The sequence below is a fragment of the Triturus cristatus genome, chromosome 10 (genome assembly GCF_964204655.1).
Source record: "Triturus cristatus chromosome 10, aTriCri1.1, whole genome shotgun sequence".
Taxonomy (NCBI): domain Eukaryota; kingdom Metazoa; phylum Chordata; class Amphibia; order Caudata; family Salamandridae; genus Triturus; species Triturus cristatus.
In genome coordinates this window covers 457936188-458512903 of record NC_140593.1, presented here as the reverse complement: position 1 = coordinate 458512903, position 576716 = coordinate 457936188, and the positions used below count along the sequence as shown (strand labels likewise).

Here is a 576716-nt window from a genome sequence, read left to right as displayed (position 1 = left end):
CTGAACGCGCTCAAGAGCGATGGATCGGCCAACCATCAGGAGTTGCAAGCTACTCCCTCGACCTTGAGGATGGAGCGGGTAGTGGCGAGCGCTCCCCCGGTTGATTTAAATCTGCCATTAAAATCTTTGCCAGCTGCATTAAGGAAAGCTGGTGAACCCTCCAAACCCCCTACCTCTGGTGTAATCTTGGAAAACACACTACCTAAATACCTGGGGTTAGTACACCAAAATATCTCAGCAAAAATACCGGGGCCAGTTCACCAAAATAATTTACTTAAACCCACGGGGACATTAGATCAAAATGACAAATTCAGGGGTGAGTTTGGTCATCCTATACACTTACCTCCAGAAAGCGACCCATATGTTGTGATCATGACTGGTGTTCCTGAGCTAAGGCCACATAAAGAAGAACCAACGTGGTCCTTAAAAAATAAGGTACAGCATTGGCTCAATGTTAATAGACCACTCCCTCACTCTTGTAGTAGCAGGATCCTTATGGTGCGTAGGGTTTCTTGGATAGGTAGTGAGAAGAAAAAGATCCAGGGAGATTGTATTATTGTCAATTTTGATAATTCTCGAACGGCTGATTATATCTGCCGTCGTAATACATGGCCCAAAATTGACGGAATAAAGGTGAGAAGACTCTCTTCCTTTTACCCTCCTACAAATTGTTGTGACGATACTCCCGATAGGGGCACGTCTGAAGTAAGACCTTGGAACAAAAGAAGGGAGAGGGAGGTCTGGCCAGGCTTTGAGGGTAGAGACACAGCTCTTTCTGAAGGTTGGAGTGGCATACCACTTGCTAACAGATTCAGCTGCTTAGAAGAAGTAGACTGACCATTATTGGGTTCTGGATCTGTCCCTGAGGACAATGAATGCACTAGTCCCAACCCAGTTCAACTCGTAGACTGTTTTTTACCCAAAAACGGCTTATCTCCTATCCAGCCTATACCCTCCCTTAACCCTACTCCTCAAGAAGCTCTGCAGACCCCCTCCCACCGCCTACGTTCTACCCTTGTATTAGGGTCTGGGAAGGCACCACTTGTGCCCTGCAACGAGCTTGTGAGCCATGATGTTTTTCTGCCGCGAACTGAATGCCCCAGTATTCCAAAAAAAACCACTCGCTTTAAACAGGGCGATACTATAAAGATCCTAAGCTGGAATGTAGCTGGCATCCACAGGAAACTTCAACTGCCTGAGTGGAATGCCCTAGTAGAGGCACATACGATTTGCCTTTTCCAAGAGACTTGGAGCCTGGAACCCGTGTATCGGGTAGGTTATATTACCCACTTTGTTCCTGCAGTACCTCCAAGAAATGGGTCAGGTCGTCCCTCGGGAGGCCTACTCATCTGGGTAAGCATTGCCTTAAATCTTCAGATTGAGTCAAAGCAAATTAATTCTCCAGATATCTTAAAAATTTCTTTGAGAGGCTCCCAAAGAGGATTCATCCTCGACCTATATAATGTATATGCCAGAGGTACTAAATATGGCTCTTCATCCCCGACAGTATCTATCCTTGAAATGGCACTGAGTGAAAATTTAGCTGGATCCCAAGTTTTGGTTGCGGGTGATTTCAACTGCACCTATGAGCCCCTTATACAGGACGACATTCATGACCCAAGTGAGGATGATGATAGATGGGGTATCCCGATCTTAACCATCCCTCCGATTAAAAAATGGTCCAAAACTGCTATTCAGCTCAATGCCCTAACGCTGGAATTCGGGCTAAGAGCAGCTAATGGCCGCACGCGTTCTGATCCTTTGGGTGCGGCCACGTTTAACAGAGTCAATCATACCTCTAGGATCGATTACATCATGCTAGATTTCCTTCTCTGGAGTTTTGTTCAGGACATGGTAGTCCTGCCCACAGTTGAAAGCGATCATAACTCGCTTTCATTGTCCCTCAGGAATCCATGGCCTTATGAAAAGACCATAACATCCCTTAACCCAGCCCACAAAATTTCTGTATCCTCGTGTGGGAAACGCCTAAAATGGAACATGGTTTCGAAGGATGAAACTAAACTAAATACAATCAATACAGTACTCACTGACGCACAGTTGGAATTGGAACTGGATAGCTCAGACAAGGGTGAGCTAAATCCCGGTCGGGTTACCCCTATTTTTGAGGAAACCATCAAGTCTATTGGGAATGTATTCCTAAAAATGAATCAAGTGGGCAAAAATGCGGCAATTGGGCTTCCGAAGGGAAAGCATGATTGGTACACACCTGCTTGTAGGCACGCCAAATCGCTTTTGATTAAGGCCGTCAAAAGCAAAACACAAGGAGCTATTCAGGGAGCTAGGCTAAATTATAAGAAAACCCTGGCCAGTGCTAAAAAGGAGTGGGAAATCTAACATTGGCGCTCTCTAAAAGAGGCAAGTTTGGGGAAAGATTCAAGGCGTTTTTGGGACATAATTAGAGCCAAAAATAGACCGGACACTGACTTCATTACATGCAATATCACCTGCCAAGTTTGGGTCAACCACTTTTCTAAATTATATGCCAGTCAATCAGGTGCTACCTCTAATGCCCTCCCTATGGACATTTCTAATGAAAAACATATAAGGGAGGTGGCCCCAGCAACTCCGGATCTGCCAATAAGGAGTGATGATCTAGTAACTGGAATGCTATGCACAGCTTTGCCATCAAACAATTGGGTGGCAGACTCCATTTTCTCGATCAAAGAAGTGGAGTATGCAATTACTACCATCAGGCCCCAAAAAGCAGCTGGCCCAGACGGCTTACCCGGGGATTTGCTACGAGCAGACATCCCGAAATGGGGTAAATTTATTAACTGCCTGCTTAATGCTATTAGCGGGGGAGCGCCTATCCCGGCATCTTGGAAAGGGGCGGAGGTCGTCCCCATTTTTAAAAAGGGGGCCAGGGACGACCCATCAAATTACAGACCCATAAGCCTGCTAGATATAACTCAAAAGGTGGTCGGGAAGGTGTTGTTGGTCAGATTATTACAATGGATCGACGAAAACGGCATCCTCTCCGACTACCAGGCAGGCTTCAGAGCAGGCACCGGCACAATCGAGCAAGCGTTCAGATTGTTGCTTGTGTATTGGAAGGTGGTGGTCCTGGGCAAAGGCAGTCTTTATCTCGCCTTTATCGACTTAAAGACTGCCTTTGACCTAGTACCTAGGGAGGCTCTTTGGAAAGTCCTTGCTGCCATGGGGGTGCCCCACTACTTACTCCTGCTAATGGTAAGGCTGCATGTAAATACTTTTGCCCAGGTTAGGTGGGGGAGAAATGGTGAGAAAACCAACAGAATTCCGGTAGAGAGAGGGGTACGCCAGGGATGTGTTCTAGCTCCCACCCTTTTCTCTTTATATATTAACGGTGTAGTTGAGCATCTATTGAAAGACCCCTCAGATGAACCATCCCTGGCGGGGGAACGTATCCCCACCCTCCTCTTCGCGGATGATACACTCTTACTCTCCAAAACCCCAATGGGCCTCCAAAAACTCTTAAATAATTTCCAGCTCTATTGTACAGAGCGGGGCCTGGTAATCAATAGAGACAAAACAAAGTATCTTGTGTTGAATCCCCCTAAAAAATCTATGCGTCCCCCAAAATTGAATGACGAACCTCTGGGGAGGGTGGATGTGTTTGATTACTTAGGGATTTGTCTATCCCATAACATGCAGTGGGGCCCCCATTTATGCAAGATGCTGTTATCCCACAAAAGGGTTACAGGGGCTCTCGTGAAGGAGCAGCGCTCCTGTGCTATTAGACCTATAGCCCCCGTTATTGAAATTTACGCAGCAAGAGGAGTTAGCTCTGCCCTTTATGGAGCCGAGCTTTGGGGCTCTTGTGATATTGGTGACCTGTCAAGAGCAGAGAGGAAGTTCTTCAGGGCCATTATGTCACTTCCCCAAGGTACCCCCACGATTCCATTAATGCTCGATCTTGGTTGTCGCCCCATCGGTGATTTGGCGAAATTTCGCCCTCTATTGCTATGGGCTCGTTTGTGGCGGGTCCCGGAACTAGCCAAATATGCCAAAGGTCTCTCAGAAATCATGTCACTTCCAGGATGGCATAGGATAAAATGGTTGCGTGACATGAAAGCCCTTTTGTATAATCTGGGGCTTAATGCAGCATGGGAAAATAGATCTTCCCCTCCGAAAGCCACGCTTAAGCTCTTATATTGGAACTGGATTGCGACCCAACGGATCACGAACACGTCATTGGGGAGACTTACAGAGGACTTCCTGAATTTTAAAGATCAACCAATCCGGGAACTATATCTTGATATCATTGAGAGCCCTTTTGACAGAGCCTTGTATTTTAAGTTTAGGACCGGGAACCTCCTACTCTATACTTTTACATCACGATGGAATTCTTTTCCTCAGACCTCTGATCTTTGCCCCTTTTGCACATCCAGACATGAGTCTGTGGCTCATTTTTTATTTGAATGCCATGAGTATGCCCACCCAAGGAAAAGATGGCTTAAGCAACTGTGCCGCTCCTTGGGAACTAGACACCATATTGTGGCACTCCGCATTTTAATGTCAGACGCTCGCCCATTGTACGTTTGTGCCCTTGCAAAATTCTTATCTTGGGCATGGCGTATTAGAAGTAAAAGGCTCAAGGAAATTGTTTAATTCACTCTTAACAATCATTTATGACCTGTTTTGTTCTTTATTGTAAAAATAGTTTTTTTTTTTAAAAAGTCAAATGAAATTAACTTATTCTATTTTTAACTGTTATGCTTTTATGATATGTTTTTATCGAAATAAAGCCTTTGACTTGACTTGACTTGACTTGAAAATAAGCTGCCCTCTTTCTTTAAATTGGTTTATGTCAGAGAATCGATTGACTAAGAAATGTGTTACTTGACTTCTGCACAGAATAAGGGGTTTGCCGACCATTGAGATGAGGATGATGTAAAGGTCAACTGAAATGCCACAGAACCCCAGGCACACTTGGCATCTCCTTGTTTTTCTCCCATTAGCGGGAGTGAAGCAGTCACGGCTTCTGCTGCGCTGTTTCGAGGTGCAAGCACCTACTAAAAAACCTGCGTGCTGCAGAGAGATTTTGATAGTTTTGCTGTCTTCGTTACAAAACTTGTAAATATTTTTGTTGTTGGATTGATGAACTCAGCTGGCTGGTGTTTTCTATGCACTTTAAAGGTAACTTTTCTGTTTGAACGTTGGAAAGGACTAGGACCATTCACCACATAGTATTGTTCTCTTCAGTTTTTGAGGTTATGTGTAGTTCTTTCCATAAAGAGTTCAGACCCCAATCCTTTTTAGTATCTTCTGTTGGAAACAGTGATCCTTTTTTTAATAAACTCCTGCTTTTACAGAACATTCACATCATGTACTTTAAGGCTCTGAATTAATTCCTACATCTCAAGATAAATACAGTCCTACCATACTCTCGAACTTCAGAAGACTGAAAATCAACAATTGGTCCCACTAAAATGTGTTCTGCAAACTGTTGAATTAAATAGTAGCAATAAACACAGATAGGTCAGGTGTCTCCATTTTGATTTCTCTCACTGACAGTGCATTGACTACTCCTAGAACTGTCTCTCCGTCCATTTTCTCTCTTCTGATGTCAGGCACACTCTTTTGGTTTGAGAGTATTCAATCCATATTCAGCACCATCTCTATCTACTGAATACATCCACAGGAAAGTGTGTTCACGGTGAAGTGTGAGACAACTGGTATTTCTTCATATGTTGGATTTGAGATGCAACTGTATCTACCAGGACGTGTCAATTTAACACTCCCAGTCACTGCGCATAGTAAAAATAAAATGGCTAACCCGGTTGCAGCTGAATGCACTATTTCAATCACTCCCTAATTCTTTGCGATTTCTGCAAAAAAAGAAGCTGCAAAACCCAGCTCAGCAGATGCACAAGTCCCAAAAAGTAATTTAAAAACTTGAAATCTCATGGGTGCATGATCCTCCTCACTTGAAAACCAAACACTGCGTTATTCGACTCGGGCAGCCCATACCAATGGAGAAGTAACTAATTACTCGTCTGTGCTCCCGGTGCTTAGTTAGCCGCACCTGCAGACCTGGGCCAGTCCTGCCAAAATTAGAATAGATGAGTTGTTAAAAGTTTCGTAAAAGAGATCTCTGACTTGGCCAATCTGAGTTTGGCGGGGAGGGCGTTCCAGAACTTAGCGGTCAGAAGGCAAAGGAACGGCCACCACATCTTGCCTTTATGACCTTCGGAATGGTCAACCGGAAGGAGTTCCCAGAACGTAGTGATTGCTTGGGTGTGTGAGGGCAGAGTAATCTTTGAATCAGCAGGGGGCCTCTACCTTACATCGCTCTATGGGCCATACATAGAACTTTGAAAAGTTAGTTATAGCAAGGTTATATTGTGAAAATAGGAGAATCACAAAACTGTGAGACAGAGCGGATTTAGCATCATTAGTGGCAGAGTAAGAAAAAGGTCACCTTTAAACTTTGTTCCTAGATCAGATGGAGCTTTAAATTGTTTATCCGTACACATAGCACACCAGTTTTGTTGACTGAAATCAATATTAAAGTCTACTACATGCAACATTCTTTACATTGTTCAACAAGAAGAAAACGCAGTCTGGTTTTCATGTCTCCTTGTCCAGCTGTCTTTGTCTCCTTGTCCTGATGTTCATGCCTCCTTGTCCGGCTGTCTTTGTCTCCTTGTCCGGCTGTCTTTGTCTCCTTGTCCGGCTGTCTTTGTCTCCTTGTCCCGGTGTCTTTGTCTCCTTGTCCTGGTGTTCATGTCTCCTTGTCCAGCTGTCTTTTCCTCCGTGTCCTGGTGTCTTTATCTCCGTGTCTGGCTGTCTTTGTCTCCTTGTCTGGCTGTCTTTGTCTCCTTGTCTGGCTGTCTTTGTCTCCTTGTCCCGGTGTCTTTGTCTCCTTGTCCCGGTGTCTTTGTCTCCTTGTCTTGGTGTCTTTGTCTCCTTGTCTTGGTGTCTTTGCCTCCTTGTCCGGCTGTCTTTGCCTTCTTGTCCGGCTGTCTTTGCCTTCTTGTCCGGCTGTCTTTGTCTCCTTGTCCCGGTGTCTTTGTCTCCTTGTCTTGGTGTTCATGTCTCCTTGTCCTGGTGTTCATGTCTCCTTGTCCAGCTGTCTTTTCCTCCTTTTCCTGGTGTCTTTATCTCCTTGTCTGGCTGTCTTTGTCTCCTTGTCTCGGTGTCTTTGTCTCCTTGTCCGGCTGTCTTTGCCTCCTTGTCAGCTGTCTTTTCCTCCTTGTCCTGGTGTCTTTGTCTCCTTGTCTGGCTGTCTTTGTCTCCTTGTCTGGCTGTCTTTGTCTCCTTGTCTGGCTGTCTTTGTCTCCTTGTCCCGGTGTCTTTGTCTCCTTGTCTTGGTGTCTTTGTCTCCTTGTCCGGCTGTCTTTGTTTCCTTGTCTCCAGTGTCCATGTTTCTCTGTCCCTACATTGATGTCTCTCTTTCCCGGTGTTTGGTTTCCGTTGACCTGGTATCTGTGTCTCCCTGCCCCATTGTTTACATCTCCATATGCGAGTGCCAGTGTCATCTTGCTCCAGTGAAGATACTGCCCTGTATCGTCCTGTTTCTGTCTGTATATCACTCTTTGCTGGGGTGTTAGTCTCCCGTCCCTGTGTATCTCCCTGTGGCAGTGTCAAGATGTCACTGAACCAGTACACTCTCTATTTACTGTCTGGTCTGCCCTTATCACCACTATACTGACAAGACAGCTTTGTCTGATAATGCCACATGAAGGGTTATCTATCAAAGCCTGGCTTAATATTTCACAAAGAAACGCCTTTTGCTTAATAGATGTACTTTTAACAACACATGGCCCATGTTCACTTCGAAAAAATACAACACATGCACCAGACAGATGGTTACTTCCACTTACAAAGCATGTCGTTTATTGCAGACAATTGCATATTAATTTGCAGCCCAGCTTAATCAAAGACCTTGGCAGTGAACATTACGATGGCAATAAGATTTGGCTGCTAGTGCCGTCTTCAGTATGCATGGCACACCCGAGCTTCAGTCGAGAGGCCCTTCCAACTCACCTCCACTCCCTGCAGTTGGGCTGTTTTCATTAGAGCGGTCCAGAGAAAGGCCTGCCTTATCCGCCATTCTGATATCTAAATCCGCACTTTCTCAGTAATACTCTGATTTCCATTTTTAACTGGATACAGACTGTTAGTTGGGGACCGAATGTTATTCCTCATTTTCTTTTCTTTTAACTCGGTCCATAAAAGCACTCTCTGCAGGCGACGACCCCACTTAACCCCCATTGAACCCAGCACCTAAGATCACATGTTCCTTATTTCCCGGCCATGTACATTCCCAGCAGAGGCTTAACAAGTCTTTACAACTGCAGTAAATATTGTAATGTCTCACTCGCATCAGCAAACGAGGAATCCCGAACAAATCGTCATTTTTGTGATCTGAGTTTTTTTTTAAAAAAAACCTACTCTTAGACCAACGCCCTGAACAACTTTTATCGACTGGATTCAAAGTTCTCTTCTAGGAGGAGGAGCCCCCATTTCTTATTTTCACGGTCTGTAAGCATGAAAATAACACAAGACATAAAGGCGAGAAGTGCTGTGTCTGGCGATTATTGGCGGGAGCGCTGTTTATTCAGAGCGGCCGCCATTGTCGCCGGAACCTTGAACTTCTCCGGGTCTGAAGGTCAGCGGAAGCCTCTCCTTCAATCACTTCCAAGGCCCCGCTGCCTGCTAAGGTAACATTTGCCACATGCCGCCATGCTCTCGGGATGGCGCTGGTAATTGCCATAATCTCCCCCTGCTCCGTCTGTGCTGTTTGTTCAGGTGCTCACGGGCCGTCCGTGGTATTTCTAAAGGGCATGCCGCGACCTTCACAGCTCAAGTGCATTTGAACCCTGCCACCCTGTCTTACATCTCTGTGTGTTTTTAGCAGGGCATTGTAAATTGCACTTGGCAGTGGGTGTGTGTAGCAGAGCCCACCGCTATCCTGCCAGTCAGCCCTCGATGTCTTATACACACACAGGAGGACATCATCAATATATCTTTATTCGGTCTGATGAGAAATAGACCATAAAAGTACATAGAAATATTGCACATAGCCATGATCACACCTAACACTTACAAATATGCTTACATTGAGAACAGTTAAAAAGGACATATAGGTAAGAGCTTTAATAACAAAAAGGGTCCGTGAGATGAAATAATGTTTAGTTTCAGAGTGGGGCATCGTCTGTCAGAGGTTTGCCCTGTGAACCTCCCAAGCCGTCAAGCTGGGTCTTTGTCACTGTTGAGGAGTAGCCAGTAAAGGGATATTTCTATGCATGCTTGGTTGCAATTCAGTTATAAATGCCGCCCTTCTCCTCACAGGCAATAATCACAAGATGGCAGGACATACAAGTGAATTCACCCTATTCCAAAAAAAAGGATTTGGGAAACGTTGGATAAATTACAGTATGGAATGCCAGTAGGTAGTAGGTGTCTGTGCTTGTTGGTCCATCGTTTAGTAAAACCTAGACAGGGTTTTAGAATATGCCCTGTCTCTTATGTATGAGGCACATACATTCAGCCTCAGTCTCTATTATGTGCACATTGGTTGCCCGACCACACATGTATCTTCCCTATAAGGGGCTGTAGGTGAGTAGGCGAGGCAGTTCCTGGGTGGGGAGCGCCTGTGATTGACACTTGAGGTCAGTAGACGGATGCTGCCATTCACTCCAAGAAACCTCGGACTTGTCCTCGTGCATAGACTGTTACTCGCCTTGAATCAAAAGCAGAGCACAGAATGCCAAATACTCTAGTTCTTGGAGAATCTATTAAGTGTACATGAGGATGGAAGAGTGTGTTGGTGAAGGAAAAAAACCCACTACTTGATGTTCTGGGCCTCAGTGTAGGAACATCACCTGTGCCAGGCCAACAACTTGCTTATTTGTCGCCGTGGTTTCTTAGCTGAATCTGAATCTTGGCCAAAGAGCGTTTTACTCGTTAAAAAGATGGTGAGCGGGGCACAGCTCGTGGCAATCAGCCAGCCCTGGTACTCCGCTGCATTGCACACTGACCAACTGTTCACCCCGCTGTGCTGAAGAACTGTTTGTTTCTAGCCTGGCAGCTTACCCACTGCACCCTAACGTGGCACTGAGTTGAGGATGGTGGCCCTTTGGATAGCTGCCTTGACCTACTTTAGACTTGGGAACAGTGTGAGTGGCCCGGGCAGGCTGGGGTTAGGGGTGGTCATAAAAGGGTCACTATAGCCACTACCTTCCAGTGATTCCTATTTCATTAACATGGACAGCATGACAGGCTGAAGTGGTCCCTTGGGAAATTAAGCCTTTGAACCTGTGGGTTTAACACACTGCTAAACCAGAGAAGCAATAATTGCACAAGGACCATCAGAATGTCAGGGGTTTCGGGAGGCTGATTGGAATTGGGACAAGGCTGGCAGATGGAGAAGGTTCTGATTCTCAGAGCAACAAGTGGAATCACAGTGACTCCACCACCTAATCGCACTTGTTTTATTAAGATGGCAAGGATGACATTTTGAGTTGGCCCTGCTAGGATTTGAACCTGTGCTCCTGCAGGTTCACCACATCACTGAAACACGGTGAGCAATGACTCCACTACGGGGCAGCCAAACGGTCAGCGATCCAAAGACTGAGGAAAGGAGGTTGAACTCACTTTGACTTCAGCCCCCTAATGATAAATATTTTATTGAGCTGCAATGGATGAAAGGCTGGTTGGGCCCTGCAATTAATAGGCTGCCGAGTGTTGCAAGGGTAGCCAGTGTGTAAAAGACTTTATCGGTCAGAGTTTGGGGAGTGAGACCAGTCTGGCAGGGGGAGATGAGATGAACCTGAAGGTGACTAGACCTCTCTTTTCAGCTATGGAGGATGAAAGTTTGAGGTGGTACCTCTGGGGTTGCAAACCTTGCTATGTACCTGCAAAGTATACACATACATCTTTGGAGCAGCTGGGCATGAATGCAAAGAGCAACAAAGCTAACCATACGGCCCGGAGCTTTCGGGGTTGATAGAGATTTCCAAAAACAGGAGGGACCAGGAGTGCAAGCAAGCCAAGATGAGCAGCATCTACTAGAGTCCCTGGGAGAGAAACCATTAAGCACTCATTTTACCACCTTGCCTGCATTTCTTCCCAAATGGCAGCCTGATGTATCCCCACCAAGCGCTTGTACTACTTATGCCCTTTAGAGAGGGCACTCTTGTGCTTGCGCCATTCCACAGCTCACACACAAAGCCATTTCCTTATACAAGTCTAAACCTCTGGTTCTGTCAGTGCTGCTTTTCATTCGGTCATTTGCGTGTCAATGCATGTTTATGCAATTTTACCGTCCACGTTTATTGGATTGTAGGAGGGATCTCCCTTTATATATACATTTTGCACTGTTTCACTAAGCTTCACGAAACCTTCCAAAAAACCAGTTCTTCCACCTCAGCTCCTTCTTGGAAAGTTTTGGGGTGATCCATCATGCAGCGACTGACAAAAAAGAGGGTTCCCCAAAATTCAATTTCCCTATGCAATTTTCCATAGGGAATTGAACAGCGGTACAGTACAGAAGGATGAACAGAATTACACTAAATTTGGCAGAAAGCCAGATCTTGGTCCAAAAAGAGTGTTTTTTTTTTGTGGTTGGTGTCAATATTTTTAGTAGTTTAAAAAAAATTGAGGTTCAAAAAACGTTATATATCTGGGCAGTTGGGTTCACGGGAGGCTCGCTACAGTCCTACAATCATGCAACTTCAAATAATAGAGCAATCTGATTGGCAGAGGGGCTCCTTTTCCCCGTCGGCCACCTCGATACCATGGGAGCAAGAGGCTCAAGTAAACGCCTGTGCAAGTTCATGCTGTTATTGGCTAGCTGCACCATGAAGAGAAATATTGCGGCTGCCTTTTGAGGACACGTGTTTTGAAAGTTCAGAACAAAAGGTATAAGGGGGCAGATTTGGGGGGTACCCTGACCCCCAGAAGCCAAATTAAAAAAAATATGCTTTTGGGTTTTTCGTTATCCTGTGGGTGTCTCACAGGAGCCAGTGCGGCCTCCTGGACTCAAAGGAGTCCCACAGCAGCACAGGAGGCCACATTGGCTAATGCAAGAGTCTTTCAAGATCTGATTTTTTTTTATTTTTTAAATGAATCGGGCCTGAGTGTCTGCGATGGGTTGTAGCGAACAGGCACAGTCCGTGCGCGACGGGGGTTGGGGTTCGCATGGAGGGGGAGTTGGGTCCTGCGGCGACCCAGTGCTGTGCACGGCAGCAGGCCATGCGCAGAGTGGATTTGCCTTTACCTATGGTGATAAAATAGTATTGTTAAAAAGACAATAAATGTAGAAATTCACTGAAAAAACCCAAGGTTAAAGTGACATTATAGTTCGGTATGGTAATAATATCTATCTTTGCATTGCAAAAAACCCCCTCAAATTTACTGAAAAAAATCAAAGGTTAAAAGTGACATTATAGTTGGGTGAAAATGTCAGTTACATCTATTTCAAGTAATTATAACGTCAGTTAAAGCTATTTCAAGTAATTCTAAATTGCGCCATCGCCATGCACTGCTTAACAACTCATATATTACAACAGTCATGACATAACGCTACTGATGACAACTGAACTGACATCATTGACGACGACAACGTGCATGGCGAGAAGGAGAGTTATTTGAAATTACTGTAACTGTTGAATTTCTGTATTCTTTTTAGTTTAAAATGTACGTTTGAACTGACATATTTCACCTAACTATAATGCCACATTATCTTTTTCCAGTCAATGTATATATATATATATATATATCTCCATCCAGTAGGTAGCAAATGCGAGATTTAATAGTAGTAATAACAGAGAATTCTGCTTCTTGAATGAGAAGCAGATGCATTGCGCGAGGACGCGCTCTGGCTAGCCTGAAAGTTCTTGTAATTGCTATGAAAAGTGGAAGACTCATTATCCCACAAATCTAAACAAGCCCAACGATCCATGCTTTGGGAAAATCTATATATGAATTAGCTTCTATTGATTTTAAACACCATAACATCATATCTTTTTTAAAAAAAAGCTTTAATATATGGAATACTCAGACATAAATTGAAAATCCAGATCAATGTAAAGTAGATCTCAGGGGTTGTTGTTGCTTACAATGAGCAATGGCAATTTTGTAGTACCAGCCCTGGGGGGTGGGAGAGGGGAGCAAGTGTGAATCACTGCTGCTTCTGATACTGGGGGCCGATATTGCAGCACCGCTGCAAAACGGGCCCCCAGTAACAAAAATCGGCCCCCACTTCTGCAAATCTGGCCCCCACTCTTCCAGCCTCTCGGGAAAACGCCCAATGCCCGCTATGGCCAGTTCGGCCCTCCCAACAGAGCATTGGTGAAGGACAGTTAGATTGGGATAGTGTGAGTCACCGTGCTTATTTTGTACTGGTGGTTGCATCTGATGTGCAGCTGTACTTATTTTTGGGGTTCAGATTTTATTTTTATCATCACACTTTGATCCAGAGAATGAGAGAGAAGGGTGGAAAAGGCAGAAGAAAGGATGAAGCAAAATATAGGAAAACAATGACATAGGGAGACATCAGGGTTGAATAGAACTTGCATGAGTCAGTGGTGTAATGCAATATGATGGGGCCATACAGCATCTGGAGGGGCGCCCCTAGGTCTCCCATATCTCACTGATTTCCATTGGTCTTGGGCTGAATGGGGCTCCTCTGAAGATCGAGGGTCCTTCGAATGATTGGGACACCCCCCCCCTGCACCAGAGGGGTTGTAAGGGCCTGCATTACACCCTTGGCATGAGTAAGATAAAGTGAGAGGATGGGGACAAAAGAAGCATGAGGTGTAACCAAGACAAGGCACTTGGTACATTTCAAGTGCTGCCGTTCGGCAGTGCCGACAGTGAGCTCCTAAGAAAAATGTTGGACCCAGCACTTATTTTTCTTTCAAAGTAATCAGTAGCAAGGAAATATTCTATATTGATACTAAAAGTGGTTATTTAGTCAAAGATTTAGCACAACCATGAGAAGGTTTCTAGGATTGTTGTTCAGATTCTTTGTGTTGCTAGCTCAACTATACAGCGCTCACACGTGGGCGGGGAGAAAGCAGGTGGTCATCAAATTCTCCGTCAAAGGGTGTGCTGTTGTGGAACAGGAGGCCTGGCTCCACAAAACATGCTATTGAAAAGATACCTTTTCCTATTCCCATGTAAGATTCGTTTGATATATTTCTCTTTGGAACAGACAATCAAATTGAGCCACAGATTCAGCATCAAATCCTTCAAATGGTGGGCAAATAGAGTACCATTAAATAAGGAGTCATTAAATTGGTAATGGTACCACTTCTGAGCGCTTAGAAATGGTAGAAGTGCGATCTCATCCTCTATATGAAAAAACGTAGTATTGTATAAAGCATTGATTATTGTCCATGGTGTGCAGAGATCTTGATTGGTCAATTCATTATCTGTAGCGAGCCAGGGGAGGCCTCTCCTGGCATCAGCCTTAGGGTCGAATACCTTGAGATTCAAAATGACCTTCTGTCCTGGTGTCTTAAAAAGGTCTTTAGTGAAAAGGTCCTCCAGATATCTGATTCCAGAATGTTAGGGGTTTTGGGACTGGTGTTTGGCAAGGGAAAAAAGTGTCACTTCTTGAGCAGGGTCTAGAAAAGCTAAATAAAAAATGATTTAAAATCCGCAAACACCCCACCCACTGTAGAAATAAATGATCAGAAACAAGCTACCAGGGATGTACTATGGATTGGTAGGCATGTGGGAACAATTTTCATCATGCCTAAATGCAAGTGTACATGTGTTAGTGCAAGTGTGAATAAGAAAAGGCAATACAAGTCCATTTTATTATTAATGCCATTTGCACACTCCTGTAAATTCATGCACTAAATCATTTGCCCGTGCGCCCCTTTGCATGACATGGCCCTATCTCTACAGCCGCCGGATTTTTAACTGATCATTATAACAAAAAATATTATGTGACAAGTATTATGTGAATTGAAACTTGAGTGAGCAAGATGACACTTGTAGGACATTTGGAAACCTTCTCAGAGGCTACAGTTTTTTCAGGCCACCCTTTTATTTTCCCAGGTCACCCCTTCGTTCTCCCAGTAATGCAGCTGGAAAGAAGCTGTGGAGCCAATACAAAGCTTGGCTATCACCACCTTGCACCTCAGGGAATAACACAATTGTCGTGGCTAGAGGTTGCCAAGGCAGTGATTTTCCATCAACTCTTCCATGCCCTCCTACCCCAATGTGATGGAGAATACATAAGAGCAAAGTTTCGCCTCCCCTCTTGTACAACTTGGTTGGTTCATACATGGTCCTTGGACACCCAGATGAAAGACTGGCTGTTTTTTTCTGACTTCTTACACGCATAACAAGAAATACATTCCTCCCCATCTGTGGCCCCAAATAATGATTGGAGCATTTCAATGTGCCCATGCCACAGGTCCTTGAGAGACCCCACTGTTTGCAGTGCCAAGCATCAAGCTTGTTTTCTTAAGTCCCATTCAATGCAGGACTCATGAGCTGTTTTGTTTATGCCAAATCATTTTGATATCCTCTCTGTTTTAACAGGGTAATCTGCAGAGTCTAGATCAACTGATTACAGTTTAAGAACATAAAAAGAGCAAAGAAAAACAGCATCGTCTGTCCCAGATATTACTACAAAGTCCGTAGTCAAGTTTTTCATAAATGTTGTACCTTCTTATCTAAAAAAGAGTACTGTTATAACAGAAATATATGATTCAGCTATACTGGCATGTTGGGTTGGCCATAAAAAGTGAGGGGATGTTCCCACCTTTTGTGACCACTCAAGAGAATATATGTTGCATCTGATGAGGAACCACAGAACGAGCCTGGATAGGTAGGCCACGCCAACTTTAATACTCTAATCTCAGCAGTTCATAGCCCTACTGGGAAGGACTGTTCCTGCGTATGGTGAGTCGTATGTTATATTAGAAAATGTGATGTGTTCATAAAATACATTCAATGATATATTTCGGCATGGCTTTTCCTCAATGACTTTGTGTTCTTTGGGGTCAAGGCGTATGCCTTGCACTGATTAGGCATAACTTGCAGTGCTTAATTTGAGCCGGTGGTTTCCGGTGCTAGGAACCAGCACTTATTTGTCAGCACCAGAGCTTGCCAGACATGCTGCCTTAAGGTGGCACTGTTTGGCTAATTTAGAGAAGACCACAACAGTTAATTATTAATTCAATAGCCATTAAAAATGACTATTATCTGCCGCCCATGCCATTCTTATAGCTTTGGAGGCCTGAAATGGTCCTAATTGTCACACATGAAGGCGTGTGATCGTTATTAGTTGTGTCTATCATTGGCAGCATGGCAGGGGCAGTGTGGGGCCCCCTGACTAGAGTCCTGGCACTTAAGTATTAAGTGTCCTCTTTCCTTCATAGGAGCAGAGCACAAGTGTATGCGCACAGTGACACACAGTTCGCAAACATTGTGGCTTTTAGGAGTTTTTCTTTTTATTGGCATATTGTTGTGTGTCTGGAAAAACTGGCCCTTTGAGTTGGATATAGCTTTCAAAACCTGTATTCTCTGCAGAAACACACTAGGACGTACCTACATTTAACGTTTTGTTTTCAACATTGGAAGTTGTTGATATGATTAATAGCCACAGCTATATAGCCGTTTTTTCTAACCACAGATAATGCATTTTTAATTAAATTGTCTGCTGCATTTTGTAGGGCATTCTGATTTATACCTTGCAGTTTTAGACATTGGCAAAGAAAAGCATTAGTCACATAACAGTTCATGTAATGTCCCTTCTTTAATGTTTTGAAGTGGGAGTGGCATAAGATGTTAGAACACAATTTATAGTTTTTCATCGAACAGTGCAGGTTAAGAATGTGTATTCATTTGCAGATCCGCAGAAATAAAATGTTTAGGAGGTTCGGCTGTGCAATTGGCATGTATAGCATTAACGTTTTTGAGTTTAGCTGCAAACGGACTAGAAAAGAGAGCAGATAACTTGAACTGGCAAAGCATGTAAAGTAAAAAAGCCCATACAATTACCCCGAAGCCTGCATAAGAACTACATATCTCATAGTTAGACTCACAATTATAAGACCGAATGGAACCAACTGTACTCTGTGTTTAAAAAAATAAATAAAACGTTTTTATCACAAATTTTAAACGAGAATTTATTAATTATTTTGCTTATTAATTTTATGTGTTTTAGCGGTTAAGCCTCTCTTTTTATGATTTAAACCAAATCAAATAAAAAATAATAATTCTGATTCTACTCGTTTTCTTGAAAAAAATAGATTACTTAGCTTCATATTTTGTCTTAGATATGATATCCGCTCCACTCCTACTCAGAAGACTGATGCTTATAAGGCTTGTCTGCTTGTTTAGAACTTATGTCCAACTGCAGATTTCCGCTACAACTTTTGTTACTGATGTTTTTTAGACTTGTAGCTGTTATTGTGCCACCCTGCTCATGCCCTCCAGCGCCTGTTCTGCACCCTCTGCTCCAATGGCCCTGCCCAACCTGTACCCTCATGGGCATTCTATGCCCAGGTTGTGTCCCACATCCCCGTTGGCCTCCCATTCCCCAGAGCTACGGTCCATGGTTCCAGTGGCAGCCGACACAATGAAGAGGTGTGAGGCGGGTGGAAGGGCATGGGGGAGCGAGAGAAGGGTTTAATATTTTTTTTTTTTAAAACACTTACTTGGAGGTGCCAGCTGCCTCCTGCGTCTTCCTTGTCCCAGCAGGCACTGGGGCAGCATCAGACTCCCTGTGCAAACCCCGCGCTGCTGTCATGCTATGAGAGCAGCGTGTGGATTGGCCTGAGCAGGCTGAAAGGATGCTCTGCTCAGGACAGGGAGTCTGTGCTGTTTCTCCAGCCCGGATGTTCAGTACAGCTGGGTTGAAGAAACCCAAGTGCCCATGTGTGTTTGGCCAGCCTGAGACGGCTAGCCATACACATGCGCACTTAGAAGTGCACATAACACTCCTCCTCCCCCCTCCCATGCCCCTCCTCCTTACAGCACTGGCTCAGAGCCAGCAAATGAAAAGTAGAACAATGGTAGAACATCGTTTTATTTTTCTCTTGCTGGATCTGGGCCAGTGGGGCGACGCTCCTCTGCCTTTCCCTTCTCCTGTGTGCCGTTTCACCAATGCCCATTGTGTCTCCTTGCCTTCTGGTGCCAACTTTGTACCTGTTCTGTTTTTATTTTTTGTCTGCACAAATTGTTGACGAAATAATTACAAAAGGGACATTTTGAATACGCTGATGCCCCCTGAATGTGAGAGTATCTAGCATTGGACACCGAAGGGGACTAGTTTTTTATTTTTTGTGTGCACATATTCTAATATCAATGCGGGGGTAAGGCAGCTAGAAACAGAAAGCAGGTGTTTGATCTGAAAATAAACCCTGCCATTATTAGTGAATCTATACATGTGCAACGCAAAATCCACGGAAGCACTGACACTAACACTCCTACCAGTCAGTTAACCATAAAATGTATCAAGCAGATCTCCTACAGGGCGGTAGTAATACCTGCAATAGAGTTACAGAGCAACTTGTGAATTAACAATCAAAGGACCTAACTTTCCTCAAAATTCTGTTTTGGTCTTTCCTTAAACGCCGCTCTTGTTTAATTGAGGCCATCAGTTGTGCTTGTTTTCTGATCGTTAATACACTGCGTTTTATATTGCAGCCAAATTCCAGCAACTACACCCAGAGTGGCAGGCACTCGGTGTCTGTAGAGGTGCAGGCGCAGCGAGAGAGGCAAGAAGACCGGGAGAGCTTCCAGCAGGCCCAGCGCCAGTACAGCTCACTGCCTAGGTAAGGCGCTATTGCCTGTGTGTCAGATGCGCCCAGAAGTAGGTCCCATCCCAGCTTTTGTGGCCTCTCGGTATTGTATTTGCTTTTAAATAGCGCTTGCTATCCCTAGTGAGGCGTTGAAGCCCTTGATGACAGAAACACGCACAAGTGCTTAACTCCCATACACTTTATTTCCTTTAACATCCTTAACCACGAAGGCTTTTCTACGTGTTACGTTTACAACGGTACACTTACCACGTAAACGTCTTTACCACTCGTATGCCTTCCACGACCTTTATTTCCATCTCTTGCTCCCTGAAACTCTATTTGAATGAATGAGCAGATGAATGAACTCCCTTGAAGTGCCTCTCGCAGCGCTGCTAACTGGATCACCACAAGGCGCTTCTTTCATGAGTGCGTGCACGGTCTTTGATTTACGGCTGCATGCTCTGCCATTGCTTTCAGTTGCAATACCTGAATGCTGAAGCTGGTTACGCGCACCACGTATGCCAAGCAAGAACCTTCTTCCTAGGCACAGTGACGCGTTGCCATAATAAATATATATTTCCTCTTTTCTGTGGCGCTGCTTTACCTAAAATTAGTTTGAGAAATAACTGACTGCACATTTAATAAATGGCTGGAGGTTTCCCAGATGGAAAAGAGATAGTTCAAACGGATAGGATTTTTGTGACGATGATGAAAGAATGTAATTTTAGCCAGAAAAAGCCAGAACAGGTGTTTCAAACATTTTCCTGAAAAAGAGGTGGTCTTGTCCGGTTCTTCTTTTACAGCATGAGCGGATCTCTGAAGTGACAGCCACAACTGAGTGCCTGTAATTCATACAAGCATCTGTGCTTCATGAAAAACTCCCTGATAAGATGGGGTACTTGGTTTTTGTGGGCGCAATTGTACAGTGACATCCTGGCCCTTAAACACACGACTTATTGCTTTGGGGAAATTAATTACTAAAAAGGCCGAAAGTCCACCTCCACTCTCTGCAGAATATCTGGTTTACTGAATTCTGGCCTTGTGGGTGGGGCTTTTCGCAAAGTAGATGGATCAGCCTCACAGTGGCTCCCTTTAAAGTGAACGTGAGCCCCACAGATGCACACACTGTCCTAAGAAGCCAGGCTGCAGAACTCTGGCGTCCGACTTTGGCACTGTTCACCAGGGCTATATAATAGGACGTCTCGTTTTATACCAGACAATCGTGTGTGTGTGTGTGTGTTTGTGTGTGCGTGTGTGTATATTGAGAAAGGAGGAAGACAAAGAAATGAAAACCATAATGCCTGCAGGGTGAGTAAACACGGCAGGGTCATACCCTTAAGCAATTTCCTATTGGCCTTTTCCCCCCACTAAGTGTTTGGACCATTAACTTTAAAGTTGTGACAATTAGAGCACTTTCTTCTTCACATTTGGATATGGGCTTGAAAAATAATGGTTATATAAGGCAAACAATTTAGATGTCAGCTTTAAAGTCAGTGCCATGAAGCAAACCAAATGGTTGGAGCTTAGTGAGCCTTTGTACTGCAAAAAACACTCCCGAAGAAAAGGGACTAAAACGACATTGTGATGTTAAACAAAAGTGTGCCTGGGTTAATCGTCATCTACAACTACAGATTGATAATTGTGCTTGATTGTATCATTTCTTTGCTCTTATTTTTAAGTTGGCAACAGTGTTTAGTCTTCACAGAAAGGTCAAGACAAGTAGGTAAATTGGCGTAAAGGGCAGAAGGAAAGTTCAGCCATTCAAGGGCACTGTAAGATGTGATGGCTTTCTGGCATCACTTAGATACCTTATGTGTCCTAAAGCTTGGGGGGGGGGGGGGGGGGGAGGTCTTTCCTGCACTTTGTCTATTCAATTGGGGTCTACTAGTCTTTTCTTCCACTATCCACAATCTTTCTTTATTTCTGACATATATATTTTCATTCCATCTAAAGATATTAGTCCTTTCTTTTTTAGTGTTTCTTGTGTGTGTGCCTGTCTTTGTGTGTGTGAATAGGTTCTTGCTGTAGAAGTAGAGGTATTTAAGAGTTTTAATTTTAGATAAACATTATTTTTTTTTACAGGAGTTTTGGAGGGGCGGGGGTCTGTTGCACTCTCCATGCAAATTTGTAAACTATTTTCTCACCTATAAACTTTCACTGGTTTGCAAATGATGTGCTCGAAATTGAAACTGGCTCCTCCTTTTAGAAAAGGTTAATATTCAGCCGAGCAGCGACTTCTCGTTTTGTAGTTGCATTTTCCCCCCTACTTTTTCTGCTCTTGAAAATAGTTTGCATTTTAAATCATAAGGAAAGTTAAAATGTTTTTTTCTTCTTCTGGGTATTCAAGCAATAACACATGAGGGCTAGGTCTTTAAAAGCAGCATGTTAGTTGTCCCGTACTCTCGTTCATCCATTACGGTTCTTCTAGGGTGTTGCACCAAGGGCCATCGCAATTCTTGCTGTTCTGAGCTCTGGAGATAGACTATTGTTACTCCAGGAACATCAGCCAAACTGAAAGGCCTTTTCTGAATCCTAAAGGATTTAGCAATGGAGTTAAATGATTGTGGCACATTCAAATACTTTATGATAACATGGACTGTAAAACACAGACCTCTAATGAAACAGCGGGGATGAGGGTAGTGCATGGCGGGGTGTCACTGGGACCCCTTCTAAACTGCAAATATGCAAAGAACTGTCAATCATTATGCAGTGGCACTGGATCACAGGACTGCGAGGTGTCCACTGCTCGCCCATTGTATGTACCCTTGTCTAGCCAACAGGATTATGGGGCCCATTTAACTTAGTTTAGTGCCCAAGCCACTGTTGCTTACACCTTTGTGTATATGCTCCTCACCTTTTGCAGTTGGCTCCATGAGCAAAGGTCTGAGTGTTTTACTGAATTCGTTTGTGAAGTGGCATGCCAGTGCTGTGCTCAGAGTAACAGCGCTACCTTCCAGGTTTCAGATGAAGATATGTTTTTTAGAGATGCACGTACTTACACCACTGCTCGACAGCAGTAGTAGACTGTTAATAGTTTTTGTGAGATCAACAATGTGATCGGTACAATAGCAACCTTTTGGGACATAAAAGTCAGTCGAACTGTAATATGCGTGTACCCCTGCCCTGAGTGTTCCTGCTGCAGTGATATCTGGATCCTTGGTAACAATTTCTGGTCCTGATCAAACACGGGTTATGTGTGTGCACCATGACCCTAGGTCTGTCTCGTGTATTGCAGTCTTGCCCTGCATTGGGTTGTATGCAGTGCCATATAAGGTGCATGGGGCATGTGAATGGTGGGATGCACGTGTGCATATAAAGTGGTAGATTAAATAAGAGTTAGATTACGTAGTTGCGTGTTCGCTCTGGGAAGTATGTGTGCTTGCAAAGGGTACATTTCATAAGAACCTGCACATATGTATTTCTGAGTGTGCACAGAGATGTGTGTGTGCTTGTGAAGGGCACAATATATGGAAATCTGTGGGCTCCTTTTTGGGAGAACCAGGGCTAGCTGGAACAACATATGAAGGTAGAGGATTCCTACCAGACAGGTTTGTGGAGTGATGCATTCCTGAGACCTGGGTGGGAACACACACTGGTGGAAAGAAGAACCAGGCTCTTCGTGCACTTCAAAAGATCTCTTTGATTTTAAGAGGTCACTGGTCAAAGGGGCCTGGACCTATATCAAGAAGGAGAAGGGCTGTAATCATAAACAGTAGGGCTGCTAGACGTTTGGTAATATTTGGATGCACATATCACTGAGGTTGACATCCAGATGTGAACCTCGAATCACTCCCATGACTTGTGTTTGGGGCTATCAGATTTGGAGACACTCCTGCTGTGACAGACTGCTTTCTGGAGAAAGACCAGAATAGGGGAATGGGCACTTCAAGTGGGCAATCCCCAAAACAGGTACTTCAAAGACCATTTGTGTTTGCAAATGGATTATAAAAAGGGGAGCCGGAGACTCCCAAATTGTCAAACTAAAGCTGTACATTAGCATGGAGAAGTTTAGCACAAGTTATGCCTGTTTGGACAAAGACCAGTCTCCCTACTTGATGAGGGGGCATCGCCCAGGAAAATCAAGACCACTTAGTCTGGAGCACCAGCTTTTGCCTAATCCAAGACTAGAGGACCCTGTGTAGAGCGGGAGATTGCCTATAGGGCACCAGGTGTAATGGGGATTCTGTCTGGTGGGTCACTGGAGCAGTGTGAGGGATTCTAGTCTACATCGGGAATGCCGCACTGATCAGGCCATTCACCCGTGTGCATTGTTCACAAACCCATATGCCAGGGGAGGCCCATGCTGAAGATTAAGGGCAGTCGCCATGGTGGTGCATTGTGATGAAGAGGGCCGTTGCCCTGCCGAACCAGGACACCATCTTAAGTGCCTGTTCACAACCCCATATACCAGGTGGGGTTCTGAACTGAATCTTGATGACTGTCACCCTGGTGCAGTTCTGTGATAACGAGAGGGTCATTGCTCTAGTCATTGTTGTGACCCGCAGGAAGATGTCGCCTTGACGATGCAGGAAACAACCCCTATATCTCAAGGGACTGTGGAAGGAGTAGTGGGCTGTGACCTACAAACCAAGTGCAAACTATAAACTCAGAGCTGCTACATCATCTTCATCATCCAAATGTAAGGAACACCCAGAATCTGCCATCAGATCCAAAGGGTGCTTACCACAAAAATGGCGGAGTCCAGAACACATGCAGGCCTCGAAGAGACTACCGGTCCGCCCTGGCACCTGTCACTGTCGTCCTCCATCCCGGACCACTGAAAGTTCTCCATCTGGTCTTTAACTAGAACAGGTAATAGTTGCAGAGACTGCTCTGACTGTAGCGCCTGGGGCACTGGGACACTTTGACTTTAAGTAGTCATTGTGGGGCTTCCAAGACTCATATTCTCTGGTCGAACCTAGCTTGGCTGTTGCCTCAAATTATTGGTGAATAACCCAGTCCGTAGTTAGAGTGGGATGCTCATGCCCGTGGGGACCTTGCTAGAATACAGACCTTATGCAGAGTATTATTATTTAGTATGCACTGTATTTTGGGGTGGGGTGGGGGTGTGTGTGTTTGTGTGTATGTGTGTGTGTGTGTGTGTAAGTGTAAGCTACTTTCTATAATAGCAAGTATCTGTCTGGACATTCATTAATTTTTCTTGCTGAACATGTATAGAGTTTTGAGCCTATGTTCACCGTACCACTGCCTCCTCCCCGAGAATCCTTGGACTGCTCGACTCACACTTCCTCTGAAAGTCAAGTGCGGAAGAGGTACTTGGCCTAGTTGCTCAGAGCACATACTAGGAGTAAAAGGTCTCAACCACCACCATTTTACCCAGAAGTTCCTGCTTGTCCCGTGGCCATCTGAAAGGGGTTCTGACGCAAGTATTGCAAACAATAAGCACTATGGAGCAGCCACTGTGTATTAGGAAATGGAGGATTCCGATTCAGCTAGACCCTAGTTTGTTGTACCACAAAATTTGTATGAGTCTTAGGTAGGAGGTCAGAAGTGGCTCTGAGGATTTCAGATGATTCAACCAGACTTGCCACTGGCAAATAGATGGAGGTCAAGTAAATGAAATTGATGAGGGGCTTTGAGTGACAGTTTTTAAGGACTTGATGTGGTACATATTTAGAGACAGATTCTTAAAAATGTTAAGCTGTTAGTTGTTAAGTTTTCTAGGTCATCTCCTAGAACACGGCCCAGAATTTGGTTCTAGTCCCCTGGCTCTAAGGACTTAGTCAGTACGCAAAACTGAGAGAGAAAACCAGTTAAACTGCAAATATTTAAGTGAGATGTGTTTCAGGTAATGACAAATCATTTTTGAAGTCGCTGTAATAGTTGAACCCAAAACCTCTTTCATAAAGTAAGACCACACTAAAAAGCGCTAAGCAACAATAGATATATTTTAATTGTTAATTTATAAAATTCAAATCCCTATACTAGTGCACATGATATGCATTATTACTGCAATAAATATAGGCAGAGTGGTATCTGCTGTGTTTGCCAAAAATGTGAACAACAAATAAAACTCCAACATATTTGCAGCACTGAAAGGAAAGCCTAATTTTAGTTACAGAGATGGTTCACACTTGCATACCTGTTTAAACATTATGGCTTTACGTTCTGTATAATAGCAGAGCCTGCTATTTTCATCTTGTGTGGGAGGAACAAGTGAAGATCAAATGCCTTCATGTTAGCCTTCAACCAAAGTGGGGATTGCTAATTTCTTCTCTTAAATCTTTTTTTAAAAAATACATTTTTATTAAAGCACAAAAATACCATACAGCAAGTCATACAGTCACATACATCATCAATAGTGAATTATTTCAATATAAGATTCAGCGGCCCTTGCTACAATATTTACCCCTCCCACTATTTATTCAAACACCCCCTCCCCCCATCCCAACCTTATATGCAGAGAGAGTATACAGACTTACAGCTAAACATCCTAAAGACAGCAGTGCAGTGCAATATTATATCATTTTTTCCAAGTCACATAATATTTAAATCTATAATAACATATATCTAAACAATATCGGGGTGTGCTAACAGGTAAACAGTAAGTGGAGGCCAAAAATCAATAGGCCTAGAGGCCTCCGGTAACTCCTCTGCATACATGCTTAATTGTTCCTTACAATATACAAGTTCACAAACCCATTTTCTCAGTGTCGGTACAGCTTTGGAATTCCAGTAAATTGCACCTACACGCTTGGCCATAAGTGTAGCTATTGCCACAATACATCTATTGCACGGCTTGACTTTAGTCAACAGACCTTACAGGCACACTTCCGGTTTTCAAGCAATATTATCAGATATCATTTCAGATATTGCTCCTACAACCACACACCAAAATTTGTATATAGCAGGGCATGACCATGCCAAGTGCAAAAAGTCTGCGTCATCCTGACAGCATCTAATACACCTCGCATCCTCTTGCAGCCCAAATTTATATAACCTGACAGGCGTATAGTATATATGCTGTATATATTTAAAATGAATAATTCTCAGATTGCAATTGGCAGTTAGACGTCCCGTCAATTTACAGCACATTTCCCAATTCTCATGCGTTAAGGGGTTCTCTAGGACAGCATTCCATTTGTCAAATGCCGGGGAATCCTCCCATTCATTTTAATGTTGAGATGCAAAATATATTCTAGTTATCAATCCCCTACATTCACCACCCCTCAAAACAGCCTGCAATGCCCTCGGCATTTGCGGTTCCTTTGGAAAATCACGCCACAGAGCGCACACCGCCGCCCGCAATCTAGCATAAATAAACCCATGCATAAGTGCATACTGTTGCCCAGCTTGAAACTCTGCCATCGTTAGAAAGGTTGCGTTCCAATACATATCTCCCAGTTTCGCAATTCCTGCCTTTTGAAGCAGATTAAGAGCCCCACGCTTCTGCGCCACTGATATCCCCGGGTGTGCCTTGAGTGGCATATCTGGAGCAAAGATGAATTTTCTACTCGCCCGTTTGGCTAGGGTGTTCCATGCCCATAAGGTGCAATCCATTGGGTTAACTTTCCTACTACTACCACCTGTGTTTCTATGGAGAATTCTAGCTGGTAATGGACCTGGATGCACAACATCTGTCTCCACTGTCAAATGCGGCATGTATTTCTGCGGAAACAGCCAGTAATACGTGAACTGCGCCTGTGCACATAAGTAGTATAAACCTATGTCTGGTGCCTCAAAGCCACCTCTTTCGAAGGGTAATGCCAGCGTGCTTCAGCTGCACCTTGGTTGCTTACCAACCCTGATTTAGGACAATAGGCAAGTTTGTAATGTTTGAAAAAAGGCGATATTTAGCTTAATTGGTACATTGATAAATAGATACAGCAACTTGGGAAGCACTGTCATTTTTACAACAGCGATTCTGTCTGCGAGTGACAATGGCAGACGCTTCCAACGTGAAATTTGTTCAGTAATTGCATTGACAGCCCGCCAATAATTCATTTTTAACACCGTTCCGGGTCTTTATGCACCCATACCCCCAAATATTTCACCAGGTCAGCCTACCAGGCTAGAGGGTAATCTGACACCACCCTTGGAGTACAGCCAGTCAATGGGAAAATTATAGACTTCGCCCAGTTTATCCCCAGCCCAGATTGCCTTTCAATAGTACATATTCCCGCCACATGGGGAGAGTTGTGTATCTGGATCCCTCACATAAAATACCATGTCATCCGCGTATAGCGAAATAATTGATGGGCGCTGCCGGGAACCCCATTGTGACGTCCGAGTGCTTCTGCCTTATTTTGCATGCTAACGGCTCCAGAGCAAGGGAAAAAGCATCGGGGACAATGGGCAGTCTTGCCATGTACCCCTACAAATCAGAAAACAGTCTGATACCCATCCATTCACTCGTACCCGAGCTACCAGGTTGGTGTATAGTATCTGTATTGATTTTACAAAAAAAAGCGGCATGCCCATCCGTCGTAGCACTACAAACATATACCCCCACTGGAGCGAATCAAATGCTTTTGCTGCACCTCGAAGCACAGCAACTGCAGGAGTCTCTGGATCCAAATGATGCAATACTGCAAATATTGTACGGAGATTGGGGGCCGTAGATCGCTTAGGGACAAACCCTGATTCATCCGGAAGAATTAACTTAGGGACCAAAGGTTGGTGCCTAGCTGCTATCATTTTAGCCAGAATTTTTACTAATTTAATATATTTGTTTCTTATTTTAAGACACATTGCTTGTAGCAACACTAAACGTTTGAAAGGAATAAAGGATTTCAAACAATTTATACTCTATAGTTTTCTTTGTTTTGTGCGCATTGAAAATGTATAAAAGCGGTCAAGTTACCTTCAGTGAATCACGGGTACTGTAGCATGCTGTGACAAGCCTATTGCAGTGCACGCATCCTTGTAACAATAGTTGCAGGCTCTCTCCTGTGGCTGCCTACCGTAGAAAAAACCAAATTGTGAATGGCCCATACAGCTTTGGCAGCTCAGTCTGTTAAACATTTCTTCAACAAGAACTCTAAACTGTAGATTAAATCTTAGTTATTATCTGTTATTATCCTTATTGCACACATACTGTTGTAGCATCCAAAATCACATTGTGTCTGTCCTTGAATTCTACTAAACTGTATATGCCCGGTTTTTATAAATACTTAATCTTAATAGCATAGGGAAAAACGTTGTACACAAGAAATATCAGACTATAGGAAAAGACACCCATTTTTATGCTTGGGATTTTCTTGAGAGTCTTTGATAGGTAGGACACTTAAAGAAATTCTAAGCTTAATGTGTTTTTTTTAATGTTTTTCAGGCAAAGCCGAAAGAATCCAAGTTCTATGTCACAAGACTCCTGGGAACAGAACTATTCTCCTGGTGAAGGATTCCAAACAGCAAAAGACAACCCCCGATATTCCAGCTACCAAGGTTCGAGGAATGGCTACATGGGAGGACATGGCTTTAATGCGAGGGTAATGATGGAAGCCCAGGAGCTTCTTCGCCAGGAGCAACGTCGGAAGGAGCAGCAACTTAAAAAAAAGACATCATCTGAAGGACCAAACAATTATGATTCATATAAGAAAGTTCAAGACCCCAACTGTACACTTCCTAAAGGCCCATTCAGACAAGATGTTCCACCGTCACCTTCTCAAGTGGCCCGTTTGAACCGAGTACAGACACCAGAAAAGGGAAGGCCATTTTATTCTTGAGGTCAAAGAAGAAACTGAAAAGTATATATGGCAATACAGAACATTTTCTTATAAAGACTTTGTAGTTTGAATACTTTTTAAACCAAGGGTACTTTGACATAATTTTTGTTGTCAGTTTCAGTGCCTTTAGCAATATGGACAAAGCATTAGTGGGCCTTTGTAAGTCTTTGCCACCTTTTTCAAGTGTTATCCTTTTTACGTGGACTTTTTTTTCTTCACTTTTTGACAATCATTTGTAAACTGTGTATCAACATTAAAAACTATATAGACGCCCTCTCTGGCCCCATTTAACAGCCAGTAAGGGTCTGTTATGTTGTACTCTTTTGTACTTTGCAGTGTATTGTTTCATCCACTCTACATAAAATACTGTGGGATTAAATTAACTGGGAGTTAAAATTAATCAATACTGCATTTATATTTTTGTAACTGTTTCATGATGTGTTCAGTGGATGAAAATGTCTTATTATTACTAAAGAGTACAGCTTTATGAAATGTTTAAATGAATCATTTAAACTTTTATTGCTTATTTATCCTTTCAAAGTGTGCTCCGTTCTGACCCTTTGAAAATGCCTTGAATCAAACTTAAAAAATAAAACCTTAGTTTTTTTTTTTTATTATTATGTCGGGGGCCCTGTTACACTGCCTTTTCATCTCGTTATACAATCATACCAACCTGGAATAAGAATAGAAAAGATGACTGTGTCCATGTGGAAGCTTGTTGATCTGTAATTGTCGTCCTTAAATGTTGAGAATGGCAAGAGCTTAGAAAGAATGGAGAGCAGGGCAGAAATCATGCACTATAGTCAAAGGACAGTTTCTTGCAGTGCATTTCTAGCCTAATGAAAAGCACACAAAGAAGATAATTTATCTGCAAATGTTACTATGCCCTAGTATAGCTCAACATAAGCAGTAATGAATATCCTCCCAGCAGATTGGAAAGTGGGAGAACTTCAAAGCAAAGGAAAGCGGAGAATCAACTGTATCTTCATTGTCCAGAAAACAGTTGACATTGTTGTGTTGTGGACCTTACTATATACATCCCAGTGCTGCCTACTTTGTGTTGTGATAACAATTGGTAGACAGTGTGGGCTCCTAGGAATGATTGGAAAACAGAGCAACACTGTTAAACAAAATCGCACCAACACCCACGAGCAACTTCAGTCAAAAGACAGCTCGGGTGATGAGGTTTATTAATAGGCATCTGGGACAATGAGACTGTGGCTTCTGCATTTGTTGTGAATAATGCATTTGCTGGGTTGCTGAAGTGCCTGTAAATCCAGACGTAGACGCTCGAGAGTGAAGCTCAGCATTATCATGTAAAAAAAAAAACATCATAACGTTATGTACTGCGTGATTTAAACAAATATGCCTATTTTTGTTTACTGGTATATATTATTTTTGTCATTCATTTAAAAAATATATATATATGTGAACCTCCTTCTGCACACGTACGTGTCTTTTTAATCCCAAGTTTTTTTTTATTATCAGTGTACTACAGTGTTCAGAAAATGTTGCTAATGTAAGCATAATGTAAGCACAGTAACTTTGGATGACTGGCTCTTACCGCAAAGAGTTTACAAAATGGCGTAGAGCTGCTTTCCCTGTAAATACAAACTTTAGAATAAAAGACTGTTTTCATCCAGAGCTTTGAGTGCTATTACTCTTCATCAAGCCTTTGCAAGGTGGCATTTAAATTGGGTATTTCCACACACAGAAAGAAAATATGCAATTGTGTTACTGGATAGTTGTATAACCAGAGCACCTTTTACATCAGTAAGCTATATATTCAGAAGGTGAACCGTGTTTACAAGGGCCCTGCTGTGAGTTTTTTAACGCAGTTTTTTTTTTAACAGTCGCATAATTAGGAATGTGTTATAATTAGGTACCTTGCTGAAACACACAGGTGTTCCGCTTGGAAACTCTCCTGAGCTTCTCGCTTGATCCCTGTCCTTTCATTTTAATGGTCTCATTCACACATCAGACCTTTATCTGACTTACCGTACGTTTCCCGAGGATTTTTAAAATTAACTTTCACAAGTCAAGAAGTGCGATAATGGGAATGGACACTTTTGCAGCAGATTGCCTTCCAGCCCAGATAATGACTTATCCGAAAGCCTGAAAGGATGTTCGTGTATGCGGATTTGTTCGTGATTGGTCAAAGTATGGTGCTTTATCTGTCTGACATTGGCCCATGGTGGCAATAAGCATCCTTTTAGAGGCGGTATAAGGATAACGCTGTGGTTAGAAAACTGTCCAGTTTTTGTCACAGTTAATACATTTAAGATTCTTTTGGGTACTTCTTGAAACAGATGACGTAATATGCATAGTCTCTTGCAAAGTAACACTACAGAGAAAGGGCTCTGTTCAAGGAGGTGGAGGTGTTAGTCATAACAATGGATCACACGTGTATTCTTCTGTCGCAATGTGCTTTACAATCAGTAGCTTTCATCAGCCATCCTTAATGATTGTATTGTCATAACTGGGGTTGGACCATGTCTTTTAACATGTTTACAGTAGAACATTGTGAGACATGACAAGTTTGACATCTTGAATCCTGTAGATGAAAGCTTTCCCAACATCATTTCATTCATTAATTGTTTAAAAAGTTTTTTTAACTTTACTGTTGAATGTTAACTATAATTTATTTTTTTATCTTCCATACGTTTTGAGTGCTAGCCCTTCTTCTGGCTAACCAGTCAATCCTGAAATATCTTCTTTCGTCTCTCAGCTGCCAATATTGCTGTTGTGTTGAATATCCTGAAGCGTAGCAGTGGGAGTTTAAACAGATGACATTGAATTTACAGCCCACTTCTTATAGTAGTGCAAGAAAACATTGCACAGATGGAGTTCTCCGCAAGTGAGCATCGCCTGGCACATAATATATGTGTACTGATGCTGCTGCTTTCCTGCTGCAGCAGAGCCCTTGCTACTGGTACATTGACTTGACAGAACTGGTTGATGATGAATCATGCCAAAAAGAACAATAAAAAATACAACTTGCAACCTCTGAAGACAGGTACTGTATTAAATTAAACAGTGGCATTATTATAGCACTTTGTTACATAATATCGATCCCTTGAAGCACTTTCCATGCAATCAAGATAATAGTTACTACTTCTGCGGGGCATGAACGGGAGAAAGGTTTTGTTGAACTCTCCACCAACAATACAACTTGTTTCAAGAACTTCTCATTTGAACTTATCCAGATTTAAAATATTGATTAGCGAATGCTTGGATGTGAAAACTTTGTGTTCCCAGTTTATCCCTAGTAGACATTTTTTGATTTCTCTCAGACTCCTTGAGCTACTTGCCTCTGGCTACCAAGGATTTGTTTCTATTGTCCAATAATCTATTTTCTCCCATTTATTTAAAACCATTTTGTAGTGGCTATAGAAGTAGGAACTTCACTTTTTGGAATTTATATGTTGATAGAATTGACCTTGTAGCTGAATGAAGAGGACCACATTGAAGGGCTTGTGCCTCACACATCATGCTTACCATCTTAGAATTCCATTAATCCTTTGTTCAAAACTCATTTGTTAGTAGTTTTTATAGTCAAACTGATCATTAACAAATATCCTTCATTCAAGGGCTGCATGTCCAGAATACCCGATCCATAGGAAAATCTTTGTCACTGCAGATATTCTTCAGTGTTAACTTCCTCACTTTGAAATGAACTCCAAAGGACATCCAAATTATCAGTCACCTGTTCCAGAAAGGTCTGGTCTTCCAAACATATATTGTGTGAAGTGTCAATACAGTCTGTAAGGAACTCATTTTATGGCAAGAACCTCTTCCATTTTAGAAAATTATTAACCTGAAATAACACAAAGACATACGTAGATCTTGACAGTAATCTTCTTAATTAGAAACTGGTGTCTGACCATGAAGGAAATATCAAGTGCGATATAAGATGATAATTAACACACATGCCACATCTAACTCCTTCTAGCTTTCAATGAGGAGGTGCACTCTGTTGTCCAAATGAAGGAAGTGACCCGATTAGGACCACTGGGGTCACTCGCGACCACCTCTCAGCCTTCCTAACAAATGAGGAGTCGATCAAACAGTAGAGAATACAGACCAAAGGTATTTATTAGAGGTACACTTGAGTGGAGTCCGGTCTGACCAGCCTCCTATGATTGCTGCAGAGATACTGACCTCTGCCAACGTGGTAACACATCACGTACACCTTTAGAATCACTAAAGACACACTCTGACTGTAAATTTCCAGTTGGTAGCTGGTGAAGAAAGGAGATACAGAAAGATGAGTTGCAATCCTGGGACCGGGTACATGCTATCTCAGCGTCAAGGTTACTCTGTCTGTGCCCGTCGCTCTAAGGGTGGGAGGTGGCCTATCTAATGAGAAAGGTATGTGATGACAAAACAGTCTATTCATTAGTTACAGGTAAGCTCAACTTTGGAGAAATACAAAAACAATATTGAAGCTGCTTTCTGCTGAGGCAGACAGAGTGAGACAGAAGTTAGTTTCGATCATGGCTCAGAATGGCGACTGAATATAAATTGGTGCCGCGAATGCTAACTTAAGACATGCAATGCATAAAGAATTAGGCTAAAACAATTCTATTCCAACACAGATGGAAATTTGGTAATCCCTAACCCTCTAATGATTGACTACTTTTATGTGACCGGAGAGTGAATGCCTGCCTATTACTTTCCTACCTAGCCCCAAGCCACGTAATCCTGAACCGACGCTCCCTGCAGTACTCCTCTCATAACTGTTTCCACCTGCCGTAACACCTAATCCCAATTTCTATACCTATGGCTGCCCAAAGTTTGCTCCCATTAGCACCCTCATACATCACCTTTCTCATGATCTCCTAATCTCTTTACCCCGTTATCACACTCTCATTAACCTTTTTAAAAAAAATGTTTGATTTTATATAACCATAACACGAGACACAAGACTCATACAATGTTCCTGTCTTCTCAGAAATGCTACATATACTAATTTTCCTGCATAGTACATATATCAATAAAGTATTATACAGTTCATATGGCATTTACATTGTTTGTTTTGTTATCCCATCGCCCACCAAATTCAGGACACTGTCATCGATCCTTCATAGCATAATATACGGCATATAATACAAACAATGCGCTTGTAACTCTACTCCTCAGTCTGTGACTCTGAGAGAGCAGCCTCTTGCACCTCAATCCCACCGCCCATCCCATCTGAACCTCTGTTCCCCACAAATGTTTTGTACAACGCCCAAAAATATTTTGCTCTATTACGTGGAGGCAGTAAGTCACTATAATTTTCAGTTTGGGTACTACAGTATAACATGTCTCTCGACCACTGTGCCATTGTAGGGAGAGGTCCTCGCGACCAGCATATTGCCACACAACTCTTTGCCAATAGCAGGCCCATATCGATCAGCCTACGTGTCACTTTAGGAAGAGCCCTGGAGGACCCAAGTAATGCTAGCATCGGCTCTGGCGCCAGTAACAGTTCCATAACTTGGTTCAGCAAAGACCTGTCCCCAAAAATGAGATATCCCAGGTCACGTCCAGGCTAAGTGGAAAAAAATCAGCCGCCTGGGTATTGCACCTATGACATGCAGACTCCTCTCTCAAGCCATATCTGTGCAGACGCTCCGGGGTGTAGTAAACTGTTCAGGAATTTAAAATGTATTAGTCTATGTCTCCCATTGAGGGATATGTGCTTTGTGTTCACGCAACAATATGACCATATTTCGTCTGTAGGTCTCGCTGCCAGGCTAATCTTGCTTTAGTGTAACTGTGTTTTCTATTAGACATCGAGACTTGGTAAATTCTGGTTATCATCTTCGTGGGTGTCTGTGATTTGATGAGATTGGACAAAGCCGGCAAATCAGGGGGCTCGGCCATATCCTCCCCAAGAATCTCGTTAAGGGCATGTCTAACTCTGTAGAACTGAAATTGTGTAATAAGAGTCGGTGTTTCCTCGGTCCCAACAATGTCTCCCCAACTCTTAGTCACTCCATCTGCAAAGAGGTCACCTATATGTTGCGCTCCGAGTACCCTAAGTGCCGTCACCACCCCTTTATCCGTACATGGCGGTAGCCATTCACACCAAATCTGGCAGCCGGGGAATACATAATCACTCCAGCCTGTAGCTGCATTAAATGATGCCACTCTCATTAACCTGGACTCCCTTCAGGATCCTCAAATCAGTATTCATAGTGAAGAAATGCAGACAATTCTCTAGGCTCTACTTTAGAAAGCCTCATCTGGAGATTCCTAAACAGGTAAGTTTTAAACAGTTTTGTGAATGGGAGTATTGTCATGGCTAAGACCCTTCATCAAGGCGCTCCACAGCATACTCCCAATGAACTGACACACCTTCCCCCACCACCTTCTGTACACATTTCGGTGATACTAAGTTGTATCCCAGTTAATTTCAAGGCCCTTTTGTAGCAGTAAGAATGAGACTCTGCTTCACGTACAGATGTGACTTCTTTCTCACAGAGCTCTCTAACTCTGCCTCCATCACCGATGCCATAAAGCCGTACTTGCGCTGCAATTCTTGATGATTTAATCATTTAACCCCTTATGTACTTGAGTAAAGCCAAAGGTATAATATTTCTTGCTACTCATAATTTTTATAACCTAAATTGTTTGACTTGACACTTGCGAAACAACGTTTTGTACAAGAAGTCCTGACCCATTACAAGTGGGAATGCATTAAGCGTCACATGTAGCATATTGAGGTACCTTTGCAAGAAGCTCAATATTGGCAATCAGCATCTGATATGGATGGAGAGTTAATATTTGGGGTTTTGTAATGCTATACATTATCCCATTGACAAAGCAGAGATTTTAGCCATCCACAATGGGTCCACAGGTAGGACCTGGCATTTGTCCTGGCTTTGTGCCCTCCTCAGTGTCCTCAGGTATGGTTGTAGGCCTTGACCTCTGCAAGCCCCATGTGTACATACATTATTGCACATTGTAGTGTATTGTAATTGTATTTATATAGCGCTTACTACCCCTCACGAGGTGTCAAAGCGCTTTTTCAGCAAGTAGCACCCTACGCCTGATCCCATAAAGGATTAGTGTTGAATTGGTATAGTGAAATATGAGAGTAATTTGAGTGGGGGATAGGTGAGTCAGTTATTTGGATTCAGAAGTGTAGCGGAAGGATATAAGAGGGGAAAAAGGTTTGTACTTGTATAGCGCTTGTTACATGGCCTTTGTCTGTGTCCAGCAGAGGTTGAGCACAGGGCCTGACACTCAGCTACAGCCTATCCGAAGCCCTTGTGTGGACATAAACCACAATACATGACCTTCGGGTGTGCACATCAGGTGTGAGGTGGCCAAGCCCAGAGTCCAGCCTCCAAATGGGCGTAACCAGGAGGCATCGCCTTCAGCCATGTGACGCAGAGATTAGGTAAAGGGCCTGACTCAGGTAAGGCATTTTTCCAAACTTTACACAGCTGCAAAATGCTACACATGACCTTTGGTCAGCCACTAATTTAGTCCCCAGCTCTCTAGTTGACAGAACATAATGTATACAGACTTCTGCCATGTGCAACAGTGACAGAGTGAAGGGCCTGTGCCCATCCATGTGTCCTCTTAGCACACTTTACACTGCCTTTGGCAGATATTGGGTGCAAGACTGCAAAACCTTGTGTTTAATCCCAGCCTGCAAACGCCATTGTGCACAGGCTTTGGACGTCATGTGCACCAGATACTGTATTCACCTTATAGATGTTGCAGGGCATGTGTTGTACTCAGTATTAACAATCTGCCAACCTAAACACCCCCCATCTTAAACATTAAAGGAACGTCATTGCTTTTTGCACATTTAAGGTTTTTATAATGGCTGTGGTTAGCATTATATTGATTTTTTATTTGTTATTTTGACATTCAGATGTGTTTGTGCTTTATAGGCCTCCATCCTTTAGCAGAATCAACATCCTTATTAATCAGATTATCTCCAATGTAGATGCTACAACACAGAACTATGTAGCTTGTGTATCCACTGTGATTTCTTTAGAATGGTCACTGGAAGTGTGCAGGGTCTACTTTCAAGACCAGACAGAATTGACAATTCCCTATTGTCATACACCTGAAGAATACCCAACTCACTGCTGGTGAGATACACATTAGCTAGCAGTAATCAGTGGTATGCTTGACTTAATCTCGACCTCTGGTAATTAATCATGGTAGCATTGCAGTTCATCAATTTTTAGCTCATTTGTTCCATTACTGAGAAGAACCAGCCATATGCAAATTGTGTTTGGTCCTGCACTACACTGAACAGTTTATTCCACACTGCATGGCCAAAACCCCTCTCAATGGGAGCACAAGCAACCCCTGACCTGTGTCGGCTTTGTTGATCCTCATCAGTGATGCACAGCTTAAGTCCTGTGTACCGATGTCTGAGTATACCCTCCCACCTAAGGGAAACTCTCTTAAACAGCACAAGTGATGGATAAATGCTTGAGGTATTCTAAGACACTGAGTCATTTACTAATCTGTCATTTGTAGCTCATCTGTGCCTCTACAGCCAGAACCAACCATATCCAAATGAGGCTTCGTTTGAAATGATTGATCAGATCTATTCTGAATGGGAGCTCCTGCAAGTCCTGGCCAGTTCTAGCCTATTAGTGACTGAAGTGCATGTAAGAGTAATCATCTAGGGTTGAGATAAATTCAATCATTCCTTGATTTACTTTTTTTCTTTGTGAGACAGTTTAAGTATGATTGGTACATCCAGGCATGGTTGTGTCTCAGACTTGAGCTGCAAATCACTGGAGAAGATTGTATCTCATTGCAGGTGTGGATTTTGTCATCGTTCAAATCGCTAAAGCCAAAGCAAAAATACTTCTTGTGACCATTCTGAAGCTTCCCTGGGAGTGCATTCTGCCCATTTCATACCATTGGCGTTGTGGTTTGTAACTCACATTATCTGGCTTTCTATTTGCTGGCGTTATTTGTTTTAAGTTGTCCAGTATGGCTTTATCCCTCCCTTGGAGCAAAGCTTGTTCACCATCGCTCCTTGTATTCTTCCACAAAGCCTCCTTTCTGTAAACGGGCCTTGAAATCCTGTTCTTGTCACATTTGATGTGCGTGCGTTCAAAGACAGAGATCAATGTCTTCTGAGGGAGTTTGGTGTTTACTTCTCTTTCACTGACTTCAGAGTGAGAGTATTTATGTGAGAATCTTGCCGGGTGCTGAGAAACAAAATGCTTTTCTTTCAGCACACAACACAATTTAAATGATTGTAATTGAAATATGCAAGTATATCAGAATTAGGAATGCATAAAGGGGGCACATTTATTGTGATTTGGAAGTGTTGTGGAAACAGATATGTTCGAGGCATATGAGCTGCAGATTACACACTTTTGCATAGATCGCCATCTGGTGTTGGGCCCGGATGTTTGCAGTTTGTTTTTCCTCTTGGAAAGACTTTGGAAGTCACGAGGTCGGTGACTCCTCCTTTGGATCGTATTGCACATGGGCTTCGGCTCCATCCTCAGATTGTTTTTTTCCGCCATCGGGCTCGGATGTAATCTTCGCGCTCCAGTTCCGAACATTTCCAGTTCGACGATCGAAGCGGAATCCTCACCTCACATCGCGGTATTGTTTTGATCGCGATCTCCTCAATCAACGCACCTTCTCATCGACAAATCTTCGGTTCCAGTCGTCGACGGCGGCCTTCGGGCCTACCCAAGCTCCGGTCCCAGCTGATGGAAAGAACTCTAATCAAGAAGTGCCCTCGATATGGGTCCAAATTCCCCCACACCGATCTTCATGAGGTGTGCAACCTCTGCCTCTCCCCTGAACACGAGGCTCGAGACTGTCCGGCCTGTAAGTCTTTCAGATTGTAAAACACTATTCGGGACCGAAGAGCCAGGCGAAACATGGCACACTCCTCGACCTCAGTTCCAGTCGACATCTTCGGAGATGACATCGAAGATCCGGGACAGCAGCGCACTGAAGAGGAACTAGTCAGTGCTTCCGAAGCCGATGACTCAGATGTGGAGGACATCACTCCGGCGCAGAGGGTTGTGAGTAATATACCCCCCCCACACCCGCGCCGACACCCAAAAAGGCTTCGGTCACACCTTCGCCTCCTGGCCTAGGCAAGACCAGAGACACTGCTTCACACACCCCACCTTCGGGCCCGGTGAAGAAGCCAAATAAGCCTTCCGGCGGCTCGGGCTCGAGCCAGCCTGCAAGCGGTGCCGAGAAACACACTTCGGCACCGAAAAAGAAACCATCCTCTACCTCGACACCGAGCTCCGCACCGAAGCCCTCGGGGTCGAAACCCAGCGCTTCCGTACCAATGCCATCTTCGGTACCGACCAAACCCCATAAGGCCCTCGGCACTGACACTTCCACGCCGAAGCCCACCTTGGCGCCGACCAAGAAATCGGAGGTTCCCAAGCCCAGTGCTAAGCAAACTGGCACGGACAGGCCTAAAAAGTCATCGGCCCCGAAGACTTCGGCGCCGACTGACCAAACATTGTCACAGGAACTATTTACACCGGATCCCTTACAAAAAACTCTCACCAAGGATCCAAAAACTGGACATTTGGCACTCTCTTCCAAAAAGAGACATTTGGACAAACCAGCTCCGCCTCCACCTCCAAAGAGGAAGAACTCTGCTACCTCCCCTTTCAGAATACCTTCCCCACCTCCTCCACCTCCTCCACCCTCTCCACCTCCGCCTCCACCTCATCGCTCTCCGACCCCGTCTCCAGACGATGATGATCAGGGGGACCCATATCACGATCCAGGTGATGTGCCCCAAGACCCCAACCCTACAGGATCCCCAGACCCTTGGGACAACTACAATAACCCAGATATTCCAGACGTCCCACAAGATGACCTTTACCCTTCCAGGCCATCTCCACCGGAAGACGCATGAGGTTTCCACCACCTACTTCAAAGGGCGGCACATTATCACGGGGTAGAGTTACACACTGACCCAGTGGAGGAGGATTTCCTCCTCAACACTTTTGATACCGCACATAGGTCTACCTCCATACTACCTATGCTCAAGGGGGTGGTAAAACATGCTCCAGAGGTTTTTAAGGACCCAGTCAGAGCCAGTGTCATTAACCCACGCATAGAGAAAAAGTACAGAGCTGCCCCCACAGATCCTGCCTATATCAAAGGGCCAGCGCCACTAGATTCCTTAGTGGTCTCCACTGCACGAAAAAGGTCAAATTCCCAGGCGTCAGTCGAAGCACCACCACCTGACAAAGAGTCAAAGCTACTGGACACGTCAGGAAAGCGCACTGCGTCATAGGCAGCCAATATATGGCGTATCGCCAACACTCAAGCGCTATTGGCCAGATACGATAGGGCACATTATGATGAATTAGAAACCATAATGCACCACCTCCCTGAAAGATACAAAACTAGGGCCAATGAATTAATTCAAGAGGGTAAGACAATAACTAACACCTCTATATGCTGTGCCTTAGATGCAGCAGACACAGCCTCCAGGGCCATTAATACTAGCGTCCTCCTCCGTCGCCATGCTTGGCTAAGAATATCAGCTTTCAAACCAGAGGTGCAAGCCTCCATCCTGAATCATCCCTTTGACCAAGAACAACTATTCGGCCCAAAGGTAGATGAGGTCCTCGAAAAAATGAAGAAGGACACTGATACGGCGAAGTCCATGGGAGCCCTGCAGTCACACCCTCCTAGGCGCTCCTTTCGCCGCTCTTCCTTTCGGAGTATATCTAGAGGCTACTCCTCAGATAGCGCGTCCACTTCATACAAATCCCCCACTCAGTCCACCTTCACAAGGGGTTATCAAAGAGGCGGCTATAGGGGAAATAATAATAAAGGCAGAGGCAAAACAAATACCGCCCGCTCTGCCACACTGCCTACCCAATGACTTCCCCCCGCTCCCTCCAGACCATCCTACTCCGGTCGGGGGCAGACTACAAAATTTCCTTCATGTCTGGGAGACCATCACCTCAGACAAATGGGCCACCCAAATTACTTGGGCAGGATACTGCCTGGAATTAACATCTACCCCCCCAAACATTCCACCCAGGCAACGCCCAATGTCACAAGTACATTCCACATTACTAAAACAGGAGGTAATCTCCCTCCTACAAAAACATGCAATAGAATAATTTCCCGTCAATCAGCAAAATTTAGGGGTCTACTCCCTATATTTTCTAATACCAAAAAGGGACGAGGCTCTACGACCTATTCTAGATCTCCGGCCCCTAAACACATACATACATTCAGACCATTTTCACATGGTAACGCTTCAGCAGGTGCTTCCGCTCCTCTCCCAGAACGACTTCCTCACCACACTGGACTTGAAAGACGCATACTTCCACATTCCAGTACACCATGCTCACAGAAAGTACCTCAGATTTGTAGTGGACGGGCAACACTACCAGTTCAAAGTGCTCCCATTCGGAGTCACAACAGCACCACGGGTATTCACCAAGAGCCTAGCGGTAGGCCTCAGAAGACAGCACAGTCACGTCTTCCCATACTTGGACGACTGGCTGATAAAAGCCACGTCCTACAACCAATGGGTACACCACACCGCCACTACAATCCAACTACTTCACCAACTAGGCTTCACGGTGAACCACCAAAAGTCCCAACTAACACCATCCCACATAAAACAATACCTCGGTGCCACCATAGACACCTCAAAAGCCATAGCCTACCCCAATCCGGCCAGGATTGCAAGCATTCAGGCTTTGCGACAAAGATTCATACTTCAACACTCCCTTCCAGCAAGAGTATTTATGAAACTGATAGGGATGATGACCTCTTGCATTTTCATAGTACCCCACGCAAGACTCCAGATGCGTCCACTCCAAGAGTGCTTAGCGCGCCAATGGAACCAGGCCCAGGGGCAACTGACAGATCTGGTGTTGGTAGACGGTCGCACCCATCGCTCTCTGCAGTGGTGGAACACCACAAACCTTTCCAAAGGTCGACCGGTCCTGGACCCGGTCCCACAAATAATACTAACAACAGGCGCATCGCTCTCCGGCTGGAGATCTCATCTATTACACCTCACAGTGCAGGGCACATGGACGCCACAACAAATGTTACTCCATATCAACCTTCTGGAGTTACTAGCAATCTATCTAGCCCGAAAATCCTTTCAGGCACACTCTCCACAGCTCTCTCAACTAGCACAGAGCATATGGAGATGGGCAATTCCACACAAAATCTTTCTCCTAGCCCAACATGTCCCAGGAGTCCAAAACACCATGGCAGATCTGCTCAGCAGACAGACGCAGCAGATCCACAAGTGGGAACTTCACCCGCAGGTTCTTCACCCGTTCTTTCAAACGTGGGGGCATCCACAAATAGACCTATTCGCCACCCACGAAAACAAAAAATGCCCAAGCTTCGCCGCCAGATACCCACACCCATTGTCCAAAGGAAATGCGATATGGATGAACTGGTCAGGCAAATTTGCATACGCTTTTCCATCTCTCCCACTAATTCCATTAGTGGTGCGAAAGCTACAACAGCATTCCCTCACGCTGATCCTAGTAGCTCCAACATGGGCCAGACAACCGTGGTACACCACGCTGCTGAAACTCTCTGTAGTACCACACCAAAAGCTACACCTCTCACCATGCCTCCTAACCCAGAACCATGGAGAGATCAGGCACCCGGACCCAGCTCAGCTCAACCTTGCGATCTGGCTCCTGAAATCCTAGAATTCGGATACCTAAACCTTCCCCCTGACTGTATGAACGTCATCAGAGAAGCTAGACGCCCTACCACTAGAGCCTGCTACGCTGCCAAGTGGAAAAGATTTGTTGTTCATTGCCATAACAACACAATCAATCCTCTAGACGTGTCTATATAACACATCATATGCTACTTACTCCACCTACACAAGTGTAATCTGGCATATACCTCCATTCAGCTACACCTCGCAGCAATTGCAGCTTACCTACAAAACAGGCAGCACCTATAACTTTTCAGAGTACCTGCCATTAAAGCCTTCATGGAAGGCCTAAAAAGAATAATTCCCCCCAGAGTACCACCCTCACCTGTGTGGAACTTAAATATCGTTCTCACAAGGCTAATGGGGCCACCCTTTGAACCTTTGCACAAATGCGAACTGCAATTTCTCACATGGACAAAAGCTTTTCTTGTAGCCATCACTTCCCTTAGAAGGGTCAGTGAGATACAAGCACTTACCATACAAGAACCTTTTCTTCAAATGCACCAGAACAAGGTTGTTCTCCGTACCAACCCAAAATTCCTACCTAAAGTCCTTTCCCCTTTTCACCTAAACCAATCCGTAGAATTACCGGTATTTTTCTCGCAACCTCAAACTGTTGCAAAAAGGGCTCTACACACGCTAGATGTCAAACGAGACTTACTTTACTATATCCAAAGAACACAACCTTTCAGAAAGACCAAACAACTGTTTGTCTCTTTCTCTCCACCACACAAGGGCAACCCCATCTCAAAATCAGGGATAGCCAGGTGGATTGTAAAATGCATCCAGATTTGCTACCACAAAGCAAAACTAACGCTATCCGTTCCCCCTAAAGCCCATTCTACACGAAAGATAGGGGCTTCTATGGCTTTTCTAGGGAACATCCCATTAGATGATATCTGCAAAGCAGCTACATGGTCAACACCGCACACTTTCACTAAACACTACAGTGTAGATGTGCAAACCAAGCAACAAGCTAGTGTGGGCCAGGCTCTACTAAAAACACTATTTCAAACAACTGCAACAGATACCGGTGGTCGCCGCTAAGGTTGGGAACTGCTATATAGTCTATGCAAAAGTGTGTAATCTGCAGCTCATATGCCTCGAACGGAATATGCTACTTACCAGTATGCATCTGTTCTTGGCATGTAGAACTGCAGATCTACACACGCCCACCCGCCTCCCCAGCTACCTGTATCTGTTCCAGTCTATCTTATTTAGATACAACACACATGGGTTTCTTCACTGTTATTACTACACTCCATCTTTCCCTGCTGGCGTAAAACAATCTGAGGATGGAGCCGAAGCCCATGCGCAATACGATCCAAAGGAGGAGTCACCGACCTTGTGACTTCCTTTTTTTTAAATTAATTTTTTATGTTTATTTTTTACAATTCAGTGAGGCCAAAAATCATTAATCAAAATTAATAGCATACAGAGAACATAGTAAATCAGGGACATATACACCCATAGAGCCATAATACAACATAGATAATCGATAATTTACAAACATACATCTGATATTAATCCTTAAAATATATTACTATACCCAATTAGCAATCGGCTCCCAAATTGCAACCCCCAATTTCTTCCTTGCCCTACCTTTAAGTTTATAAAGGGCGGTTTCCAGATTATACAATGAAATAAGCTTAGCCCTCCAGGTGACAAATGACGGGGGTTCAGGATCAAGCCACTGAGATGTTATACAGAACCTCAGAACCGCCATACATATGAACTTTAAGCCTCTATGCGGTACCAATTTCCTACCCGGATTGATACCATGTTCTATCCCAAACAGAACAAGATGTGCAGTCAGAGAGATCGATATACCCAAAGACCCTAACATAAAACATTCAATATCTAAAAAAAGTTGATGGAGCAAGGGGCAAGAAAAAAACATATGTATCGAATCAGCCCCATATAAACCACATCTAGCACATCTCGTCCCCCTTCCAGCCTTCCACTTTGTAATCTTTGCTGGCGTATAATATAAATTAAACATGGCCATATAGGCTTGACTTCTTAAACTGCCAGAAAGCAGAATAGCATAAGCGGTCCTCCATACCAGCTGAAGATCTATATTGGTCAATAATAATTTCCCCTCCCACGCTGCTTCGAATTTACGGATGTCACCGGGCTCTTTTACAATAAATTCTTTGTATATTTGACCTATTTTAGATTTCCTTTTTATCAACTCCAATAACCGAATCTGAGACACCTGACAGTTCCCCCTAGCAATTTCAGCCTGTAAGAAACTTCTAAGCTGCAGATATTTAAAAAAATCAGACCTACCTACCCCGAATTTCTCTTGAAGTGTCAAAAAAGAAAGAATATTACCCATCTCTAATAGATCCCCTATTACCCTTATACCTTGCTGTGACCACCTCCTCATGACTGAATCCTGACAGACAGTAAGGGGCAGAATATATGAATCAAAAGGTGTAAACCACGTTATACTGGGAATAGCTAGTTGTTTCCTAAGCCTCTTCCATACTAGATATGCTGCCTGGATGACCTTAAACCGCGTCTTTTTGTAATAACTTGGCTCCAGGATTTTTACTAACAGCCCACGCGCCGAGTCTCCCAGACACCATTCGTAAATAGATGGAGAGAAAGCGGGCTCCTGAACCTCCATATTCCCAAATACCAACACACCCATAAACTGGAGCACAGTAGTAAACGTAAAAGTTAGGGATAGCCAGACCTCCCCTCTCCACTGGGAGATATAGCCATTTCATCGCCCTTCTAGAGCGCCGATACCCCCAGAGAAACCGTGAGCACATTCGCTCTATTCTCTTAAAACAAGTATTAGGGAACATAATTGGAATCGCCCGAAACAGATATAAAAATTTCGGGAGGATTGACATTTTTAAGACATTCCCCCTTCCATATAAAGATAAATGCAACCTATTTAAACGCTCCAAAGTGTTATTTGATGAAGTAATCAACGGTTCTACATTTAACCTTGGTATGTCTTGAATTTTAGTAGATATAAGCACACCTAGATACGTTGCCTGCGTGACTATATTCATCCCTAATGGTAAACCAGCCTCCGTATGTAACACCTGCGTTTTGTCCAAATTTAATTTATATCCGGACACTATACCAAAGTCACTAGTATTAACAACGATTCTTTCCATAGCCTTGTTCATATCCGCAGACAACACCGCAAGATCATCCGCATATGCCAGGACTTTCACTGAGTATATATGTGCCTTAACCGGACAGATTTCGGTGTCAGCCTCCAACCTATTTATAAGGGGGTCTATAAACAAAGCAAAGAGAAGTGGGGAGCAGGGGCACCCCTGCTGCGTGCCCCTGCTAACCATAAACCTCTGTGACTCTTCTCCCCCCAGTCGTACTATTGCATTCGGCATACGATACATAGATTGTATTGCTCGTATAAAGTCATTGGGAAAGGACTTCCATCTCATCACTGCCCATAAAAACTCCCAGGAGACCCTGTCGAATGCCTTTTCGGCATCCAACAGGGCCACCCCAACGGGAGCCCCCGTTGCTTGAGCCCAATCAAAAACAGAGATAAGTCGCCTAACCTGGTCCGTAGTGCCTCTCCCTGCTATGAATCCATGTTGCCGTAATGAAACTAATGGTGTGATAACCGCCCCTAATCTCTTTGCTAAACATTTCGAATATATTTTGTTGTCGGCATTTATAAGGGAGATTGGGCGGTAAGAAGAGAGCTCACAGGGATCCTTTCCCTTTTTCCTAAAAATTATTATGACTGTTTCCGACCAGGAGGCCGGGGGAGACCCCCTAAATGCAGCCTGGATGACAGAAGTCAGTAACCCTGCTAGGCTCTCCCTGAACTTGGTATAAAACTCTAACGGGATTGAGTCAGACCCCATTGCCTTCCCTGAGGCTAATGACGACATAGCTACCTCAACCTCTTCCCAAGAGATCCTTTCTACCAGTTCATCTTTATCCCCCTCCTCTAAGCCGACAGTGCCCATTTCCTCTAAATATTGTTGTATTCCTCTGACCGGTTCTGCCTTGTATAGTTGTTCATAGAACTTTTTAAAAGAGTCCAGGATCAAAGAGGGAGTCTCTAAAATATACCCATCTACATCCTTAATCTTAAGGATCCTAGAATAGACCTCCTTTTGTCGTAACCTTTTGGCCAAAACACTCCCAACCTTTTCGCCATATTCATAGAACTCCCTTCTATGTACTTGGTATTTGGCGGCTGCTTCATCAGCATACCCTTGATATATAATTGAGCGAAAAGCAGCCACTTCCCTTGGGCCTCGGTGACCCTCCCAGCAGACTTTATCTCATAAACTAGTTTTTGCTCCAGCATAGAGAGGGCCGCCAGATCCTTTAAAGATTTCAAACGATCCTTTTTCCGCTTCCTTGCTACGAACCTTACTGTCTCGCCTCTTATGCCAGCTTTAAGAGCGTCCCACACAATCTCCGTCCTAGCGGACCCCATATTCAACTGAATAAACTCAGGGATCCATTTTTCCATCCAACTACAATAATCATGATTCAACAATAACTTCCTATCAAAAGTCCATTTCCTCCCCTTAGGCTTTAACCCAGCACATTCAAACTCCAGTACTACTGGGCTGTGATCTGAAATTAATTTGGGTGGTATATTTATAGAAGCACATATAACACAAAAGAAATCCTGAGGTCTAATGGTAAAGAGAAATAGGTGGTATGTAGGGTGAGGAGGAAAAGACTAATGTACGTAGTAAAACTAGAGGCAGCTCCAAAACCAAGGTCAAGTAATCACCGTGGGTAACTAACCCCATCACATGGGATTTTCATCCCAAAGAAAATCTCATAATCTCTAGGGGCAGGCAGCGCCCTTATGTGAGATATGAGTCCTTAGTGTTATGATTGATAAGTACTAGACAATGGAATAAATCCACAAATGAGCCTAAGGTGAGTGGGGATTGCAGTGCTGGTGGTAGTGAAAAAAGTGAGTGTTTAAAACAAGTGACGGGACGGCCGGAAGACTTCTGTTGGACAATGCCGTCCCGATGTTGGATTAAAAAGCAAGGGGGGGCAACACTAATCTGGTCTGATCAATGAAGCAACGTGAAAGAATGTGGTCGACATGTTTCAGCCATATCGCCTGACTAGGCTAGGCTTTCATCAGGACCTAGAAGCTACTGCAGGGAAGAAAACAACGTAACAAAGGATATGAAGAGCACCCTCAACTTGATTGTAGAGTGCAAGTCTCTTCAGCGAAACATACAGCACCTATATAACGAGATAATTTTGGGAGTGAAACCAAAAACGCTCAGTCATAATTATAAGAACAAATAAATAAATGTAGACTTGAAGCAAGGTCCAACTCACCCGTACAAACTAGGTGATGAGATGACCTCCACCTGGCAACCGCTCAGGAAGGAACACCGCTCTGAAAAGGAAATGCAAGGCTACAGATAGCGGCTTACAAATCGTGAGCAAGTGTGAAAAGGGTGGGAAAATCAACTGAAAACTGGGGAGAACTGCCAAGGGCAGAGTCTGCACACACAATGAGCTGGTAAGATCATTGCAACAATTAAAACATGGCTGTATGCAGGACACAAAGTCAGTGTGATAACGAATAATACAGCTCCGTATAATAGGGTACAGGCTAAGAGATATAATGTTAGAAGATCAGCGCCTTTGAATGAACGCCAAAAAAGGCAGCGAAGGAGCCTACCTGTCCGTCGGGGAACCGGGCTGGAATGAGCCTGCAGCCGGAGGTCCCGTGTAATTGGACGGAGGCAAAAAGAAATGAAAAAACTGCCGGTGGAATGGGCCAATAGCGCGGCAGGTAAGATATACATGCTGGAGTGGAAGCCAATACAAATTGCTGTCGCAAGCACCTGGTTGTAGATGGAAATGACAGGGCAGAAAAAGCGCTGTCAAAATATCGCTGACTCGATGCACCTGAAGAGTCAGAGAGATGACGCGGTGCGCTTGAGGAATGCGGAAAGCCGCCGTCAGGTAGGAATGACGGCAATCAAGGCACGTGTTGCACTGAAAAGCGCGAGTCATCTTAGAAAATACGGAAGGTGGTAAAATACACCAAATGATGCATTGCTAATGTGCAAAGTTCACGGGAGGCCACGAGCTGTGGGGCAGACAGTTATAAAGCAATATCACGGCCAAAACTGTATAAGCCAATGGATGCAAAGGGAAGGAAACAATGACGTGGTGCGGGCTGGATCGCGGTTGTCCTACTTTGAAAACAGTGTCAAAAAAAGGAGAACAAGCTGAGTGTTATAGCGATAGCCAAGGGATATCGTCATTAAGTCCCCGAACATGTGTTTGTAGTTTATACACCCACCTTTGCTCACGTTTAAAAAGAAAAGCGGAGCTGTCAGTAAGGTGTGGTGGTATTTGGGGTTTATCAATGACAGTCCAGTGTAAATCATCAGGGGCATGTTTCACCTCCAGAAAGTGGTTTGTAAGTTTGGTGGAGGTGCGGCCACACCGTATCGTGCTCTTGTGTTCTAAAATACGGGTTTTGATACGGCGGGTGGTCATGCCGATATATCGCAACTCGCACGGGCAGGTGATCAAATAGATCAGATGGGAGCTGTTGCAGTTCGTATGGCTCTTCAAAATCCAGGGTCGGCCTGTGCCGATGTCAATTTCCTTGGTCACAGAGGTCAAGCAGCATGCAGCACAAGAACCGCATGGGTAATGTCCCACAACTGGAGGGAGACCCCACAGGGTAGGTTGGGTGCATCTCTGATTGATGCGTGGGCGGGTATGTACCAATTGGTCCCTGATGTTGCTGCTGCGTTTAAACGCAAAGAGGGGTTTGGGTAGCTCAGCCTCACCTATATTAAGAATCTTCCAGTTGGCAACACTAATCTGGTCTGATCAATGAAGCAACGTGAAAGAATGTGGTCGACATGTTTCAGCCATATCGCCTGACTAGGCTAGGCTTTCATCAGGACCTAGAAGCTACTGCAGGGAAGAAAACAACGTAACAAAGGATATGAAGAGCACCCTCAACTTGATTGTAGAGTGCAAGTCTCTTCAGCGAAACATACAGCACCTATATAACGAGATAATTTTGGGAGTGAAACCAAAAACGCTCAGTCATAATTATAAGAACAAATAAATAAATGTAGACTTGAAGCAAGGTCCAACTCACCCGTACAAACTAGGTGATGAGATGACCTCCACCTGGCAACCGCTCAGGAAGGAACACCGCTCTGAAAAGGAAATGCAAGGCTACAGATAGCGGCTTACAAATCGTGAGCAAGTGTGAAAAGGGTGGGAAAATCAACTGAAAACTGGGGAGAACTGCCAAGGGCAGAGTCTGCACACACAATGAGCTGGTAAGATCATTGCAACAATTAAAACATGGCTGTATGCAGGACACAAAGTCAGTGTGATAACGAATAATACAGCTCCGTATAATAGGGTACAGGCTAAGAGATATAATGTTAGAAGATCAGCGCCTTTGAATGAACGCCAAAAAAGGCAGCGAAGGAGCCTACCTGTCCGTCGGGGAACCGGGCTGGAATGAGCCTGCAGCCGGAGGTCCCGTGTAATTGGACGGAGGCAAAAAGAAATGAAAAAACTGCCGGTGGAATGGGCCAATAGCGCGGCAGGTAAGATATACATGCTGGAGTGGAAGCCAATACAAATTGCTGTCGCAAGCACCTGGTTGTAGATGGAAATGACAGGGCAGAAAAAGCGCTGTCAAAATATCGCTGACTCGATGCACCTGAAGAGTCAGAGAGATGACGCGGTGCGCTTGAGGAATGCGGAAAGCCGCCGTCAGGTAGGAATGACGGCAATCAAGGCACGTGTTGCACTGAAAAGCGCGAGTCATCTTAGAAAATACGGAAGGTGGTAAAATACACCAAATGATGCATTGCTAATGTGCAAAGTTCACGGGAGGCCACGAGCTGTGGGGCAGACAGTTATAAAGCAATATCACGGCCAAAACTGTATAAGCCAATGGATGCAAAGGGAAGGAAACAATGACGTGGTGCGGGCTGGATCGCGGTTGTCCTACTTTGAAAACAGTGTCAAAAAAAGGAGAACAAGCTGAGTGTTATAGCGATAGCCAAGGGATATCGTCATTAAGTCCCCGAACATGTGTTTGTAGTTTATACACCCACCTTTGCTCACGTTTAAAAAGAAAAGCGGAGCTGTCAGTAAGGTGTGGTGGTATTTGGGGTTTATCAATGACAGTCCAGTGTAAATCATCAGGGGCATGTTTCACCTCCAGAAAGTGGTTTGTAAGTTTGGTGGAGGTGCGGCCACACCGTATCGTGCTCTTGTGTTCTAAAATACGGGTTTTGATACGGCGGGTGGTCATGCCGATATATCGCAACTCGCACGGGCAGGTGATCAAATAGATCAGATGGGAGCTGTTGCAGTTCGTATGGCTCTTCAAAATCCAGGGTCGGCCTGTGCCGATGTCAATTTCCTTGGTCACAGAGGTCAAGCAGCATGCAGCACAAGAACCGCATGGGTAATGTCCCACAACTGGAGGGAGACCCCACAGGGTAGGTTGGGTGCATCTCTGATTGATGCGTGGGCGGGTATGTACCAATTGGTCCCTGATGTTGCTGCTGCGTTTAAACGCAAAGAGGGGTTTGGGTAGCTCAGCCTCACCTATATTAAGAATCTTCCAGTTGGTAAGAATGATTTTCTTAAGTAAACATGAACGTTCGAAGAACAACATGTCCTCAATACCACCAACCCATATAAGGATCACATCACGATATGGAAGAGGTACATAGATGATGTTTTTGTGCTGTGGCAAGGATCCCTGTCCTCCCTCTTGGCTTTCAAAGACTGGCTTAATAACTGTGACCCCTTTTTGAAATTCACTTGCGAGTACTCTAAGACTCATTTACCTTTTCTCGACATTCTCATCACCCCATCACCCCATCAGAAGGGCGTTTGGGCACTGAGCTATACAGAAAACCGATGGCGGTGAATGCTCTCCTCAAGTATGATAGCTTTCACCCACGAGCTCTGCGTGACAATCTGCCCTTCGGCCAATTTCTGCGCCTGAAACGAAATTGTTCCTCTAGTGACAAATACAAGGAACATGCCGACAATCTCTCCAAGCAATTGCAGGCGAGAGACTATCCTAAACATCTCATTCGGAGGGCTTCTAAGCGGGCTGCTAACAACAATCGTGAGGCTCTGTTAGAACCCAAGACTCCTAAAACATCCGAAAACAGACTCACGTGTGTCCACACCTATTGTCAGTTCTCCAACAAACTTAAGAAAATCATTCTTACCAACTGGAAGATTCTTAATATAGGTGAGGCTGAGCTACCCAAACCCCTCTTTGCGTTTAAACGCAGCAGCAACATCAGGGACCAATTGGTACATACCCGCCCACGCATCAATCAGAGATGCACCCAACCTACCCTGTGGGGTCTCCCTCCAGTTGTGGGACATTACCCATGCGGTTCTTGTGCTGCATGCTGCTTGACCTCTGTGACCAAGGAAATTGACATCGGCACAGGCCGACCCTGGATTTTGAAGAGCCATACGAACTGCAACAGCTCCCATCTGATCTATTTGATCACCTGCCCGTGCGAGTTGCGATATATCGGCATGACCACCCGCCGTATCAAAACCCGTATTTTAGAACACAAGAGCACGATACGGTGTGGCCGCACCTCCACCAAACTTACAAACCACTTTCTGGAGGTGAAACATGCCCCTGATGATTTACACTGGACTGTCATTGATAAACCCCAAATACCACCACACCTTACTGACAGCTCCGCTTTTCTTTTTAAACGTGAGCAAAGGTGGGTGTATAAACTACAAACACATGTTCGGGGACTTAATGACGATATCCCTTGGCTATCGCTATAACACTCAGCTTGTTCTCCTTTTTTTGACACTGTTTTCAAAGTAGGACAACCGCGATCCAGCCCGCACCACGTCATTGTTTCCTTCCCTTTGCATCCATTGGCTTATACAGTTTTGGCCGTGATATTGCTTTATAACTGTCTGCCCCACAGCTCGTGGCCTCCCGTGAACTTTGCACATTAGCAATGCATCATTTGGTGTATTTTACCACCTTCCGTATTTTCTAAGATGACTCGCGCTTTTCAGTGCAACACGTGCCTTGATTGCCGTCATTCCTACCTGACGGCGGCTTTCCGCATTCCTCAAGCGCACCGCGTCATCTCTCTGACTCTTCAGGTGCATCGAGTCAGCGATATTTTGACAGCGCTTTTTCTGCCCTGTCATTTCCATCTACAACCAGGTGCTTGCGACAGCAATTTGTATTGGCTTCCACTCCAGCATGTATATCTTACCTGCCGCGCTATTGGCCCATTCCACCGGCAGTTTTTTCATTTCTTTTTGCCTCCGTCCAATTACACGGGACCTCCGGCTGCAGGCTCATTCCAGCCCGGTTCCCCGACGGACAGGTAGGCTCCTTCGCTGCCTTTTTTGGCGTTCATTCAAAGGCGCTGATCTTCTAACATTATATCTCTTAGCCTGTACCCTATTATACGGAGCTGTATTATTCGTTATCACACTGACTTTGTGTCCTGCATACAGCCATGTTTTAATTGTTGCAATGATCTTACCAGCTCATTGTGTGTGCAGACTCTGCCCTTGGCAGTTCTCCCCAGTTTTCAGTTGATTTTCCCACCCTTTTCACACTTGCTCACGATTTGTAAGCCGCTATCTGTAGCCTTGCATTTCCTTTTCAGAGCGGTGTTCCTTCCTGAGCGGTTGCCAGGTGGAGGTCATCTCATCACCTAGTTTGTACGGGTGAGTTGGACCTTGCTTCAAGTCTACATTTATTTATTTGTTCTTATAATTATGACTGAGCGTTTTTGGTTTCACTCCCAAAATTATCTCGTTATATAGGTGCTGTATGTTTCGCTGAAGAGACTTGCACTCTACAATCAAGTTGAGGGTGCTCTTCATATCCTTTGTTACGTTGTTTTCTTCCCTGCAGTAGCTTCTAGGTCCTGATGAAAGCCTAGCCTAGTCAGGCGATATGGCTGAAACATGTCGACCACATTCTTTCACGTTGCTTCATTGATCAGACCAGATTAGTGTTGCCCCCCCTTGCTTTTTAATCCAACATCGGGACGGCATTGTCCAACAGAAGTCTTCCGGCCGTCCCGTCACTTGTTTTAAACACTCACTTTTTTCACTACCACCAGCACTGCAATCCCCACTCACCTTAGGCTCATTTGTGGATTTATTCCATTGTCTAGTACTTATCAATCATAACACTAAGGACTCATATCTCACATAAGGGCGCTGCCTGCCCCTAGAGATTATGAGATTTTCTTTGGGATGAAAATCCCATGTGATGGGGTTAGTTACCCACGGTGATTACTTGACCTTGGTTTTGGAGCTGCCTCTAGTTTTACTACGTACATTAGTCTTTTCCTCCTCACCCTACATACCACCTATTTCTCTTTACCATTAGACCTCAGGATTTCTTTTGTGTTATATGTACTTCTATGGGGGAATCAATCCTGTGCGGTCTCTAAACTTGCTCCCTCCGACCCTCTGGTGCTCAACCGTTTTTATTAGATATTTATAGAAGCCCCTGCTAGTATAACATCAGAAACCAAAAAAAGGTCAAGTCGTGCCATCTTCTTATGAGGGGCAGAGAAATACGTAAACCCATCTTGCCCTGAATTTAACTCCTCCCAAACATCATATAGGCCTTGATCCTGAACCAATGCCTGCAGGCTCCTAAAAGCTCTCGGTTTCCTACCCATATAAGATTTGGCTGTCCTTATATTTAACTGCGAATATATATGTATATTTAAATCACCACAAACCAACAGAGGCTGAGGATAATGAGATAACTCTGTGTTAATTACTTGCAAAAAATCTGGGTCGTCCACATTTGGTGCATATATTGAACATAGTGTCATAACTTGCTGTGGAAATGCTACCTCCATCACAACCCACCTGCCGAATTTATCAACTTTATATTTTTTTACCACCAACAAACCCCTTTTAGCCAGAATTGCGACTCCTTTCTGATTAACTGCCTGAGAGGTACAGGCCAACACTTCAAGCCCTAAAGAGCCGAGCCAGGCCCTATTAGCCCATGCTATATGTGTTTCTTGTAAAAAAAGCAAGTCCCATGAGCTTTCATAAACGATTCTGGCTAAAACTCGCCTTTTCTTAAAGTCATTTAGACCACAGATATTCAGGGAACAACAGGTTATTTTCGTCATTCAAAAAAAAAAAAAAATAGTTCTTACATGGAACAGCCATATACTTTCGACAATTGACAATTGACTTACTCTGCTTATATTTAATGCAATCGGCATTTTTTTTTTTTTTTTTACAAACAATGTTGAGTCCTTATACCTCACTGAATTGGTTACAACCCACCTCCACCACTCCCTCCCCCCCCCCCGACCCAACACCTCCGTGACCCACCCCAGCCCACCCTGAACCACCCTCAGTGAGCATTGGGAAAAACATTTTCCCTGTTGATGGTAAAGCCCCTGCTCGTACACCACCTCTACCGCCCTCCCGCCCTTAAGAAAAAAACCCACACAGCCATGAAGAGGGGCATAGCCTAACATAATTCACCATATAACTATATAATAGCGATAAACATGATACCCAATAATCCTCAGCTTATCTCACTTATACCTCCGACGCTATGCCCCCCCTCATATCTAAGCGCTGTTCACACTGAAATTTATTACATATGGTTCACCTATCGCCTGAAGTACAAAGTCTAATTGGACAAGGCATAGTAGCTCAATAGAGCTAAGCAATTTGTTTCGTGTTTACAGGATACTAAACACCATATTGATATTAGGCTCTCTCTTGGCTGTTTGTTGTCGAGATTACTACAAATTTATTTACTAGTTGACGATAGTCATTACATATTTATGTTCAAATTATTATCAGACAAATATACTAATGTCTGGTATTTTTCTTTACCTTAGGGTACAAAGATCTATTAATAGTGCGGAATACTGAGAGGAGGAGCCTAGCGCGCAACCAAGATGGCCGCGTAGGTGCGAGGCTCCCGAGGACCTCCGCGACCTCCTGAATTAATCCTGGCGATATCCTGTCCTTGTTGAGGGGACTGTGTTGGGGAACCGGAGCTGAGCCACCCGTTTTTTGGGCTCGAATCGGACCCCGGACGCCGGTGGGAGCATCGATCGAAGGTTGCGGCCTTCTCCTCGCCGGCCCCCCGGCTTGGAGTAGTGGGGCGATCCGGGGACAAAGTGAATAACAGCGGCGAACGGGGCTGGGCGACTGGCGTACCCCGCACTTTCACTTTCGCTTTTGCGCCCTCCTAGCTCTCAAGCGGGGTCGGACTGCGGAGCGGGGTGCGGTGGTGTGGCCTTGTCCAGAAGCCCGGCTGACCCGCCGGCGGTGGGTTGACCCGCGGTTCGGTGGTCGCCCCTGCCCCCCCCCTGGCACCCGTGACTTGGTATAGCGGCCCGTTTGGGGTGCTTGGCACGACGGTGGAAGAGCCGGCATGTCCACCAAACAAGATGGCGACCGGGCGAAGGTGAAGACGACCCGCCGTGGCACGGCGCACCAGGCCAACAGTATGGACCGCTACACGCTCCAGAAGGGTTCTCCGGAGACATCGCGTGCATCCCCGGTGGGCCCGACGGAGGCATCCGCTCATCCAGTGGATCTGACCCTCCGGGACGTCATGGGCGCCATCGCAGAGATGAAGGCCTCGGTGGACCAGCGTTTCGACACCTTAGCGCAAAAAATAGACTCGTCCTGGTGGATGTGAGCCTTGTGAGGGCAGACTTGTCCAAAACAAACGACCGAGTCGACTCCCTGGCCCACACCACAACGAGCCTCACGACAGACGTGGTTGCCCTCCAGAAGGAGGTGCGCCGGCTTGGCCAGGCGAGCGCCCTAATGGACCGGCGACTGGAGGACTCCGAGGGTCGGGCCCGGAGGAATAATGTCCGTATTGTGGGGGTGCCGGAGGGACGAGAGGCGGAGGCGGCGGATCTTTTCGTGGAAGAGTTGATCCTGACCCATCTCCAGCCCCGGGGGCTGAGTAAGCTTTTTGCGGTGGAGCGTGCTCACCGGGTCCCCGGGGGCAGACCTAAGACTGGTGCCCCGCCGCGGCCTCTCATTGCCCGGATTTTTAATTTTCGGGACAGAGATGCTATCCTCCAGACCTCCAGACAACAGGGACCGGTCAAGCTTGACAACATGGAGGTACATTTCTACCCAGACTTTACCCCGGCGGTCCAGAAGCAGCGGCAGAGCTTTCTTGGTGTTAAACGTCGCCTAAGGGACCTGAACCTCAAGTACTCAATGCTCTTTCCAGCTAAGCTGAGGGTAGAGGTGGATGGTCGCACGCACTTCTTCGACCGGCCCGAGGCGGCTGGGGACTGGCTGGACACTCTGCCTGGAGATCGGGGCGGGGGGGCGCGGCTGGCGAGGAGGGCCCGCCGGACCAGAATTGAGGGGTGACTGCATAGGCCTTGCTCTGGACGTTGTTCCTTCACCATTTATTGATTGCGTATTTTCCCCTCCTATGGAGGTCGTGCGGGGTCTGCTGGGGGCTTCCCTCCTCCTCTGGGGGACTAGTTAGTATTTTAGCTATGGGGCGACAGGCACACTGCACTTTGGGGGGGCTGTCTGGGCTCATGCAGGGGTGCAGGGAGGGGGGAGTTTTGTTGGGACCGGGGGGTGGGGGGGGTGTGTTGTTTGTTAGCACCGCAGGGCAAACCCGCTACTATGTTGTTGTTTTTAGGATGCTCGATGGGGGACGACTGATTGTTTCGCCGTATGATGGGGGGTAGGGATTTGGCTGTGTTGTCATGGAATGTTAACGGCCTGGGGGATAGGATTAAGCGTGGTGTGGTCCTGCAGTACTTAAAACGTATTTCACCAGATGTTGTCTTCCTGCAGGAGACGCACCTTATAGGTAACTCCTTTCATGCAATGAACCGGCGGGGATATCGTTTGGCGGCCCATTCTGGCTTCACCTCGGGCTCGCGGGGGGTGGGTATTATGATCAAGAACTCGCTCCCGTTGGAGATTGATGAGGTGCGCCATGATGAGAGGGGACGCTACACGGTTCTGGTGGGAAGAATGGAGGGTAGAGTGTTTATCTTTATCTCAGTGTACGTCCCGCCTGGGTTACAAGCCACCACATTTGCGGACCTGGGGCGCCTCCTTCTGGACCTTCCGAGTGGCCTGCTGGTGGTTGGAGGGGATTTTAATGCGGTAGCCTCTGGGTCTATGGATCGCCATCCCCCTAGGGACCTCCCCCGGGCACAGGCGTGGCTGCCCGGCCTTCTGGACACGCTGGGCCTGGTGGATTGCTGGCGATTAAAGCATCCTGTATTGCGACAGTACACCTTCCACTCGGGTGCCCATGGTAGCCTCTCGCGGCTTGATTACATCCTTGTCCCGGCGGCCCACGCAGGGAGGGTGGGGGAGGTGCGCCATCTGGCGCGGGGTATCTCAGACCACTCCCCATTGTTGTTGCATCTCGATGTCTTCCCGAGGGGGGATGGCAGGGTGGCCCCAATCAATGCATGGTATTTGCGCGACCCCACCATTCGTGCCGATTTGATCAAATCCCTACAGCGATATTTCGATGAGAATGTGGGGTCGGTCTCTTCGGCCATCTCCCTGTGGGAGGCTTTCAAGGTAGTCCTTAGAGGGGAGGCCCTCTCCTTTATCTCCCATGCCCGGCGGCGCGAGCGGGAGGAGGTGACCCGGGTAGAGGCCGAGATTGCAGAACTGGAGGGTGACCTGGGAAGCGGGGTAACAGACGACAAGTTGCATGTTCTACACCTAAAGCAGGCGGCCTATCGGGCCCTCGTCACGGAGGCGGCCAGGGGCCTCAGTAGAGAGCAGCAGGGGCGATTGTATGATGTGGGTGATAAGGCTGGCAAATTGATTGCGTGGTTGGATAAGAGGGAGAGAGCGAGCCGTGTGGTCCCTTTGATTGAGAGTGTTGATGGTGCGTGTGTCACTGAGCCGGAAGCCATTGTCTCCTGCTTCGCGGATTATTTCCGCGAAGTCTACTCCCCGGTTTCCCCCTGCTCGGAGGCAGATTCCCATGCCCTGCTTCGGGACATCGCACTGCCCTCCCTAACGGTGGAGGACAGGGATTCGCTGGACGCCCCTCCCACCTCGGACGAAATTGCCTTGGCTATTCGCTCGGTTGCATCCGGCAAGGCCATGGGCCCCAATGGTATTCCCATCGAGCTCTACAAGCTACGCCCGGATGTGTTGGCGCCCCACCTGCGCGCGATGTTCCTGGCGGCCCACTCGCGGGGTTCCCTCCCGCCGGACCAGCGTCTGGCCACAATTGTGGTGATCCACAAGGAGGGGAGGCCCCGTGAACGGGTCACATCCTATAGACCGATTTCGCTTTTGAACGCGGAGCCTAAAATTCTCGCCAAGGTGTTGGCCAACAGGTTGGTTGGCGTGGTGGGCGATTTGGTCCACCAAGACCAATCTGGCTTTATACCGCACCGCAACACGGCGCTTAATCTGCGGCGCTTGCACGGGGTGCTCGCGCGTGTCCCATTTGTGCGGGAGCCGGCCATCTTGGCGTCCTTGGACGCCACCATGGCGTTTGATACGCTTGAATGGCCATACATCTGGGCGATGCTGGCAAAATTCGGGTTTGGCCCGGGTTTCATTAGCTGGGTCAAATTGCTATATTCGGGCCCATTGGCGCAGGTGGTAGTGAATGGGCGAGTCTCGGCCCCATTCGCGCTGGGGAGGGGTACGCGACAGGGTTGCCCCCTGTCGCCTCTCCTGTTTGCCCTGGCCCTGGAGCCCCTGGCGGAGTGGCTGCGGTGGCACCCTTCTATCCGTGGTCTCCGCTGGACCCCCGAGCATGAGGACCGTGTGTCCCTCTATGCTGACGATATCCTTCTGTACCTCGCCTCCCCGCGTAAATCACTGATCGTTCTGGTTGATGTTTTGCGCTCATTCGGTCGCAACTCAGGCCTGGTCATCAACTGGGCGAAATCCTGTGTATATGTGCTTTCCGGGGAGGCTCCGGCCCTACCACGGGACTGTCCGATCCAGATTGCCTCCCAAGGTTTTCGGTACCTGGGTATCTATATCACTCTTGACCCGGAGGCCCGCTATGAGCGGAATTTGCTACCCCCCCTCCGGCGTTTGAGGGAGGACGTGGTGCGCTGGCGGCGTTTGCCGCTCTCGCCGCTCGGCCGAGCGGCCTTGTTTAAAATGATGTCCCTGCCACGCTTCCTCTACGCCCTCCAGAATACTATGGACTTGGTCCCGGCACGCTATTTCCGTGAGGTGGAGGGCCTCCAGCGGCGCCTGTTCTGGGACGGGAGGCCGCGCATTGCTCTGGCCAAATTGACGCTTCCGTGGTACGATGGGGGGGTCGCCCTCCCTGACATTAAACGGTATTACTGGGCCTCCCAACTAGCTGCAATTAATCATGGCCTTTACGGGCCCGCCTTGAACCCGGCATTTGAGATGGATAAGATGCTCCTGCCCGGTGGCGATTACAATCGAGCGCTCTACGCTGGCGCGCCCGACTCCCGTTTGACGGGACCGACGCGTGTCATGGTGCGTGTCTGGCACGCGGCTAATGCAGCTATGGGGTGGAAGGACCGTTTGACCCGGGCGTCACCGCTGTATGCGTCTGAGAGGTTGGGCTCCCTGTGGACGTCGAAGGGCTTCGAGAAGTGGGACACGATCGGAATCAGCACGGTGGGAGATCTCTGGACGAGGGGGGGATTCAAAACTTTTGAGACGCTGCAGGCGGAGTTCCAGCTGCAGGGCAGTGAGTACTTTCGGTACCTACAGGTCCGCCATGCGCTGGGCTCCGTCTTCCCGGATGTTGCATCCATTCCGGAGTCTTCCCCCCTGGAGGACAGAGTCCTAGATGGCCGTGTCCCGGACAGCACGATCTCCCTCATATACAAAAAACTGATCAACGATAGATCGTGCCTGCTGACTAGTCTCCGCGAGGCTTGGGTTGCCGACGGGCTGGAGCTGGACGATGAGGATTGGAGTTCCGCGGTGGCCTCTCCGAAAGAGGTGGCCATCCCGGCTCGCCTTCGTTTCGTCCAGCTCAAGATCCTTCACCGGGTTTACGTGACGGGGCCAAGGCTTCTGCGTATGGGTTTTGCTGGTGACGGAATGTGTAAGCGTGGCTGTGGTGCGTTGGCGACTTTCATGCATATACTGTGGGAGTGCCCGAAGGTGGAGCGATTCTGGCGTGGTGTGCATGAGGTCCTGCGTGTGGTTACGCGTGTCGCGCTGCTGCCTGAAGCGAGGAGATGCTTGCTGAATGTATGGGAACCGAATGACTATTCGGTCCCGCAGACGCGGTGGGCGACTCTGGGATACATGATAGCCAAGCGCGACATTGCTCAATTGTGGGGATCCCAGAGGCCCCCTGCGGTGTCGGCCTGGAAATAGCATATGGATTGGTGTATGTTTCGTGAAAAGGTGGTGTATGTGGCGAGAGGTAAGCCTGGGGCGTGGGTGAAACTCTGGGGCCCCTGGAACGCCTACCGCGGGGGTATTTGTGAGCCACCACTGCTACCGGCTGCCTCGCCTGCTCCGTCTCCCTAGACGGCCCCCCTCCCTCAGCCGCGGGCGCGCGGTCCCCCAGTCCCTGATCTATTCCCATTCCCCTCTCCAGAGTTCTGCTGCTGGTTTGGATCCCCCACTTATGGAGCACGTGCTGTTATTTTGGATCGCGGGTTGCCTTGCGGGTGTGGTTTTTTGGTGTTGTTTTGTTTCAAGAAAAGGGAACCGTACTGTGGGCTTGGAGCTGTGTGGCCTGCACCATTGATTACTCCTGTTTCACTGCTCTGCACTGCCTAGAGACTTTTACTGTATGTATGCGATATGTTTTTGTCATTCTAGCGGCCGGCCGGATGGTTGTAGGCCCGTACCTGTAACTTTTACGAATTGCAATAAACGGTTTCAAAAAAAAAAAAAAAAAAAAAAAAAAAATAGTGCGGAATACTAAACATCTGTAAAACGTGAAGAATTCGAGTTAAGTCCACTTCCTGGAAATTACCGGTACGCGTTTATTGTATAATTAAGCTAGCGCCAAACAAGGAAATCCAATTGGATCATAATAACTCAAGACGATATTTTTTGTTTACCTATTTTAGCTCATGAATGCAACATTAGGTTTTGGACCTATTAGTTAAAGCCCTTGATCATACCTTATATAGGTGAGTTTATACTTCGTTTACGACTCAACACAGTGGTACTGTCATATACAGTAAGAATACACTTGGTGTTTACTATAAACTTATGGGTTATTTTGCCGTCACCTAGGAGATTAGTAGTTAAGATAGTGGTTTCGTCTCCATGGCTTATATAGCCTTGTTTATTTCTTTTTTCACTACGATTGGCTTGTCTTTAGGTTCTTTTCTAACAAACTATTCCCCTTCAGGTGTTTCACTTCCTTTCCTATATTCACGGAATACTCTCTACTCTTCGGTGAACACACTATATCATAATCCTGGCTTCGATCACCACTTAAACCTATTAGGTTATCCGGCACTATAAACTGTATTCTCAAGACTACAGCTCACTATGTTAATTTAGTTGTATGAATTTTGCTCAGCGATATACGCTTATGTATTTTGGTTATTATATACTTTTGTTTGCCTGCAGCCCTGATGAAGTCCATGACGTGATATAGTCAGGACGAAACACGTGTTGGCTGACAGGGGGCTCACATCGAAGAAGCTCTGTCAAAGAATAAAAGACAAGACTTGAACAACTGAAAACAATTTGGAAAATATTCTTTTTGTTGTGCACTATCACCATTACTTGGACTTTACTTTAGAACCCTATTGCTCGGTTTCAAAAATTGTTGATGTTTGGGGTAGACTTGGTTTACCGAGATTACGGCATTAGTGGTTGCCGTATTGTTAACCTAGTAGCAAGGGTTCTTTTTTACACTTAGAACGAATATAACATTTCTCTGCGCAATTCATCCCTACCACTGTGGCTTGTTTTTTCCCCCCTCATATCTCTCCTAGGCTATACAATACATAAAATACAATCAGATTGACTGGAGATATTCTTTTGCCTTAATTTCAGACGTAAAAAACTGACTGCGACCATCCTTAACAACTTTTAATTTAGCTGGATTCTGTAAGAATGCCTGAGCCCCTTTTGCCTGAAAACCTGAGATAAGCTGTCTTAGCCTCCAACGCCGTTCGACAGTGTCCTGGCAATAATCTGGCCGTACAAAAAACTCACACCCCCCTGCATTTCTTCTTTTATTTGGGCGAGCTAGATCGTATAACTCCTCCCTTGCCCTAAAATTATTCAAGGCTATCAAGATAGCCCTGGGAAATTCTGACTGTTGGCCCTTCTTCTGCACAAATGGGAATCTGTGTGCCCTTTGAATCTCCTTTTGCCACTCCCAGTGCCCCAACTCCGGGAATGCCTCCGTTAATAACCCCACCATGAACCTTAACGTATCTGATCCCTCCTTTCCCTCTGGTATCCCAAGCACCCTCAAGTTGTTACGCCTGAACCTATTTTCAAGGTCAGAAATCTTCCAGCGCGTATCATCACGCTGTGCTTTAAGGGACTCCGTTAACGCCTTCTGGGCAGACAGTTCATCCTCCAGTGTAGAGATCCTTGTCTCTGCCTCAGTCATCCTTGTGGACACATCTGCACATGTCTTTGCCACTCGCCTGACAGCATTTTGAAGTCGTTTACAGGCGTTCTGAGTACGTATTAACCCAGCCTGTGTCTCCGCTCTGTGAGTCATGATTAAATCATAAATAGTGGCTAGAGTAATCTCTCCAGGAGGTAAGTCCTCCACCCTTTGTTGACCCTGTAAAGATGCGGCTGATTTATCAGGTAAGCATACCGTAATAGCATTCGGTGAACTCTGCTCATCCCACATAGATGATGCCTCTGAGCCTCTCAGAGCCCCTCCACTGACTATCTTCTCACCGCTCCCCTGAGGATCAGCCGAATCCTCTAAGATCTCCTCTTCTCCTCCCAAACTGGTCCCTTCCAACCAATCTCGAACGACACTGTCCACTGAGGATCTATCAGACATGGAAAAAAAATCCTCCATAGTAGATACTTTACCCGGCACCTCCGCTGGACCTATCGGCAATTCAAGGGGTCCAGGTTTAGCTCTTAACGACTTAACTACCTTTATGCCGACCTTGTGACTTCCAAAGACTTTCCAAGAGGATAAACAAACTGCAAACATCCAGGCCCAACACCAGATGGCGATCTATGCAAAAGTGTGTAGATCTGCAGCTCTACATGCCAAGAACAGATGCATACTGGTAAGTAGCATATTCCTTTAATATGATCAAAACACATCAGTACACTAGGTGATGCCATTTCCACACATCATTTGTGCACTGTATGATTTTATCAGTAAAACTGTATGGGCAACTGTAATGGTCATTTCAGTTGAAAATGTGTTGTCTGTAATGTCAGTACACTACCACACCATGCATACTCCACTCTACTCTATGCCCCTTCACAGCACTTCATGCTAGTTACTCTACGTTACTCCACTCTACCAAACTTTAATCCACTCTATGCCCCTCCACTCTACGACACTCTACCTCCAACACTACTCCTCTCCACTGCGTGACATTCTCCTCCGCTGTGTGCCACTATATCACTCCAAGCTACACCACTTCACTCTAGGCCACTCTACTCTACCCCACTCTACGACTCTACTCCATGTCCCTCTACTCCTCTACTACACACCGCTCTACTCTACTCTGCTCAAGACTCTTCGCTTTACTCTACTCTGCTCCACAACAAGAGTGGGTTTTTTGTCTTTACTTCTTGTGTAGCTCCACACTTATACTTTTACTTATTGGCAAAAATACCTGGTTATGAATGACATTACTGTCCCCTTGCTTCTGAAATAGGCCTTCTTTGACCACTTTAGTTAATTATATTTATGTACTAGAAGTGTTGTCTATCTTTCTATAATTAGTGCTATTTTTGTTCAGTGAAGCATCAAGCAGAGTTGCCAAAAGTAATGTAAAAAAGCTTAATCAGTTTGAAATGCTTCCACACGGCTGATGAAATGACCATTGCAGCAAAAGGTGTCCTCTGAACTAACACCAGCAATCAGAATTAACATCAGGAATATGACTCGTAACTAAGCACAAATTATCCATCAGATACCGGTGTTAAATGTATTTTTATAAATGCTATTCTTTGGCTCCCAAATATGCCACTTTATAAAACTTCTTACATTTTTGTTTTACTTTTCTGGCAAAAATAACCTTCTGTTTCTACAAATGTTCTGAAAGGAAAGCATTATTTTTGTATTTTAACATCTGCTTTTTATTGTTTTTTAAAATGCATGCTTGATCCCCAAGCAAAAACGGACCATTTTCATAAAGTGCTTCATACTGCCTTGCATGGACAGATTCTCCCTCACATGCCCATGTATCACCATCACATTCTGTGTATTGCCGCCATTATACCAAGGAGGGGCTCAATATTCCATGAATGGTCATTTTTATACCAGAGATAATTCCCAAAGGTTAGGAGGGTCGATAGATTTAAGTGGTGGTACTAAAGCAATGGATTTCGATAAGGGAGGGACTGCATTTGCCAGCGGGGAGCACCACCTCAGAGACCATTGTCTGCACACACATGCACACCTGTACACCCAGATAGTCATGCATGCAGATTTATATACATTTTTGCCGGTGCACACTCCTCCCCAATTATTATTGACTCCTCGACTAGCTAGGACACCTTCACTCTGGCTCTTCCTCTTGAGTCACGAACTCCAGCCCTTTTTAGCATTCATTTTTCCAGACCTTCATCCACCTACATACATTTTGGTTGACATCATAGGGTCTGCAACACGACCAATCACTCTCTATGTATGTGGTTGTTTTGCAAACCTACTGGATGATATTGGATTGTTATTTGGGTTAGGTGGCTACCCACCACAAGGAACAATCACAGCTCTTGTCAGGGTGAACCCTCAAAGTCACTAAATTAGCCTGAGCTCAACCCCTGGTAGCTATGGCACAGAACAGACAGGGTTAACTTAGGGCACTGTGTAAAGTATTTGAGAGGTGCCAAAACAGTAACTAGAAAGATAGAGTATGATTTAATAAACAAGATGACACCAAAATTAAAAAAATCCAATAATGGGAACCGGAGATATGAATTTTAAACATTTTAAGTAAAAAAAGGGGCAAAAAGCACAACATTCCAATAATAGACACTGGTCGACTGGGACCTGGGTGTAATTTAAGGCTGACCATGATAAAGTTCAGTTCCGTTACACCAACCAGGTTCTTCGGGTCAAAGTTACCTTCTAACTTAGTCCTTTATGTCCCAGTCCACCACAAGAGTATACTTCTAGAGCCCTCAGGGGAGTCTCTGAAACAGAGGCCTAAAGCTGGGTCCAGCCCAGGTGTCACTGGTCAGCTGATTAGTTTCCAAAAAAGGCCTCTTGAAGCTTGTTGAATCCCTGTATCTTGAAAGAGGCGGTCAGTCTTATGACCCTTAGAGTCCATTTCTTTATCCTGGGTACAAGAGGGAGCTGGTTCAGTCTTTAAGGGCATATGAGTAGCTGCAGCATGTACTATCAGATCACAAACAGCAGCTTCAATCCTCTTCTGATCTTCCACAGCTCCAGGAAATGTCTGAAGTGGTAGGTAGATTCCTAGAGGGGCCACATTTATGACATGGTGGGAAAGGATCCTAGGCATGGCCTAACAAATAGGGTAAACGTTCCTGGGGCCAACCCTACCGATTTTGGGTGTTTTCAAGATGGCGAAAGTCTTCAACCACACTAAATTTGGGCTTTGAGGGCTGGTTCTGTGTGTGTGTTTGTGAGTGTGTGTCCTCCCACATCTGACACGAAAATCCAGTTTGAGGTAGCCACTGTACCGACAATAAACTCAGAGGAAGAAGTCTGGTAGGACAGAACCAGAGTCCTTCAGCAACTAGACATTGGATCTACAAGAATTGTCTTGGCATCATGTTCTGCTCCCTTTCAAGTGTCAGAACTTTCAAGCAGGATTTGACACTCAAGCGGGATTCAACACTGTACTGTCAAAAAGGATACTCACACCCCCACCATGGATTCTGGGGGATTCAGAGGAGTTCTCTGTTCATTCAGAGTGGGCTATTGTTTCCCCTTGGAAGCTGTCACATACCTATTCGCACAAAATACCTGGCTGGGAGAAGTGGAGAGCCAATGCAAATTTGCATCCTTGAACTTTGGGCGGGAAAGGAATTTTAATAACTATTAAAAATAGTTGTTTAATTATTTTTGTATCTGATCCCATTCCCCAGATACAGTATTAGTATTTTAATCTGTACTCTGATTTTCTACTTAGGGAACAGCTAGGCCTGCGACAATAAAAATAGCTTTTGGTTGCTAGTCACTTTAGGACATGATAACATTACATTTCCACATGCTCTACTTTTAAATATCATGCACCCTGTCTTGTTGGCTGTAAGACCTGTGTAGGTTACTCATTTCTAAAAAGGAGGTTTTGACTTATTAAAAGAGTTTATTTTGACAGTTTTGAATTGCAGTTTCACACTTCTCCAGTTAGGCTACAATCATAGGCTTGAAACCATGTTTGCACTGCCACTGTAGTGGATGGCGCAATAGGTGCTGCAATCTTCTAGTGACATTTAACTTACAGACCCAAGTACACTTTGCACCATATGCTAGGGACTTGTGGGCAAGTTAAGTATGCCAATTAGGGTTCTGCAAGTTGATAATGTTTAAAAGAGGTAGCACAAGGACTTTACTAAAGGCTAGAAGTTCCAAGTCCAGCAAAAGGTCAAAAATTGGGTTGACCTCACAGAAAAAATGGATTTCGTACCCCCACACTGCTGGTCGTTCTAAGAATGTGATAGTGTGCGCTTCTGCCATTGATTTGGCAAGCTCCTTTTCTGAGGGTCTAGAACTGGGTTGTGTCACCTCCCTATAGTATCCAGGAAACTGTGCCACTCGGATCTAGATCTTATAAATAACAGACTGATCTGGGTTTCACATCTGCGATGCAAGTGAACAACTTGGTGAGATACCAGTTGCTCACAATCAACATGTGAAGAAGAGGCTTACACTATGAACCTCTTTGGTGCTAAAGATGTTCTGGAAGTGTCTTCCTCACTAACTCTTGTGTGCTAGGAACGTGACTAGCAAGTGCTTGCACAGTGGGCTGGGTATCCCTCTGAAATCTTTCTGTTCAAGACCCCACACCATTCTGTAGGGCAAGAGCTTCCCCTGCAGTTTTAGGCTTTTTTTAAAAAATAATGGTCAGCACACTGATGTAATTAAACCTTGGAAAGTGGAAGAAGCTCTTAATGCCTAGCTCCATTTGCAAAAACCACCAATAGACACCAAGTAATGTTTGTTTGCGAGACAAGTGATGGGGCAGTATTAGCATCAGACCAGACTCCTCCATCTTTAGGGGTCTACACATTTTGTTTTACCTCCTGCATAGGGAATAGATTGTGTTTATCCCCAATCAGCTTCCCGGGGGGTGGGGGGGGATCAGAAATCAACATACAACATCAGAGACAGTTTTAATGGTAAACGGGGAGGGAGGCTGTCTTTTATTATTTGTCAGGCCACATACTTTTACCTGAGCTGCCCATGTAGCCTTCCCCACCATGGATGAGGGCAGGTTGAGATCACTTCAATCCAATCTACCCACCGCAAGGGCAGACTGCATCACTAGATATCAGGGACTGGTAAGAAAATGGGTAAGTGGTTGGCCCATAGAGATCTCCAACTAGGGGCCCAAACAGTCTTTCTGCAGCGTTGGGACATTTTTACTACACCCTGCCCACCCAATGCGGACAGAAAGCACCGACATACACCAGGTTTTTCCCCCCACTTTTCTATTAGCTGGGGGCAGCCTGTATTGGTATTGGGTTGCACCCCTCCAGACCAGGAGCACACACCGTTTTTCTGACCCCTGAAGGACCAAATGTGTATATTACCTCAGTATTCCATCCTGGGCAGCTTAAAGCACCTTTAGATAACATGGTCTATTTTGTTTTTTACTGATATAGGATGGGAGGAAACCTCTGTTGATAGCAGGCCACATTACAAGAAAAAAGTTTTGCTCTGCCTGTCTAGATAATAATAAGTAGATTAAATCTTTCTGATATATAACCCTCAAAGTCACTCAGGCTGGACCATTCGAGAGAGAGCACACCAAGTATATAATTGAAGATTATAATTTTAATTAGTAATTTTGTTGATGCATATAAAAGAAACAGAATATCCAGAAACAGTTCAATGTGGTATTTGAAAGGATATTTACAAAATCTAAAGCTGGCCCCATCAGGAGAATCAAAGGGGTATAAAAATAATCATATCACATTCATACTAACCAGGCAAAACATTCAACCTTACACAGCCAAAAATTAAACTGCACCTTCATTTTCACCACATTTAAAATATACACACAGAAAAATACTCTCCACAAATAGTTGGTATATACTGTTAGGGTGATGGAAACAACTAAACAGTACAGTAGGACACGCCTCACCCTTCCATCAGAGGGGCACAATCCATTTTTATGACCCCCCCTCCTACCCCCCCCATCGACCCCCTCCATGAAAGGTAATTGCGGGCTTTACCTCTAGGCTCTAACACACGAGGACAGAACATTGACAATAGGGAATTGTTTTTGTGGGATACAGTCTTCCTGGCATGGTCAATTATTCGTCACACTGCAGAGGATCAAACCATTATTATCCACATGGGAGGGTCAGGTTCATCCTTACTTCAAGTAACACCACTCACAGGTAACAGTCAGTCTTTCTGCTCCCTGTGGGTGGTTGGTTGGGGAGGGGATGGCTGACCAGTCTCACAACTACTACTAACAACCCCCTATTGTCTCTCTGTTTGCAAGGACGATGGCTTCCATACTTGGACTCTGGGTCGACCAGCATCCAGGGGACCCTACCAAACCAGGACATTTTTAACATCTGTGGATCTAGGTAGTGTGACTTCACTTGAGCCCATCATATATATTTTTAACACACAATGCCATGTACATGTCAACGCCATGTCCAATAAAAACCCATTCACTCCATTTCCATGAAGGACAGTGTTAGACCTGGCATCTTTTGCAACGTTTTTCCTGTCTTTTTGCTTTCTGACTTCTCGGTTTTGACTCTGTTTTTGCTGGTATAGTGTTCCTGCACACTATTTCTCTGCTGTTCAATGTTAAAGTGCAAGTGCTCCTAATGCAAATTTGATTGTGGATTGGTGTTTCCATGATTGGCATATTTGGTTTACTGGTAAATCCCTTGTAAAGTGCACTGAGAATGCCAGGGCCTATAAATCACATGCTGCTAGTGAGCCTGCAGCACTAATTGTGCCACCCACACGAGCAGCCTTTCAAAGGGTTCTCAGACCTGCCACTGCAGAGTCTGTGCTCAGATTTTACTGCCATGTCGATTTCCACTTTCCAAGCCCTAACCTTTCCTGTTACTGCATGTACGTCACCCCTAAGGTAGGGCCAAAGTACACCTATGGGCAGGGTGCTGTGTATGTTAAAGGTAGGACATGTCGTGGTGTGTTTGTGACATGTCCTAATAGTGAAATACAGTGTATTTAGTTTTTTCACTATTGAAAGGCCATCTGTCCCATAGGATAGAATGGGAGTTTACTTACAACATCGTATAAGTTTAACTTCCCATTGGGACAAGATCGGAAGCTAGAGTTCAGTATGCCTGACCTCATAATGTAAAAATGCATCTTTTAGTAAAGATGATTTTTATATTGTGTGTTTGAAAATGCCACTTTTACAAAGTAGGTGTTTTCTTGCTTAGCCATCCTGTGTGCCTCTGCTGGTTTGTGAATTGACTGTCTGACTTTGGAGTGGCTGGGGATGTGCATTCTCTTCAGACAGCAACTGGGGGGTGGGTGAGGTATGTCCTGCCTCTCCTGGATGAGTCAGGGCTGGGCTGAGCTGAATAGACCTGGGTTGCATTTAGAGTAGTGGGAGGAGATTTCCTTGCACTTGAATGGGCATGGTCTGCCTTGGACAATGCTGTCTCCACCTCCTGCTGGGAAGCTGGGCCACAGAGGACCAAACTATTTTGGACTAAGCACAAACTCTCTCTACCTGAGAGAACAAAGAGAAATGAAGTATAAATATTGGAACCTAGACCCCAGAACTTTAGAACTCGCTTGGATCAAGGAACCTGCCAAGAAGGAAGAGCTGTAAGAACTGCCAGGAAGACTGCTGCCCCTTTGCTGTGTTGTTGCTTCGCTGGGTTGGCCTGCAGTTGCTGCTTCTGCCTTGGGCAGTGAAAGGACTAGACTGAACTTTCTCAAACTTGTTGCTGAGTATCTCCAGGGGTTTGAAATAGAGCTTGCCTCTTGTTCACGAAGTCTCAGGGACAACAAAGACTTCACCGACCTCTGGGTACCGACCCTGGAACCAGGGTTTCAATTGGCACAGAGGGGGAAAGCAGCTGACTCCGTCACCGACTACGTCTCTGACTCCATGTCCTGAAGGCACCGCAGTGGGCACTGCACTCCACACCGCCTCGCTTCACTCCGCAGCTCTAGTCTCACCAATGGCGTTGCTGCCCACTGACTTTGGCACCCGTGACCGCATCGTGGCTTGGGGGCACTGCTTGTAAGTCTCGCGACGCACCGCCTTGTCCCACAATGCAGTCCGGACCGACCAATGCCAGCTCCCAGCAACTAGCACTGTCGCCTGCACCGTGACCTGTCAGCACCGCAACGAGCACCGCCTCACTCCGCACTGCTGCCCTGGTCTCACCGATGCCACTGGATGGCCGTCACGAGCCGCTGTCTGCACCACTCCTCGAGGGCACCGCACACCGCACCACTATGCTTAACGCCGCAATCGTGACGGTTGGCACGACCGTCCCGCACCAATGTGATCGGCTGCAACAAAAAGGTACTGTTTGAGTCTGCCGACACCATGACCGACGCAGTCGGACAGAATTGTTGGATTCTGTTGTTTTCAGCACTGTGGAAGCACTGGATGGAGCTACTGACTTCAAGGACCTGCATTTTAAGGTCATTCTTACAAAGTGCATTTTTTTAAGTTCTGTATGTTGGATTTGTATTGATTTGGGCTTGTTTTGAATATATAAAGTATTGGATATTTTTCTAAACTGGTGTGGTGTCCTTTTGTAGTGTTTTCACTGTGTTACTGTTGGTTATATGCAAATGCTTTAGACACTGGCTCTAAGATAGCCTGTCTGCTCGTGCCAAGTTACCAAGGGGGTGAGCATGGATTATTTTAGAACTGTATCCCCCTTACCCTGACTAGGAAGAAGCGTCCCTACTTGGACAAAGGTGCAAACCATTACCAACTAGAGACTCCCATTTCTAACAGACAGATACAATGTTTGGGCCTGAATCGGCCTGCACCCAGTGAACCCTACCATCAATGAGCATTTCTGAAAACTACTGACTCCTAGGAATCCAGGATACTGTGAGTTGCAGGGATCCCTACACTTTTTCTTATCCAGAATTCCCCGCAAATCTCAACATTATCCAAGATTAGGTAGGCAGGAAAACTATACAGGCACACTTCAGATTCAGTCCTTCCAGGCCATAATTAAGTAATATGAAGGTGCTTCAAGATGGCTGGAGTGGCTAACCAACACTCCTCAAATCCAAAAGTGTACCGAACTAAATTGATGCCTTTAAGTATCCATGCCCTTGAGAACCGAGCCTACATAATAGTCTGTGGACAAATGTTCCATACACTGTTGATAATCCAACTCTTTATTTCAGTTGATTAACTTTATCCAATCCGTTGTTTCAGTTTTGCCAACACCTTTAATCAATAGACTTATTCAAGGCTCTCCAGGTCCAAAAAAAATCACCTGATAAGAGGTCCGACACTTCCTTGTAGCTGTGTGTATGTGGCTTGTAACAATAGCCATGGTTGGTAGGATTTCCCATTGAGATGGCTAACCCCTATCCAAGTAATGCCACTATCAGCAATTGAAACTGAAAGGAAATAGTTTTTTTGGTGAATAGTATTGTTATTTACATGGAATTATGGGTAAGAAAACTTGTTTAGCTCCATGCATGCCAAACCACCTTCAATTTCCCTTGGTCTGTGGTTTTCTGGAATGCCAAGGGTTGATAGTTTTTTGTGGGTGCTGCCAACCTTGGGTCCAAATGCTGCAGCTACTCGTATGCCAAAAAACCTCTAAATTCCAACCAATTCTCTTGACATTGCCACATTACATTATTGGGCTTTTTCTGTCGCACCTATTATCTCAATGACAATAGCGGGGTACTTTTTTTATTTGGCTAAGTGTGGGAATGCTGAGTGGTAAGGCTTTTGTCTCTCACTAAAATTTCCAGAATTTTGTGACAGAATTATGCGAAGTTATGTGTTTTGATCAAAAATGTATGTTGGCACGGTCTCCCACTACACACTGTGACCGGGTGAGGACAACGAAAGTGGAATGCAATAATAATCTGGACTGGGGAACTACAAACTCCCCTTTTTCCCCTCTTGTTCTTTCCCCACAGGACGAGTGGAGTTCACCGTCCCCACCGCTTCAGGACACATATGGGAATAACCAAGAATGTCCCTTTAAATGGGAAGCATCAGAACACAAAACTCCGCCCCCTGATGACATCACGGAGTTCCCAGTGTTCATGAACAGGGAAACCCGGAAGTCCGGGTGTTCAAACACCGGAGAGAAAGCAACCGCTGGAGACTCGGCTGCGACATTCTGTGGAGTGGCGTCCCTTGGGGAAAAGAAGATTCTGGAGGAAGTTCCTGCCAGTACAAAGGGAGTTCCTGGAATCCCGACGGCAGCCGAAGGAAAATACACCATGATACGGAGAAAGTTTGTGGATTGGATAGGAGGGCGGGATAGACGAACGGTGTAACAACCGGGTCCCTCTCTCTGTCACCCACCTTCACCTTTTTCCCTAAGCACTTTTCACTTTTTCATAGATGTGTGACACGGTGTTTGGTGCTCTTTCACTCCCGCCCCTAAAAGCGTCCTTCTAGTCACGCCCTCATACCGGTTCTCCTGTTTTCTTTTCCCTACGCCACCACGGAGTTCCCTGGGACCAGACGCCAGTGGAGCAAGAAAGAAGACCGGACTGGGTCCCGGAAAGGACTAACTCGGGAAGAAAAGAAAACCCAAAACCCGATTAATGCTAGTTCTCTTGTGTGGAGAAGTAAAAAGATCTTGTGCAAAATAAAACCTTCACTAATCCATCATAGCCTCTGTCCGTTCTTCCCACCCCGCAACATTTGATGTCGGAAGTGGGATTAGAAGGACAGTCCATCAGTAATCCCATGATGGACCCACTTATCCAACATTTAGTGAAGGGCCAAGAACGTTTGGAATGGGCGGTAGAGAGGCAAATGTCATCTGCCCAAGCCGACCGCGACACCTTTAAGGACTCCATATCTGCCCAAATCGAAGGGTTACAAAAAGCAATTACGGATTCCTCCGCTCCCCCTCAAAGAGAAAGCACGGGAATCTCTCTGCAAAAATATGTGACGGGTGAAGATCCCGATGCATTCTTCTTAAATTTCGAATGCGCCGCCAGAGTCTGTGGTTGGGCTTAAGACCAATGGCCTTTCTTTTTGTCCCCTTTGCTGACTGGGGAAGCCCAGTAAGCTTACCAAGTAGCTAATCCAAAAGGAAACACTCCCTATCAGGACATTAAGGATGTTATATCAGACCACCTTGGTCTAGATGCGGAAGCATACAGGGTACGCTTCAGAAAAGAAAGAAGCCGGCCGGGAGAAAATCAGAAACTTCTATTTTTCTGTCTTAAAACAGCTGCTGACAAATGGTTAAGACCGGCCACAAGTACAAAAGAAGAAATTATGAATCGGGTGTACTTGGAGCAGTTCCTCAAGACTCTCCCTTACAGCACACAGAGGTGGTTGAAACAACAACCCCACCTCACCTTGGAGCTGGCCATTGAAATGGCAGTGACTTATTCTAGAGCTCAACCACGTACCCCAGAGGGATACGTAGAGAAAAACCCCAAACCCAACCCAATGAAAACTGGAAAAAAAAACACGGGCACTAGACCTACCGTGCTCCAAACCCAGTTGACCTCATAACCAGCCTTTCCGAGGACCACAGTGTTTCGAGTGTGGCGAATGGGGTCACATAGCCAGACTGTGTCCCAAACATAAATCCACTGAAGAACCCATGGAAATCGGTTATCTGCCAAAGTCCATCCTTTATACCGCTGAAATGGGGACAACATTTTACGTGAGTGTACAGATGAATGGAAGAAAGATAAAAGCGCTTTTAGATTCAGGATGTAGACAATCAGTAGCACAGAAACACCTCATAACGCCTACTCAATATGTCCCTGACAATATGGTGCACATTAGGTGCGTGCATGGCGACGTGAAGCCCTACCCTCTAGCCTCGGTAGTACTAATAATACCCCATGGGATCTCCTGTAGTGTCTGGGTGGGGGTGGTGAAAGGTCTGCCCGAAGAGTCGCTGTTGGGAACAGATAACCCTGAATTCTTACAGTTATTCCAAAATAGTTTGGGGAATAGGGATTCCTCGCAAATCAGTCAGGATAGAACCCAACAATCGAGTCCTGCACTCACTTCTCCCGAACCGTGGTTAATGGACAGAAGTTTCCGGTTTGCCCAGGCGAATGATGCCACTTTATTCAATGCCTAGGAATCCGCGCACGCCAACCAAGATAATCCATCCCCCTCCTATCCTCATTTCTTGATCAAGGATCCTCTACTTTACCGTAAAGGTAGTGCAGAGGACCCAGAGCAACTACTAGTCCCCGTGGCTTTCAGGGAACAAATATTATTTTTCTCCCACTCACACCAGGACATACAGGGACAAAGAAAATGACTCAAAATGTGTTAAGCAAGAGTACTGTAATGCACACACTTATTTCGCAGTCAAAGCAAAAATCAACTACCCAGGAAGGGAAGGAGTGCACCCGCAATTATTACTCTTGCTCAGCAATCTTCTTTCGTCCCGAATGCGAGGTGCACCCCAGAGGTTTAACAAATATCGCACAAAAAGATAGAGTGAAACATAAGCATCACTGTGGGGACAACATTACATCGTTGAATTTTGAGCGGATGATTTAAAAGTGGCATGAAGCCTGAACTGTGCAACATCTTATTGGAGAGGAAGCATCATTGGAATTTAAAGGGCTGCTCTACACATCATGAACTCTGTTTTAAGTCACAACATTGCATTGATTTATGTAACACGCTATGATTGCATGTATTTTCATGTACTTTGGTGTTTATTTGTTCTTGCCATTACGTAGTTTTTTTCAGGTTCGTGGGTTCACTGACTTTGGCAACTGTGTCAGTGTATTATGGGACATGGAGGCAGGAGCTTTTTTTTTCGAGCAAGGTAGTTTAATTAGGTCACGGGGTTTGGACTCAATTAGGGATTGATTGGGGAAACATGTGTAAGTAGATTTTGAATAAAACCATGTTGGGAGAGAGAGAAGTTGATCTCTTTTTCGAATAAGAAGCGAGAAAAGTAGACGTTAACCCGCTGGTTATGGTTGCTTAAGGTAAATGCACACTGTTTGTTTTTTGCGGTTGGTATGAACATTGTAAGGGTTTTGTAGATCATTTGATTCACCCGTTTTTGTGACGAGATTGTTTAGGTTCATGAAGAAAGTGGGAGGTCAATGGGGGTTGTGAGGGAGGGGAGGATATGGGGACAAGATCTCAGTTTCAAGTCTTCAGTTTACTTTGTTTTTGAGCAGTTGTTTAAGCAGTTTTCTCTGATTTTTTACAGTACCCCTGACGAAGAAGTTAGGATGGTTCGAAATGCATTGGGTGTTTTTATTGTACCGGCTCAAAAGAAAGTTGACTACACGTCTATGTTAAAGCTTGGATGAGCAACATATGACATTTGAAAATGAAGAATAAAACATTCAAGTTCAACTTTTCTGTCTCCGCAGTGATTTCATAAGTACGGAAAACATGGATTACTGGAGTTAAATAAAATGCGAGCACTATGGATTACTTTGGTTTAATTGAAAACAATTGGTTTACTCACGAGGAGCGTTTTCCTCATCTAAGCAGTGCAGCAGTTGGTGTTGAAAATAATGCACCTTTTCTTTGGTATCAAAATGTGTTAAGGCATTTCTTTTGGCCAGGAGTATACAAAGACATTTTGATCCATTGTCAAACCTGTGAAGAGTGCCAGAAGAAAAACACTCAAAGGCCGCCAGCTGTACCCCTACTACCCATTCCGCTAATAGGTAATCCATTTGAGAGAGTCGGAATGGACCTGATCGGGCCCTTACCCCAGACCCAAAGAGGGAATCAATATGTCCTAGTGGTAGTAGACTACGCCACAAGGTTTCCGGAGGCTTTTCCACTCAGAGCTCCGACTTCCCGAAACATCGCCGATAAACTGGTGGAACTCTTCTCGAGGGTAGGATTTCCCAGAGAGATCCTAACCGATCATGGAACACCGTTTGTATCTCGCCTAATGAAGGAGGTCTGTCGTGCTATAGATCTACACCACCTAAGGACTTCTATTTATCACCCTCAGACGGATGGTCTTGTGGAGAGATGCAACCGAACACTGAAGACAACCCTGAAGAAGATGTTATCGGTTGAAGGTAGAGAGTGGGACCGTTTGTTACCTCTGGCGCTATATGTGATCCGAGCCCAGGTACAGAGCAGTCTGGGTTGCTCATCGTTCGAACTGCTGTATGGTAGACAGCCCAGATCCTTGCTAGAGATGATGATGGAAGCATGGGAACGGGAACCAGAAGAAGAGAACAGAGGAGTATTAGAGTACACCCCGCAACTTAGGTCCAAGATTTGGAAACTGAGAGATCTAGCCTATACTCACCTGGAAAAAAATAAAGAGAAGCAAAAAACTTAGTACGACCGGGAAAGAATATGGAGAAGGTTATCCATAGGGGATTGGGTCCTGGTGTTACTCCCCTCTAAGAAAAAAAAAATCCTCTCTGAATGGTTGGGCCCCTACAAAGTTGTGGGAGTCATCGGAAATACTTCCTATCAGGTTCAGATTTCTCCGAGTCGGAAGCAAACCTACCATATAAATGTATTAAAAAAGTGGTTAGGGCCCTTCCCAAAGTCAGCGCACCTAACTGTTCCTACTACTGAGATAGAAGACACCACACTCGCACACCTTATGATCAACGATGAACTCACCGAAACAGCTAAAGCTGAACTGCATGATACACTGCTTCCCTTTTCACATCTTTTTTCCGACATCCCTGGTAGAACAACTCTCGCTGAACACCATATTACAACCCCACCAGGAAAGACCGTAAAACGACCATATCGGATACCTGCAGCTAAAAGAGCGGCAGTGAAGAAAGAGGTGCAAGACATGCTACGTCTAGGAGTCATACGTCCATCGGTGAGTGACTGGTCTTCGCCTATTGTGATGGTACCAAAGCCAGACAGTTCAACTCGATTTTGTATGGACTTTAGGGCTCTAAATGCCATCTCTGCTTTCGATGCCTACCCCATTCCTCGAATAGACTAACTTATCGAGGAGTTAGTGGATGCCAAGTTTATAACCAGTTTAGACCTAACTAAAGGTTACTGGCAAGTTCCCCTGAGAGAGGAAGACCGAAAGAAGACTGCATTTTCCACGGATGAAGGACTCTTTGAATTCAACGTCCTGCCCTTTGGACTTCATGGAGCTCCTGCTACTTTCCAAAGGTTGATGAACACAGTCCTTCAGAACCATCATTCCTTCTGCTCCCATAGTGATTTTCAGCCGAACCTGGGAGGAACATTTAAACCACCTTCAGATAGTCCTCCAAGCCTTGAATCAAGCAGGCCTACATATCAACTCCAGAAAATCCAGAGCGGCCTATCAGAAGTTGAAATACCTAGGGTACGTCCTCGGCCATGGTGTAATCGCCCCTCAGTCAGAAAAAGTCTGGGCCATAGCAGAGACCCCTTTTCCCTCCAATAAAAGAGACCTCTGGGCATTTTTGGGACTATTGGGGTATTATCAACGTTTTATTCGTCAGTTTTCTGAAGTAGCCGCTCCCCTGACCAACCTCCTCCGCAAAGACGTCCGGCCCCAACAGTTCCTCAAACCAAGCCAAGAGATAATAGAGGCCTTTCAAAGTCTTAAGAGAACCATCACTACAAGTCCAGTCTTGTCATCACCCGACTTTGATAAACCTTTCATACTCCACACTGACGCCTCTAACTGTGGGTTGGGGGCTGTGCTATCTCAAATCTTTGACACAGGGGTAGAACATCCCATTTTGTACATAAGTCGGAAACTCTTTCCTCGAGAAGTAAAATACCCCACAATAGAGAAGGAATGTTTAGCTGTGAAGGGGGCAATAGACAAACTCAGATACTATCTTGAGGGTCGACCATTCACTCTCGACCATTCACTCTGTACACTGACCATGCCCCAAACTGTCGAACTAAATCCCAAAACCAGAGATTGCCGAGATGGTTTTAGCACTGCAGCCCTTTTCATTCGAAGTCCGACATCAAAAAGGAAAAGACAATGGGAATGCGGATTACCTATCCCGGGTATTCCCTCTACCCAATCGGGAGATTCCTCGGGAGGGGATGTGTGACCGGGTGAGGACAACGAAAGAGGAATGCAATAATCTGGACTGGGGAACTACAAACTCCCCTTTTTCTCCTCTTGTTCTTTCCCCACAGGACGAGTGGAGTTAACAGTCCCCACCGCTTCAGGACACATATGGGAATAACTAAGAAGGTCCCTTTAATTGGGAAGCATCAGAACACGAAACTCCGCCCCCTGATGACATCACAGAGTTCCCAGGGTTCATGAACAGGGAAACCCGGAAGTCAGGGTGTTCAAACACCGGAGAGAAAGCAACCGCTGGAGACTCGGCTGCAACGTTCTGCGGAGTGGCATCCCTTGGGGAAAAGATGATTCTGGAGGAAGTTCCTGCCAGTACAAAGGGAGTTCCTGGAATCCCGACGGGAGCCGAAGGAGAAATACACCACGATACGACCCGCCACGCTCCAGGAGGAGCGTGGCTAACCAAGGTACGGAGACAGTTTGTGGATTGGATAGGAGGGTGGGATAGACGAATGGTGTAACAACCGGGTCCATCTCTCTGTCACCCACCTCCACCTTTTTCCCTAAGCACTTTTCACTTTTTCATAGATGTGTGACACGGTGTTTGGTGCTCCTTAACTCCCGTCCCTAAAAGCGTCCTTATAGTCACGCCCTCATACCGGTTCTCCTGTTCTCTTTTAGCTACGCCACCACGGAGTTCCCTGGGACCAGACGCCAGTGGAGCAAGAAAGAAGACCGGACTGGATCCTGGAAAGGACTAACTCGGGAAGAAAAGAAAACCCAAAACCTGGTTAATGCTAGTTATCTTGTGTGGAGAAGGAAACAGTTCTTGAGCAAAATAAAACCTTCACTAATCCATCATAGCCTCCGTTCTGTTCTTCCCACCCCGCAACAACACTCTTCACAAGGCTGAATAACAGGCATCCAAGGAGACACTCCTCACCGTAACAATGCAACAAGTCTGTCTTCCCCCTTCACCTCTGAACCCATGGAAATCATCTGTGAAGTACCTCAAGGATTCTCTCTCAGCCCCCTCATCTTCAACACCTTTATGACACCTCTATCCAGCATCTTCAAAACCTACGGATGCAACATCATATCCTACGCCAACAACACACAATTAATTTTCTCCCTCTCTGAAGACACCACTAACACCAAGCCCAACTTCTTAAACTGCATGACAGACATCGCCAACTGGATGAAGGACAACTGCCTGAAGCTCAATATGGACAAGACAGAGGTATAGATCTTCTGAAACAAAAGCTCCCCATGGACGCATCCTGGTGGACCTCAGAACTTGAACCTACCCCAACTGACCACGCTAGAAACCTACGCATCATACTGGACAACAAGCTAAACATGTCAACTCAGGTGAACTTTGTCTCCTTCTCCTGCTTCATTCTCTGCATGTTTCGTAAGATATTCAAATGGCTACCCCAAAGCTCAAGATGCACAATCATCCAGGCCCTCCTCTCTAGCCGACTTGACTGTGGCAATGCTCTCTATGCAGGGATTGCATCTCACCTCCTCTGATGACTACAGACCATACAGATCGCCACAGCCAGATTTGTCCTGGATCTCCCTAGATGAACCCACATCACCCCCTACCTCAGGGAGCTCCACTGACTCCTGTACAGAAAAGATACCAGTTCAAGCTCCTGGTCCACACATACAAGGCCCTACACAACTGCGGACCTGCCTACTTGAAGCACCACCTGAACTTCCATCAGCCCACCAGACACCTCTGCTCTGCTTCCCTTTCACTAACCCTTAACCGACGCATCGATGTAGCTGATGCGGAGGTTGGTCCTTCTTTGTCCTGCTCCCTCCTCCTTCTCCTACCTAGCAGTGAAGACATGGGACGAGCTACCCATTCATCTCCGGACCTCCCCATCTCTTCCAGATTTCACAAAGTCCCTGAATACCAGGCTAGTCGGCTAATCAACTGGACTCTGCAAGCACTTGGATACCCTTAAAGATGACAAGAAGTGCTCTACAAATCTGCTGATTGATTGAAGGACATTCTGGGTAAGAAATGTTAATAAATATAAAGCTACTATTATATTAATAGTATTCATGCAAGCCACACCACGCTTGAGTCTCCCAGATGTCTAGTTTTCTGAAATATCTAGTGGTGTTAAGTTTCCCTGGGTGGCAGCCAACCTACATGCCTTAATGTAGCAGCTACTCACATCCCAATAATTGGTGTAAGTGCAAAGCAAAGTACATGACATTTTCACAGTAAATGTTTGGGCATCTGCTATTAGTATGGGTAGTAGGAAATTGCTGCTCACCACAGATTCTGGATCTTTCTCTCATAGAAATATGAGGAGAAGCTGCGATGTTAGCTAAGTGTGATATTTGCTGGGCATTTTCGGTAAGACAAATTAGTGAGATCCAGAAACCCCACCCTGGACTCACTAAGGTGTCTAGTTTCTGAAATATGTGGGCTTGGTAGGTTTCTTTAGGTTCTGGCCAACTCTGGGCCCAAATACCACAGCTATCCACAATCCCAAAATGATTTAAATTCCAAATAAAAATGTTGTTTCAATGTGGCATTCTGAGGTGTTTGCTTTTCCTGACTATAAGCACACTCACACAAGTGGGGTAGAATTTTTATCAGGGAAGTATGGTAATGCTGGGTGGTAGGACATTTTTCAATCCACATATTCCAAAGTGTGAGGAAAATCTGTAATTTATTTTAAAGTTTGATGTTTTCAGGGAATTCTGGATACAAAAAGAGTAGTGGGATTAATGTATGTCACATCACCTTGGACTCACTTGGGTCTCTAATTTTCAAAAATGTCAAGGTTTCTTTGGTCCCGAGTCAAAATACGACAGCAACCCTCATCTCAAAACTCGGGGAAATGAAGTAAATTTGTTGATTCTTCTGCTATGAATGTTGGGGCATTTGCTGTCCTAGGCGATAGGCCCAAACACATAAGTAGGGTATTGTTTTTATCAGGAGAAGTGTTGGAATGCTGTATGATAAGACTTTTGTCATTCTTCACAGATTCTAGAACGTTCCCTAAAAGAAACATAAGAATAGTCTTTGATTTACCTAAATTTGACATTTGCAGGGCATTCTGGTTAAGAAAAAGTGGCGGGATCTTTTCTAGCCACTCCTTCCTAGACTCCCCCAAGCCTCTACTTTTTAGAAATATCTGTGCCTGGTAGGGTTATTTGGGTGTAGGCAGTCCCTGGGCCACAACCACCACCACCAAATTCTGTTGTCCAAACATAATTTCTTCTCTTCACATGGTGGGGTTTTTGGGCCTTTCCTGTCCCCAGTAACTGGCACGCCCACACATGTTGGGTACGGTTGTTATCAGAAGTGTGGGAACACAGAATGTTAGGACATTTGTTTCTGTATGTGACCTCTCTTTTTATTTGTGGCTTCCAATTATAATTCAGTGTGCATCAAAAACACATTTTAAAAAAACCCTCAGAATATGCTGGCTTTGTAGGTAATTCAGAATTTTGGGTGGTACAAATATCCCCTGTCCCAAAACTCAGATACGTTTGAACATTAAAAAAATTCATAGCTTTTCTTCATACCTATTTTCATTGATTCGAGTTTTCCTTATTAACTGATGCATGGTTGGTATATAATCAAATAATTGTAGGCTGTCGCTTGATTGGTGACTCTGTCGATCAGGGTTTTTTAGATAACAACAAAATCACTGTGGCCAGAAGTGATTCACAGATATAACATTACATACATTCATGAGTCTGTCATCAGTGTAAAAACCTACAGATAAAAACCTTGTTTCATATTTCTCTTCTTTCCTCTAAAATTGACTATTGTTTTGACTTCGGCGATTAATTTCTTTGGGAAAGTTTTGAGTGATCTACACAAATGACCCATTGAAACATTGAACATTTTGTGTATATATAGCTTTCTGTATCCATTCATACATTACACAACTATATTCCTCATCATCTGCAAGAAGATAGAAACCATACAAATCTGAACAAATCACCACTCCCTGCAAAATAACCCCACTCTACCAATTTCCAAAAGCTGACAAGAAGGCCATATTAGCAAAGCACACTTTTCAATGATGCCATACTGTACCCTTCCAAGGTACACATACATCCAGAGCAGAGTTACTACTCTGGCGCTGAGCAGCTCTCTACATCTACATAATGTTATCCAAGGGTGTGTTAAACACAGAGCTGTGGAACTTCTAAGAAGGTGAGTGAGCCTGTTGGCTTCACTCCAGTGACATAGGGTAAAAGGGATCTGTTCACTACTACTGATCATTACACGGTATGCTGCCATCACTGCACTCAAGCTGCTTAACTCTTGGTGAAGGCGGTAGCCTTCCACCACAATGAGGGTAGCACTTTGAGCACCTCTCGGTCCAACAAGACCGCTATCCTTGAGACAGGACTATGTCATGGCGCACATGCATGAAATGTGTTTACCTGTGTCAAAAAAAACGCATCATTACGGTTTCAGGCAACAGTACAGTTGGCCACTCAGGGCAAGGGCACACACCTTTAACCATGCAGAGGACATTCCATCCCAACACATGGCTATCCATCTAGAGTGAAAAACATGGAATAACTGCTAGCTCTTGAGAGGTATGTAGCACAGAAATGTTGATACCATATTACCATGGAGGAAAGATACTGATTGATCAAAGAATACTTTAAACAATGTACAGCTCCTTGAAATTCACAGGCTTCCTTGCAGGCACCCAGTGTAGCCTCTTCAGTGACATGGAGACATGCTATCCTGAGACAGGTGAGGATGGGGCTATGTCAGTACACTAACAACAGTATTTGAGTGACAGCAAGATCTTTTCATCAGATAGATGTCTAGTCCTAAGTAAATGTTATTTGCTAGTTCAATTTAGAGTGAATCACAAATTAGATATATTTAAAATACAGAACACATTTAAGACTTTGAGGGGGGAAATCCTTTTAAATGCACTCGCTGTTTGAATTATAGTGATTGCAAAGAGGCCAACATGGCTTATTTTGTTTTTTTGGCCTAAAATTAAAGGGAAGTCTATTGGTATTTCTCATAACTGAGCTGAAGAATAATCCAAATAACCTACTGATCATCAGAGGATTAAAAGTATGCTAGCTCTAACATTCATGTATTACGTGCAGGTATCTCAATATGACTTCACCCTTAAATTGAACATTCATTGGTTAATGCATCTCTGAGTAAGTTAAGGGCCCAATTCACAAAGACAACCACGAGTAAGTGAAGTATTACTCCTGTAGTCCTACTTCATGTACTCTTAAATGGCTTTGGGAATTGTCAATATAACACATAGAAGTGGAATAAAATAAGAATACTCATGTTATATAAATACAATTAGTACAAATAGAAAGGTCTGTGCATTCTTTGCACTTCTACCAGTAGAAAGGTGGTCATTTTACAACTAACTTACAAAAGTATACTCATAACTGACTTTGTGAATCACCCCCTATGAATTTGAGATTTGAAGTCGTCTGGGGTTATAATTGGTCAATTTCTGTACAAGGTCAATAAAAGCTACACACTGTCTCCAAAAACAAATTGTATACAAAAAATAAGTGACTAATATCGAGTGGCATTTGTCCCACCTACTCAAATATGCCATACATGCATAAAAGAAATATTTTTAATCAAAGGTGTTTCCTGCAGTTCAATAACGAAATTACACAATTTTTCAAGAATGTCCTAAAGCAACATGTAGAGAATCTTTAATTTAAGTCATAGTCTAGCGAAAGCAGAAACACTTCATCATGGTGACAGTATCATTTAAAACCTGTTCAGCAACACTGTAGTAGTGTCATCAAATGTGAATTTGAACTTTATCATTTGTGGAGTGTTTTTTAATGATTTTGATACTTATCCTTTAATGTTTATCATTGAAAGCGCACTTAAAGAGACTTTTGCATTGACCGACCAATAAAAGAGAAAATATACACAGCAAAAAAGCCCAAATCCAACATTATTATGAAAGCTTGTCATTTGTAGAGGCTTGATATTAAGTTTCACAACACTCACTCGCTCACTAAACCTGCCGCAGAGATATGGGACCACCTGACCGACCATGCGCTGGACCTGCTCTTCCTCATGGAAACATGGTTAAACCCAACCTCTTCACCTGAGATTGCTACAGCCATACCCTTCAGTTTACAAGATCCCAGGCAAGACCCCCAGCACAAGCCTGAAAGTTGAGTCGCCATCATATTCAAAGATACCATCAGCTGCACCACCTACATGGACACCCCCACCAACTTCATGGAGCACTTCACATTGAAGACGCACATCACAAACATCGTCTCACTGGGCAGGACTCTCATATACAGACTACCAGCACCCGCACCATTTTTGACAACGACTTCACAGATTTCAACACCCCATTCATCTTCAATGCCAGCACTTTCATCCTCCTCCAAGACCTCAACTTTGGAAACCTTGGCTTTACCCAGCACTTTTCTGAACCCACCCATAGCGCTGGACACATATTGGACCCATTTTTGTTACTCAATCAACAACATCACAGTTGACAAGCCAGCAACTATGACATCGAAAAATCATGCCTATGTCAGTTTCAGCATGCCGGTCTGGCACCAGCACTGACCTACCACCACTGGAACTGCCTGCAGCAGCTGGAAAAGTATCACAGAAAGAGGAGTCGGCTGCCACCATCTCTGTACTCTGGCCCGAGCAAATCAGCAACTTACTGAAAGACATCAAGAACCTAAACAGTTGGATCACAGCATGTGCCAACCCGATAGCGCCCCTCAAACTCAACCCAACAGCAAGAGCCCAAGCACAGACCAGTTGGTACACAAAGGAACTCAGGCTGACTAAATGCCACTGTAAGCAACTGGAGCTCAAATGGAGAGCAAGTGAAGACACCACAGATAAAGACACCTTCAAGTCAAGACGCTACCACTGGCAGATACGGAACACCAAGTGCACAGATAATGAAAATTGCATTAAGGCCGGTACTAACAGCAGCAAGCAAATCTTCTCCATCATGAAAAATGTCACAGTCCCTCCTGCCGCCTAGAGAAACATCACCCCCTCACAAGAGTCTTGCAACAAGCTCTCAGAATTCTTCTGTTACCAAATCACCTCCATAAACAGCCCCTTCAACACTCAGCTGGACCCCGTCACCGTTGCAACTCTGCTTCTGATCACAGCTAAAGAACGAACCTGACCTCATGGGCCACCATCACCATTGTCAAAATCGTTGCTACCATGAAGATCATCCACTTGGGGGCCAATCGACCCTCCTCCCTCCAACCATGCCTTCAACAAGGGACATCTCCTGATCAGCGAAGTGCTTATACCTATCCCCAATGCCTCCATTGGCGTAGCTTCATTCCTCGACACTTGGAAACATGTCACCGTCCTACCCCTGCTCAAGAAATCATTGGCTGGCCATGCTTTTCAACTACAGCCCTATCTCCCTCCTACCATACCCGGAAAATGTCGTAGAGAAACTAATCATCTGATGTCTCAATGACCACATCATCACCCACCAGCTCCTTGATGTAATGCCATCTCAATTCAGGCCCAATCACAGTATAGAAACAGCAGTCATAGCTGCCACAGACGACATCCGCATGATCCTTGACAGAGGGGGCACAGCAGTTCTCATTTTCCTGAACCTCTCTGCTGCATTTAACACGGTCTCACACTCCATCCTCATCAGGTGCCTGCACTAGATTGGCATCCAAGGACCCACTCTCTGCTAGATCTGCTGCTTCTTAATGGATAGAATGTAAGATGTCAGTGTGGAACCTTACTGCTTGGAAGCCTGAAAAGTCATTTGCAGAGTTTCATCGTTCAGCTCCACCCTCCTCAACGCAAACATGATTCAGATTTTAAGTCACAATTCTGAACATGCCACTTTTAGAAAGTTGGCATTTTCTTGTCCTAACCATATTATGCCTGCAGCCTGTATCCTGGAACAAATGACTCGGTATATTTGGCAGTTGGTCTTTGTATATTCCTTCCAGACATTATTACAATAGAGAGTTTGAGTTTTGGCAAGATGGTCAATCCTGGATTAATGGGAGGTCGGAGCTGTCACTAACCATATTTGCACTTCAAAAGCACTAGTTCAGCACACTCACAAAATACTTCACACTAGCCTATTGTGCGCTGAGACAGATGGAGACCAAGGCAATGAGGCAGGAAATTGCATACAGAGAAACCTCCTGAAGCTTCTTCCACTTCAAAGTGGGCACCAGATATTAAATAAAGGGGACCCTCACTCTACAGTACAGACCCAGATGTGTGAAGAATACAGAAGGACTGCCTAGCTGACTTGCTGTACTGGACCTGCCTGGACCTGCTTGAGACCTGTCCTCCTGTCTGAAAAGGAAGACTGGACCTGCACCCTTCTGAATGACCCCCTGTTCTAAACTACAGTGATACAACTAGCTCCAGAGGCTTCTCACCAACTGCCCAGTTGACCTGCTGCATCTGGTCTTGGCTGAGCCTTGCTGTCTCTGCTGGAGTGAGTCTCTGATCTTCAAGAGGTACCCCCCAGGTCCTGGACCCTTGGTGTGGCATCAGTTTAACAGACATTTAGAAGTTTGGGGTTCTGGGGGACCTGTGAATGGACCTGTTTGAGTCAAGATTTTGCACCTTACACCAACAGTCAATGCGAAGCTGTGGTGAAACTGCCTCTTCACGCTATAGTGACGGGCAGCAATGACTGGCAACACAAGATCTGCACTTCACGCTACAGTGAAAACCATCTGCCATTCTCTCCTTGCTCCCCGTGGTCCCCCTCCACTGCAAACGGAACTCTTCATTCTAGTCTTTAGAAGGTAACTTTTTCAACAGGGCTAACCTGGTCGCTGGGCCTGACCCGAGCTCCATCACGGTCAGCCTGACGTTTTTGACCGCAAGTGGAGCTGTGTGCATTTAGGCGTTATACTTTCCTGAAATCTATAAAATTAATTAGCCACATATTCTCTGATGTTAGAACATAATTTTTTATCTTTAATTAGATACTGCTGTTTCCAGAACTTTATAGTTTCATCAGATATTGGATCTAAAAACACGAAGGAATTTACTGCTATATAAATCTGAAAATATCTCAATGTATGGAAATGGGCATGTTGTGGCCTTCCTGTTTAATTCCTGTGGCAGTACATTTTAGAATCATCTTTAAGTTGATATTGAGGTTGATGAAATAGGTGCTGCTGCCTTGAGATGCATCAAGCTATGCATTGGAGATTTAGAAGTCATGAATATTCTGCAACAAAAATTATGAATTGTGCACTAGAACATAGGGAATTCAACTTTTGCCATTTTGAAGATCCTTGTTTAGGGATGTATATGTAATTACCTTTGTTTAATTTACATGTGGACATTTTGTTTTAGATTTCCCGGAGCAGTTTTAAAACTTTGAAAATGTTTTTCTCATATTAAATTCTTTGAGCTCTAACAGGTTATTATACCATGTAGAAGTTGCTATGCCTTTTTAGGTTGAGCCTAGAGCAGCGCACATGCGCTGCTTGCGAGACTTTTAGGAAAGGGCTTTAGAAAGCTCACCAAGCTCACCACACGCTCGTGCGTGTATTTTTGTTTTTCGCACAGGCTATTGGGCTTTGCGTGCGTCTTTCTAAGAAAGACAGCACGCAATTGGGCAAGGGCGGGTGCATGTCCCGCGTTTGCTCTGCCCACGGCCTATTGCTGGCGGTTACCCGCACAGGCATCATCTGTTTTGAATTATCGTGCCCAGACGTGTGCGCAATAATTCAAAACAGATGTTTCGCTGTGGTGCACGCGCGCGCACCACTCGCATGCTTGTTTTACCTTGCGTGCCTTCATGACGGTCTGAGCGGCAGCTATTTGTCCTTAATTTCTGCTCGCAAGTTTTAGTGTAAGGTACGGTTACACTGGCTCTCAATTGCTTCTTTCTGTTAACACTTCAAAAAAGATTTGCAGTTATAGATTCCTACTTAACTAATGCGGCGAGCTCGTAGGGGGATTCGTGCTGTTTTTGTACTAACGCATACCCCATTCGTTTGAGCTGTCGCAACCAAGTCGCTTCACTGTCTGCCACACGCTGCGTCTCAGGCGTTTCACTCACCCGTTCAGGAGATTCCTCGCCAGGATGTGTTCCTGCGTCTCCTTCCCTTTTCTGAATCTCCCAGTGAGTCGTTGCTTCGTGACGTGTGGCTTCGTGGGGGCTGCTGATTCAATTTTCGTTTCAACCAATGTGGCCCCATAGTCGGATCTCTCAACAGCGTGTGCGTTCGTTAGGCCGGGCCCGCGGCCTCGGTAAACTATTTGTAAAACAATGTATGTCACACTCAGGAATTAAGGAACAGTTATTTATTTCATATGCAGAGCCAGTTTGCCTCGACCAGCACGCGCCTTTGCGGGCAGATCGAAACAAAGTTGCTCTAACTGGATTTTATGCAATCCCTTCTACCGTCTGCAACTCGATGATATGAAAAATGCCTTTGGGGCTCCCTGGTTTGGGGTATAAAAAGGAGAGAAAAGCATTTTCACCTTTTTAAGTTAAAAAACTTGTCCTCTTCAAAAATGCAACGTCCAGAGATATCGCAGACTCAACAGAGCCGGTTAGTGCCTGCTGTGTACTCCTTGCATGCCTTTCTAACCTTGCTGCATGCATTTTTACCCCATTATACGTGCTGTGAGCGTTTGTTTGTGATACCCATAGCTGCCAAGGTTTCACATTGCTGTGTGTGACATTTTCATTATTAAAGTGTAATTATAAGTGACATCTCAACGACTATAAGTGACACTTTTTTAGATGCGCATTTGCGGGCAGATGGATACAAGTGTGCTCTAACTGGATTTTATGCAATCCCTTCTACCGTCTGCGACTTGGTGATATGAAAAATTCCTTGCGTTTACGCCCGACGCACTTTGGGACTCCCGGGTTTGGGGTATAAAAAGGAGAGGAAAGCATTTTCACTTTTTAAAGTTAAACAACTCGTCTTCCTCAAAAATGCAACGTCCAGAGATATCGCAGACGCAACAGAGCCGGTTAGTACCTGTTGTGTTGCATGCCTTTCTAACCTTGCTGCATGCATTTGTACCCCAGCCTGATATACGTGCTGTGAGCGTTTGTTTGTGATACCCATAGCTGCCAAGGTTTCACATAGCTGTGTGTGACATTTTCATTATTAAAGTGTAATTATAAGTGACATTTCAACGACCATAAGTGACTTTTTTGCAAGTAAAACTCAAGCAATGAAGATGAGGGAAACATATACATATTGGTGATTACACCTATTTCAGCAGAAAAAGAAAAAGACTTTAACAGTGGGGCAACGCCTGTGGCAGCGGACTCATCATTACATTAAAATTATGAAAATATCACACATGGCAATATAAAACCCTGGCAGCTATCCACTTAAAGGCTTCTCTTTACCAACTAACGTTGAAACTATTCAAAACAACAATGTATAGTAGAACGCTGCTTACTGTGTATCATCCCTGCCTTGTCCATAGCTAATAGGTCTCGCTTTTGGGACCTTATAAGTATTTAGTTTTGCAGCAGAATATCCTTGGTGCAACAACATCAACCGTTGCATGGCTAAACACTTATAAGGTCCAAAGGCAAGACCTATTGGCTATGCCAATGCTTGTTACCGATTGTCAATCAGATTTCGTTTGATACATCAATCCTAAATTTAAAAAAAATGTTCAAGAGATGATTGTTATTGACATATATTTTCACATGAAAAATGTATATCTGTGGCCGCTGTTTAGTGTGAGCGACCCCATCCTCTGTAGTTGACGGTTAATACAAGCCTATGTCTTCTATTTCAAGGGGGGTGGTCGGGTGAGACGTAATGACAGAGTATGCTCACTTTTCCAAAGGCAAACTACTGAAAACATCAGAAAGGAACCATTCAGTGTTTTTCTTATCCATCTTTACCTGCCCAAAGGGAACTACCCGAGGTATTAAAAGGACCCTCAACCACTGGGATTGAGATGCGGGGGAAGCATGAACCAAGTAGAATCACGGCCTTTGACGAAGGTTTGACTACAACGTCTGCTTGCCTCTTTATCCTGTGGAGCTGTAACTAGAACGCAAGTTATAAGACCAAATAGGTAAGTATGCATGGCTTGCTCGGATAGAGTGAATGAGTGTTTGATAATGGAGTGTACACAAAAAGTAGTTAATCAATTAGCCCATTGAGGCATTGGAGTAATGGCTGAAACATGTTAACCCAGGGATACCGTGGATACTAAATTTCTTACTGGGTAGCCCCATCTGTATTAACCTTGTCAGAATACCCTTTATAATAAAAAAAATCCCCAGAACACCTTAAACAATTATAGTTCTAAGATCCCCCATAACAATCAAAGAGCCCCCATGGCTACCAGGTTTGAGAATGTCTAGACGGTCTAGGTAGCTGGACGAGGACTCTACGATGAAGCATGCCACTGAGCATTGAAGGGGGTGAAAGTCCTTTTAGTACCTTAGGGTAGTTCCCTCTGGGCAGGGCTGGTAAAGAGGGCTAAGAAAAGCACTTAAAGTGATTCCCTCCTGTTGTTTTCAGTACAATGCCATATCCACCTAATAGAGGTTAGTCACCTAGTACAGGCCATTGCTCTGTCCACAAAAAGCTGAACTATCCCCGTCTTATTGGTTGAACCTCAAGAATGTCACTCCAGAATTCATGTCTCTTCTACTTCATTCCGCTAGTTAACAACACTAGGCCAGTGATGCCCAGTGTGGGTTCTGGAGAGCTGACTCCAGTTCACATTTTCAAGGTAGCTACTGGTTGTGTAAATGATTGCAATTTTCGAAGTCCCCTTACCTGACGGATTTTACATGGGCTAGTGGGGTACTCAATTTACAGCACTGGAGCTAACATTTGGTACTCGTGACTTTGAAAGAATTCCACCAATATTCCTCTGATCAGTACATTCTTTAGTATCGTTCGTGAGACTTTTCATGCATTCATTCCATTTATAAAGGACGTTTGAAGAAGGAGAAATTGCTGCATTTTGTCCCCAATATGAAAAAACCTTACGCTGTATTTGGTAAAATTGTAATACTTGTTTGAATGAAATCTTGCTTTACCATGAGAAATCTAAAGGGCACCAACAAAATATTTGCCTGGGTAGGAGGAAAGAGTTGGGCATAGGCTAGTTGGTCATAGGGGTTGAGTTAAATTTTGAACACTTAATCACAATTCTGCCGTGGACAAAACATTGTCTTCTTCATTACTCCTTCACGTGTGTGTAAAAACTGATCTTAATTCTGGTTTGGGTGGATTGTGTATGGTATTCTGATGTCTTTTAGCTGTTTTAAGGTCACTTCTAAGCAATGCAGATTACTTTAGATGCATATTTACAAGCTGTTTCAGATCTTGGCTCCTATTATTTGGATGATTGAAAGAAAGAGATTTAGGAGAGTTCAATTGTTTTTTCCCCACTGTGGTTGCTGATTATTTTTTTACGGGGCTACACCCCCTATATTCACTCCCCTTTCCAACCTGCTGACAGGCATTTCCCCACTTGCAACTGCAGCGTTATTGAATTAGGAGCTGCATTGCAGGCGGTGAAATGTCTGTTGGCAGGAACAATGCACCCCAGAATCCTCATACCCCTAAATATAGTGTCCTACAATCCTTTTGTGGAACATTTGTAATATGAAAATGTTTGTTTTATTAATGCTAAAAACGTGACCTATTTCTGGTAGTAAGTTATGCTAAGTCATGGAAAATGATTTCTGAAGTTGGCCCAGGAGGCTCGGAAGCCATTTTTGCAGCTTTGAGATCTGTAAACAGAGGCGTTGCCTCTCCCTACAGGTAGATAGGTTTCACTAAAACACACTAGCAGTTTATCTCAGTCACTGTTGTGGTCAGTTCTGCCAGCCTTTTGTTCCTGTTGTCATCCTATTTTACATCTAAATTTCCATTTTTAACTTGTTCTTAAATTTGATGACTTTGGTTTGACTGAACCACTTTGTTTCTTGACATTTGACTAGTTGTTTACTGACGCTGCCTTTGCATCTTCACTGTGAGGCTATCTGGCATTGAAGCCCACCTTTGCCAGTACTTGCTTCCATTGTCTCATCATCATTTGGTATGCCGTTTCTGTGCGCAACTAAAATTCTGGTGAGCTAGTCTGTTCTCCGTGTTTGGTTTTATTGACTGTTTTTGCAGCATTCTTTGGTGTTGCCTGCTTCAGTATTTGTGACTGCCATCAGACTGTGCTCCATTCATACTTTGCTTTGCCTTTGGCAAAATTCCTGTTCACCTTCAGGTTTCGTAGGCCCCATATTTGTTGCTATTTTAGTAAGCCTTTATCCCTTTTTAGGTTTTATGCGTAATGACACTTTCACAAATCATGCTGAACATATTTTATTCAATACATAGAGCCTAATTTAGAGTTTGGCAGGCAGGTACTACACCACCACTACCCTCTCTTCCATACCTATTGTCTTCCTACTCTATTGAGAGCTGGACTGTCTGTCAATAGGTGGAGCCTATAGCGGCATCGCGCATGCGCTGCTCGCTTTGCGAGGCATGCAGTTATCTAGTATGGAGTGGAAGCTCTGTGAAAGCTCCACCCACTCTCCACCCATGTTTTTAATTGGCTCTTGTCATTTTCTTTCGTAAATGCTGCCCTCTGATTACGAGGCTTGTTAGTCCCCCCTTATTATGGCGATGTGGTCTTATGTACCCTCCCATGGTTACTGGACCCTTTACTTCGAGTGTTACACAGTACCTACCTGTTATTTAGACTCTGATAACTACTTTGTCCATGCTGTCTCCCCAGGTCCGCCCTCCCTGCACACCCATTGTCCGTGTTCCCCCCTCCCATTGCCCCTGATGCAATGCAATAGGTTTCGCATAAATGCGAGTCCTATTGCATTGCAAATGCTTGTTTTTCTGATGGCATTGCCTATGTTGCTCCACCGTTGGAAACCCCACCCAATTGGCCTGGTGGAGTTGGGAAAGAAAGTGAAGATGTATCAGTCTGTCCACACTGTTTAGAGTGGATAGTTTGATGTACTTATTTTTATGTTCGGTCCCAAACAGACAAAAGTAGAAAAATTATTCCCACAACCTGCGGGACAACTCCCAAGTTGTCAGGGTCATTTATTTTTTTTGTTTTTCAAAAGCTAACTACTAGTTGGAAATCTACTTTTGGGTAACAAAAATGTTTAGTGAGCGGTCACCTGAAACATGTCAGCCACTCATCAAAACATCTTTGCCTTTAATGGGGCCTCCATGGCAGCTGTTCCTCCTGAAGGCACAGAGATCTCAATAAGGCCAGAAGGATTTCCAAGTATGACAGGTGGTAAACCTCTGCCACCCTGATAGACAGTCAGCCACTCCCCTCCCACTTTGAATCAGACTCATGCTTTCTAAATGTAGAATGGGTGTAGGGCCACCATTCTTCAGCTATTGGTATATCGGTTTCCTTTGCCCTGAAACCTTCAGCCCTTGGCTTGAGACAATATCAATCACATCTTAGATTACCTCATGAGAGTATTTTCTTCTCTCCGTTTTTACATTGGCTGTTTTGTGTGTCCTTCGTCCTCAATTTGAATGATAGGGACTGTTGTATTATAGGTTCATATCACAGTATTTACTGTATGTTGTCAATGGCATGCGCTCTGTTATCTTTTGTAGTGCGTTCTAGGTTCTAGTGTGGAACTGTTTGATTAGCTTTCCAGCAGATGACTGGTGTTTGGAGTCCGCTGCTGAGAGGATGTACTGCCGTGCTGTTTACAATAAAGGAATTTAATACAAATGAACTATCTTCAATTGTAATAGGGACTATGTTACATCTGTGGATGTTCCCCTTCATAGCTATACATGCATGTCATGTAAATAGTTAAAAGCGTCCACAATGTGTGGTATTAACCTTTAATTGAAATGGATGCTTTTGGTGAATTTTTTGGTGATGCATGAAATTTGTTTTGATCATCTAGATTTCATTACTGTAACATGTCCTCCCTCTGCTGGAACACATGAATTGTCTTACATCTAGTGGCATTTCAAAATGACTTCTGGTCTCATAACAAATCTTGAGGTGTCTTATTGTGCGGTGTTCCTTTGTCTCTCATTCTGTCATCTCCACCTCCTACTTGCTGTTTCCAAATCTGTCCATACTTGCCTTGTTGTTATCCCTGCCTCCCTGCTCCCTACTTGCTCTTGCATCGCCCCAACCTCTCACCTGCCAAAAACATCTTCATAACATAACATGTGTATTTGTAACGCGCACGTTCACCCGTAGTTATCTTGGCACTCAATAACAGATGTTTCTTGTTACCTAACTCAATTGTACTCATTTTATCGACCTCAGGTGGATGAAAGTATGAGTGGACCCACCGGGTTTTGAACCTGTGACCATGAGGTCGAACACTGGCCACAACAGGGGGCGTATTAGTCAACTGAGCCACCAGACCCAGCTTGACCTCTTCATACCTCCCTTCCCTATCTTGCAGTGGCGCCCCCTCCAGCCCGCAGCGCTCAGACCAATCACAACGCTGCATTGCAGTGTTGTGATTGGCTTAGGGGAAGGAGCCAGGCTGCCTGCTTCCTGTTCCTGGAGTCGGAGACAGGAGAGCAGGAGCAGAGACGCGGTACTCGGCCTCAAGGTAAGTTTATTCCCCCTCCTGACCCCACCCCCACCCGCGAGCCATGTCGGCCGCCACTGCCATCTGGTCACACACCACAACAATAAGGAACATCCTCACTGCATCATTGTGGCCACCACCGATCATGCCTCTGATGGCCATCACCACAATGAAGAGGCCTCTGAGTGCTGCTAGTGGGTGAAACTCTTCCCTCATCCAGCACAAAGCTCACCTCCAGACATGTGCTCTGTATCACCTTGCTTGGAGCTCCTGCTGGACTATTCCACTCCAGGCAATACAATGTGCATGTCTGGTAGTCATACTGCAGGGTTCAGGAGAGTTCTTGGAAATGACTGCACATGGGATGAGGATCAAACATTGGCAATTCTAATAAATCTGGGTTTAACCCCTTCCCTGCTCATGACAGAACCACTCCGTCATGAGCCACGGGCGCCGTGTGCTCATGACCGAGTGGTTCCGTCATGCTGCGGCCGTTGGCGGCCGCTCCACCCACGCGGCACTGATTCCCCGCCTGTGCGGGCGATCAATGCAAGTGGGCGGAGTCGTGACGGAACCACTCCGTCATGAGCACAGCGCGCCCGTGGCTCATGACGGAGTGGTTCCGTCACAAGCATGGCGGCGCCGCAAACACCCCAAACCCCCCCAGCGCCGCGGCAAAATTCGTGCTGCGGCGAAGGGGTTAAAGTGAAATGTACATAAATACAAGCATACAGAACTGTGCACTTACGGATACTAGTGTTTACATTCACCATAACAATGTCAAATCTATTGCCTTTGCTTGCTAATTTCATTAGGTGATGTGTTATCTCTGTGGCCATTTCTCTGATTTTCGCAACACTTTACTGAAAGCAAATATAAAGTTCGCCTGTATATTTAAAGTATTTATACGACTAGTATTGACACTTGGAGTAGTTAAGTTCTCCTTCTCTCCAAGAAAATGCTGATGTTCCTTATGGCAATTGATGTTTTGTGTTCTGTCAATTTAGTTGTTTTTTTAAAAGCCTTGATACTGATTTTTCAATGACACTAAAATGACCTTGCCTATCTCTTGTTAACCATACCTCTATTTTCCACTGTCATGTTCTCCATTGCAGATATTCCTTTTCCCTCCCTCTATGAATGACATCCATTTGGTCTGCCTGCGGATCTTTACATGCTGGGCCTCACTGAACAGGACTCTTTTCTGCTGGACCTACTGCTAACGGTGGGCACCAAGGTGGTCCTAATGGATTGGAAGTCAACGTCTGCCAGTTCCGGACAATATAATGTATGCGAGATTACGTAATGTCTCCAGCTCTAGACACGTATGGGACTCTCTTGATAAGAAATTACAGAAGAGCAAACCACCTTAGGTAATTTGATGTACATGGAGAGTACTAGTGATTTGTATTGTAATTGCATTTATATAGCGCTTACGAACCCTGACGAGGCATCGAATCGCTTTTTCAGCAATTAGCACGCTACTCCGGAACCCTTACAGGATTAGTGGTAAATTAGTATAATGAAAAACAAAAGTAATTTGAGTGGTGGATATGTTAGTCAGTTATTTGGATTGAGAAGGATAGTGGAGGGATAGAAGAGGGAAAAAGGTTTGCATTTATATAGCACTTGCTAACCCTGATGGGATGTTGAAGTGCTCTTTCTGTGAGTAGGACGCTATTCCAGAACCCATAAAGGATTAGTGGTGAATTAGTATAGTGAAATATGAAAGTAATTTGATTGGTGGATATGTTAGTTATTTGGACTGCGAAGGAAAGCTGAGGGATAGAAGAGGGGAAAAGGTTTGCATTTATATAGTGCCTGATGTGGTGTTGAAGCCTTTTTCGGCGAGTGGCACGCTATTCCGGAGCCAATACCCAGGTACGTAGAGAACATCTTGGGTAGAGACAAAGGCTGCTAGTGACCAACTTCAGACACTGTGGGTTCTCTCAGCTTCCCAGACATTATCCTTTCCTTTCCTTTTCTTTCATTCTTTCTTTCTCTGGTTCTTCCCCTCTCTTTTTTGTTACTGGGGTTTTCCTTCTCTTTTCTTCTTCTTGCATATGTGTTTTTAAACACTTCTGTCCTGGAACATCACCTAATCCGCCATTACGGGGGTATAACTCGAACCTATTTTGGGATATGTACATAACTATACCGCCCCCATGTTAATTCGCCCACTCTCTCATTGTTTACCACTTTGTAATCAACAATGCTTGCGTTGTTCTGGATTTAAAAAGTTATTTGTTCCTACAATTACCCCCCCCACACACACTATATTCCTTTACAGAAGTATACTGTATATTCTTTTGAAGTTGTTGTGATATTAAAAACTAATAAAAATGTTTGAGAAATAAAACGAATGACATTCATTTCCTTCCCGTACATCAACCAGAAAACGCATTCAAGTGACAAATCGTGAAATGTGACCTCACTGGACATTGTGGGTACGTCAGCCTAAACCATAATTCCAGCCCCGTTAAAGTTGTTATTGAATTTATGATTTTTACAAAGTCTTCTAAAGTGTCAACTTCTTTCTGGTACATGCCCTACACTGGCATTTTTCATGCATTCTCTAGTTTGGTTTTGTGTGCATTTTGACAGCGTCTTTCATCCTGGGTTAAGCCACATCCATAATGTGGGTATAGATGATGAACTGGTCAATTTCAGAAATGAAAAAATAACTAGTCTATTTCCTATTCCTTTCTTTCATGTTATAAATTAAACCCTTAAAATGTGCCCATTCTATGTTGTACAATCGTATACTAGCATGCTTTTGCTGTATCCAATACATGGATATTGTGAGTTGTTTAGAGGGTTGAACATAAAGTTAATTTCCTAAAAAATTATATATTTATATTTATGCTACATTTGAATAAGTTAATTGGCTCCAGGCTGTATCTGCTGATGAGCCTTACCCCACAATCCACAAGAATAAAATTGTCCTTCCACTTACCCTTGTTTTTTAACTTTAAGTGCTATCTGATTTACATTTAAACCAAGGGATTATTATGCCGGTATTTTCTCAGAAGCCACATGCTGGGTCATCTGAAAGGCTGCTCAACAAGCTTGATTTTCAGCATCTCAGACATTCACTTGGCACACGCAGAAGCATTAAGAGTGATTGGCAGCGTGCATTTATCTTTGAAGCGGAGATGCCCTGGTCTCCAATGCTCCTAAACATGCTGTTTTCCTGCCGCCTATCACTTGCATATAAATTGCATTTTATTCAGATGATGTTGATCATTGCATGAAGAAACAGGAGCAATTTTTTTACCCACCAAATGATATTCTTTTGTTCTTGACATGTTCCTGTGCATGTGCTCCAATGCAACTTTACTTATCTTGACTTGCATTCCTCTTTCTTAATTGTTGCTTGGAGGCTTTGTAGTGATCTAGTTTTTGATGGCACAATATGTTCTCTCACACACTTTAAGTATGTGGTTCCAAGATTTGGATAGGTGTGGGTGATAAATTCCACTCTGCTGGTGGAGTTGGGGAGGTATTGGCCACTCTGCATTATGCATGTACCATGAAATTCTGACCAAATCCTGACAACCGCCACATGTCGTAGTTTTTTCTCATGTGTTGCTCACCAACAGTAAGTTGGCAAGCTTGAGCGAGATTTGGCATCCCGTAGCGTAATTTTCGTTTGCTAGGGGGGCATCCGGCGAGATTTCTCTAAAGGTGGTGGTCGCAACCGTTCGTGGTTAGAAAGCTGCCGGTCGAGTAGAAAATGTACTAGAGCAGCAGCAAAATCATCTCGAGAAGCAGCACCCTCTGGCACGCAGTGTGGTGTAGTTCATGCTGATTTTTCCGCACAGCACGAGCTCTTAGCACTAAAAATCAGTACAAGCAGCACAATCTGCCTAATTTTGCTCGTTCGCGGAACTCCACTGAATCTTGCGAAGTTTTCATGTAACTCCCGGGAATTTCGCTTATTGAAACTCCGGGTGTTGTGCCCACCCCTAGATTTGGATTGCCTGAGAATGCACAGGATTCATCTTCAACGAAATAGGTGTTATGGGTATTCACTAATGTGAGTCCTATCTGGCTTACAAACATGGTTTTAATAATACAGAAACTGGTAACATAATCTGGCATCAAAGTTGTCTTCTCATTTTATTGGCAAACTACACATTTAGTGATATTGTGGTTGACTTAATTCTTAAGGTGAGTCTAATTGGGTCTGTTTTCTCCTGAAGTGTGGCATGTTACTTTTAGTGTGTTTTCGCTCTAACTAGGCTGTTGTAATAGTACCCTCCTTCATAATAATGGAGTATAGCTATTGGCCAGATTGTGTTGTTCCTGTTCTTGACAGAAGCTGTTTGACCAGCACTGGGGTCCCCTGCAGGATAAAATTCAAACACTCAAAACGTGATAGGTGAAATACTTGCAATTTGTCAAATCACTGGCAGTCACTCAGGGTAGCATTCCAACCCATCATTCTTTAGCCCACCATGCTAACTCAGTTTAGACTTAGCCATATGCAAATCTGTCTTGAGCCTGCTCCAATAAGAACAGTCCAGCACGACCTGCTAGACCAGATCCTCTCTGAACCAGAACAAAAGCAACCCAAGACCAATTTCGCCCTGATTGTGGCTCTTCTGTGAGGTGTAGTTTGGTTCCAGTGGAACGGTGAACACAGGACCATGTCTGGGCATACCCTTGCCATTTAGGGCAGTAAGTCAAACACACAAAAGGTGATGGAAGGAATGCTTGCAATTTGTCTAACCACTAGTAATCGCTAAGGGACTTATGTCTGGGCATACCGTACCTGTTTGATGTACCACCCTAAGCGGCAAGGGTATGCCCCAATGTGGGCCCTGTGCCCCATCCTTGTATTAATTTTATTTTTAGGAGGTGGATACGCGTGCTATATGTTTCATTGACAATTAATACAATATATGTAGTGGTGAAGGCACTCAATGCAATGCTGTTGTTATCACTGTTAGAACCCCTTTCTGAGGCTCACGCCGCATGTCGAGATTACTAGGTCGAACCATGGAAGTTGACGCCTTTTACTCATGATGTCCTGGGGCCCTGCCTACTATGGATCCTGAGCAACTAGGCCAAGTACCCTTTCTGCACTTGACTCACGGTGGTAGATATTGTTGAGCAGTCCAAGATTCCCTCAGGGGGGCGAGGAGGAGAAGCTGTGGATACAGATTAGTGCACACACAAAAAGAAGCTACCTTGAATGAATAGTTGCTTTCAGAAAGGGGCCAAATTCTGACAAGCACTAAGCGCTGATTAGAGGGGTGCTGGGCATCTCAAAAAGGTAAAGGACTGTCCCCACACACCACCAGGTGTCATGCTTCATCATTGGCAGTCCCTGCTCTCTAGAAACCACGTTTGGTAGAGAGCGACCCTACAACTGGAGACAGCGAGGCACTACTAAAATGTAAGTGGGGGCCCGTGGGGAAGTGATTCTTAAAAACCAATGTAGAAACCAAAATACATTTATTTGCTAGGCATTTACTTGGTATTAAAACATTTCAAGGAGGGGATTGGGGGGACTAGTACCCCGTCACCACCAGTGTCGTCAATATGTCTGCCATATTGGCCCAAAGGGTCCATGGCATTAATCAGGATGAAGGAACTAGGGCTCCTATCTTAGAGTAGGCTGCCCGCTGGCTCAACGGCTGCATCAGCAGACGCAGGCTTTCTCTCTCTTTCTCTCTCTCTCTCTCACGCTCTGTTATCAATCAGAGATCTTCCTGCACTGTTCCTGCGGAGTTGGTTTCCACACTCCCAAAGAAAGGAGCAGGGGTTAATCCGATGCTCCTGGCCTCAATCCCAAGCTCAGGCAGTGATGATCTCTCTGTGCCCTCTTTGTTCTATGCGGCCAGGTCAGTCACAGTCCACATTGCTCCTGGTAGGTCACCACTGCTCGCATCTTACAGGCTTCAGCCCGATCCACTCAGCACAATTACTGCAATGCAGTCCCTCCTGGCATACGGGATTGCTGTACTACTGGCATGTAAGGCTTTAGCTCTTACTGCACTGTAGTCTTTACCATGGCGGCCTGTCCTAGGATACGAGGTTGTCGCAGTGGTGCGGAGCAGGCTTCTGCCCGCACGGCAATCTCTATCACGGCTATCTTCAGGATGGCCTTCTCCTGGCATGCGGGAGTCACCAACTCAGTTCTGCACAGGGGAAGTGGCCTATCGGTGCAGTAGCCATCCTCCTCACACCGGGAGTCCACTTGACATGGCTCCCCACTGGATCATGCTCCCTTCAACACTCTCCTCTTCCTCACAGGGCACACTGGTCTGGGCAAGCAGGCAGGCAAGTGCTGGTGCTCCAGGGCAGGTGGTCTTGGTTTTCGTGGGTGATACCCCCTCACCGAGCAGGGAGACAAGCAGCCCTTGGCCCCCAGTCCTGGTCACAGGCAGAAGTCTTGCAGAGCTTCCCCTCCTAACACAGACCATCTGGCTGCTTGACAGATGACAATGTTCAAAATCCTATCATAGTCCATTTCTAGGATCATGAAATATGATTTAAGGTTTGGGTTTTTGAAGGTTAATGTTGGGGTTCTGCTTTTTCGAAGTACATACTTCTCCTCTCCTTCTTCCTCTTGAAAAACTGTCTGTCACAGAAGGAGAGACTCCGAAGCTGATTGTCCCACAACCCAGGCCAAGGTAATGAGTAGAGTTCACACCTGAATGTCAGTCACAGTGATATGTGCATTAAAAGGTTAATCTCTGTCTCTCAGCTCTACTCTTTATGATTCCATTATCAGGCCCATCTCCTTCCTGAGATGTGTCCAGGCGCCTTCGCTGTGAACTTTCACTAAATCAAAACGCACCCTTTGAAGTGTTTAGGTGGAGACTAGCTCTCCCTTCCACAGTGTGTCCCACCAAGCTCACAAGAATGCAGCAATGCACAAGTTTTGCCTGGGGGATTCCCTCTGCTTCCTCTTGTCTTTATAATGCAGGCCTGGGTCTCCCAAAATAGAACTAAGGACCCTCCATGTAGTATACCAGTGCAGGCACCCTTGTAGGGACAACATATACACATTAGAGTTCCTCAATGAGTCGTCAACATGCTCGCACCAGTCTTCCAGATCGAGTCGTACAAGTTGAAGGAGTTGCAACGTCATCGGGCATCATCGATGTAGACTCAGATGCTTAACTTGGGCATTCAGATGGACTTGTCTCATTCGTAAGGTCTGTAGCCGATGAAAATTGAGACAGATGCTTGAAATGTGACGGGTCTCTAGTAATAGACTTTCCTGTACATTGAGCGGTCACCATATCTCCTTTACTTGTCACGGTTGTCAAAGGTTCCGCATCAAACAGAGCGTCAGTCTAGTGTTTCCCTTGTTTTTTTCAAGGACCTGGTCTCCTTTTTCAAAAGCCAAGTCTCTAGCATATCTGTGCTTATCTGAATAGGCCTTCATCTTTCTTTTGCGGGGAGTGTCCGTGACGGGAAAGTCATCAGGGTCAAGTGCTCAACTCGTGGTCCATCGTCGTAGCTTTGTCTCAATGGCTCAAATGGACAGCAAGGTGGCAGGACTTTTACCAGTTGTAAAATGGAGAGTTGACCGATAGGCTTAAAGGGCTGGCCAGAGAGATGTGTTTTCCTGATGCTTGACATTCAACCGATTAATTCATTCTTTAAATTTTCTGCCATTGAAGGGTGGACCATTGTCAGATTTTAGAATAGAAGGAACACCCCACGCTGCAAAGACATCATGAAGTCTTTCGAAGACTTTGTCATGTGTGGTTTATGATAGATCTTCCACTGAGGGAAAACATGAGTACTCATCAATAACTACCATGAGATGATGGCCACTGTTTAAAGGTCAGAAGAAATCAACTTTAATTTTCTCCCATGCTTGTTTAGCGGATGCTGTATTGTCTTGGGAGATAATCAGTTGCTCCGATGACATGCTCTTAGTTTCTTCTCAGCTCATTCATCAAGGTGAGGAAACCACACTCTGTTTCCGAAGGCTCTCTTGGTGACTACAATGCCAGGGTGTCCCTCATGTGCCAGTTCAATGACTTGCTGTCTCAAGCACTCGGGTAGGACAATTCTTGAAACTCTTTGTATCATACCTTCATGAGTAACAGAAAGTTATTCCTGCACGTTTTTGATTTTTTTATATATTGTCATCTGTGAGAGACTGAGAGTTGTACCTCCATGATTGCATTGATCTCCTTGAGTGTGAGCATGTCTCTGTCTGTGTTCATAACAGGATTGATCTGCTCAATGGATAGAGCTGCCGGGGTGCTAGATTTTACTGCGACATTGATGTATGGATCAGTCACTTTAGACATTTCACTATGATGCTGTAACGGCACTCATGAGAAGTAATCTGCAGGGTTTTGATCCTTCCCTGGTTTATGCACTATAGTGTAGTTATACTCTTGCAGTTTCAACCCCCACCATTTGATGCAAGGGGGCATTCTGGCTTTAGGATTTCCGAAAATGGTGAGCAATGCCTGGTGGTTAGTAACAAGAGTGAAATGCTTTCCATACAGAAACACATGAAAATGTTCACAATCCCACACTACATCCAGGCTCTCTTTTTCTGGCTGATAATAGGCACATTCAGTCTGAGATGGACTTCTACTGGCATAGGCCACAATGTGACTCTGAGCATTTGGATGTCCATTGTGTTGAGCAAGGATCGCACCTAAACCCACTGGGCTTGCATCTACAACAATCTCAGTGCGTAACTTTGGACCAAAGTAAGCCATTTCAGTTGGATTTTCAATTGCGTGTTCGATTTTTTTTATACTTCGGCCACATTCAGAAGACCATTGGAATGGAATATTCTTCTTTGTCAAGCGTCTTAACAGTGTGCTCACTGTGGCAAAGTCACAAATGTATCTGGAGCAATAGCTGCCCATGCCTAAGATGGCTAATCAGATGCGCTAAGCCCGTTCTTCGCTGCCCTAGATAACGATGCTGCAGAATCCTCCCTATAGGAGTGTTGAATTTTGCAAATAGAAACACACATGGACTCCTGAAGAAGAGCCCTTAATCCTAATACCCCTGACAGGGGTTTCGTTTGACTGTTATGGTGAGCGGAGTCATTACGCACAAGCGAGCTTCCATATGGAGAAAGTTTAGTGGGTGGGTGGTGTCCCTGGCACTGTGGGAGTGGTTTGAAGTGGCTGGACCAGTGCACGACCTTGTTCAATGATCTGAGGACCGCTGGGGCACCGCTGTGATACTGTAGCCGCTCAATGAGAAAATACAGCGGAGCGGGCCCGGAGCAGAAACGTGGGCCCCATCCAACCCGGGAGGCCATGTGCGGCAGGGCCAAAGGTATCAGAATTGTAGAGGTGCCAAGACTGTGATGGTGGTAAGCCCTGCCCCATCCTCGCAGATCCAAAAGGAGTGAAAGATGGCCCTGGGAATAACACCTGCCCCTGGTGCCCAACAGCGAGGTGAGCAGAGCGACTGCTGAAGACCAGGGTGGATGCGGCTGAATGGCTGGGCAAGGTCGGGCCAGATGCACTGGCAGGCGAGGGCAGAAGCTGTGCACAAAGGAAGTCTGCTGCCTGTGCGTGGGGCCCCTGCAGGGAGATAAAGACAAAAGCAGACAGGTCACAGACATGGGAAGGAAGCCCAGCTGCATTTGCAGATATAACAACAGGCGCAGCAAGTATCTCAGCCCGTATAAGTTACACCCTGCAGAAGTCATATGCATGAGTCGGGCCTGGGGCCTGAAGTAACAACCCCACATTAACTCCTAGGGGCAGCAGGGGCTGCAGAAAGAGGCTACACCAGTGCTACCACATAATGCCCTGCAGAACAGGACTCGTAGCTAAGGTAGGGAAGTGAGATACAGCTGCGGGAGATCCAGCAACTAGCCAGCCAGACAGGACAAAGACAGATCTGCATGCGGAAGTGATCAGACCCCTGTTGCTGTCTGAGTAGAGGGATCCCTCATTAGCTCCCCTGGGCGACGGCCTGGGGATGCCAGGGGTCCCAGCTGGTTGATTGGGCTACACAGAACACAGGAGGGCGGCTGTGGCGTGCCAGGGGGTGGTGCTGATAACAGTTGGGAGATGCAGTGGTGCCTAGCAGTGGAATGAACAAGAGCAGGTGAGCACCAAAGGGAATGAGCCTTGGACATGGAGCGCCCCATTGGATGTGGCAGAAAGGGCCATGTGGGATCGTCAAGACTGGGCTTGGTTGAGCTCTGGATCTGTGGGACACCATTGTTGTTATGGAGGGAAGCAAACAAAATCAACACACCTGACCTGAGTGTGGTGAATGTCAAACAACTGCAAGCAGAGGTGGCCTAAAGTGAGGAAAAGTTAATGGACTCGGGTGGCAGAGCCACCAGATGGCACAAACAACAGAAAACAACCACACACACCTGCGTTAGAGACAGGTGGAGGAGCACAGGGGTGTGGCACAGTGCGGGGTGCCAAAGTAGACAATGGGGAAAGACAAGGCACCCAGCAGCCAGCAGAGCAACACAATCAAATCAACCAATATGCACTCCCAGAAGGACTCCATCAGTGCCAAATTGGTGCCCCGATGCCCGAGTCAGAGGGGGAACCCTCAAGAGCGGCATTGATTGAAGCAATTCAGGGGTCCTGCACCATACTGGAGGGCAAGATTGATATCGTAGCTATTGAGGTGGGCATCCTGTGCACAGACCTCCTGAAGGTTTCGGAAAGACTTACTGTCACAGAACTAATGAGTGGAGGGCTGGACCGGGACATAGTCACCCTTAAGGAACAAGTGGCAACATTAAAAACTGCTGAAAAGATGCTTGAAGATAGGGCGGAGGATGCTGAGGGCAGGTGAGGTTCCCAGAAAGGGCAGAGGGTACCTCAATAGAATACTTTCTGGAGAACTGGATTCTTGCCTATCCCCTATGCTTGCTGTATAACAAGCGCACAGGGTGCTAACGATGCGCCCCCAGCAGGGGGCCCCAAAGTGGGCCCTCATTGCTGAGATATTTACCTATCATGACAGAGACTGCATACTTAAAAATGGCCTGGGATGCGGGTACATTACAATATAAGAACCACAGCAACGCCATATTCCCAGACTATATCCGGAAAGTACAATCGCAGAGGAAGTCATTTGTGGAAGTCAAGCAAAAGCTTAGATCCATGGGTCTGTCGTACATACTACTGTTCCCGGCGCAGCTCAGAGTGGTAGCCCAGGGAAAAAGCTATTTCTTTGAGTGACCCGAGGAGTCATGGGCCTGGATAGAACAATGGGACAAGGTACCACAAGGAGAGAATGGCTCTTTGAGGACTGGATGAGGTAAATGCATGGAACGGCAGATGGTGCACTGGAGTGTCTCTCGGGGGCAGTCCTCAGCAGCAGATGCTGCAGTTTCACAAATCGAGGTGCAGGAAGACTGCATGCTTGCGGAGGTGCAGATGGATGGTGATGGCCTGATAAACATGCAGAACAGCGGACAGGAGGGACAGGTCCTGACTCCGACAGGGTCTACTGAGCGACGTTCTGAGTGATATTGTTGTCTAGATCCTGATGGGACAGCCTGGCCTTGGTCCTGGTGTGTAAGTACATAAGGGGAGGGGGAGGAACACGCCCTGAGACAGCCACCCAAGACTCCAATTCGGCAGGTAACTGAGTGTCTCACCCGAACAAACTTTTATGTGTGTCGTGGAATGATATTGCTTTTGAGTATTATCTCCTACGTGGGCATTCACTCAGGGCACAGTTAGGGTAGCCAGAGCGAGACATGGTGTGGATCCCCGCCCCATCCGGGGCAGAGAAAACACTGGCTGGACTCACCTCTGCATTGTAAGGGGTATAGATTAGTTAACTGTTTAAGGGTTGGGGTCTGATCACTGGGACAGCGTACCAGTCAGTTAATTCACAGTGGGAACAGAGTAGGGGGTATCTGGGCCATCGCAGCTCAAAATGGTGAGCGATCTTGACAGGGTTTCTCATTGTTGTCATGCAATTTTTTAGGGGTGGAGAAGGGAGGGGAAATTTTGTTAATGTTACGGTACTTGTCATGCTATGGAAAGAGTGAGAAAAGCATACAAGGATGCAGTCGGGGCAAAGACTGAAAGCCGGCCCCTATGAAAGTGCAAATGGGAGCTATGGGTTTATATTTCCCACCATGGTACAGACCTATAAGATTGTTACATGGAACATCCAGGGCCTGGACAGTTACGTAAAGAGATATAGGGTGCACTCCTATTTAAGGTGAATCGGAGTAATCATTGCATGCCTACAGGAGATGCACTGCACAGACACCGAGGCAGACAAACTGAAGAAAAGATGGAGGGGGCAACTGATCATGTCCACTTTTTCCTCCTAAGCTTGCGGGGTGGCGATCTGGGTGTGACTCAGGGTCCCCTTTTGCACGATCTACATAGAGGCAGACACGCAGGGTTGGTTTGCCCTGGGGCAGCGGGTGTTGGATGGAGTGGATATAACCATCTTGAATATCTCTTTCCCCAATATCCATGATAGGTACTTCTTCTTACATATGCATTCACTGGTAATGGATAACATGGTTGAACTGTTGTTGTGGGTGGGAGACTTCAACTGTGTCTTGGACGCAAATTTGGACAGGTGACCCCCCAGAGCATTGGCCGTACCAGTGAAAGAGCATAAACATTTTCTTTAGAATTTAGCATTACTAATGGAAAACCTGCCTTGAGCTTCAGAAATGAAACTGCATTTAAAAAGTGACACACAGGCATTTGGTGCTGCAAAGTGAAATTACTAGGCTTTGATATTCACAGGCTTTAGTCAGATACTTTCCACTTAGCAACCCATGTAAACATTACACGATTAATTCATAGCTTGATTTTAATATGGCTAGTTTAGATTTTGTTCTCACTATGGAAATGTGATTTTTATTTGTAAAAATGTTAAACGTGTGTATTAGTAGAATATAAATTGTATTAGAATTAACACCACATTTTATGATGTAGAAACACAGAAACAGCTCACGATTTAGTTCTGGCTCTGTAAGTTCCAGTTGCCTTCCAGATAAGCAAAGGAATGTCTCCGTGTGAAAGAAGACTGCTTGGCATAATTTACAGCATGTAACCCCTGAGCCTTATCTATTCAGTTGCTGGAAATGTTTTAAACAAAGTCTCATTTCATTCTTTGTTTTAGAGAGAATAGAAAAGAAATGTATTTTAAAAGTGCATTACCATGTTATTTTTAATGCTTCTTGCTTAATTAATAAGTTCTTTTGCAGCTAATGTTATGTATTTAGTAAAAAATAAAGGATTTTTTTAAAGGAAGCTAAGTAGATGAAGTTATATTAAATAAGCTGCAGAATAGGTCTTGGGAAGGATTTTCGCCTTGCTGATAGTAGACTTATGCAGACTGCCGAGGGGTGGAGGTGTCCTTTTGGAGAATGCTGAGTTCCAGTTAGATGCAGAACGAAAATCACACCTCATGCTTTGTAACATTTTTTTTAAATATAAATGCATTTCTAGTTTAGGAGTATCAGAACCCTTGCAGGCAGATTTAGAGATGGGAGGCTGCAGAGGAGTTTCAGACTTTGAGGCAGAACTGAAGGGAGCAGAACAGATGTGATTTACAGAGACACTGAACACTCTGTCTGGCATAGGAACTTCAATTTATTAGCTGCAGCTAGGTACAGTTGTCCTAGAAGTACATCGGTGGTAGGTTCTCAGGAGACTGCCACTTCAATCCGTGGCTCACAGTCTTTTGTAGCGCTTGAATCCCCTAAAGCAACAACCCCCACAATGTGCAATAAAAATACAAATCATCCACAAGAAAACATTCTTTGTGCAAGATACAGGATAATGGGTAATAGAAATTCCTTCCCTAAGGTCGTGTTCTCTACCCGACCCTATAGGTCAGGTGGCATAGCCATTCCTTGGTTAAATTAATTTACGACAGGACGTGTTTGCGTGTTGAAGATGGTGATTCGTAAAACAACTGGAGAGGCCGAGAACGGTCACCAAGGGTCAATAGATGGTTATCTGGGGGATTAGTTGCTTCGAGCCGGGTCTCAGAATGGACTTAGCTCAGGGAAACAGGAAAGGTCGTGTAATATGTGCAACAGTATAGAACGTGAAAGAAACGCTATGAAGGTTGAAGGGGCCCCCTCTCTGAGTATTTCTTTGGCCTTGGGACTCCCCAAACATTTGCAGGGCGTCCAAAGACAACCTCATAAGGACTAAGTCCCATACGGGAATGGGTGGTTGTTCTGGTGGATAAGAGAGCCAAGGGCAAGGCATCAGGCCAGGCAAGACCCGTGCTGGCTTGTATTTTCGCCAGTTTAAGCTTAAGGGTGCCATTATAGCATTCCACCAAACCTGCTGACTGAGGATGGTTTGCTGCGTGGAATTTTTGCTGAATGCCAAGGCCTGTACATACTTTCTGCATGATCTGACCCACAAATTCACTTCCGTTGTCACTCCAAATAATTCTCGGTAACCCAAATCTTGGCAGAAACTCCTTCAAAAGGACTTTTGCCGTGGATAGAGCAGTATTATCTTTCAGGGGATAGGCCTCTACCCATCGGGAGAAAGCACATACCACAACAAGAACGTACTTCAGATTGTTACATAGTTCCATGTGGATGTAATCTATTTGTAAAACCTCAAAAGGGTAAGTTGGGGAAGCAAAGTGTCCTGCTGGTGTTGGTATTCCCTTCCCCGGGTTATGCATCAAGCATACAATACAATGCTTAACCAGATTGTCTGCACATTTAGGGATCCCCACATTCTTCCATACCGGAGCCAGAAGCTTGCATATACCTTTAGCGCTAATATCGGCTGGACCATGTGCCATGGTAACTACTGGGAGTACATAAGCATCTGGTAACAACCAGCGTTGATGTTCTGACAAGTCTGTCCAGCACCCTGTCACATCCAATCTTCCTATACTTTCTTTCCACGTACTCAATTCTTTCTCTGTGGCCTCTGCCTGGATCGTTTTCACACTGTTCACAGTATTCTCACACATCCCTCCTTGTGCAACCCATCTAGCAGAGCCCACAACATACATGCGGCTTGTAGTGTCTCTAGCTGTCTCTTTCGCTATGTGGTCTGCGAAAGCATTTCCTTGACCTACATCATCAGTGATCTTCTTATGTGCACTACACTTCACAATCGCTATCTGAGTGGGCAAGGTGAGTGATTCAAGGAGGTCATTTACCAATTGGCCATGCTGTATCTTAGTGCCATGGGATGTGAGAAACCCTCTTTCCTTCCACAGGCGGCCAAAACTATGGGCCACTCCAAACGCATACTGACTATCAGTATACACATTCACCCTTTTTCCTTCAGCCAACACACAAGCTCTAGTCAGTGCTATCAATTCAGCTGCCTGGGCTGAGTTATGTATAATACGCGCTATTTCTACAACAGTGTATAAGGTAGTGACTGCATAAGCTGAGGTCGTTTCACCATTGGAAAGGTCAAAACCAGAACCGTCCACCCATAAGGTTCCATCCGGGTCCGTCCGGGAGTGGAGTATCCTTTAAATCAACTCTGCCTTTTGTCTCTTCCTCCGTGCGGAGGAAGCAGTCATGTTGCTCCTGAGTGTCATTTTCTACTGGAATTGGCTGCAATGTACATCGCTTAATGTGTATGTGGCTAGCCAAGAGCGTCAATTCGTACCCCGAAAGGCGTGCACTCGTGAGGTGTTGGGTCTTTGTTCTATTTAGGAGGGTGTCTACAGCATGCGGTACCATGACCATAAGGGTATTATCTAATACCAATCCAGCAGACTGGCGAATGGAAACTGCCGCTGCTGCTGTAGCCCTCAAATAGCTAGGTAATGCCTTGGCCACTGGATCTAACGTGGCCGAAAAATAGGCACAGGGGCGTTGGTTGTCCCCAAATCGTTGCGGTAAAACTGATAATGCGCAACCTTCTTTCTCATGAACATAGAGTGTGAAAGGCTTACTGTAATCAGGAGTACCTAACACAGGGGCAGAGCACAAGGCAGTGCGTAAATCAGTGAAACTTTTCTGACATTCCGCAGTCCATGGAAGCGGGTGTGGTGTATCTTTAAGAGTGAGTGCCAACAAGGGTTTTGCCACGAGGGAAAAATTGGGGATCCATTGTCTACAATAAGAGGTAATACCTAAAAAGGCACGCACCTCTTTTTGCGTACATGGAATAGGCATTTGGGCAATTGCTTGGATACGTTCTGGGGTCAATCGCCGTCCCTCCTTTGACAAGAGATGACCTAGGTAGGTAACCTCTTGGCAGCAATATTGCAATTTTGATGGTGAAACCTTGTGGAGTTTCCAGGGGGCATGGAACGTTGGTTATTAGGCGGCATACCTCGTCCTCTACCTCTTGGTGCTGACTGATAACCACCCTGGCCTCGTGACGTGGGAATACCGCTCGTGCGCTGTAACAAAACCGGGCAATTATACTTTAAATGGCCTTCTTCTTTACAGTAAGCGCATTGATTTTGGCCCAGTGGGGGTGGGGGAACGAAAGGCCCAGACCTCTGCAACTGTCTCTGGAATTGTGGAGACCGCTGATATTCACGTTGGGCAGGGCGAGGAGGATAAGCTTGTTGCAAAATAACTTTTGTTTTCAACTCTTTGGTCTTTTTATCAAGTTTCTCTCTTTCCTCTTTATCCCTATTTTCATAATACTGGGCAGTAGCCAATATCTGGGCCGAAGAGGAGACCGCCCATGCGCTTTCGGAATTCTTCAACTTATTAGATATTTCCGGAACCAAATTTGACACAAATTTGTCTACAAACAGTCGTTGCCCACCTTCCGTGCTCATATCCTGACCACTATGATCGATGAACGTCTCCTCGAAACGAGTGAAGAAATCAGAGACGTTTTCTTCCGCTTTCTGCTTACAAGCTGCTAACTTATCCCAATTAACTCGCAGAGGGGGCATCATAGTTTTCAGTAAGGCAATGATCCTAGCTGGGAGTTCTGTAATTAGAGCCTCAGGTTTGGCACCACCCACTTGGAGTCTGTCCGCGGCGAGTATGGCAGCCCAATCACCCCCCAGTTCCCTCACATGGTCCTCCTTCCGAATCCTAGCCCATAACGGTTGTGGGACCACATTACCCATTAGCATGTCTATATCGGCCAAATTCATAATACATGCATCAACAGTTTGGGACAACTCTTTGTAGTACCCAGCAGGATTTTTACGGGGGTCCGGTAACGACTGCTTAAGGGCCAATACCTCAGATCGTTTCCACGGAACGTGTACCCACACATGTTGAAAGTGAGCAGGTATAAGAGGATTACCACCCTGTGCTGCAACCTCCTCTATCCACACCGGGGGAACCTCTCTCATGGGATAGTGTTTTAATTTTCACCTGATGGAGGAATCGCGTTTTGGCAAGGACCGGCAGGCAAGCATCATTCTAAAAGTGACAAGCGTTCCTACCGCGTCCTCAACCTCTGCGCCCACAATCAGCCCTTTATCAAACTCGGCCTGTACATCGAGCAGGCCCTGAGGGGCTCGTCCCAATCCCATATCCTACCACTCTTGACTTAAAATGTTACACATAGTATCAAAAACATATCTCTGTGTTGGTGCCTCCCACTGCTGAAAGGTGACCATAATATCTTGCTCACTATACTGGGAGCCATTTGTGATCCACCTTCGGGCTTGAAGATCTAGCACTTCCCGTTCCTCTGGACATGGGAGCTGACTATGAGTTTGTCTACGAGGAGGAACCGGGGTCATTTGAAATGTCCCAAAGAGGGGGGCAAAAGGCCAGAAACGGTATCGATCATTCGCCTCCGATCGGAGGGAGAATTCGTCATTAGGACAGGAGACAGAATATTAGGCGGGAGGGGAGTCGAAGGTAAGGGAGAGCTCGGTAATGCCGGAGAAAGCTGTGGTGGGGGTGCAGGAACCGATTGGGGAGCGACAGGTGGGACAACAGGCGGAACAGGCGGGGCAGGTGCTAATAATAAAGGTGCATTAGCTCCGGGGGCAGGCGGTAATCCAAAAGGTACATTAGCTCCCTGTGCATAGGGCGGGGGTAATCTCAACAGATGGGACATTAAAGGATCCTTCTCAGGGTCCACATTTTTCTCCGTAGGGGAAGTTGGCAACACTGGATAACATTTATCTACCGCCATACGATGTTGCCTATCTGAGACCTCAATCGCATGATCGGTTTCATTAATTTTAAACTGTTGCGCAGCTTGTAAAATAGACATATCCCTCCTATCTCTTTTAGCTTGTTTTATTTCTTTCTGTTTGGCCTCCTTATGCCATAAGCGAAAAGAGTCAAACATAGCCGGCCGGGCTTTTCGCTTAAACAAAGTGTTCTCCAAATTATCTAAAATATTGAGCTCAAAACTGCCGTTCTGTGGCCATCGTAAAACACCATCTTTCCTAGTATAGCAAACCCATGCCTCATTAAAAGCTATGGGGCCAATACCATGTTTAGAATATACTTCATAAGTGGGAGTTCCGGCCGGAGGAATTGGACAAGAGTCCTCCAGTCGGGAAGCCCTATCGCGATTATAACAAAACCATTTTCCAAACTTACTGAAATTAGGCATCGCTACCACAATAATTTCTTTACAAACTTCAAAGAGTTAATTAGTCACTTTATAGTACAAACAACTGCACTCACCCCTCGGTTTCGGCTTTTGCAAAAGTCGAACAAAGACAAAACAAAGACAAAGGAGTGGCCACTATACTTAACTTAACCAGATGTTTCCGTACGCCAACAGAGGTCCGTCTGATGTCTCGCGATACAAATTACCAAGGGAGCCAAAGCGTGGCCGCAGTCAGGGCAGCAGGTCTTTTCAGCCTTTGGAAGGGAGAAGCCACACGGTAAAAAGCCTTCGGTCCACTTACGACATGCAGGGGTCGATCACGTGGTGCGCGTCCTCTGGAATTTCCTTGCGGGGCTCCTCACGATCCTCGGGCTGGACCCACGACCTCTGAAGCAGCCTCACAGAGGGCACCAAATTGAAGAACCGGGCTCATTAAGCCTGGCGGCGCAGGGTACGCCTGAAATCTTCTGAGTTCGCCTTCCAAATTACAGAGACACGGAACACTCTGTCTGGCATAGGAGCTTCAATTTATTAGCTGCAGCTAGGTACAGTTGTCCTAGAAGTACATCGGTGGTAGGTTCTCAGGAGATTGCCACTTCAATCCGTGGCTCACAGTCTTTTGTAGCGCTTGAATCCCCTAAAGCAACAACCCCCACAATGTGCAATAAGAATACAAACCATCCACAAGAAAACATTCTTTGTACAAGATACAGGATAATTGGTATTAGAAATTCCTTCCCTAAGGTTGCGTTCTCTACCCGACCCTATAGGTCAGGTGGCATAGCCATTCCTTGGTTAAATTAATTTACGACAGGACGTGTTTGCGTGTTGAAGATGGTGATTCGTAAAACAACTGGAGAGGCCGAGAACGGTCACCAAGGGTCAATAGATGGTTATCTGGGGGATTAGTTGCTTCGAGCCGGGTCTCAGAATGGACTTAGCTCAGGGAAACAGGAAAGGTCGTGTAATATGTGCAACAGTATAGAACGTGAAAGAAACGCTATGAAGGTTGAAGGGGCCTGAGTGAGGGCAACAGCGTAATGGTGTTACAAGCAAAGATGGGGCCGTATTTGAATTTCCTCAAATGTAGATTCTAAAGTATTATCTAAGGTCCTGGAAGAGCGATTAGAGGGGGCGATAGGAAAGCTGGTGCATGAAGACCAATGAGGCTTTATGCCCGAATGAAGCATGACTTTTAATTTGCAGAGACTTGCACGTGATACACTTTGTCCGGGGAAGAGACAATGAGTTGGTCCTGGTCTCAGTAGGCATTACTAAGGCGCTTGACACAGTGGACTGGCATTATCTGCAGATTGTACTTCGGAGGGTGATATTTGGACCTGTCTTCTGTAAATGGGCGAGGCTACTTTATACAGCGCCTAACATGAGGGTGCGAAGGGGTGGTATCAGAATGATAGGATGTACGGGGCGGCACACGACAGGGCTGTCCGCTCTTGCCGCTCCTTTTTGCTCTGGTGATGGAGCCACTGGAAGCGAAACTCCAGACCGATATGGGGGACTTCGACATTGAGATTGGGGACACCACACACCTGATTTCCCTGTATGGGGATGACATGCATATTTTACAATGCAGCACCCAGGGGGTCAGAGCAGCTCCTTTTGGTGGGACTGGAAGCCTTTGGGGAGGTGTTGGGCCTGTGTATCAACAAAGAAAAGTCACTGTTCCACTGGGAGTGCTGGAGTCAAACCTGGCACCACTGGGGATGAGATGGGAAGGCACCTCCTTCCGATATCTTGGTATCATGGTAGGGTACACCATGGAAGACCAGCGGCAGTACTGTGTAGAACTGCTAATGGACAGGCTGCCTCTGTCAATGGTGGGAAGGGTCGCAGTGGCAAAGATGGTGTTTATACCCAGGTGTTTGTTCATAATACAAATGCTTTATGCAGGCTGCCATGTAGTCTATTTAAGATCCTGGACAGCTAGTTGATTTCGTGGTGTGGGCTGGGAAAAGGATTAGAGTGGCGCTGATGCAACTCAAACGAGACATGATGGGGGGGGGGGGGGTATGGGCCTCCCTGACTTGGAGCTTTACTATTATGCATCTAAGTTGCTGCATGCTGCTGGATGGGTGGCCGAAGAAACCAACTGGGAGACGAGGCTCTTAACCCCTTCGCTGCGGCGCGAATTCCGCCGCAGCGCTGGGGGGGTTTGGGGGCAGCACGGTGGCGCGGTGCTCATGATGAAACCGCGCCGTCATGAGTCACGGGCGAGCTGTGCTCATGACGGCGTGGTTCCGTCACGACTCCGCCCACTCTCTAATTCGCCCGCACAGGCGGGGAATTCGAGCCGCGTGGGAGGAGCGGCCGCTCCATGACGGAACCACGCCGTCATGAGCACACGGTGCCCGTGGCTCATGACGGCGTGGTTCCGTCAAGGGCACACAAGGGGTTAAAAGGCACTTATGATGCACATTCTTTGATGGTGCTGTTCATACACTGCTCGTGGGTACTGCCTGGCACCCCATATCTGATCAGGCAGGTGGCAGAGGTGTGGAAAAGGGTGGTTATCGTAGTATTTAGGAGGCTGCCATTTGCCAGGGAGTTGGAGGTGTGGACACTGCTCCCCTTTATTCGTATTGGGCAGGACGTGTCAGTGGTGAGATGGAGGTAGTGGTGTGTGAAACGCTGGGAGATCTGTATCCAGTAGAGGCATTCTGTCAGTTCTCACCTGTGTTTCCGCAGGAGCAATAGGAAAAAGTGAAGCAAAAGTCCCAACTTCCTCTCACCACCAAGACTGTCCAACAAAGTCAAAGCTAGTAATGGGAGGTAGGAAAAGGGAAGAGAAAAGACACGTGTCCTAAGGAGTCAACGCAAAGAGGTAAGAAGTGCCCTGAAGTATCTCTATATGTTTCTTGTATACAAGGAAGGGACTAAGGAATGTCAGTGTATGTATAAAGCCTGTCTGATAATAAAACAAGTTTGTCAATACTATATCTGTGGCACATTTAATAGAGACTAATTGAATAATTCCCCTCTTCCAAACTAAAACAAATGACTGCATACACTGGGGTGGTATACAATCTATGGTAGACAGAAAAGAGAAAAGCTCATACTGTTAAAGAGCACAACAGTTTAGAGAAGGTTGTATAAGGAAAGCAATAGAACATGCAAACACACCTAAAACATTCTGTAGTTTGCTTTAAATGAGGACAAAAGTACTGTGATTACAACAATGGAAGAGTGGATACAATAATCTCTTGTAAGGCTACTCTATGATCAAAAACAAAAAATAACACAAAAGGTGTGTAGTGTCTGTGTCATCAAAACTATACGTTCCATAATGCAGCAAGTAACATGTTCACTTTTCTTTCTCTGTTAGATCCTCACGACTAGCACAGGAATAAAAAGGGATCTCCAAATGCCCAGAACACAATCAGATAAGCATTTAGCTATACTGAGTATAACAGAAGCGCAAAAGCACGGAACCGCCTCTATCATAAAGGCTAATTCTTTAAATGCTCTTTGTTTGGTTTTTCTGCTGCAGGAATCCTTGGAATACTGCCCGGTGGATTTCAGCAGAGGACGCCAACACCGTATTAAAGAATGAAGGGAGCCAATGAACAGCAGCTCGCTAGGTCAATGACACGCTGCACAGTGAACCCGGAAGCAGAGGTAAGTGACACGATCTTTCGCCGGGGCAGGCTTGCTTTATGCTGACATTGCTCTGCCCCCACTACAGACTTAGTCAGGAGTGGAGCAAGCCTGACACATTTCTTTCCTTTGCCAAAGCAAGAGAGGCATTTGCGGTGGGAGGGGGCCAGTTCCTACAATACAGTAAGTTGGCGAGTATGGCACTGGGTTTGGACAGAGTTCCCGAACATGCCTAAACAGATGGTCATGCTGCAGCTGCTGTTGACGGCAGGTTCAGCGAGGCACATTGTGATGCATGTATATATGGCAATTAAAGTAGACAGGGCCTGGTATGAGCATGTGGCACAGCGGGCGTGGGGAAACGACCAGGAGACACCCTTGACGGACTCCGAATGGAAAGCGACCTGTTAATTGGTACAGAAAGTTTTATGTAATGCTACATTCAAACTGGCTCATTTCAATTACGTGCATCGCACGTACCTAACACCGATCAAACTCCGCAGAATGTATGTGACCAGAAGAGCTGACTGTCCTAGGTGTGGAGGGTAAGGGGCCTTGTTCTGCATATGACATGGGAGTGCCTGAGAGTGCATGTTTACTGGCTCCAAGTGGTTGCAAGATTGAAAGAGGTGACCGTGCTAGCAATTGAGGAAATGCCCCAAGTATGTCTGCTTGTTATTGTCAAACAGCCCAGAGGGTGGAAAATGCACTGGAGAATCCTACAGTTGGCCCTGGTGTGGTTGACATGGAGGGTGGCCATAGGGTTGTTGGGTGCCAGAACCCCCTCAGTCATGGATGTGGGGATGCTGGGATGTAGATGAGAGGGGGATATCCGAAGAGGTACACATTAAACTCACCCATAGGGACAACAAGTTGAAGGAGGACCTAGAGACCTGGGCTATACTGATGGGGAACATGAATACAGATTAGGACGGGTACGAGAAACAGGTATCAAATGCAAACCCAAGGCACGGAACCCATGCCTCATGGGATCACACAATAGTCATGGGGGAGGGGGAGACAATGGAAGGAGACACTTAGGAATCACAGTGAATGGTGGGTCCTGGGGAAGTGGGAGGGGACGAACGAAGGAGGCAAGCAAACCAGCTAGCAAGCGACACAAGTATACACCTCTGGGAACTACTAAATATTGCAATGGAGGCAAGAGGGGGAAACCCCTTAGGAAAGGGACAAAGGAGGATTGACATGTGACTGCGTTTCTTGAACTGTATCAATATTATGGATGTTGAGAACACAAAGCAAAAGGACTGTACCACTACATGTTATTGTTATTGTTTTGGTTACTTATTTTCTTTTGCTTAGTATGTGATGGTGATTCATGTATAAATGTGTGCCGTTGATGTGCTTTCTACTATGCCCCATTGTTGGGCACGCTGTTAGTTTAAAACTAATAAAAATAGTAAAAAAAAAAAAAAAAAAGAAGGATTGCAGCATGGTTACTTCTTGCGAGGTACAGGTGGATGACAAGGCTTGTACCTTTTAAGAATCAGGAATCACTCCCCCTTCAGAGAAAATATTTCCAAAGAATTTGAGTTTGGTCTTGTGAAACTCACACTTTTCTACATTTACAGTGAGACCTGTATCAGCGAGCAGATGACATATTTGTTTAAGAGCTTTGTCATGCTTCTTTCGTTTGGCCCCAAACATTGGTACATCATCACTATAGTTAAAAGGATATGTGACAGGTTGAATTATTCGACAAATTACAACCTGATAGATTTCTGCAGCTGATGACCCACCAAAGCTAAGTCTTTTATATCTGAACAAACCAACACGAGTTGAAAAATTAGTAATGTACCTACAATTATCTTCCAGCTCGAGTGGATGGTATCCGTTGTTCAAATCAAGACAGGAGAAGACTTTGGCACGATTCAGTTGTTTAATCATGTCCGCTAAGTGCGGACCTGGATGTCTTTCTCTCTCAATTGTTTTGTTAGTCTGGCACATGTCAACACAAATACGCACCACACCTTCACTGTCCTTTTTTGCCACTACCACTATGGGCGAGACCCATGGCAACGAACCAATAGAGTGCATGTGCATTGAGGTTGTAGTTGATGAATATTAGTCCCATGCCAGCAGCAGTGCTGAAACTGAGTAGACATGCACTCGACGAAGTACTTCAGAGAACATGAATTGGTGCTTGTTCTGTTGTTTTCTTATGCCTCATGGTCACTACAAATGACCCTTGACTTTGCCATGATGTAGAAGCAGCCCATGTGTACACATTTGTTTTCAATGGCGTTACACGTGGTATTGGAGACAGTTTGTGGTATTTCTCTGCCAGCATGATATTGATTGATGCACCACTGTCTATAATGAAAGTTGTGGGGCAGTCAGTCACCTTTAATGTGATCCTGTGGTATTGGCCAAATGAGTTTGATTGCTTCAAGTAGTAATCTCTCTTTGAGTTGTGTTCTTCTTTGCAAGAAGCCAATCCTACATGTGCCTGTCTTTCAGTGGTCGATATCACCATTGCACAACATCTTATTCACTGTCACTCAATGATGATACTGAAGAACCATTAGACGAATTTGATAATGGTCGACTTCGTTTAGTCTCTACTTGCCTCAGTTTATGTTGCCGTTTGACCTTGGGGGCACGGTTAGAATGCTGCTGGAACTTTCTGGCGCTCATTTTCTCTTCTTGCCGTGATTCGCTTAGTTTCTCTTTTGCTTTGCAGACTGAAATGGTTTTCTCTCCCACAGCCTTAGCATATCTGTCCAATGGCGGGACATTTGCCTCTGTGTGAAAACATGGACCCACACCAGAAACACAATTTGTTTTTCTTCCGAGACATCTTCTGGGCCTCCAATTTGTGTTTCTGCTTGCTTCTCATGATCAACACTGATTCATGCTGGGCTGTTCCAGCTTCCATATCAGAAGTCTGTCGAATTGCATGTTTCTCAGCTTTTGCAGCCATGAGTACCTTTTCTAGACTAAGTGCCTCTCTTAATATGCATCGTCTGAACGAATCAGAGAGGCAACCATCGATTAATCTGAGATACATGGCTTCTTTGTCATTGAATTCACTGAAGTTGCAGTGCTTGATGAGGGCATCAAGTGTCTCGACAAATTCATCCATTGTTTCACAAGTTGGCTGTCTTGCCTGGTTGAAAATGTACCTATGGAACGGCATCTCTTCTTTTGCCCTTTCCAAAAGGTTTCTGGCAGACATTCTAAAATGCTCCTTTGTAGGGCCTTCGCCTTCTTTGAGGTCCTTGTGCAAGTTAGAGCGGCGCTTTGACTTATTACATGATTTCAGAAGTCTTCCCACCATTACACGTCTGCAAGTCGTCTTTGGCACACCACACTTTCCACAGCTAAAATCTGCATTTTAAGGCATTGGAAATCGTCTAGTCATCCCTCGCAGGAAGAATAGATGGTAGCAATGATTCAGAAGTCTTCCCACCATTACACGTCTGCAACGTCGTCTTTGGCACACCGCACTTTCCACAGCTAAAATCTGCATTTTAAGGCATTGGAAATGATCTCGTCATCCCTCAATGGAAGAATAGATGGTAGCAATGATTCAAGTGGCTTCCCATGAACCTATTATATATAAATTACAAGATCAAGAGGAAATCTTCCAGAAGGTATGGGTTCCTTTTCTCTGTGATCCCTGAATTCCTTTAACTTTTCCCATATTGCTATAACCTTATATCTTTACTCTTCTCTTTTCTCATCTTTCTATATTCTTACTCTATCTAGGCAAGGAATCTATTTATTTCTCCCCTCCTTATACCCTTTCCTGTTTATCTATATTTATATGCATATACATATTCTTCAATTTTTGTTTATCCATCTAGGAATTCTCTATCATATTCCCTTTCCTCTTTTAAACTTAAATTCATGTCATTCATCTTCTCCTCCATGAACTAAACTTATTCCCCCTTTATAATTTTCTTTCCCTTTAAAATTGAGTCATTCACTTTTTTATTACTACTTTATATGAATTCATGTTATTCTATGATATTTTGTATGTATTTATGGTTTTCATGTATATTAAATTTACTCAATAAAAAGTTATGAAACAAAAAAAGAGAATGTACCTCTCATAGTTAACATTCGGCATTGAATTAAACTTAGCTTCGAACGCCTCCTTTATATGACGGTGCTATATTTAATCTTTTTTATCACTTCTTTCACTGAATCACCTGCAAAGTTCTTTATGCATTCGATGACCCTTTTGTCATCTACTTCTGGAGCATCTACGAAGTCGTTGAATGTTTCGATCCATGCAGTCCATCTGGCACCAGTATTCTGCTTTTTGAAGGTGTCAAATGGTGGTGGTGGTGTCAGGAAAGCATCTGCTCCATATTTGGTGCTTCTTTCAGCAGCCATTGAAAAATGTCACGATTCCGAAGGCCTTTCGGTATATTAGCTGCCACCTGCTACATTCAAGCATCTGCGGCCCATCCGGGCTTGGTCGTCACATCCGATTCAAGGTTGTATGTCACTTCCCTTTCTTGTGCTGATAAGTACATTTGTACTCTCTGTACCTGGTTGTCACTGCCTTTAGCATTTCTTTGTGTCTAGTTGTCTCTGTCTTTAGTGCTTTCTTGCACCTGGTTGCCACAGCCTTTAGCGTTTCTTCGCAGCTGGTTGTAACTGCCTTGAGCATCTCTGCTTTGTATTGAGGATGGTTCTTTGTTACTCTATGGAACGCCATCTGTTCTTTTACCCTTTCCAAAAGGTTTCTGGTGGACATTCTAAAAATGCTCCTTTGTAGGGCCTTCACCTTCTTTGAGGTCCTTGTGCAAGTTAGAGCGGCGCATTGACTCCACATACACTAACCGTAGCCTGCATCTTGGGGAGAATGTGACATGCACAAGTAGTTTGCTGGACCTCGGCAAACTCTCAGGAAGAGCAGTCTTGTTTCTTCGGGGCACAAATCCCCTACTCGTTGCAAGTTGTCAGTTGTAGTATCCACCCTAGCTCTGGAGCATGCAAATGACTGCCCCACACATGGAGCTCTGTAATAGATGTCTTTATTCTTCAGCATTTAACTGTTTACTGAATGAACTGCTTTATGGACTTTATTGACCGCACCCAGACACCCCCAAATACCTCCCAACTGATTGCGTAACTTTGTAAGGAGTCTTCCTAGGACCACAGGGGTCTTACTGTACATAATCACACAACACTACATGCTGCTACCACCATGCTGCTCAACGCCTTACACCTCTATGAGGGTAGCGCTTTGGGTGCCCTACCCAGTCTAACAAGTCTGCAATCCATGAGACAGGCCTATGTCAAGGTGCACACGCATGATCCATTGTTGCCTATGACACCATGAATCAGCATTAGGGATCCAGTTATCAGTACAGTGGGTCCTCAGGGCAGGGGTGCATGTTTATTACCATGAAGAGGACTTTTCCATCCCAACAATTGCACATTCTTTTATTTGTGACGGGTATAACAGCTTGTTTTTATTGTACAACATATTATCAGCCATGATGGTTCTTGAGAAAGCATTAGGCATCCTGTAAAGAGAGGGAATTGAATTTTCTGCCTGAGAAGCCTTGTTGCTGTTTTTCACTGATATGATATGCCAGATGTGGCCGCTACAACTGGGTAAATGGCATATATTCCCTGGAATGTCCTCTCACCCCCCCTGGGAGATTTAGTCTTGTGTAATATCACACAATACAGGTGTAATATTGCATATGATGAAATCACTTTCGCATGGAAAATCCTCTTTGTGAATTATGAAAATGAATTTTCACTCATGACTCATGCCAGTTCCTTGTGCATTTTGAACTTGCTTTTCAACATATATGTTAAACCCCTCGTTAAGATCGTTAGAGCCTTTGGCTTTGAAATAATATCGTATGCGGACAACACACAGCTTATAATCTGCTTTGAAAAACATTTCACCAAAGCAAAAGAAAGCTTTTTAGCTGGGATGACAGCAATTGCTACCTGGATGACAGAAAACCGTCTCCAGCTGAATGCTGGAAAAACAGAGATTATGCTGTTTGGCAAGGCCCAACAACTGTGGGCTGCTGATTGGTGGCCTACAGAACTTGGCATTGCTCCCACACCCAAAGGGGTAGTTGAGAACTTGGGAGTCTGCATTGACCAACTTCTTACCATGAAAGAGCATGTGATGTCCACATCAAACTCGTGTTTTCAAATCATGTGCTTACTGAAAAGAGCCTTTCCTTTCCTCTCTCTCATAGCAAGGAAAACCGTGGTTCAGGCTCTTGTGATAAGCCGTTTGGATTATTGTAACGTACTGGCTTTGGCAAATGAGACGTTATTATTAAAATTACAAGTGGTGGTGAACACCACAGCTTGTCTCATTTGCAATTTGCCATCAGGGGCTGCATCCGCTCCCCTCCTGCATACTTTACATTGGCTTCCGGTTCGGGAGAGAATCATTTTTTAAAATGTGTTGCATTACACATAGATCCTTGACTGAAAAAGGCCCTTGTTACATAGCTTCAAAGCTTAGGCACTATTGCCCTCCTAGACTCCTTAGATCTAGTGATCATGCACTGTTAACTATTCCTCGCATCAAAAAGGCCGGTTCATGTGGCAGGTCTTTTTCTCACTTGGCTCCTCATTACTGGAAAAAATTGTCACATCATATTTGAACTTGTTCGGATCACTTTCTCTTCAGGAAAGCACTTAAGATAACTTTGTTCTGATTTAGCTGCTGTTGTTGCCCATGTCTCTTATTTGTACCTAGATACCCCTCCTGGGGTGATTTGTGTGCATTATAAATTAAAATAACATAACATAGCTTGCATGCATAAATGGTTTTGTGACCAGCTGTTCCAGCTAATGCTTCCAGAACTGAACAAAAACATATGCAACTACTGGACCCTCGATTTCAAGCAAAACTCCAGAAGTGGACATGATACTTCAGATGAGGCCTGCAGAACCAAATACAATGATGCCTATATTACTGGACACAATACATCAGTTGTGCTGCTAGAACAGGACACAATTTTTCTGATGTTGCCTCCACAACTGGGCACAATAACCAGATGTTGCTTTTGAAAGTATTCACAATTTTCCACCTGAGGCATTGAGAATGGGACACAGTGATCTAGATGCTGCTTCAGAAATTACACAATATTACATTTGAGTCCTCCAGAATTAGATACAGTAGTGTAGATGAAGTATTTTAAGAGTGCAGTAGAAACCAAATGCAGCCACCAAATGTAAATATTTGAAAATATTTTTTCACGGCATTTCACTACTAGTTCCACCATAAATATAACAATACTTGGCATGCCTTTATGTAGTACTCCAGTGGACACCTTCAGAACTGGACAAAGTATGATAGAGATGGTTTAAAGAACTTTGCACAATCGCACTGCTCTTCAGTACATATATGTGTCATTTCGTAACAGCTCCAACAGCAGTACTAGGTAATCCTTTGATTGTACTTTCACACACCACGAAGGGAAAATATATAATTTATCTATATTTGTATAGACAAAGCCTCATTTGGAAAGCCCTAAGGGTTTATCAAATTGCCCTAACCTACTAAATAGTGGCATGATTTATCATAGGGCCGCTGACGCACCCTGGTGCAGACCAACACTCAGGGTGAAGCGCTGTATTTTTTTAATGAACTATTAGGATCCAGTAAGCAGAAAAAACTATTTAAAACTTCTAAGAGAGTACCCTAATAATTTTATTGTGGGTCCCCCTTGGAAGGGTGAACAAGCATTAGAAATGCAATAGGTATCGCATTTGTTTAAGTTAGAGCTATTGGCGTTGTAAATGTTGTTGTTAAACGACAATGTCTTTTATTACTGTAACGTCCTGGCTTTCTCGGGGTTGGGACAAACAGACGACGGACCAGAGAAATGGAGGTTTAAGGATGATTTAATAAACAGATAAACAACTACAGACAACAAAGAATACCGGTACTGGAATCACCAGTTAAAGTACGATACCCATTCACAGCTCGTCTAACCGTCCTCCGCATGCACACCGGACCCGGTATGCTCCAACGGAGGGCACAGTGCTAAGCAGTGGCCGACAATGCCACTCGACCGCTGTGAAGGGTAGTTCCAAGGTTGTGGAATCTACGGGGGGCACGTGGGAGTCACCCGGCCGGGCTCTCTACCACCTGGGAACAGCCGCTCTACCAGTTTCCCCAGAGTACTGCCACAACACAAAGACGCTGGGAACACCTCCTAGTGTGCGTCTCTTGTATCCGGGTTTAAGTGATGATACCCAAGGTGGCGCAGAGAATGGACGGGAGCAGCCGCTCTACCTATCCCAGTTCTCCTACGAGTGTCGATGGCTAAGACGCGGAAACACCTCCGGGATAGCGTCTTAGCTCTAAGCGTGTGTTTACCCAAGGAACGAGGGTTGGGAGCTTCGGCTCGCACCAACCTCGTTTTCTCCAAATTGTCAGGCCGTTGGGAGCTTCGGCTCTACCAACGGGACTTGTGCCCAATGACGTTGAATACGGCTCTCAGAACGGGACAGGACACGGGCAGGAAGCACACGCCAGCACCTCTCCTCCGCTCCTTAGAATGTTCCTTCCGCCGCTCAACTCACCAACGGGTCTGTGTACCTCAACCAGGTACTCCGGCAAAGATCAGAATATCCGACGCCGAGTCCCAGTGATCTTCTCCTTAAGTAGTACTCTCGGCGTTGTATAACCATGACTCTTGAGTTGCATAACATGAAAACTAGGCGTTACCCTTGGTGTTATGTAACCAGAACTCTTGAGTTGCATAACATGAAAACTAGGCGTTCCCCAACCAGAACTCTTGAGTTGCATAACATGAAAACTAGGTGTTGCCCTTGGTGTTATGTAACCAGAACTCTTGAGTTGCATAAGGCAATTGTTGCCGGAGGGCATTCTGGGAGTTGTAGTCCGCTCTCCTCCAAGCGCACCAGGTTCACGGAAGTGGCATCGTGGGAGGGAATCCATGTGCGGGAGGGGATTCCTGACAATTACATACAAACCTTTGAAATGAAAGACCATGACGATTAACCCTTCGCTGTCAAGCTCTTCCCAAAGTACAAAGTTTAAAACTCGGCCTACTTGGGAAATGTTGTGTGTTACAGGGTAACAAGCACCACGATCGCCCAGTGGGTTTGTTTGCCTGCTACAGAGGTGTGTTTATAATTTGAAGAGCACAGGGCACAATCTTGACAATTTACTTCTGTCCCAGTAAATAAAAGGAGTACCACTGAGCTGGTAAAATGGCATAATAAAGTCTACACACCATGCAAAACAGAGTCCAAGAAGTGACAAACCACCCCCTTCACTCCCCCTCCTCTGTCTCTTCCCCCCCCCACTCCTCTGACTCTTCCCCCCACCCCCCTGACTCTTTCCCCCACCCCTCTGACTCTTCCCCCCCACTCCTCTGACTCTTCCCCCCACTCCTCTGACTCTTTCCCCCACTCCTCTGACTCTTCCCCCCACCCCTCTGACTCTTCCCCCCACCCCCTGACTCTTTCCCCCACCCCTCTGACTCCCCCCCACTCCTCTGACTCTTCCCCCCCACTCCTCTGACTCTTCCCCCCACTCCTCTGACTCTTCCCCCCACTCCTCTGACTCTTCCCCCATCCTGCAAAAGGAGGCCATTGTTCTCCACAATGCAGTAAACAAGTTGCAGCGCCCTCCGTTGGCCAGCACCGGGCACTGCAGCGTGCACTGCAGAAAAACAACTTTGGCAGTGATAGTATAGCGAGGGGGCACATTGACCATCCAGGTTAGGACGTGCCAGGTGGAACAGTTCTTTTCAGTTTTTCTCGGGCACTCTGGATGATGGAAATATCAGGTTTGAGCTGAAGTAAGCAGTTGTTCACATTGAGACGGTCACATGGTCGTTTGCAGGCTTCATTGTGCAGCAGGCGAGCTGGGCTCGGCCTGCACAGACCCTGTAGGAAACGGTGTGTACTTGGCTGCAGCCAGTCCCAGATCTCGCCCCCTACAGGTCCATGCGCGGAGCTGCACCGCGTTTGCAGAAAAGGCTTGAAAAGGGATAACAGTGAAAGTGAACTCGGAGGTGACCGCAAAAGATAAATTAAAGGGAGAGAGTCCGTGAAGATAATCCAGGGGTGTAACTGTTAAAGAGAAGCCTAGAGGTGACCGGGAATGGAACCATAATGGTGACAAGAGAAATTCTGAGGTCACCATAAAAAGTGAATCCATGGGTAACTGAAAAAAAATCTATGTTTAAGTGGAAAAGAAATCAACAAGTGACACATTGTGAAAGGGAAATACTGGGACGACATGGACGGGAAATCAGTTTGGTGTATGTGATGCTATAAGAAAAACCAGGGTGGGCGAACCAGGAAAGAGGACTGAAGAATTGGAGTGGGAGTACCAAAAAAAAATACTACTGCTTACATTAAATAACATAAAATTTAGCTAACAAGCGCGGCCGCTAAAGTCAGTGGACCGAGCTCCAAATTCATTAAAGAAATAAACAAGCGTGGTGAATAAAAGAGTGCCAACAGACTTTACAAGGAGACCGTGTAACTCCGCCAGTAAACGATCCAGTCCGGGTGGGCGGGGCCAAAAGTGGATAGGGCGGTAACAAGGAGGGACTAAGAAGTCTCCTTTACAATAGAAAGCCAGCGTTTAACCTGAACTATGACGCAGGACAATGGGAAAAAGGGGTGTGGCTTCAAGTCCCCTTCTGAAAGCGTATTGATGACAAAAAGCCCTTGCAGAGCGAGGAGCACATGCAAGCTCCAGTGCTAGGTTTGCGAGACCTAAAAATCACTGGGGTGCAACAGAGAATTTAAAACCCTTTCACCCTTTCTGCTGACATCAACATGTTTCAGCTTTTATACTGCCCAACATGGTTCACTGGCATTCATCTGGATACAGATCCCTTCTGATCACCCCTCCAAATTAGTAATTCTCGGGAGGGAATTAGTTACAATTCTGTCATACTTGCCAGTTTGTAGTAACGCATCAGGAAATTCCTACAAAGATAATAATAATATTATCCCATCATCTGTAAAAAAAACTACATAGAGAACTTGCATAAGTCCAGACTTAAGTTTAGTTCTGGCATTATGCAAGTCCTCTATGTGAAGTCTGGACTAATGCAAGTCCTCTATACGTGTTTTTTTTTTTGAGATGATGGGATAATAATATTGTTATTATCTTTGTAGGAATTCCCTGATGAGTTACTACGAATTGGCAAGTATGACAGAATTGTAACCAATTGAATCTTTTTCCTACATTAAGTCTGTTATTTGACTCCATGAACACCTGGGCATCATTGCTGACATTTAGAACACATACTTTTTCAAGGTCTATTTCTTCTGTTTTTGATATTGTCACCAGGCTAATTCATAGGTATTTAGCGGTCTTATTAAAGATTAATTAGGTGAAATATGTAGCTATAGCTTCTTATGGTAGCGACATCTGGGGGTATGCCAATACATCTTCCTTGCAAACTGTTGAGAATCAGTTTCTGAAGAGGTTGTTTTCCCTCCACAATTGTTCTGCCTCATTTATTTCCCATGAAGAGCTGAGGAAAAGGTTTTCTCAGTGATGTCCTACAACGGCATCCTTTATTGATATGGATTTTGGTCTGGCTTAACCAGACACCAAATAAAATTTTATGTTAATTAAAGACGGGGCTAATAGAATTCCGTGGTTCTCCTTTGTTAAGAATTCCTTTATGGAGCTAGGTCGTTCTGAGATCTTTCACAGTCCAGAAAAGATTGTGAAAGCTGATTTGGCTTAGACTAAAAATACATTTATGGCCCTTTCAAGTTGCAGTAGAGGGTCTTTAGAACTGACTAAACCCTTTGTCAAATCCTTCGTAGTGCTGACATCTTCACCCACCTTACTTAATGTTAGTCTGTTCTGTGAACCATCATGCTTTGCTAACTATGCTTAGTCTTAATATGGCCCACCACTGACTTGCTTTTCCGAGGGGTTGCCACAAGGACTGTTCTTCAGCACCTTCTATGTGTTAATTTGTTTGGAGCAGGATACTCTGCCTTTTATAATACTTTATTCATTCTGCAGGCATTTGTGGAAAGAATGCATTATTCCTCTTTTCTCAGGCAAACAATTTATTCAGGTAAAAGCATGTATGTAACGCATACAGATACTCTCACTTATTTTTACATCGTCTATTTTTATTTTCTGGTGCTGTTTTCAATTAAAGAACAAGATGATGAACCTCTCACAATGAACATGTGTTCTTGTTTTGTATTTTAACATTTTTGTGTTATTTATTAGGTTATTTATATCAGAGGAAGGAATGTTGTCATTGTTTCTTTCCCAAAGAATTTTTGTATTGTGATTTTTGTTGGTTAGCTTGTATATACTTCTGGTTTTTACGAATGTATTTTGTTTTTTTGCTGTTGTCTGTAATGGTTTTACCTAAAAACCGAATAAAGAAAAGAATGAGAACGAGACTTGATCACTGCTTTTTTCATTCCATTAGGTCAGTTATGATGAAGGTACATCCATGCACAGATGGAACCTGTACATTGCACTCACTTCTAGCAAAGTTGTGCCAGCCCCTTCGCTGATGAGACATTTAGTCATTAGCTATCTGTGGTAAGAATGATATGTGGATGTAGCAGGCTCAGATATGCAATAATAATAAAGCTGCTCATGAATGGTGAGCAATTGCTGCATTTGGAAGATTTAAGCACCATCAGAGTATACTATCAGCCACACATCTTCGTGCAGGCCCTGTCTGCGTCAGCCGTAGTAGGGATATCTCCTAAAAACGCTTCTCTTCTCCATTTTACTATTGCAGCTTATACAGCGCGAACTTTGCCCAAGGGCATTAGAGTTCCCTACACGAGAACCAGAATAAATTATACTTTTATTTAATTGAGGGACAGGGATATTAAGGGATTTGCCCGGAATCACAGAATTTTTAACCGAGGTCAGGACTCGAACCCTGTTTGCCAGTTCTAAGGTCAGCCGCTCTGGCCATTCATTAGATAGCATTTCCTCCTCACACCCCATTGCCAGGGGAATTCACCAAATGTATGTGAAGCTCCCCAGCCACACAATATCTTTGTTGTCATTTAGCGTCCCTCCTGTTGTGTCGTGGCCAATGATGATTCGGTACTTACAAGTATGTAAGTACCACTTATTCTGAGGCCCATAAAAAATGGCACAGACATTGGCAGCTTTCATCAGTGTCCCACGGCAGTGGGTCTCTCCCTGACCACACCTAGCCGACCCTCCTCTGTTTCCTTGACCAATGTGGTCCTGGGGGTCAAACTAAATGTTTACATTCAAAAGGGGGGTTTACATCAAACCCCTATTCCCTTTCAGTCTTTAAACAAACCTGCACCCCGGGTACGTCACTGGAGCGACCCTACATTCCTCCCCAAAATGAATTAATTGAAAAATAAAAATCAGTGGTGATCTACGGAATGCAGTGCACTATTATACCGAGCTTAACTGAATCAAACGACAAGGAGTAATTAAATGAACACTTGTCCTTACTTTAATGATCAGAGTTTCTATTACCTGGGTCCAATACTTATCCATTGAACCAGATGATCCATCATTCTCTCGGAAGGTGCTGGTTTTCCTCTCAGTGCATATCTGGTGTGAGTAGCATGATTACTGGGTTGTTCGGGTGAGCTAGCTTCACAGCTCGGCTCACAGTCTTATGCAGGGGAGGCCGGATCAGGAGTATCATCAACTAACATCAGTAGAGGGGAAACTGAACTTCCTGACTCTGGCACCGTGTCACGCTCATCCACCTGGGGATCACTGCCATCCAGGTCCCTGGAATAGTCTGTACTGGGATGAAATTTCTCAAATGCTGACACATTTCGAGTAACCTCTTTGGTCTCCCGGCATGCAGTACGCTTGGTAGCATGTACATGCATAATGGTCCAAGGGGAATGTTCAAAGGGTAGTCTAAATTTGCTTCCTAGGAATTGGTCCTTGATGAGGAGTAAGTCTCCAATTATAAGAGCAGATATTTTTGCATGCCGGCATTGGCTGGCTCTATCATTGGCTTTCTGTCGTTTCTCGTGCACTCAGCAGTCATCGATAGGAGCAGTGTCCATGTCTGGTGATGAAGGATAGTGTCCACTACTACTCTACCCATAGAGAGATGCCCAGGAGCCCGTTCCATGGTGGAGTGTGGAGTCTGGTGGTAATCTCATAGGAATTAATAGATGGCCAATTTAGGAGCTTGTTGGCTGGCAGATGCGATCCGTATGACCTTGTTCAAGGTCCTCTTGAATCTTTCTACCTCGTCATTTGCTTGAGGTCAACAGGGTGTGATTCATTTGTGAGATATGTCCAGTGACTTTAGATAGGCTGCCTCCTCTTGGCACGGTGGGCCGTTATCATTTTTTAACACTTTAATCAAGCCATGTGTCGCCATGATTTTCAAAATCTTGGTTAGTACTTCACTTAAAGAGGAGAGTATTTCCACCTCTGGGTATTTGGAATAGTCATTCATCCGGGAGCCTCCCAAAATCAAGGCTAACACTCACTCGAAGTCTGTTGACTTCCTACTTCTGTCACCACTGGAACCGATGGATTGGCTTCGCCTGACGCTTTACACCAGGCACACAAACATATTGTTGCTTCAACTTCAAGGGGAACCACTCCTTATTTTGTATCTGACTCTTGGTCTTGACCACACCCTAGTGTCCAGCATGGGTGAGCTGAATTACTCGGTCAGTGAAGCTGTTGGAAATGACTAAGCGATGTCCCCTTAAAAGGCAACCATATGGATCAGCGCTCAGTTCTTAGCGGACATGATAAAGACTTTCCATGGTGCATTTGGCATCGGGAGTCAGCTGGACACAATGCAACCCATCAATTGGTTTTTAAGGCATCCAGTGCTTTTTGGAGGCCTTTGTCACTACCCATGGCTTGACTGAGGTTTTCCATAGAGAGTGGAAGACGACAAGATCGATTAGTCACACACCTCACATACTCTTATGTTTCATTCGCCTCTTATCCTAGCCTGGCAGCATGAGGGTGCCGCAATAGGTAGTCTGTGGAGTTGTTGGACCCGGGGTGATATTCTACCTTACAATTATACTCCTGAAGTTGGAGCATCTATTTTTCGATCCACGGAGGCGGTTTTGATGCTGTTACTTTGAATGGCGGTATTAAGGACCTGTGGTCAGTTGTGACTGTAAATGCATTGCCATATATGTATAGATCAAAATGACAACATTCCCAGTGTATGGCGATTTCCTCCTTCTCAATCTGAGAATACCTTTGTTCTGTCATAGTGATAGATCGGCTCGCAAACACCACTGGAGTCCAGTCTGCTTCCGCTTGTCATTTCATCAGCACAGCACACAGCCCTTTTGGGCCTGCATCTACCGCTATTGTTGTCTCCCTCCGAGGGTCAAAGATCAGTTTAATATCATTTGACAAGGCTTCCTTTGTAGCTTTAAAAGCCTGTTCTTAGTCGAGGCCCCATAACCATGAGACCGTGGATTTGATGAGTTCTCTGAGTGGTTGTGTGAGCGTCCTCAGGTCTCTGATGAAACAACTGCAGTAGCTGACCATGCCTAAAAAAACGACATAGTTCAATCACTGTAGTGGGGGGAGATACTTCTTTGATGTCCCTTACCTTGTCAGAGTCGGGAGCTACATGTATCCAAAGAAATGTCGTTTTTGTTTTAGGAATTCACACTTACTGCGGTGCAGGGTTGAGGCCAGAATCTTGAATACTTTGAAGCACTTTCTTTAACCTCATGTTATGTTCTGGGATGGTCTTGACATGTATTAGGATGTCATCACTTATGCTGTGTCTCGGCACCGGGAAACCCTTTTTGGGTAGCTGTAGTGCCTTACAAACTTAAAAAATAAATAAATAAAATAAATAAATAAAATAATCACTGACATTGACGACTCCCGGGAGGTCAACTAGAAGTTCATGTATGATGTTTTGGAATTCCTCAGCCGCACGTTAGATTCCAAAATGTTGTTGATTATAACGCTGCATACCTACATGAGTGGAAAAGGTTGTGATGTAGCGAGATTCCTCTGCAAGGACAAACTGGTGATAGCCAGAATGCAAATCCAATTTGGAGAACCCGCAGTCCCCACTAAGTTCACCAATCAGGTCGTCTATTGTTGGCGTTAGATGTCGCTGTCTCTTGATGGCAGCATTTGGTAAATGCATGTCTACACATATGCGGACCTCATCAGGTTGTTTGGGCTTCCTGACCACTACAATTGGAGACACCAATGGGGTGGGCACTGTAACTCTCTCAATTATGCCTGTGGCTTCAAGGTTTTTTAGTTCTTTTTCAACTTGAGGCCTCAGATGAAAAGCAATACATCAGTAATGGAAGGCTATGGGTTGCACCGATTTCTCTATGTGTAATCTTATCACCTTGTCTCACAGGCATCCAATGCCTTCAACCACTGTGGGGAAATCATCGAGGATATGAGTTATGGCTTCTTCGTATACTCCAAATGCAAAACGTACAATGCCAAGGGCTTCCGCTGCACTGCATCCTAATAGCATGCCGTGGCCTTCTTCAGCAACATACATTTGCGCATCTACTGATTGAGATCCATATGTGATCATCGTTCAGAACTTTCCTTTTACGTCAAGTGGCTGTTGTTGTATGAGCCCCGATGAGTTTTGGCACTGAGGAAGTTGACATGTGCCTTGGGATGCCATGCCAACAGCGATTATTGAGTGGATAGTGGTGTACTCCCTTTCCCTGAACAGCAAATTTTCACGAAATGGTTACGTTTACCACAACCTGCACATTTCTTTCCCCTCGCTGGGAATTCTGTGGGTCACTGTAGCCACACGTTCTTGTGGTGGGGGGGGGGGGTCATACCTCCTTTCCCGGGTCTACTGGCACTGGGTGTCAAAGTGACGTCATTGACTGGTTCCACTTTCAGTGGTTTCTTCAAAACAGCTTTCATGTGAGAAGTGTGGGCTTTCGAAAGTTCTTTGGTTCTGCCCATAGTTAAGATGTCTGCCAGAGATTTTCCAGACTCTTCTAAAATGCTTTCATGGAGCTTCACTGATGCACACCCTTGAAGTATTTGCCCACGTATTTCTTCATTCTCAACAGCGAACCCGCATTTGCTGGTCAACCCTTTAGGAGCTGCAATGAGGGTAAGGTGAATTTCAGGCCCAGCATCTGTGGGTGTCTTGGAGATTCTGTGAATTTTCTTGCCACCTAAGTGTAGAAGCATGACTCTTTTCTGCACATTCTCTACCTTGTTAGCTCCAAAGAATATCAGCAGTCTTTCTACCCAATCCTTTCATCTGGGCGCATGACCACATGGGGCACCTTCAATAGTGAGTGACTCAATGGGTGGTATGTTTGCCATGGCTCAGGGTGTGCGAAAACTACCTTAATGTATTTCCTGAGGGTTTTTGCAGTTGGAGGCCTAGTACACTGATTGTTTTGGTGGTAACAGGGGTGGAGGGAACTCACTGTCTGCTTGCAGCAGTCGAAGCAGCCAGTGGACTGGCATGATGGACACATTATTATATTGTTGTTTCTTTTCTTTTTTTTTTATTGTTTTTTATTTTGTGACCCCTGCTGGCTGGGAAAATACTGGTGGGTGATGATTTTACTATAGTGTTATATTTTCTCGGTTTGTATTTTCACCGTTATGGTATTTCTTGTGTTGTTCCCTTTGAGTAACAGTTTTTTTTTGTCTGTGCTTCTGTGGGGAACTCAGGCGGGCCCTAGGGTGTGATGATGCCACAGTGCAGGCTGGCACTGGCTTGTGAGGAGGCGAGAGAGAAAAAGGCAGGCCAGCAGCGAGGACGCATGCCGGAGAGACTGGGGCCTGGAGTGGACAGGCAGCAGCTCTGGACGCAGAGAGAGGCAGGCTAGCAGAGGGCATTCTCAGTGTGCAGATGGCCGCTTCCACCGCAAGGCGATTACCAGGCCATTTCCCAGGCTGTCGTCAGAATTGGTAGGTGTGCAGCGCCAGCGGAGGGGAGCGGGCACAGCAGGCTACCAGCAGTTGCCGGTCCACGACAGATGCTGGTCGGTTAGGCTCCGAACACTGCGAGCGGACAGAGTGGTGGTTGAAATGCAATTAGTGAGCAGCACGAGCACCATGTACCCCCGGAGGGTATACAGCCGCTTACAGCACACCAGAAATTACGTAAACAACCCTCTCATCGCCAGTGTTATGTTGTGGTCAATGATGATTTGGTACTTACAAGTATGTAAGTACCACTTATTCTGAGACCTGCAAATAACGACACTGAGAAATAGGTGGCTATAAACTGGTCTGGAGTGTTTAACATTGAACGAGTTGGGTCTTGTGTGTATCGTATTATTCTTTTATTTTGTAGTTCTTTATATTACCATACATATCATCTGTTTGTATCTTTTAAGAAGAATAAACAATGAAAATAAGGAACTGAAGTCTGCAATTCTTTTAATCCATCGTCTTCTTTTCTTTCTCCTTCAGGGCCTTTGGGACTTCTAACCACTGGCACCCTCTGTAGAAAGGAAAAGAAACAGGTAAGTCACTATTTCAGTCCGGTTTCCACCCAAGAGACTAGTGGGTTAATAAGTGCTCTTTCTCTCTTTTTATATTTAACTTGGTGTGGTTAACCAGTGATTAATAGAGTGATAGCAATAGTCCATGAGTTAGGGTGCTTCAGAAAAAAACGGTAATTTACAGTGACTTGTAGAGATTCAGAGAAGACCTCTCCTCATCACCGCTCGGTTCCCCCTCCCTTCCCCTTTTCGTTCTCTCTCCCTTACTTCTTCTCACTCCCAGTCCTTCCCAATGAGGTTTTTCCCTCTCCCCTTCTTGTGTGTGGGCCCTGTTTAGCAGTCTCTCATGCACCTGGTAAAGCCACGGCCTTCCTGGGACGTGGCTGGGAATAGAAGCTGGCTGGCAGACAGGATTCCTCTTCTCCCCTCCGGGCGTCCTTGGGTCTCTCTCTGACACCGACTCCCCTGGGCGTTCCTCTGCCTCTGGTCTTGTGTGCCTCTCATCCAGGGAACCCGCTGGACACTCTCCTTCCTCTAACTGCTGCTCCTCAAAGCAGGTCGGACTTGTTTGCCAAGGCCAACTTCTCTCCGCGGTCACCTCATTTCCCCCTTTTGACATGTGAGTGATAGCAATAGTCAATGAGTTTTTTATTTTTTTTATTTTACAGAGTTTTATATAGCGCGAACTTGACCCGAATCGGGTATCAGAGCGCTTTACATAGCACCCGTTGCGTTACTTGAGGACACATTCATTTAAAAAAAGGTTTTTTTTAGGGTGCTTCTGAAAAAAATGGTAATTCACAATGAATTGTAGAGACCTCTCCTCATCTCAGCTTGGTACCCTTCTTTTCGTTCGCTCTCCCTTACTTCTTCTCACTCCCCGTCCTTCCCAATGAGGTTCTTACCCTCTCACGCACTTCGTCAAGCCATGCCCTTCCTGGGACGTGGCTGGGAATAGAAGCTGGCCAGCAGACTGGATTCTTCTTCTCCTGTCCGGGCGTCCTCGGGTCTCTCTCCGACACTGACTTGCCTGAGCATTCCTCTGCCTCCAGTCTCAAGTGCCTCTCATCCAGGGCACCTGCCGGACACTCTCCTTCCTCTAACTGCTCCTTCTCCACGCAGGTCGGACTTGTTGATTTCCTCTGCCTCCCGTAACTTGCTCCTTCCTCTCTCTCCGCGGTCACCTCATCGCCTCCTTTTGACGTGTGCGTGATGCGCGGAAGTTCGTATCCTTCCCCGGCTGCCTGACTTTTGGTTGCGGCCATTGAATGTAGCTGGGAAAAAAGAAGGGAGCATTTGGCTCCATCAGTCTCTCTCACAGGTTTGCGACATATCCCCATCCCTGGATTCTCCTCATCGGGAAAAAGGGGAAACCATGACAAGAAGTCGGGACACACTAAGTCTTTCCCTGATTTATGCTGAATCTCAAATGAAAAGATTGAAGTGAAAGGAACCATCTAAGGACTCTGGGATTGTTTCCTTTATTCCGGCTTAACCAGTTCAAGAGAGCATGATCAATATAAAGCATAAATGGTTTGCCTTCAAGATAATAACAAAGCTTTTCTACTGCCCATTTAATAGCTAAACACTCCTTCTCTATGGTGGAACGTGCTGTTTCTCGTGGAAATAGTTTCCTACTAATAAAAAGAATGGGTTTTTCTCTTCCTTCGCTATGTTTTTGAGAGAGAACATCTAGGCCTACATCAGAGGCATCTGTGTTTAGAATAAAGGTCTTTTCAAAGTCTGGGGAAATCAGGATTGGGCCGAGGTGATGACTTTCTTAAAGGTTAGGAATGCTTCCATTACATTGTCTGAGGGGTATTGGAATCTCGTATTAGGGGTTCCCTTTTTAATCAAGTTAGTTAAAGGTGCAGCTATGGTAGAATACTCTGAAATAAATATCCGATTAGCCCTAAAAAGGCCCTAAATGCCTTCGTATTAGTTGGAAAAAGAACCTTAATGATGGCTTTCATCTTCTCAGTTTGGGGTTCTATCAGCCTGTTTCCTAAGAGGTAACCCAGGTACTTTACTTTGTTAAAAATACTCTTGATTTCTTTGCATTTATATGTAAGTTGGCCTGTGTCAATTCATTTAAAACTCTTGATAGGTATGTTAGATGGTCTTCCCAAGTACGGCTGAATATAATAATATCATCGATATAGGCAGAGGAGTACTCCCTGTGGTTTTGAAGGATTAGATTCATTAGTTGTTGGAAAGTGGTGGGGGCTCCATGAAGCCCAAAGGGAAATACAGTAACGTTGATGAGGCCAAAAGGAGTGGAGAAAGCAGTTTTCTCTTTGCCTTCTGCCCATAAGGGGATTTGCCAATAACCCTTAGTACGATCTATAGTGGTTATATATTTGGTATCTCCTAACCTTTCAATTAGATCAACAACCCTGTGAAGAGGGTAAGTATCCAGCTTAGAGATACTGTTAACTGCTCAGAAGTCTATACAAAATCATATACTACCATCAGGTTTCGGAACTAATACTATGGGAGAGGACCAGCTACTTTGTGAGGGTTCTATAACATTCATTTTTAGCATCTGTTCTATCTCATTGTATACGGCTTGGCATCTTGCTGTGAGGATCCGATAGAGTTTCAACCTTAAAACCTTTCCCTCAGGAGAAGGAATGGAGTGTTCAGTTAGACTGGGTTTTCCTGGCACCTCTGAGAAAATCAAATAGAAGGGCTGCAATGTCCTTTCCAACCCTTCCCTTTGTTCGCTGGACAATTAGTTGTTTATGTGTAACTGATGGGCTTTTAACTGTTGGGTATATTCTAAAAGGCTTTCTGCCTTGGGTTCCGTGTCTTTTTTCCACGCCTCCCTGGTTATTTCTAAAAGTGTTCGGAGTTTCCGCCCATAAATCAATTAAAAAAAAGAACACCCTGAACTGCTCTGCACCTGACTTCTTAACACAAAGAGAGCTAAAGGGATTAGTTGGTCCCAGTTTCTTCCCTCTCCTACAAGCATTTTCTACAATATAGTTTTGGGGGATCCAATGTATCGCTCGACTAACCCATCGGTTTGGGGATGATACACCGAAGTTTTGATATGTTTGATGTTTAGTTGTTTGCAAATCTGGGCCATAAGTCGTGATACAAAGGGTGTACCTTGATCAGTGAGAATTTCTCTTGGGATCATGACTCGAGAAAAAAATTCAATCAGATGCTGAGCTATGGTCTTGGTTTTAGGACTGTGGATGATTTAGGCTTCTGGAAAACGGGTAGCATAGTCTACTAAAACAAGTGCATACTAACATCCTTTCGTGGACTTTTGTAAGGGTCTATCAAATCCATCCCAATCCTCTCAAATGGGGTGCCTACTATAGGTAAAGTTTGTAAATGTGCCTTAGGGAGAATGTACAGATTCTTCTTTTGGCAAACCTCACACACTTGACAATATTTTTTAATGTCTGCGAAAATACCCGGCCACTAAAAATTGCGAAGAATCTCAGTTGTTTTCTCTGGTTCTAAGTGCCCTGCTAGTAAATGGGAATATTCATACAACATGATTAGCTCCTGAAAGTCTCTAGGTACTAGCATTTGAGGTGGTTTATTGGGCCCTGGTATCCGGTATAGGAGTCAATTTCTTATTTGGAAATGGGGAAAAATAGGGGTAATGTTTTGCTGGGCCTTTTCCCAAATAGTGTGGAGAAGAGCATCGTTTATCTGTGTGAAGCGGAAATTGCGATCTGTAATCCAAGGTTCAGGAGTTAATATGGCATCTTTTGGCGCTGGGACTTTGACTTGATCTTTCGGTCCCTTCGCCCGGTTAAGCACGGATTCATAGAACAAATCTAAAAAATATGGATTGTCAGTTCCCTTCAGGTAAATTAGGAAAGACACCAACTTTCACCCCTCCTTCCTTTCGCTTGTAGAAACCAACAACCTTGATACAGGATAGGTTTTGATGTCCCCATGTACACACCTGATCTGTACAAATTTTCCAGGCATAATTTATGAAGGGAGCACTAATTCAGCTTGTACAACTGATTGCTTACAACCAGAGTCCATCAAGGCAGTCGTACATTTTTTATTAATTTGAACACTTTTAAAAATAGGGCCTATTTCTTGAGTGAAATATACAGAGCTTGGGACATAATTGATTTCCATCGGTGCTCTGTGGACTGTGTTGTTCTTACAAAAACGGGCTATGTGACCCCATTCACCACATTCAATACACTGGAGTCCGGAAGGAATCTGAAGCTCTGGTTTCATCTGATGTGTTCTCTTTATTTCACTAGTGGTCTTCTGATGTTTTCTGTCAGTATGAGAAGATGATGTCTTAGATGGGTTCTTTACGTTCCTGTCAGACTCTAAGGAAAAAGGACTCAATTGAACGTGGGAGAAAGTAGTAGCCATCTCGACGACTTGTTCGCTGTTAAGCCCGGAATGTTGTCATAGCCATCTTTGAGTTTGAAGGGGTAAAGCCTCTATAAATTGTTCTAAGCATATTTTGTTGAATATTTCCTCCTTAGTAAGGTTGTATGGTTTTAACCACTTTTCAGCAGCTGCTTTCAATTTAAAATAAAGTACTTTTGGGGGTATCACCTGGTATTTTCCCTTTCTTGCCTGAATCTCAAACTGTAGGTATCCTTGTCTAACCCAGCTCGGTCCAACAATATTCTCTTCACTCCTTCATATGTAGCATCCCCTTTGGGATTGGCGGTTTGGTATGCTGCTTGCGCATCACCTGTTAATAAAGGTGCTAGTTATAAGGGCCAACTCTCTACTGACCAAGCACTTGCTCTTGCAGCCCATTCGAAATTGTTCAGAAAGGCGTCTAGGTCGATCCCTGGCAGGAGTTTTTGTAAGGTTATCATAGGGGCACGAACTGCTGGTCCCCTATGACTGATTAATCTAGAAGTCACTTGCAATTGTACCTGCGCCAGTTTGTTAATTTGCTCATTTTGATCTTCAATGCATCACAAAATATTTCTCGATCAGCCTTAGCTGAAGACATCAGGCGTTCCAGAGCTTATTCCAGTTTACGTTGTCCTTCCACTAGGTGTTGAATTAAAGCATCCATTATATTTCAATGGAAGGGGACTGCCCACATTCTCCACCACTTGTAAACTGGTCTGGAATGTTTAACATAGAACGAGTCGGGTCTTGTTTGTATCCTATTATTCTTTTATTTTGTAGTTCTTTATATTACCATACATATCATTTGGTTGTATCTTTTCAGAAGAATAAAGAATGAAATTAAGGAAATGAAGACTCAATTCTTTTAATCAATCACCTTCTTTTCTTTCTCCTTCAGGGCCTTTGGGACTTCTAACCACAGGCACCCTCGGTAGAAAGGAGAAAAAACAGGTAAGTCACTATTCAGTCCGGTTTCCACCCGAGTGACTAGTGGGTTTTTAAATGCTCTTTCTCTCTTTTTATATTTAACTTGGTGTGGTTAACTAGTGATTAATAAAGTGATAGCAATAGTCCATGAGTTAGGGTGCTTCAGAAACAAATTGTAATTTACAGTGAATTGTAGAGATTCAGAGAAGACCTCTCCTCATCTCCGCTCGGTCCCCCCACCCCCTGTTCGTTCTCTCTCCCTTACTTCTTGTCACTCCCCGTCCTTCCCAATGAGTTTTTTCCCTCTCCCCTTCTCCTGTTTCAGCCCTGCTTAGCAGTCTCTCATGCACCTGGTAAAGCCACGCCCTTCCTGGGACGTGGCTGGGAATAGAAGCTGACTGGCAGACAGGATTCCTCTTCTCTCCTCCGGTCGTCCTCGTGTCTTTCTCTGACACCGACTACCCTGGGCGGTCCTCCGCCTCTGGTCTCGTGTGCCTCTCATCCAGGGCACTTGCCGGACACTCTCCTTCCTCTAACTGGTCCTCCTCAAAGCCGGTCAGACCTGTTGATTTCCTTGGCCTTCCATAACTTGCTCCTTCCTTTTCCTCTCCGCGGTCGCCTCATCTCCTCTTTTTGACGTATGCGTGACACGCTGAAGTGTGTGTCCTTCCCCGGCTGCCTGACTTCCGGTTGCGGCCATTGAATGCGACAGAAAAAGAAGAAGGGGGCATTCAGCTCCATCAGTCTCTCTTGCAGATTTGCGACAGTGGCTGTCAGCTGCGTCACGCTTAAACGGGTCTGTCCCAGACCGCACCTAGCTGACCATCCTTTAGTTCCTTGATCCCTGTGGTCCTGGGGGGCAAACTACATTTTCACATTCAAAACTGAGGTTTACACAAAACTACTATTGATCCAGCGGGCAAACCAGCCACAGATAATCCAACACCATATACTCACCTGAGCCCATAAACACACATACACACTGACTAGTTAAACTGCTGGGGTCAAAGTTTATGTTGTTTCTTATTGCAAGATTAGTTACCTGTCATACCTAACCAATCTTTCACTGATCAAAAAGTTCTTTCCTTTGGTCAATGGACCATTAGTTGAACTAGTTGATGGTGAAATGACACAAATCAATTTTCTTTGTAATGAAAATAACCACAGACTCGGGAAAGTTTTAAGGCTTTATCTAAATTAAATTCATGTGGAACATTCAAGGTACTGTACAGTCTCCGTTACTAAAAGGAAGGAAGATTCAGTTAGTCAACTATTCAGACAAAATCATAATTTGTAATAACGGTGCTCAGAAAGGAGAGGATAGAGAGAAAAGTACATCTACACTTTCATGAAATTATTAATTACCCAGGATGGTGTGAAAACCAAACCCTGGCCAAGGAGCTGGGAAGAGTCCCCCGGGAAAGATCAGGCGACAAAGGCTTCAGGACAGGATTCAGGACAGGATAGATGACCTCTCCAGCACTGACGCTGGCGTCGCACCCCTCTCTGACACTCTCTTCCTCCTCGAGATTCTTCCGCGATCTTCTTCTATTTTAATTTAGTCTAAGTTGATGTTCTGCACTATTGTTCATCAGCATTCGCTCGTCACTACGACAGCAACCCGAGCTCTGCAGCATTCAGCAAATCTTCGTATAACTAAATAACTAAAGCTACCTCAATTATACCCTTCTATGCTCATGAACCACCCATTAATGTTTCAATATCATGAAACTTCTAACTCTGATTGGACATGCAAGGGGGGATGATCATCACACCATGCTTGCTTTCTCAATTATTCTTTGACTTCTTTGTTCAATGATCCCACCCCTTAATTGTTATTCATATTTCTTTATTCCCACCGGTATTCACATTAATTTAGAAACAATATTATAGACGTCGTGGGTTCACATCCATTTCTCAGGACATTGGGCTGGTTCCCAGGGTATGTATCGGTTTTGTCCTTGGACTGTGTTCAAGTGTCGCATCATTTCCTTCAGCTCCCTTATACTGCGCATGTGTAGCTGTCACATGGGTTATAGACTCCAGCATCCCATAAGAGGCCCAAATAGTTACTAATAGGAAAATCAAAAATAACCCAAATTAATTTCAAAATAAAATGGTTTCACTGTATACCACCTATTTCTACTCAAATCCCATTTACTTATAATTGCTCTTACCGCATTAGCATTTAGTAAATAACTTGTTTTGGTTTCGGCAAAGCAGATGCTTAGCATGTGAGCCTCCAAGTGGCCATTTTAAGAGCATCTGCGCAGATGCAGGAAATTCCCTCCAAGCGATAGCTCGTCATACTGAGTAGATGCAGTTGACGCATGCGCAATACAGATTCCCGCGTTAGCAGACATTTTAGCTTTCGCTCGGGTTACTTATTAGTTAGACACATAGGCAAGCTTCTTCTTTCTATTATATCGTGCGTGGTGCATATTAATTTTCACAATACATGATTAATACAAGGTTATGAGTTATATGAGAGGATTGCTTCCGAACAAGTCACTTTTCTACGAGTACTTGCTCCATCAATCCCCTCTCTGATGGCATTTTAAGCCATTTCAAAATACCCATCAAACTAGATGCCAACTTTTAGCACATCTCAATTCCCTTTTCTTCATTCTCTTATATAATTCTCCTTTCATTTCTTCCAACTGTATTTCTTCATACTTTCTTTTCTTTCCCTTTCCATTTACTTCGTACCTCCTTCTCTTCCTACAACATTAGCAATTTATCATTATCAATAAGATGATCATGGTTACACCAACTAACGGAATTACTATTTGACCTATAATGCCTTTCTCTATATTAGTAAACCAGGTCCCTATTGAAGAAATACTCTTTGTTAGTCTTTCCCATACACTCTCAACCTCCAGCGGTTTCAATTCTTCTTCAAGTTTCGTAATATTCTTAATATATCCCCTAATTTCTGTGCTTTTATCCGGCATATACGTGCAACAATGTTGCACTTTCAACAAATTACAGATTCCACCCTCGTTTGCTAACAATATATCAAGCACAAGTCGATTTTGTAAAACCATAGACCTAATTGCAACCATTTCTGTATTTATCATCAAGAAGCCTCCAGCAGTATCAATCGAAAGACGGTCAACTACTGTAGACAATTGACAGATTCTACGTGAATTCAGAATTACTCTCACTGAAGTTATTAATGCACCAAATATGTAACCTATTATCTCCGAAAAACTAGTTCTCTTTATACGTAATAGTTCTTTAGGATTTTCATTGCTTCTAGTGATTCTTTTTACATGGTAGACTTTCGGAAATACTATTCCGAAGTAACAACTCCCGTACCACCATGCAGGCAGCTTATAATAAGCATTTTTTCCACACACGTAGTAAACACCGGGAAATACTGGATCTGTTCCCCCTTTTAGTCCCCCACCTCCAAGAATTAGGAAATTATGTTCACATTCACTGGAACCAATAAATGCATTGTTATAGTCTGTTTTTAATCTATGGAGGCAGGTCTTCCCTGTCTTTTCAAAATCTAGGGACATCGCAGCATGTGTCCTGCCAGCTGTATAAATTCCCTCTTTCCCAGCCAATGGTGGAATATGGGTTTTCTGTTCAGAAGCCTTTTTCTGGAAGTCCTGTCTCCTTTCTTCAACTAAAGTTAAAAACACCTTCTCTTCTTCACGTTATACGCATATTAAATAATTTTTATGTGCCTTTGCTATATCTATTGTTTTCATAGATAAGAAGAATTCTCCCATAAACTGTGAATCTAAACCACTAAGCACTGGCTGCATATTCTTTCGAATAGGTATTTCTGAAAATACAACATCTAAGTTTGAATAATAATATTGAAGCTTTCCAGTTCTATAAAATAGACTTGTCAGTATACTACATGAAATTCCATATGTTAATGGTAAATGATGGTAAGTGACCCCCTCTGCTACTGAGGCAGGTAATTTCATACAAACATAACAATCACTAATCTCCATAGTATCTACATAATGAAACAACAACTTTGTGAATACATTTAATGTAGTGGCATTCTCTGTCACAGTGTGATGTAAATCTTTCTCATCTGATGATTCTAATTCAACTTTATCTCCTTTCATATTTGCTATCTTTCCATTAGGATCTGTGTCATTCCTTTTATCTGCTATCATAAGATAAGGAATTGCTACTGTTAGAAATAGCCAAACTATGACCACTAATAAAATGCAGACAATCAACAAAGGAGTGTGTCAGTGTAGTATCAAAATGAAAGAGCAAGCATGCTAGTAATCACAGTAAGATTATTACTGTTGAAAAAAACCATTCATTTCTTTTTATAAAAGCCCTCACTCACCAACCTGGTTGGTGACATGCTTCATCATTGGGCCCCACCCGGAGTGGCCGAATGCCACCCTAGTGTGCTGCGACGCCAGTTTACTGCGGAGCTGGTAAAAAACGTGTAGGGTGAAAGTGAATTTAGTGAAATTTAAAAATGCCCAATTGTGTCAGAAAAGACCTTTATTAATTTTGCCAATTAGACATAAGTAAAAACAAAATTGTGTGGGATAACTAACTGGAATTAAAAGTTCATGTATTATCCCTAAAGGTGCGCTCAACATGTTTCTGCCTCCATGAATATTTATCAGGCTCTCATCAGGACCAGAGGTGTGTGGTGTGAAGAACCCGGCGGTATGGGCGCGCTAAGGCCCACCCTGACCAAGGGTTCGTAAGAGTTAAAAATTTCAAAAAACACTTGGAATAGATTCCGTCAAAAATAGAGAGGAACCGAGTTTATTCTAGCCAAAAAAGGTTGTGACAAACAAAGACGTACAACAGCAAGAGACATAAAAGACAAACAAGTTATGCGTCAGTATGCATCTGAAGAATGTCACAGATAGTGGACATTCATACATGCTCATTCCGGGTGCACTTATTGTAACAGTAACAAGAACGCTGGTGTTGCTATCTGTGGACTAGTGCTAAAATAAAAAGGACTACCAATGGAGTCCTATTTTAAGAAACAAGGGGGCGATCCATCTCTAATTAGGGAGGATAGAGGTGCCCAAATAACTTTATGCACTAGCAGGTGAACTAGGCCGTCGTGTAAGTGGCCAACTGTCACCAATGCCACTGGGCAAAACGAAATTACATGAGGAAACGTTATTTTCTTACAAAAGGTGCAAAGGTTCAATGCACCATGGGTCACGTGAGGGGGGTGGTGGCGAAATGGCACACCCTAAACAAGAGGAAAAAGAAACAGCGATGCTAGCATGCTTGCTCTTTCATTTTGATACTACACTGACACAGTCCTTGGTTGATTGTCTGATTTATTTGAGGGGAATAGGAGTGTTTCCTGTTTTGTTCCCTTCCTCTCCTGTTGTTCCCCGCACTAATAAAATGCTACATATACAAATCTTACAGCACTTCTTTGCACAGTTTCGTTTTGGTTTCACAACAACCCTGTCTTCAGTCATTTTATTTGAAGAAGATTTCTCTTCTTTTATTTACTTTGCTTTCTGAATGTTTCTTTTATTTTTCAAGGATGCCTCACTTCTCCTTCGTCAATCTGTTCTGTATTTACTTCCTCATCACTTTCTTCATTTAAGTCTAGATTCTCGAATTCTTCAAGAATCACATAAGTCCACTCAGGACCCTTGAACTTATTGTTCAAAATTCTCAATCTTTGCCTTCTTTGCCTAGCTTTCACAGTCGACTGTCCTGACTGGCTAGTTACTTCATTTACTTGTTCAGGGTTTTCACTTGTTTTCCTTGTGTGCTATTTTAATCTTTTGACTCTACCTGGCCAATTATCACCTTTTCTGACCCGTTTAGCTTGTACTGCACTTTCTTTGTCTCTTTCGAGAACTCGATTATTTTTTTTATGTTGTGGCACAACTTGATTTTCCTCATCATCAGAGTCCCTCTCTGTCTGTCCTTGTTTAGTTCTCTTTATTGCATCTTTATCAGACTGAACATGTTCTTCTTCCTCTATCTGTTCCTGTGCAGATATTATCTTGTACTGTTCTTCTTCCACCTGAACTTGTTCTTCTTCTCCTAACTGGTCCTGTTCAGGTCTTAGTGCAATTTGTTCTTCTGCAGTCTGAACGTGTTCTTCTAGGCCTGTCTGTCTCTCCTCAGGTCTGTGAATGTGTTGATTCACCTCTGCCCGAGTATGTTCTTCTCTCCTTAACTGGTGCTGCTCAGTGTCTCCAGTATCTTTATTCACCCTTTCCTGAGCGTGTTCTTCTACACTTATCTGGTCCTCTCTAGCTACTTGTCTTTCAGATTTGGCTCTGTTTCTTGGGTTGATAATCACCTCAGGTATGTCAACCACTGATATCCAGTCCTCCTGACTTGTGCTCGGTTGTCCCTTTTCAGCCTCTTCAGAGTCTACTACTTCAGATTCTTCGGCTGCACAACCTTCAGTGGCCTCAACTGCTTGAGTGAGTTGCGGTCTCTCTTCATCAGGGGCTGGAACCCCTTTTTGTGTGACTGGCATGAATCCAGTTAGGTAAACCTGCACACTTTACAGCTGTTGTATTGACCAGTAGAACCTGTTGTGGTTCATCCCACCTGGATGTTAAACACGACTCTGTGGTGTGATTCTTCACCACTACCCAATCTCCGGGATTCAGATCATGTGCTTGATCCGGCTGCCTGGCAACCGCGTCTTCTCCAACCTTGGTGAGAGACAGAACGCACTAGGTCAGCCAATCCTTTACAATAGTCTAATACCAGATCATCAGTTATATTCAACAATTTATGTCCTGGTATAAATGCTTGTCTCGTTGCTCTTCCCATGAGAATTTCATGGGGACTCAGTCTTGTGTTTCTGTCAGAAATACTTCTGAGTCCCATCAGAACAAGAGGTAATGCATCTGGCCAACTCAGTGATGTGAATGCACACACTTTTGCCAGTCTTGACTTGATTGTGCCATTCATTTGTTCCACCACTCCAGAAGCCTCTAGGCAGTATGCACAGGGCAGTTTCTGTTCAATTTTGAATGCTTCACAGATTAACCAAATTATTTCTTTATTAAAATGAGATCCTCTATCTGACTCCAAAGTTACTGGGAAACCAAACCGTGGAATCAGTTCTCTCAACAACAATTTCGCAACTGTTATGCTGTCATTTCTCCTAGTAGGATATGCCTCCACCCACCATGAAAACAAACATACTATAACAAGGACGTACTTCATTCCTCTGCATGGTGGCAATTGTATGAAGTCTAACTGTAACCTTACAAATGGTCCTTCTGCCTTTCCGATTTTTCCCCAACTGACCACTGTCTTCATTCCTGGGTTTATTTATTGACAAATTAGACACCGCTGGCAAAGCCTCTCTGCGACTGCCCTAAATCTTGGATTGTACCAATTTTGTTTGACAAGTCTGATCATAGCATCCCTGCCTACATGAGTGTCTCCATGGTACATTCTGGCCATTTGTGAAAGCAAACAGTCTGGCATGACTGGTTGGCCATCAGGATAAACCCACATTTCATCTTCTGCCCTCCTTTCACAACCTGATTTTCTTCAACCTTACTTTGCACTCACTTCCACCGCGTCCTGCAACTGTCTCACCTCATCCCATGTTTCAAAATCTGAGAATAGCTTAAGTTGGCAGCTAAGTCAACTTGTTTCAATTTTCTTGTTTATTGCCATATTATTTCTTGCACAATATTGAGCAATCTGGTCAGCGTATCAATTGCCAGCTGTCACATAGTAATTTCCTGACTGGTGTGCAGCTCACTTGACCACTGCTAGTTCTTTTGGCAATTGTATTGCTTCCAACAGTTCTTTCACAAATTTCCTGTTTCTTATAGGGGATCCTGAAGAAGTCATGAATCCCCTTAGCTTCCAAAGCTGGCCAAAGTCATGCACAACCCCGTAACCATATTGACTATCAGTAATATGGTTACTCTCCAATTTTTTCCAATTTTGTATGCTTTAATTAAAGCTATCAATTTGGCTACTTGTGCAGACTTGACTCCCGGTAAACAGGATGCTTCAATGACTTCGGAAATTTTACATACAGCATAGGCTGCTCTCAGTCCTCCTTCCTCAAGCCTCATACAGGAGCCATCAACAAAAAGTTTGTGGTCAGATTTTTTTAGTGGCTCTTCTTGTATATCAGGGCGGGGTTTAGTGCATAACTCTGTCACATCTAAGCAGCCATGGTCTATTTCATCTTTAACTTCTTCACAACGTGAGTCTGGCAATACAGTTGCTGGATTTACCATTGTGCACCTGATCACTGTCACATTTTCTGCTCCAAAAAATTATTCTCTCGTACTTAGTAATCTGACTAGGTGTAAGGTGCTGTGTTTGTGTTCTTGTTAAAAGAATCTCGACTGAATGTGGAACATACACATTTACTGGATATCCCATCACAATTGACTCACTTGTTCCAAACTCATAAAGGTAGCAGCTACTGCTTTTAAGCAGCCAGGTAATGCTGAAGCCACAGGATTCAAAGTAGCATAGAAATATGCTACTGGACGTCAGCTTAATCCATGTCTCTGGGTTAAGACTGAAAGTGCACAACCTTCTCTCTCACAACAGAGTAATGCAAATTCTTTTGTATAGTCAGGCATACCCAAAGCAGGGACCTCATACAGACAAGTTCGTAATTTTACAAATGCTTCAACACTTTCATCATCCCAAACGATTGGATCTTTCACTCTTTTTCATGTCATCTGAATTAGTGGTTTTGCTAATAAGGAAAACCCTACAATCCACTGCCTACAGTATCTGACTACTCCAAGAAACATTCTAATCTCTCTCTGAGTTTGTGGCAGCTGCATCTGTTTTATTATCTTAATTCTGTCTGGGGTCACCTTCCTCACTCCTCTTTCTACTTGATGACCCAAATATTTGACTCCAGTTCGACAAAATAGTAATTTTTCTGGGGATACTTTGTGTCCCCCATCAGCCAAATGATTTAATAATGCAATTGAATCAGTTACACAGTCATCTCGAGATTTCGATACTACTAGTTGGTCATCAATATATTGCACCAGACTGAATTTCTGGGCATAACCAATTAATCAAAACACTTTTTCAAAATTTGATTAAAAATGTAAGGACTTTCTGTATACCCTTGAGGAACTCTGCTCTGGGCCGAAAAACGATCTTCAAATTTAAAAGAAAAAGATATTGGCTGTCTGGGTGTAAAGGAATGGAGAAGAATACCTGACATAAATCAATTACAGTAAACCATTCTGCATTCCAAGGTATTTGATACAAAATCACTGCTGGATTTGGCCCTGTAGGACATCAAGGCACAACAATCTTATCAATATTTCTTAAATCCTGCACTATCCTGTATTTTCCATTAGGCTTTTCAAGACAAATTATAGGTGAATTACAAAGGCTGCTCATTATTTCTTTTAAGATGCCTTGTTTAATCATTCGATCAATTTCAGTAGTAACTCCTGCTTTGACTTCAGGACTCATTTTGTATTGTCTGGTGTTAGGGTAAACTACACCTTCTTTCACAGTCACTTTCACTGGGTCTAAATTTGCCATTAGCCCTATATCTTTTCCCGTGAAATCCCATACTTCTGGATTCACAGTTGTTTTCAATTCTTCTGGTAAATCATCTTTTGACATTAATGAATACCTTTCATCTGCCTCTGTGCCTTGCTTTGCAAGCATTATCTTGTAGACAATGTCCTCATCAGGGGTCTTAATTGCAACACCATCCGATGTGAAATAAATTGTGCATTTCATTTTGCACAATAAATCTGTTCCTAATAAATTCACTGGACTGGAGTTGCACACCACACATTTGTGCATATCCATAAAGTTGCCAATTCGCACCTCCATGGGTTCTGTAATTGGGGTTCTAATCTGATTAGTAGATACACCTACAACTTGGATAGCTTCTCCCGAGAGGGGTAGGTTTGGGATGTCTGCTCTTTTCACAGTAGAACGGGTAGCACCAGTGTCCAACAGAAAAGTGATATAGTTACCTTCTACTTTCCCATCAATAAATGGACCTGAAGATCTACTGGCAAGGATGCGCCAAGTACCCACTCCTCTTCCTCACCTCTAAGGCACCGTCATTGAATCAGTGTCATTGTTATTTTGCAAAAAATATTGTGAAATTACATAATTTTTCTTACCACTTCCTCCTTGAAATCTGGCTTCCGCAGTGTACTTTGTCTTGCCCACAAAATTTGGCATGGGGCAGGTGGCACCTGATTCTGCTGATTAACAACCTGCTGCTGTTGATTCATAAAAATCTCATTCTGTGTCTGTGGATTTAAATTTTGATTTGGGACATTATTATTCTGAATATTCTTACACTTGTTTTTCCAATGTCCTAGCTTTCCGCACCCATGACAAGGAAACTGTTTCTTCGCTTTTGTTCATTCGTCCTCTCATTTTACGACTACTCACGTCATTATCATTCTGACCCTATTCTTTTATTTGACCATAAGTCTGATTGTTCAATTTAAGTTCCTGCTGTTCTGCCAATTTTACTTGTGCCCACATCATCTTTTCCTTTAACTTTTTAAGCCTTGCCTCAATATCATCCCCACAGTATTTTGCATATTTTAGAATATCATCTATGGGCTTTCCCTGCCAACACAACATGTGTTGCTGTATCATCTGACTAATCTCTGCTTTCAAACCATACACAAATCGATATACAAAATGACCCATGTCCTTGTCTCCAATGTTCTCAAAACCACTATACTGTTTAAACACTTGCAACAATCGTTCATAATATGCATGAACAGACTAATTCGGTTCTTGGGTTGTTCTATTTTTACCCAATCTGTTTCTTTAGGAGAAATTTTTCCTTTTAAGTAAGTAATTACTTGGTGATATTTCTTCATCACATCATCCGAGGGTGCACCTGTCTTTGGGTCTCTAGGATACTCATCACTAGGCCAATCAACTGTGATCTTACATTCTGTCCATAAATCAGCAGGCACCACTATGTCAAACAGACCATCCAAATCTTTCAACAAAACCTTCGAAACCTTCACAAACCTCTCGACCTGTTTGTACCATTCAACGGGTTTCTCTCTCAATTTAGGGAAGTCATTTGTAAATGACAAAATATCTTGTAGACTCCGTGGAACCTGAACATATCCTCCTCCTGGAACTTCTCTCATTGGACACAATCTCTCTGCCTTTCCCGATTCCTTTAATAAAAATTAAGATGTTGTCTGACTTGCCTGTGCTTCCTCTTTTTTCCTCATCCACCTAGTTTTCCACCTGTCTAAGTCTCCCCACTTTTGGAAAATAGTCATCAGCTCTCTAATTTGTACTTTTCTTCCAGACACATTCATATTTTCCAGGTCTTTATCAGTAAATTCTGCTCTATATGGTTTCTGTAAATCTCCCTATTTCTATCCCCATTTCGAATGCAAGATCTGTCAATTTCTCATGAAATATCTTAGCATTTCTAGTTATGCTCCTGCAAATGAACAACAACTCTTCTTCACTGTAAATATTTAATCTATCTAATCCCAAATTTCCAGCTATCATCTCTTCCAATTTCTCTTTCAATTTGTAAATATCTAAATTCTTTGGAGGTGACTTCGGTTTCTCTGTTCCCTGTGCCTATCTTTCTAGATCTTCTGAAGATACTATTGTTGCACTTTTAACTCCTGTGGATGTTATTAGCCTTGTTTCTTTAGAACATTTAGGTGTAATTCTTCTCTGGGTTTCATTTTCTTGTCCTCTCATTGGAAGATTCATTAATGAAATTACCGAATCACATTCACTGGCTTGATCCTCAATTATTAGAATTTCTTTTCTAGGGTCACTTATAGGAGTTGTCATAGCTAGTGGCTTTTGACAATTTACCTTGTTTCCATATAATGGAACAACTGGACCTATAATTATGGGTATTATCAATGCTTCAGGGTATGTATTCAGTTGGGTTATTTTCTGTATTAGTTCTTCTCTGTTTTTATTTATTGCTTCTCTTTCCTTATCCTGTAGTACCCTATTAACTGTTGAATCATGTATAACCTGTGGAATCAAAGGCGTTCCCAGGACAGGAGCACTCGTCATAATTCTATTTGGTCCTTCCTGATATGGTGGAGGTTTTTTTGTTAAAATGTCCTCCATGAATTTATCTTCTGATTCACCAAAACCTGTAATTGTCAAATGTTTATTTTTCTCTTTACAATTGCCCCTTGACTGTTCTTCAGCCATCAATACTGCATATAGTCCCTCTGACACCATCGCTTTTCTCCATTGTTTCATCTGATCTGCGCGCGATTCCCTCAGATATCTAGGGAAATGACCCATGAATCTCCCACTCCTATTCCTCTCTCTTTCATATGATTCAGTCATTCTTCTAATGCCTCATACTGCGTCATTCTGGATCTTGGATCGAAATCATTCATCCGCATTCTCAAATTGAAATGAAATGAAAATTGGTACTTGTAAAGCGCACGGCCACTCCCCAGAGTGTCCCAGCGCTGCAGGACCGACTACGGACAGAGGAATCAGAGTTCAAAACAGTTGCACTAAAACCAGGACAGGGGCATTATAGCTGGAAAAGCCAGGCTTTTAGCTGTCTCCTGAAAACAAGCAGGTCCTGGACCAGCCTAAGATGAAGGGATAAACTATTCCATTGGGGGCGGCCAGAACTTGGAATGAGCGCCCGCCTGCCCGTGAGCAGGAACATTTGGGAATAAGTATCAAGGCTTGACCAGAGGACCTCAGGGCACGATGTGGCACATAGTGTTGGACCAGTCTCCTGAGACAAACGGCGCCTGTGCCGTGAAAGGCTCAGAACACCAAAACCAATGCTTTAAACTGGATCCTCTTGCGTATTGGGAGCCAGTGCAAGGCTCCCAATACGCAAGCCTCCCAATACGCAAGAGGATCAGCAAAATAATTCCATTAAACGTGCCATGTTCTGGAAAAGCCAAAACATTGTCACCCTTCGTGTACTCTAGCCAATTCTCCAACCATACACACGTATGATATCCCCTCTCCATCATCATAAATGAAGCAGGTGTTTTTGCCGGAGGTATAGGAATTCCCTCCCTAGTCAATTCAGGTTTATCTTTCTTAGAGACATTTTTGATTTTCTTTACTAGTGACATTATCCTCCTTTCACCATACATTCTATGTTGTGAATACATAAACAATAATCTGCAAATCCTCGAGCTTTTCAATCAGGGTGACTCACACTGAATGGCAAATGAGAATCAATCATACAAATTTTCGTCAACCAATCCTAGCGCGACTTCTATTCTTTCGACCAATCAAACTTGGGCTTACGCTGTTTGTTTAACCAATACTAGCGAGGCTTCTATTCTTTCGACCAATCAAACTTGGGCTCAAGCTGTTTGTTTAACCAATACTAGCGCGGCCTTTTTGTGACGTTAGTATCACTCCTTACTACTGACCCCTCCTTTACAAATTCGTGTCAGTCACACACCCGCTTATTCAACCTATACCAGCGCGGCTCTCTGTGACGTCAGTGCAACTCCGGCGACTGACCCTCCCTTCACAAGGTAACACGAAAACTTATTTTCTTACAATTTTCATTAATAACAACATAAAAACATTTGCTACTCTGTCTGTTCCACTAAAACCAAAGGATAGATTATTTCTTTTGCTGCGTGTAAAACCTTCCGCTTACTCTTCATATACTGCGAGTAAAACCTTCCGCTTACCCTTCATTCAAGCTCGGAAGAACCTATTACTCCTTCGTTGTTACCCTTACTAGGTGATATAAGACCAAAGTTTCACCTGCGAACTCCTTCGCTGTCAATCACTCTCACTTTTATACGGAAAAGTTCCTAAATTTGCACTGCTAACCCTGTATAGCTTCTCAGCGAGTAACCTCACTGCAGTGTGGCTTCCATTTACCACCCGCTATTCATTCCCCGGGAATTTCCAGACAACACAAAACAAAATACAAACAGGTTTGTTAAAACATAAATCAATAATTCAATAATCAATACTTATCACCAAACTAGTCAATATTAACCATAGCTCTGCTACCAGAAAACTGATCCAGATGTGAACCAGCCACAGATAATCCAACACCATATACTCACCTGGGCCCATAAACATACATACACACTGACTAGTTAAACCGCTGGGGTCCAAGTTTATGTTGTTTCTTATTGCAAGATTAGTTACCTTTCATACCTAACCAATCTTTCACTGATCAAAATGTTCTTTCCTCTGGTCAATGGACCATTAGTTGAACTAGTTGATTGTAAAATGACACAAATCAATTTTCTTTGCAATGAAAATAACCACAGACTCGGGAAAGTTTTAAGGCTTTATCTAAATTAAATTCAGTGGAACATTTCAAAGTACAGTACAGTGTCTGTTACTAAAAGGAAGGAAGATTCAATTAGTCAATTATTCAGACAAAATCATAATTTGTAATAACGGTGCTCAGAAAGGAGAGGATAGAGAGAAAAGTACATCTACACTTTCTTGAAATTATAATTACCTAGAATGGTGTGAAAACCAACCCCTGGCCAAGTAGCAGGGAAGGGTCCCCTGGGAAAGATCAGGCGACAATGGCTTCAGGACAGGATAGATGACAGCTCTAGCACCGACGCTGGCGTCGCACCCCTCTCTGACACTCTCTTCCTCCTCGAGATTCTTCCGCGATCATCTTCTATTTTAATTTAGTATAAGGTGATGTTCTGCACTGTTCTTCATCAGCATTCGCTTATCACTCCAACAGCATCCTGAGCTCTGCAGCATTCAGCAAATCTCCGTCTAACTAACTAACTAAAGCTACCTCAATTATACCCTTCTATGCTCATGTACCACCCATTAATGTTTCAATATCATGAAACTTCTAACTCTGATTGGACAGGCAAAGGGTATGATCATCACACCATGCTTACTTTCTCAATTATTCTTTGGCTTCTTTGTTCAATTATCCCACCCCTTAATTTTTATTCATATTTCTTTAGTCCAACCTGCATTCACATTAATTTAGAAACAATATTATAGACTTTGCAGGTGCACATCCATTTCTCAGGACTTTGGGCTGGTTCCCAGGGTATGTATCGGTTTTGTCCTTGGACTGTGTTCAAGTGTTGCATCATTTCCTTCAGCTTCCATATACTGCGCATGTGTAGCAGTCACATGGGTTATAGACTCCAGCACACCATAAGAGGCCCAACTACGTGCTAATAGGAATATCAAAAAGAACACATATTAATTTCAAACTAAAATGGTTTCACTGTATACCACCTATTTGTACTCTAATCCCATTTACTTATAATTGCTCTTACCGCATTAACATTTAGTAAATAACTTGTTTTAGTTTCGGCAAAGCAGATGCTTAGCGTGTGAGCTTCCAAGCGGCCATTTTAAGAACATCTGCGCAGGTGCAGGAAATTCCCTCCAAGCGATAGCTCGTCATACTGCGTAGATGCAGTTGACGCATGCGCAATACAGATTCCCGCGTTAGCAGCCATTTTAGCTTTCACTCGGGTTACTTATTAGTAAGACACATAGGCAAGCTTCTTCTTTCTATTATATCGTGTGTGGTGCATATTAATTTTCACAATACATGATTAATACAAGGTTATGAGTTATATGAGAGGATTGCTTCGGAACAAGTATCTTTTCTACGAGTCCTTGCTCCATCACTATTCCCTTTAAGTCTTTAACCAAACCTGCGCTCCAGTTACATCACTGGAGCAACGCAACACCTCTCTTCCTTCTCTTCCTTAAGTGTTTCCTCTCCCTCTCTGTCGCTTATTTGATAGAACTTCGATAGTGTAATTTCCTAATACCAGTTATTTTCGCCATTGTCCACTCTCTTGAACATGCTCCATTTCACTTTCAAGAGTAGCATCATTTTGAAGGTCATGTTCAGAGGTGTAACTCAAAATTATGGGGCCCTCCTGCATGATGTAACGGGGGGGGGGGGGGGCTGATTCTCCCATATATTACTGCTATTCTTTTGCCTTGGGCTTACTGGGGGCCCCCTGAAGGGATGGACCTCCTCTCCACCACAGGCGCCTGCATTACGCCCCTGGTCATGTTATCTTTGTATCCCCCCCCATTCACTTGGTGTTTGGTTTCTTCAGCCGTGGCTGTAACAATGCTTACACCTGCACACAGGCTTTCAGCAAGGAAAGCATTGCGCCCTCACTTGCTGTCTACAATGTCATTAAGTGAAGCGACAACATAGGCTTTCCACTTTCAAAAATGGCAAAGTTGGACGACAACTCAGGCCCAGTGAATTAAGGCATGAAAAGGTTGCTATATTCATGGCTGAGCAGGTAGAGAAATGCAGTGAAACAAACATTTTCAAAGATTAGCATTCGCCTACCTTTAGAAGCAAAAAAAAATCCCTGCAAAAACCTTTTATTAGTTGTTGCGCGTGAATATTTGCAATTGCACAGCCCTGGTTTTAGAAGTATGTCTGCTTGAATAACTTTCCCATTTTTATGCAGAAATTCTTCGCGCATTTCTTTGTTGACTAAAATATTACTAATCTAATTTCCTATTAAAAAACTCATTTCCAGCATTGCAAAGCTGAAAGGTGCTACCAAGCATTTAGTCCTTAATTTGCATAGTGTACAACAAATCCTGTAATCCAATGGGGGACTTTCACACAAGGATGGCTGCAAGCAATTACTGCACACGGACGGAGAAATATTCCAAGCCAGGCTTTGGCTGGCAGCTAATTTTATCTGTTCGACTCCCATTGAGAGAGTGTCTATTGTGAAATTGCCTATTGATGCGGCGTGAGAAGAGGCAAGTCCCTGAACGTTGTGTTAGTAAGATGTTTCCAGGGCGGCTTGCACCAATAGATGTTGCTGTTTAATTACAAGTTGGGGACTTCACTTTTATTAAGAAGGGACGGAGGTTCATTTTACAGTTGCTTTCAGCATTAAACATTCTCCAGGTGAAGCCCCAGTCCTGAAAGAAGGCAGGATAATCCTAACATTACAACTCACATAAATTGGTTTCCCACAGTGTATATTATATCTTTGTGTAAGGCTTTACCGAGGCTTAATATTTGCATTTTCAACCAGAGATTTAAATAGCACAAGTGATGATCCGCCGCATTCATTAATGCACGTTTGTCATGTGTCGGCTCCAGGGAGTTTGGGGAGGATAATTCAAGTCATATTTTATATCTCATAATTATGTGCGCAAGATGTACTTTGCAGTGCAGCTACAAATGCTGAGGAATATTTCTTTTGTGATAAAGAAATGCAGATTATTGTTGCACATTGGGCCTGTGTATTAAATTGAATGGACTTAAAATTTAGTCTTTGACTATCCTTTCGATGCTGTGCTTGGTGACGCCCTCCGTGGTACTTGCAGTCCCTGTCCTGCTCTAGTCAGCCTCTGCTCACTTCCGAGTCCCCCTTCCTTACTCAAAAAAGCCAATCTTTTTACTTTAACCGTTGGGGTCCCCCCATAGGCCAGTCAGATCTGCCGCACTCTTACCCCAAGGCAACAACGTAGACAACACACCAGCTAGCATTAAGGGTCGTAAACCCTGGCCATATTTTATTTCATAACAATAAACAAAACAATGAAATCAATATTTACACCATTTATACTATGCACCGAAAGTCCGGGCCATTACATTGATATGTATAGTGTGTAATTTGGCTATCCTTAATGTGTTTCTAATACATAGCCATTCCTATCATAAGCTAAGTGATTAGCAACATTATCTTTCTGCATATCCCTGTTTGAGCCTATGGCAAGGTCAATGACTGGTCCAAGATCAAGATCAAGCTAGGTCCCACTGTCCTACCGGAGTGACCTTGCGCAGGAGGCCCAGTTCGCCGGAAGGTTACATCACCCCTGGCACCCCCTACGCCCTCAACAGTATCTCCATAAGGGGCTGTGCAGTAATGCCCAGCTTACTTGCACCTTTGGAAAAAGCCTACCGGAAGCGGAACTTCCCCTCCCCCGCACTCTTCCAGCCTACCGGCTGTAGGTGCCCCTTGAGTTCCATGAGAGACCATCTGTCCCACCCTCAGGCATCCCCATTTGACAATGGTGATGCCTGCTAAGGACCGAAAACTATGCTCACCAATCATAACCTTACCGCCTGACCAAGGAATACTACTTAACTTTACATAAAATACGACAAGATGCCGTCCTAAAAGTAACATTCGGTTAACACGATAAACGATTGCCTCATTACATTACCTACTATGACAAACATGAGAAGCAAAACTACACATTCGCAAAAACTTCTGTCTCAGGGGATGGTGGGTGGGGAAAAAGCTTCCAGTGAAGGCCTCGGCTCGAGGCCCTCGTGTCCGCTCAGGCTGTGGAGCGGCGAAGAAAGAGACTGATCCGCCGCTCCACAGCCTTTTATTCCCAATCCGACCAGGGAGCCGGTTGGAACCGGCTTCCCAGCCGTATCCCCTCCCTCAACTTTCACACGGCCCTCTGAGGTACCCCACTATAATTAATTCGTTTTGAACTACTCCAAGCACAGTGATTTTAACTACACCATTGTTTTACACATTATGTACAGTATGAAGAGATTGTTTTTATATTGTTTATATTCTTTATTATTTTGCCTTATTTCAACAGGTCACAGACCTAAGGACGTGGTATGTAGACTTCACCTCACCACGTAATGTAGACAGTGCTTTTTGATCCTGATGAATTGCCCAGATCCTCCAGACATACACGGCATGAAACATGTTGATCTCCTAGAGTAGAGCTACACGTCTAGATACTTTACTTCTAGTACCTAGCCACTCTACACCATTTTAATAGGGTAGATTACCTTCTGAATAAAGCATTAATTAGGACTAACTGACCCTTTTTACTTCACTCCCTGCTACTTCTACATACACTAGGTCCCTCACCCCATACACCTATCGGCAGGAACAAAAGATCCCCGATAAAGAGCCCCGGTTTCGGGAGCCCGTCAAGGATTGCAGCGCCGACTTGACGAGAGGCATTGCTCATATGATGAAGCATGACACCTAGTTTGTTGGGTGTGTGAGAGCTCTAGTTACACCAAGGGAATTTCCCTGGTCTTCACCTTGGTTACCTCTTGGTAACCAGCGGTTGGTTGAGTCCCAACTTCCACCGCCTTCCTTATCTCTTCCCTCCTGTACACGAGGAACTTTGTACCCTTTTCGGTGGTGGTCATCGTATGACCCGTAAGCGCAAGCGCTTTCGGGTTAAAGCTCTAATGCCCAATCAGGCGCAAGCAAGGATGGAGTCTGCCCGCGTCACTACTATGCGCGGTGACCCCGCCTGGCCTCCGGGGGACCGGCGTGACCGCCATACTCGGCAGCGTGCCCGAGTCCTGGTCCCGCCTCTGGATTCCTGGGGCAGGAAATGGTGTCGGGTACCTCTAACTTTGGCCCTAGTCTCCGCTCACTTCCTGCCCAGTTCCTGGGGCAGGAAATTGTGTTGGGTATCTCTAACTTTGGACCTAGCTCCTCTCACTTCCTACCCAGTTCCAGGGGCAGAAAATGGTGATGTGTATCTCAAACTGTGGACCTAGCTCCTCTCACTTCCTACCAAGTTCCAGGGGCAGGAAATGGTGTTAGGTATCTCCAACTTTGGACCTAGCCTCCGCTCACTTCTTACCCAGTTCCTGGGGAAGGAAATAGTGTTGTGTATCTCCAACTGTGGACCTAGCCTCTTCTCACTTCCTACCCAGTTCCTGGTTTAGGAAATGGTGTCAGGTGTCTCCAACTGTAGACTTACAACTCCACACGTGGTTATGGCAGATCCAGCCATTCCTTCATTGATATCAGATCCAACATGCAACCAAACACCTAGCAAGGATTCTTTCCTGCCAGCTGATATGCACATGCTAGTGCTAGTGCAAGGCAATGCAGCCGAATGCTCAGGCAGCCAGCAAGATTTGGTAAAAGTAGGTTGCACCAAGGCATAAAGCGACTTGATACGCTGGGCATAATCAGGAATGTAGGTACGACCGAAAACCCAGCAAAGATTGTAATTTCTTCAGTGTCGTTGGAGTACTAAGGCGTGCGCATTTCTCAAGGAACTGGGGAGCCAAGCCTCGACCCTCATGATTGAGTTCGTACCCCAAGAACAACACTGTGAGCTCGGCAATGTGGCACTTCACAAAATTGAATTTGTATCCGAAGTCTGCAAACATAGTAATTATGTTATCCACGCGAGCAAGGTGTGGAAGCAACTCGTCGTCTGTTAGATAGATGTCATCAACATACGAGTATGCATCCGGGTTTATATACTCTAGGAGTGAGACCACTCGAGCAGCAAAGACCCCAGGGCTGTTCTTATAGCCCATAGGAAGCCTTTTAAAACTTTCTTTGTTTACCGCCCGAGGTAAAAGCCGTCCACTCACTACTCTGAGGGGACAGGTTATGGCTGTAAAAGCCATTGGAAATGTCAAGTGTGGTTTTAAACCGTTTTCTCACAAGACTATCGACGAGAGCCGACCCGTGAGTATTCTGTACCGCGCACGTCCGGCAGTGAGAGTTTAAGTGCCGGTAATCCAAAACTAAGCGGTACGACTCGTCAGGCTTCGTCACAGTGAATAAAGGGTTATTCATAGGTGACACACAAGTTTCAATTACTCCCTGATATTCCAATTGCTCAAGGATAGTCGCGACGTGAGATCTAGCCTCGCGACGCATGGGATATTGGGGTTGAGGCTGGGGATCGGACCGCAACGGAATCGTATGGTCGGGAGAAATTTTATCCCAGACCACTTGATTGCGATACAACGCAGGCGCTTGCACCTGCGCCCACTCCCCGGCCAACCTGTTAGAATGTTCCATAGGCACTGAGTGCCCAAAGGAGGGGAGGATCACCACCTCCCCTCTAGGAGCATCTAAAATGAAAGCCTCCTCCGCTAACAGAATGTCATAAGTGGAGGACAAATTATCCCAAAAATCTACTCTAATTCTACGATGTATGTCACCCTCTATTTTAAGGATTATGTCAAACATCTGTTTAGGGGGAGCTACACGAGTATCAGCAGTTTCAACACTCACATATGTATCAGTTGCTGTCACCTCCAGATACGGACGCAGTGCTTGCCGCACTACTGTAACTTCCGCCGCGCTGTCTAACACCGTTAGAGCCCATGTCCGGTTCTGAAGCAGTGTCCGTACCATCTGAGGCATATCTCGCGGTCAGAGCAGCAACCATCTTTTTCTGAAACGGATGTCTTTGACGCGCAGCGTCGTCCTGCTTGCCTTTTACGTCAGTCTGTCGGGGTTGCTCACGACCTTGGGCACCCCTTCCTCTTCCACGGTCTCCGCCACCGGATTGTGAAGCCGATGTTTCCTGTGAAGAACGAGGAGAGCGTTCAGAAACCTGAAATCTATCAGGTGACTTAATATTAGAACGATCGCGCAAATCATATTTACGTTCAGTAGACGACTGAACTGGCGAAGCAGAACACGACCTACGCTTCTGTTGCTGTTTCCCCTGTTTTTTGGTTCGCCAACTTTCCTTCGGAAACTTGGGCTTCTCGTCTTTTGTAGACGAACTCACCTTAGTCTGCTGTACTACATCAGGAATCTTTACGGTGGGTTTCACGCCTAGGGCGCTACGTCCCACCATCCTGTAGGCTTTTGCAATAATTTTTGCAAATTCCCTGGGCCTGTCGCCAGGATCCACAAGTTCCAGCATATTGCCTACTTGGAACTGCATGGCATCTCCTTTTAGGTTCCCCATCACCATGGAACTAACCACATCGAAGCTGTCGACAAGCCTCATTCCCAATTCAATGGCCGCCTCTGCACCATGATTTTCCTGAACTTTCTTGATGACAGAGGGTAGTACAGACATAGACGGAGTGCCATAGCACTTCGAATAGGTCGCAGCAAAGACCTTGCCCCAATTGTTACAATCGACAATATCCGGTACTAGATCTTTCGGCAAAGTAATGGTGAGTATCCTGTGTTTATCCACAGGAGAAGTGTTTGGAAACACGGCTTCCAGTTGATCAAACTTTTCAGCAAGCCAGTAAGGAAATTCATCCTTACTTTGGGGGCGCTTGCCTACAACCGCATTAACCATCACAGGACTAATGACCACGGCTCGGTGTTTATTCGTGTGACCCGCAACCGCAGGTGCCCCCACCTGCACGTTGCGAGACACGTACTGCACTAAAGCCCTATGTACCGTAATCAGGGCAGTGTGTAGTACCCGTAAGTCAGCCACCCCAACCGTCAAGTAGTTGGGTTGTGGTGTAAAACCGGCCAGCACCGGCCAATCAGCCCCTGCAATGGACAAAGGGCCCAGTCTTGGCGGTGCCACCGTATGGGGAAGGGCACCATTAAACCAAATGGTATGCTGCCAGGCAGAAATAGGTATTTCTAGTGTCCTATACGGAGCATAGGCTGCAGGTACTTGTGTGGCAGTGTAGGTGTGGAACGTATCATCGTCCGCATTCACCTCTGGAAAAGTCACCCAAGAGTAGAACAACTCATAAGGGTGTGCTGCGTCAGCAGCAACCACAAAGAACACAGCCAGCCCGTCATCAGGCACTCCATACATCCTCAAATGCTGACGTAGAGGAACCCGACTATGCGCCGCTATATCGACCGCCATTAGGACACACTAAAGAATAACGACAAGTTCTACAGTAGCACTTGGATTCAGTAAAAACTAATCTTTTTAATTATCAAGCTTGAACGAACCTTTAGTCGAAACCTAGGTAGATTAAGCCGTCACTCCCGTTATCCGGAAACCAGAGTGAGGGCGTTGTGGACTAATAAAAGTACTAATAAGGCGTATCAGATCATAACCATGTTGGGCGCCATGTTGCAAGGATTCTGCTTATGCACAGAACTATGCACAGGAAACCAGGAAACCAGGACCTCAGAGAATTGTGGTGTACCAGAAACTCCCCTCAGAACCAAGAACCCCATATCCGACTAGATTAGTGTCCCATTTGTTAGCCTAGATCTAGCTAGGCGGTCCCAATGTATAGACAACCCAGAACATGCGACTTAGATATTTCTCAGGAGTGGTGGGAATCCGAAATACCTGTTTGTACTTATTTAGCAGTCCACAACAAAATAATACAGACACGGTAAAGTTAATTTTTTTTATTTTTTTTTATTAATTTTCGCTTGACATGACACAGAGCAAAACAGAAAGACACGTGACTTAAACAATCAAGGTTCTCCGTACAGAATAGAAAATCACTGTCCAAAGCACAAAAAACAAACAGTCTCAACAAAAGAAAAAAAAAAAAAAAGCACAAAAAAAAAATTGGCAATAGGCCCAAACGGTATTACTTGTTATACCAAGCCGCGAAAGGGGCCCAAATCTTTAAACCCTTATCCCGCCTACTTCTCCCACTTTTTAAAAAGAATGCTGATTCCAAGTTGTAGAGGGCAAGAATTCTCGCTCTCCAATTCAGAAAAGACGGGGGTGAGTGGTTGATCCATTCAGAAGTTATACATAAGCGAAGTACAGACATTGCGATGCAAAGAAAGGCAGATTCAAAAAATGATCTATCCAGACTTGGATCTGTCACATATCCCATAATTACTAATTCAGGAGAGAGTTCTGCCTGAATATTCAATGAGTTATTAATGAACACTTGAATATCATAAAGAAAGCTATGCAGTTTGGTACATGAATAAAACATATGAACATCATTGGCTGCCTCCAAACCGCATCTAGGACACCCCTGAGCACCACCACCTCCCCATTTAGAGATCTTAGCTGGGGTAAAATATAAATCATACATAGCCATATAACTTTGTGAGCGTAAACTGCCAGATATTAATACAGAATTAGACAAATCCAATGCATGAGTGATATCTATATTTGCCTTTCCAAATTTACCTCCTAGTTTAGCCGTCTGAGACAACAGATCCTCAGGCAGACCGTTCAGAAGAGTTTGGTAAATGATACTCAGACGGGTCCTCCTTAAGATTGACTCCATGAGGGCATTCTTACTTAGTGCGTTAGAGGAATTAATCATGAGGCGGTCTATGTAGCTGCGTAACTGTAGGTACATAAAGAAATCATAAGAAGCTAAAGCATATTTATCTTTTAGGAATGCAAAAGAAGCCATTTTACCCTCACAGAGTAAGTCCCCTAGCGTGAGAATACGTTGAGTTCCCCACCTAATTGTGACTGAGTCTTGGAAAATTGATGGTAACAGCCTAGCAGCAGTCAACGGAGTGTAAAAATTTATTTTAGGTATTACCCATTTTCGAGAGATCTTCCTCCAGGCAGAGTGCATGGCTATAATGACCTTGAATTTGGTTTTTTTATAATAACTCGGCTCGAGGACCTTGAGAAGTAACCCCTTAACCTCTTGTCCTAAGCTGATCTCAAAAATAGAGGGACTGCAGGATAAGGGAAGTGAGCTGCGAAGACCGAATAATGGAGGAGCCAGATGTTGGAGTAGAGCGGCCCAATAATATAAAGAAAGACTAGGGACTGACCAGCCTCCTTTGTCCAATGTAAGGATCATCCATTTAGCAGCTCTTCGAGGCATATGATAACTCCACATAAATCTGTTGCAGCATCTTTCTGCGCCATTAAGACTAGCCTTCGAAAACTCCAGGGGTATAGTCCTAAAGATATATAAGAACTTTGGCAAGATCAACATCTTTAGCACATTCCTTCTACCAAATAAAGAAAGATGGAGATTGTCTAGCCTACGTAGAGTGAGCTTGGCAGCAGCAATAATAGGTAAAATATTCATATCTGGTATTTGTTCTACTGCTGCCGAGATTTTAACCCCCAGATATGTTGCAGTCTGTACCACCGGGACTTCCGTAGGCGGCATAGATGATGACTGAATAATCTGAGTCTTCTGGACGTTAAGTTTATAACCTGAAAGCCGTCCAAATGACTGCGCTAAATTCTTAATTGCGGAGAATGCCAGAGACACATCCCTTGTTATAATTATAATGTCATCGGCATAAGCTAATGCCTTGAAGTCGACTGCATTGATCTCAACAGGTAGAATCCTAGTGGAGAGCTCTATTGTAGTCAAAAAAGGATCGATATATAAAGCGAATAGCAAAGGGGAGCAGGGGCAACCCTGTCTAGTACCTCTGTTTATCGCGAATGGTCTTGAAAGATTGCCTGAGATTGACAGACGTGCTTGAGGAGCAATATAGAGTGATTGGAGAGCCTGAATGAAATTCGGGGAGAAACCCTTCCACTGAAGAACCCTCCATAAAAATTCCCAAGCTACCCTGTCGAACGCCTTTTCGGCGTCCAACAAGATAGCTGCAAGAGGGGAATGTGTTACCTGCGCCCAATCCAAGAGAGCAATGACACGGCGGACATGATCCGCCGTGTCCCTTCCGGGAATAAATCCGTGCTGGCGAATAGAGACCAGGGGGGTTATAACCAAAGCCAATCTAATCGCAAGGATCTTTGAGTAAATTTTGCTATCCGTATTTATCAATGAAATCGGACGGAAGGAGGCGGGGTCCAACTCAGGCTTATCCTTTTTCTTTAACAAAATGATGGAAGTAAAACGCCAAGAGTCAGGAATAATCCCTCGCTGGGCATCTCTCAGAACCCGCAAAAAATCATCCTGTATTTCTGATCGAAATGTGCAATAAAATTCCAAAGGGATAAGGTCAGGTCCCGCAGCCTTCCCACTGGCTAATGAATTCATTGCTGAAATCACTTCGTCCCATTGAATTGGGGCCGCCAAAACCGTGTTCTGATAATCTGAGATTTTAACTGTGCCCAGAGCATCGCTAAAATCAGCAAATTCACGGTCCAGTGTTTGTGAAGTGGTTTCCTCAGAATATAGGGAGCGGTAGAAGTCAGAGAATACTGATAGAACCCCTTCAGGGTTATCTTGAATAATTCCCAAAGGATCCTCAATCCTGGTAATACGGTTGGCTAACCCACGTTGTTGAAGTCGCTTGGCGAGCACCCGCCCAGACTTCTCCCCATGCTCAAACATTGTCGAGCGGAACTGCAGGTATTTAGCCGCCAGGTCCTGCCCAAAAAACTCCTGCAGTGAAACTTTAATCCGTGCTACCTGCGATTGAGCTATAGTAATATCCCCTCCCTCCCTAATAGAGGTTGCGAGTAAGATTTCGGCTCTACGTAATTCTTCCAACCGAACCTGAATTTGATCTTTTATCGTGTAAGCTGGTGTTGGTGCTTTGTCTTCCACCCCCGAGGAGTAACCTTTCAGTCTGTCTGTAACCCGAGGAAATTGATACCTGCCTGACGAATGCTGCTGTGGCGGCTCCGGTGCATGAACTACGCAATTCACCCGCGGGTTCTGGTCAGCCGCATTTTAGCTGCAAGTCCACTTTCAAGTTGTTTTTTGCGGACTCTTATTCAATGCGAGTCAGTGCGGCTACCTGAAATGCCTCCTAAGAACCACACACGGGGGACGGCCCGGGGCGCTACAAAGCCTACTAAGCCCGCCGCAGGAGATCAATCGGCGGCCTCAGCGAAGCGCTTACCTTTGAAGTCGATATCGATGCCAGCTTCAGCCGCGGTCGGATCTTCTGCAGCTAGCTCATCTCCAGGCAATAATTCAAGATCCCAGGCATCGGTGTCGGCTCTGTTCAAACCTCGGAAGAACGCTGCAGGCGGGAGGATCTCGAGTTTTCTAGTTGTCAACCCTGTCAACCCTGTCGATTCTCTCCTCATTACTCAGGCGCTTGCAGATCAGACATCAGCCGTCGAGCTGTTTGGGAGTGCTGCAAAGGGGCTCCCTGGAGGGAATCAGTCAGTCGCAGCTCCTGCTTCTGGGACAGAGGCTATCCAGGGCTCAGTTCAGCTACAACAGGGCATGCTGGGAGATGTAGTTCATCCAGATCAGGTATCAAACTTGCAGCAGGAAGCCTCCTTTGTTGACCCCTTTGCTTCTTGTGCAGCACCCGTACAGATCTCCAATGTCCCTCCAATTGTTGAGGCTGAAACGGATGTGGATAATTTCTTCTCACTTTCAGAACATACTGGCTCATCGGGAGAAGATGGCGCCCTGGATAAGGATTGGACAGAGGACGAGGGCAGCGATACTGGTGATTGGTGAGTTAATGATGTCTTGAATTCCGTGGGCGCTCTCAGCGGCCCGCCCACAGTCCGCAAAGCTCCTACGGATTTTGTCTCTGATACTGATGCAGGGTCATTGGCATGGGATTACTCCTTTTCGGCACAAGCTGCCCCTCAAAGTATTTCTCAGAATCCAGTGTCTCTCCCTCAGGAGTCTGAATCAGGCCCCCCTTCCGGGGAAGTTTCATTAGCCACAATTTACCAAATAATCATGGCACATAGGGAGGAGACTCGACAGGAGAGCGCGCGGGCACAGGGAGCATGCCGTAAGGTGCAAAATTCCCTGCGTAGAGTCATGAAGACTTGCACGGACATTGCTTCCAGGGTTACGGAAGCTGAGTCCCGCATCTCTACTCTTGAGGACGATTTAGTTAGTCATAAAGCCACTCTCGATTCAATTCAGTCACAGAGGGGCCACATCGAGGGGAAATTGATTGACTTGGAGAATCGGGCACGGAGGAATAATCTTAGAGTCCTGGGGGTACCCGAAGGTTTGGAGGGTCAAGATACACGCCAGTTCATCATCGACCTATTTATGGAAGCTTTTCCAGAAGTGAAGGAGTGGGATTGGCGGCTGGAGATCCAGCGCGCCCATCGTTTTCCTTTTAAAATAAAACATCGCCCTGGGCAGACAGTTAATAGACCACGTGCCATTCTAATATGTCTGCATAATTTTTTGGCGCGAGAAAAGATTTTTGACTTAGCCAGGCCTGACAGGCAAAGATCTGGGAAGGGATGTCAGTTTTTTGTTAGGTCTGATTTTTGCCGAGCTACAGTGGAGAGGAGGTGGCAGCTCCGCCAGTTGATTTCCCCTTTTCAGTTAAAAGGAGCACAGGTCTTTTTGCTGTTTCCCTCCAAACTCAAAGTAATTTTTCAAGGCCAGACTAAATTTTTTGAATCTGAAGGACAGGCTAAGGGTTACCTTGACACATTATAATGATTGTTGAAGCATCCTGGAATTTTTTTTTTTGCATTAATAGTGGGATCTGTTGTTTCTAGTTTCTAGGTGCCCTTCTGCTTTGCTTTGAATGATGTTTCTCGGGGGGGGGGGGGTTCTGTCTACACCGGCTTCTACATCATCGGGACGGAGTTCCCTGCCCTGTCTGGGGGGTGGTTAGGGCTTGGGTGGGGGGGAGGGTCAGTAGGGGTGTGGGGTAGGAGGGAGGTTGGGGGCAGTGCGTTTGGGGGAAAAAATAAGCTTGACGTTAAATTCTTGTTTTATGACAATCTTGGTGTAAAAATTAAAAGTACTTTCTTTTTCAGCACTCTTATGTTAAAAGATAATGGGTAAAATCTCTATTGCTACTTGGAATATATGTGGTCTCAACAATGCGAGGAAGCGCGCCTTATTTGCACAGGTTATTCGCTCTTTCCAGGTTGAGGTACTCTGCCTGCAGGAAACCCATGTTCCTTGGAACAATAGAGAGTGCCTTAAAATTCCAGGGTTTGATCTGATAACATGTTCCCGGCAGACCTCAATGACAAGGGGGGTGGCTATATTAATGAAGTGTGGGATAGGATCATGCATGAGGCATAGTCAGGATGCTGGGGGTCGTTGCGCAATTGCGCAGCTTTTGGTAAATAACGTAATCCTCACAGTATGTACTGTCTACAACTCAAATTTCGATGATCCTGACTTACTAGATTTTCTAAATGTTGAGCTGGCTATGTGGCCCCAACCTATTTGCCTCTGCGGGGATTTCAACATTAATATGCCAGAAAACTTTAACATATTAGGAGGGCAGATTTATTCAGGTCAAAAACCTAGAGTTTACAGAGCCCTACAAGCCCTCGTTCAAAACATCTTATGACCGATTTATGGTTCCATTACTGCAAAGACAAGGAAGGGACCACCTATTTTTCTGCCCCCCATAAAAAAACGGTTAGGTTAGATTATTTTTTTCTTTTTGATCAGTTAGCATCTTTTGCTTCAATTTTTATTCTCCCTAGAATATTATCAGATCATAATCCTTTGGTTATGAAATGCAATATATCAGCAGATAGGCATACTTTAAGGTCTTGGACTTTTGAGCGGAAGCTACTTCTGGATCCTAATTATTTGGATCACATGAGACCTTGGGCAACTGAGTTTCTGAACATCAATAGAGGCTCGACCTCTAATAGTATACTCTGGGATACGTTTAAAGCTGCCATTCGTGGCGAAACCAAAAGCTTTTCTTTTTTTCATCACAAACAAATAACAGACACGGTAAAGTTTAAAGAGTTTATTTTATAAACCTCGTGTCCTAAGATGCAGTACTTTGGCTAACACTAGTAGACAAATGGTTAAGATCAGAACCATCAGCATTGTTACAATACCATACACAATGAAAGGAGCAATCATAATAATAATGACAGTGGTAAACAGCCACACTCCTTTCTCTAGTAACTAATAAGTTTATTATACTAATAGAAGGTCTCTTAGGCTAACAGGGGGAACCCCATACCGTATAGATCAGCTTAGTAGAATCACATCACAGGATCAGCTAGGCTCTCTCATGCATCAGCTCTTCTGTTCGAATGAATCTAAAACATTCTGTCCTGCAATATTAAAAGCACTTGTCCTTCAGATATTGGCAGCTGCATGTATGATATGTCTAAAAAGTGGTACGATCAATCTGAACACAACACTCTGCACCGTCTGGTGTCCTAGACTTGTTCTTTACATGATGTACAGACGAAGGTCGCAGCACACTGTTAAGAATGTTAAACAACAACTGTTATCCTGTAAGGCAAAGTCGAGTAAGCATTTCTAAAATGAATAACATATAACAACAGTGCCGCGTGCAAAGCAGCAGAAACGGCAAGCTGGCTTTCTAACAGTTGGCTCGGTTATGCCAACTTAGTGTTGTAAATAGGGAGTGGCTAACCCATACTACACCCCCCCTTGATCGGACTACTAACCACTAGGGGCACACTTATCAAGAACGCAGAGTTCAAGTGATATAGAACAGAACCAAGGGCATGAACTATAAGTCCATATAAGGTAAGTGTAAAGTTCGAGAAAAAAAGAAGCAAAAAATCGTGTAAAAAAATAAAAACGATGTCCTAGAGAAAAAACCACTAAAAACATTTTTGATAAAAAAATTGACATCTATGGATGCATCCTGTCTTGACTTATGTGAAACAGTCAATCCATCAAGGTATATGCACCATAAGTTGCAACAGCTTCCAAGAGGAAATCATTGGAGTGTTCTGCAAAAGTATCTGCCATCCAATTTAGCAAGGGAAAGGAACACACGTGTTCAATTATCGGAGCATCCAGCACCATAACAGGACAACTGTCATCATCCTCGAGATAACTTCGTTCAGGAATTCAATAGCGGCCTCTCCGATATCCCAGTTACCAAGGACTCCTTGTGTAGCACCCAAAGCCATAAACCCAATTCCAGAACAAGCAAACTCATGATCCAGTAATGGACACATTAGTTCATCAAAATCCGGGTCAGGTGACACCAAGTTTGACAGACACAAGTCCAGAGCCCATTGGAAGGGACAATCTAGGCAATGAAAGACAGGCTGCTCACAGGTAAAATAAGCAAACCGGAATGACAATCCATACTTGACGCTTAAGGTCGCCAGAGGTAAAGTGCCGTAGTAATCAAGCATCCGGCTACGAAGATGGAGCAGGCGGAGCATTCTGTCTTGTAACCCCAGGCGTACAGCCATAACGAAATGCGCAGATCAACAAGAGGATCTCGGCCCCAAGAGCGAGGAGCAAGGGAAACCCTCCGAAGACACTTGAAAGAATAGAATGTAAAAACGCCGGGATCACACCAAAAATAGTTTGGAAAGATGTCACGAGGCCTGAGCCGACAATTTAAAAAAAATTACCAAGGCCAGTCGTAGACGAAGCATTAAAGATAGTCTGTATCAACGTTCCAAAATGTAGGGGGAGGTCAGTATTTAAAAGAGCTTGTACTTCAGTGCGTGTGTTTGCTATGTGAAGAAGAAATGTTTCACGGGACGAAGTCAAAGAAACTTCTTTCTGAGACAAAAGAGCTCTTATTCTACTCATCCTGTTGAACTCTGCGTTCAAGGTTGGAATCGCCGGCCAGATGGATATATCAAACCTGCCGTGCGGGGGTGGGAAAAGGACGTTATTACAGCAAACCACCCTTTGTGAAACGGTGACTATGTAAGGAATACCCACTAGCATCCCACAGCAAGCTTCATTATTTAAAAGCAAATAACTACCGTTGGCAAGCAGCTTAAATGAAGACGTTATAACTGGCATTGGAATACCTTTTAGGACACAAGCTAAATTAGGAGCGTGTATATTGCAAGCGCCATGTAATTGTATATGTCTACAAACCACAGAATGATCAGGAGCGGAAGTGCACTCTTCACCTTTTAAGTAAACTTCCTTGCCATCCCTCACGCATCTATATGTGAAAGGAAGTGACCAAACTTCGTGCAGGAAGGCATTACCAAGCTGTTCATATCTGCCTATGGCATAATGCTTCATGCACCAACTGAACTTAAACCGAGAAAAAGGCAACGTGATCAATCCGTGTACAAGCCACACAGCCGAATTCAACTCAGCAATAGTAAAAGGTAAAGGTTCTAGTTTTTCAATGTGCAGCAATGCGTAAGTTGCGTCTTTCATGGACATGAACTGCTGTTTATCGGTCAAATTAAAAGGAAGGAATAATGAAGACCTATTCATGTAATCCCAAGGGACTTTCCCTGCTTTTAACGTTTGCAAGGTTCATGCAAACTGCATAATTGAACGCAACTGATTTTGACCATGATATAACACAGACATATCATCTTGCACAATGTCTACGACAGATGAAACAATATTATCTAATGTATAAATTCTAGAAGACAAGGTGTTGATACTATTATCTATAACAGCCAATACTTTCTCCATATTGACCTGGTCAATAGCACGTAGCCTAGAAGCAGCTTCAATTTGCGATAACTTCCAAACTTCATTGTAAATAGCATAAACCCATCTCTTGGACCTGCCAGTCGCAGGACCCTTAATAAAATCATTTAAATCTATTTTGTCATTTAACCGTGATAAATAATTCTTAACTGAAGCTAATGTGGAATGTTGCAACCATGACTGGCATAACTTACCTACAGAGTAGGTAGTTACCGTGTGTGATGATGGAAAACGAGGGTCTACTCTAAGTTGTGTATACCCTGGTGTCAAATCCAGAAACCGACGTTGACAGGAATCTGAACCCGTCTGCCATACCAACCATCCTTCGGTATCTATTGCTGAAATATTGAAGGTGGTGTTGGAGACGAGGGACTGCAACATAGTAAGGGACAGATCTGTGTGATTCGCCCAATTAGGATAAGCACCCAGATCCGGGATTGTGGGGGAATTCAATTTTTTAGATATAGCCAATCCAAAACAGGTGGTCTGAAAAATAGTTGAATTTAAAAATAACATATGATTTGGGATAAGACAGGCACGATGCAAAGCTTCTGTTCCTTGTACCTGCCACGGTTTAGTTCCCCAAACCGATTTAAGATCGACAGTAGCTTTCCAGAGGTCATAACCTCCAATAGCCAATTCATCCATAAAGGATTTGGAATATAATAATTTGGTGTGTGTCAGTCTAACCTTAGAAGCTGGTTCTACCGCCACCTTAAAATAAAAAGAGGCAGGGTGAGACACACTAAAATCCGAAAAGTATGTGAATTTTTTCACTAAAGTGGCAGCTCTGCCAGGCATAGGGACAGGACAATGTTCCCACTGAGTGAAATTAACAAAATTCCATAAGGTATTTGCCCTGTGTAGGAAATGTGTGCCATAATGTTGATAGCAAAATTGTTCATCATAATTTGCATTATTTAAATACAAATTCAGCATCAAATGCAGCATAATATTTCAAATCAGAAAACAGTGCTTCTATCGCGTGCACATCCCAATCATCTGATCGGAGGTTCTGTTTAACTACATCACCCATAGAAACACGAAAAACAGTTGGTACATTAATCACTTCGGTGGGACCATGAATTTGAAAGTTCACAGCATCCCAAGCAATTCCATCACGTACAGGCCAGGCGGTGATGTTCACAAAAGTCTGGTCCCTTTTCATGATGAATGGGGGGGCTAAAGTTCCATCAATTAATCGAATTGTTGATCGTTCATTCAGGTAGTGTCCACTGATCAATTTAAAAAACACTACCACAAAGCCAATGGTCATGAACAAAAAAATACTTATTAGCACCAGCCAGATGTAAGTCCAAGGTGCAAATGTCTCTTGAACCAGGCAAAAATTTTAGAAAATTTGGAAGGGGCAGTGGAAGTCAATGATTCAGTTTCAAAGGAAGAATGTGACTGGGCAATTGTTGTTGAATGTAATAGAGGCAAAGGTACTTCTGTTGGATAAGCATACTCAGGATCATCAGGTAAACCACCAGCATTAGATGACATAGAAGGACCAGTAACTGCAAGCATCTCAATGGAAACTTCAGGCAAGATGTTAGAGGGTGGCACCACAACAGAGTTTCTCAGCATTGAAGGGCAAGAAACTGAAGGTGTCATACTATGGAGAATCGGCCACCCGCTGTAGCTTGACATTGTCAATCGAGATGTACCTGTTATCCTTGCGACCAGGAAGTGGAGGTAAAACAATTGTACGCGTACCCAGGACTCCAAGCACCGGGACCGGTGCACGATAAGAGGGGCCGAACTCCTTCTTGTTCTCCACCTTCTCACGGACCAGGTCACCAACTCGAGGTAGCCAGCCGACTACCGGAATCTGGAGCGCAGCTTCGGATGTAGAGGGTACGTGTCCTTTTGCTAGAGTGTCTCTGGCTTCTTGTAGATTCTTCAATACAGCACAGTGGTCATCTAGGTCAAAAGGGGCGGCTGCTGCCGCCATGTCTACACCATCAAGATCCGGGACAAACATTCTTACTCCAAAGAGCATCATGTATGGGGTCCTCCCACCCAGAGACCTTCTAGGGAGATTATTAAGTGCACGTTGTACGTCATACAAGTGGGAGAGCCAGTTCCGGCCTGTACCTAATACCCTCGCTGTCAAAGATTGCTTCAGGTCACGGTTCATCCGCTCCATGACACTATTGCCCTCAGGCCGGTATGGAGACGAAAATTTTACTTGGACCCCCAGTTCTCTCATGGCCTCCTTGTACGCCCTTGAGGCGAACGCAGGACCCTGATCAGAATGAAGGGTACCACATGCAAAACTCCCTATAAAGACACGCAAATCCTTGATGACAGTTCTGGCATCAGCACTCCTTTGTGGCCATGCCCACAGGAAACGTGTGCACGAATCAACTGCAACCAAGATATATTTGTACGCAGTATCAGAGGTAATAGGACCGCAGTGATCTAAATAAACGCACGCAAGTGGTTGATTAGATATATGCAACTGTGTTTGTGGTGGACGCGCTGCAGAAGAAGGTTTAATCTGTTGGCAAATGTCACAATCAAGAACGTATGCCCGCGCTTATTGTACAAACCGTACCACCAGTAACGTTGCTGCAAAAGAGATATAGTAGCCGACACTCCGGCATGCGCAGACGCAACACCCTCGTGGGCAGCTGATATCAAAGATGGTCTGCAGTCCGCGTTGGGAATCAATCTGTCACCAACGTCGTTAATCCTCACTAACGGGACGTTATCAGGACTTAAGCGATAATGGTAGCGAGAAGGGAAACCCTTCGGAAAGTTTTTCCCGGTCTCGGAAGCAGCAATAGCCGCCAAGATTTCATCATCGATCTTACTTTTTGATCTTGTAACTGCTGCTACTAGATATGTTGCCACTGCTGTTTTTGCTGCCTCGTCAGCCAAACTGTTACCGACAGCATGGACACCAACTCGTTGGTGACCAAGAGTGTGAATTACATTCACGAGTGGCAGCAGTTCTTTAAGTGCTGCCACTCGAACCCAAAGCGTTTTATGCTTTATTGTGCTACCTTTGGAATCATGAAAATCATTCTGAATCCAAAAATGTAGATTGTCATTGTAAGATTGAACACAATAGAACGAGTCACACACCACGAGAGTGGGGACTCGAAGATCAGCAAACTCCAGTGCAAGCACCAGAGCACGAACTTCAGCCAACTGCGCGGTACAATCACCCAATGTCTGTGTATGCACAGCTTCAGATTGGAACTCTCCATTCACGAAAGTACCCACAACAATTGCGCAGGCAGCTGAATAGGTGTGCCTCGATCCAGTAGCGGGTTGCGCAGACCCATCAGTGTAAATGACACAATGGTATTCCTCAAGTGGGCGCAACGTCGAAGGAGTCGGATGAACGAATTCATAATCCAAGAACTCCTGAGACTGCAACGCCGCGTCAAAGATATATGTGACGTCTTGCGAAGCCAAGGAAGTTGCCCATTGTATCCACCTTGGATGCAAAGCCTTAGAATTTGGTACACTAGCTTTAGTGACTGCCTCGAGGGCAGGGTACGGTGTTACCACCAGCATGTGCTTTCCTTGTGATAGCGCTCGTTCTTTCAGGATCGCCATCTGAACTGCTGTCAGTACTTTTTCGACAGCGGAAAAGCGCAGCTCAGCTGAAGTGTACAGATGAGATTTGTAAGCAATGGGAACGGTGTCGCCCTCATTGAACGTTAAGTACGTGAAACCCACTGCGCCTGGTACAATTCTAATGACCAGGTTAGTGTGGTTATCACGAGTTTGTAAGTATTTTGAAGCTAGAAGATCAGACTGCAAAGTTTACAATGCAGCTGTATGCTCTGGCAGCCAGCATGATTTGGTAAAAGTAGGTTGTACCAATGCATAAAGCGTCTTGATACGCTGGGCATAATCAGGAATGTAGGTACGACCGAAATTCAGAAAACCCAGCAACGATTGCAATTTTTTCAGCGTTGTAGGAGTACAAAGGCGTGCGCTCTTCTCAAGGAAGTGCGGAGCCAAGCCGCGGCCCTCACTGTTGAGTTCGTACCCCAAGAACAACACTGTGAGCTCGGCAATGTGGCACTTCGCAAAATTGAATTTGTATCCGAAGTCTGCAAACATAGTAATTATGTTATCCACGCGAGCAAGGTGTGGAAGCAACTCGTCGTCTGTTAGATAGATGTCATCAACATACGAGTATGCATCCGGGTCCATATACTCTAGGAGCGAGACCACTCGAGCAGAAAAGATCCCAGGGCTGTTCTTATAGCCCATAGGAAGCCTTTTAAACTTTCTTTGTTTACCGCCCGAGGTAAAAGCCGTCCACTCACTACTCTGAGGGGACAGGTTATGGCTGTAAAAGCCATTGGAAATGTCAAGTGTGGTTTTAAACCGTTTTCTCACAAGACTATCGACGAGAGCCGACCCGTGAGTATTCTGTACCGCGCACGTCCGGCAGTGAGAGTTTAAGTGCCGGTAATCCAAAACTAAGCGGTACGACCCGTCAGGCTTCGTCACAGTGAATAAAGGGTTATTCATAGGTGACACACAAGTTTCAATTACTCCCTGATATTCCAATTGCTTAAGGATAGTCGCGACGTGAGATCTAGCCTCGCGACGCATGGGATATTGGGGTTGAGGCTAGGGATCGGACCGCAACGGAATCGTATGGTCGGGAGAAATTTTATCCCAGACCACTTGATTGCGATACAACACAGGCGCTTGCACCTGCGCCCACTCCCCGGCCAACCTGTTAGAATGTTCCATAGGCACTGAGTGCCCAAAGGAGGGGAGGATCACCACCTCCCCTCTAGGAGCATCTAAAATGAAAGCCTCCTCCGCTAACAGAATGTCATAAGTGGAGGACAAATTATCCCAAAAAACTACTCTAATTCTACGATGTATGTCACCCTCTATTTTAAGGATTATGTCAAACATCTGTTAAGGGGGAGCTACGCGAGTTTCAGCAGTTTCAACACTCACATATGTATCAGTTGCTGTCACCTCCAGATACGGACGCAGTGCTTGCCGCACTACTGTAACTTCCGCCGCGCTGTCTAACACCGTTAGAGCCCATGTCCGGTTCTGAAGCAGTGTCCGTACCATCTGAGGCATATCTCGCGGTCAGAGCAGCAACCTTCTTTTTCTGAAACGGATGTCTTTGACGCGCAGCGTCGTCCTGCTTGCCTTTTTTTTTTTTTTTTTGAAAACCTTTATTGACAGTTCAATAAGAACAAGTATGGGCCTACAACCCCCCAGGGCCGGCCGCTAAGCAATCAGAGCCATAACAACAAGTATAAACACAGGCAGCACTTCGGGGAGCAAAATCGTACTGTTAATACTGTGAACAGCGTAAGTAGGGCACCAGGAGAAAGAGGTTTTCATTTTATGATGAAACAAGGCAGAAGGATCAGGTGACAAGCAATTTTAAAACAACGATCACGGATATGCGGAGTAATGAACGTTAGCGATTTACAGCAATCTATTAGGTCAGTGGCGCAAACACAAGAACATCAGGATGGGGAAGAACATAATATACAGTTGCATTAGGTATAAATGGCCGCACACTGCTCGTCATACCAGCAAGTTGCCCCATGGAACTATGGGCGATGTAGTAGCGACGGCGAGTACGCCTATGCTACGAAGTGTAAGAAATAAGTATGTGTCGCATTAGCCATCCCTGGACACGTGTTTCGAGGTAGTTGCCTCTCGTCAGCAGGGAGTAGGTAAGTGTAGAGGGGTGCCGTGTAGACTGCCTGCAATTAAAAATAGGTAAAGTACCTTTCAAGGCGCGCAGGTGCCGGTCAAAGACTCGTCAGTCCGGTAGCTCAAGAGAGCCGTAATGAATTAGGTATAAATGGCCGCACACTGCTCGTCATACCAGCAAGTTGCCCCATGGAACTATGGGCGATGTAGTAGCGACGGCGAGTACGCCTATGCTACGAAGTGTAAGAAATAAGTATGTGTCGCATTAGCCATCCCTGGACACGTGTTTCGAGGTAGTTGCCTCTCGTCAGCAGGGAGTAGGTAAGTGTAGAGGGGTGCCGTGTAGACTGCCTGCAATTAAAAATAGGTAAAGTACTATAATATACAGTTGCGCCCGCAGTCCCCCGCCAGAACTCCCCAAGAACACCCCGGAAGTTGTGAACACATGGAACGGCAACGAGGCATAGCAAAAGGAGGTGTATCACGCTGATCCCAGAAAAAGAAAAACAAAAAGAATCAGAGAAGAAAAAGGAGGCCATGGAAAAAGAGATGAAAGAATACAGAATCCCCTCCCCCAACCCCCCACCCTGCACCTCTGCAGATGAGTACGGCCCCCCCCCCCCAGCAGTGTGCCTGTCGCCCTGGAACCAGACCCGAAATATAGGAGAATAGGGAAAAAGAAGTAGGAAAGGACCCCCACCAGACGGGGGGGTAGAGAAAGTATTTATAAACTGGAGGAGGGCCTTCATAACAGACCCCCGGCTTCTCCCTCCCGCACGGTAAGGTTCCCCTAAAGTGAACAAGGAACAGCACAAAAAACAATCTTCTCAAACCACGATGGGGAGCATTATGCACCTATTGTGCCAGTGGCCATGTAAGGAGAGCACGCTACCCCTAAGCCCGCCCGTCCACTAGGCGACCACCCCCGAGGGGCCAGCCATTATCCCTGACCACTCTTTGGAATTCTGCCCATGCCGACCCCTCGACCCAGCACCATACCCAATGTTCCTAGGCAGGGGAATGTCCAACAACGACCGAGAAGCGACGCACACAGGTGGGGTGGAAGTCTCTGAGCATCAACACAGTCCGCCGCGTGAAGAAACAGGCTTCCCAGTGCTGCCCTAGGATCTGCACTGCACGCAAGGTTCAGGAAGGCAGAAGCAGCCAAAGCAGACATTAGTTGCTGGAGTTGTCCCTGGGTCGCAGGAGGGCATGTACGGGATGAGGCCACCACATCCCACTCAGGTCCAACGCCTCCGGGACAGATCAGGCCCTCAGAAGGCCGAACACACTGTAGCATACTGGCCGGAGCGTCCAGTTGTGTACTAACCTCAGGGGTGGCCGCCACAGCGTCCTCCTGCGCGCAGTGTGGGTAGTCTCTGTGTTCGTGCGGACAGGCGGGCCGCCACTGCCCCAACTCCGACGCCACACCATCGAGCTTACTCCCCAAGACCACGAAACCATGAACCAAGGAGGAGTGAAGAGTACCAAGAGCCTCGAGGAGGTCGCCGTACCCCAGCGCAGCTCTCTGTGATCTCGCCGCCACACTCCCAAAAGTCGTACGCTCACAGGCCCGCTGCGGCCCAGCGGACAGGATGGTAGGCTTCATCGCCCCAAGATGGCCGCCAAGTATGCCCGGCCCTCACCGGGGCCGGGACCCCGGGACAAGCGTCGCGATGTCCACGTCGCGGGTGACCGGGTTCCGGGGGCAGGCAAAAAAAAACCTATACGTGGTCACGGGCAACAGTCGTCCCCACCACGGACCAGCTCCCGTAGAAATCCGGGGGCGGCCCGCAATGATCGGGGCAGGATACGGACGGCGGCCGGGCAGCTCACCAGCAAGGCAGGGGCAGTCACCGGAGGATCTAAGATTTGCACCCTCGGTCATGCACTCGGTCCGCTACGCTGGGCAGCAGAAGTGGCCACGCCGAAATGTAGGCCGAGTTCGGCACCGCTCCGGTGGGCCGACTCCACCCAGTCACCACCGGCCGCTGTTGTCGCACTGCCACCCGGCCACGGCGTCCACTCGATGCCCCGGCTCCAGGGCCGCGCGGGCCGCAAAGTTCAGATGCAGTTTTCTCCGGCGATACCGCAGCTAGAAACCTCGGAGTCACACAGTCGGGAGCCCCTCTCCCTCAGAAACACGACCACGTAGCACAGGTTGAGGATCTCAGGCAGGATATCCGTGCGGGATGCGGAGGTTCACGGAGCCGGGAGTCTACGCTGCCGTCCCGGTCGCCATCTTGGCTCCTCCCCCCCCTGCTTGCCTTTTACGTCAGTCTGTCGGGGTTGCTCACGACCTTGGGCACCCCTTCCTCTTCCACGGTCTCCGCCACCGGATTGTGAAGCCGATATTTCCTGTGAAGAACGAGGAGAGCGTTCAGAAACCTGAAATCTATCAGGTGACTTAATATTAGAACGATCGCGCAAATCATATTTACGTTCAGTAGACGACTGAACTGGCGAAGCAGAACGCGACCTACGCTTCTGTTGCTGTTTCCCCTGTTTTTTGGTTCGCCAACTTTCCTTCGGAAACTTGGGCTTCTCGTCTTTTGTAGACGAACTCACCTTAGTCTGCTGTACTACATCAGGAATCTTTACGGTGGGTTTCACGCCTAGGGCGCTACGTCCGACCATCCTGTAGGCTTTTGAAATAATTTTTGCAAATTCCCTGGGCCTGTCGGCAGGATCCACAAGCTCCAGCATATTGCCTACTTGGAACTGCATGGCATCTCCTTTTAGGTTCCCCATCACCATGGAACTAACCACATCGAAGCTGTCGACAAGCCTCATTCCCAATTCAATGGCCGCCTCTGCACCATGATTTTCCTGAACTTTCTTGATGACAGAGGGTAGTACAGACATAGACGGAGTGCCATAGCACTTCGAATAGGTCGCAGCAAAGACCTTGCCCCAATTGTTACAATCGACAATATCCGGTACTAGATCTTTCGGCAAAGTAATGGTGAGTATCCTGTGTTTATCCACAGGAGAAGTGTTTGGAAACACGGCTTCCAGTTGATCAAACTTTTCAGCAAGCCAGTAAGGAAATTCATCCTTACTTTGGGGGCGCTTGCCTACAACCGCATTAACCATCACAGGACTAATGACCACGGCTCGGTGTTTATTCGTGTGACCCGCAACCGCAGGTGCCCCCACCTGCACGTTGCGAGACACGTACTGCACTAAAGCCCTATGTACCGTAATCAGGGCAGTGTGTAGTACCCGTAAGTCAGCCACCCCAACCGTCAAGTAGTTGGGATGTGGTGTAAAACCGGCCAGCACCGGCCAATCAGCCCCTGCAATGGACAAAGGGCCCAGTCTTGGCGGTGCCACCGTATGGGGAAGGGCACCATTAAACCAAATGGTATGCTGCCAGGCAGAAATAAGTATTTCTAGTGTCCTATACGGAGCATAAGCTGCAGGTACTTGTGTGGCAGTGTAGGTGTGGAACGTATCATCGTCCGCATTCACCTCTGGAAAAGTCACCCAAGAGTAGAACAACTCATAAGGGTGTGCTGCGTCAGCAGCAACCACAAAGAACACAGCCAGCCCGTCATCAGGCACTCCATACATCCTCAAATGCTGACATAGAGGAACCCGACTATGCGCCGCTATATCGACCGCCATTAGGACACACTAAAGAATAACGACAAGTTCTACAGTAGCACTTGGGTTCAGTAAAAACTAATCTTTTTAATTATCAAGCTTGAACGAACCTTTAGTCGAAACCTAGGTAGATTAAGCCATCACTCCCGTTATCCGGAAACCAGAGTGAGGGCGTTGTGGACTAATAAAAGTACTAATAAGGCGTATCAGATCATAACCATGTTGGGCGCCATGTTGCAAGGATTCTGCTTATGCACAGAACTATGCGCAGGAAACCAGGACCTCAGAGAATTGTGGTGTACCAGAAACTCCCCTCAGAACCAAGAACCCCATATCCGACTAGCTTAGTGTCCCATTCGTTAGCCTAGATCTAGCTAGGCGGTCCCAATGTATAGACAACCCAGAACATGCGACTTAGATATTTCTCAGGAGTGGTGGGAATCCGAAATACCTGTTTGTACTTATTTAGCAGTCCACAACAAAATAATACAGACACGGTAAAGTTTAAAGAGTTTATTTTATAAACCTCGTGTCCTAAGATGCAGTACTTTGGCTAACACTAGTAGACAAATGGTTAAGATCAGAACCATCAGCATTGTTACAATACCATACACAATGAAAGGAGCAATCATAATAATAATGACAGTGGTAAACAGCCACACTCCTTTCTCTAGTAACTAATAAGTTTATTATACTAATAGAAGGTCTCTTAGGCTAACAGGGGGAACCCCATACCGTATAGATCAGCTTAGTAGAATCACATCACAGGATCAGCTAGGCTCTCTCATGCATCAGCTCTTCTGTTCGAATGAATCTAAAACATTCTGTCCTGCAATATTAAAAGCAGTTGTCCTTCAGATATTGGCAGCTGCATGTATGATATGTCTAAAAAGTGGTACGATCAATCTGAACACAACACTCTGCACCGTCTGGTGTCCTAGACTTGTTCTTTACATGATGTACAGATGAAGGTCGCAGCACACTGTTAAGAATGTTAAACAACAACTGTTATCCTGTAAGGCAAAGTCGAGTTAGCATTTCTAAAATGAATAACATATAACAACAGTGTCGCGTGCAAAGCAGCAGAAACGGCAAGCTGGCTTTCTAACAGTTGGCTCGGTTATGCCAACTTAGTGTTGTAAATAGGGAGTGGCTAACCCATACTACAGAGGGTGGATGAAGTTGACAGATGACGGGATAATTAATATCAAATAAATAAATAAAACCCATTACCTTGAGCTCGCCACATTGCCAATGCGGCGAGCGCAAAGTAAGTAGTTTTATTTATTTATTTAATATTACTGTCATCTTTTACCACCGCCCACCGCTCTTACCTGTGCAAGCCGCTGCTGCCTGTCCTGCAAGTGTGAAATCCTAAACTAGTATCTATTTTCCCTTCCTGCCCAGCCCCTGGTGTACTAGCAGTGGGCCTAGGAGAACCCTGCTGCTTGGTCATAGTGTTCTGTATGCGTGAAGACACAATCATAATTATATTTATATTTTATTTATTCACATCTGCAAATGAGTAATTTCTGCAGCGATTGGCAAACTCAAAATAGGTGGCGCTATAGCATAAAGTATGGCATTTAGCCAATCACTGTGCAAAGTGTGAATAGTCAACCAAGTAGTCTAACAACATTACATAGCCAAATACATCAATAAAGACCGTTCCATGTGTCAATATGAAAATATAGGCACCCCCACCCCTTTAGGATAACTTTATCAGAGTATGGCCCAGATTTACACGTTTTTTATACAGCACAGTGCACCAGCCGCAAATGCTGCGCTCCATCAACAGCAGAGAGCAGGAGAGCGACATATTTACAGTAATATGGCAATATCTTTCCCTCTCTCTAGTACCGGGGCAGAAATGTGCTGCAGTGTGCCACATAGACACCTTTGCACCATAGTGCATAGATGTCTATGTGAGACTATCATAGGTTCCAGTACAAAATACTATGCTTAGACTCTCTTTAAACATTTTCCCACCTTGCTTGTGTGCTTTACAGTGCAGCCCACATGCAAAGTCGTAAAAGAAAGGATAAATGAAAGCATTTCTCCGTGATAGCGCCTGGTTCAAGTGTGCACTATTTTCTGAAGCTAAACCTTGTCTACGTTTTTAAGTAAATAGGGCTTGGTGTCAGAAACCTTGGGTGGTTGCATGGGAATGCCCATGCACCACCCATGATATGTCCCCTTGGCGCTAAGTAATGCATATCAGCACTATGCACTGCTTTGCACTACTTTTGACAAGTTTAACGCTGGAAAGTAAATTAAAAATTATAAGATTTGGCGTTGATTTACATCACTTTTGTGATACAAACACAGCACTAAAACTTAGTAAATATATCCCTATGTCAGCGAAGATGCAAAATTTGCAGCCCTTTTGTTATTTTCCTTTAAGCCATTTCAATATAGAACTTTAATCCAATGTGGGTGTACTATGATGATGGCACCTAGATTGCACAGGTTTTAAATGAAAGCTGGGGAATTCAACATGGAGTCCATTATGGTGCAGAGGTACTAGACAATTATACCTTTGGGCGTGAGGATACGTTTAATCTTTCTTTTGAAAAACACTGTACCTGGACACAGACACATATCTCAAGCTCACGTCTTTATTAACCATTTTATCAATTGAGCTGGGCAGCAAAACTTAAAACAAACCTTCGGCAATACTCATAGTCTAGGTTCTTTCAACTGTTGTATTGACACATCTCAAAGTCATGTATTGCCTTTTCTTTTTTGACAATTCGCCTCTTGTGCTGTGGCAGCCTCTTGCTTTGAATGCCTCATTGGTAAAACTTGTTAAAAGGCTTGTTCCTGGTGCCTTCGCTTAGAATTGATTAGCACACCTTCCATTGACTAGTCCATTGTGTACACTTGCCAAGTATTTATCAATGTCTGAGCCGACTTTTATACTTTGTTCCAATTAAATTTGCTCTAATTAATGCTGAATGTGTGTGTTACAAATATACTAGGATTATTGTTTCCAAACTCGACAACGTATTACAGTGTAGGGTTTAAAGTAATGAATTTCTTTCATGAGTTTGGACAGTGTAGGTTAACTTTCTGCATTTCAGTTCTATAACCTTCTGTTGTCAAGGGCACAGGTTCCAAACAAGAGGTTTTGGGGTACATGCATCAAAACTAAAATTTTCGATTCCCAAATAGTGATTATTACCAAATCGCAATTTGCTAATCGCAAATTTCAATGCATCAAACAATTCGCAATTTTTTTATGATTCGGTATAATTCGCAATTGCTATTAGCGATTTCATAATAGAAATGAGCTTTTTAGCAAATACGCTTTTAGAGAATCGCTTATAGTGGATCTGAAAATCACATGCAGGATGATGATGTCACAATCAGGTAGTAAGCCATCACATGCTGTTACCTGTGTACTGAGCGGGAGGAGGAGGAGGAGGCAGACTGCAGGAGAACAGCACTAGAAAGCAAGTTGGAACAGCTGAACCTGTGCAGTTATCCAGCATGGCATCAGAAACACCCCAGAAGGAGCGCAAAAGAAAGGTGAAGTTCAGTGAAAAGGAGCTGGAAATCCTCATAGAGGAAGTTGTGAAGAGCCATGAGAAACCTTTTGGCAAACAGTCACTGCAGGTCCCAGAGTCTGAAAAAAGAAAATTATGGCTGGGAATATGATAAAACATCAATGCAGTGGGGGTCACCCAGCGCTCCATTCTGGATCTGCGCAAGCAGTGGTATGACCTGCGAAGCAGGGCCAAGGAAAGGGTTGCTTCAAGGCTGGCTGATGCAAAACAAACTGGAGGACGACCATCCGCAGAAATAGCCCCCACAGCCTTAGAGGACCTGGTGGAGTCCACCCTTCAGCCTGAGGCTTTTGTTGGAGTGACGTTGATTGATTCCTCTGCACCGCCCAGTACTTACCAAAGTAAGATACATGCAAATTACCATACAGTGCTAGATTTACTAAACGAAATCCATAAGTCAGATCTGGGTTAGTGTAGCAAATAGTACTCCAGACCAGTTTCTATTTGTAACACACAAATGCATTATGGGAATAGCAGTCAGCAACCTCAATTGGAAAGGCAAGTGGGAAGCAAACCAGCATAGGTGCAATCAATTGTGACAAGCAAGTTTAATCTCTACACACTGTGTGTTGAGTATTTGCTAAATATGACAATACTAAGTGCAAGATGAAATACATGTCCATTTTTGAAAACTGAACATACACTGTTTCACATCACAGATGCACCTGCGCAGGAGTCAGATGACTGTGAAGGCCATGCACCCCTGGAGAGTGAGCCACAGTCAGGAGAAGACATCGCAGTGTCACCATCACGCACAACACCTGCACCCACAAGATGCAGGATCACAGTGCCACCATTGCCTGCTTTTGAAATGGAAGAGGAGAGCCAACCTGACCCTCCAACATCACAGTGTGGGCAGACACCCACATCGAGACCACGTGTCCTAGGTTGACATAGAAATATCTCCACCAGGAGGTGCTGGGCAGGTGCAATTGAGAGCTGTGGAAGGTGACAGTTCAACTTCCTTTGGTGAGCTGGAGAATGCAATGTTAAGGGTACAGCGCCTGCAATGCAAACACGTGTTCAAAGCAGGCACACCTTTCATCTCTTGCAAGGAACATGGGAGAGATGAGTGACAGCATTAAACATCTCACAACAGCTGTGCAGAAGGTCAGAGGGATACCACTCAACACTTTGGCGATATGACACTAGCACTCAAGGAGTAATGCAAAGTGATGCAAGAAGACCAGGTGACCCACTGCAAAAAACACCATCAATTCCTTGGCCGCATGGATGGCTACACAGGGGCCATAAACCGCCTGAGCTCCACAACAGCACAACTGTCCCGACATGCTGTAGGCATGCAGGTTGAAATTACACATTGCTGTGGTGATGTGGCCAGGGGACTGATACAGGTCACCAATGCTGTGGAGCAAATGCAAACTATTACAGTTGCAGCCAGTAATGTAATGGGTGGAGGGGATAGTGAGGATGCCTCTAGCCTCATTAGCAACAAGGCTCCAGTGACTGAATGCAGGGGCGCAGCACAAGGAATACTCTGGCATCAGATTGCTCAGACAGGGATGTGTCAGAGCACCTTGTATGGGCAATGGGAGTGCGTGGCCGCCATAAATAGTGTGAACCTGAGCACAGGATTTCATATGGTGAGGTAACCATAATCCGAATTTGTCTGGGTTTATGTACAAGTACCATGGCAAAGTCATCCTGTTGTGTTCAGACCTACATTTTACACATTTTCTGCTTGGTACATGTGCACTAACACAACCTGAGCAAATTATTTTTGGAATAAATCAAAATGGCAATGGAACCATGTAGTGTCTTGTTTCATCATTTCCCACCTTAAAAATAATGCTGTGTTATTTCTTCACGTCTCTGTCTCCCCTCAGCTGTGCTCGGCCCGCGTGCTTCTTGTGGTGGTTGTCCTGTCTGGTTGTCTTCCTTATGCTCGCTGTCAGACAGTTCCAGGGGTATGCCTCTCAAAGTCGCAATGTTGTGCAACATGGCACAAGTGGCCACAATTTTGCAGGAGATATCTGGTACTGCAATGCACCTCCAGTTATGTGGAGGCAGCGGAACCTACTTTTCAGTAGGCCAATGGAGTGCCCGACGACGTTGCAGGTGGATGTGTGCACTGTGTTGTAATGCTGGGTACTTGGGTTGAGGTATGGCGTCAGAATGTAAGAGCGCACAGCGTATGCGCTGTCACCTACAGGGTTGAAAGCAACAGATTACTCACTGCTACGTATCACCATGTGCCCAGAGTATTCAAGACATTGTAACAATTGTGTATCAAGCAGGTATCCTTCGCCAAATTCACCCCGAAGGAGACAATTGTGTATGCTACTGTGCCTGAATATGTATGAGTTGTGTGTACTGCCAGGGAATCTAGCCACTATGTTTGTTATGATGTGTTTGGAATTGCAAATGACTTGTCTATTCAGTGATAGTATGATTTTCTGTTGCTGTAAATGTACTCATTCACTGAGGGGGGACAAATGGCTACATGCGTCCCATCAATACAACCGATTACGTGGGGAAATTGGGCTATCTGATAGAAATCGATTTTTGTTTGCTGCAATTCCTCTGGGGTTGATAGAAAGCTTATGTGGTGGTGTATCCTGGTCAACATGGCGTCAAGGAATGAATTGAAAAAGCGCAATAGGGTACTTTGTGAAACACCTCCGGCTACAGCTATTACATCCTGGTAGCTACCTGACGCTAGGAGGTGCAGTGAACATAGGACATGCACATGAGTGGGGATGGCATGTGTCCTGCGAGTCTGACGCTGCAGTAGAGGATCTAATTCAGCTATCAGATCTTAGATCATATCTGCATTTAACATATACTTATCATAGAGCTCTTTCTCTGTCTGTCCCAACAAAGTAACGGGCACTGTAAAAATGCGCTCCTGTATCCACCTTCTTCTCTGTGCTGCTGCTCTTAGCCTCATCCTCTTCACCATGACGTAGAGCACTGCCATTGTGAAACATTCTGAGGCCTTCTGGGCCTGTTTATATCATTTGCCAATGGTACCCACCTGATTTGATTGATTGCACCTGGTTACCACCTGAATGGATTTGGTGGTATTTCTGCTAGTGCAAAATTGCGATACCCTTTTTATTCGCAATTTGCGAATTGTCATGCATAGCTTTGCGAGGCAGAATTAGCAAATCGCTAATAGAGATTCGCTATTATGTGAATTACAGAAATTGCGATCACAGAGAATATTTTGCGATTTTTGATGATGCATTGCCATCGCAAATTGCCTTTTTTTGTGATTCGCATTGTTTGCGATCGCAAAATAGCTTGATGCATGTGCCCATTTGTGACTTTGGATTTCTGTCACAAGAGGGATATAAATGATTTCGGAAGTTTCAACATTTTTACAACCCATTTATACCTACCCAATTGCCAGAGGTCTCTCTGGCCACTTCTTCTTGTTGGATGCAGAGTCTTTGGCATATTGGGGGTTGCAAATCAATAAGCCTGGCTCTTGCTTGGGAATGGAGGCATTGCGCAAGAGGACTGGGTCGGTCCTTGTGGGACTTCATTAACCCCTTCGGTGCTCATGACGGAACGGTTCCGTCATGAGCGTCGGTTGAGCTGTGCTCATGACGGAACCGTTCCGTCATGACCACGCCCGCGCAAGAAACGGTCAGCGCTCAGCGGGAATCGGCGCCGCATCGAAGGGGTTAATACTTTTCCTGGAAAATCTGTTGGAGGGGCCCTACAGTGACCTGTTATCTACACTAAGCGTGAAAGTCTATCAACTGAGTTGTTTTTGTCAATTCATCCTACTTTTCCAAGTAGTTCTTAAGATTCTCCTGGTACAATAAATTATGCAGTTGTATAACATAATATAGAGAGCAAAAATATTGTGATACTCAAATATTGCAACAAGAATATTTGGAACCAACATTTTGTGTCTACCTCCCTTTTTTATATTAACTTCAAAAAAAATATTGAGATAAAAATATAATGAACCAGAATGTTGTCAAAAACAATTTATTATATCGATTTTACTATATATTGCATTACATTTAATTTAGATATTAACGTTTACAATATTAACGCAATTAGAATGAATAAAGAAATACAATATTAAAAAACTTAATATAATTCAATAAAAAATGTACTAATAAAACTGAAACATTATTTAAACAAATAAAATTAAATTACCTTCAAATCATTAGTAATAATAACAGTAGAAAATAAACGTATGCAGAACAAAAACATCCAGCTAGTTATATAAAACAATAAAAAAATCTAAAATAACTTAGAAATTATTTAATTTTATATATATAACAACAATAAATGTATTAAAATAAAAAAAATAAGTATTATCACTTTCAATAGTAGGGAAAGTGCTACACTTTGCTGGGGTCAGATTTACTATTCCCACAATAATCTAAACAATAGTAAGGAACGTGATGAACTTTTGAGGGATACGATTTGGTATTCACATTTGAATCAGAGCAACAGTAGGGAACATGTTAGACGTAGGAGGGGTCAAACTTAATGTTCCCACTCCAAGGTAAGTAAAAGTAGGGAAAGTGTTTAACTATGGAGTCATATTTACTATTCCTGCTTCAATCTAAGCAACGGTAGTGAAAACATTGGACTTTGTTGGGTCAGATTTACTATTTCCACTCCTATTTCTTTCAAAGAAAACATTTAAATATAGACCAACAGGTTAACATTTTTAAATATCTTTAATATACTAAACTCATTCATTAATTATAAATCAAATAAATTAAAGTTAATAAATAAAATGTTTACAAATAAAAACAATCTTTAAAAAAAAATGTTTTCAATGAAAACACTTCTCACCCAACTACCCTCAAAATTGAACACTGACAATTAAAATTTAAAAAAAATAATATATTACTAATATTACATTAAAAATGTTATAATACACTCAAAATTAATAAAATTAGGAAATATAGAATTAACTGAATAAAAAAACTTAATTGATCAACAATTACATATTAATTAAAAATTAACAAATAATTAGGAAAACAATTAATCAGTTAAATATGTACAGAATTATTTAAATAAATACATTAAATAACATTTATATACATTAAAAATAATAATGTATCTATTGCAAAACTTCCCACCTTAATCCCATACAAACCCAAAACCCTGCCTAAGTAACAACTTTTAATACATATCAGCTATAAATGTTCAAAATATACTGAAACAAATCAAGCACAAATATTATATCACTATAGTGCCGATCACGATCCGGCAAAAACCGGGTACGAACCGTCGGACGGAGCATATTCTCCGTCCGACGCGTACCCGGTCGTCAAAATTTACAAACATGGAATTACGATTCGCACGGGAACACCATTTCCGTACGAATCGTAAAAAACCCCAACCGAACAAAATAAACCTACAAATGCGATCCGGAAAAGCGCCGACCTGACGTCGGGACGCTCGCAGCCTGCCATTCACGAACCAGGAATTACGATTCGCACCGACGTCATCCCGCACGGTGAATATTTTCCGGCTGCCAAAAACTGCCGGGAAAGCAGGACGACGCGAACAAGGACTACCAGTACGCGACGGACAGACAGGACGACGCGAACAAGGAGTACCAGTACGCGACGGACAGACAGGACGACGCGATCAAGGAGTACCAGTACGCGACGGACAGACAGGACGACGCGATCAAGGAGGACCAGTACGCGACGGACAGACAGGACGACGCGAACAAGGAGGACCCGTACGCGACGGACAGACATGGACCCGAACCTACGTGTCATCCCGGCCCTCATAGCAGTCGACCTCCTCTACAGGTTCCGACGCAGACGCCGCAGAAGGTCAGAACAACTAAGGGAGGGGGGAAAGTGGGGTGGGGTGGGGGTGGCAGGACCAGGGCAGGCCACAAACCCCCCAACAAAGTCACACAGCACACATGCCCTGGACATACCTGACTCCCATGCCCTGGTCACTACGAGGGGGTGGGGGCGTGTCCAGCTAAGCCAGCGACCGCCACAACGGAAGTCCGTTACGACGCGAACCGGCAACACAACCAGACAGGTACGTCCCGTACCCACGCCTGAAGAGCGTGGGTACGAGTCGTACCACGCCCACACCCACGTCACCCCAACAATGGCGGGACGGCTCGTACCCATGTGGCGAAGGCCTGGGTACGGCCCGCACAAGCATCACATAGCGTGGGGACGGATATGTACGGACCCTACCCCCACCCCTTATGCATGGAGCGTACCCCCACCCCAACAGTGTAAGTACGACACGTACCCACACCCGCGTACGTATGGAGCGTACCCCCACCCCAACAGTGTAAGTACGACCCGTACCCACACCCGCGTACATATGGAGCGTACCCCCACCCCAACAGTGTAAGTACGACCCGTACCCCCACCCGCGTACGTATGGAGCGTACCCCCACCCCAACAGTGTAAGTACGACACGTACCCACACCCGCGTACGTATGGAGCGCACCCCCACCCCAACAGTGGAAGTACGACCCGTACCCCCACCCGTGTACGTATGGAGCGTACCCCCACCCCAACAGTGTAAGTACGACACGTACCCCCACCCGTGTACGTATGGAGCGTACCCCCACCCCAACAGTGTACGTATGACCCGTACCCCCACCCGCGTACGTATGGAGCGTACCCCCACCCCAACAGTGTAAGTAAGACACGTACCCTCACCTCGAATGCATGGAGCGTAGCCCCACCCCAACAGTGTAAGTACGACACGTACCCCCACCTCGAATGCATGGAGCGTACCCACATCCGTGTATGTCATGAGCGTACATATTGTGAAATTGGAGAGGTGGGTGCAGAGTCCTCCCAGCAGTGCCCTGAGACAGGAGGGGTGGGTGCAGAGTCCTCCCAGCAGTGCCCAGAGACAGTAGGGGTGGGGGCCTATCACTCCCAGCAGTGCCCAGAGACAGGAGGGGTGTGTGCAGAGGCCTCCCAGCAGTGCCCTGAGACAGGAGGGGTGTGTGCAGAGTCCTCCCAGCAGTGCCCTGAGACAGGAGGGGTGGGTGCAAAGTCCTCCCAGCAGTGCCCAGAGACAGTAGGAGTGGGGGCCTATCACTTCCAGCAGTGCCCAGAGACAGGAGGGGTGTGTGCAGAGTCCTCCCAGCAGTGCCCAGACACAGGAGGGGTGTGTGCAGAGTCCTCCCAGCAGTGCCCAGACACAGGAGGGGTGTGTGCAGAGGCCTCCCAGCAGTGCCCAGAGACAGGAGGGGTGTGTGCAGAGTCCTCCCAGCAGTGCCCAGACACAGGAGGGGTGTGTGCAGAGTCCTCGCAGCAGTGCCCAGAGGCAGGAGGGGTGGGTGCAGAGTCCTCCCTGCAGTGCCCTGAGACAGGAGGGGTGGGGGCCTATCACTCCCAGCAGTGCCCTGAGACAGGAGGGGTGTGTGCAGAGGCCTCCCAGCAGTGCCCAAAGACAGGAGGGGTGTGTGCAGAGTCCTCCCAGCAGTGCCCAGACACAGGAGGGGTGTGTGCAGAGTCCTCGCAGCAGTGCCCAGAGGCAGGAGGGGTGGGTGCAGAGTCCTCCCTGCAGTGCCCTGAGACAGGAGGGGTGGGGGCCTATCACTCCCAGCAATGCCCTGAGACAGGAGGGGTGTGTGCAGAGGCCTCCCAGCAGTGCCCAGAGACAGGAGGGGTGTGTGCAGAGTCCTCCCAGCAGTGCCCAGAGGCAGGAGGGGTGGGTGCAGAGTCCTCCCAGCAGTGCCCTGAGACAGGAGGGGTGTGCGCAGAGGCCTCCCAGCAGTGCCCAGAGATAGGAGGGGTGTGTGCAGAGTCCTCCCAGCAGTGCCCAGACACAGGAGGGGTGTGTGCAGAGTCCTCACAGCAGTGCCCATGGAACGCAAAGGGTGGAGTAGTCACAGATACCATGCCCACAAATGTCAGTCAGGTGCACAAAGACCCTGCAGTACATGTACCACATGTGTGCGAGGCTGGGAGTATACGCATGCATAGCGCAGAAAAGAAAACATGTACACATGAAGTCATGTCAATAGGCCACATACACAAGTACAATGACTACCAAGGATGCCACGAATGATGCAGGTGGAGACATCGCTCAGCATGCATGTGCAAAGGTGAAGGACTACGTCACACACCCAGCTAATGGACACACAGCTCTGTGCCAAAGTCAGGGGACACCCTGCAGGGAAGAAGTCAGGGTACACAGAGGAAGGAATACACCTTGGGACAATTGCAACATGCAGCAAATGCTTACATGAATGGAGAAAGCTAGCTAACACCGTGTGATGGCACACAGATCCCAGGGTCCCCCCTATGAGCAGCACACCACTACATTTCCCACACACCCAACACATGACCAGCACGCACAACCATGTAGCAGCCCCACCAACAGCAATGCCAGCAATGCAGGAGTGTTACAAGGGCAAAAAATAAATAGCTTTATTCAGCATGACCAAAAAACTAGTATGACGTAAGTCCAAGATTAACAAAGGCCATAGGGCAGTCCAGGAGTCCCAGCTGGATGGGGGACACAGTGGGATGCGTGTCCCCTAGCTTGCCTGCACAGTTACAATCAGTTGTCTTCCACAGGGGTGAGGGCATCATGTGGGGGGAAGAAACGGGCACCGCAGGGACAGGAGGGTGAAGGGTAGGCATTGTGGGTGCAGGGATGGAGGACTCCACCACAGGGGGTGGGGCAGGGCCAAAGGCGGAGGCCAGGATCTCGCTGCACACCTTAGCAAGGTCCTCCAGGGACTCCCCTGCACCCGAAGGAACCACAGGCCCCAAGGAGGGGGGGGGGGGGTCAGAGGGATGGGTCGCAGCACCACTGGGGGAGGGTGTGGACAGGGGGGGGACTCAACCACCCTGACCGAGGACTTCCTTGACCGCTTGCATGGTGGCGTCACTGTGGGGCTCAGGGACAGAGCGGCCATGAAGGAGTCTTTGGGGGAGATGTGGCCAGGAGAGCTGAGGGGAGGGGATTTGGAGGGAGTGGATTGGGTGGAATGCGGACTCCCACTCTGGCTGCGTGTCACACGTTTGCCCCCCGACCCAGTGGGTGTGCCTACTGCACCCTGTGTGTGCGTGTCAGGAGGTGTGCGGCGGACCTTCCCTGCCGGTGTGGTGCCTGTGTCTGTTGTGGTGGGTGCATGCTTACGTCTGGGTGTATGTGGGACAGGCATGGGAGTGGGAAGTGTGGAAGGAGCAGGGGTAGGGGGTGGGACGTAGCGCTGCAGGAGACCCACTGCTGCAGTCAGTGTGGAGTCTATGGACCTCAGCAAGTTGCGTTGGTCAGCCTGCGATGAATGAATGCCCTCCAAGTATGCCTCCATGTTGTTGAGGACCTGGCTGTGGCCATGGAGGACATTAAGGATCGCAGTCTGACCAATCTGCAACTGCCGCTGGATGTCCACAGACTCAGCATTGGTGGCAGCAGTGGAGACAGGGGCAGGGGGTGCGGTGCCTGGCAGGAAGGAGACATGTGGTGACCGGGCACGTTGGGAAGGGACACGAGCACGTGGGAGGCGGCTGATGCCAATGGAGGGGGCGGTGCCAGATGTAGGGCTGCTGTCAGATGGTGGTGCAGCCACTGCCCACTCGGAGAGATCATCCTCGGACCCGTCAGCTTCATACTCTGTTGTGCCAGTCGACAGGTCCCCGGGGTCACTCTCCTCCGTCTCAGTCCCACTCGAAGTGCCAGCCCCGATGTCACCGCTGGCACTGGTGCTCGGTCCCTCCGCGCCGTCTGTGTCCATGTCTCCCTCCGTGTCCCCCGACGATGCTGTGGGCAGGGTGAAGAGACAGAAATTAATCATACACCTGTATACATATGTCACATGAGTCAAATCTACGTAGGTTACAGTGCATAGCCTGAAACAAAGGATGAGTCACAACTACAAAACAAGGTACATACGTAGGCCCTGCAAGACACAGTTGTGTGACCCACCATGCCATGGAAAAACTATGGAGAGCATGACACAATAGCAAATGAGATGACATGGTATTCTGACTGAGGAGCAAGGCCCTGGGGACAATACAGCACTGCATCTGCACCACACAGCGTGGCAGGAAATTGGGATGAGCCAGGAACTAGAGGCACATGCAGCATAGGTAATACTGAGAACATGCCCACCCTGACTGGCACGCTGCACCTTGAGTGTATGTCCAGACAAACATCACACACTGGCCAGTCCGAGCAAGGTGATGACAGTTCTTGACATGTAGGCCATGCCCGCCCCACCCACCCCCTACATGAGACAAATCTGTGGAGACACAGGAAGCACTTACATCTCTTAGTCTGGATGAAATACACTTGGGATGCAACCATTCAAGATTGCACACCAAATACCCAAGGTGCGCCTGTCCTAATGATAATCTACAAATGGGCATCATCAGATGATTGCAACAAGACACACAGGCAATGGCCACCGTGAGTATGTACTTTGAAAATCAGGTCAGGCTGGACAGTGGACACTTGTAATACATCTCACGTCAAGGAACATGGTGCCAGGGGACAATGGCACAGAGCACAACCTATGCTGTAGACACAGAGATTGTCGACATACTCGGATTACACACATGATACCTAGGAAAAGATGCCCCTGGGGACAGTAGTGGCCACACAACTCCATGCTCCTGAATGGGAATGACTGCATCACACGCTAACATCCCTGCACTATGCCCAACGCACACTCATGCACATCATGTCACAGGCCACCACATGGGACATGCCTGCTGGAAGGCCTGGCACTCGAGAGATTAACTCCCATGTCTGGACTCAGCATTAGTGCCAACTGACATGGAACCCACAAGTCCAGAATTGGACAGGGCACAGGCAAGGTCACAAAACCTGTTACACACCACCCCCACACATGATGCTGCAGGCATTGTACACTTGGAGAAGGTGTCAGGCTACATAACCTTGTGATGGAGTGACTACACACAGACCAGGGAACACATTGCAAGGAGGGGAAGGGAGGCAGGAGAGCACTGCAATACAGTGGGGAACAGGATCTGCACAGCACCATAAACCCTGGAAGTGTATCCATGGAACAGTGCACTTATAAATGCTGGTGAAACACAACAAACACACACATGTACCTACCCCCTTCCGGCTGCTGCATGTCCTGTAGACGCCTGTCCAAGTCAGGAAAGACCACCGCCAGCACACGTTTCTGGATGTGGGAGAGACGGCGGCGCCCGCGGTTCTTGTGGCTCTCAGGTGAGTCCCCCATCAGGAGCCGTGCGATCCTCCGCGTCCAGCACCGGATATCCTGCCAGCGTTTCCTCACCTGGGACAGGTGCCGCCTCCGACCATCCGCACTCCTCACGGCGCTGACGGCGTCCAGCCATATCTGCTCCTTGGCAGAGGCGTCTACCTGTGAGGATGAACAAGTGACACTACATCAATACACCTTGCACATGTCACGGGGACACAGATTAGAACACATTTGCTGTTTACAATAAGGCATAGTGTGCATCCAACGCATTGCAACTTTGTCATAGGGACATGATCCTCTGGGGGAAGGCCAAAAGCAGTACGTGCCATTGAAAGGACACAGGTGGAATGAGGCCACTACACAATCAATGAGCCAGGCTCACACTGTGCATCACACCCACCCCTCCTGTCTCAGGGCACTGCTGGGAGGACTCAGCGCCCACCCCTCCTGTCTCAGGGCACTGCTGGGAGGACTCTGCACCCACCCCTCCTGTCTCAGGGCACTGCTGGGAGGACTCTGCACCCACCCCTCCTGTCTCAGGGCACTGCTGGGAGGACTCTGCACCCACCCCTCCTGTCTCAGGGCACTGCTGGGTGTGATAGGCCCCCACCCCTCCTGTCTCAGGGCACTGCTGGGAGGACTCAGCACCCACCCCTCCTGTCTCAGGGCACTGCTGGGAGGACTCTGCACCCACCCCTCCTGTCTCAGGGCACTGCTGGGAGTGATAGGCCCCCACCCCTCCTGTCTCAGGGCACTGCTGGGAGGACTCTGCACCCACCCCTCCTGTCTCAGGGCACTGCTGGGAGTGATAGGCCCCCACCCATCCTGTCTCAGGGCACTGCTGGGAGGACTCTGCACCCACCCCTCCTGTCTCAGGGCACTGCTGGGAGGACTCTGCACCCACCCCTCCTGTCTCAGGGCACTGCTGGGAGTGAAAGGCCCCCACCCCTCCTGTCTCAGGGCACTGCTGGGAGGACTCTGCACCCACCCCTCCTGTCTCAGGGCACTGCTGGGAGTGATAGGCCCCCACCCCTCCTGTCTCAGGACACTGCTGGGAGGACTCTGCACCCACCCCTCCTGTCTCAGGGCACTGCTGGGAGTGATAGGCCCCACCCCTACTGTCTCAGGGCACTGCTGGGAGTGATAGGCCCCCACCCCTACTGTCTCATGGCACTGCTGGGAGTGATAGGCCCCCACCCCTCCTGTCTCAGGGCACTGCTGGGAGGACTCTGCACCCACCCCTACTGTCTCATGGCACTGCTGGGAGTGATAGGCCCCCACCCCTCCTGTCTCAGGGCACTGCTGGGAGGACTCTGCACCCACCCCTACTGTCTCATGGCACTGCTGGGAGTGATAGGCCCCCACCCCTCCTGTCTCAGGGCACTGCTGGGAGGACTCTGCACCCACCCCTCCTGTCTCAGGGCACTGCTGGGAGTGATAGGCCCCCACCCCTCCTGTCTCAGTGCACTGCTGGGAGACATCAGGCATTCCCCCCCCTGGGACCCCCCCTACAGTACATAGCATGTGTGTCACACCTGGACACAATGGCAGAAGTCACAGTCACTAAAAAGGGACACAGTCTGTGCCAGTGGACACTGCACTCACCTGATAACCTGGTCGCCCATACAGCATGGGGTACCGTGGGAGGATCACATCCACCAAAGCCATGTTCTCCTCCAGGGTGAATGGCTGTGACCTCTCCACAGCCCTTGACATGGTTCCAGGGAATCAGTAGCAGCAGCTGGGTCATGGAATACAAAGATGTGCAGGCAAGTGCTCCCTCATGGGACCTGGCTGCCTTATATCTGCCTTGCTGGCCCATCTCATGCACAGGAGTACAGAGTGATTGGTCACTCACATTTGCATCCTATGTTTCCTCCAATCCCTTCAAACCTAGCAGTCTGTGGGTTCTCTATCGGTTGATTCTCCTGCATGATGTCAGCCCCCCAAACACATTGCAACAAAGTAGATTATTTCCAACTGACTTCTGCTGTGCACCTTCCAGAACAAATTCAAAATTTGAACTTGGTCTCCATGACAACCAGCATGCATGTAGGCCTTAATACGTGTCCCCTATGTAATTTGGAGCTTCACACACAGGTACGGTGCGTTGCGGGGCCCTAGGGCACCCCAAATGCATTGCAACGGCCCGTACACGTGTTCCTACGTTCACTATCACTATGGGTGTCCTCGCGTATGTGTACACGTAGTGATATTGAGCGTACAGGCGTGTGTACGGCCCGTACCACTACGAGTACGCATACGCGAGGACACCCATAGTGATAGTGAGCGTACAGGCGTGTGTACGGCCCTACCACTATGGGTGTCCTCGCGTATGCGTACACGTAGTGATATTGAGCGTACAGGCGTGTGTACGGCCCATACCACTACGAGTACGCATACGTGAGGACACCCATAGTGATAGGGAGCGTACAGGCGTGTGTACGGGCCGTACCACTACGAGTACGCATACGCGAGGACACCCATAGTGATAGGGAGCGTACAGGCGTGTGTACGGCCCTACCACTATGGGTGTCTTTGCGTATGCGTACACGTAGTGATATTGAGCGTACAGGCGGGTGTACGGCCCGTACCACTACGAGTACGCATACGCGAGGACACCCATAGTGATAGGGAGCGTACAGGCGTGTGTACGGCCCGTACCACTACGAGTACGCATACGCGAGGACACCCATAGTGATAGGGAGCGTACAGGCGTGTGTACGGCCCGTACCACTACGAGTACGCATACGCGAGGACACCCATAGTGATAGGGAGCGTACAGGCGTGTGTACGGCCCTACCACTATGGGTGTTCTTGTGTATGCGTACTCGTAGTGGTACGGGCCGTACACATGCCTGTACGCTCACTATCACTATGGGTGTCCTCGCGTATGCGTACTCGTAGTGGTACGGCCCGTACACATGCCTGTACGCTCGCCATCACGATGGGTACACATACGGCAGCACTCCCATAGTGATATGGGAACGTACACAGGCCCTCTTAGCAGCAGTACGGCGGTTTTCACACATCACAGTGGTGACAGGCGGCACACAGGTAGGGATAGGGCGGACATACTTGTCCATGGATGGACAAACTTGTCCATGGATGGACATACTTGTCCATGGATGAACATACTTGTCCATGAATGGACATACTTGTCCATGAATGGACATCAAGGCATCGTCTGTGCATTACTACATGTGTGGGGCACAGGTGTGACGGGCTGTGATATGGAACATTACTCCTGGGCCGAGAAGGCACCAGATGTATGATGAGATGTGTACAGATGTACTGTGTGACGGTGCAATGTGTGCCAGGCATGCCCTTGACTCCTTTGACATGTGTGCATGTCGTACTGCACACTTGGGGTGAGCGTCACTGGCATGGCACGGACACCAACACACGGAAGTGTCCCCTGATGCCCGGTACAGGGGTTACCACACCTGACTTGTCACTACCCACGGTGCACAATGTGACTATGTCATGTATGTGTGGGGGCTTCCCATCAGGTTGATGTTGGAGCACCCTCACAAGCTGCAGCTGTTGCAGCAACCAACATGTGTCTGTGTGTAGATTGACATTGCACACTGTTCCGCACACCATGCCACATGTGGTATCGGATGTGAGGTGCACATGTATGCATGGGACACGGAGTAGCGTGACAAGGACATGTCTGCATCCTCACAATGAATGTGTGGTGAGTCATGACATGTGCACCTTCATGGCATGGTGTGTGGGCTGTCCTAGTGTAATCATTACAACAAACAAATGATGGACGGAATGCTGACAATGCAGACATTCTCCTCCAGTCAAGAGATCTGGGTTAAATCCATCGTTCTTTTGCCCCCTACGCCACCCCAGTTCAGACATGGCCATATGCAAATCAGTCTTGACCCTGTGCCTCATGGGAACAGTCCAACCTGAACTGCCAAGCCATGTCTTCCCTGGACCGGAATCAAGCATCCTAGGACCGGTTTCTGGCTATCAGCCGTCATCAGCCAGGATAGCTTGACTCCAGTGGCGTAGTGAGCACGGGACCCACGTCTGGGCATACCCATCCCACTTAGGGCGAAAAGCATTACAACAAACAAATGATGGACGGAATGCTGACAATGCAGACATTCTCCTCCAGTCAAGAGATCTGGGTTAAATCCATCGTTCTTTTGCCCCCTACGCCACCCCAGTTCAGACATGGCCATATGCAAATCAGTCTTGACCCTGTGCCTCATGGGAACAGTCCAACCTGAACTGCCAAGCCATGTCTTCCCTGGACCGGAATCAAGCATCCTAGGACCGGTTTCTGGCTATCAGCCGTCATCAGCCAGGATAGCTTGACTCCAGTGGCGTAGTGAGCACGGGACCCACGTCTGGGCATACCCATCCCACTTAGGGCGAAAAGCATTACAACAAACAAATGATGGACGGAATGCTGACAATGCAGACATTCTCCTCCAGTCAAGAGATCTGGGTTAAATCCATCGTTCTTTTGCCCCCTACGCCACCCCAGTTCAGACATGGCCATATGCAAATCAGTCTTGACCCTGTGCCTCATGGGAACAGTCCAACCTGAACTGCCAAGCCATGTCTTCCCTGGACCGGAATCAAGCATCCTAGGACCGGTTTCTGGCTATCAGCCGTCATCAGCCAGGATAGCTTGACTCCAGTGGCGTAGTGAGCACGGGACCCACGTCTGGGCATACCCATCCCACTTAGGGCGAAAAGCATTACAACAAACAAATGATGGACGGAATGCTGACAATGCAGACATTCTCCTCCAGTCAAGAGATCTGGGTTAAATCCATCGTTCTTTTGCCCCCTACGCCACCCCAGTTCAGACATGGCCATATGCAAATCAGTCTTGACCCTGTGCCTCATGGGAACAGTCCAACCTGAACTGCCAAGCCATGTCTTCCCTGGACCGGAATCAAGCATCCTAGGACCGGTTTCTGGCTATCAGCCGTCATCAGCCAGGATAGCTTGACTCCAGTGGCGTAGTGAGCACGGGACCCACGTCTGGGCATACCCATCCCACTTAGGGCGAAAAGCATTACAACAAACAAATGATGGACGGAATGCTGACAATGCAGACATTCTCCTCCAGTCAAGAGATCTGGGTTAAATCCATCGTTCTTTTGCCCCCTACGCCACCCCAGTTCAGACATGGCCATATGCAAATCAGTCTTGACCCTGTGCCTCATGGGAACAGTCCAACCTGAACTGCCAAGCCATGTCTTCCCTGGACCGGAATCAAGCATCCTAGGACCGGTTTCTGGCTATCAGCCGTCATCAGCCAGGATAGCTTGACTCCAGTGGCGTAGTGAGCACGGGACCCACGTCTGGGCATACCCATCCCACTTAGGGCGAAAAGCATTACAACAAACAAATGATGGACGGAATGCTGACAATGCAGACATTCTCCTCCAGTCAAGAGATCTGGGTTAAATCCATCGTTCTTTTGCCCCCTACGCCACCCCAGTTCAGACATGGCCATATGCAAATCAGTCTTGACCCTGTGCCTCATGGGAACAGTCCAACCTGAACTGCCAAGCCATGTCTTCCCTGGACCGGAATCAAGCATCCTAGGACCGGTTTCTGGCTATCAGCCGTCATCAGCCAGGATAGCTTGACTCCAGTGGCGTAGTGAGCACGGGACCCACGTCTGGGCATACCCATCCCACTTAGGGCGAAAAGCATTACAACAAACAAATGATGGACGGAATGCTGACAATGCAGACATTCTCCTCCAGTCAAGAGATCTGGGTTAAATCCATCGTTCTTTTGCCCCCTACGCCACCCCAGTTCAGACATGGCCATATGCAAATCAGTCTTGACCCTGTGCCTCATGGGAACAGTCCAACCTGAACTGCCAAGCCATGTCTTCCCTGGACCGGAATCAAGCATCCTAGGACCGGTTTCTGGCTATCAGCCGTCATCAGCCAGGATAGCTTGACTCCAGTGGCGTAGTGAGCACGGGACCCACGTCTGGGCATACCCATCCCACTTAGGGCGAAAAGCATTACAACAAACAAATGATGGACGGAATGCTGACAATGCAGACATTCTCCTCCAGTCAAGAGATCTGGGTTAAATCCATCGTTCTTTTGCCCCCTACGCCACCCCAGTTCAGACATGGCCATATGCAAATCAGTCTTGACCCTGTGCCTCATGGGAACAGTCCAACCTGAACTGCCAAGCCATGTCTTCCCTGGACCGGAATCAAGCATCCTAGGACCGGTTTCTGGCTATCAGCCGTCATCAGCCAGGATAGCTTGACTCCAGTGGCGTAGTGAGCACGGGACCCACGTCTGGGCATACCCATCCCACTTAGGGCGAAAAGCATTACAACAAACAAATGATGGACGGAATGCTGACAATGCAGACATTCTCCTCCAGTCAAGAGATCTGGGTTAAATCCATCGTTCTTTTGCCCCCTACGCCACCCCAGTTCAGACATGGCCATATGCAAATCAGTCTTGACCCTGTGCCTCATGGGAACAGTCCAACCTGAACTGCCAAGCCATGTCTTCCCTGGACCGGAATCAAGCATCCTAGGACCGGTTTCTGGCTATCAGCCGTCATCAGCCAGGATAGCTTGACTCCAGTGGCGTAGTGAGCACGGGACCCACGTCTGGGCATACCCATCCCACTTAGGGCGAAAAGCATTACAACAAACAAATGATGGACGGAATGCTGACAATGCAGACATTCTCCTCCAGTCAAGAGATCTGGGTTAAATCCATCGTTCTTTTGCCCCCTACGCCACCCCAGTTCAGACATGGCCATATGCAAATCAGTCTTGACCCTGTGCCTCATGGGAACAGTCCAACCTGAACTGCCAAGCCATGTCTTCCCTGGACCGGAATCAAGCATCCTAGGACCGGTTTCTGGCTATCAGCCGTCATCAGCCAGGATAGCTTGACTCCAGTGGCGTAGTGAGCACGGGACCCACGTCTGGGCATACCCATCCCACTTAGGGCGAAAAGCATTACAACAAACAAATGATGGACGGAATGCTGACAATGCAGACATTCTCCTCCAGTCAAGAGATCTGGGTTAAATCCATCGTTCTTTTGCCCCCTACGCCACCCCAGTTCAGACATGGCCATATGCAAATCAGTCTTGACCCTGTGCCTCATGGGAACAGTCCAACCTGAACTGCCAAGCCATGTCTTCCCTGGACCGGAATCAAGCATCCTAGGACCGGTTTCTGGCTATCAGCCGTCATCAGCCAGGATAGCTTGACTCCAGTGGCGTAGTGAGCACGGGACCCACGTCTGGGCATACCCATCCCACTTAGGGCGAAAAGCATTACAACAAACAAATGATGGACGGAATGCTGACAATGCAGACATTCTCCTCCAGTCAAGAGATCTGGGTTAAATCCATCGTTCTTTTGCCCCCTACGCCACCCCAGTTCAGACATGGCCATATGCAAATCAGTCTTGACCCTGTGCCTCATGGGAACAGTCCAACCTGAACTGCCAAGCCATGTCTTCCCTGGACCGGAATCAAGCATCCTAGGACCGGTTTCTGGCTATCAGCCGTCATCAGCCAGGATAGCTTGACTCCAGTGGCGTAGTGAGCACGGGACCCACGTCTGGGCATACCCATCCCACTTAGGGCGAAAAGCATTACAACAAACAAATGATGGACGGAATGCTGACAATGCAGACATTCTCCTCCAGTCAAGAGATCTGGGTTAAATCCATCGTTCTTTTGCCCCCTACGCCACCCCAGTTCAGACATGGCCATATGCAAATCAGTCTTGACCCTGTGCCTCATGGGAACAGTCCAACCTGAACTGCCAAGCCATGTCTTCCCTGGACCGGAATCAAGCATCCTAGGACCGGTTTCTGGCTATCAGCCGTCATCAGCCAGGATAGCTTGACTCCAGTGGCGTAGTGAGCACGGGACCCACGTCTGGGCATACCCATCCCACTTAGGGCGAAAAGCATTACAACAAACAAATGATGGACGGAATGCTGACAATGCAGACATTCTCCTCCAGTCAAGAGATCTGGGTTAAATCCATCGTTCTTTTGCCCCCTACGCCACCCCAGTTCAGACATGGCCATATGCAAATCAGTCTTGACCCTGTGCCTCATGGGAACAGTCCAACCTGAACTGCCAAGCCATGTCTTCCCTGGACCGGAATCAAGCATCCTAGGACCGGTTTCTGGCTATCAGCCGTCATCAGCCAGGATAGCTTGACTCCAGTGGCGTAGTGAGCACGGGACCCACGTCTGGGCATACCCATCCCACTTAGGGCGAAAAGCATTACAACAAACAAATGATGGACGGAATGCTGACAATGCAGACATTCTCCTCCAGTCAAGAGATCTGGGTTAAATCCATCGTTCTTTTGCCCCCTACGCCACCCCAGTTCAGACATGGCCATATGCAAATCAGTCTTGACCCTGTGCCTCATGGGAACAGTCCAACCTGAACTGCCAAGCCATGTCTTCCCTGGACCGGAATCAAGCATCCTAGGACCGGTTTCTGGCTATCAGCCGTCATCAGCCAGGATAGCTTGACTCCAGTGGCGTAGTGAGCACGGGACCCACGTCTGGGCATACCCATCCCACTTAGGGCGAAAAGCATTACAACAAACAAATGATGGACGGAATGCTGACAATGCAGACATTCTCCTCCAGTCAAGAGATCTGGGTTAAATCCATCGTTCTGAAAGCCCGAAACCGGTCCTAGGATGCTTGTTTCCAGTCCAGGGAGGACCTGGCTTGGCAGTTCGGGCTGGACTGTTCCCATGGGGCACAGGGTCAAGACTGATTTGCATATGGCTGGGTTCAAACTGGAATGGCATGGTGAGCAAAAAAACGATGGATTTAGGCCCAGATCTCTGTACTGGGGTGAATGTATGACATTGTTCTGCATTCTGTCCATCAATTGTTATTTTTGCATTTGTCACCCCGAGTGGGAAGGGTATGCTCAGACGTGAGTCCCTTGCTCTCCATGCCACTGGAATCAGGCTATCCTGGCTGATGAGGGCTGAAAGCCCGAAACCGGTCCTAGGATGCTTGTTTCCAGTCCAGGGAGGACCTGGCTTGGCAGTTCGGGCTGGACTGTTCCCATGGGGCACAGGGTCAAGACTGATTTGCATATGGCTGGGTTCAAACTGGAATGGCATGGTGAGCAAAAAAACGATGGATTTAGGCCCAGATCTCTGTACTGGGGTGAATGTATGACATTGTTCTGCATTCTGTCCATCAATTGTTATTTTTGCATTTGTCACCCCGAGTGGGAAGGGTATGCTCAGACGTGAGTCCCTTGCTCTCCATGCCACTGGAATCAGGCTATCCTGGCTGATGAGGGCTGAAAGCCCGAAACCGGTCCTAGGATGCTTGTTTCCAGTCCAGGGAGGACCTGGCTTGGCAGTTCGGGCTGGACTGTTCCCATGGGGCACAGGGTCAAGACTGATTTGCATATGGCTGGGTTCAAACTGGAATGGCATGGTGAGCAAAAAAACGATGGATTTAGGCCCAGATCTCTGTACTGGGGTGAATGTATGACATTGTTCTGCATTCTGTCCATCAATTGTTATTTTTGCATTTGTCACCCCGAGTGGGAAGGGTATGCTCAGACGTGAGTCCCTTGCTCTCCATGCCACTGGAATCAGGCTATCCTGGCTGATGAGGGCTGAAAGCCCGAAACCGGTCCTAGGATGCTTGTTTCCAGTCCAGGGAGGACCTGGCTTGGCAGTTCGGGCTGGACTGTTCCCATGGGGCACAGGGTCAAGACTGATTTGCATATGGCTGGGTTCAAACTGGAATGGCATGGTGAGCAAAAAAACGATGGATTTAGGCCCAGATCTCTGTACTGGGGTGAATGTATGACATTGTTCTGCATTCTGTCCATCAATTGTTATTTTTGCATTTGTCACCCCGAGTGGGAAGGGTATGCTCAGACGTGAGTCCCTTGCTCTCCATGCCACTGGAATCAGGCTATCCTGGCTGATGAGGGCTGAAAGCCCGAAACCGGTCCTAGGATGCTTGTTTCCAGTCCAGGGAGGACCTGGCTTGGCAGTTCGGGCTGGACTGTTCCCATGGGGCACAGGGTCAAGACTGATTTGCATATGGCTGGGTTCAAACTGGAATGGCATGGTGAGCAAAAAAACGATGGATTTAGGCCCAGATCTCTGTACTGGGGTGAATGTATGACATTGTTCTGCATTCTGTCCATCAATTGTTATTTTTGCATTTGTCACCCCGAGTGGGAAGGGTATGCTCAGACGTGAGTCCCTTGCTCTCCATGCCACTGGAATCAGGCTATCCTGGCTGATGAGGGCTGAAAGCCCGAAACCGGTCCTAGGATGCTTGTTTCCAGTCCAGGGAGGACCTGGCTTGGCAGTTCGGGCTGGACTGTTCCCATGGGGCACAGGGTCAAGACTGATTTGCATATGGCTGGGTTCAAACTGGAATGGCATGGTGAGCAAAAAAACGATGGATTTAGGCCCAGATCTCTGTACTGGGGTGAATGTATGACATTGTTCTGCATTCTGTCCATCAATTGTTATTTTTGCATTTGTCACCCCGAGTGGGAAGGGTATGCTCAGACGTGAGTCCCTTGCTCTCCATGCCACTGGAATCAGGCTATCCTGGCTGATGAGGGCTGAAAGCCCGAAACCGGTCCTAGGATGCTTGTTTCCAGTCCAGGGAGGACCTGGCTTGGCAGTTCGGGCTGGACTGTTCCCATGGGGCACAGGGTCAAGACTGATTTGCATATGGCTGGGTTCAAACTGGAATGGCATGGTGAGCAAAAAAACGATGGATTTAGGCCCAGATCTCTGTACTGGGGTGAATGTATGACATTGTTCTGCATTCTGTCCATCAATTGTTATTTTTGCATTTGTCACCCCGAGTGGGAAGGGTATGCTCAGACGTGAGTCCCTTGCTCTCCATGCCACTGGAATCAGGCTATCCTGGCTGATGAGGGCTGAAAGCCCGAAACCGGTCCTAGGATGCTTGTTTCCAGTCCAGGGAGGACCTGGCTTGGCAGTTCGGGCTGGACTGTTCCCATGGGGCACAGGGTCAAGACTGATTTGCATATGGCTGGGTTCAAACTGGAATGGCATGGTGAGCAAAAAAACGATGGATTTAGGCCCAGATCTCTGTACTGGGGTGAATGTATGACATTGTTCTGCATTCTGTCCATCAATTGTTATTTTTGCATTTGTCACCCCGAGTGGGAAGGGTATGCTCAGACGTGAGTCCCTTGCTCTCCATGCCACTGGAATCAGGCTATCCTGGCTGATGAGGGCTGAAAGCCCGAAACCGGTCCTAGGATGCTTGTTTCCAGTCCAGGGAGGACCTGGCTTGGCAGTTCGGGCTGGACTGTTCCCATGGGGCACAGGGTCAAGACTGATTTGCATATGGCTGGGTTCAAACTGGAATGGCATGGTGAGCAAAAAAACGATGGATTTAGGCCCAGATCTCTGTACTGGGGTGAATGTATGACATTGTTCTGCATTCTGTCCATCAATTGTTATTTTTGCATTTGTCACCCCGAGTGGGAAGGGTATGCTCAGACGTGAGTCCCTTGCTCTCCATGCCACTGGAATCAGGCTATCCTGGCTGATGAGGGCTGAAAGCCCGAAACCGGTCCTAGGATGCTTGTTTCCAGTCCAGGGAGGACCTGGCTTGGCAGTTCGGGCTGGACTGTTCCCATGGGGCACAGGGTCAAGACTGATTTGCATATGGCTGGGTTCAAACTGGAATGGCATGGTGAGCAAAAAAACGATGGATTTAGGCCCAGATCTCTGTACTGGGGTGAATGTATGACATTGTTCTGCATTCTGTCCATCAATTGTTATTTTTGCATTTGTCCTAGTGTAATGTCATGTGACCTGTGGCTCTAGTGTTCCGCTACCAGTCTCTGCAATCGGCATCCTACTTCTGCTGATGTGTGGGCGCATGTCACTCCTGTCTTGCGTCTGGCTGTTCACTTGCACTGGGACACAGCTATTCCCATGGCATGGCATGGGGAGGTTCTCAATCTCCGTGTGTAGCTGGCTCTTGGTAGGAGTGTCACCTTGCATCCATACGTGTCCTGGGCATGTAGCACATACCTGACTCCCTATGTAGCATATGTGTATTGACAGATTAACATGTGCTCAGTACATATGAATTGTTGTCGTAGTGCACTCACTCTTCCTTGTCACTTCCAAATTACTGCAGAGCGCCGCCTCTTGCCCGACCAATTCCGGACTTGGCTGCCATGCGGGAGAATGATCGGATCCGGTGCTACCGCTTCCCACGACGGTTGATTCTGGAGTTGACGGCGAGACTGGCACCACACCTGCAACCGCAGCACAGGTATCCTACGGCACTGACACCCCAGCTGAAGGTAATGGCTGCCCTACATTTTCTTGCCACGGGTACCTTTCAATATACCATAGCTCATGTTGGTGGCATGTCCCAGAGCATGTTCTGCCGTGTGCTGCATGATTTCTTAGAGGCCATGTTGATTCACCTGGATGACTTCATCAAGTTCCCAACCCCTGAACAGTTGACTGCGGTCAAGCGTGGATTCTATGCCCTGGGAGGGATGCCCCATGTCATTGGGTTCATAGATGGGACACATGTAGCTTTGGTACCACCACACGCACGGGAGGTGGCGTACCGCAATCGGAAGCACTACCACTCCATCAATGCCCTTGTGGTGTGTCAGTCCAACATGGTGATTTCACATGTCTGTGCTCGTTTTCCAGGATCAGCACACAATGCCTACATCATGAGGCGTAGCAGGATGCCTGAAATGATGATGCAGCTGCGCAACGAAAGAGCATGTGTTGTTGGTGGGTACAGTCTGTCTGTCCTGTATTTTGCATAGCCTACCAGCACGACCGCTTCACCACTTCTAACGATGTCCATGTGCTTCCCATGTAGGGGACGCTGGCTATCCCAACATGCCATGGCTGCTCACACCTCTCTGCAACCCCATCACGCCGGCCCAGCTCCGCTACAACACCGCCCATGGCCGGACAAGGCGAGTGATAGAGAGGACGTTTGGCCTGCTGAAGAGCCGATTTCGCTGCCTCCACAAGACCGGCGGCGCGCTCCCATATGCCCCTGCGAAGGTCTGCAAAATCTTCATGGTCTGCTGCATGCTGCACAACATGGCAGTTGAGAAAGCTGTGCCACTCATCCTGGATCAACATGACGAGGACCATCCACCCGTGGAGGACGAAGGGCTTGGCAATGGGGCTAGTGATGTGGAGGATGTGGAGCCGCAAGAGGACATCCGGACTCGGCTCATACGCGACTTCTTTGCTTAGTGGTGAGTACCAGTGTCTGAGTGTGCACGCATTGGTCCCCGTGTGGCATGTGTTGTGATGTGTGTCTCAACTTGCATGTATGTCACGTGAGTCAGAGGTGTGTGTGGGGGTGTCACTGGAGTGATGGTGGCAGTGATGGTTGTATTTCCCCAGTCATAATTGTGACCTAGCATGTTGTCATCCATACATGTGTCGAGTAAATGCACATGCAAGTGGCTGTGCTTTTTGTGGCTGACTTCTTGTGTGTCTCTCTTCCCCAGGTACTTGCGCATGCCGTCTGCTGGTTGCATTGTTGTGGCACTGCTATTCCTCATGGACACGTCATCGTGGGCTGACTCAGCGTTACAGGCACGGACACGTTTGGAAGTCTCCATAGAGTAAGGGATGCATCAGGGGTGTATTGGGTGTGGCAGTTGTTCACGATGTATGCACACTGCCCCTGTCGATGTTTGGTTCCTCTGCAGCCATGTGGCATCACCATGGGACACGACATGCAGCTGTGTACACCTGAATAGATGGTCTGCCTGGTTGACAGTCATCAGTGATGGGATAGTGGATTGTGATGATGGCATCAATGTGTGTAACACTGCCCTCGGACACATACGGTTAGCATTGGCTTGACATGGTGTGGGACTTCCACATCAGCGGATCAGTGGTGTATGGCAGTCTCTCCGTGAGCAGCTGTGGGTGTTTAGCTGTTAGCCGACAATTGTGTGCCAGTTCCATGGCTAACACGCATTTGTGCTGCAGAAGGGGGGTGCCAGTGTTGGACCCACATGTTACTCCACAAGATGTGTTCATGTGTACTTCAAGTTGCCTCTGCAATCCCGAACACATGACTAATAAAGGTGTCCCTATGCCTCCAAGGTGCCTCTTCTCAGTCAATGCTGGTGTGTTGCCACGGTGCATCCAGCATGTCTGGCATGGTTTTCCCTGATAGTGGCTACGTGTCGATGTGTCGAGTAGCAAGATGCAAGCTGTGTGTGTGGGCTGAGACTGTGTATTGGGCATGATGTCCATGAGTGTGTGGGTATTGTGACATGTGCCATCCCCATGCATCCAACGTTGGCCAGGCCCCCATTCTCTGCATCCACCGGACTCAAGCTTGCAGGACATGGTTCTGCCACCTGTCTACACATACCTGGGTGCCCCCCAGGACACTGGACATGATCCCTGACCTCTGCGCATGACTGTTGCTGTACTCAATGTGTCTGTCAGCACGGTTGTGCGGCCACCCCCTCAGCTGGTTGGGCCCATCACGGGTGTGTATGGTGCTCCATGTCTGTCTTGCCTAATACACTGTGACCCGTGTGTCCTGTGCCAGACTCAGGACCCAGGGTGTGGATGGTTGGAGTCAAAAGAGAGCTCAGGCATGTTTAGACTTTACAACACACATGTAAGGTAATAATGCAACCAGCAGGCATCTTCTCTTCATGGTGTGAATTTTTATTTTGGGGGGGGGGGGGGGATAAAGTGAGGGGCTTTCCGGGAGTTTGGAATCCAAAGTTCAGTAGGGGAGTTGGTGTCCTTGCCATTGGAAATCCTCATAGTCCATGCCACAGTCTTTGTCAACATTGGTCAAACAGTGACCAGCAGGGCCATGTGGCAGAGAATGTCTCTTGATGCTGTGATGCTGTTGCTCCAGTGGGCCAGGTGCCAGGCCAGGTGTCCTGGGAGATGGTGATGTAGCGCCGACCCTCACTGTCCTTTCCGTGGACGACCCGGCCTCCTGCGGGGACCCTCAGCAGCAGGCTGTGACAATGTTTGGGATGCTCCGTCGGATGTCTCCTCCTCCTCCTGATCCCTCCCTGTGGGTGGTGATGTTCTACGCCGTCTGGCACAGGGAGGGTTGCCCATGTTGTCGGCCATCCGACGGAGTGTATCGTGAATCCCCTGGAACACCGTCAGTTGCTCAGCCTGTCTGTCCTCCATCCTCCGTTGGTGTTGCAGTAGACAGGCATGTTGCTGGGCCTGCTGGGTCTTGATCCCCTCAAGGATGGACACAACCTGGGCCATGCCCGTGGTGTCCTGCCGGTATGTGTCCATGATGTTACGGACATGGGCAAATACCGGTTCCCCAGCCAACTGGTCAGGCTCGCGCCTCCGCCGTCCTCCACTCCCACCACCCCTGCCTACTTGCACCTGGCCTGCCCTTGTGGGTACATCGGGTCTCCGGGACCCCTGAGGGGTGGCATTGGCGTTGTCGCCTGCCTCCTCCTGGGTGCCCGGGACACCGTGTCCCTCCTGGCCAGCCTGGCTGCATTGTGGTGGTGGGGCAGGGATCCTGGGTGTCTCCTGGGATGTGGCAGGAGTGGGGGTGGTGGTTGGCACAGTTGTACCTGACGCAGGTGCTGCAGGTGGTTGGACACCAGAGGGGCCAGGTCGGTCGGGGTCGTCCACAGAGTGGTGAGAGTCGTCGCTGCCGGTGGGATCGGGCTCCCGCAGATCCGGGTCCTGTGAGTCTTCCCCCCCAGTGTTGGGGGGTGAACCACGACGTTGACCTGTGTGTGAGAGAGACAATGTTAATTTTGGTCCATGCAACATCCATGTTTCATCAGTTTCAAAGTTGGCACTTTTCCTCTTGGAATTAGGATCTGTCTTGCATTCCACTCACAGTGCACTTGTGCATGGGTGTGTCCCTTGGGCACCGCTTTGGCCCCTTTAACTATGTGTGGCACAGTCTTACTTGCTGCGTCAAGTGTGACTGCAGTCAGCAGTGGAGTGGGCAGGTGTGGCGAGCCATGCATTGGCGCCTTCCGTGTAGCACTGTACATGTGCACATGGAGTGGATCCACACACTTATATAATGCAGGTAGCTGTCGTTGTGCTCGTGAACAGGTTGTGACATGGCCCTGTGTTTTGCCATGGTGAAGAGGGGGGGTTCTGGCACTGGCCACCCTTGGCTACATGCACGCAGTCTACCTGCTGACGTGCAGACATTCCCACACACCACACGGCTGATTTGCTCTCCCTGTGTCTCCCTCCCTCTCTGTCCCCCTCTCCCTCCCTCTCTGTCCCCCTCTCCCTCCCTCTCTGTCCCCCTCTCCCTCCCTCTGTGTGTCAGCCTCCTCCCTCTGTCCGTGTCCCTGTGTCTCTCTCCCTCTCTGTCCCCCTCTCCCTCCCTCTCTGTCCCCCTCTCCCTCCCTCTGTGTCCCCCTCTCCCTCCCTCCGTGTGTCAGCCTCCTCCCTCTGTCCGTCTCCCTGTGTCTCCCTCCCTCTCTGTCCCCCTCTCCCGCCCTCTCTGTCCCCCTCTCCCTCCCTCTCTGTCCCCCTCTCCCTCCCTCTGTGTGTCAGCCTCCTCCCTCTGTCCGTGTCCCTGTGTCTCCCTCCCTCTCTGTCCCCCTCTCCCTCCCTCTCTGTCCCCCTCTCCCTCCCTCTCTGTCCCCCTCTCCCTCCCTCTGTGTGTCACCCTCTGTCACCTCAGCCCAGCTTCCTAGACACACACTTTTTCCAGTCCTTTGAATGGCCCTTGGCTTGTTGCTGTGAGTTTGTTTCTGATCTCCAGGCACCCATTGGGTGTAGTGTCTGTGTGTGCGCTGCTGCTGTGGTTGTGTGTGCTGCCACTCTTTCACAGTGTTGGCTGTTCATTAGCTGCTGTCATGTGCAAAACAGTGCCTTCACCCCCATGTGTTGATGCAAGGCGTCCGCCATTTGCTGGCGAGTCTTTCCTGTGTGGGGACACACTGTTTGTCTGGCTGTGACCTGGGCCATATGGGCAGAGGGCATTGTTGTCTGCTTCTGAGTTGCACTATGTGATTTTTGGGGCCCACCCTCCCGCCATCCGGGTTACCGTGTCATGTGTTGGTGTCTTCTGTGGCCTGTGACTTGACATTGTCCAGCTGGGTGCATGGGGCATGGTGGCGGCAGTGGCATGTGCGTGTTCATGGAGTGTGGTTGAGTCATGCGATAGGTTGGGGTGGTTGCGTGCCTGTTAGTGATTTTGGTTGTGGATGAGGTCCCCCCATGTGAGGTGCGTTGTTCGTGTACTCCTAATCCTTCGACTGCCTCCACCGGCTATATGGCCATCACCCTCTCCTCCCAGGGCTGGTAGTGTACGGGTCTGCGGGAGGGCCCTCCTCCAGTGGCGTTGGCCTGGTTGTGTTCCTCCAGCATCTTGGCTCGGACCCTCCTCCGCAGATCGTACCACCTGGCTTGGCATTCCTGCCTGGTCCTTCTGGTGTCCGCAACAGCATTCACAGCATCGACGATGGTCTGCCACATGGCTGTTTTTGCTGCAATGCTGGTCTGTCTGACCAATGTTCCAAAGAGCTGTGGCTCGACTCTGAGGATTTCATCAACAAGGACCTCCAACTCTCGGTTACTGAACTTTGGATTCTTGTTAGTGGGCATGGTGAGGGGTGTGGGTGTGGATGGTGGGGGGGGGGGTGTGGATGGTTGTGGGTGTGTGGGTGTGGTTGTGCAGGTGTGTGTGTGTGAATGTGATGAGGGGGTGTTTGTGGAGGTGGTTGTGTGATGGTGTGCAAGTGTAAGGTGTGGTGAGGCTTGTAGTATGGTTCTGTGGTGTCTGGCAGCAGTGAGTCTGTTGCAGAGGCTCATGGTTTGCGTGTGGGCCCTTTTTATTGGTCCATTGGTGGGTGTGGCTGTGTTTGAAGTTTGGGTGGGTGTGTTATAAGGAGTGGTGGTGTTTTGGGCCTCTGTTTGTTTTTGGCAGTTGCAGGTCAGTGAATGTGTTTTTTTAGTGTTTATTGGCCATGTTTAGTGGCTGTGTGCCATTCGAATAGTGTATTCTTGTGTTGTTTTATTTTGTCCTGGTTGTGTACGTGCGTTTTGAGCGTGTGTACGGTGTGTACATGGGCCATTTGGTTGTACGGTGCTGTCCTTGTGTGTGGCTTGGTACGACTCGTACATGCGGTTGTGATGTTGAGGCCTGGGGTGCGCTCCGTACTTAGGAGGTTGTGTTGGGGATGCGACGGGAACGTACTGGGGTGTACATAGACGGTGGTCGGACACGTACAGGGGTGGGGGTACGACTCGAACGTACAGGGGTGTACATAGACGGTGGTACGACACGTACAGGGGTGGGGGTACGACTCGAACGTACAGGGGTGTACATAGACGGTGGTACGACACGTACAGGGGTGGGGGTACGACTCGAACGTACAGGGGTGTACATGCACGGGGGTAGGACACATACAGGGGTGGGGGTTCCACTGGAACGTACTGGGGTGTACATACATGGGGGTCGGACACGTACAGGGGTGGGGGTTCGACTCGAACGTACTGGGGTGTACATACATGGGGGTCGGACACGTACAGGGGTGGGGGTTTGACTCGAACGTACTGGGGTGTACATACATGGGGGTCGGACACGTACAGGGGTGGGGGTACGACTCGAACGTACTGGGGTGTACATAGACGGTGGTACGACACGTACAGGGGTGGGGGGTATGACTCGAACGTACTGGGGTGTACATAGACGGTGGTCGGACACGTACAGGGGTGGGGGTACGACTCGAACGTACAGGGGTGTACATAGACGGTGGTACGACACGTACAGGGGTGGGGGTACGACTCGAACGTACAGGGGTGTACATAGACGGTGGTACGACACGTACAGGGGTGGGGGTATGACTCGAACGTACAGGGGTGTACATGCACGGGGGTAGGACACGTACAGGGGTGGGGGTTCCACTGGAACGTACTGGGGTGTACATACATGGGGGTCGGACACGTACAGGGGTGGGGGTTCGACTCGAACGTACTGGGGTGTACATACATGGGGGTCAGACACGTACAGGGGTGGGGGTTCGACTCGAACGTACTGGGGTGTACATACATGGGGGTCGGACACGTACAGGGGTGGGGGTACGACTCGAACGTACTGGGGTGTACATAGACGGTGGTACGACACGTACAGGGGTGGGGGTACGACTTGAACGTACTGGGGTGTACATACATGGGGGTCGGACACGTACAGGGGTGGGGGTACGACTCGAATGTACTGGGGTGTACATAGACGGTGGTACGACACGTACAGGGGTGGGGGTACGACTCGAACATACTGGGGTGTACATACATGGGGGTCGGACACGTACAGGGGTGGGGGTTCGACTCGAACGTACTGGGGTGTACATACATGGGGGTCGGACACGTACAGGGGTGGGGGTACGACTCGAACGTACTGGGGTGTACATAGACGGTGGTACGACACGTACAGGGGTGGGGGTATGACTCGAACGTACTGGGGTGTACATAGACGGTGGTACGACACGTACAGGGGTGGGGGTACGACTCGAACGTACAGGGGTGTACATGCACGGGGGTAGGACACGTACAGGGGTGGGGGTTCGACTGGAACGTACAGGGGTGTACATGCACGGGGGTAGGACACGTACAGGGGTGGGGGTACGATTCGAACGTACTGGGGTGTACATAGACAGTGGTACGACACGTACAGGGGTGGGGGTTCGACTCGAACATACTGGGGTGTACATACACGGGTGGGGGTGTACATACACGGGGGGTACGTCTCGGACGTACGGGGGCGGGGGGGAGTGTTGGGCACGTATGCGGGCACATGTCTCCATGGTTGCTATGGGAGTTCGGTGCGGACGGTGTTTTTTCCATACGGTTGTAAGATCGGACGCACGGGATGGATCGTGATTCCTCGGTCGGACTTCACCTTTCACATTTGTACGGTAAATCGTCCGAGGACGTGTCGGACACATTTTCCGACCCGAGGACGTGTGGGAAATCATTCCCGATGCGGTTCGTATGGACTTTTTACCATGTGAATCGTGATTGCCAGTTCATACGGCACTTGTACGATTCGTACGGAAAAAAGACCGGATACGAGTCGCACGGGGAATTTTTTTACCGGATCGTAATTGGCACCTATATGTTTTTAGAACACTTCATCCTACACAACCAAAAGGTTGGGCAGTATTAGAGTTCAATTTAACTGTGAGCTGATATTGTTCTTACACTCTTTATTTTGCATATGGTAATGAAGAAGTGAACAGTTGGCTAAGCACTAAGGGCCTGATTACGATGCCGGTCGGAGTCTCTTCGACCGGCACCATGGGGGAAGCAGGACCGCCTGACTAGAAGTTCTTATAAGAGCATATTATATTATAGAGTGTGTTTATATCCCTGAAACCTGTCAGTCGTTCAGGCATGACTGCATATTTATCGGTCAAATAAATGTAGAAATATACTCATTTCAGATTCATTTTTTCACAAAACCCCAAATAAATATGGAAAAACACAGATAAAATTAGCAAAAAATAAATATGGATAAATACAGACAGAAATGTCAAAAAAATAAATACCATAAAACCAGGAGCCTTAATTATAACATAAGCAGTGGATGGGCATAACCCATTAAATCAAAATACGGTGAGACCGAAATACTCCTTGGGTTGGACATTTCATCAGGAGCTGGGAACTGAGAGAAGTAAGAAAGGAACTGAATCATGAGAAAAGAGTAGACACAAATCTCACTATTAGGGGCTGATTGACGTTAGTATTTATTGATGTGGAAGTTGTATAAGAGAAGTACTCCTCCTCATTATGATGTGACCGCCTTCACTGCGGTCGCAATGTGTATATTTTGCATTGCGGCGTGTGCTGCGGGCTGCAGGACACACCAAAATACAAAATGTACACATCTAAAACACCCCTGCACTATGTAGCAGGTACCATGCAGTAATTGCCACATGGTGCAGGGATATTTAGAGGGGCACCATAGCGGAGGGCCAGGGGTAAGGGGGCCCTGCTAGAGGCCCCCAAAGTCACTATCTGCCTGCCTTTTCATGGCGAGTGAACCGCCATGAAAGGGCAGACAGAAAGGGACATCCTAATACCTATGGCAGTGCCTTTGCAGGGAATAGGAGTCCGACTGCCACCCTAATGGGATCCTTGATCCTGTCTGCCGCGGCGGTCTCTCCTCCCGCCGAGCTCCGACCACCTGCATCCTAGTGCGGCGGTCGGACCAATGGGTTGGATGGTGGTGGGACCGCTACCGACGGCCTGATGGTGGCAGTCCCACCACAATCATAATCAGGTCCTAAGTTGTGAAACAGAATAGGAACTATGATAAACCTTCAGATTCTAACCAACTCCTCCAGATACTCGTGGTGCATAGATCATGAAGCTATTAAACAGGACAAACCATATATATTTGCTGCTACAGCAAAATACAGATCCAAGAATCCGACCCCTTAACATCGACGCATCCTCGTGCAAGAATGGGTAAGCGGAAATATCCTTGTGGCCAGGATCAGGGGAGTGCTAGAGTGAAGGTACACAGGAACTCTACCTCTATTATATCTTATCTGACCTCTGCTGTGGGTGTGTTGAACAAGGAAATCCAAATTGAGGAGGTTGAATTGGGCCTTCGCTCTGATAACTCAGAGAGTTCTACCATACCAGCTATTGCCCCTAAAATTCCTATCCTCATTGAGCCAAAGGTGTTGATAACTAAACAAGGAATAGGAGGGGAAGGCCCCCCACATATTGATGTACTGCTAAGGGGGGCAGAGGGAGATAAGAGAGAAGACACCCTCAGATAGGATGCACCCCTGCAGAAGGCCCATCCAACCCACTGTGGGAAGAAGAGGGGGAAAAGAGACCAAGCAAATCTGGACAGTTATCTACTGAGATGACCGCCAATCAGGTTGGAGACTTGGATTCTTGCGTCCAATCAGCTGTTCGGAAAGCGATGGTGGAAATTTTTAATTCACGACTGGAGTTTGTTCTTTCAAACATTGTTAAAGATATTATTGACTCACTGAACTCCTCTGTAAAAGGGATTATGGCGAAATTAGAGCATCTAGAGACCTATTTGAGTGGCCATAAAAATGCCAGTGAGAGGGATAATAATAGCGTCATCCCTCAGGCGCAAACATTGCCAACTGTTAAATGTAGGGAGGGAGGCTCTGTCATTCAAATGCCACAAAAGAACAGGTCAGGACTAAATCCTATTTCCAACGTAGGCGCTACCTCAGGGAGACAGGCATCACATATTGCCATACTGAGACAGCCCCATGCCCTATGTTCAACAAACGAGCATCTGAATCAGAGTAGGCCCTGTGATAATATAGTGACTGACAAAGTGATAAATGGCTGTAGACTCAACCTTCCCCCAGAGGCCACTCCTTTAGTCGCCATTCTTACAGGGGTTGCCCCACTTAGGGAGCATTGCTCAGAAACCACTATGGAGCTGCTATGTAAAACAAAACACTGGTGTGATCAACATACTGGTAGCAGGCCCAAGGTCTCCTCACACATTATAATTGCAAGACGAGTGAGGTGGGTTGGTTACAGACCCAAACAGGTTGTTGGAGACTGTATAGTTGTTAATTTTGACAGAGCAAACATAGTGGGGCAGTTATTTAGGGATGGCCCCAAGGAGGGTCAGGGGGGCATCAGGGCCCCACCATTGGGCTTTTTCTATCCACCACCAAGGGGGGTCAGCCATTGAGCAGTCCCTCTAGGGGATTTAGACCCTTGGTGGTTAGGCGGGGTAGCTCTACTCTCTGTCCAAACCCCACAGAGGAGATTTGTGCAGACCTTTCTAATGGGAATTCAGCATGTGCCCGAAAGTACCAATCCAGTCTACTGGGAAAGTTGAAGATGGATATAGCATAGGATGTCAAAATAGATTCCTCCCCCTGTCCCTACTAGATGAAAATGACTGACTGGAGCAGCCCTGCTGTCAACAAAGCCTCATCAGTGAATATACCAGAGGGCAGGGGATAGAAGAGAATAAAATCCATAATTGTAAGATTATTAGTTTTAACATAGCAGGCTTGAGAAGTAAGAAAGATGATCCAATGTGGATTAACTTCCTCAAAAGTTTTGACATAATGTCCTTACAGGAGACCTGGGACATGGAAAACAACTTCTGGGTGGATGGTTTAAAATCATACAGTGTAATTTATTGTTTGTTAATTTTTTTAACTCAGGAGAGAGCAGCTTTTTAAATGAACATTTAAGTAAATTGAAATACTTTTTTAGAGGAGTACAGTACGAAGCAAACCACTTATTATTCAATTATAATTAAGGGGGATTTTAATATACATGTCCGTGAGTTGAACTGCCAGGTTGATGATTTTTTTAGGGCCAGGTATCTCCTCCACTCCCCATTTTGAGCATACTTGGCAAGGGAAATGTCTGGAGGAGCTTTTGGCCACAGTTGACCTTTTTGAGCCAAGTTTCATCGTTCCAAATGAGAGGATTCCTACCTTTAAAGCACAATGGTGTGACACTATCATAGACTATATATTTATTTTCCCTATTTTACAATCTCTTGTATATTTATAATGCCAGGTGTTCTCATTTCAGCGATCACAAGCCAGTAATCCTAGTGCTGGACAAGTGTTGTGGCCTAAAAGGGAAAGCGGAAAAGTTAGGTGGTGACACAGGCTTGAAAACCTCCGACCAGGGACGGAGGTTGAAATGGTCCAAAGTAATCCCAGATCTTTTCTTCCAAGACCTCTGTGTGAAGGTTGATGACAAGATTGTAAGTTGCCTTGATAACTTTATAAAGGGGGAGAATGTAATTATTGCCTTTGAAGGTATCTGTGCACAGGTAGCATCCATACCTTCCATACCTAGGCATAATAATGGGGAGAGTTGGTTCAATAGCAATTGCTCAAAAGATCACCAAAATTTGATAGCAGCTCTGAAACAGGTGCCACGACAAATGGCTCAGATAGCAGCGTTAAGCAAACAGTAAAAGCTCGCTTTAACCATGCGTAAAAAAGAAATAACGGCAGACGCATGGAATGAATTATTAGCGATGGAGGTCCTAAAAGATAGTTCTAGATTCTGGGCTATTGTGAATAAACCCTTTTTCTCTGGAACAGAGAATGTCCCCCTAGAAAGTAACATCACAGAAGATCAATGGGCTTCTCATTTTGAAGCCATATACAAGGCCACTGCCAACTTGGATGCACTGGTGAGTCTAGAATATAGAAGGGAATCACCTAATACTGTTTTTAATGAGGATGAAGTAGAATTAGCAATAAATCAAATGTCCAGTAATAAAGCCCCAGGTCCTGATGGTGTCCCGGCTGATTTATATAAACAAAATTCAACCTTCTGGGCCAAAATTCTGACAAATGTCTATAATGCATCCAGTCAGCAGGGCTTCCCGTCATCATGGTCGTTATCCACTATTATCCCAGTTTTAAAAAAGGGGCAGAGAGGAGACCCGCGATGCTAAAGGCCGATATTGTTAATCGATTCGGTAGTAAAAGTCTCAGGGAGAGTGATTTTAACCAAATTAATGGACTGGCTGAATGAGAATGAGGTTTTAACAGACCTCCAATATGGGTTCAGACGTGGGAGGGGCTCTCTGGACCAGTGCCTAAATTGACTTTTAATATCAGGAAAATATACCTTAGCGAAAGCAGGGTCATTACAGCTGGTTTTTATGGATCTCCCCTCTGCATTCGACCTCGTGAATAGATCTAAACTTTGGCTTATTTTACTTGACATGGGCATAGACTCGAATTTAGTTTACTTCTTGGCTGACTTACATAGGGATCTCTCCGCAAGGGTGAGGGCCAACCGAGAAGGTAATTGCACCAGGCACTTTAAATCTGGTAGAGGTGTAGTATGTCAAGAATGTATTTTAGCCCCACTGCTTTTTACTTTGTATATAAATAATTTAGGAACGTTTTTAGACTTGGTCAGCTTAGATATACCGCGGGTAGGGGACAGGGCTATCCCTGTGCTCCTATACGCGGATGACGCTGTTTTATTAGCCCATACAGTTGTAGGGCTCCAGAGGCTTTTTGATTCCTTTGGGGCCTATATGAAATCATTGAACCTAGTGGTCAACATAGCTAAATCACATACTATGACTATGGGCTAAAAACACAAAGGATCCAAATCATTCTATTGTGAAGGAGTAGAGCTGACCAGGGTGACCTCCTTTACCTATCTAGGGGTGCTATTTGATGAGAGGGGCTCATGGGTTCCCCAACAGAGGGTAAAAATAAACGCAATGGCAAGGTCTCCGGCCGCAGTACATAGTTTTGCACAGCGTTTAGGGGCCAGGCCGATCAAAGTCATGCTCAACATCTATAGGGCCAAATGTATAGCCATTGCCTTGTATGGGTCATCCATTTGGGGTTACAAACCATCAGAGGGTGTACAAACAGTGGAAAATACTTTTTTACGCACCCTCAAGCTACCTCAACTTTTCTGATACATCAAGAGATAGGCGTTAGATATGTATCAGACCTGTTGAGGTTGGCCCCGCTGATATGTTGGCTTAAGACATGGCTTAACCCAGAGTTAACCCTGAATCACAAGATCATTAGGGATTGTGTCGCCCTGGAGCAAGCCAACCGTATCCCGTGGTTATATTATATCAAACATACTCTAAATAAACTAGGGCGGCCAGATCTATAAGATTTCCTGGACAAAATGAAAAAAAAGGATTTGATCTGGGTAAAAACACATTTTCTGAACCTAGTGATGGCCGAGAGAGAGGAGACTGAGTTAATAAAACCCTCAGTAAAATCCTATTTTTTGTTGAAAACCTCACCTCATATTGAACCTTATCTGAGAATTGTCACTAAGCCCTTCCACCGCCTGCTTTTAACTAGGTTTCATTTTAATTTAATTCACTTTTTTTTTAGGTAATCAACAAGGCTGGAGTAAGATGTGTGATTTAGGTCCTTGCACTTGTGACAATTTCTCGAATCAAGACACAATGCATTTTATAATGTTCTGTGAGCTCTACAATTATACTTGCAGGTGGTTTTTAATTCTTATTTTAAGGTGAAAAGGCTTTATACAGGTAAAACCTGCCTTGCTATATCTTCCGTTGCTGAATGACCCATGGGAGATTTTTAATATCGCAAGTTTCTTAGTCGCAGCTGTTAGACTTAGGAAAAAACGGCACCCCATGATAAATATTTAAAGAGGATCCACTGTGCCTACATGTTTATAGTTTTTATGCTGGCATTTTTTAACTGCGACTGGTGTTTTTTTAGGGTTGATTTACAGCTATATATGAACTATTGGATGCTAGGGCTTTAGGTGATGTAATGAAATTTGTCTTTGTAATATTTTTTTACTAGGTCGCTCATATTCATCGATGATTTGTATTTTAGATCTTTTTATGATGTAGTGTACGTTGATATATGTATTGTACTTATATGGTTTTTATTAACAGACTAAAGTGGTGTTGATGATGATGACGACCCGTGAACTGTATTTTGCCTGATAGTTCAGTGCATAGCTCACTATTGTAAAAAAAATATCTGTCAAGTGGTATTCACAATTCCACTTCTCAGGTTGGCTTTAGTTTTACCTTAATGGTGCACAACACTGCTGATATATGCGTGCTTTAATTCCTTTTCATGTTATCTCATTATTTGGCCTCAAAGTCACGTTAAGCCTCTGTCTTTTGCAGTGAGGTGAACCACGCTAGATTAAAAAGTACAAGACTCAATGGGGCATGTTTATCAATCTTTCAAGCAGCACAACACAGCACGCCACCTTGCTGCACTCCATGAATGGGAAAGGGCAGGAATGCACAATATTTAACATTATACAGAGCAGTCCTGTCCGTTGCTGGCGCACTGTTAGCTGCCTAGCGCTAAAGCAGGCATCCTTGGGTCATGTTGAAAAGGCATCTGTGTTGGAGACAGAATTGTTTTTGTGCAGGAAGGGACACCATCCTGCACAGAAACAACCCTGGGAGGTATTATCCTCTTTCTACCTGTGCTGCAGAATGCAGAGGACAAGATATCCCTCCTTGTTACACCTCACCAGGGGAGGCGTAGCATTTTGACTCATTCCCATGTCTACCACTAATGGTAAATCTGGGAATGAGCCTAAATACATGGGGGTATGCATAGGAACCTCCACTCTCCACCCATGGAATGCCTCCCTGCTGCAGAATAACGCAAGGCAGTGACTATGCTAGGCAATGAAATAAGTACAATGTAACTTCATTCATTTTAATTTCAAAAATGAATTTCGGAAGAGTTCAGATACTCAGTAAGAATGTAAAATGTGAAATCTAATGCAGTATCATTTCAAATCAACAGTTTCCCTTCCACGTGTACCTCTGTTTACATAAGGTTTAAATCTTCACGTAGTCCTTGCCAATAAAGTGAGTTGGGCATCTGGAGAACATGTTCCTTTTTTCCTGCCAGATGTTTGTTTTCATTTTGGCAAAGAAGTAACATAGTCGGTCAAGGTCTGAAAGGACAGAGGCAGCAGTCGTCAAGCTCACCAGTCATTTTTCATTACAATTTCTTACTCTTAAACCTTAATTTGTATTTCAGAAGCAAAATTATTCATGGAAATGTAGCTGGAGTAGATACGTGTTGCACTTTGTCACTAAGACATTAAATCACAATGTTAAAGGAGTTCTTGTTCTCAAAGTTTCCCAATGTTTTTTAGAAAAATGTTCATAAACTTGGTACCTTATGAGCCACCTTTTTATCAGCTCTAGAGGACAGCCATGGCAGTAAGAATAAATGGCAGAGTTGCATTGCCCTTGCAATGGGGTACAAGAGTGTCGCAACTCTTAAATTAGATTTATCAAGCTACGTAAGGCCACCTTGCGTGGCTTGATAAATCTAGAGTAACACAATTCAGCACAACGTTGCTCTGTACCAGGGAAGCATTCCTTAGGTGGAGCGTGGGTGTTTCCACGCATCCACCCATGAATTGTGGCGCATTCTCAGGTTTACTACTACTCCTAGACCTGAGAATAACGTCAAAATGCTGCGCCTCCCCAGCTGAGGCGTAAAGAGGAGAAATATCTTTATTTCTCCTCCTTGCTTCCTCTTTCTATGTGTGCCACATTCTGCTTAAAAAGAGGAAAATATCCTCTCAGGAAAAGGTGTTCCTTCTTGAACACAAACAACCCTGCCTACACCACAGGCACCCTTAGACCATGGTGCAATGGTTTCTGCATTGGCGCTAGGCAGCATATTGCACTTAAGCGCAGGGTAAAGACAGGAATGAGCCATATGATGTTAGATATGGTGCATTCCTGCCCTTTCCCTATTACGCAGGGCAACAAGGTGATGCGCTGCGTTGCATGATTCTTTAATTAAATATGCCTTTTAATAGACAGCATGGGTAGTCTCTGGACAATTTGTGTTGACAGTTTTCTTTCTCTCAATGATTATAGCGCAAGCGTCACTAAAAGCATGTTTTGAGGGTACATTTTAGGCATATCTGGTTTCTGGGCTGCTCACGTCAGGCCTCTTCTACCTTATCCATTGCCTATATAAGAACAGCTCTTGATCAAGTGTAAACTGTATGTTTTAGTCCATCTGGTGAACTTGCTTTGATTACGAATTCGCCAAGAGTCTCAATGTAGAAAAGCATTTCCAACTAGGGTTGTTTGTGTCAAATGGTGCTGATGCTCCAGGCAGGGAGGGGGAGGCATGAGTCCATTTGTGTTCCTGAGAAGCTTGAGAGTGAGCGGCTGGCAGCTACATAGGTTGTCAGTGCAGTGTCAGTGCTGCTACCGCCCGCTGTAGAGATCTGCAAGTGGGGCAATATATTTTACCCTTTAGGTCTCTGCTTTTGTGTTGCCTATGCTAACATTCTCTTCAATATCCATGTGTTGTATCTTATGATATCCTTCTCTGAAAAGGGCATAAAAGTCGACAGTGAACATCAGTAGCATGGCTCAAGAATAGTGCGTACGACGTACGTATTTACCCTGGAGGCCACTTTCTCCTTAAGACTGGCATATGAGCACATCTTAGAGTACACTACTAAACAAATCCTTAGATTAAATATTTTTAAATTTACTTTTCAGCCCACATCTTATCCTTCCACGCATTAATATCAGGAGAGCATGCTCAGGGTGGCGCTAGCATCTGTTTGATATGCCCGATTATCCACAATACTGACGAATGAATGACATGGAAAATGTATCACATACTCATACAGAGCGTTGTCTTGTTTGAACAGACATTGGAGCATCAACACGAAGAAGTTCCATTGAGGCAAAAACTCTTGTTTTAGACAATGCAGGGAAAAGACATTAGCTGCCCTAAGTAACCTCAGCCGTTCCTGGATCTATGAATGATTGTTCTAATGCTATAGAATTTCCTGATTATTAATTAACCTGAAAGTATGAGAAATACATATTGCTGATAAGCAGAGTTTCATTACACATCATTGGCTATAAGGAATTTTTGATCTTAAAGCGTTGGGAAAATACTTCATTGATTCATTTATGTGCCCCAGTTCCAATAATCCTTACATCGTTACAGGACGTACCCCTTCTACTTATTAACTCAACTGCATCAGAGTTGATGCAAATTACTGAAATTAGTAGGATTTGTAACTCAGATGGCCAGAGTCATGTGCATTTCTATTTCATTGTGGTCCTTTAATGAGGTTCATGCAACAGGAAATGCAGAAGAATTGAAAATCTGCCATGGCATTGGCATCCTTACTGCAACCGTCAGTGACAGCCGCCTATAATCACATTTCTAGACTGAAGCCATTCTAAACATTTGGCATTGAACTCCATCAGAATGTTGTCAGCTGTGTGTTTTCTCTGTAGTGTGCAAGGGGTATGCTGATGTGTACCTTACATGCCAATGAATGTGGTGGTTGGCATGGAGTAGAGTTTATGATTGCCTCTTGGACAGTGAAGCTCTTCTACCCTGTAGCCTTGTCAGGTGTATGGTGTGCAGTGGTGACTCCATCATTGCAGTTACAACCAAGGCTATAACTGTCCTGTGCACCACTGACGCAGCAACAATAGAAACATAGGCTAAGCCCAGAAATGTCCATTTTGAAGAAATGGCTCTATAAATTCTATGAAATGCACTCTTACTGCTTAAAGGAAAGTGGTCATGTACCCACATTTGTGCCGGCATCGTATTGCCCCATTGATTATTGGTTCTAATTGTTCTTCCTTTCCTTGCTGAAGAGAACTCAGTAAGATATTTACTTTGTTGCCAGTGCCAAAGATGACGTTTATCATGGTGTAGTGTCCAGTCATTGCACTGAGCAGAAGCAAGAATTGTTAACAGTCCTGTGCCAGGTAAGGGTTGCCGAGGCAGCCACGCTAAGCAAAAGACTTTGTGAAATGACATCTTGAGCTTATGTACATTCATGTGCAACATCATCACCTGCTTTGCCATTGAAAGGTGACATGTATTTGGAAGATGAACCAGCAGCCAACCCAGTTGACTGCTTCTTTTGGAATACATTTTTTCCTTACAGCTGATTTTGTTTCCCCCAGTAGCAAAATGTTCTACTAGTGTTTTATAAGTTACTTTGGTGTGGCACATGGTGCCGACCGAAATGTGATTCGTGTCTGCTCATTGGAAAGGGCAAGATAATAAAAAATCATGGATATGTTACTTCTGCTGGTGCCTAAAACATTTTTCTCACAAGATTTTTAGTAAACAATTCTTTCTACTCAATTTCTTTCTATTTATGATTTTTTTTAAATGTTGTACAGCAATGCTCATAGAGAGTCTTTGGGTTCAGCCGTGGACACTAATGGAAAACTTACCAGGCTCTTCTACTTCGAAATCAGAGGCAGAGCAGGATTAGTTTGTACTACCCCAGCTGTGACCCCTATCCGACAGGGGCGTAACACAGGCCCCCGCAGCCCCCGCACTGCGGGGGGCCCTGAGCTGCAGGGGGCCCCCTCCGCACCGTACTCAGTCCTGGGAGCGCCACTGTAAATACGGAGTGGGGCCCCCTCAACTTTCGTTATGCCAGTGCTATTCGACACAAGCTCCGGAGTATTAATTATCAAGCAGTGTCAACTGCTTTATAAGTTAATGAGTTTTCTCATTGTTCCCACAAGTGGGCAAAATATGATGCAGGCCCTCATGGTCAATCTAAGGTGTGCAGCATAGGAAGGATCTTCAGGATCCTCTGTGTGATCTGGGATTTCCTGTAACAGATGATGGTGCTCTTCGGGTCACTCTTTCAGGTGGTATAACAGATAACAAATATTTGCCAAGATGCCTTCCGCAAGAACTAGGAATTTGTTGTCAAGTCTTTGTTTCTGAGATTTTTGATGGCATCAAAAGAAGGTTCTTCTACTGATGCAATTGATTGGAAGGTGGAAATGGAATGAATGCTAAACTTTTCTTCCTTCTGTTGAGCTTCTCAGTTTTCTCAGGGACCTACGCTATTTATTCTTTTTAGTTGCTGCTGAAATATTTACTCCAGCAGCTTTTTGACATCAAGCAGAAAGGTGGAGATCCCTGACAAATAGGCATTATGAAGCAGTTGGGTTACTACTTGTTGAACATCACATTTGATTCATATTCAGCAACAACAGCAGTTTCACGCATACCAGGCTCAACCAGAAATGGTTTGTAGGTGGTAATACTTCAGTCAATCCTCCCTTGGATAGCATCTGGGGAAAGTTGTCTACCTGAATTACATTGCAGAACTTAGACAACAATAATTACTGTTTTCGGGCTACTGGTTATTTTTCAATAAAAGATACTCCTGTTTGGCTTGGTTTCCGCACTGCAGGGTTTTACAAAAGTACTTTGACTTTGGTGGTGGTTTTTTACAAACAGGGAACTAGTGGGTTCCTTATGTGTAGGATTGGTTAATTGGTTGCTTCTTCTTGTAAAGTACAGGAAGATGATTGCCTAGTGTGCAAAATACTTTGATTTAAAAGATTCCTGTTCAACATCATGGCATATTCACAGAAGAGACTAGTGGGAATCATTTAATTCTGTTGAAGGGTGTGCAGGCTTCATGATCATCTAGATGTATTGCCAGGAAAGCCTAAAACAACATTTTAAGATTGGTTGCAGTCCCAAAGTTCAGGGCCATTAAAAAAGTGCATAGTTCCATGGGCTGGTTCCACATCAAATTCCTTGGAGCTATTCCTCCTGTTTTACCGGTCCCCCCACTTCACAGCTGTGTAGTCAATAGGTTGCAGGTGCTGTGAATTGGAGTAGCGCTTAAGTAGTGGATGGTTTTGGATCATCTGTACAAATAACTTTTCTAACTTCTCCCCATTTTGCTGAGAAGGGATTCCAGTCAATTAGGGTGAAGTGCAACAGTGGGAAATGAGGTCACACATGTGCCATCAACAGCTTTGAAGGCAGGTCCAGTGATCCATCTGGGGGACTTTACAGCCATTCTGTCATTTACTTCGTTTCTGTGGAGCCAAGCCATTCCAGTTCACCAAGAAAGGCAGGTCTTCATTGTGTACATGCAGTGTCATGGGAAACATGATGCCCAGCCCTGCTGAGATTTATGAGGTGATTGCTGCCTGTGGCCATTCCAACATTGTTTGTCTAGCAGTAGTATAGTGTCATGGAGGGCGAATGTGTCATGTTGCCTTCCTCATCTCAAGCTTATCATCATCAGCACAGGAATGTCTTCCTCCTTCAGTCTTTCATCCAACCTGCCAACAAGGGATCAATACCTGTTAAGCCCTGCTCATCTCAGAAGAGAGTGAATTTATCCTGTGTTGTTCCGAGTCCCCTTCTATTCATTCAAGGGTGTGGGTTCACTGCTGCTGCAATGTCCAGTTTATGGTCTTTATGCATTCCTGTGGAATCCCTTGAATCCATGAGTGCTGGCAAAGGTGTGCACTGAAGAGATAAACGTGGAGCCTATTGCCCCAGAATAGAGCTTTCATCTTAGATTTCCCTGCTAAAGTACTTACCCTTGGGTCCCCTTTGACTTTTTCCTCTGCATTCATTCCTCTTTCAGCTGCCCTATCTACCAGCTGTAGTACTGCAACATTTTCATCTTGAGACTTGGGTTTGAAGCTTGGTCTACAGAGGAAGAGAATTGATCTGTGTGTCACCTAGTACACAGTCTCCCAATCTAGTAACACACAGAAAGGCACATCTCACCATGGCATACAGTACAAGTGACAACATACACATTTGGGGTAGCGAGAGACCAAGTTACGGATGTTCAAGCAGTTTATACAAGGGTCTCAGTAGACCCTCCTTAAGGGTTACACGTAAATATATATACCTGGTGTTAAATCTCACAATATAATGGAACATGTCACAACTTGTATTTAATAGACACATTTATCAGTTTAGGTCCATTAACAAAATATCTCTTCTATCAATGATGTAGATCTAAACAATGGGAGAGGATGTGCTGAAACAATACAATGGAAGCACTTTTTGCTTCCAAAGAAGACCAAAATCTAGGGATGGAGGTCTCAGGTTGCCTAGCCGCCCATAGTTGAGAGGACTAGAAGCTATTAAATACCCCAGAAATTATATATCCACATAGGAGATTTCCCAGTTAGGAGTGAGTGGAGGCAAGGGGGAGTTGCACATTTGTTAAAAAGTATTGTGTTAAATTTTGCTCACAAAGCCTTTACTGATACAACAAATGCCTTCGTCTGATATGGTGTTTCTTGCAGTCTTAAAGTTCCATTGTGCCACAAGAAGAGTTTGACCCCGCCACCAGCCACTCCTGCACCTATAAAAACGCTCCCTATTCTATAATATCTGAAGTATACAAGAAAATCAAAATTCCCTTAGCCTCCATTTTTGTCTAACTGGTATCTTCTCTTATCCTGTTTGGTGTTGAGTCAAGTGTTCTGAACGCAGTTCCCTTATCCTCATCAAGCAAGAAAAACCCTCTTGCTGGGAGTACCCAGAGAACATGTTTTTATACAGTGGACACGCTCAGAGCCATCTCCTCACTAAGCAGTCACAGATTTTCGACTACACAACACGAAATAAACACCAGCTGTCAGCCACAGCCCAACCTTGCTTCTGCCTGCTAGTATTGTGGCAGATTACAGCCCAGCCATCCCTGAACCTTTATACCCTCGGTTTAAGAGAGTTCAAGAAGAGTGTGAGAAAGGTATAACATTGACACTTAAGAGTAACTTGTGTACTTTACTCTGGACTATTCTAGTACATTTCTGCTAATAGGGCATATTTTGTATAATGCAGCAAAACAAGTATATATGTACGTAGCAGTGCATAAGTACAGTGTAATTTAGTATGGACGTTCGTACCAACTGACCGATTAATAATATTTGCAACTCCCAAACTACAAAAAATGTTTTTTTTAAAATTTTTTTTTTTACATCAGCACAGATTTTCTTTATTCATTGGCTGTCGGTGTATTGCCCGTACATTCTATGGGAACTAAAGGCATGTGCCCAAAAGGTGTTGCATTCAACAGTGGGTACTGAACGGAAAGTGTATTCTGAAACATTTTGTACTTATTCCCTATCATGCTCTACAGAAAGATCACCTATTAGTTATACTGTTACTTTTTTACAGTGTTTATGTAAAATACCAATACATATCACACATAGAAGGATCACAATTCTTGTAGCCAACATGGGCAGCATAGAGAGTGATTTTAATTCAGTGGAAATATTTGCAAAAAATACGCCAGTTCAGCTTCCTGCATCTGACGCGCTGCTTGAAGACGGGATGGTAGGGAGGACATTTTGGATTTTCTGTTGTCAACATTAATCAAAACCTAATCCTCCAACATAGACATGCATTTGGAAAATAAATTACTCTTGTAGGAAAATAATGAAAAATGTTTTGTGGGGAAGACAGTTGTGCACAGTCTTTGCTTATACTCTCGATGTGGGGAAATTTTCTTTAATTAAGAAGAGGCCAGGCTGGAATAATTAATTTCATTGTACAGGCATAAACAACAGTAAACATTTTCTAAATTAGCAGGAGACATTGTAAGCCAAAGTCTAATCAGGATGTTGTAATTAAAATAAATTGAATTTCGAGCTGGTGATACTATTAAAAACTATATGAAGGCTATACCTATGTTTGGTCACTTGTGATTTGCTGGTGGAATATGAGCTGGAGGAACAAAATCTGGCGTTGTTAACTCTAGAAAATTAGCAGAACAGGGGTACCGCCAAACCCTTTGTAATATCGGCAAACAGAACCTTCATTCATTCTGAGTAATTTCTCAATGGTACAGTCTAAAATTCCTTCCACAAAGGCTAAAAATATGTTGCTACTAAAACCTAATCTTGCCATATGCTCATTTCTGTTATAACTACCACATCTTAATCCTTGAAAAATCCTATTTCTCCTTCCCTGGGGATCCAGAAATGATGGACTGCACTTTAATAAACCTTTCAATAACTTATTACCATAAATTTCACTCTCTGTGTCTGTAAAACAGAACATCGTGGCTGCAGTTCTCAATTGAAGCCCTAGAAGTGTAATTTCCATAGATTTTAGATCTTGTTTTTGACCTATTGCGAACAATACATATAGATTGGACTTCAGTTCTGCCTCGTTCAACCATTGTCTTTCCTTTTAGACATTGTCTAGGCACTTTCAGGCACATGCATAAAAAGAAAAAACGGTCGCAAACGGGCAGATTCTCAGAATCTGCCCCTTTGCGACCGGTATTTTTGCATTTGGGATGCATCTCATATGCATATTTCAGGGGTGCAACAGGGTGTCCTTTTGACACCCTTGAAATTGCACGCGCAATTTGCGAGTACCTATTGGGTACTCGCAAATTGCAAATTCAATTCCCATTCATTCCTATGGGCCTCTAGGCCCATAGGAATGAATGGGAAGACATTCCTTAATTGCGCCTCGCAATTTGCGTGATGCAATTAAGGAATGTTTGGAAATCGCTCATTTTTTTGCGATTTCTCCATGCATAGGCTTTTGCGATTCCTTAATTGCGATTCCTTAATAATCACAATGAAGGAATCCCAAAAGTCTACCTTGATGCATGTACCTGTTTGTCACTCGGTCTTAGCTCAGCCCAGTGAACTATTCATCTCTCACCTAATGCTATTATCTGAGTATATTCTTCTATCCCCACTTCAAGAGCTTGCATTGGACTTCATGAGGTAATTCTTTACAACTGTAGCTCTCTCTGTCCTCTCTGCTAGCTCCCTTCTGTGCGACCTGTTCTATTCTGCTAACACAGCCTGAGTTAACATGTTAAATTCAAACCAATTGCATTGCCAAATGTTGTTTTCAAAATTAGTTGCAATTCAATGCTGAGCATTCACTTGTGTTCAACCTTTGATTTCAGGTGTCTTTAGGTGGGAAGTCGGAGGGTGTACATTTCTCAGATGCTTTGCAATCCTGCATTGGTGAGCATCTCACTTCCCTTTATGCTTGTATTGTATTCTACATTTGTACGGCATTGTATGGTAGTTATGGGATCTAACTTTGGAACAGACTCCCTCTGCAATTGAGAGTGGAGCTCAGCTTGGGGCACTTCTGTAAACTTCTAAAGACTTATATATTCAGTGGGCCCTCCTCTGATGACTGTAAACTGAGGTTTTGAATGCTTGGATGTCTCACACGTTTGGTGGAGTTTAGTAAGTGAAACACAATGAGATGAACCTACCGACCCTAGATTTTGATTCTTTGTCACAGGTCTCATGGTGTCTAAATATACCCTGTTCTTAAAATAAGTCATGTCTTTGCTTCCAGGAAATGGAAGCAGAGTAAGGGTTAGACTCCAAGAACACCTGAGGCATTTGCTCATCGTTGGCCTATTGTTGGTCCATTGTTGGTGATGAGGCAGCCACAGTGGCCCATCCTGTTGTGTCAAGTTGACGTTACAGGGTCACTGCCAGTGGTGCCACTCTCTGACTATAACTATCCTTACCCTTCTTGGATGGGTCTGTCTAAGACGAAACACAGAACCAGCAACCTGCAAAATGAAATCTCTGACCAGTTTCTGAACCAGTGTGTCAAAGTTGTGCGAGTCTCCGTGAGTATGAGATAAACATGTGTACCTAAATGTTTGCTCTTTGAAAGAATCATGCATAAATCCATATAAATTAAATAGCTGTATCATTCTGTTTAACTTGTGTCACAATTAAATTTAAAGAATGACTCTTTGATATAGAAAATAGAAATTTGGATTACCTCTTTGTCCTCCTTTTGTCGGTAATGTAAATTTTCATTACTCTTAACTACTTCCTCATGTACTGTTTCTGGCTGTCTCTCTTAGTTTTTTTTATTTACTTTTTTTGCGGAGGGAGGAGAACCCCAAGACTTTTCTTCTAATCTTTCCATATGGTCCGGTACGGCCTACCGCCCCCTCCTCCCGAGGGAGGAGGCACACGCGTCGGGTGTGCTGCCGAGGGGAGCGGAGAGCAAAGAGACTGCTCTTCGCGCTCCCCCCGGCTTTAATACTAAAGCACCTCACCAGTTGGAACTGGTTCTTGCTGAGGGAATCACCCGCGCCCCGGAAGTGATCCGATCACTTCCGGGGCGCGGTGGAGTCTCCCATGACCCGGAAGCGACATAAAGCGTTTCAATGACTCGTCAGGGGCAACAGGTGCTATATAAATGCAATAACAGTACACTCTAAGGTGGGGGGAAAGTGGGAGAAGTAATTTAACCACCTTGGGAAATAACAAGCATTGGCATAGCTATGGGATCTTTTAAGTGTTTAGCCATGCAACAGTTGTTGTTGCACCAAGAATATTGTGCTGCATAACTAAATACTTAGAAGGTCCCAAAAATGAGACCTTTTGGCTATGCCAGTGCTTGTTTTAAATGCAGCCCATTTTTCAGAAAGAAAAACGAGATGAGGTTCAATAAAAAAATGTAACATTTAAGTATAATTTTGTAGAGTAGGCAGTAGTCCGGCAATAGTCCCTAGGACCACTGCCTTCTGTTTAAAATGTTTTTATTTTTTTTAACATTCTCAAAGGCTATGGGGTCCTGACCCCTTCACGGTTGTGAATTGCTTACCACTTCCTTTGAGGAAGTGTTAAAACATTAATGTTTTGGGACCAGAATTCAGTTGCAAAACATTAATACATACCAATGCAATTCAGTAATTGGAAGAGAATCCCTAAATACACCCCTTCCAAATAACGAATTGGTGTTTGGTCTCAAACTCAAATTGCGATTGCAATTTGTGTTTTATACATCAGATAAAGCCTTTTTGTGGTGCAAACATCCCAATTCACCGAGTCGGGACATTTGCAACAGCACAAAGGTTTTGTACGCTGATCCCATATTCGGTAAAATCGCATGCGATTTTATACCTGCACTCACAAATACCTGATCAGGTGGCATTAGCTCAGGTAATTTTATCGCAGGTTGTTTAAAAAACAATCTGGTAATGGTATAATTGGCTCATTTCAAATAAAGCAAAAAAGATGATAAAAATGACAATGGAGTGATGAAGTGTAGCGCAAGCGAAACCAATGTATTGCTTGGTGCAAAATGCAACACCAGTGGTGTTCTCTCACTTTTTTAACCTTCAATACCCCACCCTTCTGCACAAAGTGGGAAATCCCTCGAAAGAAGTGAAAATTCATATAAAATGTGATCAGTATTTAAAAATCCAAAAGCAGGTAAATTGAAATCTTTCAAATTATTATGAAAAACCGCATTCTTCTGTCCAAGTGAAAGTCTAGTTTTCAGTTAAATGTTAATGAAAAACATGTTTTTCAACAATTTTGCTTGCTTCCAGGCATAATGCCAAAAACACAGCAGCGTTCTCCATTTCTGGAAACTTCCCGTTAAATCTGAGAAGCTGCAGGAGCTGCCGCCTTTAATGGCTTAGCAAATAAAACTCAACTCCGTAAAAAATTGAAGGGTTTTGCGAGGTCTAAAGTAAATAAAAATTCGGTTACCCTGTGATCTAGCCAACTAAGATAGCCCAGGTTTACTAAATCTACACACTAGTTATGTGGTAAACAGAGAGAAATGATATTTGTCTTAAAAGGTAACTGCCATGTTGAGGCGTTGTACAGATAAAAAAAAAGGGTCCACAAACGTCCCTGGGCGTCCAAAGTAACTTTCTTATTGTGCAAAAGTGATCAGGTTGCCATCAAATTCTTATGTTGTGGTCCCATTAACCTGGAGGCTCCAGGACTCAGAGTAGATAATTCGCAGTGCTAAATATTTTTTAATTGTCATTTGACTATACATAGTTCTTTTCACCTAATGACTATGAAGCTATTTCTAATTAGCAGAAACTGAACTAAATATAGAGGCAATCTGATGTTTAATTTCATACCTTCGTATCACATGCAGCCAGATAAGGACATCGGTATATTGTGAGATCCATTGAAGACAATGGAGTATCCCAGCGTCAATAATGGCTGGTATTGTCCTCTGTTTCAGCATTCTAATGTTTCTCTTTTAGTCTCTACATTTTAGATTTAGAATATTCTACTCTCAGTAGATGGAATGTTCTAATAGCATTAAAGCCCTCCTGCCTTGAGCTATACCGATTGTTAAAATCCCCTCTTCTTTGATATAAGACCTCGCTCTCAGCAAAGACATATAACTCTGATTCAAAGCCTTTAACAAACTGTGAAGACCTCAGCTTTGGGCTATTATGCAATATTTATTTATTTTGAGTTTTATATAGCGCTAGCTTGACCTAAAGGTAGCGCTTTACAAGTAGTGTGCATAGGATAATTTGAGATACATGAGAGGATACTTGTAGTTCAAATGCAGTCAGTGAGAGCTAATAACAGAACATATTAAAATTAGTGAGAGCACACAGTCAAAGTACAATAATACAGCAAACAGGTAATGGCGTTATGCAATACAGCAAAATGGTAATGACAATTAGTGCCAAAGTGGGACGGACTGGATCAGGTGGACACTACGAGAGAGTCTGTCGAGTGGGGTAAGGTCTATGGGAAACATAGATGCTTGTGTGCGATTTGGCACAATTGTTCATTAGCAAAGATTTGAGATTGTGTTTCAAGCAGTAGAAGGAGGGGTTGCATCTAAGATTTTTGGTGAGTGTGTTTCATATCCTGGGGGCATTTCCTGAGGAGATGTGTTTCTGGGTGAATTTCATTTTCAGCTTAAGGGGTATGAGAACAAGTGCACTGGAACATCTCAGTCCACAATGTGTACCAGCTCTGGGAAGTTTAGTTGTTAGGTACAAGGTTTATTTTGTATGAAGGGTTTTGTTGGTGATGCAGGCGATTTTGAGGATGCATCTTCCTTCAATGGGAAGCCAGTTGAGACTCTTAAGGGCCGCAGAAATGTGGTCAAACCGTTTTATCCCTGTGAGAAGTCTCTCATCCGCATTGAGAGTGGCTGTCAGGGGTGCAAGATGACTTTTTGGAGTTCCAGTGATGAGGCGTTCCCATAGTCCAGTTTAGAGAGGACGAGCGATTGCACAAGTGCCTTAAGGCCATTGGTGGGGATGAGAGGTTTGATTTTTTGGAGGTGTTTTAGTGTGAGGAGGGCTCCTTAGCTGAGTTGTTGATGTGCTCCTTCAATGACATGTTTCTGTCTAGGGTTACACCTAAGGATTTTACGGAGTTGGAAAGTAAAAGAGAGCAGTTTAGTGCATTCAAGTTCTTGAGCCATTCTTGGATTGGTAGAGTATTGTTTTTAGGGGAAAGGCATAGCAGTTCAGTCTTGCTGTGGTTCAGTTTTAGGTGGTTGGAACTTAACCAGTATTGTATCTTTTTTAGTGTGGAATTCAGCTGGTTTGATTACATCTCTAGGGGACTTTATATTATAGCAGAGTGGAGGAGAGGCAATTAATTTTTCTGGATGTTGTTTCAGTAGGTTGTGATTACAATTTTTTCTAGCATTATGTGAGAGATTAATTGGATATTTTATGATCCAGGAGTTGGGGCAGTACCTCTCAAGTGTGGGGAGGTGGGGTCTAGGGTGGTGGTCAGTCATCGTTACTATAACTAAACCTCTGGGGAGGTGCTGGGGAGATGTCTGAGTGGTCATCAAGCGTAGGGCTCCGCTTGCAAGTAGGAGATCAGTTGGTGGAGCTTCAGTGGATTACAGCAGAAGTTGCGAGTCCACAAGGTACCAGTGGACAATAACTGATTGTGGAGGAAGGGCAGGAGTGTCATAGGTGTAGTTCAGTACTGAGAACAGATACTGGGCTGCAATGTTATTGTAGATAAACTTTGATTAGTTTAGAGAAAGTAATTAGAGAGAGACCATTCCAAGATGGCCGCTCCTTAGTGTAGACTTAATGTTGAGGAAAGAGTCCTACTTTGCTTTTAGTGAAATTGCATGCGTGCAGTCCTATTTCGGTTTCAATTAGGAAGGGCCGCAATCTTAGGAGAGAGATCCGGTGAGATGGGGAACCCAAAATGGATGTAAGGCCACCCCAGCGAAACCACGCTAAGCCATGGTGCCAACAGGTGTTCGGTGGCAGCTGGTATATTCATGGAGACAACAACGAAAGATGAAAGAAAACAAAAGACAGCGCTCCAATCCACCTCAAGGTTCTAGGACTGTAGTGTAAGTATAGCGGACCATCTGGAGATGGGAAGCGCCAGTAGCTGCCACAACGTCTTCCATCCAACATGAGGCTGGATTGAGACGACAGAAGTAGAGTTGCGGCACAGCATGTCAGTTGCAAGTGAGGAAAAGGCAGCTCTTAATAGCTACAATGAAGGGAGCACATGCAGTCTGGAACCTGCCCCACCTTCAGGGGCGAGCGCTGTCAGACTTCAGCTTTAGTCTGCCTCCCTGTAGAAAAAACCTCCTGGGTGTCTAACAGCTCCCACTCACAGAAGACAGGGGGCAGCGCGAGGGTGGAAGTAGCACTCACCGGATGTGTTAGACCACTCTGCTGTGGGATTTGTCCACGTCGTCGACCTCGTCCAAGCACTCGGTGGGTCAGAGGCAAATGGGTGCGGCGCCAGGCCACAGGCCAGGTCCGAATCTTCAGGTGGCTCAGAAAAACCTTATGTGTGATGACTTCGGCTGATTTTCACTGGCAACAACGGATGGCATCTATCTGACGGTGAGGAGGGCTGAGAGAGCGTCTGCTTATCCACCAAGATCAGAGCGCATCCAGGTGAAAGCCAAATTGGGTTTATATTCATAAACCCTACATGCAGGCAGAGATGGAACCATAGACTGTGACTTCTGGTTGCCCATTGTTCTGAAGGTAGACTGCGATGCAGCAGATGGCAGGGTATGTCAGAGACACATATCATTTATTTATCCCAGATACAGGAGCATCCTTGTCGTCCCTCCATCCCAGCAGCCATATTTTGGCACATATTTATTAATTTGATATCAATGTTTATGCACCTCCTTCTGAAAATGTGTATTCAGCAGTCTTCCATATAATGAATAAAATGTGGCCCTGAGATTGCATCTACAGTACATTTAACGATATCCATGACTTTATGCTTTGGCTGCTGGACATGCAATAGTTAAAAGTTTATAAACCCATTCTCCACAGTGCTGTTCTAAAACACCTTCAAGGTTCAGGTAGCATGATATTGCTATATGGATATCAAATTATTGCTAGAAAGCTGTTAGTATCTTCCATCTGTTTAGTGATCCATAGAACTATTAGAAATGTTCATGTTGATCAGTGCCCAGGTTCCAGTATTCAGGAGCCCTAAAAACTGTTGGGTAGTTTCCACTCTACGGTAGGAACTATGCATTTGTGGACAGCATAACTGTTGAGATGGTGCCAGGCTGATTCTATGTATCTGCTCAGGATATGTTGTCGTATAGGCAAGCTAGCTCACAGTGCCACCAAAGGCAGTCCTAAACCTTAACACATAGCAAATGGTTCTGACAACCACCGAACATGACAATCCTGATCCCCAGGAATTATGGTAATCGATCTAGAGCACTTTTGCTCAGTCACTTGTGCTCTCTTATTCTCAGAGGAATATACAAGTACTACACAGTGGGACGTTTTCAATGTTGATTGAACCAGCGTGATTCTTGTATAGAGTAGATACAAGTTATTATGAGCACCAGGACAGTGAACAGAATAAAAAATTCCACCATCATGCTAAGACAATGTATATACACAGGTATATAAAACAATATAGTAAGCTGGTGCACTCCTACTATGCAGTACCTACCCTAAGTGTCTTGGGTATGCGTGTGTTTAGCCAAACATCCCCGTGCTGGGTGATCCAAACCTGGTTACCGGAAGGTAAAGAATGTAAGTCTCTGTCTTGGTCAGAAGCTGGACACCCTTCTCAGAAATATCAGCAAGCTGCTGGCCCGAAGCTTCAGCATGTAGAGACTTTGTCAATGACAGCAACGCGCTCCTCTAACTAAACCAAGAAATGCTTGTTTATTTATAATGAAAAGCATGCTTGGGAGTCCTGGGCAAGCAAGCATTGTTATGGTCTATAGATAGCCGTGTCTCCTTGTGGATGAAAAATAGAATGACATTTGCACAATGTGTGTTGAGGCTTTGTACACGGTATTCAAGGAGTCGTGATAATGGTCTCGCAAAGTGGAATCTGTAAGCGAATAAGTTTCAGAGAAACTGATCCAGCATTGTCCCTCACGCAAATGTGTGTAAAGGGTTATTGTGTGAAAGGGAAGGCAACTTAAGAAACATGTATAATGTGAAAGATGGCATTGTTTCTATGTGGGCCTAACTGAGACACATGACAAAACAAAATGACAATTTGCAGTTGTCAGCATCCCAAATGTCATTTTAAAGATATGAAGGATTCAATGACAAAGAAAATGTTTTTTTAAGTGTATTCGTTAGTGCACATAACACCCTGCAGGATAATCTGGCACTGAAGTAGGAGCTTTATGGGCCTGAGCCAGGGTTGGGGTTTTGAGGTGTGTGGTGAGTGTGGGATGGGAGGTTAAAGGTGAGCCTGGCACTGAGTTTTGTATGGTCTTCTTGTCATTTGTGCTTTGATTCCAGTAGAGAGTGTGTTGTCATAGTCCAGCTTGCTGGTGTTTCGAGCTTGGGTAATAGTTCTGTAAGTGTTTGTGCAGAGGTTTTTGAAGATCTTCTTGAGCATCTTGAGTGTGTGGAATTAGGAGATGGAGTCTGTGCTCACTTGGCTTGTGAGTTGGTTGTCGATTACTATCCCAGGTCCTTTTCTTGGGTTGCCAGGAGGGGTGTGAGTCCAAGTTTGGCTAAGCCATCAGGTGAATTCCCAGAGCAAGGTGTCTCTGCTGAAGATGACAACTTTCAGCTTATCTGTGTTGAGCTTGAGCCGCCACTTGGTGACTTCCGTCATGTAGGCAGCGAATTTGGTCTGGGTTTTTGGCATCTCGTCAGAGAGTGAGAGTGTAAGCTGGATGTCATCAGCATAGGATATGATGCTGATACTGTGGGCACGGATCATGTTGGTGAGTGGGGTCATGTAGGTGTTGGAAGAGAGTGGGGCAGATGAGGTTGATGACATCTGAGGTAAAGGGGTCCAGGCTGACCAACTCGGTGCAGTATGTCAGGAAGGAGCAAATCCAGCAAAGTGTGGGACCTTGAATGGCAGCTTTGTGCATTCGTTGGATAAGGATGGGGTGGGAGATGGTATTGAAGGCTGCAGAAAGATCTATTGCGGGCCATTGCGTCACCTCTGTCCATGATCATCCAAATGTCTTCCATGCCGGTGTCTGTAATGTGGCTGAATATGGATGCAGTGGTGTCGAGGAAGTGGTGGTCATTGACAGGGGGGGCTAGGCATTTGTTTATCATCTTTTCTATGACTTTTGGTGGGTAAGGTAGCAGGGCTGGTAGCTAGCTAGCGTCTTTGGATCTGCTGAGTATTTATTGAGGAGTGGGAAATAGTGTGCCATGTTTCAAGGTATCCACGTAGGTCGCTGTGATAAAAGAGTCATTCAGAATCAGGGTTAGGGCTGCCCTGATGGGGTTCAGTCCTTTGATGAAGACGTGGTGAGGGCACGGGTCTGAGGGGTCTCTGAAATATATGGACCGCATGTTAATCGTAGTTTCGTGAGCGGTGGTGATGGTGGGCCAAGTGGTCAGGGTCGTCCTTTGGCTGTTGGTAGAGATGGACAAGAGGGCTGTGAGTGTGGAAGGGTCCAGTTGGGGCTTGAGAATTTCATTGATGCTGGTGATGTTGTTGCTGAAGAATAGAGATAGCTGGGTGCAGAGCTCCTGAGAGGGGGTTACGCTGGTGGAACTAACTGCCGGAGAGGTGAAGTCTTTCACAAAGGCACAGATTTCCTTGGTGCTGCTTTCAATGCAGACGATGAGTGCAGAGTGTTTAGTGACTCTGATGTTGTGATGGTAGTGTTTGAGGGTGGGTTTATATGTGCTCTTGTCAATGTAATTCTGGCTGTATGTCCATCTGCATTCAAGTTGCTTTCAATGGGGTTTTGTAAGCCTCAGCTTTTCTATGTACCAGCTTGCTTGTGGTCTGGTTCTCGAGTCTTTATTGGCTTTGAGAAGAGCAAGGTTATCCGTGCAGGTGGTGATCTAGGCATTGAAGCTGAAGATGGATTTGAGGAGGTCGTTTTTCTGTCGAGGCCGGTGGATTTGTTATTTCTTATTTTTCTTGTATTGTTCCATCAGAATGTGTTTATCTGGCTTGCATCTTCATAGTGAAACTTAAAACTTACCTGAACAGGTGATATTGTCCCTGCTTATCACATTCCTTCCTAACAAATTATTCTGTGTTGTTTTCCAATAGTGCTTCCCTCATGACTTTTGGTCGTGGTTACTCCATTCTAATTTGTCTTGCGAGATCCTGTGTGTAAACGGCAAGATCTTTGGAGACTTGCTTCATGGTTGCCATCTTGGAAATGGTGGTATTTAAATTGCGCCTATGCCAAATGCCAATTGCTTATCCTCAGTACTCAAAATGAGAGGATGCCTGGCTGGATCTGTGAGCTTGAGTCCAATTTGGCTGTGTCTTAGTCCAGATACTTTCCTGCTGTGCAAGTCTGTTGAGCAGAGAACTCTAGCACACTCCGAAGAGCACCCAATGCCACCACTACTGAGAAAATCCTGTGTTCATAAGAAAGACTGAAGCCAAACCAGACCTAACTAAAGGTTAATACACTAATCTAGGAAACAGGGTTGTTGTTATGTAGATCAGACTATACATATTGACCAAGCCATAAAAACGTATGGCATTGAAAAGTGATACTACACATCTCTATCTTGAGAACACAAATACTAAGAACAAGCAAGTAGGAACTTGGTGAATAACCATACTGAAACCAATGATTTCAAGAGGGTGATTTTAAGACAATGTAATGGTAAGAGCAGGCACTGTAAAGATGGTTTTGATCAACAGTCTGTTTTCTCTTAAAACTGAATTGTTCTTGAGCATGAGTAGTTTTTATTTTAAAGGAGTCTAGCTTGTTGAGGGTAACAGACGTAATTCTCGAAGAGGAAGTTTCCTCAAAGCAGGAAAAGACATCGAACTTGACTCAGCAGTCCCCACAAAGAAAATAAAGACACCAAGTTTGAGTGTTCTTTCTTCCATATACCCTTCTCCCGGTGATCAGATTTCACTAGTCATGTGACAGTGATGGAAGCTCACTAGTAAATTGGGGGACTTTTGTCACTTCAGAGGATCACTGGTAAAGATCTTGACAAAAGCAGAAATAAATCTGACCATATCACCCCCATATTTAGAGATTCTCATTGGCTTCTTTAAGATGGCATGCATAATGTAGAATTCTTTTCGACATAGGTTTACTTCCCTTCTTGAATGATAAAGTGAAGAATACCGGAGGGAAGTGAAACACCAAAAATAATCATGACCGATTCTAAATCCAGAAGGTAAGGAAAGGCTAGTTCGTTCCTGAGCTCTAGAAAAATCTGCCTGTAGATCTCGGATCTAATGCCAACCTGCTATCAATCAGGAGAAACATTAAGACCCACCTGTTCAAATCTCATTTGTGCGACTCAAGTGTCTGTACATGGCAACCTATTTCTGTAACAACAATCATTTCTATATGAGCACCCCACATTCACCCGAATTTTATTGCAATTGACATTATCATATTTACTGTTAATCTGGCTCTTTCCTATCTTCAGCTTATTTCCTATTCATTGTAAAACACTGTTTGGATAGACCTGCGCTAAATAAAAACACTTAATAAATAAATATTTAATAAACACTCCAACTTCAAGATCCTTTGTGTCTGTTGTATGTCTGGGTAGTAGCTTGTGAAAGAGTCACACTCAAATACTATAACTGCACAGTGAAGTTTTGAAACTTAGATGAACAAATGTTGGGACCACATGGGTACAAGATGACTAAAAGCCATTTGGGAAATAGACTTGGACACACTCGATAAGGGTAGAATATGCCAATTTCCACAAACAAAATATTCTGATGAAGACGCCTACTTCACAAACGGTTTTGCCTAGTTCATGGAAGCCAATCCAACGTTTATGTACTGCATATTCTGGTTTGAAAATATTTGTCCTTTCATTGCAACAGGCAACATTGTTACACAAAATGAGTATACCCCAACAAAAACAAGAGACAAGGAAATTCCTGCAATGGTGAGTAGTGCCCTACAACGAATTTAGGGCTAGATGTTCGACCCTTTTTTGCGCCCGCAAACAGGAGTTTGGCATGTACAAATGCTATTTTGCGAGTCACTGACTCACAAAAGAGCATTTGCAGCTCCCGCTATTAGGAAGGGGCGTCCCTTTCTAACAGCAAGTCACCATGCCATGTGCAATTTTTTTGCAACCACATTTGTGGCCGCAAAACCCTTGCAGTTTACCACCTACTTCAAGTAGGTGGTAAACCACTCGCAAACGGGAAGGGGTCCCCAGGGGACCCCTTTCCCTTTGTGAGTATGTAAAAAAATATTTTTAAGAGCAGGCAGTGGTCCACTGCCTGCCCTTAAAAAAATTAACCTGGAAAATTTCATTTTTCTTTTTTAAATGCATCCCATTTTCTTTTAAGGAAACTGGGCTGCATTTAAAAAAAAAAGTCTGCTTTATTTAAAAGCAGTCCCAGACATGGTGGTCTGCTGACCCCAGCAGGCTACCATCTCTGGGAGTGCTGTCCATTCCTAATGGGGTCGCAAATTGCACCTGCCTCGTTAATATTCATGAGGCATGCAATTTGCGACCCCACAAACAGACACTGTTATACATCCCAATTTGTGAGTCGCTAATGCAACGCAATTTGCGAGTTACAAATTGGTGGGTCGTACATCTGGCCCAATATTTCAGATCTAGGGTTTCTGAACAAGGTCATGAATCTTATTGTAGTGTGCGAGCCAGGCTAACTGATTTGCAAAGCAAATTTGCATGCTCCCCAAGCTCCAGGTCTTGCCTCTTGGAGTGGTCAACCCACCATTGCTATCTGTGAAAAGCCAGGCTGTTTTTCAGCAGGGTCACAGAAGATTTCAATGTGCCATGTCAGCGATTTTCTTACTTTCTCTTGGCTAACTCATGGATACCAAGTTTTGTGCATCTGCTTTACAACCATGCCTCACTTTTCATCAGACGTAAGGAGGCAAGAGCTTATTGCCCGTGTGCAGGTGCCACTCCTTCAGATTTCCTCTTCCTTCAGCAACAGGCAGGTTCATCCTATATTTGGCAACGCTTAGGTCAAATTTACCAAGCAAAGCACCCCACCTTGCATGGCCCTGTGTTGCTTGGTAAATCTGGGGTAACGCAAAGTAGCGCACGTCATTGCGTTGTGTTACTCTGCCCTGGGAAGGCGTTCTCTGGGTGGAGCGTGGGTGTTCCCTCACAGCCACCCATGGATTTTGTCGCATTCTCCAATTTTCCAATACAGGTAAACCTGGCAATGTGTCAAAATTGTACACCTTCCTGACAGAGGCACAACGTTCTTTCCTCTTTCTATGTGTGCTGAATTCTGTAGTACACCTAAAAAGAGGAAAACGGCTCTAAGGATTGTTTTTTGTGCAGGAAGGTGATCCTTCCTGCACAAAAACAATCCTGCCTGCAATGCAGGCACCCTTGCACCATGACACAGGGGTGCCTGCGTTGGCGCTAGGCTGCACTGAATGCGCCAGTGCAGTGAAAGAACAGGAATGCGTCATGACTTGATCGATATGGTGAATTCCTGCCCTCTCCATTTGACACAGCACAGTGCAACGCAGTGCAGCGCAGCAAGTTGTCTTGCTGCGTTACTCTGCGAAAAATGATTACAAATCTGCCTCTTCGTTTCCAATCACTGCGACTAAATCCTTCTGTTGGAATCTCTGACTTGAGGTAGATCTGGTGCTATATAGACATATAGTTTAACAAAGAAGTAGTGCAATCAATTGAGTTCAATGTTCTTTCTTTCTTTAAACAAATGGTTAGTCATCTGGCTACCCTTAAGTGACGTTCATGGCCGAGCCTCTGTGACAATCCGACCAGATTCGAGAAAGATTGACTGAGGTTCCACATACTACATCTGAAGTGATGCCATCTCATGGCTTAATTGGTCAGAGTATAAAAAAAGCTTATTTCCTGTGGCACTGATTAAGGTTTTTTTGTGCCATCTTTAATGGATAGCCTTTGGTTCTTTCTGATGTAATGCAGCTAAATCTATAACACGTTTTTAATATCATTAATTTGGTCACCTATTTATGAACCTTTTCAAATTCGCAAATATCCTTGTGTGCGTTTGATACCTAAAATTTAACAATATTATAAGTGGCCTAGTTCAGGCCATGCACATTGGTGGGCAGTGTTATTCTGCTTTTAGCTGTAGCTTTCCACCACTGAATTCTCTGAAATCTTCTAAGGAATCTTTTAAAACGTCTTCATGTCCTTCCCTCTCCACTGACTCCTTGACCCCCCCGTTACTTGTACCCCCCAGTAATTTTAACTGATGTACGACCAGTCTCCCACTGTGTCTGCCTCATCTTCTGGTGCTGGTCTGAGACTACTTCAATGGAAGCTGCACCTGATCCCGCCTTTGCTGTTCATCGCTTCTTCTTGGGTCGTGTCGCTCAGGGGCTGCCGCTAATGGGTTTCAGAGCACCGCACTCAGCTGGAACTCGAATTACCCAGAGGCTGCACGCGTACCTATTATGAGCGCACCATAATTGGACATGCGGCTTTGGATGTGGGAACAAAGGATGTATCCTGGGAGCAGACATTGTCTGAGGTAGCTCAAAGTGAGCCACCAGACTGAGGGTTAGTTAAGTGGGGTACCCGGGACCAGCGGATTCAGTGCTTTGAATTTCGGTGCGCATGGGAGGGTTCCTTGCATTGTTGCTGACATCTACTGACTGAGCCTTGAATAAAAAGTTAATGTAGCCATTGCATGAAGCAACAGTAAGCTTCTCGTTGGTTTTAACTGTAGGAAGCCGTGGTTTGAAATCCCAGTGCCAAACCCTCTTGTTTTTTTAGATATTTAATCAGATGGCAAAAATTTTCAAAACTTTTTTATATAAATGCTACATCAGAAAAAAAACACCTTTCTGTTTCTGCTTTTTATGAGTTGTGTTTGAACCTATGTTTTGTACTTTATATTCATGCAAAACCCATAAAATTCTCTGAAATAAAAAAAACGCCTTTACTTCTGGTCTAGTAGAGGGTAGGAAAATGACCATTCACAAATTGCTCAAAATGCCTTTCTATGATTTGAGACATGCATTATTTAATGACGTTAAACAATTGATCACTTTTAAGCCCTGGAAGCTACTTACAGTGCTAGTTTCCGACTGGATGTGGGAGAGACTCGTTTTTATAAGTGCACATAACATCGAATGCAAGTCAGAATTAAGCAAGAGGGTGATCTGCGGCCCTAGAATCAATGGCATTCCATAATCTAATTGTGCCATTTAAAACACATGCATCAATGTTTTCGCTGATGTGGTTGCCCGGTAACCTCTGCCCTTTTCAGCATTAAGCAGATTAGGCCATTTGTTGTGACCTCAGACGATTAGCCAGACGTTTTAAAGGTCACGGCAAAATATAGGGCGATTACTGGATTCCAGGGGCTCAGAAATAGAAGGTCAAGTCTCAGAAAGCCTTAATTTTTCTTCATGGAAAGCAAAAGATGTTGTTGATACATCCCTTAAGGAAACAGCATTGCAATAGGTTTCGGTGGACTGTGGCGGCTAGTAAAACATTTATTTCGCTTTTTGGACGTTTTACTGAGAAATTAAGCCCGGTCGTTTGTAAGAAGTATGGCCTGCAACAATATCTAGTGAAGTAATTCTGTCTCAGAGTTCTGTAAATTGGAATTTATGTGAACACAATGAAATGGGGTATGGCACATCTGAGCAGGATTAGTGAACGCAGCACTGTAAACCCCTATAACGTTTGCACTCCAGTATTAATTTCGTGATCTCCAAGCTTCATGGAAGGTTCAAAGGTCATGCTTGAAACAATGTCTCGTATTTAGACATCTTTTAGTTGTTAAATTATTTAGCATATCAGTTCATTCAGGCTTTTGTTAATGAACCTCACAATTGTCTTATTTTTACTGATTAGAATAATTGCGTAAGCATCCATAGATGCACAGGTATAAAAATATTTTCAAGTTTTCGTATCTATCTATCTATCTATCTATCTATCTATCTATCTATCTATCTATCTATCTATCTATCTATCTATCTATCTATCTATCTATCTATCTATCAAAGTGTGCCTGTCTGTCTGTCCATTCTTTTAAAATGAAACCCCATTTTTTATTCTTGGATTATGATTGGGTTTGATTACTTGCAGCATGTAATCTTATCTTACCCAATCAGCACTGGTTACTAGTTATATTGATTTTGGTTCAAGGTGGCCACAGCAGTCGTCAAATTCAACCCATAGTGGGGCCTTTCTACTCTTAGTTTCAATTGTGCCCCAACAAAGTACTGTTTGAGCATCAAAAACATAGAAACATAATAAGTGTGTTGATCTCCCCTCTCCACTGGACAAGCTGGCTCTTCTGAGTGCATTGGTCATGTAGAACTCCCCCCTTCTCCAGAATAAAGATACTTTTGCACCCCTTTAGACCCTGGTGGATTAGCTGTATCAAATAAACGAATAACAATAAATTTTGTTGTGAATAATTAGAATTGAAAATGGTTCACTTTTTAAAATATGAGACCTTGACTTAAATATTACTAAGGCGTGTGGAAGTGGTTTACAAAGGGCACATTTATGGCTCTTAATCTGTGTGATCTGCCGAGGTCAAAGGGAAGGATGTGGATGGTGCCCCCACACCTATATGACCCATTGACAGGCACTGTGAGGGACTCCCCCTGTCATCAGCATCAACTCAGATCTCTCAATCATGTATAATACAAACAGCCACCCACCAACAACCTGAACTCACTCAGACACCTGGAGGGGCCTCAGTTCAATGTATGCATAATGCAAGAATCATATGTTGCATTAAAAACACTACAGAAACACTGCATCTTGATAAAAACAAATACTCATAGGGAATTAGAGATGAAGTAAAATATGTGAAATGCAAACAGGGCTTGCATCACTGATATGGAATGCCTTTAGAGAAACTGATCAGTGTTTTTGCAGTAAAGTTCAGGACATCAATGTGAAGCCCGAGAGAGACCTGTTTCAAATGTGCTCAACCTAAAGCCCTCATGCAAGGATCACAATAACTGGTTTACTGTGTATCGAACTAGGTAAGTACCCAGTGTGATAAAGTTTGCACCCCATTAAATTCGGGCAACTGTGTTTGACCTGTCACAATGGAGTCAAACACAGATAGCTAAGGGGGATGTTGCTCCTGTTACTGTAAATGATCTTCCACCCCAAGTAGATCATTTTGAACATTAGAACCACTAGCAAACCTTTGGCTGCAGATCTTTCTTTACAACTAAGGCATTCCAATTTGGTCTTAACAGACCATTTTCTTTGTGTGGGATCTATTAGCTATTTTAATGCAACACTGGTTTGAATCAATGTTCAGACCATTGACTCTATAACCTGCTGCTTGCATCACAGCTTGGGTGAAGCTGGACTACCCAAAGGGCGGAGATGTGCATCTTGCTTCTAATTAACTTAGATGAGTGAGGTGGCAACTGTTGGTGCACATACCAAAGCTTTGTTCCTTCTGAAGCTGACAAGTGATATTCACGGTATGTCAGACTGTCTATGTTTATGACTGTTACCTTGCTTTTAAGATCATTCTCTGTGTTTTTTACACCATTTTAGATTGGGGCAGCTGTTACTTCCCTGTCTTAGTGCATTTGAGGTCGAGTGCTCTTTCCCTCACCTCTGTAGTTTGATCTCACTTTAATTCATCTTTGTGCTTTTGCTCTCTCTCCCTTGCTCAGTTTCTTTGCCCTTACATCTCTCCTATTCTCATTCACCTCTGCACTTTATCTCCCTTGCTCAAATGTACTTCGTCTTAGTCCCTCGCTCATGTTGGTGCATTTGATCACGCTCTCACTCTAGATTATTATTCAAAATTATTATTGCATTTGGCAACTCCTTTGCCAGGAAAGAATGGAACCTTGTACTGCACAATAGGATGTACTGAATGCTGTGACAGTGAAAAGAGCATGTTTAACATGAGTGTGTGTGTTTAATTCTTTTTTAGACAAAAAGGCGAAATCAGATGATTGGTGTAAATGATCAGTGCAGTTCAGCCAAGAGCCGAAGAAGGTCTTCTGGAGACTTTCTATTAATAAACTTTTAAACATCCTGGTTGGTTAATCCTTCCCTTTATTTCCACAACCCCAGTCAAAGTGGCACCATCTACCTTGCAGAACTCAGGAAGAGGAAGACAAATTAAGAATTGAAGAAAACATCTTTGCAAATGTGCTGTTGGAAGTGCCAATGGGTGTAAACTGGAGGATAGGGACCCTGCTAGTGGATACTCTTGACTTTGACCATCTAGTTTGATTTTCATCCTCTAGTTTGATTTTGACCCTCTGGTATGATTTTGACCCTCTGGTATGATTTTGACCCTCTAGTTTGTCATTTTGGATTGCTAATGTGTTCTTGAGCATCTGTGGGATTCCGTCATTTGAGCTGTCTTGTATGAATTGCCCACTGGCTGCTGGATTGCCAAGGCAGTAACAGGGGCAATGCAAAATATATTAGCAATGCTTGTAGGAGCCTGGAAAGGTTTAACCCTGCTGCCTGCAGGATGCTTAACCCCACTTCATTTAATCCCCTGACCCTTTTAGCAAGTTGCCTGTGCCACTGGATCTTGGTTCTTCAGTGCCGATATAATGAAGTCCTTCCATCCCCTGAGCAGATGTCATTGGTCAATGTAAAGGGGGGATGCAGTAAAAGGCAGATATTAAGGTCTACTACAACACTCCATAAAAGCGGAAGCATCAGACAACCTCAGTGACAGAGGTCAGCAAAACTCTTCTTCCGTTCCGTCATGTTCTGTCCTCAGAGTTGTTGGTGACTATGGAAAGGGCGGCATGGATAAGGAAGACAGTGTAGTGATTGGAAGTGTAGCAAGAGTAGTGATCGGGGTAAGGATAGTAATGCTAAGTGCTGCCCTTAACTGCTGTAAGCAGCCAAAGACAACCTGGAGCCCCTGCAACTCCTCTGCTTCAGGACCAACTTGTGGATCTCCATGAAAGAATCTCAGAGTATCATCACTGTCAGGCCATTGGAATATGATGTCTAGACCAAAGACCAACATGATGCCTCAATGCCTCAACATTTTGATGGCACTCCCTCAAAAGGAACCTTCCAACTGAAAGTCCTCTGAGATGCAGGAGATGAGGCTCACCAGCATTTCAGCTGTAAATATGCCTCAGAGAAATACTTCCTGGTTTTTTCACTGTCTTTCTCCTCATCTTGGCTGATGTTGGTGCGTGGCCTGTGTTAGTAGCCTCCTTCACTGCATAGCCTCCTGTATGTGCCCCTCTTGTCATGCTTCTCCCATGTGCAGACTTTCAGGAATCCCATAGGCCATGCCACGTCTCTCTGCTCTAGTCTGTTTCTTTGGAACCTTAATGAGAAACTGAAACCTGCCCATGCCATAGGAGACAGACCATGCCAGGTCCAAAGATACCGACCCCACCAGTATTTCCGCCCACAATTCCGGACTACCAAGTTGAAGTCCTAGGAATGGGGAATAGCACCATGACCTGGAAGTACCGGGTTATCCCTGATTCCGATGATTTTCCCTCTCATATTTTCAGGCCAGTTCTGAGCCGATGGTTAATGTCAGTGGGGACCACAGATATTGCTGTCTGAGATCTCTGAGGTAGGAAAGTTGTTATGGCCAGGCAGGCTCAGGGGCTGCTGGGAAATTGTTAGAGGCTCCCCTGTGCAGAGGCGTAACGCAGGCCTCCGCATCCCCCCCGCAGTGCTGGGGGCCCCCAAGCTCCAGGGGACCCCCTCAGTACTGCACTTCGGCCGGGGAGCTCCTGAAAGAGTCCGGAGGAGGCCCCTCCAAGTACCTTGCAGGGGGGCCCCCTCAATTATCGTTACGCCTCTGCCCCTGTGCTGTAGGAGGCGTTCCGGTGGGGGCCAGGTTATGCATCTATTCTCTGATTGTACCTGAGCTGCACCTGCTTTATCAGATGAGGATTTATAAAACCAGCCCTGGTATTCACGTACCGAGCAATTTTGGGTAAATGAACACTAAACCACTGAGTTTGAACCTGCCTGGATAAGGTACACGGGAAAGGGGCTTTTTAACGAACAGGTGGCTTTAAATGACTACAGGGCTGTGCTGCGTCTACAGCAGATTCACAGGAGAAAGGGGGAGGAAGTATTTCTGTGCCCAGGAAGCTTATGAGAAAGTTACAAAGCGCTCATATGAAGACACCAATCACCTCTGTTAGTGGAAATATCAAAAGGGTTAAAACAATTTGTAGCATAGCAGCTGCTAACCCGTTGAGAACAGGATGTGTGGGGTTTATTCAGCTGCTTTTGACTTATGGGCAAGAGTCAAGTTGCACCATATGTGGAAGATTGAGCCGCAATCCCTTTTTTCTGTCTGCTAATAAATTTAAAGCAGGACAAAACATTTGCTTTAAACTTTTTAAATACCCTGCATACACATGGAGCTTTGAAATTGGCAGGCGTATTTTTGATTTATTGGGAGAAATATTGGTAAAGGAAAAATTATTTTTTAAGGGACCCTTAGCTGTAACGTTTTGCTGGCACTGTCATGCCGACTTGATAAATGTATATCTATTTACTGAATTTAATTTATGCACCTACGAGCAGTTCGTTGATATGTTTTATTCTCTGCTGAGCAAAGGAAAAACCATGCCTGTGAGAAGCACAGCACGAAGTGAGTCATTAAACCCATTCACCTCCTTTCTATAAGAAGAAATGTCATATTAAATGCAGGTGTTATTCTTGCTCGACCTGCATAAATTGCTATGATTTTTTTTTCGGTTTGTTAAAAAAAATGCATTATTCCTGCCTTTTTATCAATAGGGAAAACATTTTTTCAGCCTTTAGTACATTTCACTGTACCAAGAAAAACACTTTGATAGCACTAAGGTGGTATAATGCACATATTTTCAAAGTCCTGCTGTAGACTTTTTGCGATGTACTTTGTATGACCTATTTATTGGATTTCATAATAATTAGTTCTGCTGTGAAATTAAAACTACTCTCTTCTTCCTAGGGATACGCACTGGGCTGGACATTGGCAATGCCTGTTGTGTTTTTGTTGAGTTCTAAGCTCTTGCTCTTAAATTACCTCCCTGAGAATGAGTGGCTTGTGGCAAGCAAGCGCAACGAGTGAGTCTGACATCCATAAGGGGGGTTTTCCCCCTGAGAAAAGTTTGAAAAAAGAGCGGGCACATGGTGCATTTTTAAGCATATTTGAGAAAGCAAGAAGTTTAATAAAGCAATTGGTGAATTCTAGTTTTGACATCAATAATGCTCACTAATATTACTGCAAATAATCTCTGTGACGACCTCACATTTCTCATATGTGAGGTCCTGATTTGATCTGAAGGAAACTTTTTATATGGATGTTGCATGAAACAAACAGCATTTCTCTGAAACATGTCTATAATAGCCCCTCTCAGAGACTTCTTCATAGCTCAGTTTTACAGCATGATGATGCCCTGCCAGGCAGGATCCTACTTAAAAGGAGACACCCAGTGCATGTGCTGGTGCGCCGCCCGCGGATTGCGAAGCTTGTGCTGATGCCTAAGACCAAAGGATGAAAATCATAAGTTGCACCAAGTCACAGGTTCTAGTTTTTCGGGGGGCACAAAAATGATAAGAAGCAAAATCAAGATCTGTCTCCAGATGCAACAGACAAGTCTGCATTTAAATGAATTGAACAAGTGCACCAATGCTTGGTTACAGATATACTGAGGGTCTGGCTGCAAAGCACCACATCAAGCAAAATATTAGAGATCGTTGGATAGTGAATGACTATCAAGCACAAGCAGTCAGCGCAGTCGGGCTCTTCCACCCATTAAGAAACTCATGGCTTAAAGAGGTGAAATGGAAGGAGGACAAGAGGCTTAGGTTTACAGGTGGCAATAACTAAAACATCAAACAAAAGGAGAAGGTGGGCAGAAGGCTTTTACCTGCCCAGGCTGTCCGACTCCAATAGACGAAGACTCACGCTCGGGATGCAGTCTCAGGTCGAGTCTGCGCAGACTCGATTCCTGCTTCCCGCCTGCCACGCCCTATCCCAACTCGTCACAGGGTGGGTCCCACCACGCCCTGTGACGAGTTGGGAAAGGGTGTGGTGACCAGCTCTCCACTCTGATTGACGTGGAGGGTTAGCCATACCGGGCTTGGACTTTAAACGCCCGGGGCTAACTTTACCTCCACGCCATCAGGGGATAGAGACTGGGCCTTGGCGCTAGGTCTTTGCTGAGCTGATAACATCACAGCCTTCAGGGCTGTGAGGTTGTCAGCCTGGCAAATACTTGGGCTTCTTTGGGCCTGCCAGAGGCGCAAGCAGGCAGAGCCATGTGACTGTGTTCACAATGGTCACTAGACAATGTAGCAGTGTCGGTAAGTGGGGCAGACAGTGCCCGTGTTCTAGTAATAAGTACTGTACAATAAAGGGGATTTTTTAAATTTAAAACGAATTTGAGCATTGCCCTTGTTCATTGTCGAATGTTATGGGGCGGAGCCCTGACACCCTTGGAGAGAAACCGCCTCTGCTGAGAATCCCTTGTATGTTTGTCCGAAAGTTACACTCGTACCTTATTCAGTTTCCACAACCATAGTAGGACAGACCCCAAGACAGGAGTGGCAAATTAACTCAACCAGCACAGTTGGGGACCCGTAGAACATGTCTGCTTCCTAATCTACCAAACATGGTCTGACAAAAGGCTAACGTCATTTATCTTTGGGTGGAAGACAATTTAGGGTCTCTATTATGGAGGTTACATTATGGGCATCACTAAATATGGTGTGTTGGGTGTCCGTGAGTATGAAGGCCCCTCAAACAGAGCCAAAAAATTTAAAGTGGACAAGATTTTAAAAAATGGTGGAGATTTAACAGCTGGTACAGCCACTTGGAAACACCCATTCTCACAACTGTACTTTGAAAACAGACTTGATGGGGTCCCAATTGTTCCAATAAAGGACTAAGGTTGTGGCGAAAGTAAAGCCCATTATCATGTTCATTATGAGCAAAGTAAATACACATGAGGTTCCCAAAATAGATCAATTTTGATTACCCATGATAATCCTCTACTTTTTAAATTGCTAAGTTCACCAGTCCGTGTGTTTCTGAATACCACAGTGAAATATACAGCGTTACATGACCTTTGGGATAACTGAAGCAAGCACCAATAATGATAAGGCACAACATTTGGTAAGGGTATGCTGCAGACTACACTATAATTCTAGCAATAACTGAATCCCTGACTGCCCCCACACTGATGTGAGCTTTCATAACATACCTAAGAGGAAGTGGGAAACAGTGGAGATCCAGACAACATGACTCCAGTCACACCATGCCAATGCCCCATGATCTAAACGGTGCCTGATTTTGTTCTTGTGAGGTTTCGTGAGGAGATACAGTTCCTACGTTACCCCATAGGGGAGTAAACAATGTGGAAAACTGTTGGACCTGGTCCTCTCTGCAAGGGTCACTCCCGCACGTTTTGCCTTTACCTCCACTTTTTGGTGAATTAGTTTTTGCAGGTCTTAGAACTGTGTGCACTTTACCTCTACTAACCAATGCTAACGTGCTTGTGCTCTCTCCTCAAAACATGGTAGCATAAGCTTATACAAAATTGGCATATTTCATTTTCTTCTAAGTCCCTTTTAAAGTGGCACTATCTGTACCCAGGGCCTGCAAATTAAAAGCTACTAGTGGGCCTGCTGCACTGATTGTACCACCCACTAGAGTAGCTCCTTAAACGTCTCAGGCCTGCCATTGCAGCCTGTGTATGCAGTTTTAAACTGCCATTTCGACCTGGCAAAATAAATCCTTTGCCAGGCTCAAACCTTCTTAGGCCCAAACCTTCCTTTTTAATACATATAGGTCACCCCTAGGGTAGGCCCTGGACAGCCCAGAGGGCAGGGTGCAATGTACTTAAAATGTGGGACATGTACTTTTTATCTTAAATTGTCCTGGTCGCGAAAAGCTCTCAAATTAGTTTTTCACTACTGCAAGGCCCACCTCTCCCGTAGGATAACATTAGAGATACCTTATTACATTTGATAAGCTGTAATATCTAAATGGATACAGGCAACCAGTTCATGTTTGGTGTCTTTGGAAGTGTAATGAAAATCCTAATATGTGGTGAAGTGGCATTTGAAATACCAATTTTGAAAACGCCACTTCTAGAAAGTTAGGATTTTTCTGCTTTGGCCATTTAGTGCCTGCAGCCTGGCCTCTGGTTACATGACTGGGTGTAGCTAACAGTTGGGTTTGTGTATTCCTCCTAGACAGCCACACAAAAGACAGCGTAGGTGTGCCTGGATGGGCTGTCACTGGCTGGATGGGAGGGAGGAGCTGGGCACAGCCCCACTTACACTTGAATAGGCTGTGTCTTGCCTCCACACAAAGGGCTGCATTTCCCAAGTTGTTAGTCTGGAGCAATGGCAGGGAAGGCAGGATGCATAGGGACTTCCATTTGAATTTCTAGAAGCTTCCTCTCCCTTCCAGAGGAGGAGCACCAGGTATAAATATTGGACCTCAGACGCCATCTCTTCAGTACACTTCTGGACCTGTGGATACTCTGCCAGGAACAATGACTGCTGCGCTGCTGAAGGACTGCTACTCTTCTGATCTGCAGTCTGCAGGACTACAGCGTTGCTATGCTGCTGTCTTGCTATGCTGACCTGTTGCCCTCCTGCCTGGGTGAGAAGGACTGGACCTGCCTCTCTTGAACCCAGAACCCCAGAGGGACTCCAAAGGCTAGTTGGCTGGCCTCCTGACTTGAGCCTCAGGGACAGACGGCTCCAACCTACCACCTGAACTGTGCCATCTCTGAGTCTTCCCTTTCAAGCGATGAAATCCCAGTCATTGAATCTTGGAAGTGGGCCTAAGGTGCTCTGCCAACCTCTGTGAATCCAGCAGAACCGACGCATCTCCTCTGCTGTGCAACCCCAAGCAGAACCGCCACATTACAGCTGCTGCGTGGATCGGAGCTGCTGCCACGACGCGGATTGCATCATAGCCCATCACTGCACCTGATCTGCTGCTGTGTGACGCATTCTCAGCGCAGGCCCTCACATCCCTCGTCAGTGGCAACCTCAATGATGCCAGACTAGGCATCACAGCTTCCCAGCTCCTCTGAACCAACGCATTGCCCTGACTGTGCGACTCATCATTGACTCCAGACTTTGCACTGCAAGCTGTCATTGACAGGATCTTTGACAATGATGCAGCAGGACCTCACACTGCAGCCTCGCCACATCTCAGATACGATGCATCACCTCGGCTGCACAACACATCTTCTATGCGGATCCTTACAAAGCTCCGCAATCTGGGATTGAAGGCACTTTGATCAGCACCTTAAATGGGTCCTTGTGGCTGGTCCGTGCTCCATCACAGTCAGTCTGAACTTCTCACTTTGTCCCGGTCCAATGCGACCAGATGTCCCCAGTTGGTGCTCTATGCCTTTCGGCACTATTTTTACTACAATCTTTAAAATTGAATATCTATGGTTTTACTGACTTGATTTTTGTCGTTTTGGTATTGTTCAATTTATTAATAATGACTCTATTGCTCTAACTCTGTGTGCTCTTTTTGTGGTGGGTTTTCACTGTGTTGCTGTTTGAAGTGTTGCACAAATACTTTACACATTACCTCTGTGTTAAGCCCGACTGCTCTGTGCTAAGCTATCCAAGGGGTTCAGCACAGGTTCATTTAGGGTTTTTCTTGTAACTTCACTCTGAGAAGAACTGTAGTTGCTGCTTGGGAAGGGTGTAACCCCCCCCCTCAACCTGTAAACCCATTTCTTACAAATACCCCCTAACTAGCGTACAATTTGTGCTCCCCTTGATAGATGGAGTCACACTATCACACACTTTAATAAGAGATGTTCCTGAGCAACTGTGGAACCACTTCTCTCAATACAGTGTTCCCAAAGTGCTGACTACCACACAAACTTAGATAACACCACACTGTGTGGCAATGCACATCAGTGTGCAATTTTGGAAAATTGATAATATTGTGCCCTTCTTATCTTGCAAATAGTTTAAATAATGCGGTGGAGATCATTAAATACATGTTTCTTTCTCTTGCAATGTGTAACGCTGCACAATTGCATTTCTACATTTTTAAAGATTTTTTTTGTATCTGATATCTTTATTAAAAGCTCACACTACATTTTGCAATCACTTTAACAACTTTGCACTTGAAAGTGCGAATACAATCCTTTCCAATCCCATATCAGTTAGGCTCCTCTTTCTATAAATAATCAAATGTAAACATCAGTTTAACGTGGCAGCCCATTCATCCATTCATTCAATTAAATAGTCATGGGAAAGATGTGATTTATATTCATGCGTTTTAATCAGAAGTCTGATGTGTAGACTCAAACGCTGCATAGCCGAGGAGTTTGAAGTCTGGCTTGTGCTTGTAATTGCACTGTGTGGCCTCAGGCCAGATGCATTGCGTCCTGCTGCCGCAGTTTAACAGACTGTAATAGGAGGGCTGATAATGACACCATGCGTTAGAGATGCCTCAAGTTGGGTTGATTCCCTTGTAAAACTCCATCAATTGCACTGACGATAGTTCAGAAATGTAATATATGAATTATTGCGCTTAACAAAACGCTTAATCTAGAAAGTTTCCATTATAAATACATTTCTTTTAATGTAAAGTGGAAATGCGAACAGGTTTTGTCTCCTCTCTACAGAGAACGAATTCCAAATAAGAAATTACACATAGACAAACAGCGTTTTTCACTATCTGGCGTTAACAGTAGTATGGTTTCTTTTTTAATGAACGTATTTAGGGGCATATGAATGATAAAAGTGGCCGAGCTCGGTGTTAGCCTCCTTGACTTAATGCCGCGCTCTGCCACTTCTGAAACACAGGGCTGCACCATATTTACAACAATATTGTGCAGCCCTGCGTTTACCCCTGCGCTGGCGCTAAATGTATCTAACTAGCGCCAACGCAGGCACCCTTGAACCATAGTGCAAGGTTGTCTACGTTGCAGGGGTAGATTGTTTATGTGCAGGAAGGTGTCCCTTCCTGCACATAACCAACCTTTAAATGTCGTTTTGTAACTTCTATGTGTGCTGCTTAATGCAACAACGCAGAACACATGGAAACAACAAAAACGAGGAGAAATTAAACATTTCTCCTCGTTGCAGCAGGTTTTCCCTGGTCTTAATTTTGGACCTGCCCCATATTTACGCCACCCTTGTAAATATGGGACAGCGTCAAAATCAATGGGTGTTGCAGCGGAATGCCCACTGCAACACCCATTGCCCTCGCCTTTCATGCTAAGTATAGCTGAAAGGGGGCCCTATTTACAAGGCAGCTTTAAGCCACATTAAGTGGCTTAATGCTGCCTTGTTAATAAGGCGAAGCCCCTATTGCCACCGTCGTGAAAAGTGACGTTTTGGTGGCGATTGGGGCTCGTATATATGCCTCTTAGCTCCTTTTACGTGTTTTTAAGCTCCCTTCCCAGGAAACCTGCTTTAAACCTCTTATCTGAAACAGAAGGCCATGTTTCGCACGTGTTTGCATGAAAGATTAAACCCAAAAGAATACATACCAAAAAAACATACATTGTCTAGAACATCACAGTCAAAACATGATGTGACTTAGTCCTGAAAATCAAATAATAAACAAAGTGTCCATCTTACTTACAAAGGGGAAAACATAACCCAAATGTCAGCGATCAATGAGGTCAGTGTTTGAAGCAAACATCCAGTGTAGGATGTTACAATAGGTCCCAAAATGCAACAACGCATCATGAAAGAATTCGGCATGATGGAACCAACCATGGAGATGGCTGGCCGTGCAGAACCGGTCGCGGTGATATGATTTGTTTTCACTGATTGGCCCCTTTAAAAATCAAGCTATCACAACAAAGTAGTTCCAGCATCCTTTGGCAGTAATGCAATAGATGACACTCCCTTAAGCAAGTTGTCTCCAATCAGCATGGGTTACTTTTGTATGGGAGGAAGAAATCCAGCCCAACATTGCTACAGAATTTGATTTGTGAGTGACTGTAAAGTGGAAGTCCACGTGCACACGAATGCTTGTGTAGGGAATAATCAAGCCAGTTTTGTCTTTACGCGGTCTGGTTTGAAGTAGACAGTAAAGGCAGTCGCCACTGCAGAAATCATCAGTTGGCCTTACAGCACACAAATACCATTACAAACAAACATACAGCTGACACAGATCTGCAATGATAGTGGTTGGAGGGACAGTGCCAATATGAAGCATGAATTAGCAACAATTGACGATGCCCATGGGACTGGCTTTAATGAGATAATGCATGCAAACTAAAAAAATTGACAAATGCTGTTTGCATGTCTTAGCACTTTAAAGCCATGCCTATTGGCTTTGGCAATGCTTCATTGCTTTGAAAATCTGGTGACCCTCTTCAGAGTCATGTGCTTCAAAATGTGCTAGTGATGGACACTTCTGTGCTACAGTTCCTCCACTTCCCACTATTCACCTTGTAAGTTGATGATAGTCCCTCTCAGAGACTTCTTCATAGCTCAGTTTTACAGCATGATGATGCCCTGCCAGGCAGCTTAAGACAACCCTATCTGCCTCTAGATTTAAGTACCCCAGAGGCCAGAAAAGCCAAATTGCATGTTGCAGATTGTAAGACTGGCCCAGAATCAGCACTGTTCCATTCACTTTTCAGAAAAACAGGTTGTATTTCTCCTGTGTATATGAGTGTGATCAGTTCTTGGCACTACTAATTGCGTAGACACCTTTGTGTTGCAGGGAAGGCAAACTCACTCATAAATCTGTAATCTGAACACGAGGATATTAATATGCTAAATTTATTTTAAGAAATATAGCCAGTCTGGTGCACAGCTTGCAGTTTCGTCTTTCAAACTGAAATGTCCCCAACATCTTATTATGTTATCAGGGACTAATCCTGATCAAGACCTGGTTAGATTCCCCTTTGACCCCCAGGCAAAGTAATGGCCCACACATATAGAGTGGGCCATAAGAGACACATAAGGCAAAACATATGACAACCTTTCAGTTTGTAAAAAATATAAATTAGACCATCTCCTCTGGTGATCATCTTAAAAGGACAGCATTTGAAAATCTAAGCTTGGCTTTATTTGCAGTAAAGAGGGATATAAGAAATGAATCGTGATTCAAGGACTGATTCTTTCCCGTCTTGACTATGGCCGTTCACTGTACCTGGGAAGCCTACTCTCGGTCATCAAAAAACTAAAAATTATTCAGAATGCGGCCACCCGAATACTGTTAGGTATCCCAAAAACTCAGTCAGCACGTGCAGCAATTCTCCACTGGCTGGCCATAAGTTGTAGAACACAATTCAAGGCACTATGTATGAAACGTCGGGCAAAACATCAGCTGGTCACCTCCCATCGGACCAATAGAGCTCTCAGATCCAACAATCTTGATCTTCTGGTTGTCCCCAGATTCAAGCGAGATAGAAGTGGAGGTCGCTCCTTCACATATCTTGCACCTAAACTCTAGAACTCCTTGCCTAGTGGCCTGAGAATGGATGGCAACTTCACGAGTTTTGGAAAGTAGCTAAACACTTATCCTTTCCCCTAACCTTTGTGTATTACCCTCACTTCAGCTAGATCTGACAGCGCTGGGAAGCCCGGTGCTAGGTAATGCTTTCCTTTACAAAACTGGTGAATAGAATTGATAGAATATCTTACACATAAATATACACAATGAAGATAGTATGGGTGACCGCAAAAAACTTCATTGGTCATTTTTTATGTGAATTAATGATTGAAGGAGCAAGTCCTGCAAATTGCAAATTTCTTTGGAGGTTTAGCCATATGTCACAGTGGGTTGATTGTCAAATTGCAGGCATTCTAAACCATTACTGCATGCAACACATTGGTGTGTAATGCGAGTAAATCTGGGCTACCAAAACATTTCATAGCCCAGCACAGTAATCGTGTCATCGTCATTGTTGTAAAACGGAGTGAAATTAGCAAAACAAACAAAATCTGATTTCGACTCTTGATGTTGATTTTGAGATTGTCACACCCTTACCCCCCACCCCAATATGGCTGTTCGGATCTGCAAAAAAGACAAGCATTGGCATAGCCAATAGGTCTCGCCTTTGGGACCTTATAAGTGTTTAGCTATGCAACAGTTGCATAACTAAATACTTATAAGGTCCCAAAAGCGAGACCTATTGGCTATGCAAAGCGGCTGTGCGGCCGCGAATGTGAAAGTGATCACGATCGCGATCACGATCAAACATCAAAGAGGCCGTGCGGCCCCCAAAGTGAAAGTAATCTCGGTAAAGCGCGGCGCGCGCGGCCGCGCACATGCACTGTAGCTCTAGGCTGGCCTGGTAGCACTTTTTGGAGCCCTCTCAATAAGTCTCGCCAGACCAGCGCATGCGCTGGGTCAGGCGAGACCTAAAAAGCCACATGGACAGCCTCATAGTCACTGGTGGCAGACTTGCACTCCAGCACTAAAAATAACATATAGTAATGTCTGCTGCACTGAACAAATGAGCTAGAAATGGATTGCTTAGTGTATAGAATGCACGTAACATAGGGAAGTGGACATGATCAAATGTATAATTGAGGGCATGTTTCAAATGTAAAATAGACCCTCATACATTCAGATGCAAGCACTTCCAAGGAGGCAGAATGATTCTCTAAACAGCCTAAAGCATGATGGTGGGAGAGAAATGTTCTCCTGGGCTGGGCTCAAATTCAATTGATAATGCCTCGTGCCAGTGGCTGTAAGAGGCTGATACAAGTAAGTGAAATGTTAAAGGTGACTATAAAAAGTATTCTTTATTGCATATGGTTATTAAAACCTTTGCAAAATATGCAAGAACGCGTTTAAATTAAAAATACAGATCATTTGAGATAAAAGCACGTTTTAAAGCATATATATAAAATTCGGATTATTTTCTAGTGTCTTCAGTAAACAAATGTTACAAGGTAATAGATTATCACTAGTAGTCCGCCAAGAAGGTTGTCCATGCTATAACTTGACTGAAAACGCCTTCAGAACGTTTAAAATAACCATTATTAAGGGGTGCCGGGCATGAGTTTCATAAATTGAGAGGCTGGACTTCAGGAATGGCCGCTTAAGGATCTGCACCTGCTGTAGGCGAGGTGAATACATTTAGTCAGACAGATGTTTAGGTCTGTGTTTTCTGGGTTTAAAGGGGAATACCTAAAACTCACTTTATGAAAATTGCAAACAATAGGACTTGCAGATAGCTTTGTTGTCAAGTCAGACCTAAAAGGAAATGAGGGACCAGATTTGCAAATACTTTGCCAGGTTTGTGTTACTTTTTTTTTAACACAAATCCATTACAAAGTGTTGTGGAATTTACTGTCCAATGCAAATCACAATTTGCTCTGGATTATAACCAAAGTCACTCAAAGCTATACAAAACCATGGCTTTAGTTATTTTGCACCGACGGGGTGCTCCATGGGCGGGCCATGGGCGTCCTCATGCAACCACCCATGGGTTTTGAGACAATTCACAGAGGGCAATTCCCTCACCAGGGGCTACTCATTCCCGCCAGTGAGACCCTCGCCAAATTGACGAAGCAAATATGCTGTACGTCCTAGTGCAACCCAGGGAATGGGCCCCCACATGCTCTTATTAGGTCATATTTGAGATCCATTGTGCACCTCAGACACTGGGATCCCGGTGCAACTGCACCGGCTGCACAATTGATACGAATCCCTCTCCCTCAGAGGGGCACTTCCTCCTACCCCAGATATTCTCTCGTCCTGCTGTTTGACCCTCACCCCGGTGCACTCGCCGCTGTATGGTTGAAGCGCCTCAATGGAGGCCGGTACCTTCAGCACTGAAGTATGTGTGTGTGTGTAGGGGGGACTTACTGTTCTGGAGCAACAGCAGTAGCGGCAGCACCCGGGACTCCATGGCGTGCGCGGATGTGCAAGCAGCATGAGCTGGGCCACCCCACTTAACCTGCGGGCGGAGAAGGGCCCCCGGGCACTGACTTCCACGCCCCTCCCTGCTTGATAAGCATCCAGGGCAGGCTGCCGACGGCCTGCCGCCCTCCTCTGGGTGACTGTGCAGGAGAGGCGCCCTGACAACAGTGCCAGCCTTGCCCCAGGGAGGAGCTGCCTCACCACATCGGAGGGACAGGGTCCGCATCACTGCAGCCATTCACAAAACTTTTTTCCTACTTCGTGACGGCCTTTAACACTCTGAGGTCGGTGCCAACATCGAGCTGCCCAGCTTCCCTCTGAGATGAGCCACTGCAGATAATTAGTGCAAACTATCTGGATGGTGCATTCTCGCAAGACCCAACGTACGTGCGTAGGTGTGGAGTTTCAGCACAGAAATTTCCTCCGAATTCTGGGCTTATTTACAAGTCCCGTGGCTGCCTGTGCGTCAGTTTTCCCCTATAAAAAGCGAGGCACCGGCAGCGCAAGGGGCTTGTAAATACGCCCCTCTATGTTTTGTAACCAATGTAATGTGAACATTTGGCTCTTAAATGAAACCTTTGGCTGAGAAAAGAGCAAATTGTAACAGAGGGTCGGCCGGGATTATGGCCTTCATTCTGAGTGGGCCAGTAATCGTGATAAGGCTTGGAACGGGAGTTACCCACTCTGTTGAGATTACACAGTCTCCATCCATCTATGATGGTGCTTTCATGCACGACAATGAAGAACAAACGCTCGCCATTGCGGGAAGGCAGCCGCTGTTTATTTTTGTATCGTGCTTTCAATTTGAAAGCGCGATGCAAAAATAAACACGCGGCGCCCTGTCTCCTTTTGGGACGGCCCATCCGGACTGGATCTCATGGCTTGTTTATTTAACACGCCTCCTTGAGATAAGAAATTGCTTCACGACAGCCATGAAGCAGGTGATCCAGTCCGGATGGGCCGGCCCAAAAGGGGGTAAATGCAAACAGCTAATTTCCAATGGCAGGCCACTGTTTAGCATAAACGGTGACGCCAGCCAATGGATATGAGGGGCGGGGCTTGAAGCAACGCAGGCGAGACATAACAAGGACTACATTGTGTGGTGTAAAAGCAAGGCAAAGGGGTTCGTAATTATGATCCCAAGTAACTCAAAAGCACGTGCCAAAAATCTACACTGAATTGAAATGAACTACGGTTTTCCACTTCTGTTCTCCAACAGTGTGAATTTTATCGGGAATAAAAGACACCAAACATGTACGTTTAAATATGGCTCTCTGTACAGAGAGTTAGCTCTCGACCATTTTGAAGCAGTTACCCTTTTCACAGTTTTATTCCCCCCCCACCCCCACAGTTGTTTTAGTCCAGTAGCATTATTTTTCTCTGTATTCCTGGGAGATGATTCCCACCTGGATCTCTCATTGCTAGGTAACGCCGCAGCTTCTGCATTACCTCGCCCACCCGGTTAACATGGCGCGCCTTGTGAGTGCGGCGTAACCATAAGCAATCAGGCACGTAGACCGAAGTGAAAGTCATTTGGGGGCCCAGCGAGTCTTATAAGGAGGAATAACTTGGAGCAGATTGGCCGCGTGCCAGTTTATTTATCTACACACACAGATTCAATTAAACTGTAACATTCGGCGCAGTAAACATGTGCCTAGCTGCACACTTGAATACACTCATTATTTTAAAATAAATTAATTGTTTTCTAGAACTTTAATTAACACCACGCTAAAAGGAATAAACAAGCGTGGAGTCTTGCAATTTGGCACAGTAGTATGGAGATAGGAAATTGTTTTCGTATGCTATGATTAAAATTCACTTTTTTAATAAACCCACAATGTCGCATCTGGAATTATATCAGTGTGTACATGAATGTCTTCGCTTAGTTGAGGAGATTCTGAACACAAATTGCATAGATGCAGATAAAACCGGTCAGTGTGTGTATGGAAGGTGTGCACACCTGCTATGAAATATGTCAGAATAATGTAGCTGAAGGCTTAACATAAGCTCTTCTGTACCAGTCTGTACCAGTCTGCTAAGGATTCGCTGCAGAGCCACAGGCCTTCAGAAGATGTCTTATGAGGAAGGTTTAAATTGGCAGTTGGGGGATATGGCGAATAAATAATTAACTTTTTCAACGCGCCAATATTCTGCAGTGTGCAAAGTTTTTATTCACCAGCCATAGGAGCTATCCTAAAATGTCACCCCAAATAACTTCCTAACCGTTTTCGATCTCGCGTTATCTCAGTGCGCGCGCGTTCTGTGGTCTGCCTGCAGCGTACACTGTTGATATCCAAAACCGTACATCTGTAATTAAGGTTGTGTCCCAGTGGCTACTCTGGGACACCACAAACAGTTGGAAAACAATAATTATACACAATTAAACAAAGATGCAATTAAATAAAGTGCATGCTTGTCAGTTGCACTGGCCTGTGAGAAGGGATGTAATGATGCATTCTCATGCTGTAAAAGCCTGTTTCTGAATTCTCATTTTATGAACATATTGTCAAAGGGAAAGTTTGAACTTGCAGCGCTTTGTTGCTTTTGTTTTTATTTTATGGAAAATAAAAGCCTGCTCATATCTGATGGTATTCGAATTATTAAACTGTATCTCTCCCATGACCAGTACTGCACACAGACCAACGGCCCTGTTCTCAAACAAATTTACAAATCCGCATTAGTAAATTTATACCTTCGGTTAAATCTATATTAGGGAATTTCTGGGTATAACAAAGGTTACCAAGAGTGTTCCTGGAATCTTGTTGCAGTCACAATTTAACATTAATATAAGAAGCCCAAATTCCTACAAACCATCAATTTTGGAAGTGTCCCCTGCCAATCCCAACCCTGGAAACAAAGACGATGGTGTGAACCTCTGAGTGGGAATGGCTAGCGGAACAATTTGTTAAAAACTCACAAATACCTTAGTTTGTGGATGTGCAAAACTTTCCCATGTCATCTTCACACCAGAACTCCTCATCTGTGCCAATGCAAGCAGATTTACTACTATGTAATATTACACCACAATGTGATACCATTTTGTGTGAGTAAATTGATTTACAAGTGCAAATTGGCCTTTAGTGATCTACAAAAGTGAATTTACACTGGTCAATAAAACAATGTATGCACCTAAGTTCAACTTAGGTGTTCAGACAGCTTCGTCATTCAGGCACCACATTAGATTTTTTTAAATGACCCTTGATGCATGTAAAACTTTGATCGCCTTCATGCAGCTCCTCATTTTGATCTGCGAGATAATGCAGATTTGGCTGGTAACCCCGTTACAAGTTGTGTATGAACACTACACTCCAGTTAGTTTTTTTCCATGTTCATTTCACCTGTGGTAAGGAGGCAGAGCAACCAACTAGGTAATCCGGAAAACCCATTAGGAATCAAGGCAAAAACACTGATTCCTAAGGCATTCTCTATTTTACAAGCAAAAACTATAAAATTCCAAGGTATTCCTGCACCTCAGAATTACCACTGCCGGGTGTATCGCTAATTTCAGGCTCAGGAATGCCACGTTGGTGTTCCGAGTAATGAGGGCTTCAATATAATTGCAAGATAATAACTTCTGTCACCTTTCGTCTCTGCATGACCAATACTCTTCTCTCGAAATTCTCTTTTTTAACCAAATTGCTGTTTTCATTATTGTTCCAATTTTCTGCCTATGAGACTGCATGACTTCACTTTTTTATATATTGAATATATTGATTGAGTAGTAGAACTTCAATGACAGCATATTTCAGTGGTTGTATTTATTACATTAATGGAATACGCATGATCTGAATTTGGAACCCTTCTTGTTTCTTAAAATGGCTTAGCGTAAGAATAAATTATCTACAGGTGAGAAAAGAGAAAAAAGAGAGACCATGTGAGCATAGATGCTCAGGTTACTAAGCTTGTTAGTATGATAATTGAAGCTAAACTTTAATTAAAAAATGTGTAACCAGCGTCCCAAGTAAGTGATAAAAAGGCTAAGGAGAAGACTGGGGAAATGACTAATTATTCACAATTCCTGGGGATTGATCCAATTGAGGGTGATAGTGCAAGGGAAGGGAGCTATTTCAAAGTGGAAACAAAAGATCAAAAACACTAATACGCAGCATATTTACTGCGTGGTTTGCTCACTGGCATGTAGGGCAACAATGAAGGACCTCTACTTCTGTCTGTCTTCTGCAAGTTTCTGTACGGTGCCCCAGCTGTGGTTCAGGGTCTATGTTTCTGTTTCCAAGGTTTGCCTACCGGTGTTTTCTGGCATTCCTCCCTTCCGTTTGCCTTCTTGGGTCTAGTGGAGATCTGTCCTTATGGTGGAGTCTTGGTCTCTTCTGATGATGTGTTCTATCCATCGCCATCTTTTTCTAATAATGAAGGTGTCCATGCTCTCTTGATTGCACCTAGTGGGCAGTTCCTAGTTGGAGAAGGTACGTGGTCGGATAATGAGCAAGATTCTTCTCAGATTACTGGTGTGGAAGTCTGACAGTTTGGTGATGTCACTTTTCCTCATCCACAAGCATTCTGATCCATACAAGACTGTGGACAGAAAGCAGCTCTTGAAAAACCTCCACTTTTGTGCTGTACTAAGATGACCTGTTGAGAAAAACAAAGGAACCCAATATGCAATTGGTCAGGGACCTTGGGTATGTTACTATTTCTAAAGACAATGGTCCCTAGACAGTCTGGTATAGTACGAATCAATATAGACTCAATCAGTGCTATATTCTCTGTCCAGCCGGTCAGGTTTTTTAATATGCAATAAATGTATAACATAAAGTAAGGGAAGAAATCCAAGTGGGACACAGCCTGCGTCCTACTGACATAAACAAACAAACAACATTAAGGAAAGAGTTCAGGCAAAGGAAACGTGTCTGCATATAAATTTAAATTTAAAACTGACGGGAAGGGGACCCTTCCTGCAAAGAAGCGCTGCTCCTGTGTTGTTGCTGTCTGGCCACTTCGCCACGCCTCGCGGCCCCCGCTTCGCGGGAGCCGCTCGTAGGCTTAGACTCTCTCTGGGGAACATCCTTTTTGCCTCCCTTCACGTGCTTTGAGCACCAACGCGCCCCTTGCAAGCTGTCATCTGGTCAACAGGGGTAGAGGCGGGACTGCGAGGACCAGCATTCCTAGCGGCGTGGATCGGCCGCAGCTGGTCCTCTTCCCGCCCCCTCCTCCTCCTCTTTAAAATCTGTGTGGAGTGAGTGAGCCTTGGGACCCTTCCTGCAAAGAAGCGCTGCTCCTGTGTTGTTGCTGTCTGGCCACTTCGCCACGCCTCGCGGCCCCCGCTTCGCGGGAGCCGCTCGTAGGCTTAGACTCTCTCTGGGGAACATCCTTTTTGCCTCCCTTCACGTGCTTTGAGCACCAACGCGCCCCTTGCAAGCTGTCATCTGGTCAACAGGGGTAGAGGCGGGACTGCGAGGACCAGCATTCCTAGCGGCGTGGATCGGCCGCAGCTGGTCCTCTTCCCGCCCCCTCCTCCTCCTCTTTAAAATCTGTGTGGAGTGAGTGAGCCTTGGGACCCTTCCTGCAAAGAAGCGCTGCTCCTGTGTTGTTGCTGTCTGGCCACTTCGCCACGCCTCGCGGCCCCCGCTTCGCGGGAGCCGCTCGTAGGCTTAGACTCTCTCTGGGGAACATCCTTTTTGCCTCCCTTCACGTGCTTTGAGCACCAACGCGCCCCTTGCAAGCTGTCATCTGGTCAACAGGGGTAGAGGCGGGACTGCGAGGACCAGCATTCCTAGCGGCGTGGATCGGCCGCAGCTGGTCCTCTTCCCGCCCCCTCCTCTTGTTTTTCCTTCATAGCTTGTGTGGACAACGCGCACGCGGGACGCGCGCGGGGCAACGGCCGGGGCGAAGACCGGGCTAAGAGCGGGCCGTTTGAGGCCGTTCGAGGACGGCAGAGGACGGCCCAGGCCCACCCCCCCCCGTATTGCTCCTAACCTGCTTGTTATTGTATCATCGTGCTGAGACAGGTTAGCTTAAACTGAAGCTCCCTAGTTAGTAAGTCGAATGACGACCCTGATCTCATCGTAAGCACCATGAGTACTAGGATGACACGTAGCAAAGCCTCCAAAGGTGGTTCACAAATCTGTGGCCCTATGGACGACTTCATCACCCGCACAAATATAGCCATCGATGAAGAAATATCTAAACTTCAAACCCGGGTATCCCTAGAATTGGTAGCTGCACGTAGGCTGTCCGAGGTAATTGCCCTCTCGAAAAAATCATCCCTAGGACATATAGCCTCTGCTGTCCCTCCAGCACGCCCTGCCCGCCCAAATAGTATTACCGCCCAGGTTGATTTACACCAGCCCCCGATTACTTCCACCCTCACTCCGCCCTTAGAACAATCACGCATTACAGAAGAGTTAAGTTTCGCTGCACCTTCTCACGCCCAGACCCCCACCCTTAATCCCTTTCCCAAGCATTCCCAACTACTTCCCGTGTTAGTGGTGCACAACCCAAAAGAAAACGCCAATTACGCTCAGCCTACTCTCGTAAAAAGGGAAAGGTCGCAGTCTCCCACCAGCTCACATTGACCAACACTCAGGCATGTAATGCTTTACCTGAGGGTTCCTTGAGCACACAGTCAGTATGCCAAAGTATGGGAGAGGGTCCAGCCAACACCACCCCAGTAGACGAGGGGGCGCAGGTACAAGACCAGGGAAGGAATGATAAGGAATTTATAGATCAAGTCTGGGAAACATTAAAAAAACTTCTCTCACCACTCGACTTAAGATTGTCTAGGATAGAAAACAATCTACTCGAGATGGAGAAGAGCATTATTGCTCTGGCCACTCTCGGCCTAAGAAGTCTCGAAAACCAGGGCGTGTCCTTATCTGACCCACTTTCGCCAGCCCCTGTTTTGCAAGCTGAGCAGCACCCCCCACCAGTACCTGTTGCTGTAAGGCCTGTTCCTAAGTCGAGGACTGTGGCTGTGGATCAAGTTTCCATAACCGCTAAACCTCAGGCTACCAAACCGCAGATTCCCACACGGAACTCTAAGCCTGGAAAAGTAAATCCAAACCTGGTAGCATCCGCCAGACCCCAGCCTGCCGAAACCCAGGGTCCTCGTCCAAAAGAAAATTTTAGAGGAGGCTATATAGACCTTCCACCAGAGGCCAATGACTATGTGGTCGTGTTGACAGGCGTCCCTGTGATTGGCACTGACCAACACGAAAACCACTGGTCATTGAAAAATAAAACTATGCACTGGCTTAACGTCAACAGACCGATTCCCAATGGCAAAAGAAGCCGAGTAATGATGGTCCGTAGAATACCCTGGGTGGGCCCAACCAAGAAATCTAAGCAAGGGGACTGTGTAGTTGTAACTTTTGAAGACCCACATACGGCGCACCATATCTGTTCCTGGCCAACTAGTGAAGATTCTTTAGTCATACCAAGGCCGCTATCCTATTTTTACCCCCCACGCCAATTGCATACCCAAGCGGATAACTGGTCCTTGGTGCAGCACCACCCATGGAACACCCATCCCATGAGGCAAAAGAATACTCTCTTACACTGGAATGGCCTTTCAACCTACAATAGATTTGGAGGCCTGGAGGAGGTCGATTGACTTTCTATGTTCCCAGCATGCCCACAACTAGAAAAAGCATTGTCTCCACATGTTATAGACATAATTGGAAATCCAACCAACGGCCCTCCAACTAGCCAAGCCGGGCTTCTGACTCTCTTGCCCCGGGCCATGGAACCGATCAAAATGGCCATTTTAGATTGCAAAAGAGTGGAAATGAGGCCAGACAGCCCCTGTTCGATTCCCCCCCCCCTCCAGTACAATCTAATCCAATGGAGATCGACCTGCCTGATAGAGTTGCCTCCCCAGGCGATTCTTCACTGAGGGTCTTAAGCTGGAATGTGGCTGGCCTTGCACGTAACTTTGATAACCCGGAATGGAACACCTTCCTGGCACCCTATGACATTTGCTTGCTACAGGAAACATGGTGCCAGGAACCTAGACATAGAGTGGGGTTTTCGACCTTCTATGTTCCGGCTGTATGTCACCAAGGTTCTAAAGGACGCCCATCCGGTGGTCTTCTCATCTGGATCAACATAGCACTAGACCTCAGTGTTTCTCAAAGGACCACCGAAACACCTGACCTTCAATGGCTAACAGTGCACTACAAAGGGGGAAGGAAACTAGATCTATTTAATCTCTACTTAAGGGGCAATAGGAACGGAGAATCTCTAAACTCTTTAGGCTTAAGTAACTACCTGTCTGCCTGTGACGCCGACTCTCTCGTCCTGCTGGCAGGCGATTTTAATTGCTGTTTTGAGCCTTTAGCCAAAGAAGATATTCTGGATACCAACGAGGAGGATAACAGGAGGGGCATCCCTATTTTGAACCTCGAACCGATCCCTAAATGGACACAAAAGGCGATCGATATAAATGCTCTTTGCATGGAGCATAACTTGAGAGCAACGAATGGGCGTTCTAAATCAGATCCCATGGGTGCCCATACATACAATAGGACGGGCCACTCATCCAGAATTGACTTTGTTATGCTCAACTATAACCTCTGGCCATATCATCAAGACATGGAGGTTATAGAGACCTGTGACAGCGACCACAACCCTCTCGCTTTAACCATTTCTGTTCCCTGGCAAACTGGGCCTCAAGAAGCTACTAATCAGTTATGGAAAGCTTCACATGAGATTCTTCCCTCAAACTGTGGCAGACGTCTTAAATGGGCAAGAGTCTCAGCGGATGAGGCTAGGATGTCACAAGCTGAAACCATCTTACTAGAGGCTGAATCTAGGCTTGATAGCACGAACAGCGATAGCAAGATGTTTTTATCGTTATTTACGGAGACTGTAACGGCACTAAGTGGGCTGTTCATCATTCCCAAACCCAGCTCCAGAACTGCTTCAAAGGGGGCCCTGAGAACAAGTGAAAAGTGGTTCACAGCCAAGTGTCGACTTGCTAAGGGTGATCTTGTTGCTGCAGTAAAAGGAAAATACCAAGCTACCATCAGGTCTGCAAGGAAACTTTATAGGAAAACTGTGACTGAGGCCAAGCGGACATATGATTTCAACTTTTGGCGTGACCTAACGGAGGCGAGCACAAGGAAAGATGCTAAGGGGTTCTGGGACTTGCTAAGATCAAGAGACAAGCCCATTGATCAACAACTGACTTGTAATATCCCTGGTGTTGCCTGGTTTGCCCACTTTTCAAAATTGTATTCGGCTCAGACAGGGCCTCCGCAACCTGACCCGCTCCCAAGGCTCAGTTCCACAGATCTCCCACCAAATGAAGTCCTATTTACCACCTTGGAAGTAGAGAAGGCAATCAGGTGTATTGTTTCTAACAAAGCGGCAGGACCTGATGGGATCCCGGGCGACTTGATAAAAAATAATCCCCCATTTTGGAGCAGATTAATTGCTGCTCTTCTTAATGAGGTTATGTTGGGGGGGTCTTTCCCTGACTCTTGGAGGGGCGCTGAAGTAGTCCCCATTTTCAAGAAGGGTACCAGGGAAGACCCAGCCAATTACCGCCCCATCAGTTTGCTGGATTCGACGCAAAAGGTAGCGGGGAAAGTGGTATTGGGCAGGATTCTGGAGTGGGTGGATGAAAATCAGATATTGTCTGATTTCCAAGCGGGTTTTAGATCAGGGACAGGCACCGTCGAGCAGACATTCCGCCTTTTAATGCTCTATTGGAAGGTAGTGGTGCTAGGAGGGGGCAGCTTATACTTAGTCTTCATAGACTTAAAAACAGCCTTCGACCTGGTTCCAAGAGCATTATTGTGGAAGGTCCTTGACGAGTTAGGTCTACCTCCCTATTTGTTGGCCTTGCTGATAAAATTCCATGAAAACAACTTTGCCCAAATCAGATGGGGTGCCCAGGGAGAAAAAACCCCGTGTATTCCAGTAGACAGGGGCGTCCGCCAGGGGTGTGTGCTTGCCCCCACTCTGTTTTCGCTTTACGTCAATGGAGTGGTGGAGCACCTTCTTCAACATCCTGCAGATGCACCATCCCTGGCTGGAAGGAAAATCCCGACTCTCCTGTTTGCGGACGACACCCTCCTGTTTTCGAAATCACCTGTAGGCATACAGTCACTACTTTCCAGCTTCAAGGCCTTCTGTGACACCAAGGGACTGGCCATAAATATTGGCAAGACCAAATTTCTTGTCCTCAACCCCCCTAAGAAATCTGTTAAACCCCCCACTCTAGACTCTGTCACATTAGAACGGGTCAAAGAATTTGACTATCTAGGCATACGTCTTTGTGATAGTATGAGCTGGAAGGCCCATCACCAAAAAGTGTTTCTAACCCATAAGAGGGTTGTTGGTGCGTTACTTAAAGAGCAGCGTGCTTCCTTCATAAAACCTATTGGGGCACTTCTTGATATCTATAGGGGTAGGGTTGTGAGTGCAGCACTGTATGGCGCAGAACTTTGGGGTACCCAGAGAGTGGATACTTTGGCCCACCTAGAAAATAAATTTCACAAAGATCTGATGAGGCTACCCCAGAGCACCCCCACAATCCCCCTCTTGCTGGACGCAGGTACCCGTCCAATCTGCGAGCAAGCTAAATTACGCCCCTTACTACTATGGTCTAGAATTTGGAACGTCCCCGAACTCCACAGCTATGCAGACGCCCTAAAAGATGTACTGTCCTTACCTGGCTGGCATAAGATCGCCTGGCTCAGAGAGGTCAAGAGGGCATTATACAAGCTCGGTCTGGGAGCTGCGTGGGAAAATAAAACAGCACCTCCTAAACAAGAACTGAAGAAGGCTTACTGGTCTTGGGTGGATAACGAGAGACTTGGTAAATCAAATCACCCAAGATCTGTTGCCAACTTCTTGATGGTTAAAAATATCCCCTCCAGAGAACCATATTTGGACTTGATTCACAGTCCACATGATAGGGCATTATATTTTAAATTCAGGGTTGGGGTCTTACCTTTATGTCAGTTTACCTCTACCTGGAAACCACCACTGCAAACTGTACCCTATTGCCCATTCTGCGAGCTAAAAATCGAATCTGTCGCACACTTTCTATTTGAGTGTCGAGTCTATATGGCCCCTAGACGGAGGTGGTTGAAGCCTCTTTGTAGGAGCCTGGGAACTCGCTCACATCTGGAAGCTATAAGAATACTGCTCTCAGATACAAGACCCTTTTTTGCCATTTGTTTGGCTAAATTCCTAGGCTGGGCTTGGCGCATAAGATCTGCTAAACAACTGACGATACAGTAAAGTGTCCCTTTTTCATTCTTCATAAATTTTAAGATTATCCCGTGTAAATATGAAATGTTTCTAATGGTAATATGAATTGTAAATTGCTTTGTTTCGACCATTGTTTTTATGCTGTCATGTTTTGCTTTTATGATATGTTTCTATATCGAAATAAAGCTTTACTACTACTACATTACATATTTAACATAGCAGTATAGTAAATGCATATGGTGTACATTTTGTCGACGGTGTTTTGATCCATTAAATAAATAGTGGGATCATCATCAAAAACATTAAAATGACATGCCTGTATACATAAAGCTGTAATTGCGTAAACCATGGAAAAAATAGGAAGAAAGCAAGAGACACATGAGATTAAAAAGGGCAACTGGAGGTCCATACAGTCATGTTCAAAGTTCTATCACGTTAGCGATACAGGTTGTGATGTGCACAATATATAAAGAACTGGGTGAGGAAATTGGCCATGCAGAGAAGTTTACGACGAAAGTACGGGATAGAGAAATTACCAGGGACAGAGTAGAGTCAGGAAAAATGTGTCATGCTCTGGCGAAGCGAGAGCCAAGTAAGTAAAAACCAAGTGAGTAGGAAACTGGCCGTGCGGCAGAGACGGAGAACCAAGGTGCGGTGTGTGAGCCAGATGCGCGGCGCGTATGCTTGGTGGCAAGGGTAAATTTGCTAATGCTGACTGGGCAATTCATATTGCTTACCCAAGTATGGGGCCAGTGGTTGTTAGAGGCTAGTGGGGCTCCTGCTGGAGGTTAGTATCCACAAGTTAGCTGCAAGCAGGTATATGCACGAGTAAACAACCGTGTGAGGTTGGGGGAAGGCAATTCAATAACAAGTTGTGAAGACGCTTACCCGAAACCGGAGAACCGAAGGTCCAAAACGGTTGGCGCCTTGTGGGCCTGACAAGTGCCTGAAAAAGTTACCCTATCGTTATTAGCCATAACCGCCAAGCAGTGCATTACAATCGGATTAACGCTTACCGAAGAAGGTCAAGTTGAGTAAAATGACTGCCGGGACCGCTCAAAGATAATTAGAAGCCTGTAGAAAAAAGGCTCATATTAGAGGAGTGCCGGCTTTGTGTTTTCCTGCCTAGCTTGAGACGTGAGGCGTGGAAGGCGCGGGCTTACCTTAATATGGAAATTAACATGGATCAAGGCGGAGCCGCAGTCGCGATCGCGATCTCCGTGATTACGATGTTCTAGGGGGTCTATATGCAGACACGTTTCCTTTGCCTGAACCCTTCCCTTAATGTTGTTTGTTTGTTTATGTCAGTAGGACGCAGGCTGTGTCCCACTTGGATTTCTTCCCTTACTTTATGTTATACATTTATTGCATATTAAAAAACCTGTCCGGATGGACAGGAAATATAGCACTGATTGAGTCTATATTGATTTGTACTCTACCAAACTGTCTAGGGACCATCGTCTTTAGAAATAGTACTAAGATGACCATCACATATTGTTCAGCATCTAGAGGCATCCCGGGCCTGGCTCAGTCTGCTGTGGATGTCACTGCCTGTCCCTCCAACATATCTAATAGTACTGCCTAGGTTGGTGAACTCTTTAGTCATGGCTAGGTCCTCTCCATCCAGCTTGAGTGAGGCATTACTTCCCATTTTTGGTGTGTTGATCTTGAGGCCTGTTTCATGAGCGTAGATGTTGAGGCAAGACATCTTTTCCTGCATATGCTGGTGTTTGCGAGAGAGAACAAGGCTAGGTCATCCGCATAGTCAAGGTCCCCCATGTACAGAATAAGTTATATCAGATGCCTCTGGCTTGGTCTTCAGTTATATGTCATATCACTTAGTCAAATATTAGGTTGAAGAGCAACGCAGACATCAAGCATCCCTGCCACACAGCAGTCTTGACTTCAAAGCTATACTCACTATCTCCCACTTGCAGCTCAGCTAAAATTATCATATGCCAGAAGCTGCCACAGTGGTACTGTGAAAACATTTCTCAAAATCAATTAAGTTGATGTATAGTTGCATCTGCCACTGAAGAAATTTCTGACAGAACATATTAACAATAAATGGTAAGAGGACGTTCCGATACTGTGATGAAACATATATAATTCATTAAAAAATAAAAGGTACTAAGGTGCAACAACAATGGAGCGAATGATACATGTACATTTTGGCAAATAATTGCTAATGGATGGGTGTCAGGCCCAAAAATTATTTTGTCTCTTTATTAATATTGTGGTGTGTTGACTTCAGAACTGCGCACATATCGCAGCATCTCCCAGGGTTAATAAAATAACAACCCCCTTGTTTGCTGATGATACACCCTTAGTTTCTCACACCCCTACGGAAACGTGGAATTTGGTAGCTTGTTATCAAGTTTTTTGCAAACCAAATAGACGAAGCCTTAATCAGATGAAAATAACATTTTTGCTATTTAATTTGCACATTTTTTTGGTAGTACTTTAATTTTTAATAATTCCAGATTAGATAGTAGGACGAATATTGATTATTGAACCATAATGTAAATTGGGATAAAAAAGATTAGAAAAGTAATACTAATCATCACAGAAAGTGGGAGCTACAATGTGGTTAGCAAATAAGCTGATAGGTAGGACTCTTTCAGTTGTGCTGGTAGTGTATAAGTTTCATGAATATGTAACAGCCAGATATGGTAGTGAAATCTGGTCTTTTGTCAACATTGATGTTCTAAACAATAACTGAGAAAAAAATTAAGGTATTCTCTGCTCCTGTTAACAGTACATCTGCTCTTGTTCACAGTACGCCCTTTCTTTTGTGAATTAGACCTTATGTCCATTGAGACAATGATATGTCTAAAGCCCGTGCTGCAATGGGCAAGTCTCGGGAGGAGTGATGACCTAGATGCCCATAAAGAGATGTTCTTATGGACATTACGTCTATTAAGGGCAGTGGTTATTTAAAGCTGGCTGATATTTATAGGCTGTCAGTTTTAGGCAATAGGACAAGCTGGTAATTGTTCTAATCCAGAGATTAATAGGAGTATACATCAGATTGTTAAACAAGCGTAAATGTCATGGTCTGTCCAAGAAATATTGAGGTGCCCAAATTTAGGGATACTTACAGAGAGATATAGGGAGACTTGCATATCAATACCTTAAGTTGAAGAACACTGCTACGTTTGAACAGCACTTAGGGTATGTTGAACCACACAGTGCTAAATGACTGGTTATGGTGTTCCAAATGGGAAGTCTTACCACTAGTTTAACTAAATCTTGGGTACACTAGTTTAACTCATTGGCACACTGCTCCTTTTGTCTGAATAGTGTAAAGACCAAGGTACCTTTTTTGTTCCTTTGCCTACAGTATAAGAAGCTGCATTTAGGGCTGTGGTTGACAGTAGTAGGTATTTGATGCTCATTAAGACTGCGTAGATCAAATACCTTGCAGTTTCATAGTTTTGCCATCTCTGAATATCTGTACTTAGCATGGAACATACGGTTACGGGAAACTTATGGCTGCTGCTAGAAATACATTGATTGTGGGTATGATGTTGATTGATAAAGAAGTTTGTGTGATAGGATTTGAGGATACATTATGTTGGTAGACTATAAAAAAAACTCCAAGTTGGTTTTGAATTTCACATATTTAATTATGCCCATTATATAATTAATCCCTGGGAAATAGCATTCGCATATGATCTTCTATGCAGATTTTTAATCTCATTGGCAGATAATTAGCTGGTTTTCAAGTATGTTTAAAAGACTATGCATTGAAATGTCTTCTGTAAATATGTAGCTGGGAAGATTGTATTTACACATGATTATATTGAGATTTTAAATATATATGGTAGAATTGACCATCAAATATTTCATAGGACAGCTTTTGTAATTGTTTTTGAATCTATTTTACTGCTGGTGTGTACATTTTATGATTTTAAATTATACGAGTTAAACTAAATGAGCCAATTAGTAATTTGCCTATTTGATTTGAAAAGTATTGGTGTTTCTTTTATTTATCATGCAAAGTTTTATGCTGTTTATACTAATGCTCACAGAGCAGAGACACATCGGATCTTGTTTAAGTTTGTTTTACTGATTTGTTTTTTTAGACTGGGTTTTGCCCCATTCTAATTATATCTTTGTGACCTTAAGTTCATGATCTACACTTAAGCCCACTTTAGCTTTATTTTTTATTTTAAAATTAGTTTATTCCTTTGATAGTTTTTTTCTTTTTATCCTTCCTTCTAAGGGGTCGATTCCGATGTTGTTCGGAAGGGCTCCAAATTGGACTCGGTTTGCCGAATCCGATCCGGAACCCTTGTTGCCAACCGAATCGTACACACTTCTCAACGACCGATTACAATGCCTGGAAACCGGTAGGGCTGTCCAAATCGGTTCTGAAAGGCATTCGGACAGGTCACGTCTTTCGAAGCTGAATCGTACAGCTCTATGGACTCAGTTTCCGTGCGAGCGAGTACGATGACCTATTCAGACAGCCGTTCTGATTCGGTTTCTCCGTAACGAATTGGCTGCCGGAATATGTCTTTGGGGGGGCCATAGCAGGCCCCCTTTATCTGGTGCCTTCTGAATGGGGCCCGTGAAGGTACCCAAGGGACCCCCCTTTCCAACCATGCACAGTGTTCAGGCGCCATGGGGTGCCTGCTACAGGGTGCAAGGTTTTCCCCAGCCACCCCTTTTCTTCAATGGGAGCCTGTGTTCTTGTTTGGAACATAGGCTCTCATTGAAGTCAATGGGATACCTGCTGAATCGTATCCGGAAGCATCCGGATACATAAAAATCGCTCGATCGCACTCCCTGATTCAAGTCGTCTGGAAAGCATTCCGGAACCGATTCCGTAGGAATGCTTTTCGAACGACATCGGAATCGACCCCTTAGTTGTGCCTTACCATAATAGTTTGGTTCTGTTTAAACTTGTCTCCAAAGAGTTGTGCTGGCTGCACCTCCTAAACCAGTCATGTGATATACTCGCTGCCTAATTTGTAAAATTGTAAGTGCCTGGATTCAAAGTATTGCTCAGTAGCCTGTGGACAGCAATGTCGAATGAAAGGATGCAGAACACTGAGGCGCATAGTCTTGATTCCACCTCGTACCTCTTTCATCCACCCACAGACACTCCCTGCATCCTTTATCACAGTTATTTAGGTACTTTTTCATCACTGCTTTCACTGTTTTTCTTTCGTTCCTGCCACTCTCTGTTCTCATTTTGAGTTTTTCCCTGGCTTGCTCTGAGTCAAATTCTGATGAGAAAAAATAAGTGCAGGGCCACGACAATGTGTATTGGTGGGCCCCACCTGGAACCACTGGTGTAAATGAAGCACTAGAAATACCACATGGTCCTCCCTGTGGCTTGAAATGGCTGCTTCATTACGTTCTTCCCCCTGAAGTGCAGACATGGTGTGCCGCTTGTACTTTTATATCTCACATTGATATTTGGCATTTTGTTTGTTTGCTTTAGAAGGTTCTGGCTTTCTCATTTTTTTGTAATAGAGCTTATTTACCCGAGTAGCAGAGGGAGGATGTTTCTCCTCTAAGAGCCTGAAAATGAGTTTAGGTGTTATATAGCGCCCCTGATAAATAATGGGTACATTATTTATCGCGTGCGATAGATAGCACCTAGTACTAGTATTTTGTGAATAAAATGTGGATTTCGGTGTTTAACGCACCAAAATCAGCATGATATGGTAAATACAATATGTTATTTTCTCGTTAAAATTCGGCAGGTTTGATCCTAACGAAATTTACCAAAGGTTGAGTTATTTAATGCATCCGATAACTATTGAATGGATTAAATACCTTCAAACTTGTAATTCCGACGCATGCGTAAACAGGGTTACTAATGGGCTGGAATTTGCAAAGCAACTCATAATCAAGACATTAGTTTGTTTTATTGCTTTTTGGTAATAATGTGATTTGCCTTGCTTTATTTCTTTCTTTTAACAGGGTTCCTGGTTTTTATTTTCCAATAGCTTGAGTTTAAGTAGGTGGTCTCTTGACATATCTTTTCTTATGCCCTCCCTAGATCATGCTGTGTGGTACCTCACCTCCCTCACCCAGCCCTGCCTCTCCTTGCCTGGTGTTGTGTAGTGACTCTCCTCCATATCCAAAGCACAGATTCCGATCTGTGGTCATTTTGAATGCGGTACAAAAGAGGGTGGTGATGGACGGAGCATCAGAACCAATCAAACACTCACACCCAGTTAACAGATCTGGGTTTGATCCATCACCGTACTTTAGCCCACTCTGCCACCCTAGTTCAGACATGGCCATATGCAAATCAGTCTGACCCTGTGCCTCATGGGAACAGTCCAGCCCAAACTGCCAAGCCATGCCTTCCCTGGACCGGAAACAAGCTTCCTAGGACCGGTTTCTGGAATTTCAGCCGTCTTCAGCCAGGCTTGCTTGAATCCAGTGGCAAAGTGAACAAGGGACTCACCTCTGAGCATACCCTGCCAACTTATGGCGAACAAAGCGGTACAAAAGAGGGTGGTGATGGACGGAGCATCAGAACCAATCAAACACTCACACCCAGTCAACAGATCTGGGTTTGATCCATCACCGTTCTTTAGCCCACTCTGCCACCCCAGTTCAGACATGGCCATATGCAAATCAGTCTGACCCTGTGCCTCATGGGAACAGTCCAGCCCAAACTGCCAAGCCATGCCATCCCATGAATGCTTCAAATGGCACCAAAGGTTTCCAAACACAGACAAAACTTGATGCCGGAGATGCTGTTCATTTGTCAAACAGACCAACCTGCAGAGCATTACATTGTGACATCGAAATCTTCCTTGGTTAATGCATGTTCCATAGTCAAAAATCTTACCTACATTTATGACTTGACTTTCAGTCAGTATATTTAATTGTTCTGTATTACTGAACCATTCCTCATTTTTGATTGGAACCCTGTTTTCATTAGACTATCTGGGGATTATGCATTTCTACCCTTCCCTAAATTTGACCTTTAATCTTTCCTCAGATACATAATTGATTTCATAGCAGATTACTTGTAACTCTGGACCTGATTCAGTGTTTGTGATATCTTAAATTATTTTAATTTGTGGAGGAAACTCTAAATTCGGAGTGGAATCCACTGGCCAAATTTCCTCAAAAATACCATCCATATTATGGAGGGAATTCAGTAGGTAGATTCTATTTTGTGGGTCTGATGTACGGAAAGACAGGTCACAGAAAGTGGTTGCAAATTGCCAGGCAGGGTTTTAGTTTTGTGATGTGACCTATATATTCCTCTTAAATGGCAGCAGCATTTATTTCCTATCCTTTCCATACATAGGGTGGTCAGCTGCTGAATCATATCTCCTATTCACCAGTACAGAGTTGCTTCAGTCAGCTTTTGTATCTTTTTTTCTTTAAAAATTCAGTTATTGAGGCTTAGCAGGGTTTCTTTTTGCAGACTCCTTTGCTCTGTTATGTTCAAGACTTTGCTATTCTCAGTCGTATTCTCTTATATTCTGTTTGCTCTGCATCAGGGTATGAGCTGCGATATTGTTGAATTTCTGCATTGCTTACTGTTTATCTGTTCTGTGGTACATATGACCCACTGTGCCAACCAGGGCATCAAGAGGCTAAAGGTACACACTAACATTGCAATTTTATTTGCCTAAAATCGGTATTTAAAATTCTTCCTCCTTTTCATCTTCCTTTTCTACATCTTCTTTTCCTTTCATCATCTTCAGTACGTTTTAACAGAATGCACATTTATTAAACAGAAATAAACTACGGATACTGTGGCTACTGACAAACTATATAAAGCATTGAATAACACATTTTGGAAAAATAAATATTATGAAAAGATGCAAATTAAAGTCACAGATTCAGGGACATGTAAATCATTCTTTCTTTAAAGTCAATGCCACCAAATATTTTCCAGAGGCAGGTCCCAAGAAGATTTGTCATAAAAGTCCAAATATGTAGGCAAGATGTTCTTAAGAAAGGCTGTTTCCCCTGAGGCAATATATAGTTCCTTCCAGGACTGTATGTGTTCACAGATCATTGTCCAGCCGTCTATGCTCGATCTATATTTTGATTTCCACCTCATGAGTATGCTTCTGATTATTTTTGCAATTCACAATGAACAAAACGTGCCAGGTGAACTAATAGAAGGCAAGACACTTAAAAGCAAGACTGGAAGCATCAAAGAGAGCATAAGATTTTACAAGATTAGAGGACTCTTTTATCAACACTTTGTGATGTTGCAAAGTGACAAACAGTGCTGCAAACCAGCACAAAGTGTTGATAAAATATTACCTTTCCAGCTCAAAGTTGTACTGGAATGTATCTTTAAAAGTAAGGGGTTTCCATGGGTAATGCATGCCATTCTAATACTACCATCCATTCTTTTTGATAAAACGCCCTATTATCTACTAACAATGGTTGTCAGGGCTTTGTGTAAAAAAATAACACCTCCTTGAGTCAGGTTCTAGCAAGAAATTTCTCCTAACGTTTCACACATAAAATGTGGGAAAAGGTTTTAAAGAATGTCATAGTATTTTGTACTGGAGGTGTATCCGTCCAGTACAAAACCTATGGTAGAGATCATACTGGTCTAACCTGTGATGCTTGGCTTTAGAATCCAGGAAATGTTAGACAACAAAAGGAAGAAGCACTTCTCCAGGACTGTATTACTTTGTTTTGCGATATTTGTAGACTGATTCTTGCCACTGATAAGGCACCAAAGCAGTTCTGGGTTGTAAAGTAAAAAAAAAAGTTTGTGGTGCATTGTTGATGTTCTGTGGCCTATGTGGGAAAGACTGGTTATAATACGTCTGAAATGTGTTCCAATCATTTTATAGCAAACCTGTGGTTATGCTTAAGCATGCATTGAAGAAGAGAGTTTTAAGAGAGAGAGCGAGTGAGTTGCATTTCCCGATATGTACCATCTTACTGGTGGTTGTGCTTGGTTGGTAGGTTGTGAGTTTGTAGTCTGGCCTATATAAAAGTTATTAGGTATCAAGTCTGAGATCCAGAAGAAGTTCCAGTCATGTGACAACAAGCTTGAAGGTGTGTTATGCATGAAGTGTGGCAAAGAAGTGTAAGATAGATGGAGTCAAATGTGTGGGCATTCCATCATCCTCCAATCGGATCTTTGTATGATCGTCTGTGTGAGAACATCAGGAGCAATTTCTCCAATAATAATTAGAGTGACACCATGCAACAGTCCAGATTTCTTTAAAGGAGCCATAAAACATAGAGCCTTCAACAGCAGAAACTAACAGTAACAGACTATAACAATACCCTCCCCATCAACTTGGGCACAAAAAGTGCGATGGGTGGCAAAGTAGCCTGTCGTAAACCAATTGCATTGATTGAATATCTCACAGTGACTGACACAACGTCTCCCCAGTTACCAGTTACTTTCTTTTCCATTATTATGGTAATCAATACTAGGTAATAAAACAATGAAACTACTTTCTAAAGATGGTTGCTACTGTAAAGACTACTCAGCAAGTATTAGCCTGTTTATACAGTGTGAACACCTAAATCTTGGTTGTATTATGCTCATGTACTCCTATGCATTCTGATATTAATGTTTACACTTATGATCAGGAATATATCAATGTTTTATAATCACATATGGATGTAGTTTTATAGTCGTTTGTAGTTTCCAGTAACTTGGAGTATCCTTGCTAAATGTCATGGCTGAAGCAACCCAGGTAGTCATGTAACTCAAGGATGTACATTTGCACATTTTTAAGAAGGAACAACCCTGATTTTGAACCTGGGAGATGAAAGAGGGATATCTTAAAAATAATGAGCCTACTATTGATAGCTTCCCCTGAAGGGTTTTCTGTGCCTCCTCGAGGAGTATATACTGCACCTACTCATTAGATATTTTTTTCCTAAAAGTAGCAAGATTCTGTCACTTTTCAAAGCTCCATCCACTTTTATTCAGAAAAAGTGCATCTATACTGATCTAAAATTGTATGTATTTTAGCCTTTATACTCCGGCTGACCTTTAGTGAGAACACTGATCAGTTGAAATGGCGCTTATCTTTTATTCTTTTGCTGTACTAATTGCTATTTTACATTAAATGCTACTTGGACTTTAGGCTTCCCGATGCCTGGTGCATATTCAATTTGAATTCTTGGGGGAGGATTTTGGAAATATTAAAATAGTTTAATGTATCATTCATACATCACCACCACTTCTCAAGCGGCTAATCTTTGAAAATAAAAACCAACAATTATAAATTATTTATTTTTTATTGTACTTATTAATACCGTCAATACAAACATATTGGACATACACAACATAAAAAATAAATGACGGTCCTTATTTAAATTTCAGATACATTATACATTGGTCCTATTTTTTAGGCAAAACTCTCTCAGCACAAGTCCTCTGAGCTCAATATCCAACCAGCAGACACAATAATGTATTATCCAGCCCTATGCATATCTTAGTAAATAGAAATTTATTTAATTTAATAGGACAATTAGATACTCCATAGTTCAAATAGGAATACAGTTGCAAAGCTGAAATCTCTTCTACGAATTTTAGTGACGTGAAGTGTTGATAAAATATTATCTTTCCAACGCAAAATTGCACTGGAATGTATCCCTAAAAGTAAGGGGATTGCACAGGTATACATTGCCATTCCAATACTACCCACCATCGTTTTTGATACAAAGCCCTATCACCTAGTAACAAAGATAGTCAGGGCTTTGCATAAAAAATAACATCTCCTTGAGAGAGGTTCTAGAAAGAAATGTCTCCTAACTTTTCACACATTGCATGCGTGCTGAACTGTACAGCACACATGCAATGTGGGAAATGATTTTAAAGAATGTATAAGCATAGTATTTTGTAATGGAGAAGTAGCATTCCAAGTACAAAACCTATGCTAGAAAACAAGTACACAACTTTGCAATATGGTGTAAAGGTGAATGCATGGTGCTGGACAGCCTGTTTGTGCTGGGAAAGAAAGCATCAGCCCCATATCTTAGCAGGTATGGCACTGACATGCTCAATATCCGAGTGCAATGCAGGGCGGCAACTCTGGTTGGATGATAGCAACCAGAAGATGGAAACCAGAAGAACAAACACTATTCAGTATCTGCCCTCCTTTGAATAATTAGCTAGATTGAGGAACCATGGACTGGGCAACTACAGAACCAGAAGTAGAAAACAATAGCATTAAACTCATAACAAAATAAGGGGAAAAAAAGATAAATGCAATAAGTTAATAATAGCTATAACTTCGATAATACTCGCCTGTTTGTGTTTAATAAAATTAGAGTTTCCTACACTAAACCTTCGAAAATCTGGATTTTGTGTCAAGACTGGCACCTCCATATGTACAAGATTAAAGCAAGTTGACTACAGAGAGAGAAGCATGAGGTACAGGTTAACAGTAAATTAGTTTGAGAGAAGGGCCTCTGGACTAATCAGCATCTCTCAAATTGTCTTCCAGTCAAGTTCCTCGCCAGAAAGTGTTTGAAGCAGTAGTCCCCTTGAAGAGTGATCAGTGAAAAGAGATGTATCTGCCTGTGACATAACTCTTTTCAACCATCTGGACAAACAGGTTCATCTGAATAAACAGGAAAATAAAGTTTCCAGGAAGAAATCAGGAGCTGAGTGGGACATTCGGAGAGAGGCTGTCCAAAGTTCATATTATTTTCCCCAACGAATGATGCAAAGTTTTGAATGATCATGAAGAGAAGCATTCTCTATGGAAGAAGATACAGTCTTAATTCTGTAAGTGATGGAGAGAAAAGCCAGAATGAGTAAACTGTATAGCTGGCACATCCAGAGCTCTGACATTCCTCAAGAAGTCTTCAGATGTTCATCCACAAGTTTCCCATCAATATATTTATGGAAGTTGCAGATCTGTAAGTATTAATCATTCTGTGAGACGTAATTGAATAAAGAAGAGGATTAAGGAAATTAATTATTGTGGAAATAGTCATTGAAAAGGGATTGGCGTTTGTTTCCAGCAACCAGCGAGCTCATGAAGACTAAACAGAGATCAGATTGAGTTATGAACCCTGCTGTTTCCTAGGAGCAAAGAGCTCCCGAAAATTCAGAGACAGACTACTTTGGCACAAAACCTTCCAAGCCCTTAGATGGATGTGTCCTGAGAGGATCAATTAATGGAATAGCTCTGCTGAGTTCTGGAGGAGATAATAGATATTGGGAAGGAGGATTCGGATTTCTACTGATATTTGTAACAGATCAATACATCATATCTGTGACGGCTTAAATGGTGTTATGATGGTGTTATGATTACAAAAGATCTCATTTTCCTTATGCCTCTGATTTTAAATATTTTGGATTCTGGAAGCTGAAGAGTGTAGGGTGAAGAATTTACCAAAAGAACCCAAAAATCTATTGATTGAACAGGATTTAAGAATGATTTTGTTTGATTTATTACAAACCCAAACTTTCAGATAAAGATGGTTATCTGGAGTTGAGAGAGAAGAATCGACTTGCCTTGTTGGACATCAATATATTTGGAAATCAGTGTTCTGACGCCTTGATCAAGCTGACTTCAGTAACTTGGTGAAATGTCAAAGAGGTAAAAAGAAACCGAATTGAAGAGTAGTAAATTGATAGAGGATGTTCTGTCAGCTGAACTGAACATATTTTCTGTGAGAGTGATGGATGGGAGCAAAGAGGTGTCCAGATGCACCAGCCAATCTTCTAGTTAGGGACAGCCCCTTAAATGATCATGTTTCTATCATGTACTGATTATATAAAATAAAATAATTGAAATGTGAAATGTTGGTAACAGGAGGGAGTTTTTGTTATTATTTTTTTTCCAGATATACATTGCTGAGAAATCCTTGGGGAACTGAAATATGATTTTATTGCCCCTCTGGTTGAGCAAAAGAACTGATGCTGTGAGAAAGATGAAAAGAATTTGGATATGAAGTTTGAACTGGTTCGCTGAAAAATGTAATTTGAAATCTTCTGACAGTTTGGAGAGTCCAAGAGTTTGATGAAATTAGAAACCAATTGTCTCTGAAAAGAGAAGTTCAATCCTCCAATATGCCTGGAATTGGTTGAATACTTACTCTTGATATTTGCGGTTCTTGTATGACCCCTATTATGTTGTTGGTGGAAACCGATATTTCTGGAGTATAGAAATATGACCTGTTGTAATTGAAGCCAACATTTTAGAGTTCTATAAGCACAAACTTGTTACCACTCCAACCACTCACCTGAAATCTGTGGTGAAGCTGCAGTCAGCACCAGGGAACCAACCGACAGATGGCTGCCACCGTTGCAAGCACACAACCACTCAACGTGACGTGCCCTTCCCCCCCAACTCCAGAGTAAGACATGTTTACTTATGGGGAAAGAGCTTTATGTATCACAAAAAATGTTTCTGTGTGTAAGCAAGTTTTACTCCTGTAAATTGTCAGGAGTCTTTATTTATATATAAAGAAGACATCCAAAAGAGGACATAGGGGAGAGGATGTAGCCTTACTGCTACAGTTGCCGAGTCTGGAGCTGGAGAACAGGGTTTGAACCTTGGCGTCGGCTCAGCATCCTGTGATTCTGGGCAAATAACTATATATATATATATATATATATATATATATATATATATATATATATATATATATATATATATATATATATATATATATATATATATATATATATATATATATATATATATATATATATATATATATATATATATATATATATATATATATATATATATATATATATATATATATATTCACTGAAAAAACCATGGGTTTCACACACGTTATAGTTAGGAATTAGCATTTAAAAAACCTTAGAAATTCAGTGAAAAAACCATAGGTTTCACACATGTTATAGTTAGCTGGACATTTTACTCGTAAAAAACCAATGAAATTGCCCCGTTATAGTTAGTTCAGCTAACTATAACTCGCACGCGCCCGCAATGCACTGCTGATGACGTCACATATTACATCACTCATGACATGGTCAGTGACATCACTCATGACATCACTGATGACATCTCAAATGACATCACTGATGACATCATCCAGTGAATGTGTGTTTTTCTGAAAATTAAATATGTTTTATATATGTATATCTCAAGGTTGATGGAAGAATAAATGGGTATATAAGTGTCTAAATGGATGATTTGTTTTTTAAAAATTGATTGTGTAACTGACTGATTAAGTGTATCATAGTGAATACATGGCTTAGTGAGTAATGTTTAAATATGTAAATATCTGTATCAGTCTCTCACTTGTATAAGTGGCTGCATGGGTTGGTGAGTAGCTACATGGGTGTCTATATAGGTTATTAGTTGGTTTTTTGAGTGTCAGTCTGAGTATCTGCATGGTTCGGTGGGGGGTATTATGTAGTGCATAGGAACATGAATGAGTCACTCACTGTTTGTATGTGTTGAAGACAGCATGTGTGCAGGACTATATGGGTGGATGAGTGTGTGTATGGCTGTGTTAGTGAGTGAATGACTGTCTCAATAGTGACTTTATGAGTAACTACATATGTTTTAAACTAGTATATGTGACTATTGGTGTATATAAGTGAGTATATGTGAGAGTGAGAGATTGAAAGAGTTCCTGTATGAATAAGTATGTGTTTCTATAAGTGATTGATTAAATGACTAAGTATGTTTAAGTTTCTGTAGAAGTAAGTGTGGTGGTGTGTGTATAACTGTGTATGCAAGTAAATGTATGTTTGATTCTTTATTAGCATGAGTGACTATGTGTGTGAGTAACTCTATGGATGAGTGGCATTGTGTAACAGGATGTATAGGTGTATGAGTACATATGATGAGTGAGTACATGTATGAGTGACTGTATAGGACTGTTGGTGAATGAGTGGATGTGTATGTGGATCTTAGAATTACTGAAGAGGTTGTTGTAACTGGTATTGGTATGTCCATTGTTTTAAAAATTTTAGTCTCTATTATTCAATGTGTGTATCAAAGGTTATATTAGGGTGAGAGGAGGTCTGCCACTCTATCACAAGGATGATGTCATGAGTGATGTCATTTGAGATGTCATCAGTGATGTCATGAGTGATGTCACTGACCATGTCATGAGTGATGTAATATGTGACGTCATCAGCAGTGCATTGCGGGCGCGTGCGAGTTATAGTTAGCTGAACTAACTATAACGGGGCAATTTCATTGGTTTTTTACGAGTAAAATGTCCAGCTAACTATAACATGTGTGAAACCTATGGTTTTTTCACTGAATTTGCAAGGTTTTTTAAATGCTAATTCCTAACTATAACGTGTGTGAAACCCATGGTTTTTTCAGTGAATTTGCAAGGTTTTTTAAATGCTAATTCCTAACTATAACGTGTGTGAAACCTATGGTTTTTTCAGTGAATTTGCAAGGTTTTTTAAATGCTAATCCCTAAATATTTCGTTTTTGAAACCTATGTTTTTTTCTGAGAATTTGTATGGTTTTTTATATGCTAAGTTATGTATTTTTAATTAAAGATATTTTTTTTTATTTAAATAAAATTACTTTATATTCATTTATATATTATCTGTATTTTTTTATAAATTATTTTTTTAAATAATTCAATTTGGATATTTTTTTTTTATAATTTTTTAAATTATTTAATGTCCTCTTTTTTTTTTTTATTTATAATTTCTTGGGGTGCGCGCTCTGAGCGCGCACCTAGTACTATTTCGTATGTTTTTTATGAATTCCGGCGTACGTTATTTACGTACGCAAATATACTTGTTGGTGCGCGCTGGGAGCGCGCACCCAGTACGTATGCGTACGTACGTACGCACGCATGCGTCCTACGCCCTCGACGCGGTTTACTTCCGCATACGCTAAAATTACGCGCAATAACGGTCGCGTATACGCGTGTTAAACGTATGCGCGCTAGGTGCACGTATATGACGTATGCACCTGCGCGTTTACGCGTTCGTGCATACGTCATCACGGGGTGCGCGCTCGGAGCTTGCTCAGTGCGCGCACCTCGGGTTTATACATAAGAAAACAACATTTCTTATTGGTTATCATTACTTTCAGTTTCTAATTGTTTCAATACCACACCCAATCCCCTCATGGCAAGTCATGTGATCAAGAATCATCACTTTTGATTGGTTTGAAGTACTTTCTGTTCCAGATTCTTCCCAAACCACACCTACTCCCCTCATTATTAGTTCTGATTCCTTTGGAGAAGGAGCTATTCTGTTGTTGAGAGACAATGGCTGAACAGCAACCTACTTCAGACAGTGACCAGGACACTCTTGAGAGGCAGAGGAACAGGAAGCAGAAAGACAGCTTTATATGGCAGTTTTTCACTTTTCCAGAGAATGAGAAAAAGGTAAATGCACCAAAAGTTACATGTGTACTTTGTAACAAAGTCTTATCTCGTGGGAATCCTAACAAGAAATATTCTTTTAGCATTCACACTATGTTAAGACATGTTGACAAAATGCACCCAGTATCTTTTCGTCGAGCTTCTGAAGAAAACTCTCCACCTGCTCAGCCGACGACATCAGCAGCAGCTCAGCCGAGCACATCTTCGGCAGCTCAGGGGAGCACTTCAGCTGCGATGGTGCCTTCACCTGTTTCTTTACCTCTTGTTGGTCCACCTTGTTTGGCGAGGTTGTCTACACGGTGCACTGATTGCGGTTCACTTATTTCTGTGGGGGAGACCAGTCTTGATCTCCTTCAGAGAAAATTTGATGCGCATTCATGCACTAGGCCATAGATTTTTTTTCATTTTTTGCGTTTTTCTCTTCCTGTTTCCCTCCATTAACTCAAGGGCTCTTTTAAGAGCCACTTATAAACTTAACCAAAAAAATTTTTTTTTTGAAATTTTTTTGGGAAATTTTTTTGAGGTGCGCGCACCCAAGGTTTTTTTAATTTTTTTTTTTTTTTTTTTTTTTGAGAGACTCCCCCTTTTTCCTACTAATGCAACTGTGAAATCACCAGAGGAAAACGCAACAAATCTCTTCCTGTAATTCCTATTTGCACACAGAGTCATGTTTTCACATTAGTCACAAAACGAAAAATCTTTGCCAATTTGAATGCACACTTACTGCTCTTTTTTGTTGGCAAGTGAAAATTACTTTTACAGACTGACACATTATGAATCCACTTTTCAGATTTTTTTAAATGCACATGTCCAGACTGCATTTTCAGACCACAAACCATGTGTATGCTGGGTGACTGCCTACACTCCAGCAAGGGCAACCAGCCTTAGTGATGCTGAATGTATTTGCATTACAGACTGAAACCTCAAAACCCCACAGCACATTATCAGAGCCAGGACCTTTGTTCTCTACACCTCTCTCCACTCAGCAGAACCAGATAATGGCAATCTTTCCCTCTATTTTTCCACACATATAGATGTTAATTTCAAATCACACTGCTTCCCCCTTTTTTTCAAATGTAATCACACATTTCTATTGCTTGAAAACCAACCCTTTTCCAAATGTACCCTTCCCCCAACTTGACTTCTGCCTAGTACCCTTCCCCCAACTTGACTTCTGCCTGCTACCATAGCAACAGCTCATGGAACACTGCTGTGTGGAGTTAGGTCAGAAGTTCGCCACACAATGTTTCAATTCCACAGAGCAAGAGTGCTTGACTTTTCAAACCTTACAGCAAATCCATAGTACTGTTCTTTGGTAACACATTTTTCTGAACCAATACAAAACATGCTTCTATTAATTTACACATACAGCCTAGTTTTTAGTGTAGAATGGTATGAAACAGCCAATCAGTTCTTTTTTTTTAATAAAAAATATGTATGCCTCCATTTCCAAACTGTCTTTCATTTCTTTTTACCATTCTACTGAATTACACCTCCTGAGTGCATCCAGATCTCCTTTGAAGATGTTCACAGTGTGGATTGTAGGACACAGCTATGTCTTCTGGAGTGAAAAATTTGCAGAGAAAAGAGGTATGGTGAGAGACCTTGCTTTGCCAAATGTAGACATCAAGTGGATTGGTCAGAGAGGGTTAAAGTGGCACCAATTAATGCCTTTGGTGAAAACCTTTCTACATCTCCCACAGCCTAACCTTATTATTGTGCACTGTGGTGGTAATGATCTAGGCACTTTAACTGGGGTAGGTTTGGAAATGCTTATTAAGGACACCTTTGTGCAATTAATGTCGCTTTTTCCTCAATCTGCCTTTGTATATTCTAACATATGCCAAAGGCAAAAGTGGAACTGGTCCAACCAATTTTGTCCGCAGATTGACAAAGCAAGGAAGCACGTCAACAAATCTGTTTCTGCTTTCCTCCGTGACTATGGTATGGGTTCCATTTACCACAACAACTTGCGTTACGACATGCAAGACATTTATAGAGGAGATGGTGTGCACTTCAATGATGAAGGGAACAGAGTCTTCCTCTTGAACCTCAGACTCTGCGTTGGTACTTACTTGTAGGTACCGAAAAACAAACAATAAACACAAGGGCTCTTTTTAGAGCCACCTTATATCTAAACACTTAAATGCAATTTTTTTTAAATTTCTTTTATTATTTTTTTTTCCGGGTGCGCGCAGGGTGCGCGCACTCGGCGATATTTTTTTTCAAAATATTATTCTTTTTTTTTGCCCTACAAGGTCCTACTTTGACCCCCTTACAATGCCTACTGGGTCTATTTCTACCCACTCTGCCCCCTTTTCAAGTGCTCCCCCTTTGTTTATCACCCCCTCTTTATGCGATAGACAAAATGGCGGCCGCCGCTTCCTGACTTCCACCGATTCGAATGTTTACTAAGATCTAACAACCAATCAGAATTGCGCTCGCGCACGGCAAGGTGCGCGCACCCAGCGCGCACTCTGCGCGCATACAGATATATATATTGATTCAAAGGCTATTTTCTCAGAATCTACTGAACAGATTTACACCAAACCTACAAAAGGCACTTCCTTGACCTAGGGACTACCTCTCTGCCAAATTTTGAGTAATTCTGTTCAGCCGTTCGGGCTGTAGCTCGTTCTAAAGGTCCTATGGAAAAATGCATGGGAAAAACGCGTTTTGGGACCCCCCTTTTATCTCAGCCCCCGCTTGACGAATCCCCCCGAGACTTTCAGGGTAGGAGCGGAGCGTAGCGCCCCACCTATTTTGAAAAATTCGCGAGGATTCGTCGACCGGCGCCAAAGTTATTCAAAATAGAATGTTGAGGTTTTCCTATGGAAACGTGGTCCTAACTATAACTACCTACTGGCGACCGCCAGTAGGTAATATATATATATATTTATGTATTTCATTCAAAAAGATTCCCCTCCTCAACCTCCTTACGGCGATGAAGAAAGCGCAAACTTCACTTTAGCTTGGCGTGAGTTGTTTTATTGCTCACAAAATAGTCATTACGCGTTTCGGCCGGAGAAACCGGCCTTGATCATATATATATATATATATATATATATATATATATATCTATATCTATATCAATCACATACGTACAAACCTATGTCTCACCGCTCCAAAAATTCAAAGCCATACATTTAGATGGAAGTGCCAAAATCTATGCAGAAGATACATTTTGTTATTTTTCGTGTAGCAACTTTTATGCAATTTCAAATTCAGTTTGTTCTGAGGCTCCACACTTGCTTTTTCACCAAGGTTGCTTTGTGGATTTAGGAAATACTAGAACCTGTCCATGATTTTGTTGTAGATTCCCAATTTGAAAATGTATGAACAAACAGTTGTGCATTATCCAGGCAGGTCTGAGACTACAGCTGCAGTTGCACTCTGTGCAGAGATGAGGTTTCTGCAAAATAACAGTTGTATCAAATATGTACAGATAAGTATAACATAAATAAAATAAAAAAACATAGAACATCACTCAGCAGGCTTGGCACCCAGAGTGCTGGACATGAAAATGACTGCAATTACGTAGTTATTCTACAAAGGATTGTGGGTAAGCAAACTTTGAGCTAGTGGTTTTCCAAAAATGAATGTGGATATGTCAGGTCAGGGCCATTTAGACTGTATTTCAGAACACTCTGACCCAAGCTCAAATGGACAATCGAGACTCCAGTTTTGACCTTCTCTTATTGAAGCGAACGACCTTTATTTACAGTGCACAGTACATCAGCTTCTGCTGTCCATATCTAAATATATTTGAAGGTTGGTAAAACAGGACTACGTAAGTATTGGTACAGTTATTTTGGACCACACTGCCTCCCAGGCAGTTTAAAGGTTAGTTGCAGGTAGAGCTCAAAATTATCTTTAAGGAAACTATTGTGAAAAACTCCAAAATTATTGCATAGGCAGATATGCAGAGAGAAAATGCTTCAGGAAATATTCGTTTTGAGCCCTCCAATCTAATGCAGTGACCTCTCTCCAAATGTAACTTTTTTGGGCATATACAGAAACCTCTTTTACTCCTACTTTAAACTCTTAAAGGCATAGGGCATCATTTAGAGTTTGACTGAGCAGGATTCCTGCCATAAGCCTGCAGGGCTCCCGCTCTGCCAGGCCCTTGTTTATCCCGGCACCTCTCAGCTGGTACAAACCACAGCACTGGACCGCCCGGTCATGGTGACCGTCGCCCCAATTAGGGGTAAAGCGATCGACCATACATAGATTTCCCTGCCCAGGATCACCATTCGAGGCATGGAGCTCCCCGAGCAATGACCCTGATGCACAGGAAGAATAATCCTTGTGCATAAGGCCATTGTGTTTTTTGCTTTCAAGAGTCAAACTTCTACTCAGTTTGAGAGCTCATGGCCTCGGCTAGTCTGGTGGAATGGTGGCACCTGACAGGGTCTAAATAACCCTGCAAATCATCTCTCTCAAAACAATGTGCTAATCCAGGGCCGGCTTTAGCGCTGATGGCACCCGGTTTGACAGTCTTTTTGGCGCCTCCCCCATGACCTCTTTCTCCATGAATTGCCTTACTACCACCCTCCAACAGTGCCCCTCATCTCTCCATAGCCCATCTCTGACATGGATTTAATTTTTTATGAACTACTCATAGTTCACTCACACTCTGTTCTGTGTTCAGCATGGTACACATGCTTTGCAGCGGGTACATTTACCCTCTGGGCTACCTTATGATGAGTCAAAACTGCCACTAGACCAAACTCCGATCTTCCTTCAGCAGGAATATTAATCAAACATTGGTAAGGAGCAGCAGAGGACACATGTACTCTTCTTTTGCTGTCGATTTCAAAACATGTTGGAAGGATTTCCCTAGAGAACAACTCTTAGAAATAGTTGTCTGCTACTCCCGAAGGAGGATCTTTGCTTCTTGTCCATACAATGTATGACTGTTCTGTCTCCTTACAGTTAGAATAGCATAATGAACCAGAATATTCCCGTAAAGTAAAAGAAAATTATACATCTTTTAAATATATCCTGGCAAAGCCATTTTGCCAGAAAATCAATTAATAATTTTATTTTGCTCCTCTTGAAAATTTAAAGATGCTCAAAAGCAACAGAGACACAAATAATTTTGGAAATGTGTTCATCTGTTCGATCTATCCCACTTTCCCACAAAGCAAACACAAAATAATATTTACTCTTCTACATGCTGAGGTTGCCCTGGATCAACCCATGCACCCCTCTACACCCAAATACCTCCTGTGCAAAATACAGATATCTGAATCATCTTTCTCCAAATAACAATAGTCATTACAGATTATTAAGAACATATTAACAGCCATATTTAGACGGTGGTGACGCGGTGCCCTGCCCTGCTGAACTCATAGATTTCTGCTTCATTTAGATGGTGAGAAACCTTCATGTTTCTCAAAGCTGAGCCTCAGCTGGCTTTACTGTCAGAAACTCCTGATCTAGATGCCGGTCCGATTGTGAGGCATGGAAGTCCTGCACAGCAATCTAGAAACATGTCCCTGACAGGCAGGGAGAATACTCACCACATTTATTTTTTTAAAGAGTTTTATATAGCGCAAACTAGACCCGAAGATATCGGGTATCAGAGCGATTTACATAGCACCAGTTTTGTTACATGAGGACACATTCATTTTTGTTAGGCACAGGGAGATTAAGTGATTTGCCCAGAATCACAGGATGTTGAGCGGTGTTGCTAAGACTCAAACCCCATTCCCTAACTTCGACGTCGACCGCTCTAGCCGCAAGGCTACATCCACTACCCAATGCTTTGTTTCATTTTTGCAGAAATAATCCCCTAGTTTGGAGGTTTGCTTCTCAATAAGAAACCAGAATGCTAACTAGGCGGAAAGAACTTGGAATGTGTTCGACATTCACATTTGCAGAAAGTGCACCTGTCACATATGTGGATGGGCATTTAGCAACCAGATTGCCTCATGGCAGACGAGCATCTCAAAATGGGGTGGGCTTTCCTCCATTGACAAGGGGGTGAAGTGGAGGCCCCAGGCGACCCCGCCAGTTGGCAGACTGCCCACCAGCCTCTCAAAGAGCCCATCAGTATTACTCCAATAGTTGGACAAAAAGCAAAAGCCCAAATTAATAAGGCTGATTGTATCATCTTTGACAAATGCTGAATCTGTGGTGTAAAGCTACAGGAATAGATAGGAGTGATACTTGGTCACTTTGCCACTGGATTCAAGCTAGCCTGGCTGATGTAGGGTGTTACCCAGAAACCGGTCCCAGGATGCTTGTTTCCGGTCCAGGGAAGACCTGGCTTGGCAGTTCGGGCTGGACTGTTCCCATGAGGCACAGGTCAAGACTGATTTGCATATAGCTGTGTCTGAACTGGGGTGGCAAAGTGAGCTAAAGAACTATGATGGATTCAACCCAGATCTGTGAGTGGGGGTGAGTGTTTGCAATGTTCAGTACTCCGTCCATCATCTCCTTGTGTTTGCTTTGTACTCTAACTGCCCCAAGTATTATCACAATCCTGCTTCTCTGTGCATTGGAGCGCTTTGCAGTTACTGTACTATGAGTGCGGCTGCTCCCTCCAATCCTGGTGCATCTCTCATGCTGGTGAGAGCAGCGCCATTATTGGTTAGGGGAGTTGGCTGGGTCCCGTGTTGGAACCTGCCTTGAAGAGAGAAGACCGAAGGAGGAGGTCGTTTTGTGGTGCTAGAAGGTAAGTGTGTTTTATTTTCTTATTTTTTTGTGTCATCCGCCCTACCACCCTTGGTGCATGCCAGACGCCACTGAACTTATAACTATGACTTATAGTAAACTCAACATTAAACTCATATTCACTAAACCCAATATTCATGGGGCAATCTAAGTAGTGCCTTGTGTTCTGAGTCCCTTTGCATAAAAACACATTGTGGTTCATGTGGTTCAAAAATGTTATATCACAAAGAAAAATATCTACAACTCTCATTGGCTAGAACACATCAAATGCTTCATGCTGTGCTGCAGGATAGTTTTTTTTATTTCCCATTGCCACTGAGGCAAAGGCCACCACCTTTACATTGCCATCCACCAGATAGGTCAATATTTTATTCAACCCCTTGATGTAAAGGGAAATGTCCAGTTTTGCTTTGCTTATGAGACATCCTCTTCAGGTGCAGGTGGCCTTCTATTTTTGTTTTTATTAATTGATCCAGTACTTTATTTGTGCCGGTGGTTGCATGTGATGGGCACATTCATTTGGGGACTGAAACTTATTTTTATTGTCAGACGTTGACTCAGATCAAGTGGGAGAAAGGCAGAAACGGAAAAGAGAAGGAGGAAGAGAAGGACATAAAAATAGTAATAAAGGAGAAATCATGGTTGAAAAAGAACTTGAAAAGAGTAAGATAAAACAAAACGAAGAGTAGAGTGACAAAAGGCACTGTTAGCGTTTAGCAAACCTTTAATTCGACACTATTGGCTGCTGGCTCCTAAGACAAACCTTGGTTCGTGAATATTTACAAATTAAGCACTGAGTCACAATAGTTGGCAAAGAAGAAACAGATTCAAGTTGTCTTTCAAAAGACCAAGAACACAAAGATTCAGTGCCGAGGTTGCCAGTATCTGTGGAGGAGAGACTTCTAAATTAAACAATGTAGCGTGAAATAGAGGAAAACGTATCATTTAAATCTAATAATTGATCTGTGCGAATATGATCAGTCTCTATCATTGGATGTAAAGCCAACAAAAAATATGAGTACTATTTTTGATATCATGCTCCTCAGGTTAGTTCAATGGATTTAGCATCCTTTATCTGAGAAGTGTCCTCATTCTCCAGCCAGAAGCTTTGAGCCCATATAGGTCGCATCAACAATTCATAAGTGCATGGTCAATAAAAAGTGTCAATATAATGGGTTAATGTATCACACCTTTTTACAGAGCTACAGAAGCTGTACCAAGTGTTAACTAAAAAAAACATTATTTTATTATTAGCATACCAGATATTACATTAAATGAAACCCTCATTTTTACCTCACTGAATGGCCGTAATAAAATATATATCAGCATATGTTCCATTAAAGATTGCAAAATTGATAAAACGTGGAAAATTCAAGCATCCCAATTTAATCTAAGAGAAATGTGATTGCTTCTGTCTCCTGTTATATTACAGAATATATATTTTTTTCACTTTCTGAGGTCTGACGAGACAACAGTTAAGAAGCAAGAAAAAGACGGTGGCACACAATTTGCGGAGAAAAACAGCTAGATAAAATAAAATGGAAGGAATGATTTTAAAAGAACTTCTCAAAATGTGGAGCTCGACACAGTGACAGGTCCCTGGCAGTATTTTTTCCTTAATAACCTCTCCTTCCCCTGCATTAGAGAGAAACATTCCTTTGAAATTCAGAAATGGCTTACTGAAAGCGTGTCGCGCAGAAAACCCTCAGCCTAAAGTAAAAGAATCGGGTGGAAACCGGGGACAGTCCAACATTTTTTTTTTTTTTCTGCATTTCTGTAGCTCTTCCCGCTGCTTGGGGTCAAAGGTCTATCGCTTTGGCAGCGCTGTTCACCATTTTAACGGTAAGTTGACTGCGTATATTTCAGCCTCGTTTATATATAGCAAGAGTTCCTGTAAAGCGTGTTCAGTGTAAGGCGAATTGAGTCAGACACGACCCCGACCCCTTGTCAAACCAGGAGGGAAACATTTAAAGCCAGCATCACTTTACTGCCCTCTCTGACGGGGTGCGGCTTTTTAGGTCTCGCTGAGCCCCAGCGCTTGCGCTGGCTCGGAGAGACATTTTATTGTTGGGATTTTCAAAGTGCTGCCGTGGCCTAAAGCTTCAGTGCACGTGAACGTGCACGCGCGCAGCGCCATGTGTCTTTCCTCGGCAGCACGCACCCGATCGCAATCGCTTTCACTTTCGTGGCCGCGGCCGCGTGGCGAAAGCTTGTTTAAGAATGGTAACAATATGTCAAGGTATAATTACACAGGTAAGCCAGACCTAATAAAAGACCAAATAAGAACCTCTGGTTTGATGTATTCACGTTCAACAGTGCTCTCCGTCAAGGTATAATTACACAGGTAAGCCAGACCTAATAAAAGACCAAATAAGAACCTCTGGTTTGATGTATTCACGTTCAACAGTGCTCTCCGCAAGAAAATTAAGTCGTTTATTCTTAATATGACCTCATCAAAACGAAAACCAGCAACGAAACGTTCAGGGTGGCAATTAAATCGAACCTCTTAAGGAATCGCTACACATTAGATTTCAATTTTCAGAGCCTAATATTCATCGTTCGTTTATAAGGAACGAGTTAGCAAATCGTTGGAAGTGTTCTAACTAGGTGATATATTGCCGAAGTCAAACACACTTTGAATAATTATACGCGGCTCGTAGCGTTTCCAGGTAGTCTAATGCTGTAAACCGCTTCGGAACCGGAGGCCACAGGGGATCTTGTTTTTGCCAGGTGCAGTATTACAGCATCAGTCAGCGTCCTGCATCACAGAACGGGGTTACTACTTGGTGATACGGCATATTTTACCCCGTTCTGAACTCTGAACATATCCTGATAGTTGCGTATTTTCAGCGCGCAAATTCCAGCAGGCTTTACCTCGCAAATTAAAGTGTGTGCGTTACCTGCGGATTGCGTTAAATATTTCATATTTTGGAATCCCGATTTGGTAAAAACGCACAAATCAGACCAACTGTGGTAACCCGTAAACAATCTGACTGTGCTGCTGGTATCTCAATGAAGTGGCTATGCAGCATTTTGATTTAAAAATATATGCGCCTGAAAAGCGTGCAAATGCCACGTCCTTAATAACAATGATTCTATATTAGGAACAGCCATGTAGCTCCAGCTGGCTGAGAGCTTTAAATTCATGTCACTTTCCTAATCGGATTTAAAACTTCATCTCTGCAGCTTGGTTAAACCAAAAGCGTGAAGATGTGACAGTAACTACAACAATCACGAGCCTGACGCCCGAGTGAGAAGTCGTGTCATTTGTCTATATGCGACAGATTTATTCATAACAATGCATGGAATCGCACGTCTGCTTAGTCATGCGGAATCACGCCTGTGGTGGTTGCTCGTTCAGCCGTTTGTGTTGAAGTTGAAGACGGTGTAGTCGGCAGCACAGCGTTCTGATATCGAGAGGGATCAATGCCCTGTGTAATGACTGGAAGTTTTTGATACCAAGGTGGTTAGTGAGCAAGAAATGGTCTTGTCCTTGGATGTGAACGATGAGGATGCCTTGATAAATTAGCCCTTCGATGAATAGCAAAATATGTCATAGCTTAATGTATAAATGCGGCTTTTGCATGTTTAAAAAAAACCAATAAATAACATTTTTTAAATAAATTCTGTCACAATACTTTTTCATTTTTTAACATAGTTTGTCAGGTAAGATATGATTGGCTGGAGTGGAGATTTCAAACTGGGGTCTACAAAGGAACCAGTTTATGCAGCCTTCTAGACGCATTTATCTAGAAAGCTATGGAGAGTGAAGAGAACCTTGAATGGAATTATTAGCTCTCCCTGGAAAGAAGTTTGTAAACTGACTTAAGTACAAGGGCAATTTGTCCTTCTTCCTTTAGATTTACATACAGTTTTAACACTTTTTTTGCAGTCTCTAGATCTTCCCAGTCTCAGGTTTTATGACTATGGTCTAACTCTACCCAGTAGTAAAGTAGTCATGTCTCAAGAGCATGAGCAATTTTCCAAGATGTATACGCTGATAAGGGTGGAGCACAGGACGAAATCCTTTAAAATTGCTGAGTTGGTACTTTACACTCTTGACCACCTGAGAGGTAAGAAAGTAACTTTATTAATACAGAAATGTTTATTTACATCACCAGGTTTCCCATTCCATTCACTGAACCCTGGGCACTAAAGTGGGCTAATGACAGTGCGAGCATAGGTGACCTCCCACATAACATAGCATTCCATCCAAGGGGTATTTTTTATTTTCTATTTTAATGACTAAATGATAAAATCTGTCAAAGTAAGGACGGATTTCTTTCTAAAGTGGTCACACTACTAGGTTATCAGATCACTCACTATGACCGCCTTTTAGATGTCCTGCCTACCTTTTGTGGTGCCCTACAGGAGGTAGACCTGCAATTTATGTTAGGAAGGCTGGTACTGTTTTTGCAATAGTGGAAAGCCCAAAGCAAAGAAAAAATGGGAAGCTATGAGTTCTGCTGTCAGCTTTCTCTTAACAGCTTCCCATCTCTGTATCTGCACTTATTGGCACCTAAACTGTTATCTCAAAGTCATTCTCATTTCTCGTCATAATTATCGCCTTGGCAGGATTTCAAGTTCATAAGCCGCAAGACTGGGCTGGGCTTCTAGACACTTGGGCCTGGTCCAACTCACCACCTCCCGGACTACGCCCATAATTACTATTTAGACCTTTCTCTTGTGTACTTTGCTCTGCGGCTAGTATGGCAAGAGTTGGATTTTATTCAGGAATAAATATCAAAAATCCAATGAATAAAAATCTACTTTAAACTACAAAATCTGAAACGTGATCGAGCGGGGGGGAGGGGGGGATCATATCATTCCATTACCAGATGCTGCCAGCCATAGAAAGTTGAATAATAAGGCACACTAAACAATTAAGAAAGCATTTACAGTACTATAGCAGCACGATGCCGTCAATCATGTTTACAGACTTACTATGCCAGTCCATAGCCCACAAACTCCAATCACAAGCCTCACCTCACATTATCCGTATTCAGTGCACTCACAACAAACAGTACCACAAACAATTTCACTACACCGCTGCCAACATCGCAACAAAAACATTTCAGAAGCCAACCGACCTGATAGCCAACCACAAGGGTACTGTAGTTAACGATCAATGTCTACCATGCATGCGGCTGATATGCACCACTGAAAGCAACATGAAACAAGCATTTGCAATGCAATAGGTCTCGCTTTATAAAAGAGTGAGCAGTTGGCATTGCTAATAATAATGCAACACTAGCTATTGGCATTGTAAATGATAATGGCATTTATTTATGTGTTTGTTTTATAAAATAGATAAAAAAGGCATTGTCATGAACAATGCCAATAGCTTAAACTTTTGCAAATGCGAGACCTATTGCATTGCAAATGCTTGTTTTTATTGTGTTTTCTTGTACCGTTTTTCAAACAAGGAGAGCAAAGAGATGTGTGTTTAGTTTTAGCTGATAAAGAAACAGGAGTTCACACCATGGGCAGAATCGGTGGCGTTTGCTCAAAGCTGATTCATTGTCTGGGTATGCGGGAGGGACGAAGTTCGAGATGTTAAACAAAGCCGAGCATTTTGTCCGAGGAGAATCGTGTTCTGGAAAAATATACACTTATGTTTTAAGAGGGAAGGGACCTGCATTCCTCCATTTTCCAATATTATCTTGCCGCATAATAAGAAATGCAAAGTAAACATTTATTTCTGTAAAACTAGCTTGTTGCATAGATTTGCTTTTTAAAGGGTTGGTAGAAATGTCTCGATTTTTGGAGTCCACTGACAAATAGAGTCTAGGGATCGATGAAACTTCAAAATGAGAGGGCCCTGAGTGGCTTCATAAACCTTGAGTGATGCACCGCAGTGCAAATCCCTGCGTAGCCTTACACCAGGGAGGTGTTGCATTGGTGTTGCGTGGGTGTTCTCATGCAACATCCATGGATTTTGATGCACTACCAGAAGTGGTAGACCTGGGAATGCGCCAAAAACCTACGCCTCCTGCACGTAAGGCATATGAGGAGAAAGAACTTTATTTCTCCTCGTTTTTTCCTCTTTCTATGCAGCACACATAGAATGAGGAAAAAGCCCGGGAATTGCTTTTGTGCAGGAAGGTGTCCCTTTCACACAAAAACAATCCTCCGAACAATGAGGGCCCCCTTGCACCATGCACCCTAAATACAGCACATTCCTGCCCTTTCCCCGTCATGCAGTGCAGCGCAGCGAGGTGACTTGCTGCGCTGTACTGTGTGACTTGGCCATACATATGGCCCTAAATGCATTGAAATACATTTAAAAGCATGTTATTTCTACTTCAAAATAGATTAATTAAACAGTAATGATATGAGGTGGTATTGTATTTTGTTTTTGGTAATTTAGCATTTACTTAGGGTCCAATCGGCCATTACTTAGATATGGTGTCTAATGAGATCACCTCATAGAATGCACTCTGGGCCACATATTGGCTGTAGGCATTGTGGCTTGTTCGGTCAGAAGAGGATTGTTTAACTATGGTGAGTGTAGATCTATGAGGACATTTGAGAAGTCAATGAAACTGGGAAGCGTAGATGGAGTTTGATGGTTTGACCAGCTTGGATATTTGAACCACATGCCACAGAATTTGAGACACAAATACAAGGAGGACGCCATTTTGGAAGTAGAGGATGATTGAACAGAGATCTTCTAGGGATATATAATAGGATTTTAGAGTGCAGCCAAGGTGAGACATTGATGTTCAGACATTTGTGTGGGTACCGGCATGGTCCATACCTGTATCCTATGTATGGACCCCACCAAGTGCATCGCAAAGCCTCTATGCTTTATCCCAGTAATATGACGACCCATGGCACCCTTAGTTGGTGTAGCCTGGGTGAAGTGTAAGAGAGTGTTTTCAACATCACTGACTCCTTGAGGTGCTTGTGTTTTTCATTGAGTGGTAGGATGTTTTCAAGAGGTTCCTAATGTTGATACTATTCTAGCTATGTCACACAGTGGCTAGAAACCTACAAGTCAATACAATTGCCAAACATTTCAACAGAACACGTTATGTTGTGTTAGAGAAGTTAGATTAGAGAGAGAAAAGGGTTATTCGAGTGACTCAATCCAGTAAGGCTGAGTGTGTTGAGCCTCTCATCACAGCTCATCACTGTCATGCATTACAAACCACAAAACAGCGTAAGCATCATCTCTTAAAACAGCTTAAAAAAATGACACGCATAGAAGGGTTATACAATACTACAAAATATTATTTCAGAATCTGCAGATTCATCAGTATTTGAAATAACTGCTCTTCAGTTATATCTGGTAGAAAATCTGTGACTTTCTACTGGTGGTTCTGCGGTCATGATCCTACAACCAACCCTTTGTTACAACGACCGCGTTGTGATTCCGCATACCATTCCTCCGCAAGTCGAAACAACGACTTGCGGAGGGGGGGGGAGGTGTTGGATTCAAAATCCAACACCTTCCCTAGTGTCCGCACAGACTGGAGTTGGAATATTAATTATACTATTCCAACATCCAGCGCCCCCCCCCCCCCCCCCCGCAAGTCGTTGTTCCAACTTGCGGAGTAATGGTACGTGGAATCACAACGCGGTCGTTATAACGACCGCGTTGTGATTCCCTGCGGACAAAAAGACTGCGGGATTTCGAGACATATTCGTTCTAATGTAATGGCAGGCGTCATCCAATAAAGTAGGTCTAACTTCAGTTGGTGGGAGCTCTGAGGTCTTTTCCAGCCTGTGTCTCTACTTCCCACCTGGCCACCACCTGCTCTTGCCACCTCTCAATCATTGCACAGGGCCACAAACCCCTTATGCTCTGCGCTGGCAGGGTTGGGCCTGAACGCACCCTTCTGCCACTGTGAGTGGCTGGGCCTGTTGCATTCTGCCTCCTTCACCTTGCACTAGGCCGCATTGAGCTAGTAGCATGAAGGACACAGTAACTGAGGAACTGGACACTACCTGCACGGAGCTGGTACTCTTGGGTGCTTCAAAGGAAGTGCTACTACTCAAAAGTCTGTGACTGGAAGAGAGAAAAGCGAATCCACCAAGTTTGGGGCACACAGTGTGGGAACTAAGATGAAAGGGGACTACTTATGACATCACAGGCCTCCAAAAACTGCACCAGTCCATGCCTGTGCGGCAGAGGCAGGAAGATCTAACCTCATGCTCAAGGTCTTCTAAAGGCAGATGTAAGACCTCAGAAGGGAGGTGTATGCCCTCAGCATTGTTGCACCTTAGCCTGCACCAGCAAAGGTTTAGGGACTGCTTCATCTATGTACAGGAGGGAGACACAAATGCACCCAAGGGGTCGAGAATCACAGGCGTTCAAAGAGTGTGATCCACAAGAGCTGAAATTGTAGTTGATGATTGGTGGTGCGGCTCATATTATCATTACCTGAAGAAGTGTCCCAACAAAGCAAAACACTGCATGAGGCAGAGGTGCTGGTTTTCTGAGATGCAAGACACTGATCAAGAGGTCCATGAGGGAAACACCTGACACTTGTGCCCACCAAGCAATCCAAAGACAGGAAGGCTCAATAGGATGGAGGGGGGTCTGAGATATCTGGGCATGTGCAAACTGGAAAAGTCCCTTCAAGGGGGGAAACAGCCTCAAGACTTCAAAGCCATACCAGAAGGCCTGGTGGGACACAAAATAGAAGTGCTGATAGGCTGGAAGGATGAACAAAGTCTAGTTACACTGGATAGCGGCTCACAGATCATCATCGTCTACGAGCCCCTGTGCAGGAAAAACCAGCATCAGCTGTCCCTTGAGCTTTGGAGGGGATAGCTCTGTTTGGCACAGGGGATATGACTTACCCACATCTAAGGGGTGTGATGGTTCATATTTGGTCGTTGAAATGCTGCTGTAAGTAAAGGGTGTGGTTTTGCACTCAATTTACATATCAGTGCAGTAAACAGAAAAAAAAGTTGCAAACAGTACATCTATTTCGCGTGTTATTACCACACTTTTGAGTTTTTGACCTTGAAGTTATCACCAGTGAAGCACCCATAGCAGTCCTTTATGCAAAAACCATTTGATTGCAATTCGCACTCATGTCTTTTGATGGTAATGCAAAAACAGGAAAACACACAAGATGATGGACGGAATGTTGCACATTGGCAAAACATTCACCCCCAGTCACAGATCTGGGTTTAATCCATCGTTATTTTGCTCACCACGCCACCCCACTTCAGACATGGCCATATGCAAATCAGTCTTGACCCTGCCAAGCCATGTCTTCCCTGGACCGGAATGAAGCATCCTAGGACCGGTTGCAAAAACAGGCACATATAATCTTTGCACACACCTTAGAAGTAGCAATAGGGTCTAAATGACTGATAGAGAATACATGACTCATGTTGCACAATGTTCCCTTTCTTGTAAGGTTAAGAGTTGAGCAACAATTAAATGAGAACTTTTGAATACCAGACACATACCCACACCTACCTTTGGTAGTTGGCAAAAGCTAATTGCAACATTGCAGCCTAACATAATCATCTCAAGAAAATAACACTTATCAGCATCAAATGTGCATACTTTCCGTGCATTTTATGTAACATCTACACTTCCTTCACATGCAAATACACAACAGTTATACGCTGCAATAAAAGGCAATGGAAACAAACTGCACAAAAGCACACATTTTGTATTTGCAGGACCTAAAGTTCTACTTCAGCAAAAAATTGCAAAATATCTTTCATTAATAATACTGCAATTTCAAAGTAACATCTGTAGAAGATTCTCTGTTCAAGAATGGAAACTAGAGAATTGGGCATTATGATTAATGCTGTGTGTTTGGGGTGCGTTATTTTTATATTTCGGTATTTGTCTATTAGTCTTGTGTAATTCGACGCATGTTTTTGGGTTGATTGTGCTTAATAACTGAGTGCGCCACTTCACATAGGCTCAGCTTTAAGTGGCCTTTTGTAAAAAAAAGAAGGGGCAGAAATGGAATGCGGGGGTGAAATAGCAAGTAAAGACTTTATGCCAAATAAAGCGCTGTTCTAATCAAAGCTTATCTAAGTAAAATATACAAAGCGCCAAGCTTTCTAGTGGGAAACAATGTGCAGTTATGAGGCCGGATACACAGGGTCACGTGTTCAAGCAGACGCCGGATGGTTTTGCTCTGCATTTTTTGAAGCTTCCATTACAAAATAAAAAACATGCTCCTCGTTGTTTAGGGCTGGCAGGGAGCTGTACCCTGAAAAAACATAAAATGCCAATTGTTGCAATAGCAAGTTTTGACCACTTGTCAAACATCCCGATACCACTTTCTACTGAAATCATGGCGCCTTCATAAGTCGCAGACTTCCATAGCTGCCAAGTTTTCATAGCGCCTACATGTGACGTTTCAATGGTTTCCATGTACTTATGAGTGACATTCTATTTTTAAATGTGTGACACTGGGGGGCATATTATCAAGAAACGGCATTAAAATTATCGCCTCTTTAGAAAACTGCCACTAAAGCGGCGATAATGGGCTTGATAATATGCACTTGAGAATTCCCATAGAAACCCATGTCTGGTGTCAACATGGGCTTCTATTGGAATTCTCTGCGGCATATTATCAAGCCCATTATCGCCGCTAAAGTGGCGATAATTTTAACGCAGTGCTTGATAATATGCCCCCCAGTGACATTTTCTCGCAATTTTAAAACAGATAACGGCGCTTGCAACAGGATGTCACGCCACCTGGTGGCTTTGCAAACTGCAGAGAACTTCACTATGTACTCAGATGCTGGTTGCATAGCAGACATTCCCTACTGCTTGGCTCCCGGGACTGCAAATGGCAGAGAAACATCACTATTTATCTGGCCTCTGGCTAAATAGTGGAGATTCCGTACATTTTGGTCAGCAAGCATGCAAATACCAGGGAACTTCACCATTTATCGGGCCTCTGGGTAAATATCAGAGATTATGTACTGTTTGGCTGACACCTATGCAAATAGCAAAGAAGCGTTAAGATTTACCTGACCTGTGGCTAAATAACAGACACTTTGCACTGTCTGGCCAGAAGTTCAGCAACTAACAAAGAAACTCATCACTTTATCCAGCTGCAGGCATTATTTGAAGTTTGGCATGTGGCCTTGCAAATAGCAAAACCACTTCAATATTTTATCTGGCCACTGACTAAATAGGAGAAATTACGTACCTTTTTGCCAGCAGCCATGCAAATAGAAAACAAACTTCATTATTTACCTGGTGACTCGCTAAATAGCAGAAAGTGTGGGGTGCCGTGGCTTGGCACGCCAAGATGGCGGTCTCACTCTACGAGTGCTCCGGACCCCTCTGCTATCTGATGACATCCTTATTCTCCTCCAGCATATACAAGCCAGTGGGGGCCCCTCTACCCTTGGGGCTCCCGTACTTACTGCAGTCCAGCTCCCAGAACACTGGAATCCGAACAAGGGTTCAAGTATAATACTCAATGAATTAAACCACCCAAAAAGGAGACATATAAGAAAAAAGGGGAAGAGAGAGAAGATAAGGCTGTCGGCCCTGATGCGTTATCGCTCCAATTTTATCGCACATTTCGGCAAACACTTCGAGGTGTGCTTGAATCTTTATTCCAACTGCCCCAGAAGGGCCAGACTCCCGACTCCTGGCGTAAAACCACTATAGTAGTTTTTAAAAAAAAAGGACAAACCAGAGCTCAGCCCATCATCGTACAAACCTATCTCCTTGATCTGTGCTGACAGCAAGATCTACTCTAAAATAATTTCCCTAAGGCTGGGTAAGGTCATTACTCCATTGGGTAACATCCGCCAACACGGGTTTATCCCGGGTCGAGACACAGCGGATTACGTCAGTGGTGCTATAGTTCTGTTTGATTGGGCTCAGGCCACGAAGGCACCTCTCTGGATGATCCTGCTCGATGGAGAGAAAGCGTTCGACAGGGTCTCCTGGGGGTTTCTTTGGTCTGCCCTGTACACAAAAGGCCTACCTAAGGATTTTATACAAGCAGTGCAGGCACTATATTTACTCCCTGAGGCCTGTATTCGGATATCTGATCAAATATCTAAATCGTTTACTATAAGTAGAGGAACTCGGCAGGGTTGTCCTTGCTCCCCGCTATTATTTGCAATTTACATTGATCCCTTTTTGAATAGACTTGACGCAAAATAAATCGATTAAAGCTATTATGGTTAACAGTATTGCTTATAAAACATTAGCGTATGCTGATGATATTGCCGTTTTTACGTCCGATATAAGATCAGCTCTTCCGGCATTAAAGGAGTTGGCAGAGATATTTGGCCTTGTTTCGCGATACAAATTAAACATCGATAAAACCCGGATCCCACACTCAGCCACTTTAATACCAGAAGAAATTCAAACCGTATCCGCAGCAACATATTTAGGTGTAAAGATTATGGCCTCAGTGGAGCATATACCCAAGTTAAACATCTTGACAATAATAAGTAACATTAATAAGACACTTGAGAGACTAGATCATCTGCATTTATCAATGCATGGCAGATGCAATGTCATCAAAATGACGGGTTTTCCCAAATTTTAGTATTTATTTCGGACAATACCCTTAGAATTTCCGGCATCTTGTATTTCTAAGGCCGAGAGGGTATGTGTCAGATTCCTTTGGGGGTACCACAGAGCCAGAAGAGCAATTAAATGGATGATCTTACCCAGACTTAGGGGGGATGGGGGATGCCCAGCCTTCTCCTCTATCACTGGGCTGCATTATTACAGCATATGGGGATATTGCTGGTTGGGGCTAACGCAGTAGTCCCCGCCGCTGCTAGACCTACCATCTACGAGGTAGCACTCGGTGAGGCTGCTGGTCAATATTTAGTAAAAATTCTAGAGCCAAGCTATTACAAAAAACCTAAATTTAAAATCATTCAATCAGCCTATTCTATCTAGAAAAAGATACGGTGTAAGCTCGGTATTTCAAATATTAATGCTTATACCCTGTTTCGTCAATTAGACTCCTACCTCCAATTTTTCAGGATTCAATCGCGTCTAGTTGGGGCAATTTAGGGATTAACATGTTGGGGGATGTCTGTTGTGGGGGAAAAATCGCTTCCTTCTCTAACTTACAAGAAAAGTTTGGCCTGCCTATTAGACACTTTTTCAAATTTCTGCAGATCAGGAGCTACCTGGGTAAAATCATGGCTCAAACAGATGTAAATGTGGGTAAAATACCCTTGGTCGACACTATAGGGAACAGATACCGTATTGGGACAATTGATCAAAGGCTGTTGGCCGGTCTTCCTGATGACCTGCTTACTCAGACGGATAGATAGGGAAGGAAGTTTGGCAAAGATGGTATTGACTTAGAGCTGTCTCTGGAATTTGCCAACCAGATTTTAATTACAGGCAGCCTGAGGGCTCAGCATTTCATGTCAGTATTTGACTTATATTATACTCCGGAGAAGATCTCTTAATGGGCAGGTCCACGGGGTAAGTCATGCAGTAGGTGTGGAGCATGGGCTGCCGACACGATACAAATGTTCTTCTCTTGCCCCAATTTGAATAAAAATCTTTCAGGACATTTAATTTTTTCCGAATCATATACTCGGCATATCGGCTTTTTTAACAGCCGATATGATCATCTTGGGGGTAGACGGCAGCCGGAAGACCATGGCTCGGTCTAGATCTGAAAGTGGATTTCTATTTGTTGAAATGGCTATTGCTAGAACATGCATTACCTCCCTTTGGATTAGCCCTGACTCTCCCACATTTATAACTTGGCGGGCGAAGTTATTAGCCACCTATAATATGGAGTCAGCCATTTACAGACTGAAAGGGCGCAGGAAAGGGGAAATGGGGAGGAGGATCTGGTCGCCAATTGCTAGCTGGATTGGGTGTACATCTTCAAGCATGGCTTTTGTATATTTGCATATCTGTTCAGATCTTCATTGCTTAATTTCTTTATTCTCTTTGCTTTCTCATGACCTAAGATTTTGCCCTCTTTCTTTCTCTTTTTTTCTCTCCTTTTTCTCTTGTGGTAGGAATGTGATTTGTGGGAGCTCCACTGCTCGATTTTGTTGATGTTCTTTTGTTCTTTTGTCTTTTTTTTTTGATTTTCTTATGTGCCATGACCACATGTTAATTTTCAATGACTCAATAAAAATTAAAAAAAAAAAAAACGGATTGAAGAGGTGGCTGACTGCGACCGGTGGAGAGACCCTGGCCGCAGTAAAATGATGGCCGTGTAGCCTGCGGGGGTCACCAGGCGCTCTTTGCAGACCGCGCCAGACCTATGTGGGAAGCTCCGGGAACCCCAGCTCCTGCCCGGGCACTGAGGTGATCCACACTGGCCCTACTGATACCGAGTGAGGTCATGTGGTGGTGCCCGAAGGGAGGAGGGAGCGCTTGTGGAGGGCGGTGGCAGTTACTGGCCCGGAGCGATTGTGTGTTGCTGACGGCAGACCGCTCTGGGGATCCTGACACCCGGCTGGCTCCTCCTGTAAATGTCTCCAGCCCGCTGTTGTTTGGCCCCGCCGGTGCCGCGGTGGTTGAGGATGCAGCCGGTGTGGAGTAGTGGCCGGTGCATCTTGCAGCGGTGCCGGGGTGCAGAGGGTCACTTACGAGACACAGCGGAGCTGCTGCACTGCCCCCAAAGTTGGCGGCGACCCACCCACTGCCTGAGTGCTGCCCGTCCCACGACTCTGTGGAGACATCCGACCCGTGGCCGGCGGGATGTCTCAGAGGGACCGCTGGCAGAGGTGAGCCTTGAAAACTGGGTGAATGGGTAGCCCGGAGGGCCTGTGATCTGCTTGGGAACGTTCGTTGGCAGACCCTGCCGTCTCTGCCCCTGCGCTTGCCGCTTGGCCCATGATCGGCAGGACTGCTCCCCGCGCCTTCCCTTCTGCCTGGCCTGCAATCGGTGGGACCACTCTCCATGCCTGCAGACGACGGCCCCGGCGCCGCTGGCGAAGGACATTGAGGCCATGGACGAGCCCATAACTATCTAGGAAATCAGTGAAGCAATCTCTCAACTTGCGACCCGTAAGTCTCCCGGTCCAGATGGTCTCCCCACGGAATATTATGTGGCATTTCGAGAAACCTTGATTCCGCAACTCCACTCCTTGTTTGAAGAAGTTCTAGAAAGTGGTACCTTTCCCTCCAATACATACACTGCCACAGTCGTAATTATACCCAAAACGGACCCCCCCTTAGCCTCATGTTCTAACTACTGCCACATCTCCCTGATTAATATTGCGATCAAAATTTACGCAATGATTCGTGCCACCCATTTGAAGCGAGTGATCCACACCCTTAGACACCCAGGACACCCAGATCAATGTGTCTTCATGCCGTGCCACTGCACGAGGCATTGTCTAAGCGTCTCCACGTGGTCCTCTCTGACCGGCACATCCTCCCTCCATACTTAGCTCTGGCCCTACTGGACTCTGAAAAGGCCTTCGATATGGTCAACTGGCACTCTTCGGGGAGTGGGCTAGAGAGGGCGGGCTTCGTCCCCCCATTATCGAAAACTGGTGGGAGTTCTTTACTGTCATCGATCTGCCAGGGTCCTCATCAAGGGAGCACTATTGGAAGCCTTCCCTGTTAGAAGGGGAACCAGACAGGGGTGCCCACTCTCCCCTCACTTATTCGCTCTAGCAATAGAGCCTTTGGCTTGTCTTATTTGGGCCAAAGAGCGGGGACAGGGGTAGCTCTGGTAGGGCTCCCATGAAGACCAGATCACCTTATATGCAGATGATGTCCTGCTTTTCCTGGCTGACCTGGCCCAATCTGGACGAGAGGCCTCCAGATCCTCCAATCCTTAGAGAGGGCGTCGGGCCTCCACCTTAAGCCAGCCAAATCCACCTTGGTGCCCCTCCACGCTTCCAGAGAATGCGTGGACTGGCAAACAACAATCCCCCTGCAACGTCTTTTGTTCAGATATCTCTGTATTTGGGTGGCGCTTCCCCCAGAGCTGACTTGGTCCCTCAATGTCACCCCGTTGCTCAAACACTCCAAAAAAAAACTCAGTCGTTGGCAATCCCTTTCCCTTAACCCCCTCGGTAGGATTGCCCTCTTCAAAATGATGGTCATGCCCTGTCTCCTGTGCGTACTCCTAAACCTTCTGCTCCACCTCCCTCGCACCTGGTTCCGGGGACTGGATGGGGTGCTCAAGACATTCCTCTGTGGTGGCTCGAGACTAAGGCTGGCCCTTAAGTGCTGCCAATGGGCCCCATACGAGTGGGGAATGGGGCTGATGAACCCCTCACAAACACAAGCCGATTGAAAACAAGAGGGTCCTGAGGAAAACTTTTAAAGACCACCCGGGACTTATTCCCCAAACTACACTTACAAAACAGTACGAAATCCCTGGGTCTATAATATTTCATTTAGAGAATGTGTCAACAACTACATGTCAGGTAAGGGAAAAACACAGAACCCACCATGGGAAAAGGTAGATAGAAAAAATTAGAAAAAATTGGGCATTTCTCTTTTTAGGACGAAATCCCTCACTCACCACAAGGTGACATGCTTCATCATAGGGACTCTCCTCTCAAAGGAAAACCCTAGTTCCAATGAGGGCTGCACCCTCTCAATGAGAGGGGAGCTCAGGGATGTTTTGTCACAGAGAGGATACACTAAATCCTTATATGAAGAGCAAAAATAGTTCAGAAAGTGAGGGCGCAGCGCAAAACAAGTGAAAACAGTGCAACTAAAACTAGCTAGGAGGTATCACTACTAATTTTATTCTAAGATACCCACTACTAGGATTAAAACCAGAGCACCAGCGGTATGGATTTATAACCGCTGTGGTGAACATAAAAAATGGTCGACATGTTTCAGCCTTTGTACCCAAACGTGGGATCGGTTTTCTTCAGGACCTCACACAGGTGCTGCTGCGAACAATTCAAGTGCAATACAGAAAGGATATATGTATTAAAGTATATAACCTCAAACCTCAGTCCAGCCGTTGTAGTATGGACGAGTATACCTAAAGAAAATAAGAAATTATAAAATAAAATAATCCATATGTGCACTAATATATCATGTGGTACTGTGTAGTATATTGATAGCAAATCTTAACCGCAACTGCTGGGTATTCAAACCCACCTCAGCCTGGCAGCCGCCCAGGAAGGGGGCACCGCTCTGAAAAAACGGTATACAATCCCATTAGGAAAAAATGTCCTCACTGTTCTACGTCTATTTAGGATCCTGTAGACTACCAATGGGGCATATAAAACAGAGCAAACTAAAAGGAGAACAAGGAGCAGTCAAAAGAACTTTATAGATAATAAAACCAATTGTCTCAATGGGCCCATAAGTGTTCGTTTGTACAAACGAACTGCCTTTGATAAAACTAGTATATTAAGTACATAACACCTTACTTGACTCATTCTGATGTGGAATGAGTAAGTTACAAAGACCAACTACATACAAAAACTAAGGCCCATGGTGGTATAGTTCAAGACCAAAATTCCACACACCATGTGGAAATTGCTTGTATAGATTTAGCAAACAACTACTTTCAAAGTCACCAATGGTAACATGGTGATTTAGAACACCACTTCTTTAAACATCTATTGTCTTCAAGAGGTCAAAAGAAGACAAAAAGTAGGAGCCCCTAGATGATAAACCTCCAAACTAGGCCAAAAAGTCTTAAAAACCCCTGCAGTACAAACTCACCTCTCCGTCGGTACTCCACGCCAAATTGAGCCGGCGACCGGAGGTGAGTCTGCTGTTAGAATGGGGCCGTGTAAATAGTGCTCCAAATTAGGAACAAATCAGCCACAGCTGCGATGTATACGTCATTATCACGCAAAACGCGCACTCGCGGTGGTGGAAACACTCATCATCTGCGCATGCGCATTAGTTAAACCATAGCGAAGGATTGTACCCATCTCAGCGCCAGCGCGCTGAAACATACACTACCAACGCTGCACATGCGTAGTAGTAGAGATACTTGACTGCACTGATTTTCAACCCAGCGCGATAGCGCTGAAACAAGTCATGCCGAAGCCGCACATGCGCTGTTACGGGAATATTTAGCAGCATAGAATAGTTTGAAAAAAGCATAGTATCGTAATCCTGGCACACATGCCTATCCTTTCCACAGGATTGTCAACCAAATTCAATAGCGCTGGAACAAGTCATGCCGAAGCTGCACATGCGCTGTTGCAGAAATATATGGCAGCAGAGAATTAATTACATGCCATTCATTATAACCCAGTCTTCCCCTATAATCAAAGCTGATAACAGGTCCTCTACTATTCTCATTCAAGAATTTGAACAAATGAAGTGTAATGCATATGACGAGAAGCTCGCTATCCCTCCACACATCAGTGCGGAACACCGAATCATCTTGTATCAAGCCAATGGTATTAGGAAAAACCTCATGTTGTTAAATTAAATAGGCAAAACTAGTCGGCCAAGAGCTGTACCGACTGCACCCGGAAAAGAAAGGTCCCTGAAGAACAACTTACTTCTTTGCCAAGAGAAAAAGAGCAAAAATGAAGATGCTAATGAAAAAGGGCTAATCAAAATATCTCATCATCACAATGTCTTAGAGATGGAAATGCACAAACAAGAGACAGGATATAGTGACATGTGAGATTTCTATAACAGAGCACAGGACAATCTGACATATATAGGGAGGCCCTATTAAAGAGAAACCCACGGAATCTCATCATTGAGACCGGTCCTGTCACTTTGTAGTTTGTAGACCCTCCATTGCTCGCGTTTAAATAAAAAAGAGGTAACATCTGTGATATGCGGTGGAATGTATGGTTTTTCCAAAACAGTCCATTTCAGGTCCGAAGGGCTGTGTTGAGCTAACAAGAAATGATTAGTCAATTTAGTAGAAGTTTTCCTACATCTAATCGTACTCTTGTGTTCCAGAATTCGTATCTTCACTTTCCGTGTGGTCATGCCCACGTACCGCAAGGCGCATGGACAAGTGATCAAATAGAGGAGGTTCTCGCTATTGCAGTTTGTGTGTTGTGTCAATAGCCACGGTTTCGGTGAACCGATATCAATCTCAGTGGTATGAGAAGTGTTGAAACAAGCTGTACAGGCGCCACACGGAAAGTGGCCCTGTACCGGGGATAACCCCCACCGAGTGTCTTGTGAATTCATTTTTTTGAAGCATGGACGTGTCTGTATCAAGCGATCCTTAATGTTAGTACTGCGTTTGAAAGCAAATAAAGGCTGGGGTAAAGCCGTGGTCCCAATGTTTAAAATCTTCCAATTGGACAGAATCCTTTTTTTTATTTTGTTTGTGTAACTACAAAATGTGTGTACACAAGTCAATCTATCCAAAGGTTCTTTAGGGGCCCTAGGTTCCAAAAGTGCCGCCTTGTTGTTATTGGCAGCACGTTTCATGGACCTCTTTACTAGGTACCTCGGGTATTGACGAGCTTGTAATTGAAAGGACAATTTATTTGCATGCTCCTGATATTTATCAGCTGTGGAACAATTTCTTTTAATCCGCAAAAACTGACCAAATGGAAAATTTTCCCGTAGGCCCTGAGGGTGGAAACTATTGAAAGATAGAGGTGAGTTTCTTGCCATAGGTTTCTTGTATAACTCTGTGTTTAAACCACCATCTTGAGGAAAGATCAAAACATCCAGAAAAGGTAGTGCAACTTTACTGTATTCGCATGTGAAGTTCAAAAAATCATTCTGAACATTCAACCAAGCTTTAAAATCATGCAGTGTCTCTCCATACCACCAAAACATCATCGATATATCTCTTCCATAATCGGATGTTATCTCGATATGGATTATTGATGTTAAAAATATATTGTTGTTCAAAGCTATGAACATACAAATTAGCCAAACTCGGAGCAAAAACACTCCCCATCGATGTACCGGACCCTTGGAGAAATACCTCATCTTCAAATTAGATTTTTTTTTCTTTCATAGCCAGTTTTGCACAATTACCAATTAAAGATACAGGAGTTATCGAATCCAAGTCCCTGTTTAATAAAAGAGATTCGATAGTGGAGAGGGTCTCATCTTGCAGGATACATGTATACAAGGACTCCACGTCAAAAGAGACCAAGAAATCCGTTTCTTGCTCAAAGGTGGTATCTTCAACTAATCTTAATATATCCTTGGTGTCCTTTAAATAAGTAGGCATGTCAGAGACCAAAGGTCTCAAAAAGTGATCCACAAGGTGGAAAGAGGTTCCAACAGAGAACCAAGACCAGACACTATGGGGCGTCCTGGTGGAGGTCTTTGGGCCTTATGTACTTTTGGAAGTGTATAAAAGTACGGTACAACTGGATTGACTTTAATCAAAAAATTAGCCTCCGTTGGAGTGATCTAGCAATTAGAAAGTGCTTCCTCCACTATGATCTTTATCTCCCTCTCGAGGCGTTTGGTGGGATCTTCTCGTAAGACTTGATAATAGCGACGATCTTCTAGTTGTCTAAGACACTCTGTGCGATATAAGGAGGTATCCATTATAACAATGGCTCCTCCCTTATCGGCAGGTTTCATCGTGATAGTCTCATCTGATGCTAAAGAAAGCATTGCCTGACGTTCCTTCTTTGTCAAATTTTGAAACTGTCTAGTATTGGTAGTACAGATTTGATCAATTTCTGTAGTTATTGCCTTTTCAAAAGTAAGAACCTGAGGAGGTACTTGATTAGGTAAAGGATTAAATGTGGACTTATTCCTCAGTCCTGTATTGGTATCCACCTCATTGGTGTCCACATCTGATCTGTCTTTGAAATAAAAATGCAAGCGGATCTTTCGAAAGAATTGAATAAAATCTCCTGTCTTATCTCAAAAGAATCCCCTCGATATGATGGCACAAAACCCAGGTCTTTGTTCAAGAGGGCTTGTTCATCTGGGGTGAGAACCTTACTGCTAAGGTTCATAACTAGGTCCTCTCGTGACTCGTCCCTGCCTGTGCTTCCGTCGTGCTCCTGAATGAGCGAGATGGCGGATTGTCTGCCCAATGTACTTGAGGTGCTTGGGCCTGTTGATTCCGACGTTTGCCCCAAGACCTCCCTCGGCCAAACCCTAAAAAAGCCTGATCAGGGTACATTTGGACCTGAGGTTGCGGTTAATAGGGGAAAACGTGGCCTTGCGGTGGAATAGGAGGGTACCCATACGTACCAGGGGGCCACCACTGAGACGGGGGAAAAGATTGAAAACCTCCTTGATAGCCTCCCCACTGACCTCTACTCCTGCGATTACTTCTTCTATTCATGGGGTATCTTTGATTCGGAGACTCCGAGTCACTTGACCATTCATCGCTCGATGATGTGGAGTAGTTAGATCCATATCTTTTTCCTTGGCGGTTTGTAGTGATGAAGGTCCACACAAGAGGTAGTATTTCTAGATGCTTTATTCCATGAAGTTAACACGTAGAAAAGTACAGGACATCATGTAGTTATGAAGTAGATCAGAGCCCCACCAGGAGCTGCCTGTCAGCTGCTCAGCCCATGACCAACTGTCGCTCAGTCTCTCTCTGTCCCAACATTCCGAGGCATCATCAGACTCCAACATTCTAATGAGTCAGAGCACAGGCACTGGCAGAGCAGGGCTGGTAAAACACCTTACATTATAACATGCAGGATACTACATATCCCCTTTCGTTCTAACAGAAGCATTAAACCAATAAGTGAATACAAATAGCGAGAGAGAACTAAAGAAGAGATAACAAGGAAGAACAGCAGAGGAACAGAAACAACATCAAGGAAAGTAGTAAGCAAAGCAGCGCGAAGAGACAGGTGGAAGAAAACGAGGAGGAAGAAGAAGAAGAGGAAGGGAAGAGTTAAGCGAAGCCCGACAGAGATAACCCAGACTCATAGACATAGAAAAGGTGAGAGGAAAAAACAATTAACCAGAAGATGGAAACAACCAGGGGGAGAAGGACACAGACGCACCAAAGACTTACCCCCGAACGCACCCACTGGCCAGGCAGGCAGGAAGGGAAGAAAGAACAAGGCACGATGGAAAACGGACGCCAGCCTCCACACAGACACAGGGAAGAGGGAGTTACGGATTACCTCCTAAACAGGGAAGGAAAAGAATGAACGTGCGAACAAGGGAAGACTGGAGACAAAAGACGACAACAATGAGTATAGATCCAGAAACCAAGGATGGCAAATAAGAATGACACCACGAGGAAAACTGGACGAATATGAAAGCGGAGAGGAGGCGAAGTAGATACATACAGTATAACTATAGCTTACCCCCATTTTCAATATACAATAACAATACGATGTGAGAGTAACATTGCTTTCTTAAAAACAGCAAAATTACATAATGTAAAAAGACAATTTCAGTCACTGGGACTAAGACCCATGACCGCCCTCTACTCCTGTGCAGGAGTGTGAGGAGCTATGTAAACGGGACTGAACCCATATGACGCCCTTTGGAGGGAGACTGTGTAAATGTAAATGGGTAAAAGACCCATAAAATGTTGCCCTGTGTAAGGGTACTACGTAAATGTAAGATGGGAATGTGACCCATAAGACGCCCTATGTAGGGAGACTAAGTAAATGTAAATGGGTAAAAGACCCATAAAATTGTGCCCTGTGTAAGGGTACTATGTAAATGTAAGATGGGACTGTAACCCATAACACGTGCCCTGTGTAAGGGTGAAAACCGTAATTTACCTATGTAGGCAAAATTATGTAGGGAAATGGGGCTAGTACCCATTCCCAGGTAAGAGTATATGGGCAAATGGGGCTAGTACCCATTCCCATCCCTATGTAGGGTAAAAATAATGTGAACATGCAAATCGAACCATCCCAAATGTATGTGGGCAAATGGGGCGAAACCCATTCCCACCCCTATGTAGGGAAATATCTATTGACTCACGTAAAACATGTAGCTGGGACCACGAATGCCATAAGTCATGTACGTACCCACAGTACCTGAATGCAAACTGAAGCAATGAGGTACAGAGAGCAAAAGTCGCAGATTGTAGGAAGAACATATGTGAAAAAAAACATTCAATAACTTTTTCAAAATGTCCCAAATAAATGTGCAAAGGTCTTCATTGACCTGTGACAGAATTAAAGTTCAAGGTGTGCGTGTCACCGTAGTACTGTGACACCCACAATAGTTCGATACATGTAGAAAAAATATGCCAATGGCATTTCGCCTACCACTTAGGTCGGTAGCGTCGTACGCTTCCCAAGCACCGCTGAGTAATAAACTCTCCTTTTCTGCCATAAAGCAGACAAGACCCGATGGTGGCAATACTTGTAGATGAAAGAATTTCGCAGTATAGCGCCGACTGTTTACATTTCCATTAGCAGAGTTGTTTGAAGTCCTGAAGATCTCCTGGAAATGGCGGCACGCACGGCACGTCATGCCGGATGGCTACTGGCGCACAAATTCGCCAAATATTCACTGAGAGAAATGCGTCACAGTTGGAGCTCGAGATGCGCTGGAAGGCGGTTAAAGTGGCGTTCGACTTCGCGCTTCTATTTGAGGTAAATTAAGCGCGTGAGTAGACTAGCACAGTGCTATGCTTAAAACTAATAGAGACTCCGTGACAGAGGTGAAAAAGAAACAAATAAGGAAAAGTCTGTCTCACCAGAAAGGTGAATGATGGAACTCCTTAATGATATGGAAGTGAAGACACCATCAACATTTTCTTTAGTGAGATTGTAGCGAAAATTAGCACCTCACATACCTCTTTTTCTTTTAGTCCTCACATGAAGTTGTTGCCTATCCATTACAGCGAACGACATGAACAGTGTCCAAAGAGAAGAAATCACCAAATGTTTTCCCTCAGAGTTTTCAGCAGAAATGCATTTCCAGGCACAAGAACATTATAGGTGAGGGTAGAGGGCAGCGCAATGCATGAGGTGAAAACAATATTTGAATTGTAGATTCTGCCACCTTTGCGCTCCGATGTGCACAAGATAACACAATGCTGGAATCAGGTGCAGAGGATCCCACAACGTAATGGATTAAAAAGGCATAAAGCTTATTAGCCACATCTTACCACAGTTGTAAATCAAAATGAAACATACAGGTGTCTACAAAATGAAGTAAGGCGCGTGGTAGTGTAGCAGACTGAGATGGTAAAGCCAAAGTCCAAGATGAATTGAGATGATAAGCACAGCATGCCTGGGCTAGGGCTGGCCGATGGTGAGGCCACTGGTGGGGCTGAAAGGCGAAGAGCTTCATCTTTCCTTGTTTTCTTGATGTCTTCTCTTCTTTTCTTTGTAGTAGTTGTATCTTTCTTGTAGTCATCTTTGTAGTTTTGTGTACAACACGTCTGTTTCTTGTAAGTAGAAATTACCATCTTGTGGATGCCTCCTCTTCTGAAAATTGTGGTTGTTGCCACTGTAGTTTCTTTTATTTGCGCCATATCCAGGTTAGCTTGTAAGTCAGGTACCTGTGGTTTGCTTGAAGCTGTAGGTTCTTCGTCACCTCGTCGCCACAAAATGTAGTGATGAAGGTCCACACAAGAGGTAGTATTTCTAGATGCTTTATTCCATGAAGTTAACACGTAGAAAAGTACAGGACATCATGTAGTTATGAAGTAGATCAGAGCCCCACCAGGAGCTGCCTGTCAGCTGCTCAGCCCATGACCAACTGTCGCTCAGTCTCTCTCAGTCCCAACATTCCGAGGCATCATCAGACTCCAACATTCTAATGAGTCAGAGCACAGGCACTGGCAGAGCAGGGCTGGTAAAACACCTTACATTATAACATGCAGGATACTACACGGTTGTATTGGGGAGGCACATAATCTGCACTGATATAGGGATAGACTGTCTCCATTGAGAATAGAGCAAGATCCTTTTTGAATTTATTAATCTTGGTTGTCAAAACAGAATCCTTAAATTCTTTGTTATTTTTGTTATTTTTTTCATTTTGTTTCTTGAAAAGGGGTCCTGAAATAGTTACTTTGATCTGAGATTCTAAAGCCTGTATCTCAATTAGTATTGTATCAGCGATACGTTTCGCTGTGTTAATTATCAGAATTAACCAATCTCTAGTACATCTCCAGGCCACCAAAGACCAATCTTTTAGGAACAATTTATCGTCCAAAAACAGACGAGGGGCATTCGTGACAATGAGGCCTGTCGGGGCACAATTGCCCCTCAAGTACTCTGTCATGATTGCACCATGAATAAACACCCGAGAATGTGATTTTTTTAGGGTGAGTAGTTTAGACCAATCATCTCCAGCTGCCAAAGAACCTCATTGGAAGGTGTCTACTATACTAGGTGTGTTTAGAATTGATTGTGCCACTGTGTCATCAAAGGATAAACCTAGTCGTTCGGCCATGATTATGTATTAGTACCTTGAATGCTCAACTTGACTCCCAAAAATACTCTATTTAGTTTAAATAAACAGAGTGACCTTTTCTAATCTCTGTATAATAAAAGGACCCACAGCCCCTAGAGCTGCTCAGAAAACTCACAAACACAAGCAGATTGAAAACAAGAGGGTCCCGAGGAAAAGTTTTAAAGACCACCCGGGACTTATTCCCCAAACTACACTTACAAAACAGTACGAAATCCCTGGGTCTATAATATTTCATTTAGAGAATGTGTCAACAACTACATGTCAGGTAAGGGAAAAACACAGAACCCACCATGGGAAAAGAAGGATAGAAAAAATTAGAAAAAATTGGGCATTTTCTTTTTTAGGACGAAATCCCTCACTCACCACAAGGTGACATGCTTCATCATAGGGACTCTCCTCTCAAAGGAAAACCCTGTGCTGATGAACCCCTTCCTGTACTATTTAGAACATAAGTACAGGTGCACCACACATCAATATCAAGGAAGAGCAATTATAAAGTCTGTTTCCAACACGAATGTTCTTCCAAATTTCCTTTTATTACAAAATCAATGGCTTTTTAAAACAAAGTCATGAGCATCACTGTACACAATGACACAGCCGACGTGTTTCGTCCTTGAAGCCGACTTCTTCAGGGCGCTGAATATTTAGAGAAAAAATCAATCTCGTGAAGAAAGGAGCCAGTCAATAACCAGATCCGATCGTTCCCCATCTAAAAGGGGTTATTTCATATCAAGGATACACACCGACTTCCTCTTAATGATGGGGAAGCAAGAAGATGTGAATTTGTAGGATATCAAAAATAGTCCAATGAGGATTCACAATTGGCTGCGAGGATGTATATAGAGACTTTCGTCAGGGATGATCCATATTGTAGTTAGATATTAGCCGGGATGTATAGGTTCCTTATCATGAAGGGTACGTGTCAATAGAAATATATACGGAAGATCCCACGGCTTGAATAGGTCACAAAGTGTGGTACTTATACATCAAAAGAGTTTTGACACCATATAGTATCCTCGAGATGCAAGATGTCACAGTCGGAGAACGCCTTTTCCGTCTTGCATCTCAAGGATACTGTGCTAGCCTTATATCGGCTGCAGCTTTGAATTTGGGCATGTATCCTAAGAGACATTGAAGTGTGGTAAATAATTTCATTACCGGGACTTAATTTGATACAGAAACATAATAAAAATAGCTCAGTAAATAAGAGGCAGAATCCGTGGTATTAGAGGTTCGGAATGGGCTTTATTCCAGTGGTCGATTATAATCGGTTGCTCCAAGTTCCATCACCACGAAGGTTCAGGAAGTGAAGTACATACATTATTGACAATCAATTACTTTTATACAATAGGCATTACAGTGAGGCAAATACAAGAGGCGTAACAATTGATAGCAAAGATAATATTTCGCATGCGTAGCTGAAATAGGCGTAACTGGGAATGGTTTAAAGAACGTCATCAGATGTGATGTCATAAGAGGGTGGTTACATGAAAGAATTTCGCAATGTCAGCAGAAATACTTGACAGATATGCGCGCGCAGCAGCATGACGTGTGATTGACGTGTAACTAGGGGGTGAAGGGGACTTGACATTTGGCTCTACATGTGGAGACAGAAGTCTGGAGGGTCAAGTCAACCTAATCCCAAATCATATCTAACATCCTATGTTTAAAGAACTAAGTTATCCAAAAGAGAGGTCTCTTCGAGTAGAATCTTATTCTATACTGACTATACTGACTGTTAGTGCGTGTACAAGCGTCTAAGTGTCTACACTAGATGCGAGGGCGGAAAACTTCCATAGCTATGAATTACTTGCATAAAGACAGAGAAGCCGGGCCTTTGCTCGGTAGCTGGAAGAATGTTTACTTAAACTACTAGACAGGAATGCATCGGGCAGGGAACGGAGCAGATAATTTCGAAGGTGAAATACAGTTTTTGGCAGGCAGCAGGCTGATGTCAGGCTTCGTGAGCCGCGCAGAGAATGAGACAAAGTTCATGGTCACAGATGCAGGCTCAGACTGGAGCTTTCAGAGGCAGAAGGCAAGAAGAGTTTGATGACAGAATCAGGGCCTACTTGCCTGGACTGTAAAATGGCATAAGTGAACCATATAAAGCCGGTGGCCTTTCATACTTAAGAATGGAATATCCGGCCTATTCATGGCGGATCTGACAGAGGACATGTTGACGGTGGACGCACATGTGTTTGCGTCTTCATAACTGGAACTGGAGGGAACATACATGTATTTGTAACATGCACATAGAACCGTTGGGGTCCAAGATAGGGGACATAACTGACCAGAAAAATCCATATTTCCACATTCCCTCCTTGTCCCCTACTTGCCCGTCAAGAGATATCAATCTTCATTAATCCATTGATCTGTTCATATAGCATCATTTGTTCTTCTTTCTTCTTCCGGAATCTTGAATGAAAATCTTGATGTGGAATGTACGATGTGGCACACAGACCACAAATCGCTGGTCCACATTGTAGGCATAAGCAGCAACTGAATAGTATGAGAAAGCCAATACCTAGGAAGGATAGGACCTTCCATCCAAAGGTAGATAATACATTCCAAAACCAACCGGACCAAGTCCAGGTGCCTGGATTCTGGTGTATCTGGCTTACAATCTTATGAAGGCGAGTTATGGCTTTATATACAGATGGCGAATTTTCTGGTATGAAAATGCAACAGCTTGATCCGATGACCCTACAAGCTCCGCCCCTATCGGCCAGGATGACGTCAAGGACAAGACGATTTTGAAGCACAACAATCCGCATAGCAGACTGCTCTTCTGTTAAATTGCCTAAGGCGGAAATAGTTTCGTTCACTACTGCTTCAAGGGTTCTGGTTAATCTACGTATCAGCTTACTATTAGTAACGGTACCTATATAGGGAAAAAGACCTTTATTGAAATCTGTGTATTTTTCCCATGCTGTTTCAGTATAATCGACTATTGGGAGATCTCTCCTTACTCTATTATATACTAAATGAGTATTTCTGTGATAATCAGGAGGAGCTAGAAAAACAGGTGGCAAAAGAAATCCAATGTAGCAGGTACCATCCCAATCTAGAGGCAAACGTACATATGCCGTCTGACCACATATGAAATAAGAATGGCGGGAAGCTCTAAATGTAGACTTGCCTTGATCACTAAATTCTACTACAGTGGTGCATTTACTATGGCCCATATGTATGGAACCATTCTTTCTTACACATAATTCACCTTTAACTGGAAATATTGACATAGCGGGCAAAATTGGAGTAGCTTCTGATTCGACATTTAGGATCATAAGATTAAGCGTAAAATTACCTAATCCATACACTTCATTTTCGAGATCAGTTCCTGTTCTCTGGGGAAATCCCTCCTTGTTAGGATAGCAGACCTTAAGTAAAACTAAATTCAAATTTCCCCATACCCAGTTATCTTGATAAACTGCAGAATTCGAATCTAGAGAATTAAGTAGACTAAACCATGCTCCACAGGAGCCGTTGTGTGTGAACGGGTATGGAAAGAGAGGTAGAATTCCTTTATAATTCTGATAGGGAGGGAGTCGGCCACATATCCAACAATTTGTAGCATTGCTGACCTGATGGGAATGATGTAACATATTAATAAACGTGTTATTGCGCAGCGCAAATCTATAAGACAACTCAAGCGGAGGTAATTCACTAAAAGAATGTTCGGCAGTAACATTGTAAACATGTCTAGAAATAGGATAATATATGTGCAACAATATACTTGCAGTAATTATTAAAAGACTTGAGAAAAACAAAATTAATAACGTCACTATGCAATGACTACGCAGTGATTTACAGTACGCCTGTCGTTTCAACATTTTTCGGGTGCTTTCTCTATTCAGGTCCAAGGGATACATGTCAGAGACAATTCAACCGCTTCACCTTGGAGAGGACTTAAACAATCAAATTGCTCGACTGATTGGGCCTGAGCTTTAATTTATAATGTTCGGAATCACTTTTTTCCACAAAAGGAAGTTTTGAGTCAATGGGTGAAGACACACAAGGTGTGGTATTCACTTCTGATTGTGGTCCATGAAATTTCTTGATATGACTTGAATGAATCCAGCCTTTCCTGCCCTCGATCTTCACGGCTGTTCTTGTGGTGAGCAACACCAACTGGGGCGTCCTCCACCTAGGTTCCAGCTGAGTCTTTCGATCAAAGTTCCTCACGAGGACCAAGTCTCCCGGAACTACGTCATGGGGTTTCACCTCAGTGTTGTCAGGAAAAGCTGCAGCTACCTGTGAACGACAAGATTGTAGTGCAGACATCAAGGAAGCCAAGTAATCTGTCAGCATATTACAGTCAACATCAGTTATTTTGCGTGGTATGGGCGTCCCCCACATATTTGGTGGTCTGCCGAAGATCACTTCATACGGGGATAGCCCTGTTCGAGAGTGTGCTACCATTCTCATGTAAAAGAGTGCAACTGGTAATGCTACTACCCAGTCGACACCTTTCTCTCTGCATATTTTGGATAATCTTATTTTCAGAGTCTGATTATGTCTTTCTACGAGACCTGCTGCTTCGGGGTGTCGGACACAGTGGAATTTCCACTGATAGCCTAACAGAAGTGAAACGTGTTTCATTAATTCGGATGAGAACGGCTGGCCGTTATCTGAGTGAACAACACGTGGTAAACCGTATCGTGGGAAGAATTCTCGAACCAACTGTTTGGCAGTAGTCGGGGCAGTGTAATCTGAAACCGGGTATGCCTCCGTCCAACGGGAAAGAGCACACACAACTACGAGAACATATTTGAATCCTCTACATCGTTCCATCTGGATATAATCCATCTGGAGGACTTCAAAAGGATGATCAGGAGGATGAAATCCACCCTGTTCTACGGGAACGCTTTTTCCTGGGTTGAACTGGCAACAGATCATACAGGTACGAACCTTTTGTTTGGCTGCTGCTCGCAAATGTTTATTGAACCAAATGTGTTGAATGCTGTCTAGCATGGCTTTTTCTCCTAGATGTGCTGGACTATGTATGGTGTTAATAATGACTTGGACCATTGAATCAGGAAGGAACCACACAGACTTTTCCTTCATCATCCATCCTTGATCCGTTTGGATCCCTCCTAATTCAGTCCATTTCTTTATTTCGTCTGGTGTAGCATGTGTCTGTATATCAATTACGTCAAGAGTAGGATCTTTAACTGTCATGCAATGTGTTGGCGGCGGGACTATTGTCTTTGTCATGTCGGATGTTTGGGTTTGAGCAGTCTGTTTAGCTGTTCTGTCGGCTAGATCATTGCCTTGAGAAATGATATCAGTAACTTTCGTATGAGCTTTACATTTCATGATTGATATTGCAGTGGGTAGATGTATTGCATCTAATAAGGCATGAATGAGGGGTCCGTGCTGAATGTGGGCACCGTGAGAAGTTAAATAACCTCTCTCTCGCCACAGCACGCCGAAGTCATGTACAACTCCGAATGCATAACGTGAATCAGTGTATATGTTGACTTTTTTATTTGTGGCTTGAATACAGGCTTGTGTCAGAGCGATGAGCTCTGCTGCTTGAGCTGACAAGGTATTTATGCAATTTGTTTCAATGATTTCAGTATCTGTTGTGACTGCGTAAGCGGCCACTAATTCTCCTGTACTAGTTCTCATACATGAACCATCTACATACAACGTCAGGTCTGGGTCTGACAATGGGACATCGGTTAAGTCTTGTCTGGGTTTCGTCGTGATTGTAGTAACTTCAATACAGTCATGAGCTAGTGGGTCTGTTCCATTTACAGGTAAAAGTGTGGCAGGATTCAATGTGTTACAACGTCTGATTTCTATATGTGGCTGAAACAATGTCAGTTCGTACCCAGTGAGTCGCGCTATAGTCAAGTGTTGTGTTTGCGTTCTATTCACAAGAACCTCTACTGCGTGTGGTACTTGTACTGTCAATGGATGTCCTAACACTATGGCATCGCTTTGTCTGATTGCTAAAGCTGTCGCTGCCACTGATTTCAGACACGCAGGCAAAGCCTGAGCTACGGGATCTAATGTACTAGAAAAATAAGCACATGGTTTGTGTGCTCCTGCTTGTTCCTGTGTGAGTACTGACAAGGCAGTACCTTCGCGTTCTGTAACAAAGAGTGTAAAATGTTTTCTGTAACATGGTGTTGCTAAAACAGGTGCTTGGCATAGAGCTTTCTTTAAGCTTTCAAAAGCTTGTGTATGTTCCTGAGTCCAAGGGAGAACAGTCGATGTGGCTGCCTCCTGTGTTGTCAACTGAATGAGTGGTTTTGCTAGAAATGCATACTGAGGGATCCACTGTCTACAATATGAAGTGAGGCCTATGAAAGCCCGCACCTCCTTTTGTGTCTTGGGTATTGGCATGTTAGCTATTAACTGAATGCGGTCGGGTGTAAGCTGCCTCCCCTCCTTGGACAGCGAGTGTCCAAGATAAACAACTCGCTGGACACAGAATTGCAGCTTAGAAGGGGACACCTTGTGCCCCTTTTCGGCTAGAAATTGTAAAACTGTCAGTGATGCTTTCTCACATTCGGGTTCGCTTCTAGCGGTGATCAGCAGATCATCGACATATTGAAGCAAAGTAGTGTTAACTGGCATGTGGATACTGTCGAGTTCTCGTTTCAGTGCTTGGCTATAGATGCTGGGGCTTTCTGTAAATCCTTGAGGTGCGCGTGAGAATTTAAAGCTACGTCCATTTAAACTAAATCCGAACAAATATTGGCTTTCCGGATCTATTGGGACGCTGAAAAAAGCATTCTTGAGATCAATTACAGTAAAGAATGTTGCTTCGGAATCAATAGCTGTCAGTAATGACGAGATATCTGGGACCACAGGGAATTGTGGCACAATGCACTTGTTTAATTCGCGCAGATCAATAACTAATCGATATACTGGCGTGGCCTTCGGATCTGTTCGTTTAAGAATCGGAATTATCGGTGAATTACATACATTGGAGTCTGTTTCCACAACCACTCCTTGGGCAATGAGCTCGTCAATGATTTGTAGTAAAGCCACTACAGCATCTGGTGGTAACTTGTATTGTCGCATTCGTGGTAGTACCACTCCTGCCTTTAGTGTAACTCGATATGGTGTAATGTTCATGCAACCAACATCAGTAGGGCCTTGTGCCCATAGATGTGTGGGTAAAGTCTGCAATCGGGGATCCATGTCTCTAGACACATAATGACCTTTAAAATCACGTAAAAACAATCTTACTCCTTCCGGAGAGCAACATATTATAGCTCCTAGAGCTTTCAGTGTTTTTATTCCTAACAAGTTTTCTGGACATGATTTAGTAAGTAATAAATCTGTAGTTCGGGTCAAAGGTCCTATCGTAAGTGGAAGAGGTTGTGACACTTCATTAACAATAGGTTTTCCTGAAAAACCAAGGGAAATATTCTGAGAGCCTGAGAGGGGTACCCCTGGAACTTCACTACGTTTTATAGTTGTTCGACTTGCCCCTGTATCGAGTAAAAATTTTCTGTCTTGGCCTAATAATTCACTATGTACATAAGGTCCTTCTTGATCTACAGGGATCTCGATAAGGGGTAAGTCTACTTCCCTCTCTAGGCTTGTTCATGCGTATCGTTGATAATCAGGATAGTCATACTGTGCGGTCTGGTACAGTTGTCTTGTCGTGGTTTGTGTGGCAGCAACGGGCAGTGCAGGTGCAGCTGGCACAAACTGTATAGACTGTTGTGGAGCTGGCATGGACTGTGCATGCTGCAAGGCTCCTTGTTCATTCTGATCCTGTCTAAGTGGCCGTGGTCTTTCTTTTGTAATACCTGTGGCGATATTACGCTTCAGGACTGGACAATCGTGTACATAATGACCTGGTTGTTTACAATAGTTGCATGTCCCTTTTACAGGTCCTCCTGAATCACCGGAATGTGTCGTACCCTTTTTATGTCCTTCAGTTGGAACTGTCTGGGAGACTAGCATTTTCATTTTCGTGTCTTTCATGCGTCTTTGTTCATGATCTTGTTCCTCTCTAATTCTATTGTGATGATACTGTAACATTTGTAACATTTGTGATGGAGTGTTACCTTGCCAGGTACTCTCGAATTTTAATACTCTATTCTTCACTTGGGGCAAGGAATTTTCAACTAATTTTGTCACAAACAGATGTGGGTATGATTCGCTACTTGCTTTTATGCCACTATTTATACCGAAACATTTTTCAAATCGCGCATAGAAATCACTAGTGTCTTCATCTTGCTTTTGTTTACAGGCTGAAATTGCACCCCAGTCTTCCTTTTTCGTAGTTAATAAGCATGGCAGTACCTGTACTAGTAGACCTGGTAGTGCTTTAGTTTTGTCCCCAAGCCCCGAACCTGGACCTCAGGCCTTTTCTTCATTTTCTAATGCTGTCCAGTCTATCTTTTGGTCTCCCACCTCCCACTCTTTTTCCTTGAGTTTTTCATAAATGCCAGCAGGCATCAATACCTTTAATATGGTCATAATGTCGGGATAGGTATACTCTCCCATGAGTAACATGTCTTTAATTTCTCGGTGGAAACCCGCTGGGTCTTTGTCATGACTGGGTACCACTTTCTTCATTTCTAGCAATTCTATTTTCGATATGGGTGTATATACAAATACACGTTTAAACTCATTGTCCTCGCCTTTTATTGGGTGTACCTCTCGTAAGGGATTCTGTCTGTCCATGTAATACGTGGTTCTTTCCTTGATGGGAAATGAGACATGTTCTGGGCATACAAAAAGAATGTACTGTTTTCTTGATTCTAGTATTTCTTTAATTAGCTTAGTACCTGAACCTCTCCATCTATTCGTGAGTAGTTCAGTCAATATATCAGGTAAGGGACCAGGATCTGAATGTTGGCTTTGATATAGTATAAGGAGTTGTTGAATCATATAAATCCCAGCTAAACGCTGTTCATCTGGGGTGAGATTCAAAAATGTGCGTGCTACTGTATCGTCACTATACTTTCCGGGACTGTCAACCCAATGGACAGCTGACCTGGCTAATTCTTGTTCATCCATAGAATCGAGAAAATGATAACCCCTTCGTTCTCGGAGTAATTTATCAGCTGCTTGGAATGAATGCTCGTTAGACCTTATATTTATTATTGGTGTTTGAAAATTCCTGTTATTTTCTAGACATATCGGACGTATCGGATCAGTAAGACATCTAGTACTATTACAAGATCTTCCTCTACCTACATAGGCTATAGTTTCTGACTGTCCTGTGGGCAGTCCTGATCCTTCTTCCTCGCTTTGTTCGAACTGGTCTACCGCTAATCTTTCTTCGTGTAGGCGTTCTATTTCTTTACGGATCTTTCGGCACATGGCTATTATACAGTTTTGCTTATCATGTCTCCCTTCTGATATATTCTGGCTCCATCTGGTAAGAATTTGCATTGCTTCCGGGTCTACCCCCGGTCGGTCTTGATTTCGGATCACACAATTTATAAGGAAACGTAACAGTTCCCCCTGTATTTCCACTTTCTGGTATTCCATAGCTCTGTTAATACATTCAGAATCTCGCCCTGTTTGGACAAAATGGTATATATTATCTAGATGCGCAGTCATTCCTGGTAACTTCCCTAAATACACCGCGGCTCGTCTGATACGTAATGATGCCAGGGTCATTTCGTCCTCTTTGCCGGGCACAGGGTCATATCTACAATCTACAAGAAGTTCCTTAAGCGTTCGGGCATTTATGAGTTTGGGGGTACGTGAATGTGCTGACTCTTGAAAGGTAAGTTTATTTATTCTGGGTGGCGTAGAAAAAATATTGGTAGCACCTCCGGTAGCCCCGTCTGGGGTATCGGGTGTGAAAGGGTTTGTTGAACGTGATACAGCAACTATAGGTGTGGACACAGCTATAGAAGTAGCCGTAGGAACAGATGCAGAAACAGATGTGCTTGCCGGAACTTGTGTCAGAACTTGTTGCTGTAGGGATACGGGTACTGGATCTTGGCGTTGAACCTCCCTGGCAGGCGGTCTATGTGGGGCGGGATTAGCATACTCGGGAGCTGCGTCATCTAAATATGAGGAAAGAAAAACATCTTCTGCGGTTCTAGGATGCCCCTTAGGATGTACCTTTATTGGAAATAATGGGGTTGGCAAGTCTTTTGGTATCTCTGGAGTAGCCTTAGGTAATCCTTCGGCCAGAAGGGGATACATACCATTCATAAGGGCATTTCTTTGTCTGTCTACTTGTTCTGATTTCACTCGTGCACCTTCTTCAATTAATAGATTTTCTCGGACTTCATTTGAATTCTCTTTACTCTTCTCTTCCTGTCTACGTGCTTTTTCTGTACGTCTATACGATTCTTTACGCCATAATTCAATGGCGTCTTTCTGTGATTGTCTAGCTTTCTTTTTCCATAATTCTTCCTCTACTTTCACGATGCACTCTGCATCCCAGGTCCCCGCTGCGGGCCACCTCTGACTTTCTGGTAATTCCTTAGTGTAGTCTACCCATAAATCAAGAAATAATATAGCGTCTAAGCCATGTTTATGATACATGAAGTACCCTGGAGTGTCCCTAGGAGGAATAGGAACGGCTTCTTCGAGTACCCCTTTTCTTGTTGTGATCTGTCTTAATTTCGAAAAGAGCGGCATATTGAAAGCTGATCTGATACTTGATTTGGAACAAACTTAATACATTAAACACAATAAGGAACAGTCATTCATACCACAATATGCAGAAAACATTTAACATTTAACATTTAACTGAGCAACGATGATGACGGTCTAAGGAAAACTTAATCACTAAACATGATACTCGACTTGAACTGAATTATTCTGAATTTATATACTTGATATACTAGATATACTGCTAAACAGTACAGATACACTGCTGAAACAGTGCAGACCGGATTTGTGTACCCAAACCCGTCTTGACCGGCACAACCTATGTGCACGTCAGAATGCCTCCCCAGTAATGGTACTCACCGGGTAGCTCGGAAACGGAAGGCCTCGGAAACTGAACTGAACTTGAACCGGACTGAACTTGACTCGAACACTTCGGACACTGGACTCGACTTGGGACTTCGGAAACTGGTGGGCCTCTGTATACCTCGGATCTTGCTCTCTCAGCTAGGCTCTGGTCGGGATACTTCGCACTTCTCACCGCCTCGTCTGGGTGTTGATCGCAGCCTCAGTCGCCCCCGCTTAACCGGAGGGAGATACAGGAAATCCTGCTGGTACGCGTTATTGTCCGTCCAGCTGTGGCAGGAGACCGGGCCTGCAACGCACCGCCGGCGCGTGAGATGAGAAAGTGTCCCTATTCGGGCGCCATTCATGTGGTAAATAATTTCATTACCGGGACTTAATTTGATACAGAAACATAATAAAAATAGCTCAGTAAATAAGAGGCAGAATCCGTGGTATTAGAGGTTCGGAATGGGCTTTATTCCAGTGGTCGATTATAATCGGTTGCTCCAAGTTCCATCACCACGAAGGTTCAGGAAGTGAAGTACATACATTATTGACAATCAATTACTTTTATACAATAGGCATTACAGTGAGGCAAATACAAGAGGCGTAACAATTGATAGCAAAGATAATATTTCGCATGCGTAGCTGAAATAGGCGTAACTGGGAATGGTTTAAAGAACGTCATCAGATGTGATGTCATAAGAGGGTGGTTACATGAAAGAATTTCGCAATGTCAGCAGAAATACTTGACAGATATGCGCGCGCAGCAGCATGACGTGTGATTGACGTGTAACTAGGGGGTGAAGGGGACTTGACATTTGGCTCTACATGTGGCGACAGAAGTCTGGAGGGTCAAGTCAACCTAATCCCAAATCATATCTAACATCCTATGTTTAAAGAACTAAGTTATCCAAAAGAGAGGTCTCTTCGAGTAGAATCTTATTCTATACTGACTATACTGACTGTTAGTGCGTGTACAAGCGTCTAAGTGTCTACACTAGATGCGAGGGCGGAAAACTTCCATAGCTATGAATTACTTGCATAAAGACAGAGAAGCCGGGCCTTTGCTCGGTAGCTGGAAGAATGTTTACTTAAACTACTAGACAGGAATGCATCGGGCAGGGAACGGAGCAGATAATTTCGAAGGTGAAATACAGTTTTTGGCAGGCAGCAGGCTGATGTCAGGCTTCGTGAGCCGCGCAGAGAATGAGACAAAGTTCATGGTCACAGATGCAGGCTCAGACTGGAGCTTTCAGAGGCAGAAGGCAAGAAGAGTTTGATGACAGAATCAGGGCCTACTTGCCTGGACTGTAAAATGGCATAAGTGAACCATATAAAGCCGGTGGCCTTTCATACTTAAGAATGGAATATCCGGCCTATTCATGGCGGATCTGACAGAGGACATGTTGACGGTGGACGCACATGTGTTTGCGTCTTCATAACTGGAACTGGAGGGAACATACATGTATTTGTAACATGCACATAGAACCGTTGGGGTCCAAGATAGGGGACATAACTGACCAGAAAAATCCATATTTCCACAGAAGGTATACGGATGGGTTGACCGTTAAAACTACAGTGACGCATGATACTACCCTTTATGTTATCCTATATGGTGACAAAACTCTTTTGATGTATAAGTACCACACTTTGTGACCTATTCAAGCCGTGGGATCTTCCGTATATATTTCTATTGACACATTCCCTTCATGATAAGGAACCTGTACATCCCGGCTAATATCTAACTATAATATGGATCATCCCTGACGAAAGTCTCTATATACATCTTCGCAGCCAAATGTGAATCCTCATTGGACTATTTTTGACATCCTACAAATTCACATCTTCTTGCTTCCCCGTCATTAAGAAGAAGTCTGTGTGTATCCTTGATATGAAATAACCCCTTTTTAGATGGGGAACGACTTATACATCTGGTTATTGACTTGCTCCTTTCTTCACGAGATAGATTTTTTCTGTAAATACTCAGCGCCCTGAAGAAGTCCGCTTCAAGGACGAAACGCGTCGACTATGCCGTTGGGAACAGTGATGCTTATGACTTTGTTTTTAAAAGCCATTGATTTTGGAATAAAAGGAAATTTGGAAGAACATTCGTGTTGGAAATAGACTTTATAATTGCTCTTCCTTGATATTGATGTGTGGTGCACCTGTGCTTATGTTTTAAATTGTTAGGTCCCTATTGGGACTTGCATTGTGACAGTGGGTGCGATCCAGTGTGCACCCAGACCCCAGTAAGTACAGAGGGGTTGAAATAGTAGAGGAATAGCAGTTCAGGTGCTGTCGAATAGAGGGTTCCACTGTTAGGCGCGTTCTTGGTTACCCTTCCTGTACTATCTCGCCATCCGTCTCCTGGTGATCCACAATTGGTTTAATGGGGGTTGGTCGGATCCGGCCTACTGGCTGGAGCTGGAGCCACTCGGGTTCTCCCAGATCCAGGTTGTGCTCTATGGGGCTCTAATTCCTACACTCTACCAGCAGTCACTTGTACGGCATTAATCGTGTGGCATTCTGCTCAGCGACACACCCAATGGGATGCCAAAATTACACTACAGACACCCCTCCAGCACTGGCGGGCTACCAGAGATGGAACTTGATAGGTATGACTTACTTGGTGGATGTGTGGAGGGGTGAGCATTTATCCTCTTTCCGAGAACTGCAACAAGCATACTACCTACACTCTAACCAATTCTACAAATACCGCCAATTGCGACATGCCCTTGCCCTCCACTTCCCTGACTGCACAGCAATCCCAGAATTTAGTCCGTTGGAAGCTAAGCTCCTTATGGGTAACCTGGGGAAGGGATGAATATCCCAAATCTATTGATCTCTAATAAAAAACGGCCCGTTCACATTAAACCCTCTTAGGACCCGTTGGGAGCAATGTGTGGGCCCTCTGGAGGAGGAGGACTGGAGAGATGCATTGATGGCCCCTAGGATGCTCACTGTGTCGTCCAGGCTCCGCCTCATTCAAATTTACTATTTCCATTGCTCTTATCTTACCCCTGTATGACTACATAAAGCGGGATTTCTCCCCACCCCTAGATGCCCGTGGTGCGAGGAGGAACCAACTGACTTTTACCACATGGTATGGTCATCATCTCCAACTACTGGGTATCGATTGTGGCTGAACTAATCGACATGGTACCTCTTAGTCCTCTTGCCCTTTTCCTGGGGGTGATGGAGGGTTTGAATGGTTCCCGTGCTGTTCCTTAAAGAATCAGTGCCGCTTTAAAAAGCATGTTTTTCATTTTTCGTAAAACTTAAGGGGGAGCAAGCAGTGGTCCTCCCCTGAACCACTGTGCACTCCTCCTGAGGCTGCCAACATGACTCCCAAAGGGAAAGGAGTCCTAAGCGGACCCCTCCCTTTTAAAAATCAGCTACAGACCCCAACTCAAGGGCTGGTAACTCATCGGTGGTTTGCGGCTGTAAACCATTAGCACATTCCTTTACGATATAGAATTTGGACAGGGGGACGCTTTTTAACACCCCTTCGTATTTGCAATTCAGAAATGATTGCAGAAGTCCTTTTACAAGTCTAAAAAAATATTTTGCACATAATGATAATCACTTTCGCTGACACAGACCCAATGATTTTGCGAATTGCAGAGTATGCTACTTTAGAAGGACATTCTACTTGAGGCTCTTAGTGCTAAAACTGTCCTTAATACAAATTGAACTAACTCATAGGTGTAAAGGTTCCAAAAGCCATCAAAGAGAATTACTGAAAGTTTATTTGGAAGACAAGGCACAAAATGCCACTCCATTATTCCAAGAATCAACAAACAGTGACTTTGGATGCACATTATGAAGCTGTCACATGCTACATAAATGCTCCAGCTGATTAAAGTTCACCTGAATGGTTTGCTAGTTATAAAGATGATTAGATCCTTTGCAAGACTAGGTCCAGCTGTTTACTCTTCTACAGCCGTCTACTCACTCTTTTATTTTCTGTAAAAAATGTTTTTAGGGTATTCCGGTGACGTGGCCACTCCGGACATCCAATCGTATTACATGGCCTCCCACCTCCGCATCTTCAATGACTGGTGGTACGGCGACCGCAAAGACCTGGCGTATGCCGTGGTGCGTTAGCTGCTGGGAGACAATGCCCTACACATGGTTCTTTACTCAGCAGCGCTGCTTAGGGGGCTGCCACCCACAACCGCTACGATCTTCAAGATCTGGAAGTCTACGCTCCGTCAAATGGGTTGGTGGGGAGGCCTACCAGGGAAACTCCACTGTGGAACAACGGGCAGCTACCACAGCTGGCGCAATTCTCCGGCTTTCGGGGCTGGGAAGCTATTGGGATTGACACGGTGGGGGCGGTTGTACGCGGCTGCACCCTCAAATCCTTTCTTGAAATACAAACAGAGTATGATATGCCCCGCACACAATTCTACTGATATCTTCAATTTAGAAATCCCTTCACTCTATACATATCACACCTAACAGAGATACCCGAATTTAACCCACGTCGAGGCAAAGATCTTTATGGGTGAGTTAGGAGGCCATAAAATACCCAAAATCTACTGTACAGTTATCAATAACACGCCCACCACATTACATAAAACTAAGGAGGCATGGCAGTAGGATCTGGGTCCCTTAGAAGATGACTGGGTAGAGGCTCTGGAATCCTCACGTAGTGCAGTAATAGCGGCCCGCCTGCGCCTTATCCAGTGAAGATCGACATAGAGCTTATTACACTAGGCACAGACTGTGGAGTGCTGGTTTAATCGCATCCCCGCATTGTTTACGATGTGGGTCTATGGAGAGTACTTTCCTGCACACTGTGTGATCCTGACGTACACTGTCAAGGTTCTGGAGGGGGGTTGTAGAAGCCTATCTGAGGTTCTGGGATGGGACGTTCCATACTCCCCAAAATTACCCATGCTACATATTACGGAGAATCTGGGTGGAAACAGGTACAAGCGTCACCTCTTGTTTCTCAGCCTCACATTGGCGAAAAGAGACATTGCCCAGGCCTGGAAGGATGAATCCCCACGGCTGATTGGGGTATGGAAGAAGGGCTTAGACTTTTGTATGGGCCTAGAAATCCCGGTCTTCGAAGCAAGGGGGGGCCCTCAGAAACACTCCAAAATTTGGAAAAGGTGGGCAGATTATAGGGGGCTATATCTGGAGCGTCCTTCCTCCCCACTTACTACTGAAGAATCATTGATATGAATGTATTGGACTGGAATATGTTTAGTACGCATGCTGGATGTGGCTAAAACTCTCCCAATATATGAGACGTTCTTCTTCTTCAAACAGATGTAATGTGGCACAGTTGTTTGTCTTTTAGTTTTTCACCGCATTGTTTACGATGTGGGTCTATGGAGAGTACTTTCCTGCACACTGTGTGATCCTGACGTACACTATCGAGGTTCTGGAGGGGGGTTGTAGAAGCCTTTCTGAGGTTCTGGGATGGGACGTTCCATACTCCCCAAAATTAGCCATGCTACATATTACGGAGAATCTGGGTGGAAACAGGTACAAGCGTCACCTCTTGTTTCTCAGCCTCACATTGGCGAAAAGAGACATTGCCCTGGCCTGGAAGGATGAATCCCCACGGCTGATTGGGGTATGGAAGAAGGGCTTCGACTTTTGTATGGGCCTAGAAATCCCGGTCTTCGAAGCAAGGGGGGGCCCTCAGAAACACTCCAAAATTTGGAAAAGGTGGGCAGATTATAGGGGGCTATATCTGGAGCGTCCTTCCTCCCCACCTACTACTGAAGAATCATTGATATGAATGTATTGGACTGGAATATGTTTAGTACGCATGCTGGATGTGGCTAAAACTCTCCCTATATATGAGACGTTCTTCTTCTTCAAACAGATGTAATGTGGCACAGTTGTTTGTCTTTTAGTTTTTCCTCGCAATTTATTCTTTGTATGACGGATATCATGCTATTGTTGAAAATGTTGACATCAGTATATGTCGCCTTCTTTGCGTATTGCTGATGCCCTGGGAGGAAATCTCTTTGTCTTGGCTGTTAACAATAAAATTATGTTGTAAAAAAAAAATGTTTTAGGGTTTTGGGTGATACATCTCACAAGGGTGCCAAAATGCACCCATAACATTATAAACTCAGAGGGAGTTAACCACAGTGCCAGTACAGTAGTATACAGGATGTACAGCGTCCTTCTGTTAAACAATACATTTGCAAGTATGTTTATCCACTCTACTATAGTGCATGGCATTAGGTGATCTCCCTTGTCAATGGAAGTCCAGCCTCCCTCCCTGACACCCTCAGTGCATGATAATTTAACCAGCTTCCCCTGTCGTGTAGTTCCTATAAGACCTATATAGGATCTGCGTGTTTTGACAACATACACTGCAGGACTGGTGTCCTGAATGATTCCAGCCACCGGGTATGTTGGCCTGTGTAGCAGCTAGCTTGTGATGCCACTATCCCCTCCTCTTATCAAGGAGAGAATAGTGCTTGGCAACTATCAAACATGACAACCCTGATCCCTCAGGACGGTGGGAACAGTAACTCACTTTTTGCTCAGTCACTCGTGCTCACGTTTTCTCAGAGAGACACAAAGAATAAACGATTGGGACGTTTTCAATACGTATTTATTGAACAGTCGTTATTCTAGTGTAAAATAAGTGTACTGAAATCACCAGTAACCAGTAGCATAGATAGATAAGTGACAGCACTAAGAAAGTAAACAGATGGTAGGTTTCTACCATATTGCTAAAATCATAACCACAGGTAAGTATATAAAATACATGCCATTAAAATGCGTACTCCTACGATACAACCCTAACTAGATATACCTAACTGTACCTAGTATGTGAGTAGGTGTAAAGCCTAGAATTTCTCTAGGATAAAGCCAACCCCATTACCTGATGTGAGACTGTGGGACCCCGTTCTGGTCTCGAGTTGGACACCCCTCAAGAGATGTTCAGACCACTGCGAGCTGGAGTGTCTGCATGCAGGAACCTCAGCGTCTCGCATCAGTGTGTCAGCATGGAAGTTGTGATCTCCTCTGCCTATCTCAGCAAGATGTGATGTTTATATATCCTAAGGTTTTCCCAGGGGGCTCTGCCTTGCTGTGCCAGTGTTGGACTTAGGATGACGTCAGAAACTAACTTTATACATAGTTATTATGCAGTAGAAGATGGTCCTGCTGTGATTCTGAGAAACTAAGAATCCTCATGCATAAATTTGTGAGACTAGTGTTCAGGGAAAAACCCTACGTACTGTGTATAGGATATTAACTAGGTAAAAGGTCAGTCCCTCAAATCCGTTATGTATGTAATATAGGAGAGAATGTAGGTGAAGGGTTATGATATTACCTGGACCTATATGGGGGTCCCTATATGAAATATAACACCCGACACCTTATGGAATTTACGGGGACAGCCCCTGCTTTTGTAGATGATTTTCTCTGCAGCCATGTACATGTCCAATCCTCGTCTCCATTCTTGTAGGGTAGGGGATTACTGAGCCCACCATAGCCTGGTCATGCTCCTCTTGGCCACTAGCAACCCCAGGCCACTGAATATAAGCTTGGCCTGTGGGGCATAAATGTCATTGGGGATACCCAGGAGAACATCTCGCAGACCAAGAGGGATCATATTGAGTTCCCTCGTTATCTCGGCACAGTAGGTTTGAATAAGCAGAAAACTCCACATAGTCTGCGGGAATCTCCCACTTTCCTCCTTATACTACACACAGACCACTGAAGTCGTCCTGCCCATCACAAACAGCCTTTACTGGTCATAATAGACCCTGTGCAGGACCTTAAACGGTCTCAGCCTCAGTCTGGATGCATCAACGCTGCCTCCCAATCTATATCCTCCGTTTCTCCCATGTCTTTTCCCCCTCTGTCACGTAGCCTGCCCAGTCGGTCTGGCATATTATTGTTTAGTTTCCTGTACGGAGTGAAATCGTCCCCTTACCCAGTTCCTCCATAAGCAACCGTCCCACTAGGGAGGCATACTCTGGGATCTCCATCTCTCTCAATCGGTTTGCCTGCCAGGCGTGTCTCAGATGAGCAAATTTCAGTAACTGAGTAGGGTTCAATTGGTACTCCCTCTGAAGGGAGGAGAAACACACAAGATCTCCGTTCCCCAATAGGGCCCCTACTTTGGAGTTTCCAATAGTGTCCCACGCCCCAAAACCCTGTAGGTTCCCCAGTTCACGAAAAAACCCTCCCACCCAGAGGGGCGTCTCATTATTAATTTACAAGTCCAGCCAATACACTTAGTGGCCTTCCCCAAGCTGCTAGCCCCACCTTGGTTGCTGGCAGCAACTACTGGGCACCTTTCCCACTATATGTACCTGTACCATACTATAGATACATACGGACCTGCAGCCACTCCCTTCCCAGCCTGAAGGTTGAATGAACCTGAGGAAAACAAAAACCAGTTGATGTTTATCAAGTGTGCAGCCCAGTACTATGCTTTATCTGGGAGGCCTATTCCTCTATTGTATGGATGTGTTGCAATGTCTTCAGAGCTATTCTGGGGTGCCCTTTGCTCCATAGCAGGCATCTTACCTCTTCATCTATTTTAGTTAACATGTGTTGTGTAATATGTTAGTACTTGTTCTGGAGGTCATAGAGCCACTTAGGAAGCATAATCATTTTAAAAAATGGCTGCCCATATCAAAAGGATGAGGGGCAGCCCACGCCACCTCTCAGCACCCTCCTAGAAATTCAGAACCGCCTTCCCAATGTTCCTATTTTGACAGAGCTCCCAAAGGGGTGTCATCCATGTTCCCAAATAGCAAAACTCCTCCTGTGTCACAGTCAATCGCTGTGGGAGCATTGCCAGGTCCACCTATCCACTAGCCAGACAGAGCACTGACTTTTCTCAGTTTTATACAGTAACCAGAGTGCTTGTGGTACTTCTCAAAGATTCAGAAAACAGTGGGGATCGTTCTTTTGGTAATACAAAGAAGGATGCCATCGGCATAAAGCAAGATTTCATATCATCTTCACTGGTGGCGGTAACCCTGAAACCCCTGAACCCTTCATGGACTCACACTATATATGCCAGGGATTCTATTGTGAGTACAAACAGAAAGAGGAACATAGCACAGCCCTGTCATGTCCCCCTCTCGATAGGCAACTCCGCTGACAGTGTCCCACTCACTCTCACCCCAGCGGTCAATGCCTGATACAGCAGTGATACCCATTTCCTGTAGCGAGGGCCGAACCTAAACCTCTTCAAGGTTAACTCAAGGAATGGCCAGTGGACTATGTTGAGCGCCTTTTCTGAATCAAGGGTGAGAAACACATGAGGAGCCGACTGGGCCTTCACCCACCTTAAGTTATATTGTGTTGGCCTACTAAGCATAAAGTCAAACTGGTCTCTCTGTATCAAGGGAGTATTGATGTGCAGGAGCCTAGTGGCAAATATGGGAGCAAGTATTTTAACTTCAATGTTGAGAAGAGAGCTCAGGTGATACGATTCACACCAGTCCCTGGGTTTACCTTCCTTGGGTATTTTGTGATGGCGGTGCGCCAAAAACCCAGCGGCGGTGCGCCCTTATCACTAGCATCTATGAATAGGTTCAGCAAGTGTGGCCCCATGTGCCACCATACTGCTTAAAGAATTCTGCCTGGAAAATCGTTGGGCCCCAGGGACTACACATTCTCAGCTTTGCAATGGCTGCCTGGACCTCCTGCAATTTAATATCCCCTTCCAGGCCTCTGCATCTAAGACGGGGGTAACTACTGCGTCTAAATAATGTGGGATGCGTGTTGAAATGATCAAGCCCTGTAAAACGCATCGTAGTAGCGGGCAAATTCCTCTGCACTGTCTTCGTCCATAACGTGGGACACCCCTATCTGGTCAGTAATGCAGTGAAACCACCTGGCCTCCATTTCCCTCCTGCTGTCATGAATACACAGATTTGCAACTTAGTCAACTCTCAGAAAGTGCTAAAATTCAGGAGTCATTCTAATATCTTAAAATACCCTCAATGGAATAGACGATGCCCCCTTTGGAAGTCCCAAAGAAGCATTGTGATGAAAGGATTGCAGAACGTTTGTTTACAGTATCTTAAGACGGCCGCCGAAGATTTCATGTTCTCAATTTGGCGGTCTAGTTGTTCCTGCTGGGAAGAACCGTTATAATGCAGCCACCCTCAGAATCCCGCGCACTTCAACTGAACTTTTAGTCTGAGGAGGTAGTGTTTCTGACCTGCACATCAAGAAAGAAGAAATTGTCTTCAGCGGCAGCCCTTGTAGCCGCTGTTCCGTCTTCGTGCAATCTCATTTGAGCCTGTGAGAAGTTTTTCAAAGCTACGCGTCAAGAAAGAAGAAATTCTCTTCAGTGGCTGTTCTTCAGACCGCTGTTCCGTCTTCGCGCAAGCTCACTTGAGTCTGCGAGTAGTGTCTCAGAGCTGCACATCAAAGAAGAAGTAATTGTCTTCAGCGGCTGCTTCTGAAGCCGCTGTTCCGTCTTGTGCAAGCTCCTGGAAGTCAATGAGTAGTGTTTCTGTTTCTGCAGCAATATACAAGAACACTCTTCAGCTGTTTCGTGAGTAGTTTTCTTTCTCATTTTCTGAGCACCATCCCAGAGACTGTCTTCAGTAAACACTATTTCATTACCTTCAAACAACACTTCGAATTCATTGAGTCTGCAACAATTTTATATATTTATATATATACATATATATATTCACTTAAAAAACCATAGGTTTCACACACGTTATAGTTAGGAATTAGCATTTAAAAAACCTTGCAAATTCACTTAAAAAACCATAGGTTTCACACATGTTATAGTTAGCTGGACAGTTCACTCGTAAAAATCCATTGAAATTCCCCCGTTATAGTTAGTCCAGATAACTATAACTCGCGCGCCCGCAATCCACTGCTGATGACGTCACATATTACATCACTCATGACATGGTCAGTGGCATCACTCATGACATCACTGATGACATCATCCTTGTGATAGAGTGGCGGTCGCGCGAGTTATAGTTATCTGAACTAACTATAACGGGGGGATTTCAGTGGTTTTTTACGAGTGAAATATCCAACTAACTATAACATGTGTGAAACCTATGGTTTTTTAAGTGAATTTGCAATTTTTTTTAAATGCTAATTCCTAACTATAACGTGTGTGAAACCTATGGTTTTTTAAGTGAATTTGTAATGTTTTTTAAATGCTAAATTATGTATGTTTTATTATATTTTTTATATATTTATTTTACAATAAGCTACCTATGTATATAGTTATAGATTGACTGTATCATGTAATATGGAATGGCTCGTTTAAAATGTTTTTTTTGTTTTTTTTTAGGTTTTTCACCGTGCGCGCACCCCGCGATATTTTGAAAAAAAAAAAAATGTTTTTTTCACCCTTCGGGGTCCTTCAGGGACCCCCTGACAAAGGCTAGGGGGTCAGGAACTCTCTACCCTGCCCCCTTTTCACGTTCTCCACCTTTCTTTTTCACTGTCACACACAAAACACACGAAATGGCGGCCGACACTTCCTGATTTCGACCGATTCGAATGTTGACTGACATGTAACTACCAATCAGAATTACGCACGGTGCGCGCTTATAGATATTTATGTGCTTTTAACTGCAATTTTCTCAGGAACTACTGAACAGATTGACAACATATATGCAAAAGGCACATGCCTGACCTGAGGACTACCTCTTTGCCAAATTTCAAGTAATTCTGTTCAGCCGTTCGGGCTGTACCTTCGACTAAAGGTCCTATGGGAAAAGGCATGGGGAAAACGCGTTTTGGGACCCCCCTTTTTTCTCAGCCCCCGCTTGACGAATCACCCCGAGACTTTCAGGGTAGGAGCTGAGCGGAGCGCCCCATTAGTTTTGAAAATTTCGCGAGGATTCGTCAACCGGCGCCAAAGTTATTCAAAATAGAATTTTCAGATTTCCTATGGAAACTCGGTCCTAACTATAACTATCTACTGGCGACCGCCAGTAGATAATATATATATATATATATTCACTGGAAAAAAACATAGGTTTCAGAGAAGTTATAGTTAGTTGGACATTTCACTCATATAAAACCAGAGAAATTCCACCGTTATAGTTAGTTCAGCTAACTATAACTCGCGCCCCCACAATGCACTGCTCATGACATCACATATTACATCATTCATGACATGGTCAGTGACATCACTGATGACATCTCAAATGACATCACTGATGACATCATCCAATGACTGTGTGTTTCTGTAAAGTTTACATTTGTTTTATATATATATATATATATGCCAAGCTGCATTGAAGAATGAGTGGTTGTATAAGTGTCTGTATGGAGGATTTACTAGGTATGTGACCGACTGTATAAGTGAGTGACTAATCATGTCTTACTGAATGCATGGGTTAGTGACTAAACTGTGTGAAAGTCTGTATCAGTTTGTCTGTTTTTATGTAAGCTGCTGCATGGGTTGGTGAGTAGCTGCATGAGTGTTTATATGAGTTATTGATTGCTTGCCTGAGTATTTGTATGGCTGCCTGAGTGTGTGTGTGGGTGGGAGGTGTGTGACTGTGTATAGATGTGTGAGTGGTTGATTCACTGGGTGTAAGGGTTCAAGAGTGTATGTGGAAACAGCTGTATGGGTGGGTGAGTGCGTGTATGGGTGTGTAGGTGAGTGAATGGATGTCCCAGTGGTACATGTGGAAGTAACTACATATGTAAAAGGCAGCATATATCAGTGATGGTGTATATAACTAACTATATGTGAGAGTCAGTAATTGTGAGAGTGGCTGCATGGATGAGTGTGTATTTGTATCAGTGATTCTATAACAGAGTAATTATGTGTTAGTATCTGTATGAATAGGTGAGCTGGTGTCTTTATAACTGTATAGGTGAGTAAAAGGAAGTATGATTGATTCTTTGCATGACTGACTAGCTGTGTGAGTAATTCAGGATATGTGGCAGTGTGTGTGTCTGTATAGGTGTATGAGTGCATATTATAGTGTTGTATTGATGAGTGACTGCATGTATGAGTGACTGTATGGGTGAATGAGTGGATGCGTGTGTAGACCTACGAACCAGTCAGTGCGTATTTAGTAACTGGTATTGATGTGACTATTTTTTCGAAAATGGTAGTCTGTATTTAGAGTGGGTGTATCAAAGGTTATATTCAGGTGTGAGGAGGTGAATTAGATTTTCACGTGGATGATGTCATCAGTGATGTCATTAGTGATGTCATTTGAGATGTCATCAGTAATGTCATCAGTCATGTCACTGACCATGTCATGAATGATGTAATATGTAACATCATCAGCAGTGCATTGCGGGGGCGCGAGTTGTAGTTAGCTGTACTAACTATAACGGTGGAATTTCTCTGGTTTTGTATGAGTAAAATGTCCAACTAACTATAACTTCCCAGAAACTTATGTTTTTTTTCAGTGAATTTCAAAGGTTTTTTAAATGCTAACTTCTAACTATAACGTCTGTAAAACCTATGGTTTTATAAATGCTAATTTCTAACTATAACGTCTGTAAAACCTATGTTTTTTTCAGGGAATTTCAAAGGTTTTATAAATATTAATCTACTATTCTGCTATTTGTCATTAGTACTGGGAAAGGTGCGGGCCGTTGGCTTGCAAAGGGATAGCTGCGGGACAGTGATGTGGGGAGAGCGAGCGTGAAGGGGGTATCTCCCAGAGAGAGAGCTGTGGTATATTTCCAGTCTTGGCTTCAGACTGCGGGCCCGAGAACTTGCACACGAAGAGCTGCGAGCTGATCGGTGGTTCGCAGAGGGAGAGTTGCGGACCCGAGAAGGTTGTTGGGCGCTATGTTTCAGACAGCTGTGGTCTAACTCGCACAGAGAGAGCAACGGACCAACGGGCCTGCTAGCAGACACACAGCTACGAGCTAATGGGCTGGCTTGCAGAGGTAGAGCTGCAGGCCCGACGGCTCGCAGACACCGAGCTGCAAGCCGACGGACTAGCTTCTAGAGGAATAGCTGCTAGCTGGTGACAGAGCTCCAGTATGTTTTCAGAGTTGCCTCGCAGAGGTAGAACTACATACTCGATGTCTTGTAGACGGACACAAGCGGGCTGACGTGGGCTGAATCACAAAATGGCTTCCAACAGTTCCTAGTTTCAACAGTTTGCACCCAGGCTCACAGAGCTGCGTTGCTGAGAGATGTAAAAAGGGGCACAGCCTAGACCACCTCTCTGCAACGCAGCGCAGTGGCGCTTACTGGAAGCACCTGGTGGGCTAGTTGGGCCCCCAGGGTCCCTCAGGATTGAAGGGGAATTATTTTCCCAACTTAAAACGCGCCACAGGGCGTGTTTGCACACGTTAACTCAGGCCCCGTCCCCTCCCTTCACCATTGTGTAAGCACACCCTGTGGCCGTTTTTAGTTGGGAGATTAAGTCCCCTTGAATCCTAAGGGTCCCTAGGGTCAAACTAGCCCACTAGGTACCTCCAGTAAGCGCCACAGAGCTGCGTTGCATTGAGGTGTAAAAAGGGGCGTGGCCTCAGAACACCTGTCTGCAACGCAGCTCCCTGGGGCTTGGCTCTGGCGCGATGCTGGTCTTTTATTTATTTAATTTTTTTAAGAAGGAGGGCTGTGTGGCCCCCCTTCTTTTTCTAATTTATTGGCCCCGGGGACCCCAACCCCCGGGTCATGGCCTTTTAAAAAACAATTCTTTATAAGGGGGGCTGCGTTGCCCCCCTCCTCAGGCCACTATGGCCCCAGGGACCCCATCCCCCGGGGCCGGCCTTTGTTTTTTATTTAAAAAAATATATATATATTTATAGAAACACCTAGGACATGCTGGACAAACCGTATGTACCTATCACCATGACGATTTGCCTGATATTCATTAAAAGGCGACTATGCATACAATGAATCCACGTGGAATGTATTTACACCGCTAGTGAAGCTCTGACGTGTCTGATGCCCTACCGTGCCTAATCCCGGCGCCCCCGCCGGTGGGTACTCTCCAAGTAGACACCCTTGTCGTTTATTTACACAAACATGGGTAGCCATTGACGGGCACATTTAATACACACGCACACCAAGCCATTCAAAGGGGATTCGACAAAAATTCGACCAAACTATGCAAGAAACCCCCTCACGGTTAATAAAACACACATCCACCGCCGGATGTGTAATACTTTTTATTTTACTCTCTGGAAAGGAGACAAACCTCACTTGAGAGTCACAGCGTGCTCCTGGCTGAGCCCAATGTTGTGTTACACCCAACAGTGCCCGTCGAGTGCCACACACCTCTGTGTTGTATTCCACCAGCTAGTGCGTATGCTATGACACTCTCTAGCCCATGTGCACTGTAACACCACCCCGTGAATATGTCATGCCACACTTGCCTTCGAACAGGTTATATTGCCCCATCTAACGTGCCTTCCTCGATGCCTATGTTATAACACACAGCGCTATGCCATACATATTACAATCTGGGGTCCATATCCTTGTCACAGTGCATGTGCAACGTTACACTCCCCAGCACATATTTTATATTGCAACTTTAGAGACTAGTTAGGTTACACAACACTGCCCTGTGCATATTACACTCCAAGGCGCATATCGCATAGCACGCGCTAGTGCCTGTGCTATCTCGCGCTCTCCAATGAATCTGTCATTGCGCACAATGTATTGCATATTATATTTCACGCCCCGGTTCATCTTATATCACACTTTTTGGTGCATAGTTTATACCATATACTATATCTAGTTTTCATTTTCAATCGTGCTCTCAGGACTATGTTCTATATAACACTGTGTCCACCTACCCTTTTCACGGGCATTACATTTTGCGATGGGTGGTGGAGGGTCAGGGGGTGTTTCTGCCAAGTGAGCCCGGAGTCACACTCACAGACGTCCTCTTCTTCCTGAATAAAAGTGAGATTATGCTGCATACTTGTTCATATTTTAAGTAGTTCGCGCAGACACACATTTTAAAAACAATAAAGTTCCTAATACCCACCTTCGCTGAACAGTTAGCTTGCTGCCCCATCCACCTCCTCCCTATCCTCTGTTGTATGAATCCATGGACTAGCCTCCTCCCTCCTGCCATGCATGGTCTGATGTGCTGCCACTGCCCTCCATTAAGCATGATGTACCAGTCCACTCCTCCTGCCCTCCATTGCCCAATTCTATGGCCCATCATTGACCTCACTCTTAGCCTCTGTGCTTAGCTTGCTGCCCCTATTCTCCTTCCCCCTGCTCTCCGATGTCTTTGTGCATGCCCCTGCTCGATCCTTTTTGCCCACCATGTTCCATGGACCTGCCACTCCTATCTACTCTGAGTGTTCTGTTGAGCTGCCACTCCCCTCCCACCTGCCTAGTATTGTCAGATGACTGTAACCTGTCCCTGCCACCTCCACCCTGCCTGTCCACATGCCATGCCCCTATCCCCTTCCTCCTGTCCTCCATGGTCCATTTTACTGCCACACCCTTCTGCCATCCCTGGACTGTTGTGCTGCAACTGCTCCTCCTGCCTGCCCCGCGTGGTCTGTTGTGAGGCCCTTTCCCCTGAACTCTCTTGTTGGTGCCCAGGTCCTGACCATACCTTCTATACTCCATGGTCCTTTGTGCATGACCCTGCACCCTCCTTCTTGCCCATCATAGCCATTGTGCTGCCACTAACCCTCCCGCTTGCCATGCATGGTCTTCTGTGCTGCCATGGCCCCTCCCACCTTCCCTGTGTGGTCAGCTAGCTGCCCCTGACCCCCTCCCACCTTCCCTCCATGGTCTGTGTGTATGCCATCATAGTCTCACTGTTGCTCTCCATGGTGTGTCTTGTTTCTAGTGCCCATCCTGCCTGACCTCCATGGTCATCTTGCTGCTTCTGCCCTGCCCATTTGCCCCCAGCCCTCTGTTTCCATGTGCAGACCCCTATTCCCTCCCTCCTGGCTTGTCTGTTTCATTGTAATGTCCCTGATCCGTCCCTCCTGCCCTTTATGGTCTGTTATGCTGCAGCTTTCTCTCCTGTCTGTCCATTATGGTCAGGTAGCTACCATTGCCTCTTTCCCCTCTGTTCTCTGTTGTCCATGTGCATGGTCCTGTCCCCTCCCTATTGCTTTCTATGGATTGTTGTGCTGCACTCCTGTCCTGCTTGCCCTGTGTGGTGTATTGTGCTGCTGCAAACCCTGATGCCTGCCCTGTAGGGTCAGTTTGGTGCACCTCTCCATGTCCCTCCTGTCCTCTGTTATCCGAGTCCATGTCCCTACCCCAATTCCTCCTGCCTACCATGATCCAATGTACCATACTTGCGAACATTTTGAACTTGGTAAGAGGAAGATTTTGAAAAAAAACTGGGGTATTGATTTTCCCCTTTGAGTTACATTGAAAAAGAGGAGATTGTAGACAGGAGACAGATCAAATGAAGCCCATTTGAGCTTAAAAACATTGGACGTTTCCTGGCTGAAACGGGTCTGTTGGCATGTATGGTTGTACTACCACTGCCTCTTCCTTCTGCCCACAATGGTCTATTATATTGCCACAGCCTCGCTTGCCAGTCCTGTATTGTTGGTTTGTTGCCCCTGCCCCCCTTTCCACTGCCCTCCATAGTCTGTTGTGCTGCCACTGCCCTTCCTGTCTGCCCAGTGTGGTTAAATTGTTGCCTCTGCACTCTCCTACCTGCCTTCAATTTTCAGAGTCCGTGCCCCTGGCCTCTGCCTCTCAACAGTATCCCAATGAACAACTAGATTGCTAACATTCTATATTTATTACAAAAGTGTGGAACACCTGACGTCATCTTTATGTAATCAAAACTGTAATACCTAGAGCATTTCCTTTAGAAATTACATATATGAGAGGGTCTTATTTGCATCAAAATTATGATTATAGCTCTAAAAAACTAAAATGAGGACATATTTTATGAGTTTTCAAATAGAGACAAAGAACTTTTAAATTATTTGTAATCTTTATGTTTTTTATCCAGTTGACCACTTGATTAAATTTTGCACTTAGGGGAGAGGATGTGGTGTTACTTCCAGAGCTGCAGACTTTGCAACTGGGGAACCAGGTTGGAGTTTCTGCTTCAGCTCAACATTCTGTGATTATGGTCAAATCACTTAATCTCCCTATGTCTACAACCAAAATGAATTTGATCTTGTGTGATGTAACCAATGCTCATGTAAAGCACTCCAATACCTGAAAAGTCTGCACTATATAAAACTGCAAATACAGAAAGAATAAGTGTTTTGCACACTTCTGTCATTGGGCTACATGTGGACTACATCTGGGTGATATTTGTGCTGCATTTGGGCTCTTTTGTCTCTGGTGGCCATCTTGGGAGAATTATTTGTTTTGAAGTTTCCTAATTTCCTCATTTACTGCAGTCTCCTCAGAAGGAAATGCTTTCAGTTTTTTACTTTGATGCCATCAAGAAGGTATTCAGATATGTCACACATTTGCCGTAAATTCTGAATGTTAGCAATCTAGTTGCTCATTAGTTCACTGTAGTAAAGCTACTGCTCACCACGGAAGTCTGCTGCTGGTATTAAAAGTGCATGTTTCAGTCTGCATATCAGAATTTTTTAATGAAATAGAAGAGGATTTGAGAAGTCACTCAAAATGGGCCCTAATTTTTCTTTCTTCAGCACTAATCATAATTTCTATGGCAAAATGAACCCCCTCATTTTGTTCCTTTTTAAATTAAATGTTTTAAGAGTTACCACTTTATTCCAATCAAGATGGCTTCAGGTGTGCAATACGTTTGTCATAAGTAGGACTGTTAGCGCTCTAGTTGTTCTGTAGAATACTCTGGGAAGCTGCAGTAGAACACAAAGGAATCAACTGACAGTCTCTGCCCTTGTTGGATGTACATGTTTTACTGAGAATTTCAGACTTCATTCTCACATGACTGAGAAAGATAATGTGAATTTACAGAAAATATGCTCTCAGTTTAGCTTATAGATCACCTTCCAAACCTCTGTGGGAAAAGCATGAGAAAATAGTTTTCTCTCAAACATGATTCATGATATCACAGCAGAAGGCTTTTTCACATGGTAAAATCACCTTAGAACACACCAAATTCCTAAAATGAGTATGGTACCATCAACAAATGATTTATAATGTAACTAAAGTCTTCAAACCTTCTATTAACTGCAATGCTTTTTAATGAGGTGCTATCATGTATATTGGTCCCAAGATGGCTGCCAATACTTCTTGGATGAAGTACTGACAGCCAATCAGATCTCACGATGAGATGTGTGGTTATGCTCCGCCCAGATATATCTATCTTTTTAACTCTAATTGTCTCAGGAACTACTGAACGGATTTACACCATTTAAGCAAAAGGCATGAGTCTGAACTGAGGACTACCTCTTTGCCAAATTTGGTGTAATCCCGTTCAGCAGTTCGGGCTGTAGCTGCGTCAACAGGTCCTATGGGAAAAAGCATGGGGAAAACGGGTTTTGGGACCCCCCCTTTTTTCTCGGCCCCCGCTTGACGAATCGCGTGAAATTTTCAGGATAGAGTCTTCAATCGGCGCCAACGTTATTCCAAATAGAATGTTGCGGATTTCCTATGGAAAATAGGTCCTAACTATAACTACCTACTGGCGACTGCCAGTAGGTTATATATATATATATATATATATATATATATATATATATATATATATCCTTCCCAATTTGGCCCGTTCTTTCAACACCTGGGCGCTCTTGGCGGTGCGTCCACGGTACAACGGAGCCAAGTCGTTTCAATATCCATAGCAACGTCTCCACTTAGAGACAATTCCGCTCGCACTCAGCAATAATAGAAGCAAAGTCCGTTTGCCAATTTTCAAAGGTTGTGATTTAATTCAGCATTCCAGTAATACTCCCTCTACGCGTTTCAATCTTCACAAAGATCTTTTTCACGAGGTTTAATCATTAATGATTTGAAAATTGGCAAACGGACTTTGCTTCTATTATTGCTGAGTGCGAGCGGTATTGTCTCTAAGCGGAGATGTTGGTTTGGATATATATATATACATATATATATATATATATATATATATATATATATATATATATATATACACACACACATATACACATACATACATACATACATACATACATATATCCTACTGGCGATTGCCAGTAGGTAGTTATAGTTAGGACCAAGTTTCCATAGGAAGAGCATTTTTTGTTTTGCTTATAACTTTGGCGTCGTTTGATGAATCTTCATGACATTTTTATATATATAGCACCACATTCAAAATACATTGTGTCTTCAACAAGGCAATATAATCTATACTATCAAATCAAAAATGCAATACTAGTAATATCGGCACATTTTTAGAGAGAAGCTTCCCCTTAGAAGTTTACAGGTAAATAAGTGAAAATTAGTAAACATAAGTTATTAATGTTTAAAATGCTAAAGGTTTAAAAGGTTGTTAGAATGTAGTAATGTTCTTGAACTCATTACAGCCCTCGTCGTACAAAGGACGATACAAGATCATTCCAGTAAAGAAGAATCGCCTGACTTCTGAGGCTGTCTCTCTTTCTCTTCCACTTCTCCTTTCCCCCCTGCTATTGTGAGTGACTAAAGTGTTAATCTGGTCATTTGCAGTGGTGGAGCGGACTGAGGAATTATCTTCTACTCCTGTAAAAATCGCCTAAGGTAATCCTGACACTTGCTAAGAGTTTACCAGCTTTGTTCCCAGTGTCATAAAGGTGGTGAAATGTGCCCAGCATTTGCTTCTTGCCCGTTTTTTTGCTTCAGGTTGCGATACTCCGTTTTCAGTGTTGTTACATGTCTGAGGGTTTGGGTATCTGTGACCACCCCAGGTGTACTCTGTAACTTCAGGAGTGTTAACTTGAGGCTCTCAAGTTCTGTCACCTCCCTCCTCTTTTTCTTCACAATTGCATTTTTGGCCCTGACTCACAGGACTGCCTTATATGCTTCCCCCAGAACTATCTTTGATGCAACAGACCCCTCATTCTCCCTAAAGTAGAGATCTGTGGCACTTTGGAGTTCCATCACCATCTCCTGGTCCCACAGGTTTCATGCACTCACTTTCCACCCATAACCTCCCACTGTTTCCTATGACCCATTGCAACCACCAAATGAGAATAGTCAGATAGCCCTCTCGCTATGTATTCCACTCATTGAATGGCGTTGACCTCCCCTCCCGGGTCAAACACATACTCCACCATTGAGAAGACTCTGTGGGCTCCAGAGAGGTTGAGTAGTGTCTCTCCTCCAGATGTGAGCATTGCCACAGATCAGACAGAGGTATGTCCTGGAATGTGGTTGCAGTGTTTCCCTCCTGGTCTGGGTCTGCGTCCATTATGCCGTTAAAATCCCCACCCACGAAGTGTAGAGAGGAGTCCACTTCCAGAAGTATTTCAGCAACTTTATCTGGGGTAGGTGCTTGAAATTTATGTGATGGATATGCTCCAAGCAAGGTCATGACTGTCCGTCCCAGCTGCCCCTGTACCCCCACATGTCTGCCATTGGGGTGTAGCCATGTTTTCATCATTCAGAACTGGGGATTCTATTTTTACAGGATAGCGACTCCCCTGTCTCAATGTTTTGCCGGCGTTAGCCTCTGTCCCACTACCCAGGAAATGGCAGTGTGTCTCCCAGAGGTGTGTCTCCTGGAGGAGGACTATAATAGGCCATAATTGTTATATGAACTGTGCAACCAGGTCTGCTTGACCTTATTACCCAGGCCATTGCCATTCCACATCAAAACATTAAGTCCCGAATCATTTAAGAGTCTTGGATGTGCCATATACCCAAAGTGGTGCAATATTTGAACGGATGCCCCCTGTTAACATGATGTGAATATTTCTGTACTGGTTTCCCTCTTCTGTGAACCGTATTAACTGGTAAGAACATATTCCCCTTCCTTCACCCACCTCCCCTACCCCCTTGAGCAATAAACCACATTACTGAATTGAACCACTCATGCAAGAAGTATGAGAGGTCTGTAGCCCACCACCCCCCTGTGAACTTAACCCCCTAGAGCAACTTGTGTCAATCTAGACCACTGGCCCTCCTGGGACAGTGGCCTTGAGGTGGAAAAAGGAAGTTTGCAATCAGTTCCTCCTGTGAAGGGCTGGGGGATATGGAAAAGTCCCTGAGACTATGTTACCAGCTCCGACTTAAAGTACCTTCTCAGAAGTAGCTCCCTAGGATACCAGTGCTTGCTCTGCCTTGTTGTTACAAGGTAGGTCTGGCTCCTGCTCCAGAATGTTAATAGCGAATGCCATTGGATGCGGCTCATCCAAACCTGCTGACTCCTCCTCTCCTGAGGTGTGAGGAGATGAGCTTCTCTTGTGTGTGTCCCTCCAGGTTTTTTTTGGTGTTCCAGTTTGTTCCTCATCTGTATTGGTGCAGGCTCCCGGCCCCTGTGAGGGCTGCAGTCCTTTTTGGTGGATCCACTGAGTGACCCAACCTGCATGCCGACTGCCCTACCTTCGGTCTGGCTCACTCCTGATGGCTGGAGTGCAAGCCCGGCCATCCAACTTCGCATCCCTACAGATGGGGTCATTCCTCTAGCTAAGCCCAGGTGAGTGGAAAAATAGGGATTTCTCCTGATAGAGGAACCTGAGTTTTGCGGGTAATAATAGCATATACTGTAGTTGGAGGGCCCACAGCTTGGTTTTAACAAAGTCAAAGGTGCAGCACTGCTTTTGGACTTCACATGTGTAGTATGGACTACAAGGGTTTTTGCATTTTCATGGCAGACCTCCACCCGATGTCTGACCTCTAATAGGATCATGTCATGGTCTTGGTAATTCAGAAACCATGCAATGACGGGCCTCAGGAGGTGCCCTGGTGGAGGTCTCCCACCAAATACAATGTGCGCCTGCTCTGTGATGAAGCAGGATGAGAACATGTCTGATGACCCGTCAAGTTGCCAAAGAAAGCACCCAGGTTTGTGCCCTCAATCCCATCTGGGAATCTCATGAAGTGCAGTTTGTTGCGCTGTGCACAATTTTCTGTGCCCTCCAGACCACATCCCTGGTGGCAGAGCAGACCCCTGCCACATCTTTCTTGAGCCCCTGGACAGTGTCCTCTAGGTCGGATTTCCTGGACTCTGTCACCCTCTGCATCACATTTCTTAGATTCTACCAGAGAAGTGACACCTTCAAGCGCTCCTCACCAATCTTCCACTTTAGGGCCTTTTGGGCAGACTAGATCGCCAAAAGAAGAGCTCCAGTGTCTGGCATGTCATTCTCAGTAAGTGAAGTCACCATCTTGGCGTAGTGCTCCATGTTCCCCTGTTGAGGCAGCTTAGGATCCTTGTCTTTGGCCATTTGTCAATACTGCCGCCCCCTACACTGGGTTCAGGGGAGAGCGGCAGACCCAGTCCAGGCTAGAAAAGGAAGGAGGGGGGAATGTCACCTGCTCTAGAGACTCCCAGACTGTGCTGGTCTCTTCCACCACTGTGCCACTCTCTCTCTCTCTCTCTCTCAGCGTCATCAGCTCTACTCATTTGGGGATCTTGAGCCTCCCTTGGCCTGGGAAGGCAGCACCACAGGGCCACCCACCAGCCAAAGCGGTCGGTGCCTTTTCTGGTGCTCTACCAGCATCCTCCCCCATCAGTGACAACATTGCCGGCCCCCCAGGATCTGTCCCATGGCCCCCACAAGTTTTTGTGTGCTGGCGCTCACTCTGATGTTCTGCACACAACAGGCAGGGTGCCCCTCACACCAGGTCTGCTCTCTACATCAGTTGTCCAGGCCCCAAGGGAATTGTGGTTCACCTGCTCACACCAGCCACACAAGCCCCAGCAATTGGTCGCTGCTGAGGAAATGGCTGCACCACCTTATTGAAGGAGGGGGGTGGAGACAAAGAATACGGAACCCCCTTGTGCTCCCACAGCAGACACTCACCAGCCAACGGCCCTTCGCCTCTATTCAACCCCAAGCCCAGGTAAGAACTACACATCGTGCAGAAGCCATCTTGTGGAGAACCGCGGGTTCAGTAATAGGAGAGGGGGCCACCCCGCATCACCCCCCTCATACCTGAGGACCCAATGAGTCGCCGCCAATGCCATCTTCTGTAGCACGGTCTTGGTTCATGCAGCGTGAGCTGGGCTGCCAACTGCCAGGCTCCCCTCCCCTCCAATCTCCGGCCCTCAGAAGGGACGCCATTCTTTGCCAGCAGCGTCCTGCACCAGGAAGCAATGCTGCCTGGCCTGCAGTAATCCAGCTACCATCTGGGTGGGGGGAAGGGAAAGAGGGATGCCGTACCGACCAAGTTCCCATGCAGGATACCTGCCGACAGTCGATCACAGCTGGGATACACACTTGGAAGAAGCTCACCTCCTTGCGGCTGCAATAGTGTAGTACTGATTGCATACATTCATTACTCAGACTACAGAATTGGCAAGTATAACCACCTAGGTGCACTGCAGTTGAGTCTCTGCACCTCTCATATATTCTGCATGTAAGTAAGATGCATGCAGTTTTTCAACAGCCCACTTTCTGTGTCCCATAGACCAACAATGAGATGACTCTTGCATCTCTATACTGGTGTTGTGGTACTTGTGTTTTAGCAAAGACTATATTGGAGAAACTTATAGAAACATTTGCAATGTTCCCCAGAAAAATCATGAAGAGAGGGGACGCGCAAAACAAGCACTGAAGGGACAGGCATCGTGACAGGCTTGCTCTAGTGGGACCGTTGTCCCAGAGCTCCAGGGAAATCTTCCCAGCCCGAGCAGCACCTTCACTCCCAGACCCCAAGTCCGGCAACACCCTGGGAAGGACTCCATGTCCCAGGTCTATTCATCTTTTGAAACAGTTGGTCAGTCTGGCGTCTGCCCTTCGCTGGAATTAAATAACAGATTTCCTGCTTTAACTGGGCTGGAGGAGTGTGATTGACTAAGGATCCCTACGCCATCTGATAATGAGCCTGTTGTACACACTCAGTCCCCAGCAGAGGTAGCTGAGAGGAGCATAGGGGAGATATCCAATAATTTCACATCTTGGAACATTGCAGGGCTGGCAAACAAGCTCCAAGACCCATTATGGGTGCAATTTGTGAAACAATTCCCTGTAATTAGCTTCCAAGAAACATGGTCGGTGGATCGCGATCTATTTCTGGAAGGTTATAAGGCTTTTTTTGTTCCAGCTACTCCGTCGGCGAGTGGAAGACCTAAGGGCAGTCTAGCTGTATATATATCTTTAGTGGTCGACTGTCAGATTCAGGTTGTGTCAACCACAAGTCCAGGAATGCTGGCACTGGCAGCCAAAAAGGGGGACACTAGATGGGGACTTATGAACCTTTACAACTCTGTGGGCTGCCCTTATGGTGCCTGTAATATCACCACCCTGGGCGCATTTATTAGACAGTCTTTTGGTTCTATTCTACATAACCTCATGGTTTTTGGTGATTTCAACATCCATCCTTGTGGAAAATCAATGCTATCTAGTATATCTGAGTTGGGCTGTCCCCGTATGAAGGGGTTTCATTTTGAACATGATACTCAGGGGGCATTGCTGAATAATTTGATAAATGAATTGGATATGATGGCCTTTATGTCTTTAACTGCCCCGCACACTATATTTCCTGTGCCAACTTTTAAAGGGCGTGGTAGGGGGTCGTTCATAGATTTTATTTTAATCTCCTCTTCCCTACAATCCTTATTTCATGGTTTTAATATTGTTGAGAGCGAATACAGTGACCATAACCCACTTTGTGTTCATATGCTGGCCCATTATCAGCACGAATTGGCGAGGTAACAAGCAGGGGCTCACTAAGACCAACTGATGGCAAACGACGACTTAAGTGGTCCCAGATTTCCCCTGTTACATTTTATAGTGAAGTAAATGTATCCTGTGCTCCTGAGTTAGCACTATGCACTTCTGTTGGTTCCTCTCCCAGTGAAGTTATTGGCGCGTATGAATCCATAGCGCATTAAGTCGGTGAAATCTGATGTACCCCGGTTGGCAGAACGGCTAATTCCGGCCCGGATTGTTTGACTCCCACTTCTCTAAGGCGGCAAAAAAGCTGAAGGAAGCTCTGTCAGCCAAACCAAAAAATCAAACTGAGGTACGTGTATGCCATAAAGAATATGTCAGCCTTGGTCAGACAGAAGGGTGTCCTGAAGGAGGAGGTGTGGAGGCAGCTGATTGACTCAAGCCCTCTCAGGAACAGCTCTAGATTCTGGAGTGTCGTGAATCGCCCCCTTTTTGGTCAGGAAGCGGGGGGACTTTAGATTCGCATATCACTGAGGAGGAATGGGTGCTCCATTTGAAATCTATGTTTGACAGCCCTATGGAGCATACTTGCCAAGAAGGTCGGGATACAAATGTCCCTGTAATGATTTTTGAAAAGGGTGAGGTTATGGCAGGCATTGCAGGGCTATCCACCAACAAAGCGCCAGGCCCAGATGGTATTCCTCCGGACCTGTTTAAGTCCGACCCTTCGTTCTGGGCTACGGTACTCGAGGTGGTGTTTAACGCAGCTGCAAATAACGGTTGTCCTCAGTCTTGGGGCCTCTTCCACCATAGTCCCTGTTTTTAAGAAAGGTGACAGGAAAAGTACCCGCTGTTACAGGCCAATCTCCCTCCTCGACTCAGTGGTTAAGGTTGTAGGACATATTCTCTTGCAGAGACTATCCACATGGGCGGAGGATCATAAGATCCTGTCGGATGTCCAGTTTGGATTTCGGTCGGGACACTCCACCGTTGCTCAGTGTCTTAATTTATCCATGTTACTGAGCAAATATACAGTTGCCCGCCCCGGTACTGTCTACCTTGCCTTCATGGACCTGTCCTCCGCATTTGACTGCGTCAACAGGCAGTCCATGAGGGCTATGGGGGTGGATATCAGTATTGTTAATTTTTTAGAGGATTTGCATAAGTCAACCAAGGCTAATGTCAAGTTTTCTCAGGACCTTCGGGTCACCAAAGACCTTGAGACAAAGAAGGGAGTACGGCAAGGGTGCATCCTGGCTCCATTCTTGTTTAATCTTTACATTAATGATCTGGATACTGCATTAAGAGCCACTGGGGTGGATTACCCGTGCGTAGGGCGGCGTGGCATCCCTGTCCTGCTTTACGGGGACAATGCCGTCCTTATATCTAGGACTGCAACAGGTTTGCAATCTCTATTAACAGCATTCTCTAGATTTATGACGGATCGGGATTTGGCAATAAACAGTTCAAAATCTTACATAATGCCAGTTTTCAATTCAGTGTTGGCCCTGCTAAAATTCCCTGCACTAACGTTTTTTCTTATTTAGGGGTTCTCTTTGACGATCATTTAAAATGGGGTCCATTAATCTTGAGGAAAAAGGGGGACCTGGCCCGGGTGAATGCGGCAATTTAGAATTTTGCCGCAAAAATAGGGAAGAAACCAATTGCAGCCATGCCGAAAGTATACCAAGCCAAAAGCATGGCCATAGCTAGCTATGGTAGTGAAATCTGGGGACACATTGTTGCGGATTCCCTCCAGGTGGTTGAGAATGACTTTTTGAAGTGCATGTTGTGTGTCCCGCGCGGAATATCTAACCTAGCGGTCCATGAGGAATTGGGGGTCCCCTACCTAAGTGATGTCCTTGCGCTGCGCCCTTTGGTGTTTTGGCCGAGGTGCTGGTTGAACAAAGAGTTAACTCTTAACCATTTAATTTTAAGAGAGTGTATGTCCCTCGATAATGCATCCCGAATTCCCTGGCTTAATTACATTAAAAGCAGCCTGGAAGGGGTAGGGAGCGCTGATCTATTTTGTAACCCTGAATCCACTGTTAAGAAGGACGTGGAATTAATTAGGGTAGCCTTCTTAACCTCAAGGAAATTGGACAGGGAGGCACAGGAGATGCTGAAACCAAGTGTTTGTACGTTTTTAATGCTCAAAACAATTTCGACAATGGAACCTTATCTAATGAGGTTCCTATCAATACACGAGAGGTTCTTATTAACTAGGTTTTGGATAAACATTTTTCACGTTTTGCTAGCCAGGCCTTAGGGATACGGTAGAGGTCAAGTGCTAGCTCCCTGTGGCTGCGACGGACAGTCTCCACAGGATCTGATGCATTTTATGTTTTTATTTAAGTTTTATGAAACCCCTCGAAGGCATTGCTTGGCTCCCATCTTAAAAAGAATGAATTTCATTCAGGCCCGTCCTGCCCTAATGTATCTTCAATTGTTAAAAGAGGACTGCATTTTTTTATAGTGGGGTTTTTAAAAGCTACTGTGAAATCCAGGATCTGTATGGATGTTTAAACAATGGATGACCTATGTAGGATCTATTAGTTTGAAAGGCCTAGCGTGTGCCATAAAGTAAATAAAATAGGAAGTTATGTTTTCCGGGCACTTGCACTTTAAGGTTTTTGAACAATTGGGGAGGCTGGGTATTGGGTTTTATTCATAAATTGTGTATAGGGTCTAACTTTTTAAATCATGTTTTTACGTACCACTTCTTTTATATACTTGTAATTTTTGTAACTTTTATGATTCTCCGCTGTGAAACCGAATGAAGTTTATTTGATTGGTTTGATTGAAGAGAGGTTGACGAACTAAAGGTGTGTGATTATGTGATTTCACATCTAAGATTAGAAAGTTTAATCAAATTAGTGGGTGAAAAGTCCACTGCATAGATAGCAAATGCTCTACCCTCCTACCCTGTCATTTGTTTTGGCTATCCCCGGTGAACTGAACAATCATGCATTTTCTCTATGAGTGCTCCATCCTTTTGCTTTCTGCTTGCCGATACTCTGATGAATGGGGAACATCCAAATTGTACCAATTCTGAGTGAGATTGCTTACTGGACTATCAATCCTATCAACCCAGTCAGTACAACGATAGGCCATAGTAGCAGCAGAATAATCTTGCATTGGAACATTTTAAAACTTGTGTTGTTGTGGGGATTGGCTATTGACTGTCCAGATCCCCAAACTGTGATTGCTTGCCTTCCTCATGTACGGAATCTGAGTATGTGTTATTTACTAATACTGGATAAAGGGTTTAGGTGCACTTAAGTGTGGTGCATTCTACACCAAGTTGTTGTCCCTCCCACAGCAGGCTATCTTTATCCAGCCTGCTAGTTTGCACATAATGTTTTCTAAGCCCACCTCCCTGAAACATGTTGTAGTTTGTGAATGGGAAGAAGGTTACCAAAGCATTATCTGTTTCACATTAGGCCTCCTCCTGCTCAAGTGAAATCCATGTATATCACACTTCCTATGTTACTATTGGTTTAAAAGGTATTGAAAACATATGGAGAATCTACTCCTCAACATATCTATAGCCGGAGCGTATCCATATCCAACGTCATATGGCTCAGCTGCTCACTTCTCTTCCATGCCTAACAAAGCTCAATAAATTAATCAGTATCTTCCCCTCATGTCATCTCCCCCTCATGTTGCACTAGTTTACTATGTTTTAATATGTTTAACTTTACTTACTTATATTTGAATCATCGATAATGTGAAATATATATTGATCGACTTGTGTACCAAATGCATGTTACACTGTCAAACAGCTATAATATTGAAAACCAGTAGCTTTTGCCTGAAAATATTTGTATTTGTGTTCAATTGTCTAGTTATACCGTAAGTTGTAAAATGAACAAATGTATAAGAGTAAAATATTATATATTTCTTTTTAAATTAGAACATATGGAGAAGGCACTCTTGCCTGGAATCAACAAAATGCTGTTGCCTGAAATCAACAAAATAACTAACCAGTTCATGCTGGTCTAAGTTGTGATGCTTGACTTCAGAAGACAAGAGATGTTAGACAACAAAAGGAAGAAGCACTTATCCAGGACTGTATTTGTAGACTGCTTCTTGCTCCTGATAAGGCACCAAAGCACTTCAGGCTCATAAATGAAAAATCAACCCCGTTTGTTGTGCATCATTGATGTTGTGCGGCCTATATAGAAAAGACAGAGTATAATGCATCGGAAATGTGTCCCAATCATTTCATAGCTAACCTGTGGTTGTGCTTAAGCATGAAGTGAAGCTGAGAGGTTTTTTTTATAGAGCTTTTTATTGGTGACAAAATAAGACATTGCACAGGTATTCATTAATTTGTTGAACACGGTAATTTGCACATATTCAAAACACATTTCCTTTGTCATTACTTTCGCTTCCCTACTATATATACCTCATCACTCCTATCCTTACTCCTACACGCTAATCGAGTGGAGGGGGCATGCACCAGGCCAAGGGAACGCACAAATGTTTCCTCGATATACATTCCAATTGCCCCATATTTGTTTCCATTTCCTAGGACAGCCTCAAGCCTGTTTTTTCAGTTATCATGCATCAATCTATGTCCCTCCTCCAAGCCTCATCTGTTGGTGTTACGGACGCCCCCCATGCTTTAGCTATGTTGCGTTTGGCTACTACCATTCCCAACGCTGCTTAGGTTTTTCATTACTCTTCGAGTCTGTGGGTTCCCAAAAATTCAAAAAGTACCTTTTGGCCCCAGGTTCCAAGTATGTCCCTAGCGCCTCTGTCATACATCGAAGTACTTCTGCCCATTATTTCTGCATTTTCTACATTCCCAAATGATATGGAAAAACGTACCCTCCTGATTACACTATCTCCTACATTTGGGATCCTCTCTATACCCCAACTTGACCAGGGCGGGGCCTGAGAGGTACACTCCATGTAGAACTTGAGTTGTATTAACTTGAGCCAAGAAGAAATCGCCACCACTTTTGGGTAGGCAAACTCCTCCAGCCAATTGTCATCCTCCAGATCGGCAACATCATTTTCCCAGTTCCTGTGAGTTGGAGGAGGGAAATGGGCGCATTATTGACCAGTTTCTGATAGGTCAGGGAGATTGCTTTTTTTATGCATTAAATCAATGAGAATTCTGTCCACTAAAGTGGAGGACAAGGGGGGCAACTCACCCCTGGGGATTGCTGCCTGCAGAGCATGCCTAATCTGTATATTTCTAAACCTTTCTGTGTCTGCAAGTTCATAGTCTTGTTGCAGTTGTGCAAAGGAGAGAACACCCCCCTGTGTCCACAAGTCTCCCACCTAAGAGATTCTAATTGTGTCCCAACGGTCGAATCCCTCGGTTTTCCTCACGGTTCCCAGTTGTTCCGTATCCCATAATGGGGTGGCTTGTGTATTCTTCCCTGCTATCCCAGGCTCTTGTTAACTGTGTGCGATGCATCGACTGCATGACAAGTGGGGCCTGTGAGCTGCAATCGCGATGGTTTGGTGTAAAGAGCTCTATGGAAGCTCCCTCCTGGAAAAATCCATCTATTCATTCTGTATCCAGGGTCGTCCTGTGGCCTATATCTACAATGATTAATAGCTGTAAACTGCGATACCTAATAGTTTTTCTTAATGTTAGGGAGTCCTATACCTCCATCATACCACCCACTCATCAACTTCTGGGCAGCTACTCAAAGCGACTTCCCTTCCCACAACAGCTCTCTCTGCTCACTGTCGATTGCTTTGAAGTAGGAGATGGGAACTGGAAATGGCACGTTATGCAATACATACAAGAAGCGCGGGAGAGACATCATCTTGAATAATGCTGCACGACCCAAGAGTTTTCCAGCGTCGTACGTCAGACCTGAAGTGTTGCACGCGCGCGCGCGCACACTCACACACACACATATATATATATATATATTATCGCTCCCATATTCCTCCTAGATTGTGAGAAAGGAATCTCGAGCACTCACGGGGGAGTAGTTTTCGCAGCTTCGTTTATTACGGCAAAAACAACAAACGCATACCCTCTAGGCAGCGGGAGAAACTCTACCCTTAACACGAATATTGTTGACTTTGTCCAATTAATTGTACAGCCCGAGTATTTTCCAAAATTTGAGAATATATTGAGGACTGGGGGCAGCTCTGCCTAGACCCTATGGTGAGAGCTAAGATTGGGGATTTTGTATTGTTAACTACCACCTGTGCTAGTGGGTCTTTATACATGAGTCTTATCCAGCCTATGAAGTTTGGTCCAAATCCCATTTACCTCAGTACTGTGAATGAATTGGGCCATTCAAATGTGTGTGGAAGGCCATTGTGACATCTAAGGACTTCAAAACTGCATCTTCCCTCAGCGTATCTATCCTGCCCAATACCCCATGTAGTCGTCGAAGGTTAAGAGGTGTGTTCCTTTCTGGCATGAAACCGGATTGGTCGGGGTGTACCAGATTCAGGATAGCGTGTATCAGGCGTGTGGCCAGTAATTTTGCTAAGATCTTGACTTCTGCGTTGAGCAAAGAGATAGGATGATACAAGGAGCTTTTGTTTTTTGGGTTTACTTTCCTTATGAATTACCACTATAGTGGCTAGTCTGTGGTCTGGTGGGAGCCTATCCACGTCCCTACTTTCTATATCCATGTCTTTGAGGTAGGGGGCAATAGTGTGAGGTGTCAGTTTGTAGAGTTCTATTGGGAGGCCATTGGGTACCATCGCTTGGCCTGAGGTACTTCTTCATTTGATAAATTGATTTCAAACAATGTTAGATCCTCATCTCTAAGTGTTGGTAGTGGCATATCGGCCAGTAAGGCTCTCAACTCTGATTCTTGCATGGTATTAGGGGACGCGTATATCTTCTGGTAGTATATCCCAAACTCATCTGTTATTGATTGAGGATTGCATAGTTTTTCTCCTTTCTCAGTGATAACTCCATTACAAGCCAATACGCTTGATCACGCTTCAAGCCATTCCAATATTTTCCCTGCCTTCCCCTCGACCACATATATTCTATTTAGGGTTGCTCTGTTTAATGCTTTTGCTGCCTCTGTAACCAGATCTTTATATGCCTTCTTTTTTATCTCTAACTGATGTTTGACATCTTCTGCATGGTCACTCCTCATTTCACCCTTCTATTACAAGATGTTTTCCTCCAACCTAGCAATCTCTGTGTATTTCTCTTTTCAGGCCTCCGCTATTGCGGTGATAGCTTGGCTCCTTACCACCGTCTTGAAAGCCTCCCAGACCGTCTGAGCCGACCCTACTGAGCCTACCTTCTCCTGGAAGTCAGGTTCTATACTGTCTGTGACTTTTTCCCTTACTAAAGGTATTTTGAGGCTCCACAAACTAATTTTCGCCAATCTACCCACCTGCTGCTCGCCCATTGCCAACCTGGACCATACTGGGGAATGATCCAATATGTCCCTCGCCAGATGTTGCGCCTCTTTAATTTGTCCCACCTGGTCAGCCGGAGGGAGTAAATAATCTATCCTGGAGAGACTGTTGTGGGCAACTGAGTGGAATGTAAATTGTACCTCGCAGGGGTGGAGGGTGCACCACACGTCCACCAAACTCATTGCGCCCAGGAATTCTTGAAGATGCAACTGGGTGGGTCGCATGTCCCTATGGGGGTGGTGGTCAAGCATTCCCAAAACTACAGCATTGAAATCCCCTCCTATCAGGATTCGCCCCTCAGGTAGATTTAATGATACATTTCCCAGGTCTTTAAAAGTCAAAGTGTGAAGACCAGAAGGGACATATATCGTCAATATGGTGAGTGCTCGGCCCTCCCAGCTCCCTGACAATGCAGCATATCTACCCTGTGTGTCCACCCAGGTGCGAGCGATCGACATGGGGAAGGCCTTTCTCATCAGGATGCCTATCTCTGTAGATCCAGAAGAGAATCCAGAATGTACTGCAAGTGTGTATCCCCAACGATTCAGCACCTTGCAAGTGTTGCTCATTAAATGTGTCTCTTGCAAGAGAACTATGTCAGGGGAGTGTCGCTTTACAATCCTTCTCTTAAGCATGTCTCCCAAGCCATTGTCATTCCAGGATAATAATCTAAATCCTTTGTCTGCTAGTGGAATCATCGTGTCTAAAACAGCCCCCCACACCCCCAGCCCCCCCACAGTTCCCATGTTTCTCAGTCTGTGTGATGACATCTCAAAGAACGGAGTAGGATGTGTGGGATTTCCGCTATTACACACTGTGCTACTTCTCTTTCCTAGTTTAACTATCACTTGCCATCTAAACAATAATCTAAACATATAAACAACCAACTGCCCCCCTCCCTGCTTTGATTCAAACTGGGCTTAAACCTACCTATTTCCCCAACTATGCAGAGAGCTTGTCGTCCTGACCCGAACTATTCTACTTTATATAGGGGGGTGGGCTGTCTGATCTATCGCCTACCACCACCTGCGCACAATAATACAAGTGCTCCAACGCAGTTACTTAAAGAATTAAAGGATAATGTCACTTAGCCGGTCTCCAGCCTTTATGTGCACAGTTCAGACAGTGATGATTTGCCATCCAATGTCTCTATCTTGCATCTCACACTTCTGGTGCAGTTGCGGACGATTCAGTTGCTGAGTCTCTCGGAGTCTCCCGGCCCCACTGGAGATGTCTCACGCTTGGCCGAGTCTGTTTGCCTACTGGAGGGTCTCTCCCTCTACTGCTTAGGATAGTTTCCCTTTGCCGGTCTCCATCCTTCCACCCAGTCTTGTGCCACCTCTGGGGTATCAAAGAACCATCCTTTTCCCTCTGATTCGATTCGCAGTCTGGCGGAAACAACATCGAGTAATTTAGTCTCTTGTCTCTAAGTACCTTTTTAATGTCCAGGAAAGAAAGTCTTTGTTTCTGAACATGTACTGTAAAATCGTGAAAGAAGGTTATCACACTATTTTTGTATCTGACCGGTGGGGCACTGCGAGCCGTTTGCAATACATTGTCCCTGTCTCTGAAGTTGAGGAGTCTAGCCAGAAGTGGTCTCGGAAGGGCTCCTGGTTTTGTCCTGTCCCCTGGTTCCCTGTGAGCCTGTTCGACTGAAAAGTAATTGGAGAGGCCCTTTGGTTGTAAGTATTCAGTCATCAGACTTTTAACAAAGAGATCTGCCGCTGGCCCCTCCACTCGTTCAGGGAACCCCAAAATTTTAACATTACGTCTTGACCTTCCCTAATATTCATCAAGTTTACTCTCCTTACTTTTGCTGGCTACCTGTAGGTCCTTGATTTGTTGCTGCAATATTTTTGTCTCATGGTGAAGATTGAAAGTGATTGCTTCCATAGTGTTAACTTTATCGCTCTTCTTCTGTAGGTCAGCTCTGATGAGTGTTACTTCTGCCGTGATTTAATCCATTCGCCGTTCAAGCGACATACGTACCTCATTGATTGCTGCCATCAGTCCTTCAGGGTGCCCCCCCCCCCTTTCTCCGCTTAACCCAGTAATTATGTCGGCTTTGGCCACTACCTCCATTTAGGTAGGTTTATGCATTGTGTATTTGCCCAGTTTGGTTTGGTGGGTGGTTTTGTGCCCTTTGATGCCAGCCATCTCTTATTGTGAGAAACATGAGGGCGGGATTGCAACGCAAGTCTGCCTCTAGTACCCTTCAATACTGCCAGCCACTTGTCTGCAGGGAGCGAGGTTAACTCTCTCCACTTGGCCTGTCAGGGTTTTCTTGGGGGACAGCAATCGGTCTCCAAAATCATTTAGTCGTTCCCCTCACCCCCCCACTTACGAATTCCAATTTCATCTGGTGTGGAGCGTCCGGTCAGGTCCTGTGATTGGTATTCTACTTGCCAAAGCGGTCTTAATATTTTATTACCCTAGCTGCCAATATTTCCAGAGCCACCTAAGACCCCAGGGCGAACCCTCAGTCCATCCCTGGTCATTCCACTATCAATTATACTACTTGGTGCATACTCTGCTTGACTCCGAGAGGGGGGATTCTGGAGGAGCGAGTACGACTCTGGGCCCCCTCCACCGATTATTGCCTCGGGGAAGAGCCAATTATTTTGTAGCTAAGGAGGGAACCCGAAATGTTGACAGCAGGGCCCTCCTCATAAAGTCTTATATTGCAGCAATATTGATAGGCGAGATCCGCCCAGTCCAACTATAGGCTCCTCCAAAATGCGGGCGACAACAATATGGCCGCTCGCCGCCTTTCTCTCCTCTATGCGGCGCCTGCACCCAGATTCTCCTGAGGCACGTTTTAGAGTTTGCGGTTCCATTATCTTAGGGATATACTGTAGCGCCTTCAGTGATGGAGTTGTTCGCATCTGCAGCTAGCAGCCGAACTCGCAGGTCGGAACCTGCTTACGTTGTGATGCGGCTCAGTCTGTAAATCGAGCCCAGGGCTCAGGATCGTTTGCAGGCCTCAGCGAACCCTTTCTCCCCTGTGCGCACCATAAAAGAAAGTGGGTGCTCTCTATGTGTACCGCTGGAGTCTCTGAACTCGCACTGCTCTGTGTCAGTGCACATGCATGGATTTCTGGCTGGATTAATTCATGGTGGAGGCTAGATCGTTACGGAGCTCCTCTAGCGCGCGGCCATCTTTGTCGGCGCATAGACATGCCCCTGAAGCTGAGAGTTTTAAGAGAGAGACAGAGTTTCAAATTCATGATATTTATCATCTTCTTTGTGGTTGTACCTGGTTGGTAGGGTGTGGGTCTGTACTCTGGCCTATATAAAAGATATTAGGTATCATGTGTGAGATCCACAGGAATGTTCCAATCATTTGACCACAATCTTGAAGGCGCAGTAATGCAAGTTATGGCGGCAAGTGTAAGATATATGGCATCAGACTTGTGGCTATATACCATCATCCTCTAATCTGATCTATGTATGATCATCCATGTGAGAAGAGCAAGAGTAATCTCACCAATAATAATTAGAGCTACACCATGGAATAGTCCAGATTTATTTAAAATAGCCAAAAAACAGAGAGCATTCAACAACAGAAACTAGTGATGTCTGACTTATAATACCCTCTCCATCACTCGGGCACAATACAGACATGCAAAAACTTTCATGTGTGTCAATGAAGCCTGGTCCTAAACAAATTAAATTGCTTGCATATCTCACAGTGGCCGCCTCAGCTTCTCCCCAGTAGCCAGCCAATTTTGTTTCCCTTATAATGACCATCAATACTGGGTAATAAAACAATGAAATTACTTTTGAAAGAAGGTTGCTTCTATAATGACTGTTCTCCAAGTATTAACCTATTTCTGCAGTGTGAAAACCTAAATTCTGGTTGTATCGTGCTCATTTACTTCTAAGCATTATGATATGAATGGTTACTCTTATGATCAGAACATGCCAATGCCTTATAATCACATATGGATGTTGTTTTACAGCAGATTTTAGCATTAATTATCCTTGCTAAATTTCATGATTCAAGCCCCATGCCATGTACTCAAGGCTGTATATTTGCATATCTCTAACAAGCATAATCTTGCTTTTGAACCTGTCAAATGGATGGGGGATTTCAGAACAATAGTGAGCCTAGTATTAATAGCTTCTCCTGAAGGATGTTCTGTGCTTCCTTTGGGGAACTGTCTTGCCACCTACCTAGATGGGTTTTACCTCAAAGTAGCAAGTTTCTGTTACATGGTTAAGCTCCATTAATTTTTTATTAAGAAAAGTGTATTGATACTGGTCTAAAATTGCATGTATTTTAGCATTTATGCTCCTTCTTACCTTTACTAGTGAGAGCCCTGGTCAGTTAACATGGCATTTGTCTTTTATCTCTTTGCTGTACTGTTTGCTATTTTGCATTAAATGCTAGTTGGACTTTGGGCTTCCCAATGCGTTGTTTAACAACAGAATATTCAATTTGAATTCTTAGGTTAGAATTTTGGAAATATTAAAATAGTTAAGGTGAAATTCATACATCATCACCACTTCTCAAACAGCTAATCTTCAAAAATAGAAACATCCAATTTTTAAAATATATGCCTTTTATTATAATTATTATTACTGTAAGTAAACACATATTTGGCATACACAGCATCATAATTCAATGGAAGATCTTTTTTAAATTTCATAGACAATTACATCTGTCCTATTTCTGAGTGGAAACTCTTACATCACAAGAGCTCAACAGTCAACCAATATACACAATAACGTATTATCTAGCCCCATGCTGATCTTAGTTAATATAAAGTATTTGAATGTCATAAAAAAAATTAGATACTACAAAGTTCAAATAGGAATACAGTTACTGAGTTGTAATCTCATCTACGAATCACAGTGCTAGACCCCCTACAGCACACTCTTAAAAATCTATGTGCATAGGCATTAACTGGCAACTGGTGTAGTTCACTGTGGATGGCCCCAGTGTCTAATGCATTGATTAGTTCAACAGTTTTTGCCACTAAGAGTTCAGAAAGGTAAAGTCTATGGACCTTAAAAGCAGATTTGCCTCTGTGAAGTCTTGCAATCTTCTTGCTATGCCCCATTTTATTAGCTCAGTGAAAATGCGGCTCTTGTGGCATTCTGCACAAGGGTTTCTGAGTGGGGATTACCGTGGCAGGCTTGTATGGCAGGTGCCCATCTTCGGCAGGCATGAATAGGAGTCATACAAAAGGGACACTCTAATACATGTGGCCTAAATTCAGCCAGGTGTCCCACTATTTGTCTTCTTCTTTCTCCTCCTGGTGTTTTTCAGCCTTCTGGTGTTGGTCCGCCCCCTGGTCCTGTGCAGAGTCCTCCTTATTTGTTTTGTTTTGGTCCTCCTGTTTCTCCTGCTAGCCCTGGTCCCTCTACTCCTAGTCACCCTGGTACTGGTTACCTTAATATGCTGCTCCTGGTTCTAGTCCTTCCTGGCCCTACTCTTACCTGGAATTCCCTGGTTTTGTTAAGAGTATTTGTAGAGTGCACAGCTCACCTGGGAGGGTATTGTGGTGCTACAAAGCTGAGGCCTAGTTTGGGGCCTAGGGAAAGAGCCTTGTCTTCATTTTGTTGTGAAACCGAAGCACTGAGAGGTGACTTTTATGTAAATGGGAAGTTTGTTCTAGGCTTTGATGTGAGGTAAGAGATAGGTTGGCCTCCGGCTCTAGGTCTGCGTATGCAGGGGATGTGTGCGAGCAGGAGTCCAGCAGATTGGAGGTGCCTGGAAGTTGACCCGGATATTGAGATAGGTGGGGCCTACGTTGTGTATGGCTTTGTATGTGTATCAACAGCTTGAAGAGTGCACATTTGTGACTGAGGAGCCAGTGAAGGTCTTTGAGGTATGTGGTGATGAGTGTGCAAGGGGCAAACCTGAGTGTGAGTCTGGCAGCTGCATTGTGGATGATTTGCAGTCTTCAGATCAGGATGGTGGGGCTACCAGCATAGAGTGTGTTGCTGTAGTCTAGATTGCAGGGAATGGCAGTTTGGGTGATGGTTCTGCAGCTGTTGAGCAGAGTCCCTTTAAAGATGTTCTTGATGATTTTAAAGGTGTAGAAGAAGAAAGCTCTGTCTACGTTGACTTGACTGGCTGTTGTGAGATGTTTTTCCACCACTTTACCCAGGAAATTGGCTTGGGAGGCCAGGGAGGGTCTACTGCCGAGATCTGTCGGCCCGCAGGTGAAGTTCCATAGCTAGGTGTCTCTGGCAAAAAGTACCATTTCTTTTTTGTCCGTGTTGAGTTTCAGACTCTTGGTCATCCATCTGGCTAATTTGGATATGCAGGAGGTGAAGTTTGTTCCAGTGCTGAGTGTTTCATCAGAGAGACACAGGATGAACTGGCTGTAATTAGCATAGGAGATGATGTTGATTCTGTGGGTTTGGAAGATATAGGTGTTGAACAATATGGGACAAAACAATGATCCTTCGGATATCCCACAGATGCGGTTGGTGGTGGAAGAGGTGTAATGAGCTAGACTGACTGACTGAGTACAGTCTGTGGGAAGGAGCAGATCCAGTGGATTGTGGGTTCTTGTATATCCACTTCAGAGAGACATTTTCAAAAGCAGCAGATAAGTTGAGTAGGAAGACAAAGCTGTGTCTTCTCTCTCCATGATCACGTGGATGTTATCTGTATCAAAAGAAAGGCGATCTCAGTGCTGTGGTTCGGCCTGAATCCAGACTGAGTGGGGTTGAGGAGGTAGTAGTCATTTAGGTGGTTAGCTAGAAGTTTGTTGATGATAATTTTCTAGGAATCTCACAGGGTAGGGCAGCAAGGGGATCGGATGTTAGTTGGTGAGTGTCTTTCGGACTGCTCAGGATTTCTTCAAGAGGGTATTGTGATGTGCTTCCAGGAGTCTGGGATGGTGGCTGTGTGGATGGAGTTGTTCAGAATCAGGGGTAGAGCTAATTTGATGGAGACCAGTCCTTTGAAGATGTGGTGTGAGCAGGGGTCTAACAGTGCTACAGAGTGGGTAGACTGCATAACTGTTGCTTTTTCTGAAATGGTGATTGTGTGCCAGTTGGTCGTGGTGGTCTTGTGAGGGCTTTTCTTGATCAGTCGGAGGGCTGCATTCATGGATGGGTCTGACTGGGGCTCTAAGTTGTTGTAGATATTGCTGAGCTTGCTGCTGAATAAGTTGGAGAGCTGGATGCAAAGGCCCTGTGAGGGGGTGATGGTGCTAATACATTCCTGCATTGGCCCTTCTGGGGCCTATAGATCACCCCCACCCTCATCCTGCTGGGTCCTCCCTCATCTGGCCCTCTTGTCATGGCCCTACTTGTCTGGCACTCCTACTTCTCCATGTTTGGATCATCCTGATATTGGGCCTAGTCCCTGTCCACCTGTCCCACCTTTTGCTATGTACATTGGTGCTGGCCCTCCTTATTAGGTTCTTTTGTGTTTGGTCTGGTCATCTTGGCCCTCGTCTGGTCCCATTGCTCCTAGTGGCTTGGGTTATCCTGGTCCCCTTGCTCCTTCTCACCCTGGTCCAGCTATCCATGTACTCCAGGCTGTGGTCCCCTTGGTACGGCTCCTCCAGTCCTCCTAGCCCTGTTCCTGGCTCTGCTTAGCTTGATCTTTCTAGTCCATCTAGGTCTCCTTGGTTGTGGTTTCACTGATCCTCCTTGCCCTGACATTCTCAGCTCTTGCCCTTCTGGCTCTGGTTGCCTGGACCTCTGGTCCTGCTCCTCCAGGTCCTGTTTCGTAGTCTTCCTCAATCTGTGTCCAGCACTGCTAGCACTGATGTTGCTATTCCTGGTCCTTGTTCTCTTCCTGGTTTTGTGCCCACTTGACTTGATCCTCTTCTGGTCCTCCTTTATTGGATCTTTGGCTGTCTAGTCATCTTGGTCTTGGCCATCCCTGTGCCTCCACGCCCCCTTCTTCTAGGGCTTTTGAATCATTCTTGGCCCTCTTGACCCACATTCCCTTGGCTCGGTCCTTCTGATCCTCTTCACCCTGTTCATCTGATTCCTGGTACAACAACTCCTGGTTCTGCTGGTCCCCTTGATCTGCCTGGCCTCTAGTGTCCTGATCCTCTTAGGACTGGCCCTCTTATCCCTTGTCTTCCAGGTTTGATTCCTCCTGGTCCTGGTCCTGTGCCTTGTCCTCATGGTCCTACTAGCATTGTGTCCACTGGTCTGGGCCCTCTTGGCCCTGGTCCTCTTTAAGTCCTTCTGGGTGTGGGCCTTATGCTTCTGGTCCTCATGGCCATCCAGGCGCAGTCTCCTTGCACCTCCTGACTAACTAATCAGTCCTATTGCTCTTTCTCAGCCTGGTCCTGGTTCCCCTAGGTCCTTGTCTTCCTGCTCTACTTGATATTCTGGGCCCTGATCCCACTGGCAGTTCTAGGCCTGTTCCCTGTTCTCTTGGTCCTGATTCCCTCTAGGCCTCCCTGCTCTGGTCTAGGTTCTCATGGTAATACTTTGTACTGCCCCCCTCATCTTCCTTGCTTATTCTGGTCCTATTGGCCCTAGATCTCATGCTTCTGATCTTCCAAGTTCTACTAGATCTGCTCCTGATCCTCCTGACCCTGGTCCTCCTGCTCCTTGTCCATGTGGTTCTACACCAACCTGCCATGTCCTTCTGGTCCCCCTGGGCCAGGTCATTGTCCTCCTCATGATCTTGGTCATCCTGACCTATTCCTTTGGCCTGGTCCTGGCCTTGTCCTGACCTCCCTTGTCCTGATCCCCCATTTCCTCTTCACCCTTGTCCTCCTGATCCTGGTAAGCCAGATCCTAGTCTCTTTGCCCTGACCTTCCTGGTCCCTTTGGTCTTGTCTCCCAGGTGCTCTGTTTTCTGGTCCTCTTAGAGCTTACCTTTCTGGCTCTAGTTGCCTGGGTCTCTGGTCTTATCCCCGGGTCCTCATGGCCATAGTCCTGCTATTCTTGGTTTTCATAGTTCTTCTTATGATTATGTACCCACTGGGCCTGATCCTCTTGGCCCTGTCCTTATAGTTTGGATTCTCCTGTGCCTAGTTCTCTCACATCTGGTCCTTCTAGCCATCCTGTTCCTGGTCTTTGTCCTTCTTGTTCTTGTCCTTGTCCTATTATGCTAGTCATCATAAACCTTGTCTTTTGGCCATCCTAGCCTTTTTTGCTCCCCCAATCCTTGGCCTATTCAGGCTCTGTTCCTTTTTAGTCCGCTTGAACCTGGTCACCTTGTCCTGGTTCTCCTCACCCTGTGCCTCCTAGTCCTGGAACTACAGGCCATTGTCCTGCTAATTCCCTAGGTCCAGTTAGCCTCTTGTATCCTGGCCCTCTTAGTTCTTGTTCTCCTGGTTCTGTTTGTGCTGGTCCTCCTGGCTCTATTTCTTTTCCTTTAGGTACTACTGGTACTGCACTCACTGGTCCTGGCCCTCATGATCCTGGGTCTTCTTGTTCGGGGTCTCCTGAGCCTCATCATTTTGGTTTTGGCACTCTTGGTCACCCTTGTCCTCTCCCCTTGGTCTTCCTGATGCTGGTTGGTCTTCTTAAATCTGATCCTCCTTCCTCTGGACCTTTTACCCTAGATATCTGATTCACTTTGTTTTTCAGGGCCTTGGTCCCCTAGGGCCTGATCTTCATGGCCCTAAAAGCCTTGTTTTGATTCCAGTCCTCCTGTTCATGATCTTTTATTCCACCTAGTCCTCTTTACTCTGGTCATCCTGGTACCCTTGGTCCTACTCCCCTAGTTTTACTAGTGCTTGTCCTGCTTATCCTGGCTTGCTGGTTTAGTGGCCACTGTTCTCCTGGTCCAAATCTTCATATTCCTCAAAATGGTCCTGATCCTCCTGGCCCTACTTCTCTTGCTCATTTTCCTAATATTTCTGTAATAACATGTCCAGGCGCACTACTGATTGCCCTAGCCTTTCCTAGTCCTGCTGTTCTAGGACTTCCGGTTCATGCTAGCATTACAACCAACTGCTTTTGACCTTTCAGGTCCAGCTCTGTCTTTTCATCATTTTCTTGCCTCTGGACCCTGCTTCTCCTGTTCAGCTGGCTTCTGGTTCTGGCCCTTTTCATCTTTCTCACCCTAATTCTTGTCCCTCTATCCTCCTGGGCCTGCTCGACTGGATTATCTTTCCATTTTCCTAATCCTTCTCATGGTTCTTGTAGTCCAGATCATCTGGTGCTGGGCCAATGTCCCTGGTTTCCCTAGCCCTCCTAAACCCTGTGTCTTCATGTCCCATCCTATTTGTAGTTATTTTCCTAGTGCCCTGGTTTTGACTTTTCCTAAAATCTTCTTGCCCATCTGCCCCTGGTCCCTCTATCACAGTCCATCAATTAATTGTCGTCCGCGGTCTGGTCTTTCTTTTCCTTTTCCCTTTGGCTCCGGCCTTCCTAGTTCCCATGGCGTGGGTCACTCTGGTCTATGTAGTCCTTGTCTTTCTCAGTTTAGGTCCTTCTAAGTCTGACCCTCATGGACCTTCTAATCCTGGTCCTATTGGGACTGTTCTTCCTTCTCCTTTCGATTCCTCTTTTTCTATTGATCTATGGCCTCCTAGTCTTACCAGATCTTGTTCTTCCTGGTCATGATCTTCCCAGTTCTAGTCCCTCTGCTTCCGGCCCTTTGGTTCTCCTTAATCTGATCTCTGTGTTCCTGGTCCACCTCTCTCTGGTCCTCCTCCTCTTTGTTTTGTCCACCTGGGTTTGCTACTTCTGGCCCTGGTCCTCCTTGTCTCTTTGGTCCTGTTGGTGCAGTTTGACCCTACTAGTCCTTCTCATCTTGCTTGTCCATGGCTTTCTGATACTCCTACCCCATGTCTTTCTGTCCCCTTTGGGCCCTGGTCCACTGGGTCTTGACCCCCGTTACACATTCTCCTGGACCTCTTGATTGTTCTCATTGTGGTCCCAGTACCCATAGCCCTTGTCCTGTTCCTCATCATCTGTTAGTTCCTGGTCCCTTCTGACCGTGGTCCCTCTGGTCCATGTGGATTATGCCTCCAAGGTCCTTGCACTTTTTGCCTTGGTTCTTGTGGCTCTGATCTTCCTACATCTCCTGGTGGTCCACCTTGTACTGTTCACCATCCTTCTCCTACTGGTCTTTATCCCTCCTTCCCCAGGTCCTCTCCAGAATTACTTTAGTCAGATACAGCCTTCAAGCCTGTCCCTCTGATTTTATTTAGTTATTTACGTTTGGCATACAGGCTTTTGCTGTGACAGCACTGCAAAAGACAGAAATAAGGACAGTGTAGGGACAGGACCCTGCCCATTTAAAACATTGGTTAGCATGTTAAGAACAAAAACTACAAATCTCAAGATACATTGGGCTGGTGACTAAAAGGTTAGAGTGAATGGAGGGGCCACTCATGACATGAGACCAATAAGTATCTATGCCTGAAAACATTGTGCTGGGTTTACAGTGTGAAAATGTGTGTTTGTTCAGTTGGCAGATCAGTGAATAGTCCATGGGGAATTATCCAGATGCTTTGCTTAACTGTCTCCTGCTTTCACTTCCCCTGTCCCACAGATGCCCCATTACTGTGTCTCACCCAATTTACCTCCTTCAAGTGTCTCAAAGCACTGTGCCTTATGTAAGTACTCAAACTCAGATACCATCTGTCTCTCTGAACTCCCTGTTTTCTGTTGCTTTTTCGCTGATCATGTGTTGCCAGTTCTTAAATACTAAGCAAGCACACTCCCCATTAAATAGAAGCCCAAAAACATCACAAAGCCTTCTATAAAAAGCCAAAATGTGTGTCCAGCCTTCAAAAACCTGCGACCGTCCGCGCTCTTTCCTCTGCAATCCAACGGGTGTGTGATCACGTCCCCGTTGGATTGCAGAGGAAAGAGCGCGGACAGTCGCAGGCTCGCGAATCTTTTGTGGTGCCCTTATCAAGGAGGCATTCGCCTGCACACGAGACACACCAGATATTATGGGTGCAACTGGAAACTTCATGTCCACGCCATAGGCTCTTTATTTAGAGACGGGCCACCCATGATACAAATAGTGGATCTACTGTGGGATTGAGAAACACTCTTGAGTACGCCCTGACGAAGTTCAATTCTTTGAACGAAACGCGTTGGCTGAGACGTTCTTCATGTATATGGTTGGAAAACTACAATAAAGACTTTTTCTATGAACAGAATTGACCACTTGGTGTGATTACAATTGAATACTTGGTGGTGCACTGCTCCAATTATTTTACAATTTTTCTATCTGCTTGGCAGTTTGTATCCATTAACGGCGGATGCAGGAGCATTTTTGATGCACACCTATCAGAAATACATTATTACCTACAGTACATGGGAACACAATAAAAAAGTGCGATACTTGGAGTCCGCCGTTAGCTCTTGTCATTTTAGTATTATCTTTGTATATGCTTTAATACATTTGTATATACACTTACTTTCAAATGCTTCACACACTTCCCTGGACCTCTATTACAAGATGGTCACCACGCTATCATTTCCCGATGTCTCTTTTCATTTTATGTGAGCTTAATAAAGACCTCCTTCACATTTTTATCCGACCAATGGCCAAATAGTACATGATGTCAACTATTTAGCCTGCAGCCGGATAAATAGTGAAATTTCAGATATTCAGGCAGTTATTGGCAAAATAGCAGAGATTATGTAAAACCAGCACAGCAGCTGGATAAAGAGTCACTTTCTTAAAATAAATATTTGAAAAGATGTGCTTTAACTTTGAATGTGTGAAACAAGTGGTTGTGTTGCAGATTTTGTGCTAAAAAGAAGCAAGGAAATGGCCGAGCACTTGTAAACTATGTGACTATCATCAGAAATACCTGGCATTATATTCACACATAAATAAGGACTGAGCCGATGAGGTCATCTCCTGATTACTTATTGGTAATCTTCATTACTCCAAGTCCTAGTCTTCCTTGTCTCATCCCTTTACTCATTCCCCTCCCATCGCTTTCCTCCTCCTGGCACCCTGGTGTGTATGTTTCTAATGTCATATGATTTAAGGTGTTGTTTAGAGGGAGTGGGTGGAGGAGACAGAATAGGGACAGGGATACAAAAAAGACAGGAAAGAAAGGCTTTATTCAAGAAATTAATGGCATGTACAAGGAGTAAACTGTGGTGACTCATCTCCTGAGGAACGACTGGGCTAAATAATATTTAATTTTATGGGAGCAATTGTACATTTTTCAAAATAATTTCTGTTGTATCAAGGGTGCAGCGGGTTACTAAAAGGCTATTACTAGCTAGAACAAACACAGGATGATAAATCTAACATAAATTACTGGTAACACTAATTTTAAAATATCATTAGTCAAAATGGCTAGATGAAAGGGGTTACAAAACCAACTGTAGGGGTGGGAAGGAGCAAGACACTACTAAATGACAACTTGGTAGAAAAGGCGTGAGGCATGTTCTAAGATTTGCTGCTAATGTGCCATCTAACAAAAAATAACGGATATCCCATCTACCCCCACCTTATTTAGATGCTGGGGCAATGTTGTGTTTCTGATGACAGAGCCGCTGCTCACTCTGCTGTGGAAAGCAACTTCCATTCTCACAAATTCTTGCAAGAATGGCACCCTTCTTGCCATGAATTGCTGTCCAGGACTGCCTGAAACAACAACTTCCATGCTGAGAGAAAACTCATAACAGGTCAGGGGCATTTTCCAAAGACCAATCCTCTGCTTGGGGTTTGCCTATGGAAAACAAAAAAGTGCTGGTGTCTCTGCCATGGACTTCCAGGCCATTAGTCACACTCTTTCTTTCCACCGAAGCCACTCTTGCGTGAGCTCATTTGTTGAAAATAAAGTTGCCAACATGCATTCAACTTTAATGCTCTTATGTTAGCACATACACCTATTCGCAATATGCATACTAACACATTTAGATGTGTGCATTGTGTCTGAAATCAACTACACACTAATTGAGTCACTGAATTGTTATTATTCTAAACCAGGGTTCTCCAAAGTCGGTCCTGGATGGCCGGATCCATGCCAGATTTATAAGATAACTACATTTATATAAATGAGAAATGCTCAAAATCTGGCATGGATCCGGCCCTCCAGGACCGACTCTGGAGAACCCCGTTATGGACTTACCAACGCGCTTCTTCATTCTTCTGATGCTCCCCTTGAGGAGGCTGCAGCTTGACAAGGCTCCGTCAGTGGTGGCTTTTGTATGTATGCACTGATATGACTCATTGTGCTGTATTACAGTAATGCAGCTCATGGACCTGGTCTGGCTACCTGAAATCGCTGCTCTGTCTTCAAGGCATACAGCTCACTGGCCTATTTTGGGGATGGGGTGAGGTTCACTCGCCAGGTGAATACATTATGTTATTGTGTTTTCCTGCTTGGGCCCAGGAGCCTCTTTGCTCGTACAACTCAATCATTAATACAGTGTAGGCCCGGGGCAAAGATGTTCCTTTATTTGTATGGATCCAGGTTCCTATACAATTGAGGGAATGCACCCTTTAGATTATGAAGACGCAAAATGTGCATCCTTGGAGTCAGTATTACAGAGGAGCCTCAGAACTGTAAACAGCAGTCTCTCTGTTACATTAGTATTGAATTTGATTTGTGGGAGAAGAGGTGGGGGATGGGCAGGGCCGGAATGGGATCGCAAATCAGCCCTGGCTATTAGGTTCGACTGGCCTGCTAGAAATGGGAGGCGTGCTGGCGGAAAACTGCTGCGGCTTACGCTTTTGTAACAAGGGGCTGATTTTGCAGCACCGCTGCAAAACCGGACCCCACCCTTCCGGCCCACCGGGGAAACGCCCGTGCCCCCTTCGGCCAGTCCAGCCCTGGAGGTGGGGGATGCAAGCAACAGGTACAAAAGCTGTTGCTCCCCCTGGCATTTCAGAAATATGGCCTGCACTTAACCAGGTCACCCTTCCTCCACCTCTATTCTCCAGCATTGCAGCCAACAGGGCTGGGAAAAATTAAGGCTAACTAAAGGTGGTGACGTGTCACTGCCTCCAGGTTTCCTGGCTATTACAGATGAACATAGAACATTTTGCTAACAGTTGTATTTTACAGCTAACACATGTGGTCGACATTAGGCCGCACCAATGTGGTCATTCTTACCAGATGTTCCAATTAGGCACTGTGAGGACACAACACCTGTGGAATAGCATTTGTATGAAACACCAACAGAGATTGCTCTATTTTTTAAAGGGCTTCCGGAGCACCGGGGGCAAAGTAGTGCCTTCCGCTCCGATGTCTGGACAAGTAAATAATTCAGAGTGAAGTAGGTGTACTAGAAATGCTCCAAATAATGCAATTTGCAAATGTGAAGTGATGTCACAAATAGTGGCGTAGCCAGTGTGTCATAGCTCTTAGTGCAGGAAAGGAAATGGGCCTCCTGCCTGCTGTTAAAACTGTGAAATACAGCAATAGCAGGGTTCAGTGGGCCCCTCAGGGCTAGGGCGCCCCTGCACCTGCAGTGTCAATGAAGCTACGCTGCAGGACGCAAATCATTGGGGGCGCTGAACCCAGAAAGGGAAGGAATTCAGCTGCAGCATAGAGAACAGAATTTATTCTTGAGTGCAGGTATACTCGCGAGCGCCTCGATTCTTAAAACTCTCTTATTAGAAATGTAGGAGTAAATCATGAGTAAGTCACACCTATTCACAGAACATGTTTGTGAGTGAGGCCCTCGGGTTCCCGACAAAATAGGACCCTCAATCACAATTCGTTTTTAAATGTAACCAATGAATTTCCTTGATTACATATATTCCCCTGTGATATCCTTGAACTAGTCAGTCTAAAAAAAAAAAGACTCGAGTACGCAGAATTATAAACTCTAGTTAGTTTGCAAATGCACTCATAAAGCACTTAAAAAAATAACAATAATAATTTGGGGAGTCCTGGTGATGGAACAGCACAGTGAGAGGGTACATTTGTAAATAATGGGGCATATCATCAAGCCGGCGCAATAAAATTATCGCCGCTTTAGCGTCCGTTTTCGGGCGGAAAGCGGCGATAATTGTATCGCAGTATCAGCAAGGTCACGCTATCGCGTGAATCCTTGCCTTAGCGCCCTTTTTCCCAACGCCCAACTATGCATCTCTAATGAGATGCATAGTGGGCGTTCTTTCCCAAAATAACTGGAGAAATGTCGCTAACCGACATTTCTCCAATTAACAAGGGAATCTCTAACCTGCTTAGCGATTGGAAAGTAAGCGCTAACGGCACTTAACGCAGGTTCCTGTACTTAGCCATGTAATCCAATGGGAGGTGGATTACATGGCTAAGTCCACCCTGCCAGCAAGGTATCGCCTGTCACAGTGCGATTATCGCTAGATTTTCAGCGATAATCGCACTGTTTGGTAGCTAACGCATGGATTTCTATCGCTTTGGAGATAAGCATTGCTGATAGCACGCTATCTCCGCGATAGAATCCAGCGATAGCCGGCGATAATTATCCTAGCGCTAAGTGCGCTTAGCGATAATTATCGCCAGTTGTTGCTGATATACCCCAATGTCTCTTCGTCAGGTTCTTTTCTGCTGTAGTCAGTCCAATTCTATGGACCCAATTTAGAGTATGGCGGTAACATACAACCCTTTCAAAAGCAGGGGTAACACAATTTCCTCATTAATCCTCAGGCGGAAATTACACTTGTGTAGGAAATAGCTTTTTCACAGTCCTTCAGAGGGTTATACGTTGCCAGTTTCCACCATTGTTTAACTCAGGTCCTATGTGGTGTCGAAAATGTGGGAAAAGGGGATGTATCATTTAATATAGTGTTTAAGATTTGGCATGAACAGCTGAAATGCACTTATGCTTTTCACCGGTCACATGTTACAGCTGCAATTACTATATCAACAAAAAAGGAGAAGGGGGACGAGGAGCTAATTCTGGTCCAATGTCCGTGCTCCAACGTGGACTGTTAAATCAATGAGGACATTGTTCCGGGTTGGAGGTGAAAAAATACTATTATAAACACCTGCTCAACAAGAAGATAGAAAGATCAGAGAGTAGAAAGAAAAGCGGGGAGAGAGAGAATGGAAGGGAAATAGAGATGAAAAGTGAAAGAGACAGAGAGGTATCCCCGGTATCAAGGACCCAGTCCTGAAGGGGAGGGCTCAAACTTGCCTCTCAATTGCCCTCACACACCCTGAAGGATGTCATGCTTCATCATCGGGCTTTTTTGCTCCTCGTCGGGCCGATGCTGCAATGCTCGACGGTCCCCCGAAGGGTCTCTTTCGCGGAGATCTTTTAAAGAGAAAAGCCGATAGGTGAGTGCGAGTGTGTGGGGTAAAAAAGGGGGGGGGGGGTTTGTCCCAAAAATTGGTGGTTACGTGCGTGCAAAGGTATGTGGATAAAATTACCTAGGGGTTTCCAAATGAGGTTATTTAATATTGTGGGACCCCTGGTAGGATAAAAGACCCGGAGGCCAGTGAGTCACTAGTGGGCGTAATGTGCCCGTGTAACTCTAAATCAGGTCGACATGTTTCACGCCTATTCAGCCTAAAAAGATCAATGGCGTTTCTTCAGGACCTAGCTGTTGTGGATGCTTGTGCACGGTGTTAGTGGGGGTTCCGGGTTTAGGTAAGGTAACCTGCGTGAGTATAAAGGTATGCTTGGGTGGAGACCGCGAGGTTCAATGACCTAATGCGCAGTGTATGTCTAAGTATTATTTCTTAGAGTGACCCAAGACTTGTGATACCTGGTAAGGATATAAAAAAGGAGGGGAAGGGAGGAGACAAAAAGATGAAAATTAATTAAACAAAAAAAGGGGGGGAAAAAAAGGGGGTTAAAATCGCATATCTGGTGACGCATGGCAAGAACTGTCCAGACCCCTAACTGCCATCCATAAAGTCCCAATCAGTCACATGATGGCTCAAAAAGCGAAGGAAAGAGCAACAATAATACCACATAGAACATAAGATATACATTTCCAAACGTGAATGGCAGGGATGTGTACATGAGTCAAATTGTGGGGGTATATATTGTAGTGGTCACAACATCTTCCTGGTCATGATGGTCGACCTTAGTGGTCACAAGTGTGGCCAGTGACCATCGCCGGGTGCCATTCACATAGCGGTAATGGCAGAGATTCTAAAATGAGCAGTGCCATGCCAGGTAATGTCGTGCTTAGTGCCCTAGTGGAGAGCGATGTCAGCACTTAGAAAGAATAAATTAGTGATGGAATAGATGTAATCCATACATATACATTACACCAGCCCCGGGTAAGTCGGGGTATAAAATTGTTGTCCAGGTTACTGCTCAGGTTCGTGTATAAACTCTCTAGTGACCCCACGGAGGTAGAACATGCACACGCAACCGAACAGTTATGATCAAAAGCAAGGTTACAATTCTGCTTACCCTCTTGTGTATGATCGAGGGTTTCCTAGGCTAGACCGTTGGTTGCCCGCACCCTATTTGCTGGATAGGGAGAAACATAACATAGGGAGCAATGTTACAAATAGAGCCCCTGAGCATATGAATATTGCTCGTAGTTCTCGTGGATCCTGCTTGCGTGGTCCCACCATGATGGGAGAGAGTACTCACGGTTGCGTCGGGTGCCGGCTCGTTCCGCACCTACCCTCTGCCAATGGCTGCCTGCAAGTAGTGTGGGTTGTGTATGACATTTCCCCAAAGTAGCTCCTTCTAAGGCGACGCCCATTTCCTGTTTTGTGTGTGTATCGGGCTCAGTCATGGCCGTTGGGTGCTGCGCATGCGCAGTTAGAAGAGTCTCAATTCGACGCATGCGTGTCGGATGTGAAAAGATCATCTGCGCATGCGCGGAGGGTAACCTGCAGGTTTGAGGGCGGGACTCGAGTGAGCCTACGCATAGCGTCTGAGCTGTATGTGCGGTATCGTATGACCAATATAATCGGTTGGCATGCTACTGCCCCATGGGTGTGTTAGTAAAGCTATATCCAATTGTGAACAAATGAATAGAGTAAACTAAATGGGGGGCACATCTTTCTCTATATTGCCAGTTATAGGTGTCCCATACTCAGAGAGGTGTACAACAATGACGATAGCCCTTGAGTGGTGCATGTGGTATATGTGTAAGTGTCTGTTCAGGGTCACGATCTGATAGAGTGTGCAGGATCAGAGTTCTATCCAGGGTATTCCATCATTCAGTCTCTTGATGTGAGTGTGAAGACGGAACACCCAACGTTGTTCTTGTCGCAGGAGAGCTTGGGTGTTCCAAAAGGTCCTGGATTCCAATATAGTCCATGTTAGTTGGTCACAGTTGTGTCCAATTTCCAAGAAGTGGTTGGTCAGTTTGGTGGCTGACCTCCCTCGTCGGATGGTACTTTTATGTTCACTTATACGTGTCCTGATAGGGCGTGAGGTCATACCAATGTATCTGAGTCCGCATGGACACGTGATGAGGTATATACAGTTCTTGGTGTTGCCGTTGGAGTGCCCTCGTTGTTCCCAAATAAAGTTGTCCAGGGTCAGTAGTTTACTATGAGTCGTAGTGGAACAGGCATGGCAGTTTCCACAGGGGTAGTGACCTGTCACAGGAGGTAGACTCCACAGAGTGGTGTTCCGTGCGCTTATTCTTCTGTGCACTGGGCGTGTGTTGATAAGTGTATCTCGTAGATTGGACGTCCTATTAAAAGCGAACCGTGGTTGTTCCAGTTCTAATGTGTCGGTGTTAAGGATCTTCCAATTACGTTTAATGATCTTCTTGAGCCTATTGGACAGAGGTGTGAATGTAGTCACACATGTGATGGATTCGTTAGGTACTTTTACTCTGGTTTCCAGAAGGGATTTTCTATGGTTGTTCCGGGCTCGTTTCCTTGCCTGAGCAACGACCCTCTTGGGGTAGTGTCTCTCCAAGAGGTTCTTCTCGAGGTGGTTGGCCTCGGTATCGAAGTCTTGGTTGGTGGTGCAATTGCGTCGTATCCGTAGGAACTGTCCATAGGGTAGATTCTCTCGTAAGGCCCTAGGGTGGTGGCTGTTGAAGTCTAGAAGACTTTTACAGTCTGTAGGTTTCCTGTGTAGTGTGGTTCTAAGAACACCGTTTTCCAGAATGATCCTGAGGTCCAGGAAAGGTATGGTTTATTCACTCACTGTCCCTGTAAAACGGAGATGTGGGTTGAGGTGGTTGATCCATTCCAAAAAAGCATCACAAGTGGTTCTGGTTCCTTTCCAGAAGATCAGGATATCGTCTATGTATCGCTTCCATGTGATAAGATTCTCTTTGTATGGATTTTCATCTGAGAAGATTTGTCTACCCTCAAAGGATGCCATGTAGAGTCCCGCCAGGCTCGGCGCAAAGGTGCTCCCCATGCTGGTACCCTGTATCTGGTGGAAGATGGAGGTCTTGTACATGAAGAAATTTTGCTTCAGGGCTATGGTGATCAGGTCCACGATGAAAGCCACTGGCGTGTTGGTTTGGAGATCCGCTCTTTGTAATAAATCTTCAACAACCTCGATGGTGGCATCCTGAGGAATGTTGGTGTACAAAGCTTCTACGTCCAAAGTTAGAAGTAGATCAATGGGTTCAGTGTTGTCCTCGTTGATTTCCTCTATCAAGTTGAGCACATCGCGTGTGTCCTTGAGGTAAGCGGTGGTAGTTTGGACCAAGGGTCGGAGGAAGTGGTCACTAAACTGACTCAATGGTTCGAGGAGAGAATTAATACCAGAGACGATCGGTCATCCTGGCGGAGGAATCACTCCTTTGTGTATCTTTGGGAGGACGTAAAAGTAAGGTGTCTTAGGATCATCGTTGATTAAAAAAGCAGCCTCCTGGGGGGAAATCCAGCCCTCTGAATTCGCCTCGTTGACCAACATACTGATCTGTTTAGATAGTTCCTCAGTAGGGTCTGTGTTGAGTTTGCGGTAGTATCTGGTATTACTGAGTTGTTTGTCACACTCAGTCTCGTAGTCCTCAATGTCCAGGAGGACTGTGGCGCCCACTTTATCTGCTGGTTTGATGATAATGGTTTCGTCCTCTCTGAGTGATTCCAGTGCCAGGTGTACTTTATTTGGAAGATTATTGTAGGGTGTGCCCTGTGTCAGCCGATTGGTCTCATTAAGAACTGCCCTCTCGAATGTGAGGACCTCAGAGGGGACCATCGCGGTGGTGGTTGTGAATTTGGATGGGGGTCTGAATCCAGAGTCATTTCTATCCTGGATCGGTTTCCCCAGAAAAAAAGCTTGGAGTCGGATTTTTCTAAACAGTTGATGTAGTTCCTGGTTCATTCTGAATTTGTCCTCCTTTGGGGTAGGGACAAAGCCAAGGCCTAATTCTAGAACTAAGGTTTCTTCCTCGCTCAATCGTGTTTTGGAGAGGTTGACAATTAAGGTCTTTGGTTTGTCATGCTCCTGGTTTGTCTTTGTTGTTGTTGTCCGGCATATAGCCACTGTACTTGCTTCTGACCTCTTCTTCTCCCTCTGCCTCGCCCCCTGCCTCTGTATTGAAAAGGAGGTGGCGGGTTAGGGAAGAAGGGTTGTGAATAGCCGGGCTGTACATATCCTGGTTGCGGTCCGTTGAATGCTGGGTACCACATAGTGCCTTGAGGCGGATAGGGAGGGTGGTGGAAACCATAAGGGTGAGGCGGAATGTGTGGTGGTGGGGGCAGTAGGCCAGATTGTTTCGTTGCTCTCCCCCAGCTCCTGTCGCTCGAATTGCTATAGGCTGACTGTCCTGACTGGTTGGATGATATAGAGCCATCTTCTGAGAGGACATCATTATCTGTAGTCTGATAGTCATCCTTGATAGACGGGTAGACTTTTTCTCTGTCAAATTTCTTGACATCTTTCTGGAGTTTGGTAATTCTCTGTTGTAGTAGATAATCGCGGTGTTCGTTCATCTCATTGTTGATTTCCGCTAGCCGTGTTTTGAAGGATGAAATATTAATGCCTGTTTTCAGGCCGTCTTCAGAGATCTTGATTTTAATGATCAGGGCTTCTGATAGGCGTTTGGCTGTACTGATAATAAGGATCAGCCAATCGTGGGTACATTTCCAGGCGATCTGGCTCCATTCTCTCTTGAATATAGGATCGTCTAGGAAAATACGGGGTGCAGTGCGTACAATGAGGCCATTCGGGCTGCATTGGCCCTAAGATATTCGGTCATTATCTGGCCATGTAATGTCACTTTGACCAGTGTTTTCTTAAGGGCAGTCAGTGAATTCCAGTCTCCTTGGGAGCTGGTGCATGCCATGTTGCCGTCCATGTCAAGTATCGAAGGTGTTTTCAGAATTTCTGAGACAATGTCTTCGCCGTAGGCGAGACCTAAGTTGTCCCCCATATTGGATGTTATCATGTTCACAAATTGTGGTATATGGAGCAAGAGAGTGTAAAGAAGAGGGGGGAGGGGGGTCCCTCGGCTGTGCCGCCGTGCTAAGACTATATCAACAAAAAAGGGGGACCAGGAGCTAATTCTGGTCCAATGTCCGTGCTCCAACGTGGACTGTTAAATCAATGAGGACATTGTTCCAGGTTGGAGGTGAAAAAATACTATTATAAACAGCTGCTCAACAGGAGATAGAAAGATCAGAGAGTAGACAGAAAAGCGGGGAGAGGGAGAATGGAAGAGAAAGGGAAATGAAAAGTGAAAGAGACAGAGAGGTATCCCCGGTATCAAGGACCCAGTCCCGAAGGGGAGGGCTCAATCTTGCCTCTCAATTGCCCTCACACACCCTTACACCTGCAGACAGTGGCTACATGGGCCTTTGCGACCCTAAAAAGTCTTGCATTAAGACATAATTTACTTGCAACATTGGGCATTACCATCTGTAAGAAAGTACAACATACAGTTGTGACCATTTAATTATGTTGCCCTATTTCAAGGGCAGTCTAGATTCCCGTGTGCTGCCATAAATCTCAGCTCCAAACCCCTCAGAGTTATTTTTTAAAGTGTATTTGAGGCTTGCAAAAAGATGTAAACAATTAATTATTACATCAAAGGTTAATCACAATATAATTAACGTTTTAATGATTAACACTAATGCAAATTAAACCGTTAGAAGAATACTTGAAACAGCACAATCAGGATCATTAAAATTGTTCTGTCAATGTGCAGTTTGTTCCACAATAAACAAAATGTGCACTGTAGTCTCGATTCCAACATAATATTGATAGTATATTCTTAGGCCTCTATGAACTGTGGCACAGCTCCAACAACCACAGCCAACCTGCCAAGGGCAACACACAAAAACATTTTTGATCTTCAATTATTTAAAAAACGTTAGGTGTTTTGAAGAACCACACCTTTCTAAAGCAGCACAGTAAATTTGGTAAAACAAATTGAATAATAATGTGTGCCAATTAACTAATGTGTGCTAATTTAGGAATGAAGTATTTCTCATTTTGATTTACTCTTAAATAGTTCAACATTGTTAGGTTATCAGTGCAATGAGTAGGTGTTAGACCTGGCATCTTTTGGCGTGTTTCCCCTGCCTTTTTTGCTTTCTCGCCTCCTGTTTTCAATTGTATGTGGGACTTCGTTTTGCTGGGTTAGTGTCTCTGCGCTCTTTCTCACTGCTGTTCAGTGTTAAAGTACAAGTGCTCCAACTGTAAATTGTGTTTCTGGATTGGTGTTTCCATGTTTGGCTTATTTGACTTACTACTAAGTCCCTAGTATGGTGCACTGCATGTGCCCAGGGCCTGTAAATCAAATGCTGCAAGTGGGCTTGCAGCATTGATTGTGCCACCCACACAAGCAGCCTTTCAAAAGTGTCTCAGACCTGCCACTGGAGTGTCTGCATGCAGTTTTTACTGCCATTTCGACCTGGCAAGTGCCCCCACTCGCCAAACCCTAACCATCCTTTTTCTTACATGTAAGGCACCCCTCAGGTAGGCCCAAGGTACTAACATGGGCAGGGTGCAGTGTATGTGAAAGGTAGGGCATGTCCTGGTATGTGTACCATGTCCTGATAGTGAAATACTGCCAATTTCGTTTTTTTACTAGTGAAAGGCTATCAGCCCCATAAGCTAAAATGGGAGTTTCTTTGTGGCATCTTACAAGTATAACTTCCCACTGGGACAAGATAGAGAAATGGAGTTTAGGCTCTCTAAACTCAGGATTTAATAACTCATCTTTCTAGAAAGATGTTTTTTTATATTATGTGTTTGAAAATGCCACTTTTAGAAAGTGTTGGCATTTTCTTGCTTACCTATCCTCTGTGCCACTGCTGGTTTGTGCATTGACTGTCTGGTTTTGGAATTACAGGGCTGGGCATGCGCATTCATTGTAGAAAGCCACAAGGGGGGTTGAGGTGTGTCCTGCCTTTCCTGGGTGACTCATAGTTGGGTTGAATAGGCCTGGTATGCATTTAGAGTGGTGGGAGGAGTTTGCACTAGCACCTGAATAGGCAGTGTCTCCTCTGCCCAATGCCATATCCACCTCCTGTAGTGAAGCTGTGCCAGAGAGGGCAGAACTGTTTTGGACTGGGCTCAGAGACCCCTGCCACAAAGAGAACAAAGAGTAAATGTGGTATAAATATTGGGGCCCTGACCCCAGGACTTTAGAACTCTTTTGGATCAAGGAACCTGCCAAGAAGAAGAGCTTTGAGAAGCTGTGAGTAGAAACTACCACTTTGATGTGTGCTTTACTGTGTTGGCCTGCAGTGGCTGCTTCCGTCTTGGGCAGAGTAAGGACTGAACTGAACTTTCTGCAACTTCTTTGGTTGAGTTTCTCCAAGGGATAAGGTAGATCTTGCCCCCCTGTTCAAGAAGTCTCAGGAACAGCAAAGACTTTAAGTTCATCTGCTACCAGCACTGGGAACTGTGTGTTTTGTGCTGCATCAGAAGAAAAAGCAACCCAATGCCGTCAACGACGCTGCTGCTGGCTCAGTGTCAGGCACTGGAGAGAGCACTGCCGCACTTCGCACTGCAACCCTGTTCTCACCCATGCCACTGTTTGACACCGCCACTGAGCCGCTGCATCCACCCCAACCTGTGGGCACTGCACTTCGCACTGCCTCGCTTCAAGCGGCTGCCCTGGTATCCTTGACAATGCTTATCCCAGCCAACATCAACACTGCTGGTTGTACCGTTGTTTGAGGGATCCTCTTGTAAGTTACACGACGCACCGCCCCATCCCACACTGCAACTTTGGCCTACTGACTCCGGCAACAGCGCTTCAGCAATGATGACGCCGCTGCTTGCACCGTGACCTGCCAATACTGCAACGAGCACCGCATCACTTCGCATCACAGACCTGGTTTCATCAATGACGATGGACGCCGCACCACTGCACTTAGCACCGCGGCTCCGATGCCTGCCGATGTCAGCGCACCTGACCTCAACAGCACGGATTTCGATCTGCACTGCGTGTGACTTCAAGGGCTCGACGACTCCTGCACCAAACTCTGGAAGTGACGCCGGCTCTTCAGAGCTCACCACGAGGTCTCCAACACCCTACATTTCTAAAGGTACTGTTCTGCAGGTCTCCCCGACACGGTAGCTGGCCTGCAACATAGCGGTCAGCCAGAACTGCTTAGATTTGTTGTTCATAATGCTGTGATCGCCCCGTACGGAACTGACCTATCGACTTCAAGGAACTTCATTTTTGCTTATTGATATTTCTAAGAGCTGTATGGTGGATGTTTCTAATTTTTGGTCTTATTTTGTACGGATAAAATATGGGATATTTTTTCTAAATCTGGTGTGGTGTCCTTTTGTAGTGTTTTCACTCTATTACTATTGGTTATGTGCGAATGCTTTACACACTGCCTCTGAGATAAGCCTGACTTCTCATGCCAAGCTACCAAGGGGGTGAGCAGGGGTTATATTAGAAGTGTATCCCCCTCATCCTGACTAGGAAGAAGGATCCCTAGTTGGACAGGATACCAACCTGCCAACTAGAGACCTCTCATTTCTAACAGTATGCTACTTAAATTCTAATCTTCTGTTATGAGAGGTCTGGTAATATCCAGAGGAGTTCAAGTTTAGAGGTATTCTGGACCTCTGCTCAGTTTGTCTTGTGGCCAATGCACAGGGTATTGAATTTGACTCTGAAAGAAGATCAGCCCTGTTGAGAAGTGTTGCTACTGTCAAATCAAAAGTGCCCTGCTACTAAGTGCGCACACAGGCACAATAAAGGTGCAGAATATCTCCTTTGAAGAGCTGGACCTGTCCTATTAATATAACAGAACTGCACAGGTCCTTATTTGGCTCGACTAACAGTACACCAGTGCTACTGAGCGGTGCTGTCACATTAAATGGACTGCAGGCCTGCTGGGAAGTACTGTTCCTGTGTCATCAAAAACGTATCGTTATTCTAATCAAAGGATACATATAGGGGCATATTTATTAAAAGGTCATGCATTGCAGCATAGCAAGCCACCTTGTTGCACTGTGTGACAGGGAAAGGGCAGGAATGCACCGTATTTATCATCATACAGTGGATATCTGATTTTTCCCAGCAGTGGCGCACAATGTGCTGCCTAGTGCCAATGCAGGCCCCCTTGCACCATGATGCAAGGGTGCCTATGTTTTAAGCAGGATTGTTTTCATGCAGAAAGGCACCTAGAAAGAGTTAAAAACAGGGAGAATTAAACATATTTCTCCTCATTATGCCTCATCTGGAGAGGCAAAGCATTTTACCGCATTCCCAGGTCTACCAGTGATGGTAAATCTGGGAATACTTAAAAATCCATGGGTGTTGAATAGCAACACCCACACACCACCCATGGAACGCCTCCCTGGGGCAGAGGAACCCAGTGCGGCGATTTGTGCTGTGTTGCGTTACTCCAGACTTATCAAGCCACTCAACTATGCAAGGTGGCCTTGCTTGGCTTGATAAATCACACTTAGTAGTTGCTGCTTTGTGCAAGTGTGATATAACTACTGGATAAATATGGCCTAACGTGCTAATGAGCTTGCAGAGAAGTGCTGGTGTTACCCTATTTAAAGAACTGTGGCAGTTCTTTGAAATTCTAGTCCTGGCAAATTGAAGAGTAGTTGTCCTACTTATAAGTAGTCGTATATGCTTTAAAATGTTTAACATCACCACTCCTATACAGAAGTACCAGTACTGTCCCATTAAAACTACCACAGACTGCCTCAGAAATACTGTAGATCTTATGAAAAGTGTGGGATTTGGCCTAGTGAACTATAACAGTCCTGCTTAAAAGTGCTGATTTTTTAACTAAAGAAGTATTGCTCATACTCAAGAGTGCTGGCAATGATAATAAAGTCAATGCCAGTCCAGCTGAAAATCGCTGAATTTGTCTATTAAACATATGGCAGCCTTTACAAGTGGGACTGAAGCTGTCCCATTGAATCCAGAGCAATCCTGCTAGAACGTTTAGTTGGTGCTGCTACAAAATGAAAGAAGTCCAAGCACTCTGAGCATCGCACTGTATGTTTAAAGGACTGATATTGTTCAGCACTGCTTGTGAGTACTTCTTAGGTCTAATCCTGACCCTTCTTACACCATGCTCAAGTTGTGATCATTTTTCACTAGTCATGCATGTTTTTTATTAGAATGGAAACTCATCTGCATGACTCTGAAGAAACATGCTGTCCTGTATTGAGTGTTTTCTGTTGACTTTGTCGTTTTGTTCCCAGTGAACCTGGGATCATGCATGTTTAGATTCCTTCTCACTGTGCCCTCAATAAAGTGGTTCCAGTGGATGGAGGAGGAGGCCATCAGACCCTACAAGTTCCTGCAGTGCCTCTACTGCAGTGATATTAGCCCCCTTTCCTGCTTCAATCTCCTTCCCTTAAGCATTGGACCTGTTGGTTAGGGCCTGTATAGATGCTTCCTGGACCACCCTTAAATGGACCAAGAAGGGAAACAATGTGGCATGACCCCTGCAAGCACAAATCCTGCAGTGCCTGTGCCATTTCAAGATTGGATCAAACCCTCAAACCAGTGCTTAATTTGAGCTGGTGGTTTCCCGTGCTTAGCAACCTGTACTTCATGGTCAACACCTGCACATATGACAGTCTGCCACATTGTGGTGCTGTTTGTCTAATTTAGAAATGAGTGCAACAACAGGTTGCTATTGACTCAATATACATTAAAATGATTAATAACGTCTCCCAAAGTAATTCTTATAGATTTGGGGGCCTGGAATAGTCTTAATTGTCACACTTGTAGAAGTGTGATGGGTATTAGTTCTGTTGGTGCAGTCAGTGGCAGCACTGGTAGGGTCAATGGGTGGTGCAAGCTGCAGTGGCCCCCTTACTAGGGCCCTGGCACTTATTGTTTTACAAATGAAGCACTACAGGAGCAGACAAGATAATTTGGTCATAACAAAACATAATTACTAAGGGCCTGATTAAGATGTTGGCTGGAATGGTCCCATCATCGGTTTCTTAGCGGTCTACCAGCCCACCTACCTGGTGGTACTCCTGCCCTGTTGATATGCTGGCTGGCTGGCAATGGGAGGGAAGACAGCCACGGTCCCGCCGACTCCACCAAGTTTTGGGCACCAGCCCTTACGGCGGGATGGGCTGCAGCAGGAGGTCATGGGAGTCCAGCTCGGATTCCCATTCTCCAGATTTGTTTCTGGCTGCCTTCTAAGGGAATTCTGATGGGAATCCTCTTATTTTGGATCAGCAGGGGAAAAGGGGTTCATTTCTTCCTCTTCGACGTGGTCTATGTCCTCCCTGTCCTGCTGCATCTTGACCAAAATGGAGCTGCACCCCATTTGAACAGAATGGAAGGTAGGTGTTAGTGGTGTGTGTGTGTATGCATTGCATGGTGTGTGTATGTTGGTGGTGTGCAATGCAATATGTACACAATATGCCTACTACACATATATACACATAACATATATGCATTAAATGTTTTAAAAAATGTCACTTACCTGTCTCACCACCACCAAGCTCACTCCTGTCAGCACTCCGCCGCAAGGACACTCCAGTCCAATGTGAACATCCAAATAGCCCCCGCCATCAGGACGGCGATGGAGGGAGGTTCACTAGCACCGAAGACCGCTGTCGCAGTGGTCTTCTGTGTATTGCGTATGCATCTAGATAGAGCAAGCACAACACCATTAGGTCAACGGAGCACTTGGGCCTGCCGCTGAGGCGGACTGTCAGTAAGTCCGCCAAGTTCTAAGTCAGACCCTAAGTCTCTTCACCATTACTTTGATCCATGTTATTCTATCATTCACAGAGGAGGTTTACACCAGTGCTGCTGCAAATAACCTGTGATCCAGAGATAGTATTATCTTGGTCACTAACCTTCCTACCATGCTAGGACCCGGTCTGGCTCAAAGACTCACGAAGAAGCACAGTTGTGACTGTCCCGTGCAGAGTGAGACACTGAAACCTCTACAGAAGATGCTTTTTTTATTGGCAGTATAAAAGACATACCATTTAATATCCACATCATTCAAGGATATGTTTGATAACACATCATACAATTATAGCTGAAGAATGACCATCATTTAACAGAAACAGCATTCCTAGTACACAATAAATATACATGTGGTCTGTGTAGGGGACTATCACTTCAATTGACACAAGTGTGGGCGTATATGGGCCCGTCATGTGTGACAGGATTGTGTACAGAAGATGCTTAGTTGTATCTTTCAGGGAAGGCAGTCAATCATTTCTGAAGCCCAGCTGATTGACAGTATCCATGGGAGCATTTGTAGGATTGCACCAGCTCCAGGACAAGCCCTTCCATTCACTTGTTCTAACATCTAACAACACCATTTGCTCTATTGCCTGATGCCCAGAGAAAGAGTGCCAGCTTCTGCTGCCATTAAGGGTATGCCTCCTTCTTCAATCAGTCCACCCCTTTTACAGGGAGTCTTGTAAGGGCATTCATTTTAATTTTAGATGTCTTAAATAATACCTTGAGTTCACGCCCTGGATTGCAGATTTAGCTGGACAATGTCATTCAGACTCTGTCAGATATTCATATTACACCTCCGCTCTCTACTCGTGAAGGCACATTGGCTCCAGCTTTTTCCTTACTGCTGTTTGCATCCAGTGACACTACCGTTCGAGAACGGTGCTGGAATATGTTGATTTCAACTGATAGTTAAATATGTAGAAGTCCTTGAACCATTTCTGCCAACCTAGTGGGTTTTCCCGTATACTGACACCAGAACCAATTACTGAACTCAACACCTCTCCAGTGGCTAGTTGGACTCCAGTAGACAGTATCTTGCCCACCAGGCACCGCATGTTATGTCAGAACCCCCAAAAGATAGTATTTGCGTGCCAGGCATTGGTAAGTTCTTCATTCTTTGGGAACAGGTCTGCAACCAGTTTGGAAATCCTGGAGGATTTTGTGGCAAGTGCATTTATACCCAATGACATTCCAAAATTACTGTTAATTGCTGTAGTGAAAAAATACATTTACCCCATTCTAAGTGTAGCAACGTGAACATCTAACCATTGAAGTATCTCTGTTCGAAACTGAGATCATGGAGCTACTATATCCTCAGCCCTTTTGCAAGGGTCATGGGCCCATTTGTTTTTCGAGGACTAAGAAGGAGAATCATAAGGATGAAAAGGATAAGAGAGGAATATCTTTGCCACTTTTTAAGTTTTGTAAAATGAACGTCTATCATTTGAAGTACAACTTTGACTGTATGAGTGCTCTTTTTTATGAACCCAAAGGCCACTGACTCTGGCTTCAGGAACACCTTCCACTGGATATCGTTGTTCACTGCCCCAGGTTAAATATGTTTAATGTGCATATCGTGTAAGCACTGTAATAGTTTCTGGGCCAGGGAGGTTTCACTGTAAGTCTGAACTGTTCTACCATGCCTGATTTTGTTTTCATATTCAGTTTTGGGCAATCCAATGGATTGACTCCTGCATTATGGTGATGGGGCCTTTATCTCCCTCTCTAAGCAACAATGTGTCCTGAGGGTTTTATGGTGACTCATTGAAGTCCAAGTAGAGGAACATGAAGGTGTGCACCACCTCTAGGTTGACAAGTCCACCACCACCTTCAACCACTCTCCTTTCCAGGGCAACTATGTTAAAATTAGGTGTTAGGTATCACTATCCTTCACTAACTCGAAACATGCATGGCAAACCCCAGGTGAGGGTGCGGTTTGCCATATGTATTTGGCTGTGTGCCTGTTTGTCCACCATGTATAAATCAGACACACGGAAGATAGCTCTGAGAGTATTCTCGAAAGAGGCAGTGGTCTCTTGCCAACAGAGTTTACATTGAGGCCTATTATGCAACTGGATTCTTGAATTGTATTATTTTGTCCAAGAAACTTCATGCCTTTTGCTAACTGAATATGAAAATTAGTATCCAGTCATCACATTTAAACCAGGGTAAGACTAATGGAATGAGCACAAAGAATGCAATGGGTATATATGCAAAAAATATCGGAAAAGGAAATGGTGTTTTGCTTGCATACTTTAATGTAATCTGTGAAAAGGTCCAGGAGTCACAGTCCAGCTAATAAGGGCAATTAAGTGAGCTTTTTCTGGGGCCAGGGTCAGTGTTTTTTTGATAGAGTTTATTTGTAGATCAAAAAGGAGTGATTTGATGGCTACGATGTGCGAGTATGACAATAAAGAGTCTAATCATATAGAAGTCAGACTAGGCAAGAGAATGGGAGTGAAGATGTATGGGAGAGGACCAAGTTTGGGTCGTATCCTTTGACATGGGTGGAAATGGTGAAGATTCGAGGGAGACTGTGTGACTTGTCAATGTCTGAGAGTAATCTAGTGGAAGTGAGAATGTTGATTGATCCTATTAAAGAGGATTCTAATAAGGAGGAGAGGTGAGAGCAGAGAATTAGAGAGTTTAATGTTAAATGAGAGGATCTAGAAATAGAACGTTGGAAGCTGAGGAGGCAGCAAGATTTTGTAGATTGTGGCCATACCATCTAGTTGGGTTTTGGTTTTCTGAAGGTACAAGTCATTAAAGTTGATGGAGAAGGTAGAGTGAGGATGGGTTGGCGTTCTGAAGGAACCATGGGCCAGATGTACATAGGTGAGGGTTTACAATTACCAAATAGCGATTTTTTGTGATTAGCTATGTGCGAAAGTGTGCTTTACACTGATGAAATGAAAATGTTTTGCTATTTTATTTGTGCTTTGTTTTTATTTTGTTATAATTCGCTGTACCATTTTATGTTCAGCCGCCAATTTGAATCATGTTGTCAGCTACATAGTCTCTGACTCGAGAAGGAGGCTGTGGAAATGTCAAATTCTGCAAGGTTAGGCCTTGGTCTGTTAATGAATAAACTGTTCTTATTAACGCATTCCTTTCCCATAGATAGAGGCCTTCTCCCACTAGCCTAGCGATAGATACGAACAGAACGACTTTGGCAATAAGATAATGTGTGCTCGGTCTCAGAGTCGAGACTCGTCTTACTGTACTTCTTGTTTTAGCTGCACCTGCTAGTAGATTTACATTATGGGCGTGACATTCTTGATTCAGAAACGTCCAAAATGTATCTCTATGTTTTCTGAAGTCAGTCCCTCTGCAGCAATCCTAGGAGGCTGGTCAGACTGGACTCCGCTCGAGTGCACCTGAATAAAATATACTTGGTTTGTATTTTCTACTGTCTGACCGACTCTTCATTTGTTTGGAAGGCTAAGAGGTGGTCGCGAGTGACCCGGGTGGCCCTAATCGGGTCACTTCCTTCAACACTTTCTGCGATTCCCAGTGAGTTGCAAATAGACCTACCTCATTCATATTCATGAGGTAGGTCTCGGTTTGTGACCCATTGGGAATCGCAAAATCATAACTAGGATGGCCTGCTGGGGTCAGCAGACCACCATGTCTGTGATTGCTTATCAATAAAGCAATATTTTCTTTTTTTTTTTTTAAATGCTGCCCGCTTTCCTTAATGGAAAATGGGAAGCGTTTCACAAAGAAAAATGAAAAGTTTTCTTTTCATTTTTAAAGAGCAGGCACTACAAACATTCACAAAGCGGAAGGGGTCCATAGGGGACCCCTTTCCATTTGCAAATGGTGGTAAAATGCGAATGTTATGTAACCACATTTCGGTTTATATTTATGGGCAAATGCAAATTATGTGCAGGAGGAGCAGTCCAGTATATTGAATTTGTGTTTGCATTGCCTTTGAAGTGCTTATTCAACTAGGATGCAGTCTGTAAAGTATTACATTTTTTGTTTTGGTGAGCTCAAAGACTCCTGTTGCGTTTTTCTTATTAGCTATTATTCCCTTTTGTTTGTTGAATAACTTTTCCATATTTATTTAAAATACGAATTCAATGGGTAATCCTTGCATGAGGGCGCGTGGAATGTATTTGGCTGGATCCCAGGGCACGCGAGTGCTGTCCCAAGGGTTCTTGCAAAACCATCATTGCATCAACAATGCAGCAATCGGGCAGTTTAGTGGTGCTCAGAGAATTCAGAACGTTTTGAAACGGCGGCCTGCAGCTTACTAAAACAATCCCGAAACCCAAATCCTTTGGGAAATTGTGAAATGGAGTCCAGTGGGTTCAAGTTACTTCAGACTTCATCCAGAGATTTGCATGACAGTCTTCATGTACACAATCTCAAGTACAACATAGGGATTTCCTTTCCACAATGTACACATTGAACAGACTCGAGAGAGTAAAAGAGAGAGAAAGTAAACACCTTTAATTCCCTACGGGTTCAGGGCAGGGAGTGTGGTCATTTCCAGGGAGCTATAATCAATCAATGAAACAGACCATATCCAGGTGAAAGGGGTTTATAAAACATCCTGTTGAAAATAGATAAAGCAAGACTAATTGTTTTTGGGTGAAGGTAAAGAGCATTTACTAATTCTGCAGTTAGTTTGACAGTTTAGAAGATTGACATATTTGAGCACATACACTTATGACATAGTGCCACTTAAATTTTTTTGCTACAAAAAGAGCTCATGTTCCCTATTCATGAGTGGGTCGTATGGACAGCCAATAAAGGACTCACAAAATAGTCTGGAAAATGTGAAAGAATGGACCACACACTCAGCAGAATAATGAAAGCAATACTCACACAATTTGAGCCAAGGTGCAACACAAACATCTGTTGGTTCTATATGTCAAACACAATACATGTATTGCCACGTACACATTGTATATTTATTTAGGTATATCTTATTGGTTTGCTATATTCACACTAAGAGTTCTGTGGCACAAAGGGACATGTTTATAAAGTAGTCACGTAACGCCAGCGTAAAAACCTTTCACGCAACACCATGCACACAAGGCAGAAGGGCAACTTGCTGTTCTGGATTGCGTCAGAGTGGGAGAACAGAAAACACTGTATCTACTAAAATATGTTGCACTTCTGCTCTCTCATTGTGCCTAGTGTCAATTCAGGAAACCTTGTGCCATGGTGCAAAGGTGCCCGTCTTACGGGTACGATTATTTTTTTTGTAGTAATGGATCTCTTTCTGCACAAAACCCGTCCTTAGTGGCATATTCCTCTTTCTATGTGTGCTGTCGAATGCAGGAAACTTGCAAAGAATAAGAAAAATTGATAAATTAAGATGTTTCTCTCCCGGGTAGTCTCACCATATTGGCACACACCCAGGTTTACCACCTTTAGTAAATCTGCGTTTGAGTCACAGTACATGAGTGGATGCATGGGAATGTCCATGGTCCATCCATGTAACACCTACCCTACAGAGTGCAACACAACACAGCACATGGACCTGCATCACAATACTTTTTTTAACAAAGCCATGCAAGACAACAAATATCGGCACTAACATGGCTTTGTAATTCTCAACCAGCATTTTGGGCCAAACAAGTGTGCAACCACATCACAAAATGTTAGCAAATATTGTGCAAGGGGAACATAGTACACTGCCATATGTGTGAAGACTGTCTGCTGCTGGTGTTTATCTCCTGCCCTTTATACGAATTCTGAAATTTCTCTAGAACTGCAGGGGTAGGATTTCTTACTCATGGACAGGGCCGGACTGGCCGTAGTGGGCACCGGGCGTTTCTCCGGTGGGCCGCCAGGGTGGGGGCTGGTTGTGGGCCCCTGGGGGGTCGTTTATGTTATCGCCCCCTGTAAGAAAACCGGCCCTAGCAAACAGCTCGGCCGCACCCCTCCCACCCCCAGGGGGACCGGAGGAGCTGTTTGCCATGGCCTGTTTCAGTTCCCAGTCCGGCCCTGCTCATGGATGCAACAATTCGGTTCTGTGCACCAATGCTGAGAAAAAAAACATCAAGATTCACCGCAGTCCCACAATAGCCCACCAAGCTGTCTTTGCCCAGGGGTTCTTTTCAGGTTATCCAGGGACACAATAGAAAGCCAACCAGTTATTTTATCTTATTTTATTTAAGAAATCTGTTTATTGGAGTTTAAATGACATACATCATATCACAGAATAGGATAATGAACAATTATAATCGATGTACATGAGAATATCCATGCAGATACAACACTGACTGTAATAATGGGGAGCAACTCACATTCCTTGTCCATACTGAGTGCTCCGACAGTTATGGTCACATGCGTGAAATCACTATTTATCTCGAGATCATCCCCCGTGCAGGGAACTATCATGTGGAGGCATTACATCTGCATTCACAGTGCCACAGCTGCTCATCATAAACAGAAGACCAAGTATTTGTTTCTAGCAATAAAACTACGCAGCCGGGAAACTAACACCCCTGCAGAAAAACAACAATAGAACTTAATAGCAGCGCCCGATGCTCATCCAGGCATCCCTCTCCCGCCACCTCCCGGAGCCCCCCCTCCCCGCCCTCCATCCTCTTTTCAAGATAGTACACAACCAGCAGTGCTTACGTTCCCATGGCTCACCATCTCAGCCAGAGGTATGACATCAAGTGCCGCCGCACCTTTTCAGGCGGGGCAATCCCTGGCCAGCTAACGTGACTTCTCCAATGCACCCCTCGCTTTCCTCCGCGTCAGTTTCCCCCAATCGCAATATGGACTGTACCAGTGACTTCCACTGTGTCGCTATGGGGGTCGCCCTGAGCCCTAATGTTTCCTCCCTCTGGAGGGCTACGCCCTCTGCCTTTGCCCAGACCAGGAAGAAGCCGCGCCACGCCCTCACATGTGGAGGGGCGTCTGCCTTCCAGCGCTTAGTGTGAAGTCGCTTCTCCACCACTAACCCCAGATCAAGAAATCTAGAGGTGACCTTTGTAGAGGGCGTTCTGTGAAATAGATGTAGCAAGTGTGATGGCCACTCGAAGGTAATATCACGCCCTGTACATTCACGGAGCGCGTCTCGTACCGCCTGCCAGAAGACTCCCAAGACGGGGCAGCTCCACAACATGTGGATCAGATCCACGTCCAGTTCCGTGCAGCGGGGGCAGCAAGCACCTGTGCGGCGAAAGTATCTGTTAATGGAGGCGGGCGTAAGGTATGCCCGGTGTAAGATGAAGAATTGGATTTGTCGAAAACGCATGTTTCGGGGAACCCTTCTCGGACCCTGTAGCACCCTATCCCACTCCTTGTCCGTCAGGGGACAGTCTAAATCCGCCTCCCACTTTCCCCGCAATGATGCCAGGCTCACTGCCGCGTGCCCACGCAAAGCCGAAGCAAACCACCTGACCAGGCGTCTCCCACACCCCATCACGTGAAGGTACTGTATCACTAAATGCTGTTCTGGCTCCTCCTTTAGATCACCCCACCGCTCCGCCAACGTTTCCATCAAGGCCCGGTGCCGAAGAAACTGCCCTGGGGCCAATTCCGTTTCCGCCACTAGGGTGGCAAACGAGAGAAGGGCCCCATGCCGAGAAAGGTCCCCTACGGTACACACGTCTACTGCAGTCCAGTCCTCCAACTCCGAAACCCCAAGTAGTCCTTGCCCACCAGGTGAGCCCTCCAACGGTATGGCCGGTGCATAAGGGATCCCAGACCGGGTGAGACGAAGACACCGGCGGAAACATTTGTAGGCCACTGCCAGTAGGAGTGGTGTCGGTCTCTCCACCTCTGCTGCCGGGGGAAAGAGCCCGAGAAGGTTAGTCAGCGAGAGAGGGGGGGTCGTCGCAGTTGCAGTGTCTTCGCGGCCTCTATCTGCCAACCAGCGTGCTACCCATTGAAGCTGCGCCGCTAGATAGTAATGCTGAAAGCATGGCATGGCAAGTCCCCACTGCCCAACGGGGAGGTACAATTTGGGCAGCGACCAGTTATTTTATCTTATGATCACCACACTCAAGCGTAACACTGGAAAACCAAGACATTTAATTTTAAAATGTTTATTTTGGAATTTGGAATTTCATAAATAAAATATGAACAGTAACTACATTGAAAGAGAAGAAAACAGCAGTTAATATTTTAACTGTCAATGAGCATTTTAGTGAATTAAATAACATTTTACTGCTATTTCTCAAGCTACACTAGTTTTTTTAGCTAACAGAATGAATAGCATCTCTGCATATCGAGTTTCTAAAATGGATCGCACCAAATTCCTTTTGAAAAGCAAGTCTTCCTGGTTGTTAAAGGAGTTTTGCAGATGGAGGAAAATAAGGATCCGACAAGAGTCCCAGCATGGCTCCCAGCTTTTGCAGCAAACCTTGATTGGCAATCCGGTATGACCTATGGTGATAATCTCTAGCACAAAGACCTCTCCCAATCAGTGGCCAACTCCCAAGGATTATATAGTGTTTTGACCACTAATTGAATCTAATGTTTTAAAAATAAACCATGTTTTGAGCAGTCGCGGCTAGTGCCACTATGGAGTGGCATGGCAGCAGGAAGATTGGATGGGGAGTGGGGGGTGAAGGGGGGTTAAATAAAAAAAAAAATTGTAAATGTACCTGCTGTTGCCTCAAGCTTCAGTGCTCCACGGTTCTGCTGCCCCGGGCAGTCCCTGGGACAACAGACTCCCCATCCAAACCAGACGCTGCTCTCATACTATGAGAGCAGCTTGGGGGTTGGCATGAGTGGGTTGGTTTTATGCTCCACTCATGTACAGGGAGTCTGTGCCTTTCTCTAACCCGGCAGTAGAATACAGCCGGGTTAGAGAAACCTATGTGGGCATGTCTGTTTTGCCAGCCTAGGACGGCCAGCCAAACAGACATGCACACTTAGAAGTACAAAACATTCCTCCTCCCCCTCCCATGGCCCGCTCTATCCCACGCGCTGGATTAGAGCCAGCAGCTGAAAACTAAAACAATATATCGTGTTATTTTTCAGCTGCTGGCTCTGAGCCAGTGAGGCGATATTCCTCTGCCATTGCAGAGGAGCTGCTGCTGGTTTTGAGAAGCTGTTATCTCTTTAGACTAAACTATCATGTCTAAAACACATAAGCTATTTCCACTTATTTACATTAAGGAAGGTACCATATTGTAATGGAAGCACACATAAGAAGCACAATGGCAGCCCTCACTGGAGAGCTCCATCATGTAGACAAGAAATATAACAAAACTTGTCTGCGCACATTGGAGGCTACCATGAATTTCAGCATTTTGCATTGGATGAAGAATTTTGCACTTTCTATTGAAGATGTGAAAGGACTGAAAGCATGCCAAAACTAACAAAGACAAGCTATTCTAATAAGAACTAATTAAGTGGTTGCAACGCACTGACGCCATGATTAGACTGCCTTACATAATGCACAGCCTCGCACCAAGGTTCAGTGTTGAGTGTCCACAGTCTAGCATAAGATTCAGACCCTTTCAGTACAAATTCCTTAACCTACACACATTTCAAAAGGGAGCCATGCACATCAGCAGACATGCATGTTTGACATTTTATTAGAAATGAACACATTTACCCTTGAAGGAGGCCTTATTGTTTTATGAAGAGCCCGGTCTGGCTATCTTAGTAAATCAGGCTTTGCATCAAAACCTATGGGTGAGCAATGCTCATCCAAAGTAACACCTCTGTAATGCCCACTTGATGCAAAGCAGCACAAAGTGCTCAGGGAGTTGAGAAAAGGGTATATTTCCAGCACAAAATAACATTTGCACTGATGGGAGACAGAAATAATCATATGACTCCCATATTGAGGAGAGTTAGAATGAGGCACTAATGGAGATGCCCTTTCTAAAAAAGTGCAGTTATTTTGAATACCGTTTCACAATGTAGGCAATGGTATTAAGCTGTTGGATATTTACCAGATATGACTGAATGAGAACTGTAGGGTGATTATGCATGTGCAGTGAACATGGATTGAGCTATAAAATGAGGGAGTTTGTATTAGGTGGAAGAGTTGGCCTTATGAACCTTCATTTACAGTTTTTCACTAAAAACCTGTGATTAGTGATTGGTTACTGTTAGACCAGACAGCCTTAGGGTGGTCTTCCCCCAACTTTTTGCCTGCCTCCCTCTATTTTTCAGTACTTGTTTTTGCTGACTTTAGGACTCTGTGCACTCTACCACTGATAACCAGTGCTAAAGTGCTTATGCTCACTCCCCTAAACATGGTAACATTGGCTCATACCGAATTGGCATATTTAATTCACTTATACGTTCCTAGCGAAGTGCACTACATGTGCCCAGGGCCTATAAATTAAATGCTACTAGTAGGCCTGCAGCACTGATTGTGTCACCCGCATAAGTAGCCCCTTAGCCATGTCTCAGGCCGCAACTGCAGGGCCTGTGTGTGCAGTTTACTTACAATCCCCTTTTATTACATATAAGTCACCCCTAGGGAAGGGACTTGGAAACCCAAAGGGCAGGATGTTATGTGAGTAAAATGTAGGACTTTTACTTTTATGGTTTACCTGTCCTAGAAGTGACAAACAGCTAAATTAGTTTTTCACTGCTGTGAGGCCTACTGCTCTAATAGGCTAAAATTGAGAATTTCCTAAAATACCTTTTAAGATGTAATTCCTGATCAGAAAGGAGAAGCTTTTTCATGTTACCTATCTTTGGAATGATTATGATAAATCCTCTCTACTGGTAAAGTCAGATTTAACATTGCTATTTTAGAACTGCCACTTTTAGAACGTGGATGTTTTCTGCTCTTACTGCTCTGTGTGCCTTACAGCCTGCCTCTAATACACTTCTGGGCTAGGTGACAGTTCCCTCGCTGCATTCCTTCTAGACAGCCACAGACAGGGCTGAGTGTGATTTAGCACCCATCTGCATTTGTCTGCATTCCGATGGGTCTTCCTGGGCAAATGGGAGGAAGGGGCTCATCCTAACACTTCCAAGGGTAGTGGCCTGACCCCACAGAAAGGACTGATAAGCCCCCACTGGTAGTCTGACGCAAGGGCTGGATTGAAAGGGATACTGGTGCACTTTAAAACCACTCTTTGAAATTTCCCTCACCTCAAATGCACATTTGTGTATAAGTATTGGGTCTCTGACCCCATCAAATCAGACACCTCTGGATCTTGAACTGAACCTCTGTCAGTGGATTGCAGTGCTGCCCAACAGACTCAACTGGACTGCTTTTGTGGAAAGACTGCTTTCTTGCTTGTTGCCCTGCTGCCTGCTGCTCCCTGACCCTGCTGAAAGGAGAGCTGGACTCTGCCTTCCCTCCAAAGTGATCTTCAAGAGCTTGTTAGCTTGCCTCCTGTTTCTGAAGTCTCAGGGACACAGAAGACTCCCTGCAGTTCTGCTGGTGCTGCTGGACTCTACCTTCTGTGAGTCCTACTATTACCCGAGGTGCCCCCTCCAAGTTATAGGCCTCAGAAATGGGTTCTGCAGCTGAGTTTCTGCTAAATCTGACGTGATGCAATGCAAAACCTCACAAAGCCTCACTGCACAGCTGACAGCTCTCGGAACTGATGCCGGATGACATGGAGCCACGCAAAGCCTCACCGCACAGTCTCTGGGAAAAGATGCCAGACGTTGCAAAGCCTCGTTGTGCAGACTGTGCCCCAGGATCCAAGGTACTGTGTTCAGTGGGCCCAAGTGGGTCCCTGTAGCCGGCCTACTCTCTGTCATGGTTGGCCTGAACTTTGGATTTGCACCGGTCCCATGCGACCTGAAATAACCTTTTTTGCGATACCTGCTTCTAAGCACTTCTTTGCATTTAGTTCTCCAAAATTCTATATCTCAAATTCTACTTTATGGATTTTGATTGTTTTCATCTTATTTTACTCAGGTAAATATTCTCTATTTTTCTAATCGGTTGTGGAGTCTTTTTGTGGTGTATTTATGGTATCATTGCATGGATTATTGCACAAATAATTTACGCATTGACTTCTAAATTAAACCTGCCTGCTCTGTGCCAAGCTACTAGAGGTTGAGCACAGGATAATTTAGGATTGTGTTGCGAATTACCCTGACTAGGATCTAGGATTGTGGTCCCTTCTTGGACAAGGTGCAAACCTCTGCCAACTATAGACCCAATTTCTAACAGTTACGATTGAGGTACCCACAACTGCCATGAAGGGAAACAATAATTTTCATCCAAACACAGTTTTATACAATAAAAACACACTATTGACCTTGGTTGTCATTATCCAAAGCCCAGCATTTCAAACTGAGTAAATTGGGTGGACTGTAAAATTGTCTCTTTCATGCTATGCAAATAAGGGCTCAAAACCAGTTGACTGAAATAATCTCTGGCATTTCCCCACCCCCTGATTTACACTTTCTGTGTGTGACAAAGTAACGGGATTACATTTGTTTGGGGGAATAATATTTGGGAGTTGATGTTTACCTCTACGCCAATTTACACATTTCCCTTTATGTTTCTCAAAGACATTTTGGCTGGCATCAGCAGTGGGTGGAAAGCTCTTTGTAAAACAGCACAACCCTTATTACTAACCCCATCAGGATTATCCAGGGCACACATCATGAGACCCACAATAGTGTAGGGTGCAAAAATGAGATGACCTTTTAGCAGTATGGTGCCAGAAAAGGCAGGAATCCTAAAATTGCAAGATTAACCTGGATATTCTTCTTAATTAATTGTAATTGATTTTATCCTTAGTAATAATGATTTTATTTTCTATTTAAAGTTTACATAGACATTGTTATCCATGTAATGTATCCAAAGTAAATACACTATCCTGAAAGTATCCAAAGTAAACTCATTATTCTGAACATTATTCTGTAATGCCAGCCCTTTGGAATTGTACCTAAGTTAAATTGAATTACTGATTAATTTTTCTCACCAGTGGACACAATCATGATGTACTTATTTGAATCAATAAATCTCCTTGAACCGCAGGAGTTAGTCATTAGTCCCTCTTCCACCATGAATGAACATATGCACACATATTAATTTTTTTACAAACTTCATCAAGACTTATTTTCCACCAACATTATTACAATATTTAACAACAAAATAACTACTGGTATAAATACAAAGAGGACATCTAATTGAATCTAATCTAAATTGACCATGTTCTAAATGAAATATCAAAATTGAGGTTTGTCCAACTCCACAAAGGTCCTTCCATATTAGTGAGCAAATAAGTAGTGTCTTAGAAATATGGGGCCTATACCAGCCAGATGAACTAGTAGGTAAATTGTTCTCACTACTTTATTGTACTAACTCATAATAAAATGATGTATTATTCAATATATGCTTGCTAAAACCTGTCTTTAAACTGAAATTGGTTCTCTTGCCACCTCAGACCATGTTCTAACAGAATACATTTAATTTCAGTATTGGTGACTTCAGTACAGAATTCAAGAAAAATGCCTGTTTAAATCACGGGTTCAGACTTTTAAGTATATCAAAAGAACTCTTAGAAGTCAAATACATAGGTTTGTCTCCAACAAGCAAAAAAAACAAATCAGTAAGTCAAAATATAAAAATATTCCAGTGGCGAATTCAGTATTCCTAAATAGTATTACAGGAACCTCTCCAACCACCAATCATTCACACAATTTAAATTGAACTTTACCTAACAAAGCAAACATTTTGTCAATCTACTGATTTTATAAATTAAAACCATAACAATCACGTACACAAAATATAATGGTGGAAACTATTTTACTGGCAACATATCTGCAGTTTAAAAAAGAGTAGACCTGGATTTTGACCTGGTAGCCTCACCCAAGTTAAATTGTGCTGTTATATGTATGCTCAGAACCACGTGCTCGCATCTCAGAAGCATATTTTGTATGTAGTGTCTGTTACACATGTATTGTAGTAGGGCTGTGTGTGTGTGTGTGTGTGTGTGTGTATATATATGAGTGAGCCTCAATAATGAAGCCAACAGTATTTGTTTTAGTTACCCCTTGTCTGGTATATCAAATGATTGAGGATCAGGACTGTTTTACCAGTGGAAGGGAATTGCCTGTATTGCTATGCCTGGAGGAAGGAGAGTAAGATACTCAAGTGAGGAGATTGGTGAAAGGGTTATCTTTAGAAATTACCTGAGGTCTTTTGTTAGCAAGGGGTTGTTGACTTGTTCTTCCTGAGCACTGCTCTTTGGTCAGTTGTAGGTATAAGGGGAGGGACTGTACACGTTCCAGGTCAGGCTTGCACATTTGCCCACCCCTGATTACCACTTAATCTGGGCTGCTAACAGCCAAGGTCAGAAACTTCACCCTTCATTGAGTGTATGATCTAGGTGCTCCATTCTGAAGATAGCCCCAGTGTTACCTGTTATGAGAAACATCACTCTACACAAAGGCTGTGTCTGAAGAGCAATTGGACGAGGACAATTGAAAGATCAACCACCCCATGCCAGTTCTGCAGTTTGAGACAGTAGATCCACATCCCTGTTTAAAAGATGTGTATAAAAGGTGGGCCCCAAACTACAAGGAGTGCTCTGCAGAGTACTCAAAAGACTGGTATAAAACTAGCGCTGTTGTCTGTCTGACAGCCAGTCTCCAAGAGGTGAGACAGCATCACCTGATGTCTACACTTTCTGCTGGAGAAGTAGAGAATCTACCTGAATCACTAAGAAGCCTTCCTTCCTGCTGAGGTAAGAAATCTGCTTGGCCCTGCAGGAGAAGTGACTGTCCTGGAGAGGCCCGACATGTCCTTTGGGCTGAGGAGCATCCAGAGTGACAAAGCCACTATGTGAGAATGAACTAGAAGTGACCCGCACCTCAGGCAGTTTCTCTGGTCTCTCACAAACAGTTCCTGGTTGCAACTTCTTCAAGTACCTGTGCCAATGGCCTGACTAGGGCTGCATCTGTTGTGATCATCACATTGGCCCGATCAGTTCTGCAATTGCCATTGGCCTTATTGGGGCTGCACCTATTGTAACCTTCACATCAGTTCAACCAGGGTTGCAGCTACCTATGTTGGCCAGGATTGGGCCTACAACCTACCCACTGCTGAGGAAGGTGTAGCAGTCAGGGCCATACCTGCAATGGAGCTGCTGCATCACAGGACTAAGGAGTTTGGGTATGTATATTGAGATGCTGCCCACACCTTGCCTACCCACCAGCCTTGGATTATCCTTGCCCGTCGTGGCCCCCAGATACATGAGGTTGGAGGTGCCATCCAATCAACTCTGAAGGAGCAGAGAAAAGACTATCCACTAACCGCTTCACCACTAGGGGTAAGAACAGAGACAACCAGGAAACAAATCTGCATTTGACCTGTGGTGGAAATTTAGGTCTGCCCCTGAGACTGATTCATGCTTTTGCTTTACTACTAGATTGGGAACCAGAGTAAGAGGAGTCACTCAATTAGGACTAGCAAAGAAACTCGACAGGGGTAGTGCCACAAGGGAGGATCATACGCAGGGTCACTACAGTGTGTACTATGTTTTATATTAAGTTGGATTGTGTGGTATTTAGTATGGCTGAGGGATTCAATGCTCAAAAAAATTGTATATTTCACACCGTGGAGGATCCGCTGGACCTTCAGATCTCATGGAGAGATCAGATTGGCTTCCATCACATCAGCAAGGATGTGGCGGCAGCCACCTTACGACTAGGGACTCAGTCCAGAGTCCTGAAAAAATGTGAAAAAAGACATAAAGGAGCAGGGTAGGGATGCCCTGACCACCTAAGGCCTTGTGGTAGAGTCCCAGAGGTACCCTGCCTGGGGCCAGAAAGGTTTTAGAAACAAAAAATGGCAGCAGATTTGCAGAGGATTCATGAATTTGTGGCAAATTTAACAAAAAAAAGTGTCCTGTGCTACTATGGAAAGCCCCCCGGATGGGCCAGAGAGTGGCATGAAATATTTCCATTGAGGACGGGGACAAGTGGCCCCTCTCCCTGAACCATATTAGCAGCAGGGACCCCAACCCTGGGGTCGCATTCCATTAAAAAGGGGAGGGAGGGACACAGCTCCCCTCCCTGTGCCTCCAAAGGCCCCCGGGACCCCATGCGCTAGGCTGACTCAGTTACTGTGTCTTAGGGAGCCATAACCCAGGGCACAGTAGTGTCCCTGCCTGCATCAGTGCAGGCAGGAAAACATATGTATGTTCCTGCCTGTCTGGAACATTTTTAAATCTCTCTCCACGGGTGGGAGCAGACATGCCTTCCCTGCCTGCAGGAGTTTGAGCAGGGAAGGCATATCTGCTCTCACTCAGCAGGAGCTTTAAAAATGACACAGACCCTGGAAATTGGGTCCCCAGGGCCACAATAGGCTTGGGAAGGGTGCCATGCACCCCCTCTCCTTTTTAGTTAAGTGTGGGCCCATGGGATGGATTCCCTGTGGTATATTAAGGCTCAGGGAAAGGGGCCATGCAGCCCGTACCCTTTATAATGGAATTTAGCCCGTGGATGGGATCCCTGGGGTTTAATAGGGCTCAGGGAGTGGGTTACACAGACCCTTCCCCTTTTTAATGGAATTCGGCCCCGAGTATGGGGTCCTGGGGTCTAATAGGGCTCAAGGAGGAGGGGACTGTGCACCCCCTCCTCTTAGTATATATTTTTCTACCACAGGGCATGGGGTACCTGGGGCTACAGTAGACTTGGGGAGGGGGGCATGTGCCCCTCCCCTTTAAGTTAAGTGCAGCCCTTGGGAATGGGTGTCCCCTGGGCCTATTAAGGCTTGAGGAGGGGGACAAACGGCTCCCTCCCCTTTTTTATTGGAATTCAGCCCCAGAAGATGAGGTTCCTGGGGCCATTAAGGCTCAGGGAAGGGCTGCTGTGCACCCCCTCCTATTTAAATTAGTTTTGTCCCGGGGGATTGCCTTGTGGAGGGGGGCTCTGCACTTCCCTCCACTTAACATATATGGTTTGGCTCCACGGAACGGGATCCCTGTGGCCACTATTGGCTCCAGGAGGAGGGCCTTGTGTCCCCTCCCCTTAAGTGCCCCTGGGGATGGGGTCCCCATGGGCCCTTCATTTTCCCCCTTCCCTTTACAAACATCATGTGACACAAGGGGATGGGGTCCCCAGGGCCCCAAGTGGCTTGAAGAGGGGGGCCGCGTGCCACACTCCCCTTGAAAAAAAGGGAGCACCGGGGAGCAAAGTCAACCCAATGCTGAACATGGCCATTGGCTGCAGCCGCGGGCCAGCCCCTTACCATGCATGGCAGAAGACTGCAAAAAGTGTGGAGTTGGGTGCCTGTGGGGGGGTTGGACATTGGGTTTGGCCGTAGGCCAGGCCCTGCAGCATCCCTACACCAAACACAGCCAAAGGCTGTGTGTTGCATGGGATTGGCAGCATGTGGGAGTTGGCCGCAGTGTCTGGCCTATGGTCACACCCTATGTTCAACCCCCCACAGGCACCCAACTCCCTGCCATGCATGGCTGAAGGCCGTGCTCAGCAGGGAGTTGGTGTTGCACATGGTAATAAAATATTTCTTTACAATAAAACAACCCTAGAAATTCATTGGAAAAAAACAAAGCTTAAAGTGATGTTACAGTTAGAAATTGTAATTATATCTTATTTTACATTAAAAAAAATTTGAGATGTACTGAAAAAACAAAGGTTAAAGGGACGTTTAAGTTAGGTAAAGGTGTCAGTATGCACAGGTTATAGTTATCTCAACGAACTATAACTCGTGCCCTAAAGTAACTATAAGTTGTGCCCTCACCATGCACTTCTAATTACCCCAACTGTCACTCATGACATGATCTGCACCATCACTGGGCAGAGGATGTGGTCTAAATCCTAGAGCAGTCGACCTCGAAGCTAGAGAACCAAGTTTGAGTCTCAGCAGAAATCACTTAATCGCTCTGTGTCTAACAAAACACAAAAAAGTAAATGTGTCTGTCTGTAATGCAACTAGTGCTCATTTAAAGCAATCTGATACCTTTGGGACGAGTTTGAGCTATATAAAACAAAAAAAAACCATCAATGCAACATCTGAAATGATATAATTGATGACAATACTGTTCATGGGTGTGGAGGGCGCAAGTTATAGTTACTTTTGGGCACAAGTTATAGATCCCTGAGAGAACTGCAACTGGTGAATTTCAGTGGTCTTGTTTGTTTAAAATAGCACGTTTTAACTGACATTTTCAACTATAGCAATATATATATATATATATATATATATATATATATATATCTCTCCAAATGAGAATTTCCAACTATAGCAATATATTGGTTCCGGGATGCTGAGGGTAAACTTGACCTGAAAGCCAACAAAGTTGGGACACCACCTGGTGTTTGGAAGTCCCTCACTTTACGGACTCCCGCATTAGACTACGTTGACCAGCATGCACCTGGACTCAGGGAAGCATAAGATGCAATATCCTTTTCTTTAAAAAAGAGGCGGGGTTGTAACATCAAGCCAATGAGAGTGGCTATATGAGTGTCACAGGACATCAAATGACCCTCAGGTGAGAGGCTCTGTTTGGAAACCGGCACTGAAGAAAGCTAATCAGCTGTAACGCGTCTGCCCAGCGTTTCCTGAACATTTGCAGCTTTTGTGCTTTTCAACTATTTGGAATAAATCATTTTTGTGTACCCCAGCATATGTCAGCCTCATTCTTCGTGTGGAGTGAGGATTGGACTTTGATATATATATATATATATATATATATATATATATATATATATATATTACCTACTGGCGGTCGCCAGTAGGTAGTTATAGTTAGGACCCTGTTTCCATAGGAAATCCGCAACATTCTATTTTGAATAACTTTGGCGCCGGTCGACGAATCCTCGCGAATTTCTCAAAATAGGTGGGGCGCTACGCTCCGCTCCTACCCTGAAAGTCTCGGGGGGATTCGTCAAGCGGGGGCTGAGATAAAAGGGGGGTCCCAAAACGCGTTTTTCCCATGCATTTTTCCATAGGACCTTTAGACAGGGCTACAGCCCGAACGGCTGAACAGAATTACTAGAAATTTGGCAGAGAGGTAGTCCTCAGGTCAAGGAAGTGCCTTTTGTAGGTTTGGTGTAAATCTGTTCAGTAGATTCTGAGAAAATAGCCTTCAAATCAATATATATATCTGAGCCAGCTTACGGTACGCTTACCGTAAGCTTACCGTACGCGTACGGTGGCGTGCGCGAGCGCGATTCTGATTGGCTGTTAGATCTTAGTAAACATTCGAATCGGCCGAAACCAGGAAGCGGCGGCCGCCATTTTCTCTCTCGCACTCTGAGGGGGGGGCTGTAAACAAAGGCAAAAAACATATAAAGGGGCTGTTTAGACAGCGCCCATGCACATAGCCATGTTAGTTGAGTCCTCAAAGATCCCCCAAGGCCAAAAACGGTAAATTTTTATTTTTTGAAAATTTCGCCGATTACGCTTACCGTACGCGTACGGTGCGCTTACGCTAAAAATTTTAATAAAAAAAAAAAAACACTCTCTGTGCATGGCATATTATTGTCATCACTTACAAATTAAATTTAACAGATTACCTATCACAAGGAAGCGCATAATATGTCCTCCATGTGCGCACGGTGCGTAACGTGGGCACGCGGTGCGCGTAGCGCACTGCGTGCCCACCTTGCGTGTACGGCACTAACTGCGTTAAGTGGGCGTGCACGCCACGAATGGCGTAAAGTAACTTAGCATTTAAAAAAACGTACAAATTCACTGAAAAAACCATAGGTTTCACACACGTTATAGTTAGGAATTAGCATTTAAAAAACCTTGCTAATTCAATGAAAAAACCATAGGTTTCACACATGTTATAGTTAGCTGGAAATTTTACTGATAAAAAACCAATGAAATTCCCCCGTTATAGTTACTGTAGGCAACTATAACTCACGCAACCGTAATCCTCTGGTGATGACATATGTGTCTTTATGAAAAAAAAAATTGGTAAAATATGTATAGCTAAAATTTAATGGAAGAAGACATGGGCAAATAAGTGTCTAAATACAGTATTAGCATCAGCAGAGGATTGCGGTCGCGTGAGTTATAGTTGCCTACAGTAACTATAACGGGGGAATTTCATTGGTTTTTTATCAGTAAAATTTCCAGCTAACTATAACATGTGTGAAACCTATGGTTTTTTCATTGAATATATATATATATATATATATATATATATATATATATATATTATCTACTGGCGGTCGCCAGTAGATAGTTATAGTTACAACCTAGTTTCCATAGGAAATCTCAAAATTCTATTTTGAATAACTTTGGCGCCGGTTGACGAATCCTCACGAAATTTTCAAAACTAATGGCGCGCTCCGCTCAGCTCCTACCCTGAAAGTCTCGGGGTGATTCGTCAAACGGGGGCCGAGAAAAAAGGGGGGTCCCAAAACGCGTTTTCCCCATGTTATTTTCCATAGGACCTTTAGACACAGCTACAGCCCGAACAGCTGAACAGAATTACGTGAAATTTGGCAGAGAGGTAGCCATAAGGTCAAGGAAGTGCCTTTTGCAGGTCTGGTGTAAATCTGTTCAGTATTTCCTGAGAAAATAGCATTTAAAGGCATATCAATATCTATACGCGCGCACCGTTCGCGCGCTGCGCGCGCACCCTGCCGAGCGCGAGCGCAATTCTGATTGGTTGTTAGATGTCGGTAAACATTCGAATCGGTCGAAACCAGGAAGTGTCGGCCGCCATTTTGTCTCTCGCAGTCTGAGGGGGTGAAAAAAAAAGGTGGAGAACGTGAAAAGGGGGCAGAGTGGACAGTTCCTGACCCCCTAGCCTTGGTCAGGGGGTCACAGAAGGACCCCCAAGGGAGAAAAAAACAATATTTTTTATTTTTTTTAAATCGCGAGGTGCGTGCACCCTGCGCGCACGGCACGAACTGCGAACCGTGGGTGCTCGGTGCGCGAAGCGCACCGAGTGCCTACAGCGCGTGCACGGTGCGCGTAGCGCACCGAGCGCGCTGGGTGCGCGCACCTCGCGATTTAAAAAATAAATAAAAAATCACTGTGCGCGCACGGTGAAAAACCTGAAGAAAAAAAATAATTAATAAATACATAACTTAGCATTTAAAAAACCGTACAAATTCACTGAAAAAAACATAGGTTTCACACACGTTATAGTTACGAATTAGCATTTAAAAAACCTTGCAAATTCACTTAAAAAACCATAGGTTTCACACATGTTATAGTTAGCTGGACATTTCACTCGTAAAAAAACAATGAAATTCCCCCGTTATAGTTACTGCAGGCAGCTATAACTCACGCGACCGCAATCCTCTGCTGATGACGTCAGATATTAGATCACTGATGACATATGTGTCTTTATGAAAAATAAATATTTGTAATATATGTATAGCTAAAGATTAATGGAAGAAGACATGGGTAAATAAGTGTCTAAATACAGTGATGTAATATCTGACGTCATCAGCAGAGGATTGCGGTCGCGTGAGTTATAGTTGCCTGCAGTAACTATAACGGGGGAATTTCATTGATTTTTTACGAGTGAAATGTCCAGCTAACTATAACATGTATGAAACCTATGGTTTTTTAAGTGAATATATATATATATATATATATATATATATATATATATATATATACATACATACAAATACCTAGCGCATTCTTCCACTTCCCAGCAGGCGAGGAGGAAAGCACACGGACACCAAGCGTGCTTCACGAAGATTTATTCAGAAGTCAGCAACGGCATGACATGTCATTACGCGTTTCGGCCACCAGGTGGCCTTGATCACATGAGGTAACAACCATACTGAACATCCTTATATACACAGCATTTTGTGATCACGTGATGATTGGTGATGAACGACATAGAAAACATGTAGGTGGTCATGGTTAATCTATAGCCATAATGTCTGCTTTGAATTACAATGTTTCTGGTTAACTTGTCATTATACATTGTTATAAAGGCGTGCAAATACATGAACATAAATGTGGATAAAGTTGTGATACTTATTGTGCAAAATACGCAAATTGAAGTGCAAATTGCAATAGTATTATTGTGCAAAATGAGCAACAAGGTGCAAAATACAAATATTCGCACGGGGTATGTATATATATAGTGGCTATGTAGAGGTGCAAAATACATTTGATAAAACCTTGGCATGGTTGCCTAAAAGGCAATTAACGATGTAAAATACCAAAATGTTCTTGTGCAAAATACGCAATAATAATACCAAAACTAATCTGCAGGGCAAAAATGTCAACCTAGTTCATAAATGCTCATGAATAAAAATACCAAACGCCCATCTCATGATTGACAAGAAGGATACAAAACAGATGACAAATATGTCGATCGTGTGGATATTAATTTTCCAAGAAAATGTGGTACAGGTGCAAATGTGGCAAAATAAAAGAATGGGAAAACACAGGAAGGCGAAAGAACAATCATAAATTTGGAAATGGAAAATCTTGGAATACATTGAAATAAGCATCATAAAGATCCAAATTCAGAGGCTGGTTCAATAAACGTATACACAGGAGCAGATGTTTATATGTGTGTCTTCAGCGGCAATGATCCCAGATACATAGCGGCTTGTAGATACTGGAAAGGCCGAATTATGTAGAGCATCAATTAGAAATGCCGTAGACACCAGCACCAGGAAAAAATGTGTATGACAACCAGAAAAATGGAAGAATGGGGGAAGAAAATGACAGAAAGAAAGGGAGAAAAAAGGGAGAAGAAAAACAAAGAAAAATGTGTAAGCAAATAGTTCATCAAACATAAGTCAATGTTGCAATACTTGAACAATCATGAAAAATAGAATAAGTATTGTTGTACACTGTCCTTCTAAATATATGTGCTCTAAAATTGAAAGTAGACAAAAGGGACTAAAAACAGGGAGCAGCTAACCATACATGTGAAATATCAGTGGACATCTTGTTTTGTTTGCTCAGTTTGTGCGCTAAAAAATGATGATGATGATGTGCCTGTTTTCAAATACAATTATATAAGTCTTCAGTGTTGTTAAGTCCTGTAGGGGCCTTGCTATCGAACTCAAGGATATACCTTGTTTCGAGCTGTCTTAAAGACTTTTCTCTATTGCCCCCTCTGCGTTGTGCAGGAATGTTGTCGACAACAAAGTATTTGAGGCAACTCAGGTCGTTATTGTGACATCTCTTAAAATGTCGCGCTACGGGGTAGTTGGAATCGTTATTGACAATAGCTCTTAAGTGCTGGAGGATTCTGACATGGGCTTGGAGTTTGGTGCTGCCTATATAATTTAGTCCGCACGTGCAGTTGAGGACATACACCACGAATTCTGACCTACAGGTGTAATGGCCCTTGATTTGCCTTGTGTTGGGGCTGAAGGGAACAAGGTATTCAGTGGTGTTCTGACCGAATTTGCAAGCCCTACAACTTGTACATTTAAAAAATCCATTTTTTGGTTTAAGCCAAGTACTAATAGAAGGTTTGTCCTTGTTGGATCTCATAAGTTCTCCTTTCATTGTTTTAGCCCTTCTAAATGTAATCACAGGTTTGGGAGGTAACATGGGGGCCAGAACACCGTCAGTAAGTAAGATGGGCCAATTTTTGGTAATGATGGCCCTAATTCTATGGTGTTGCTTGTTGTAAGTCGTAATCAGACGTGGTGCGTCCGAAAATAGATCATCCTTCCCAAGATCAGATTCATTGGGAATAGGGACACTTGACTTGTCAATTAGTAATGTGTCTCTGGGCATGATCTGCACTTTTTTATAGGCATCCCTCAGAGTCCTCTCAGTGTATCCTCTTCCCTTCATCCTTGTTATAGCCTCCTCCGAGCATCTTGTTCTTTCCTCTGGTGTACTGCAGATACGCTTTATGCGGAGGAGTTCCCCATAGGGGATACTTTTTATAAGGTGCTGGGGATGAGCACTGCTGGCGTGCAAGATGGAATTGCCAGCAGTGGGTTTTCTATAGAGGGTTGTCTCAATTTTATTATCAATGATCATGACTCTGGTGTCAAGAAACTCAACTGAATTATGGTCAATGTGCGAAGTGAATTTGAGATGAAAAGTGTTGTTGTTTAAAAGCTCAATAAAATTCATCACGCTAGTAAAATCCCCGTTCCAAACCATAAAAACATCATCAATAAATCTGAACTATGTAACAATCTGAGAATTAAAAACTTCCGCATGTGTCCCCATGAGAACCTGCTCCTCCCACGTGCCAACATGGAGACAGGCATAACTGGAGAGAAGCAAGCCCCCATGGCGACTCCTCTCTTTTGGGAATATAGATCGTTACCAAACATAAAATGATTGTTTCATAGAGCCCACTCAATTAGTTCCAAAAGCATAACATTATGGTTATGAAATTCGATTGGTCTGCGGTCCAGATAGTGTTTGGTGGCAGCCATGCCGGTAACATGTTCAATGCTTGTATATAGTGACTCAATATCAAGAGTCACTAGCAGAAACCCTGGTTGCCATTCGATATTGCTCAATTTTCTAATGAAATCACTTGTGTCTTTTATGTAGGTGGATAAGTTCTGGACTAATGGCTGTAAAAAATAATCCACATACCTACTGGTGTTCTCGCTGATGCTGTCAATGGCAGAAATGATGGGTCTGCCAGGTACCGGCCTTGTTCCTTTATGAATTTTCAGTATGAGACGAAGCGTGGGGATTATGGGGAATTCATTGTGCAAGAAGTTAAATTCGTTGCTTGAAATCAAACCCTGTCTCTTGTAGGAGTGTAGCATTTTCTTCAAAGACTCCTTGGCAGTGTTGTAACTCTTTGTGTTTATTTTCTCGTAGCAGTTACGGTCAGAAAGCTGCCTTTTTGCTTCAGACTCATACTCATTCTTGGGCCATATGACTACGTTTCCTCCTTTGTCGGACGTACAGATTATCAAACCTGAGTTGTTGTTGAGTTTGGTCATTAGATTTTTGTATTGTAACTCTTGTTGATTAATCTTTGCCTTTTTGTGACTAGTCGTCCTGTAGAGGTTTTTCAAATCGTTGGTAACCATCTCCTGGAAGATATCCACAGGGTCTTTAAGCATCATAGGGGTAATGCTCGATTTCCCTTTGAATGGGCTAAGGCCAGCACAAGAGTCTGTATTGATAAGGGTTGAAAGCCTTTCCTGTGTGGACCGTGTGTCGTTTGATCCATTTGAGGAGTTGGCCTCGGCATTGTTAAGTTCAGCCATAGTAAGGAGCAGGTGAGCATCCGCTGCTTCCAGATTATATATATATATATATATATATATATATATATATATATATATATATATATATATATATATATATATATATATATATATATATATATATATATATATATATATATATATATGCGGCATAGCGCATTAATCAAATAAAACAAATTGCACTAAATAAGAGGTGTCCGTTCCTGTATTCGGATTCGTGTCTCACCTGAATCCAACGGAAAAAAGGTTGAGTGGAATATATATATATATATATATATATATCCAACATCCAAAGTTTCCCACTTAGAAGAGCCAGCTTACAGGTAGGTAAATCTTCGTTTTAATGTGCAGGAAAACAGCGCAGGGCAATGAAAACAGAGTCCAAAAGAATTTGTTGCCTGACGCGTTTCATGCTCTACGAGCATTTCTTCAGAGGCTTCTTTTAACGTTGCAAAGAGCACCGGCATCTTATAATGATTATCACCTGCCCCAGTGGGCGTTGGCTCACCCTGAGCCTGCTGGTCTTTGAAGTGCCACAATAACGCTACAGTGAGCTGCTCAAATGCAATGTCAGTTTTCATTAAAATTAAACACCACAGTGGGTATGGAAAATGTCTCAAAGTCTCTGCGCTGCCCTCTGACCTGCATCACGACCTTCCTGCCCTCAGTGCTGCTTGCATAATACCTGCAGCTCGGTCCACACCTCCGTGGCAGGGCTCTTCACCGACCGGGACCAGCCGTAATACATCCAACATCCAAAGTTTCCCACTTAGAAGAGCCAGCTTACAGGTAGGTAAATCTTCGTTTTAATGTGCAGGAAAACAGCGCAGGGCAATGAAAACAGAGTCCAAAAGAATTTGTTGCCTGACGCGTTTCATGCTCTACGAGCATTTCTTCAGAGGCTTCTTTTAACGTTGCAAAGAGCACCGGCATCTTATAATGATTATCACCTGCCCCAGTGGGCGTTGGCTCACCCTGAGCCTGCTGGTCTTTGAAGTGCCACAATAACGCTACAGTGAGCTGCTCAAATGCAATGTCAGTTTTCATTAAAATTAAACACCACAGTGGGTATGGAAAATGTCTCAAAGTCTCTGCGCTGCCCTCTGACCTGCATCACGACCTTCCTGCCCTCAGTGCTGCTTGCATAATACCTGCAGCTCGGTCCACACCTCCGTGGCAGGGCTCTTCACCGACCGGGACCAGCCGTAATACATCCAACATCCAAAGTTTCCCACTTAGAAGAGCCAGCTTACAGGTAGGTAAATCTTCGTTTTAATGTGCAGGAAAACAGCGCAGGGGTATGGAAAATGTCTCAAAGTCTCTGCGCTGCCCTCTGACCTGCATCACGACCTTCCTACCCTCAGTGCTGCTTGCATAATACCTGGACTCTGTTTTCATTGCCCTGCGCTGAAAACAGAGTCCAGAACTCGTTGTCGAGCGGCACGCTCTTGGAGACAAAGGTATTTAAAAGGAGAGAAGAAAAAGGCTGGGCTGGCGACTATGCTTACATTTGATTTTATTTAAATGGGCAGAAATGCGTGATACTTGCTTTTAAATGGACATTATTTTTGATGCCTTTAGTTGCAGTTAAAGGACGAACTGAGTAATCCGGTCCGGGTTTTACACAAGAAAAAGCAAGGCATGATGGGACTTTGTGCAATAAGTGGAATTGTTTGCATAACTTTGACCAGCACAGCTAGTGAATTTATCCAAAAGCGATTTTATTTGCAGGATTTTCATTGTTGTGACTCATGTTCAGAATAATGTAGTTGTGCAGGAATGTTAATAGCTATGATTTCCCCACGTGCCTGTGTTAACCCAATTGTTGCAAACAATAGTGCATCTTCTATCTCTAGTGTCATGGAGATTTTAAAATGAGCATCAATATGGCGCATTTTAGGTTGAGAAAGGCAGTGTGTTTGCCGAAACGCGTCCCTCCAGTGCCTGTTCTGTTTTTTGTGTCTGATGTGACCGACATAATAAACGGGAGCAAACCCATGATGACGAGTGTCGGCTCCTTTACTATAGAAGGTTTTGGAGATATTTCTTCACATTTCTAGCACTGGCGGTAGCGCTACCTCGTGTGCACCACCAGCGATCTGGAAGCACGCCAGCAGAACCGCAATTCATTTGGTATATATATATATATATATATATATATATATATATATATATATATATATATATCCCAAATTAGCCAAACCCCAGCGGCGCAACACCAGGGCACAGACTCTAAATGCAAAGATATAAATGTGTTTTATTCACACATCAAGGTCCAAATGACGCGTTTCGGCCACGTAGTAAGCATTTTACCACACTAAAACCGGCATGTCATGAACACCTCCTTTACTGCTAGCAGTAAGTTAACTTGGGATGACACGACATAGTGTGAAAACATAATGAAAAGACTCTCCAAACTCAAATGAAAATAAGTTTTGTGCATAAAAAAAATTATATATATTATATATAATAATTCACTGAAAAAAACAAAGATTACAGCGACATTATAGTTAAGAAATAAAATTAACAAAACCTCAGAAATTCTCAAAAAAAACAAAGGTTATAGAGACATTATAATTAGGTTCAGATTTTACACACACTAAACCATAGAAATTCAGCAGTTATACGTAACTATAACTCGGTCCCAAGCCATGAACAGTTTGCTCATCAATAAAGTTGCAGCAAATGTTGCAGTGATATGATCAATGATGTTGTAGAAGATGTCATGAGTGGTGTTTGCCCACAGCTGTGTGGCAAGGAAACAGCTATGTCCTGGGGTGGGCACCTCTGGACATAGCAGGAGCTGGCCCTGGGGGATGGGGTCCACTGGGCTATTAATGGATCAGGGATGGGGGCCATGTGGCCCCCCTTTGTATTATGTTTACAGACAGGCCCTAAGGGAAGGGATACCTAGGGCCAAAATTGGCATGGGAGGGGGCTGCTGTGCCCCTCCCAGTTATAAAAAGGCTGGGCCCTGGGGGATGGGGTCCCCGGGGCTGAAATCAGCCTGGGAGGGGGCCAGAGTGCCCCCTTCCGGTTATAATAAGGACAGGCCCCAGCACCTGGGGTCCCAGGGCCGAAATCAGCCTGGCTGAGGGGCTCCCAGTTATAATAAGGCTGGGCCACGGGTGTTGGAGTCTCCAGGGCTGGAATTGACCCTCCCCTTCTCAATTTTGGCCGGGGACAAAGTCTGCTTGGAGAGGGGTGTCTTGTGTGTGCCCCTTCCCCATAATATTCTTTATTAACTCCCTCCTGGTCCCTGAATCACCCAGAGGGCAAAAAAGAACAAGCACGGGAAACCATACTTGTGCTTTTTTTTATATTTTACCCTGGATCCATCGCACATTCGTGGCAAAATCAAATAATACAAAAAAGGGTACCTCTAGCACTCAACTACCAGGCCTAGGGGGTCAAGGTATTCCACCTTGCTTCCTTGTGTGTTGTTTGATGTTTTTCTTGGGACTCTTGCTGACTCCAGAGTCCCAAGATGGTTGCAAACACTTCCTGGTTGAAGTGGTGGCAGCCAATTAGATCTCAGCATGATATCTGTCGGATCAATGGAGGACCTGCGTCCTTAGATATACATAATCATTTTTTTTTAATTACTCCAAAACTAATGAAACGATTTACACCAAATTACAAAGAGAGATCTTTCTGGATGTAGATCTAGCTTTCTGATAAATTTGGTGTAATTCCTTTCAGCAATCTGACACGTTGCAGCATTATCATGCTGCTGGAAATGTCGCACTGCTGTCAGGACATTGCAAGAGGGCTAGAACAGGTCACCAGTGCAGTGGAGCAAATGCAGACGGTCAACTCAGGTGGCACCGCTCTCATGGTCTCTGGCGAGAGTGAGGACACCTCAAATAGGAGTAGCATCACACCTACATTGCCTGGAGCAAGAAGGCGCAGTTCCAGACAGGGTGCAGGACCTAGGAACACCACGGAGGGCACTCAGCCTGGAACCCAAACAGCACCAATGCGTCACCGAAGGAGGTGAACTGTTCAGTGAAAATTTAGCATCAATGGGTGATGTAACCCAACAATGCATATAGAACACTTACTTGTGCCGTACCTGCACTGTGTGCATAACATGTGCTGGGTACAGCAACAATGAATGCTTGAGAAGTGTGAATAAACACAGCACACATTAGAATCATTTTTTGTCTCATGTCATCATTACTCACCTAGAAGTAGTTTTGTGTGATCTCAGTCCGTCTCAGGCATCCAGCAGCTGCCCCGACTCCTGATGCTGGTCTGCCAGGGGGAGCAGAGCAATCGTCATCCGATGTGTCTGTATCAGTCACATCAATTGTGGTGCCTTTCCTCATAGCCATGTTATGGAGCATTGCACAGCTTGCCACGATTTTACAGCAGGTCTCAGGGCTGTATTGCAGTGCACCTCCACTTTTATGCAGGCACCGGAACCGGCTCTTTAGGATTCCAAACGTACGCTCATTGACGCAGCGTGTAGATCTGTGTGCCCTGTTGTATCTCCTCTCACTTGCATTGGCTGGATCCAGATACGGGGTCAGGATGAAGTCCCGCACTGCATAGGCACTGTCACCTGCAGGGATAGACACAATAGGTAAGTCAATGTCCCCACCCTCCAGTGATGTAGTGGATGTATGGATGTGTGCCATGTATTTGCCTAGCAGGTATCCCTCCCCAAACACTCCAGCACTCAGACGTCTGTGTATTCCACTGTGTCTAAAGATGAAAGAGTCATGTGTACTGCCAGGGTATTTGGGTACAATGTCATTGATGATATACTTTGCGTTGCACACAATCTGGATATTCAGGGAATGGTAGCATTTACGTTTTTTGTAGACATATTCAGTTTCTGATGGGGTTGTGATGGCCACATGGGTCCCATCGATGCAGCCAATGACGTGGGGGAAACGTGCAATCTGGTAGAAGTCAAGTTTTGTTTGCTGTAATGCCTGTTGGGTGGTGGGGAAGTATATGTGATGTGATAGCCTCTGTAGCATTGCATCTAGAAAGGCATGGAAAAAGCGCGAAAGGGCACTCTGTGACACCCCGCCACACTCCGCTATGACCCCTTGAAAACTCCCTGACGCCAGGAGGTGCAGGGAGCACAGGACCTGCACATGTGTGGGAATTGTTTGAGTCCTGCGTGTAGGGTGTTCCAAATAAGGTTTCAGCTCCTCAATCAGGTCCAATATGGTCTGTGGGTGCAGCCTGTACTTGTCATGGATGTCCTCTTCAGTCTGCTGGAACAGAGTGATGCGCAGCCTGAATATACGTTCCTGTCTCATTCTCCTCTGTGCAAGAGCCCGAATTCGCAGCCTCCTGGCTATCACAAACAGTGCTGCCATTGTGGAAGGTTCTGTTGCATTGTGGGGTGGTTTAAGTACCTTGCACCCGTTTACCACCTGCATGCACTTGGTGTTAATTGCGATTTCTTATTTTGCTAATTTCACAATTAGCGATTTTTCCATACATGTCCTTGCGATTTCTTAGTTTGCGATATCCTTTTTGCGATTTTCGCAAATTGAGAATATCGCAAATTAGGAATTCGCAAGGATATTCGCAAATTTGGATTTTCGCAGCCTAAGAAATTGCAAATTTAGCGATTTCTTATTTTGCACTGGGTATGTGTGTCATACATATGAAATAGCGAAATTGTATTCGCAAACGCTGTTTTTTGCGATTCGCAGCGTTTGCGACTAAAATTTGGTTTCATACATATGCCCCTAGGTCCTTACTGTCTGTCTCAGTCTGTTAGATGGTGTCTACGTGGCTGTATGGGTTGGTGAGTGAGTATAGGAGTGGCTGTATGGGTGATTGGTTGTCTGAGTACCTGTACAGGTGTATGTGTGTCTGTTTGGGTGGGTGCGATGGTGTGTGAATGCCTGCATGGATGAGTGAGTGGAAGAGTCAGTGGCTGTTCGGGTTAATGAGTGCATAAGTGAGGGGCTGTATAAGTGACTGAGTGTGTGTATGGCTGTGTCGATGACTGCATGGGTGTGTCAGTGTTTTATGGATGAGTAACTGGATATGTGAAAGGCTGTATAGGTGAGTGTTGGAGTATATGAGTGACTGTGTGAGTGCGGGATTGTGACATTGGCTGTATGAGTGCAGAATTGAGTGAGTGACTGTATAGGTGAGTGAGTATGTGTTAGTATCTGTATGAATAAATGAGTGGGTGTGTATAAGTGAGTAAATGGCTGTGTGATTGACCCTATAGGTGAGTTAGTAGCTCTATGAGTGACTGACAGTGTGTGAATAGCTGTATGGGTATATGTATGTATGTATGTATGGCGTATTTGTATAGCGCAGACTGTCACCCGAAGGGTATCCTGGCGCTTTTAGACAGTTATACCTACACCACACAAAACATTCGGAGGAAATTAATCATGCCTAGGAAAGAGAAATGTTTTTAATTCCTTTCTAAAAGAGGAAAACTCCCCAGAACTTCTCAACAGCAGAGGAAGATTATTCCAATGTTTAGCTGCCACGAAACTAAAAGCTCGGCCGCCCATCCGAGCCCTCAGAATCTTTGGGACTACCACAAAGTGTGCTGACAGCGACCTAAGGGAGCGAGTGGGCACATACCACTGGAACAATTCCTGCAATGGAGCAGGTCCTTGCCCATGAAGTCCTTTAAACACTAAACAGAGTGCTTTAAAGATAACTCGCTGTGAGACAGGCAACCAATGAAGATCGGCTAACGCCGTGGAGGAAGAGTCAGATCGGCGACGGGACAGAGCCAGCTTGGCCGCCATATTCTGCACGCGTTGTAGCTTGGCCATCAAATTATTTGGAGCTCCCAGAAGTAGTGCGTTGCAATAATCCAGCCTGCTCAATATGGTGCCGCGCACCACTTCTGGTCGAACATGAGCCGGCAGCAGTGGAAGAATCTTCCACAGCATGCGGAGCAGCATCATGCAGGTGGTCACAGTTTTATTAACGAAAAGGTCCAGTTGAAGGTTGGGCCCAAGCACAACGCCAAAATTCCTGGCGGATGCTGCTGCCAAAGGAGCTTCCTGAAAAGAGGTAGGCCAAAAATCAGGAGGCAGTGGCCGAGGGACGCGGTCCAGCGAGCAGTGCAATACCTCTGTTTTAGAGCTATTAAACTGCAGAGAGTTCTGCCTCAGCCAGTCCGCAGTTGACGCCATACATTGATGGAAAGTCTCCAGCGACACCGCATCTTTGCCCTCGATGGAAAAGGTGAGCTGCGTGTCATCGGCATAATTAATAACCGAGATACCAAATGATTTAATCAAGCTCACCAGAGGGCGAAGATAAAGATTGAACAAAATAGGGCTGATGGCAGACCCTTGCGGTACGACCTGCCCAACTGCTTTAATCTCCGACTGGAATGGTGGCAAGGCCACTACCTGGCGTCTATCTCCCAAGTAAGAAATCAGCCAGTCACGGGCCAAGCCCTTCACCCCTACCTCCTCAAGCCTTCTGACCAGGATGTCGTGGTTGACCGTGTCAAAAGCGGCCGACATGTCGAGCAGCACTAAAAAGGCTGCTCGCCCAGTGTCGGCTCGCGAACGAAGATCGTCCAACACGGTCACTAGGGCAGATTCCGTGCCGGTGCATTTAAGAGTGATTCCTCCAGGAATCGTGCTTTAGCGCCTTTAATCTGCGTTTTGTAAGTCAACAAGGCCTGTTTAAAAAGGGCTTTCTCGGGTTCTAAGTAGTGTTTTCTCCAAGCTCGCTCCGCACGTCTACAGCAGAGCTTCAATTGCGATAACTCCGCAGTAAACCAAGGCATAGCAATCTTGGATCTATTCCTGATTTTACGCAGAGGGACCAACCCCTCTAAGGAATTAACAATTTTCTGGCTAAGACACTCGTAGCTTGCATCCACAGTATCTCCTAATGGGATTTCCCCGACCAACAGAGACGGCAGGCAGGATTGTTTAAGCAGCCTTGACCACTGCCTGCCCATCTTGGTCTTAATGCCAGTACTTCCATTCCCAGTTGAAACCGAAGGGCATATAACGGAGAAGAGGACCAAGGCATGGTCAGTCCAACACTGTGGAAGGATATCTTGAACCACCACCTGTCTAGTGTCCGCAAAGACCAGATCGAGAATGTGGCCCTTAGTGTGGGTCTGTGAGTGCACCAGCTGCTGCAGATGAATATCACTACAAGCCTGAATCAGATCCGAGAGAGCCAGCCTTGTAGGGCCATCAGAACAGAGATTAAAATCTCCCAGGATCAAGGTCCTAGCATGGGTATTAGAGAGCTCGTAGATGGAATCAATTAGCTCTGGTACTGCTGATAAGGAGCTGGCAGGGGGTCGATAGCATAACAGCCCAGAATAGAGAGTACCTCCATGCCCTTTCAAGAGAAGGCCAGAGTCTCACAGCCCAAAATGCTCTTAGTATCAAGCATTGAGACATCAAGCGATTCCCTAAAAATGAGGCCAACACCACCTCCTCTAGCTCCCTCCCGCGGGTTGTGTCTGATCTTATATCCAGGAGGACAGGCTAACCCTAATTCCACTGTACAATCCGCTCTAGTCCATGTTTCTGTCATAAACAGAACATCTAACTTACGGGAGTCTATGAGTAAGGCAATTTCCATATGATGTTTGCTCAGAGACCTTACGTTCAGTAGACCACACATCAGGGGCTGCACACACCGCTCGGTGGCATACGGCTGATGGCACGTAATCGTGCCAGGATTTAATTTTAGCAGCATGTCTCTGGAATATGGTAACCGGACATCAGGTAGTGGAGCAGAGTTCCCGGCCCCCGGCACGTCCTGTGCGTGAACGGGCGCAAACGGGCTTACCTCTGGCGCACCTCCGGCGCGCCGCCGTCACGCTCGCTGCGCGCCACCGCTGCGCGCTGGTGCACCCATCCCTTAAATACTGTGGCAATAATCCGCGCGGGAGTCCTGTGAGGACACACCTCTAGCCCCACCAAAGATGGCCCTACTCCAATGAGCCTCACCTAAGATGGCGTCCGGAACGCCGCGATCGCGTCCTGAGTAGTCCCCCAGAAACTGACTAAGTCCCGCAAAGTGCAGGTGAGTTATACGTTTTTACAGTGCAGGTATGATCTAGCTAATCCCCCAATAATTATGCCACCGAAAGCGCTAATCGCCAAGAATAGCAGCGTGCGTTGCAATATTAAAACGGCTTAAAAACAGAAGCAACAGCATCAAACTACGCGATAGTGCTAGGTATAAGGGTCTACCTGAAGCCACTACAAGGCGCCTTAAATACACTGTCCAGTGCGCGGGGGTCCTGTGAGGACACACCTCTAGCCCCACCAAAGATGGCCCTACTCCAATGAGCCTCACCTAAGATGGCGGCCGGAACGCCGCGATCGCGTCCTGAGTAGTCCCCCAAAAACTGACTAAGTCCCGCAAAGTGCAGGTGAGTTATAAGTTTTTACAGTGCAGGTATGATCTGGCTAATCCCCCAATAATTATGCCACCGAAAGCGCTAATCGCCAAGAATAGCAGCGCGCGTTGCAATATTAAAACGGCTTAAAAACAGAAGCAACAGCATCAAACTACGCGATCGTGCTAGGTATAAGGGTCTACCTGAAGCCACTACAAGGCGCCTTAAATACACTGTCCAGTGCGCGGGGGTCCTGTGAGGACATACCTCTAGCCCCACCAAAGATGGCCCTCCTCCAATGAGCCTCACCTAAGATGACGGCCGGAACGCCGCGATCGCGTCCTGAGTAGTCCCCCAAAAACTGACTAAGTCCCGCAAAGTGCAGGTGAGTTATAAGTTTTTACAGTGCAGGTATGATCTAGCTAATCCCCCAATAATTATGCCACGGAAAGCGCTAATCGCCAAGAATAGCAACGCGCGTTGCAATATTAAAACGGCTTAAAAACAGAAGCAACAGCATCAAACTACACGATAGTGCTAGGTATAAGGGTCTACCTGAAGCCACTACAAGGCGCCTTAAATACACTGTCCAGTGCGCGGGGTCCTGTGAGGACACACCTCTAGCCCCACCAAAGATGGCCCTACTCCAATGAGCCTCACCTAAGATGGCGGCCGGAACGCCGCGTTCGCGTCCTGAGTAGTCCCCCAAAAACTGACTAAGTCCCGCAAAGTGCAGGTGAGTTATAAGTTTTTACAGTGCAGGTATGATCTAGCTAATCCCCCAATAATTATGCCACCGAAAGCGCTAATCGCCAAGAATAGCAGCGCGCGTTGCAATATTAAAACGGCTTAAAAACAGAAGCAACAGCATCAAACTACGCGATAGTGCTAGGTATAAGGGTATATGAGTGGATATATCAGTGAGTGAGTTAGTGTATAAGTGCCTGTATGGGCAACTGAGTGGATGTGTGTGTAGACCTATGAATCAGTGAGTGGTTGTGTAAGTACTGGTATAGTGTGTCAATAGTTTTGAGAATGTTAGTGTGGAAGTTGGAGTGGGTGTATGAAAGGTTATACGAGGTGTGAGAAGATGCATCAGAGATTATGTGGATGATGTCATTTGAGATGTCATCAGTGATGTCATTTGAGATGTCACCTGTGATGTTATCAGTGATGTCACTGACCATGTAATGAGTGATGTAATATGTGAGGTCATAAACAGTGTATTGTGGGGACGCGAGTTATAGTTAGCTCAACTAACTGTAACTGCTGAATTTCTCTAGTTTTGTACCAGTGAAATGTCAGCCTAAGTATAATGTCCCTGTAACTTTTGTTTTTTTTCAGTGAATTTGTAAGGTTTTTTAAAATGCTAATTCCTAACTGTAACGCCCCTTTGCTTTTTCAGTGGATTTTTTATGTTTTTTAATTCTATCTCATAAGTATAATGTCCCTTTATCTTTTTTCAATAATCAGAAATTGAACATTACATATGCATGGTGCACCACTTATTGTTGTATTTGTCATCTATTTATTTAAAAAGTACATTAATCATCTTATTTCAAGACATTTTAGATTTTCACTGCAATGTTACGATTGCTGAGGACACACAGCGAACATCGCGTGCTTTTCACAAAGTGTAAAACACATATATAGACATATTTCACATAAAGTTTGAATCTGGCTGTTTAGTAAGATATTAATGTAACTTTCTCCTTTGTATTCATTTGTCGAAAAAACGACATCAAAAACATATTTTCCTTCTTCACAGCAACACCCGAGGTCACAATGATGCCAGTAGTCATGAATACAGATATCTTGACCTATTTTACACAAAGTTTGAGTCTAGCTGTTATGTAACATATTGGTTTAACTTCATTTTAACAACACATTTAACAAAAACAACAGTTTAAAAAAAATAACTTTCAACATTGAATACAACATAACTACCAATCAAAGACATTTCATTGCTTTGCACAGTTTCCTTTATGAAAGGAAGTACATACCCATTTCTCCCTTTTTTAACTTTGCAGGTACTGGTTAGTTTCTTCTAGGAGCTGTCCCAAACTGATTTTTAAAATTGTGCTGGATTTTAACTTTTTTGGGCTATTTCTACCTCCAGCCATTGCTTCTGGTGCCAATGTTCCAGCTGAAGTGCAGAGAAGATGCAGTGAAATGTCACCAGAACAAACTATCATGAACATTTTTTAAGAAGAGTTAATTGTGAGCAGCTCATAAGCATTTGTTGCAGTGTTTTGTTTTGCATATTTTGGCAACTCAGCTAGAAGAGGGAGATCAGGTGGAATAGCTGGTGGACCAGGAAGTCCAAGAGGTTGATTCTGGTGACTCTGGAGGTGAGGGGCCTTCCCAGAAGAAATGAAGCATTGCTTGGGATTTCTTCAGGATTCTGTTGGGAGAATCAATAACAGTTGCCAAATTTGCGCAAATATGCTCAATGCACAATCTGACGTTGTAAAGGGGTACAAATAAAAAATATTCTTCCGTGAATACGTCCATGCTTTGCTATCTAAAAACATACCATGGCAATCGTCTAAAAGCAGCAAGAAGACAATGCGAGGTTGAAGGACCCTCAACTTCAATAGTAGCCACAACAACACCGGGGCAGAGTGTCCTCCAGATGGCCAATCTCAACTTCAAGATTTGGCTCCAGAGTTTTCCTGGATGGCACCTTACTGCATGGATGTTGGAGCTGTAGTGAGTGCTGGAGAGCAGTCCATAAATGCCCCCCACAATTTTGCAAAGAATAATAAATGTTGATTTTTTTTATTTTTGGTCCTTCATAGTTTTTCTACATTACCAGGAATTTTATTATCTTCTAATTTATTGTAACAGTCCTTACATATAACTTGCCAGATGGGCAAGTTAAAGCGTTCCTCTACAAATAAATACACAGCTAACTTTTGCCAGTTATCATTATTTTCTTTTTCACTTTTTAAATACAAGTCAACAGTCCCTGTTTGAATCTTCTAGTGAGTGCATCGACAAAATAAACAATTATATTTTGTTGTTTTCAGACCACACTGTGTTAAATTTTGTACTCTCTTCTTCAAAACTATCAACTGTAATATCTGTGTCCTGTCTGCAACTCCTCCTCTTAACAACTCTTCATTTTTCCTAGAATCCTGCTCAGGACCAAAGAAACGAAACTGCACATCATCACAGACCTTTTCTATGTCTGCCTCAGTACCATGCAAAAGTGCTCTATTCATTTCTCCTAAACATAAAACAGGAGTTTTCACATAGTACAGCCTATTAACTAAAGTTTACATTGTTGAGTGATGTACAGCTAATATCCTGAATTGATGTAAGGTGCAACAAGCTAGTGAGTGTCTCTGCAAATTTATATGCTTTTAATCTTCCAATCCTTGTAAAGTCCTTATTTTGTGTTTTAAATTTTTCCTTTGAAAGATACGTCGAAATGTCCTTAAGATATCAATGGATTGCTGTTAAATACTACAAACACTACTACAATTCCATTTGTATACAGACGCCTGACTCCGCCTTCCTTGTACCTCTTCTCCAATAACTTGTTCTACATTTTTAGGTGCCATTACCTTTTTGCTATAGGAGTGCCATTCTTCTTTTCACAACATCGTCCTCTGTAATCATGTCAAGAATTCCTGTCATACGAGGGGAGGAAAACGGTAACCAGCGAAAACGGACTACATCTCCCAGGATGCTTAGCGGTTGAGAGGTTATGTAAACAGGAGAGCTGTTACATAACTCAAGGGAAACACGCCCTTATGTAAACAGGAGAGCTGTTACATAACTCAAGGGAAACACGCCCTTATGTAAACAGGAGAGCTGTTACATAACTCAAGGGAAACACGCCCTTATGTAAACAGGAGAGCTGTTACATAACTCAAGGGAAACACGCCCTTATGTAAACAGGAGAGCTGTTACATAACTCAAGGGAAACACGCCCTTATGTAAACAGGAGAGCTGTTACATAACTCAAGGGAAACACGCCCTTATGTAAACAGGAGAGCTGTTACATAACTCAAGGAAAACACGCCCTATAAAGGGAGGAACCGGGAGGTACAAGGCTGTCGGATATTGTGTTTACACCGACGTACCTGCTTCGTGAAGAGCAGTGTTCCGGAGTGGTGCTCCAGTAAGGCAAGAACGGAGGTAGGTTGAGTCGTTACTCCCTGGGCCGTGTCTTGCCCCATCGTCACCTGTGAAGGACCCGGAAGCTCTACCGGTCAACCATTGAGCTTCGCTTTTTGACTCGGCTGAGTCCAAGCGCAGTGGCGCTTTTGCTGGTTGGAGTCGTAACTCCCAGCCCGACCAGAGACACAGGGACTGCCAGCTGTAACGCATACCAGGAGGTGTTTGCCGCGTTACAGACTCGGAAGTCCACAGGATCGATCGAGCGGCTGCTCTCGGTTCAGTCTTCTTGCTTGTGATTGGGGTATCGGTGACGCATCACCAGGAGGTGACTCCGCGTCCCGGTGCAGTCTGAGGAAGAGGTTGAGCGGCTGCTCCCTTCAGGTAGAGACCCCGGCTGGGTGTTTCCCTGACTCCTCGATTCTCCCCAACACTCTTCGTGCCCCTCACAGCCTACCGATTGGCATTGTCGGCCATTTCATTTCTGCCCTCTGTTGGCATACGCCGGGATCGGCGTATATGCAGAGGACGGTTAGGACCATCCGTGCTGTGGGCTGGTAACGTACTTAGCCTGGAGGATTCCAGTGACTATAACTTTTGTTTGTTCTTTGTATTTTATTTGCCTTCATTAAAAGAACTAACCCTTCACAAGTGGTTGCGTCCTCATTGTCGTGTCTGTTAAACGATCCTGAGACGTTCAGGGCGTTACAAAATATCCGACCTTAATAACACTAACTGTCTCCCGGTCGATAACAGACATGGCAACACTTGATGATGTGCTGGCTGCTTTAGCGGCCATGCAAGTTGAAGTGGCTGCCTCTAGGCAAGAAACAGCCGATGTAAAAACCAGACTGGATGCTATCCAATTGGACCCGCTCACGCCCAGCACCTCCCTCACGAACCAGACCCCTGCGGTAGTAGTGGAAATGCCGGTAGCCATCCCCTTGGCAACACCAGAGAGGTACAGTGGGGATCCTAACACAGTGCAGGTATTCCTCACACAAGTGGCGCTACATTTATCGTGCAAACCAAAGGCGTTCCCCACGAGTCAGGCTCGTGTGGCTTTCCTTATATCCTATTTGGCTGGAAACGCGGCACAATGGGCCGTACCTCTGGTGAGCAGGGACGACCCCCTCTTATGTGATTGGGGTGCTTTTCGCGAGGAATTCCTGAAGGTATTCGACAGAAGGGCTGACTCGTACACGGCGGACCGTGAAATGCTTGAGTTGAGACAGGGATCCAACGACCTGGTGCAGTATCTCAACGCGTTCCGAAGGCTGGTTGCGGAAACCAAGTGGCCTGTTGCTAAACAGACGGCGCTCTTCCATCAAGGGCTGTGCGATGAGCTCAAGGACGCCGTGGCTCATATTGACCCTCAACCCAAGACATGTGAGGGCCTTATCAACCTGGTATTACGGCTGGAACATAGGCTAAGTGAAAGAAAGGGGGATCATGGGAGAAAAGGAAAATCCCTTCCATCCTATGTGACGGTGGGAAGTCCTGAAACTTCCACCGCATCCAAGGGAGAACCCATGGACATCAGCGCGATACGAGCGAGCCTCACAGCCACGGAGAAAGAGTCACGCCGTAAACAAGGTTTGTGCCTATATTGTGGCAAAAAAGGCCACTACGTACGTGAATGCCCTGCCAAACCGAAGACGTCACGTTATCGGGCCAACCGGTCGGTAACAGCCGTGGTGGACATACCGGCGGAAAACTAGAGGACTCCAAGACCAGAGAAGGGGCGTCTCGGAGTCACTCATCCATCCCTTCACTTTCCAACTCGGTCACTAAGGGACAACGACACCTGTTTATCACGGTGCACGTGGGAGTGCATGACCAGTGGATACCCGTTGTGGCCATGGTGGATTCAGGGGCCACTGGCATGTTTATGGAACACAACGAGGCATGCAGGCTAGGGCTAGTGCTTCTTCCCAAAGCAGTACCCGAAGACGTCTATGCGGTAGACGGAAGGCGATTGGTGACGGGGCCCATCGGACAGCACACGGGGGTCCTTCCGATGAGATATGGGAGGAACCATTTGGAACAAATCGATTTTAACATCATCCGAGCGCCCCAATATGGCGTCATATTGGGATTGCCGTGGCTACAGAAACACAACCCCTTTGTGGATTGGCCAACACATCGCATCGAAATGACGTCACCGTATTGCATCCTGCATTGTGGAATAAGAACGGAATCCCTTGACGCAGATGAGAGCGGGAGTCAGACGGTGGCTACAGCGGCAGAAAAAGATGTGGCTCTCCCCCAGGCTTATCACAGTTTTGAGGATGTATTTGATGAGGTGAAGGCGGAAGTGCTACCACCACATAGACAGTTTGACTGCCAGATTGACCTGGTGCCAGGGGCCAGCGTTCCCAGCGGCAGGCTGTATGCCCTGACGGAGCCTGAAAACGTGCATCTCCGGGGGTACCTGGATAAACTCCTCAAGCTAGGATTCATCCGCCCGTCCAAGTCTCCGGCCGCCTCGCCACTCTTCTTCATCCCGAAGGCTAATGGGGAGCTGAGAGCCTGTGTGGACTTTAGGGCATTGAATGCGATAACCGTAAAGAATCGGTACCCCTTGCCTCTCATCAGTGTACTTCTGGAACAGGTCAAGAAAGCTCGTATCTACACCAAGTTGGATTTGAGAGGGGCATACCATCTGGTGCGCATGAGGGACGGAGACGAGTGGAAGACCGCCTTTAAGACCAGGTTCGGCCTTTTTGAGTACCTCGTCATGCCGTTCGGTCTGTGCAACGCCCCGGCAGCCTTTCAGTACTTTTTGAATGAGGTATTCAGAGAGGAGTTGGATATCTACGTGGTCGTATATATCGACGACATCCTCATCTATTCGTCCAGTGTGGAGGAGCACGTACACCACGTCAAAGCTGTGCTCCAAAAGCTGAGGGAAAACATGCTGTTTTGTAAACTCAGCAAGTGTGACTTCCACGTCACATCCGTGGAATTCCTCGGAGTGATGCTGAGTCCAGAGGGACAGGAGATGGCAGAACGAAAGATCAAGGCGGTGAAAGAATGGCCGGTGCCCCAAAGCGTGAAGGACGTCCAAAGTTTCATTGGCTTCGCCAACTTTTACAGGCGGTTTATAGATGGATTTTCAGGAGTGGTGGCCCCAATCACACAGCTGCTGAGGAAGTCCAAGGAGTTTGTCTGGTCCCCTGAAGCGAACAAAGCCTTTGAGGCCCTGAAAAGCGCCTTTGGTAAGGCGCCGGTGTTGGCTCACCCCGATCCGGATTCCCCCTACGTGGTGGAAGCGGACGCGTCGGATGTGGCGCTGGGGGCTATCTTGTCCCAACGCAACCACGACACAGGGGTGCTTCATCCCGTTGCGTACATGTCCCGCAAACTCAACGACGCCGAACGCAACTACCATATTGCGGAGAAGGAGCTTCTCGCAATCAAGGACGCCTTCACCGAATGGAGGCATTGGTTGATGGGGGCAAGACATGTGGTATCGGTGTACACGGACCATCGGAACCTACAGTTCATGACGGCCACTAGACACCTTTCTCCCAGGCAGCTGCGGTGGATGATCTTCTTTGCGGGGTTCAACTTCCGCATCACATATCGGCCGGGGACGGAAAACCGGAAGGCGGACGCCCTGTCCCGTCAATCTGCAGTTAAGGAACCATTGCCTGCAACCGAGCGTTCCATCATTTCCCCGAGGATGGTATTGGGGGTTATCCAACCGGATACTTTCCTGAGGGGAATAAAGAGAGGTATCAGGTCATTCGCATGGCGGAGGTGGCTCCTCAGTCACAGAGAATGGCAGCTGAAGGACGGGATACCCCTAAAGGGCAGGTGCCTATTGATACCCACGCCTAGGCTAAGGAAACAAGCATTCATCTGGTGCCATGACTCTCCATGCGCAGGTCATTTGGGCTTTGAAAAAACGGTGGCTAGCATGGGACGGCATTTCTGGTGGCCAACCATGAGAGTGGATGTCAGGAGGTGGGGACAGGAGTGTCCTACGTGTGCTACCATGAAGGCCGACCATGGCCGAACCCAAGGGCTCTTACATCCACTTCCGACCCCGGATAGACCATGGGATAGCATATCACTGGACTTCGTGGTGGGCCTACCGGTAGACCAGGGGATGACGGCAATACTGGTGGTGGTGGATTACTTGACGAAAATGGGGCACTTCATCCCCTGCAAGAGAGTCCCTACGGCCGGGGAATTGGCGTCACTACTCCTAAAGAATGTGGTACGACTGCATGGATTACCTGGGGTGATCGTGTCGGACCGGGGGTCGCAGTTTACTGCGCAATTCTGGAAGACTTGGTGCACTGCGCTGCATGTTAAGACCGCCCTGACAACCAGCTACCACCCTCAAACGGACGGCCAAACCGAGCGCCTGAACCAAACGCTCAAACAGTATCTGCGATGTTTTGTGGACCAGGGCAGGGAAGAATGGGTCGACTTGCTATGGGTTGCAGAGATAGCCTATAACAACGCCACTCACAGCTCCACACAGTCATCTCCGTTCTATAGCAACTATGGCCAACATCCCAGGTTCTTGCCATTTCTACATCCGTTCAGAGAGGACAGGATTCCCGCCACAGCGGACAGGGTGGCACACATAAAAGACACGTTGATGCGCTCAAGGGCTGTCCTAATAGAGGCCAAGAGAAGATACAAGGATGCGGCAGATAGGAAGAGAAGGCCCGGGCCACTGTACCGCACTGGAGACTACGTCTGGATATCCACAAGAAACATGAGGTTTCGAAAGAACAGTGTGTTCCATCCCAAGTACATGGGCCCCTATCGAATTACCAAGTGTATGGGTCCCGTGAACGTGAAGGTGTGCTTGCCCCAGTCATTGCGGATACACCCTGTCTTTCATGTATCATTGCTCAAACCAGCACCCTCCAAGCCGTCTGGGACACCTAGGCCGGTATGCGTGGAGTCGGAGGTGGAGTATGAAGTGTCGGGCATACGGGCGTCCAAATGGCGCAGGGGGAAGCTGTGGTACCTGGTTGCGTGGAAAGGCTATGGCCCGGAGGAGCATTCATGGGAACCGGCTGATGGGGTTCATGCTCCGCGCTTGGTCTCCTTGTTCCATCGGCGTTTTCCTGCCAGCGCTGGACCCGTGGGGAGCCGCTGAGAGGGAGGATGTACTGTCAAGAATTCCTGTCATACGAGGGGAGGAAAACGGTAACCAGCGAAAACGGACTACATCTCCCAGGATGCTTAGCGGTTGAGAGGTTATGTAAACAGGAGAGCTGTTACATAACTCAAGGGAAACACGCCCTTATGTAAACAGGAGAGCTGTTACATAACTCAAGGGAAACACGCCCTTATGTAAACAGGAGAGCTGTTACATAACTCAAGGGAAACACGCCCTTATGTAAACAGGAGAGCTGTTACATAACTCAAGGGAAACACGCCCTTATGTAAACAGGAGAGCTGTTACATAACTCAAGGGAAACACGCCCTTATGTGAACAGGAGAGCTGTTACATAACTCAAGGAAAACACGCCCTATAAAGGGAGGAACCGGGAGGTACAAGGCTGTCGGATATTGTGTTTACACCGACGTACCTGCTTCGTGAAGAGCAGTGTTCCGGAGTGGTGCTCCAGTAAGGCAAGAACGGAGGTAGGTCGAGTCGTTACTCCCTGGGCCGTGTCTTGCCCCATCGTCACCTGTGAAGGACCCGGAAGCTCTACCGGTCAACCATTGAGCTTCGCTTTTTGACTCGGCTGAGTCCAAGCGCAGTGGCGCTTTTGCTGGTTGGAGTCGTAACTCCCAGCCCGACCAGAGACACAGGGACTGCCAGCTGTAACGCACACCAGGAGGTGTTTGCCGCGTTACAGACTCGGAAGTCCACAGGATCGATCGAGCGGCTGCTCTCGGTTCAGTCTTCTTGCTTGTGATTGGGGTATCGGTGACGCATCACCAGGAGGTGACTCCGCGTCCCGGTGCAGTCTGAGGAAGAGGTTGAGCGGCTGCTCCCTTCAGGTAGAGACCCCGGCTGGGTGTTTCCCTGACTCCTCGATTCTCCCCAACACTCTTCGTGCCCCTCACAGCCTACCGATTGGCATTGTCGGCCATTTCATTTCTGCCCTCTGTTGGCATACGCCGGGATCGGCGTATATGCAGAGGACGGTTAGGACCATCCGTGCTGTGGGCTGGTAACGTACTTAGCCTGGAGGATTCCAGTGACTATAACTTTTGTTTGTTCTTTGTATTTTATTTGCCTTCATTAAAAGAACTAACCCTTCACAAGTGGTTGCGTCCTCATTGTCGTGTCTGTTAAACGATCCTGAGACGTTCAGGGCGTTACAAATCAATAGCATTAACTAATCTATTATCCTCGAGATTTCTTCATTATAGAGAGGCTCTGTACTAGAAGTATGTATCCATTCGCCACTAACAACTGTACAAAAGTTACTTCTATTCTCTAATCTTTATTTCTGGTTTTGTCTCCTCATGCTCAACACCATTTTGTCAATGTTAATGTTATTGACATTTCTAAAGCACAAACTGCTACCCGAAGGTGTCCTGGTGGTCCATGAAGTCCTACAAAAGTCCTGAACAAAAAAGGGTAAAGACCAAAACCTGAGACTAGACCGTAAAGAGCCAAGTCTTCAAAGCCTTTTTAAAGGCAAGCAGGCTTGCAAAGGCTCTAAGATGCAGCAGGAGGCCATTCCATGCTTTGGCAGCACCAACCACAAAACTTCTTCCACCCCAATTGGCTTTTTTAGCCAAAGGCACAGACACCAGTTTAGCTTCTGAAGAGCGCAGGTATATACCATTGGAATTGCATTTTGAGATGGTTAGGCCCGGTTCTATAAAGGGCTTTGTGTACTGTACACAGAGCCTTAAACTGCACCCGTTTTCTCACCGGCAACCAATGAAGCCTTCTGATCTCAGCTGAGATGGAGGCATGTTTTGGAGTGCCAGTCAGTAATCTGGCCGCTGCGTTATGCAAAAGTTGTAATTTATTCATCAGTCCTTCCTGGATATTGACATATAGACTGTTACAATACTCCAGTCTGGACATCACTAAAGCAGTGATAACTAACTGATGGCTATCTTTAGGCAAAACTGGCATGATTTTCTTACAAGCTTTTAGAATGTAGAATGCATTCACCAGGTCCTTGAGACTGAGTTTATTGTCTATCCAGACCCCCACATTTTTTGCCTTTTTAACAGGGGTGGGAAGAGGACCTAGTGTGTCAGGCCAGCATGCCGGGGTCCAAAAATTGGCATCATTACTGAACAAAACTACCTCCGTCTTACTGGAGTTCAGTTTGAGACAGCTTTGGGCCATCCAGTTGTCCACCGTTATCATGCAGTCATGAAGTCTGGATGCCGTTCCATGCAACTTTCCTGGCCTTAACGACACAGCAATTTGGGTGTCGTCTGCATATGAGGTCAAATTGAAACCAAATAATTTAATCAGGGGAGCCAGTAGCGACACGTAGATGTTAAAAAGTGTTGGGCTGAAGGATGACCCCTAGGGAACCCCACATGGCAGAGAGTACGGTTTGGTTGAAAATTCGCCTAGGGTGACTGTCGTCTGTCAGATAGAAATGATTTAAGTAGTTTCCATGCCGAGCCCTGTACTCCAATCTCTTGCAGCCGGTCCATCAGCAATGCGTGATGGACCGTATCAAAGGCCACGGAGAGGTCTAGCATAATCATAGCTGCTTTTCCTTCCTAATCAAGAATGGCCCTGATCTCCTCTGTAGATTTGAGTAGCGCAGTTTCCGTACTATGGCCACTGCGAAAGCCATATTGAGTAGGGTCTAGTACCTGAGCTTCTTCCAAGAAGGAACTAAGTTGTTTATTCATGATTTTCTCTGTGATTTTTGCAGGAAGTGGGAGTCTGGATATAGGTCTAAAATTATTCACATCCTTAGGATCTAGACTCAGCTTTTTGAGCAAGGGCAGTATAGAAGCCTCTTTCCACAGTTTGGGAAAATATCCTTCTGTAAACATGCAATTTATAATGGAGGTCAGGGTGAAAATGACAGGCTCCGCTGCTAGTTTTAAAAACGAGACTGGGCATGGATCAGAGGGCGAGCCCGTTTTCACCTTCAAACGTAAATTAGAAATGTCTAGGGTGGTACTTGCAGCGGACTTGACTAACTGTGACCTGGAGCTTATTCCTGTCTCAGACTCCAGTAAGTATTTGGTGGAGGTCTTGCTCCCAGAGCCAGTAAATGAAGAAAAGATGGCATCTACTTTATCAAAGAAAAAATTCGCAATTTTATGGCACAGTTCCTGATTGGCCTGGATAGGCGGAGGGGCTGGATACGCTAAAGAAGTTACTGTTTTAAAAAGTTCTTTGGTAGAGTTTTTGGCTGAGTTGATTTTCTTCACAAAGAACTCTTGCTTCGTTTCTTGCAGCATCTTTTTATACTGGGTTAATCCTATTTTATATTCATTTTTTTCTTTATCTTTATATTCCCTCCTCCAAGATCTCTCGAGGTGCTTACAGACCAATTTCTGGTCACAAATTTCTTGGGTATACCACGGAGAAAAGGGTCGTGCCCTGCTAGATCGAAGGAGTTTTTTTGGGGCAAGTTTATTTCCGGCTGCTTCCAACCAATTAGTATATTGAAACGCAGCCTCATCCAAATCTGTTGGAGGACTGAAAGATGTGGAGGTTAGCACCTCCTGTAATTCTTCTGCGTTTACCCTGTTCCATTCTCTACTAGGTAACTGTTTGGTTACTGGTTTCTAGTATGTCGAGCAGGCATGGTCATTTTAAACAGCACTACCTTGTGGTCTGACCAGATCACTAGAAGAAGACCCACGACAGATAGCTGCACGTTATTAGAAAATATGCCATCCAAAGTGTGTCCTGCTTTATGGGTAGCACTATTGACCAGTTGTTTTAGATCAAGGCTACTCATCAGGTCTATCAAATTTGAGGTATCTGAATCAGTATGTGCTTCTAAATAAAAAAATTAAAATCTCCTAAAATTGTGTAAGAACTGGCAGTTAACCCATTTTCAAACATAGAAGCAGCTTTAGTAATAAACGGGCTTCTGGGGCCAGGTGGTCTGTAAATGAGGGTGCCTTTAAATGTAAAGTGAGATAAAAAATAAAAAATAAAATCCAAAGCTTCACACTCGTCGTTCAATGAGGGCTTGAACGATGCTGTTATTGATTTATGATAGATTACTGCCAAACCATCCCACTTCTTATGAGGTCTGTTTAAAGTAAAGGAAAGATAGTCTGATGGTGTGGCTTTCACCAAACCCGGATCTGAAGCATCGTTCGTCCAGGATTCGGTTATAAATGCGATACTTATATCTTCTTCCTCAATAAGGTAGGCACATTCCAAACTATGTTTAACTAAAGATCTTGCATTTAACAGGGCATATTTCTGGATTTTGTTTTCCTCATGTTGTTTATTATTTTTGCCTATATTTTGTCTCATTTAGTCTTCTGGAATACAAAATCTGGCAGTTCAGTTAAACAACCAGGGCAGGTCAGTTGACTAAGTGTAGGCCTAGTATCAACAGAGATACATAAACAGTCGACTTTTAAAATGGTGGTGTTGAAATTATGTAAAGTCCTGCTGGAGTAAGAAATAGGCAGGGGTTTATCTGCATCGTACCCGGCAGGGTGGCTGGCTCTGGACGCGATCGGTGCGCGGACGGGCACAGACGGGCTTGCCTTAGGTGTGCCACCGGCAAGCCCGCCGCGTCCGCCGCACGTTCGCGCCAGCCTCACTTTAAATATCCCCAGGGCTGTAGAGACTAGCCCGCTACCCAAACTCCTCCCAAAATGGTGGTCCCGCGTTAACAAAGCGGACCCCGGGAGTGTAAAGCCCTCAGAAAAGTGCAAAAATGCAAGCAAAGTTTAATACAGAGAAGCAATTAAAAGTACAGAAGAGTCAAGAGTCAAGAGTCTTCATTCTATTTATAATCAAAATGAAAAGCATTCTCTTCAAAACAAAGGCCTTATCAACTACTCTCTCAAATTGTTCTTTCTGTTTCAGTGCCTCTCTCCTACTTCTATACTTTTTCATAGTTCTCAGGAGATTTATAACTGATCGAGTACAAAACATCCCGGCTCTGATTTCTTTAAACTGCTTCTGTCTCCTGATTAAGGGTTGTCCATCTTTGTTATATTCTTTCCTGTTCTTGTTATATAGATTTTGTCTACTGCTATTATTTTTCATAGTTTGAATTTTATTTTCAATTTTTTATAATCTTTGGAAATGTCAACATATATTTTCAAGAAATGTCTTTGTCCTCTTACCAGTAGTTCTATTTTCTTTCACCACTTTTTCTCCATTTTGCCCCTTTTGTGCCTTAGTTCTGCACAGATAATGTAGTTGCTTTTTCCTCCGATCCTTTGTAGGCATTCTGTCTGTATTTAGGCAGATATTGTTCTGTAAACAAACATAAGTATATTTGAACTTTTATTCTAGCCAGTGTACCAACAGCTTTACTACTGGCTTACACATAATGTTGAAATGTAAGCATTACACATTCGTTTCGCTTGCATGTTACTTTATGTAAAGTTAGCATTCGCTGCACCATTTTAAGATGGGCCGCCATTTTGTACTGCTATTGAAACAAACCCTAGCTTGCTGAGAAATGTCTCCTTTCTTTTTTTTCCTTTTTCTCAAGGTTTAACACTGTCTTTCACTGACTACATTGTCCTCGTTAGCACATACCTTTCCCACTAGATAGAGGCCTTGTTCCACCATCCCAGCTGCGGGCACGGGCAGAACGAGCTTCAATTACAGATAGCGTGTACCCAGCCTTAGAGTTGAAACGTATCCTACTGTACCCCCTTTGTTTTAGCTGTATGAGCCTGGAATCTTCCATTCTGGGCGGTGCCTTCATTGGTTTGAAATGTACTTAATGTATCTTTATGCTGGGTGAAGGCAGTCCCTCTGCAGTAATCTAAGGAGGCTGGTCAGATCGGACTCCACTCAAATGTACCTTAATAAAATATCTTTGGTTTGTAATCTCTACTGTCTGACCGACTCTTCATTTCTGAGGAAGGCTGAGAAGTGGGGAACTACCTTTACAACGCAACTTTTACAACGCTATGCTATTACAACGCATTTTTTACAACGCAAAAACTTTTACAACGCATGCTTTTACAACGCATGCTATTATATGGTAAGTACTTTTACAACGCATATACCTTTACAACGCATTCTTTGAAAATGCCTTTACATCGCATGCATTTACAACGCATGCATTTACAACGCATGATGTTATATGGTAAGTACTTTTACAACGCATATACTATTACAACGCATTTTTTTATGTTGGAATAAATAAATATATATATCGTATAATTAATTTTTATTAAATAAAATATAATTTTAAAAAAGTGAGTAGTTTTTCCAAATATTAATACTTGAGTATTTTCTCTAATAGAAATGTTTTTTTGGATAGTTACATTAATACTTGAGTATTTTTCTAAATAGAAAGAGTATTTTAAAATTTAATTTGAAACATATTAGAGTTAATAGTGAGTTTTTTTTAAGTTAAATTAATACTTGAGAATTATTCTAAATAGAAAGAGTATTTAATATTTAAATTAAAAAAAATAAGAGTGAGTAACTAAATATTAATACTTGAGTATTTTTAAATTTAAAAATGTATTTTTTACATTAATTTAGTACTTGAGTATTTTTTTTAAAAAAACAGTATATTTTAAATTTATTGAAATAAAAATTTTTGAGTACTTACTAAAATTAATAATACTTGAGTATTGTTAAAAAATATAAGTAATAAGAAAGATTAATACTAGAGTATTTTTAAGTTTCTAAAATAAAGTATAATTATTTTCCAAAAAATGGAAGAGTACTTTTTGACTATTTTAAAAAAAAATAAGAGAAATTTTTTAAAAAAATTTACAAATATAAAAATAATTTAAATATTAAAAGAGTAATAAAAAATGCATTTTAAAAATAATATTATTTTTAAAAAAAGAGAAGGAAAAAAAGTACTTACTTTTAAAAAAAAATTCCCACGGTTTTGCATTGAAGTCTATGAGCTTATTTGTCCTTCATTTATTTTGGCAGCTTCAGAATATACAACCCGCGGAACAAGAAAAGAAGGATCAGAAAGAGAAGAAAGAGGAAGTTTTGAAGGGAAAAGACTATAGAGTCGAGGTAAGGAACATATTTAGTCAATTTACATTTATATAGTTACAATTTTGAAGTAAAAATGACTTTTTAATAAATAATAACAGCAAACAATTATTGTTTTGAAAATATTTATTTATAGAAAAATCATGAAAAAATAAACCATATTTTTATTTAATTTTGCAATGTAAGTAACATTTTCAAAAAAACATATAAATATTTTATTTACATTTATAAACATTTATTAACAGATTAGTTAAATAAAGTAGTCCGTTGTAAATTTTGATGCACGCGATGACGTAATGACGTGAGCGTCGACGTAATGCGCCATTTTGCAGAGCATCGGAGGAGGAAGCAGCAGGAAGCTGATCTGCGGTCAGGTAGGAAATATTTTCATTTGAAATTATAGATTAAACCTTTAAAAGGGATACATATATAGTGAGGAAAGAATAAGGAGAGGTTGCGGGAAAACTAATTGATGTCTTAAATGTTTTTAAACATGTCCACATTAATGTCATTAATGTATGCCTATGTCGGGTCGCGAAAAGTTATTTTTTTATTTAAAAAAAGTATGTAACTGTTAAAAAATATAAAGTTACTGTTAAAGTTGATTTCTTTACTTAGGAAGTAACAAAAGTAATGTCGATCTTCATTTCTAATTTAAAAAAAGTAGCGCACTTGTAAAATTTGGAAATTAAAGATTGATAAAAAAATGGTGATTATGCAGCAAAGTGAATTTTGGATTATGGTTTGACTTGTAGAATTTAGATATGTTTGAGTTTTGGTGATTTCTTAGGACGGAAATTATAATGGAAGTTATCGGTAATTATATTAATGGAGTTCCGATTTTGAAAAATTGTTCAAATACTATGGGACAGTAAATTTGTAGACATTGGTAGTTTTTGCTAGAAATGAAGATTTGTAAAAATACAAAAAAGGACTCGACTTGTTTGTTTGAAAAAGTTTTTAGAAAAAAACATTGTATGCCAATTGTAATTTGAAAAATATTAAATTTTGAAGCAAAGCAGGAAAGTAAGTTAATACATTATTTTAGAAAGAAAGAATGTTAGAAAGATTTTCCAGGTAGTCTATAGCCACACACAACGAAAATTGTTGTAGAATTGCCAATAGTCTCTCAGACATTTCCCTTGTTTTGACTGTTACTCGTGGGTTTAGACTACCTGCGAGTGTTTGGGCTATTCTCATTTCTTGAAAACTTTGCTCCTTCTTCAAAGTTTCCAAAAAAGAGTAGAAGTTTGGATGTGGTTTTCCAATTGTGTGGTTGAAGGAGTTATGCCATCCCTCAATGGCATTGTTTGTTTTTGCTTCTCCCTCTAAACAACTCGTGTAGCAGTTCCACCACTCCACATGGAATCGTGGCTTCCTCCTGCGACCCGATCTGCTTAGGTGTCCAATCCATGTGTCCTCAAAATAATTTAGAATGGGTGCCAATTTTTCTTCGTTACTCGTATAATAAACAGATTCTATAATTGCAGTGTAGTACTCGTCCACACTATCGGGAGGAACAAAACAAAGTGCAGTTAATTTTTTAAGTTCAAATTGTAGTTTGCTATCCCGAGAATATTCTGCAACTAGGGATGTTTTCTGTAATTTACGCCAAAATGCCTGCGAAAAATGAAAAAAACATCCCTGAATTTGGGTATCCGTGTACGTTTTAGTGATCACATTGATCATGCTCAATTCAAAATCAATAATTATTTTTCGAGGACTTGAAGATGTTTTACTTTTAATCACTGATAAAAGTTCAGTGTATGTTGCAGAAGTCTTATCAGGTAGCAAACTATAAACTAAGGGAATAACACTATTGTTAATTTTAGCATGTATAGTGTAAATTTGAGTGAAAGGATGGGGTGTACTTTTAAACGTCCCATCCATCATCCACATTTCACTACTTTCTAACTTAGCAAGGTTACGTGGGGTACTAAAAATGAGAATTCGTTTCTGAGGGTTTTCGTTGTCATGCAGAAGGAAAGGTTCATCAGAAAAAGAAATAGAAAGATACCTGAACTGATACCTGAACTGGCACCAGCACTGACGCTACCCAGGCCAAGCACCTACCGGAGGTATTGAACGGCGGATCTTTAGCGGGGCACCCACGCTGTTTGTCTCCCCCGCTGCCCTGACGACATCGAGGGCCGCGGTGGGGGGAGACTACAGCTCCCGTGAGCCTTCACTGTCACGCCCCCTTCCGGTTGATTGCGCGCCCGGAGGCGCTTTAAAATCGGCGGCTCCCTCGGTGGAGCGGGGGATACCTGAACTGATACCTGAACTGGCACCAGCACTGACGCTACCCAGGCCAAGCACCTACCGGAGGTATTGAACGGCGGATCTTTAGCGGGGCACCCACGCTGTTTGTCTCCCCCGCTGCCCTGACGACATCGAGGGCCGCGGTGGGGGGAGACTACAGCTCCCGTGAGCCTTCACTGTCACGCCCCCTTCCGGCTGATTGCGCGCCCGGAGGCGCTTTAAAATCGGCGGCTCCCTCGGTGGAGCGGGGGATACCTGAACTGATACCTGAACTGGCACCAGCACTGACGCTACCCAGGCCAAGCACCTACCGGAGGTATTGAACGGCGGATCTTTAGCGGGGCACCCACGCTGTTTGTCTCCCCCGCTGCCCTGACGACATCGAGGGCCGCGGTGGGGGGAGACTACAGCTCCCGTGAGCCTTCACTGTCACGCCCCCTTCCGGCTGATTGCGCGCCCGGAGGCGCTTTAAAATCGGCGGCTCCCTCCGCGACGCGGGACGCGCGCGGGCGGCGCCGGGCTGAGCCCGGGCAGAGGGCGGGCCGTCTGTGGCCGTCCGGGGTCGCTGGAGGTCGGGCCGGGCAACCCCTCTCGGCCCATTTAAAGTTGGTGCCCAATCGTAAGCCATCGCCAAGTGTGTGAGTATAGTACATGTTGTGACTGGGATTCAACCATTTATTGTTGCGTAGTATACTCAAAACACATATTGGAAAATGGGGAAAAAAGCTCCACCTGTGCTCAAATCTACTCGTAAGCAGTTAACATCTCCCTCAACTGCTACTGTCCCCACCCCATTGCCTAGTTTGACTGCTATCGATAAAATGCTGCAGAGGACGATCGGCGTTGTGGCTTCTGCCATCCAAAACACTGAAAGACGCCTCTCGCTCCCACTAAGCACGCAATTACCTTTGCTGCAGGACAATACATTGGATTCCCTGGTGGCCACATCGGATATAACATCTTACGCGGGGCTACCAGGCACTGACTTAAATGTGAATTGTATAATCCTGGACAGCGTATCCCCTAATCATCGTACAATGGATAATAGACTATCACTAACACCGTCTATGTTACGATCAAGCGCTAATAAGACCATTGACACTACCCCATCCTTAACTAATGAGCAGGCACATTTGGAAGGGATAGAACTATGCTTAGACACGGATGTATCGATTATAGATAAGGAAAAAAGTGATAGTACACCAGCACGAACAAGGGGACAGAAAGCAAGAAAACAAAAAGCAAAGCGAAAAGAGAAACACTTAGAGCCACTAGTAGATAAACGCAGAGAGAATGGTGGACGCCCTCAATTGAGTAGGCCTCTCACTCCGGTAATACAAAACCATACTCAAAGTGAAGTGCACTTTGGCAAAAATAATGAACAAACTTCATTAACTAATGCACTGCCGGGGAATGAAGAATTTTGGGGGAGATTGGAGACCTTAATAACTACTCTTTTAGGACCCATTAATCAACAAGTCCTTAATATCGATAAGAGGTTGAAGGCATTAGATGATCATGTGTTGAAATTAGGCACAGGGTGTAATTCTATAACTACAACACACCATGGTGCAACCAACACTAACACACATAAACCACAACACACTATGGTCAACAAGAAAAGTATAGTGGAGACTAATGCCTCTCCCTCCACATCCAAACTGAGTAGAAGTAAAGATCAATTAAACCTAGAACCCTTATCCAGACAGGTATTAGATACCAAAACCATTACAACAGTTAGTTCGGGAGGAAGGGAGAAATCTACTGACATAAGCAATAGGCCACTAACGAGACAAGCGCAGGATGTTAACCAACACCACTTAACAGATAAGCCCGATATAATTGAAATGATCAGTAAGAGACAGATTCCGGCCCGCATCAGTTTGCCCCCAGATTGCGGTCCATATGTCTTGGTTTTAGCCAATGTCCCAAAATTGAGGGAAACCCAAGAGGAAAACCATACAAGCTTAAGAAACAGAACTCTCCATTGGCTTTCTGCAAATTGCAATTTCCCAATGGAAGGAGCAGGGGAAATTATTCATACCCAGAGGGTAGGGTGGGTGGGTCCAATGAGAAAAAAGTTTGAAGGAGATTGCATCATTATAAATTTTAGATCTCCACAATGGGTGCAATCTACACTCTCAAAAGCCCCATTGCCCTCACCCTGGGAATTTAATACTACTCTGCTTCCTCTTGGGTATTTTTACAGACATTTAATTGACCTTTACTCTAACCCTGGGATTAACTTTTTAGCAGATCAACCGGGCATGAACCACAACATTATTAACGGCTATGAACATCCTTACCAAGAGTTTAATACTAATTTTAGGAATGGTCGTTCATTAGGCCAACGGATTATACCCCCACCACATCAATTGCCATATCTACCTCTCCCCACTCCCTCTTATCCCAACCCAAGGGAGAGACCTTACGCAAGGCCCAAACAAAATTTTAACATGCCTCAGAACGAGCCAAGGTATATATATAATATACCAACGCATAACCGTTTTGAACATGTTCTCTCCAACTTGGAATGTCAAGATTGACTGGGGAAAAGAAATAGGGGGTGTGAGGATGTACCAATTGCCATCAGTGAAAACCCTTTTAATGTACAATGTAACGAAATTGAGATAATGGCACCACGCATTGTTTCGACTATGTCCCTAGTTACCCATGAGAACATAACTACTCCATCAATTCAACCTAAGCAGCCTAGTGGCTATAATGCCTCTTGTGCCTTAAAACGCTCCAAATTGTCCATCCTTAGTTGGAACGTTGCCGGGTTGGAACCAAGATTGCTTGACCCTCAATGGATCAAGCTATTGGATAACAAAGATATTGTTATGTTCCAGGAGACATGGGCTGTCAGCAATTTATTTATTGAGGGTTACCATTGTTTTAGTGTAACCTCAAACAAGCCCATTTTTGGCCGCGCAGTGGGAGGATTATTTATAGGTGTCAGCACATTGGTGGGAGGTACCATCAAAGACCTATCAGAAGGAAATCCGAATATTCAGGTCCTCGAGTTGAAACTAAAACCCAGGATTTTTTTTTTTTGTTTTTTTTGTTTTTTTTTGTTTTTAAAAGTTTTTATTGAACAATAATTCGATTACAAGCACGGGCCTACAACCACCAGGGCCGGCCGCTAAGTACAGAATGAAATATACATTTATCAAAGCTGCAGTCGGTTCCCGGGGGTCGGCCCCGTAGTGAGTCCGGATAGTTCTAGAGGCACAGGAGACTAGATCAAACAAACACAGAAAACTAAAAGAAAAACAAAAGGCGAGGCATAAAGACAAACGGCGCAGGTCAGGCTTCCTCCGGGGAACTCCAGGTCAGACCATTAAGCAGCACACGAAAGGAAGGAGTACCGGGAGGCTGGGGACGGAGGGGGGGGGCCAAGGGAACTGAACGTCCATATGTAGTCATTCCAAAAGGTGCCCGGAACCGTCAAGGGTCAGGGGGACATGGCGATATCGGTGTCCACCAGGGGGGGCGTACAGATACCCCCGCGATAAGCATTCCATTGCCCCCAGATTCTGCCCCATGCCCCCGGCTTACCACGGGCAACATACACAGTCTTCTCCCTGAACATACACCAGTCCATATTCTCCTTCCATACTGACACGGCGGGCGGCCGCTGGGCACCCCAAAGCTGCGCTATATCTCTCTTGGCAATCATGTTCCCCAGGGCCGCCCACCGAGTCTGAGCCGCGCTATAATCATTGGGCTCCCACACATTCAGGACACAGCGACGCACCTCCGGCAGCAGCACAACCCCAGTGACCTGTCCCATAACCGTATGTACCCGGCGCCAGTAGTCCGCCACCTCGCGGCACTCCCACAGGATATGGAGAAAGGTGGCACTGAGCCCACAACCCCGCTTACAGAGCCCATCGTCGGAATATCCCATCGAGACCAAGCGAGGACCCGTCACATACACCCGGTGAAGAATCTTAAGCTGTACCAACCGGAGACGGGCTGGAATGGCGACCTCTTTGGGGGACGACAGTGCAGACTGCCAGTCCTCGTCGTCCAATTCCACCCCATCCCCCGTCCAAGCCTCCCGAAGGCGCACCAAGAGGTCAGCCCGATGATTAATCAGTTTCTTATAAATTAAAGAAATAGTGCTGTCCGGGACATGTCCGTCAAGTATGCGGTCCTCGAGGGGCGAGGAAACCGGGATCGTGGTCCCCTCTCCAAAGACCGAGAGCAGGGCGTGTCGAACCTGGGCATAGCGGAAGAACTCCCTGTCCGTAAGCTCATATTCGGCCTGAAGAGCCGCGAAAGTCTTAACCGCGCCCTTATGCCACAGGTCTCCCACTTTGCTGATACCAATCGTGTCCCACTGGTCAAACCCCTTCGTAGTCCAGAGGCTCCCCAGGCGATCGGAGGCAAACAAAGGAGTAGCACATGTCAGTCGCTCACCCCAGCCCGTGGCCGCAGTGGCGGCCCTCCAGGTCCGCACAGCGATCTTAGTCGGACCCGTAAGGGTCCGGCCAGCCGAGCGGGAGTACAGCGCCCTGTTATAGTCCCCGCCGGGAAGCAGGAACTTGTCCATCTCATACGCCGGGTTCAGGCCAGGCGCATACGTGGCATGGTTGATGGCCGAAAGCTGCGCGGCCCAATAATACCTGCGAATGTCGGGAAGCGCGATGCCCCCGTCATACCAGGGGAGAGTAAGCTTAGCAAGAGCAATACGCGCCCGCCCGTCCCACACCAGTCTCCTCTGCAGGCTCTCTACCTCCCGAAAGTAGGCCACTGGGATGACGTCGAAGGAATTCTGGAGTGCATAGAGGAACCTGGGAAGGGACATCATTTTGAACAGCGCGGCCCGACCCAGCGGGGACAGGGGCAGCCTGCACCACCGGGCCGTATCCTCTCGCAATCGCCGAAGCGGACGCAGGAGATTCAGCTCATAGCGAGCCACCGGGTCCAGCGAAACGTATATCCCCAGATACTTAAAGCCGCTCAGTGATACCTGGATCGGAAGCCGAGGCGGTAGGAGTGGAGGACCACCGGAGATCGGATAGACGCAGGATTTAGACCAATTGATCGTGAGACCCGAATTACTCCCAAAGGAAGTCAGAACGTCAAAGAGGACGTTGAGCGACTGCCGCGGTGAGGTGAGATATAGGAGAATATCGTCCGCATACAGCGAAACCCGATCTTCAAAGCCCGGGGCCCACCGGATCCCTCGAAGCGAGGGCTCCCAGCGGAGCCAAGCCGCGAGTGGCTCCAGGGCGAGAGCGAAGAGCAAAGGGGACAACGGGCATCCCTGCCTCGTGCCCCTGCCGAGGGCAAAGGGCCGAGAGACCCGCCCGTTCACCACCACCTGAGCCATGGGTCCCGTGTACAGAAGCTTCACCCAGCCAATAAATCCTTCCCCAAAGCCAAATTTAGCCAAGACAGCCCAGAGGAATGGCCACTCGATGGTGTCAAAAGCCATCGTGGCATCCAAAGAAACCAGCACGGCCGGTTCGGAGAGGAGCTCCGCCCTGGCAAGGGCGCCATGAAGACGCCTCAAGTTAAGAGCGGTGTTACGATGCGGGATGAATCCGCATTGGTCCGGATGAATCAGATCGCACACGACGCTCAACAGACGATTGGCAAGGACTTTCGCCAGGATCTTAGGCTCCGCATTTAGCAGTGAAATAGGCCGGTAAGAAGTACAGCGATCTCGCGGCTTGTCCTCCTTGGGGATAACGACTATCGTGGCCAAACGCTGATCGGCCGGGAGGGAACCCGCCGCCAGAGACTCACGGAACATGCGACTGAGGAAGGGCGCAAGCTTGTCAGGGCGCAATTTATATAGCTCAATGGGCAGACCGTTGGGACCCATAGCCTTGCCCGAGCGAAGGGAGCGGATCGCGGTCGCTATTTCATCCACCGACAAGGGGGCGTCCAGCCGCTCACGGTCCTCAACGGACAGGCAGGGCAAGGCGATATCCCTCAGTAGAAGGCGAGAGTCGTCCTCATCCCTGTCAGTCACTGGGGAGTACACAGCCCGGAGGTGGTCGGCAAAACATTCCACAATCTCGTCAGGCTCCGTCACACACACACCATCCGCAGCACGCAACTCCGGGACCACACGATTCACTCTCTCCTTCCTGTCCAGCCACGCGATCAACTTTCCCGCCTTGTCCCCGGCATCGTACAGTCGACCCTGCTGCTCCCTATACATAGTTTTGGCCGCGTCAGTGACCAGGGACCTATATTCAAACTGTTTCAGGCTGAGGGCATGGAGCCCGTCCGGAGTAACATTCGCCTCCAAGGCCGACTCCAGCCCCAAGATGTCAGTCTCCAGCCTCACCACTGCCTCACTCTTGACCCTCTTAGCCACCACTATCTGGGAAAGGGCGTGTCCGCGGATCACGGTTTTAAAGGCTTCCCACAGGGACATTGCAGAAGACACCGACCCCTCGTTATCCAGGAAGTATTGGTCCATAGCCTTAACCAGGCTGTCACGAGTCGTAGGGTCTCGCAGGTACCATGGGTTAATGGGAGCGATCCGCCCTGCAGACCGCGGCCCGGTGTCAAAAACAAGCCACAGCGGAGAATGGTCGGAGATACCCCGCGCCAGGTGCCTGACCTCTCGAATCCGACCAGTCTGCGCCGCGGGCATAAGGAAGTAGTCTAACCTAGAGAGACTCCCATGCGCCCCCGAGTGAAAGGTGAATTGACATTGGGTCGGATGCATTAATCTCCAACTATCCACCAGGCCGAAGGTCTCCAGCATCCCACCCAGCCATGCCTGGGCAGCGGGGAGGGTCCTTGGTGGGTGACGATCCAGTTCACCCGAAACCACAGAATTAAAGTCCCCGCCCATGAGCAGGAGGCCGTCCGGAAGGTCAAGCAGCATTCGACCCAAGTCAGTGAAGGTGGAGTTCTGGAGGCCCGGGGGGACGTAAACTGAAACCAGGGCAAGGGGCTGCCCCTCCCACCTCCCAATCAAACACACATAGCGCCCTCTGTCATCCGAGACTATCTTAGTGATCTCCACCGGAAGTGAGGTTCGCAGCAGAATGCCCACCCCCCTGGAACCAGTTGTGAAACCAGAATGGGCCACGAGGCGATATCCCCCCCTGTTCATTGCATGACAAACATTGCCAACCAGATGCGTCTCCTGGAGAAACACCACATCAGGAGTCAAACGACGCAAATATTGCAGTACTACACCCCGCTTGATACGGTCCCCCAACCCATTGACGTTCCATGACATAAGCCTCAACCCGTCCCCCCCATCCCCCCCAATAGATCAAGGGTCCCCCCGCCTGCAGCACGGTTCCCAAATGTGGACAAAAATCAGCACCTCGCCCTGTAAACAAAAAACACACAGCAAAACAAACCCTCCTCCCCCCCAACCCCACCCCAGGACCAACTCCCCCCACCCTGCACCCCTGCGGGCCAAAAAACCCCCCCAACTTGCAGTGTGCCTGTCGCCCCACTAACCCCATTCTACGAAAAGAACCCAGAGGAGGTAAGGGACCCGTCCCCGCCCGCCCCCCTCACTGGTCCTGGTAAAACACAATATGCAAATGAAATAAGACCCGACTGTACAGTGCAAAAAGGCAAAATCAAGGACCAAAAGTCATTCTAAAGGGGACCCATCACCTGCGGTGCCCACAGAGGGTCCGGGACGGCCACCTCCGTCCGGCAGAGAGTCCAGCCAGTCACTTGCAGCCACAGGAGAGTCAAAAAAGGCTGTCCGATCCCCATGTTCCACTCGGAGTTTTGCAGGGTAGAGCATCGAATACTTTAGGCCCAGCTCACGGAGACGACGCTTCACCCCTTGGAATCCCATCCGTTGTTTCTGGACCAGTTGCGTGAAGTCCGGGTAAAAATTGATGGTCGAGTTCTCATGACGAACCGGGCCGTGGGTCCGTGAGGCCTGCAGAATAGCGTCGCGGTCCCTGTAATAGAACAGTTTGGCCACGATAGGCCTCGGGGGGGCCCCCGGCCGTGGCCGACCGCCCGGAACTCGATGGGCCCGCTCCACGGCAAAGAACTTACTTAGGCCAGCCGAGGACAACTGTTTCAGGATAAGTTCCTCGACCACGAGGTCAACCGGGCGGCCGTCAGAGGACTCCGGTACACCTATGACGCGGATGTTGTTGCGTCGGGCCCGTCCCTCGAAGTCCTCAAGCCGCCGGGCCATATGGTCGTTAACCACCCTGATGTCTCCAAGCGCGGCCCGCAGATCCGACACATCCGCACCGAGGGTGGAGGTCCGTGCGTCGAGAGCCTGGACCTTCTCGTTAGTTTTGGAGAGGTCGGCCCGGATCAGGGTGACATCGATCGCGACAGTGTCAATCTTACGGGCCAGGGCCTCATATTGCGTCGCGATGGTTTCCCTGATGCCATCAATGGCGTCCATAATGTCCTGCAAGGATAGTTCCGTAGTGGCGGTCGCGCCTCCTTCCGCAGTATCCGAGGGGAGGCCAGCAGCGCCAGAGGGCCCCCTGCCCTGGGTGTAGCGGTCCATGTTATTGCTCTGGACTGCCCCCCCGCGGAGGGAAGCCTTGGTCTTGCGGCCCTCGGGACCCCCTTTGCCCCCCATGTGAACACGGTCACCCGAGGGGACCTCTAATCAAGAGGTGTAAGGCACCAGCAAGAAGACCACAAAATGTCGGTATAGGGGGTCCGAGGCGATAGGCGCTCTAGTGGCAGATGAAAGAAAACCTCATGCAGAGGCCCAGGAAGCACCTCTCCACCCCGAGCGCACCTCCCTGCCGGTCTCCTGAAGTGCAAAACCGAAACCGAAAGTGGTGGATCGGCAGCTGGCACCGCGCTGAAGCCGCTGTTGTTCAATTGCAGCCCGGTCCCTCGGGTCACCTTCACCCCGGTCACCTCCGTCGGGTGGGTCCCAAAAGTTCCGACGACGACAACTCAGGATTCCCAGGTCCGATTTGAGTTTTGAAAAGAGATATACGCTCAGCTGGTCTTTATCTCCCAGATTCCATAAGCCACGTCAGGATATTCTCAGGATAAATTCCGAGGAGCAGAGAGGGTCCAGGGAGCCCTGTGCTCACGCGACCATCTTGGATGCGCGCTAGGCTCCTCCCGTAACCCAGGATTTTTATAATTAATTTTTATAATAATGATTTTTACTCCACACCCAATACAAACTATATAGCCCTCTCTAAGACTCTAAGAAAACTGGAAATAAACTTGGATTCAGAGGGGGGGATAGGGATTCTAATCGGCGGAGATTTTAATGCCAAACTAACAAAGAAGTCTTGGATCGAGGACACTAACAACATCACGGACCAAGCTGAAAAAAGGGGGTTTGAATTAGCAAAAATATTGAGTGAACACACACTTGGAAATGCCATGGAAGTATCTCTAATACCTGACATGGACTATGTCCCCACGTTTAGGGGGCGTGATTGTTGTTCAACCATTGACTTTATTTTTATGTCCCCTGATTTGCTGGACCGCGTATTGGAATCCAAGGTGATAAAGACATCTTTTGGCGATCATAACCCCCTCACAGTTACTTTGCACTTAGGCTCCCGCCCTGTATATGCGAAATCTAATGGTGCAAGAGACATTACACCATCAGGTGATGGTCTGCGGTTAAAATGGAGGGGGATTGATAGCGGAGCTATTTTAGAAAATGTGCAGAATGATCATTCTGAGTTAATTAATTCTTGTCTATTTTTAAATGGAAATAATAATAGAATAATCACTGACTTTGGCAAACTGTGTTTAGTAATTAAAAAATTGTTGTCAGTCCCACTGCCAAAGATAGCGAAAGAACCAAGATGGTTTGATTCAACTTGTTCTATGGCAAATAGGGAACTACGTGAAGCATTGTCTTCTAACCCAAGGTGTAAACTAGAGGTACAGCTGGCCAGGAAAAACTATAAGTTAAAAACAACTGAAAGGAAGGCCGCCCTGATGACAGAACAGTGGGAAACATTGGTTGCGAGTGCAAATTTGAAGAGTAGCGGCCCTTTCTGGTCAGCCGTTAGGAAGACGCAAGATATGGGGAAACAATTGTCCCCAATTAGCTGCAATATTACTAGTAGTAGTTGGGAGGCCCATTTTGCTAAAATATATGCTACCCCCTCTAAGGAAGTAACCATTCCTTCTTTGAAGGTGTCATGCAACCTCAAGATTGACCTCCCTGAGATAGTCACAGCCATTAAAGAAAGCCTTGGTAACAAAGCCCCTGGTCCCGATGGGCTCCCTATAGATATTATCAAGTATAACACGGATCTATGGGCACCAATTCTTTTTAACGTTTTTAATAGTCTACCTATGGTGCCTATGCCTGATACCTGGGCGACCAGCACCATAGTTCCCATTTTTAAGAAGGGAGATAGGTCAGATCCAGCCAACTACCGTCCAATCTCGCTCTTGGACAATACTTTAAAAATCCTTGGACGAGTTATTTATAACAGGATGATAGAGTGGACTGAAGATACTGATCTATTGGATCCGTGCCAGTTGGGATTCAGGAGTGGTGTTGGCACGGTGGAGCAGTGTCTAAACTTGAAACTGATTATCGATAAGTATAACGTTGCTCGCTCTAGCCCAATCTATCTCGCATTTATGGATCTTTCATCTGCATTCGACCTAGTTAATAGATCCAAATTATGGCTTATGCTTTCTAACTATGGTCTGGACGCAAGTCTTGTTAATTTTCTGGCCTATCTTCACACGGACCTCAAAGCGCAAGTTAGGATCGGGTCTGGTGGCGATGTGTCCGGACCCATAAAAATAGGCAGGGGGGTGAGGCAGGGGTGCGTTTTAGCACCTCTGCTATTTATTATTTATATTAACGGTCTTGCCAAAGCCTTGAAACAAGTGACGAGAGACGTCCCAATTATCCAGGGGAATCCATTACCAGTTTTATTATACGCAGATGATGCGGTCATTATGGGCGGCACCCCTAATGCTCTTCGTTTGCTCATTAGAGCATTCGTCCAGCATATGGAGGCACTTGATCTGCGTGTAAATTTAAAAAAATCTTTTATTATGTCTTGTGGACCCGGGAAAAGGAAGCTCAATACTATAAATGTAGGTTCGGATAAACTAGAATCCGTAACCTCTTTCCCGTACTTAGGACTGGTTTTCGCTGCGAACGGCTCATGGAGTGGGCATTCTGCCCACGCCATGGGCAAGTTCTCGAAAGCCACCAATTCTATATTGAGCCTCCAACGCCCGAAGAAAATAGGTGCCACCAGGGCCATTTTAAATTTTTTTAAATTACAGTGCATTCCTGTGGCAACGTATGGGGCTGAGGTCTGGGGCTCAGGGAGAAACTCAGGGATTCAACGTGAGGAAAATCGTTTCTGTAGAAAAATATTGGGTGCTCCTTTTTCAGCTTCTGAATTCATCTGCCACAAAGAACTAAATCTCCCCTATGTATGTGATTTTATTAGAGCCAGACCAGCCCTATTTTGGATTAGGATTTGGACAAATAACTTTGCGACCCTAACAAAAAACATTATAATGGATTGCCTAAAGTGTGATCACCATATGTCAATACCCTGGTTAGCCGAGGTCTCCAAAATATTATGTGCAGTGGATAAAGGCAATCTTTTCTTAGAACCCACTGGAATTGAGAAGAATGATAAGGTCGTAGTTAAACAAGCACTTTATGCACTTTTTAATTCAGAAAGAATGGGGAGGGAGTTACCTAAATCTTCTGTTGCTACATACATGGGGTATGATTTGTGTAGGCACCCACTACCATCTTATCTAACTCTCCCCATGTCCAATTGGGAACGATCGCTGCTCTTTCGTTTAAGGGCAGGTTCTGTAAAATTCCTGTTGGCTTTCCCTTTGGGGTATCATCACACAGTAGAATACAATCCCTGCCCATGTGATGGAATTAGCAAACAGAATGACATTCACTTCCTATTCTTCTGTAAATTTTATTTAAAATATATTAACTGGTTTTTAACTCCCTATTTTAGAAAATTAAGACCCCTTTCTTTGGGGGAATCCTGTTCATTATTATTTTCCCTGGATACAGATGAACTAATTTTTCGCACCAGCACTTTTCTGAGATTAATAGTACACGCACGCAAAACGATGGAAAATCCCTGAAAATTATTTATGTTAGCTGTATATTTGAAAATGAATTGTTGTGATTGTGGTGTTTTTATGGATTGTATTATTGTATAAATGTGTCGTTTTTCTTTTGTTGTACTTTTATGGATTTTATGAAATCCGAATAAAGGTCTTTTGAATTGAATTGAATTGAAATAGAAAGATCATGAGGAATTCTAATGTCAGAGAAAGAATGTGGTGTAGATAATTGAATGTTACTTGCCTGCTTTTGTCTCTGAATAATTCTTCTCAAATTAGGAATTATAGGCATGTTACTAGCAACATGACTGGGGACATGCTGTGCAACCTCTCTTAAAATGGATCCTGTAGAATCATTGGAGGTGCTTGCAATAGCTTTCATTTCGTTTATTGTTTCTCTAATTTCTACCTCCATTGCAGAGGCAGAGTGGTTATGTTCTGTGGTTTTCACAACTAAATTATCAACAGTAACCGCTCTGCCACTGCAATGGGTAGTGTAGTATTGCACACACCTCCAATGATTTCTAGTTAAACTTATTCTTTCCTTACTATATATGTATCCACCATGGTTTAATAAATTTTTGCCCTTCTTGGATTTAATAAACTTTGCAGCTTCCAGACTAGACATTATCTGAAAAGAGAAGAGAAGAAAAAAAAATTAGCCTGACAAAATAAATGAAAAACCAAAAACATAACATTTACACTATCCAAAACTTTCCCTACTGCTGCACCTTCCAGGAGTTTGAATAGTAAATTGCACCCCTACACCATCAAACACTTTCCCTACTGCTGCACCTTCCTGGAGTTAGAATAGTAAATTGCACCCCTACACCATCCAACACTTTCCCTACTGCTGCACCTTCCTGGAGTTAGAATAGTAAATTGCACCCCTACACCATCCATCACTTTCTCTACTGCTGCACCTTCCTGGAGTTAGAATAGTAATTTGCACCCCTACACCATCCATCACTTTCCCTGCTGCTGCACCTTCCTGGAGTTAGAATAGTAAATTGCACCCCTACACCATCCAACACTTTCCCTACTGCTGCACCTTCCTGGAGTTAGAATAGTAATTTGCACCCCTACACCATCCATCACTTTCCCTACTGATGCACCTTCCTGCAGTTAGAATAGTAAATTGCACCCCTACACCATCCAACACTTTCCCTACTGCTGCACCTTCCTGGAGTTAGAATAGTAATTTGCACCCCTACACCATCCATCACTTTCCCTACTGCTGCACCTTCCTGGAGTTAGAATAGTAATTTGCACCCCTACACCATCCATCACTTTCCCTACTGCTGCACCTTCCTGGAGTTAGAATAGTAAATTGCACCCCTACACCATCCAACACTTTCCCTACTGCTGCACCTTCCTGGAGTTAGAATGGTAATTTGCACCCCAACACCATCCATCACTTTCCCTACTGCTGCACCTTCCTGGAGTTAGAATAGAAAATTGCACCCATACACCATCCAACACTTTCCCTACTGCTGCACCTTCCTGGAGTTAGAATAGTAAATTGCACCCCTACACCATCCAACACTTTCCCTACTGCTGCACCTTCCTGGAGTTAGAATAGTAAATTGCACTCCTACACCATCCAACACTTTCCCTACTGCTGCACCTTCCTGGAGTTAGAATAGAAAATTGCACCCCTACACCATCCAACACTTTCCCTACTGCTGCACCTTCCTGGAGTTAGAATAGTAAATTGCACCCCAACACCATCCATCACTTTCCCTACTGCTGCACCTTCCAGGAGTTTGAATAGTAAATTGCACCCCTACACCATCCAACACTTTCCCTACTGCTGCACCTTCCTGGAGTTAGAATAGTAAATTGCACCCCTACACCATCCCACACTTTCTCTACTGCTGCACCTTCCTGGAGTTAGAATAGTAAATTGCACCCCTACACCATCCAACACTTTCCCTACTGCTGCACCTTCCTGGAGTTAGAATAGTAAATTGCACTCCTACACCATCCAACACTTTCCCTACTGCTGCACCTTCCTGGAGTTAGAATAGAAAATTGCACCCCTACACCATCCAACACTTTCCCTACTGCTGCACCTTCCTGGAGTTAGAATAGTAAATTGCACCCCAACACCATCCATCACTTTCCCTACTGCTGCACCTTCCAGGAGTTTGAATAGTAAATTGCACCCCTACACCATCCAACACTTTCCCTACTGCTGCACCTTCCTGGAGTTAGAATAATAAATTGCACCCCTACACCATCCCACACTTTCTCTACTGCTGCACCTTCCTGGAGTTAGAATAGAAAATTGCACCCCTACACCATCCAACACTTTCCCTACTGCTGCACCTTCCTGGAGTTAGAATAGAAAATTGCACCCGTACACCATCCAACACTTTCCCTGCTGCTGCACCTTCCTGGAGTTAGAATAGAAAATTGCACCCCTACACCATCCATCACTTTCCCTACTTCAGCACCTTCTTGGAGTAGGAATAGTAAATTGAACCCCTACACCATTTAACACTTTCCCTACTGCTGCACCTTTCTGGACTTGGAATAGTAAATTGCACCCCTACACCATGCTACATTTTTACTACTGCTGCACCTTATAATATTGGATAAAAATACCTTGTTTTTTCGAAGTTGCTTTTCTTGGTGACTCTTCTTAAGTGGGAAAGGCGTGTAGGCTGGAGTACACACTTATGTGTTGATTGGATTTGAAATGGAAAAATAAATGTCTGGAAAAGTGAAAAAAGGAAAAAAAGAGAAAACTGAACGATGTAGAGAAATGCGAATTTACAATTATTTTTTTGAAAAATTTATAATCATTTTTACTTTTAGTACATAACACTTTCCCTAATGCTGCACCAACCTTTAGTCATGAAATAAAATTCTTAATTCTGCAACTCTTTCTATAATTATATTGGGTTTTTCTTTTACATTCACAATGAAATGGTTAGTCTAATATATAGACGGTTAAGAAACCATGCTGAATATCAATACCTTGTTTTTTTAAAATTGCTTTTCTTGGTGAGGCTTCTGTAGTTGATTTGGCCTGTTGGCTCAAGATTTAACGTATGTGATGGAAAGAATCTTTCAGCAACGAAACAAACTGTTGTGTTTTGAAAAAAAAAGAGGAAAAAAAAAAACTTAACGTTGGTTTGAAATGCAAAATCAGATTAACTTTTAAAAAATAATGACATACAATATAACTAATACTACAAAACACTTTACTAACCACTGCACCTTCCTGGAGTTGAAATAGAAAAATGTACCCCTACACCATACAAAACTCTCCCTACTGCTGCACCTTCCTGGAGTAGGAATAGTAAATTGTAACTCTATACTATCCATCACTTTTCAAAATTAGGCACTTTATAGGAGTAATAATTGGAAAAGGAGTGATTAAAAATTTGAAGAAAAAATAACACTGATAATGTAAAATACCTTTTTTAGTTGTTGTTTGTTCTCGTCCCTTTAAGGTAATGCTTGCAGCAGGATAAAGTTTTATTTTGTTGCAGATGTACTCTGGAAATAAATAAATGTTTTATAAATTAATGTTCCTTAGCCAACGTTGGTTAAAAATTAAAACCAATTTTTAAATAATATGATATATGACAAATGAGTATGTGTAACAATTGGTGAAAGAAAACATAATACACATTGAATGCATTTTTACAAAAAAAAAATATTGGTTACACCGATACTATCACTCAATTACTGTAATGCTGAACATTCTAGGATTTAGAATAGTAATAGTTACCCCAGTAACATGAATCGCTTTTTCAGATATAGTACCCAACTGAAGTCTTATTAGTAATTGTTACTCCTGCATCATGGTATATTTTCGTTTATGATGTAGTGAGAATGAGGTAAAAAAAAAAAAAACATTTGCCATACATCACTTTAGCTAATTTTAAAAATATATTTTAAAAGTTAAACAATTAAAAATAAATTACATTTACCTTCACAATAGTAAAGGTGAGTTGATTACGTGGTGGTGATGCTAAATTAGGTACACCAATTGTTGAATCTCAATATATTGCAAGTTTCTGTTTTTGGAAAAGAAAATACTTGTTTTAAGTTGGTGTATATTTTTAGTGATAAGACATTAGAAACAGTACATTTTAAAAGTTATTATTATGAATTTTATCTAAAAATTTTTTTTGTTAAGTAAACATATTTTACGCAAAACCAAGGTTTAAAAATATTATAATGACTTACTAGTACTTGCTGTGTTATAATGCTTTTCCGAACGAATTCCGTGCTCTCTCTGAGGAGGTCGCAGTGGAGGTGACAGAGGGTCAGGTTTTGACGTCTGGTCTCTCTGGTAGTTGATAATCAACTGATTGCAAAATGGTGTCTTCCTGGTATTTATAAGTTTTAGTCAGTGTCACTATTAATTTTTTTTAAAAGTGTGTTCGTTGTGTTTTTTTTTATACTTTATTTTACTGTGGAAAATGATAATTTAAAAATGCATTTTAAAATGTATTGTTTTCATTCATTTGCTCCGTTTTGGCATCCATTTTGGAACATGTCTTTTGGTATTGTTTTCATAGAAAGTGTTGAAGGACAAGTTTTACAAGTGAGATGGTTAAAATGGCGCCAATGTGTATGTGTCTTATGTTTTACTCTGTTTACTTACTTTCCGATGTAATCATGATAAAAATGTGTAAGCACTGTTGTTAAATCTATCGTTATTTTTGTTAAACTTTCAAATGTGTGAAAACGGAATTTTATTGGGGATTTTGAGTATTAATTTTAATACTCGAGTATTAAAATTAATACTTGAGTATTAATTTGGTAATGCATTTCAATAGATTTACGCTCAGTTTTTCTCCACATTTTAATACACTTCCCCACCCTAAAACCCCTAATTTCCCTGCATCCCGTGCCAGATTTTATTGTACTTTTAATTAAAAAAAAAAAAAATCGCGTTGTAATGGTATGCGTTGTAATAGATTTCGTTGTAACAGCACTTTTCAGTATTTTAATAGGTTTTGCGTTGTAAAAGTGTTCGTTGTAAAGTAATGCGTTGTAGTAGTACTTGCGTTGTAAAAAATGCGTTGTAAAGGTATGCGTTGTAATAGCATGCGTTGTAACGTCATACATCCCTGAGAAGTGGTCGAGAGTGACCCGGGTGACCCTAATTGGGTCACTTCCTTCAGTTGGCGCCCAAACAGGGATTCCATCGAGTGCCCTATCCTCGCCCGCGGACGGGTGAGGAGGTCGGGTCTATCATCGGGTCGGACAGGCAGACCAAGGATCCCTGCCCGAGAGAGTCTTGAACTCGCAGCTGCCCCATCTGTCTGACCGGTCGGTGCCTCGCCCAGCGATCATCCCAACTGGGGTCCTGAACGGTGAAACCCTTGGATCTGACCGTTTGGTCTGAAGAGTCGGCAGTGGAGAATACATTTGTTTGACTTGTGTGCACCAGGTGAGTTTGCTTTAGTTCTTTATAGATATGGTGCCATTTTGGTTTGTATTTGACACGGTCTGAGGACCGTCTTTGGACAAGCCATTGAATTTGTTTGAGTTCTTTATGAACATGGTACGACTTTGCTTTGCATTTGATGAGGTCTGAGGGCCGACTTTGGTAAAAATATTTGCAAATATCTGTTAGGCATAAGTAGTGAACTTGTTTTCTTTTGAAAATGCCTTGTTTTAGTAAGATGTTTTGTTTGGGCTGTCGTTGTTCTGCTGATGCTCGATTGGAAGAACGTCAGCCAGTGCCTCCAGAAGGCACTCCGAATTTAGATATGTACGTAAAACATGGTCCTAGCCCTATTATTTTTAGTACGTTACAGCACAAATATACGAGGGACAATGCCGAGTTGCAGTGGCCATTGACGGGCACTTTTGATGAACAGAAAATTAACTTTCTACAGGAGAAATTGTGTGCGCAAAGGAGTAGACAGTCGATGTTTGATTCCCTCAGAATATGGCAAAAGGAAGCTAAACAGAGGCGGATGAAAGCAGAAAAACAGGCCCGGAAGGGGAGGATGCAAACTGTGACTCAGAAAGCTGTAGCGTATGATAGAGAAAAAATAGATTAAGGAATAGAGTGTGCAGATAGGAGATTTTGATTACAATGTGAAAAGTCTTATGTTGCCCGAGAAGGGAACAACACCTAACTTTGTGGAGGAATTGTTAGATACTCGACCTCCACCTCCATACACCAGCAGAGAATATACCCTGCTTTGTCACAGCCTCAGTCATCTGTTCCTTCTGTCTCTGCTGCTTCTGTTTCTTCTGCTATCGATCACGCTGTTTCGGCCACAGCACCTCCAGTCCTTTCTTTGACTTCTGCTGCTATGATGGCTGCCAGTCTCCCTGCTACGCCTATTGTTTCTGCATCCCCCTCGCCAGCCCTTACACCTATGACGCAGCCAGCAGCGTTGTTGGTGCCTGTTACTTCTGTTGCTACTGCCACACTGTTCTTCCATCCCGGATGTTACTGAATAGTAGAATGCCGGTACGTGTACTAGGGGATGGAGACTGGGCAACAGCCAGGGAGCGACTGGGGCGGACATTAATACGATCTGATGTGGGAGCTGAAGAGAAAAAGGTGGTAGCTAATCAGGCTGCCCAGTGGGCTCGTAACCCCATTTACAGTCTGGAAGATGTGTGGAGTGTGATGAAAGATTATGAGCCTTTTGTGCAGCAGCATGCTCTTAAGCACATGTCGGCTACTTTGATTGGATTGTAGGAGCAGTGTTTCAATGATGCAGCACCGCAGATCATTTATGACATTAGGGATCATGTATATGCTGCTGAAATGGCACCTGGTCAGGTTTTTGGTAATGGCGCGACATTGGTCGCTTATCGGAGGAGGCTGCTTGAGAAGAGCCCGAAGACAGTATTCCAGTTTCTGATGAGCGAGGTCCACCCCATATATCACCCCAAAATACCTGAGCTGCGGGATCAGCATGATAATGTGACTAGACCACGGGTAGAGGCCCGGTTTCAAGCACAGTGGTTTTACACTCCATGGAAAAGGAGTGACGTTTTATCCCTTAAGACTCAGTTGCCTGACCCTAGTAAAAACCCAACAGCATATTATAAAGAATTGACTGAGGCTGCATCCTCGATGGTTATGACTCTTGTTGATATTAAAAAAGTTTTTTGGTTTGTTGGTTCCAGTTGATATTTGGAGACAAGTGGACACGCAAGATCAAGTTGCGGAAATTTGGGTACCTAGGATCAAATAAAGGGATGGGATCAGGAGAGGAAGCCTGGTGAAAAGCCTAGAGCGGAGATACTTGCCTTGACAGGCCGTATTATCACGTATAGGCATTCTCTCATCCCGCCAAGAAAGCTAGATTGGGACAAGCTCTCAGCTTGTCGTCAGAAGAAAGACGAGAGTGTGTCAGATTTTTTCACACAGTTTGAAGGTGTATTTCTGGATTACAGTGGGCAGGACTTGTCTGTCAACTGAGGTGTCCGATTGTTGGTTAACAGGTTTGTATCGAATTTACTTCCGTAGATCACGTCTCGGTTGCAGGCTTCTGAAAGTACTTGGTCCACCTCTTCCCCTTCTGTTATTTTGAACATGGCACAGTATTATGAGCATAGGAAGAATGAGGACAAGGAGAAGATGGAGAAAAAGCATTAAGACTTGAAGATGAAGGTGTTGTTGCAGCAGGCTTCTAGGGTGAATGGTAGGGGACGTGGTGGTTCGGATCGGCAGCTTCCGCTTACTAGCCAGAATATTATGCCTGTAGTGCCGAATCAGTGTGCGTATTGTAAGGAGGAGGGACATTGGCGTAGCGAGTGTCGATATTGTTGCAGAAAGTTGCGGCCAGTAGAGGATGAGGTTCTTCTGGATGGGGTCATGGAGCTGGTGGACAGGACAGGGCTCAGAATGCCGCAGCCTCACAGGATCGCCCGGATATTAACTACTTCACTGACAATAGGGGCGGGCAGTATTATCGTGATGACTATGACATGGATGAGGTGACAGGAATGTCTCACAGCTAGGACAGCCAGGGACAGAGTGAGGGACCAGTTCAGATACCTGTAGATCAGCGAGGTCCTTACGTTACTGAGTATTTGCATGGCTCAGCTAAGTAATTGTTGGTGCATACAGGTGCAATGAATAGCTCTATTTCTCATTCATTGGTCACCGGGACAGCTCTGTCTGGCCATAATAATGTTTCGGTAGGATTTTCTGGTGTACTGGTTGTAAGCCCCAGTTCCAAATCTCTTACACTGACTATAGGTCCTTTCACTGTGGATTCACCATTTCTTTTTACATCCAATTGCAGAGAAATTTGATGGGTTTGGATTTGTTAAAGAAGTTGCATGCTACCATTTATTGTTCCCCGGCAGGTGTTTGCACAACAATGGGCCCGAATGTGGCTGGCGCTAAACATTGTCTCTCCAAATATGCGCCCCTCCCTGTTGAATTTAAGGATGTGCAGCCCACTTTGTGGGCAACGGGTGACACGGACGTAGGATTATTGCAGATATCCCCAGTTTCCATCAAAGTTAAAGACAATGCATCTTGCTTCGTATTCCTCAGTACAAAATACCGTAAGCAGGGGAGCGAGCCATGTTGCAAATTATACAGGACTTGATTAAGTCAGGAGTTGTTGAAGAGATGTGTGTAATAGCCCTATTCTTCCCATCCTTAAGAGGGCGCCTTCGGGTTCCTCTGATGATCATGCAAATGTTTATCGTTTTGGGATTGACTTGTGTGAAGTTAATAAAATAGTAGTTCCTCAGTTCCCGGAGCTCCCTGACATTACTGCTCTTTTGACGATGATTCCTTCTACTGCTAAATTCTTTTCTGTCTTTAACCTAAAAAATGCACTCTCCAGTATTCCGATCCATCCAGACAGCAGGTACTTTTTCGATTTTACACTTGCTGGCATAAGCTTTAGATTCTGTCGAGCTCCTCAGGGCTATACTGAGAACCCTAGTATATATAGTAAAGCTTTAAAAGCCCAATTGGACTCCCTTGCGCTTCCTTCAGGTAATGTATTGCTCCAATATATAGATGACATTCTCATTGCTTCCGACACTGAAAAGGGTTGCAAAGACAGTACCGTTAAACTGATATTGCATTTGACAGACCACGTACATAAAGTGTCCCTTTCCAAATTTTAATAGTGTCGACAGGAGGTCACCTACTTAGGTCACCTACTGTCGAAGGAGGGTAGGAGATTGACCCCTGAGCGCATCAGTACCATTGTTAAAATGCTTATCCCTCAACCTCAAAAGGATTTGCGTGCTTTTATTGGCATTTCTTCCTACTGTTGTCAATTGATGCCTAATTATTCATTATTAACAAAACCTCTGCTCACACTAACCACTAAAAATGTGCATGAACCCTTGCTTTGGATGCCTGAATGTCAGCAGTCTTTTGAGCAATTAAACTTTGTGCTTTGCTCTCTGCCTATGCTCAGTATGCCTGATTATGTCAAGCTGTTCGTGCTGTATGTACACAAGATGGCTGGTTGCGCACTTTCTGTTTTAACATATGCCATTGGAGGTAAACAACGGCCGTGTGCTTATTTTTCTGCTCTTCTTGACCTTGTTGCAAGAGCCCTTCTGAGCTGTTTAAGAGTGGTCGTGACTGTGGCCGTCTCTATAAGACAATCGGCTGGACTCGTACTTGATTCTGACCTCACAGTCATGGTGCCCCATGCTGTGGATACCCATTCGAATAACACCAAGATGTAGCACCTCACCAGTGCACCTCTGACTGGTTATGAGCTAACTCTCTTTGCACAACATGTCCCGATTAAAAGATGTGCCACTCTGAACCCAGCCACGTTACTACCCCCCCTTCTGAGAATGAGGAAATTGAAATACATGATTGTATCTTCCGGATGGAGGAAGAGACGAGAGGACGGGTAGACCTGCCCGATGTTCCCTTATCTGACTCCTAAGGGGAACTATATGTCGATGTCTCTTGTTTTAAGTTACCAGATGGCGCTCCAACTGCCGCATACGCAATTAAAACACTGCGCATGGTAGTTGAGATGTCACGAGTTCCCAATCAGTCGGCTTAAGCTGCAGAGCTCGTTGCCCTTATTCGAGCCTGCGAGTTGAGTGAGGGACTAGCTGTCAATATTTATACTGACAGCCAGTATGCCTTTGGAGTCGCCCATAATTTCGGGTGGCTCTGGGCAGAGAGAGGGTTCCTCACTTCCCATGGGATGAAGATCGAACATGGCCCTCTTATACATAGGCTTTTGTCTGCTTTGACACTCCCCAAGAAATTGGCAATAGTGAAGTGCAGCGCCCATAAGACAATTACTGACAATGTGGGTAAGAGGCACACCTTTGCAGACCAGACAGCCAAGGAGACAGCCTGAATGAAGATGAAAAGAATGTTTGTAGCAGATCCCGCTAGGTGGATGCCCGAAGTCACAGTGTTCAAGGATACACTGGAGAATGTTAAGGATATACGGAGTGAGGCAACGATAGAGGAATTAGCAATATTGCAGCCATTCTAAACATTGCACTACACATATTACGATATACATGCTTCATTAAAAAATGTTTAAACTCATGTTTTTGTACTAAGTTTCTTTAAGATCCATCTTGAAGACCTATTTTCAGTTTTTGCGGTTATTCGGGAAGTCGCAAACGATTGTGCCTTTCCATAAAGTGGAAAATATATATATGCACACATATTACAGTATTTTACACACTGGGAGTTTATTACTGTGTACGTCAAAATCATGTTTTCCTAGTGCATTTCTAGAACAACAATCTCGAAACCTATATTTGCTGTGAAGCAAGAGATCGCGATTACGTCGGTAATCGCAATCCCTGCGGACATGGCATGAAAGCTGAAAGCAAATGTAGGAATTCAATAGTCACCACCGCTTTCAAAAATATATAACTTTATAATTTATTCTAACCATCACACTAGATAATTCACTTTCTAAATAGCTCTAAAAGCATTTATCAGAATCTCAATATCTCTATAACAATGTGTTTTAATGACACTGATAAACTTTTTATATTTCCACTAATATTCGCGGTGTCACTGCGATAGTCATGACGTCTCCTGGACGGTAAACTGGGGGAGGGCCATGCTGGCGATCACTGCGTTATCGTGAATATCGCGAGGGATAAAAGAAAATCAATTTTGGACACATAACTTCTGTCACTAACACTTACACTGAAACATGGGGTCAGAGTACCTTGATCCTGACTCCTTATGTTTGCTTTCACAGAACATTTTCAGGCCCGGTAACCATTCCCGATCAATAAAACGTCGGCCACAACTTTCTGTTCAGGTTGTGTCCAGCCAATCAGAGCATTCCCATTGGCGCGCGCATTCACGATTAATCACAAAATCGCCACAAAATATCCACGGGCAGAGATTTCACTATAGTTTTTGGCATAAATTTTGTAAAAAGTACTGAATGGATTTGCACCACATAACAAAAAGCACATCTGCGTAACAACATCTACATTTCTGCCAGATTTGGTGTAAGTCCGTCCAGCGGTTCGGGCTGTAGGTTCGACAACGCATTCCTATGGGAATTATCATTACAAATGCACCTTTATTTCATGCCCCCTATTTCTCGGTCTCCACTCCAAGGATCACCCCCAAACTTTTCATAACACACAGAACCTACTATGACACTTTTTTGGTAAAATTCATTGCAGATTGGTCAAACAGTGCCAAAGTTATAGGCAAGTCAAAACTGCTTTTCCTATGGAAACTAGGTTGTAACTATAACTACCTGATGGCGACCGCCAGTAGGTTTTATATATATATATATATATATATATATATATATATATATATATATATATATATATATATATATATATATATATATATATATATATATATATATATATATATATATATATATATATATATATATGTATATATATATCAAACTCGCAAAGTTGCCTGCTGTAGAAGACGACACACTGCAGGTAAGGATTCGCCAAAGATTCGTTTATTGAGGAGACAACAGCGTGGGTGTAATTCAGGTCCCTAATTCAAAGTCCATTCCCTACGCGTTTCGTTATTCACTTCATCAGGGGCATTGGGCTTGACCACAACAGCAGAGCAGTTTTGGCGGCACCTAACAATGTTCAAATACCCCGCCTCAGTGGGCGTGGCCCTCACTGTGGCCTTGTGGTACTTGTAGTGCTCGTCGTTCTCCTCTAGTGAGTTGCCTGCTGTTGAAATCAAAATAAAGTTGTAGCCCTCAGCCCCTGACGAAGTGTTCATTCACGAAACGCGTTGGGCAGGACTACGAATTTGTTGAAACAATCCCGCAACTTGAGATGTTCCCTTTGCATTAAATTTGTGGCTACAGAAACTCACCTGTGTGGGCTCCTCATTGCAGGCAACTTTGCTGTTGGATGGATTGCGGCGCAGCCTGAGCCGCGAGTGAAGCCCTGCTGTACCGAGGTACAGACCTGCTGCCATGTCATACGCCGTGTCAGTTTCAAGGACAGGTTTGCCCAATGAAAAGAACGATCGAAAATCGCAAGAGGCCGTGATTGCAATTCGCAACCCACTTGGGATCATTTGAGACTATGGGGGTGTTTTTACATGGCGACTCACTGCAGGAGTAAAGAGCAGCACTACGAAAACCATCAGGCCATGGGGTTGGCCACGCCCACCTGGGCGGAGTCATTTTATCAAAATGAGCGCTGTTCCAAACTGCCGTGTCTTGCACTCTTCTCAAGCCCTCAGCCCCTGACGAAGTGTTCATTCACGAAACGCGTTGGGCAGGACTACGACTTTGTTGAAACAATCCCGCAACTTGAGATGTTCCCTTTGCATTAAATTTGTGGCTACAGAAACTCACCTGTGTGGGCTCCTCATTGCAGGCAACTTTGCTGTTGGATGGATTGCGGCGCAGCCTGAGCCGCGAGTGAAGCCCTGCTGTACCGAGGTACAGACCTGCTGCCATGTCATACGCCGTGTCAGTTTCAAGGACAGGTTTGCCCAATGAAAAGAACGATCAAACATCGCAAGAGGCCGTGATTGCAATTCGCAACCCACTTGGGATCATTTGAGACTATGGGGGTGTTTTTACATGGCGACTCACTGCAGGAGTAAAGAGCAGCACTACGAAAACCATCAGGCCACGGGGTTGGCCACGCCCACCTGGGCGGAGTCATTTTATCAAAATGAGCACTGTTCCAAACTGCCGTGTCTTGCACTCTTCTCAAGCCCTCAGCCCCTGACGAAGTGTTCATTCACGAAACGCGTTGGGCAGGACTACGACTTTGTTGAAACAATCCCGCAACTTGAGATGTTCCCTTTGCATTAAATTTGTGGCTACAGAAACTCACCTGTGTGGGCTCCTCATTGCAGGCAACTTTGCTGTTGGATGGATTGCGACGCAGCCTGAGCCGCGAGTGAAGCCCTGCTGTACCGAGGTACAGACCTGCTGCCATGTCATACGCCGTGTCAGTTTCAAGGACAGGTTTGCCCAATGAAAAGAACGATCGAATATCGCAAGAGGCCGTGATTGCAATTCGCAACCCACTTGGGATCATTTGAGACTATGGGGGTGTTTTTACATGGCGACTCACTGCAGGAGTAAAGAGCAGCACTACGAAAACCATCAGGCCACGGGGTTGGCCACGCCCACCTGGGCGGAGTCATTTTATCAAAATGAGCGCTGTTCCAAACTGCCGTGTCTTGCACTCTTCTCAAACCCTCAGCCCCTGACGAAGTGTTCATTCACGAAACGCGTTGGGCAGGACTACGACTTTGTTGAAACAATCCCGCAACTTGAGATGTTCCCTTTGCATTAAATTTGTGGCTACAGAAACTCACCTGTGTGGGCTCCTCATTGCAGGCAACTTTGCTGTTGGATATATATATATATATATATATAACAATAAGTCCTATGAAAGCTTTGGACCATTTACTATGTGACTACATCATCTTAGCTCTGTGACTGAGACAGATTCCCATAGACTTGTGGTAAAATCTTAGGGCCTGATTATGAGTTCAGAGGTCCATAGGTCGCCGAACCCGTGGTGGCGATCCGACCATCGCCGCACTGCAGGACCACCCGCTCGCCAGACTACGACTGAAGTCTTGTACGCAGTAGCACCACAGGTTTGGGGGTCCTTCAGTTGACAGCACGTTGCACCGTCCACCGTAGGACCGCCAAACTCTTAATTGGCCCCTTAATCTTTCTGCATACTGTGACCTCCTCGGTACTACTAAAATGCGGGTTTACATTAATCACCAGAATGTCTAGCTTTGCATGATTTAATTAGCATCCAGTCTGTAACATAAATACATGAACGAGTTTTGCCAGTTGCAGTCCGATGTCTTTATAGCATGGCCACCAACTGTTTTCTTATGAATATCATTCTGTTTATCATCACACAGAGTATGCATCTTTTGCTCACTAAGGGCCAGATGTAGGTAGTGATTTAGCGATCGCAAACGCTGAAATTCGCTGATCGCTAAAACCTAGAAATGAACCTAGCAATTCCTTATTTCGCGATTATGTCACACCGACTCACTATTTACCGAATCGCAAAATAAGGACTCGCTAAATAAACTCGCAGAACAATGTACCTGAAATCGCTAATACCAATTCCATTAAAAATCACTAAATAAGAGTCGCTAATTACCACTAACTCAAAGCAGGTGGTAACCAGGTGCACAGCATATAAACAGCCCCAGAATGCATCCGCGTGAACACAATGGCGACCCTCTATGTCATTGCACGGCGGATACGGATACAAGCTGCAGCTCAAAGGATCTGGAGATGACAGGAACGCATATACAGACTGCGCATCACACTATTCCAACTCACAGAGGCAGAAATCCATGAGAGGTACAGGCTTCACCCAACCACCATCCTGGACCTGATACGTGACCTGCACCCACTCCTGGAGCACCAGACACCAAGGGCGCAAGCAATACCTTCACATGTGCAGGTCCTCTGTTGCCTGCACCTACTAGCATCCGGCAGTTACCAGGGGGTAATAGCTGTGGCTGGTGGTGTCTCACAGAGTTGTCTGTCACGTTTTTTCCACAAATTCCTGAATGCCATGATGCAAAGGATGCACCACTACATCCGGTTCCCCAGCACACAGGCGGAACTGCACAAGACAAAGATGGACTTTTCTCAGAAGGCCCAGTTCCCACATGTAATAGGGTGCATTAACGGGACCCACATACGAATCTGCCCCCCGCTGCTACTGAGTACATCTACCGTAACCGCAAATCAACCCATTCAATCAACGTACAGGTCATATGTGATGCGTCCCACATCATTACCGACATTGTAGCAAAATTTCCAGGGAGCACGCATGATTCCTACATCTTCAGGAACAGTGGGATCTATACCCGTCTAGCTGGGGGTGAATTTGGAGAAGGATACCTGCTAGGTAAATAAATGTGACACACCCTGATGTCTACCTTTGATGTATCTATTGCTGATTGCGAATAATCTTTCTCCCTTTAACACCTAGGTGATAGCGCATATGCGGTGTGAGTATTCATCCTGAATCCATACCTCAACCCATCTACCCCAAGTGAAAGGCGATTCAATGTTGCACATAAATCAACAAGGAATGTGGTGGAGCGTACATTCGGACTTCTCAAAAGCAGGTTCCGTTGCCTGCACAAAAGTGGAGGTGCACGGCAGTACCGCCCTGTGACCTGCTGCAAAATAATAGCAACATGTGCCATGCTGCATAACCTGGCTACAAGAAAAGGGACACCCGTGGAACTGACTGAATCAGAGGGAGAGGATTGTCCACAGCCACAGCACAGCGCAGCAGGAGTCGCAGCAGCACCAGATGGGAGACCCAGACGGGCTGAGATCACACCCAACTATTTCTGAGTAAGTAATGAGACAAAGTGAGTAACTGCAATAGCGTAACGGTGTTTAATTGACCTTCAGTCAGGCAATAGGACAGCACACCGCCACACCATGATGGCCTCACAGTGCCTCAACAACCCTAACATGGCATTGATACTCCCCATGAAATGTTCACAATCCCATCATTATGTCAGATGGGTTACTTCACCCATCTTTCAATGCCAGACGATGCCTGGTTTATTGTCTGCACCCACGTGTAGCACTGCTGCGTTCACTAGGCACACTGTCCTCCCTAGCGGTCTGTCTTGCGGCTGGCCCGTGCCTCCCACTGCGCCTCCTGTAATGGGGGAGTGATGCTGCTGCGGCTTGTTGCCTCCTCACTTTCACCCCCATCCCCCCATCCTGTGGCAGCGATTTGTGAGGTCCGCAGCACCTGCAGGGCACTGGTGACTGTGACGAATCCCCTCGTGACGTCACGGCTACACTTGGCCATCTCCAGCTGCATGGCCACCGAGCGCCTGCTGAGGACATGGGTGGCATTGCATAGTCAGTTCACTACCTTGGTGTACCCATCCAACCCTGCACCTTGCCCCACGTTCGCTTTCCATCTTGCTGCATAACAGCCTGACAGCCTCTGACATGTCTGTAATGCCCTCAGCCACGGTGTTGTTGAGGCAGTATATGGCCTCCTTCATGTCGCGCATGTATTTGTTGTTTGCCACCATCTGGCATTGCATTGCCCTCATTGTTTTGCCTTGCAGGCGTGGCACTTTCAGCATCTTCCCCTCAAGACCTGCGAAGACACTGGACTCCTCTACCTCAGGACTGTGTGCCCTTGGTCGGCTTCTTTGGGCACCTGTGTTGCCAAGCTCCATGGGGGACTGTGTTCCTGCTGTGTGTCCATCCTCATCCTGCGGTGTCTGTTGAGCTCCCATGCTCTCCTCCTCTGAAGCCTTCATCTCCTGGAGGCTAGCCACTGTGTGCCTCCTGGCTCTCAGTGGTGGTGGTGGTGAAGTGACCTCAGCAGGTGACAGGACATCCTCCTCCACTGTGTTGGGCTCCCTGGTTGCCTCATCTGTCTCCCCTTCTGCAGCCTGGCGCGATGACTCGCCTGTGGATACAGAATGTCCATTTACTCACTTGTGTAGCAGCATTTGACTCACAATAAATTAATGACTGCTAATCTAACTGTCTGGCCCCCGTCTGCTTATCTACTGATGTGTATGAAATGCATTTGGGTTCAGTGGACTGACTGCTATGCTATTAGTTGATTGGGACTATATCTCCCATGATGCATTTTTGGATATTGGCAAAGCATGGACTGGAGTGGGGTTCTTGCAGGGTAATAGGGGATTGGGGTTAGGGAGGGGGGGCACAGCATGCTGTACATGCTTCTTACTTTGTTTGTTAGCTCCTGTGGCCAAACTGTCCATGTCTCCAATGCCACTGACGATCTCCGGCTGGAGGGTGGATTCCACCATTTGTTCCAAAGCAGTCGGTGCAGGCGCTGTTGATGTTCCACCACCTATTTTTCTGGCCTATTTGAGCCTGTCAGCCACCCTCTCCTTGGCATGTTTCCTGAGATCATACCAGCGCTTTTTAAGTTCCTCTATCGAGCGCTGGGTCATGCCGATGGCACTGATTTTCTGCTGGATCACGAGCCATATTTTCCTTTTTTGGAATTCGGGAACATGCAGTGATTTTTTCCTAAAGAGCTGGTCGTGATCATTCACCACCTCCTCAATCAGTACCTCCAACTCCCTCTCACTGCACTTATGTTTCCTCTTCCTCTCTCCAGCATCCTTTCCCTTCTCCTGTGTGCCCATGGTCTCTTTGGTGGGTCAGCAAGGTGGTTGCTGTGCAGATCCTGGTGTTTAGCTTTAGCTCCCTGCCTCTCCCACAGCTTCAGGATCAGTGGAACTGCATGGGTGTGGCCACTTCCTGGCTGTGAGGTCATCAGGAAGCACAGGATTGGCTGATTCACAGATTTGCGATTTTTTGAAATACCGGATTAGCTATATACCGATTCGGTAATAAGGAATCGCTAATGCCGGATCGGTAATACGGATTCGGTATTTATTTTAGTGGATATTACCAAATCGCTAACTTTTAGAGATTTTTTAGCTACATCTGGAATTGCGAGTTCTTAATAGCGTTTCGGTAAAAATCGCTATTAAGAAGTCGCAATTTGGGTTTTACCTACATCTGGCCCATAATTACATTAACAGTCACATTGTTAGATAATGTAATTACAAACTTCAAATTGAGAATGTTTAATTTGGAAATCATAATTGAGTACTACCTTCATTGACCTGGGGCTGGTCCTGGCCAAGCGGGAGCTCACTTCTCATTGGAAAGCGAGACAAGGGCCTAATCTCTTGCGTTGGAATAGGGAGATGGTGAAGTGGGCGGGGAGCGAGGGGAACTATAGACTAGGCATGGCTCGGAGGAATGGAAGTGAGAAATCACTAGAAATGGCCCGGGCATGGGTGGCACTCCTGGAACTCTTCAAACAGTCGGATGAGGATGGCGAGGGGGAGCCTGGGGAGGGGGATGGGGTAGGAGACCCGTGAGAATTTCTCCATGATCATGGGAGTGTAGGGCGAAGGGAGGACTCTGGACCCGGGATAGGACGCTTCCTCCTGATCTCTTGGTTTACTCGCTGTGCCCGGTGGGAGGGGAACCCATCAGGCGGGGCGGGAGGCTTCAGGGTTCACTTGACTACGTTGGCTACTGGCGGCATGCTTGGGGGGGTGGCTGGGGTGGGGGGCGTTGCTGGGGGAGATTTACCGGGGAGCGGGAGGGGGGGTCTGTTGCTTGTACTGCATTGTGATAATGGACCACTCTTATGGACGGAGCCTTATGGCACAGATGCCTTGTGGAAAGAGAGATATGCTGTTGTGCTCTGACTGGCAGGTTGGCTGATTTCCTACATCCTGGTTCATCGGGGTAGCCCGACAGCGAGCGGGAGGTTTGCTTGTATTACTTTGTAAAGTTCAATAAAAGTCTGTTTAAAAAAAATAATAATAATTGAGTACTACCTTTTACAAAATAAAAATCAGATGTTGAGCAACCAAAGGATAAAATGAAAGTCATTTTCCTTGATCTGTTCTCAGCTAATTTCAAATTCATTGGCTAGCTTACTGCTGCAAAAGCACAGCATGCTCACCACAAGAAGGACTATTTAGATGCAAACTAGGAGACTGTGAGTTAAATCCACAAAGATAGAGACGTATACAATGCGAACACACTGCTATTACTAACAACACAGCAGATCTTAATACCAATTTCAAAAGCAAGTAGGTGGCTTCACTATTAACCCCCCATGGTGAGTAGGCTTACATAACTTAGAAGAAAAGTCAATTTTCATAATAGTGCTGAACTGTCAACCATGTGTGCGCAAGATGTTGCATACATTTTAGGTCTTGCCAACAGATTTCTGGAACTGTTATTGGAGACGTTATGTTACCAATATAGTACAACATAAATAGAGTAAACAGACTTTGCTCTTAGCCCCTTCCGCCACCCCCCTCAGCAATTGGTTTTGCTATTGACTGTATTAGCTGTTTTTAAAGCCATGACATTTCATGGAAGGTTACATGGGGCTTCAAGTAGTACCTGTGTTAATCGCTCCATTGGCCTGTCCCCCTCCCATTGCTATCTCTGTGCCCTGCATCCCCTTCACCATATCCCCCCAATGCAGAAGTTGCCCCCGCTGCCATTCACTGCCACCCAGGCACTGGCATCACTTACAGTTTTGGTTTTGCCAGTGCTTGTTGCATTGTATCAAAGCATTAGCAGAACCAAACCACACCAGGGCTGCAGTGCTTGGATGTATGTGCAATGTGGCCATTTTGTGATGATTTTTTAAAAATGTTTCTAGAAAAAACACTACAAGTTGGCAGTCGTGTATTTGCAAGCATGGACTGCAGCCATCTGTGGAAACAAAAAGAAACATTGTTAAAGCTAAAAGGTCGTCACCCGATAGCAAAGATGAGACCCATTGGCTTTGCCCCTGCTTCTCAGTTGCAGTAACAACGAGAAGTTCAGAATTGCAAAACTACTCGGCGTGGCACCTTTGTTTTGGTTTGTGGTTTTTGCACTAATGTGTAATAGAAGTTGATTTCAAGCATGCATTTGTTGCTGATATTGATAATCACTCCAAAAGAGAAGCAGTAGTATAGTATACTAATGACAAACATTTTTAGAGGGTGCAAAACAGTGCAAACCAAAAAGTAACGCCAATTTAGGTAAGTTATGCTATTCAGCCCCAGTTCACTACCACTCTATTACAAAACCCTTGATGCAGACCCTCATGCAGAAACAACTTTTAATTCATCCTGTCAAATTAATCCTAAACATTATTATGATGTGCAAGATCTAGATACAGAGGATTTAACATTTTCTGGAGGATATACAGCGGTGTTATTGCTCCTAAAAGACAGAGGTTGCAAATCACCAGTGAGCTAGGAAGATCTTGGATGGATATGTGAGAATTATAGCCCCAAGAATCTTGTGAAACGCTGTGACAAATAATGGATTTTAATCAATAAATTTGCAAAACACACAAGAGGCTAAATTAATGAAAGGTCAAAGTGCATGCATTTTTACCTGCTTGCAGCCACCAATTCGCAAAAACAATGCATGTGGTAGGAGAAAAGCCAAAATAGACAGTGCTAGTTCCAGGGCTCAAATTCAATGTTAAGAAGCTGCCTCCTTTGCATCCAGCTGCCACAGTTACCACAGATAACGTACCAATACTTGTCTCTATCTCTCGATCATGCTATTTTCTGATTGTTTTTTCTTTCATTTTCTACAGTTTCATCGCCAATCATACACTTGCTCACCATTTCATCTACAAAAGTTCAATTATAAACATGTATAATTATTACTATATATTTAAATTAATTTAGTAAAATTACACGTATCTAATTACATCATTATTACATTATTCAAACATTTCTTGTTATTGATAGATCACATTAGCAAGTTTATCAATTTAAAAAAGGAGTTGTGTAACGGGTCATAACTTAAACCGCCTCTGTAAAACCTGAATGTAAATTAATCTAATGAATTAAATTATCTAAAAAAGCAAAATCATTGCAAAATAAAAAGTGAGATAAAGGCCCCCTCCCTTATTATGAGAACCAAGATTAGTTTTAAAAATGGAAATTGCATGGATTTATTTGAAATTATTTGTTGATATCATTGTGTGATTTTTAAACCACATTATAACATGAACAACAATAAATAAGCTAATTAATTTTGTTATTTATTTGAATTAAAATAACAGAATACATTTGAAAGAATACATATTTTCAAACTCACAAGTGGTTTTAGGAGTACGGTTAAGGACCAAAAAATCTGAAACACATTAAATTAAGTTAAAATAAAAGAGGATAATTACAAATAAAATAAAGGGAATGCTTAAAGTTATCAGACTGGATTAGAGACGTTTTGACATTCAAATAAATTATCACAAATAAAATAATACTATCATAAGAGGATCTTAGCCATAAATCTTGTCATGGGGACATAGCAAAGACAAAAAGATGGAGATTAGGAAGTGGTTAAAATAAAGTAAACCTTAACTGAGAAGGAAACGGCAGAGATACACAGCAGTGAGGTTATGGGATAAGTAAAAGCAAGGAATGAAATGTGTTTTATTGTATTTTTTTCTTTCATCTTGTCTTAGTTTGTGTTTTTATAGGCTCTCCTAATCATGGCACAGTTGGATCAGAGCCCCTTGGAAGTGAGAACATATAAGTAGGTATGAACATAGCAATAGAGTCTAAAAGCTAAAACTGGGTGAAACACTTATTAGTCGTTCTGCAATGATCATTTATAGAGGAAAAGGTCTACTGTCAAATATGATGCCAAGAAGGTGCTGATGGAGGAAGAATCCAAGAGCACAGGTGAGGAGGCAAGCCAGTAACCCACCAGGACATAGGATTCAGCTGAAACAGAGTAATCTGAAGAGGGAAAGTCACCCAACACCAAAGTGAAAAGGTGAGTTTTTAAGCATTTTGAAGTAGGCATTCTACAGTTTCAAATGAGAGGAGATAGTTCCAGAGGGAGGAGCCCTTGTAGTGGAAGTATCGACCACCTAACCTCCTGTATTTAAATGGCCATTCCATTGTAGCCCCAGTTGGCCACACCTAATACTTCTAGATGGTTGAGAAGGAAAGCGCAAAAGGCCATGTAGTGCCTTGTCGACTGAGCAAAGAATTCTAAGCAACACGTTTTTTTTGCTGTGGTTCAGTGGTGAGATTTTTAGAGAGGAAGTTGAGGAAAATAAAATATCATGAGGCCTATGTGTCCCCTTGTGTTCCCCCACACTCATGTGCACATACATGTCACCTACGTATTTCCCCTCCATGGCCTGTCTATCATGATGCTCATGCTATAACGTGGCCTGCTATAATCCAGTCTCCCATGAGAGAAACGACAAATCTGCTCTGAGGCCTACACGGTTTGCATCATGTTTTCCTGCATTTCCATTATTGTGGCCCAGCCAGAGCCGAAAAAGGCTTCAGGCCTCAGAACGCTCTGAAAGCTGTAGCTGCGTATCCTTGGCCTTGCACACTTGGGCCTCAGCCAAAGGGGCCCTGTCCGAGACAGTATTGAGCACGGTTATCTGCTTACTCCTACCGAAACCACATTCCTGCCTGGAGAAGGAGGGATAAACATGACATCTGCAAAGGAGAAGCCTAGCCTTTCTGTCTCTTTTTGTGTGATTACAAAGCTCACGTCAGTGAAAAGCCCATAGCCCCCGTGCAAGACTTCAGCAGTAAACGAAGAAATAAATGCCACATTGGCCCTTGGTGATGGGCAACCTATGTCACGAATCAGTCCCTGCTCCAAACTTTAGATATCAGACAATACGAGATGTGCTGGTCACCCTGACACTGAAGGTCTCACTTCTAGACTACAGACTCCCCGGTTGCATAGCAACCCTTTACACGTCATGCTCGAGTTGAGCACAAGTAAGGCAAAGTTCCAGTAAAGTTCCAGCTGATCACGCAACCCCCTCTAGGCATCCACCCACCTATGACACTTACCTGTTATCATCAAGTGGACGCCCACCTTCACGCCTACTTACACGCCCACATGCTCTTATCTCATTCTCTCTTGCTCCGCCTGAAGCGCTCTTGCTTACGTATATTATTACAAACATATATATACTGTACTCTGTGAATAAAGTTTGAGAATACCTTTTTGAGAACCCTGCTCCTGATCCCTTGTGGTGATGGAACTATTCTCCCTATAACTCGAGTTATTTGAATAAAGCCCTTTTGAACCTGATACCACGGACTCAGCCTTTTGCTTCATGTATAATTGTATTGATATCTTAAAATTCTGAAACTCGTAATAATTTATTTACGACATAATGGCGCCCGAACAGGGACTGATCTCCTTCCCCATGCGCCGGAGATGAAGGTCCAGTTTTGCCCCCTTCCACAGCCGTGACGGACTTCGAGTGTACACGACGCCGCGGGTTTTCCCGCCAACTCCCTCAGGCCAACGAAGGAGACGGACTGCGACCAGGCATCCATACGAGGCGGTGAGGATTGCGGATCGTCCCGACCCAGAGCCCACCTGCGAGAGAGCTGTGTCCGAGGTTTCAAGAGATCCACCTAAGATACGCCATTCCCTGCGCAGCGTCGAGTTTCCGAGGCCTTCAAGTTCAAGTACAAGTTCTGCTTCCCGGTGAGTTTCTCATGGGGGTTGCAATCATGACGGGTTCATTTAATGAACACGGTAAAGACGTGTCTCACTTGTGAGACCGGTATGTTCAAGTGCATGCGTTCAAGAATTAATGTTTCCAGATTTAGAGGCCAAGTTTTCAGGTGCTCCGATATAGCTGTATGAATGTTATCATCTTAAGTTAGGTTCAGTTAGGTTTGAATGTGTCAGGTTTGTGTGTAAGTTTGCTGCATTGTGATTTTTTTTTTTTTTTTTTTTTGTGTTCATTGTGATTTTTGTTTTCGGTTACATTCCAACATGCCGTTATTTTCGAAACTGCATAAGATAGGTACCAGGAAAGGTGTACTAGAGGAACCAGTTAACATTCCACCTAGAGACACACCTGGACATTTCATGTACTGTAAGCATGGTTTAGATGCCGTGTTGTTTTTAGAACTTTGGGTGGATTACACGAAGGATTTAGAGACAAAGTATAAATGTCCCATTACGGGAACGTGGGATGCGGAATGCATCATGAAGGTAGAGGAAGAGATACGGAAGAGAAAATCTAGACCTGCTCAGAAGGATGCCATTGAGTTATGGCGCAAGGAATCTCATAGAAGAACAGAGAAAGAGTTCCACAAAGCAGAGAGAAGTAGACAGGAGTCCGAAAAAGCAAAGGAAGAAAAATTACAGGAAGAAGGGGAGCGGGTAAAAAGAGAGCAGGCTGAAAGAGAAAGAAATACTGCCGTTGCTGGTATTTATCCCGTCATTTCAGAGGAACTAGCAAAAGTGGCCCCAGTAGAAAAATTAGTTAGAGTACCAATTAAAAAGAGCTTTATGTCAAGCACCAGTTTTAGCAATCCCTGATTACAACAAATCTTTTATGCTTTTTGTGACAGAGCGGGATGGAACAGCACTATCTGTCCTCACACAAGATCATGCAGGAAAACACAAGCCCTGCGCTTATTTTTCTAGTACATTGGACCCAGTAGCACAGGCTTTGCCTGCGTGCCTAAAATCTGTTGCAGCAACTGCCTTAGCCATAAGACAAAGTGACTCGATAGTGCTGGGCCACCCCCTGACAGTACAAGTACCACACGCAGTAGAGGTTCTCTTGAACCGAACACAAACACAACACCTGACTGTAGCGAGACTGACAGGTTATGAGCTGACGTTATTTCAACCACACATAGAGATCAGACGATGCAACATACTGAATCCTGCTACTCTTTTGCCCTCCAGTACAGAAAACGTTTCCCCACACGACTGTGTTGAAGTAATACATACCGTGACTAAACCAAGACAAGACTTGACAGATGTTGCACTCCCAGACCCTGACCTAACACTCTATGTTGATGGCTCATGCATGAGGACGGGGGCGGGAGAAATAGTGGCAGCATATGCAGTGACCACTGCTACTGAAATCATAGAGACTAAAAGAATAGACATACTGTCAGCACAAGCAGCAGAGCTCATCGCTCTGACTCAAGCGTGCATAAGAGCTTAGCACCTGAGAGTAAATATTTACACTGATTCACAATACGCATATGGGGTAGTTCATGACTTCGGCGTCCTATGGAGGGAAAGAGGGTTCTTGACTTCTCACGGGGCCAAGATACAGCATGGCCCCCTTATTCAAGCCCTTCTGGAAGCGATACATTTACCAACAGCCATAGCTATCCTGAAATGCAAAGCACATACTAAAGCCACAGATACCATTTCTCAAGGCAATGATCTGGCAGACCGAACAGCTAAACAGACAGCTCAGACCCCACTAGACATGACGAAATCACAGGTACCATTAAGGTCCAAAACCATGACAGTTAGGGATCCTTCCAAGGATGTACAAGACATACAGACACATGCTACTCTAGACGAATTAAAGAAATGGTCGGAACAAGGAGGGGTACTGACTGATCAGGGTTGGATGACTAAGGGCAAAGAAACATGGTTTCTTCCTGATTCAATGGTACAAGTGATTATAAATACCGCACATAGCCCTGCACACTTAGGAGAGAGAGCAATGCTAGACAGCTTACAGAACATATGGTTCAACAAGCACCTGCGTGCAGCAGCGAAACAAAAAGTCAGAACATGTATGATCTGTTGCCAATTCAATCCAGGTAAAGGCATTCCGATGGAACAAGGTGGTTTCCATCCACCTGACCATCCTTTCGAAGTCCTTCAAATGGATTATATCCAAATGGACAGATGTAGAGGTTACAAATACGTCCTAGTAGTAGTATGTTCCCTATCAAGATGGACAGAGGCCTATCCAGTCCCTGATTATACTGCTGTGACTACCGCCAGACAACTGGTGCGAGAGTTTTTCCCACGTTATGGATTACCGCGTGTCGTATATTCCGACAACGGTCAGCCTTTCTCTTCTGAACTCACGAAACAAGTGTCCCTTCTGTTAGGGTATACCTGGAAGTTCCATTGTGTACGACATCCTGAGGCAGCAGGCCTTGTAGAAAGACATAATCAGACCTTAAAAATAAAACTAGAAAAAATTTGCGCAGACAAAGGTGTGGATTGGATGGTAGCCCTGCCGGTTGCCCTCTTTTACATGCGAATGGTAGCCCATTCTAGAACAGGCTTATCTCCCTATGAAGTGGTCTTTGGTAGACCACCGAATATGTGGGGCACTCCAATGCCTAAAAAGATCACTGATGTTGATAGTAACATGCTGACAGATTACCTGGCTTCCTTGATGTCTGCACTACTCTCTTGTCGTTCGCAGGTTGCTGCCACCTTCCCTGACAACACCCAGGTCAAGGAACATTCCCTCGCTCCTGGGGACTTTGTTCTTATAAGGAACTTTGACAGAACGAGCCCTCTTGAGCCAAGGTGGAAGACGCCTAAACTAATACTATTGACTACGAGGACCGCTGTTAAAGTCGAAGGACGAAAAGGATGGGTCCATCTACATCATTGCAAACGCTACTTTGGGAATAACGATTCGTTCAAAAAAGACAAAGACTTCAGACTTTGAGCCCCCTTTATTAGAGGAGACTCCTCAGCAGACTTACAAAACCAAACTTAGATCTAACAAGTCAGAACCCGTTTGATCAATTAAGTCCACTAGGTGGTGAAGCGGTTGAACATGTATTCTGGCTCGCATAAGATCTTGGATACCGGAGATGAGAAAAAGAGCAAGATGAAAACAAAATACTGTAAAATATTACGTGGTAGATGTATAGTGACTCTGATATTTTTATTTCTTCTGTGCATCACGATGATATGTATCAGCTTAATACTACATGCTATTTTTCCTCCTATTGCCTCACTCTTACACTCTACCAATGATACCATAAAACACACATTCAGTGATCTGCCATCCCATGAGCTATCGTATCGACTTGCCTTACGCAACAATACTTTTATCCAGATGCTGCACCATTCGCATCAGACTAGCAATGCTACAGACTGCTGGGTCTGTGGCCGACTTCAACCGTATCAGAAGGTGAAGGGAGTGTTGCCTCTTTTCCCTTTTCCATTCTCCCATAATGGTTCTTGCGGAGCATGGTTTGCCTTAATGACATCCATCAATGGTGATGCCAAAGAATGTCAAGACAAGGAATGTAGGGGCGACTGGGTATGGGGTAACTTGAACAAAGTCATGAATAAAGCATGTTTCCCAGATGAAGAAGGTCTTCCCCAAAGGAAAGGTACCGATCTAGAAAATGAAGAGTATCTGCAAGGAAATGCGACCCTTGACTTTATAGTGTTGAATGTCAAGCCCATACACAATTTAGGTCCATCCTCAATCACAGTCCTGCCAGTAAAAGGAAACTTGTGTGTCAGAAAAGAAGGCTCTGTACAGTTGGGGCACAGCGAGTGTAACACTATACTAGTGTTCAAAGACAAAGGAAAGTCTTACTTCAGAGCATCACGACACACCTACTTTATTTGTGGCCAGACAGCCTATGTACAACTGCCCTTAGACTGGGGTGGGACGTGCTATGTATCATTTCTCCTACCACCCGTTTTCTTGGCCCCATCGAACTATCATCAAAATCTTCAACTAGCACTTATCAGGCACAGACGAGGGCTCGATGCCTCTGGCATTGACCAGACTGAAACAGCTTGGGAACAATATACAGATTTCAACAAAGGATTCTTTTTCTTCATAGGTCCCGTCCAGAATAGTAAACTTATCCGCAGACTAACAAGGATTCTAGAAACAGTTGCTAATGAGACTGCATCAGCCCTGGGGAACTTGACCCAGGAACAGTCTGCTATGAGAATGGTCGTTCTTCAGAATCGTCTTGTTCTTGACGTCATCCTAGCAGATAGGGGCGGGGCCTGTAGGGTCATCGGTTCCAGCTGCTGCGTTTTCATACCTAATAACGCACCGTCTGTATACAAAGCAATAACAAGACTCCACAAGATTGCCCAAAGCATACACCAAGACCCAGGCACGTGGAATTGGTCCAGTTGGCTCTGGGAAATAATATCGGCATGGGGATGGAATGTGTTGACGGTCTGTGGACTAATACTACTGATGATATTCAGTTGTTGCCTATGTCTGCAGTGTGGCCCGGCCATTTGCGGCCTGTGTGCTACTGCATGTGTCCCACATCCCCATTTACAAAGCATTGAAAATGGAAAAATAATGCTGCAAGAACAGATTGACTGTCTAATGAGAATAGATATGACGTAAGGGTCCACTAGGGGACAAGGAGGGAATGAGGAAAATAAAATATCATGAGGCCTATGTGTCCCCGTGTGTTCCCCCACACTCATGTGCACATACATGTCACCTACGTATTTCCCCTCCATGGCCTGTCTATCATGATGCTCATGCTATAACGTGGCCTGCCATAATCCAGTCTCCCATGAGAGAAACGACAAATCTGCTCTGAGGCCTACACGTTTTGCATCATGTTTTCCTGCATTTCCATTATTGTGGCCCAGCCAGAGCCGAAAAAGGCTTCAGGCCTCAGAACGCTCTGAAAGCTGTAGCTGCGTATCCTTGGCCTTGCACACTTGGGCCTCAGCCAAAGGGGCCCTGTCCGAGACAGTATTGAGCACAGTTATCTGCTTACTCCTACCGAAACCACATTCCTGCCTGGAGAAGGAGGGATAAATATGACATCTGCAAAGGAGAAGCCTAGCCTTTCTGTCTCTTTTTGTGTGATTACAAAGCTCACGTCAGTGAAAAGCCCATAGCCCCCGTGCAAGACTTCAGCAGTAAACGAAGAAATAAGTGCCACATTGGCCCTTGGTGATGGGCAACCTATGTCACGAATCAGTCCCTGCTCCAAACTTTAGATATCAGACAATACGAGATGTGCTGGTCACCCTGACACTGAAGGTCTCACTTCTAGACTACAGACTCCCCAGTTGCATAGCAACCCTTTACACGTCATGCTCGAGTTGAGCACAAGTAAGGCAAAGTTCCAGTAAAGTTCCAGATGATCACGCAACCCCCTCTAGGCATCCACCCACCTATGACACTTACCTGTTATCATGAAGTGGACGCCCACCTTCACGCCTACTTACACGCCCACATGCTCTTATCTCATTCTCTCTTGCTCCGCCTGAAGCGCTCTTGCTTACGTATATTATTACAAACATATATATACTGTACTCTGTGAATAAAGTTTGAGAATACCTTTTTGAGAACCCTGGTCCTGATCCCTTGTGGTGATGGAACTATTCTCCCTATAACTCGAGTTATTTGAATAAAGCCCTTTTGAACCTGATACCACGGACTCAGCCTTTTGCTTCATGTATAATTGTATTGATATCTTAAAATTCTGAAACTCGTAATAATTTATTTACGACAAAGTGAAGGCCTCCTGTATCAGGAGAACAGAGCTCCATAATTCTGATCTATCTAGAATTTCATCACTTTCTCTGAAAATTAATTAAGGATTCAGAATGTAACTGAATCTCCCATGATGTGTTCCTTAAGAAGAAAATACAATTCTCGGCTGGGATGGAATGGGACTCCATTTGCATCACAACATAAATGGTCAAGGGACAGGGGAATTGGGCTGACTGGATGGAATATAACAGAAGCACATTAAGAGGCCTGTGCACCACTATGAGACCCTTAGTGCAGATGACAGATATAAGTGATATGGCTGCGAAATATGTTATGTGGCCCAGATTAAGCAAATAAAGGCACAAATTAAGCACTGTCATGCCCTCCTTAAACACTAAAGAATGGATGAGCTTCCATTGTCTTACAAATCAATTGCTCCCATCAATCATGTGGGGAAAGCAATACATCCTGCTGCAGCTGCAGGCTGCAACTAAACTACCAATGTGGTACAGGTAGAGCTTTTCCCTTGATGACAGAGGATTCCCCAAAATATTTATGTATGCAATTGTTTCAGTTTGTGTCCTGTGCCCCACATGGCTCTGTCCAAGGGTAGGGATGGGCAGTTGCCCTCCACCTAGCGTTGTTGAAGGATAGAGGGGGCATGTGACAATTTAGTTTTAAGGGCAGCCCTTCACTGTGTTTTCTGCCTGTCTCCAATGGCTAGAGGTCCACTGCAGCCTGTTTCTTACCTGTGAGTGGATGGGTGTGTCTTCTTTTCAAAAATATTTTTTTGTCCTTGCAATAAAGAACAGGACACTGTGGGGTAGTCTGCTGATCCAGTCCTCCTTCAACCTTGAAAAACAGTGTGAAGGCTGCCCTGGGAGATGGAAATTGCCCTGATGCTGGCTTTGCAATGGTGAAAAATGCACTGGGGTAGCAATGAGCTGCCCTGGGTCTCCTTCACCCTCAGTTTTCATCAGCTCAAGGAGCATCAGAACACCCTCACTCAGCACTTCACACAAACAATACTACATTACATCAACTAGAATGCCACCAATATCTATCACTAGTATTTCCACATAGGCGGAATCCCACTTTTCTATGAAAAAGAACAGACACACCAGCATACAATACACCAACTATAATTATACAGTGTGGTATTAGTAGTATATAATTACATAGGATTACATGTCGTGACCATGCACACAAGTGTGCATATGCCTTCATCATTGTCACGCACTTTCAGAAAATACCAATATGTACGGATTGAAAGAAACCCACTTGTACAATTACAAATTAAATTAAAATCTCACTCCATAACCATAGAGACTGCATCATTTAACTGCTTATGCACTGACCGGCCATCTCAGTCTCTTACCCTTATATGTTTTGAAGCTTTCAGACATAATTGCTTGGGTGGCAGTAAAAGTTCAATCAATAAATCATTGAAATTCATTCTCATGTGATTTAGAATGTAATCCATAAAAGCAGCACAAACTTCCACAAAACAAAAGAAAATAAACATTAAAATGTACATAAGGTTATACAGGTCCGTCTTTTTACGAATCTTAATAACAGTAGACAAAAAACGACTCTCAGCAAAACATCCTAAGGGGTATTATATAATTGTAGAAAAGAAACACTAGCCTATATTGTCCAAGATTAGCTTTTTTGGGATAGGAAAAAGAAACCTCTGATGGGGAACTACATACAATTTATAAAAATAATAAAATGCATAGTACATTGCAAGAAAACATTATCACATGCCTATAAATAACAGCCAAGATTATGATAATTATGACATTTCCTGGGTTCTAATTTGTATTTTGTTTCATAATAGAAGTCAGATAATTGTTATTGTCACACAACGAGGGATCAATAAAGTTTAATATTATGGTTGAAATGCAGGACAAACCCTAAACTGTATTGGCTCTTTTTGAAAAGGACATAACCTCAATTAGAAGAAATCCTTCAGTGTTTCAAAAAGCGGATGATACTTTATGAATAAAATGTAGGTGGGGAAAATACCTTTATATATCGGGTATATAATAATTGCATAAAATTTGAAAATAATATTAAAATAGTCCAGTAGTATAATGCAAACATTTATTATTGTTGTTGAATTAATGTTGGAAATAGCATTGTAAGAGGCGAATTATAGGTTGTTTCCCGTTTTTAGATTTTGAAGCAGTTGATGCTTGAAGTTAATATGGCCACCATTGAGTACGCTTTGTTTTTATTTGTAAATACATTTGAAGGTTTTTAAAAAATTCCATATGATTTCAGCAGTATAAAGAATATTTAATGTAGGTGCAGAGCCAATGAATTCTTGTTGATAAATAGATACAGAAGGCGATTTCCGATTCAGAAGGGAATGTTACCTGGACTATGCTTCAGAAATGACTGGTGCCTGAAGTAAATATGGCCACTACTCAGCACGCTGCACATTCATGAACGGAAAGCCATTTAAAAGAAGGGCCAGCCAAACGCGTCTCTTTTCTTTGAAATTGAAAAATGAGATACTCAAGGTAGGAGTGGTTTGAGAAACTTGAAGGTGAGGGTCTGGCCCAATATAATCTTAACATATGTAATACTTACTAGGCCAAGTAGTAATAGTTGTAGATGAACAAACTACCATTACATGATAGAATGAAGTATAGGAGATATGGGATTGTGTAATGAGGAAATTTAAGTGGTATGGATTATGGCATTCCGTTGTGATTTTTAAGATTATCAGCTTAAAAGTTAGGACGGCCCGGGATTTTAAAATTAGAGTACAAATGTTGTGCACATTGAGAATTATGGTTACATTTGAGTCTTATTGACTAAGTCAGAATAAAAAGATTTGCCGGTTACTCATGGATAGAATCAAAGGAATGTCTCAGACCCCAGCTTTATTAGTAATATTTATACACTTTCAGATGACTGTAATAAATGGCCTTTTCTAATATTTTGAAACCTAAATAATGTTTATATTCAATATTTGTATTACTCAGCCTACAAACTAATAGCAATGTAATAGTCTGAATTAAGGATTATCTCTGATAGGAATGCATCAGTAGAAATGTGGCTAACATTTACTATAATCAATAATTATTGTAGAGTAGACAAATATGATTTTACTGTTTTCTGCATTCCATACAGACCATATGGGAGGATGTTGAATGAAATACCACTGATACAGTTAGCAAAATAATAAAGGCTCTTTGTACTTTGGATCTCTAATGAAGAAGGAATGAATATATTGCTATCATAGTATTAAAAGCTAACACATGAGGTGAGAATGTGGGGGCAGGACAGTTAATAATATTAAAAATAATGCATCTGAAAAAATGAGGTATAATATAAGCCTAATAAAAAAAGCTTTATTTTTAATTCCAATCTGGAGGGTAAAATTAGCACGACGGGTCATCAAATAGAATATAACCTATTCCCAAAGAAATAATTAATGATTGGAATATTAAAGGTGATTAATAAATTAGATATATGTGTATATTTGATTTTAGTTGTTAATTTATTAAACTAAGTGAAAATATTACTCTTTTTAGAGGTCTTAAATAAGGAAATTGGTATCAAAATGAGAAAGAACCTAAGAAAAGTATAAAAGGAGAAAACCCTTTTCTTCATAGTATCTGAAGTTGGGTAAAAATATATGGGAGGGTGAAGAAAATAGTCCCTCACAGAACCCTGAAAGAGATCTGTTAAAATATAGAAATACAATTATTATCCGGATCCAACCTTGATTTTTGAAGACATTTAAATGTATTAAATTCATATTAGGATGGATAGTTACATAAAAATATAGCACTCCCAAAAAAGATTTTATAAATTTAACAGCAACTAGTATAGCAATGACTATGTATGATTGTATAATAGGGATACCATAGTTGGTTTTGGATTAGGTGTAGAAATAAAAAACACTGAACCTGGTTATGTAAATTTGTCTTATTTAATATACTGGGTTGAATGTATATAAACACTGTTCTTATTTATTCACTTTTTAGATAACTCCATGTTTTTATTATAATTATTTGTCCTGAAGAAGGTGGAGAGAACAAATAAGACCACCGAAACACCACGTCATCAACTTGAGTTATAATTTAGAGCAGTGCTTAATTTGTAAAATATGAAGTGCAGGTGCTAAAATGTTTGTTGGAGGGCACACCTACTTTTCTTCGGCTCCACCCATTTCCTCCACTGGCACCAGTACTGTGTGTGTGTTGCATTATCATAGATATTCCATCCATGCTCAGTCGCATGCTTGCAAACTTTTTTTGCAATAAGTGCTTTTAGAACGATGGGTGCTGGACTGCCGGTGTGTGCATCGTGCGTGCAAAAGGTTTCAACTTTAAAGCCTGCCCAGCGTGAGCCACTGCCAGTAAGCCTGATGGATCACTCTGGAATATGCAGTGCTGGGAATATGGCCAGTCAGGAGGGCTGGTATAGGCTGTCATGCCGCCAAGCCAGCCTTGAGCCTGCCAAGCATTTGTGCAAGTGATTGAGTGAGCCCAAAAATTGACACATTTTTAAATGTCCGAACAGGCAGTTTAGTGGCTTTACCTGCTTTGGCTTGTTTGAACTTGAAATGTTTTTTATTTAAACCTGCAGTTTATGCAGTAAATTGTGAAATATGCAGCAACAATGGGAAATTCAAATGTGGAAAAATCAGTGGAACCACGATTCCTGAAGAGTGTAGCAATTTTGCTTGACTGTGTAACTTGGACACAACGCGAAAGCAGAAGTGAAAACAACAAAACAAGCGCCTCCCTTCCACTTTACCAAAATGGGGCGCTGTTATCACTGAGGTGCTTATAAAATAAATGTAGTTCTGTTGAACCAAGCGCTGGTTTGGCCGGTTTTACCGACTATATCTGTGTGCTGTGTAATCTCCACTCCAGTCAGTGCATGACACGAACACATGAAGGAGGCAGCACAGAGGCTAATTATGGATAATTGTGGAGATGTGGCCTTGTGCGTAGCTTTGCGCTAGAACTGCACACGTTCGACAGTTGCCTGGTTATTCTACGAATCTATAGACACAGCCTGTGTACTGTCATCACGCATACACGGTGTCGATGTTACTCACTCAGATACATATACTCACTGAATACCTCGTACAGTACTGACCTCATCACGCCTGGCACATCTTGAAACACAGTGTCACCCTCGGTGAAAAGTAAGTCCCCCACCCTGGAGCACAGTCTCACTCTCACCCCCTTGGAGTGCCACCCCACACTCGAGAGCAGAGCTCCCTCTCTGGAGCACAGCACAGTCTCTCTCACCCTATGGAATGCCGCGCAGCACCCCTCTCTGGAGCAGCGCAGTATCAGTCCTCTGGAGCAGCGCAGTATCAGTCCTTGGAGGGCAGAGGGCTGCCCCACAAACAAACTCCTCTTTAATAAAAATTATTTTGGAGCGCATGCCATGCGCTCGATTCTAATCAAGATTTGTCCCTCAAAAATTCGGACAGAGTGCTACTTTACAATCCACTGTCCGACCGACCATCATCAGTTCATGATTTTACTAGTAACTGCCTTCAATCATAATTGCACCCTGAGGGAATGCCTCTTGCCTATCTTTTAGGCAAGGCTCGGGGTTATTCGGAGCATGCGCGCCCATAATTACCCGGCTGTAGTGCGGTACCCAGCCGTTTGTTGAGTGAGACGGCCCGGGGTGTCCACACCTGATAAAGTGAAACCAAACTGCGTTTCGTTTCATCTGGAAATTAATTGGTGCACGGCTGCGTGCCATGTTTAGACAAGTCAGCGAGCGCCGAGGGGCTGGGCAGGCAGGTTCTTCCTTGGCTTTTTAACTTACTTAGCCCTGGCAGGCAGGCCAGTACTGCGGCGCCGGCAGGCCCTCGAGATGTCATGTACCTATGGCCGGTGGGTGTGCGGCGGCTACTACTAGGCCAGCCCGGGCACTGGCCTGGCAATCTGAATGAATGAATGAATGATGATCACACACAGTACTGTGATTGTAGGATCGATCACATCCTAATAATCGAATATTGTGCCGGAGGCAAGCTGCCTACTACCACCACCACGCCAGCCACGGTGATCTGATGACTGGACCCGCCATCACGCCACCAAAAAATAAAACAGCGTTGGTTTTTGGAAATGGAAAGACATCGTTAGTTGGCTACTATACTAAGTAAGCAGTGATTAACTGAGTTCTTACCGTTACTCGTGGTGGGCCGTCAGGGAGGGAGGGGACACACACTGGCTGCACTCACACTGCCTTTAATAAGATTAGGTGCAGACTGACGCAGTACTGATTAGGCGGCCTGGTGCTGCTTGCTATGCTACGCTACCAGACGGTTCTGGGCTGGCTGCTGCTGATTGATAGCTGCCCTCCCCTCAACATCGATGTTGTTGGGTCGGTCTGACTTGAGCAAACGACGACGACTCATGCTGATCCTGAGCTGCTGTGGTTATGCTGGGGCGTGGAAAATATGCGCAACTGCGCACGCTGCAGCACAGCCCCTACCCCATTCAGAACCAAAATCTAGCCCAAAAATCAGTGTCCCGCAGCCCGTTCACCGGCAAGTGGCAACACTGACCGAAAGTGAAAGGGCCGGCCGCTGCCGTCATGATCAACAACATAATTATTAATTTGAATCTCCTCTGACTTGGGCTCGCAGCTCAGCCTGGGCAGGCTAAGTCACAGTGACTAAGAAGAGTCACAGCCGCAACACTGACTGTTAAGCACAGCACAGTGACTCAATCGGTCGGGAGAGAGACTTGAAAAACAAGCTGCGGCTGCACCAAGTACAGTACAGGGTAAATTATAAAATATACATTTATCATTGTGCAATATGTGACCTGGGCAGCAGATGCATGTAGACCCGGCCCTAATGATTAAGTGCCTGTGCTAAGCACCGGAAAGCACCGGTACAAATTAAGCACTGATTTAGAGGAGTATTTGTTATCAAAGATTTGTGTTCTTATTATTAGTTTTAATTAATTGTCCCCTGGACTGATGTCTAGAAAAAGTGATTTATACTGACATGAACTTGTTGTATTTAGATATCCAGACATCTACTAGGGTTTTTTTTAACATGTGGAAGTACTAAAAAGTGTTCTTCACTTTTTAATTCAGTGGAATCTTGTACTGTCTATACATTGCTAAAAATTGACAATACAGATAATTGTGTAGTAAATTTGACTTTGTTGCGTAATACAGGGATTGGTGTTTTGTAAAGAAAAAATATATATAGGCCAAATGGTGAGAAGGATTCTTTTTAAGCAGTTTTAATGAATGGTATGAGTCAGTGAATGTTGCTCAAGGAAAGGGAGTTTTGCTATTAGTAAACAAATAGACACAAGGATGCATTTTTGCACGAAGATATGCTGTAAAATGACGTATTTGCTTTTCGCACAATTATGCTGAATTTAGTGTAATTTTGCGATAAATTTTGCATAATTGTTGTGTGCAAATTATACAAATTTTGCACACCACTAATCAAAAGCCCCTACTGAACGTGCCAAAAATGAGTCAATCTATAAAGAAGGTGGTCATTTCTTATTATGTGTATGTTCAGGAGGAGCGTTAGAGACTATTCTTTTATACATGATGATGGGAGGCCTCAAAAATGTTTAAACCAAGAGGGGTGGCCCATCCCAGCCTCTTCTGGGCTCTGACCAATGCAGGCAGGCCTGTCTTGGCCCAGATGCAGCCTGGGTGAATCATGCACACTTTCCCGGCCTGTGGGATCACAATGCTTTCTCATCTTCCTCCTCCCAAGAAGGCAGACAGCCAAACACAGATGCAGGGCAGCTTGGGACGTGTAGTCCTGTCCTCGCAGACAGAACAGAAGACCACAAATTCCCTCACTGTGGGAGCACAAAATGGTCTTTACAGAACTTTCTTCTCCTCTTCCTCAACTAGCAGGCAGGCTGGTAGACAAAGACGCCGGGAGCCTAGGAGGTGTAGTCCTGCACTCCCAGGCAGAATAGGAGTCCACAGAGTCACAATGGCCAGTTAGAGCTATATCTGATAAACGTAAATCTTTGTTTAAAGTGGGAAGAGAAAGGCAATTAAAACGAGGCTCCACACAGAACAAGAAGGTCTTACCTTCTTTCTGCCTCAAGGAATAACCTCTGTCATTTGTGTGCACAGCAGGCCTTGTTGAAATCTTCTTTTCCTTGGAGTCAGATTATGAAATGCGGCAGCACTGCTACACGGGTCCAGAAACTTCAGGAAAAAAGCTGTAGAAATGCTGGAACTGAAGACAAAGTATCGCTCCTTTCATCTAATGTTGAATTACAGCTGCAGTGATACATTTGCTTTAGGGAGTAAGTGCTACCTTGATTCAATGGTTTTGAAGAGTCTGAGAACTGGATACTAAATATCACTCGTTTTTCTTTTTCCTGCAGCTAGTTCTGACTGTCGCAGCTTTAAAGAGGCTGAAAACGAAGTAACCACAGAGTTGCAGCCAGAGCAGGGACTTAAAGCTTCTGACTGGCGGGGGAGCACAATGCTGATACAGTGTAGCGCCTCCCAGTCAACTTAATGCTTCAGCCTTCAGGAAACAGCCTTACTTTGGAATGAAAGACAGTGAAAGTTAAGGTTGTACCTTAAATGGGAATTTCTCATCTTTTTAGGTATTGTGTTGTAGCTGATATTAACCTCAATCTCAATTAACTACAATGAATCCTTAACTAAAGTTTCCAATGATACATATAATGCAGTGATTGAATCCAAGCTGCCATGAATGCCTGACTGAGACTGAAGGGTGAAAGGATTTCAGGTACTATCTATTTCCTACGCCGTCTGCATATTTGGACTAGAGTAGCACATATCAAATGCTTTGCTGGGCGTAAGTCAAATACTACGTATGTGATAACCGCTTATTCAATAGGGATGACAAATCGGACGCATTTGAGCTCTACATAGAAAAGGGTTTAATAAAGACTTAGCCAGTCATAGAGCACCCCTTATTAGACTTGAATATCATTGGCAGCAATCTCTGAGCGGAAGTTTCGTGATGCTCTGGCTGCATATTAACTATCGTTAAGAAAAGAACAAGAAAACCACTCAGCAAATTACTGAAGTGCAATGCTTACCTCCCTACATGTCCACACATAAAATGCATATTCAAGATATACAGATTTTTTGACAATAGAGAATAAGGACTAGGGGGCAGATATACCAAAAATTGGTCTCAAAATACTGGTCACAATTTGTAACTGTCACTTTTCGACCAGTGAGGTAATTTGTGACCCAACCTATGTATTAATATACCGTCTTGCAAATTACTGGTGGGTCTCAATTCAGTCTACTGAAGAACCAGAACCTTTTGGACCTGGCGGCGCAGGGTACGCCTTAATCTCCTGGGTTCTCTTGCTCAGCTACACAGAGACACGGGACACTCTGTTAGGCGTTAGAAGATCAGGTTTATTAGCTGCAGCTAGTACAGTTATCCCAGAAGTACACAAGGTAGGTTCTCAGGAGACTGCCACTTCACTCTGTGGTGCACAATCTTATATACTATATAAGTAACATATACATTAACCAAGTATACACCCAGAACATACAAGAAAGAGCCAATAAGGAAAGTTGAAAAACAGGACAGAACCAATAGGAGAGATTTGAAAACAAAAGTGTCAGATGACTCGAAGAAACCTCTCCTCCGACTGTGTTTGTCACCCCTCCCTCAAACTAATTCATTAACGGATTCGTAACAAACTTGCAGGTGGCGAGATACGTTTGTGTGTGCTGGAGGACAGTTGTGAAACGAGAGAATGCTAGCAGAAGACAGTGAAGGCCAGACGATAAGATAAAGTCAGAAGAGAATAGTGTGAACCAACAGATAGTTGAGACGGGGATCAGAAAAACCAGACAGGGATTAGTGTACTCGGCCAGTCCTAACACCAGCTTTGCAAATAGAGGCAGAAGGGCTAATTTAACATGAAGCTGCAGAAAAAGCAGAATAGACTTTGTTTGCGGTGCTGCCTGAGTGATGGCAACACAAAATGGCGGCGGAGCACAAAATGGCGGGTCGATTCGATCGCGATCGGAAATCGAAGTTCCTCAGACCCTCCTTTTGCCAGAACTCAGGCAAGATAGACTCATGTTAATCTGGGTCAATGTCGATAGCCATGAGGTCATCGAGCTGTTATAAGAAAGAAGACTACCAGTAGTTCCTCAGGGAGAGGAAAGAAGAGGAGATGAATCAGTAAATTAAGCCTGGAAGGACTCCATGTATACTATGTGTAAAGTGGGTAATCCTTTTGTTGGATTTTAATGCCCTCACACACCCTTTCAGGTGTCATGCTTCATCATCTGGGCTGAGGAACTACTGGTAGTCTTCTTTCTTATAACTTCATTGCCGGGGCACCTTACCAGTTTGGACCTCCCACTCACTCTTTGTGAGCGGAAAACGCCCCCCTGATCCCTCTCCTTTGGTACATATGTTCTGCACGGCTTAAACCCCCGTGGGATCCTCTTAGTGGTGGGTGAGATTTGTTCTATCCCCCAACTTACCTGAATTTTCTCCTTTCCCTTGGGAAAGCAGTACAGTTACCCATATTGTAACGGTTTTAGCACCCCATCCTCGCATCCAAACCCTTCCATCCATGGAGGGACAGGGCTTGAGTTATGGGGACGATCAAGCAGCAGAAATCCTACGGACCCCTTCCATTTTGGGTCTCGATCAAGAACTGGCCACTGGCAGCCAATCAGCTGAATGGCAAACACTCTCGGATATGAAAAGAGAATGGGTACGCATAACATTACATGGTGCCCTTATGACAGAGTACTTCAGGGCCAATATCTCTCCAAATGGCCTCGTAGTAAAGAATTTTCCAAGAATTTTCTGGGAAGATGGGCAATTTAAAGTTGAATGGTCTCAGATATCGTGGAAGTGTACCAGGGACCTTCTTATTCTGATAGTCAACACTGCAAAGAGATTGGCAGACGAGTTACTTACACGCATTCAGGCGATGGAAAGTAATCTCAAACAGAACAATCCCGGCTCCCAGTATAAATCAAAACTAACTGAGATCAACAATGAGATAGCCGAACATAGAGAATACTTGATGAGACAGAAAGTAACAAAGCTCCAGAAAGACATCAAACGCTTTGATAAGGAAAAGGTCTATCCTTATCTTAAAGCAGATTATGTCCCGCCCAACACTAATTACTCATCAGACATTGATTCGGATTCCTCAAGGAGAGGATCCTCTACCAACAGTGACTCTAGCAATGAGAATATGAGACCCAATCAGGCTAGAGGAAAGAAAGGGAGACGTGGATACAACTATTTTCCACCAACGCCATACCAGGGACCAGCTTTCTGGCAATACCCTATGTACCCACAGGGCCCCCCTCAATTTGGCCCTCAAGGTCTACCTCAATTTGCACCTCAGGGTATGATCCAGCCCTCACCTTTTTTAGGCAGAGGTTGGGGCAGAGGGCGAGGGCGAAGAAGAGGGGCACCACAAGAGAAAAGAGTACAATGGGAGGAACCACCACAACGGGGAGTGGAAACCAGGAGCCACACCAGGAAACAAACTTAGTTGTCAATTTGTCGTCTAGACAATTGACAGCCATAGAGGACAACGTCCTACAGAAAGGACTTGGTTTTGTCCCTACCCCTAAGGTTGACCCCTTCAACCAGATTTGCGAATTACACCAATTCTTCCGCAAGATCCGGTTGAGATTTTTCTTTGAGGGCAAAGACGACATATCAGACAATGACTCGGGTTTACGTAACCCTTCCACCTTCACTCCCCACTCAGGGATGATACCAAACGAAGTACTCACCTATGAACAGGCAGTACTTAAAGATATAAAATCCATTCCTATACAGAAGCAATTCAATAACCTCAGCAGAGCAGAGAGGCTTGCTATTACAACGTTGGCGGACGATCCATTTATTACCATCAAACAGGCTGACAAAGGTGGGGCCACTGTTATAATGGCAACAACTGATTATGACAACGAGTGCCTGCGTCAATTGGGCAACAGAAAGTACTATACACCGATCCCAAACAACCCCACTCCACGTCTCAAAACTACCATTACTGGTTTGGTTGACTCCGCAGAGAGCAATGGCTGGGTAAGCGAGAAGGAGGCTTCCTTCTTGATCCAAAAAGAACCAAAGACCCCCTATTTCTATGTTCTACCAAAGATTCATAAGGGGGTCACACCAGTACCTGGACGCCCCATAGTATCGGGCATTGACTCAATTCTAGAACCATTGTCTAAGTTCTGCGATCACTTTTTGCAACCATTAGTGAAACGCACACCCTCTTACATACAGGACACGACAGATGTTCTACGTTTATTGGATCAGACAGATGACATTAATAACATCAACTTCCTCATCACTCTAGACGTGGAAGCCTTGTATACTAATATTCCACAAAGAGCAACGCTCGAAGTGATCGAGGAGGTACTTGGAGGTGAACCTTGGGAATCACCGACTCCAGTATCCTTCATCATTGAATGCGCCACCATAGCCTTGACAGAAAATTTCTTCGAATTTAAAGGCCAATTATACCACCAGACTCAAGGTACTTCCATGGGAAGTACCTTTGCTCCGAGTCTAGCCTGTTTGTATATGGCTTGGTTTGAGGGGCTACACATCTTTTGTGATACGAATCCATACCGTCACAACATTCTACTATGGAGACGATTCATAGATGATATTTTGATTTTTTGGTCTGGAGACTCTGGGAGCTACGAAGCATTCTATACATGGCTCAACCAGTTGAACCCTCACCTCAACTTCACCATCACAGTATCCCCCTTACAGATCGCATTCCTCGATCTAACTATTATGTTGAGCGAGGGTATTCTTTCTACAACTCTTTACAAAAAGAGCACTGATCGTAATAGCCTGCTTCACTTTACCAGTCACCACCCGAGAGCTCTCAAGGAGAACTTACCCTTCGGGCAGTTTCTAAGATTACGACGGAACTACAGCACGATTGATACTTTCAAGAGCGAGGCCGAAATCCTTTCCAATAAATTAAGAGAAAGACAATACCCGCTGAGAAGCATTACCAAGTCCAAAAAACGGGCACGAAATAACAACAGAGAAGCCCTTCTAGAACCCAGAGAGAACACCAACTCTGTGTCCGACACCCTTACCTGCGTGACAACCTTCTCACCCAACACCAACCAGGTTGTTAAGGTCCTCAAAAAACACTGGAATATCCTTAATACTGGGCAAATGAATCTCGAACTACCAAGATTTGCATACAGACGCACTAAAAACATTAAAGACTTGGTAATACAAACCAGACCGAGACCCAAAACCAAATCAACACAGAACACACTCTGGCAACTGCCTGCAGTGAAGGGACATTTCCCGTGTGGCATGTGCACTGCCTGTACATTTACATCTGTACACAAAACCATCACCCTTAACACTACTTTTAATTGGGAACTGAGGTCACATACTAACTGCAATACTAGTAATTGCATTTATCTCCTTACATGTCCCTGTGATCTGTACTACGTAGGGATGACGACCAGACCAATCAAATTGCGAATCTCTGAACATCGCAGCAATTTTCGGTGTAAAAAACAGAACACCAAAATCAGTGCCCACTTTTTCGAGAAACAACATTCCCCAGACTCTGTCAAATGGCTAGTTCTAGAAACCCACCCTCAATTGTCAAAGCACAGTCTTTTTAAGAAGGAACAAAGATGGATACACCGTCTGTCTTCTCATGTCACTGGGCTTAATGATGATATCCCCTGGGGAGCCCTTAAGCTTTAACGTGACATACTCCTGGTAACTGGTTCATATTTTTCTCTCACGTTCTGAATGCATTAACATTTAAGTATGAGTTCCAGTATACACCAAGGCTCACACATCAATCCACAACCCTTTGATGTATCTTATCAAGGTTTTCTTGGCAACCTGCCTTTACTTTGTACCCAATTGATATTAAAACTTTATTGACACTTTGCTTCCCAAACCAAGATGGCTGACGATATTGTCCTTCTTTGCTTTTTACAAATTCACTCACTGTTATAGAGTTCGACTTATTAGAAGCATTCTATCCATTTTGTAAATATAATACACTGCGCACACACACAGCGCGTATACATTTTCCCAGCCCGTAATTACAGAATCCTAGCTACTCGCGCGAATCGCGATCACGTGACCCCGTCACATGACGTGACCGGAAGTATTTATTCTCGAGCGAGCGCTCAGGTCGCCACCTCCCAGACTTGGTGGACCGGGTAGGTCATATGTCAGAGCGTGTGCGGGGCAGACGTAAGTACATACACGGAACCCGTGTTTTCTCTCTCTTTTTCAATTAACAACCCCTCGTCCTCTTCCCCAAGCGCTTGTATCACACTTGCGAGGCACGCACTAGCTTGTTCCCTTAACCGCTGCCATTTGGCTGTCAGCATCGGTTGCTACAACTAGGCTCTGGCCTAATTCACTATTGCTTACTATTAATTCCACCTAATTTAGGAACGCTTTGAATATCATTGTTATAGTAGAGGGACCTCATTGCTCTAGTTGCTACATAATCTTCATAAATAGCCAGTTCTAAGCAACATGTTATTTCCCCTACTCTGACATCATCGCACATCCTTTGGGAACGTAGTCTGTCCATGGGGCCAATCAATCAGCGTATTCTTGTTTCTACTAAGTTTTAAAGCGCTTTATGTCCCCACATGTGCCAGCTGTGATTTCTGCATTATGTAAGCCCGTTGTCACTCTCTAGTTTAGACCTACTTTTAGAGGTCCTTCGCCGCACGCTGAGTCCACCCAGAACTGTTGTGGCCTGCAGTCCTACTGATTAGGGTGAGTCCAACGCTGGTTTCTGCCGCTTTGATTGTTTTTACATGTTCCACATAGGTGTTTAGCCACTTTAGTTCACCATGATGGTACACCACTTTTTAGGAGCAGCTGTTGACGCTCGAGCACCAGCAGTCACCACTGTTACATTTTTAACTATGTTGGAGAATGAATCACCTTGTAAGCCTTTTTGTTTGATTTATAATCCCTGATACCTGTGGCTTTGTGTCCCCACACTGACCAATTTAATGTACTGTTTTTTCTGCAGGTAGCACCAGACCTCAACAGGTATTTTAGGATTAAGTTTGTTGTTCACATGACCAACTATGATTAGGAGACCACTATACCTTAGATAGTCCCCTGTTACTATTGTAGATATATTTTTTGATAGGTCCTGACGAATCGCGAGCGCACGTGCTCACTGCGAGAAACATGTTGACCACCAATCCCATGCACTACAACTAGAGACATTACACTCTACTTAGTGCTACACACACCTTTTTAACCAGGGAAGGAGACCGTTAAAATAAATAGTTTTTTCACACTGGTACTTTCGACCCTGTTTTAATTCACTTTTATATCTACAACACTTAGACCCACACACCCGCACTTCACCTGACGGCTGTTGGATTAAAAGAACTCCGATAAAGTGCCCCTTTTTAGGGAGCCCGTTAGGCATTGCACCGCCGGCCCGACGAGGAGCAGCCCAGATGATGAAGCATGACACCTGAAAGGGTGTGTGAGGGCATTAAAATCCAACAAAAGGATTACCCACTTTACACATAGTATACATGGAGTCCTTCCAGGCTTAATTTACTGATTCATCTCCTCTTCTTTCCTCTCCCTGAGGAACTACTGGTAGTCTTCTTTCTTATAACTTCATTGCCGGGGCACCTTACCAGTTTGGACCTCCCACTCACTCTTTGTGAGCGGAAAACGCCCCCCTGATCCCTCTCCTTTGGTACATATGTTCTGCACGGCTTAAACCCCCGTGGGATCCTCTTAGTGGTGGGTGAGATTTGTTCTATCCCCCAACTTACCTGAATTTTCTCCTTTCCCTTGGGAAAGCAGTACAGTTACCCATATTGTAACGGTTTTAGCACCCCATCCTCGCATCCAAACCCTTCCATCCATGGAGGGACAGGGCTTGAGTTATGGGGACGATCAAGCAGCAGAAATCCTACGGACCCCTTCCATTTTGGGTCTCGATCAAGAACTGGCCACTGGCAGCCAATCAGCTGAATGGCAAACACTCTCGGATATGAAAAGAGAATGGGTACGCATAACATTACATGGTGCCCTTATGACAGAGTACTTCAGGGCCAATATCTCTCCAAATGGCCTCGTAGTAAAGAATTTTCCAAGAATTTTCTGGGAAGATGGGCAATTTAAAGTTGAATGGTCTCAGATATCGTGGAAGTGTACCAGGGACCTTCTTATTCTGATAGTCAACACTGCAAAGAGATTGGCAGACGAGTTACTTACACGCATTCAGGCGATGGAAAGTAATCTCAAACAGAACAATCCCGGCTCCCAGTATAAATCAAAACTAACTGAGATCAACAATGAGATAGCCGAACATAGAGAATACTTGATGAGACAGAAAGTAACAAAGCTCCAGAAAGACATCAAACGCTTTGATAAGGAAAAGGTCTATCCTTATCTTAAAGCAGATTATGTCCCGCCCAACACTAATTACTCATCAGACATTGATTCGGATTCCTCAAGGAGAGGATCCTCTACCAACAGTGACTCTAGCAATGAGAATATGAGACCCAATCAGGCTAGAGGAAAGAAAGGGAGACGTGGATACAACTATTTTCCACCAACGCCATACCAGGGACCAGCTTTCTGGCAATACCCTATGTACCCACAGGGCCCCCCTCAATTTGGCCCTCAAGGTCTACCTCAATTTGCACCTCAGGGTATGATCCAGCCCTCACCTTTTTTAGGCAGAGGTTGGGGCAGAGGGCGAGGGCGAAGAAGAGGGGCACCACAAGAGAAAAGAGTACAATGGGAGGAACCACCACAACGGGGAGTGGAAACCAGGAGCCACACCAGGAAACAAACTTAGTTGTCAATTTGTCGTCTAGACAATTGACAGCCATAGAGGACAACGTCCTACAGAAAGGACTTGGTTTTGTCCCTACCCCTAAGGTTGACCCCTTCAACCAGATTTGCGAATTACACCAATTCTTCCGCAAGATCCGGTTGAGATTTTTCTTTGAGGGCAAAGACGACATATCAGACAATGACTCGGGTTTACGTAACCCTTCCACCTTCACTCCCCACTCAGGGATGATACCAAACGAAGTACTCACCTATGAACAGGCAGTACTTAAAGATATAAAATCCATTCCTATACAGAAGCAATTCAATAACCTCAGCAGAGCAGAGAGGCTTGCTATTACAACGTTGGCGGACGATCCATTTATTACCATCAAACAGGCTGACAAAGGTGGGGCCACTGTTATAATGGCAACAACTGATTATGACAACGAGTGCCTGCGTCAATTGGGCAACAGAAAGTACTATACACCGATCCCAAACAACCCCACTCCACGTCTCAAAACTACCATTACTGGTTTGGTTGACTCCGCAGAGAGCAATGGCTGGGTAAGCGAGAAGGAGGCTTCCTTCTTGATCCAAAAAGAACCAAAGACCCCCTATTTCTATGTTCTACCAAAGATTCATAAGGGGGTCACACCAGTACCTGGACGCCCCATAGTATCGGGCATTGACTCAATTCTAGAACCATTGTCTAAGTTCTGCGATCACTTTTTGCAACCATTAGTGAAACGCACACCCTCTTACATACAGGACACAACAGATGTTCTACGTTTATTGGATCAGACAGATGACATTAATAACATCAACTTCCTCATCACTCTAGACGTGGAAGCCTTGTATACTAATATTCCACAAAGAGCAACGCTCGAAGTGATCGAGGAGGTACTTGGAGGTGAACCTTGGGAATCACCGACTCCAGTATCCTTCATCATTGAATGCGCCACCATAGCCTTGACAGAAAATTTCTTCGAATTTAAAGGCCAATTATACCACCAGACTCAAGGTACTTCCATGGGAAGTACCTTTGCTCCGAGTCTAGCCTGTTTGTATATGGCTTGGTTTGAGGGGCTACACATCTTTTGTGATACGAATCCATACCGTCACAACATTCTACTATGGAGACGATTCATAGATGATATTTTGATTTTTTGGTCTGGAGACTCTGGGAGCTACGAAGCATTCTATACATGGCTCAACCAGTTGAACCCTCACCTCAACTTCACCATCACAGTATCCCCCTTACAGATCGCATTCCTCGATCTAACTATTATGTTGAGCGAGGGTATTCTTTCTACAACTCTTTACAAAAAGAGCACTGATCGTAATAGCCTGCTTCACTTTACCAGTCACCACCCGAGAGCTCTCAAGGAGAACTTACCCTTCGGGCAGTTTCTAAGATTACGACGGAACTACAGCACGATTGATACTTTCAAGAGCGAGGCCGAAATCCTTTCCAATAAATTAAGAGAAAGACAATACCCGCTGAGAAGCATTACCAAGTCCAAAAAACGGGCACGAAATAACAACAGAGAAGCCCTTCTAGAACCCAGAGAGAACACCAACTCTGTGTCCGACACCCTTACCTGCGTGACAACCTTCTCACCCAACACCAACCAGGTTGTTAAGGTCCTCAAAAAACACTGGAATATCCTTAATACTGGGCAAATGAATCTCGAACTACCAAGATTTGCATACAGACGCACTAAAAACATTAAAGACTTGGTAATACAAACCAGACCGAGACCCAAAACCAAATCAACACAGAACACACTCTGGCAACTGCCTGCAGTGAAGGGACATTTCCCGTGTGGCATGTGCACTGCCTGTACATTTACATCTGTACACAAAACCATCACCCTTAACACTACTTTTAATTGGGAACTGAGGTCACATACTAACTGCAATACTAGTAATTGCATTTATCTCCTTACATGTCCCTGTGATCTGTACTACGTAGGGATGACGACCAGACCAATCAAATTGCGAATCTCTGAACATCGCAGCAATTTTCGGTGTAAAAAACAGAACACCAAAATCAGTGCCCACTTTTTCGAGAAACAACATTCCCCAGACTCTGTCAAATGGCTAGTTCTAGAAACCCACCCTCAATTGTCAAAGCACAGTCTTTTTAAGAAGGAACAAAGATGGATACACCGTCTGTCTTCTCATGTCACTGGGCTTAATGATGATATCCCCTGGGGAGCCCTTAAGCTTTAACGTGACATACTCCTGGTAACTGGTTCATATTTTTCTCTCACGTTCTGAATGCATTAACATTTAAGTATGAGTTCCAGTATACACCAAGGCTCACACATCAATCCACAACCCTTTGATGTATCTTATCAAGGTTTTCTTGGCAACCTGCCTTTACTTTGTACCCAATTGATATTAAAACTTTATTGACACTTTGCTTCCCAAACCAAGATGGCTGACGATATTGTCCTTCTTTGCTTTTTACAAATTCACTCACTGTTATAGAGTTCGACTTATTAGAAGCATTCTATCCATTTTGTAAATATAATACACTGCGCACACACACAGCGCGTATACATTTTCCCAGCCCGTAATTACAGAATCCTAGCTACTCGCGCGAATCGCGATCACGTGACCCCGTCACATGACGTGACCGGAAGTATTTATTCTCGAGCGAGCGCTCAGGTCGCCACCTCCCAGACTTGGTGGACCGGGTAGGTCATATGTCAGAGCGTGTGCGGGGCAGACGTAAGTACATACACGGAACCCGTGTTTTCTCTCTCTTTTTCAATTAACAACCACTCGTCCTCTTCCCCAAGCGCTTGTATCACACTTGCGAGGCACGCACTAGCTTGTTCCCTTAACCGCTGCCATTTGGCTGTCAGCATCGGTTGCTACAACTAGGCTCTGGCCTAATTCACTATTGCTTACTATTAATTCCACCTAATTTAGGAACGCTTTGAATATCATTGTTATAGTAGAGGGACCTCATTGCTCTAGTTGCTACATAATCTTCATAAATAGCCAGTTCTAAGCAACATGTTATTTCCCCTACTCTGACATCATCGCACATCCTTTGGGAACGTAGTCTGTCCATGGGGCCAATCAATCAGCGTATTCTTGTTTCTACTAAGTTTTAAAGCGCTTTATGTCCCCACATGTGCCAGCTGTGATTTCTGCATTATGTAAGCCCGTTGTCACTCTCTAGTTTAGACCTACTTTTAGAGGTCCTTCGCCGCACGCTGAGTCCACCCAGAACTGTTGTGGCCTGCAGTCCTACTGATTAGGGTGAGTCCAACGCTGGTTTCTGCCGCTTTGATTGTTTTTACATGTTCCACATAGGTGTTTAGCCACTTTAGTTCACCATGATGGTACACCACTTTTTAGGAGCAGCTGTTGACGCTCGAGCACCAGCAGTCACCACTGTTACATTTTTAACTATGTTGGAGAATGAATCACCTTGTAAGCCTTTTTGTTTGATTTATAATCCCTGATACCTGTGGCTTTGTGTCCCCACACTGACCAATTTAATGTACTGTTTTTTCTGCAGGTAGCACCAGACCTCAACAGGTATTTTAGGATTAAGTTTGTTGTTCACATGACCAACTATGATTAGGAGACCACTATACCTTAGATAGTCCCCTGTTACTATTGTAGATATATTTTTTGATAGGTCCTGACGAATCGCGAGCGCACGTGCTCACTGCGAGAAACATGTTGACCACCAATCCCATGCACTACAACTAGAGACATTACACTCTACTTAGTGCTACACACACCTTTTTAACCAGGGAAGGAGACCGTTAAAATAAATAGTTTTTTCACACTGGTACTTTCGACCCTGTTTTAATTCACTTTTATATCTACAACACTTAGGCCCACACACCCGCACTTCACCTGACGGCTGTTGGATTAAAAGAACTCCGATAAAGTGCCCCTTTTTAGGGAGCCCGTTAGGCATTGCACCGCCGGCCCGACGAGGAGCAGCCCAGATGATGAAGCATGACACCTGAAAGGGTGTGTGAGGGCATTAAAATCCAACAAAAGGATTACCCACTTTACACATAGTATACATGGAGTCCTTCCAGGCTTAATTTACTGATTCATCTCCTCTTCTTTCCTCTCCCTGAGGAACTACTGGTAGTCTTCTTTCTTATAACTTCATTGCCGGGGCACCTTACCAGTTTGGACCTCCCACTCACTCTTTGTGAGCGGAAAACGCCCCCCTGATCCCTCTCCTTTGGTACATATGTCATCGAGCTGTTGCTGTAACATCATTCTTATGTTTTCTGTTCTTGATGATTTGGGTTTAGGGATGCACATAGTAGCACATAGGTCACAGATAACGGGGCCACAGTTCATACAAAGGCAACAGGAGAAAATAATGGTCAAAATTATTCCAAGAAATGTCAATGCTTTCCAACCCCATTTGGACAGTAGTCCCCAAAACCACTCCGAAAAGGACCAATCTCCTTCGTCCTGATGAATCGACTCAGAGATTATATGCAATTTGGAGATAGCTTGGTATACTGTTGGAGTGTCATTAGGTATGAAAATACAGCAACTTGACCCGATCAATTTGCACACTCCACCACGATCTGCAAGAACAAAATCTAAGGCAACTCGATTTTGTAAGGTCATAAAACGGTCCGCCTGTAGTTCTGCCGTGATATTACTTAAGGCTCCTACAGTGATGTCTATTGTGGTCTCTACGACACGGACCAGTTGCCTTATATTTCTGCTGTTGGCCATTGGACCCCAAAAAGGAAGAAATCCTTTGAGGAAATCTCCTCCCTCTTGTCCTGCTGTGTCTTTCGAATCAATAATCCCTCTACCATATCTGTTTCGATGATGATTTGCGGAATCGGTGTAGTTAGGGGGAAGAAGGAAAGCTATGTAACAAGTAACGGAGAAAACCGTTGGCAACCACGTATAAGCCCTATTATAGCAAATGAAATATGTGCCTTGAGACGGAACTAGAGGAGGCGAGTTTTGAGAGGAGTTGATATATGTGTGGGAACAGCTATTTCTTTGTATAGTGTCAGCAAACTGACCATTTATCTGTAAACAGAAATTGCCCTGATGTGGTATAGTCCAAATCGGTGAAGACTTTCCTTTTTTAACTTTATCACTAAGGCTAGTGACATATTGGGTGACGTTACAGTTAGTATGCGCCTTTCTTCGTCAATGGAGATCTTACTATTTTCCATGATTTTAGCCATAGCTACCATTCCCTTTATCAACGAACTATGATTAAAATCCGGATCACTAACACGTGAACTAACGGATCGTCTGAATTTGCTTTGATAGGCATTGGAGAAGATGACAAAATATGCCCAAGCAGAACCTTCATAGGAGAATGGAAGGACTAAATATGGCATTCCTTTCTCTGTGGTATGTGGCATGAGTCCACACACCCAACAATCAGTCGTATTGATCACTAATTGATGTTGATGTAACAACTGGACAAAGGAATTGTTGTAACATTCAGTTCTTCTAATGAGTTCATGTTGAGGAAGGGTATGAAAGAGATGTGGAGAGACAGTAGAAGAAGACGAAGAAGAAGAAGGAGAGACAACTTTTTGCTGCAGAGCATAAATAATCCAACCCATAAACGCCGAAGCAATACACAATAATATAATAATACATAAGGTTATATTAGAACAACTGTACATTAATTTACAGGATTCTTTCTTCATTTCATCCTTTCTCTCTCTTTTGCCTAGTGTAGTTTCCATCTTTCTAATGGATGCTCACGGCAATCTTCCTCGATCACTCAATTATGATTATCTGTCCGTCCTATGACACTGCAAGTCCTGTCGCTTTGAGGCAGCTGGGCAATGCTTTAGCTACTGAGTGTAACGTAGCCGAAAAATAGGCACATGGCCGCTGTTTGTCTCCAAATCGCTGTGTTAAAACTGACAACGCACAACCTTCTCTCTCGTGAACCTAAAGCGTAAAAGGCTTACTGCAATCAGGAGTACCCAATACAGGAGCGGAACACAGAGCAGTACGTTAACCGGAAAAACTCTTTTGGCACTCATCAGTCCATGGAAGGGGGTGAGGCATATCTTTTAAAGTGAGGGCCAACAGAGGTTTAGCTATCAGAGAGAAGTTAGGGATCCATTGCCTACAATAAGAGGTGATACCCAGAAAGGCACGTACCTCCCTTTGTGTGGATGGCACAGACATTTGTGTAATCCCCTGAATTCGTTCTGGCGTTAATCGTCGTCCCTCCTTTGATAGGAGATGACCCAAGTAGGTAACCTCTCTACGAACATATTGTAGTTTGGAGGGTGAAACCTTATGATTCAGATCAAACAAATGGCGTAACAATGCAACAGTGACATTTTTGCAAATCTCTTCTGAATCAGCAGCTATTAACAAGTCATCCATATATTGGATGAGAGCAGCACCAGACGGCAAATGAAAAGTATCAAGATGACTTTTTAAAGCTTGGCTGTAAATAGAGGGACTTTCACAATAGCCTTGAGGTGCGCGCTTAAACCGGAAGCTTCGGCCTCCAAGAGAGAAGCCAAAAATGTCCCTACTCTCTTCCGCAATGGGAATACTAAAGAAGGCATTCTTTAGATCGATAACAGAAAACCAGGTCGCTGTAGAAGGTATCATTGTCAACAAAGCAGTGATATCTGATACTACGAGAAACTGCGGCACAACAATTTTGTTTACCTCCCGGAGATCAATCACAAAACGATATACAGGTGGCTGAGAAGGATCAGTGCGTTTAAGAACAGGAAGAATAGGACTTTTGCATGTGTTACCTCTTGTTTCCTCAACCACACCTTTCTGAATTAAGTCATGAATGATTTCCAAAAGCGCTTTTCACCTTCAGTGGAAATCTTGTACTGCGGGATACGCAGCAATTCAACATTAGGCTTAAGAGTGACAACATAAGGTGGAATCTCAAGACAACCCACATCGTTCGGACCCGTGGCCCAAAGCGTTGCTCGAAGAGAAAGCAATTCAGGTGGAAACTGATCTTTGGACAAATACATTGGAGAAATCAGTTTCTGTCCTAAAGTAAGATGTACACTAGAAGGAGAACAATATATCGTAGCATGCATTCTTTTCAATACAGCTAAGCCCAACAGATTCTCACCGCAACCATTCGTCAAGAGAAGTGGAGCTTCCAAGTCATAAGGGCCAATTGTAATAGGCAAAGGACAAGAAACTGGGTTACGGACAGGGCCGCCAGAGAATCCTACAGAAACATTCGTTAAGCCAGACAAAGGTGCCCCAGGGAGTTTAGAATGAATGATAGAACTTCTCATCGCCCCAGTATCTAAAAGAAATGGCTCTGAAACACCCATTGTAGTGACGTTAACATAAGGTCCATTCTGATCTACTGGAACCGACACAACTCCCTTACTTTGTCCATGGCTGTCCTAGTTAGTGGGAAGACTCTCATTTCTGTTTTCAATATAATGATCTTCGTTGTAATACTGAGTAGACATAACATTTTGCTGATCGAAATAGTTCACAAAATTGGGAGAAGGAAGGGCACGCTGTTCTTGAGTCAACACACCTCGACCTCTACCTCTGTTTGCTGACTGGAGGCCAGCATGACCTCGTGGAGCAGATAATGCTCCATTGCGTTGCAATAAAACCGGACAACTAGTCTTAAAATGACCTTCTTCTCTACAATAGGCACATTGATTAGGTCCTAACAAAGGTCGCGGAATATATGGCTCAGGTTTTTGATACAACCTTTGAAACTGCGGAGGTTGTTGAAACTAAGGCTGAACATTGTGAGGAGGATAAGCTTATTGCAAGAGAACCTTCGTTTTTAATTCTTTCGTCTTTTTCTCTTGCTTTTCCTTCTCTTCTTTATCTCTATTTTCATAATATTGTGCAGTAGCCAATATCTGGGCACAAGAAGAAACAGCCCATGAACTTTCAGAGTCTTTTAATTTGTGTGACAGCTCGGGAAGCAAATTAAATACGAATTTGTCCACAAATAATCGCTGTCCACCCTCTGTAGCCATATCCTGACCACTGTGATCGATAAATGTCTCCTCAAAACGAGTGAAGAAATTAGAGACACTTTCATCTTTCTTTTGTTTGCATGCTGCTAGTTTATGCCAGTTAACTCTCAAGGCAGGCATCATAGTTTTCATTAATGTAATAATTCTACCAGGGAGTTCTGAAATCAAAGCTTCAGGCTTTGCACCACCCACTTGGTCTCTATCTGTGGTAGTTATAACATCCCAAGTAGCACCTAATTCCTGTACGTGATTCTCCTTACGAATCTTAGCCCATATTGTCTGTGGGACTACATTTCCCATCAACATGTCGATATCAACTAAATTCATGATGCAAGCATCTACTGTCTGCGATAATTCTTTGTAATAACCTGCAGGGTTCTTACGAGGATCTGGTAGAGTCTGCTTAAGGGCCAAGACTTCAGATCGTTTCCATGGAACATGTACCCATATACGCTAAAAATGAGCAGGAATAGCTGCATTAGCACCTACTGCTGCAACCTCTTCCTTCCATACTGGAGGAACCTCTCTCATGGGATAGTTTTTCAGTGTCAAACTAACCAACGGATCAGAATCAAGAAAAGCCTGAGAGAACAATAAGGATCTATAAGAAATAAGTGTCCTTACAGCTTTCTCAACCTTGGAACCCACAATAAGTCCTTTATCAAAATCAGTCTGAACATCTAACAGATCTTGTGGGATCGGACTTGAACTCACATCTTCCCATTCCTTAATGAGAGTATCGCACATTGTATTAAAAACATATCTTTGCGTAGGCGCATTCCATTGTGAGAAAGTAGGCATAATATCGGACACACTGTATTGAGGACCCTTCTTGATCCATTTACGTGCGAGAGAGTCTAACCTTTCTCGTTCTTCAAAATCTGGGAACTGACTACGAGACTGTCTTCGAGCAAAAGCCGGAGACACGCTTAAAGCTCCAAAGAAAGGAGATAGAATACCAGTGACAGTGTCTGTGAGACGTTTACGTACAGACGGAGAATTAGACATAAGAATTGGAGACAAAGTATTAGGAGAACTGACAGGAGAAGAACCGATAATTGCAGGAGGAGCAGAAGGCAAAGGAGATCTAAGATCAGGAGATGAGGGCAAAGAAGTTGAAGTTAATGGTAACACTGGCGGAGGCGGTAATACTGGAGGAGGCAAATGCGGAAGAGCCGGAACAGGCGGAGGTACCGCTGGCGGCTGAACAGGCTGTAATAATTGGGGTGCATTAGCACTTTGTGCATAGGGCGGAGGCAACCTCAATAAATGGGAAACAGGCAACACCGGATAGCATTTATCTATCGCCATTCGATGCTGTGTCTCTGAAATTTCAGTCGCATTATCAATTTCATCATCTTTGAATTGTTGAGCAGCCTGTATAATCGTCAAACCCTGTGCTTTCCTATCTCGTTTTGCTTGCTTAATTTCTCTCTGTTTGGCTTCCTTACGCCAAAGGCGGAAAGAATCAAACATTGCCGGCAGGGCTTTTCTTTTGAATAGAACTGCTTCCAAATTATCTAGCACATCAGGATCAAAGCTACCATTTTCTGGCCATTTTAGAACACCATCTTCCTTCGTGTATCGGGTCCATGCCTCGTTAAAGGCAATGGGGCCAACACCATGTTTCGAATAGAGCTCATATGTGGGAGTTCCAACTGAAGGAATCGGACAAGAGTCCTCAAGTCGGGAATCCCTATTACAACCAAAACAACCAAATTTTCCAAGCTTAGTCAGACCAGGCATCTCACGATTTCACCTGACTGTTCACAAACTTCAAGAGGGTAAAACTCAGTTTACGCAGCACAAATGCACTTACCCTCGGTTTCGGCTATTGCAATAGTCGAAGACTAAGGACTACAAATGCTAAGAAAACAAAGGACAAAAATTGTGGGCGCGACTCACGAAGATACTTAACTAAGGACGTCTTCTCACACCAACAGAGGCCCGTCTATCATCTCGCCTTACCATACATCATCAAAGAAAGGGCCAAGGCAGGGCGGCAGTCAGGGCAGCGGTTGTTAGTAGCCGTCAGGAAGGAGTAACCGCGCTGCAAAAGACCTTCGGACCACTTTCGACATACAGGGTCGCTTGATGTGGCTCGCGAACCCTCCGGAATTTTCTTGCGGGGTTCCTCACGACCTTCAGGCATAACCGGTACCACTGAAGCCGCCCCACGTTGGGCGCCAGTTGAAGAACCAGAACCCTTTGGGCCTGGCGGCGAAGGGTATGCCTTAATCTCCTGGGTTTCTCCTGCTCAGCTACACAGAGACACGGGAAGCTCTGTTAGGCGTTAGAAGATCAGATTTATTAGCTGCAGCTAGTACAGTTGTCCCAGAAGTGCACAAGGTAGGTTCTCAGGAGACTGCCACTTCACTCTGTGGCGCATAAACATTTATACCATATAGATAACATATACATTAACCAAGTATACACCCAGCAAATACAAGAAAGAGCCAATAAGGAAAGTTGGAAAATAGGACAGAACCAATAGGAGAGATTTGAAAACAAAAGTGTCAGATGACTCGAAGAAACCTCTCCTCCAACTGTGTTTGTCACCCCTCCCTCAAACTAATTTATTAACGGATTTGTAACAAACTTGCAGGTGGCGAGATACGTTTGTGTGTGTTGGAGGACAGTTGTGAAACGAGAGAATGCTAGCAGAGGACAGTGAAGGCCAGACGATAAGATAAAGTCGGAAAAGAATAGTGTGAACCAACAGATAGTTGAGACGGAGATTAGAAAAACCAGACAGGGATTAGTGTACTCGGCTAAACCTAACACCAGCTTTGCAAATAGAGGCAGAGAGACCATTTCGACACGAGGCTGCAGAAAAAGCAGAATAGACTTTGTTCGCCGTGCTGCCTGAGTGATGGCAACACAAAATGGCGGCGGAACACAAAATGGCGGGTCGATTCGATCGCGATCAGAAATCGAAGTTCCTCAGATGGAAAATAACAGAAGCACGTTCAGAGGGCTGTGCACCACTATGAGACCCTTTGTGCAAATGACAGATGTAAGTGATATGGCTGCGAAATAAGTAATGTGGCCCAGCTCAAGCAAATAAAGGCAAAAATTAAGCACTGCCATGTCCTCCTTAAACACTAAAGAAGTGGGTGGGCTACCATTGTCTTACAAATCAATTGCCCCCATCAATCATGTGGGGAAAGCAATACATCCTGCTGCAGCTGCAGGCTGCAACTAAACTACCAATGTGGTACAGGTAGAGCTTTTCCCTTGATGACAGGGGATTCCCCAAAATATTTATGTATGCAATTGTTTCAGTTTGTGTCCTGTGCCCCACATGGCTCTGTCCAAGGGTAGGGTAGGGCAGTTGCCCTCCACCTAGTGTTATCGAAGGATAGAGGGGGCATGGGATAATTTTGTTTTAAGGGCAGCTCTCCACTCTGTTTTCTGCCTGTCTCTAATGGCTAGAGGACCTCTGCAGCCTGTTTCTTACCTGTGAGTGGATGGGTGTGTCTTCTTTTCAAAAGTATTTTTCTGCCCTTGCAATAGTGAACAAGACACTGTGGGGTAGTCTGCTGATCCAGTCCTCCTTCAACCTTGAAAAACAGTGTGAAGGCTGCCCGAGGAGATTGAAATTGCCCTGATGCTGGCTTTGCAATGTTGAACAATGCACTAGGGTAGCAATGAGCTGCCCTGGGTCTCCTTCACCCTCAGTTTTCCTCAGCTCAAGGAGCACCAGAACCCCCTCACTCAGCACTTCACACAAACAATACTACATTGCATCAACTAGAATGCCACCAATATCTATCACTAGTATTTCCACATAAGCGGAATCCCACTTCTCTATGAAAAAGAACAGAAACATCAGCTTACAATACACCAACTATAATTATACAGTGTGATATTAGTAGTATATAATTACATAGGATAACAAGTCGTGACCATACAAACAAGTGTGCCTATGCCTTCATCATTGTCAACCACTTTCAGAAAATACCAGTACGGATTGAAAGAAAACCACTGTACAATTAAACATGTAATTAAAATCTCACTCCATAACAATAGAGACAGCATCATTTAACTGCTTATGCACTGGCCGGCCATCTCAGTCTCTTACTCATGTATGTTTTGATGCTTTAAGACATAATTGCGTGGGTGGCAGTAAAAGTTCAATCAATAAATCATTGAAATTCATCTTCATGTGGTTTAGAATGTAAGCCATAAAAGCAGAACAAACGTCCACAAAACAAACAAAAATAAACATTAAAATGTACATAAGGTCTTACAGGTCCGTCTTTTTACAAATCTTAACAGCAGACAAAAACGTCAAAGCAAAACAAACTAAAGGGGTATTATATAACTCTAGAAAAAAAACACTAGCCTATATTGTCCAAGATTAGCTTGTTTTAGGATAGGAAATAGAAACCTCTGATGGGGAACTATATACAATTTATACAAATAATAAAATGCATAGTACATTGCAAGAAAACATTATCACATGCCTATAAATAACTGACAAGATTATGATCATTGTGACATTCCCTGCGTTCTAATTTGTATTTTGTTTCATAATAGAAGTCAGATAGATTATTGTAATTGTCACACAATGAGGGATCAATAAAGTTTAATATTATGGTTGAAATGCAGGACAAACGTTACATATATAATTAGGCTTAAATGTATTGGCTCTTTTGGAAAAGGACATAACCTCAATTAGAAGAAATCCTTTTGTGTTTCAAAAACCGGATGATGCTTTATAAATAAAATGTAGGTGGGGAAAATAACTTTGTATACAGGGGATAAAATAATTGCATACAATTTGAAAATAATATTAAGATATTCCAGTAGTATAATAGAAACATTTATTGTAGTTGTTGAATTAATGTTTAAAATAGCATTATAAGAGGCGAATTATAGGTTGTCGCCCGTTTTTAGATTTTGAAGCAGTTGATGCCTGAAGTTAATATGGCCACCATTGAGTACGCTCTGTTATTATTCGTAATTAAATTTGAAGGTTTTAGAATAATTCCATATGATTTCAGCAGTATGAAGATTATTTAATGTAGCTGCTGAGCCAATTAATTCTTTTGAATAAATATATACAGAAGGCGATTTCCGATTCAGAAGTGAATGTTGCCTTCAATATGCTTCAGAAATGACTGGTGCCTGAAGTAAATATGGCCGCCACTCAGCACACTGCATGTTCACGCATTCATGAATGGATAGCCATTTAAAAGAAGGGCAAGCCAAACGCATGTCTTTTCTTCGAAATCGAAGAACAAGATAGGAGCGGTTTGAGAAACTTGAAGGTGAGGGTCTGGCCCGATGTAATCTTAACATATATAATACTTACTAAGCCAAGTAGTAATAGATGTAGATGAACAAACTGCCATTACATGATAGAATGACATATAGGATATATGGGATTGTGTAATGAGGAAATTTAAGTGGTATGGATTATGGGATTTTTAATTTAAAAGCTAGGACGTCCCAGGATTTTAAAATTAGAGTACCAATGTCGTTTCATCATTGAGAATTATGGTTACATTTGAGTGTTATTGACTAAGTAAGAATAAAGAGATTTGCAGGTTACTCATGGATAGGATCAAAGGGATGTCTCACACCTCAGCTTTATTAGTAATATTTATACATATTCAGATTGCTGTAATAAATGGACCTTTCTAATATTTTGAAACCTAAATAATGTTTATATTCAAATTTTGTAATGCTCAAACTACAAACTAATAGCAATGTAATAGTCCGAACTAGGGATTATCTCTGATAGCAATGCATCAGTAGAAATGTGGCAAATATTTTAAGTTACTATAACCAATAATTGATGTAGAGAAGACAAATATGATTTTACTGTTTTCTGCATTCCATACAGACCATATGGGAGGATATTGAATGAAATACCACTGATACAGTGAGCAAAATAATAAAGGCTCTTCATACATTGGCTCCCTAATAAAGCAGGAATTAATATATTGCTACCATAGTATTAAAATCTAACACTTGAGGTAAGATTGTGGGGGCAAGACAGTTAATAATATGAAAAATAATGAAACTGAAAAAATGGGTAATTATAGAATTCTAATAAGAAATTCCCTTATTTTTAATTCCAATATAAGAGGGTAAAATTAGCACGGGCGGGTCATCAAACAGAATATAACCCGTTCCCAAAGAAAAAATCATGATTGGAATATGAAAGGTGATTAATCGATTAGATAGATGTGTATATTTGATTTTCGTTTTTTACTTTATGAAACTAAATGAAAATATTACTCTTTTTAGAGGTCTTAAATAATGAAAATTGGTATCAAAACAAGAAAGAACCTAAGAAAAGTATAAAAGGAGGAAGCCCTTTTAATATCTGAAGTTGGGCAAAAATATATGGGAGGTTGAAGAAAATAGTCCCTCACAGAACCCTGAAAGAGATCTGTTAAAATATAGAAATACAATTATTACCCAGACTCAATATTGATTTATGAAGACATTTGAATGTATTACATTTGTATTAGGATGGATAGTTGCATAGAAAAATAGCACTCCCAAAAAAGATTTTATAAATTTAACAGCAACTAGTCTAGCAATATGTATGTATGATTGTATGATAGGAATACCACAGTTGGTTTAGAATTAAGTGTAAAAATAAAATTAAAAAAAAACACTGAGCCTTGTTATGTAAATTTATTTAATATACTAGGTTGAATGTATATAAACACAGTTACTATTTATTCACTTTTTAGATAAATCCATGTTTTTATTATAATTATTTGTCCTGAAGAAGGTGGAGAGAACCAATAAGACCACCAAAACGCTACGTTGACAACTTGAGTTATAATTTAGAGGAGTTTTTGTTATTAAACATTTGTGTTCTTATTATTGGTTTTAATTGATTGTCCCCTGGACTGATGTCTAGAAAAAGTGATTTATACTGACATGAACACGTTGTACTTAGATATCCAGACATCTACTTGGGTTTTTGTTTTAACATGTGGAAGGACTAAAATGTTTTCTTCTCTTTTTACTTCAGTGGAATCTTGTACTGTATATACGTTGCTAAAAATTGGCAATACGGATAATTGTGTAATAAATTTGACTTTGTTGCATAATCCAGGGATTGGTGTTAAGTAAAGAAAAATATATATATATAGACCAATTGGTGAGAAGGATTCTTTTTAAGCAGTTTGAAAGAATGGTAGGAGTCAGTGAATGTAGCTCAAGGAAAGGGAGTTTTGCTATTAGTGAACAAATAGACACAAGTATGCATTTTGCACTAAATATGCTGTAAAATGACGTATTTGCATTTTGCATAATTATGCACAATTGAGTGTAATTTTGCGATAAATATTGCATAATTATGCGACAGCAAATTATGCAAATATTGCACACCACTAATCAAAAGCCCCTGCTGAACGTGCCAAAAATGAGTCAATCTATAAAGAAGGTAGTCATTTCTTATTACGTGTATGTTCAGGAGGAGCGTTTGACACTCTTCTTTTACACATGATGGTGGGAAGCCTAAAAATGTTTCAACCAAGTGGGGTTGCACATCCCAGGCTCTTCTGGGCTCTGACCAATGCAGGCAGGCCCGTCTTGCTTGCGATGCAGGCTGGGTGAATCATGCACATGTCCCGGCCTGTGGGATCACAATGCTTTCTCAGCTTCCTTCTTCCAAGAAGGCAGACAGCCAAACACAGATGCAGGGCAGCTTGGGACGTGCAGTCCTGTCCTCGCAGACAGAACAGAAGACCACAAATTCCCTCACTGTGGGAGCACAAAATGGTCTTTACAGCACTTTCTTCTCCTCTTCCTCAACTAGCAGGCAGGCTGGTAGACAAAGATGCCCGGCAGCCTAGGAGGTGTAGTCCTGCCCTCCCAGGCAGAATAGGAGTCCACAGAGTCACAATGGCCAGTTAGACCTATATCTGATAAACGTAAATCTTTGTTTAAAGTGGGAAGAGAAAGGCAATTAAAACGAGGCTCCACACAGAACAAGAAGGTCTTACCTTCTTTCTGCGTCAAGGAATAACCTCTGTCATTTGTGTGCACAGCAGGTCTTGTTGAAATCTTCTTTTCCTTGGAGTCAGATTATGAAATGCGGCAGCACTGCTACACGGGTCCAGAAACTTTAGGGAAAAAGCTGTAGAAATGCTGGAACTGGAGACAAAGTATCGCTCCTTTCATCTAATGTTAAATTACAGCAGAACTGATACATTTGCTTTAGGGAGTAAGTGCTACCTTGATTCAATAGTTTTGAAGAGTCTGAGAACTGGAAACTAAATATCACTCGTTTTTCTTTTTCCTGCAGCTAGTTCTGACTGTCGCAGCTTTAAAGAGGCTGAAAACGAAGTAACCACAGAGTTGCAGCCAGAGCAGGGACTTAAAGCTTCTGACTGGCGGGGAGCACAATGCTGATACAGTGTAGCGCCTCCCAGTCAACTTAATGCTTCAGCCTTCAGGAAACAGCCTTACTTTGGAATGAAAGACAGTGAAAGTTAAGGTTGTACCTTAAATGGGAATTTCTCATTTTTTTAGGTATTGTGTTGTAGCTGATATTAACCTCAATTTCAATTAACTACAATGAATCCTTAACTAAAGTTTCCAATGATGCATATAATGCAGTGATTGAATCCAAGCTGCCATGAATGCCTGACTGAGACTGAAGGGTGAAAGGATGTCAGGTACTATCTATTTCCTACGCCGTCTGCACATTTGGACTAGAGTAGCACATATCAAATGCTTTGCTGGGCGTAAGTCAAATACTACGTATGTGATAACCGCTTATTCAATAGGGATGACAAATCGGACGCATTTGAGCTCTACATAGAAAAGGGTTTAATAAAGACTTAGCCAGTCATAGAGCACCCCTTATTAGACTTGAATATCATTGGCAGCAATCTCTGAGCGGAAGTTTCGTGATGCTCTGGCTGCATATTAACTATCGTTAAGAAAAGAACAAGAAAACCACTCAGCAAATTACTGAAGTGCAATGCTTACCTCCCTACATGTCCACACATAAAATGCATATTCAAGATATACAGATTTTTTGACAATTGAGAATAACGACTAGGGGCCAGATATACTAAAAACTGGTCTCAAAATATTGGTCACAATTTGGGACTGACATTTTTTGTCCCCAGTGAGGTGATTTGTGAACCAACCCATGTTTTAAGATGCCGTCTTGCAAATTACTGATTCCTGGTGGGTCTCAATTTAGTCTACCTCATGAATATTAATGAGGTAGATCGCATATTGTGACACACCAGGAATTGCAGCCATTCCAACAACAGACCACCATGTCTGTGATTGTTTTTAAATAAAGCAATTTTTTAAAAAAATGCAACCGTTTTCTTAAAGGAACACGGGATGCGTTTACAAAAAATGAAAAGGATACGTTTCAAGTGGTCCATGGGACCTCTTCCAACACTTAAATAGTGTTTTTGCTTAGATTCACAAAGGGGAAGGGGGATCCTTGCCTCTTGTGAACGTGTACCACCTCCTTTGAGGAGGTGGCAAAAGATTGTTTTGTAACTAGAAATTGGTGAAACAATAATAATGCATACCAATCCGATTCAGAATTTGGAAGAGGCTCCCTAAATATGGCCCGTCCAAATACCAAATCAGTATTGGGTCGTAATTTGTGGTTTGTACATAAGGAAATCATTTTTTGTGAAAGCAAACGACCCGATTCTGCGAATCAGGTCGCTTGCCACCTCAAAGATGCTCAGTACATCTGGCCCTTGATGACTCACTTAACCATTTACTAAAAAATAATAGGATCTATCCAAATCTCCATCAAAGTGAGGCAATACAGTTTTACTGTCTCAGGGAGCAAACAATCAATTAGATCATGCTAATCATGATGTGTGCAACTCCATGTTCACAACCGTTAGCTGGAATTGGAACATTTACAGCAATTATTTCAATGCAATTAGCAGGTAGTTGAATATTTCAATAGACTGTCATGAGTGGAGCAACGGACCAGGTTGTCATTAACGTAGACGGTGACTAGTGGTAGAGGCCCTGAGCTAAAGCATTTTCAAAATTGACTGGTGGAGGGAATGGAGGACTAGGGGAAAAATATCACTGCTCTAGTATCTGGCAAGTAATGATAGTTATTGTATCTTGTATTCCTTATGTGCCGTCGCATGTTGAACAGCATCCCAACTGAGTTTAAGGAAAATAAGCATAATTTCTGTGATGTTAAGTTATCCTTTCATTTTTTTTTTGGCATGCCATTAGCCATTACCTGGGTCACTTCTGGACAGATTTACCATTATGTGATGGAGTGCAATGCAGCAAGACAGCTTGCTGTGCTGAGTCAAATGGAAAGGACACAAATGCCTCATATTTACCAACATATGGTACATTCCTACTCTCTATCTGCACTGGAGCACTGTGTGCTGCCTAGTACCAATGCAGTCACCCTTGTGCCATGGTGCACGGGTGCCTGTATTGTAGGGAGGGTTGTTTTTGTGCAGGAAGAGACCCCTTCCTGCACAAAAACAGTCCTTAGAGGCGTTTTCCTCTAAGTGTACTGCAGAATTCAGCAAACGTAGAGAGAGGAAAAAACAAAGATAATTAAAAAAAATTCTCCTGGTTGCGCCTCTGTGGAAAGGTATTTTGATGCATTCCTGGGTTTACCTGTCTTGGTAAATATGGTAATGCGCCAGAATACATGTGTGGATTCATGGGAACACCTATTCTCCACCCTTGTAATGCCTTCCCAGCGCAGAGTAACGCAAAGCAGAGACCTAAGCTGCCTTGCTTAACTCCAGATTTACCTAGTCACTCAGGGCCATGCAAGGTGGGCTTGGGAAATCTGGTTTAAGGTTTGCATTACCCTTGCGTCACGCAAGACCAATGCAATCCTTTGATAAATCTGTACCTTAATGTTGTGGCGAGTGTATATGTGCAAACAGTCATCTGCTCAATTTTGTTTTTTCCGTGGTGAAGGTTCCAAAGGGATTCAGTCTCAGACCTTCCAACCAGGCCAATGCGAGTGAGATCGGGGTGACTTGTGTTTTAATATCAGCACAGAGACATCATGACTGTAATGTGAGTTATATAAATGTTGTAAACTACACGCTTTCTAACTAACAGTTTACGTCATCCTGTTCGTCTCCAATCGTATGAGTGTATTCACTATCCTAGTGTCTGCATATTACAAGCACCAGTCTCTGTCACTCCCTGTGAATGTGTCAGAATCTTCATGTTCCAGTGTGTTTACTTCTTTGTCCCTCTGTCAGTTTATTTCCTGAACTAGTGTCAGTATGCTTCCTCTGTCAGCGCTAGTATGTTCCTTGTCACAGTGTAAGCGCACTATAGGTGTCAGAGTTTCCCTATTCCAGTGTATTTACATTTCTGTCCCTCTGTCAGTGTATTCCATGACGCAGTGTTAGTACGACGCTTCCTCTGTCATTGTAAGTATGATCCTTATCACAGTGTAAGTGCTGCATGTTCCCATCTAGGTGTTTTACCCGCCCAGGCTTTGAGATTTGCTCATTCCACTGCTGGGATGATCTCTGCCCCCTGACTAGGGATCCAGAGTTTTGAAGGAGATACTACCCCCAGGGTGCTGAGAGACAGGCCATGGTACTCTATGATTCCAGGTTGACCTGGCATGGGCAAACTATGCTCCACATCTGATCATGATCTGTGGAGTGTATTATTTATTTATTTTATTTTTAGCGTTTTATATAGCGCGAACCAGACCCAGAGTAGGGTAACAGAGCGCTTTACATGGTGATCAGGGTACAAGTAACGCAATTAGTATCAACATAGCATACATAAAAATAAGACCAACGAATACAAAGTAACAGCATAGTATAACAGAGATTGTCAAGATCATTATAGTCAAGTTAGAGGATATAAACTGGCATGGTGTTGTGCAGACTTTAGGGGAGGAGTTTGCTCATCAAGAATGATTTTGCTTCCTTTTTGAAGAGGGGTCTCGAGGTGATTTTTCTGATGGATGGCGGAAGTGAGTTCCAGATTCTTGGTGCTGCACCTGAAAAAGCTGTGTTGGAGGTTTTAGTCTTGTTGAAACGTGAGGGTTTCAGGAGTGGATTATCTGCACTCCTAGAGTGTCTGTTTCCTCACTATAGAGTAAGTTTTTGGGCTAGGTATTGGGGGGTGTTGTGGTGTAACGCCTTGTGTGTGACGCAAGCCATCTTTAGTTGAATACGAGCATCATAGGGTAGCCAGTTGAGTGCCTTTAGGTGTGACGATATGTGGTCAAATTTCCCAGATCCAGTTATGAGTCTAGATGCAGCGTTAAGACAGGCTTTTAGTGGGGCGGTAGAGATTTTGGAAAGCCCTGAGAGGGTAGTGCATCCATATTCTAGCCTCAATATGACTAACGATTGAACTGCCGTTTTGAGGTCTGGATTCTCGATGAATGGCTTCATTTTTCTGAGGTAGCTGAGGTGAAAGCGGGCATTTTTAGCCATCGAGTTGATGTGCGCTTACATGTTAAGGTTCTTATCCAGTGTGATTCCAAGTGATATTGTGGAGTCCACCAACGTTGGTGTGCAGTTCAAAGCAGTGATCATTTTGGTCCAATCCTTTATTTCCTGGGAGATATTGGGGGGAGAGATTAAGAGAAATTCAGTTTTTTGTGAGTTTAGCTTGAGGAAGTTGGTTGTTAACCATTGGACGTTTTTTTCGAGAGCAAAATTCATTGACATTATCTCTTCCATGGAGGTGATCTTAATGTAAAGTTGGGTGTCGTCCGCGTACATATGGTGGGAGATGTTTGCCTGCTGAAGTAGGTCGGTAAGTGGTTTGACATATAAGTTGAATAGTGTGGGGGATAGGGTAGAGCCTTGTGGAACTCCCAGTAGGTTAGGTGAGGAGAGAGAAAGAATCTTGTTGGTCATGAATGATTGTGTTCTGTTTTCCAGAAAGGATTTGAACCAAGTAAGGACTGTGCCAGATAGACCCATCCTGCTTTCTAGTCTTCTTAAGAGTTTGTCGTGAGTGACAGTATCGAAGGCTGATGAGAGGTCAAGCAGAACTAGTAGGCAGGTTTCATTGCGGTCAAGAGCCAAGAGGGCGTCGTCTACTATATGTAGGATGGCAGTTTCTGTGCTGTGGCCAGGTCTGAAACCCGATTGGTGGATGTTTAATAGATTGAAGTTTGCGATGTGTTGATTTAGTTGTTGCTGAAAACATTTTTCCAAGACCTTAGCTAGCATGGGGATGTTGGTTATAGGTCGGAAGTTGTTGGGGTCGGAAGTGTTGGCTGTCGGTTTTTTTAGGATAGGGGTGACTTGACCAGATTTTAGGCAGTCTGGGATGTGACCTTGTGTTAGTGAGGCGTTGATGATTTTTGTCCAAAAAGGAGAGATGATATGGTAGAGGTGAGGAAGGCAATTAGCTGGGACAGGGTTATTGAAGTGTTTATTGAGTTTGGTAGTCTCTATAATGTTTGTGATGTCCTTGAGCTCGTAAAGTTTGAAGGTAGACCAGTGAGAGTTATTTTTGGGCAGACTTAGCTTTTGTTGAGTTTGGTTAGTGGCTTGAGTGATCATTGGGGTGGCTAAGTTGATAGCCGCCGATCTAAGTTCAAGTTGGAGGGAATTTGTTTTTGTTGTGAAGAATGAGGAGAATTCTTCACTATTTAGCTGTGAAGTCGTTGTAACGGTTGATGATTTGGCAAGTTTGTTCGATTGTTGTTTCAAAATTTCGAAGAGTTTTTTTGGTTTATTTTTGGCATTCTCTAGTTCAGATTTGAAGAAGTCTTTTTTTGATTGTAGAATGCTTTTATTATATGATTTTCTGGCTTTTCGAATTAGTTTAAGATGGAGGGGGGAGGGATGTTGCCTCCATTTACGTTCTGTTGTTCTGAGTTTGCGTCTCTCATCGTTCAGGGCTTCGCTGAACCATGGGTTTTTATCCTTGCCTGGAATTCTTTTGAGTTTTGGCGGAGCGGCTTGGTCGAAAACCTTGGTCATCGTGGAGTTATAAAGGTCAGTGAGGGCATTGACGTCTGCCATTTCATTAGGGGGGGTAAGGGCCTTCTCACATTGGGAGGCAAGGTTGTTCCAGTTAATGTTCTTTGTGTCTCTTATCCATTGTTTCGGCTTGATTTGTTTTGCGAGGGAGTTTTCTTGTTAGTGAATGGGATTTGGAAGGTGATAATGTGATGGTCTGACCAGTCACAAGGGGTAATTGAGATTGATTCAATTGTGTTTTGTTTAGAAATGAGCCAGTCGAGGGTAGTCCCCTTTGTGTGAGTAGGCTTTGTGATAGCTTGAGTCAGGGAATGGTCTGCCAGGAAGGTTTTGAGTGCGATGTATGCTTTATTGAATTAATAATGCCCAATATTGGTTGTGGGCAGCATTTGGAATATGTTAGACATATAGCACAATACCATGAAAAGTACTTTACTCGTTCACAGCTTCTAGCAGAAAAAAGGCAGAAGTATCAAACTGTGTACTTCACCGAACAGAGATTTCTGGGTTGCGTCTCTTATCTGGTGCAGCCCTGATGCAAAACCATTTTGGAGTTTACAAAGCCACACAAATCGTGATTTGCATGGCTTTGCATATAAGAAAGCAACTTAAGGCTGCCTTATGTTACCTTGCATTACCTTGCATCAGTTATGCATTATATGGGTGGCTCGTGGGCGCTCTCGTGCAACCACCCCTGTATTTTGATGCAAACCCATGTTTACGAAGACTTGTATACATACATTTGCACCATAAGTGTTCACCTAACTGAGACTGGTGTTAGGAGGAGAAATATCTTTATTTCTTCTGATTATTTCCTCTTTTTGTGTGAGCTACATTCGGCAATAGACATATAAAGAGGAAACAGACTCAAAGGACAGATTTTTGTATGGGAATGTATTCCTTCAATGCAGATGCCATGATGCAAGTGTGCCTGCGTTGATTCTAGGCAGCTACAAGGGCAAGAGTGCTAGGAGAGACTAGAACTGCATCATATCTTTAGAAATGTAGTGCTGATCTGGTATCTCTCTCTCTCTTTCGGTAGCACAGTGCATCAACGTAATTTGCTGCGCTGGGTTGCTGGAAATGCTAATGAATATAATCCATATTATCTTGTTTCTTCTTTCTTCACTGTCTTTTTTCTCTTTAACTGGATTGAAAAAATATCTAGCTTCATGTTCAGTCATACTACTTCGGTAAACTTAATGGCAATGAATAACCCACAAAAGCAAGAACCTGTGGTTAAAAACCAGATGAGGTCAGAGAGCGCGCGACGAAGCAAGATGGCGCCATGTGAGGAGCTCCGCTCGGTCGAGCCGGCTCGTAGACGAAGGGATCCTGTTCCGGCAGCGCTACTCCGCAAAAACAACATATTTAGTCAGCGGAAGTAGCAAGGCTCATTATGGCAAGTTTTCAGACCGAAACGCGGTCTTTTTGTCATTTTATCAGCTGATCTTGTTTCTCTTCAGTTAGTGGCCGCCATTTTGATTCATTCCTACGCAGCGTTTCTCTTTCCTCAAGCTGCAACGTTGTTTTTTGGTCAATTCTAGCTGCAATTTATTTCTAATATAGAGGAGGCTTTTTTCTTTAACCCACGCTATTTTCTATTGTGGTTTTTGCCTCACTCTCCTGCATGTTTTTTGCTCCTTGGTTCTCCTCAGTGCCTCTGTGGCGGGGTATGATTAACAACTAGGGAAACAGATCTGCTAGAATAAGGTTTTATTTTTATTAAGACACTTTTGGGTCGAGTTGTTACTCTTCCTGAGACAGTTTGGGTGGTATCCGTCGTGGTTAGAGGGATTTGATTCAACCCCATAGGTTCCAGCTTCACTCTTTCTCTTCTGGGGTCTACTCTCCGTAGTCCTTCCGATTCCAGTCAAAGGAGGAGGGGAGATGCGGCCAACAAAAACAAAAACAAAACAAAAGGGTATCAGGAGGATGCTCAGTCTTTAAGCCACACTCACTTCGGGCCGGGGGTGAAGAAGGCACCACTCACTCGTGTTGTGAGGCACTCAGGTGAACTATACAATACGATGTTGCAGTGCTCAGTGGAACGGGGAAGGTGACGTGAGGATTGTTATTAAAAATAGGAGGAGTAGGAATCCGGTGTTGGCGGTAGGGCGACCTCTCCTCCCAACCCACCCTGAAAACCTGTCCCGTCCCTGTGTCAGCCACGCTCCTCCGGGAGCGTGGCTCGGCGGCGCGTGGGGATGTTGGCCTCCTGGCTTCTCCTCGGCTACAGAGGAACTGCTCTCTCGCTTCCCTCGGTCTTCTCCGGGCTTCTCCGCGTAGACCACCAGCGCTCCGGCTCCTAACTCGGCTTCATCCTCTCCGGTGGTGACACACACGCTGTTCCGGAATTCCTCCGTTCTTATTGGTGGTGGGACCTCTGTGACGTCAGATGGGGGTGGACCGTCCTCCCAGTGGAATCCCCAGTTAAAGGAGCCGTGTTCTTCTTCAGTTTCTGCGGGAGGTAATAAAGGGTCGGAAGTTCGCAAGTCACCCTGCTGAGAGGAAACAAGAGGGAGAGATGGAGGTATGGCCAACCACCATTCGCTAGTGGACTCGGGTAGCGGGTCCGCCCTGTCACAGCCTCCCATGTATTTTCTGGCTTCAGATACTCAAATAAATATGGAGACGAGAGTTTTGCGTGCACTCTTCACATAATGTCCCCAGTTTGCACAGATTGTACAATCTAATTTTCTGTTATTTGGTCGCTCTCGTGCTGCTGTTTATTTTTTTTCCACTGATATCTCGCTATTCCTCTGGTGCGCGCTTCCAACACCTCACCTTTCAACATCTTTCATCGCTGCACCGTGTTGTGGAACTGACATTTCTTTATCTCACAGAGTGCTGAAGCTGTGTTACTCCTTTTTTCAGCACTTCTTCATTAATATTACTACTGTTCCTCCTGTTGTCTTCAATTTGCCTTCACTTGCAATTTTTTCTGCTGTGATATTTTCAACATGGACTCCACACATTCAAATAAACCTCATGGGACCTCTTCAGGAAGTCGAAAGGATCCTAATGCTTTGTCTGGAATACGTACCAAAAAAGATCCACCTTCCCCGTCTCAATCACCACTGCCTCTTACTCTGGAGGACATCATGGAGGAACTGCGTCTCATTCGTCCCTTCATGACAGACACCGTCGCCACACTTCAGAGGCTGGATGACAAATGCTCTAGCCTTGATACGAGGCTCTCTGATGTAGAACAAAAGATCAGTGACGCTCAAGATGTTGTTGCCAGAGTTGACACACTCACCAAGGTAGTCAGCCAGCTTAAAAGGGTCAAAGAGAATTTGGAAAATCGTAACAGGCGCAACAACCTTCGCATATATGGTATTCCGGAAGGTTCTGATGGGTCTGACATGATCCAATTTTTGAAAACTCAAGTTCTCCAAATTGTTGGCCTCCCAAAATCTTCAGACTTCAACATACAACGAGCTCATCATCTAGGGCCAAAGATGACATCTCCTACATCTAAACCTAGAGGTATAATTGCCTACTTCCTCTTGTAGTCAGACCTTATGACGATTCTCCAAGCTGCTAAGCACCATAAGCAGATGATTTGGTCTGGGCATAAAGTTTTCTTCACTCAAGATGTTTCTAAACCTACTGCTTCCCGTCGAAAGGAATTTCTAGACCTCAGACCGGCGTTGAGATCCATGAATGCACGTTATGGTTTAATCCATCCTTGTTTTTTCAAAGTGACATATAAAGACAGAACTTTTAGTTTTGAGGATCCTGAAGACCTTCAGAAGTTCTTTCATGCTCACAAAGGAGAACTCATGGAACTGAGCAAACCCTAAATGTTCTGTTAATGTCTTATTGTTGCGTCTTGATTTAATTTTAATCTCATATGCAGAATGTAGCTTTCATGTTTCCTTTGGTCACCCTTTCTTATGTTTTGCAGGTTTCCCCTATGTGGTCTTGTTGTTGAAGGTCTCCTTCCGTGTCGTCCTGGTCTTTGTATTGTGCATTCCATCCCGCTGCTGTTCTTCCCTAAGTGTTTGGTAAGTTCCCTTCACTTGTTCTATTTGGTTGCCTTTAGTCTTGGATTCTCCTTTCAATAGTTTTTTCATGTTATATGGTGACCTATCCTCTTCGGTATCTCTTCTTCGTGCGGTTGTCTTGCTCTTCGTTGCCCCCCTCCCACATTAATGTTTTTTGTTCAATTGTCCTTTGTGGCTAAAGCCCCTTGGCTTTTGCCATCCTCCTTTTGATGTTTTCTTCTGGGGGATTTTGCCCCCCCCTTATCCTCTTCTATATCCTATTCTCTTTCCTCTCCCTTTTCCCTTGGCAACATCTATACTATCTACTTCACTCTACATTTTCCTTTTCCTTATTTCGGCCTATGGTACTCTACTGTTCTCCTAATCTATTCCTGTCTCCACTGCTGTGGTGGTCACACGCTTTAGCTTCTTCTCTTCACGCTCTTCCTTGTTATCTATATTTATCCAATCTCTCTCTTCTTTTTTTCTCTCTTTTTCTACTCTGCTTTGAATTCTCTACCTCCTTTTGCTTACTCCTATTTTACTTCCAGAGATGAACGGTCTTCGAGTCATTTCTTGGAATGTTAAAGGTATTCGAAATCCTGTTAAAAAGCAATGCTTGTTATCTCATTTAGCGAGACTGAAATGTCATGTTGCATTGTTACAAGAAACTCACCTCAATTCACAAGATTTGTCTTCCTTACATAAACAATGGGTTGAGGAAGCCTTTTGCTCCCCGACAGTGACCAACAAAAATGGTGTTATTTTTCTGTTTCATAAATTGTTGACTGTTCAGTTACATAATGAGCTTCATGATAATTGTGGTAGATGGTTGTTTTTAGATGTCAGAGTTAACAATACAAAATTTTCCTTTTGCAATGTTTATGGCCCTAATGGTGTAGATTTAACTTTTTGGAATGACTTCTCCATGCTTCTTTCTTCACATGCGACTGATGATTTAATTGTAGGTGGTGACTGTAACCAACTTATGGATCCCTTTCTAGACCGGAAATCACACACCAGATATGTTCCTAATAAGATGCAAAAGTCCTTTTTTAAAGCCATCTCTTCTAGAGGTCTCATAGATTCATGGAGACTATCTCACCATGACACTCTAGAATTTTCCTTTTTTTCTCCAGTACACGCATCACATTCCCGTATTGACTATATTTTTTTCACTCAACATGCCCTCCAATTTATGACTAACTCAGAAATAGGTTCCATTCTTATCTCTGATCACGCCCCTGTTATAATAGACATGGATTATCCCTCACCTACTCCACCTCTCGGCGCTGGCACTTTAATAATACTCTCCTCCTAGATTCACAGTTTACTGAACAATTCACGCCTTTTATGGAGGAATTCTTCAAAACTGAAATTCACTCTACTTCTCAATTTCATTTTATTTGGGATCCGTTCAAGGCTGCTGCCAGAGGATTTATTATTGAGTTTGTATCCCGAAAGAGGAAAAAAGCCCTATCACAATCATCTCAACTTCTTAAACAAATTAAAGACCTAGAACATCTTTACTTCACCCCAAACTCCTCAGACACACTCTCTTCTCTCATTAAGGTGAAAATGCAACATAACAAACACTCTTGGGACTCTGCATGTAATAATCTTCTCAAATTTCATTCCAAAATGTACGGGGGACTCAACAAGGCGGGCAAATCCCTAGCTAATTATCTCAAAATCAAGAAACAAAAATCTAAAATAATAACCATTATTGATTCACATGGAAATCGTCAGCATACTGATGGTAAAATCCTTGACTGTTTTGTCCAATATTATTCTTCCCTCTATACTCCTGAGTCAGATCCCTCTCCTGCACAAATAGACTCTTTCTTTCAGTCTATTCCTAGATCCTCTGATAATTTTACAGATCTTTCTTCCCTAGATGCTCCCATCTCAGAAAAGGAATTACTCAATGCCATCACTCTTCTACCCAAAGACAAAACACCAGGCCCGGATGGCTTTACGGTTCATTTCTATCTTCACTTTAAGGACATCCTATTACCTCATTTACTGTAATTGATTAACCATGTTCTCGCCCAGGGAGAATCCAAAGGTTCCTTTACACAGGCACTGTTATGTCTAATTCCTAAAAAAGATAAAGATCCCTTCGTATGTAAAAATTACCGACCTATTTCCTTAATTAACACTGATTGTAAAATTTATGCTAAAGTTTTGGCCTCTCGCATTAATAAAGTAATTCCTAACCTTACTAATATCTACCAATCTGGGTTTGTTAAAGGTAGGTCCATTACTGACAATTCGAGACCCCTTCTTAACATCATTCACCTTGCCTCAAAGATGGATTTCCCAATCGCCGCTATTACACTGGATGCTGAGAAAGCGTTCGACAGAGTTAGCTGGGATTTCATGTTTTGTGCTTTGAGGTGGCATGGCTTTAGCCCTCCCATTATTCAATATATTGAACTGTTATACTCTGCCCCCTCTACCTCTATCTGGGTTAATGGCTCTCAATCTCACTATTTCTCTTTGCATAGAGGTACCAGAAAAGGTTGTCCTCTCTCCCCTCTTCTTTTCATTCTTGCGTTAGAAACCTTCTTAGAAAAAATTCAACGTTCACCGTCCTATACCGGCTTCACATTTCAGAACATTGATATTAAGTTTACTGCTTATGCAGATGATATTTTACTTTATATCTCTAATCCGATCACTTCTTTACCTTCACTCTTTATTACAAGAATACTCCCTGGTCTCTGGTTACAAACTTAATATAGACAAATCTGAGGTTTTACCTCCTAACAAATTTTGCCTTCCTCACATGTTTCATGGTTCTGGTTTCGAATGGAATTCTGGAAATATTAAATGCTTAGGTATTCTTTATGCCAACACCATTAGAGAAACCATTATTTTTAATCATAAAGATATACTTAAAAAGCTCTCTTCACTTATAGAAAGTTGATCTCTCCTTTTTTTATCTTGGTGGAGTAGGCTGGCAATTATTAAAATGATGCTTCTTCCTATTGTTAACTTTTATCTCTCAATGCTTCCAATTTCCCTCCCACTTTTTTTAAATGATAAATCGCATTTTAACAACATTCCTATGGTATAATCGCAAAGCTAGGATTTCTCTCTCTCGTCTCCAACAACCCAAAGATTTAGGTGGAGTCAATTTCCCCAACCTCACTCGGTTCCACTCTGCTTTTACTTTAAAGCAAATTTGGCCTTTTTTATCTGATTTGTCTGATCCTCCCCTAACAGCCTGGAGCTCAATAGAACTTGCGCAACTTTCGCCTTTCTCATTTCTTACGGCTGCTCGCTTATCTCAACCTCCGCAGCGTTTTCTCACTCCCATATTTAAACACTCCAAAGCACTTGCTCTCTCACTGTTTCGCTCCTCCCTTTCACAATCAGATTTTCATTCCTTAACTCCAATTTGGTATAATAATTCCTTAAAGATAAATAATAGAGCACTTTTTTTGAAAGAATGGATTGACAAAGGCATCATTACTTACAGACAATTCCTTGAGAGATTTTTCCGACATTCGTGCTTCTTTTCACCTCTCCAACACATATTCTTCCCAGTATCCCTTGCTTAAAAATTCCCTAGCCTTTATTATCTCCCAAAATACTTCTCTTACCACTACTGACACATGCTGCCATCTACAAATTACTTTCCCGTCCCCTTGCTGATAGACTCAAATCTAAACTTGAACTCTCATGGGAAAAGGATTTAGCTCAAGAATTTCCCCTTCAGGTTTGGGACACCTCATGGTCTAAGTTACACACTATCTCCCGCTCTGCCAGTACCACACAGACTTTATACTTTTTTTTACAACAGACTTTTTTTTTACTCCTTCTGATCTACATAATTTTAAATTAATCAACTCCAAAAAATGCTGGTCTTGCTCTCATGCTGATAGTGATTTTTTTCATATGTTTTTTCACTGCCCGTTGGTAAAATCCCTTTGGTCTCGTATTTGGTTAAAATTAAACGATATATTAGCTACTGACCATCCCTTTGAGATTGTTCATATCTTTTTGGGTGGAGCTTCACCTATATGGAATGTTCAATGTAATGTACGTAAATTTATAGGTTTGTATATAGCCATTTCCTTACAGATAATCACAACTAATTGGAAAGATACTTCAAAGATTTCCTACAATGCCTGGTGGAACTTATTATGCCATCACCATAGGCTTGATCGTGCCTTTGCTACCACTGTACCCCTTTTGATAAAAAAAGACTTGTTATGGTTGCCTTAAACTAATTTTCTCTCTAGAAATGTTCCTTACATTTTTCTTGTTACCTGTATTCTTTTTCAATTATGCCCATTACTTAGTTTTTTGTACTTATATTAGTTTATGTTAACTCTATGATACTCACTTTGTATATTAGATTACCTATTACCCTCCTTCCCTTCCCCTCTTTCCTTCTCTTCTTTTTGCTCCTCCCTGCCCACAAAACAAAACACCTTTAAAAGCTTTTTTCCCTAAGTACATTTCCTACTTCCTTTATGGCATTCTTTGTATACTTGTGAGAATTCAATTTATCTTGCTTTATCTCACTGCCTGATGATTTTCTTTTTGTACTGATGTTTTACTTGGATTATCATATTCAATAAAGCTTTCTAAACTAAAAAAAAACCAGATGAGATTCAGCAAGAGTTCTACAACCTGTAAACATCAACCGCGATAGAGCCTTATCCTGCACATTAATTGTTCTTCCATATTTCCACTGTAACCATTGTATCAATATTTTATATAAACAAGTGGCAGATGACTTTAGGATGAATGAATCAGGCCCTAAAAGCATCTGGCTACATACAAACTAGTTAAGTAAAGGAGAACAACTTGCCTTGAAGAAATAATAGCATAGTACTACTATTATAATTAATAAGGCAGCCAGGGAGTACATTTGTTATTTACAATATAGAGGTTTATGAAGCCAAGGCCACACACTAACTTTGTAATTCTAGCACATACAGACAATCTAAATAAAACCCTCTAAAACATTGGCAATCACAAACGTTTGAATTGTTGAAACATTGGTATAAATCGGTCATGTTTAATTTATGCGAGAAATCCCAAGGTGACCAATCCAGTTCACTTAATTTAAACCAACCTACTTTTGACAATTCATATGACTCTCATGACCTGTCTAGAAGAATAATTGCAGAGTCTGTTTCCTTAAAGAATATTTACCTGCTTTCATTATTATTATGGATTTTGTTACTCTCATACGTTCACAATTCCAGAGGTATTTTTGAGACATATGAACAGTATGCCACTGCAGACTAAATTAATTATAACATTTCTGGGCATCCATAATCTCTCCATGATCATTCCACATCAGATGGATATAACGTTATCAAGGGAGATCTTTTTTTTCACAGTTCACACGGTTTTAAAATGCTCTTAGAAATTATCATGTTCACGTTTAACTCAGCACTAGCATTACTGGGATGATGAGATACATGGAATTTGTTCTTTTTAGATGGCATCATGTAGGTAAAGTTTAACCCTGGGTGGAGTATGCAGAGTGGCACTCTGCGGAGTTCCACGGAGTTAAAAAAAAACTCAGTGGAACTCCGCTCTGCCTCACCCATTTTTTTAAAAAAAGGGTAGAAAAAACCACTTACCTTCTCCTGTCGTCTGCAGGCCACCCTCTTCGCGCGGTGTCTCCTCCTTGCCGTCATCCTCCTCCTCGCGTTGCCGGTCGCAACCACCTACGTTTTACATCTCGCGTGAACTGCGCACGCGCAGTTCACACAAGACGTAAAACGTAGGGGGTTGTGACCGACAACACAAGGAGGAGGACGATGGCAAGGAGACACCGCGGCGAGGAGGAGGGTGGCCCGCAGATGTCAGGAGAAGGTAAGTTGTTATTTTTACCCTTTTTGGGCCATGGTGAAGGGGGCTGAGGGGGGTACTCCACTCCACTATGGAGTCGGAGTTTTGCTGCAACTTTGTGTTCCCAGTGGAGCGCGGAGTTGGTAAAACTCTACAAACTCTGCTGGCGGAGTGGAGTACGCAGCCCGGGCTTAGCACAGTTTTGATTAATTGCACAGGCACCACAGAAATACTGATCGAATACATAGATTTTTATCTTGGAAATTATTTCAATGCATGATTTGCTCGTGATTACGCAAGGGGCTAACCACACTGTCATGTTGAATTTTATAGGGATCATGGTAAAATAGCATCTCCATTGCTTAGCAATTCTAGGACAGTTACTTTCATTTGTCTAAAAAATGGAGTGTCTCTTTTTTTTTTATAGACCTTTATTTTAGACATCCAACACATACATTATACTTATAATAGATACATTTAAGCGATATACATTTCAATACGTATGTACAGGATGTCAATTATTTGTCTTTACACTCTCCCCTCTTACTAGCTGCAACCCCCCAACCCCCTACCCCCCCACCCCTCGAAACCAAAGGAAACTAATTTGGGTTAAACCTTTATTTGCTCTAATCCTTAGAGTTTGGTATATTGTATAATCTCATTTCAACCTATCTTCAATATCACAACTTAAATTAAATTAAGTACATTAAATCATATCAAATCGTAGCCTCATTAGTCCAGTTGGTTATTGGTAACCAAACCCTTTTGTATGTATACCGCTTTCTCCCAGCAGTAGGTAGCTAGCAGTTTCCCCAACCAGCAGGGTACTGACTGAGGTTCTTTATCTAACCAAACAGTGGCCAGACATAGCCTAAATATTGCCATAGCGGCAAAAAGCAAGGCTCGATTTGATTCCGTCATTACTTGGTTGCTTACTCCCAGCACAATTACTTGCGACGTGAGAGCCACCTCAAACCCCAGCATAAGCTTGATCTAGTTACCCACCTCGTTGACCAAAACTGATAATCGAGGGCAAGTTGCAAACATATGTACACTATCTGTGGCCAAACATCCACAACGAGAACAGTGTATGCCAGTTGATCCTCCCCATTTAGAAATCCGCGCTGGAGTAATTTACAAGTTAAGACAGGTTTTAAAACATTGTACTTGCAAATTTGACGAAAAAAATGCAATCTGACTCTATAGTAAAGAATCCTCATATTCCTCTACCCCTGCTTGCATCAAATCCTGCCAACGATTAGTGTGTTTAATAATATCATCCTCCATTAAATTACTGAGTAATTTACAGAATTTAGATATTAGTGAAGGAGCCCCAAATACCATATCCAGTAAGGGAACTCTAAGGCCCTTGATTGCCTTTTTAGATAGATAGTCCCTCACTTGTAGAAATTTAAAAAAATGATTGTTGCCAATCCCAAATTTCCTCTTAATTATATCAAACAAGTGTACTGAATTATCCCCCATAAGATCACCAATATGCCGAAAAAATGGAGTCTCTCTAAAGGGAATTCTTTAGCTTGAGATGCAATTGCCATCTCCTATTGAAGGTTCACAGAAGATCATTTGAAATACAGATCTGATTTGTTCAAAGGGGATACCATTTGATTTATTTAAGGAATTAGTAAAGCGCACAGCTACCCCTAGAGGTTTCCAGGTGCAACAGCAGCAGAGATAGGGAATTTTGGGCACATCAGCCTGAAAGAGCCAGGTCTTCAAACCCTTGCATAGAGCAAGTAATAAGGTACAGTGCTCTGGAAGGGAATTCCATAGTTTCGGACCTACAAAAGAAAAGGAGTGCCCTTGCATGCATGACAAGCATAGACACAATAATGAAAGCGCGATTCAAAGATCTCAGGGCTCGAGTGGTCTGATAGAGCACAACCAGGTCCTGAATGTCGCGTGGTCCTAATCCAGTTTTAGCCTTAAACATGTAACACAAGGCTTTGAATTTAATGCTTTTGGAGATTGTAAGCCAGTGCAGCTCGTGAAGGAGATGGAAGACGGCCAGATTTTGGAAGCTGGCACAAAAGCCTAGCGGCTGCATTCTGTACTATCTGCAGCCAATGAACAGTTGACTTGTCAATGCCCAAGTAAAGCAAATTATCATAATCCAGTCTGGATAGAATTATGGCCTGGATTACCAAATGACCTTTCTGAGCCACGTAGGCACAGCAAAACACGTGGTAGTTAATTTGGTCACCTGGGGCTTCATGTTTATGATCCAGGAGAAATCCCAAGTTTTTAACCTTCAAAGATGGAGAGCCACAAAGGAACCTGGGTGGGCCCCAAAGAGAGGGGTGCTTGCCCAGAATCATGATCTCCATCTTATCCCCACTGAGTTTGAGCGTGTTTCATTCATCCATAAGGAGACGCGACTCAAGCCCATGTTTAGATCAGAAGGAAAATGATTCTGTGCAGTTGGCAGCATAACGATGATCTGCGTGTCATCTGCATAGATAAACAGGGTCAAGCCACAGCTCTCTACTACATCAGCTAAAGGGCGGACGTACAAGTTGAACAACAGGGCCTCAGAACTGAGCCTTGGGGAACTCCAGAAGTTAAAGCTTGTGGTTAAGACTTGACACCAGATGAAAAAACGTGGAAAGAAACAATTAAAAAAAAAATCTATTCAACACCAGCGCTGAGCCATCAAGACCTAATGACATCAGACTGTCCTTCAAGATGGAGTGAGGCATGGTATCAAAACTCATGTTAAGATCCAATAAGATAAGTGCAACTGTTCCACCTTCGGCAGGGTGCAGTTTCAAATGTTCAGTTACTACCAGAAGGGTGGAGTGTGTTCTATGTTCAGCCTTAAAGCTGAATTGTGAAGGATGTAAAAATGTTTGAGCCTCTATGAACGAGGTAAGCTGAGCATTAACGTGTTTCTCCGGAATTTCGGAGAAGTTGGGTAATAGGGAAATAGGGAGAACATTTCAAAAATTTGTCGGGTTTAAACTTTTTTTTCCCAGAGGTGGAAGAACCATTGCATGCTTCCACTTCTGAGAGACCAACCCCTCACTTAAAGAGGAGTTCAAAAGGTCCATCATCATTACGAGCAGGCTGTAGTTCAATGACCCAAGCTTGCTAGGCAGGAGGGGGTCCAGCGGGGATCCTGATTTGATGGATTCTATAATGGTCATAAATGTCACTGTTACCTGCTGGGGTAAAGTTCCAACTGTCATCGTCTGCAGCCGAAACAGTCATATATGCTCTGTTAATGCAATCCTTCACCAATTGAGCCTGAATAAGGTCCACCTTACAGGTGAAAAAGTGAGCTAGTTCCTCATATTGAGACTGGGAAAGAGGGAATTTCAGAATTACTGAAATCAGAAAGTTCCTGTGCTACCGTAAAAAGTATTTTAGGACAATTATGGGTGCTAAAGATTGTATCAGAGTACTACACTGTACAAGAAGATTTACAAAGCCCATAGTCCTACTTAGTAATTAACTTTACCTTCCTCTGAATAGAACTTTCTCCAGCATCATTCCAAGACATTACACAGTTGTTTCCTGTCTTATTGTATCATTAAACCAGGGACCCGGCGGATGACACCGTCCAGGGCGTTTCTAAACTTTTAAAAGGTGTAACTGATAAAATAGCTACAAAGAACAGAAGCTTGTTGACCTTTGAATTAATCCTTGTCTACTAGATGTTACTTGACCCTATAGCTCTGATTCTGGTCAGATTCCCCAGATTTTGAAGAAGACGGGATCTGTTTTACTGATAGAGGAAGAGCTAAATGTGTTTACATCCCGTAAATCAAATATAAAATGTCAAAGGTCCAGAAATTGAGACATACTATATGCTTAACACTTGAATCCCAAAACACATGACAGCTGCACTGTGATTGCCACTGACATATTTCTTTCCTTTGTGTTGCTACTGTGGTACATATGGTAAAAGATACTTTAGCAGATGTGTGACCATATAAGTGGTATATGTGAGTAATATGTTCATAAAAGAAAATATAGATCGGGCGTATGCTGAGACTGTTTTGAATGGAGGCAATGGAACACATGCACTATATAAATAAATGCAATTGAAATACCCTCAGTGAGGTAATCATTCAGATTGCCATCATGGAAATTATGACTTGAAATTAATAGGGATTCAACACTAAACTGTGGGTACGTAGGTAATTTCAAGTCATATATTTTCATGCTTTGTTTTTCTGTGCTAGACATTTATTTCTTTTAATTAATTATCATTTTATGTAAAGTACTAAAACCATTAATTATCATCCAATAAAAGCTGTTGTGGCAGTACTGAAGAGAAATGCAAAAGTGCTTGCCTGTTTTAGTGATTGCCCTATAGCACATAAGAATCTGAAAAGCAAGGTCTCTGTATCTCATATTTGGGTTGGCATCTTGAAATAGTTTTGTTTACTTACCTACTTGTTGAATCTGTTTTACATCTCTAATGTCCATGCAATATGATCATCTTGGAAATACTTTTTGATAATTTATTATTCTAAATGGAATGAAATATTTCATGATATGATTTTCTTTTTACCTTTAACTTTGACTTAATCTCGAAATAGTTTTTGTCCACATTCCCTTTCAACTATTGCTAATTTGGTTGGGGGCATCTTTCTGCCTATTACCTTTAAAGTGTCCTTTTATTTCTTCCTCTCACTTTTTGTTGTTTCCATTTATTTTATTTTAGTTTGTACTAGTATTGGTTGCTCACTTTCAACCAGTTGACTGCAATCGTACATCAGAAATGTATTTACAACTGTATAGAGTTAGTCTATTAACTTAAATTTTTTAATACTCAGTGCACTGTTGTATCTACAGAAGACTTTTTGGCATGGTGTTATGTGATTTCCTTATATTTATTACTACTTGAAGTAGCGTATTTGTTCTATGAAATTAGAAATGCATCAAATGTCTAATACTGTCTGTCGAATACATGATTGTTCAAATCAATAGAGCACAATATCTAATCACCAATGAATCCTCATATGATAGAATATTGAGACTGCATTTTCAGAGCTGAAGTCATTTGTTCACAATTTCAAGTGTGAGAATTTGCAATTAATGTTGTGATTAAAAAGTGTCTGTATTGGTGGCTGGGGACAGATCTACTGCAGGATTGGATCCTAAAAGGCTCCCCCATGCCTCTTTGAGTTATCAATGCTTGTCAGTAGATCAGACTGGATAGCAAAGAGCCCCCACAGGTAGGGAAATAGACAGCAATGATACCAAGGGAGTTGAATGGAGGCAAAGTCAGTTAACAGTAGGATGTCATTAAGGTACAATGTGAGTCGATGTTCTGAATAATTCACCTCCTGCCCCACTATAAATTACCTGAGCCAGAAAGCACTGCTGCTCATATTCTGAATCTTCAACAGCAACTTCAGAGAAATTATGATAAATCCCTCTGACGAGTGAGAATAAGCTGGCATGATTAGAAATGAATTGAGTCAGTCAATTGGAATCCCCCTGCCCCCCAAAAAGAGATTAATTGGAACAGAAGTGAAATTAATCAAAATATAAAGAATCTGAAGAGAGGTATAAAGTAGACAGAAAGAGGAACCCAGGACACTCTCCTAATGGAGGAAGGAGAGAAAAGCAGGAACTGGAACAAGGTAGTGCAAAGTCTACATATGTATGCAGTCATGTTAGGGAGGCATTAGAAAGGTCTGGCAAACAGGAGCAGCAGTAGCAAGTCATCTCTTCTACTGATGGACTTGCTGACACATGGCTCTTCTAGGGCAATGCCTTTATAAAGGCCTTTCCCTGATTGCTTTTTATTGTCCGGTGCGCTGGCTGTGTATGAGAGATGGTGGACAGGGTCCACCACAGTTACCTCCACAGTAATATCAGACCTTGCCAGCAACTTCCTTTGTGTGTGAGTTTCCTGTATCCCCTTGCTGTATGGACTTCGGCCCCTACAATGGCCACAGTCTCCATGGTGTTCTTCCTTAGTGCGGCTGTTCTTTATGCCACATCTTCCCCTATTACAATGCTGTGTGGGTGAGTGGGTATGTGGTACCTGCACAGGTGCGGGGTGGGGAGACATTTTGTGGTAGATGAGTGCAAAAGTGCTAATTAGTCCTAGTAGGAAGAAAGAATAACACAATTTCTTTTGAAAATTACCTATTTTAGTCCTACAAGTTTAATAGCTCAAAAGTATTTTTGATCTCACTTATTTTTGTTTCTTTAACTTTATGTCATGTAGTATAGCACTACCAAATGCCTTTATGTCACCAAGGCTAAGTATTCTAGTCCTGAGTTTTAATTTTATAAACTAATCAGATCTGATACATTATTCCAGTTGGCTCAATTAAAAGCAATTTAGCATTGTCACTTGGTACCTACAGTTACATGGCCTCTAATTCTCTCCATCTTTTAGTCTATTAGTAATGCCTAGTTGTTTCTTTATTGCCCATTCACCTTCTTTGAGTAGCTGTTATAGCTATTCAACAACAGCCACTGGCAGAATTGGATGACTACAATTGTTGCATTTTTTTATCACTAAAGGCAACTGTTGCCTGAAACTGTGGAAACTCCGGGAGCTACAGTTTTTTTCAAAAATTCCTACGATATTATCTCTGTCGGGTGGAATATCAAAGATATTGAAGGAAAAGCCTCACTCGCATAATAGTGACATGCTTCATCATAGGCATTTCCTCCACACCCAGGTGAGATGATACTACCTGGGCGGACTCGACCAAAGATAAAATGGGAGTTCTTATATAAGTAGGTTACTGGTTAAGCAGGGAACCAGATATTTTATATAAACTAAAAATACCTACAAATGTACCCCGTCTCGATTTTTTATTCTGAGGCACTTGTGGTATCCTTAAAATCCATATGTTGGGGTTGTTTTGAACATTAGTATATTCAAATATACCCACAGATCATTGCCAACATGTTTCGGCCCTCTTTTAAATAGCCCAAATGGGTCTGGGGCCTTCGTCAGGGCGTTGTGTATAGTTATAAACTACATTTAATCTGTGCCTATAGCATGCTTTTATTCGCTATAATGATGTTTGAGTGTATATATGTCACCCGACTCAGTGCTCACTATTCAAAAGCTCGTGGAAAATTTTATACCACTTCCAATGTGCTAACCAAATAGTCAATTTCTTTTCACCACATCCAGTGATTCCACACTTTAAGGTTTCTATGATTCTTAAAGAGATTCTTTTTTGTTTATGAGCTGTGTTATCTGTGTACCCATAGGTTAAAAGAGCTGGTAATTCAAGAATATGAAGGACAACGTGTGCTCCTATTTAGTATCAAATACACTCGTGCTCTTTCTTGAACACTAAGGGTGATATCCGTGCTCGTCATCATCCATTAATAAGTTTGATTGTATGGACCCCCTAATTATTTATGTTTTCTCACCTACTGGTGGATGCTATTAAGCATCATGCAGGAATCGTGTGTCAGAGGTGGCATCCTGTAGTCACACACTTAAATGAGACAAATGTTATTTTTTCACCAAAAAGGAACATGTCTGTTACGTACTCTTGATATATATCTCTATGCAAGTCACAACTCGGTCATTTCAGAGAACAGGGTTCCATATTTCTATTTATGTTTCTCATTAGTACTGCTCACGTATTTTACTGATACTTATTCCTTTTGAAAAGCTTCTACTGTTATGATCTTAATTAGTATAACGCTCCCCCGGTTTTGTGCGGGGATGACTTTCTCTTGGCACTTACTAGTAACTGGGTAATCAATGGGATTAATATTTATTAAATGCCCTTTGTAATGCCATCTACAAATTTTTGTGTGTCGTCTCATGTTATTGACGGGTTTTGCGTTTCTCGGAGAACAAGGTAAATGGCGCAAACCCGTGGTTCTACGTGCTCGTTTTTACTAAGTATTTATGCCCGTCTCCGCCTCTCTACTTCCCGTTATGCAAAAGTATGAGTTTTCCTTAGTACAGCAATCAATTAGATTGTTTTTCATTACAAAATTTAAATAGTGCCTAAAAAGGGGGTTTTGACTTACTTCGTCAAGGAGCTGCCACCGCTGCTTCGCCTACTCGACACATCGCCTGCCGTCGAATGTTGTGGCGTACTGCTGACCGTGTTAAATAGCGGTGTACTATCTAACGGTCCGAACTGTCAGTCACCTGGTGTGCAGTCTCTATCGTTCTTTTGGGGAATTGTGGGCTACAAGATGGTGTTACCGTTCCGTTTTTTGGAATTGTGGGTATTGTAGTTTATAGTATCTGGGCACGGGTTTTTTTCAAAGAACAATATTGTTTAGCTTTATTGAAAATCCATTATTGCAAAACCTAACAATGTTGTACCGTGAAATGACTCACCCTTCATGCAATCTCACTACATGCTTAGGATGTGGATCCCCGTTCGTAATTTGCAATACATTGTAGATTTGTTACGTAATAGCGAATAAAAGCATGCTATAGGCACAGATTAAATGTAGTTTATAACTATACACCAGAGTGTATACCCTTGTGTTTTATCTCTTATAGAAATTACTACTGGAGTTCGAATACAAGAAATACAGGTGAGTGCACTAGGCCTCACGTTTGGTGTGCATGAAGAACATGCTATAAGCCAGAGCAGGGACCTTAAATTATGGTACAGAAACACAACGCCCTGACGAAGGCCCCAGACCCATTTGGGCTATTTAAAAGAGGGCCGAAACATGTTGGCAATGATCTGTGGGTATATTTGAATATACTAATGTTCAAAACAACCCCAACATATGGATTTTAAGGATACCACAAGTGCCTCAGAATAAAAAATCGAGACGGGGTACATTTGTAGGTATTTTTAGTTTATATAAAATATCTGGTTCCCTGCTTAACCAGTAACCTACTTATATAAGAACTCACACTATATCTTTGGTCGAGTCCGCCCAGGTAGTATCATCTCACCTGGGTGTGGAGGAAATGCCTATGATGAAGCATGTCACTATTATGTGAGTGAGGCTTTTCCTTCAATATCTTTGATATTCCACCCGACAGAGATAATATCGTAGGAATTTTTGAAAAAAACTGTAGCTCCCGGAGTTTCCACAGTTTCAGGCAACAGTTGCCTTTAGTGATAAAAAGTTTTGGATTGGGAGAACGCAACTGTCCCACTCACTCTCTCACTCTCCTTTTGTGAAAAATACAATTGTTGCATGTCATAAATGATTCTATCAGTGTCTTTTCCTCTCAAATACCGTTAGTAACTCAACAACGAATCAATTGTTTGTGACCTCTTCACAATCTCCATTTTGTAGAATGTGAAGTAGTACTACAGTATTACTACCCACATACTACAAAATTATTTTCCTTAACCTACTTGTGACCCTGCTGCTTAAACTGCCGCACCGTGCATGCTGAATTTAATATTAATCAATAGCTGCTGGCACATGGAGCAATTTATGTATTTAGACTGGGAGTGACTGCTGTCGCATTGTGAACTTGCTCTGTGTTACCCTTCTGCATGTTGTCTACCTGTCACACATATCTATGCTGTTTTGGGAGCCTCTGTATAGTGCCTGCAATACTTGCTGGCACATGGGACAACGTGGATGTATTTGGGCTTGGGTTGGAGGTGAGATTTAGCCTGGAATAGCAAATAAGTGTCCAAGCAGAGCAACTCACTCTTCCAGGCTTCTGTGCGGGAATTAATGGTCGCCATGGGGAAAGCAAAGGCTAAATCTCAGGGATCCCGCTTGGTTCACTTGGACTGACAGCAAGAGTTGTCCGATTCAGAGATACCACCTGAGACCTAAACAGCAGAGCGCAGTGGACCTCAACACATTGTCGCACCCACAACAGAATCACCCTAATTGAGTCAATTGTGTACATTTATGTCATGTCATGTGTACTACTCTATGTGCATCCTCTACCCTAATGGATGCTACCCTGACATAGGGAAATCTTTAACAATATTGCAACAAGAGGTGCACCACATTCAATACAAATAATCATTACATTTTTTAAAAATAGCGACAATGAATTTCACAAATCCAAATGCTCTTCTTCTTTCTTGTTAAAAAGATACTCATAGTATTAGCAAACTCATTTCGTCCAGCATAAGATGGACTTCTTCAAGGCTCTAATTGAGTAAATGTGCAACATGTATAAAAATCTATACAAAAATATATTCATGTATATATACATAGACACACATAGTCGAACATATTTACACAATCAATGTGAGACAAAGACAACCAATGTTGAATAATCAAAACACATGCTGTTGTGAAAAGCTAAGGAAAAAGAAAAATCATAAAATCAAGTGTGTTGTGATTGAGCTAACATAACAAACTAAAAATACCCCAATGTACAGCTTATCTGTACAGGTGTACATTTTAAGCAAAATAAAATTTCCAACACCAGCAAGAGAGAAGAAACCCTAACCAAGCACTTGTAAAGTGTGCAGAAGTGATTGTCAGACGTCTTAAAAACATCTGGAGTGTCCGGTTGTCATGTGCTCATCACATTCCTTTTTGGAAAATAGTTTTTTTATATATTTGTCAATAAGTTCATATCAATAGGACATAAGTAGTTAAAATACTAAATGAGCCACATATGTGAAAGAAAAGGAAGAAAGTTATAAGCAAAATTATAGTATAGAGATGAAACATGGTGATAACTACATACCAAAATTGCATGGACATCTGTTCTTGTTACCAAGAGTATAGAGAAACTGTGTGGTAGAGGACAGTAATTCCCAAAGGGCAACATCTAATACAGATGGAGGGGAGAGAAACCAAATACAGACCCATATATGAAGATGTGCTATTTTGCAGTCCTCAGATCAGCATATTGGCCAGTCAAAGAACTGCCAAATGGTACATTGAACAATCAAATACATTTATATACATACCCAAAAGAAGGGAAAATGGAAAAACGAATCGTAGTGTAACTTTCCACAACCTTGTAGGTTAAGTGAGTTATGGAAACAATGGTTCCAATCTGTATTTCAGGATGGGCATGTCCGCCCTGTATGAGGGCACCTGTAGAATTGTAATACACAATTGGAACCTAGATAGCAAAATCATAGGTAAATGTCTCATAGCATATGTAAATTCTAAAAAACGCAATTTTACAGCGGCGTTTAGAGTGCTTAAAAAGGGGAACAACCTTTACAACGCAACTGTTACAACGCACTACCTTTACAACGCATTTTTTACTACGCATAATCCATTACAACGCATGACATTACAACGCATGACACTACAACGCATTTTTAAAAAATACCTTTACAACGCATTCCATTACAACGCATACTACCATTACAACGCATACCATTACAACGCATAATATTACACTACACTATCCAACACTTACCCTACTGTTGCACCCCCTGGAGATAGAATAGTAATTTTTACCCCTATACTATCCAACACTTACCCTACTGATGCACCCCCTGGAGTTAAAATAGTAATTTGTACCCCTATACTATCCAACACTTACCCTACTGATGCACCCCCTGGAGTTAGAATAGTAATTTTTACCCCTATACTATCCAACACTTACCCTACTGTTGCACCCCCTGGAGTTAGAATAGTAATTTTTACCCCTATACTATCCAACACTTACCCTACTGTTGCACCCCCTGGAGTTAGAATAGTAATTTTTACCCCTATACTATCCAACACTTACCCTACTGTTGCACCCCCTGGAGTTAGAATAGTAATTTTTACCCCTATACTATCCAACACTTACCCTACTGTTGCACCCCCTGGAGTTAGAATAGTAATTTTTACCCCTATACTATCCAACACTTACCCTACTTTTGCACCCCCTGGAGTTAGTAAAGTAACTTTTACCCCTATACTATCTAATACTTACCTTAAATGTAATTTAATATTATGCGTTGTAATGGTATGCGTTGTAAAGGTAGTATGCGTTGTAATGGAAATGCGTTATAAAGGTATTTTTTAAAAATGCGTTGTAGTGTCATGCGTTGTAATGTCATGCGTTGTAATGGATTATGCGTTGTAAAAAATGCGTTGTAAGTGCATGCGTTGTAAAAGTGTGCGTTGTAACATCATACATCCGCTTAAAAAGCATGGTATAATATTATTAAAGCCAATACCAAGGCCCCACAAGCGACATCTATTTTCAACAAAAAAGAAAGGATCAAGGAGTTTCTCTCCTATTCCTTCATTTCATTCCTATTCACAGATAGCCAACGTATGTAATCTCAATGTGATAAACAGGGAAAGGAATACGTATCCCGAAAGCAAGGGTGCCAAAACCACCTGAGACCTACTCACTCACCCTGCAGTGCACTCTGGACAAGATACTAGGGGCAATCTAAGTATCGAAGTCCATCCTTCAACAGGAAACAGGGAATCAGATGAACTAGGCCTGCTTTATACTGACCTCCAGAAGTTGACCGCTAGAGTGAAAGACAACAAAGCAGGACTGTATCCCCCGCACCAAACAATGAAAACCCACATTTCTCATCTTATGGGTAATAAATAATAATAATAATAAATGTAGCTTCTAGAGTGCACAGCTACCTCAGACGAGGTGTCCCGGTGCTGGCAGCGAACTAGTTAGGAGACGAGGAGACTAAAAAGCCAGGTTTTTAGTGCTTTCCTGAAAACCTGTTCCGATTCCCACAGGCAAAGGTGGGCAGGCATAGCGTTCCATAGTTTGGCAGTTTTTACTAGGGGTGGGCGGAATTTGCGGAATCGCGTTACGCAAATCTCCGCGAAACGGTAAAAAATCTCCGCGAACATGCAAAAATTCCGCGAACACGCGGACTTGCTTGTTCGCGATGCTTTTTTCCTGTTCACAGTTGCTGTTTGCGTGCTCGGGGAGAAATATCTCGCGAACACGCATTTTGAGAACGCGAACAAGAAAAAATTTCGCAAAGTTGCGGAAAGCAGAATTTTGAGCAATTTCGTGTTCTCCGCGGAACGCGAAATTACCGAAATTCCGCAAATTACGCGAGCGGAACGAAATTTACCACCCAGGCCTAGTTTTTACTGCAAAGGATCTGCCACCTTGCCTGGCTTTAAGAAAGCATGGACCCGCAGGAGTCGCAGGTGGTTTGATCGCAGGTCCTGTTCCTGATGATATAGTTGCAATCTCTGCCTGAGATAGCCAGGGCCCAGGTCTCTAGTGACTCTGAAAGCCAAAATCAGAGACTTAAACTCAATTATCCTGATGACAGGAATTAGGACAGGAAGCCAGGTCAAGTACAGTGACTGGAATATTGGGCAGAAGATGCAGAGGGGTGAAATAAGCAGAATAATGTACAAATAATAGGCCTTCATGAGGGAACTGAAGGGTCTGACATGGTAGCCTACTTTGAGCCCTGGTTATAGTCAATGGTGGCCTACACTGGGCTAACGCCCTTCCTCGCTCTGGAAAGAGCACACGAGAGCCAGTCCGGCCACTGGCCCTGGGTAGCCCACCTAGACCTATAATTGCAAAACTTCTGAATTACAGAGACAGAGATGAGCTATTGCAGCAGGCACAGGAAGCGGGCCCTTTCCGGGTGGGGAATGGTCAGGTCACATGTTTCCTAGATTTTACAAAACATTCCAAGCCACACAAGCCTTCTTCTTAGAAGTGAAGTGTATAATTCATGATGAAGGGATTCAGTACTCTCTCATATTCCCTGCTAAGCTGACAATAATGCTGGATGGTTGCTCGGAATCCTGTCAGAGCCTAGATGGGGCTTGGTCCTTGTTGGAGGCACACCAAAAACTGTGTTCCTGAAGATGAGGCCTCCCTCTGCTGCTGAAAGCATCACAGGTCAAGGAAAGCCACCATGTCCCAATCAGATATCGGGCGAGTGGCAGTGTTGCAAACAGCGGTGTCACTGATTGAGGTAGTGCCATCCAAGAAAGAGATTAACAGTAGCTCAGATCACCTGGATGGCGGCTCCGATTCCGACTCACTTCAAATCGATAATGTTGAGCTTCCAGATGCGACTCCACAAACTGCAGATGAAATGATTTGATCAGTGCCACTTTTCTCCTTTTCATGCTGGTTATGTTAAGTGGGGGTTGTTATAATTACTGCTTGGGCCGATGCAGCTGCGTATTGGGAGAAGCCTTTGCCTTTCTCCCCTCATTGTTGCTTTATGGTTCTTGGAGCGGCGATGCTATGTGTTTCTAACTTACTGTTCTGCATAGTTTGGATGGCCAGCCATTGCTTGACTGCTCTGGGGATGCGGTATTGGGTAAACAGTTTTTGTTATTGTCCTGTGCTGTCTCTGTTGCTGGTGCTTTTGTGCAATATGTGGGGGTTGTTGGGTGGGAGGGTGATTGGGGAGGGGTCCTTTGTCAGATTGCCACATAGCTAGCACTACGGATAACACACTCAAAAACTACAAAGTGATGGCATGCAACATACGTGGCATGGACTCTGCGACCAAATGTCAAAATCCTGATGTGTCTTAAAAGACGTGATGTGCATGTTGCCCTGCTTCAGGAGTCACACCTCACGTCGGCTGAAGCTGATCACCTCCACCTGTGGGGTCAGCATCATGCTACTACATACTTGGCTTTTGCAAGAGGGGGCGCTACTCTGGGTGCAAGCTGGAGTTCCTTTTGAGACAACTGCAATTGATATCGATAAAGAATGGCAATATGTTTTGGTAGAGGGACAACCTTGTGGTAAACCCCTGGTGCTGGGCAGTGTTTATGCACCAAATCATGATCAGACCTCATTTTTTCATACCCTGTCCGGCCAATTCGCTCATTTGAGAGGGGGTCATACCTCATTGGAGACAATTTTAATTGTGTTTTAGACACGTCTTTGGACTACTCGACTCTAGGGGGCAGCTGCCCATAAAGCAGCAGCTGGTTTGACCTCTTGGGTTACTCACTGGGCTATGGAGGACCCCTGGCATACACAACAATCCACTGACAGGGATTACGCCTTCTTCAAGCCTTTATTAGGTGCACTTGAGAATATAATTGATCACTTTGCTCTAAGTCCCTTTATAATTGTATATTACACACAGAATACTTGGGTTGTACACTGTCAGACCATAGCCCTCTCCTTTTGATGCTGAAACCAGTGGACGAATGCCCACTTATACCATCATAGCGGGTATGCTCGACTTCCCTAGAGGACGCTGTCTTTAGAAATTCCTTGGAAGCCAGAATCGCTGAATTCTTCACCACTAACCCGGGTTTGGCATGGAGTTGAGGCCTAGAATGGGAGACTTTTAAGGTTGTGATGTGGGGGCACTGCCTGGGGCACTCAGTGGATATCATACGTGCCCTGGAGAGAGACCTCCAGAGGTTGGAGGCTGATCTGCATCTGCAAGATAATGAGATGGGTGGCAGCCCGGGAGCCCTTCCATGGTTGCTAGAGACATGTGAATTGTATAATGTGGCTCTGGAGCTGCTGCAATGTCATGACTATAAAAACTATGTAAATCGATTACACAAAGAGGAGGGGAGGTTGATATGGCACCTTGCCTGGTTGGTTTGTGCAGAGAGTTGGGTTACCCCATTACTCACCTAGTGTAGATGGGGGGGCAGCCATCTTTCATCCAAAAGGTATTAAAGAGTCATTCAAGTCTTATTACATGTCCCTATATCATCTGCCAAAGCTAGCCCTCCTGATGGCTTTGGAACCATTCTTGGAAGGACTCCCACTTTGGTCTCTCCCACAGGTGGAACAAGAATCACTAAGCTCCTCAATGGTGGATGTGGAGGGTAGAGAAATGATCAAAGACATGGCGATACATGAGACATCTGGCGCAGAAGGCCTCCCTTTGGAGTTTTACAAGATGTTTGAATGCAAACTGGCACCTAAATTGGCATAAATGTATGCGGAGGCCTTTGCAATGGGTATTCTTCCTGCAACTTTTAGGGAGGCTCTGGTGGTGCCCCTGCCCAAATCTGTCTTCCAGGATGTGGCGTCCTTGGACTTTCAAGCCCTCTCTGTGTTAAACTCTGATTTCAAAATACTCAGTAAAATATTAGCGTCCCGATTGTTACCCCATATTCAGGCTCTGATTTATGGAGACCAAAAATGGTTTTATACCAACCCGGAACACCTCTCACAACCTCCTTAGACTATATCCTATCCTGTATGCCCATGCCCAGTTACCTGACCCCACTGCAGGGACTGTGTTGGTGGACCTTGAGAAGGCCTTTGACACAGTGCGTTAAGACTTCTTGGAAGCCAATATGTATCACATAGGACTTGATGCTATCTGGGTAAGATGGATCAGGCTACTCTGCACTCACCCAATGGCTAGGGTTAAAACAGGCCACACAATTTCTGAGGCCTATGAAATATTCAGGGGCACTAGACAGGGTTGACCGCTATCGCCGTCTTATTCGCCCTGGCCGTGGAGCCGCTGGCGGAAAGGTTTAGATTGAAGGGAATAGAGGGAGGCATCAAGCTAGATGGTTCAGTCCATGTAATTTTATTATTTGCTGATGACCTGCTTATCTCTGGGATGGAGTGAAAGCGATTTTGCAGGCCCTGCAGCGGCTTGAGGAATTTGGAAGGTGCTCTAGTCAAACCGGAGTAAAATGTGTGTTCCCAGTGGTCGCTGGATTGGGTCATCCTATTTCTTGTCCACCTGATATACTTTGAGCTCCGTGAACCTTTCAATACTTAGGCATCCATATCTCCTATGACCTGGACAATCTCTGTGAGAGACACCTGGAGGAGTGTGCATTCTGTCTTTGAAGTCCTGTTTATCATTTTGGGACACTCTTTAGCTACCAAATGTAGAATGTATTGCACTCTCTAAAATGGTCGTGCTCCCAAGGCTTCTTTATTTTTTCATAAACCTCCCAGTGAAAATCCTGGTATCCTGGTTTTGGAGGCTTAATGCACTCCTGCAGATATTGATCTGGGATGGCATGCACCAGAGAGATGTATTAGCTACCCTCCACCACTCCCCACTTAACGGCTGCCTGGGAGTAACAGACTTTGAACTGTATTTTCTTGCAGTTCAGCTTCAGTAGATCACAAAATGGTTAGATGGGAAGGACCTACAGGTATTCAGTCAGTTGGGCGCTGAGCCCAACCAGAGACTCCTGCTGGCAAAGCTGTTGCCCCAACATTTCAGATTCCTTTCCCATGCATCCTTTTGTACACTGCCTTGGCCTGCTGGTGACTTGGGTTGTGGCACACTGGTACGGTGACCCCCTATGCCCCTGAACTCCCGTTAGTGGGCCTTTCTCACGGCGACCCATTGACTTTCTTTTCTAAAGGGCAAAAGATCTCCTGGACGGAGCTGGGTTTGGGGACCCTGGGTCAATGCTTTCAGTTGAATGTCTTAATGCCCTTTGGAGACCTGGTGGAGCAGACAAGCCTGCCAGTGGGACAATTTCTTATCGCAAAGCACTTACTCATGCCCTACGGGACCTGTTGGGTGTTGATGGAAATGAGCTCTCGCCCAGTCTTGTGGTTTTGTAAGACTCTGCATGGGCTGGTTAAGAAACCATTAGCTGCCCAGTGGGCTGCTGATTTGGGCCTGGACATTACTGACACTGAATGAGGGAGGGTGCTTGCATATTCCACAGAAAGTCTCTCGTAATGTGCGTCTTATTTTTTATTAAAAGTTTTATACTGCGCGAATTAGACCCATGCGGGTATCAGAACACTTTACACGATGAGGAGAGCAATGATCAATAAAACATTTAAACATGGTAGAGGTACATACAGTGTAGCAGAAAACAACTAACAATACGGAGGAGAGTGGAGGATCTAAACCAGGAGTCTGTTCATTAGTAAGAGTTTGAATTGAATTTCTTTTTTAAGGAGATACTGGAGGGAGTCAGTCTTGTATCAGGGGGGAGAGCATTCAAAATTCTGGGAACAAGGGCCGAGAATGATCTGGTATAGGTTTTTTCTTGTCTTAAATACATAAAATTCAATTACACGCACAGGACGTACCTTACTCCTCTTAGGATACAGACTATCTATGGTGGGGAGCCTAGAGGTTGCCCTCACTGTGTGACACTGGATGCTGAAGAACCGGGGTTTAACCCTGCGGTGTCAGGGGCACGCTTAAGATCTTCGAGTTCACCTGTCTTGGTATACAGAGACACGGAATACTTCTGGATGGCATCAGAGACCAAGTTTATTAGCTGCAGCTAGTAACAGTGATCCTAGAAATACATCACGGTGTAAATTCTCAGGAGACTGCTCATTTTACTAAGGCAAGACGTCTCCTTTTATACCCAATATTCACATTATAAATGTACACCCACTGCACAAAATTCTAGCCAATAAGGTACATTTTCAAACAAAGTGTCACATAACAAAAACTCAATTTACAGTATCCCAACCCAAAAGTTAATTTTTAGGAATGTCCCAAATTCAATCTCCACAAGCCGGACAAACCTATAATTGAAAGCATAACCCATGTAATGAAGAAACATAAAAAAAAGAAACGGTAACAGATGCTGAACAAGATAAGGCATGTGCAAGGAAACTAAAAGTTAACGAGGTCCTGAACATTGATGGGCAATCTCAGACAAAGATCGATCAGGGAAATTGGCTTTGCGGGGTCAGTTTCAGGTGCAGAGGTCAGTTTCTTACAGTTCATTTCAGAGTCAAAAAGAAACCTAGTTAATGTATACATGAACTAAGAAGGCCAGGCCACTTTATTCGCCAGGCTACCTTCACAGGCCTACGTGAGGGCAACACAAAATGGTGGCACAGAACAAAATGGAGTCAGACTCGAGAATTACAGAACCTCAGACCCTCCTTTTGCCATTACGTAGGCAATAACCTAAGACTCATGTTAATCTGAATCTAGGTCTATGTCGATATTCATTAGGTCATCAAGGTGTTGCTGTAGCATCATCTTATTATTCTCTACTTCTCTCGGGACAGGTCTCCGAACACACATAGTAGCACAAAGACAACAAATGGCGGGACCACACTGGATGCAAAGACAACAAGAGAAAAGGATGGTTAAAACCATACCAAGGAATGTCAAAATCTTCCATCCCCATTTGGACAGCAGTCCTCAAAACCATCCCGTCAATGACCAGTCTCCTTCGTCTACATGGATAGACTCAGAGATTTTATACAACCTAGAGATGGTTTGGTACATTGTAGGGGCATTATCTGGTATGTAAACACAGCAACTGGATCCAATCAATTTACATACTCCTCCTCGATCTGCAAGTATGATGTCTAATACCATACGGTTCTGCAAAGTCATAAGGCGGTCCGCTTGAAGCTCAGCTGTAACATTACTAAGAGCACCTGCTGTCTCATTAATAGTAGCTTCAACAAAGCGGACAAGCTGTCGAATATGCCTACTATTGATCATAGGACCCCAAAAGGTCAAGAAGCCCTTGAAGAAATCTCCTACTTTGTGTGCTGCGGTATCTTACTTATTGTGCCTTTAGCTGGCACAAACAGTGGAGAAGTCCGAGATGAATAGACATAGGTTTGAGCACACACACTCTTACCTAGCTGAGCTTTCAGATTCCGACCATTACCTTGAAAACAAAAGTGGCCTCGGTGGGGTACAATCCAAATAGGGGGAGAACTTTTTCGTCTCTCCTTCTCTGTCAAACTGGTACTATATCCAGTCACGTTCCAACCAACGTAAGCCTGCACCTCATCCTTAGGGATAGCATTATATGCATCAATATTTCGGATCATAGCTACTATTCCCCTTATTAAGGCACTATTGCTCGAGTTATCTTTAAGGGAACGTAAGGGGCGTACCTCATTTGCATAGATAAACATGGTCTGAAAAGCCCACACAGACCCATTAAAAGAAAAAGGCAAAACCAAATATGGCATACCTTTATCTGTCGTATGAGGCATAAGACCACAAACCCAACAATTAGTGGTATTTACTACTAACTGATGCTGATGCAACAACTGTATAAACGAGTTGTTGACAAATTCTGATCTCCTTGTCTGTTCATGTTCATGCAACGTATAAAACTGGTGCAAAGAAACAGTAGTGAAAGAAAGCATAGGTTGGGAGGTGGGTGCAGATGTCTGTTGTGTAGCATAGACAGTCCAACCCACACAAGCTAATGTGATACTTAAAAACATCAAAAAGCACAATATTATAAAACATTTGCTATGTATCAATGTACAAAATCTTGTCTTAGGATCTATTCTCTCAACATCTCTTTCAGTTACAACAGACTCCATCCTCTAACGTGCTGCTTGCGGCAATTTTCCTTCTTCACTCAAGTGTGCGTCCAGGCGTCCTGGACGTCCCTAGAACCGCAGACCTTTCGTCAATACGCGGGCCACCCCTTAAGTTCTTATACCGCGACCCTGCAACTGAACCCGGATGGTGGTTCGAAAAAGAAAAAGAAAAATAGTCTCTTGTCTGAAAGAGTGTAATTCAGAAAAAAATTCAAATTTTATTTGTCCTTTTTAGACCTTAAGTTGTAGCGTTCTTTACCAGGCACAGTTTGATCCTGAAAGAGTGTCTCTGGGTGCGTAGTATCAAGTCTCAAACACGGCGGCACAGCTTCTTGCAAGACTTTATCATCCGCACGTTCTGACTGAGTCCATTCCAGATGTGCATCGCTAAAAGGTACAAATCTCGGAACCCTTTCATTCTCGGAATCGGCAACACCTTCCCGGACCCACTTATCGTACGGTAAGGGCAAACGTATCTTCTTACAATGGGTACCATGTACCCAGTTTTTCTTGCCGAACACTTTAATAGCAGTCCGAGTTGATAACAGGACTTGGTATGGACCGGTCCATCTTGGTTCCAAGTTCTTTGACCTCTGGAAATTCTTGGTTAGAACCCAGTCGCCAGGTTGAATCGTTTGGCCTGCGTCTACAGAAACTGAAGGCAAAGTGTCATGGACCTGTTGGTGAAGAACACGCAATTTAGCAGTCAAATCATGTAAGTAGTCAACCAACATAGGGTACTCGATATCACTGTACTTCTTAGGCCTCGGCACACCCCAGACATTCGCCGGGCATCAAAAACAATCTCGAATGGGCTAAGTCCCACACGTGAATGTACTGTCGTTCTCGTGGACAAAAGTTCCAATGGTAAGGCATCGGGCCATGTAAGACCAGAGCTCGCTTGCACCTTGGCCAACTTCAGCTTCAGAGTACCATTATAGCACTCAACCAGGCCTGCTTACTGGGGGTGATTCGCAGCGTGCAATTTCTGTTTAATACCCAGACCCGCACATACTTTCTTCATAATCTGACCCACGAATTCCCTTCCATTATCACTCCATACCATCCTCGGCAAGCCATATCTGGGAAAGAATTCTTTGAGCAAAGCGGGTAGGCCTCTATCCATCTGGAAAAGGCACAAACAACCACAAGGACATACTTCAAGTTATTGCATCTTTCCATATGAATATAGTCTATCTGCAGCACCTCGAACGGATAGGTTGGAGGAGCAAAATGACCCGCTGGAGTTGGGGTTCCCTTTCCAGGATTATGCATCAAGCAAATCATGCAGTGTTTAACCAAATTCTCAGCACACTTAGGAATTCCACCATTCTGCCATACCGGAGCCAACAACTTACATATCCCTTTTGAACTAATGTGAGCCAACCCATGAGCCATAGTAACCACCGGAAGCACATATGCATCCGGCAACAACCATCGCTGGTGCTCTGACAACTCAACCCAACAGCCTGTTGAATCCAACATTCCCGTACTCTCTCTCCACATACTCAATTCTTTATCAGTAGCTTCTGCCTGAATCATCTTCACACTTTCTGTTGTATCTTCACACATTCCTCCTTCCACAACCCATCTGGCAGGACCTGCAACAGTTTCTGAAACTGTGGCGGTTGCTGAAACTGACGCTGATTAGGGCGAGGCGGATAAGCCTGCTGCAGAACAACTTTCGTTTTTAATTCTCTAGTCTTCTTCTCTACTTTATCCTTCTCATCTTTATCTCTATTCTCATAGTATTGTGCAGTAGCCAATATCTGAGCCGAAGAAGAAACAGCCCATGAACTCTCAGAGTCCTTTAACTTATTAGAAAGTTCAGGAAGTAAATTAAAAACAAACTTATCTACAAACAACCTCTGACCACCTTCTGTACTCATATCCTGACCACTATGATCAATGAATGTTTCCTCAAACCTAGTGAAGAAATCAGACACACTCGTCTTTCTTTTGATTGCATGCTGCTAACTTGTCCCAATTCACCCGCAGAGGAGGCATCATAGTTTTCATTAAATTTATAATCCTACCAGGTAGTTCTGCAACTAAGGGTTCAGGTTTGGCACCTCCTACCTGCCGACCATCTGCAGCAGTAATATTAACCCACGTATTTCCTAACTCTGGCGCGTGATCCTTGTGACGGATCTTTGCCCACAAGGGTTGAGGAACTACATTACCCATCAACATATCTATGTCAGCTAAATTCATAACACACGCATCAACTGTCTGAGACAACTCCTTATAATAACCAGCAGGATTTTTACGGGGGGTCAGGCAAAGTCTGCTTAAGAGCTAGGACCTCAGCTCTCTTCCAAGGGACATGCACCCACACTCGCTGAAAATGAGCCGGTGCAGCCGCAATACCATGAGCGGCATCAGCCACAACTGCCTCTCTCCATACAGGGGGAACCTCTCTCATAGGATACTGCTTCACTTTTCTCCTAATAGAAGGGTCAGGTTCGAACAATGACTGAGGTGGAAGTCTAGACCTAAGAGTGAGTAGTGTCTCTACCGCTTCCTCAACATCGGAACCCACTATCGTCCCTTTTGCAAATTCAGACTGAACATTAAGCAATTCCAGTGGAATTGAACCCAACTCATTATCTTCCCACTCCTGACGAAGGAAGGTACACAAGACATCAAAAACATACCATTGTTTTGGTGCCTCCCACTGTAGGAAGATATCCATAACCACTTGTGGACTGTACTTGGAGGTATTCGAAACCCATCTACGAGCAAGGAGATCTAACACTGCCCGCTCTTCGGGACCAGGGAGCTGACTACGTCTCTGCTTACGTTCAGAAACAGGGGTCATATTCAGTGACCCAAAGAAAGGAGACAAAAGACTAGTGACAGTCTCAGTCATTCGTTGCCGAGCAGAAGGAGAAGAAGTTGACACGAGGACAGAAGACAAAGTGTTTTGAGCTGACAGAGACGTAGGGACAGAAATAAGAGAAGTCGAAGATAAAGGAGTGTAAGGCAAAGGAGTTTGAGGCAAGGCTGGTGGCAAGGCTGGCGGCCCTGGAGGGGGCTGCGCCGGTGGAGGAAGAACCACCTGTGAAGCAACGGGTGGCTGAACAACAACAGGGGGTTGAACGAGAACAAGGGGTGCAACAACTGGAGGTAACGGAGTTGCAGTAGCACCCTGCACATAAGGGGGTGGTAATCTCAGTAAATGTGACATGAAAGGATCCTTTTCAGGGTCTACAGTCACATTTGAAAGGTGAGGTGGCAAAGCCGGGTAACATTTGTCAATGGCCAGGCAATGTTGTCTATCTGACACTTCAATCGCACGATCTTCTTCATCTTCCTTAAACTGCCTAGCAGCTTGCATTACCGATATATTCCTTTCCTTCCTATCTCTCTTAGCTTGCTTAATTTCTCGCTGTTTGGCTTCCTTACGCCAAAGGCGAAAAGAGTCAAACATCGCCGGCCGGGCTTTCTTCTTAAATAGCGCAACTTCTAGGTTATCTAAAACATCTGATTCAAAACTACCATGTTGGGGCCATCGTAAAACACCATCTTTCCTTGTATAACGGACCCATACTTCATTAAAGGTAATGGGACCTACACCATGCTTTGAATAGAGCTCATAAGTTGGAGTTCCAACCGGAGGTATCGGACACGAGTCCTCCAATCGGGAATCCCTATTACAACTAAACCATTTCCTAAATTTGCTAAAACCAGGCATCTTTTAGCTCACTAGTCTTGCTTCAAACTTCAAGGGGTTATCAAAAATGATACACTCGCAAATATACGAACCCCCCGGCTTCGACTATTGCAATGGCCGAATCAAAACCAAGAAACAAAACAAAGTCGTGGGAGCGGCCCACTTATACTTAACCAAAATGTCTGTCAGCCACCAGAAGACCGTCTAACGTCTCGCCTTACAAATCATCACAAGAGGGTCCAAGACAGGGCGACAGTCAGAGCAGCAGTCCTTCGCAGCCGTCGGAAAGGGGAAGCCTCGCAGAAAAAAACCTTCGGTCCACGAAGACATGCAGGGGTTGATGAAGTGGCGTCCATCCTCCAGAATTTCCTCACGGGGCTCCTCACATTCTTCGGGCTTGGATCAGTACCGCTGAAGTCGCCCCACGTTGGGCACCAGTTGAAGAACTGGGGTTTAACCCAGCGGCGTCAGGGGCACGCCTAAGATCTTCGAGTTCACCTGTCTTGGTATACAGAGACACGGAATACTTCTGGATGGCATCAGAGACCAAGTTTATTACCTGCAGCTAGTAACAGTGATCCTAGAGATACATCACGGTGTAAATTCTCAGGAGACTGCTCATTTTACTAAGGCGAGACGTCTCCTTTTATACCCAATATTCACATTATAAATGTACACCCACTGCACAATAAGGTACATTTTCAAACTAAGTGTCACATAACAAAAACTCAATTTACAGTATCCCAACCCAAAAGTTAATTATTAGGAATGTCCCAAATTCAATCTTCACAAGCCGGACAAACCTATAATTGAAAGCATAACCCATGTAATGAAGAAACATAAAAAAAAGAAACGGTAACAGATGCTGAACAAGATAAGGCATGTGCAAGGAAACTAAAAGTTAACGATGTCCTGAACATTGATTGGCAATCTCAGACAAAGATCGATCAGGGAAATTGGCTTTGCGGGGTCAGTTTCAGGTGCAGAGAATTACAGAACCTCAATGCTGATTTTGGTTACATGACTTGGGGTTGCTCTGGTCTCACAGGGTTCTAGAGGGAGGTGTTGTGCATCTTAATAAGACCCTGTCTAGGACACTCATAAATATGCCTGTAGTTTGTTTATTGGGCTTTTTTCCAGGAGCTGTGCCCCAAGAAGGGGGGAATACATTTGTGGACTTACTTGGCTCTGGTCAAGCGATGAGTGGCCATGGCATGAAAATCATTCGGGGGACCTAGTGTGGAAACATGGTTGACTTATGTCACGCACTGGGCACGGGCTGAGGAAAGGGCACCATAGAGGGAGGAAGCAAGGGGTGTCCATTACTGAGCTATTGAACCACTCTGGAGGAAAGTGGTTGACAAATGGGAATCCCCTGGGACTGCAGTTGATTTCGAAGAGGGGCAGACTGTGGGTCCAGGTCCTGACTGTGAAAATGAGCTGATCACTGATAAAACTGAGGGTGCCTGGGTCCCTGGTGCTGCCATAAGCAGAATGGATTGCTATTTCTGGCTCCACTCCAACCCCCTTATCTCCCTTCCTCCGAAAATGATGTTCTTCACATATTCTGTGGCAAGACTTAGGCACACATGGGCATGGTTATATTTTGTTTATTAAATGAGAATTATTGTTATCTTATGGCATCTAATCCTCCTGATGTGTGACCATAACCCCATCCCATGTGGGTGTTCGCTTGCTCCTGTCTGCATAGCATGGACTACAAATTGTAAACCCAGGTTCCTGATTCAGTGATAACATTGTACTGTATTGTTGTATAAATTTGAAATGCCAATAAACAAAAGTAAGAATAATAATACTGATGGAGAGCCCGCCTCCTCTTCCATCTTTTCTAAGTGCAAGAGTAAATTTGCATGTGCGTACATCTACACTTGGAAATGTACCTTTGACAATAGAATCCTTACAGTGTGTAGGAACATAGGATGGAGGAGGAGAGCATGCTTTATGCTTTACCCATAACATAAAATATGTTCTTTCATTGACGCAGAGGCTGCCAGGATACTTACCCTTCTATGCTACATTTGTTACGTCAGCTGTATCATGTGAGATAGTGGCTTACATAGAATATAAGATTTGTGAATAGATGAGCAGGTAAGTTGTTTATTTGAATCCAGCTTTTCACAGATAGAGAACGGCCAATGGTTCCTTGACATACCTATGGATCTCCTGTTAAGTAACCAATTATTCTCATGCTGTAATTTTGCCAGATTTAGAGCTGGATTCAGAATAAACAAAACACAGCCTAGTTAAGTTGTAAAGATTAACTTAACATTAAGATAAAAGTTCATATATAAATGATGCAAATGTATTACCTTGATACATCAAACATTTTTGGTGCTGTGGTGCTCATGTTTGTTGTTTCACTTTAAGAGAACTCTGTTACACCTCTACATTTCTACCCCTCACTATTCCAAACATTGGTGCCTATCTTTGTACCTTTATTAGTATTTTGTGTTAGTTGCAGACCTTTCACTCAAGAGAATTAGAGTACAATGGAGTCTGTGTATAGGAGAATTTGGCTTGTCTACCCTGCTAAGCATATTGAAAGGTTTACAAATAGCAATAAAAGCATAGAGATGGGCATGGATGATGGCAAAGATGAGGGGATTCGGATGAAACTAAAATAAGGAACTCTTTCACAGCACCAAAGATGTTTGTAATATGAAGGAAAGACAATGCTCTGACTTGCACCTCCTTATCTGGTTCTGCTCACTAAATGCTTCAACCCTGCTCATCCTAGCTGACATGATGCAAAAGAAACATTTGCCTTCATGGACAGGCCCGTCAGAACAAGGACCATTGCATTATTCATTAGACCCTTTCTGGGGACTCCATGCTTTTTTAAGGGCCTTATGCACCATATTTTTTAATGTAGATTTTAAAGCAATACTTTCTTCTCTATTAATGAAGAAGAGGTTAGCACAGCTAGATAGTATAGATACTGGATTTGCTGTGTTTCAACTTTCCCTACTGGGTATTTAGCTTAAACTTGGAAACAGGTCCTCCTCCTATCAGGCCCTGCTTCAATTTGTTAACCTCGTCCCAGCAAAAACACCTGACATGCCTGTTTTCAGCCCAAGATCATCTTCCTTGCTTCTCTGTGGCGATAATGAATACGAGAGGAAAAGCTGTGGCCCTGCATTGGAAAAAACACAAATGTTTCATTTTCAATTTAAATATATGATGTCTGAACATTCTGCTAGTAAACATGCAGCAGATACCTCCTGGCCAACAGTACTGTGGTGATCTTCACCGAACACTGAAATACATACATAATTTTTGTGCTTTCTTCTGAAAAACAAACTCTTGCCAAAAAATAATTGATGCACTCATATCCTCATTCTGAGTTCTTAGGAAAGCTCACTTTGTGTGCAAAAAGGATTGTGTGCACAAGTTAGGAAAAACAGATCTTTCTAGCTAGACCTTTCCTATAGAGTATAATAATATTATGTTTTCTTGTAGGTTACACTTGGTAAGTGTATTTTTTGTCACATAGGCATGTTCCATTTAGGATATTCTTTGATAAAGAGGCTTAAGTCAATTAGACCACTTTTTGATCTTTGCATCCAATGAATGGGCATTATAAACTGCATGTTTTGCATTTGGTTTCCGACTGCAGGGTGTAGACGCATCCTCTCTCTTTTTTTCTTGCATTCTGAAAGACTTGGTGCATAGAAAGACTTTTGCATTTGGGACTTGTCTTAAGACTGTCCTTGCATTACAAGACATGGTTAATAATAAATAACTGTATACATTTGTCCTGCTCCCCTGTATTTTTATGCAGCAATACTTGTTACTTGGAAGGACCACAATGTTCTGCATCTGTTCCACAATGACAAACTGTATTGTATTTGAGGTGGTCTAGTCTTGGTCAGCGCTATGCTCCCATGAACACCTTGTATGTGGTTACTCATTTTGGATGTGTTGCAGCACCTCCCCTTTCAAAAAAAAAACTGTGTTTTTCATTCACATCACCCTGGACTTGAGGACTGGAGGAAAGCTGGTGTAATTTAGGGAGGTGAGATAGCCACTCCCCACACCCCTACCCTTTTTCTTTCTTCCACCATGACATTGATACTCTACATTGTCATTTTCAGCTGTATCATGAGCATTAAGTAATTTCTTCCCTCTTGTCCTGAATGAAGGATTATCAAATGGATAAGGTTACACCCTTGCCTGAGGAGAGTTTACTTTAAGCATTTGCGGTCTCTTGGGGTACTGTGAAGTATACTAGACTTAGCTCTATCATGACACTACTGCTGTCCTTCAACGTTAATTTTTATTCTTGCATGACATGAGTTTCAGTGAAATTACTTAATGTTCTGTGATGCTCATCCGGCATTATATGCATTATTTAATTTCCAACGCATAGGTCATTTGACGCAGGAAGGAATTTCCTCCCACGTTCTTTATTCGTTTTGTATTTATTTGCTTTTCTTTCACATTACCTAATCACACGTAGGGACACCATCTGTTGTCCCATTAGGCAGAGATAAGAAGCAGTTCTTTGGACCTAACGAAACATGGTAATATATAAGGATAGGAAAAACTCTCTTTTCCTTTCTTGTTTTTCCTTTTAACCTCAAAACGAGAGGGCTTCAGTAAAAGACTTACACTCACCTCTAGGTAATTTTAGTTCTTTTTCACTCCCTCATTACAAAATATGTGGTCATACTCAGTGATAGTGTAAATCATGTCTTTTAACACCCGTTTCAGTACTTCCTAACTTTGGAATTTGAGCCCACCCACTCTTAGAACACGGGTGAGGAGCAGGCTCGCTGATGAAGCATGCCACCTCAGTGTGGGTGAGGGCACAGTGTCCTAAGATATAGTGGGACATTTTTCAACATTAACCATCTTAGGGCTCTTCGTATCAGGAAGCCCCATAGAAGACTTTTTGCACCACTCAGTATAAGAATTCCAAACTATGAAGGTGCCCTCAAGCCCACTAGGAGTTACTTGTGCGTGGTCCTCCGACCAGGCAAGGCACTTATGGACACCGCTCCAGAGTGTCAGAGGCTCCTGCCTAGCTCCTTCTGATTCCCCTTTCTCTCTCCCTCCCTCTCCCTATTTCCCTCTCTCTTGCTCCTTCTCCATTTCAGATTTGTTAGTCCTTTTGCCACTGTTCATTCCTGCATCCCTTGTTTTATCTCCACTGCTCTTCTGCTTCATCTTGCTAGTCTCCTCTTTGTTTTCTCTTTGCCATACTTTTTCCCCACTCTTGCTCATTTCTGCTTGACACTCTCTCTAATTTCTGGTTGTTTCTCTCTGCTGCTCTCGCTCATTTCTTTCTGTTAATCATGCTCATTTCTGTTTGTTTTCTCTTTTCCACTTTGCTCATTTCATACTGTCTTCTCTTTACCAGTTTAACACTATCGGTTTTGTTTCCATAGTACCACTATTTCTACTTTCTTACTTATTTTTTGTGTCCCCCCACTTCTTTGGCTTTTCCCCCCATTTTTCCCTCCTTCTGCCTACATACATGCTTTTTACATCTTTTTCTGCCTCTGGCATTTCCAACTCCCCTGCTTCCCACCTCCTGTGCCTCCTTCTAGCCCCACCCACTGCCCCCGGCACTCCTCCTCCTTCCTCACAGGACCTACTTAATGTTGGCTGCATCAGGAACGCACTACTTGTGTCTGTGCTCCACTCACTCCCAGTGCCTGGAACCCTGATTTCCCCCAGCTGCAACGGCCTTCTTCTGCCACCCCACACCTCGCACCGAAGGGACTTTCTCTTGTGCCATCGGAAATTTCTCATGCACTTTTCCACACAGACTGCTCACTACACCAGCTCTAACAGCACTCAACACCCAACCCTCTTACATCCACACTCAGTGGACATCAACACACAACACTCAGCACTCTCCTACATGCTCCTCAACACCTGCTACCTCATGAAACATGCCACAGAGATGTTGGACCTGCTGACCAATGATGCATCTCAGCCAAATTCACCATGAACAGTACACTCAGACTACCAGGACCATACACCAAGTTGCCGACACCATTCTAGAGTTTAATGCCCCCCCCTTATCTTCGACTTGAGTGCCCCCATCCTCCTCTGAGACCTAGGAAGACAGTACCAACTCAAACTCAAACAAACTATTCATAGACCTCGGAAACCTCGACTTCACCCAACATGCAAAAGGGCCCACACAGGCTGCACACCTCCTGCATCTGATTTGCACCACCTTCAACAACCCCACCGACACAGATCAACAGCAAGATAACCTCCATATACAACAACTTTGACACCCAGTCAGACTCAAAGGACCTTGCAGCACTACTCGCCATCTCATCCAAACAAAGCATTTTGAACATATGGCACGCTATTGCCACGGACGAAACCACCACCACCACCATGAAGTTCATCCACTCTGGTACCCCATCTGACCCTTGCCCCACCTCACTTTTGCCATAGGAATACAATCAGCACGACACTCACCCAGATACTAAATGCCTCCATCTCTACCTGTCTGACACATGAAAACACCCCTGCCCAAAAATCCTTCTGTAGGTCTAACTACGCTTGTCAACTACAGATCCATCTCCCTGCTTCTGTTCCCAGTCAAAGTCCTGGAGAAACGTATCAACTTATGACTAATGGTTTTAATGTTTAACTGTAATGTAATTGATGTTATATTACGGTGATAACTCCTTGGCGAAGCCAATAGGATTGCTGTCATATACGGATGTGGTGACCCATTGAGAAAGCCAGTTGGCTTGCCTTGTATATCAATGTCCCCACCCCTTGATAAAGCCAATATATCTGCCTTTGATATTTTGATGTTGTGACCTCATGACAAAGCCAGTAGAGTGGCCTTTTTTTTTTTAAATGACACCCCTTTATGGTGTGATGAGTGCTCTCATTAACTGGCTGTGCAAAGGGGTTGGCCTAAACTAGTAGGGCTGAGTGCAGGGCCTGTCCGCCACAGGCCAATTACTTTAGTGTTAGGTATGCTAGTAACAATATATATTGCATTTATAAAAAACTAGAAATTCACTGAAAAAAGCAAAGGTTAAAGTGATGTTATAGTTAGTTAGGGTAATACGATATTACATTACATGAAACAAACCTCAGAAATTCACTGAAAATAACAAAGGTTCCTGGCATTCACTAGCGGATCCCTGCTGCTCACCTGTGTGGCCTCGTGTGTCTCCTGGGACCGCTCGTTTTCCTCCATCTGGCCTCACGTCTCCCCCCCGCCGTCGCCTGACACCGCGACCGCCGTGTGGGGGGAGCTCTCCACGGGGACTACATTTCCCAGGCCCCTCGGCGACCCGGAAGTACAAACCACGCACTTTGCGCGCCCGGAGGCGCTACTTAACTGAGCCCGCCCCCGGCAGAGCGGGGGCTGTTCCTGGCATTCACTAGCGGATCCCTGCTGCTCACCTGTGTGGCCTCGTGTGTCTCCTGGGACCGCTCGTTTTCCTCCATCTGGCCTCACGTCTCCCCCCGCCGTCGCCTGACACCGCGACCGCCGTGTGGGGGGAGCTCTCCACGGGGACTACATTTCCCAGGCCCCTCGGCGACCCGGAAGTACAAACCACGCACTTTGCGCGCCCGGAGGCGCTACTTAACTGAGCCCGCCCCCCGCGACGCGGGATCGCGCGCGGGTCGGCGCCGGGAGAAGCCCGGGACAAGGGCGGGACCGTCTGTGGCCGTCCGGGGCCGGAGGAGGCCGGGCTGGGCCGCTCATCTAAGTTTTGCGTTCTGGAACAGTTGTGAACCTACCCCCTTGGCTAATGCCATTTTATCTATTATCGTCAGTCCTTTGTCTTGTTTAGAGTGTGTTCCTTTTATCTTATATTGTTTGGATTTTAGATACTTGTGCTAGAGGTTCCTCATTGTTCATCGCTGTTGGCTCATTGGAATTATGGGGAAGCACTCCAAACCTACAGTTAGTCGCCCTATGACTAGACAGCTAGCCAACTCCAATTCACAGATCCCCAGTCTTACAGCGATAGATAAGATGCTCCAGAAGACAATCGGGGCGGTGGCTACAGCCATCGAAAATACGGAAAAACGGTTGTCGATTACACCGGCATTTAATATGGCCCCCCCTTCTGATGGATTGGCTGACTTCTCCTCATACCAGGTGGATCCTGATGCAATGTCTTCCATGTTGCCCTCATTCACACAACTACCGTGCGCTCAGGCACAAATAGATGAACCAGCTCTAGTGGTAGATGGGCCATCATCATCCTCCTTTGTTTCTATCGTGGCCCCCATAAAGCAGTCAAAGCCAAGGAAAAAAAAAAAAAAAAAACTCAGAAAAAGGAGTTTTTTCCCAGCCCCTCCTGTAGACAGCTCTCCCCTCTTGGCCCCGATCCACCACCCCCCTACTTCTATCCCTCCGACCTGGGTGACTACCTTATTAATTGACCTACAGTCACAAATAGACCAGTCCCTAAACCATCTTTTAAAATCCCTGTCATCTAAAATCGACAGGTTGGTATCATTAGTTAATACCATAGGGTTTGGGAAGAAGCAGCCAAACCAGGACTTAAAGTCCAACTTGGGCAGCACGGAGGGTGTCAGTACTCAAGCATCCCTTACCAATCCTACCCCCCAATCACAGCCACCTTTACCCCCGATCCAGTCGGTTACGGATCTATGCCAGCCTTCTTTGGTGCATTTAACTGCCCCCTCCCTCACTGCTGGTCCTCGTACGTCCCAGACTGCGCCCCGTGCCCCCACTGTCGCTCCATCACATGAGCAGCTAGCTAGCTGCAGGGATTTAGCTCCTCTGAATACAGACAGGGATGGAACTTGCCTTTCTGGGGGGGGATCCGAGCCCTCAGGAGCCTGGATGATTCCCATCTTCTAGTCCAGCTTCCCCCGGAGGCAGCACCTTATGTGATCGTGCTCATAGGAGTTCCACCGTTAATGAATGGAAGGGGGGAATCGTATTCTGAACTAAAAAATAAAGTCATTCACTGGCTGTCCAAAAATAGACCATTGAAGGGAGCAGGGAGAGGGGAGATTCTTCATGTTCGGAGGGTTAACTGGCTGGGGACCCGCCCAAAGGACATAGGGGGGGACTGTGTCCTGATTAACTTTAGAGACCCCAGAGTAGTAGGTCACATACTGGAGCAGGGAGGGCACCATAGAAGGGGAGCCATTGAGGCATCGCACTTGGGGTATTTTTATTCCATCCCCAATACTCTGGACCCAGTTGATCTACCATACTTCCACCAGGCCCCACATAATTCCTTCTTTAACATCCCGGTTGAAAACCGTTTCGGTGTGCTTAATGCGGTGGACTGACCACCACCTCTGAGTCCTAGTAAGGGAGGGTTTATGCCCGTGGGAGGGACCCAGGATGGGGATGTCTCCGATACGATGTTGGCTGTGTCCTCGGTAGCTCTTGGCACGGAGAGTGGCCCTGGGCCCCCTTCTCCCTCATTTCTGTCCCCCAGCGCCACAGTGGGTTGTTTAGTGTTGAACCCCCTTGTGCATTCTGCTTCCCACAGCCCCCCCTCTTCCCCCCCTCCGGTTGATAGCCCCCCCCGAATATCTATCCGGAGACCATTAGTTGGGTCTTGGAATGTGGCCGGTCTGGAGTCCAAACTCTCTGATCCTGAGTGGGGAGAGCTAATGGACAAATATGACATCTGTATATTCCAAGAAACCTGGCTACGGTCTACACCATGGAGGGTGGGTTATGCATCGTTTTCGGCCCCAGCAGTCCAGGGGACGAGAGGAAGACCTTCAGGGGGGCTAGTAGTATGGGTTGCAACACACCTGGGGTGCTCAGTAAAGTTACTGGATCCAAAGTCCCCTGACATCCTATGCCTGCTACTCACTTTCCCTGCTAGCTATTCGCTAGTAGTAATAAATGTGTACTTGCGCCCCCAGCCGGCTCAGTTGGGTCTGTCGATCCTGGGCGCCCTGGAAGATGTTTTACACTCTCTTCCACCCGCGTCCCATAAACTAATTGGCGCAGATCTCAATTGCCACTTCGAACCCCTCCTTGGGATCCCCTCTCCCACCTGTGATGAGGATGAAACCTATCTAATCCCAGACCTTATCTCCTATCCGGCCAAACGCCTTTCCCCTCTAGCCCTTGAGATTAATAGGCTCACTATCGCACACTCCTTGCGGGCCTGCAATGGTAGACTCTGCCCGGATGTGCCGGGGTCTTTCACCTTTAACAGAGCTGGGAGCTGTTCGACCATCGACTATGTTTTGGTGAACGTGGAATTTTGGGGCCACTTGGCCGCCTTTTCTATTATTCCACGGGTCGACAGCGATCACAACCTACTGTCTCTGGAATTGATTAACAAGTTAGGTGGTAGTGAATTTTCTAGGCCCCAATCTCCATTACATAGCGAGAAACTGGTTCTAGTGGCAGGTGGCAGAAGGATCAGGTGGGAAAGGGTAGCGTCTGATGACCTAAAGCTTGCTGAGATATATAGCACTGTGTTCCGCTCCTTGGAAGCAGTCTCCCACCTTCTGAGTCCTGCCGGGGACATCCCGCAGTCCCGCCTTTTCGATCTCCAGACCATCCACAAGGATCTCCTTGGCAGTTTGGCTAGCTTCTTCTACAACCCTACTGTCTCAAAGCCAAGGCCTTCTAGGCCCGAGCACTGGTTCAATGGTACCTGTAGGCAGGCTAAGTCTGCCTTGTTAAAAGAAGTAAAGGAGGGTACCCCGTCTAGTATCCGGGCGGCTAGGGCCACCAATAAAAACCTGATCAAGGAAGCAAAAGCCGAGTGGGAGGATCTAAGGTGGCAAAATTTACTCCAAGCTTTAGTAGACCGTGACTCGAGGGCGTTTTGGAACATTGTCCGAACGGGCACGGTTGCCAGTCCCCCAGCAATTATTCCCAATCTCAGCGAGGAGGTCTGGCTCGCCCATTTCCAACCCCTCTTCTCGGTCACTAACCCCCCGGGTGGCACCGATGCAGGCTTATATTGCCACGGACCTGTCGTGTCAGGAAGAAATTGAGACTAGTCTCTTTTCTATACCAGAAATAGAATTGGCCCTCAATTCCCTATCAGTAGGGAAAGCTCCGGGGCTTGACAAGATCCCCGGTGATCTCTACAGAAGTGATGTAAAAATCTGGGCCCCTTATATATGTGTATATTTTAATGCTATTTTGCAGGGCCTTAGAATTCCGGACACCTGGCTGGGTGCAGAAATTATACCCATCCACAAAAAATCTTCCCCACTGGATCCAGCCAACTACCGCCCCATAAGCCTGATTGATGTTTTACAGAAGCTGTTCGCCCGAGTCCTCTTATCCAGACTGCAGTTCTGGATGGAGGATCAACAAATTTTAACCTCCCTCCAGGCGGGGTTCCGAGCCAAGGTTTCTACTATTGATCAATTATTTAGATTACTCTTGATTTATTGGAAAACAGTCAGCATGGGTGCTGGTAATTTGTTTCTGATCTTTGTGGACCTCCGGTCCGCTTTTGATATGGTGCAAAGGGAAAAACTCTGGGCCCTCTTGCTAGAGATGGGTGCCCCCCCTACCTTTGCCATTTATTCAAACGCCTTCACCTAGGCACCTACGCAAGGGTGAGATTTGGGAGATGCGGGGAAATCTCTGGGCCATTTCCGGTAGAGAAGGGTGTGAGGCAGGGCTGTGTCCTGGCCCCCACCCTTTTCTCCCTTTTCATCAATGGGCTGATCGAGTATCTACTGCGCTCCGCTAACCTGGACTCCCCTGTACTGGCGGGGCGTAAGGTCCCGGCCCTAATGTTCGCTGATGATACGCTCCTGTTATCCCAATCTTACATGGGCATCCAGCGTACATTAGAGGCCTTTTGCTCCTTTTGTAAAATCAGGGACCTGGAACTGAACCTTTCGAAGACCAAATTTATGGTTTTCGGTTCTAATTCATCTAATTGCCCCCATCCTAAACTGGGAGAGGTTGAGTTGGATAGGGTTGCCACGTTTGAGTATTTGGGGGTGACCCTTAATGATAAAATGAATTGGGGGTCCCATTTGGCGAAGGCAAATTTGAGATTAGCCCAATCAGTGGGGGGAATCCTGAAGGTGTTTAATAACTCCTCTTTTAAACCTCTGGGCCCCCCCATGGAAATCTATAAATCCCAAGCCAGAGGAGGAGCACTTTATGGTGCTGAATTATGGGGATATTCCCCCCCCCGCTTCCCTCTCATCTATCGAGAATTCTTTTATCAGGAGATTGTTGAAACTACCTGCCAGCACCCCATTAATTCCTCTGAGATGGGATCTGGGTCTGGTTCCCATAGAGGAGATTGCCCGGAACCGTCCTCTTCAGTTCTGGAGGCGTCTTTGGTCAACGCCCGAGTTGGTAAGCTACAGGTACGATCTTGGTGACATTATGGCAAGGGGAAAATCGGATAAGATCCCTTGGCTTGCCTACATAAAGAACCTTTGTAACCTAATTGGGATGAGGAATTTATGGTCCGCCCCGGAAGCGACCTGCCGTTCACTCTCGAAGAATTCATTGCGGGAGGTTTTAAAATCTTATAGGAAGGGTATCCTACTCCATTCCTCCCTGGGTAGGCTTACTGACACCTTTCTGGATATTAAGTGTAGTCCCCAGTTTGAAGTTTTCCTGGACGCTATCCAACCACCTTTGGCAAAGAAACTTTACATCCAGTTCAGACACGGTTCGCTACCGTTGAGAGATCTCACTCACAGATGGTGCAATGTTGTAGATCCCGTTAGCTCGTGTCCCCTATGTTCTGCTATCTGTGAAACAGAGCTACATGTTGTTCTCTTTTGCCCCTTATATACTATTGCAAGGAAAAAGTGGATTATCCAGTTATGTAAGTCTAGGGGTCTCAGGGACTACAAGGAGGTGTTCAGAATTTTGAAATATGATACCACCCCTTTGATAGTGTTTGTAATGGCTAAATTCCTTCTCTCAATGTGGTTTGCAAGGTCCAAATTTTTGTCTTCTGTCGCTCATCTTTCTGATTCAGTATTATCTTTATCATCATCATAGTACTTTGAGGTATAATGTGTATATCTTTGGCCCTGGATTAATTTTAACATTTTTCTCTTCGTGGAAAAGTTCACGTTTTTACTGCGTATGTTCTATGGAAATTGTCTTAATGTCTTAATGGATTACACTCTACGCAATGCTATTTAATCATGTTTTAAATGTATATATGTATTTATGTCTTTTTATGGTATTTTACCGAAATAAAAGCTTTGACTGACTGACTGATTATAGTTAGGTCTGGTAATAATATTTTACTTTACATTAGAAAGCCATAGAAATGCACTGAAAAAACAAGTTTAAAGTGACGTTAGGTGAAACTGTAAAAAATACAATGTTACATTTTAAAAACTACAATTCACCAGTTATAGTATACTGAGCTAATTTTAACTTACAACCCCGCAATGCACTGATTATGACCACACATGTTAGATTACTCATGACATGTTCAATGACATCAATGATGACATCACTGATAACATTTCAAATGAATTAATTGATGAAATCACTAATGACATCATCCACTATACTGCTGCTCATTTTACTCTACAAACCAGTAGTCTTTGAAATGTGAAAGTAAGTACTAAATAGCAGAGAATCATGTAAAGCATAAATACCAAAAATATATGTTCTTATATAAAAACATTTTTTTACTGTAGCCCACTGCATGTAGACACACATGCTTTATTAGGGGGCCAAGCCCCTACTACACACAACCTTCACAATGTGCAAAACTGTTTAAGGAGAACCCCCTCCTTCCAAATATCCTATCCCTGTTAGATGGCCAAACCCCTACTATGCATAGTATTGTCCCCAGCCTTTCTCCTGGTGACTATACTTCTTCAAGGAGAGCCCACACCCTCCACACATGCACTCCGTCTTGGGAGGATAAAATAGGGTAACCCAGTATTCTCTCTGAAGGACCTATTTAAGAGCAAAAGCATGCAAATTTAGAGATTTGCCAAATACGATCGAATCAACATGACTATATCATAG

At 44.5% G+C, this 576716-nt stretch overlaps 1 protein-coding gene across 8 annotated transcripts in view; it reads left to right on the top strand.

Moving 5' to 3' along the window:
• Window positions 1-30049, top strand: part of PARD3 (par-3 family cell polarity regulator) — a 1320414-nt gene extending 1290365 nt beyond the window's left edge. For all 8 annotated transcript variants that reach the window (XM_085631870.1, XM_085631866.1, XM_085631868.1 and 5 more), the window contains 2 exons: window positions 18625-18752; window positions 28012-30049. In XM_085631870.1, the coding sequence (XP_085487996.1) occupies window positions 18625-18752; window positions 28012-28405 (522 nt within the window). In that variant the 3' untranslated portion in view covers window positions 28406-30049. The remainder of the gene's footprint in view (window positions 1-18624; window positions 18753-28011) is intronic.
• The last annotated feature ends 546667 nt before the right edge of the window (window positions 30050-576716 follow it).